Source organism: Epinephelus fuscoguttatus, linkage group LG12, assembly GCF_011397635.1.
Source record: "Epinephelus fuscoguttatus linkage group LG12, E.fuscoguttatus.final_Chr_v1".
In the NCBI taxonomy this organism is placed as follows: Eukaryota; Metazoa; Chordata; class Actinopteri; order Perciformes; family Serranidae; genus Epinephelus; species Epinephelus fuscoguttatus.
The window spans coordinates 37047843-37497641 of NC_064763.1; the positions used below are offsets into that span (position 1 = coordinate 37047843).

Genomic DNA, 449799 nt, shown 5'->3' on the forward strand with positions numbered 1-449799 from the left:
ATATCATCACAGTCCTGCAGAGTCCTTTGCATCTCTAAATATTAGTTTCTCGTGAAGCAGGATTTTCCCTTTTAACTCCTGTGAATATTGACATTTATTGACATTTCTGCATGTTGGAGACAGCATCCAGATTTTTTACTGTAACATAATATTTCCCCTGTTCCCCTGTTCACTGACATATTATGCCATTATGTTACACACCATCTCACAGTCATAACTCAATCATGTTTATCCTTGACATCAACAACAGAGATTTATAAATCAGTTTAGAAATCATCCCAAAATAGACGTCTCATGATCTTCTGAATTTTCTTCAGTGTCAAATTTTATTAGATTTGTTGTGCGCTGATATTTCACAGGCATTATTTTCACCTTTTGCTCCATTATTGAAGTCTGGAACTTTACTCAACTTGACAACGGAAAATGAGCCGAGGTTAGGGACCGTCCTAAAAGTGCATGCAAAATGGAAGAGAGCTTTTTATATATTTCTCAAGAGCTCTTTCATTTTTTTCTCCTTGCACATAAAACACATTTTATTTTCATCTGGAGCTCCCTCTATTCCACACACACTCTCCATTATTTAATATTATGTAGCATGGCCCAGTGAAATACTATGGCACGTTTATGGTCAAGGATTTTTTAATTTTTAATTATAGACACTTCAGATGAACATTATTTCCCACACACTTCAGGTGTAAATCTAAATTCAGATAAAACAACAGATTTTTTTGTGAAACAAAGACATACAGATAGTAATTTTGCATAAACTATTTTTTGATAATGTTTAAATTAATATATAATATAAAAAAAAAAATTCAAGTGCCCCCATCACACTCCAGTGTTCCCCAACGGGTACACATACCACCATTTGAGAAACACTGCGGATCCGGATACGGACGGAGCCTTCTGTCCGTGCTCTGCGTTCATTTCGTCCGTATTTCTGTTTCCATAAAGCTTACGGATACGGGCCAAACAGAGCAGTACCACCGGAAACTGTGGGGGCAGTGTTGCTGTCACTACCCAATACGTAGCTCTAGTGAGACACAAAGAAGAAATAACAATTCATTTTCTCTCATCGGCAGCACTAGAGAAAAGAATTCTCCATCCTCCAGTCGCGATGTATTTAACGGCCTCACCGACCACCGCCTCCTACAACGCTGCCCCTGTTTTTGTCTTTTATGCAAGAGGTACATTATCAATATCTCCTCCACAGTCGCCATGTTTGTTTTTGAGTTTGTTGTTGTCATAAATGTTTGACTCTGGGCTGCCCCCTGGTGGATATATTGGTTAACATCCATGCCAGCCTAAAGGGCGCATGGAAGTATGTGGGCAGTGACGGTAACATCGTTTGAAACAGACGTATACATTTTCGTATGTAAAGGGAGCATAAATGGGCCTTAACACACTAACATCTGGTTTTTGAATGTAATGGGAAATGTTACAATCAGCGTTACCACCCAGGTCAAATGACTCTGCAGTAGACATGAGGATTTAATGGCAGTAATGGAAATACAACAACTGAGTGAACATGCTAATTTTAGCTCCTTTACCGGCTAGATGCAATGACACACCACCACAAAATACCGTCTCTCTACCCAAGCAGCACTCAAACATCAGTCCAAATTAGTCTCCACCCAGTTTGAAAGAGGGACTCAATAAGTAAGAGATACATATATAAAAAGAAGTAGCCACTGTAACATTTTCACTGGCCTCCATGCTGCTTTCTGTTGTCTACTAACCTGTTTTCCAGCCTGATGTCGAACGTAACACCAGTAAAAAGAAAACTGAAAGCTATGCTAACACAGCTCTAGTCTACTGGCAGTAGAAAAGCTATCAATAGCCTATTTCTAGCAGGTGTTCCAGTGTTTAAAAAAACCTACGTATACATGCTAATTTTGGTGGAAAAAGGGTATTAAAGGTGCTGATAAAATAATTATGTGTATCACTTATTTATTTTTTGGGTTCATGTTGTTTGATGTATTTGTGTGTCTCTGATACTGATTACCTGGCGTTCTATATCACATTACAAGGCAGCTTTAATTGAGTTTGACAACAAAATATTTTTCAACAATCGATAACATCAACAGCAGAAACAGGTTTATTCAAATATTTTCTGAAGCAATAAAGGAACTCTTTCAGTTTATCAGTGAACTTAAAAATGGACGAAGCACTCCACTAATTACTACTTCACTCTTGTCACTAACCAGTATGTGTGTCCACATGCATGCACATACATGTAGCGTGCACACTGGTACATGTGTTAGCCGCTTCCCTGCAGATGTTTGTCTGCACACATGTATGCACGTACTGTGGGGCCGATGCTGAATCCTTGATCTCCGACTGCATGAACTGGCATGGAAACACTCACACACACACTCACACACATACACACACAGGCTCACACACCCACTCCCCAAACCTAAACAATGATCCATCATAGGAATCCACATCCTCCTCTGGGCCACATCAGTCCCTTTGCTGCGGAAAAACTGATCCCAGAATCGGCTGCTAACTGTCAACTGCAGGACTCTGAGCCGCCCACTCACCACTAGAAAGAGACCACTGTGGACGCTCGCATTTAATAGGCCTGCCATCAGAGTAAATGGAGGCTTAGTTTGAGAGCGCTCTGATCTCCCTCTAGATTTGTGACGCTCCTCTTTTTGAAAAACCCCAAGGAGAGCGAACACAATGGCGGATTTGTCGAGGCTGTAATTGTGATTTTAGTTTTAGTTTTGTTCCTTGTCATTGTAGGTGAATTGTCTGGCGTGTCGCAGCTGTCATCGCGGTTTGTGTGTGGTGTGTGTGTGTGCATGTGTGTGTGTTTGCATACATGTAGGTCTTCACTCTTTGCTGTGAGCACATGCAGCCATGAGAGGCGGCTGTCGGCAAACATGAAGTGACTTTTGATCCAAATTGAGATGCTACCATTTGAAAAAGCACGCCACCTGGTTTCCTATTAAATCCTCTAAATTAAAACAAATCAGTGTTCACTTTAAGTGACGAGAAAAAGCTCAAAGACACCAAGGTGAATGTACAAATCAGATGTTAGAAAACATTAAAGGGGCGTGTGTGTAAGTGTGGTCATCATCAGCCAGCACTACCCTTGAGCTGCCCACTGCTTCAGCATGGACATGGCCACCCACTCTGTCTGCCCTGCTCTACCATTTATATCAAACTCCGCACATAATGGACCATCTGGGGACTCTGTATGGCTAACTCATTAGCATCACCACAAGTTCCTCTTTGTGCCAGTTACAAAGTGATTTCTCTTTTTTAAGCCATTTTCCAGCCTCTTGGCAGCTGAGTCAACCAGCATGTAAAGGTGGACGCGGCTAACATAAATGTTGAGATTCGGTTCAGTGGCAATTTTAAACAACATGGTTTTCATGGGAAGTTACAAACAGGGAGTGAGTGTGAAGCCTGCTGGTGAGTTTATTCTAAGAGCATTAAAAACCTGTTGTAACTCTACAGCTCTTCCAAGGCGGGTAAAATGCAATAAAAAAACTAAATACGCAAAAGAAAATCAGCTGTTCTTAAGGCTATTGTTGCTGAGGAAAAAAGGACACTGTTTTTACTGCAGCCTAGAAATACAGTTTTTACCCTGCAAAGTAATTTTTCTGTTTCACTAAAGACAACAGAGCCAAACAGTTGCTTTACATCACAACTAAAGAGGACGGGTGTGTCAGAGAAGAGCAATCATATTGTAAACTGCGCCACCACCATCAAACATTTTGTAAATTTCATTGCGGTCTGACCATTGAAAGCAGATGATTGTGTGCTTTGCATCTTTTTTTCCCCCTAAATCCATTAGAGACCAAAACCAACAAGGCAAAATTATGCAGGAGCAATGCAAGATACAAAAAAAATAAAATATGAATTTAAAAACTGTGCAGATCTCCGACATCAAACAGTAAATAAGACCAAAGCAAAGACGACAAAGTCTAATCAGATTCAGACTCTGATTATTAACGTCCTGATTCAGGCAGCGTGTTGTGTTCTGATGGATGAAGCTCTGGGCAGAACCTTCATCACAGGCAGAGTCGGGCCTCTCTGGCTGTGGTGAACACACTAACCACTAATATCAGGTTGGTTCAGCAGAGGAGAACAACAGCACGGCCACACTAACCAGACAGCTGCAGCTTCCTGCATCATAATATGCTAGTAGAGGGATTGGCAACTCAGTTAGCATAATAACAACAACAACAACAACAACAATACTGATGACATTAACACAGATTAACTAAGGTCACTATACAGCTTTAGTCTATACCATGGAAATACCGTATTTGAATACAGAATAGTTGATAGTCATTTGAGTGGTAGTTGATAACATTAGGTTTTATTTGTATGTTTACTTTAATGTGTTTTTATGTTGTTTTACAGAGACAAAGGTCCCGTTTATACGACAATAATTTCAACTGAAAACGGTAAACTGTAGTTGCGTTTTGGCCGATCGTTTACACGACAGCGGCGTTTTGGGTGCCTGAAAACGCAACGTTTTGAAAACGGGTTCCAGAGTGCAACTTTTTGGAAACGGCAGCGTCTCCTTTGTCATGTAAACTTGCAATATGCAGTTCCTCTGAAAACGGAGACTTTTTGCACATGCGCATTACGGTTCCAGTCACTAGGCATGCCAACAGTCACAACAACAATGCTGAGCTCTGTTTGTGCTGCTCACCCTGTTGATTTGAAGTAAAGTGTAGATCTGTTACTGTAGCAACTCCACCTCGTCGTCCATGCAGACAAAGTTATCTATGCATGCTTTCGCCATTGTGTCTTCTTTGTTTTGGTTTGTAATCACCGCGTTGTAGAGGAAGGCGCTTAAGCGCAGGCGCATGGCGTCATGCCGTGGTGTTGCTTTGCAAATTTACACTGCCACCCATTGGCCTGGCGTGCATACTACAGCATTTCCAGTAGATTTTGCGGCTCCGTGTGAACGGGGATCGTTTCAATAACGTCGTCATATAAACACATTAGTTTTTTAAAATGCAAAGGACAGACTTCCGTTTTTAGAGAAACCGTTGTCGTATAAACAGGGCCTAAAAGGATGAGATATATAAACAAAACAATAAAACAAAAGAGGATAATTATACTGGGGAAATGCAGTGCTTTAAGCCAAATGCTAAGATAATGCTAACATGTTAATGTTTAGCAGATAAAATTTACCATGTTTACCATTAATTTAACATTTGTTAATTCGCACGAAAGACAAATTCAGCTGTGAAGTTAAAATTTTGAGATGTTGATGCTAAATAAAAGTTTGAGGTTTGCAAAGTTAAAGCTAGTGTTGGTTAGCCTGGAAATCCAGACTCAAATCTAGAAAGATTCTGAGTCTGGCCCTCACCGATACACCCTTCCTACCCAAGGGCCGGCACTAACTGAGGCATTTTAAATGCCGCCGCACACAATTGGATATCACGATGGCCAATCAGAGCAAAAAACAAGGTGACATATTCATTGCACTAAGCCCCATTTGTTTGCCAAACAGTGGGGCTAACTGATATATTATGCTTTTGCCGTATCCCGTCGGCAAAACGGCAAAAACGTCCTTCCTGGAAGCGAAGGCTTCTAGGGCAGTCTTTTGTTCCTCTTTCAAGGAAAAAGGTAAGTGTAGTTGGCTTAGCGTTTCTTCCAGAGCTAAATTAAATGGACGCGGCCCTTCGGCAGCTGCCATCTTGGCTGTTTACTTTTCGACTCCTACGGCTCTGTCAGATAGACTGATCTGATTGGTCCAATTGGCGATTCAGCGCGCTCTGCTTGTCGTGGCCAGATTCCCGTGCAGTGCAAAATAGAATTTGGTAGGGGCGGGGCATCTGGATTTCCAGGTTAAGTGTTGGTAGTCGTCTTTTATGAAAATAGCTTTTTGTCGTATGTGGTGAAAATGTCATTATATTCTGAAAGACAGACATGAGACAGAACGTTTGTGAAAAAAATAATGTCCCTCTCCTCTTCTTACTGCCTCTAATGGCATTTGCTAGAGTCAACCATGAGGCAGTGGCAACAACCAATCAGAGCCGAGGAGTGTCTAACGCGGCTGTCAGTCATGTCAACCATGGTTCGTGAACTGGAGTCATACTGTCAAACTAGGTAGCGCTGATCAAATATGAATCAAGATTGTGTTACTGCATTACCTGTTTCTCACCTCAAATGTTTCAGAAACAGAAACAGAAGATATTTTTTTGTACTGTTTAGCTGTAACATGAGAGCGTTCGAGACCTGGCCGCCATGTTGGAAACAGTCAACCAAGCACCGCCCACCAGCTGGACCAGCTTTCTTATTTTACAGCTAAACAGTGCACTAAAAAATGTTTCTGAAAACATTTGAGGCAATGAATGGGCAGTGTAGTCACAGAATCTTGGTTCATATTTGATCAGCACTGCAGTTTGACCGCAGTTCATGAGCTGTGATTAACATGATTGACAGCTGCTTTAGAGACTCCTCGGCTCTGATTGGTTGTTTTCATTCACATAGTGACAATTTCAGCAATTATGAAAATAGATATATTTGTGGCTAAAAATATAAAATGGATACAATAAAAGCACAAGACAACAAAATGCAGGTGTAGACGCTAGTCCCACTATTACAACTACTATAAGCACTACTCATGACCTCAAATGCCACCACTACTGCATCTCTATTGTTGTTGCAATGAGTACCTCTAGCGCACCCAAGGAGGAATGTTTCCCATCACATGGCTCATCTGGAGTTACGTCAACATTAGAATTTTCTTTTAATAAATAAATAAACCTGGTCCTGCAGCTTGAACTGGACAGACAAAGACTGAGACAGTGGTGTTTGGTATTAAATCACATTAAAACCTAAACCAGGACTGGCCTGCTGTACGGCAAGCATCTTGTGTGGCTCTAACAAATTTCATATTTGGTTGTAATTTTATGCAGAAGGAAATTCATGAAACAAACCACTTTAGAGAAGACCACTTGACGCTGTGAGAGCAGTGCGAGCATTCTTGAAGGATGCATGCAGAATTTTCTGGAGGACATTTTCAGGAGTGGGCTTTGAACTTAGTGGAGGTCATGGGATCTAAGAGCCCACTGCGGCTTATTTAGTGCCTCATGGGTTCCCTTTATTATGTTGGACATAAGAAGCTCAATGTAGCGTATTCCAGCCATGAAATCACTGGTCCTTATAGTAAAAATACTACCACTGCATCTGTGACAAACGCTGCTTCCACTATTAATACTACGACTGATACCAGGGTGAATGCGATGGAAAGACATGAGCTGACTGTGAAACTGCAGTGGAGGAACTAAGTGCATTCACTCAAATACTACACTTAAGAACATTTTTGAGGTACTTTTATTTAGACTTTATCTTCTCCACTGCATGTCAGAGGGAAATATTAAAAATTGCACTTTTTACTCCACTGCATTTATTTAACACTTTTGGCTTTTATATAAAAAACAGGTGAAATGCTTATATGACATGATGCAGTGCTATACTGCTAATTTGGCCAGTAGTATACTAAGTATACCAGCTCAGTGGCCTAGTGGTAGAGTGTCCGCCCTGAGACTGGGAGGTCGTGGTTTCGATCCCCGGCTGGGTCATACCAAAGACTATAAAAATGGGGCCCATTGCCTCCCTGCTCGGCACTCAACATCAGGGGTTGGAAGTGGGGGGTTAGATCACCACATGATTCCCAAGCGCAGTGCTGCTGCTCACCGGTCCCATGGCTTTAACTTTAAGTATGTACAACTAGTTCCAAATTGACAAACCATTCAGTCCAACCAGTCAAAAGCATAATGATGTAATAGTCTATGATAATATAACACGTTCAAAGGAGCCATTCTGCATAATGGGTACTTTTAATTTTGATACTTTAAGTACATTTTGCTGATAATACTTGTGTCATTTAATTAAGTAACATTCTGAATTCAGAAGTTTTACTTGTAATGGTGTATTTTTAGACTAAGGTATTTCTACTTTTATTTCTTTCATCTTCCAGATGTACTCAGAAGAGAAAAAAATAGCTTTTTATAGGCAGTGAATCATACAGCTCTGCTCAATCTTTGAGGGGGTTTATATGCTGTATTTCTACAGGAACAATTTGTGTTGTCAAATATTTCTTTTTTTAATTTATTTTTCTATTGCATATACATGCTACGATGATTTAAGAGTGTCAGTTTTCCACTGAATGATTTGACTAAACACTGATATATTCTGTTGTGCAGATGATCAAAGATTGGACTGTTTTTTGTTTTTTTTTTGGTGTGTTTTTTAATTTCATTTATTTTTTTATTTTTAATTTTTGATTTTTGAAGTTTGTCTCAAAAGTCTGGAAAAAATTATAGAGACAATACATGCATGAAACCATTTAATGCACTACACCTCATAAAAGCTATCTGATTTTGATTACCACGACCACAACTACTGTCATTGTTTCTACAACTACTTATCAGCATTGCAGTTTCTGCCCCCTAAGACTTCTTTATTTGTTCTTTTACAAGCTGACATGAACCTTTGCGTCACATAAATAAAATGGTGGCAATTGATATCACCACACGGGGGTGAAAATGTGCAATGGAAAAAAAAAAGTTTGTTTCCACTGAGCCAAGCTGCAGCTTTGTGGTTCATCGGCGTATGAGTGTGTTTAGTGTCGGCTGATTCAAATCTAATGTATCGAGCTTTAAATAGCAGGCACGTCGCCTCAGCTCAGGGAGATTACACTCTTTTCAGCATTTGCTTTTTTTTTTTTTTGACAAAAGTGTGTGTTTGAGGCGTTCTGTGGTGAGATGCTGCGTGTGCATGTGCTTGTGTGTGTCTGTGCGTACACATATGCATGTTTCTGTCTGTCTCTGTAAATACGTGTGTGTGTGTGTGTGTGTGTGTGTGTGTGTGTGTGTGTGAGGAGCGAGGAGTGAATGGCTTGGCTCCACATCAAAGGCCCCTGCGAGTCTCTGCATTAACGAGGCCCTTTGTTCCCTGCCTCCCAGATTACAGCACGTCTCTCCCCGTGCTGCCAGTGAGCAGAGTGTATGCGTGCGAGTGTGTGTGTGAGTGTGTGTGGAGGGCACGGTAACCTGTAGACCAAAGGCCAAGGTCTGATCCTCCTCCTCGTCCTCATCATTCTCATCTAATGTAACCAGAGAAAAAGCTGATCCAAGGAAACTGCAATTTTTTAGTTAACCTGATGCATTAGTTTCGTTTCTGGAGATACTCTCTGTTTGTTGCTTTTTTTAATGCCCTGGACTGTCAAACCTGAATTATGTAATTCTCCCCTAATTTTTGCATGTTAGCTATTGTTTATCTTGTCTGTGTCTGCCTCCCTATAATGGAAAAAGCTCTGCAAAGTACATGCATGCAAAGTGAACTCAACTATCAACTAGTGTTTTCAAAATAGTAAATGTATGATATATTTAAAAAAGGTTAATTGTGGTTTGTGGTGTGAATTTAAAGAAATAAAACAGTTGACACCATTAAAAATAGAGTGCATTTCAAAAATTATCTTCCAACCACTAGACCTTGCCTTCAAACCTGATGCTTCAGCCTGCAGATCACCTCACCTCACCTCAATCAGCTCAGCGACACACTGTTTGTGTGTGTATGTGTTTTCATGGTGACACGGCGTGACGCAGAAGCTCTTCTGCTGCTATTTCCAGTCACTATCAGTCCTGTTTTTCATAAGCCGGGGCATGATTTGTTAATGCACGTCTTTAAAAAGTTCATGAACTGAAGCGGGGCCCAAGTGAAGATGGAGCTGTTCCAACCACAGCTCGCTAGCTCGCTCTTTCCTCTGAGCACACAGGGACAAGAGAGCAGGCTGCGTGCAGGCATTTTAAGGGTTTTGTTCCAAACAGAGATAAAGATGGTTAAGGGGAAAAAAACAAGGGTATCTCCTCTTACAGAGTGATGAAAAGCAAAGAGTGGAAAAGGATGGCATGTTTGGAGTAGATTCGGTCCAGTTGCTGAGGAAAAGAACAGTTTTATAGTTTTTTTTGCTCTTTAAAGGTGACGAGGAGGTTCCTTAAAAGATGAATTGGCATTTCTACTTAATAAATATAATGGAAATTGATCCATAGCTTTTCTATTTGTTATGTAATCTGAGAGTTGCTGAACCCACGATGTGCTTTGTTTGAAGTTGCTCAGCAAAAGATAATATGTACATTAGTTACATTTCACATCTTTAGATCTCAAAGTCACAGATAAAAGTGTTTGCGTCTCCGTCCACTGATCTTCCACTGAAGACCAGCGATGTGTTTTCAAAGCTCTTTTCCTCCACTGTTTATGTTTGTTGATTTCACCCCCAAAGCCCTCCGCAGATCTGTGATATCAGCTCATAAATGTTTGATAAGGAGCTAACGAAGAGGTAAAGGGACTGCACTCTGCTGAATCAAAGGAGACAGACACATTCAGATCAGCAAACACTCAGCAAACTAGGACTTGAACAAGCCTCATTATCTGGCAACAGATATCAAGGTTTTTTTTTTATAGGTTTATTTTTGCTGAGACTCCGTTTTTTAACGCAGCTATATGAGAGCTGAAACCAGTCTGGGACAGTGAGTGGTTTCACAGGAGAGGGTGCAGGTTGAGTGCCTTGCTCAAGGACAGCTTAATGGTAACCGCTCATCTTCTCCTTCTCTTGGTCTCAAGATGTAACCTTTATTTGTGGAGGTTAACTGTGTATTTCCACCTCCGCGTGCCACTTCTTAAATAAGTGTTTGAAATCCTGGAATGATTCAAAGGTTATTCAACCTCCTACATACATCAAACCCACCTTCACAGTAGCTGCGTAGCGTCAATGTACTACTTAAATCAACATCTTAGATTTTACTATTCAAATACAGGTTGTCTCCACAGACACATCTCAGATAATAAATAAGAGCATAAGTAGGACAAAACATCTGGTGATTAATTTGATTTAAAACTTGGTAACTCTTATCCTTCTGCACGGAACATAAACATCATCTTCTCTAACCTTCTAATGTTTTTTGCATGCACAGTGGTGGTGGTCCACTTCATATTTTAAAACAATTAAACATGAGGCAGTCATGATCTCACTAAAACCACTGGGATTATTTGATGTTGGAGTAGATTAGTTCACTGTTTCATAGCGGAGACGTAGACACAAAATAAAACTGTTGAAAAGATTTGTTGAGGTTCCACATTGCTGGCTGGATGCTGCCTTTAAGGACATGGTTTTGATTGTAGGAAAACTACCAATAAAAAGCACACAAGTGGTTCCAGTTAAGAGCTGTTCGCTTGGATGTGGCTTAACCCCAATGAAAGGACATGATTTAATTACTCTGCAGCTTTAATGCGCCTGATGTTTCTTTAGAAAGCACAGTATATAATCTTTTTTTGAACCAACTGTGATTCATCTTTGGGGAGAAAAAAAAAACATGTTAAAGAAGGAACGTTTCCCCAACCGATGATTGTGCAATGGAAAGAGATTCAATGACATGATCTTCTCATATTAAATGAGCTCTTTACACACTAACAGCAGAGTTCATGTTTGGGTGTTTTGCACTGTGTGGCATCATTTGTTTGCAATATTAATCTGTCTTTTTTTTTAGGCTCAAGATGGCAAAAAGACCCACTAGTTTGGAACCACTAGTCTACAACAGAATATCACTGTTTCTTACACTTTTCCAATTGATATAACTCTTGCATTGCATTTCAAACAGTATGTTATGACTGATATTTATAACCCGGACATATATACATATATAAATACCAAGATTTACCCATTTTATATTGTGTACACAAAGCTACCCCTTACTACTTATGCTATATGTCACCTACTGTGCATTTGCATTTACTCTGCATGTTATTGCTTTTGCACCTCTGGTTAGATACTGTCTCAGTACTTGTACTGCAATAACAATAAAGTTGAATCTAATTTGCTGTCTGACATAACTTATCTCTTTAAAGGTCCAGTGTGTATGGTTTAGGGCCCTCTATTGGCAGACAAAAATTCCTACAAATGCACAATATGATGGATGCAGAAAATTTCTTTGGCGATTACACCTCATCTTGATATATTTAGGAGGTAGAGATGATTAGTTTAGGGATATTCCTCCCAGTGGAGTCAGAACACTGGTGGTGGAGGTGAAAGGGGCGATGGCTGAAGGATGAGGATGATAGGGTGAGGAGCAGGACTGGGCAGTGGATGAGCTGAAGACTGGAGGTGAACCAGGTAGAGGATGGTCGCATGTTCGTCCTACAGACAACTGACAACAGCAGAGGGCGGAACAATTTTTAATCGGATTAACGTGACACTAATAGTCAGAGAATTATGAATGAAATGAGAGCGTAAAGAGAGTCTTCCTGACTAAATGTTTTGCTCCAGATTCCTTTACCTGTTCCTATCAAAGCTCATCAAATAACCATGCACCTACAGTATATATTATAGAACTACCTATTTAATACTGTGTATCAGAGGTGTGGACTTGAGCCACAATTTTGATGACTTTAGACTGCAAGAGAAAATCAAAACAGGCTTGCAACTAGATTTTGACTTCATTTCCTGAATACACTAACATTTAATGCCATTCATTCCCAGCAAGTCAACACTTAATTCCCCAACTGGACAGCACCTGATCAAGTTGGAGAGAACCATGATGAACTAACATTACGTTACTAAGCGGTAGTTAGAAAAAATGATACCAAAGATAATTTTGTTCGCATGCAAAAACTATATGGTAGTCAACAAATAATGAACTGCAGTACACAAACATGCAGGTCAAAAAAATTAGAGACAAAGACACAACAACATAAATCAGACTTGTTTTAACAAAAAAAGTACAAATTGAAAAAACATTAATGATTTTTCTAAATTGAATGTTATCACTCTGTTGTTAAAATGGCATTACATTTGATGAAGAGCGCATTATGACAGGTTTGGGATTCAAAACTCAATGTTTATGACTTCGGATTTGTCAGTCTTGACTTGGGACTTTTGTGCGAAGACTTGAGTCCCATCACTGCTGCGTATACTGTATTAAACTTTTATTGCACCACTGATATTTTCACTGTCATATCATTATCATTATTATCTGACTTATTTTTGCATTTACGTATTATAATATTACATGTCATAATGTAGAGCTTTCATTGCATTTTTACATATTTTATAAAAGATGTTCCTGTATGGGGCGGCACGGTGGTGTGGTGGTTAGCACTCTCGCCTCACAGCAAGAGGGTTGCCGGTTCGATCCCGGGCGTGGGAGCCCTTCTGTGCGGAGTTTGCATGTTGTCAGCGTGGGTTCTCTCCGGGCACTCCGGCTTCCTCCCACAGTCCAAAGACATGCAGATTGGGGACTAGGTTAATTGATAACTCTAAATTGTCCGTAGATGTGGATGTGAGCGTGAATGGTTGTCTGTCTGTGAATGAATTAATGAATGAGTAGTATTATCTACTCATGCCTGGTAACAAATAAAGTGTTTTGAATTTGAATTGAAAAAGCTTAAGATAGATAAAAACATAAACATCTTTGCATCAAACACACTTCCTTTATCAGAACAACCATAGCCTTTGTCTTGTTCAGATATAGCACTTTGAATCTGTGTCTGTATGTGAAAAGCTTGCCCTCTGGGGTCACAGCAGCACTGCATCCTTTTTGTTTTCTATGTGGGCTGCTTATCTCTTCTATCTGCTCATGCTTCCTTATTTGGCTTTTCCTGTCAACAGATGATGTGTGATGTCACGACAGTCATTAGGAGTTTGAGATAAAAGATAATGAGAAAGGATGCTCGGGGTGTGTGTGAGTCACAGAAACTCTGGACTGATAAGGCAGGGTGGTGTGAACTTAAAATACAACTCTGATCTGACAAGAATAATCAAACCGCTCGTAGCAAAACACAGAGTGTGTGTGTGTGTGTGTGTGTGTGTGAGAGAGAGAGACAGATATAAAGAGAGAGAAAGTGTTTGTAGGTCAGAGCGCCTCAAAGTATTTCAAAAGAGACAGCGTGTGTACAGAGAGTGTGTTCATTTCTGGATTTCTGTTTTGTCTATCTGTCTGTGAGAGAGACAGACAGGCTGACTATAGCCTATAGCCTTAGGTGAACCTGTGAACTCATGTGATAAATGTGCGTAACTATCAGCACTGATATTCATGGGAAACTGTGTTAAGATCAGAGCGCGGCGAGCTCACGAGGCAGCGTGGCCTGCGCAGGAGAGGTGCTGTCTCTCTGGAAAAACAGCTGTCTATATTTAATCAAGGCGAATAAACAAGGAGTTTAAACAACTCATTTATAATTTAGATTTGCATACATTAAAACCGCTCATTTTAATCTTTTTATTAATATGCATCGACGATATTGTATAAATATGCAGTTTTATGCAAATACCGGGCCCATTTTCTGTTTGTATTTAATTCTGTTTCCCAGCTGTGGATCATCATTTTCATTCAAGGCAACCGACTCAGATTAAGTCAAGTATTAAGTCACAGCATGGGAGTGTATAAATATTTCTCAATTAAAAACTCTGAAGACCAGCTATGCTACTGTATCAGCATTAAAAATGCATCAGCATCGGGGAGGAAAATAGGGGAAGGCAAGTTACGAGTTTGATAAGACATCAGAACTTCAAGTCTACATCTTTGAACTATGTTTTTTTCTTCTTCTTCCCCTCCTCAAATCAAGTAGTTGCAACAGCTAACACTTTTTTTCTGTTTTGGAGACTGTTACAAAATCTGGGGGATGTAAGGACCAGTCAAAAACATGCAGTGCATCTGTTATTGATGAGCATGCCGTGCCTTCTGATGTTTTTCACAGAATGTCCTACATTTTGCAGTTTCTTGCCTAAGCTGCCACTTTTCCGTCCATGCAAATGAGGAGGGTTTTTGTTCCAAAAGGAGAAAACTAACCAACTGAACAGTGTGACAACAGCCACCACAAAAGGACAGCTGGGATAGGAGTAAAACTCACAATGCATAATTACCAAGTTATTAACTTGATGGTGATAACACCCCCCCCCAAAAAACAGCAACATCTGATACCAGTTTGGGTTCTTTAAAGAGCTGCATGGCAGTTAGGAACCTCTGAGAGTATCTTCGTTAATGAGAAAAGGTCGACCTTTAAATCCAGTGCTCATGACAAGACGCGTGTTTAACGTGAGCCAATCACAAGAAAGGCAGGGCAGGGTTTCACGCACGAGAGGCAGCTGATAGGATGCACTGTCTCCATCACCACAGCTGACACACACAGCCCTCTCTTAGGCAAAACAAAACACACAAAGTGAAGTCAAGTTTGCTTGTGTGTGTTTTGTGTTGTGTTAATATACATCACTTTTATAGGGTACCAAAATGTTGCATGCTGTTAACAGCTGAAAAGATTTGACGCAAGTATAGACACTAATGCACATTGCATTGATTTGCAGTTTATAACTGGACACAGGTCACCACACTACATTGCATGTTTGTAATGTTTATATTTCTTAATATATTTAAGGTATGTGTACAAAACAGAAGCGCTCAAATGTAGGCTGTAAAGGTTAAAACAAGTTTTATTATTATTTATTAATTTAATGTTTATTTGTATAGGAACAAGTATGGACCTGTGCTGCATGCAGCAGTGTTAAGTTTGCAATAATAGTCCCCAGATGGACCTTGCAAACTGAGGATGTGTTTAATTTGAGTGTATCTGATACAAAGGAAACTATTATTTGTCAATTCCATCTTTCCTCGATCAATAATTATTCATCTTTAAGTGATACTTTAGATTCTGGAGAATGTGCACTCATGTGACCACTTTCAGATGGAGAGGCACGCAGGGAAACCACAGCAAAGAGCAACATGGATAATAATGAACTGGCTCCATATCTGAGGGGAAATTCCTCCTTCCCCACATTTGTATGTTAAAATCAGTTCAGCTCCTCAAAGTGGATCATCGTCATTTGGAGATAATTTGATTTTAAACTGGTTGATGACAAAAAAAAAAGGTGCAGATTCTGTGCAAACTTTGCTTTGGGATTATGGCTGAGCTCCAAAGTAATGAGGTAGTGATTATCATTTCAATATTGTAAACAGGAAGTTTTATCTGAGTAAAACTGAAGGAAAATATACAGGAAATGAGAAATAATTGGTAGAGGATGTACTCAGCAATATAACTCTGTAAAAATACTATTATAATATTATACTCTTATAATATACTATTAGTATTATATGAGCACAATATGCTTTAAGTTAAGTATCAAAAGTTGTATCATAGTATCAGTGTTGGGAATGTTGCTTTTGAAGTGTAATTGGTTACAGATTACTAGTTACCATAATGTAGCTATTTTAAATACTTCATCAAAGTAATGTAACTTATTAATTTGGATTACTTTATGATTAATTTTCTAACAAATGTTTTAAACTGGGTGATAAAGCTAAAAAAAAATGTCCAAAAATAGGGTATGCCAGAGGAAGAGGAAAAGATTATTCCACACATATTTTTATTTATTTTTTTATTTTTTTTAAAAAAGAATATATTCAAATGTAACCCATTTGTAATCACCAATATTTTGATTAGTAACTGCAAATTAATTACATATTTTTCTAAGCAACTGGAACCCATTGCAATTAGATTTATTTGGAATTTAATTACATAAAACTAGTTACATCTAAGTTACTCCCCAACACTGACTACAATACAACATATTATAATTCGAGATTATTGCCAATGCATTAATGTGTACGCAGTATTTTTATTGTTGTTGTTACTTACTGTTGGGTTTTGTATTTTATAGAATTTATTGTTAAAAATATATCTTGTAAAGTTACTATAACTGTCAGATAAACATAGTGAAGTAGCAGTATAAAGTGGCATTGCATTTAAATACTCAAGCACAAGTACTTTAAAATGTGATCTTAAGTACAGTACATTAGTAAATGTACTTAGTTACTTTCCATTACTGGAATTGAGCAAGAAAAAAAACTATTTCCTGAAGCCATGTTGCAATGAGCAGTCCTTGAACACAATACAATACTATCAGGATGAACACTTCACCTGCAGGCTCTCTATCTGCACCGCTGCCTTCTGGGAATATTTGTTTGACTTTAGTGAAGTTTCTGGTGGCCAAAGGCAGCAGCCGCGTCCCCAGCCAGGGGACCGTGGATGGTGTGAACACGCCCCTGGAAGTCATGAATAATACCGTGTTGAGCTGTGCTCAGGGAGGTGATGTCTCTTTAAGAAGCTCAGCCCTCTCGCCGAAACAATCGTTACAACCCCCCAACAAGTCATCGGACCTGTCAATCATCCGGTCGGCGCCCTTTGATGTCGGGACTCCTCGCCTTGTCTTGGGCTCAAATGAGCTGTTTGCTGTTGTAGGGAAACATTAGTCCTCTACCAAGCAGCCAGCCGGGGGACGACACATCTCAACTTTTTTCCCTGTATGTGGTCGGGGTTTGTACACTTTTGGAGGCGCCCCACACAGAGGAGATATCACACAGAGAGCCCTTAATTCTTCCTTTATTTATACTTTTTTTTTTAGTTATTATTTCTAAGTGTGTAACATCGCAAAGGGAGGTGGGAGAAGTAGACATGCCTCAGCTCAGCAGCGGCGGCGGGGACGACCTGGGAGCGAATGATGAGATGATAGCGTTCAAAGACGAAGGAGAGCAAGAGGAGAAAATCCAAGAAAACGCGTTCACGGAGAGAGACCTGGCCGACCTCAAGTCCTCCCTGGTGAACGAGTCGGAAATAAATCAAAGTCCGAACGCAGCGGTAGGTGGCACGGGGTGTGTGTGAGTGGATACAACACGGAAAGAGTGTGTGAGAAAGCTTGTTTTATTTTTATACGCTTGCTGACAAGCTGCTGAATGAAACCAAAGAAAGCTACGAGGTGCCTTCAGGGGTTACGGGGGTAAAATTCCCTGGCTGTTAGAAGTTTATTACAGGGACAACAACAGTAGAAGAAAAACACACCTTAAAGTTTAAGGTTGCTTTAAATGTTTGACACCCTACAACAGTTGTGTGGTCATTTTTCCTCGCCTTTTCATAACTTTTTTGGGAGTGTGTGACCCCGTGTTTGTTGTCGGTCCCTTGCAGGCGGTCAGACGGGGACAGCAGGGCGAGCAGAGGGGCTTCCCAGATAAACACCGGGAGCATCTCGACGGAGGTAAGAAGAAAACACACACTCATGCGGTGTGTGTGACCACTACTATCTCAGAAAACTGCTCAACTTCCTCCTCCTTAATAATAATAAAAAACACTGTGTCAAAGTGGGGAGTATTTTGGTCACGAGGACACGTGTTGCAGCTTTAATACCAACTTCAAAGAGTTGCGTTCAGGTGTACACTGCAAAAGATGTCCACTGTATGTGCAGCTCTCCAGTTTATCTCCCAAATCTGACACTGGTGGTGGTTTCCTCTGTTTCTGCTAAACATGACATTAAAGCAGAGTTTAACCTCTTTAAATGTCATTTTTAATCAGTTGCCAAGTAAAATATGGACTCTGGAAGTTTCTTTGCTTTAAATACAGTCATCAGGATGACATCATATCACTCTTTTGTCAGCTTGTATCAGACATGTTCAGTAGATCTGCCCTGTGCTTCTTTTATCTTAATGTATTTTTAGATCTACAGCCCCTTTTACAGTCAACCCTTGACATTTCTTGCAGTGTAGCTTTTGCCAGACTTTGCCAAAAGTGGGGTCAAGCAGGGTCCTTGAGGTTTATTCTTTTTCCTACCACCCAAAAAGAACAGAGCAATTTCACTTTCCCTCCCTACGAGAGGGCACATTTAGAGAATGTATACACGGCCGTTTTAATTACAGGCGTCACTGTAGGCTGTACTCAAGTTGTGCAACTCACTCCAACCGTTCCTAAAAGGAAAAATGTCCCCATGTTGTATTCCTTTGTGCACAATCTCCATCAAATGTGGATTTGCGGTTTCGTGTGCGTCTGTTTGGAAAAAGTGAAAGCCGCAGAAAAAGGATTTTACCGTTCTGAATGTTTCTGCTTGCGTGATTGGATTATTTCGTTTTCTGTCACCTTGGTTAAGGCCACGTTAGAAGTTTTGGCACCTTAGATGACAAGGGATTAGTCTGTAACTGTAAAAAAAAGTTTAGTCTACGTCTCTGTGTTTTATACAGACCAAGTATAACCTAGTTACAACTGACCTACAGAGAGGCCTGTGATGCTTAATATGGGTGGTGGTGAGAGATAAATTAACACATAGGCTACAGGAGTTCACGCCTCTCAGGCTAGGTGACGCTTGTAACGCTTTTGTCTCAAGTGTTGTAGTCTGTGCTCACACAAGGACACAACATGTAGTAACTACAACACTTGTAAAGTTGACCAGCTTTGTGTGCACATTTGATTTGGATTTTAGGGTTTTATTTTTGTTTTGAGGCACTGCATATCTGAAAGCAGCACTGTGGGAGTAAGTATTAGATTATTTAGTCCTCTTAGGTTGTGTACATTGTTTTATTTAAGCAGCTTTTATATTAATATAAATCAAGTTTTAAATAATAGCATGCTGATACCTGACCTCTTAGAGACCAGGCCAAAATATTTTTGCTTAAAGCAGCCTTTATAAACTATTATAAATGCTTCCATCAAAACAGTTTTGATTTTATTGAGTTTCTAACTCTTGTTTGTTCTCCATGTGCGACCTCAGTGTCGAAGCAGCAAGATGGAGGCATGTACAAGACGCCGTCATATGCGGGGTACCCATTCCTTATGCTGCCTGACCCCTACCTCCCCAACAGCTCGGTTTCTCCATCTGTAAGTCCACCTCTCTTTTGATTCTCCTGCTGGCTGCAGTGCAGTGGTCACTGTTGTTCCTCTCTGGGTTTCTCCTGTCAGTAGCTGAGGGCGTCCCACTTTGGACTCCACTGCAAGTGTGTGCACTTCAGCTACTATGTTTATTCTTTGGTATCAAGTTCAAACACTGAAGACATGGTTTGGTGCTTCAGGGAGTAACTCTTTAATAATATTTAATAATGGTTATGATGTTCTTCAGTTCAAGTTCACCCCTGCTGCAGGAATAAGAAGTCAGAAACAAACACTCAGGGATGGATTAGGTTTGAATCTGGTGGCCACTGGCTATTTTCAGTAGTCAGATTACAGTAGTACCAAGTAGAGACGGCATGGGCATGTGGGACAAGAAAATGGTGGTGATTTTCCTGGTCTTTAGATAATGGTATAAATATTTTTTCTTGGCACTTCTGCATAATTTGCATTGAATTTGTTGTACATCTCGTCTCGTAAACTTTCAATCACATCAGCCTAAAAATAAGTGGTGTCTTTCCCTGTAAGATGTGATCGGCCTTGTGCTTCTCATAAAAAATATTTTTAATCTCCTTATACAGATTTTTTATGAATTTATAAATTATAAATAGGCTAATCTCAGTTACCTGGCTGCAAACAGGGACTGTATGTAATTTTTTAAATATTTTTTTAAGATACTAATGATGGTTGTTTTTAGTTGTTTAACGCTTCTTTATGTGACTTAGTGATTACATGATGCACACCTCTGTCAATTAAGCTCAAGAAACACCTCCTTTACCGAATCGCAAAGCAGAAACATTTGATTGAATCCAGTGCTTGAACGTGCCTTTAGCTTAATACAACATAGGTCAATTGGCTTATAAAAGAGGCGCCATCAGATCACAGTCACATCAATGCAAATCAGTCACAAACTTATGTGCTCTGGTTTGCCTTTGAACTGAGCTGTTTCCCGCCTAACTGCCTTATGAAATAAAGCGCTACTTAAAACATGCTCTCCCTGAAGAGCGCCACCGCCTCATGAGAGAAAGCAGAAAAAAAACTTGTTTTTGTTTACGCCTTTGCTGAAGTTGGAACCTGATTGATGTCGTCATCGCGAAGCGTTTCGCATGACGTTTCCCATCTGTTTGTGTTGTGCGTGAATGACAAGAGGTTTGTTGCTGCCTTAATGGCTGTTCTGAGTGTTAAACCGCTAAAACAAACATCAGAAAGACTCGTGGAAGGATTTCAAGTATGCAGTATCACTCATCCAGCCAGACAGCCCTAAAAAATTAATCATAAAATCCCTTCAAGTCACCCATAAGAACCAATATCCATGGATAGGCTGACTAATTACACCAAACATGAGCGGTTGTGCCTAATTCATTTTTCACGTGCTGTGTAATCCTGTTGCCTGAATTAACCCCCTGCTCTTGCAGACAAGACGTTGCTAAACAGCAGAGATGCATGTTTGCATGAGATCTCACGCACCGTAGGCTGATCTGACACGAGGCAAAGTGAATTAGGAATCTGCTGTATCACAAAATCTACTTCATGGAGTGTTTTGCCAACCGTTTTCTTCAACGTGTGGATCAAGACGCAGCTGTTGGTCATGGGAGATAATAAATGGGTCACTCAAGGGTCAAAAAAAGATGACTGTTGTACTTTCATTTATAGACTGCCCTAGTAATATAATTCTTCTAAAAATACCTCAATCTCTCCACATTTTGAAACAAAAAAAATATTTTTAAGCTCTTCTCTATGGGGAAATAAACTTTCATTTTAACATCATGGCATCTGTGAAAGTAGCTCCTTTGCTTCATCATAGCTGTACAGCATGAAGTTAAATAAAATGTCATCAAATGGAGCTTCAAAGTAAATGTTGGGAACCCCATTTATGCTGTCGCTTTGACTTTAAACTACTTTTATTCTTGAATTATTTATTTGTTCCCCCTCTTTGACTTGAAGCTGCTAGATTTGAACTTGGTCTTTTTACAGACTTTTTGTTTCTTGGAAAGAAAATCCTTGCCAATAGTAGTTTTACTATTTGTAAAAGGTACATTAGTTTGCGCGGCAGCCACATGTACACACAACAGCATCTCGTAGGAAATCAAATTCTCCCTAAGTCTGTTAATCACAGCTTGACGCTGTGACAGAGAACACAACTTGAATGAACTAGTACAATAGAGCGTATTCGTATTTCCTTAAACATCGTTTTACTCCTCGTTGCATAACACGGCACATCCGGCATCGTGTTAGACGAACACGGTGAGCAAGTGTGATGGTATGTGTCGCTCATCAATGTGTCTCCACTTCTTTCACCTTTCGTCTCGTGATCTTCTCTTCTCTTCTCTTTCTCCAACCCCTGGAGTGCCAACCGCAAAGCCTCTCAGAGATTGTTTTTGTTGAGGGTGGGATGGGGTGGGGTTGGGGGGGGGGTTTGGTGGTGGCAAGATAAAGAGCACTTTCTTTCCCCGTGTGTCTTCGAGACTCCACACAATGCTCACTTGTTGCTGCTTCCCTTGTAATTAGCCCGCTGGTTGCGAGGCGGTAGCGGCGTATCAGGCCCCGTCTACCTGCCACTTGAAAGGGCTGAGCATAGTGGTTTAGAGGGGCTGGGGAGGGGGGGTTGATGATTATGGATGGAAGTGATGGATCGGAAACTATAGGTCTGGGATACTGGGAGAAAAAAGGGCTGTTTGGTGTTTTCCTAGCGTTGTGGTGTTACTGTGGGACAAAGTAACGCATGTTATGTCTCTCTGTGTGTGTCCATGTAGGACTGCTGTCCTTCTGTCTTGGCATTATGACTTTGAGAGTTTCACTCTTTATGCTAGTTTCTTCTGGTGTTGGCAGTTCTTGGAAGGGAAGTAGCCTGTCGATCATGTTTTTGAGAAATCATTTAGACTGTTAAATGTCAGATAATAGTGATGATTTCCCAGAGCCAAAGTCACGCCTTCAGATTGCTTTCTTTTTTCTTTTTTCTTTTTTTTTTACCTGACCAGTAGTACAAACCCAAAGATATTCAATGTAACAATGATGTTAAAGGGCACTTAGAATCAAGAAGAGTGGAGCAGTTTTATCAGCATTGTTGGTTTTTCTGTCAATCCATCAATCGACGGATTGTTTCAACATTAATAGTAAGTTTTATCGGGCCTTCTTCGGCAGTGATAAGAAAATCTATTCCAACTCTTTTAGCTGATATTTTACTACATGTCCTAAAGGATTATAAATGTGAAAAAATAAATATGAATTCAATTTGGTTAGTTGTGTCTGGGTTATCTTTGAAGCTATCGCAGCTGCACAATCATGTGTTCCTGCACCGCTGAGATATTTTTATTCTGTTTGCAGCTGAAATAATTAGTCTGTAAATTGTTTGTTTGTTAAAGTGATTTTTAAAGAAAAAAATTAACAAACATTAGTTGGTTCCAGCTTCTCAAGTGTGAAGATTTGCTGTTTTTCTTTGTCTCGTGTCATTGTAAATTAAATATTGTGTGTTGAACCGTTGGTTGGACAAAGCGAGGCCCCTAAAGGTGTTACTGCAGGCTTTGAGAATTTTTTAAGTGGTTGTTTTTATTGTTCAAGAAAATAACCTGTAGATGAATTGATAATAAAAACAGTTACAGCCCTTCCTTTGAAAACAAAGAAAATTCATCCTTAATAGTCCAAAATTGTAAATAATTTTTGCTACCAGTTTTTTGGGAGGCAGTGACAGTAATCTTCTACGAATCAGTGGGAGGCTGAATGTTGTCAGCATTTACCAGCCACACTGAACAAACAACAACAGTTTCTCAAAACCTTTTGTGTGTTCCTGTAAACTGCTTTTAACAGTTGAACTCATTGTGAGAGCATCAGCACAATGACTGAAAGACAGACATTATTTGTAATATTTTTCTGTCTGTATCTTCCCCTTCCCTCCCCTGGGTGCACCGTGTGGGTTTATCTCTGATTGTACAAGACTAATCTAATAATTCCGTGTTTCTTTCAGATTATTTTATATTTGCCTATTCACGCCTCGTGAATAAGAATCAAGGACGTCAAACGTTTGTCTCGACCGTCGGGGGTCACATTGCATTTCGCAGAACGGGAGCAAAAAAAAAATAAATTCCCAGGGCTGTTTTGTTCTGAAAAGATTAACATATTATTTTCCATGTTCACCCAAACCAGATTGTTTGAAACAGACAAAAAGGATGGATAAATCACACTCCTTATTATTCTGGTATTAATGTTAACATCTCATGTAAAAAAGCTTCTAATCTCCGCTGCTGTGAAGTGTATTCCCTCCTTATCCCATTCTGTGATAATACTCCTATTACAGCATTTCATGGGACATTTCACTGTTGTTACATTAATGTAGATATCAGCTGTCCTTTCAGAGGAAGTGGCCAAAGAAGGAGATTTGTGGGATTCAGAGATATGACTAAACTCCCTCAGCTTGTTGTTTTTGGATAAAGCCTTATCTGGAGCGTGTAAGACAGTGCACTGTGTGTGTGTGTGTGTGTGTTTGCTGTTTAAGTTCATTACACTAAATAATTTGCATGTATCTAATGTTTTGGCATGTTTTCTGCGTGTGCGTCTTCATCTGCATGTTTCCTCCTCAAGTTTGTTGCCATAGGCTCGTGTTTGTATCCAGGGTTCATGGTGTGTTTTGTGTGCTAATGTTTGCTGTATGGTATGTGTGTGTGTAGCCGGAGTTTGCAGATGCAGCGTGTGTGTGTTAGACCTTCTCTGGCTGTGTGTATAATGCTGTGGATTACCAGCAGACAGTGTTTTTGAAGGGATCATCAGCCTTTTGTCGTCTCGAGGAGTCAAACCCTGGCGGAGGGGAGATTGTCAATAAAAACTAAGTATTTTCCTCACTTCAGCATCCACCCATCTTTCTCCTAACTCACTTTTCTGTTTGCCTTTTCCACCTATCCATCTCTTTGCTTGTTTATGCCGCCTTCATCATGCTAACTTATTCTCAGCATCTGTTTGCTCCAACTCAACTGTCTGTCTTCATTTTTGACTCCGTGAGATGACTTCATGGTGCTTACAAAAAGGCAGACGACAGAGAAACAATTGAAATTTTGAGTTAAAGAGTGTCATGATGAATACAAGAACATTGCACTTAACCTGGAGGACGTGATTGTCGGGAAGAATCCACTCTGCTGAAGTGCTTGTGAGCAGCTTGCTGACTCTCTGCCAGCTCAGGGAGTGCTGCTGTGTAGCTGAGCAAATGTAATGTGATGTTTTCAGTGCTTGATTATGGTTTTAAATGATTCTTTTAATAGTAAATGGACAGAGAATGAGTAAATGGATGAAGGAATAGAGAGAAGCAGTGAAGAGCTGGCAAAGGAAAGCTGGGACAACAGAGTCTAACAATCATGCCTCACACAGAAGTTTGGTTATGAGTTGTTGCTGTGATGTGGTTTGTTTGCATAAATAGCCTCTTACTATTAATCTTAAAACCATGCCTTTAAATAAAGATCATTGCACTTACATAGATGAGTAAGAGCAGTGCTTCCCCTAAAATGTCTGATATTAGTGGGCGGTGCTGGTTATTAGCCGTGATGGAGGGGGCACTGACGTGTTTGTGTGAAAGGCCCAGACACACCAAACCAACATCAGAGAACCAGTGGTGACAAAGCCTGTTGTGTCACACCCCCTGTGTCGCGGCCAAAAAGCTGCTCTGAACACACCACAAAGACTACAGCCAATGACCAACTAGCATGTATGTTCTGCGAGCCAGCAGGTGGCAGGTGGAAACAGGAAGACAGACAGGTTGGATTCAAGGTGCTGTTTAGCAGCTTATGTCACGCCCTCTGGTATTTAGTTGTTTGTTTGCTTTCCTCACTTCTGTGTGTCGTCTCGTGTGCTGAACTGAACTGCCAATCGGACTTTATTCATTGACGGGCTCTGCCATCTCTGACTCCGATCCAACATGCTGAATTGGCCAAATTAAAGCTGACAATGGCTGACTAGTGCCAGTTGTGAAGGACACCAACAGACGCTCACTGACGACCCGACGTTGACCAGTAGCCGACCGTTAGCTTGGTGTGTCGGGGCCCTAACAGACCAAACTTGATAAAGCAGTATGTTTTTGTCAGCTCCTGTCTCCTGCACTTAATTATCCAATCTCTTGCAATATTTCCAACTAATTATTCTACAGAAAAATGTCAAAATCTTTAAGGACTATTAATCACATCGAGTTAAACATTGGTAGTTAGCTTCCACAACTCAAGCTGCACTTCCTGTAGCTGCTTCACAATAAAAGCCTATCAATGTTATGCTGGTGGAAGGCTTTTAATGTGAAACACGTCATTTTTATTGCCTTTACTGTGGTGGACATTAGCTCTGATAGCAGTACTCATGACGATGGATCAGCAACCATCCAGGATCCTCTATTTCCACACAAAGTAAGAGCAGAAATAAAGTAGCAGAAGAAGTCACATTGTGTGGTTGGGTGGTGGGTGCTTGATGGGAAGTGGTGGGTGGCCAGGCCACCTCAACAAAAACAGGCTGTTCATGTTTCCTAAGTGGCCAGTAAGTCACCCATAAGAGTTGATAGGTGGTTATATTTTGAGTATTTAGACTAGATTGTAATCAGTAACCATTACTGACCATCTTTTTGTAAGCTCAGCGTGTCTGTCCACAGGTAAGTGTGAAAGAAACACAACTTGTTTTGGGTTGAAGTTTGCATTTAGAGCAGCTTTTACCTTTTTTAGTGAAAACAGTTTTTGACTGAGAGTCTGAAATAGATGATTTAAACGTCTTTATGTGATGAGCAGCGATGAAGCTCTCAGTGGAATAATAACAGTTGGTTGTCGGGCTGAGTGATGGTCAGCTGTTTGCGGATCATTGTCTAAAAATTGAAAAGCAATTAAGCCCAGCATCTGATATTCATCTGTACGCAGCTTTCTGCACTGTCGGAGAGGCTGTGAAACTCCCTGTGATGTGGAAGCTGTGGTCACATGAAGACGTCAACAAGCTCCGCCGACAGCACGCCTCTCAAACACTTTTTTGCTCACTGTACCTGGACACTGACTGGATTATAAGAGCTTACCGCATTAACCAGTAACTTTTGGAAAACTATATATTGTTTGTTTTAAGTGCTGTTTGACATTTTGTAAATGTAGTCACTGGAATTTACAAGCCGGTATTTAACAGCACAGTGCGCAGCGTCGTTGCCTTGTTTTGGGGAATTTCCTACTCATTTGACATTTCATGTCTCAGACTAAAATTGAAAATTGACAGGAAGGTTGCTGAGAGACAGTTAACATGTTTGGGAAAGGTAGGGGTGAAACTCCGTCATTTCTAAGACTCTGAAGGCTCGGCTGTAGCGTGTTTTAGAAATTTTTAAATATCTCAGCTTTCAGAATGTCCCTTCATTGCTGTCTTTAAACCAAACCAGAATTTCCAAATCATGCAAGGAAACAACAGTGTAATTATATTTACGAACTTCAAGGAACATCTTGTTTGCTTTTTTGAATCATCATTTGAGGGGAATGTGAAGTTTCATGTCTTTATGCCTGTAAAGTTTTTCATACGCCTCTTCCTCTTCCAAGAATCCATTCAGAAATCAGCTGCTGTTGCTAACAAGCTCCCCTCCCCATCCTCTTTTCCTCCTCCCTGTATCTCCCAAATAATACAAAGTCGATCCTCCAAGATCAAGGGAACGGCATGTGTGTGTGCAAGTCTCTAGGATCTTGCCACTTCCTTGTTTCCTATTGTATTGCGGTGCTGACAGGGGGGTTGTTCAGCCAGCCCCTAGTCCCTTAGTAAACAATGGCAGCAACACAGGCTGAGGCCTCCCTAATCCCCCCTTCATACAGACCCAGGGGCTGGGATGAGCGGCGCGGGGGCCTCCCTGCCTCTGACTGGCTACGATAAGGACCCCGCCGCTCAGATTTAAGAGGCCTAAAAGAAAAGCAGCTTTCACTAGAAGGCAGCAAGCGCTCAGGTCACATGGAAATCGTTCGTCTTCAAATTTCTTTTTAAGGACTATTTGCTTTTTTATACATATGCCATGATATATATAGACTTCAGCAACATCTGCGTTACTTTCCTGGTGTAAAAACAAGCTTAACAAGCTATTATAGTTGAATGTTTCCAATGTGCAGGGGTGTCATGGGATAGAGGAACCGGCCAAGTCTTAACTTGTCATTGTTGCGATGTATGTAAGTGCAAGATTATGGTTGTATAAAGTCTCAGATTATTGAGTGAAATGAGGTTGATGATTGGACAGCAAATCTCCATGATTGCTCTCAGCCAAACATGCAAAACATCCTTTGTTTTTGTGTTGAGATTTGAGTCTTCCGGTCCACACCACATATAACATTTTATAGTCTCCTTTTGCGTTCATTAATAGATAAAGATATTAGACCACAACTGGCTTTTTAAACCTTGAAGATTTTCCACTGAAGTAAGAAATGGTGTAACATAATTGATGGGTTTGAATTATTTTTGACAGTGGTAGATTATTTAAGAGAAGCAGGATTTATTTATACTTTGAAGGAGCAAGTTGTTTCAGTGTGTGTGGGCATGTGGGGTAGGGGGTGTGTGTGAGGGAGGTCATGGATAAAATGTCCGCCCCAAATATATTGATAAAAATTGCTGTGCTACAACAGGTAACCATGCAGTCTGAAATAATCATTAGTAAATGTCATCAGAATTTAAAATAAACTTAACAAATTGCTACCGTACTGTATAGCTTTACTTGATTTACAGTATAATATATTAAAATATTTTTTGGGGGGGGCCTGGCAGATTTGGTTTCCTGTAATGTTGACTCCACGGCTACGACTTTGGCGGCAACAGATTATGTTCAGTATCGATTCAGTCATTATGTTGATTATTTAATAATTTGTTTGGTCAATAGAATATCATAAAATGAGGGTGAAATGAACATCACAACATCTTCAAATGTCTCGATTTGTTGGACCAGCAGTCAAAAACCAAGGTTTAGATATTCAGTTCACTGCGTCGAATACAAATAACAGCTGCAAATATTCACATTTGAGAAGATGTCAACAGTGGTTGTCTCATTTTGCTTGAAAAATTAAACCATTAAAAGATAATCAACATTTTAGCCTGTTAACTTTGACTTATCAATTAATGGAAAAAAGCCAATCCTCTGATTTATTTAACTAGCATCATGTGTCAGTGAGAAAAGACATGAAAGCCAATGACAGATCATTGAATTATTAATATTAAGTATGTATGTGTGTGTGTGTGTGTGTGTGTGTGTGTGTGGGTGTGTGTGGGTGTGTGTGTGGGTGGACTGTGTGTGGAGACAGTCTCAGGTAGACTGAGGCCCCACGCTGCTTCAAAGAGAGACCGGAAATATGAGCAAGAGATCAAAATAGATGTGGATGGAGACAGATAAATAGACTGTAAAGAGTGAGGGCTAGGGAGGTAAAGAGAGCATTATAGAGGGAGGGGAAAAGGGTGGGGGTAAGATTAAAATACAAATGACCATAAGAGCGTCCTCATCGGCCTGTTGGCTTTGAAGTAGGGGGCTGTGAAGGCACCTAAAGAGAAACTGTTCAGAGGACTATTTCAAGAGGCGGAAATGTTTAAAAGAATATCAGAAGAAGAGGAAAAACCCCTTCAGATGGCCCCGAGGTGTTTATACCTGTAATTATTCATCCACTTATTTCTTTCCGGCGCAGAGGGAAGGTGGGACGGGGGGAAACTGTCGAGCAGTAAAAAACAGGTGTTGGCAAAGGAAGTGTGGCTTTGTTTGATTGATATTATTATGTGTGTTTTTCTTTTTTAATATAAATCCAGACACATTTGTACAGACACAAATAATCTCCAAGGAGAACATCAGCTTAATTGTGATGTTTAGTTGCAGTTGGGATGGAAAAATAAGAGAAGAGGTGGTTCAGACGGTTGGTAACATCATGTGGTGTTAGTGCTAGTGTTTCTCTAAATTAAGACCACATTTCCCATAATTCCTCCCACGCTTCCTGTCACCAAGAGGATGCTAGAGGTCAAACATGTTTGAGGATGTTTTTCTTTCCATCTGCCTTTCACTTTTGCCACCATCAGCCTTGGAAATAAATCTGAAAGTTTGAGCACTTTTGTCGTAGCTATATTTCATTTTCATTTTCTGTAATGTCTCACTGGCAAACCTGGGTGAATTTTTAATACTGATTTAAAGAAATACTTTACACTCATCAACATTTTGGCGTTTCCATCATAATTTTCCGATGCAATACTTATAGATGCGCATCTAAACAGGCTGATGGAAACATGGCTATTGTGTGACTTTGGTGCATCTGGACTAACCCTTCAAAAGACTATAGACACACAGTGACACCAACAAACTGCCAATTGAGGCAGCGGTAGACCAGCAGCTCCTATGTTCAGTGAGGTAAAATTACTGTTTTTTTTCAGTGGAGCCTGGCTTTAGAGAGAACAACAAGTTCCCTGTTGGAAAGGGCTGTCTGTTTGGGAGGTATTAAGCATATGACTGGATGAATGAGACTAGGATTATACTGTATGAGTTGTGCAAGAGTTTGTAAATGGTTGTCTTCATATATGTTTGCTGTTGTCAAGACTCAAGAATGCTCATCAAGACTATTTCAGATTTTTCTCAAATGTGAGGATCTTTTTGCTTCGTAGCAGAATGGGAGGTACCTGGAAAAAAACTCCTCCGCTGTATCTCATTAAAACAAAGAAACAGAGGTCACAGGGATTTTTTTAAATGAAACTTTCACAAGAGAAGAAGTGAGAGACAGATGGAGGAAGACGGAGGACAGGTTTCGACTCTTTGTTTAGGCTCCAGTGTTTGTCTGTGAGATCTTCATAGGGAGTGCATGTGAGAGTTGCGGGATGTTGCACCCAGGTGAGTCATTGGCCTGTGGAGCGAAACCATACAGAGTTTCTCCTGTGTCGTTGTTTACAGAGCAAGCTGTCCAGGCCTCCCAGATGTGTGTTCTCAGCTTGTAGTTAATCAATGACAGCATTGTCTTCTCTTACACACCACTGGGATATCAAAATACCCACAGTTATCTACTACTTCATGCTGCGCACATGGTCTGGTGATCATTTAAAATTATGAAAACAATGGCAAAACAATCACTCTGAGACCTCCAAGGTTCTGGATTGGATCAAGTTTCCTCTTTATGAGACCCGGAGAACTTTTCAGTGGCATTTCTAAACTCCTGATGGTGAAGTTTGGACTCATAACTGCTCTGACAGTAGGGGCTATCTTATAAACTGGGGTTAAGCTTTGCAAGAGACAGAAATGTAATCCCTGCACAAAATGTGTGCCATGCAGAAAGTTTGTCGAACATGACAGCATTTCCTGCAGCATTGTATTGAAACTCAACTTTTTTGATGTCCTCAGTCACAGTTTCGTGTCCAACTTAAGTTAAAAGAAGTTCAAAACATAAGTATAGAGAATGGAAAGGAAGATGTGCATTTATGCATACTGACACTGTCCCATAATGAAGAATACGTGGAAATCACTTTAGATTTTGTGCAAATCAAAGTGATAAATACCCAACACAGATCAATTTTCTGATCGATGTTCTATCAGCTGTAATATACCAGCAGTGTAAAACAAACTTCAGCAAATCAGGACTGAGCATAAAAACAAAGTGGTGATGTTATAGTATGATTTGAAGGAATTAAACCACATTTCACATGCAAGTAAACATCATCCTGATTAATAATATAGTGAATTAATAAGTCTGTTTTTAAAGAAGGCTTATTTTATAGCCAGCATGGGCGCATGGACAAGAGAACACTACAAACATATTAAATAGCTCAGTAAAAGTAAGAACAAAAAAATTGAAAACCTGTATCTGAATCACCCATAAATTTACATTGAATACAGAGAAACATTATTCAAAGGAGCTAAGTCTGCAGCATAAGTTACCATGGCGTTCTAGACAGGTAACAAAAGACACCTTAGTTGGATGGAAAACTCTGGCTTTAGACTCAACATACCTCACTAGGCTACTAAACTTGCTTTGTGGTACACCCATCTGTTGTACAACCCATTTTTTTAGTATTTGGATGTTCAGCAGCTAAAAACAAACATGAAGCTGGGCATTTAAAAATGACTTGTGCACGTACAGACCCACATCACAAAGTTTGTAGGTCAGTGGGCCACAACCTGCAAACACGTTGAATATCTCCTGCCTGGCGTGACCCTGGACAGCAAGGAGTATCAAAGTGCACTGTTGAATAACAGCTGCCGCTATCAGCCTTCCAGCCTGCCTGTAAAAAGCCTTATTGGGTCTTAATTGGTTTAATAAAACAAAGGCTTTTCATGTATGTGCCTGCAGATGTACAGAATGAGGAACATTTACAGTAGAAATGAGAATTAATGAGTAAAAACAAAACACTGAGACAGCTGTCTTCAAATGCACAGATGCAGTGAGCACCTGTCTGCATCCACTTTGACTAAATCCATGCAGCGCTATTTGCTGTTTTTTCCTTATTACACACAGCACGTCCATTTTGCATAAGAAAATATAAAATTCATCTTCATTTAACCCAGTTGTGAAACTGTACTTATGCCATTAGAAACCCACATCTGGATTTGTCTTCTTTGAAACACTGTCAATGGGAAATCCAATCCAATTACTGATTACTGTTTGCAGTTGTGGTAAATAGGGTGATATTGAGGTATTTATTCTCTGTTGGTTTCTGTTAGCATGAGAGAGAGTTTTTTTTTTTTCTTTTTTTACAAATCATGTGACCTATGGGAATTAAAGTGTCGTTTCATTTCCTCTTCATTACTGTCAATAATCAGGCTGTTGAACAGTTTCACAAAGCAGACACTACCTCTCTAGATTAGTAGAGGTTTACGCTCCACAAATAGCAGCACACACACAATCACCCCGTTAAAGGAAACTTAATTATGTCTAACACCAGATTTTTTTTTCTAAGGGAATTACAATAATACATCTCAGTTACATTTAATTAACCAAGAATTGTCCTTGATGAGCTAAACTATTTAAACTAATATGCTCTGTGTGGAATCATCAGATCTACTTCAACACTAAATAATTTGATTAATGAGAATATAATATATTTTTAAGATAAAACAATCCCAGCCAAACTGTGCACTGTGCTGAATTAAGTCTATAAAAGGACCTCAGTCAAGATCAGCATGGAGACAGATGTCAGATTTAGCTTTAAATAGGGTGAAACGTCCAAAACTTAACTGTGGTCGTGGGGCCTGATCTCAGCTTGTACATTCAGCAAACAACTATGACTTGCATTATGCAAAGCTGTACTGGGGGAAGTAAAGAAAATGGTAAAACCATGAGATGCAGAGAAGCTAAAAATATATTCCTGATTATGAAACATGCACTTAATTCACTTTATTATGACACTTCAAACTTCGCTGCACATATCAATCTGCTAAAACAGCACATTTGAAATGTAGGTGTTAGTCAGTTACCTCCACTCATGTCGACTTTAACGTTTTATAAGCCTGCAGTCTCACCCACACATGATGTGCTGGCACTTCTACTGTTTGCAAACACAGTCAGTGTGACGACCATATGTGATTGTACATGACAATTTGCCATGTGCTCTCCCTCTTTCATCTGTCCCTGTAAGGAAATTTACAACCTGTTTACACTCCCCTACAGAGAGATGGAAGTGTAAATGTGTGTGTGTGTTCCTAGAGCAAGTGTGACCAACTTCACATGTGTGACTGTGTGTGTTTTAGTGAGGATCTGGTACAGGATGGTACTTTGATTCTTGTATGTGCTTGTCTGCATGTCTTGTTCAGTTGGTGGGTACTTCTTGTTCTTGGTTATTCCTGCATCAGCAGTAAGGTTAGACATAAGCTGTGTTTCCATAAATGTATTTTTATGCGCATTTTAAGTATCATATGAGACAAAATTAGATAGATTTAAATTGTGCAAAAAAGCCTTAAGGTGTTTTTATGCCTTTGTTGAAAAAGAGTTCATGTGCTAAATGGGATATGGAAATGCCCTTAAGCCCTGACACACGAAGCCGACAATCAGCCGTCGGTCACTGTCAGGCCAGACTGTTGTCCCTACTCGTCCTGGTGTGTCCATTAGCACAACTCTGCCCTTGTCGGTCCTTTTTGACTTTTTCATCGGCTGAATTGACGTCTGGGACAGTTAGAGCACTTTGGTGAATAAAATGACTCTAATTGACACTTGAAGTCAGTGCACGAGTCGAGAAACAGAAGTGAGGAAAGTAAACAAACTAAACTCGAGAGTGTAAGATCAACAGAAACTTGTTATGTAAGGTAAGATTCTTTTTTATTTCCATAAGCAGAAGCATCTCGTAATTGTTAGTGTTGTTGCATCGGGTTGTGTTGTTAATGTGCTGAGTGGCTAGCTAGCGTCTTGAATCCATCCTGTCTATCTTCCAGTCTCCCTTTTTGAATAATGAATACAGACTACCGCAACCTGCAGGTGTGGAGAGTACTATCCTCTCACTCAGGTGCAGAACATACATGTCAGTTGGCCGTTAGCTGTAGCCTTTGTGTGGTTTGTTCGAAATGAGGCAAAGTCATGGTTGGTCTTTGTTGCCACTAGTTCTTTGAGGTTGGTTAGGTGTGTCTGGGCCTTTTTCAGGTTTAAGTTCTGACATAGCGAACGTTTAACTCGCATGACTGATCAGCTGTTCCAATGTTGCCATCATCTTGAGCATTAGAGTTATTGTATTAATTTGTCTTTGCCTCCAGACAGCATCAAACACGGCCAATACGAGCTCACATTAAAGAACAACTAAGACTGGCCCAGTTGAAACTAATTCCTAAGACCTTGATGTGTTAAATGGTCAAGGCAACTTCTATGTTAACTGACGGATTACAGCCAACTTCCAATGAAACCATGCTTTGTGTAGCCTTATTCATCCGCTCCAAACCACTTGATAGAAACTCACATTTCTTATTTGCAACATTTCAAAAGTCCACATAAAATTCACTCGACTGTTGAATGGGAACACGACTAGAGTGATGCATTTCTACTCATCTACTGACTTCACACTTCATTTACTTATTTCCCAATGTCTTCTCCTCAGGAGGGCTGAGAGGGCACTGTGACTTCCTAACCTATGTCAGTGTTCTCATCTAGCTCGTCATCACCAGAATGTGGACAAGGGTATTTCCCAAAATGTCAAAATATTGCTGCAGTCCATGCAAATATATACAAACAAAGCCAGCACCAGAAGAAATGATTATTTACTTTATTACATGAATAATTTTTGAGATAAATGTTGCAGTTTAATATGTTGCACATTTTAGGTGATATAATCTAACCTTTCTGAGACCTATGGTGTGCTTATGGGTCTTGCTGATTAACTCTCTACCTGTCTCATCTGACTGGCTTGTTGACTGATGAGCTGAATGACATGCTTGTCACCAGCTGAGTAGTTTACCTGACCACTGACTCAACAGACAAGAAAAATATTTGCAAATAGTAATTTCCGTCATCATGTGTTTTCAGGGTGAATAAACATCCGTGTCTGAAGTGGTGATGTCAGTAATTAATAATGTCCTGTGATGACTTTTCCCTCCAACACCGACTCATCTCACCCCTCCAAACCTCGGCCTCTGCAGCCGGCATTTATCATCATTTTAACATGCACTTTATTAAAATAGTGTTCGTAAAAATAGTCGACTAAATGAAACTCAAACCCGTCCTCCTCCTCCGCCCCTCTCCAACCCGTGCCCGTGGCTCTGCCCAGACCAGCTGGAGCCTCCACAGCCGCATGAAGCAGCCCGGCACACATGGCTGTGATCACACACGCACAGACACACACACACACACACACACACACACACACACACACGCACACACACACACACACACACACACACACACACACACACAGGAGCAGAAGTCTAATCCTCCCTCATATGATACTCATCTGCTGAAGGAAGGAAGCAACCTCCGCCTTAATATGCTATTCATATATATGTGTGCACACATATGAACACATGAACACACATTTAAAAGTCCAACAGACCACTAATACCGTGCTTACACACATACACTAACACACATAGACTCAGAGTAGTTTGCCGTCCCCACTTCCCTCTTCCTCCTCCTGCACATTGACACACTAACATATATCATGCACACACACAACACACCAGCAGTTAGACACAGTGTGTATTGTTAAAAAACAAGAGGCAGTGACTCTAAGTCATGTTTTATTCTTTCTTTATTGTTTCTTTGGAGTAGTCATTGATTAATATAACTGTTACTTGTTACAAAATGCTGCTTATCAATGATGTTCTTGGTGTTTTTTTTAACACTACATGTACAATTTAGCCATGAAATGACTTCTGATGCTTTGGTTTAGATCTGCAACATGTGAGTTCAAGACTGAACTATTCAGTAGTCTGACATGTGCAGACGAGTTACAACAAATGCACGTTTCCATAGAAGGCATGATGGCTCACTGAGTGCTTTGATGAGCATGAAAGTGATGTGGCCTTCACCATCACCAGATCTTAACCCATCTGAACGCTGACGGAGAGATTTTGGAGCAACCTGTTGGACAGCACTCACCACCACTGTCATCAAAAACACCAAATGTGGCAAAATCTTTTGAAACAATTGTTTATCAATGCAGGAGAGTTTCAGAGATTTGACAAGGCTCATCAAAGCTGTTATGGAAACTTGAGAAACATTTTGCTGATAATAATCAAATATAAACATTGCTCTTTACACATCAGCAAAAGAAATTACCCTCCTTCACTCAGAACAGCTCTTTTAAAGGTGTCTTAAAACAATTCCACAAAGCTATATAGCTAGCTGGCGGCTAAGACGCAACATGTATATTAGCCACCTTGTCACGAGAATAAATGTTGGTATTGTACGTTCCTGCAAACACAGCTATGTTATTTTTGTACCTTACTAAGTAGTGGACACATTGGAAATATATGCTTAAACAGCGTTAAGGGTAATGTGTAGTTATATTTTAGGTTATAGTTGAGCAAATATCATGTTTGGTTTACAACACCTGGTTTTGGTGGCTAAAAATCTACCAGCGATGTCTCGGTTAAAAAAACTATTTCATCAGAAAATGCAGCGATGTCGTTAAAAGCCACAACCATTGGTTTGTTTGGTGGCTAAAAAGCCGCTGGAAAATGCAGCTATGACTCGCTAAAAAACAATTTTTTTGTTGCTTGTTGGTCTTGAACAATGGGCTACTGTGGTGTACAGCTCGCCAGGCATCTTGCCCAGGTGCTACGCCTGGCACCATCACATCTACCTCTGGATGGCAAATTCAGCTCATATATTACTCACGTTTAAAATGTTGACATGACATGTATGAAACATACAAATAAAATATCTGTAAACACATATTTTCTTCTGGCGAATGGATTGATATCAGACAAGTTTGGAGTCACCAAAGGCACGTTGCTCTGTTGGTGAAGCCCAAGCTAACTTTTCTTGCTCTAGTCTGTTCACCTGCTGTTACGAATCCTCTGTCCAAATCCTGTTAAGACAGCAAACAGGCCCGTTACTGTAACATATTACTAAATAATGAATTATTGCCCAACACAAGATATGAATGTCTGAGTTTAGCTTATCCAGGGTATGAATACCTGAGATACATGACATAAAAGCCGTGTCAATCCAATTCTGCAACACTGGCTACAATGACATAATATAACTGGAGATAACAGACTGTGGTCTTACAAACCTCGCTAAAGGACTTGAGAAAATAAGTTTGCAAAATGGTGTTATCTCATAGAATGTATCATATGTTGGTTCTTGTTACCTAAAACAAGTTTCCACCTACATCCTATAATAAATATTCCTACTTGTCCCATTTTCAGTTTTTTGTTTTCGTCTTTGGCATCTCTGAAACTTTAATAGCCTGCGCCCTCTTCCTGCTTCATGCTGTAAAGCAGATTTCCCACAAGATTTGTCAATGCCAAGCGTGTCAGCGACTGTGACTTAAGTTTTAAGGCAGTTATAATAATGATGTTAAAATGACCATGTTCTGCCGTCAAAGGACGGCACGAAAGGAGTAAAATGAGTCCCAGGTGAACGTGTCGCAGATTACTGCCAGAGGTGTGTCTGCTGCGATTTCTTCAGTCTGTGTAAGCTCATATGTTTTGGCACCATGTTCGTGTGTTAATGTCATTTTTTAGCCAGAAAAGGGAGAGGGAGGAATTCCCTCTTCAACAGGTTTCCTCTAAAGGAGCTCGGCCATGCGTCAAATTGATTTCCTACCTTTGTTTTGCCCTGTTTTGTAAAATAGGGAAAGACACCCATGCCCACACTTTGTGGCCATGGGAACGTTTTCTGTTGGTCTACAGAGAGACAACAGCCGGGCTTTTAAAAGATGCAGAACTCACGCACAAACACAGACGCACACGCGATGAGAGTGTATTGTTTTCCCATTGGCCTTCGTTCTACGATGGAGAGAGAAAATGTTGATTGTGTGTCCGATAATTGTGTCAGGATTTCAGAGTTGATGGAAACCAAAGGCGAGGACGAAGAGGTGGCCTTGAGGAAACGAGGTGATGTTGTCTCGATAAAAGGAAGGGAGGGGTTGAGGGAGGAGAAGAAAGGGAAGCAGAAGGAGGAGTGAAATGCTAAAAGATAAAAACAAGGTGCTTTAATGACAAATTCAGACACAAATTTGTTGTCACTAATAACCAGAAGTTAATATGGTTCTTTTCAGGAAGTAATGGAGCTCATAAAGCATATTTAATCAGTGTTTTGAGTGTGTGTGGGTGTGTGAGAAGGTGCTGCGGTAAATCATCTTGTCTGAGCATTTTTCAGGGCCAAACAAAAAAACTAGAGCAACTGTGATGTGCACTGCACTGTGGTCGGTGTGTGTATGAGCGTGTGTGTTTGACAGTGCGTGGGTGTGCGTGACGGTGTAGGTGTTGCACATAGTACAGGACATGTATGTGGGAAACACTGTATGCACACCAAGGACAGATGAAAGGGAAGAGGTGGGTGGGCAGGAAGTGAAGAACAAACGAAACACATCATCTGATTTATCAGACGGGTACAGATTGGGCTGATCAGATGCAGGAAAAAGCCGATGGAGAAAAAAGGAGAAAGTGTGCAAAAAGAGTCTGACAGAAAATGAAAGATGCAGAGAGATTGACAGATTGATAGAGAGAACAATGAAGGAAGAGAAGATAACTGCAGTAGCGGAAGGGAGGTAGCAGTAAACAATGAGAAGCGGTAACCGCGTTGTGCACCTGGTAAAACTAAACCACAGCCCCAGTTGAAACAGACTCTGACACCTTAAGAACACCTTTAACCGTTTCACCACCGCACTCAAGGAAAAGCAGCACAAATCCAGGGCTAATTCAAATCTTGAAAGTAAGTTTTTACTTTCAACAATAGGAAGTGGATTTGTTAGAAGAAACCAAAGTGGGCAGCAGAGTTGCCACAGCCAAAATGATCAAGACTGAATCATTTTCACTGTGTTCGTCTGTGATAGATGTTTTTTTTTTCCTGGCCTGCACTGAGTGACAGCGACGCCTCTTTTCTGTAGCTTCTTTTATTTATTACACAAATAACTTTCATTAAATCAAATAGTGAACGACGTCAGTAGCCACTGATGAGGAGGATGTTCCCTTCACCACTGCTGCACAGCAATCAGCAACAACAGTTAATCTTCTCACCACATTTTAGTTATTAAATCTTTATGTCATGTTTTTGGTCAGTTCATTATTCTCATGCAGATAGTGTTGCATCTCTGTACCTTAAGTGACTTAAAGGACTGATGTAATACTTGAGTTTTGGTACAGATATCAGGGTTCTTACAGATCCTTATAAAGTCTCCAAAGGCACTGAATTCTTTAATCTAATTTAAGGCCTTAATTGGTACCAAAATGTCTTAAATCAATCTTTCAAAAGTCTTAAAAAAGACTTGAGAAGTTTTTTTATTTTTATTTTTTGCAATTTAATGTAATTTAATTCAATTCAATTTATTTTATTTTATTTTATTTTATTACGTATTTTATTATATTTCATTTTTTTATTTTTTATTTTATGTATTTATTTGATGTTACATTGTTAAATCTCAATTATTGGTAACATCTTTTTTCTGAAATAATTAAACATATTCCTCTTCCATTAGCGTTACACAGATCAGGATAGTGGAACCAACAACACTAATTTTTTGGTTGGGGTGGTCGGAGCTCAGTGCAGAGGATCCACTGTACCCTGGACGATATGGGGAAGTGCAGATTCAATTGAATTTGGCTATTTAAAAAAGATTTTGCAGCATGTGGGGAAACAGTAAAAGGCAGTGTGTGTGAGGCTCAGTGTGTTTTATGCAGAAAGTTTTTGAAACTCACAATTGGAATCAAGGCAGCAGAATCCCACATCCAGAGTGTGCAACAAAATCGCCAAGAAAACTCGCCAACAAACGCCAGATATTTACAAGTTCTGTTTAGCTTTGTCTCTGCCACACGAAAACGAAAATGTCCAGGGTTGTATAACAAAACATTTGGGCAAAATTTTCCCTGACCCTACATAATTGATGTCACGTTTTTTTGTGGTTATTGTTAAGTCGGTCTTAAATTTCATTCCATGTGGCATTAAAAAAAGTCATAAATCTAACTTGCCTTGAGCTGCAAGAACCCTGGATAAAAAAATTGTGATTTTGTTTTCCTCCCAAGGACTCTCAACACTTAACATTACAGAAAGCACAAAGCTTGCAGCCTTAACTAGATTCCTCTGAAAGAGGCGATTTGGCCTTAAAATGTTGTCCTTCAGTGAAATCTTAAGGAGAGCGTTCAATAGTACTGCGTGTCCTTGAGAGGCAGAAATCACAATTGCAGTGCTTTGGACTCCTGGGCGAGAAAGATGTGCGTGGGTTTTGCACACTCAAAACACACCAAAACAACATTATAATAGTGAACCAAGGTCTGAATAAATACCATTAATACTCATACTGATGAAATCCTAGGTTTTCTGGTTTCTGTAGAGGAAGTCTTATCTTTAACACATCTTATCTTTTTTACGAGCCCCTTGGGGTTATTCGAAATCTAGGGAAAGTACAGTATGAAAAACAGCATGTTGGGGAATTTAACAGCTGAATGAAGATGCAGTGGCACATATTACTCAACGGCAAGCTAAACACAAATCAAAACCCAAAAATATCAATCAAAAAATGTATGTATGTATGTATGTGAGCTAGAGAAAGGTGCAGAAGTTTGGAAAGGAAAATAAACCTGGAGCGTGTAGAATGTATGTCGGTATTTACATGCCACCCTATAAGTTTTCAGTGCATCACTAACATTTCCAAAAGTTCACATTATTCTATTTGGTCAAACAAACTGTGATGCTGATTGTTGAAATCTCAAAAAGTTATCAATAAAGGTTCTGCAGCGATGATTTGTTTTGATGACACTGCGCCCCCATCATCACCATCAAGCTGCAGATGTCACCCTGTCATGTGGAATAGGCGCCATTGATTAGGCTTCTTTAATTCAGAGGGAATGGGACACAGACAGACAGACAGACATGCAGTCAGTCAGACTCCATCGATGACGTTTTTATGGTCCCCTCGCCGAATCCCCCTCTAGACAGAAGCAGATTTACAGCAGGCACAGGCACAGTCAGTCCATTGTCAGGACCCCAGAGGACTCATTTGCTCCCCCGCTGCGCTGCCGAGCAAGGCGGCCGTCACTCCTCCCCGACTCTCCTTCTGTCTCGCATTTTGCCCCTCGTCTCTCCCCTTCACCCCATCTCCAGCTCTAATTTATTTTCTGTTTGTCTTTAAAAATGCGCCCGGGGTCTTAATGCTGCCAATTAAAGACAGCCATAACTCTGACACTGTCACAAACAAGCAGCGCAGCGTGAGTGCCATCCAGGCTCCAGTTGATCCCCCCGCAGAGTCACATTAATCCCAGGCCAGCTGAGGGAATACTGGTTTCAATTAAGCATCCATTAGCTAAACATCAAGTCAGTGGTATGCTGTTTTGATTAGAGGAAGCGAGGGAGAAGACTGTTGATTTTATTTTTCTCCTTCTCCTTTTTTTTTGCTTTTGTGAATTTCACCACAGGGAGAGAAAGTCCCCAAACGTCTCCGGAGACTCCCCACTGCCACTTACTTTATTTAGAGGAGTTGGTTCCAGATGAGACATACTCGTGCTAAAAAGTGGACTTTAACTGATAATTAACATTGGGGAAAAAAGTGATAAATGATAACTTGATTAATTATTTGACATTTGTGATGCAAAATTGCAGCATTTTGATTATAAAATAAAAACTGATGTGTCCATTTTGAAACTAAAACACAGATGATGTTATGTAAAAGCCTTTTTTGTTCTGGCAGGGCACGGACAGACTTAAAACCTGAAAAAAATACATCATCTCAATAACAGTAATAAGAGACAGGAGCATACATGCACAAGTGCAGACATATACACTTTTATTTTATACAAATTGACAAAAATAGATAATGTTGTTTCTTTCCTTAACAAGTTTGCCAACGTGACAACAAAGGTTATATTAATGTAAGATTTCTGTCTTCCCTTTCAGCCCAGTTGCCGGAAGGAAATGTTGACATTGTACATTTCTGCAACCAATATGTTATATTTGCACATTTCATATGCGTTATATCAACATTTCTAATGCGACATAAAATATGAGCTGATTTTTTCATCAAAAGGTGGTGGAGATGATGGATGGACCACTGTTTGAGACCAAAAACTGGTTGTTTTTTAGCAAGTAATTGCTGCGTTTTCAGCGGCTTTTTAGGCACCAAACGTTGGGTGTCTTTAAGTGACCCACTGCTGCTTTTCCAGCGGGCATAGTGCCATTAAAAGTGGTTATTACTACCAAGACATTGCTGTGTTTTCAGCGAGGATTTTGCTCCCAAAAATGGGGGTTTTAAGCCAATTTGTGAGTTTTCAGATCCATAACCAAATGTTTTTTGTTTATTTGTTTGAGTTGTTAAAATATAAAATGTCAGTGTAAGATTTCAATGTATGAGCGACAAAATAATATGCAAATATGTCCAACTTTTTTTTTTCTGGCAATTGGATTGCCCCTTTTCCTCATCCAAACACCCTCCCTTTCTTCCCCTTCATCTTATCTACCAATGTTCCCCCTCCCACATTCTCAACTTCTAAGAAATGGAGTGACACAAACAGTTACTTCTTAGTAATGATATCTTTTCATGGTATTGTCTCTCTTTATTTTTTTATTAGCAGGGTTCTTAGTCAAAACTTGAACACAGGAACCAGTAAATGGCGTTGTGTATTGCAATAGAATTTTTTATTTAACCACATATGATGGTTTTGTGTCTCAGTGATGTGCAGCTTGTTGTCAGTGGCCAAGATAGACTGTTGCATGGAATATAATCTGGATATTATAACCATCACTATTTCTTTTCCTGAAGAGATAAGCGACACTAAAGGTTGTACTTAAGTGTTGTGTGAGGCTCAATGAGAAGAGCAAGACCTCCATTTTATATTTGCAATACAAAAATGTACTGAGGGCAAACTCGTAACTCCCTTTGGCAATGAGGGTCTCTCTCTCTCTCTCTCTCTCTCTCTCTCTCTCTCTCTCTCTCTCTCTCTCTCTCTCTCTCTCTGTTTGTGTGTGTATGTGTTCGTTGTGTACAGTTAGGCGAGGTTAAGCCTGTTGTGGTTTACCATGGAAAATAAAGGCCTCGAGTCTCATTGTCACCTGAACAGCACACACATATACACACACACTGCTGCTCCTCCCTAACCGTGTGCCTCTCTCGTGTTGGTGGAAATTTTTTTTAGCTTGACTTGCTCAACTGTGTCTCCTTTTTTTTCCTTTTACCACTTTAAATGGAGGAGAAGTTACTGTCTGCAAAAGCATCTGACCTGCAATGGAAAATAATTTGTGACAGAAAAATAGATAGAGACAATACAGCTGAAGACAGTGATGTGTCTTTGATGAATGATAAGAGCATTTAAAAAGGCTTTTTAAGGGGATACATCAAATCAGAGATGGTTCATTTATTGCATCATTGCTATTATTATTCATATGCAGGTCTCTGCTTATCAACCAGGAAAAGGAAACCCAAATTAGCACACTCATCATCTGCCGTCATGGAAAGCTGTCACATTTAAAGATTGCATTTCCCAGGTGTCGAAGTGCTGCATGAAAGAACAGATAAGCAGTAGAGCACAGCAGAAGTCTTGGAAAGTCCAAAACCTTGTTGCACGACATGAAATTATCTTATAACATGTTGGCACAAACCAGTCATGGAAAAGTCATGGAGTTTGATCAGTGAAGTAATGGGCTGAAGGCCTGTTCGTGCTTCACAGCAGTATCACATGCAGTAGCTGGAGGGAGGAGGAGAGGAGGGAAGGAGTCCAGGATGGGAGCAGCGATCTCTGGTTTTTGGCCTCCGTTAAGCTGCTCGGCTTTTTGGTTTCCCACCATGTTTCTTTTGGACCAAGATTAAACAAGTGAGGGAGCAAGGGAGAGAGAGATAGGAAGGAACTTTTAGACTAAGAAACAAATTAATACACGTAGTGGGAGAGACGTCATGCGAGTGAAGAATAGGTAGAGCAGTTGGAGGGTTCAAGGGCAGACAGAGCTTTTTTTTTATTGGTGATTTTGTACTTAACAGGAATAAAGTGTACCATAGGCTTGCTTACATAGTCGCACTTATTGCTGATTGACTCTGGTGTGAAAGATTTTTGTCCTTGCACTTTGAAAGAACCTCGTAGGCTGCTAATGAAAACAGCAGCTGACTAACTCACACCGAAAACACTTTTAACTGAGAAAGCTCAGTATCTACTAATCCTCTCAAATGGCACTGATAGATTGACAGATGTTTACAGGACAATTTAATATCAGGGTCCATTTAGTAGCTGTGCTAAAGCTTTCAATCATATGGCATGATGTTCGTCTTTTGAATGCAAAGCCAACATGCACGAGAAGTCCTAAAAGTGCTCCGAAATATATTCCACAACAGCTGGGCAGACTTCATCTGCTGATGAAGATCATGCGATATGATTGAAAGTACCAGGACAGCTGCCTCCTTGAGGTGAGGTTATTCAGTCAGCTGTTGTTTCCAAAGTCAAGAATGAAATGTCTGCAGAAGCTTTACAGCTGCATCGCCTTGTCCTTTGAGAAATCCTGATGGTCAGGTATCATTTTTTTAATAATTAAAGCCTAATAAATCCACTGAAAAAGTACCCACTAGATTTAATCAGTGACAAGTTATCATTTCTTAAAACACTAGAATGAGACAGCGACATAGTTTCACAGTGAGAAATATGATTAACTGTCAACGGTCACTGGAGTCCAAAAAGCAGAGGACCTCCAATATGGCTGCCAAAGGCGGCGTTACGTCACCTGAAAGCTCTCTGGTCCGCTAACAATTAAATCATGTAAAAATGGAACATACAGCCTTGTTTTCGAGTGTTGGCTGCACTGCGTGCTGTATCTTGTGCGGAGACTATCGGCTCCATCACGGGGCGGTTGGAGCCTGGAGGCGAAGCGAGCCATGAGGGCTGCTGATGGTTAGCCGCTTGGCTCGGGCGGACCGGCACTGAGAGAGTAGAGGCCCGGGAACAATTATGGCTTAGTAGGAGTAACAGAGCCGAGCCAGGCAGCTGCTGGTTGTTCTCTGAATATGCAGTGTGTGTGTGTGTGTGTATGTGTGTGTGACTAAGTGTGTGTTTGTGTGTGTTCAGGGGGCGTCCAGAGGGAGCGGTGCTCTCACACGCAGCCACATATTTACATTACAAATCACGACTAAACAATTCCGCCGACCACAGACGCAAACATCAGACGATTTATATAGACGGGATGGATAAGAATGATGGAGGGATGGGTGGAAGAATGTGGAGATGAGGGCATGAGGAACAAGGGATGGATAGATGAGTGACAAGAGTGAAGTAGTAGACTCTTAAAGGACCATACCAGTGTTTTTTGCTGGACAGTTTTAAATCATCTTTAGTTTTTGTTTGTTTGTTTGTTTCATTACAGGCTGCTGTTGGTTTTAATTTATTTTTAAAATTAAAGACTCTTGAAACTTAAACAGTGAAGGCAAGGTCTTGATTTTTTTGCTGATTATTTATTCAGTTATTCAAATCAAATAATTGTGTGGTCGATAAAATGTCAGAAAATAGAAAAAAAAAAACACCCATTACAATTTTCCAGAACCAAGGAAATGTCTTCAAATTACTTGTTATGTCTGACCATTAATCCAGAAATCCAAATATGTACATTTTAAATAATCACATTTTAAAAGCTGGAATCATTAGACTTGTAGCATCATCAGTGATTAAAGTGCAGATTGATTGAAAAGTCTGCACCACATTGCGTCAGAATGATGATATAACTTTGACAAAAAATACCCCAGAGTTGATATTCACATTGATGATTTTGATTTTGAACTGATTTTCATAGCTTACTGCAGTGAATAGAAACCAATAGCTGTATGGAAAACACATTCAAATACCATGGTTATCAGGTAATGCAGAGTATGTCTTCTTTATATGGAGTGAGACAGAATTGGTGTAGGACAGATGGAGACAGGAAAAACAGAGCGATACATAACATTAAACCCTTTCCACACATAGAACCTGCAACATTGCTGGCTTGAATTATCCAGGTATGGAAGTGGTTTTTGACAGTCATAGGCTCTCACATAGCTGCTGCTGCTTTTGTTCCCACCACAGCTGTGGAGGAAGCTTTACAGAGATCTTACCAGTCCCTGCGACGGAAAAATTGCGGGAGCGTCTGACACAGAAAATCATCTTCACGGCCTCAGTTCCCACGTGACGCCCACAGGGAAAACTGTCTGAGAATTAACACTTTAAGGTGCACAGAGTGAACTCTTATACGAGGGGCACAAGATGGAGTAGAGAGCAAAGGAGTGAGCAGATGACAAAAGCTGATTTAAAGGCAGAGGGCCCTAAGTAGAGCAAGTCACTTTATTTTGGGGTGATAATTACACACTGTGGGCAAGTCACCATGTTATTAGTTTAGATGATCGATAGCAGAATATCAACCCCCTCTGTTAGCCAACCGGGCAGTTTGGCAGGCGCTCTGTAAACCACAGGCCTGCCCTGCTTTCTAGTGGACTCTTATCCACACACACACGCACGCAAAAACACACACAAACACATGGAGAGACACGCATACCGAATTTTCCTATAAAATCATGGATGCACACATTCCTAAATAGACGAAAGGACATAAATGGATACACATATAAACACATGAATGTACGTACACACAGTTCAAACACATAAATACATGCAAACACACACACACACACACACACACACACACACACACACACAGAACACTGTGCCCCAGAGATGGCGAGTGGTGACAGGCGGTCTCTCTGATGCTGCTGCACAGCAAGGCCCCCTGGGCCTGTGCATGCAGCTCTGTGGTGGAACGCACCAGCACTGGCTCTCGCTGGGTTTTGGACAAACTCCACATGTGGTCAGCTGGATGGCAGCGCCCTCGCTTCGCTCTCCCAACATACACAGATGACTCCAGTGGAGTTGTGCCATGTCGAAATCCTCAACACAGTTTATTGCCCCAAACTGAGAGAAAAGTCTTTTCTCTTTTTCCTCAGCATCCTAAAACCACGAGATTCAAATCGACAAAATGTGTGGGGTCACACAGGGTTGCAGATCGACTCTGAGGTTTCTATATTATTCCTGCACATTTAAAAGATATATTCTCGCATATAAGACTGACCTACACACCAGAGTCTGCATGGTTAAACCTGGCGAGGAGTGCATCTCTTCTCTCCAACACCTCTTTGAGTTCCTGGAGATAAAAGCAGCTGGCGCAAACATCAAATCAATAGGCCCATCAATGGGAACATCTCCTGAAGATTAAAGAGAAACTCGCTCAGAGACAGAGAGGGAAGGCAGGGTGCTAATATAGTACAAGACTTGGCCAATGGAAAGAGATTTAATTGATGTGTGTAAGGGAGATGGATGAAAAGGTGAGGGCTGATGATGTTGTAATGGAGTGGTGTGTGTGTGTGTGTGGACTTTTCTTTGTATTCATCCATTAGCGAGAGTCCATTTGTCTAAATATTTATCAACTCTAACGTCTCAATTATTTATCCACCTTTTTAAACATGCATTCTGTGCTGTATTTACCTGTGCATCTCTGCATCAGTGTTTGTCTCCTCTCCTCTGTCTTCCTAAACCTCCGTCTCTCCAGCTTTCTTTTGTAGTTTCTGGTTTTCACTCCTTCCTCATGCAGTTCTTGCCCGGTGGCCTCCCTGCTTTCATTATCCTGTTTATCTGCTTTTCAAATGTCCTGTGTTTGATCTATTAAAAGGCATTAAGAATGGGTCTGCTGCACAACATTATCACCCCTCCGATGATAAGTAAGTCTGTGAGTTCTCTCCACAGACTGTGCAAGCTGTGTATCACGTAGGAGATTCATATTCATTTGTTTATTGTCGTTTTTGACTTGTCAAACACGTATGTGTAACTAATAACATTAATCATGGCTGAGCTCCATTTAGACACTCCAGCACCAGTGCGCTGATAATGTGTGCGGTGGCTTCCTGGCACACCTAATTGGAATTGAGCCATTGCTAATGTTATTGGTTACAGCTGTGCTTTTCCTGCCTTGACAAGACAAAATGTTTGCAGTGGCAATTTCACAATACACGTACTAACACAACATATTGGGTCTGCTCACACTACTGCAAATAAAGCAAGCAAAAACAAACAATATGCATTCTTATATCGGATTTTTTAACTGTCCAGCCAAATGTGTAACAGGTAGAAAAGTGGTAATGCACTGTTAAATAGGTGCACCTACCTCCATGATCAGTGATTTGACCTATGACCCCAGAAATGCACTTAAACGGTAGTTACTACACTCTGCCTTTGTATTACCATCAGCAGCTGTTGATGGTACAATTGTACAATTTCAGTCTTATCTTTTTCAGCATGAGGAAAACTATTGTAACTTTTTCATTATTCAATTTGTTTAGATTTGTTTTACAGAAGGAAAAGAGACAATTTCAAGCAACCCTCGAGAATGATTTTGTAGTAATATATACCTCATATGGTTTGACCTAGATTAAGATTACTTGACGGTATCATCATCATTTTCATCACTGATCTTGCTGTGGTTATTGTCACAGTATCAATTATTGTTGGCATCGTCCACATTCTCATGTTCACCGTTCGCAGTTCTACGCTTACTGCGGTTTTCCTTTGCCTGATAGATCCCAAAACTCCAAGAACACAATGCAGAGCGCACTAACTAAAATTTACTGCGGCTTGCTTTGGATTTTGGTTGGATTTAGTTGCTAATGCAGTGAGTCTTTATAGGACAGTGTATTAGAGCTGCAACAATTGCAACGATCAGTCATTTTTTAAGCAAAATAAAAAAAAAAAACAGTCTCTGGCTCCAGCTTCTCCAGTGTGAGAATCTGATGCTTTTCTGTGTATAAAAGAAGGTAAACTAAATATTGTTGGGTTTTGGACTGATGAATGAAAACATTCCCTGGGCTTGAGGGAAATAGTATACAGCATTTTTACTGTTTTAGCACATTTTATAGACCAAACAATAATCGATTAATTGGAAAAAATAAGCGTCAAAGTAATCATAAATGAAATAAACTGTTAGTTGCAGCCGACATCTGTAACAACAAAATTTTATTTCAGCAGCAGGATCTACATATCAATTTTATTTTTTTTTTTTTCAGATTATGAAATTAAACTAGTCTGTACCTATTTCGATAAGCGCCACCCTCAGTTCTAATATGTAATGATGTTTGGTAATGTCTTGAGTTAGCTTCCAGTTTAAAAGAAGGCTGTGAGTCTGTTCCTGCCTTGAAGAGCCAAAACTAAAGCTAAAATCTGCCCACCATTCTCATCCCTGACATTGATTAGTTATCCTCAGCTCTTCCCAACTCCTGCTAGAACCAACCAGAACCTTCTGTTCAGAAGTGAAACCCAATGAAGCGCTTTGTGCATCCCTTCAGAACAACTTGTCACAACCACTGGCATACTTTGCCCCCGTAAAACCCCTCTAAATGAGAGCAGCATGTCGGGGGGGTTATAGTCAGGGAATGTACACGGCATTCAAAAATATTCTTTCATAGTGAGGAGACCACAGGACGGGGCCTGCACTGAGCTGGTCTGTGTGGTTGTAGGCCGGGGTTTGTACGCTCTCTATCTGAAGCCACATCAGAGCCCTGAGCCCTGTGTAATGTGATCTGGATGGGCAGAGGAGGGTTCCCCCTTGGATTCAGAAGAACCGCCGCTGAGGTGCAGTGCAGGGACGGGCGGTCAGTGATGTAAGGCAGCGCTCGGTAACAAACAATTATGGCTGCGGCTATGGTGACTTTTCAACGTGATGTTTTCTGCCACCATGATGGCGATGGCAGCGTGTGTCGCTGGGTCGCTTATTTCTCTTTTTGTTTCTCTGTAACTAATTCACTTTGTCTTCCTCAGTCTTTCCTGCTTTATTGTCTGAATAAGTGATTAGCTTTTATTTCCCCCTGTGAGCACATAATAGACAGCTCATAATTTACCTCAAAACTTTTTCAAAATAATACTCCAGCACTAAAACTACTGAAAACCAAACTGAGCTACAGCCAGATATTCCAACATTGCCACAATACATACTATATACTCAATATATACTCTCACATTCAAATACAAAAAATTTTCTTCTGTAAGATTGACTGTAAGATGTTGCAAATACTGGGGATCTTGCTGGGTCATTATTAGCCAGACTAGTATTTATTTCTGTCCCGCTCTCGGTGGAAAATATGACACCAAACTCCCTTTTCAGGAGTATGACGTATTAATTCTATACGTGGTGCAAAAACACATAACTGCAGAAAAACAAAATTAAAGGCATTATAACTGGACACTATTCTTGTCAATTTGGAATCAACATGATCTATAAAGATAAACTGTTCCTGCATCCAAACTTTACATTTTGGATTTTGTTGTCTCAATTCGTGTCCAGCCTCTGTTGGTCAGCTGCGTTATTTTAGTGTGAGGAGACTGTGAGTAAAGAATAAGAGGCCAACGGTTTCAAAAATGAAGATTTGTCACTAAAATGATTGCTGGCTGGTGGATCAGATGCGTGTCAAATTAAACACAAACTTGTTTAGTCCACAGCTCCACCAGTGTCTCCTCATTTTCCACAGAACAAGAGAACAGAGACTTGTTTATCCCATCCATTTTTACCATCTACTCAATTTGCTGCTTCTTGTTTGGTGCTGGAGAGAGTGTAGCTATTGGTTGCAGACAATGCTCACATCATTGAACGTCATTTGCGTGAGCCAAGACTCATGGCAGCTCGAACTGAGTTTTATGACCACCTTACACCAAACGATCGAGATCACGGGAGCGCATATCCACTGAGTTAAAACTCTTGGGGTGTGAATCCAACACTGGAAATTGTCTGCAACTCTGAAATGGCTCCAAAAGTCATTAAGCGTAAGGCTGGCATAGGGAATAATAGAGTCGTTTAAACTTAAGTTTTGCTGTCGAGGCAAACTGTTGTATGTGTGTTTCAAAATGTTTCCTCAGTTGTATGGTTATCCCCATCCCATCACTGGGAGTTTAAATTTTAAAAATGATGTCCTCAGCTGTCTCACATGGATTCAGTTCCTCTCCATTTCTGTTGCTGTCTTGTTCTGGCTATCTATCTCTCCACCCCGCATCTTTTTCTGCCCCTTTGCTACCCTTTGTTTCCCCATGCAGTCATGCTCTCTCTCTTATCTTTTTTCGTGTTCTCTTTTTGTTCATCCTCCCCTCCATCTTCATCTGCACTCTGTGTCCCATTTCATCTCTCCCTCTCCCTCGCTCCTCTTGCGTTCCCTCTGCTTACTCAAAGTCTTGAACAAACAAACAAGCAGTGGGTGGCTCGCGTCTCCTATCTATAATTCAAGCCAGTCAAACTACAGCGAGGATGTTTGCCAAACACACGAAGAGCATCTCTTGGCATCTTAGAGAGAGAGAGAGTTTTACCATCTTGAACTCGATACACACATAGAGAATCCCAACATCGAACTGAAAGATTACAACTATGTTTATGGCATTCCTGCTTTGTTTTGCTAGAGAACACACCAGAGAGGGGCGGGGATGATGGCACACAGAGGATATTATGTGATCATTCTTGCTTTGTGGGTGAAATGCACTTAAATCCAAAATTTTAACAGCTTTTCTCATAAAGAAAAAGATTTCCTACATTACAAATTGTATTAAATCACCATAAAATGCTCCAGCCGTCAAAAAAAAAAAAAAAAATCTTTTCAAATCATTAAGACCTTAAGAAATTAATTGAACGTATAATGTGCCTTTCAGAAGATGAGGATATTCTTCTTTTTTTCCTCCTTCAGGGCATCTGTGTCTCAAGGACACCGTTGCAGCTGCGTAACAGTAACTGACTTCAGGCGTTATCCATCATACAGAAAAGCATCATATCCCCCCAGAGACCAAGCCAAACCACTTGTGGTAACAACCACTTATAACCATAAATGACAGCCGGGAGGAAAACCAAAGCTGTTTTTCCAGGTGTTTGGACGAAACTCCTGAGTATAGTTTTCAAGTCCATCTGATGTTCTTTGGCTGAAATGTTCACCTCTGGTGAAAGGAGTCTTGTAACATTCAATTTATTTTTTTTGAGCCATGCAAATACATGACTGCACACACTCACAGAAGCAGCAGAGTGTGTGTGCTTTATAATTCTTCGGGTTTAACTGGGAAATCAGTGTATTTTGGCTGTGTAGCTGCAGTGTAACATGATAGACACAGTTTTGTGGTTACAGTAGCGCCTGTTTGGAAGGTCACCATAGTTACAGATGATCCTTGCACTGTGTCTTATTTAATACAATTGACCTCTTGTCCTCTGGTCCACTTAGTTAGGGTTAGGTTGAGTTTGATTTTTATGGTTTTAAGTTGGCATTTTATTGACTCTGAGGATACAAAAAGACTTCTTAATCTGCAGATTATTTTCTTGATTAATTGATCAGTTAAACACTGTGAAATCGATTGTTGGTTTAGTAGACCATCAAATACCTTATTTATTTGTTTGTATTGAATTTATTGTAATATAAGACGAAGAAAAGCAGCCAGATTGGAGCAGTCAGATTTTTATTATTTTTGATTGAAAAATGACTTAAGCGGTTAATCAGTTATCAAACTAAAATAGACTGTGGATAAAGAGCTGTGTTTAAAGGGCCTGTTTCCAGAAAACAAGCCATATTTTCTTATTTACTCCAAGTGTGACCAAATTGAATCCTTGTCCCATGAAACCAAAGCTATTCATGAAATGTGTTTTTTGTTGTTGCTGTTGTTGTTGTTGTTGTAGGTTTTGGGTGGACTGACCCTTTAATGTCCTAAAATCTACACCCATGTTGCTTTTTTGCATTTGCGTTCTGAAGTGGAGCAACAGATCTCAGATCAAGAGCTGGGACTTTTTGCGGCCTGCGGTTGAAGCGGTGCCATGGTTGCCATAGTTACAGCATGCCCGCTCTGTTTCCTTGCTGCTGCTGCTGCTGCACGGGCGTGTAGAGAGGGGACCAGCCCAGCAGGTGGGCCAAGAGAGTGGTAGAGAAGAAGAAGAAGAAGAAAGGTGTAGTGGAGAGAGGAGAGCAGGGGCTGCTGGGAGGTGGGGCGCACTGCACATCCAGAGGAATCACTCCAGCCGCTGGGGTAAAAGGAATTAATCAGACAGAATATATTAGGACATGAAAGCAGAGAGAGGGAGACAGAGCGGCATCAAGCGTCTCCCTCTACACTTCCATCCAACATCTTCTGTCCTTTCCTCTATCTGCACATCCGTCATCTCTTCGTCTCTTCTTATCTTCTTCTCCTACAATAAGCCATTAACTCTGTTTACAGAAAGTAAGCCACTGTGACAATTGTCCCTCAATCATTACAGATGTGTTTTAAAGTATTAATGTCATGGCACTGAGGTTACAGGGCTTTATTGTCGGTAAAACTTCTTTTCACCAAAGCAAAGACAAAACATAGCAGAGCATGTCTTAAGAAATTTTTATTCAACTGATCACAAAGGTTTCTCTCTGTTTTTCAAAAACCTTGTATTTCTTAAAACCTTTCAAGGATTTCAGAAAAACTTCTATTTTTTATAAACTTTTCACTATCAAAAAGATGTTAAAGGCTAAACCTTTCTTTTCTGTCATGTAGGAATGCTCTGAAGGACTTAGAGAAAGTCACAGTTCTGTAAAGAATGAATGAACAGGTCAAGGAGTGTCAATGCAATTTTGAAAGCTAAATTGAAACGTGAATGTTGGTCTTCATCTAGTTTGAAGTCTGTTAGGGTCGAAGGTCGCCATTTTGGGCCTTTGCCCTCTGCCCGAAGATGAAGAATAGTGTCAGCATGCATTGAGACTTCTAAGAAGACCCATCAAGTGTTTAGTGTCAGCCCCTTAGTGCGGACACTGGTCATCAGTGCTGATAAATAACCAGTTTTAAGGAGGGTTTGTTGCAACAACTGTAATCTGTAGTGAAGGATGTTTTTTTAAAACAGTGCTGAGTTGACTTGCTTGATGTCTCTGAGATACGATGAAAGGAATGAGCTGATTGGACAGCGGCCTCGGGGCTCTGCTTTGTCCCTGATGCCATCTGATGACTCTCCTCTTCCAGACAGTTGGTCTGTCTGTCAGTTCGTGTGTCTTCTGGCTGCATTTGAATTTGATGTCCCTGTTTTTTCCTCATCCTTTTCTCCTGAATACAATAGTTCATCAGTTGACTGTCAGAAAAATAATCTTTAGTCATTATCTTGGTAATCAATTAATCGTTCTCAAACAGTCTCTGATTCTAGCTTCTCAAACAAGCGGATTTGCTGCATCTTAGTGTTTCATGTCATTGTAAATAGAATATTTTTGGGTTTGGGGCTGTTTGTTAGACAAAAAAAGACTTTTGAAGATCTTATGTTGGGCTCTGAAAAATAAACTCAATGATTAATCAGTTATCCTAATGCTGAATCTTAGTCAGAACAGTGTTATTAAGAAAATGATAATACATACTTTGTAACATGTTATACCCAACTCTGATCCTTACAGCATTTCATATTGTAATTAAATTGAACTGAGAGAATGCTAGACTTCTTTGTTTTCAGGCTTTAGAAGATCTAGCCCATGATGGGAGATTTGGTCCAGCTACAGATAATTTCAGGCAGATTGCGTTCCTATTGGCTGCTCCACAAATGCAGATGCATGTACACGTCCTTTCGGTGAAAGTTTGATTCGATGGCGGAGAATCCTGCAGAGAAAGTTGCATTTCCAGCATTGGAAATAACTGTGTATACTGCAAGGAATCCCAAAACAGGAAAATTAACTTGTCCAAAAGAGAGTCTGACAATAAACGCAATAAAACACGTCACTATTAGTGAGGCGATTCACAGATGGAGAGAAAATGTTGCTAATAGTTTAGCCTTCTGCTAACCAGAGTCAAATGTTAAAATTCATGTTTTTGCATCTGGAGCCTTGAATTACATACAATATGTCATCTCAAAGGGCTTAAAGGTGCGGACAAACCAAACCGACATCAAAGAACTAGTGGAGACGAAAGCCAGCTGTTGCGTCGTCTACGTCGCCTCATGTCGCACTGTGTCAGTTGCATTTGAACACACTATACAGACTACATCCGACGGCCAAGTGGCACGTATGTTCTGCGCCTGCGTGAGAGAGCGCAGAGTGAGAGAGTGGTACATCCTGTCAGCCGAGGGGTTCCCTATCTGTGCAGCCGAGCACCGCAGCACCTCCACGGACTATTACATCCAGACGGTCCCGGTGTTTCCTCCGCAGGTTCCACTTCACTCAGCTGCCCGATAAACCCGCTGCTTCTTCCCACTTTAACCTGAATAACAAACCAGGGCTCGGTGCTCCGGTTGGATCCAAACGGAGAGCTGGGGCTAGCTCAGAGACTAGCGGAGGCTAACTGGCTGTGCGCTCCGCTAGCTGCTCCCAGCTAGCTCCGGTTTGTTATTCAGGTTAAAGTGGGAAGAAGCAGCGGGTCTGTGGGCAGCTGAGTGAAGTGGAGCCTGAGTAGGAAGCACCAGTTAGCCTCGGTTTCACTACAGGTAGATTCACTCGCTACAGGGGCGAGAAAATAAAACCTGAACAGCCAATCAGAGTGATCTCTCTCACCGACAAGCTCTGCCGCCGATTCAACATGCTCAATCGGCCGAAAAGCCACCGACACCAAAGTGCTCACCGACGGCCCGACTTTGGTCGTCAGCCGACCGTCAGCTTGGTGTGTCAGGGCATTTGTAACAGGCTTGCAAAGACAACAGGACAGTAATTCACATATAATTGTTGCTATATATAACGGCATCAGTACCACAATCACATTCAGAATGGTCTAAACAAATGGCTAGTACTCATGTAGGCTTCTGAATGAACTGTGTGCATATACTGTGTTTGGTGGGAGGGGCTTTGGACAGAGAGAGAACTGCTGGAGGAAGATGTATTTTCAAATTCTGGTGTTTTTGTCCTCCTATCAAGAAAACTGCCTACCCTAGCTTTAACTGATAATAGAATGATCATTAGTTGTGCCACAGGTATTTGCTCATTCAAACTTAAAATTTTCAAGAGCAACCTTGGAGCAGGGTTATCTAATGTAGATGGTTTTCAGTGATTTGATGTCACAGTTGTTAATGGTGTTGAATAAAGAATGCACTGTAGCTCTGTTGAAGGTGTCTTGACACACAAAATGAGAGTGAGACGTTGAATAAAGTTTGCACAACAGTGGCTTTCACACATCCCCTTTCAAGTAGTGTGGAGAAAGAAAGTCATAGAATTCAGTGACCTTATGACCTGCTTTAGTGTCAGGATGCTGAAGGTTGGATGTATTAATTGAAAAATGTCTGTTTTTGTGTTTCTTAAGAAGTGATGCAACATGGAAAGAAGTGGAAATTTGAGGGAACAGTTAGTCACAGTTTATGTCAGTATTTTAGTTGATTTGGTTTATTCTTTAAAAGGTATATATAACTTCAAAAAGTGTAGATTTAAATGCAAATTTGTGCAAAAAACATCTCACTTTTTAAAAAGCAGATTGCCTTTAATGTTTCTTATTGCACCATAGAGTGTGTGTGCAAATAAAAAAATAATATAATAAAAAAAAAAATATTCCTGTTTGGGTTCGGGGGTGTTAAGGCCATTCAGCACACTCTGCCCCACGGGTATTTCTTTTGCGTGGCCTTCAATGCTCCCATAACACACAGGCGCCCAGGGATGAGATTATTTTGATACAAACATCAAAGCAGCAGATCAGACAGAAAGCACCGTGCACGTGAAGTGAACCGGTGGCCCAGAGGGCAGAAAGCATGTAAGCTGATTGAGTTGTCTGCTTCCCCAAAAACTTGACTCAACAACAGTTGGCCTACATGTAGAGTCAGCCATGTGTGACCACCTCGTCTACGCCCTTATGATACAAACACACAAACACATAAGGGTCACATGCGTTGCTGGAAATGCACATGTATGGTTAAGCTTATAAGAACAAAACTGCATGTATGCATAAAGAGTTTTTTTTAAAAGATAATTCTGGCTGCAACTAATGATCTTCTTCATCACAGATTATTATTTTAACCCTTTAAAACCTGAGTGAATTGGCCTGATTCCAACACAAGCCAGGCAACTTCACAGGAAATTACACAAAAAAACTGCAAAAAAAAAGTAATAAAAGTTACAGGAAAATTTCTCAAAAAAAAGAAAAGAAAATGACCTGGGGGAAAAGTACTAAATACTATTTTTTTTAAAAATAATTTTCTAATAATTTTCGTACAGTTTATTCCCACAGTTCTCATGTCCAGCAAATTGCAAGAAAATTGCTCTTTGCCTTTTTAAACATTTTCAAAAGAAATCAAACCTATTTGCTCAGTGTACATGCTTGTGAAAGGCACCTGAATGCAACACAAGAAAACTTATGTCCATCCAGGTTTCAAAGGGTTAAGTAATAGATCAATCATTAATGCTGCATTCACATGAAATCAGGGAGATGGTAGATGGCAAACTGGATATCCTTTTAGTGCACAAGAGCAGGACGGTAAAATTAGGTGAGGCTGGCAGATTTATAAAGATAAAGATAAAGACTAATGGCACTGTTGTCAAAAGTTAAAGTACTTTGACTTTTTGTTCTTCTCCACAACAGAATAAGCAATTAGACACAATATTGCTCCTTCACACAAGACGAAAACAATCTGGACAATTACATGACATTACTAGAAAAATTACATCAAATAACAGACAAAAAATAATTATTTCCAAAAACTGTATGTTTTTCCTGTGAAGCTGTTTTTCCTTTGTCATCTACTGTCTGCCTGATTCCATGTAAATGCAACACAAAATATTGAAAAATGGCCAACACAATTTCTGAGAGACCACGGTGTTGTCTTCAAATGTCTTGTTTTGTACAACCCACAGTCCAAAACCCCAAAACATTAAAATAAACTGATAGAAAACACAGAGAAGCAGCAACCTCTCACATTTTAGAGGCTTGAACCATCACATATTTGTCTTTTTACTACTTTATAAAATGAATACAACAATTTATTGACAGTCCAAATAGTTGCCAATTAATTTTCTGTTGAACTGCCGATCGATTTATTACAGGTTTCAGCTTTAAATTATAAAAAAAATTAAATAGTGTTCATTTTTCTGTAGCTTTGTGGAACAGTTGTATATGCATCTTTGAAATGTTCTCAAAACAAAATGGAAGGAAGAACCAAACTGTATTAAATTAAGTTATCTGTGTATATCTCTATCTCAAATGGGAAAAAAACCCTTTGTTCTGTCAAAATGACCTGTGTGATTCTTTTATTGTGGTATTCCGTGACCATATTTGTGTAATAAATAGAAAGTGGCACACAGGAAACACGTCATTTCGTGGGGTTTTTTAATGTGTGGCGGCATTTCCCATTTGGGCACATGGTCTGGTATTCAGGCAGCGCTGGTGAGTGAAAGCTGTCCTCGGCAACCGTAGGGGAAAGGTTTCACTATGAGTGAGCGATAGACTTGCTCTGTCATCTCAGCGGGGGATGGGACCGCATAACCACCGGACAGGATGGCTATAACCCCGGGGATGTTCAAGAAAAAAAAAGTAGAAAAGCTCTGAGGCCTTATGTTTCCTTTTCTCACGTGGTGAAGCAGGTAGGAGGAGATTCACCAAAAAGGTTACGCGTCTGGCCAAAACGTTCATCCCAAACCGCAGCCACCAGATAAATCAGGTCAGATAAACATGGTCATGGAAGTTTGACGTTTCACGCTTGGAACAATCCAGTTTGGATTGTGTGAGAATAAATGCAAACACAGAGGCCTCTTTCCACCACGGCGAGCCCTTTGTGCCTTTTCAACAATGCTGTTATCAAACCACTGGATTTTTTTTTTCTGCTAACCGGCTCCCACAAGACAGACGAATATGGCTGTGGCCTGAAGTAGTATCTATTGTTTGAGCAAACCAAACCCTGGAGGAAGTGTGTCTCAAAGACGATTTATGTCCTCTGTGGTCGCCTCATTTCCTCCCAACTCCCTGTGTCAATATTTTTGTTGCGGATGATTGCCCAAATGTCACAAACAAGTTGTTAATTGTGGAACTTTCTGATCAAAATAAACAAGTACACCATTAATTAGCTCCCTTCAGGACCAATCATTAGAGGTCATTGCTGCAAAGTGAAACCGTCACCGCAGTCTAGAAGAGAAAGTTGCCTGCTTGTCTGTCTCCGTCCACTCATTAAGAGAGCGATAACTCATCTCTAAATGCCAGCACACTGGTTAGATTTGATTTTGCACCCCGTCACATCCATGGCCCGGAGCCAGCCGCAGCCGAGTGGAGTGTCGCCTCTCATGAAGAGGTTTTATTTTTCTACCACATGGAGCCTGAGCTGTGATGTCACATTAAGTGTGAAAAGTGAATCTGTCCTCCTTCCTGTCTCTCATCTCTCTTTCTCTCAAGTCTGATCAATACTACCACTCTTATTATAACTGCCAGTACTTCAGCCATCTTTTCTACATCTTCTGCTGCTGCTGCTGCAGCTCTGTTATTTTTATTATTTGCACTTACATTGTTGATAAATGGAACAAGTGAAGATGATTATCTTATAAATAAAAATAAGTGCAGGAGAGCTGGGAAGCTGAAGGCTTGTACAAAGATCTCTCCTATGCAGACTCCAGTAATCATGAATAAGGAAGGATGGAACAATGATTCTAGCCAAAAAATAAATAAATACAACACAGGTTACAGGTCAACTTAGTCCTTTAATTATAACACACAATTACACACTAAATTACAATTAGTTAGGGCTGTACCCACCTCACAATTATGGCAATCGAATCGGATTTGGCTGTTCAATATGATTACTCAAGTATTTGTTTCTATCTTTCCATATTTAGTTTGAAAGTTTAAACAGGGTTCAAAGGGATGTTCAGTGTGACAGTGACAGTCTAGGGTTAGGGTTAGTAAACAAGATAACTGCGCTAACCACAGATCGGTGATGTGCAACATTTTTTGCTGACACTAGATATCAAACAAAAGCCAGAGACTGTATCCTATTAAGTTGCTGCAAGCTGTAAATTCTCCACTTTTACGCAGAAGACGAGACCTCAGACCCTGACCAGGCAAAGCTGCCTCCATCTTCCTCAGACTCGCCCTGGGTCTCGGTCCGCAGCTGCCTGTACCGAAAAGCAGCAGGAAAGTGAAGAGCGCTCACTCTGCAGCTAAATCTGGGGATCAAAACGTTCCTAGAAGACATACACTGCACACTGACTAAAGAAAAACTGCTCAACTTGAAGGAGCGAGGGTCTCCAACTGATAATTGGAATCTACGACTAACTATTAGTTTAAGAATTATCTACTAGTACCACAACTATTGGTAGAGGTAATGACAACATTTCCTCTACCGTATAACTGATTGATCCTGTGTGAACATCATTATAAGCAGTAGTAGAAGTAGCTGTTTGAGCAGCAGCAGTAGTTGTAATAGCAGAAATGACAGTCAGGGCTATAGCCACTGATGCAAAACTCTATCTTTTAGGATTTTTACAGACAGCAAATATAAAATGTGTTAATGTTTGAACTTTTTTTATATGTTATGTGTAAATGTATGAAATTTAGAAATACTTACGAAGCAACACCTGCCAGGAACAAAATTCTAGTAGGGAAATTCACTATTCATTTATTTTTTATTGCACTAAAAGAGGTCTGATCAAATTCACTAAAAAAAAATACTGGAATCAACTTAAAAAATATCTATAGCAAATTGATATGTAAACTCCCATGAGAGCCCCTAACTTCACCCCAAAAATACAATGTCAATACAATGTCGCTGTCTTCATTGTCTGAGGAAAAGTTGTGTTATTTGCACCTTTTCTATCTTGATCCAAACAAATATGATTTTACAAAATCCAAACTGAGTAAAAACTGGAATCATTGTTCTCTGTCAATGTTACATTTTGGTGTAGTATGCATAGTAATATGTGTACACACACACACACACACACACACACACACACACACACACAGTGTTTGTTGTAAGTGTTTCTGTCTGTTAGTAACAAGCAGTGGTTACTGATTCATCATGGCCACGGCCCAGATGTTCCAGTGGTGTGTGGCAGCAGTGGACGATGGTGCGTGTGTGTGTGTGCTGGTGTTTGTGTGTATTTGCATGCACACCACTGGGCGTGTCCTCGCATACATGCATTCATGCATGCATATGAGCATTTGTGTGTGTGTTTTTGTGTGTGTGTGTGTGTGTGTGTGTGTGTGTAATTGGGGAGTGGGCGGGCTTGTTGGGGGGGTGTTTGGCCCTTTTTTAAACATAGCTGCGTTGTTATGGTTGCCTGGGCTTTGATGTTGCCCAAACCTCCAACTAAGAGGCTCTCATTTTGGGCTCCTGACTCTGGAGAAGGCAATGACTTCCAGATTGGGAGACCTACTCACTACTCAAGACTGACTGCTGGGGTGGGACGGGCTGTGGGGGGTCATGACGGGCAGAGCAGGTCACCCTGGTGGTACTGGGGGTATGTGTCCAGAGTGCAGTGCAGTAACTGCATCCCGTGTGTTCAGTTAAAACTCTTTGTTACAGTTTGGAAAAGAGAATGGTTTTGGTCAAATATTGAAAACATTAATGTGTCTCGCCTCATTCGTCAATTATGCATTGACTGTATTTTACCAAAGCCACAATCTTTTCCTAAACTTAACCAAGTGCTTTGAGTTGCCTGAATATGACCATAAAAACTTTTCCATATGAACATTTTGCATTGACAGTTTGCAGATGCGTTTCCTCACTGTGCCAGTATAAAGAAGCAACATTACATCTCCTACAAAATGTATTTATTATTTCGAATTGGTTGTATGTTAACGTTAGAGTTGCAATGAATCATCGATTAATGGAGTAGTTGTCTACCATTAAATTAATTCCCAACTATTTTGATAAAAACTTAATTGGTTTTAGTCATTTTTTGTAAGAAAAAAATTAAAATTCTCAGATTTCAGCTTCTTAAATGTGAAAAATTTTCTGGTTCCTTTACTCTATGAATGAATCTCTTTGGGGTGTGGACATAGGAAGACATTTGCGGACTTGGCCTTTGGACATGGACATTTTATGGACCAAACAACCAATTGATAAATTGAGAAAATAATCAACAGATTAATCGACAATGAAAATAATTGTTAGATGCAGCTCTAATAAACATAATGTCTCTTGCTATTAAGTTATAATGTGTATTAAAGTGAGCATTTAAGGAGCAGCAGTGGAGGAGAAAATTACAAATATCTAAAGTACTCTGGTGACAGTATGAGACTGGTTCTTTTAGTAGTTTTGCCAAAGCAGTAAAACAGGTATTTTATTTAGCAAGGGATCAAGGGGTGACATGCAAGTGAAAGGAATTACCTAGATAAGTAGTTACATGAAATGGTTCATATGTTAAAAGAAAATGAGTGTATTTTGTGTCCTTACTTTTCCATACCACACTGTATTTTTGCAGTCTCTACTTTCTTAGTCATATAGGACGGTTTCAGAATTTGTCGACCCAATGTCAAGCAGTCCAGGTATTTCCCACAGCTGTGCCTTTTAACTTATTATGCATTAACCTTCTTTTTGGGAGTTGATAAAAGCAAATCTAATCTCGCTAAAATCTAACACCAGTCTGATATAGGCCAAGAGCTTCCATGGGATCAAATGCTCTGTGAGATTCTCAGGTCTCTCTTGTGAAGAGTTGCCACCTCATATTCTCCTCTGTTTTTTTCTTTCTTTCTCTTTCTCGTCTGTTTCTCTCGTTCTCTCTTTTGCACTTTCTCCCTGCGTGCAGGTGTGGGGAATTTTACCGCGCTGTTAGACTCAGAGGTTTTTTCACCCCACAAACCCCAACACTCATCATGTTCATATACCCCTTGTGTGTGTGTGTGTGTGTGTGTGTGTACGTGTGTTTGTGTGTGTTGTCTTTGACCTCTAAAATGAAGCGTAATTGTAGTTAGAGCAGTACATTTGTGTCTTTAAAAGGACACTGAAGAGGCGCAAAAATGGATTTCCACTTTCAACTACCTTGACACTTGACACGTGCTACTTTGACAAAGAAAGAAAAGAATCTACATTGTGTTGAATCATTGAGAAAATTAGGGCTGTAGTCAACCAAAGAAAATCTTGGTCGACTGAAGTCGTACATAATCTTCAACTAATCGATTAGTCGTGGGGAAAAAAAAAATCTGCACGTTATTTTTACTTCTGCGGTGGTGTGCCTGTGTCACTCTGCAGTTACACCTCCAAAACACTAGTCAGCGGTGGAGGGCTGTGTTAAGTGCTGTAAGGTTTAGTTCAAATCAAACTTTATTTATATAGTTGATTCAAAACTCACATTAAACACACATTAAATATGCCTTAATAGAGACAATTTCAAACACACAATCACAGCATTGACAGACAAACACTTGAAGTATAAATCCCTGAAGGATAAATCACACACACGACTTAAAATAGTATTTTAGTGGAGGCTTTACTGTCTTCACAATTTATTGTTTCTTATCTGTGAAATACAAGTAAATACAAGCTTCGTTTCCACTGAGGGAAATGGTGTCAGTATACAGAAACAGACAGGAGGTCTCCGTCACCACGACGCTGCGCGTGAGGGTGGGCGAGTTCAACTTTCTGTCAACAACGGGGTTGTTTTCAAAACACCCCCATTTTTACAGGTAACTTAGCCTGTCCTCCGGACAGCTCCCCCCCCCCCACCGCAGGAAATAATGGATTAATCCTTGAAAGCTGTTGATATAGCACTTTTTCCCTTATGAAAGTAACACGGCGATTATTCGACTAATGAGAATTTGGTCGGACGAGAGCATAGAGACCAAATAATCTCAACTGAATACCCTCTGAAATTCATGTTCTGACACAATGGAGAGATGGTACTCGACAAAGCATCGGCTTTGGACATAGCTACAGCTTTCTTTTTTATCTTTTTGCAATCCAGATCTCCACCTAGGTGCATATTTACATTTACAGTGAGCATCTGAGTTGTCACGTCTCACCTGTACGCTGCATTGTTCCGTCTGGTCAGCAGGGATGGTGTCGGTAGAACAATGTGGCTGCAAACAAACTGAACAGATGCATACCAGAGAAGATCTCAGGAGAATAATAACGGTCAAAGTGAAAAAGTACACTTCATATCAGAAGTGTTTTGTCTGAGCTGGTGTTTTATTTCACTTTCATTTAGATGATTCAGAGGAGAAAAAAGGTGGGAAACCTTTTATGACACATCCAAATTGTAAAAAGAGGTCATTTTCACACTTTTAGTTTGGTGCTCAAAAGTAGAAAGTAGAAATCTCTTTTTTCTTCTTCTTTTTTTTCTTTTAAAGATATTTTTGGGCATTTTAGCCTTTAATGGACTGGACAGACAAGTGTGAAGGAGGGAGAGAGAGGGGGAGTGACATGCAGGAAATGGACACAGGCTGGAGTCGAACCCGGGCCCCTGCGGCAACAGCCTTGTACATGGGGCGCCTGCTTTATCTACTGGGCCACCGACGCCCCAAAAGTAGAAATCTCATTGAAGCATAATGTGAAGAATATCAAATAAATTTTAACAAATAAAAACCTTGATAATTTTATCTTCCAATCTGTTTTTATTTTTGAAGTTTTATCATAGATTTAGAATATACTTCGTTGCACCACAACCAAGGCAATTATTCCCTAAAAGGAGCCACCAGTTTCTCATTTCTCAAGTGGCACGTTTGTTGCAACAGTTAATTCACAGATCTGGTTCAATTCACATACTAAAACATGGTTTATAAATGATTGTTTTCATTTGTGTTTGACGGACGGTTTATTAAGTGCAACCTCAATTCATTTGATGACAAAACATGACGCTGTCGTGCTCAGATCTCTTTGTGAGAAAGCTCTTTCCTGCAAAGCAGTTTGATTGCAGCCACTTGAAAGGATCGCGCAAAGCAAGGTGAACGCGCCATTAATTCCCAGCGACTGTGTGTATTATTATTATTTCTTTTTTATTATTCCCTTCACACCAGGGCAAGGATGACCGTGAAAGAAAGAGAGCGAATGAGTGTTTTGAATGTGCCATCTCCGTGAAATGTGAGATTAAAGACATTAGACTCAAAAGCACCCTGGAGGGGGGAACAAAAGGGAGGACGCTTTAATTTCCGCTTCAAATATAAAAAGAGACGGATCTACTTAGTGTGTCAATTGAAAACTAAAGAATACATTAGAGGTGTTTTATCAGCATAAGGTCCTCTAAATGAAGGCGCGCGCGCGTGTGTGCAACTGCGTTTCTTTGCACGCATGTGTATGTGAAATGCATACGTACAAGTGTGTGTGTGCCAGGGTCAAGGTGGACGGCCGTCATTACAAACAAGTGATGTCTGAGATCCCATTAACTCTTGTATTCAGCGGCAGATTTCTGTTCAAATAGAGTGGAGATAAAAGGCAGCAACAATATGCTGATAAATCAAAGGCCTTTCAAGTGAAATTAGACTACAGAGGGACTGAGGGCGACATGTACGATTTCCTGACGCACTTTAAAAATTTCAATTAGATATCAACACCTTTTTAAGTAATCGTGTCTTTGAAGTAATTACATCTTTGATGTAATCTACAAACAGGAGATTTATTATGCAGCGCTGCTGCCGTTGGTGTTTGGCAGTGGGTTTCTTCATGTGTATGGCTGCTTACATGGTTAATGTATGTACAGTGATACACAGTACGCTACGACCCTTTTCTATGTAGTTAGTGTATGAATGTATCAAAAACACCAATGTGCACCGACTATTGTATCTTTACTTCCAAAGACACTGTGGAACTTATGTTAAAGATACCTCGTGTACCTCGTATTCACTGTGTGTATCAGTGTTGAATACATTTTCTTCCGCATGAATCATTCCTAATTGTGCATTGTTTAAATTAGAGTAGATAAGATTAGATAAGATAAACTTAATTGGCTGCCACAAAGCAACGTACATTCTGCTCTGACAAGGCTCACCATCAGACAAACAATGCACATTTAAAACACATTTAAAAACTATACACACATACACATCTATGTTTGCTAACTTTCAGTCGTCCTTCTCACTGCTGTTGTTGGGAAATTGCTACATTTCCTTGCATTGTACTGCTAGCAACTGTCCATCAACAGAACAGCGTGAACCAGGCGGCAGGGATGTGTATCACTTTGCATGAACAATACATACATAGTAAATGCACTCCGCTGAAAGCATATCTCCTTCAGGCAGGCAAAACACTGAAACTCTGAAATGCTCATGGTGTGGTATGACGTCATAGAGAAGACGGAACAAAACCGTGTCCAGCCGGACCGCAGAGAGCTACGGCCGGTGGAACTGTCCCTGCTCCCTCGCAGTCAAAATGGCAGCGAAGATAACAAAACATTGGGATTTATCCATCTTGTATTGTGCCTATCTTTAGTGGATCATAAAATATCGGGTATGGAAATAATCTGCAGATGCTCCAGTTCAAAATGAGACAAAACTTTTCTATGGACGTCCGTTATGAGCCACAAGAAAGCCTAAAATGTGGCTTGCAACAGACAAGGTAAAGGTCAAGAGGTGGGTTAAGAGTGAGGAGTCGGCAGTCAGTGATGGATCCCCTTTAGACTTACGCCAGGCAGAGGTAACAAAACAGGGACCCACTCGTGAAAACATCAGTGCACATCAGAGTCTCGTTCTTGCTGCCGTGTCTTGACTCCCTTTCGTGTCTCTACTCTGCGTCCAATGTGTTCCATACGCTTCACTGTAGATTTTCTGCAGAGAACACAGATGGTGGTAAAATCAGAAATATGAGGGAGAAGCATCTACAGGTGGGCACACCTGACAGTTGCAGCTGAAATTGGGTGTGACTCATATTGTTCATATCAGAAACCTAAAACGGAGTGAAGCAGATCTCCGTCTGAACATCTGAAAATATTTTTTCACCAGTTCAGACTGTCCTTAGAACTGAAACATCCCATATTGATCTTTGCTCATAAGCGGTGCTTCCTACAAGCAGATTGGTCCTCATGCATTTTATATTCCTAATAAAATAAATAAATAAATGAAGGTTCAGCCGGTCACAGTTGAAAACCCTGTATTTACTATTGATTTGTGCTATGAATTTATTCCCTGACAATTTATGTCTGACTGCAAGGGTGGGTAACTCCACTCCTGTAAATTAAAGGGTGAGTGAACTTTTCCCTCCATTGCATCTGTGCGTGTGTGTGTGTGTGTGTGTGTGTGTGTGTGTGTGTGTGTGTGTAAGTGCGTGCACCTGAACATATGTGTTACTCTTCTGTTACCAAAAACATAGCTGCAAGTTTCCGTTTCAAAGATGCCAAAGTGTTATTTGATCTTTTGTGTGTGTGTGTGTGTGTGTGTGTGTGTGTGTCCCTCACATGCATGCACACACTCGTTTGTTTCAGCTAAGGTAATTATGTGTAAGTTGTGTGAGTGTATGTGTGTGGTGGGGTGAGGAGGGAAGGGGGGGGGGGGTTAAATACAGAGGGGTTGATAATTATGGGTTAAATGAGTGCTCTCAGTCAGCCTCCCTGAGTGTGTGTAAAAAAAGGAAGGCGCAGCGAAAGCCACTTCAAGGCCGGCTAATTACCCCGAGGAAGAGAGGAAACATAAATGGACGATTTTGCGGCTATAATGTTACAGCAAAACGGCTACATCGACCTCAGCACGTGAAATGGAGCCACAGCTACTTTTGAAGGCTCCTAGCAGCCCTGCACAGATGTGTGTGTGTGTGTGTGTGTGTGTGTTTGCATCCATATGTGCAAAATCTGTCAAGAAGCAGAATATGTGTGTGTGCATGTGTACATGCGCTGCAGGTGAGGTGTGATTTGTGTGCAGTAATTCGCACTTACATTCTGTATATGTGTAGTATTCACATCTGCTGGATGGTGTGTGAATGCTGATGTTTCTGCATGTATACTGGTTTCCAGTGGTGTACGCAGTGGTTTTCAGTTTGCAATTTGTCTTCTTACTCAACATGCAATAACTATTTTAATTTTTTTTTTTGTTGCAGTCATGAACTCTGACTCTTGACATTCAAAGTTCGGTCAGATTTTTATGACATGTAAGCTCACGCATTCTGTTGCCGCTCACTGCTGATGCTAACTACCCAGTTTTGGGATTTTCCCTGCAAAATGTCATTGCTACTGCTGAAAATGAAAAGTTGCACATTGCACAAATTAAACAATGGTTACACTGCATTGGTGTCAGGTCGGAGTTGCCTAATTGCCAGTTTCTGGCTTCTACATACCCGTCAGTGTCGACATCCAGATTCCAATTTTTGTAAAAGTTCCAATACATCAAAGTTACTGCTGAATGACAGAAATAGAGGCTGTATATTATCATGATACAGGGGTTTTGATTCATACTGTAAGCAAAGCCATATATTGTGTTTTTTAAAATCTATTTTAGGAGCTATTGGTACATCCTATATGACTCTGCTTATGTTAGAGGCCCGTGTTCTTTGCATGTATGCTAGCGATATGTTGTTACGTTGCAGTCCATATTTTTCTTAGGCATTTTTTTCATCTGTCAACTGATAAAAATAGTCACGCACAGAGACCTTGCACACTAAATCTAATGCATTTTATTGTCTCTGCTGTGTGAAAATTTGCAATACAGGATAAAATGAAAAGACACAGCAGTTCCCCAGCTTCTCTCCATCTCCAGTGGAGAGAAGCAAGACTGTCGCTACTCTCTGCCTGCGTCTGGCGTTCAGCACCACGGTCACCTGCAGGGGGTTGAGCCGTCGTCTTTCTCTGTCCTCATATTGTCTGTGTGTGTGTGTGTGTGTGTGTGTGCGGTCCTCATCGTCTATTCACATCCTCCTCCTCCTCATCATCATCGCCATACGATCTTCACTGCCTCTTGGTCCTAAACAACTGTAAAAGCTTTGGACAGATGTTAAAAAGAAAGCAGAATATTAAGCCCTATTTTCATAAACTTTAATGACGGACGGAAGTTTCAGAGTCGATGAGTGAACATGATTGACCCAGCATGAGGTTGTATTTATTATGTGTTCAACAAAATTGGACAAAAAGTACAGACTCGGTGTGTGATGGCCCCAAGAGACAAATGGTGGAAGATAGATTACAACACTGCTATCTAACAGCTGGGGCTTAAACACAACACAATATGAACCACTGCCACGACTCTTTGTATGGAAGTTATTAATTAAAAATTATTGGGGTTTTTGAGAAGTCCAGTGTTAAAGATAATGAAACGCAGGTTCTAATAGTGTTTCTGTTCGCACCACGCTCAGTATTTTTAGTCCTCGTCAGACCAATTCTGCATTTTTAACTTTTTCATACAGCCACCTCGAGTTTTCTGAAGTGAACACTCCCAAAAAGTAAATAAGGGGATCTTTCCTGTTGCCAGCCTCCATCTCACATGACTCGAACACAGCACCAGATGTGACTCCGCCCGGCGTGTCGAACAGCACATCATCCTAAACCCCACTTAGCAAATTGTTTCATAATGTGTTACCATGACAACAGGTGTTTCATCTGGGTGTTCTCATCCCATGAGGTGACCATTCTGTCAAAATCGTTGCATATTCCCTACCCTCCAACGCCCCTTCTCCATCTCTGAAGGCTACTTCAGGTTGTAATGAATGCAGACCACCTTATCTAAAAACCTCACCACCACCTCCACCCTGCTCCCACACCACCACCTCCCCTGCATCTCCTCCCACAACCCGCAAACCTCCCACCCTTCAGCTCTCCAGTACAGAGGCAGTGCGTTTTGTTTTCATGTGTCTGGACATTAAAAGCGGTTTAGTAGTTTGATCTTAGCTCCACAGCTAGCCGTGTAGCATACACATGAGGGTCCGTTTGTGTATGTGTGTGTGTGCGTGTGTGTTTGGCCAGTGAAAGGGAGTTTAAGATGTTGACGGATAGGAAAGGAGCTGTTGAAAGTGTGTGTGTGTGCGTGCGTGTGTTAATGTGGAGTGTAGCGTGTGGAAGCTCTGCCTTTAAGTGATAAGGTATTCACTTTGTAACTCAGCAGGAGGCCCAGCAAGTAGCACCAGATCTGCCCCTCTGTAGTGCTGATGTTACACACTCCACACACACACACACACACACACACACACGCACACACACACTCACGATTACACACAGGCTTGTCCATCTCAGTGTACAAAATACAAAACTTAAAAAACTTTTCTCAGATATATTTGTATACATGAAAATCGGCAGCACTGCCAAGCTTTCAAAGCCTTAACGCGGCTTGGACACACACACACACACACACACAAACACACAAATATACCCAGCCATACACATCCACCCACTCACAAACACACATTTGCACTCGCACAGAAAGACGCATATTTATACTCTCCTCCCACAGAATCTGTTACACTGCCCAGTCCGCACACACGCACGCACACACACACACACACACACGGCATGGTTCAAACATACGCAGTGTAACTCTGTCCAAGGCTGCCTGGTTAGCTGCCTTCAACATTGCAAACCGCCGTGACGTATCATATGTCAGCCAGCATGCTGTGAGCATTAGCAATAACTAGATTTCACGTAACTTATTGAAAGCCATTTGTAAACAGAAACATGAAAGCAAACAAGCTCGCACGCAGCCTCACTTGATCATCAAAGACTTATCGATCAAATGGGCCTCCTCCTCCTCCTCCTCCCTGCTCCACTGAAAACCAATGGTAGCAAAGCACAGCCCATATGTTTGTTCCAAACCAGGTTTAAGATGTCCAGCTTTCTTCTCTTGCATCTTTCCTTCTTGTACGTGTGTGTGTGTGTGTGTGTGTGTGTGTGTGTGTGTTCAGCTGGATTTTTGTGCCTGCAAGCAAATGCAAACGTCCCTGCGAGTGGATAGAAGCAGAAATATTGTAAGCGAATGACACTGGCATCTTTGTGTTCATCTTGCATCTTTAAATATCGATTTAATTAAGAGAAGAAAAGAGATAGAATAAATCATTTCATGTTGGTTTCTGGTTGAATGTAATATCTTATTTTAGCATGTGAAAGAAAACAAAATATGCACCACTGTGTTTGATCATGTTTATCAATCTTTGACTAAATAAATGACTTTATTTTAAATCTTGAAATTCTGAAATATGTTTTCCAACATCATCAGCAATTAATTTTTTTTTTCAAATTATTATTATCACTAAAATGAATAAATTCTTAGTTTTCATTTGCTGAACTTGTAATCCTTCATGTGCCTGACAAAAAATAATCAACCAACCTTATAAACCAAATTATAAAACATATTGAGTCCTGTTTAATTTAAGTAATCAGTCCTGCATCTGGGTCTTATTTTCCATCTTTTACACAATATTCTCATAACATTCACTCAGCATTTTAATTACTAAGATATTTAATTGCTAAGATATGGGAAATGAGTCTCTGTGATGGTAAAATTATTGCCCAAGCTGACAGTTTAAATCATGAAAAGTTGCTTCCTGGTTTAACTTTGACGCACCTTTTTTATCAAAGTTACTGCACTTTTTAAAATACATTTATTTGTTCATCTTTGATCTTCTTTTAATCGAGCAGTCTCTTAAGATTAAGATCTCTTTTCCAAGAGAGGCCCGCTAACAAGAAATATTCACAAGAACACAATCAGCAAAACAGAAGCAACACAACCATTGAACAAGGAATTAAAAGAGACAGTAACAGGAATCATTGACAAAAAAATTGTTGAACGGAAATGAAAGACTGTAGTTGGCAGTTCATTTTATTAAAAGGTGCTGAGCAGAGGTGGGACCAAGTCATTTTTTTGCAAGTCACAATTAAGTCTTAAATCTTTCTTGAGTCTTAAGTCAAGACTGACGAGACCCTACTCGTAAACTTTGAGGTACGAGTCCTAAACGAGTCAAAATACGCTCTTCACGAAATGTTAGTTCTTCATGGTTCTCTCCTGCAACTTGATTGGATGCTGTCAGACTAGTTTAAACAAAGTTGATCTGGAGAATTAAGTGTCAACTTGCTGGTAATGAATAGTAAAAGTAAAAAAGGGAAATTAATTGATTTGTGGCACACTTTTTAAATAACATATGTTTTAATCTTTGGGTTTGTGGAAAGATGTGAAGTATTCTCAAGTCAAAAGGTTCAAGTCCAAGTGAAGTCAGGGGTCACTGGTGTTTAAGTCCAAGTCAAGTGTCGAGTTGCAAGTCTTTCAGTTGTCATGTTGAGTTTGAAGTCGTCAAATTTGTGACTTGAGTCTGACTCAACTGCAAGTCGTGTGACTGAAGTCCACACCTCTGGTGCATAGTGCCAAAAACGCACTCAGGTTAGTGGTTACTGAATCTTGTACTGAAGTTACTAGATTCAAATAGATGTGAGGTAGTTTAGAAGCTTCTGTAGTAGAGCTTTATTAATGTTTAACATAAGATGGCTTTCTTCTTGACTGTGAGAAAGTCCCGTAGCAGGTTCACACAACAGTGCATGTTTATAATGAGTGCAATGACTGTAAAATTACTGTTTGACGTAACACTGTTGAACTAAAAGACTGATTATTTGTGTTTGTGACTCACCTCAAGCAGAGCACCTGCAAGCCTGTTTGTCAGTATATCAGTCAGCATGAAAAAAGTCGGAAGTCGTGAAGTCGTGCTATCTAAATTTATTTTGTATCTTTGTGTCTCGTGAACAGTCCAACAAAGTGTCGGTGGTGCAGCAGTCTCACGGGATGCACCCGCTGACGTCCCTCCTGCCCTACAGCAACGAGCACTTCAGCCCGAGTCCTCCACACCTGCCCACAGACATGAGCCAGAAGACAGGTGAGAACACACACGCGTACGTTTACACATATACCTGTATTCGCACTCAAAAGACAGAAGTTTGTGTACACACACGTACTGTCGGCTGGATTCTTGTTAAAATACAGAAGTACATACATTTAAAAGGACACACACACAAGTAAACACAGATATACCCCAGACAGCTGCTGAATTGATGCTGAAATCCTCGTCCACATACACACTGCGATCTGTTTGTGCTGTCGACACGTCATTCATCACATAGATACACAACACACACACACACACACACACACAAGCATTGTATTTTATTAGAAACACACGAACTATGATATAACAAATGTAATACATATTTTCCCTGTCTTTCTGTCTCTTACACACACACACACACACACACACATACACACATTCATGCTCGTCAGCTCCACCCCCCCCTCCTCTCCTTACACATGGACACACACACATGTATTCAGGCACGCACACAGTGTGTGAAGTGGCAGCACCGGCTCCGTCAGCCTGTGGCGGTTCCATGGCTGCTCTGAAGTGGCCTGCTCCTCTGAAGGGACCGCCAGCCACACACACACACACACACACACACACACACACATTCACACACACACACACACACAAAGATGGAAACAATTAGAGTGACAATCGCACAAGCCATCGCTGCAGCACACACAAGGTTCTCCTTAGCAAGCGCTGTACATACAAACACACACTGTGCTCTGTTTGAAAGTCACAAACAAACACACCCTGACATTTAAACACTGTAGGATTTTTGCCTTTCAGAAGGCGGAGCTGAATGGGTGGCAGAGTTGGTTGGTCCATCTGTCTCCCTGTGCTGTACGTCTCACACTTTGCTCCAGTGCAAGATATCTAAACTACTGACCACATTGCTGTCGAATGTGCTGAATGTATTCATGATCCCAAGAGGATTTTGGCATCCCAATAATCTTTCCCCTGGCATCACCAGCCAAAAATCTTTCTCACTGTCAGGGTCAAACTTTAAAAATCTAAGAGGCAGATTGCCATTGAATCTGCTGAGCACATTCATCGTCCCCAGAGGACCAGCCATACATGTTTTAAAGGGGAGCTCAACTGATTTTACACATCAAAGTCTGGTCCTAGGTCTTTGGGAGTACTGCTGCAAGTGTGGGGGAAAAAAAGTCTTTAGAGGCTCCAGAGGGAGCTGCACAAAATCTGATAAACTGGTTGGGGTTGAAGACTACAAAAATAAAAATGAAACAAATTTGGAGGTGTGGAGTTATAAAGTCGTCTACCACAACTCTGAAGCACGTTCCTCCTCTCTGCTTGAGGCTAGCGGCACGAGGCTACATTAGACACCACTAGCAGTACACACTAAAATCCCAGGTCAAACTGTTTGTATTCAAGTTGCATTGTGGGTAATGTAGGTGCCAGGTTTTGACCTGATTTTAGAATATCTGGAATGAGAAAGACGATATCTCTGGTTCATCTGTATCAGTCGAATTCTCTTTTGAGAGAGCTGGATACACAGTGGCAGATTCAGGTGTCTGCTAATCTCAAGGTTGGTGGTCCAATCTCCAGCTTCTCCTGTCCACGTGTTGAAGCTTCCTTGAGCAAGATGCTGAATGACAAATTGCCCCTAGAGCCTTGTGTTCATGTGTATGAGCAGCCCTTTTTGCACAGAGATCATGCAGTGGGGATGTTACGAAGTCCCTTCATTTCGCTGCCGTTGCTTTTTTATACAGAATCAAACAACGGTGGCATCACTCTGTCCCAGGGTGTGATTTTTGATGCCAGTGTCCTTGAAGCAAAAGAGGCATGACATATAACACAACAAAATTGGCCTCTAGTTTGACAGTAACATGTGTAAGGCAGCACTTTCTAAACACTAACAGTGGCATGACATAGCAGTAACAATCACTTATCGTCCCTGTTTTATGGCGGCTTTTTTTGCAGACATTTTTGGTTGCTGTTCTTCTAGTTTGAGTTGAATTTTTACAGCATGAAGATTTCACAACTGCAAAACTTTCTTAAAACATAGTCATCTCAATGTACAGTCTATGGTACAAGAGAAAGAGACAATGATATGCTGAGGGCCACACGACAAGGAGGTAAACCAGGAAGAGAAAAAAGTTTTTTGGCATATGTTCTGGTTAAGCAACCTTTATTGGAATGAACGGGCACCGTCCTGGCAAACTCCATCCAGCTCTCTTTATCTTTTCCATCCGGTTCTTTTACATCTGTGACACTAAACATTTTTATTTTGGACCAGAGCTTTTCCATGAGCACATTTACTTGTAATTATTGGACATTATTCAGTGTAATTCTCAGGTTTATAAGTGCAGATTATAAACTTCAGATACAAGTTGGAGTTTTTCATTAGCAGTGACAACAAGGGTGACAACTGTCCAAAAGCATGTCATAATATCACACGCATATCTCCTGTATGAAAGAGGCAAATCATTTGGGCGCCTTTTGTTCTGCCCAACATTTAAATGCTATTGTGTCTAATGAATATTCCAACAATTTTAGCAACACACACATTTTTATCAGTCAGAAGCTTATTAGACAAAACTATTCTTCACTGTGCAGTCACAAGTTAGTTATTACAACTTTATTTGTATAAATAATTAAACACAAGATGCAGAATACAACAGCAAATAGTAAAAAGACGAGAAGTTGGAGTGTGGGCAGAGGTCGGCAGCATATAACTCACAATTTAACACAGCTGATAACCATGAAATCACTCCCTGATATGGTGAGGTGAATTCATTGGTCGTCTAACACTGCTCAGGTTTTCCCTCAGAAACTTCAGAGAGTTTATGCCGCGGCAGTTCTTGAGTCTGAACAATCATTGAAGGATTTTGACAGTGATGATGACGGCAAAAGCGAGAAGCTTTTTTCAGAGAAAAGTGAGGAAGCAGGAGGAGAGGAAGAGGTTGACAGCAACAGAAGAAAAAAAAAGCTTGAGTTGAACAAAAGTCTTTTCTTGGCTCTGATTAGATATTGGAGTGTGACCTCAGGCAATATTCTGCCTGCTCTGTCTGGAAACCCCCTTATCCTCCAAAAACACTCCCCTTGTCTGGTCTAGACTCTTTGTGTGTGCCTGCGTACGTGTGTGTGTGTGTGTGTGTGTGTGTGTGTGTGTGTGTGTGTGTGTCCGTGAGTGATGCTAACACAGTGACTCAGCCCTTAATGACAGGCTGAGCCACCTGCTTCTAACACTTTACACACACAGGCGCACACACACACAGCTGCACACAACCTTCCTCAAACCATCTCACCTGAATTCTGACAGTGTTTCCAGTCAGGAACATCATACAGTGTACACACACACACACACACACACACACACACACACACATACCACCTTACCTCACTCCTCATATCATTCGTCAGCTCCTCACAGGTAGGGGTTACCTCATCAGTGATGTCATTTTTCGGCACACCTAACCACCCATCTGTCTTCAGATTGTTCTCCTGCATGGCTGAGCTCAACACGGATCAATATAGGTTTTTTATACCTGCTGAAACTCAGAGGATTAAAGAGGAAGTGTGATGAAAGCTGACTTGAGGCTCTGCAGTAACTGAAAATACATGAAAATAAATAAAACAAATGAATGTGTGTGTGATTTAAAGGTGTGTTATAGGTGTAGTGTACTGAATAACTGGAAAGCTGATGTTTTGGCCCATGCTTTTACTGATAATTCTAACATAACTTTTATGAAAAAATATGTGATTTTTCATAGAAATTGTCACCAGTTCCACAACTTTATGGCACTTGACCCATCAATGATCGACAGTGGTTGCATTTTGTGACCAGCTCGCAACTCGCAAAGACTGAGTTTCCTTGTTCTATCTATATTTGAATGCTCTGAAAATAGATATGATCAATAAATCGACAAGAAAAGAGCAAACATTTGAGAAAATCAGAAAAATTATTTCTAACAGCACAATTTTTTTTCTTGCTTTTTTTCTCCTGATCATTATCTTGAAACTCCTCAAATTTATTTTATGACTAAGTCTAGTTAAATTAGTACAGTTTTAGTCAAAGAAAAGTGTGACGTTTTATTTTTGGTTATTCATCAGATTATATTGAACATTTCAGTCAACATAGTTGAGCAAAAAAACTAATAATTTTGTCATTTTAGTCACTTATTTAACAAAAGAATCATGATCATAATCATGTTAAGGCTGTCATAGCCCCTCTCAGTGCTGTCACCATCTAATCGCTCAATCTTCACACTAATGGCTGTTGTAGAAAAATATCGCCAGACTTGTTGAATTCTGGTATTGTTTTTTTTTTTTTTTTTGCCTTTGCTGTCATATTTGGCTGTAGTTTTTAGCAAGCAACCAGGCAACATTTGGAGTTTTTGTCTCCTGAAAACTCAAATGATGGATGTGTTTGGTGATATTTGAAGTCACTAATTATGAATATTTAAAACAGTTTTATTTGTGATTTCTGTTTTTTAACGTCATCTGACAAATAATGATGTGCTTTGTGCTCATAAACACTCTCTGCTCACTTCTCAGACACTGTTACAAGAATGTAAGTGTAGTGTTTAAATAGATGCAAATTATTTTTGAGCTGAAGCTTTTGATTGTTCATTGTCTGAACAAGTGTCAAATTATATATCCTCGGGGTTCATCTGTATTTATCTCTTTAATCATTTGACCTCTTGTCATTTCTGTGCTCTGCCAGTTCCTTTGTCTCACTCTCCAGGCCTAGACTGTAATTAGACCGCCCATGACTGACGAAAATCAGAGATATGATCACAGTTTTTCTCTTTCTCCATCCTTATAAATGGTTGACCATCAGTGTAGAAGTTCGTTTAACTCCTGTTACTCTGCATTCAGGGGTGTCATGTTGTCGTCATGTTGGTGAAAGCCAGTATGATGTTCCATCTAATTGTAGTTGACAGCCACTTACTGTGACAATCATGCATTGTTTGTGAACAGATCTTTTGTTATATATCTGCTCAAAGTTGAATCCTCTCCTCCTTTAACCTCCTTTGTTGTACGTGAGCTCACAGTTTTCACCTTATTGTCACCGCACAGTTTACTTCCTGTGCTGTTTCCATCAGCGCCCACTGTCTGTTTTCACTGCTGCGTGACAAAGTTACTGGAGGACCTTTAGTAGTGTTAGAGCTTAATAAACCCCTAAATGTTCCTTTAGCAGTGAAAAAACAGCTCCTTGCACCTTATTAATCAAACATGAAATATCCTATCACCTGAAAGATGTTTTTTTTTCTTTTCAGTCTTTACGATAATCCAGAACAGTGAATTTATACGCACAGAAATTGTGGTGAGGTAAAGGTTTTTTCCTAATCCCGGCTCCAAATTTAGCTGCAGTGCAGTTTCAAAGCATGACGGAGGAGGTAAAGACCCTGTCACACCTAAGCCCCGCCGGGTTACGTCATCGCCTCATACGATACTGCATGAGACTTTAAATAAGAGACTCATAGTGACAATGACAGGGATGCAGGGATGCCAGTTTCCGTGGTAACCAGAGAACTTGTTCTGTTGTTCCCATGCAAGGATAGTAATTTGATAATAGCAAAATACAAGGTCACTCTGATACCACTGTTTTAATCTGCCAACAGAGCAGGACAGCAGAGTGGGAAAATTGGACTTATTTTTTTGCTATCAGAGACCAGTGAAAACATTTTTGTCTGGAGGATTAAACAGGGTTAAAAGCACTTAAAATGTGCTTTTTCTGATCTCATCATTCACCTTATAATGTCACCCAAAACTTTTTTGTTTATAAAACACTGTAAAATATGCTTTTAATTTTTTAAAGTTACATTTTAAACTTTTATCTTAGATTTTCTAAAAATTTAAGTTTTTTTGGAAATTAAATTTAGTTTAAGATAACTTAAGTCAAGTAATGATCCCTAATCCTGTCGGTTTGTGTTTGTCATTGTGCGGCCCAGCTGGTCAGCCCACTCAATTCAGTCCTTTCTCCACTCAAGCTTAACACCACTTTCAACATGTGTTTGAAAAGTTTTTCGTTTCCAGTCGATCCAGCACCCTCACATTGCTTTGACTGTTTCTCTATGACTGTTGGCTTGGACAATAGAGCGTAGAACACAGAGAGAAAAAGCAGAAATGAAACATGCCTGCTCGCTCTCACACTTTTATGTGCAAGACGAACACTGATTAACACTTAGTGTATAGTCTCATATGCTCTCAGCATATTAGGGTTTGTGTGTACAGAGTGCGAAATAACAAGCTGCAAACAGCATGCTGCATTTTAACTGAGCATAACTGTGGATCGTCACTGTATTTCTGAGTATTTTCAAAGCATTTTTCAGGAATAAGGCTGGTGATATTCCTTATTTTTCTTACTGATGGCAAATAAATGATTTAATTACTCGGTCCTGTTAACAAGTATTGCCCACATACACCGTCCTGCTGCTGTGAATATTCACACATGAATTCACAGCTGAAAATAGTACAGTAATAGAAAGGTTTGGTCTCTTTTGAACCAGAGTGTCTGCAGATTAATTCCATACCTGATGTGTTATGATACTCTAATGTTAAGCAAGATATGAGATGAATAAATCCCCACTTTTGTTATCTCTGCTGCCATCTGAACTGTAAAGGACCCAGGAGGGACAGTGCCACCAGGCGCAGCTGCGCCGTGTGCCTGCTGCCATGACTGCGACCTGGTTTTGTTCTGCTCAGCATCATACCACACCGGGTGTGTTTCAGAGGCAGAGTGGTTGCCTGCCTGGTTTTGTAAATTTGTAGATTTTGTTGATTAGGTCATTTTTCTTTATGTGTGCTTCCTCTATAAGTACCTTCTGTATGTAGGCAGTTAAATGGTTTCTTTTTCTGTCTGTTTTCATTGTGCCATTTCCCACGTCGTCGTGCTGTAGCCTGCAGACAAAGTTTTTTCCGTTGAAATCCAGTTATGATTGACATGGATCAAAAATTTGTGGCTATTAGAATTCATTCATGCTCATCATTATATTGTATCTGTATTTTACATACGGCATTGAGAATTGTCTAGAGTGGTAGTGATCAACCTGGGCAGCCACTTAAGCCCCGTTTCCACCAAACACTTTCAGTATGGTACCTTTGGAACCAAAAGTAAGCCTTTAGAGATGTTACCTAGACCCTAGTGTTTCCACTGCAAACAGTACTCTTAAATATGGGCGGTGTTGTTGTCACTCACTGCTCCGTCTAGCACTCACTGTATTTCCTCTTTTATCAGTCTGCACCTCGTTTATTGTCCACAAAACGAGGTTGCACGCCAACATTTTCTCCAAAAAATTCTTTATTGATTTTAACACTGGAGTGGTCCCGTAATATATTCAGATGCATAGTTGAGGTACAGCAACAGTAACAAAGTACTGAAGAAAGGTTCCAGCTTAATTGCCAACCACCAGAACACCCTAAATTCACCCATCCAGAACAGAAAAACAACCCTTAAGAGGTCACACACTCACACCCAGGCACACAGAGGACATGCAAACAATGACAACAAACAAAGAGTAAATAAGCAGGTTAACAATTGAAGTAAGGTAGACACATAAGTACTCAAAAGGGAGAGGGGAAAAGAATAAACAAATGAATAAAATCAATAAATTTAAGTAAATACACAAGTAAAAAATTAAAAGAATTAAAAAAATTAAAATAATAATAAAGAAATAAAAATGAATAAATAAATCGAATAAAGTAAAGAAAGTAAAAATAAGATGAAACAAAGGGGGGGGGGGCTGCAGTGCTATGCCAGCATTTTCAGAACAACAAAGAACAGGCTGTCCTGAGATTCTCTCTCGATGGGATATTTAAACTTAGCAGGTTTGTGCATTTAGTCCTTCTCAGGCAAGCTCAGGGGTTAAGCGTCACCGGAGCCGATGTTTTTTTTTTTCTCCGAGTGAGAATTACAATATATGCAGTTCACATAATCCTGATGAAATTAATATTTATTTTTAAATGCTTTAAGATCCACTTATTCCTAAAAGTGTATGTCATCCAAGAGAGACAATAAAAACTAAAGTAATGGTCAAAGTTGTCATATTAAATTTTAAGGTGTGCTGATGGATTCGAGTCGTCAACTCATGCATCGAGTAACATTACAAGTAAACATTCCACTTTAAAAGTCGCTGGCAGTCGGCCCACTGAATTATTTTTCCCCGACTATAGCTGCTGTGAGAGGCAGCAAAACATCCTTTCATTTTATAGTTACAGTCTGCTGATAAAACTATCCATGATAGGAACAGTGGCTCAGCTCTGACCAGAGTGATCGTTCGCTATTGACCAATCAACAGACTGCAGTGTTCACAGCTCCACCTTTTAGTACCAGATCTGTGTGCTAGGTACCCCAACAAAGGGAGGACCAAAAATGGGGACATCACTGAACGGTTCCATTGGTACCATCCACAACTTTCCACAGTGGAAACGGAACTACTGAGTGCAGTTTTCTTATTCGTTGTTAGTTCAGTATGTTTTCATTGGATTTGTATAGAATAATGGCAGCCTTATTTTTAAGTCAGATCTGTTTTCATTTCTCTGTTTGTGAGAGCAGTTTGAAATATCACGTTTCAGTTTTAGGTTTCATTTCTTAGCTTAAAATCTCTAATAACCGTTGCTCTCGCTATTACAATTGCTTAATTAATTTCTGAAATAATTTGTTTCCTTTTTCATTATAAAAGAAAACCAAATAAAAAGTACCCTATGTTTATTCTCCAGATGACTGATGGTGAGAGTGTGAGTCACTCTACTTAAAAACAGCATGGAGTAAAAGGGAAACTGTATTTGAAATGAAATGTGCTGAATAATAAGGTAAAAATTAAGACTCATGTCGGCGTAATTGGTAGTTTTACACTGTAAAAAACAAGGACTTGTGCTATTACTGTGACGTTTGATGTTTGCTCTTAACAAAAGTAGAGTTTCTGCACTTGAGTAAAATTTTTCAGCACTCATTACCGCCCTTACTGTAAGACAAAACTACAAAGTTTCTTCTGGTCTTGAGCTCTTTTATGTACACCACACAGGCTGCTTGTCAAGTCATTTAAAGGCTCAGATGCTGCAGCACTTTCACTCTCAGTGGTTATAACCACCGCAGCACATTATCAGTGCAGGAATACTATTTTCAGCTCCTCGAGTCTTGGTATAACATGCACACATTGTGATACTGAGCTCAGAGCCGGGTTTGACTCAAATGGTTTCCCTTTTAAGTTGTTTCCCGAGATGCTGGAGAGCGTGAGATAGTTGCTTTAGCTGTCATTAGACGGCTGCTTTAAAAGGGGCATTCCAAAGAAAACTGCCCCATTACTGCCGCTAATTTTCCCCCGCAGGTTTCCCAACAACAAACAGGGCTGCAAAAACGTGACTTACAGAAACTGGTGTCATGTTTCCAAAACATTCAAGTGTGACTGATCAACAGTCAAAATAAAACTGCTCAGGATCGCTGTTTTGATGTTATCCACACAGTCATTTCAGGGAACACGGGTGATTTCGAAAAAGGATGTTAAGTTCATCATCTTGGTATCAAAAGAAGTACCAACATTCATTGTGATTAATGCTGCTATCCATCAGTATTCTTCACAGTTGATATCTATTATAAATGCTTTAATGGGGCAGTCTGTTGAGATCATCTGAGGTTTAATCAAAAGCTATTTCAGTTCACTTTTATCCTCTGCAGTATTAACATAGACAGAAAAATCCATACTAGCCTAAGGGCACATTCAGACTCTTGATAGCCCTCTGGCAAAGCAACAAAATGGTGTGATGGTTGTGTTCATGTCCAGTTTGAAGGCAGATACAAGCAGCTGTTTATACTTTCACCTTTAAGGCAGGACTACAGCGATTACGGCATGTTCGCAGCAAATTGTTTCTTTGTTTAAGTGCAGGCAAGGTAAACTGCTGAAGTTGCACAGTTCTACAAGCTACATGCTACAGGATGTTCTACCTAGAGTTGAGCGTTCTTCCCCACTTTATTCCCCAATCAGATTTTAATTTGAACAATGCTCTCAACATGGGACTGTCCTCAAAAATGTCACAGTCATATCGGTGTATGCTAAGAGCTTCAACTTAAATTATTTCAATTTAAATTCTGAGAAATTGTGTTTTGTCCGTCAGTTTGGCATGGCCGATGTCTCATACAGTACTACTACTACAATACCCATGAGCCTCAGCTACTGTTGCTACTGAAAAGACGCCAATCAGAGCAGCAGAGAAAACAAAACGTCCTGTTCTTGAACTTGAGAATAAAACGTGCTGCCATTGTTTCAAAATTGACCCGTAATAAAAGAATCTCAATTCAGAATTTAAGCTGTAGATCGTGTTTTCAGGCTTCTTAACAGAATAATCTGTAACTAAATTGGATGTTTAGGCAGATATGCACCTTTGGAGTCGTAGTTTACTTTTACTTTGAAGATTTTTGAAAACAGGCTTGTACACATAGATGTAAGTTTTGATAGATGTCACTCTCCACTTTCTGTCTGTCCTCTGAGCGGCTGTGACATGTGAATTGGGATCAATAAAGTTTTATCTTATCTCTGTGTCAAAGCACCATATATTTTCTGATGCAACTGGTAATCTTTTGATGGTTTGATAGGGGAGTGTCATGTTCATCCACAGCATAGAAGTGCTTCAACTGTGACGTATGTAATATTATCTATGAGAAATAAGAAATGGCTCTTCCATTTTTAACTCTACAGATGCAAAATGTTGCGTGTATTCGATTGGCCGAAGTGATGCATTGCCAAATAATGTTGCACTGTTTGTGTTGCACGATTCTCAGAACCCATTGGCTGTACTCGGCGTCTGACTTTCGGCAGACAGCAATACAGCCTCTGGGGGCAGACCCCCGATTTTTTGGCATTCCGGTTTGATTTGGGTGGAGGAGGTGATTTTCCGTTTCCGACTTCGGTTTATATATAAGTAAATATGCTGAACTATTGCAATGGATTCAGAATTTGCAGTGACGCCAGTTATGTTCCGCCTCATTAGTTACCGCACAGACTGTTAAACCTGGCAACAACTGCAGCTGGCTCAAGCGTGATTGGTCAATATCACGCAGACTACAAAGAGCCTACAACCGGAAACCAGGGCTCTTCCTCTCTTCTTCTGGAGGCAAGCTCTCCGGGGTTTGCCTACAGACTCTACATTCAGTGAATGTAGAGTCTGCATATAGAGACTAGTGTTGTACATAAGTTGAGCCAGGACCAAACCTTTTCCAACCAGAAGTCATTTTTGTTTGTTTGTTTGTCTGTTTCACTGCTACGCTACATTAATGCAGTGCTCCCAGGGAAATAAATAAGGAGTCACGCAGTGCTGTCAGTGTGAACACAGCCTGAGGGTGAACCCTGTGTTTACAATAAGTGGATTTACCCTGATAGAGGCCTGTATATGCTGAAGCTTGTTTATGTGTCTGAGTCTGAAACTCCTCCATGATGTAACGGTGACAGACTGGTGATGTGAAGATGTTTCCGTCGGGATCAGGGAGCCAAAAGTCCCATCTCCCTCTTCTAGTACTCCCTTCTCTCTCTTTAAATGTATTCACCACATGTCTATAGAGTAATGTAATGTATACAGAGCTTACAGGTGGAAGCCCTCAGCTGGTCATGTTTGTTTAATGCCTTTGGTGCATTTGGCTCAGACCTAATTTTTAGCAAGTTAAGTCACTCTTGATATTTGGTTGGCAATCCATTACTGTCTTGTTGTCAACAAATTTGATTCATGCACTAGCAGTAACACTTTTAATTATTTATTGTTGTGCTCAGTTAGCCTGCTGCATCACTGGGTGAAGATGAAGAGATGAAGGTGAGAATAGATGTGGAAGAGACCATAAAACTAAGGGGGGGTGGATAAATTCTTTGACTGGACGAAGGGAAGGAAAAGAGTTCAGGTGTGTAATGAAGGTGTGAGAACAGGAGGGAAGGAAGGAAAAGAGAGGTAAAAGGTAAAAGAGAGGTGTGAAGGAGCACAGAAACGTGAAGGAAAATAGCCTGGGCAGTGGAAGGGCGGAGGGCAGTAAGAGAAGATGAGGAGAGGAGAAGGGAGGAAGGGCGTGGTGGGAGAGACAGAGGGAGGGGAGGGAGGATCGCAGTGGTGAGACAGGTTGACTGACTCAGTCACATTCCTGTCGTCCAGATTTATAGTGGCTCGGGGTCCTGAAACAGGCCCGGAGCCGCGGCCAAATTACAGTCATCGAGAGCATTCCTCTGCTGCAAACACAGGTTAGCAGCCGGGCCGCGCTAAGTGCTAGGTGCTGCCTGTTGACAAATGACTTCCTTTGAAGGGCACAAAGAGAGAGACTGGATATTTACTGTGTGAGGGCACAGAGTCGAGCTGTCTGTGTTTCTTTTGTTGGAAAACATTTTTTGCTAAAAGTAGAGATGAAGAATGTGAGATGGTTTGTTTGTGTGTGTGTGTTTGGGTGTGTGTCTGCTCGTATCTGTGGAGTGTTTTTCAAATGTGGGAACTTAACTTGTGTAGAATAAACCAGTGAAACCAACTGGCGACATCAGCTCCCAGTGGAGGGTCCCACACACACACACACACACACACACACACGCTCAGACACAATTTCACGTCACACTCTGAGACATGCACTGAGACAGGATGGGAACAAAAGAGTGTGATGACCTGTGTTCAGGCTATCTTTGTGTTTAATAGCAGGTTCCCAGACTACTAATAGTGCTAATAGCCTATCAGACCCAGGACCAGGGCTGGGGGCTGCGGACGTGACCTGACGAGTGTGTGTGTGTGTGTGTGTGTGTGTGTGTGTGTGTGTGTGCGTTTAAAAGACAAAAAGACAGAGAAATGGCAACATTCATGAAGCGTGTGTGTACTTATGATGTCCTCAGTGACAAAATGCAAGACAGAAAAGAGTGATTATGGTGGTGTTAATGTATGTGTGTGTGTGTGTGTGTGTGTGTGTGTGTGTGTGTGTGTGTTTCCTCCAGGCGTTCACAGGCACCAGTCCCAGGACCTCTCAGGGTACTACTCCCTCCCTCCAGGCGGTGTCGGCCAGATCACTCCCTCCATGAGCTGGTGAGTCTCTCACACACACACACACACACACACACATACATATCTGTACATGCTGTGACTCACTCAGTCCTTTGTGTACTTGTGATGACCTTGTCACTGTGTAACTCAACGATCTTTCCCTAACATGAAAGGAAATACAGGTTTGTCTGTTACATGATGAGAATCAGTGCAGAGCTGAAGCTATTAGTCGATTAATTGATCCATTGATAGAGAGAAAATGAATTGGTGGTGACCGACACAAAAAGCCAAATAGCCCTATCTAGAGCCAGTGTTTGGTTTGTCCATTCTTGACTACTGTAGAAACATGGCGGACTCTGTAGACCCGCTCCCTCTAGATATAAATGTCTCATTCTAAGGTAACAAAAACTAGAAGATTCTCATTTTCAGGTGATTATTAACTGAAGAAAAATACTTGTCCATGTCTTCCAGTTTATCCCCCTAAATCCTACACACTGAACCTTTATGCATTAGTTTGAACCCCAAAAAAATAAGTAAAAATTTCACTGGCATCAGCTTCTAAATGTGTTGATTGTCCTGTTTTCTGACCTTTCTGTGACAGTAAACTGAATATCTTTGCATTTTGGACTGTTAGTGAGACAAAATAAGGAATCTGGATATGTCATCTTACACTTCAGTCAATTGTGATGGCCATTATTAAACTGTGTTCTGATATTTTATTGACCATTAAATCGATAAGTTGAAAAATGAATTAGCAGTTTAATCAATAATGTAAAATATAGTTTAGCCCCACACACATGCTTCTGCTTTTCAGTCCAAACTCTGGTGTTTTTCCATCACAGAATTCGAACCATTAACCCATTACTAATCTAACCCCCCATTTTCCCCAAAAAAGTTATCTGCTAATCTTCATCACTCATCTCTACCTTCCTAAACACCATCATCATTATCATCATCATCATCATCATCATCATCATCTCCACAGCATTACATCAACACACACATTCACATACACACTGTGACCTGGGTCAGTGTTACATACATCACTGTCTCTCCTGGTGTCATATTAGCTAACCTAAGGCCCCCGTTGGCATGGAAACCACCTCCTTTGATCCTCTGTGTTTTGGACTCGTACTTAAACTCGTGGCCTCTGGTCAAAACAAAAGGAATGTGGACAACTGTGAAATTTTGAAAGAAATGACAACAAATGTGTTGAGTAGCAAACTCTATTACAAACATGATTTCAGACACTGAAGGTTTCTATCTGTGTAGTCACATGCAAGTGCCCTGAGTGCATGCTTTTACTGGCTAATATGAAATTATTCTGGACTTGTTTAATACAGTACCTTCACATGTGAATATGTGAATAACTGTCTTCCTCAAGATGTGGTGGATTCTGGGAAATGTTGGCAGGTTCAGGCCTTTGAATAAACTAGCAAAGACCCCCAAATTAGATACCAAAATTAGCATGATTTGGCTTTTATCCATGACATTGTGTTTTAGTTTTTAAGCCCGAGTCTTGATTTTGCCAATTGTTCCTTTGGGGATGGAGCAGCAGCGGCAGCAGCTGGGGTAAAGAAAGTTCTGCAGTGAGAGGCGTCTGTAACGGCCACATCTGCTCCATATTTAGCCGTTTCACTTAGAGTTTCAATTCTGAGTCGATTGTGAGCAAGCGATGTCATGCTGGTTGATTGTGAACTTGTAATGTCAGACTTCCATTGATTTATGGATCAACACAAATCCATTTATTACAACCTACAGCATCTGTGCCTGGACAAAATCCCCTGCAGGAACAGTTAAAGGCTTACATCAAATGTCACAGAGATTTGGAAACGGAAGCTTAAAACTTTGTGCATTTGTACACATACATGTGTGTTTATGTCTGTTTTTCATGTGTCTGTAGGACGAGCTGTCTGTCCCCAGACATTTCTCAAGTCTGTGATTTACAGGCGTTTTATCTTTTTCAGACACTTCACTATGGATTTTCACAAATATTATTAACAGCTAATCTCCTTTAACCCAGATTATCTGCTTGTTTTGGCCCCTTGTAGTGTGCGTCTTTGTTGAAGGAGGAGAGGAGGGGAGGACATGGAGAACGAGTGGTTAAATGTCAAACTGTTGTTTTCACTATTAGCCTGGTCTCCCCTCCTGTCCCTCCACGACCACCTCCACATGTCCCCCGGGCCTGTTGGCTGGTCGGGTAGTTGCCTCGGAGCAGGAAGGGATCAGGAATTATTTGAGATGGGTTTTGTTGTTTGAAAGGATGTAGCTTTGCAGTGGCAACTGCTGTGGTGGGAGTTCAAGTCTCGCAAACGTGTTGCATTATTAAATACAGTGTGAAATGAGAGCTAAAGGGAAAGCTATAAAGCCTCTTAAACTTCTATCAACCAAAGGGTGAGAGTGTAGCACAGTTTCCTCCCGTCCTCCTAAAGGAACAGTTCACCTCTATATCTGAATTGCATATTTTTCCTCTTACCTGTAGTGCTTTTATCAGTCTAGATTGTTTTGGTGTGAATTGCAGAGTGTTGGAGGTATCGGCCGTAGAGATGTCTGCCTAGAACTAGATAGCACTTGGCTTGTGGAGCTCAACAGCAATGTGTCTTTCCAGAAATCATGAGCTGGTTTCTCAAGATAATCCACAGACCTTGTTGTGAGCAGTTTCATGTAGGAACTGTCATGATTTCTGGAAAGAAACATTGCTGTTGAGTTTTTCAAATGTATTTTTGGCACTTTGAGTGCCCCAAGTGCCATCTAGTTCCATTACCTTGGAGAAAAGGCAGACATCTTCATGGCTGATAACTCCAACACTCGCCAACTAGCACCAAAACAATGCAGACTGATAAATAGTGCCACAGGTAAGAGGAAAATATGTTCTTGATTTTGGGGTGAACTATCCCTTTAAGGAACAATGGTCCGTAAGAGGTTGGCCTATAGCCCCTTTTACACTGCCAGATGTTCTGCGAATGTTGGGGCGTTTTGCCGGCAAGTTGTGAGCATTTAGGCACACAGAGGACTGGCGATTTAATCTGAGGTGACCAATTTTCCGCCTCATAGGGTAGACATATTGGCGGAACCCTTTTAGTTTAAAAAGACCGAGGCGGCCTTCCGCAACAGGAGGGGCTGTTGAAGACTTGTGGGAGGAGCTGTTGATGACACCGCACGTGCGACCCACTGGCGGTGGATAAACAGGAAACAGCTGATAGCAGGAATGAGCAGCTAGTAGCAAGAGGGAAACACAAACCTGACAGACACTGTAAAGATGAGCAACTGGGGAGACAAGGAATAGCGCGCCCTCCTTGTCCTCACAAACGAAGAGGCCGTTAACCGTCAGATGACGGGGACGGTGAAGAACGGGCCGACTTACGAGAGAATCGCAGAAGGACTGACCAGCCGCGGCTTCCCTCCCACGTCACTGTTTACGTCACACGCTGAGCTACACGTTTTGTTACTTGCTCACGCCCCCCATTGCCCCGAAAAAGGCGCATTCTGTATAAACAAAAGTAGGTAGGCGGCATTTTGCTGCACTCCCTGATTCTGCTTTTATACTGCCAATGCTGAAAAAAAGACTGACTGGGCTTTCCTGCAGATTTGCACAATTCCTATCTAAAAAGGGCTTATGCTTGGAAAGAGCTGGTTCGTACAAAGGGTTGTCATGACCTCATTGGAAGGCAGGGTGAAAACCTGGTCGCCATAGAGAGACACATTTTTCAATGATCTCTCCTGAAAGATAATCATAGTGTTGCTTTCTTTCGACACAAAAAGTGGCAGAAATAGTTTAGTAATGAATGACAGAGGAGAGCTACAGAGAGAAGCTCACACCCTGCCCCCCTCTGGATGTTACTGTGTAAGAGATTGAAGATGTGGTGTGCCTAAAATGTTCAGTAATGCCTAGAAAGTAAGGAAATAAAGATATTTTTATGATCATTTTTGTGCTTCAAGGTAGTTAAACCTACTAGTTGGTCCTTACCTGAAGCTATTCCCCTTTGCCGTCATTCACTGACGTTGTCAAACTCATCACCTTTGACTGAACCGAATAGTTTGTAGGGATGTGATTATTTGTAGTCAAAGCGCAACAAAGAAAATGCACACGGCGCTGCAGCCAGCACAATAGAGCATGTCGCCTGGTTTTTCATTTCATTCCCAGCATACCTCTGTCCAGCCATGCCTGTCACACGGGAGGCATTTTTCTGTTTGAGTGTGGCGTCACCGTCACTCAGGAGCTGTTTGCAGGGGATTTTGATGTGTGTGACCTGATTGTGCACATGAGGGCTTTTTTAGGCAAATATAAATCACATTGATTAATGGGTTGATTGAAGGATATATGGATTCTGAGACGTGGTGTGTGCAGCCTTCTTGTGAGATAAAACACAGACTAACAGCTTAGTTTGCCTGTTATTTGAACAACACTTGACCTGTGTTGCAGTGTGATCTCGGTCCTCCAGGAGCTGAGCTCAGTGATCTCTGGATCTCTTTCCAGCCAAAGGCCTCTGCCGCTGGGCTTTACTGAATGTGTAGCGCTGCCTCCTCCTGGGGCTAAAGGATGAGATGAGGAAATGTGAGAGATGGTGACAATGATTGTTAATAAAGGGGCTTAAATGCTAAATGTGTATTGGAGTGCATACGTTGAAACATAAGGATGAATCAGTTTGGGGGGGTTGTATTGGCTCTCGGGAGGTAGAAGTGTGGTTTTCTACATATCAAAGGCTCTTGCTTACATCCCATCCCCTCCCTCGACCTCCCGCGGTGTGTGAGTGTGTGTGTTTCTGTTCCCGGTAAGCCAAGTATTGACACACAGCTGTCAACAGTGCTGATCCAGACTCTCCAGGGGGGGATCACCGTGCATCACAGCATCACAAGAGCTGCCTTCAAAAGCGAGAGATACTTCTGTAGAAGCAAAAAAGCATTAAACCATGAGATTTCACTTTATTGAACTCTGAGATCTTTGAAATTTACTGGAGCTGGAGATTTGTTTTACATATTTATTTATTTCCATGTTTTACACACATCCAACAACAAACCAATTATATGAATTATAAAAATTAAGGGATAGAACGTAAATACAGGACAAAAGATAAGAAGAAATGTTTTTTAAGATGTTTTATTGTTGACAATATTGAAGGTTTAAATTCAGCAGAGCGTTGCCTCTGTTTCACAGTAGAATGATTTTTGACAGCAAATATAACGATTAATTTAAATAAAGATTACAGTAGAATTTAATTGACCTTAGAGGGCTAAACGTCCTCTCAAGGATCATCAAACTTGTACCTGTAAAGCTAAAAGGCACCAACTGTTGCCGTCTCTCCCCCTCTGCTGTGCCGTGGCAGGCAGAGCCAGCCAGTCTACCCTGCCCTGTCCCCCTGTGGATTCAGGCAGTCCTACTCCTCCAACCTCTCCAGCGCCTCCTCCTACTCCAGGTATCGTAGCCTGCTGGTCGGACCAAGCCGGACCGAGCCAAGAAAGTAAAAGCAAAAAAAAAAAGAAAAAAAAAGCAAAAAGCAAACGCTCTGCATCGTCAACTCCTCTGTTTATAGCACACTCAGAAAGCCTGAGCCGGAGTTTTCCGTTCAGCTCCTGTGTCAGCTTTCAGTGGGCAGCTGCTGTAAAAGTCCCATTGGAGCCAGTGTGCTGTAAACAGGACGAGTTCTGTGTTTTTGCCAAAACAAGCCGAGTCGAGGCAAACTGAGTCGAGCCAAGCTAGTCGCTGCTGCACACACACACACACACACTCTTGAGCGCCATCAGGATATTAACTGCTTTTAACTCGCTATCGCTAACCTCTGTCTTTTTTTGTCATTTGTGTTTCTGATCCACCACATACATCAATAAAACTACATTTTGATAACCGCTAATTTTGTGAGGCCCTGCTACACTGGTCCTTTGCTTTGTTTTCCAAGGGTGCAACAAACACATGCTTTGTCGCCACAGCGCTTTGCCAGTTCGTCATGTTGTCTCTCATACACAAGGCCTCAGTCATGCAGCAACCGGTGTCAAAAAGCCTCTCATATAGTTTGTTTTACACCTGTATCAGGCCTGTATCAAATCACAATAACTCAAAAGCCAGATGATTAATCAGCATCTTGGATATCAAACCTTTAACCCGCTGCTCAGAGGGGAAATGTTTCCTCTTTATTCACTACTTCCGAGCAGTAAGCATTACCTAACGTGCAGCTCTTAATTTCTGCATTTCTTAGTTATGTATTTATGTTGCTGGTACCTGTATTTGTCAAATGCAGTAAACTTTACCGATGAGCTGTTGCTCCACGCTGATTTAAAACAAACAATATGAATATTTTTTGGTTGTTATTTGACCCTGGCGCTCACTGTGCTGCAAGCAGCTGATGCTTATTGCTGCTTCATTTTCACTGGTCTCTTTATTTTTACTCCTTTTATCTCCAGTTTGTGAAGGTGATAAAACAAGCCAAATTTTTTGGAAAGAAGATCTCTTAAATGGCCTTTTTTTTTAGAATTAAATTAACTTTGGATCATAAGGTGGATGGTTAAGTTATTCATTTAGATTTTGAGAAGTGCACTGACTTTAGTTCAGACTTCTCACAAGACAGCGTTATAGATGTGAGAATTTTCCTTGTCTTCCAGCCTCTCACTCAGTAATGCTAGGACGCCCTCTAGTGGTGACAAATGCTTACATCATTGCTGAGTAGATAGGAACCAAATCACACAGTTTAAGTGCAGTGCTCATGAGGAACACCATCCACTAGTCACATATTTTCAGCGTTTTAAAGAGGTTCAATTTAAGTCAGTCAACCTATCTGTTCACACAGACAGGAATCATGTCTTCAGTAAGTCAAATTTGGCTCTCGTGAGTTTCCATGCTTTCAAGCTTGCTGCTTACCAAACCTGACGCTCTTGCTTTGACGCTCACTGTCCTCTCCGCCCCAGACTCAAAGCAAGTCTCTGAACTAACTAAAGCTTTTTTATGTCACTCTGTTTCTTGTCTCCTGTCGTCCTCCACCCTTTTCCTTTCATCCCCACCAGGTTCCCTCACTCTCTGATGCTCGGCCCGTCAGGCATGCATCCTACAGGGATCCCCCACCCAGCCATAGTGCCCCCTACAGGCAAACAGGAGCACGATCAGTATGACAGGGGCATGTACGTGTAAGTATTGCCACACTCACTTTCGTCATTTTTCTCCACTGATCCCCTCCTCTGTCACACTCCTCTGCTTGTTACTGTTCATCGTAGTCTTCTCTGGCGTTTTAGTTTTTGCATTTTTGTACTAAATCTCACTCTGTTTTTATCACTTGTCTGAATGCATTTCCTTGCAGGGTTTGACTGTAATTTGGGACTAGAATTCGCTATTTTTCTGTGGCAGTATTTGACATATTTGAATCTTTATTAGACCCCACAGTTCATGTCACTATTGTTCTGCTAAGTAATTGCTTAGTACTCAAGTTTTTGTCTGAGGTTTTAATTCTTGACTCTTTTGAACTGTCACGGCAATCTCAGCTGTGCTGGACATTGACTGACATAAATAACCCTAAACCCAGTTTTTCCCATTAAAGGAGTAGTTCAACATATTGGGAAATATTTGCTGTCTTGCTGAGAGTTAAGACTGATACCGCTTTTGTATCTGTTCATTAGATATGAAGCTACACCCTGAGAATAAACTTAATATATTGTGTCATTTAGAAGCCTTTTTTTTTTTCAACTTTCAAACTGATTATCTCCCCATCTTCACTCAAATTCCTTCACCCATCCTTACCCCCTTCTCCTCCTTATCCTCCTGCCACTCTGCCCCTCTTCCTCTCCCGTCCTCAGGAAGCCACATGTTGAGGCCAAGCGGGAGAAGGAGCCCAAGAAGCCGGTTATCAAGAAACCCCTGAACGCCTTCATGCTCTACATGAAGGAGATGAGGGCGAAGGTCATCGCCGAGTGCACATTAAAGGAGAGCGCTGCCATCAACCAGATTCTGGGACGAAGGGTGAGGGATGCACACACACACACACACACCAAAGCGCAGACTAATCCTGTTTCCAGGTCAGTTTGTAATTTCACACATGAGGAACATGAGAGGACTGGGGTAATGTGAACTCTGTTCCCCTCACATACTGGTGCTACTGAGATCATAACAACACTGACTGGTGCTATTGGGTTCCTTAAGACTGATAAGACAGTGCATGTCATATCATTCACACAGTTCAGATGCAGATCATGCTGTATCATGCACGTAGCAACTGTGTGAACTGTGAGAAGAGCTTTTTCTACCATCTGAAGTCCAGATTTGCACCTGAGGGTGACTGAGTGTTGCTGTCATGGCACCTAAACTGTGGAATGAATTCATGTTTATAGTGTCCGCCACAAATTCTGTTTCTTAAATGGCGGCTTAAAACACACCTTTTTAAAATGGCTTTAACAAACTTTTATGATTTTGTATCTCTTGGACTTTTTATTTATTATTGGTTTTTTTTTATCATTTTATCTCATTCGTCTGGGTTTACTTTTCATGATATCTCTTAATTACTGTCTCTGATGTCCTGTAAAGCACCATGCAACTTTGTTCAGAATAGTGGGACACACATAACGTCAATATTATTATCAACATTATTATGACTGTGATTAAAGTGCAAAAAAAGGTGACTTTTGCAGTGCTCATAATTTTCGATTATGATCATTTTTTCCTTTCTATTCTCTCTGTCTCTAGAATTTAAATTTTAAAAAATTATAGCATGATGACTTCATTTTGAGGTGAATTTACCAAATTGGGAGTCACATCCACCAAAGACTGAACACACACAATACACAAAAGTGTTGTCACGATACTGGAATTTCTAACGTCAATACAATACCTTGAAAAACATCAATATTTCATACATTTTCAGAGGTGGGTAGAGTAGCCAAATATTGTACTCAAGAGTACTGATACTTTACAACAATATTACTCAAGTAAAAGTAAAAAGTAGTCATCCAAATAATTACTTGAGTAAGAGTAAAAGAGTATTTGGTGAAAAAACTACTCAAGTACTGAGTAACTGTTGAGTAACGTCTGATTTATTTGTAAAATAAGAACATGAACGTAATCAATCAGTCAAAAATAATAATCTGCAAATTCATGTATTTTAAACGATACCCCTTTAACTAAAACAAAAATAAGTTAAATCTTTACAAACATAACATAAATCAAGGCACAAGAAACACAAATATATTCTTATATATACTGTACATATATATATATATATATATATATATATATATATATATATATATATATATATACACATACATACATACATATATTTAATTATGTACTCAGAGGTGGGTAGAGTAGCCAAATATTGTACTCAAGTAAGAGTATTGTTGCTTTAAAACAATATAACTCAAGTAAAAGTAAAAAGTGTTTTGCATTGAAACTACTCTGAAAAGTACAATTTATCCAAAAAGTTACTCAAGTAAATGTAACTGAGTAAATGTAACTAGTTACTACCCACCTCTGACCATTTTCGATACTGAAATTGAGGGCATATAATTTAAATTTTGTATTAAAAGATGAATATAACAAGGCTGTAACATGACTACGACTACTTTTCATTTTTTGGTTAGTTGCAGAGAACGGCAGAACAACATTAATAATAGACATTAAGAATAAGAGTGAGTGAGAAAGTGCAGCTAGTACCAATGTATCAATAATATGAAAAGTGAGTATTGAAACAGTTTAAATATTCAGTATTGATGACATATATCGACAACACTAACACACTTTGAAGAACGAGATAGTAGTGTACTGGAGGACTGTCTTTATCATATAATAATCAAGAAAAAACACAGGTGCTCTTGAAGAAAAGAATCAGCACATGGGAGGAAAAAATAAACTTCTGGCACTCGTGCATGGAGCAGGAACAGATGCATTTGAATTAAGTTACAAAGCCTTTATTTCAAAACATGGCTGCTTACATTAAACACCAACCAGTTTTGAATCTATGCTCTTTGTCAGGGTGCAAAAAAAGCATACGGACCCTCTACCATGCCGATGAAATGTTTGCTTGACTCCTGTCCACCCTTGTGCCCCCTGACAAAGACCGACACTAACACACAGTATGGGCAAAAACCTTTACAGTGTGTGAAAAACATAATAATCAAAATACTAACAGTTTCCTTCTTGAATTTTGTTTGTTCTGTGTGTGTTTGCAGTGGCATGCACTGACCCGGGAGGAACAGGCCAAGTACTATGAGCTGGCCAGGAAAGAGAGACAACTCCACATGCAGCTCTACCCGACCTGGTCTGCCAGAGACAACTACGTGAGTACTTCTTATTCAACTCCTCATCTTTCCTCCTCCTCTCCCTCCGTACGTCATACAACTCCTCTGAGCTGATTTTTAAAACTTGATCTGAAAAAAAAAACAACCAGCGGAATGTAAAAGTGTTAAGATGAGGAGGCACTCACTGTGTTATGGAAAGGCATGATGTTTATACCTGTGCTATTGTGGGAACAATCTCCAGGGTGAATAAGTCATTTGGTTGCCATGGTTACATCACTGATCTTATAGAAACTACTGTTTTAAATGATCTAAATTGTTATTAGATTAAGGCACAAATTGTTAAACTACAGTGTTTGTGCTGCAAATTTTACAATCAAAAGTTTACCTGGATCCAGACTTGTTTATAGGTTTGATTTTTAAATATATGAACATGAATACAGTAAATTTCCTTCAAAATAAGAGTTTGAAAGCAATTCCAGTTATTCATTCTCTGATAAGTTATTATACAACGCAGTATTTATTAGATTAGTAGAGACACACCTCACCTAGTGCTGGGTGAAGCAGTTCCTGGAAGCAGGAAGCTGCCTTTGAGAAAATAATAAAATGTCAAAATCTGTAACAAAGTAAAAACACCAGCCACTTGACTTACTTCCTGTCTGGTTTGACTCCCTGTACATGAAGCCAAGGTGAAAAAAAAAATAGAACAGGATGAACTCCTAAAACCTGAACTTGTTGAACTGGGTTTGATCATATTTATTGTTCTCACCTCAGAGCTGAACAATTTACTCAACTTACTTCCTTTACTGGCTACTGTCTCAACATCCTGCATGATTATTGGCTCCCAGGCCTGTCAGTCAAACATCATCAAACATAACGACAGACATTCATGGCATGAAATGATTAAACAGGTCTCCCAGAACACAAGAGGAAGTCAAACCTGTGTGGTGCATGTGTTGTAGTTCAATGTTGTGGGGATGTGCTGTATCTGGGCTGCTGTGTGCCTCTGATCTGTCAGTTTGCTGTTGAACTCTTGCAGGAGGCGGGCCTTAGCGGGGTCGCAGGGGAAAAGAGTAAAGCTGATTGGGTAGGGACACGTCTTATGGTGGATTTATGCCTCTGTGGTGGGAAGATATGAGTATGTGAAGAGCTGCATGAAAAAAGGGGTTGTGGGTATTCCTGTGCAAAGTTTGCATGCACCTTCCAAAAAATACCTTAATGACTCACACATGTCAGTCCTCACAAACAAACACGCAAGCTGCAAAAGCAGATCTGATTGGTCAGTTTTGGATACATTTCACCAAGTCTTGCACGTTGCCATGGTTATGACTGCTGAATCACACAGAGGTATAAATCAACCCGTTTTGCTCAACTAACAGAGAGCAGGGCCGCATGGCTGGCCTCGCTGCTTTAGTTCATTCTTTAACTTTTGGGAATCCCTTTAAAATACAGCGCCTTCATTTGTGTTACTAGTAAAGCTAAACACACATTATGGTTATTCAGAAACACACAACCTTCTGACATTGCGATTTTTATAATTAATCATTTGTTATTCGATAAGTTCAAGTACTGAATCCAAAAAAGTTGAACACTATGAAAAATGTAAAACAAAACTGAATGCAATGATCTGCAAATCCTTTTAAATTCAGTGGGGAAAAATTGGAATTTAACACTTTTTTTTGTTTGTTTGTTTGTTTTTTCAATTACACATTTTGCATTGAAGTGGAATAACAGAGAAAAAAGGCTTATCATGCTCAATGTATTGAGTTCTTGGAGCAGCCTTAGTTTACAATGCCAACTTTAAGACACTTCCTGTACGAAAGAACTAACATCTCACAGTGTTCAGATGGATTTTGGCCCAGTTTTCCACAAAGACACTCTTTAAATCTTAAAGATTTTAATGGACCTGCTTGTGAATCTTGAGAAAGAAATTTCGGTAACACTTTACTTGAAGGTATCTACATAACGGTGACGTGACACTGTCATAAGTATGACATGACACTGTCATGAACTCGTCATAAATATTACGTATATGTCGTAAACGTTTATGACTGCTGTCATTAAGTGTCATTCGGTTTTTGTAAGGACAAGTTGACATTGTTTGGGTTGTCTTGATTATGACAACTTGACATTAATCAAAGTGACATTACCAGAAGATGTCTTTGTCATAACAACTTGACATTAACAGGAAATGCACCTCTCATAATCAGGACATCCCAAACAAATCTAATGTCACGTGTGATGACAAAGACAACTTCTGGTAATGTCACTTTGATTAATGACAAGTTGTCATAATCAAGACAACCCAAACAATGACACTTTATGACAGTAGTCATAAATGTTTATGACATGTACATAATGTTCACGACAGTGTCATATCATAGTTATGACAGTGTCATGTCACTCTTAGATACCTTCAAGTAAAGTATTACCGAAATTTCATTTTCAAAACTTCCAACAGTCCGTATCCTCAGCTCCCAAACACTTACTGACTGTTGTAAAAAGAAAAGGTGATGTAACACAGTGATAAACATGCACCTGTACCAACTGTTTTGGAACATGTTGCAGGCATCAAATTCAGAATGAGTGTATATTTCCAAAAGACAATAAAGTGTATCAGTTTGAACATAAAATATCTTTTCTTTGAACTCTGTTACATTGAATATACATTGAAAAGAATTTGCAAGTCATTTTATTCTGTTTTTATTTACATTTTACATAGTGTCCCAACTTTTTAGGAATCAGGCTTGCACATCCTGTAGTTTCTGAATATTTTCTACCAGAAAACGACATAACGAAGCAAAATGTGTCATAATCAGGTGAAGTAAAGGCTTTGGTCGCAACAGAAGCTGCTTTTCAGTGATGTTCGATACCTGTCAGAGTGGTAGCCTGTTTACGCTTCTCTCTGCTGTACTGTCTTGTTCCTCTGTACCTGACTGAGCTGAACTTTGTAGATGGGCGGGCATGGCACACGAGTTATGGTGGCACTTTATCTGGGCTGTGGTTTATAACACATGCTGTAACATCTGAACGAGTCACAAACATGCACACTGAATCAGTTGAATCAGGTTTTTTATTATCTCATCTTAATGCTGCATCTGACACCGAAGCACAAGGCGATGCCAGTTTTTTAAGCAAATACTTCAAAATAAAAGCCCTAACCTTATCCGCAGGGAGTTCTATCAAAGCTCACAGTTCAGAAACATCCTCATGATGTTGTGCGAATATGTTATAAACCAGAGCTCTAGTAAACTGTGATCATGCATGGGGCTTTGAGCATTTTCTACGCAGCTCGGCAAGGCGTAACACAGTGGATGCTGTTAGATGTGTTGACATGGGTGACTGTCATGACAAAGAACTACTGTATATGTAACCATTGTCCACAAATGGTGGCTTACTAACAGGTGCAGTTGTCTTAAAGTAAATTATTTATCCAAAATATTCCTCCAAGGCAACAGTCTGACAAGCTTATATGTATAGAAAAGAACAACTTGTGTAATGACGACATACACACAAGCGCTCGGGGCTTCTTGCATCACCCTTCACACCCTGCTCTCCTCCTGACTTTAAAGAAAAACAGAAACAGTCACTGGACCCCTAGCACAACAGGAAGTGAAGCTCCATATCGCCCCCGCAGCTGTGGAGGGTTTCTCCTCCGAGTCTTAAAAAAAACCTACACATAGTATGTGCACACACACACACACACACACACACGTACGCCCACAGACACAAAGCTTCAGAGAGGTGCAGTTGCAAGAGGAGTTGTTGTAACCACATAGACAGTGCTGACAGCGAGCTGAGGAGGACAGACAACGAAGCGTAGGCGGTAGATCTCTGTACCCACATCCTTCATCTCACCCAAATATGAGGCCTCACTTCACCATCACCGGATCTGCGTGAACAACTCTGATGTTTACCTCAACAGTCACACATGACAATCAGACTGGAGATAATGAAAAATGGCAACAAATATGAAAAATGTTTGACTGTGAGATCATCTACAAATGATTTATTTTTCTTAATTTTGAGTGTTGATCAGTTATGTTTTTGGTGGAGACACGTCAGGTTTTGCATGAACTGAGTGACATTCGGGATGCAACATATTTTCTTGTGAGGATTTCTTTGTCTTTCTTGCTTTTCTCCTGCTTCTGTAGAGCATTAAATATGGTTGCCTGACCTGGTTGCTGCTTTTAACTTTGCACTTTTTCACTTAAAATGCATTCACGTCACATAAGAAAGCTCCATTTTTAATGTGGTGCAGATTTCTGTTAATAAAGGAACACAAATTTGAGGCTATATTTAATCATGAACACTCACTCTCAAAGAGGGATTGCACTCGAGGGTGTTGAACAAACACATTAAGGGAACCGGAAAAGCAAAGATGAATTCTTTATGGAGGACAAAATCATATAGATAAAAGAGAACAGCTTGCACTTTTGCACAATCCAAACCAAAAGAACTGGATTTATCAGCCTCAGTCAAAAGTCCGCTGATGCTGTAGTATTTTGCTCATTTCAGCAGCTGAGCCAGTCTCATTTCATTGGGGGGGTTTGTTTTGTTCTTTCTCCCACAGGGCAAAAAGAAGAGGAGAAAAAGGGAGAAGCTGCAGGACTCCAACACAGGTAACCATATAAATATCTTGCCTCTCTCCTGTCAGACAGATACTATTATACCCTGTGTCAGTGTGAGAAGACAAATGGCCAGTGTCAGCTGCAGTATTTGAGAGAATTCAGTTGAGCTTGAACTTGCGTTGGCGCGCTGTAGCACAATGTCTTGGTGTCTTTGAGGCAGGATGTGTCTCTAACGTCAAACCACCCACCCACTCTGTTTTCCATGTAACCTGAATTATAAACATTATAATCCCCGGCAGTCTATGAAACTTTATGTCCTGCTCTTAGCTGTCCAAGCTTATAAAGGTAGTTTCCCTTTACTGTGTTCAGGCAACTGAAAATATTTTTTCATAAGTTATCTCAACCATTAAAACATAGAAGTCCTCCATGTGTTCCTAGTGGATCACCTACTGTAGGTGAGTGCTCAAGCTAATACTGTAATAGTGACTAGCTTTAGCAGGTAGCATCAAAACTGAGAAAGTAACGTGGCAGTTTCAAAGTTAGGTTATGCAAGTCTGAGGTGTCCTGCAGGAAACTCTGGCATTTCATGTAAGAGCTGGTAGAAAAATATGAATGCTGATAGATGATAGCAGCGGTGATTCTAGACTATGGCGGGCCACAGGAAAAGAAGCCCATCCTGCAGATAGAGCCACCCCCAACCCCGTACTCACATTGCATTGCTACCTTTAACATCATACTCTCTGCTCCGGTTGCCGCAGCCTCACACTCTCAAGGTGGTGCACAGTGTAGCACCTTTATTGGAGGTTTAAGGCGGTTAAGAGATGTCATCCGAAAATGTGCCATTATGAGGAGCCTCTGGGGCTTCTTTCACAATTTTTTGAGGTCCAAACATTTACCTGGTTTGTCTCTCCTGATGGTGCATCTTTGGATGTTACTAGTCAGCTGATATCCGAGCAGCTGATGAGTGAGCAACTGATAGTGAAGCATGAATGATGCCAGTGATCTAATGCAAGTGAGAATGTAGTGCCAACCCTGAACTAAAGCTTTAGATAAAATGAAATTTCTAAAATTTACATCTGATTTTCAACTAAGAACGATGAGGATTTTAACATTTTTTCCAATAAAGGCTCCACTTCAGCCTCTAACAGAGAAGTAGTAAAGTGTATTTCTGGATTTTAAGAGTGCTGACCTTCTGAGTTAAAGCAATTTATGACTGCGTCTTTGCCAGAAAGTGGAAACCTTTAATAACCCTGTACTAACAGAGCGCGGCTGCCCTCTCTGAGTCTCTCTCTGTATGTCTTAACAGCCTGTTTCCAGGATGTCTGACTTGTTTAACTAAGTTATATGTGTGTGTGTGTGTGTGTGTTGTGTGGTTATTCTGGTGGTTGTCAATGCTATAACCAGCTACTAACAGTTTGACTTGATGGCTTTCTCTAAACGGACAGCCCTGTTGGTGCTTTCTCCTGCCCTGACATGCTCTCGTGTCTCTTTATTTCTCCTCTCTTTGTCTGTCTTTATCTCTCCTCCTGTCCTCGCGCTCTCTACAACCTTCTTCCCTCCTCTTCTGCTTCTCTCTGTTTTTGCTTCTCCTCCCTCTTGTTATGTGCATGCTGCGCATTGTGCTCAGACCCGGGCTCTCCTAAGAAATGCCGGGCTCGCTTCGGCCTCAACCAACAAACGGACTGGTGCGGTCCCTGCAGGTGTGTACCAAGCATCCAGCCCTACCCACTCCATAGCAGCGCTCTGCTGGCGTCCGACAAACTCCTCATCTCTCCTCCCATTTAACCACCTGTCCATCAGTGCATGAGTCCACTCTGATGGGGTCTTAATTATAAAAACATTTCTCAGAGGCGGAGCTGCTCAGGAGGTGGTAATAATCTCCTCAGTCTGATCAAGTTCACAAGACATTATCATTTTAGTTTCCTCCTCTCTTACTCCTCTACCTTTTAATTAGTCATTAACTCAACCAGTGAGATTATGTCTGCCTTAAGACGAGCTCTGCCTCCTAAGAATGTTTGAGAATGCAGCCTGATCTCTGCATGCTGTTTGTCACTAACACACTGCTCTGCAAACTGAAGCATTGTAGTTTTATAGTCATATGCAAATATAGTCACATTTACATCTTGCTTTAAGGTGTACTGTCAGGACTACTCAGGCCTCACAGATAAAGAAAAACACTTGACTCAGATGTTATTTATCACTAAAACTAAGTTTCTCACTTTTCTTTTGTTTGTCTCGCCTTAAAGGTCAAATATGGTTTAGGTTATGCATTGCCGTTATGACGCATTGTGTCACACGCCCTGTAAAAATAATGCGGTTAAAGGGGAATACCACTCAATAGGAAAAAAAGCTGTGAAAGAGTGTTTGTGGAGTGGTTGACTGGCACTCAAAACAAAAACATAGTTATGTGGCAGTAAGGTAACAGAAAGTAACACTTTTTTCTCTGCTTCCTGGCTGATATATATTTTTTTTCTCAACTCTTTTTATAACATAATTGAAATCGAAACTGCACAAACATAAGGCCCTGACAGATTTATGAGTTCAGTTTTGGGCGTTAGATGCCCGCAAGTGTGACATTCCTAGGAGGACAGTTCTGCAACACCTGTGTTATAACAGGTTAAACTTTAAGAAATTGTTTCAGCTCTTAAGTTATTGGAGCTCAGTGTTTATTTAAGTTAAGTAGCAAAGGTTGCCAAATTGCATTCATAAGATTGTTCGAGCAAGCAAGCAGTGTTTCTCTCTTGGTCGTAATTATGAATTCAACCAGGGAATTTCCCAGTTCTCACACAGTTCTTGCAAAGGGTTAGTCTGAGCAAGCTGGAGTAACTTTTTTAATAGTCACAGAATGATAAAGAATGTGCTTTGCAAAGCTTAGTTTGAAGTTAATCATGTACCCTGGCAATACAGGGTGTTAGATTTATTTGTCTGATGGAGCTGTTCATCCAAACTTACCTACTGCTTACTATACTACATCAGCTACATTGATCCCAGTGCTTTTCCCTGACACTTACTTTCCCTATGATAAAGCATAAACCTGGTGATAGTACATTATTAATCACCAGAAGCTGGCCTGTCAGCTCCTCAGACTGCTCTGTTCCAGTCACAGCAGGATTTACAGTAGAAGCACAGTCGAGCGCTTCACTGCAGGAGTCAGGAATCTGTGTGGTTCTGCAGAAAAAGCTCCTACCACCACAGCACTGTAGCAACCCCGCTGTCTTCCCCACCATCACGTCATGGAAATCTAAGTGTGTGCGTGTGTTTCGGTTTGAGAGAACAAAGGGGGTGAATGTGGTTAGAGCAAATCCTTATCACCACAGCTCAACACACACACACACACACACACACACACACACACACACACACACACTCCCTGCAGCTTTGCATTTTGACAGCGTTCTCATGCCCATCTGCTTTCAACTCTCTCCATTCATGCGATGTGGTAACTGCCGCCTTTTGATGGTGAACTCTGACATTTAGAAATCACTTTCTATTGCACTCTTCCTCCCTGTCTCCCTCTCTCTTTCTTTTTCTCTCTCTCTCTAAATATGGCCTAGCACCTTTCCTTGCGGTTAAACCTGGTGACTCATATCATATTCTGGTAATGATCATGGGATCCTGTTAACTGCTTTGATGCTGCGCTCAGCGGTACACAAGTCTGCTTTTAAGTGTAACACCTCACAAAGCTCTGCACATCACTGCTGTGTGCCTGTTAGATTAGAGGCTGTATTTTTGGTGCAGACCAGGAAATTAGAGCTGAATTGTGCTATTTTAAGAGTTCACTGTTACACTAATAATACTAAATGAAAACACAAGTCATGTAGTAAATTAATTATATATCCGAGTGGTATTCCCTGCGCTGTAGTGACACATTTTTAATCAATGATCTTAGCTTAGCGTGAAGACGGGAAGCAGTGGGAAACTGCTAGCGTGACTCTCCAAAGCTCCAAAATACACCTGCTAACACCTTTAAAGCTCAGTAGTTAGTATGATATTATCTCAGTTGCTTGATTGGAACACAAAAAAAAGAAAAAAAAAAGCAAGAAATAACACAGTATGTGGTTTTTACAGTGAATTATGTCGTCATGGCCGTTCTGTCTTTGATATATTCCTCCCAAACTCCAGGAAGTGACAATGATGTTCACTAAGAACAATTTTCATCATGTCGCTCCCTCTTAAAGCAAACAATGTCGCTCCTCCATTTCTGTTTGTGCACCACAGTTATTATAGTTTTGTATTTTTTCATTATTTATTTTTGATTTCGATTCAGATCAATTTCAGTCCGTTTGCAGAGTGGGATTGCTCGTTTCAGTTTAGTTTTTCTCGTTTAAAAATGTTAAGTTTCAGTATTAGTTGTAGATCTATGCGCCATTGCGACACCTAGTTTTTAGTTTACTATAATAACCTTGTTGTGTGCAGATAAAACTAGGGTACATGTAAGGACACAGTCACACATGAGTGAAATGATGACTTCTTTAAAAATCGTGGGAAGAAGGAAACGAACAACAAAAGACAAAACCAGACAAAAAAAAAATTGCAAGAAATTTGTAAAAAGAGAAAATTAAAAACAAGAGAATTAGGTAAATAAAAAAAAGAACAAAAGTGAAAAACAAACAATTAAGTAAATGACCTGGAAAGAGTGCTTAAAATTATATTAATTCTTTAACATAATTTTAAAATGTAATAATAATTATAAATATAGTTTTTCCCTAGCTTTTTCTTTTCTTCCTTATTTATTTTATTTTATTTTTATTTTTTATTTATTTGTGGGGCATTGTTGCTCTTGACGTTTTTCCCATGTTTTCGAAAGAAATTACTTTTCTCAAGGTTCAAAGGTTTAAATACTTGCAAAAGGCATCTGAAAGCAGCACAAAAAAAGCAATGTCACTCCAGGTTCAAAGGGTAACCAGCTGATACTGACTGATACTGGTCATTAAAATGTACAAACAGCCTCACATGGAGGATGCTGCCTGCCTGGCAATGTAGTAGGAAAGCTAGCTTTCCGTGTGCGTCACATCTTGCCCCGCCCACATTCAGCACCAACATCACCTCAGCAGGCCATAGTCACACGTCCACATCAGTGTACATAACCAAAGAGTTTTAAAGGGGTTGAAAGATGTCATTTTGAGCACTGCACGGCGTCAGGCTAGTTGTTCCATACTGCTTCCAGTCTGTATGCTAAGCTAAGCTAAACGCCAGCTGGCTCTAGTTCCATAACATGAATCTAGAAAAGACATGAAAATAGTAACAATTTCCTCATTTAAAGCAAAAAGGGCATTTCCCAAAATAATGCAGTGTTTCTTTAAAGCAATCTTCATTATTTTACTGTAGACTGACACCAATATTACAATTACTTTTTCCTGGTAAAACACGAAAACTAGGTTCTTTTCTATCTGGAAATTATTAGTTCAGAGCCTAGATATTCAGAAATATATTTCCCAGAATGGATTTGTGTTGTTTAGGACATTAACTCTTCATATCCAGATGTACATAGACTGACACTAATACTTGTGTGTTGTTCATTGTGCCCATATGTGTCCCTGTTCATGACGTCAGTGTGAATGATGCATCTTCATTAAAGCCTGCTGACGTTTACCATCCACACTTTATTCACAGATAACTCTCTCTGACTGTCCCTAGGAGGAAAAAGAAGTGCATTCGCTACCTTCAAGGAGGAGGCTGCCCCAGCCCAACTTCTTCAGATTTAAGTGCTATAGACTCTCCCCCCTCCCCTTCCCCCGCCCGCCACCGCCTGTACCAGCACCAGCTGCCCCCCTCCCCGGGCTGCTCCCCACCGCCCACCTCCCCATCAACGCACCTCCCCTTGTCCCCGCCGACACACACACGCTCACACACGCGCTTACCCCTGCAGCAGTCCGCCGGCAAGCGAAGCGACCTCCGTCAGCCCGCGACCAAACACACCCACACACACCTGGAACTGACCGGCAAGCAGACGCACAGCTCGACGACGGCGCTGTCGGCCGCAAAGGCCGCAGGACTTTCTCTCAAAGTGCTAACAGAGTCTCAGTGATCGCTCCGGGCCGCTCACAACCCCGACCCTCTTCACCTCAGCTTCGTCCAGAGCCATGAAGATCATCTTCCTCACCTGCCTTCATTCTCACATTTATCTATACCCACTGGGGTCCTTTTGTTCGATTAAAATAGGAGTGGCAGGGTGGTGTAGTGATGAAGGGGGAGCCCATCCGCCCTGCTAGATTGCTCCAGAGTAAGATTCTAGCTGTGTCTCAGTTCAGAGGCTGGATCTTCCATTGTGCATCAACAACAACAAGATCAGTGAGGCAGATTCCGTCTCAAAGCCTCCATCACATGGGCAGTTATATAATCAAGACTGCAGGCAATCCTTGTCAACCTGAAGGTCTGGAAATACTTGGCAGATATGTGGGTCAGGTGATCACCAGTCACTGGGAAATTGCCATCAGCCTGGACATGGTAATAACTTTAGCTACATTTGGTGATCAGTAAGAACAACTTCCTGGTCATGAACGAGGCTGTTCAGTGAAGGCTGGGCACACTCTTTGTCAGCATACAAGCTATGGGGTGTGACACATGCACAGTGTAAGTGGAGCTGTGATGTTGGAGGGTTACAGCAGACAGCACTAGAAATAAAGGGATGGTGTCCGAGAACTTTTGAGTACACTCAGTGGATGCTGGCTGACACAAAACATTTGCATATAGAAAGCATTTGTTTTGGTCTTTCATTACGGGCTTTTTTAATAATTAGAGAATTGTAATTCTCACTTTTATCTTTGTTTTACACACAAAAATATTCCGACCCAAAGCTGACCGGGGACGCCTCAGTAAAATGAATCAGTTGTCCATGATGCAGACCAGATTTCACTTGGCATGTGTTTGACCACATTGGTAAGGCATGATAGGACACCGTGACATCCTTGGTCATTAACTTGGAAATTATATATTTTAAAGAGGTTGATGAGGAACACCTGAATGGACCTTCTTCACAGCAGACATCATGACTTGTCATAGCAGGAAAAGCACTGGTGAAAGTGATAACATTAACAATCAGTTCCATTAAGTGTCCTGGTGTGCCAGTATGCACCATTTCAGGACCTCCTCTTAGTGGGAGACAGTAATCATTCATGTTTTTGAAATACACCTGTGCATTTCCCACTGTGACGTGTCAAAATGTCTGCCATGACAAAAGTCTGTGTAGCAGAGCCTATAGCCTCATCCTTGGGAAGATCCAGCCCCTGAGCCCTCCCACTTGTACAGAAGCAGACCAGTTCTGCAAAGTAAATCTCCTTAGCCCCGCCCTGTGCTCTTTTTAAAGCCGGCCATGTGCTTTGACCTCTATGACAATCACAAACAAAATTGGACGCAATCTTTTGTTCAATGAATCACATCGTCACACTCTTCTTCCGAGGCCACAGTGTTGTTACACACGCTTTCCTCCACATTCAAGGGTTTACATACGACCATCACAGCTGTCACATATCCACCACCATCACTCAGAGGGGGGGGGGCAGAGACCATCACCCAGCCAGCCTGACCAGCAGAACCTCAGCTCCAAAGAGAGGGACACAATCACTTTTGTTTAGCTGCCATTTTGTTTTCACTGTTTGACTTGAGTTTCATCCATATCCAAACATTTCCACAATTTTTGCTCTCAGATAAAAAAAAAAATTCAGCAGGTGAAAAAGTCTCTCACATGACAAGTATCCCCAGCTGCAAGTTACATTATCTCTTTTTGGCACTTTCAGGCTCAGTCTTTCACTATATCAACCGTTACATTTTCTACTGTTTCCTCCTAATTTTTGGTATTTTTGTATGAATCTTGTGATTTTTTTTTTTAAGGTCAGATATTTTGCTGGCGGGGAAACCCTCAGAGAAAAGACGAGGGATTTTTTTTTTTGTTCTCCTGGCTGTTTTTTCTTTTGACTGAACATTTTGCAGCTCCGTAAACTTATGAGACCAAATGGGTACTATTATATTGCATTGTGTTGTAAAGTTTTTTAAATGTCAGAACTCCCTATTCTAATGAAACTTTTATATGTTTTTATGTAAAAAAAAAAAAAAAAAGTGGAATACCTAAAAACAAAAAAAACCTTTTAGTTTCTACCATTTCTTAAAGCAATACATTTTGTTTGTCCTCTTGTGCAGAATTTTACTTTTTGTTTTTCAGTCAAGTGTTACTGCAGCAGCGTTAAAAGAAAAAAGATATCTTGTGTTCTCGATCTGTGCATGTTCCAACTTCAGTGTAACAAAACTAGATTTTGACTTAAAAAGGCTTTAATTTACCGTCCTGCTTGCAGCTTCACTCAGCTTCCAATGCTGTGGACAAACTGTAAACTGAGCTTTTTGTACAGCAAAATTGTTTTTCCTCCAGCAGAGAGAGCTCTTGTGCTAGAAATAGCTTGTTTTATTTCGAGGATGTTCACGTCAGTAGTGGGAACACCTCTGAGATGTCTTTTGTATTTTTTACCCCTCAGACGCCTCTGATGTATTACTTGTTTTGTTTGATGTATTAAAGTGTTTTGAATATCTCGTCCATGTCTGCTGTTGTTAAAACACAAGGAATATTTTAAGATTATAGTGAGACAATTTGCCCCAAAGATGGTCATGCCCTGCAGAGCCTTCCAAACAAAAATGACACACACCAGCCTTTTTATGCGTTTTATTTACTCCTTCAATAAATGTTTCATCATCCCCAAAACCCCCAGCATCAGAGCTTAATCTGAGAAAAGTTTCCAATTCAAAACAACATGAATTAGGAAGGAGTTACTCGATGCTGTGCGACAACACACAAGTACTTCCAAAGTCTAGAGGACGTGATGCAACAGAACATCTTTCCACCTCAAACTTCACTTTTCCTCTAAAAACAGCCCCGTCCTCTCTGAACATGGTTTCACAACAGATGCATTTACAGAGCAAAAAATAAAATATTCACCCTTTCATCTCCATTGTCAAAAAACCCATTTTTATTTAATCAATTAACCTAAAAGAAAACATGTCCAGTAAAAAAGACAAACATAGCGATTAATAATAGGGAAATATTTTCTGATCTTTAAGGGTACAAAGCCATGAAACCAGGACTATTTACTGTATGTGAATACACGGCGTGTGTGTGTGTGTGTGTGTGTGTGTGTGTGTGTGTGTGTAGAAACAGAAAAGAGCTTCTTTGTTTAAATTAATGACAACACACAGGCAAGTTAAAATAGTCATGCTATTGGTATACAGAAACTGAGGGGAGGGGAAAGTGGGGGTGGGGGTGGCTGGCTCTAAATATACTAAATGTAAATATTGACAAGTATGAACAACGCCAGTGCAACCAGTTAGCAGGGACAATTCCTTTTTCAGTGTGGTAGTGTTGGCAGGATCTCCCCCTTTACTTCTCTTCACACCACTGGTTCTCTTTGCGTACCTGTGGACAAGAGGAGGGACAGACGGGATGAGCCAGGTCAACTGTCAAAGCTTAAATTAATTTATCTTTAGAGTCACTCCAAAGTGATCGATTCATTTCTCATAGCTTATATTTGTTTTCTGACAGACTGATAATAGATGGAATAACAACCTGGGCTTCCTCTTCCTCTGTGAAATCATTTTTGATGTTGAAAGTCTTCCTGATCTCCTCCGGGGTTTTGCCTTTAATCATGTTGGCCACCGTCTTGCAGGTGACATCTAACAGGCCTTTGATGTCCAAATAGTTGGCGGCCTAGAAAGGAAACACAACAGTGACGTGGAGAAGATTAGAGAGGTGGGTGGCAGTGAGGAAAAAGCTGTGAGCACAGACTGACACATTTAGCATTTCAAGGCAAATATCAACACTTAACAGCCAGAGAAGGCCGTTTCCTTCTGGATTCATTTGAGGGACTGGCACCCAAGGGTTAATGCTGATGAGAGAAAGAAGCGTGCTGCGTTCAGACACAAAAACCTGAATTAAAATTAAATTTCAGGTACCAATGAAATGATTTAGTAATATACAATTTCAAATATTCTGAATCGATATGTATCGCCTCACAGCAAGAGGGTTCCTGGATCGAACCCAGGGTGGTGGAGCCCTTCTGTTGTACGTTCTCCCTGTGTCATCGTGGGTTTTCTCTGGGTGCTCCGGCTTCCTCCCACAGTCCAAAGACATGCACGTTAATAGGTGACTCTAAATTGTCCGTAGGTGTGAATGTGAGTGTGAATGGTTGTCTGTCTCTATGTGTCAGCCCTGTGATAGTCTGGCGACCTGTCCAGGGTGTACCCCGCCTCTCGCCCAATGTCAGCTGGGATAGGCTCCAGCCCCCCCGTGACCCCCAACAGGATAAGCAGTTACAGAAAATGAATGAATAAATGAAAATGTCCTGCTAGCTTAAGCAGGCCTGGCAAATGCTACACAAAGTAGCAGTAGTTAGCAAGTCTTCCCTACCAAAAAAGATACTTGACACGTTCACCAGCCCGATGACAACACAGGCTCAAATCAAGACAACAAAGAAGCTTATATATCAGGTAAGAATGCAAAGGCTGCTGGATCCAGTGTCATTTTCCAGAGAATGTATCAAGATACAAATTACATATTTATACAAAGTGTAAATGGGTCTTAACATCCAGGAAAGCCAGATTGAAAAATAGAATTTGAAGGCTTAAAAGATGCCAAAAATACAGCAGTTTATATTACTTAGAGACAGGGCTCTACAACGCTCTCTTCATCTAAAAACATATAACAAACCTTTCTAGTAATATTGTGATATATATTTGTATAGGCGACCTCTAGGTAGAGTGTGCACCCCATTTAGACTGAGTCCTTTGCAGCAGCGAGAGTTCAATTCCAACTTTAGCCATTTGCTGCGTGTCATCCCCCCTCTATCCCCCACCTCCCCTGCGTATTTCGGCTGTGCAATCATTAAAGGCAAAAAAAAAAAAAACAACACCCAAAAAATGATCGTTCCAAAATATCTTGCAGCCCTGCCTCTGCGTGAGGCTACATTTTAAAAGGCATCCACTTACAAACTACACTGAGATCACTTAACAACAACAACAACATCTCCGCTCCTGCTGTGTTCCAGTAAACTCACATCCCCTAATACATTTTGAACCTCACACACACCATTTGGTCATCAATTTGCATTTATTTTCATACAGCTTGAGAACACCCACTGAGCTACTTCGATACCCCTTCCTCTTCAGCATTAACTAGCTTTGTGTATGTAAACACATTCAAACAGCTGGAGGGGAGGGGGCTCATCAACTCAAGTGACGGACACTCCCAACTTGTGTTTCACTTCCTGGAAACACGTAGCTTGTCCAACGCCTATTTCCCAATCATGCTAAGCCACTGCTTAGGTTACCTTTCACATGCTCTGCCTGGTTTACTTTCACTGGCTGCCCGGAGAAAAGCCATTTAAGTCCCTGTGTTTTTTTTATACCCTAAAACTGTCCTATCAAATCCCTACAGCAGCAAACCACCAATCTTCCAGCTGTTGCTAAGCAACTTTTGTATCTGTGTTACCCAAATGCAAACGCTCAGCACTCTGCCACAGCAGTGAATGAAACAGACCACAGAAGAGGAGCATCACAACAGAAATACACACATTCATTTTTACAAGTACAAGCCAATGTTGCTGTTCAGGTGGTGGTTGGGGTGTGGCAATGGTGTGGTTATGGTTAAGTCACCCTCCAGGAAATAAATGTAGCACAAGTGTAATAAAATGTAACCTGTATTTACCAGAATGAGTTCAAACAAGGTGCCTTGGTCCACTTTGAGGAACTCCTGGTCCCATACAGGAATGTCATCTGTCCTCTTCTCTTTGTTCTCATCGTCCTCAGGAGGAGGAGGGTCATCTTTGTGATGGGTACACCACTGAATCACCTGGGGAGAATACATACACACACCTCGCATGTTAACCAAGGTAATACATTACAGTAGTCATAACCAGTCAAATATGTAGAGCACAAGCCAGCGATACATTTCAAACTGGAGCACAAGGGTTTAAACACCACACTGAAATTGTTGTTCTTTGTCTTGTATCACCATTTTGTCATGAAAATGATCATTAATCGGCACAAGTTCATCACCAACTGAGTTGTGACTTAAAGAATCTTAAAACCCCTATTGTTAGGAATAATTGCAGCTCTGAAGCACAAGCATGAACTTGTAGAGGAGGCAAAAAACAAGCCTTCACAGCCTCCTGCTCCCACAAATGTGATAACTTGACAGGCAAGAATAATTTAAGAAGAGCAAGAAGGGAATACATAGGTTGTGCTTCATGTGTGTGACAGATGAACAGTAAATATGTGACTATCATCCTGATGGGATGTGAAGACAAACTACACTTAGTCACCAGTTTTGTTTTGGGTTTTTTGGTCCACCTAGCTTAAAAACAAAGGAACTTTAATACAATATAATACATATAATGTACAGTTTTTGCTGAAAGTGAAATGTGTTTGATAATTGGTCCACCCACTTATATCAATGAGGGTAAACTATTCGAAATACTAGAACACTTCAGTATGAAGCATTACAATTCTGAAGCATCACAAACTAGTCTCCAAAATGAGCTCAATCACCACCTAAAACAGCTTGAAAACTGGTTAAAAAAACCCTAATAAACTGGCAACTATGTGGGCAAGATATCCAAATGTCAGTGTCAATGTTCTACCTTAAGCAGCATCAACTAAATTTAACTCACAGATGGCAATCATTAACTGGTGTTTGTTTGATGAAGCAGAGAAAAAACCCCACCCAAACCACAGTTGAAAGATTCAATGTGACAGTGAGACCATGTTAATGCACTAAAACAAGCCACCTGTAAAATATTTACTATTTTGTCATTTCCTACAACACAAAATCAACTCATTCAGGTAACCATCATGTCAACATATCTGTCAAGGAAAACAATGTGCAATTCTGCTTTCACATCACATAAAATAATATTATACAAAAATGATAAAAACATGGGGGTGTGGTGAGTAAGTGTGTGTGTTCTGTACCTTCTTGAGGATGGCAGCGTTTACATTAGGGAGAGGAACTGGGTCATCATCTCCTTCATCATCCATTCCCAAATCTGTCAGAGAATCAATGAATGTCACAGATCTACCAACATGTGCATTTATTGAATTAAAACACAGCCCCTTACATCATGTAAGGGGAAAATGACAGATGGCACACAAAGTCAGCCGTGAAGTGACACTGTGGACTCAAAAGTTTGTGATGAAGTCAGAAGTTATACCTTCTAACATGGTCTTGATGGTGACAGACTGTTTGGCTATCTCCACATCCACCTCGAAGATTTCCCCATCGGAGCTCTGTAATTTTATTGTGGGCATTATCTGTGGAGAGGAACAGTTACATTTTTTTAACACAATGAAAAGATTGTTACGTTAATAGTGTTATACATTTGTACAAAACTGAATTACCCAACAAAGTAAGCCCGCAGTAACAGCTTTTGCTAACGCTGCAGATAGCTAAGCTAATATTTACGTGACGGCTAGTAGGCAACTTGTTCTGTAGCTAGTCCACAATATTAATGTTCAATGAGCTGTAGCAGTAACGATAAACCTGGTACAGGTGTTTTAACATGACCTGTGTTGTTATTAGCGAGATGTACTCAAACGTATTAGCTCCCTCCAAGCTAGCCAACGCTACATTTAGCTAGTCACCTGTAACACAAGCTAAAATACGGTAACGCTAACCAAACACCTAGCTTGCTAACAGTTTCGTTAAATGACTGACTTAAGGGATGCTCGTTGGTCATTAGACACCAGGTCCACATCTTAAACGCGAGCTAAAATACTTATATTGTGTGTTTTAATGACCAAAACACACCTCTAAATACTAAGCTAACCGGGCAGCTAGCATTACCATGCACAATGCTAGCATTTTAGCTTGTCATTACGCTAGCGCCTTGCAGAGTCGGGGAGGCCTCTTGTTAGCGACCACACCGAGGCTATTCAAACAAAGATGTAAACAAAATGTAAAGATCGATTTGACCTCAATTTCCCCAAGGTGAACGACACGTAAAAGACACATTCCGCTTTGCGAAGCTACGTACCGTAAATGTTTTTAACTCAGATCCAGAGGTGAAATTCCTCTGTAGTCAACAGCAGGGCCTGACAGACGCGGAGGCACCGACAGCGGCTGGAAGTCTCTGGAGCGACCTGGTGCGCGTGCCGCCCGGAGCCTGACGATCGCTTTGTCAGATACTGGAGGAGGAAGGAGGGGTGGCCGCGTGAAGGCTGCTCGTCAGGTTTATCTCACCCAGCTTTAATTATTATTGACATCACAGCACTAAATTATTTTAAGATGTATGCCTTTAATAAGATAAGTTTGCACGGCATTTATATTTTGGTGGATGGAAATCTGGGTATTTTGTAAAATGTGAAATGTTTTATGGGAGGATGCTCATCACTACACAGTATATCCATATATTAATGTAAAATAATATGTGTTCCCAGACCGTTTTTACTCTTTTCAGCTACATTGGTTTACTTGAATTGATTCTAGCTAGCTGCAAAGTCTCCTATAAATTACAATTCACAGATATGGAGGCCATTTTGGCATTGCCCAGTATTAATTTTCTTTTTGACGTTTGGGAATTATTCTGTAGGTTTATGTGCATGAAGAGCTACTGTACTGCAACGGAACTGTATTCTATCATGTACTAAAAAGGTGCATTTAGTAGTAAGTTATTCTTTAACCTGCCACAGGGTGGCGCTTTTTCCTTATTACATTTCCTGTCGAGCTGAATCTATGGTGCTTTCAAGTGCTCCTCGAAAGCTCTGATTCTTCAGCTTTTAGTGCTTAATACAGCTTAATACATTTCCAAATGTTGCATCACTTTTGCTTTTGTCATAAATAACATATAAAATGTTAAATGTGAGGTTTTGTCGTGGCTGTTATTTAGTTTATAGCTGCAGTGGCATAATTATATTTTAAAAAATGTGTGTATGGCAACAAACATCAACCAGTAGGAAAATACATCAAGGGCTTGAATAAAATGTCATTTGTATTAATTCTGCCATGAAAATTCTGATTTCTCAGTGTTTTGACCGTAATTTTTTATGTTTCACTTATAATTTTAATATTAACATTGGCACATGGAAGCCACTTTCAAGGTAGAGACCACAGAATCCTATAGTCTAGCCCTCCTTAAATTAGACGTACCAGTTCAACTATTAAAGATACTACTAACCTGGCGTCATGGCTCAAAGTAGTGCTCACAGTGACGATGCTTTCACACTGGCATGGTGCAACATGGTCAAACATGTTGGCATTAGTGTGTGGGAGACACAAAATCTGCTTTTCTTGGTACAATTTCTTGACAGAAATAATCTTTTTCCACACTAACCAAGATGTCCTCATAATGTATCTGTGCAACAGTTTAGTTACCATTACAGTATCAGTCTCCAAGAGGAAGAAGCTCATCAGCGTGCAAACCTCCCCAAACCACACACCCTGAACTAATTCCTCAAATGTAGCTCTGCCAGCCAACCTGTAACCCAGATGGCTGACCTACTCACTGGCTGCTAACCTGGCTGACTTCCAGGTGGTTCAGTTCAAAATTAATTACAGGTCAGACGGAGCTTGTAACCCAGACTATAACACCAGTTGTCATTTAATTGATGCCAATGTTTTTTAGTGTCATAAAACAAAGAGAAAAAGGAAGAAAACAGCACATTCACATCAAGGAGCCACCTTCGTCTTTATTATTCAAATGGTTTGGTTAACAGACTCTGTAGTGCAGAGCGAATAAGTGAGTTGATGTGGATGAACACTCCATCATCTGTCTATCATATACACCAAGCTGTGTGACTGCATAGGGTTTTTCTTAGAGGTTACACAGGGAAAAGAAACCTTGTGTAAAACTTGCCTGATGGGGGCTTCATTTTTAATTTTTTAAAAATCAAAAAAGGAAAAAAAAAAAAAAACATCTGTAGTGTGAAATAATTTTCATCTTTTGACATATGTTACATTTGTTTAGATTTACAAAAGTGCAAACAGATCATGTTCATATCTCCTAAATATAAGCCATGGCATATGGGGTTCAAACAGCCGCATCTGAAGTAGCAAATTTGTCATCTTGGACCTCGGTGCCGTCGGTCCAGCTACACCAGGGACAGGATGAGGGATTGAAACATCACTGTTGTTGTACACGGTGGGGGAGATTGTTCAATACGAGTCCTCAGCAATGAATATTGTAATGATTATGGCACACACCTTTTGGTCCATTCATAGACACACAGACATTGTTTTTGCTAAATGCTTAAATAGGTCTTTGTGTGGATATACAATGTGCACTGCTGTGTAGCCCCCCCCCCCACCCCCAACCCCACCCAGTCTCCCACCCTCCCTTTCCTCATTCACGTTGTTATCAGTTGAAGGTCATACATCATGGCAATACTGGACCTGGCTGTACAAGGGTCAAGGGTCAGAATTTACAGGAAATAATCTGGGGTGCGGCGAGTGACATGAGGCTCCCCCCTGCGAGGCGCGGGGTCAAACTGCAAGCTGGATGGGACGAGAAATAAAAAGTAGAAAAGACTTGTCAGACAATCATTAATGGAATCAAGTCATACATGTAAGTATCACACACAGCATTGTTTAGAATGATACATACACACACATAATACTTTATTAGTTATACTTACAATGAGTATTTGAGGGTGTCGTCTAGTTCCATGATAGCTGCCTGGTTGCCACAGCGGTAGCAGTAGTTGGGAGCACTAAATATTGTCACCACATTCCTTTCATGGCACCAGTTGTAACCCTAGGGGAAGCAGATACATTATTCACCAGAGATGTATAATTCAGGAAAAAGTGCTACTGTAATGCAAATCTACAGTTTTTGAACTCAGTATGAGGGTGCAGGCTGGTGACAGAACTGTTTCTCTCATTGTTTTGTGCAGCAGCAGTGGCTGGGAGAAATTCTTGTTGTGTTTCTACTTATTTAGTTGTTTTTGTCGAACATTTCTTGAATGAATAAAACACAGCAAAGGTGGGCAATTCTTGTTTGTTCTCTTGCTGGGAAATATGTGCCACAGTCCTGTCTTGTACTAAAATGCATATTTGTGGGGTAAAATTATATAGACACTCACCTCCATAACCAGCTGGTGGGCACGGGACACCAAAGTGAGGCGGTTGGCGTGGTTGAAAGTCTCAGAGATGTCCTGGCCGAAAGTGTAGCCTGCTCCTCGAGGGGAGATTCCCCAGCCGCCACGGTCATCGGGGTCTGACCACAGCAGGTCACACATGGGACCCTGTGGAGGACAGAGGAGCATATTAGCAAGGAAATACCAACACAGTCCTGATACTGATTACCTGGGAAGTCCTAAGTATCATCTTTACCTCATGTGGCACTTCCTGTAAACGGTCCAGTGCTCTGATGTGATCCAAAGTGTCTATGGATGGTGACAGGCCTCCATGAAGGCAGAAAATCTGTGAGGATAAGGGAAAAATTCAGTATTACATCACTTCATCTAACTAATATTTCCCTAATTTGCAGTGTTACAGATTTAATTCTACCATGCGACATTAAACTCTGTCACAACATGAAGTTCTTTTCTGCAATTCCTTAGTCCATATTAATCATATCTGTGAAACAAACCGATGTGTCTTCTCATATTCTCACCTGAGAGTCTACCAAGGCAGTGAGGGGGAGATAATCAAACAGGTCTGTGAAGTACTTCCATACGTTGGCGTTACCATATTTCCTTAGGCACTCGTCATAGAAGCCATAAACTTGTGTGATCTGTCTGCTCTCATGGTTCCCTCTGAGAATTGTGATGCGCTCCCGGAAGCGTACCTGAAACAGGAGCAAGAAAAACCAGGCTGTGTGTTAATGTTTTTGCTGAAACGCCCTATAAAATTTTACTTGTGGAGCACATCAAATGTGCAAATGTGTGAAGACCTTTTAAATTACTTACCTTAAGTGCTACTAGTAAAGTGACGGTTTCTACGGAGTAGTACCCTCTGTCTACGTAGTCTCCCATGAACAAATAGTTTGTGTCTGGAGATTTCCCTCCGATCTTGAACAGCTCCATGAGGTCGTGGAACTGGCCGTGCACGTCACCACACACTGTCACCGGACATCTCACCTCCTGGACGTTTGACTCCTTGGTCAGGATCTCTTTTGCCTGCAGAAAAAAAAACACATTTAACTGTAGTTCATGAAGTGAAAAACGAAAAAGTGTGAAATACAAAAACTGCAGATGAGGCAAAAACTCACAGGGGCTTAAAACGCAGAGTCAAACAGAAGTCAATTCTCCACAGTTTATACATTGTGTGCCGCTTTGCTGTGTTTTTGCTCATTGAAATGCAGGAAAATCCATGTGATCCAGCACTGTAATCACATGCTCCATACACTGTAATTTTCTACCATTCTTTGTTCTCCAGCTTTATTTCAGGAACAGACAATTTCTGCCAACCTCTCTGCACAATTTCCACATCAGCCTCCAGTGGGTTCTACATTAAGATGCTACACAGTGATTAAAACACAACCCCCAACATCACCACCATAATCTCCCCAAGGAAATAAGCCCTTTCCGTGTGTGTGTGTGTGTGTGTGTGTGTGTGTGTGTGTGTATCTGGTTTCCTGTGGGCCTGCCTTGCAGCACTTGGAAAGACAGCTCTGGCTACGCAGCAACATTTCCTAAAATCAATGAGTGTGATGCTCCAAAAGTCGAGCACAGAGTGGAAAACGTTCACTGGTGTCTGTGGATGAAACACTTGGTTTCCTCAGATTATTACTTTGAGAGGGCTCAGTCGTAGCTCGGAGGGCTATGGCAACACTACAGTCGGCCACTACGAGTCTAAAAGTGGAACTGTCAGAGATGTTTTTTTTTCTTGGACACGGTTCATTCTACCCAGAATTCATCATGGCATAGACTAAAACTTGCTGTGGCAGCCTATGACTCAGTAGGTCACCTACAGCTAGTTTTTTAGAGGAAACATTTGGTCACGGCTGTCTGCTGAGTCAATGCAAACAGGAGATGGATTCCTCTTGCAGGTCAGCTGTTGCAGGAAAGTTTATCTGTATGTGTCGTGACACAACTCCTTATTTTAGGTATGAAATTGTTAAGTACCCTTATGGGAATTAAAATACCTATCATTTAGAATGTGCATATTTCTGCATTTAATTTTAAAAGATTAGCTAACATTCTTTTAGTAATTTTTACCAAGTGGGTGCCTAGTGATTGTGCAGCCTAAACCAGGACTTTCCCCATTTAAAAACCCTAAAAATAATGAGAATGCTTAAAACAGTACCAGTACTAAATGTGGACACCCACAACAAGGCCTATTCCTGGAGTCAATCTAGCTTGGCAGGCTGGTCTGACTAAGGGGTCAGTCAGCTGGATGAGCATTTTAAAGGAGCTTTGAGGCCAACAAATCCTCAGCCTGAGAGAGAAATGGTCTGAGCTGAATGACCACCAGACATGTCTGACGCACTAAGCCGCATGGGAGATGTGGGGCTAGAAAAGAGAGAGATAGTGAGGCATCTGCAAAATCAAAGGAAAGTGGATAATGGAAAAAGGAAAGGAAAAGGGAGGGGGTATCTCCTCCTAATTAAATGCCCAGTGTTTTGTCTGTGGCACAGTCTGAGCAGCCTCCGTCTTTTCACACTGTTCCCTTTAAACAACAAATGCGAGCAATGGTGAGAGCCAGAGAGAATTGACATTGACACAGAGTGCTGAATTTGGCCTGTCACCCTGGCAGATGGGAGACAGAGAGAGTCAAACCCAGAGTGGCCAGGACGGGACTGCAGCGCCGCACAATGCTGACCTATATGACATCCACATACACGCCCTCCACGTGCCCATACTACCATGTGGCGGGGGGCCTTACAATGACTGGGCTGTGGATGACAGATTGACCAGGGCCTCCAACTCTACAGCTACACGCCTGAATTCAAGTGGAACAGCAATATATGTATGTCCTCACCACCTCCCGATTACTTGTAGCGAGACGAGCAGAAAATAAACATTCATTTTAAGTGGGCTGAGTCAGCCTTGAGTGCAACAGCAATTTATTACACTCTTTAATCAGGGTAGAACTGAAATTATAAATAAAAGTTCAAATACCATGGCAGGTTTGGGCAGTGAAGTCAGGCGCTTTTTCATTATGGTCCATGATGACTTTTGGACAATATGGTAGATTAGAAACCAAGGAAAGACTTTTAAAAAAAGTATTTTTTGGTTTCATGAAGGTTATCACTGACTAAGCTCACGATCCAATTCATCCTCTGTTTCTAACACATCTCTATTGCTCCTTTGGGTAATACAAAGAATCCTCTGATCTCATTTTATTTTACATTTAGATCAGAGGACTGTTCCCTGGGAAAACATACTACGTAGATGCTCGGTTTAAACAAAAGTATATCTCAACAATATCCTTGAGTGCCATTTCTTCCACCCATTATTCATTAGGACATCCACTCCAAAGTTGCTATGCTAGTGCCTAATACAATAAATGGCCTGCTACAGCACTGTAACCTTACACCGAACTGTCAATGACATATCAGATGTCACCTCTGTCCTAAATTGGCTCAGCTGATTATAACTTGGTTAAATGTGCACTTGTATGAAGCCAACAACTTGGTCTGACCACAGATTCACGTCATATCTTCTCACTACATATTGTCCTGAACCACTGATTCTACTTCTTTATTGTCGTCTGATGCAACACTAAGCAGAACTCGGCACACACTGCAGAGGAAATGGATCTGTGTTTTCATCTTGTTCTTATCCTCTAATTTCTTGCCCACTCCAGAGTCTTTTAATCTTTAGTCAAAGTTGTAAATAACTTCATTATCTGCCTTTGCTGGAGTAGTTGTATTCTTAACAGCTCCACACAGCAACATTAATCGCCTCACTTATAAAAATCTAGTAAATATCCTCTACTTGGTACAAAACAACCCAACAAAAATATGAAAAAACTATAAAGCTTCAAACAGGATTAAGATCTATCTCATCTAATATTACATAAAACTGGAGGAAGTAATCTAACTCAATCTGACCTGCTGCTTAGGCTACCAGGATAATGTTTTCATAACTACCAACTTTAGCTCCAATTTTGCAATAATCTCCAAAAAACTAATGTGCAAGAGACTTGTTTATCCATGGAACAGCATGTCAGTCTGTACAGAGGCTGCCAGTCCAGCCGTGAATGAAAAGGATGACGGCACGGGTTACGTAAGCACCGCAGCCAAAGTACGCGCCACACCTGTAGCAAAAATGCCACAGAGGGACAACAGGGAGGGAACCTTGGCCTAGATCACTGCTGTGCCAAAGACGTCAGACGCCAAGACAGTCAACAAACTGCTTAGCCGAGTGCTGAGAAGTGAAGTCAGCATTTTAACGGCTGCCGCAATATAATCCCATTAAAGCAAGTTAAACGCAGCCAAAGGTTCTACTGGAGACATTAAGCTTGACGACTGGGTGCAGCTACAACCACAAACAATGACCTCACTCAAGACGCTTTAATGGTAGTTAAAAGTTAGGCATCTTCCTGACAACAGCACTATAATCAGCGTGGAGATCAACAGCAGCTGCAGCAGCCAAATGATGGAACAGTGTGTCTGTGTTTCCTAATGACAGTGTGTGAATTCTGCTGAGATGGTTTTAACAACCTTTTGGCAACGTCAGTCTTTTTGGTTGGAGTGTGTTCATAGTGATCACTGTATTGTTGCATACTTTCATCTGTGTTTTGGATACCCACTATTCACTGTTTCTATAATTTCACTACAACACTATATTGGGATTTCTGCTCTGCTTAATGGATACGTGATCCAAATATATTTCATCAGGCGTTTTTACACGAAAATGAACCATCATGTGAAACAGTCCCGTCTCACTGACTCATTTTTCTGAGTGAAAGCATGACCTCAGCTGGCAAACACTGGTCCACTGGCGGCCCTGACTAGCTGCATCAAACTGGTTTTAACATAGTCAGAGGTCACACCGAAAACTTCATCTCCAGGAAGTGGAGCAACTATCGTCACATGACTGGATAATTACATCATTCAGCACACTTTAAATGATGTCATATGGTATTAATGTTTGATAAAAACCAAAACAATCGGAAACTCCCCATCTTTAATAAGCAAACTTCCCATTTGTGCTGCTGTACTGTTGCTGTTCTCTGCACCACTTAGGCTGCTGCCACATCTAAATCTCTTGGTTGTAAAACACTGTCATCTTTGCTTGAATATAATTAAACTGGGTCCAGCCTTAATGGTGAGAAAACTGTGCTTCATAAGGGAATGTGTAAAGATATCAACAACACAGGCCTTGAAACAGAGACAAAAAACAATGTCTCAATGGTTATGCAACTCTCCAAAGGTTTATTTTTGAACAGAGGGGAAAGAAAGGTCATGAAAAGATATGTCTCTGTCTGAGGTACGCTTTTAATTAAATTTACCCTGTGTAATTGACAGGGACCATAAAACCAATTTGCAGTGAGCAGAGCATTGTCTGCACTCACTTCATTTCAAAGAGGTAACCAGATTAAGCACAATTAAATGCTCAGGCAAATGACATCATTACGCTGTAAACAAGCAATACATCTCCAGCCTTGAGAGGGGGGAAATACTGCAATGCTGAAAACTGAAAAATCTGCATTGATTATGATTAACAAGATAAAGCTTCTACGTGTTCCCTCCGCTAAACACCAGACAGAAACTCTGGTGTGTTTGGCCTTTTCTGAGAACGCTGGAGAGCAGGAATGAAAAAAATCTGAGGAGAGATTACACAGCACATCACATTCCTCCACACCCTCATACATCCCAAAACAGAGACGGCCGCTCTCTGAGTCACAATGAACAGTGTTGTCCTGAGTCACACACTCTGATCCCCTTAGCAACAATGGATTTGATAGTGTTAGTGATGCAACTCAAAATCAATCATATCCTCTTCTATTTTTACACCAGGGAGGAGGTTGTGTGGGTGCATTCTGCAGAATGTATTAACAAAAGTCACAGGGAGGTGGACGGATAGGTGCACACAGACAGTAGTTGGGAGCAGCTGCGTGCATATGAGCTGTGACAATAATAAAGACTCAGGGTGAGGAAACTGTAGGTTTCCTTTTTCCTCTCGACTACTTTGGAAGCTTTGCTGCATTTGGGAGGAAACAGCTCCTGCTTTTACATGTTCCTTGTCCAGTGTTTTTCAACTGGGCCTACAAACCATTCAATCTCATTGTCCAGCTTAGCAAGATCAAAATAAGTCAAATGAAAACTGACATATTCCTCCAGAGGGCTACACTTGGGCTACACTCATCTTCATATCATGCCAAGCTTCCTACTGACTAGAAGTTAGCACAAAGGTATCATTTTGGAAGCTTAACCCACACTATAGGAAACAGGACCTTTTAACTACTGGTACTGACCATATCAAAGATGAGGAGGCAAAAAAGAAATGCTTGGATTAATGAGCCACTTGAACATAGCATGCCATTAACCTCCAACGCACAGTACTCCAAACATGGCCATGGTCGTAGTTTTTTAAGTCCTTTTACGAGCTAAGAGGGATGGAGCTGCACTAAAGAATGAAGAACAGATTTAGCAAATGGACATGAAAAAAACATCTGTCTAAATTTAGCCTCTGATATCAGAGGTTAAGCTTAATAGCATATTTGACATTTAAAAAAGAAACCCCAGGATAGCAGAAACATTTAGTGAACTAAACCTCCACGAGAGGACCCTCTGGAAAACAGATCTAAGAACAGATATAAAGATGGCTAGTTTAGGCAAAGCAGCAAGAATCTGGTTTAATAAATGATTGCTTAATAACTACAAAAAACAATAACCACCACATTTTCTGATGTGACTGTGTTTTAGAGTGTGAGGGTGAAAATGTACTGTTTAGCCCAGACATCCAGAGCTGAGAATAAGCAGGTGGTCTAAGCAGAGAGGGTGCTGAGGAGAGATTGGGGTTAAGCTGCAGCTCAGACCAGAGTAGTCTGCAGAGTCGTCATCCAGAGCAGGAGCAGAGCAAAACATGTGCAGATACTGAAAAGACTCTTCATGTCAAGTATTCACTTTTTTTAAAGAATGACAATGCAGCAGTTAAAATAAGACCAATTTCCTGGCTCAGCAGCGACCAGTTAAGCTGCTAAAAGGTCAAAGCCACGATAAGATGACAACACCTCTATGACCACAAAAATAACAGTGTCAGAGGGGGTGTTTAGCCATCAGAGTGGCTGTCATTTTTAGTCTCAATGTAGTCTGCTTGCATTGATGTCAGTGTTTCCCTGTATATAATAAAAATGAAACTAAGTCCATCAACCACAACAAAAACATGGACATGAAGTCATCAAGAAACAAAAGCTGAGGATTAACATGGTTCAGGAGTTAAAAGTTCCCACTCACATGACATATCTTTGACCAACAGTCATACAATGCCATGTTAAAGTTTGAAAATTGACTACTTTATTGCCCAGTATAAGTCAACCTCACTACTTATTGACTAAAGACGCATATAAGAAGCTGTATAGAGGGCAGGGGTCAGGGGTTAACTGCAACCTTGTTAACTACTTGTGAGAAAAACAGGGTAATTATGTGGCACACACGCAGAGGATGATCAACCAAATGTATCTAAAATGTACAGTTAGTGTTTACCAACCTTTTTGGGGGCTTCAATTGCCACACATAACATTGAGATAAAGTCTTCAGGATAGAAAGGCTCAAAATATTGATTTTTCAAACATATTTTATCATAAGTGTTTCTTAGATACCACAATTTACCTACCTTTCCCTTTGTACCAGGTGCCTGCCTACGTGCAGACAACATGAGCCATAATGTGCAGTAATTGAGCAGTCAGTTACACCTCACTTACAACTTGGCCTGGACTTTTACAGCCACAGCTAGCTAGCTAAAAGAGATGCTACAGGTCACACTGACAGTCTGAATGAGGGGGGCTGTAAATGTGGTATGTGACTTGAATCCACAGTACGGCTGACCCCTTCCTCAATAGTAAACCCACAGTTGGCAACAACGTGTGCTTGTAATTCATTATTTCCTGGATATTTCTGACAGGAAACTATTTTAACAAGCTAAATAACACCACTTATAATGATTGTTAAATATATACCCAGAGCGCAGTGAAATGTACACTATAGACGCCATTTTAAGAATGTCTGGAAGGCGTCGCTAAGGAGAGAGAAGACACTGACAGTAAGTTAAGATAAAGAGGGGGGATTTTTTAAAAAAAAAAAAAAAAAAAAAAAGATATAGCTCACCTTTTCACATAGTGTTTTCACTTGTCCCTCCGACAGCTGCTTACATTCGTTGAGCTGCTCGATCCACTGGTCAAGTTCTTTCGTAAACGCCTTTTCGTCCATTTCTGTGTGTTTTCGGGTTCGCTGCTGTTCGTCTACCGCTGCGTTGACGTTACCTAATTTCGGTAAGGAGAAGACTCCCCCCAGATGTTCTCGTGCTTTCCGGAGCGTACAAAAGTGGCCACGGAAGGTGCAAGCTGCTCCTGGAGAGAAGACGCGTGTACCTCCGCCCGCCGGGTAGCTATGATTTGACTGAATTGAAACTGTGGAGAGGGAGGGAGAGACGTCAGTTGGTGATCCACCCTGGAAACTGGCTCTCGTCGAGCTCTCCGAAATAAAACGCCAGAATTCCGGTTGTGACTTTCAAAATAAAGGCATGTGCAAGATGTGGAAAAAACTGTGCTGTCTTAGACATTTTAAAGGGGAGCGCCACCTACATTAACAATTCCTATATGTTATTTCCATGGCCTGGGAAAGTCCAGTTAACCTTTGTGAACATGAGCTACTCCTTCTCAGAGCCAGAAACCTGAGAGGTAAGTGTGAAACTTGTGATGTCTTCAAGTATATAGTCTGGACCTGCCCCATAGACTATAGGCCCAATTCCAATCCGGCCCCTAAAGACTCAAACCCTGAACCCTCACTGACTTAACTGACATCAGCTGTAAGTGATTGAGTGTGAGAGTCTGAAAGGGCTCCGGATGCTACAAATAGGAATGGGACAGCACTTATCCCCCTCTCTACAAAATGTTGTTGACACTGGCGGCTCTGGGCGTGATTGTTTATCGGAATATATATCTATATATATCGATAGATAGATAGATAGATCTATCTATCCATCTATCTATCTATATCTATATCTATATATAGATATATATTCTTTGTGTGTGGAATATAACCACTGGTATTCCTCTGACTTCATGTGTGTTTATGTACCATCTTAAATCCTTGTTAATGTAATGTTTCATTGTTTATCTATCTGTTTTTTCGCTCTCCTTCCATAACGTTAACGTTTGCATATCTGCCGACCGTGTTACTTCCGGTGTTCTGAGGGCAACCCATGTATTAGACGTCACAACGCTATGAACTGTGGGTAATTTTCTTACCGTAAGTCCGCATCGATGCTGACCTACGGTAAGGGGGCATAAAGGGCTCACTCACTGACTCACTGACTTGACGATTTGACAGTGGGACAGCCCTCACACACTCACGCACTTCACATGAACGCGCCTCTATGTCAGTGAGTCTGTAAGGGATCGGATTGGAATTGGGCCATAGAGTGTGCCAGGGCTGACGTCATAACCCAGAAGTTTAGCATCGCGCTGGTTCCCGGAAGAGAAAGTGAATGTGATTTTTGCATTGCGTTTTGGATTATATCAGAAAATAAGCTCTGTGGCTAACACAAGTTTATGATACTTACAGGTTTTGTTCAGCAAGATAATCTTCACATATGAACACCTTTCATACCGCATTTGAAGCTGAAATGCGATCGCCAGAAGTAAAAAGCTAACGTTAGGCTTTAACAGACTACATGACTATTCCATGGTCGCATGACTCTTTACATCGTATAATGGGGAAATCGGACTGTTTAAGCTAAATAAGAAGCTGTAATGGCGGACTGCCAGCACTCTCGCCTGTTCAGGGGTGATGACGTTTAATGTCCCCGACAGGGTTTGTAGTCGTATTGAGCAACTTGTTAGCAACCACCTTTTTTACGACACGTAAAAGCTTCAAAATTCACAAGTAGGGTATTTACTGACATGTTTTATGTCGTAGAACAAAACCTGAAACCCGCTTAAGCTTTTGTTAACCACAGACCTTATTTGAGGCATTTTACCAAAATCCCATTCAAAAAACGTATTGACTTTTAGACGAGAGAACCGGAAGTGCTAAAAGCGCTAACGGAATTCCGGGTTTACTGGCACACTCCATCCACCTATTTTTATTCGCATTTTCAAAAATTGCGAAAAAAAACTTGGATGGAAACGCCAGAAATTTGAAAAAAAGGCCGAAAATTCGCAAACAAGTTTTTACACTTGGAGGGGATGGATTTGTCATCGTATCGATAAAAGGAAAATGCGACTTTTTGCTATGAAAACAGGTTTTGCGAATAAACAATGACATACCAGATATCACGTCACACTTCTGCTGCATGGTGACAACATGAAAAATGGTGGCGGAGGAATGTGTGAGATATGTGTGGGGAGACGAAGAAACTTAAATTTTTCTTCAATTAAAAGAAGTGAACATTAATGCCATACTAGACGGAAAACAGCAAAGAAACGCGACCATGTATCAAGAGCTACAGAAGCAAATGACGGATAAAGGCTTGACAAACCATGGCAAATACTAAGAAGCAAGTAGAAGAGTTTGAAACAATGCTACATGGCTGAGAGGCGTCGGATGGCTACCAGCGGTGAGGGAGGGAAACAACTTCAGGTATTTTGAGCTAATGGAGGAAATTCTGGGCCAAAGACCTCTGGTTACATCTATCAACTCTTTGATCAATAGCTCAGGTAAGGTAACGATAGTATAACGTTAGAGGACGAAAGGGTGACTGATGTAAGTTAGCGACAAGCATGCTAGTAGTCTGTGAACGCTGACAAAATGCTAACCAGAGTTCTCCCAAGAGCCAACAGGTTTATCAGGAATCTGTCCATTGTCAGTTGTTGAGTGTCAGTTGAGTGTGTTGTTGTTTACAGTGGGCATAAGACGCTCTCTTATGACGTCATCTCATGGCGCACTCTTCTTCTACGGGGGTGTTTTTATTTTGTTCATTTTTCACGAGAAGCGCCACCTAGTGCTCTTCCTGTTGACTCCCAATAATCGCAAAACAATAACGAATGGAAACGGGCATAAATTCACATTTTCTTTTGCGCATTTTCACAAAATTTGCTCAGAAATGTCGATACATTTGGATGGAAACCCCACCAATGAATGGGAGTCAGATTTTGTGGCTCCACAGAATTCTTGTTTTTGTTTCTTCTGGGTTTTTTTTAACCCAAATGAGCTGTATTTTATCGTCATGTTCTCAGATCTGAAACAGAAAATGGACCCATATTCCCCTTGGTGCTCTGAGTATCATTTATAACATTTTTCCTCATACCTTTTTGATTCACGAAGTAGTTGTTAATGTTTTCTTTTATTTTTGGAATGTCTTAGACCATAGGTATTACATGTATACATTTTGAAATGGCAGAGTTCCCCTTTAATGCTATTTGCCTTTCTGCATCTGCAGTGGTGGTAGTACTTCAGCACTGTACCTAAGCACAATTTAATTTTGAGGTTCTTGTACTTTGCTTGAGTAATTCCATTTTACTCAATATCAGAATTAGCTTTACTGGCCACAGACATACAGCTTAAAACAAGGACAACATAGCTGACAAATAATTATTAGCCTATGCACACACATATAGTTTCTATAATACACTTCTTCTCTAATACATTTCAAAGGCAAATATTACACTTTTTACTCCACTACATGTAATCTATAACTTTTAGTAACTGTAGATTGTATTTACTAATACCAAATATGATCAACAAATAAATGATGATGCGTTATGATTGATTAAGAAGATTATTTTTACTGAACTCCAGGGGGAGTCTGCAATCTATCCAGCAGTACATAAAATGATTAAAATCAGCCCCACCACCTTTACGGCCTGCAACATTAACTTGACAACTTGGTGCATCAGCAATCCAGTGATTAAATATACATTATTTTGCATATTGAATACTTTTACTTTCGGCACTCTGAGAATATTTTGATGGTGTATACTTTTGTATAATAATATTTATTTATACAGCACTTCAAAATAAAGTTAAAAAGTGTTTTATATGGTTAAACCAGGGTTAGAAAATTTCAGGACTGCAATGAGGTAAATAAAATCAGACAGTTAAAATCATACAAAAAAGAAAATGGAATACAATATCCAGCAATAATAAAGGCAAGAACAATTCTGATAATAATAAAGCTGAGATACATTATTGGAAATAAAATGGTGTGCGGGCATTAACAAAATGCTGTGGTATATTTAAAGGTTTTGAGAAGTGATTTAAAAGGTGCCACTGACTGTACAGAGTTCCAAAGCTGCAGGGCCTTGATTGCAAAATTTTTGTAGAATTTCAAATGCATGACTTTTATACATAACAGAGTATTTATACCATGGTATTGTTACACACACATACACACTTGAGGATTTTATAACAAATTTCTCTATGTTGAATGATGGTGTAAAATCGTGAGGAATTTCTAAGGTAGGCCTACCTGATTGGAAAACAACCATAGATGTTGTAGATCTGTCAAAACTTTGCAAAAGCTCAACACCTTCAACAAAATGGATGCATAGCAGCCTTTACTGCCTAGTGTTGACATTACCTTAGAATAGAAAAATTAATAATACGTCTACTTTAAGTAGTCTTTAAAAACAGCCAAACCTGAGCAAGAGTTTTCATGTCAAAAATTCTCTCCATTTATGTATCACCCCACTTCCGGTCCACAGCATGTCGCTCTCGTTGAATGTGTCCAGCTTGACGCAGCAGCAGAGCGACGCCCAAACACAAATAGCAACCGGAGAGCGATGACGCTATCTCAGTGATTGGTCCTGAGCGCTGCTTCCTTTGCGGTTTCATTGGCTCGCCGTTTAACAGAAGAAGTTGCCAACATAGAGCAGAGAGAATACATCATCACTCCCTGAAAGCATGTTGTGAATTTTATGGTGTGGCAATGATGTCAGCGTTTTACATGGAGCCTTCATGAGGTAAACAAAGCAGGGGACAACAACAAGTCCCTTTATCTGATAAATTTGAGTCCATAGGGGGCTTTTATGTATGCATGTAAGTTATTTAATCATAACTCAGAGTAGCTAATCATTTCTTGTATTATATTTTTGATGTGTATGATAAATAAGCAAAATTATCATAATCATTGTCATCACTAATCCCACATAGATAGCCCGTAGTCCTAAAGACTTGTGCTATTAATTCATTAAAAATAAAAAACATCAAGTAAAATCAATGGAGATCATGATTAAAAATAGGTAAAGAAGGCCAAACTCAAGAATGAGCCTGTAGCACATGCTGTCTGTGTATCTAAAGCCTGGTACAATTTCCTTTGTGCCATAGATGTCCACTGTTGTCCAAAAACTAATCAAAACACATCCTGTCACACTGGAAAACATGTGTCTCGCGTCCTGTTACCACATACATGGGCATTGTATTCATGCCGATTATCCTGCTGCCTTTAAATAACTATAGCACCAAATGTGTATTAATCCCCTGCTACAAATAGTCCCTCAACTACACTATTAGGTCCTGTTTGTGAAACATTTCCTAAAAAGTACAATGCCCAGCCTGTTAAGTAAATTATTTGGTCTTTTTCAATGACATTGTATAATTTTGAATCATTTAGGAACCAGTAGGCTGAGAGCAACCAACAGCATAGTGAAGTCATAAAGTATAATTGAGAAAGTATAAGAGACTAATGCACTGTTGCTTTTGGTCTTTTATTTTTTCCAGTGTAAGAAATGAGTTCAAGCCTCAGACTGTGATGTAGTGACAGCCCTTTTCCTCTGTTCTTAAATCAAACTCCTGTGGGGTTAAAAAAAAAAGTACTGGCACAATAATTTCCTGTTGTCTCGACTTCATAATGCAAAGAGGATGTGCATGTCTGAGGCTGCAGGGTATATCACAGGTACAGCATGTTCTGTAAAGAAAATGGCACGTTCCTTACCTCAGCAAGCTGTGGTCTAAATTTGCCCACACACTGCCTCAACACGTTTCCATATCTGTACTTTCAACTGGGAATGATTCTCAAGTGAGTATTTCACGCTGAATGTTACTGCAGGATAGCACCAGGCCAATTAATATTTATGATTACTAATAACTATGCTCGTAACCCACAAAATCACAAGACACAGACACAAATCTGCAATGTGATCCAACTCTACAGACTGTGTTGCTGACGCATCAGTGATGTACATGGGACTGACACCAGGGACTAGGCTTGCCAAATACAGATGATATGTGGTATGCTACACTTTTAAAGGAATACCTCAACATTTTAGGAAATATACTCATTTGTTTTCTTGCTGCGGGTTAGATGAAGATGTCAATACCATTCTCACATAAATAGTAAGTAGATGGAGCCAGCAGCTGCTTAGCTCAGCACAAAGACAAGACACACTTTGGTATTTGTACTGATAAACAAATGAGATATAACATGTTAAGTAGTGTGCAGGTAGGCGGATTTTGTGACTTTTAGAGAGCCAGCCTAAATGCAGTCTCCCGTCTTTACTCTTAGCTAACCGGCTTCATATTTAACACACGGATATAAGTGCAATATTAATCTTCTCATCCCACTCGTAATGTAAGAAATGATTAAGTCAGTGGTTCCCAACTGGTGGGTCGCAGTCCAAAAGTGGGTCATGGGCCCATTCTGAATGGACCACAAGTGACTCACAAACATGTCGAGTTTGTAAAAAAAAAGATTAACATAAAAAAATAAAAAACTTTATTTTTAAGTACAGTCTAGCAAAGAGCTTTTAGTTTGAATTTTCTGCTGTGGTGTGTGACTAACCGACAGCTACCTCTCAGAGACGGCAAACTAGCTCAACAACATAGCCAAACGCAAGTATGTCACTGGATGTATTGAACTGTGGGACCGCAAACTAATGACTATAGAGAAATCTTGACCCCGTGGCTGGACCGGTTGGAAACTACTGGACTAAGTGTTGTCCTCATAGACACTTAGTATAAAGGAAATGGACGTAGCCTCCGGGTCTGAAACGTAAAGCTAAAGTAGAAGTGCCTTATACTTGCATTCTTTCTAATGGCCAGCAGGGGGCGACTCCACCGGTTGCAAATCAAGTTAGATTGTCAAGAAGTCTTATCAAAAATGACCCTCTTTCTCACTTGATTTATTACTTCAGTAAACATTTTCCTGATCAGTTTATGGTCTCAATCACTAGTTTCAAGTCTTCTTCAGAACAGCATAATGTTTATTTTGTACATTATGATCCCATTTGGAGTCAAATAGATGCCAAAGCAGGTGATGCTTAAGGGTGTGGCTACCTTGTGATTGCCAAGTCCCTACCATGCCAGTGTCCTCTGGTTTTCAGTCAGATCCACACATTGCTCCTCCACAGCTCCGTCCTCTTGTCCTAACCATAGACTGTAGGTCCTAACATGCTCACTTATGGCTCCAAAAAATCAAGATGGCAACGGCCAGCATGGCAAACTCGAGGCTTCAAAACGATCCTGTTCCCAAGTCAAACAAATGAAAGATTATTTAATAGTGTGTTACCCCTTCACTAGATCTGTAGGACTAATGCTCTCTTTAGTAAAATGGCAGCATAACCTGATTCTTTGTGTTTGCAACAGGCCACCATAACTCAGTGGGTGGGACCTGTGCCAGACAGTTGTCAGGGATGCTGTAAGTAGAGGTTGACAGAGGGTCACATTAAAATGAGTAACAATGTGCTGTCAAAGAAAGTAAGAATGCATCAATCTAAGTGTGTGATAAGCTACAATATAATTCCTGGTCCCATGGATGGAGTACAGAAAGGGCCTCCTGGGCAGAGGCCCAAGGACCCAAAGTGTCAGGGTGTCATGGTCTTCACCTGCAAAATGTCACTGAAATGAACACGTACCAACCAGGAAGAGACTCAAAATGACCACAAAGAGACATGAAATGACTACAAAGCAATACGAAACAACTGAAAAAGTCATAACATTACTTTAAAGAGATATAAAATTACCTCAGTAAGACACAAAATTACCTCAAGGAGACCCAAACGACTACAAAAACACGCAAAACAACTACAACGTCTGTGGTGGTTGGGCCCTTTGCATTTCTTTACCCAGGGCCCCATTGTCTCACAATCTGCCCATGCCTGGTCCATTTGGCCTACCAGTCAAATGCAAACCTCCTCCTCTGCCACAAAAAAAAGCCCACATCAAACAAAAGCAGCGATCAAAGACTGAATCTGCTCTTCCTTTCAGTGGTGCTCGCTGAAGCACAGAAACACGTATCATGTTAATTAATAATCATCGTATCTTAAATTAAACCTGTTGGGTCCCTTTGTTAGCACGATGAAACACCAGGCAAGATGAAAGAGGGTGACAAATGGTGGAGCCAATATGCTCAAATTAAACGGGAGGGAAGGTCGCTTTGTTTTAATGTTGCACTGCTGGCACACAACCCCATGATAGGCAGGTTACTTTTCAGGAATATTGATTTCTCGCAGAAACGCGCTGTTATCGTCATTGACAACCATCAAACATCAGCTCAGGAAATACAAATATCTTGAAAACAGTGCAGTTAGTTGAGTTGTAACCACTACTTTCTTGCCAATTACAATCATCATCTTCATACCGTCATTCCTCAGCACCAGAGAGAGGGAAATTATCCCTCTGAAATCAAAATGAATACATCATTCACTTTGTTTCAGCTCTGCAGCCATCACAAAGTCCCACAGGGGATGTGTGTGTCTGTGTGTGTGTGTGTGTGTGTGTGTGTGTGTGTGTGTGTGTGTGTGTTCTGTGTGCTATAATGACGCCTCTCTCAATAAGTTCTTTATTAAAAAGCAGATTAAAATGTGCCAGGCAGAACCAGACGCTGCTCTGTGGTTTTTCTGTTTTCTTGATTGAGCCTCCTCTGCAGCAACAAACCATGTAATCATCCACATTTTCGAGAGCGCTCTCCTCATAATTGAAAATCTCTGTTTGCAGGTTCACAGTGAAAACAGGCAACTGATTTCTGCTCCGCACAGGCTCGAAACAAAGGCATCATCTGCAAGAAAACCGAATCATGATAATCAGTTTCAGACTTGAATTTCACATCATTCTTTTATTTATTTCCAGTCTCTCAATCACATTTGTGTTCATTGTTTTTTAAAAAAAATTGATATCCTTATGCATTTCTAAGCATTATATTTCACAGCTGTCTGACTCCTGTGATAGGCCTCCACTCCATCAGGTTTCGAGTCTCTTAAACAGTGACCCTGTGGCCTATTTTAGATCATGATAAGCGCTCTCTGGATCGTTGTTTTCCACATTAACATTTCATCGATCACTTTGGAAACAAGCTCATCTGGCTGTCTGATTGTTGTGGCCCTGCTTTTCCCTGGCTAGCAGACCGGGCAAGCGTCCAACCTGGCACACCCCAGCAGCTCATGCACCCTGCTCATGTGACTGCCCTGCATTTCATTTGAGGATACTTTTAGATTGTTCTCTATATGATAAAAGTGTATGTGACCCAGTGCAAAGTGGAAACAGTATATTAAGTTGAGAAGTTTTTCTTTTTCTCTGCATTTGATTTCTTCCCCATGTTTATGCCTGTGAAATCCTTTATTTGTGTGTGTGTGTGTGTGTGTGTGTGTGACTGACTCACACTACACAATGAAGTGGCATTTACACCTTAACAAAATGTAAACAAAGCTGAATCACAGGAAAATATATTTATAACAGAGGGATTACACAGTTGGTCAGCTTTCATCATTTAGCTTTGCCCAACCCCATGCATGTCTCCAGTGATGACGGAGTGTCCCGAATGTCTGTCTCTAGATATGCTGGTGGCGACATGTTGACCACTGCTGCATAAAGAGGCAGGAGACAAAGGCAGGCAACACAATACAAGAGCTTAATCCAAAGTCACACAACTCTCAGCAGCCTTGTGGTGGGACGGAGCCATCGTGAGCTCCGACATGCCATTAAACCAGCATACATGATTCTTTTATCATCACCAATCAAATGGCCGCAGTTTACGAGCCGGCCTTTGTCTTTGTTGTTGTGCCCATTTGGTAATGAAAGCTATTCGGGTACCTGCTGCTGCTGCTGCTGCTGTTCAACATCTAAATTTAAATTCTCCATGTGTGCCAAGGAGGTTTGGATAAAAGCCCTTTTAATTCCAGGCGAGCAGATGCAGACCGCATGTTTGATGCTGATGCCAAGTTAACGGGATAAAAATGGCTGGACCCTGTTGTAAACAGCATTATCAGAGATGTGTTTTTGTCCGTGATGTGGCGCAGGGAAACAGATCATGATGTATGAGTTGTTTTGGATGCTACTGTTTGTGATATTGGAGAGCAGAACCAGTTGAAACCCTGGAAAGGGTGAGGCAGAGAGACAGTGTGCGTGGCCCCCAAATAATTGACCGCTGAGTTGTATAACAATGGCGTATCAGGCATACATCACATTACATCAGCGGTGCATTGGGAAGTCATGTGATGATTACCCTCTGAGTGACCTTGAGAAACTCAAAATAAGGAGAGACACACAGAGAGACTGATTGCAACAGACAAATACACAGTTTATTCAGGTGGTAATTTTAGATACATGCCATAAACATAGGATTTGAATATGCACTTATACATTAACTACAAAAAAGATACACTTATCACTTTTAGAAAAGTATGTTGTTGCATTCATGTGACTTACAAAAAATCAATAGAGAAAAAGACTAAAAAACAAAGGTTACGAGACATGAATATATACATAATACAAAATTATAGGGTGCAGAGTGCATGATATGTTCCATAATATAAAATCATATCTTTATCCTTTTCAGTGTCATTGTTATAACCACTTACTTGTCCCATATTATTCCTCCACCTGTCTCATATTATTTGTCATTTGCAGTAAATGATAGTGATGTTTTTACACGTTAGACTAAATATAGAGATACAGATATAAAAAAAACCAAAAAAAATAAGAAGAAAGAAAGAGAGGGAGAAAAAACCTCTACCTCTTTTTCTCCTTCTCCTCCCACCAATTAGCATCCAGTATTGTGTCTCCAGGATACCTGAAACCATGACAACAGCAGGTTACTGTTTCCATCTGATATCTTGAGCTCCATCTGGTGTTGACAATGAGGAAGGTCAGGCTGCTCTTCTGAGGAAAAACTTAGGGAAGTGAGAGAGCGAGACGCCTCTCTTTTTTTTTACCATTGTGTGTGCAGTTAGACTCTGTTACAGTAATAATATACATTGAATGTGTTTGTAAAATGAAAACTCAGCATAAACACTAATAAATGTAACAACTAGGCTTTTTGTTTACCAGTGCTTTTTATTTACTTGAGTATGTTTTGACTGAAAAATCTGTGCGAGTCATCCAAGGGCACGGTCTGAGAGTTAGGGCTCTGAAAGCACAAATTCAGCACTGATGAGGAAAAGGTGACATCTCTCCTGAGCTGAGTACTCCTTCTCAGGCATTAAATAAGCTTTGAATCAGTGCTGCCTGGGCACAAATGTGTTACCTGTCCCTGTCTGCATATTTCAGCCACTTTTGTCTTTTTACTCTGCGTGTGCATGTGGTGATTTCAGCACATCAGAAGCTGTAATAAAAGTTGCCATTTTTGCAAGCAGAGTGCTTCCTACATTTTCTGTGCATCTTCAAAATACTGTCTCACAATGTCTCGTCCTGTGCGGTCTCCTCTTGCTCTGTTTTGTGCATGTCAGTGTCGCCTTGTACCTGTTCTTTCTCCAGAATGATCTGTGCTGTTTGAGAAGAAAATGAAACCACCCCATATCTTTGTGGTGAGTCAGACAAAAACAAACACTTCGTTTTTTCATGATGAAAACAATAATCAAGGTCCTGTTGGAGGTGGACAGCCCAAAGACTTGACTGAAACTTCATTTAAAAAGACAGAAGATTGATAGAAGGCAACAATAAACTGTACTTGTTTATGTGTGTATTAACATTTGATATTACTCTCTGCTTCTGACGCTCAGGGTTGAGTACGACTCCTTTGTTTTTCAGCCTCACTGATACATACTGTACCAATGTATTGCCACAAAAGCCCTGTTGTTGCATCAGTAATGAATAATGATGTGCAGCTCATAGTAATCCACAGTATTTGTATTTGGTTTTGTGCATCGTCTTTACAGTTCCACGTGTTCCTTAACCATAGAGATTGTAAGAAGCTTCCAAAACAGCCATATTGTGGGTCAAACACTCTCATAGGTAATATTACGTCAGATCCCTCTCACACTTCATTTGAAGAATATCAGCTTTTGCCACTACACAGAGGATTTAGAGTCCCACAGACTTGATTGAACAGGTTGAGGAACTGTTTTGTTCCTCAGTCAAATTATTACATCAGAGTATGGCTTCTAAGTAGCCTCAGTTTACCTGGGTAGAACATCAAATGTAGTAGGAATGATTAATGTGTTGCACTGCATCCACTTTTTGTTATGTCTGATGTAATTTGTTGCATTTGTAGTATGTTTTATTTGTTTGGTTAAATGTTGTTTGGTATTTCTGTATTTATGCATATTTGTGAAACAGCTGACATCCTGGGACGTGAGGCAACTTCCATTTTTTTATGATGATAAAGTGAAATTATAAGAGGGAAGAACTCTTTTGCCAGATCAGAATCATTTCTACTTATCAATGATTTGTTTTAAATTATCAGTTCACCCAAATCACATGCAAAGGAATATTACAAAGTGGAACCTTGCCATAGTCACTGCTGAGACCTTTGCCAGAGCGCCAAACAGTGCAATCAAGATGAAGGCCATTTACTGTGTGGTGATCAAACCATTGAAAAATGACATTTGACAATGTTTGAAAACTCTCACTATTACAGTTTTCATGATTTTGACATGTTGTTGTACACTTTACCAAGATAGTTTTGTTGGTTTCTTTTTTAATCTTGGTGTACAAACCATACCAACCAATTTAAGACACTGGCAAAGAGAAAGAAATGTATCATATATCAGCTTCACATCTGGTTGGGTGAATCCACCATCACTCATGTTTCTGTCTGAAAAGAAACCCAACATGTGTATGTGGTTTCTTTGATGACTAGGAGTCTCTCTTTATCTCTTCCTGTGGCCCTGTGTGAGACATACTGTTTTATACTGGAACACTGACATTAAGACGTTCGGCTCTAGATTAAAGATACATGATAACAAGACTGCATACACATTAGTGCCTCTGAGAGACTGCACTTTGGCACAGTGGGGCTTTAAGCAAAATGCTAACGTCAGCATGCAAACATGTTCACAGTAACAATATTAACATGGTGATGTTTATCAGGTATAATGTTTACCATGCTCGCCTCATTAATTCATTACTTAGCATAGCAACATTTGCCAGTTAGCAGAAAAAAGTAGAACAGCTGATGCTAATGGGAATGTCTAAAAACTTGATGATGGTGCCAGAGGGAAAATTAAAGGATGATCAAAGTTCATACAATTCATCCTGCGGGGAACATTAGTGTTTGCAGCAAATTTCACAGCAACCCATCTAATAGCTGTTTAGATATTTCAGTCTGGACCAAAATGGTGGACAGACTGACAGATACCATCTTAATGTTGTGAACATTTTCACTCTCACACCACCTTATGAAACGATTCAGTCTAATGTTGTCCAGCTGCAATGACGGCATCATCATAATCAATTTAAACCTCATCAGCACCCGCTGCCCTTCACAGATACTAAAATTTGACCGAGACACTCCGACGAACTGCAGGCTTGACCGATTGCCCAAACACTCAACCAGTCAGCTGTGTAATTTAATTACCACCATCGCCCATGCAGATGTAACAAGACATTGCAGGTCTAATGAGACAATTAGCCTGTACCATCTTAAAGCCTCGCTCCTCATTAGCACTGATGGCCGTGGTACACGGTGATGGCTCCATCACGGCCCCGCCCTAACACTCAGACTGGAGTCTTCCAGCCGCCGCCAGCAGGTTTCTGTGGAGACTAATGGGTCATTAGAGTAAGACTGATGAGTGAGGTAAAAAGGCCTCGGTGACCTTTCCATCGACGGAACATGAGGGAGAGTAAGGGAGGGGAAACATAACATTAAGACACAACATTCAACCAACACACTTTGTAAATGAAAAAAAAAATTAGACTGAAGCCCGCACCTGCTCAGCTGCAGGGAAGACATAATGAAACAATTCACTGCATCAAAACAGAGCATGCTTTTAGCAAATGAAAACATTCATTTGAAATCCATAAATCATTCTAGATGGCAGAACATCTCTGCACATTTCAATGCAAGGATACACACAAACGAACATGCAACGACAGCTGAGCTTTGTTTCTCATGATAGATCCATGATGTTAACCATTGTGTTTAAATATTAGTTTTCATGCATTTTGCATTCTATATCTTTAATAACGTCCATGTGGCTGACAAATATTTCTGTTTCAGATTTCAAAGTGTCAGTCAGGACCCACAAGACTTAAAGTGAATTTAAAATTACTGCTATATATCGTAAAGATAAATATATATCGTAAGATTATTCTGCAAAATCATTCTACAAGTTTCTACATGGACGGCAACTTTCAGGCTACAAAATATAAGTTACACTTAACTTGAAACACATGTTTGAAGTATCTTACGATTCACTGAATACATGGAGCATGTGTCATTATACACAAAATAAATGATGACTTCCAAAATCATCAACAAGAATATAATTTTACAACCAGATTAATGCAATAAAGAGGGAAGATGTATCATAACACTGTTGTTAAAGCATTCATACATAGTTATAACTTAATTATGATCATATTTTTTCATATTGATATGAGAGGGAGAGATAAAGGAGAACACTATCAGTATATCTCTATCAGTAGAGAAAGCAATCCATCATTTCTATGCCCTTTCTAATAAAAGCACCTGATCTCAGCACTGATACTCTCTTCCTGCCTATTTTGGCTGAATCCAGGCCTTTGTCCAGCCTCTGACAGACAGACAGACACAGGGTTACATTTTTCTCCATGGAGCTGCCATCCAGAGAATCACAAATCAAGCTATTGCTAATTCAAGAAGAGTACGCTTTAGAAATGTTCCATAGTTAATCGAAAGCCTGATTCAGTGAGTTTTCCTAGTCCTCATCAACCTTTCGAATAAAAAGCCTTTCACTACTTCAAAGCTGATAAAATCAAGTTTTCCTCTGGTGAAGAAATCCCATAAATAAACCTGTATCCTCCCCCAAGAGCTGAGATAGCAGCCCATCATGTAAATGTGTTTTGCATTATATAAAGGGCATGCTTTTCATTCCTGGCTCTTGGGGGAGCCAGAAAAAACTAACGCCACAGACAGGCCCTTTTGTCTATGTGTGACCTACATTCTCTCAATAGTGAAACGCTAACAGGGCAGCGGGTCTATTGACAGCTGCAATCTGGACTCGCTTGGGGAGATGGTCAAGAGAATGATTAAACTAGATTAAATAGACAGTTATATTTGCTGGCTTTGAGTGGGATTTCACAGAAGCCCTGCAGTGGGACTAACTAACTCAGTGTGTGTGACTCACAGTATCGAGCTGTGTCATGTGATCTTGGACTTGGTCGATTTCTGCAATGATTTCTGCCAAGTCTGCAGTAACTTTACTAGATGCTGTGCATGCATGCTGTCATGTAATTAACACCAATGATCCCATAAAACAGTATAATGATGCTGTTTACATAATTCTATAAGTTACATTCCTCTGTTTTTCTGCTTTAGGCATTATATTCATTTAAGTGGAAATGCAAACATTACAACAGAACACATTAGGGCTGCAACTGATTACTTTTGATCACTTAGTCTGCAGATCATGAGACTGTTTGTATGGGCTATAAAATGTCAGAAAATTGTGAAAAACATCCTTTACATTCTCATAAAGCCCAAGGTGGAGCCACAAAAATGCCTGTCTGATGATGTTGTCTTTTTATCTTAAACAATTACCATAGTAGTTGCTGAATAATTTATCTGACAATTGATTAATCGACAAACTGTTTCAGCTCTAAAGCATGTGGTTATGTGACCCAGCAACTCAGTTTTAATATCAAAACGTATCACTACACTGGACACAAAGGACACTCTTTTTCATAAGTGAACTTTTTCTATTTTATATAAATAATTTTATTGAAGTTTCAGCCTGTATCACAGGCGCACTGTATGTCATAGAAATTATAAAAACTGGCATGAGCATGCGCCCATCAGGCACATGCCCAGGGACCCTAATGATCAGGCAACGCCTAGCTCAACGCCAAAGTTTAAAATGACTGCTAAAAACATAACATCTTATCTGATTTTTAGTTGTTTAATATCTAATTTGTTTCATGTTTGCAGAAAACCAAAAAGCCTTCAGCACATTTCCTGTAATGGTTTCCGATGATATTTGGTATAATGTCCCACAATATGTAGATCTGCTGAGGCCTGTGGCTTTTGGAGAGAGGTCAGGCTCTAGCCTCTAGTCTTAGCCTCTCCTCCTTGCCAACACTATCAAAATACTTAAGTATAGTTTAACCAACGGCAGAAGCTAGGGGCCCAAAATTTGTCCCAGAATCATCAAAGATGCAAAAATGCACCGTAAGGCATCATAAGATTATGTTATACTCAAATCCACACTGTAGGGACCAGTATCATACAGGGATGTTACTAGTTCGATTAACTAGAAAATGCCTGCAAGTATCCCTTTTGACAAATCATATTATATTTAACATTTTATTGTTATTTATGTAGAGCACAGTATCAGCGGCAGGGACAAAGCATTTCACTGCACAATCCAGAGATATGTGGAGTATGGTGACAAATATAACTTGAACTTGTATCACAGACATGCTTTAAATCCCTACTAAAGTAATGCATGTTGCAGGATGTTTAAATGGCTCCATATCACACAACTTCAAGGCTTGAATGTGTGTCAGTGATATGTAATGATGGCTCCTGTTACTTTGGCTTGCAGCATATGATAATAATATAATGTATCTTACACCTCACACCAACACAAATATAGTTGGCTTGTATTTGGGCACTGTTATAATGACCATTTCTTACATCGACATGCTGTGTGACATAAAAGGGGCTGTACCTCTGCTGGCCAGCACTGTAAGCAACCGACGTCACCAGAAACAGCTAGCTAGCCAGTTGTTTTGGGAGAAGAAGAAAAGGGTTACAAGCGGAAGAAACACCGGATTTGGTTTCGGATAGTACTCGGTTTATGGTCCTGCTTTAGGATTTTTTAAATTACATTTTGAATAATGTCGACCCCGGCAAGGAGACGGCTTATGAGAGATTTTAAAAGGTACCGCAACGTTTTGGCAGCTTCTTCTGTTTGTGTGTGTGTGTGTAGCTAGCAGCGTTAGCCGATGAAGCTGTCGGTAGCTAGCTCAGCTAGCTTAGCGCTAGCTGCTGGTGCAGAGGATATTGGATATAAAGCTTGACTGGAGTTGACAAATAAATATATCAGCTTTAATTGTTTGTGTCTGCACATGGTATTTGTAGGAATGGCAACGTGACGACTGTGTATTTTCTATTTTCTGATGGTATTCAAGGAAGGCACTTTGGTGTCATGCAGTGTTTTCTACCCTGGGAATAACGTTAGTCTTTGCATTTATCCTGTCTTGTTTGTTTGTTAGCGTAGGTGCTACTTCGGCTAGCTGAGGTTACCTGAGGTGGGTTTAATGTGGCTGGACATGCGATTCAGCAGCGTCTTTGTTTTACCTTAACTGGCCCCGATTAGACGCTAAATGTGATAGGATTTATCCCAATTGCTCCGTGCAGTCTGCAAAATGTGGGTTTGAATCTGCTGCTGTAAAGGTTAGAAATCAAGCAGGCAGCAAGCAATATGGTTTCAGTCTCCCCTTTTGGAGGCAACGTGGCTTTCAGGTGTTGCACAACTCTGTGTGTGTGGTCAGGGGGTGCTCCATCTCAATATGTGCCTAACAGGTCTTCTTTGTGCCTTTTAAAAATGGATATTGGTGTGTCTAAACAACCCCAAAATTCTTCATATGTTGATGATATTGTCAAAACTCCTGCTGCAAAGACAACACTATGTAACAGTGTCCTTGGAGAATCACACCTGGCAAAGGGTTCCTTGTAATACCTGCCATCCCCAATCTGTTGCCTTGCTCCATATGGCATCCTACGGTACGTGTGTGTTTGTTTGTGTGTTATCCACACACCTGTCAGTGGAAAAAAGATCCTAAGCTGTTCTGCGAAGAACAGCCGTTGAAGCAGGGCAGATAAGGTGTCACTGTAACTCAACTCTGCTGTGCCAGTCCCCAGGTAGTTAACTGTAACACACAGAGGTAAGGAAAACACAATGGCTCATTCCTGGATCAGCCTTTGTGTCCACGCCAAGGCTGGCTGATTGAACTTGGGCTTGTGTGATAACACCTGACCTCCCTTGTTTGATCTGTAAGTCTAAGTATTTGCACAACATGTGTCTTAAACACTTTTGTGTGATGTTTTAGCTCGGTATCTTGGATGTCAGATGAAACGTCGGTGTTGAAGTGCTGCTCAAATAAGCAATTTTTTTTAGCTTTGAAAAACATCTGAACTTGTTCAGATTATTTTCAGTAAAGCATCACTTTCATTTCTTCCCTCTTATTTTTAGAAACGAATGACATTGTGAAACCAACAACCATCACCCCGTGCTATGATACCATCTGTTTGTTTTTTCGATCGTGTGGCTCCACAAAGTATTTTAGTGCGTATTCAGCTTTATATTGGCTCACCGCAGTCTGTAAGCTAGTCTGGTTTGGGTTGATAAAATGAAACTAAGCAACATGTTCCCCAATCTTATATCTATTTTAGCACAGTCGAAGTCTTACTGGCATTGAGTGTTTGTGTAGACTTTACTTTGTTTGTCAGATGTTCTCGCTCAACGAGACAATTTCTAGCAGACCAAGCTGTAAATGTGTGTATGTCATTGGATTGGCTGCATGTTATAGAGGGGTTTCTTTTACATGGACTATTTAGGGTAATTTATTAATCGCAGAAATTATACTAGGGCTGCAGCTAACTTTTTTTTTTCCATTATCTATCCTGCTGATTATTTTCTGGGCCTATAAAATGTCGGAAAGGTGGTGTCCCCAAATGTATTTGTTGTCCGACCACCAGTCCAAAACCTAAAGATATTCAGTTTAAAGGGAAAAAATGGAGAAGACAATAAATTAGACAATCTTTCTATCAAAATGAACCGCCTCACAGTGCCCTTTTAACTCACATTACCCCACACAGACTGAGAAAAATATATATCGGCTCAAGACTACCCACTACTTCCCATAATCTGCCATCTACAAAGTGATTAGAAATCCCCAGTTTCCAAGTAAAATGAAGCAACAACCAGTGAAGTTGAGTAGCATCCATCCACTAGTGGAGAGCTCAGGCAGATTACAGTAAATGAGGTTAATTGCAGTGGGTCCGTCTGCAGCGAGGGACTTACACATGGATCTACATTCACACACAGACACACAAATCAGCCTACCTTGTTTTATAGCTGTAAGCTCTTATTAAATCAGCTTTTATATTAGGAGTGGGATTGTAGCCCAAATAGTCTGTGGTGATCCCGGACCTGGCCTACATGCACTGGTGATCTGAAGCAAGACCTTTAGTGTGACACAGTAATGTACCCAGAGTATCAGCGAGGGACCTGGCAGAGTAGATTGTAGTCTATTCTGAGTACTAAGGTTCATTTCAACACACTGCCTGTATTTGTCATGCGTGCCCGTTTCAAAGCCCACACTGATCAATAGTTTAACAAACAGGAAGCTGTTGTCGGAAACTTAATTTAAGATGTTGACCTGCGACGTGTGTTTTGATTTGTTGACGTCTTTGTTGCTAGGCAGTTGTTGCTGTGGCAGTCCTGCGCTGTACTTCGCAGAGATCACTTGTCAGTCAAACGGCTCTGGGCTGTGTGGTTTTTTTTTGTGTGGAGCTGGAGCTAATGATTGTTTTCATTAATGATTGATCGTGAATCACTTGAGCTGTAAAATGCCAACAGATGAAGACAAGTATGTCAAGAGAACATGTCATGTTCCTAAATTACCATGAATTGACACTGCTAATCAACTTTTAAGTCATCAGAAAATTGTTCACCAACTATTTTGATTATCGATTAATCGTCAATACTATTCCCATCATGCAAAAAAGCCAAACATTTGCTGAGTCCAGGTTCTCAGATGTCAGGATTTGCTGCTTTTTTCTGTTTTATACTGCTGGGTATTGGACTGTTGGGTCATACTTAACAAGGGATTTAAAGGCTTCACCTCAGGCCATTCACCATTTTCCTACATTTAGTCGACTCTGTAATTAACTGTCTTTACATTAGTGAAGCAAACAACATGTAAGGTAGGTGTGTACACAGAAGTCACAGTTTGGTTTATACCCTGGTTTCGGAGTCATGGTTTGGTACAGCAAAAGAAAAACCAAATGCATAAGGATACATTTCTTTTCATTTATTGTTATTCATATATTATTATATTATTATTATTAATATTACACCGACACAAACACTTAAAGAGGCAACAGATAGGATTTGGGTTTTTTTTTTAGCTTGGCGCCACCTAGCATCAGCGGTGTTGCTCCTACTGTTGCAAAGACCAGATTGAGTATGGGGATCAGATAATCAATACAATGTAGGCCTTAAAGCCACCAGTATACCTCTGTGTGTATGTAGAATGAGAAAGTGTGTGGACACTCTACTAAATAAATGAGTCAAGAGACCGAGCAACAATTATCAGATTTATCTGAAGAAAAAAACAAATAGTAATGCAAATAATTATACCAGAATGCACAGTACCAGTACAAACAGCTCACAGTAAATGATACCAATATGCACAGTATCAGTTCAAACAACAGTAGACACGTAAGGGATAATGTAGAGTGAGCCAGTGACTGTTGAAAAATAACTCCCGACAGGGGAATAGAACCCCGACGCACAGCGGAGTTATTTTTCAACAGTCACTGGCTCACTATACATTCTCACACACACACTCACTACTAAAACATTCAAATGTTACAACTGGCATCAATATTATTAAACTGCTGGCAGAGCGTGTTGACAGAGGAGAGGCATTCACCAGACTAACGGGATCAGAGGAGAGGATCTTACTCCACTTCTCCCGGTTGGAGAGGCTGGGTGCCCAGTAGCTGCGGCGGCGGGGGTGGGGGGTAATCACTGTCCGAGGGCTGCCGTTGAATGGCAACGAGGATGTCAGCCGACCAACACTCGCTACCCGCTCCCTGGTTGCGGCGATTTGCGATGCTGGCCAGCTAGGAATGAACTAGCAGCCAGTACAGTACAGTCCTCTCTCGGCTAGCTAACATTTAGCCGTGTTACTTACTGATCCATTAGAAAGAAAGCTAGCTGGTCACCGGTTTTGAAGCCTCTTTGGTCACGGAGCTCCTTCCATCTCTTGAACGCCTGACTGAGGTTTACTCTTGTTTTTCCTGTTCTTTTATCACTCTCCTTTTTGTGCATCCTCGCCTCCTCAGACAGGGGAGCTTGTTTTCTTTTGCTTGGCTGTTTTTCACTTATCTCCAAACTTTGTCCGTCTGCCATTGTGCTCCTGACTCAACTATCTCATGCCACGGCCAGTTCCTCATAAGGACCAGCTCCAGTCCCTGATTGGCTGACCAACCAGTTTGGCAATACATGACACATTTCCTGCCGTAAAGCAGATTTTTTTTCCGCGAAAATTCGTCCCCGGTGGCAGAAGCTTATTGCAAAGTCACTAAGTAACCTATGTAAATGCTGATAGTCTGATTTTACTTTGTATACTACCCTGTGCAACCCACATTATTTTCATAATGATATATATAGGCAAAAATGCTGTCTGTTGCTTCTTTAAAGGAATCATGGTGTTCATGTGTTTCTTTTAATGACAGCAGTCAATTTAACAACTGAGCAATTATTTGAAACGTACATTGAACTAAACAACGGAAAATTTCTTCCTCGCCATCTTCACCACCCTGGGAGCATTTAAAAACGCAGATATTTTTGTCTGCTTTTTAGGTGGTAGACGCGACATATTTTCCGACGCATGCTCTCTGTCCGCTGGTGGGAGTGTGCTCACCTGTGTGTGTGCACGCACGAGTCTGTGTGTGGCCGCATCGGGGCAGAACTCCACCATGCACGATACAGAGAGCAGAGGAGAATAGTAAAGAAATGAAATGTAGAGACAGAAATGACATGCCATCGTGTAAATAAGATAAATCACATAAGGCTATTTAGTTTGTTTAATAAAAGGACAAGGTATAGACCTGTTCTATAGGAAAGGTAACCTTAAATGACTTCTGTTGTGATCTGGTGCTATATAGAAAATAAGATTAACTTGACCGCGACAAATTGTGCATGGTGCATGGCCTATCAGGCACTTGTGGCTCTGTTAGCCAATTTATAAATAAACATAACATTATGTTAATCACGTTGGCATATTGCATAATATTACTAATGCAATACAAGTTGGATTTAGCGCAGTGACACCTTCGACACAGGTCATTACTACTTTTTAATTAGCCAGAATGTGTCATAATGATAAATGCTGGTTCATTGGGTTTGCAAGTCAAACCAGTTTAAACTCGTACACCGGACAAAAGCTGGAAATCAACCAAAATGTAGTAGCTGTAGACTTTAAGTTTCTTTAGTTGGTGATCCTTTGTCTGTCCTGCTAACTGCCCACTTCCTCTATTTATTCTAAACACACCAGCGTTGCTGCTGCTGCTGCTGCTGCTGCTGCAAATGTAAAACACATCACCTCCTCTGCACCAGATTGTTTTTCCTGGGAAAGAACAGACACTGAGTGTCCAGAGCTTTCATGAATTAGGCTGCAGTTCGGTAACCTGTGTTTCATGTAGATCTGTGATGGAGAGTAACAAAAACATTCATTGACAACATCAGGGTGCCTCTCCTTTCTTTCATTGGTTGTGTATTTGCCTGATCATGTCAATGTTAGCCAGAGGTCGTTTCAGGTGAAGGTTGACTCAGTGGCTAAAGCTCTCAGGGCTTAGACGCTCAGGTCATGGTACAGTAGTGTTTCAGATGAGAGTCAGTGGTGCGGCTTATGTTAGCCGACATGTGACAGCAGGATGGACAGTGTGCACTTGATCCTGCAAGCCTGGCTGTCTACTGAAGTCATGTTGATACAGCAGTTCGTGTTTTGACTGATAATTATCCTGCAGTCAAGGTGTTAATTAAAATCCTCACGCTCTCTCCCATCTTTGTTTCTTTCCCTTCTGCTTCTTTCTCCCCCTTCTCTGTTTCCTTTCCTTCTGTTTCCATCCTCTTTTTATTCCATCTTTCATCCTTTTCTGTCCCTTTATCTCGGTTTGCCTCTTTTTGCGTCCCAATCTTTTCTCATTTTGTTTTTTTGTCTCCCTTTTTTCTCGTCTTCGTCTCTCTTCCTGCCTTGCTTCCTGCTGCTTTTCCCTTTTGTTCATGTCCCTGTTTTGCTGTCATTTTCCGTCTCTCTCTTGCTGTCTGTGTTTCCATGTCTCCCTCTGTCTGTCTCTTACAATGCCCCTTTCTCTCTGCCCATCTCCCTTCCTTGTATCTCTTCTCTTTGTCTTACCCAGACTTCAAGAAGATCCTCCCACCGGTGTGAGTGGAGCACCATCAGAGAACAACATCATGCTTTGGAACGCAGTTATTTTTGGGTGAGTCATGCTCTAAATCCAACTCCGCCCTGCTGTCTTTAGTGTGCCACTGTGATTGTAATGCACAGATTCCTCCAACACAGCTACCCCTTTGCACTCTCATTCTCCATGTTCTCCTGCTTTAAAAAAGAAATTTCGGATTGTCGCATTGATTGGGACACAGAACAGTCTGGAAAATCAGCATTTGGAAACTGGATTAAGGAAGAGGAGTAAGAAAGGACAGAGGCACTGATAAAAACCAAACCAGTAATATAATTTTGTGATGTTTCTTGGTACACAATTTAAAGTGCAATTGAAAGGAGAATGACTCATAAAAGAACAAGACGAAACATGGTTTTTAAACTCTTCCCAGTTAGAAAAAAAACACAAGAGTTGCATGAAATTCAAAAGTCTAAGCCAGAACTAATAAAACATCAAGAGTATTAGCAATACTTGTGAGTAATTGAAAACCTGACAAGAAGCAACAAGGTGCAACAAAAACAAACCAGAGCAACACACTTGGGTTTAAAATAGAACTTGCTAATAATCCTCACCTAATTCAAAGTCAAAGGGGAAGTTGCCAGAAATGTAAAACGAGTGGGCAGCTGTTTTAATTGGCCCCTTTACACAGACTGTGTGAATGTGAAGAGCTGAGTAAATAAAGACTGTGGTGTTTGTGCAGAGCAAGTCCTTGAAGGATAGATGGTTATGGTTGTGTTTCCCTACAAGCCAAGGCCTTATTGGTAGCATTGGGGATTTCTCTGAATTTAGAAATAATTTTATTTGTGTCTCTCTTTGCCTTCTTTAGGCCTGTGGGAACACCGTTTGAAGACGGTAAGTTCTCCATTTTGATTCATCTTGTCCATAAAGTGCAGGCACAGTGGGAGTGCATTTTATCCAAAGCTCTGGATTTGATTTAACTTCCCCCCACTTTGTTACTGTTGTGGAGATGCATTATTCAGTCCATCTATTACAGCCGTCTGGGCAGTGTTGTAAAAGGGATGGTGGGTTACACACCCAAGCAATCAATCATGAAATCACACACTCAGAAACATTCCCAAACTTATAAATAGATATTTTTAGGAGAGATGAAATGATTACAAACGGGATATCCAAGGGTGTTCAAAAAAGTCTGGAAAGGGTTTTGAGTTATCTCAATTTCAAGGCCTAGAGGTACTCGTGCTAATTTTACTGACAGTGCAGTTTGCGGTCTGACACATTTTCCGAGGTTATGACTAAGCACATTTGATGATGAGTTTAAAGAGCTGCCTTTCACCCCTCTAATACAAAGCCCCCTAATGTTCGTACAGTGCAGTGGGACAGTGTTACAGTCTTAAATGATAAAATTTAAATCATTTTAATTATTAATAAAGTAATTTTTGTGTTGATAGACACTTTAATATGCAAACATACACAAAATTACATCAAATAATCAGATTAATGTTCAAAACAAGTCATTTTCTGAACCCTCATCTTGGCCCTGTACTCTTAAGCTCTGACACACCAAACCAATGGTCAACCGTTGGTCAGCATTGGGCCACTGGTGAGCACCTGTCACCCGAGTGTATGTGATATGTCCCACATCATTCGCCCTCGTCTGCCTTTCTTTAGCCAATTAGGCATGTTCAATCAGTGTCAGATAGTGGAGCATGTCGGTGAAAGATATCACAGATTGGCAGTTCAGCTCTGTGCATGAGAAAGAAAAGGAAATGAGGAAAGTAAACAAACAGCTGTACTCGAGATTTTTCCTAGCCTTTGAGCTCTTTAGCAGAAACAGTTTATTGTTTGTGTTATCGTTGGCTATTACATAGTAAACATCATTTGTTCTCTTAACTTCAGGTTATGTTGTTCACATGCTAACAGTCTAACTAGCGTCTGGAATCTGTCCTGTCAGTCTTCTGGCTTCCCTTTTTAATGACAAATATAGACTACCATCAAGAGTTAAATACACTTAACCAGATACAGAATTTATTTGTTACTTGGCCATTGACTGTTACTTTGTGGTGTGTCCATTGCAACGTTTTTGCTTAGACACAGGGGACATGAGGCAATGCAACAGGCAGCCTTCATTGCTACTAGTTCTCTGATGTAGGTTTGGTGTGTCTTGGCCTTTAAGCCCCTTTCCCACTGGACAAAAACCCACTAATGCCCACTAACATCTGGCTTTTGTATTTAATGGTAAATATTACAATCGGATTTCATTCCTGAGACAAATTACTCTGCAGTCGTCATAGGTATTTATCAGCTCTAGCTCCAATTGGCTCCGATCAGCAGTGATGGACACGTACAACCTGGGTGGACGCACTAATTTTTCTCCTCCTTTTTAGCAAGATGCAATGACGTGCCATCACAAAAATTTGTTCATCACCGTCCCAGCAGCATTCGAACATCATTCTAAATTGGTCGGCACAGAGTTTGAGAGAGAGACTAATTAACAGAGAAGAGAGAAAAAGAAGTAACCACCCTTTTTTTCCAGTGGCTTCCATGATGCTTTTCACTGTTTAAAACCTGTTTTCAGGTGCATTTGAATGAGCTAACGCAACAAGAAGTTCTGTATTGCACAGATACGTAACAGTCGCAACAATACTTTTAAGATATTTTACACAAAACTGAAATAAGGTACACGTGGATGTCTTTGTTTGATGACATTTTGCTAAGCTATAAAGGGGAAGAACACAAATTCAGCAAGTGCAAAGAAGCAGCTGTAATTTTTATTTAATTTTCTCATGTACTATATTCCATGTACTCATAGTAATTTATCATGTTTTACTTAGTGTTTGCACATCAACTCTTGGTGTTAACCCTGATCACGATCAATTTGGCATTCATGTTTTAATCACCTCTTTAGATAAATGGCTAACATCAGTGTCAGTAACTGCTGAACATTAATTAGGTGTGTTCAGTTGGTAACAAACTTGCAGCTCTGCAGTATAGTACATCAATACAAGAGACACAAGCACATTAATGCACATACACACACTTTTTCCCCTCTTACACACACTTTTTTTTTGCCTGTAATTATGACTTAGGTCAGGCATGAGAAGTGCTGACTCAGGGTTTATTGTTTTCTCTTCTCAGGCTTCTCCCTCCTTTCTTCTCCTTTTAGCCTGCAGAGTCGACATCTCTGCCTCAGTGAGGGATTAGCTTCTCTTTCTGGTCCAGCCGGCTATATTTTTAGTAACGTAATTGTTTCTCTCGCTTTCTCTGACCCCCTCAATCCTTCACATCCGTATTCTCCTCGCAAAATTACTTGCGTGCGCTCCCCCCAACACACACACTCTCCGTCTGTTCCTTATTTCTCACTGTCGGTCACTCCATCTCTCACCCTCCTTCTCCTCCCCCTGTGTCTCTCTGCAGGAACATTTAAGCTGCTGATAGAGTTTTCAGAGGAGTACCCAAACAAGCCTCCCACAGTTCGGTTTGTCTCCAGAATGTTTCACCCAAATGGTAAGTGGTACAGCTGCCCGAACACACTCGCACATATTCACACATTCAAACCAGGCATTTGAATATAGAAATAATTGCCTGCCTTCACTTTATTCCTAACCAGTGTCTACAGTTTACATTTGTATGAAGTACATCAATGTACCTCCAACTTGTCAAGGCTTCAAGTTCCTCCTCATCCACACAGTTTCCTCCCTTACATTTCCTTTCCCAGTTCATAATTAATATGAATTTAAGAGGTGAAATCAGTGAGGTAGTATATTTTTTGTATGTGATGTACAGCCACTATCATGTGTTTACATTTGGTTTTGATCGGCTCGAGCTGCAGGTTTTATCACTTCATTTTGTGTCTTGTATTTACTGATTTCACCGGATCATAAACTCCTTTTATTTAGTGGGGACTTGCAGTGTTTTTTGTCTGCAATGCTGCAGTCAACTGCAATGTGAAAACAGGACATTCTGAGACTACTGCTCAAATAAGAAACTGTAATTGTCTCCTGGACTCATCTTCACCATCTGTTTTGTTTTAAAAGCATCTGTTCCAGATGTGTTGCACTTTCAGTCTTTTTCTACATGTGGAGAAATCTATGTTGGCGACACTAGATGTGTTTCCATCTTAAATTATAATCCAAAAACTTTTCATGTTTGGATAGTGGAAAGGTTGGTAAAAAGGTAAAGGCATCTAAGTGCAATGGAAATGGATTAAGTGAGTAAATGATGTTGCACAGGACACTGCAGGCTCTATCTTAAACATCTCTGGATGGCTTTTAACACGCTTATGCACACAGGGCTGTTACCTCAACTCTTCCGAGAACACATAGCTGTAATACTAGTTCACAACTTTCTATTTCCAGTGTGCTCTCCGTCGTCTTACATCCATTGTTTTACTTCTGACCAGTGTTCTTTTAATTATGTCATCTTGTTGTGCCCTCTTCTGTAGTGGCAACTGGCTGGAGAATCACCGCCACCTATTGTATCGTATCTCAATGAACCAACTCTCATTATTCACATAACAACAGTAGTTTTATTTTTGGAAATGTTCTGAAAATTTGGTTAAAATGTGCACTATATTTGGATGGAAATCCAGCTATAGAGAAGTAGTAACTGGTACTGTGTTGTTGATCTCTGTGGTCTGAGGCTTGACTGTGTTTTCTCTCTGTTTTACCAGTTTACGCAGATGGCAGTATATGTTTAGACATCCTTCAGAACCGCTGGAGCCCCACATACGATGTGTCGTCCATACTCACTTCCATCCAGGTTGGTTGGTTTGTTCAGTTCAATACAATTTTCTGTCCCCAAGGGAGGAGAGAACGTCAGAGTCAAGATCAGAATACATTTGAAATATATATCTGAATAGTATATGCATAAAGTCCCCATTCAGGGGATCTATCCTGGTTATTTAATGCTGATTAGACAGAGGACGTGGACATTTTCATCACTTTTCTCACTTCCTCTCACAGTCGTTGCTGGATGAGCCAAACCCCAACAGCCCGGCCAACAGTCAGGCGGCACAGCTCTATCAGGAAAACAAGAGGGAGTACGAGAAGAGGGTGACGGCCATCGTGGAGCAGAGCTGGGTGGACGTCTGAGCTTCTCTCACTCTCTACTCCTTCCTCTCCACCACCCCTCTCTCTCCATCATCAAGTACTTCAGTCTTTCATTTTTACCTCATCGAGAAGAAAAAACAAAAAAAAAAACAAAACAGCAACTATATCAGAAGAACTCAAGTGCCACCCTGAAAATAAGGAAGAATGAAAAAAAAAAAAGATCCACAGAACAACGAAACCAGAATGGACATTATCTTGCTTGCCAACACATTTGAGGAAATCGAGGGAGGAGAAATCAATCTTCTATTTGTGTTTCTTGTCCTTAATTTTACTTTTTTTATTGCATGATGTGAAATAAGTTATTGCTAACAGAATTTGTAATATATCTTTGTCGTTTGGTTGGATTGATGCTGTTAGTGTTTGAGTTTTACAGACTTTTTTTCCCCAAACTTTCCTCTTTTTTTGTATTGTCTGCTGGTGTGCACTCAACTTAGCTGTTTGGAAAGGCAGCTTGATGACCAAATCAGCACATTTGGAAAAAAATGCCTTTCAGAGTCCATATCACTGTTACTCTGCAAGTCAGTCAACAGATGCAGTTTGTAAAAGAACAATCCCTGATCTGCTCCAGCATATCTCTGTTATTTTAAGAGACGCTGTAGGTTTGGGCTCACAGACGTCACAGGCTGCAACAGCGCCAAGTCTCCCTTGCACTGATGAATCATGGCTAGGCAGCTCTGAGCTTTTATTCCAGTCGTCTCTGCTCCATGGTAGATTATGATCAAGAGGGAGTGTTATGAGAAAGTAAATACTAACACCGGGATGGGACAGGATAAACTTGTACTGATGAAAAGGATGTGGGAATCTCAGCTGAGCCAAGGAAATGCTGTATTCATTGCAATCATTTGAGTCAAGTCTTCCCGCTGTTGTTCTGCGTCCCAGTGTCTCTGTTAAGTGTTATAAAGTGTGTGTGGGAGCCTCTGAGCTCAGGAGCTCAACAGTGCTTGAAGATTTTCTTGAATGATGGTGCTATATCATTTTAATATGGTTCATTCATAATGGTTACCGGGGCTTGAACGACAGTGGTAGCAAGTAGAATTAGAATGAATTTGGTAGATAGAATGTGGTCTAGTCTGCTCATTTTCTAAAATACACCTTTGTATCAGTTGTTATAGCTCATAATTGAACAGAAAATTGAAGATAAATGCAGAACTAGATACAAAGTGTTCTCCGCTCAGTCTCCTGACAGCTCATCTTAGGCTAGCGCCCACATGGTTTTCCAGTTTCGCCCGCCACAGAAAGTAAACGACTTCCGAATGCTTTGTTGCCTGTGACGCGCGTCAGTGTGAATGAAGAGCCTGTGCTTTTGATCCTTCTCTTAAAATAACACAGCTGACATATGAATTAACAAATGAGCAGAGGATAAAAGCAGTGCAGTCCGGGATAGTCTTTTTTTTTTCGCTCTAAATGAAAACAGTTAAGAGGATTGAGAGAGCAAACTGCTGCGGGGAAGTTTGAATCCTGTTTCAGCAGTGTGACATCAACTGTTTTCCCAAAAGGCTTAAGTTGTTTTCACGCCTGCGTTTGTCTCCTTTTTTTTTTTTTTTTTTAAATTGTATGTGATACACAATTAAAAGACCACTTGAGTATAAAGTCATGAGTTAACCCTGCCCAACTCCAGCTAAATAATCCACGAAAGACAGTCATAAAACAGAGCTCCTCTTTTCTGAGACAGTTAAGGTCATATTGTGGCTAATGACTTATTATACCTAAAAGCAGAAGGGATATGTTATAAAGATTTTGTGAATTAAACAAAAAAATGTATACTTATAACAATATGCTGTATAAACATAATAAAACACATTTTTCAGAGTTTGAGACAGGTTTTTTTGCTCTTTTGTCTGTTTGAAAATGACTTAGCACAGTCAGTTATCAATTAAGTTTTTCCATAGTATTGTACTAACACACACTACCTGCTGTGATGGGGGAAACTATTACAGGAAAAGGTTCTGCTTCTTGCTGATATCGCTAAAACCAACCCTTAATCAGTTACCAGATAGCATTTCCTCTCTGGTCACGATTAAGGTTTGTGGTCTAAAATGGTTATTTTGTGCCTTATTGGGAAGAGAGAAAATCTTCCTGCATTGGTAATTCTACCAGTGTGAAGATAAGGCATTGACTAAGAAGCAAAACAACCCTAAACTGAGAAAATGACGGAAATGTGCTGGTATACTTTGTTCCAATTTGATCATTAAGCAGCAAAAACAGCTGGAAATTGTGTTGTGTTAAAGCTTTCTGGTGGTAAGAGAAAAGTAATGTTGTATCTTGTGTGTTTACTCACAGAAAATCTCAAAACAAAGAACCACTATGATTGCTCTTAAAAAAAAAGAAACAACTACATCATATAAGAGGGGAAAGTAATTTATTGCTCTTCAGATGGGGACATCATAACAAGATCCAGTGTCTTTCATCTGACTTAATTAAAAAAAACTACCAAAAATGATGATTACAAAAATGTAAAACAATGTAAAAACAGACGAGCAGTGAAGCTCCCACACTGCCAAAACTATCACTGCTGTCTGCACAGTTAAATACTGAGTATCACAGTCTCTCTGCTTCTGATAAAAAAAAAAAATGTTCACACTCTGATCACATCCGTAACAAACACCGTCAGATTGTAAAACCACGTGAAACGTGGTGTGACTAGTTACAAGCACAGCCTGTATATGTACATAACAGCTGAGTCCCAGCATTCTTCAGGCTCGACCTGACATCACCAGACTGGATGAGCTGGTCATTGACCCTGTGATGGAAGAGAGAGGAATGCATGAAGCATTTTTTCTGTGTCAACATACCTAAGTGTGTGTGTGTATGTGTGTGTGCAGATGTACCTGTTGCTTTTTCATAATCTCATCTCTTGTTTTGAAGACTGGCGCGTCCTCCACCTCGATGCCTTCAGCCATTTCCTTCACTTTGTCAAGGAGCTCTGTGCTATACCTGTGAGGAGAGGAGATATGTTCCGTTAATGACCCACAATTAATCAGCATAAGTAATTCATCTGTAGCTCATATTGTTTCTGAAGTGGTGTGTTGTCTTAAAAACAAGTGAGAATCTAAATATCGATGAAACTGCAGAACTGAAACAATTATCAATTAACAGATTGAAAGAAAATTGATCTTAAACATTTTTGATAGCTGACTTGTGTTAATTGTCAGCTCCTCCCATGGCATGTGCCTGTAATTGAAGACACTCCCTCTCATCATAGAGCTCACCTGTGTGTCCTATAAAATGATTGGTAGCTCAGTGTCTTGTAAAACCCTGATGAAGACGGTCTAGTCGAAACGTTGGTACTTGAATAAAAGAAAATATTTTTGCATCGAGTCTAGAGTGTGTGCCTGACATCTTTTTTCAAATTTGTATTTTTTCGTCAACGGTCAGCACCTCTCCAACCTTGGTGTGCGCTCCTCCTCTCTCTTCACCTGATAGCTGACTTCAAACAACATTTCCCATTTCCAGCTGCTGAATTTTCAGCATGTGCTGATTTTATTTTATACATAATACTCAATTTAAGATTTCTGGATTTTGAAGGAAACTAAATTTACACTTAAGGAAATTGCGATGGACATTTCTCACTTCTTTCTGGCATTAATTGGCCTAAGTATTAACCAAAAGGGTCCGCGTCGGGCGGTGGGTGGGCGGGCCCTCCTGCCCTGCCTGTCTGGGGTGTGTCTCTGGCTCTCTGGGGGTGCCGGCCTTCGCCGCCCTGGGTCCTTGGGCCTGCGTGGTGTCCTGCTGCCTCTGCGGCTCCCTGGTCTTGGGGTCTGGGCGCTCCTGCGTTCTTGGGATGCCATACCGCCCCCCTTCCCCCGCAGGGCTGGCCCTGGACCCTGGTGATGGTCTTCATAAACACATTGGGAGGGTTCAAATACACGCATGCATGTTCAATACTTCAGCTCCGTGACGCATCGCAAAGAACCGATGGGATCACTCCAAAGGGGCCCACTTGCGTCTCAGACCTACCACACCGCGCTGGCAACTCTTCTCTGCAATCGGGCTTTCCCCCTCCACCAAGACTCTCACATTTTTGGTGTTCAGTATAGACTTCTCTTTTGTTTTTGTTTTTCAGTACAGTATAGTAGACATGTATATGTTTATTTTTGATAATCTGCATGAAGCACAACCACCTCAAGGCTACAATACATCAGCTACACTGCCTGTTTCTCCCCTGTTTTTTTTCTTTCTTTCGTTTGTTTGTTCATTTGTTTGTTTTTCCTCCTTCTTCTCCGCATGCACTGTCACTATATAACTCAGGACTTAAGCACCTGCCCCCTCCCCCTTGCTTGTTTCCTTACTTTCCCCCTGACACACTTTGGTGTATCACGGCCCTCTCTGGCTCATATTAGGAAGTTTTTCCAATAAAGGCTGTTAGGCTAGTCTCCAGGGAGGGTGGGTGACGGTCACAACCACGCATTATGGGTATAAAATACTTGACTGCAAGATTAACAGTGCATCAATCTTCACAAGAAGCTTACACCCTTTAGTGGCGCTAAGCTATGAAGACCAATGCAGACAAGTATTGGAAAGAAAAAAAAAAAAAAAAATAAATCTTTTTTGACTAAATGATTCACTGAATATCATTTATTTAAAACAATCACATGGGATGAGCTTTTTGTATTTTTAGCAGCGTGTATGTTGACAGACAACTAACAAGACATGTCAGTAAAGAAATGTAAAAACATTTCAGGAAATTTAGACACAGTGCCTTTATTACTACATTTTAATCCACCTGAGAGCACTGACACGTTTTATTTTTGTACAGATACACTTCCCACTTTATCTTGGTCATAATTGCTTTTTATGCATTTAGTAAATTAATGACAATCAGCTTATGTGTCATTATAACTCCCTCACAGAGCTTACATCGACTGGGCTAAAATACAATAATTAAAAAAATAAAGTAAAATAAAGAAAATGTAGCTGCAGTTTAAATTGTTTTGTCGCTTTCTGGACACAGGGGGCAGCAGTGAGCCCTGCATAAGTTCAGAATGACACAAAGAAGAACCCAAACACATTTAACAAACAAAGGTGAGTTTGTGAAGTTATGTCGAAGTAGATGTTTAACTTTAGGAAGAAAAAATGCTCATTCGTGAGGAATAAATTATTAATTTGGCAAATATATCTAACGTTAACTTAAACGGCTCCACTGAAATCAAACTAGCTGCTAGCCACTAGCTTAATCTCCGCATTGGTGGTTTATCCGGACTGTGGAGCGGTTTACATCTTCACCAGCTCAGGTAAATACCATCACACAGGCCTGTAAAATCAGGGTCCATTTGTACCAGACTGTGAGGGCCATGAGAGCAGGTTGTGTTAACGCACCGACAGCCGAGGAAGACGTTGTTAGCCCACACCATGGACAGAGACAGCAGCTGGTCCAGCTGCGGATCCTCGAAGTCGTTCATGTTCCGCAGGATAAACTCCCTCCTGGCCTCCCAGTGTTTCTCACTCTCCCAGTAACCTCGATACGTTTCCACTTTGTCCGCCACAGCTCTGTTTTGTTGAATAAAATCCTCTACGTCCAAGTTAGCCATCTTGCTCTTCTGCAGACGGGTCAACAAGAGCAACTTCCTGTCTGAGAAGCGTGTCCCGGAAGTTGTTTTTCATCTTAACGTGTTTCGCACAGCGCCACTCAGCGGTGAAGCTCAGAACTACAACTGACCTGAAATACCATAGACTCGCTGTCAGCGTGGAATTTACTTTGCACAGGGACTTGTCGCTGGGTGCCGTCAGCAGTCAGTTAGATTGAACTGACGAAATGTGAGGCATGTTAATTTATCAAATTAATACACTGACACCTGGGTCTTCAACAGAGGGACCCCTATCGGAATTTAATTTTTAATTTAAGTTTTTTTCTTTTCTTTTTCAAAAGCCATTACTGATAGAAAGATGAATTCCATCCAGGCTACATGTCTTTTGTGGACTTGAAGAAATCTTACAACTGCATCCCTCAGGCAGTCCTGTAGGGGGTGCTGTGGGAATACAGGGCACCAGGGGCATTTATTCAAGCCATCCACTCTCAGTATAACCAAAGTGAGAGCTGTGTTTGCATACTCGGCACAAAGTCAAACATGTTTCTAGTGGGTGTTAGCCTCCACCAGGGTTGTCCCTGTCACTGGTTGTGTTTGTGATTTCCATGGGCAGGATCTCAAGGCACAGCCAGGGGGAGAAAGGGGTCTAGCTGGGGACTTCAGAATTTTGCAGATGATGTGTTTCTGTTGGCTTCATCACACCATGACCTACAGCAGGCACTGAGGCGGTTTGCAGCCGAGTGTGAGGCAGTTGGAATGAGAGTCATCATCTCCAAATCTGAGGCCATGGTTCTCTGCCAGGAAAATGGTAGGTTGCCCCCTCTGGTTTGGGAGGGAGTTACTGCCCGAGCACAGGAGTTCAAGTATCTTGGAGTCTTGTTCATGAGTGTGGGTAAAATGGAGGGTGAGATAGATAGGTGGTTTGGCATGGTATCTGCAGTAATGCCTGAGCTGTGCTAGACCAAAGGGCAAAGCCTTCAATATACCGGTCCATCTATATCCCAATCCTCGGCTATGGTCATGAGCTTTGGGTAGTGACCGCAAGAATGAGATTCCTCTGAAGGGTGGCTGGATTCGGCCTTAGCGATAGGGTGAGGAGTTCAGACTACCGGAGGGAGCTCACAGTAGAGCCGCTGCTTCTTCATGTTGAAAGGGGCCAGTTGAGGTGGCAGCTGACCAGGATACCTCCTGGATGGATGGATGGATGGATGGATGGATAAAACTGATAAATAGATAAAATATAATTAACTTTTTAGGTTTTAACTGATCTTTTTTGCCTTGCTCTAAAGACATCTCCCTCCCCCAACATGTATACCATATACCACACCTCCACCAACCCAACCAACTCTGTTGTCATGTGCACACAGGCCCAAAATACACACACATGCACAAGCAAGACCTATACATGCATTAAATGGAGAGATGTCACAGTGAGGGGACTGCCCATGAACAGGTGCCCTGAGCGGTTGGGGGTTTGGTGCCTCGCTCAAGGGCACCTTGGCAGTGCCCAGGAGGCAAACTGGCACCTCTCCGGCCACCAGTCCACACTAGTCCAACCTTAACCAAACTTGACCAACACATACATCACAAAAGTAGTTTCATTTCTCCAGTACTTGTAGCCTCTGCTTATGAAGGACTATTAGCTATTGTAATATGTTAAGCTGATAGGTGATAGTGTCATAGCTGCTTAGAATAAGAATATACAATGTGCCTTTTTTCACAGCAGACATTTTGGCTTGTCATAGCAGGAAAAGCACCGGGGAAATGAATACTTGCACCTATGGCTCTGTTCCATGTAGGTGTCTCAGTGAGCCGTGACAGCGAGTTAGCATGGCCAATACCAGGACCCTGGAACTGGCTCACCTAAATAGAATTCAGCCGTCATGATGTTACTAATTAAACCTGTGCTTTTTCTTGCTATGATGTGTCAAAATGTCTGCTTTGAAAAAGGCCTGTGTTTAGGCTGTTAAAATTGAAGCAGCAGCCCCTCACTGCTTTTAACGCTGCCACTGAGGATCATCGACTAACTGCAGGCTGCAGGTGAGCTAACACAGCTTTAGGCTTCCCAGGCTTCTTCTTCCCCCCCTCCAGCTTGATCTTTCTGTGTTTCTTGCTGTGCCAGAAGATATAATATTCACAAAGCAGGTAGAGTGGTGGTGAAATGTCTGCAGCGTGCGCATGCACACACACACACACACACACACACACACACACACACACACACGCTTACTTTCATTTCTCTGCCTCCTTCTCACTTGAGCGACATCTCTCTCTCTGCACTTGACCAGCCTGCCAGGAATATGATCAGAGAGAGACGCTGGACTTTGAGACTTTTAACCCCCAGCCTATGTAAAGAGGCTTATGGACAGTCATTCAGGCTCACAGATATGCACAAACACACGCAGTCTCCTTTCATTTTTGGCTACACAGATATGTGAGCGAACCCCTGCGAGACTCTGCTTTCCTTCTAACTCTTACTCACACACACACACACAGCAGAGAGGGATTTGGGGCTTGTTTTGACATGAAGTCATTGATATGCAGAGGGATTCCAGAGGAAAGCAAGCCAACATGAAGTCAGATGGACTGACATACAGACCGCTTTGTTGCCAGTTTTGTTTCCACGGCACAGTAAAAACTGGTTTAACTGTAAATGATGTCAAAATGTCTTGTGGCTGTCATTTTAACAGCCAGAAACATTTCGGAGTGATTGAATAAAGGGTTTAGCCTCTTGATTTATAGTGAAGGAAGGAAATAACCTATTATTGTATTTAACCTTGACTTACCTGGTAGCTTTATCTTCTGCTTGGAAAATAGATAACAAAAAAGAGAAGGTAATGAATTATCATATTTTAAAATAGAGGCCCAAATGGCCACAAGAGAGGTTTCCACATGCATTTGATTGAGAACATGATTGCTAATAAAAAGTGTAAAAATTTTCATCATTATCCTCATGACAGAATTTTAACTGTATTCTATTAAATGGGTATGTAAATGGTTAATTCAGACCACAGCATAAGTAGCCTCCTGCATATAAAATGGGATATGTCAACACATTTAGTTTAAAAGAGAAAAACAAGGCTTGCAAACTGCATTTTATGTATATATATATATATATATATATAAATATCTGTTCTGAAACAGCTGAAATAAGTTTCATAGCAGTTGTGAAGGAGCAGCGGAGACACAGCCACAGCCACAGAGAAATGGAACAGGTTGGAACAACAGTCAAACATGCAGAGATGAAATAATGTCTGAGCAGATCCAGGCAGGAGTTGCTTTAAAGTGCAACCTGACGGGAACATTGATGAGAGCTTATAAAAGGACTCTCTCAAGCTGGGTTCATTTTCCACATGTAAGGCTGCACAGCTTAAGAGGTGTGATCGCTGAACACTGCATCTACAATCAGACACCAAACTCCGGGCTGCTCCTGTGAGGTGGTTCCACTGGTGAGCTCGAAGTTTTGAGTTATGGTTTGAATATAAAACAGTGACTGAAAAAAAACATCTGCATGCTTTTTCAGTTAAATGTAACTTGATGAACTAAAGTGGAGGCCAAAACATCAAGCTGCCAGCCAGGATTAGATTTTTATGCATTTATTACCTCCTGCATCAGTTTTAACTTACTTTTAAAAGTTACCAGTCGCACACACAAATGAAACAGTTTCAGATTTGTCAGGTTAAAGGGCCAGTGTGTAGGATTTAGGGGAATAAGTTGGCAAAAATGGAATATAAAAAGTATGTTTTCATTAGTGTGTTGTCACTTGAAAATAAGAATTGTGATTTCTTTACCTTTGAATGAGCCACTTATGGTATCTACAAAGGGAGAGCGTCCTCGTCCATGGAGATTGCTACCTTGCACCGCCATGTTTCTACAGTAGTTCAGAATGGACAAACCAAACACTGGCTCCAGATAGGGCCATTCTCATTTGTACATCATCCACTGTAGTTAGCAGCCCCTTGGTGATGGGAGCATCTGTAAAAACACAGTTTTTTTAAGGTGAAACTGCTTCATTCAGTGCTTTTACTGCTTTAAATCACCAGCTCTGTTTCTTTTGGAGAAGACGTCTCCTCCAAGTGCTAGGCTAGCCCCGTAATTTGGCTCCCGGAAAAGACCTGAACATCTAGATCTGAAATTAGGTGAACACACATTAATTTATCAGGGAAATCTAGGTGGGTGCACATTAACAGGCACTGAGCTAGTGGCCCGTGCCGGAAAAGCTGAACAGCATAGCTGAAACACTGATTTGTAATGTGAAACTGCTTTATTCATGTTTTTACCAGTTTTAATCATCTTCTCGATTTCTTTTGGAGAGAAAGAGACCTTTATGGCTAATTTGGCGGCCGTTGAAAACCTGAACAAAGAACGTTGAAGGAATCCCAATTGGAAGGGGTTTCAGCTGGTTGCAATTTGCAATCCTCACCACTAGATGCCACTAAATCCCCTTAAATCGTACACACTGATCCTTTAACAAATGATTTAATTATCAGAGCAGCCAAAAAACAAAACAAAACCAAAACATGTGAATGAACTTAACAGATATGTTTCCTTCAAACTTTCGTTGCAAAATTTGTCAAAATCCATGTCAGTGAGCACTTCTCTTTTTTCTGTGTGTGGCACATCAAGATGCTGATTAAGCAGCAACATTATTTCACAGGTGTGCCATGGGGTGGTCACAATAAAAGGCCACTCTAAAATGTGCAGTTTGATCACACAACAATGCCAAAGAAGTTTTGTGGGAGCGTGCCATTGGCATGCTGACTGCAGGAATGTCCACCAGAGCTGTTGCCCGTGAACTGAATGTCCATCTCACTACCATAAGACAACTGCAAAGTCGTTTTGGTTTATTTGGCAGTACATCCAACCAGCCTCACAACCGCAGCCCACACTAGCTCAGGACCTCCGCATCCAGTGACTTCACCTGCAAGATCGTTTAAGACCAGCCACTCAACCACAATTGGTTTGCATAACTTAAGTATTTCCACACAAGCTGTCAGAAACCATCTCCTGGAAGCTCATATGCATGCTCGTCATCCTCACCAGGGTCTTGACCCAACAGCAATTTGTCATCATAACTGACTAGTGCGGTTGTGAGGCCGGTTGGGTGTACTGCCAAATTCGGGGAAACATTATTAGAGATGTAATATGGTAGTGAAATGAACGTTCAGTTTACAGGCAACAGCTCTGACATTCTCAACATGCCAAATACCAAATCTACTGAGTCCATAAAAAAGACTTAGATCTTTAACTTAAATCTGCATTGCATTTAAATTTTTGTTCAGTGCATGATGAAAAGCACTTTATGATGCATCAGTCAGACATTAATAATTAGTGTTCCCACAGGCTTTATTTTAAAAATAACTTTGTTGAAAAGTGCTGCTGGTTTTTAACTTATTCCACTCCTGAACTTCTCCCACAAGTTTCAGCTTCATCCTGTTTTCTGTGGAACTCTAAAGATTGTAATTCCATTTCCACGCAGTGTCAGTTTACTGTAAGTGGTTACAAAACTTCTTCCCAACAGGCCGAGCTCTCCTGACGCTCTGAATCAAATGTTTTACTAACACACCGCAGAGAAGAGAGACATGAACAAACTCAGTTAACGCAGGAACATGATGCTGTCTGAGTTTTTTCCTCTGCACACTGGACTTGTGAGCATGCACACAACCTCTGTGTCCTGAACAGGTACCTGCACTTACATGCATACATCTACACAAATGATGACACATTAATTTCTTAACCTTTAGTTTAATTGAACTAGTATATGCCAGCTCTGAATCAGTTTCTTAGAGGAGTATGTCCCTTAAAATGTTCTCTACTCAGACCATTCTTCTCTGTTTTCTTTCCTCATGAGTCAGTCCAAGAAAGACAAGAAAACACACAAGTAAGTACACATAAAAACACACTTTCACGTCCTCTCAAATTCCCCCAGAAAAACTGCCGGCGGCACCGCTGAGTATGTTATATTTTGGGCAGCTTCCAAGTCATACAAGTCGCCGCTTTATTGAGTGAACTAACCCATTAAGTTTATGGCCTCACTCTCCCACTCTCACTCAGCCTGAAATATACACTGATGCTGAAATAATACACTGCGTTCCAGCCAGCTCTGGCAGACAGCCGTTCTTGATGAGTCACCTAATGTATGCTTACTCAGGAGAAAACTATAATTGGGAAACACACAGACAACAGGTAGCCCTTTCAGCCGGAGTCCTGGGGGAGCGCCAGCGAGAAAGGATTAACCCACTCTGTAAAGCGTCTGTGGATATCAAGGTTACCGCGAAGAGAACGGGACAGGCAGAAAAGGTTGTTATAGATCATTGTAAACCTGTTCAGGATTGTAGCACATGATGAGATTTGTATATCAGGATATCACAGAGTGTGATTCACTGCACAGAGTCAACTTTCAGTGAACTCATTTGAAAGCTGACTCAGACAGATGGAAAGTTAAAGGTAAATTATCCAGGATTTTCCTAAAAAAAAAAATGTAGTGAATCATACAAAAGTAATCCCTCTCAGTCATCATGTAAGACCCACTGGATGTCCCTGGGGGTGTATTTATTAGCAGATACCATGCCCTCTGCCTGTCTTTTGGGATGTTCATGGACACAGTGTGCAAGTGAGGTTAGGACTTTAAAAAAGGGTAGCAACCAAGTGCCAGACTGTAAGCGGCATGCATCCAAGAGGAAGCTATGAAAATTGCGGACACAGCGTGGAAAAACTCAAATGCAAAATGCCAAGTGGGCAAAGCTGGGGTTGGCTTTCACTGGCGATACTGTTCACTGACAGAAGCTGATCATTTCTGCTTGGTAGACCTTTAACTTTGCGGATGCAGTTACTCAAATCTCATTCTTTAACATAGGGATTGCTGAGGTTTTTAATAATGCTACCATTTTTCTCCCATTCTCTTAACTTATTTGCTGATTTGAAGGTATGTCAAATGGTGTGCTCAGCCATGCACCTTAGCCTGTTCTTTTTTTAGCCCCCAGAAAGCAGGTAGATCTCCATACAGTGGAGAGGCTTGTGAACCTGAGAACAATGTAACACATGGCGGTAGGGTCACGGGGTGGGTACAAACCAGGCCCCCAGGAAGTTCGCCCAGCTTTGAAACCAATTTTCATAGTTGCCAACCAGTGTAATTACATCTTCTGAGTCATCTCATGATGCCATCGAGTCCAGTAAGGCTTTCCCCCATAGACTTTTAAAAGAGACATCTGTAAATCATCCATCCATCCATCCATTTTCATCCGCTTATCCGGGGTCGGGTCGCGGGGACAGTAGGCCGAGCAAAGCACCCCAGACATCCCTCTCCCCAGCAACGCTTTCCACCTCCTCCTGGGAAAACCCAAGGCGTTCCCAGGCCAGACGAGATATGTAATCCCTCCAGTGTGTTCTGGGCCTGCCTGGGGCGTCCTACCAGTGGGACTTGCCCAGAACACCTCCAATGGGCCCAGGCGGCATCCTGATCAGATGTGCCAACCACCTCAACTGACCCCTTTTGACGCAAAGGCTCTACTCAGAGCACGCTCTGGATGTCAGAGTTCCTTACCCTATCTCAAAGGCTGAGCCCAGCCACCATTCAGAGGAAACTCATTTCGGCTGCTTGTATCCGCAATGTCATTATTTCGGTCACTACCCAGAGCTCATGACCGTAGGTGAGGGTTGGGATGTAGTTGGACCAGTAAATTGAATGCTTCTATCTGTATCTGTAAATCTGTATCTGTCTATATATCTGTAAATCATGGATACAATTTTTAGCTTAAAAAACTCAAAAGAAATGACTCATTTCACAATCTGAATTTTATCCCCATTTATGTTAGACTGGAAGTCGGCGGCTTGGCCAGTGGCAATCTCTACTGCACTTGCTCTATTGGCCCAGTGAAAGCAATGCTAATCATGTGGGTAATTTCATACGTGCACTTGAGCAACTTTCACAGGAATGAATGGGGCCCTCCAATGCTGTATGCACTTCTCTTAATACATCCATGGTATGGACAAAGCGTGATCCAACCAGGTCCCCGATGGCAGAATGAGCAGAAGATGGTGGTTGGTTAGAGTGTCAGGATGTAGAGCTGTGGAGCACCACAATGGTCATGGAGGCAGAAGGAGGCTGCAGCAAAGAAGGGCCCCCAATTGTCTTGGTCTCCATGCCACTGGACCCTGACCTTTCCTATGTCAAGGACTGCGTGAAGGCTGAAGAAAAACAGTTTCTCACTCCCACTACCATGACAACCAAAAGTGCCTCCATTGCAATGGAACCTGTGGATCAAGGATTGGTCCCTACAGCCGCCTGAAGACAAACAATGACCAGACACACCAACAGGAGGACAATCATGCTCAACATTGAGTGATCGCCAATGAATGAATAACCCCAAAATGTTTTATGTTTATGTTTAAATAACAACGCCTTCTATTGGCTGTAGAAATTATGCTTTTGTTGGTTGAGAGAGAAGGTCGAACACTTGCCACGATTGTTCTTTAACTCTAACCAAGTAGTAATTGTAACCCAGACCATGATTCTTTCCCCAACCCTGATCAAGTCATGTTTGTGGTTAAACTCAACCACACCTCAAGTTAGAATAATGCCTCTGCATAATACAGTGCATTACATCATACTTCCTCTTCTGTACTTTCTGTTCTTCCTGTTTATGTTATTTCCTGTTCGCACCCACTCCCATCGCAGATATTTTCTCATTCTGAAACGAGATGCCTCTCGATTTTATTGAATTTATATAAAACGAGTGAATGTAGGCCACATCTTTAACTATAAACATGAAAAGACACTCACATGAGAGGACCACATGTGCAAGAAAATTTGATGTTGTCAAGGTAGATAACATCGCTTCTTTTTTTTCCTGTTGTCCTTACTCTTTTCATTCTGTGAATGCTGGCTCTGCCTTGAATTTCAGTCTCGAGAGACCTGTTGTTAAATTAAGGTCAAAAGGCAAGCTTTCAAGTGTAAGTAGCTTTATTTAACACGAGATGTCTAAACCATTTCTCCAGTTATAGATAGCTAATCGCTGTAAAATTGCTCAGTATGAAATGTAACCTTTGGCTGCAGTGGCACAGCTTTACTTCCTTGATCGGTAACATATATTTAAATCCCGGTGTTAAATATGATTACACTTTACAGCTATTTTAGTTGTGAGCATTAGTATGTAGGAAGTAAAGCATGCAAAAATAACTAATACTAAAACCAAAAGCAGAGCAGAGCATCTCTGAAACTTTTGCAAAATGCTGTGTAGTTTGGAGCAGGACGATCCGAATCAGGCTGCACTTGACATTGCCCTGACTTTAGCTTCCCATAGAGGAGGGGTGCATAAAGATTTTAGGCTTGGGACCCTAGTGATAAATGTAGCCTGTCACCCTGGGACCCAGACTAATTAAAACTTGTGCTCTTGACATGTAGGGATGCTGGAGCAGTAGGGGCCTGACAGCTATTTCAGGTCCTGAATCCTGACCTATTGTTTAAAAAATGAGGATACATACTCATCTATCGGCCTAATTGCAGTTGACATGGATATTGGGGCCATGATGCAGCGCGTGCATCCCCTCAGTAACCCACTCCACTGCAACACCACCACACAGCTGCCTCTAGACGAATACTGTCATCTCTGTACGCACATATTGATCTTATTTCCTGGAATGTGTGGTTATGAAAATCCAATGCAACCTATGTCATGGAAAAATCATGTAATGTTGGCTGATGCTGTGAGTGTGTGTTGTTGTTAGTGGGGATTGTGGTGGTGGGAGAGTGATCGTGATTAATATTACCAGCAAGTTATACTGACAAGAGTTTATGTCTCGTGAGAAACAAGAGAAGAAAAAAACAAGATGAAAATGTTTGGAACTAATTAACTTGACTGGAGTACTTCAGACCACATAGACTCCAAAATCTGAAGGTGATGAAGAGTACAATTTTTTGTTGTGGTATTGGTTATTGTATAGATGGTGCACAGTAGTGATATGCTTAAATAATACTTAAAAATATACTGTAAAGATAAGTCATGCTAGATATGGTCCATATCTGTGGTACGACAATCTTAGCAACATTTGTGTTGTATGATTCATGCACAATTAACTTCTTTTCACAGACGCCACTTTGACATCACAAGAGGGGTGGATATAATAAGATTAATGATGTCTGAATTCCATTTAGCATTCAGTTATGTAGATGACATGTTTCTTTCTTAACTGTTTTATTTTGCTAGTACAGAACAGAAAACCAGAAGTGTTATGAAGCAGAGTGTTATTCCTGTTTTTTTTTTAAAAATCTTGCTGAAAGTTTGTCTGAGACTATTGTATACTACTTCACCTTCAAAATGATCATTTGTATATAAGTTACTCACCTCAAGTGATATTGAATTGGCGAAGAAATCTTTGTTTTCCTCGCAGGCTATGGAGGAAATTCTTGATGAATCAGAGTAGAAGGGGCCGTGTTTACCAGCAGCAAAACGATATCAGAACAGCTGTTTACAAACTCCTACACAATCCTCACCGCCTGGGCAAGCGCGTACATTTGAACTCTACTCGTGCATTTCATTGAGCAGATTTTAAATGCTCGTGCCTGCCCAGGCATGTTACTTGTCTGTGCATCAGAGTGTTTCTGCAGAAGTGTTTTGATGGTCCAGTGTGTAGGATTTAGTGGCATCTAGCAGTGATGACGCAGACCTGAAACTCCTCCCGTGTGCCAAGCGTGTAGGAGAACTATGGTGGCTGATGCAAAAATGCAATTGGCCCTATCTAGAGCCAGTATTTGATTTGTCTGTCCCATATGTAGCCTAGATGGACATGGCTCATTCTAAGGTAACGGAAACACAGCGATTCTTACTTTCAGGTGATTATAAACTAATGAAAACGCAAGTATGAAAACTGTTGTCCATATCTGCCAATAGATACCACTAAATCTTACAAATTGGCCCTTTGAATATTAAGATTTTAGCAAAAATGCATGTGTTTGTGAAGCACTGAACATACTATTGGATAAATGAGACTTGGATTATTCTGCACCAGTTATGTGAAAGCTTGTAAACAGTTATAGTTTTGCTCCACTTAAACACGGCCCCCTTTCATCCAGGTCATTAAGAATTTGCTCTGTTGTTGGATTCTTCGTTAACTTTGGAGGCATGCAAGAATTTTCCCTTAACATGTTGGCCAAGGACTATTCATTTGAAAAAGGGAAACCTGCTCTGTGCAGTGTAATCTAATACAAAAACCTTGCCATAATTCCTACCTCCTTTAAATTTAACAGGCAGAGAGGCTCACTCTCAGACAGTTGATCCAATGTTCTGGTCATTTCCACAACCACAGCTTGTGATGGTGTTGTTTTACAAATACAGTGTATTAACTGTACATGCCATGAAGGCTACTGACGTATTAGTTTCTAATATTAATGGTTTAAAGTTGACATGTAGCACCTTTAACCATGTATCAATAACATTATCTGAAAGCCTCTGCAGCTGTAAACCCCTTAAAAAGCTGCAGCGACTATTTGACCCAGATCTGAGTGGATCTGCTTCCAAACAATGTGTGCATCTCATCAGACAGTAAATTGCATTACCTCACATTAGAAACGACCATGGAGAGGGTCACAAGCTGTTTCCTCAGGGGCTGCTGCTTACCTGTGTTATGTGAAAGAGGAGGAGGAGGAGGAGGAGGAGGAGGAGGGGAGGACAAACTGTGGGATGCTGCTGTTGCATTTGAATGTGTGCCAGAGAAATCCCTCCTCTGTGTCCTTCACCGCCTCATTTCACTTTGTGCAAAACAGCATCACACCCTCTTCTCCTCTCTCTCTCGCCACTTTCTGAGTGACACATGATACAGCTGATATGAGCATTTGTGTATCCTTGCCTGTGCGCTAGTGGTTCTGTGTAAATGTGTGTGTGTGTGTGTTTCTGTGCAGGTTTGTGTGTTTGATACAAGTAAAATCGTCCCATATGTTCATCCGAATGACCTTAATTTTAGTGTGCCTCCTGGCTCTGCATCTCTGTGTATTGACCAGACATTTTAGATATAAAAAAGCCGAGCGAAGATGAATCACAACACTTGAAATGATCCGCTGTCCGTCCCTGCAGAGATGCAGAGTTAAAAGCTGCAGGTACACTTACATGTAATGAGACGGGGAGTTTTCATGGGGAACGACGACAGATTTGTTTGTGAGAGCTGCACCCTGCAAACATCGCACCATAGAGAAAGTAAGAGAAAATGTAATTCTGCTTGATAACAGGCCAAGGACAGTGATTTAGAGACAGTGGATGGTAGTAGATTACGCATTGATCAAACACCCTCCTCCCCTTTTAAATATAGATTTTAGAGAAAATGTGAAGGAAGGTAATTTACTTGCCAACCATTCCCTTTGGATCACTGCGAGCAAATCAATCACTGGTGGGGAGATATTATCACTTACAGTAAAGTGCAACTACCGGCCCTCACTTTGAAGTGAAGCTCCAGCTGCCAATTATGTTGACAGCAGTTAGGCTACTGGTGATGGTGGGAAGTAGACATCACATTTAAAAAGAGATGGATAAACTGAGATTGACATTGAAATAGTGCTATAAATTGCAAGATGTAGATGAGTTTCTTCTTATTACGCTAAGGAATCCAGTCACATGTCAGGGGTAGTTTAAGTTATCATAAAGCCACTTTTGAGGGGTGAAGTCAGGTAATTGGGACACTTTTTGGTAGATTACCAAGATGGCCACCTAAAATTACGAAGACTACCTGAAGTGTAACTTTTAAGACTTGCTTTGTATCTCTACTACATTTCTGTAAATAAAAACTGTTGCCATGTAATATACTTTAGAAACTTTGGACCTTCAAACACATCAAGAACCCATACCTTAGTCTGATGTTCAGGTAAAATGCGACAGTCATGTTTGTTTTTTAAATGGTTGACTCAATTTACCAGCTCAGTCAGTAATTCATTAAATGATTCATGTAACCTAATTATTCACTGAGAATGATCTTTCAGCTCTTCTGCCATGCTTTCCCTGTTCTGCTGCCTGTTTTCTTGGTGCCATAATGTCTACAATAGACAGCTGTAACATTTTTAATTGACAAAAATACTACAAATGTCTGTAATATGACAGGATGGCTCACAATAGCATAAGTCATGATATCATGGCACCTGGAAGCCTAAAAACATTTTGGTTTCACTTCAGAAAAATGTCCTATTTTAGCTTAATTTTTTGACCCATTTTACCTGAATGTTAATTACTCACTCAAAACCGTTTCCCATAAAAAGTAAAGTGTATATGGTGCTCAAGGAATGAGTCCTAAAATCCAGAAATGAGTTAGCATTATTGCACTCCCAGTTCCCTCATCTCAAAGTCAATCAGTACATTTACATGACACTTGAAAAAAAAAACGAATTATTGCCTTAATCCGACTATAACTGGACAACTCCGATTAAGACACCCAGATAATGCGATTGGAATTTCTCTGGCATGTATACGCCTTAATCGGAGTTAAACTAGACAATGCATGTGCGCACGCTCCACACCCCCCGCGCTGGCGTATGATCCCGGAACAGACAAGACATGCTATTGTTGTAGCCCTCCAACAGCATACGGCGTTCTTGTCTGCCTCTCGAAATCACCATGACCACGAGGGATAGCGTGCACCTTATCTGCACAATCAGTAACGCGTACATTACTTACGAGGTGAACAAAGCTGTACGATTATCCATCTTGCTGTTGTTCAAAAATGCCGGTCTGCCGTCTGACCGGGGCCGTATTAACCCGCTGAAACGACACATATCACCACCTAGTGTTGAGGAGGAGGACACGTTCCCATCAGTAATTTGATTTTCTCAGTTGCATGTAAACTGGGACAAGGACAGAAGTCCGATTAGACGCCAAAATCGAATTTTGAGCATAGCTCGATTAAGCTGTGCATGTAAACGTACTGAATGTTTTTTTTTTTTTGAGTGTATCGCTAACACAAGCTTAGGAGCTTAGGTTTTGTTCTTGGACATCAAATATGTCAGTAAACACTCCATTTGTGAATTTTGAAGCGTTTTTGTGTCTTTAAAAAGGTGGTTGCTACAACATTTAAGTCACGCGACCATGGTGTAGTTCATTTATAACCTAACTTGAGCTCTTTACACCTAGTGATTGCATTTAGGTTTCAAAAATCATAAAACAGGGGTCTTCTGCGTTTTTCAGGCTAAGGACCCCTTGGCCCAAAGACAGACAGCAGGGACCCCTACTACATATATTTTGTACTTGAGATAGTTCTGAATATTTTTCGGGTCTTCTCTTGGCTAGCTGCTATTAAGCAGCAGTTGTAGCATTGCTAGGTGCATTAGCCTCTCCCTCTGCACTTTCAGTGGCAGTTTCTACGGTGGACAGTGTGTCAGAGTCTGTTAAAAATTCATGAAACAATCCATTGTGGCACACAAGAATATGTGTTCACTTGACATAGCAATACAGCTAACTGGCTAATATGCAAAAATAATTACAGGTGCTGCACAGTGATGTAGCGTTAGCTAGCTCACATGATCGTATAACGATTCCTGGGTAACAGTCAGCCTATCAAAAATGTTGTGTACTGTCAACTAATAGATTTTATGAACTGGCTGATTTATCTTGGCTAACAATATGTTAGATTCGCGTTAATGTGGATTTTCAGACACATTTTACTTACTAAAACTTTCATTAGTTAATTAGATTATTTAGAGGTCATTTGGTGGCCCCCCTATAGTAACTCTGAGGAGGCTCCCGGACCCCCTGTTGAAGACCCAGGTCATAAAAGATTATCTTCCTGAACAAAATGTGTCAGTATCATAACGTGTGTTTGCCACAGAGCGTATTTTATGCAATAATCCAAAATGCAATGGGAAAATATGACACTAACTCCTGCGTCCATCTACAAATATACTTCATCCCAGGAGCGCTCTACTGTGAAAATATTCTGATAATAAGTCAAACAGTTGATAAAATGCAACATCCTATGACAATTCTTGGCGCTACACCCTTATTGTTTTAGCTGGAGCACAAAATGAGAAACTCAACATGACACATGGCTTCAGGGACCCATGATTTATTTAAAAAAAAATATTTGGTCTGCCATCCTAGTTGTTCCAGACATTCATGTAAAACACATCTGTAGTAATAATGCAGCTAACATGTTCAGTGACTGGCTGCTAATATCTAAAGAACCCAAGATGTAAAACCTCATTTGTCCCACTTTACCTGATTCACCCAAGCTGATTTATGAGTGACATAATTTTTCAATTAATTTAATTTTTTTTCTCAAATTAATTCACTTTATTTCTTTTATTATTCTAATAAATATAAGTTTAAAACATTATACATATTTGAAAGATGATGCACTGCAAACTGCATGATTGAATCCTCCATTAATAAATCAACCTGTTAATTATTTTCAAGAACTTATTTTCTTTAAACTGGTCTCTGTCTGCCACATGAGAAACCACTGTCACCAGATGCAGCTTTTTTTTTTTATTATCTCCCACTCCAACATTTTACACACACAAGTACAAGCCTGTGTTATTGTCAGAAAATTGGCAGGTGAAGGTTCAATCCCCATCCTCTCCTCTCCGAGGCGCAGTAATCTAGCATTTCTCAGAGTAGGAAGTGCAGCTTGCGGTAACAGTGAATTGAAAGTACGCCATAAATATGGCGCCAAAAGAGTTTTCAAGCTGATGATAAGAGCTGATTTTTTTTCTGTGTTGTCTCTTTTTTCCTCTCTGGGGGTGGGGGGAGAGGTTGCAAGACAAGACCCGCCTGTGCATTTGTGCAGAGCGGTGTGTGCACGTACACCGGGCAGTGGAGTGGAAGCGAGGCAAGGCAGCAAGTGAAGACGAGGAGAACTCAATGTTTTATTTTTGAAGGAGGGACGTTGCGAAACTGGCTTGCAATCTTTTCTGACTCATCGTTTGGAAATAAAGCATCCTTTTCTTTTTCCTTTTTTTTTTTTTTTTTTTACCCCTCCTCCTCCTCTTCTTGCTTCTCTCCCGTCCCCTCCTCCCCGATCTAACTGGCACCGGAGAGGAAAACATCGTCGGGATTTTGACACCACGTTTGGACTGCTTTTGCAAAATGCGACATGCTTTCCTGTGAGCGGTGTGTTGTGCGCACCTCGCAGCCTGCTACACCGTGAGCAGCAGCAGCAGGACCCAGCGGCGACACCACAGTGTTTGTTGTTGTTGACTTGTAAAAAGGCTGCAACTCAAGTCTGGCTGCCACTTTTGGATTTTATTTCGGATTTGGACTCTCGGCGGCCGGTCTTTGCAGAGCTGACGCGCTGTCAACACGCACCGCGAGGGGAAGGGAAGGGAGGGGAAGGGACAAGTCCTGTCACCCAACGTGGATCCACAGTCGGGGCTGTTTAGCAGCACTGCTAGCAGCCTGCCAGGGGCACTGAGTGGGCAAACTGCTAAACCCTCCACTGTACAACTACATGTGCCTGGCTCCCAATGATCTCCTAATCTCTGGATATCGCGCACCGTCCAGGACTGTGGACGTCTCTGCACCCGAAGCTGACTGCGATCAAGGTAAAAATAAAAAGCCAGCCACTGAATATGCGGATGAGAATGATAAAATGTAAAAGTGGGAGTGTTGCAGGACCGCTCAAGTCCACTTTGCTGCCGCCGCTGCCGCTGCTGCTGCTGCAAGTGCTACCAGAGCTAGGCTAGCAGCAGGGCAGCAGCGGCTCTGTACGCACTTTTACAGCGGGCTTGTCAGTCACAGTCAGCGGGCAGGGGCGCGTACAGTGTTGGTACCCGGAGCGGTGCATGTGGGTCAACGGGGAGGGGGGTGAGGGGTGCATGGTGTATGCGTTGCAGTGCAGGAAAGACAAATAACCGGTTTGAAAGCTCCGGTCCTGTGCACGCACAGGGATGAAATTAACCGGGTAAACTTGGCTGCAAACGTGAACGCGCCCCCGGTGGGAATCAAATGCGCGAGCGGGGTTATAGTTGGAGAATGTCCAAGTGTGGTTATTTTTTGCGCGTAATTGCGACAAATAGGGCCATTTGCAGCAGCGTAGCGAAGAATGTGAGTTGTAACTTGCAGGCGAATGTGAAAGCAGGAACACACACGCACATTTTTAGACACATATTGGGGGTGGGGGTGGGGGGGTTACTACAGTAGGATATGAAGTTGTGAGGAGAGCAGCAGGTCTGGGGTGCAGGGTGGAGGCACCAAAACGCTCCAAAGTCCCTGGAGGGTTTGCAGGTTCCTTGACTCCTTAGAAAAAAAAGGAAAGGAAAGGAAACCAAGGGGGAGCAGCACTGCTTTTAGGAAGGCTGAGCACGCAACCGCACATATACACACATCAAGGAATTAGAGCAACTCCTCTCTGCCTCCTTCACCCTCTCCTCCTCCTCCTCCTGCTGCTTCGTGCTGTGCAGATCTAGCTGGCTTTAGAAGAGGGGGGAGTGGCTGTTGTTTACCTCCTCAAAGTCAGAGCTCTGTCTGTATCCCTGGGTTGGATGAGTCTTGCATCCTCACCTGTATAAAAAAACAACAACAACAGCAGCAAAGACTCGACATGTGCATGCAGATGCCGGGAGTCAGGTGTGAGCAGGATTAATGGGATGTAAGTGGGGCATTCGCCTCTGAAGAGGGCACGTTTGTGACCACCTACTCCTCATAATTGCCTGGAGAACCTCTGAAGGATATTATGTCTTCCTGTTAGTGCTGATCATTAACGGATGGGAGCAGTTCATCCAGATTTTTGAAACATTTTTTTTTTTTTGGGGGGATGGCGCACATGAAGCTGAACTGGCTGTAGCCTTGAATCAATTAAGCTGGAATCGTCTGGGGACTTGTTAAATGTTCCCAGTTGTGACAGCAGCACCCCCCACCTTCAACCCGCCTCCCTCTCCTTCCACCATCACACACACACACACACACACACACAAACACACCATCATCGGCACACACAAGCTTGAATCGTGCACACGTACCAACAACTCTCTGTGCCTCTCTCTCACTCTAAATACATATTCAAGTACAGATGCACGTAGCATGCTCTTCAAACTCTCTCAACACACTCTTGTACACACAAACACACAAACACACAATCCTCCTCCTGCTGGGTATGAAACCGGAGATGAGTCATGGTGTGGGGGCATAACAACTCTTTCTCTATCCCTCTATCCCCCTCTCTGTCTTTCATATCTTTCCTGATGCAGTGCTATCTTGTTTTCACTCATTCTCTCTCCCCCTCTCCTCCCCTCCCCTCCCTCCCTTGAGGCTCGCCTCTCTCGCCTAGAGACAGTGGTTGTTTACAAGGCAAGTGAACAGGGATGAGAGCTGTTTTCATTTTGCTTCCGCTCTTTTTGACGACAGCCCCGCCGCCAGCCAATCATCCACGTTTCAGTCCCTCATCCCTCATCCATCCCTTTCCCTTTTACCCCTCTTTCCTTCCCTCGCTTCCATCCATCCCCTGCTCTTTTACCTTTCATCCACCCATCCATCTCTCCATCTTTCCCCTCATCATCTCCTCATCATCTCTCGATCAAGCCTGTACTGTAATTTCTCTCATCATCTGACTCAGCCAGGAGGAATGTGTGCGTCCTCATGTATGTACGAACTCTGCCTGTACAGTGTGTCATGTGAAACTCGAGCACGCAGACCTTTTAAGCCTCACATGTGTACATACGCACACGTGTGTGTGTGTGTGTGTGTGTGTGTGGGCGGGGGTGTAGCGTGGTGTGTGTATTTGAGTCTGCTGCGTTAAGCGCTGAGCGCGGATTGGCTGGGAAAGGGGGTAAGGACCCCCACGTGGTGCGTTGTATCGCATTAGCTGCTACGTAGTGAAGAGGAGGAGGAGGAGGAGGAGGAGGAGGAGGTGGGGTGTTGTTCATGAATGGACCACTGACGTCACTTAAATATTGTACCCTCAATCCCTCACACACATATGTGTACACACACACACACACACACACACACAGGTACACACACACACATGCCCCCCATGTGCTCATGCATGTTTTAACATACATTGCTAAAGAGGGCTGCAGGGCAAGTGTATGTGTGATGCAGAAATATGTGTCAGATAAGAAGGATGGGATCCAACTGAACTGAAGGATTTATGTGTATGTATGTGTGTGTGTATGTGTGTGTGTGTGGCTGCCTGCAGGCGGGTTGGCTAGCTGTCATGTCACCAGCTCTCTGCTGCGCTCTGCTCTGCTTACTAACTAACTAACCAGCATGTTGGCCACAAGGGTATTACTACTAGCCGAGTAGGATTTGTGTGTGTGTGTGTGTGTGTGTGTGTGTGTTCCTTATGGTGTGTACTTCCATGTGCTGTGATTTTCTGAATTTCTGATTGTGCCTTCTCCGCTTGAACTATGTAACGAGACATAATACGTCTTGATTATCTTTACTAAGGAACATTATCAGAGATGGGAGTGAGTCGTCGTTTTGCAAGTCACAATTAAGTTTCAAGTCTCGGCACTCAAGTCCCAAGTCCTACCTAGAGTTTTGAGTCTTAAACAAGTCATAATTGTCTCTTCACTGAATGCAATGCCACTTTAACAACAGAGTAATATTATGTTACGTTTGCAGAAATCCTGAATTATTTTTAAAATTTGTGTATTCGTTACAAGTTGGACAAGTTTATTAAAACAAGCGCGACAGCTTAATCACAAAAAAGTTGTGCTGACATTGCACTGGTGACCACAACAGAATGAATTTTGCATGTTTCTGACCTGTCTTGTTGTGTTCAACTCATCTCACCTTGAAAAAAGTCTATAACTTTTTCTTCCAAAATTTGCAAGACATTATCTGTAAGACAGTTCTTCCTTTAAAGTGATATTGTACGCTGCATGTTATGTTTAAATGAGATAAAAGGAATAAAATAAATTGATTTGTGACACACTTTTTACATGACATATTTTTAATCTTTGGACTTGGAATTCTTATATAAAATGAGATGTTTAAAGGCTTATAAAGGACTTTTATTACATGTATGTTAAGGAAACATGATGCAAACAAAAACACATGACAACACCTGTCAGTGTGTTCAGTTATTGAGGTTGTTCTGGTTTCCTCACGTGCAGCAGGTTTTGTTTCTCCTTGCAAGTTTTGCAACATGAAACCAGCCACGTGGTGGATTAAGTGCTGCAGGCGTGTTTTTATGCATTAACCCGTGTCTGTTTTGTCAGTGTTTGCTCTCAGTAGACGACCCTGCTGAGGCGTCGAACCTCATTAGTGCGTTCTTAAGGGTGTGTGTGTGTGTGCGCGTGCTAACCTGCTGTTCAGAGGGCAGGAGATGACGTCAGACTTCAAGGGGAGAGGGGGTGTTTTCATTTTTACATTTTTTTTTCCTCCTGTGCCGCGGTGACTCAGCCTTGTTAGTAAAGGATAATTGCAAAGTCTGCACACCTGCACACATCACTGGTGAGGACGGAAATGGTCCACATATTTCACACAAAGATTTTCGCAGGGGTAATTGGAATTGGCTTCATACATCTTCGTCCTGCAGAAGCTGTGCATGATCGCTGACTGAATAAGAGCAGTGGGGCGTTCTGGTGCGGCAGATGGTTTTTCAGATGAAATTAATGATGCATTTTTTGGGATAATTTGCAGTGAAGTCTGTGTTGTTGCCACTAAGTTGACAGTGATGTCATTAGAGCATGTCTCAGTAAGCTTTTGTTTCCTTTATGCTTATTTTTTGTTTTTTCATCTTCTCTCTACCCACTGTAGGACTCTATAAGTTTTATATTACGGTGATATTTCTGTTAAAATAGAGTGTTACTCATTAAGCATAAATACTAAATGTGAGGATTTGTGTTTTTTTAAGTTTTATATCATTGCAGTTGGAATATATTTCAGTTTCCAGCTGTTGGTTTGACAAAACAAACAATTTAAAGTCAGCTTCTGGGACACTGTGATGGCTGATTTGACAGTTTTTCCACATTTATAGACTAAATGATGAACTGCATGCAAGAAGTCAAAACTGGTGCAGGCATTTTCATTAGGCATCAACGAGTACTTTAGACATCAGTTCATGAGAAATCTGGCTTTGTCAGTGGTGTCTGCTTTTACCATATAAAAAAAATCCCAACAATACATTTACATCCAGAAATGTGTCATTATCCATTAGATACTTTTTCTTTTTATCATCCTAAATGTCAGGCTATTCTCTCTCTGTCCGCCTGCTGCCTCCTACTCTTTTTTAGGGAAAAAATATAAAAGTTTGAAGGCTGTAAGCACAGTGATGGACAGGTTGACAGATGCTGCCTGAGCTCCTGATGGGAAGAGTTGCAGGAGTTAGTGTGTGTGTGTGTGTTTGTGGGGAAAGAGGGCGAGTAAACAACAGACAGAAACAGTATGTCAGACCTTCCTTTGCTGTTTGAACACCTGGTGATCCAAGATGGAAATGAGCTTCTGACACACTGTGCCATTTTTGGGAGATTTAATTTGTGCTTAATGTATATTTAAAATCATCAGATAAATCAAAGTGAATAAGAGAAGGCAGGAGAGCTGAGGAATTTTACTTGACTTCAATCGCAAATCAGCTGAGGCAATAGAGAGGAAGTTAACAAAGTTAGCAGATAATAAGTAAAGGCAACAAATGAGAAAGTAGGGAAGGTGAAGCCAGCGGGGACAGAAGGTAGAGGAGAGGAGGATGACAGGAAGGGGGGGAGGAGGTGGAGGTGCAGGTAGATAAACAGGGAGGTGGTAGTCAGGGTTGCTGGGAGTGAAGGGCAGAGTACTCATCCTCCATCTCTCCGTCCTTTTCATCCCTCCTTCACTCCTTTCCAGGAGCTAATGAACTCCTGATGGCAGCGGAGACGGGAGCGATGGATCAATCCTCCATCTCTCTCTGTGATTCTTTCTCTCTCCCTCCCTCCCCTCCCTCCCACCTGTCCTCCCCCTTTTGCACTCTCTCCTCCTGGCTTTTTGGCAGGGTCCCAGCCTCGCTGGCTCTGACTCACCTCCTTCATTGTTTGTCAGCAGATTTCAGGAGACGGAGCGGGAGGCTTAGTTGGAAAATTATTTGGACCACAGCCTCTTCCTTCCTTTTTTTCATTTTTATTCATTTCTTCTTTCTCTCTCTCTCTCTGTGTCTCCTCTGTTTTCCACTCTCTCATTCCTGCTCCCATGATGCAGCGGCAGCAGCAGGAGCAGTGGCAGCATCAATAAATATTGTGTTAATGTTCTGGTGGCTGGAGCCAGCAAGGTGATAAAGGAAATCTATTTGATTTCTGTGGCTCATTTGTTTGGCCCGACGCCTCTCCGCTTGGTGTGGATACCACACGTGTGTGTCCATATTGTGTAAAGTTATACAGTATATGTGTGTATATGTGTGTGAGAGTTAAGACACAGAGTTTCTTCCTTAATCCCTTTAATTTCCTCTTCCTTACATCACTTTACCCCTTCACTCCTTCACTCATCCGTCCCTGCATTGTTCCATCCTCTGTTAATTCCTTTTTCTGAAGTTTATAAAGTTGCTGACACAGTTGTGCTCAGACAAGCTGTACTGTTTATGCTCAGATCTCAAAAGCACCCAAAACACTGAGAGCATGTCACTGTAAAATAATTGTCCTATTAAGATTGCAAGTATAACACAAAGAAGCCAATTAAGGCCATAGGAAGCATAACCTATTTGTATGACGTGTCATCTGACCAAGAAGTCAAATGTTTAAAATAGTTCCTGAAGTGGTGATCACACAGAAATGAGACGCTTGAGACGCGGACGCTTCAAAGACGCTTGAAACGCTGGAAGCGCTTATTCAATGCGCGCTAGCTACTGGCGTGTGACACTCAAAAAGTTGAAAATATTTTAAATTTTCAGCGTCTACGCGCGTCTTAAAAGAAGCCTCTACAAAAACGCGCGTCTAAAAAGACGCTGGAAAAACGCCTGTCTAAAAAGACGCTTGAACGCCGGTCAGACACGCCGTATCATAGGAAAACAATGGTTTTACTGGCGTGGCATTTCTGGCTATTCATCTCAATGTGATCGCTCCCTTACACAGCTGGTGGCTGGACAAAAAGCCTCTTGTCATAAAGAATCCCTGCTCAATTTCTAACCTCTGCAAATCTGGCCAATCGATGTTTTAAAGCATACTGACATTTAAATCAATGTTACTATACTTGTGGTGTGTTATTACCATTGTACACTTATGCCCACTGTTGATTTAGATTTAAACTATAACATTTTACAACGAAGCAAAACTTACTGGTGTATTCCTCTCAGCCAGAGTCTGCACCATCGATGTTGCCGACGTTCTGTAGAGAGGACATGTTCAGGCAGACAGACTCCAATCCAGGATGGTCTACCATACGTGGTAGCTCTTCCTCGACCTCCCGTAGCCATCTGGTAACCTACAGTAAATTACTAACAGTAAATGCCATGGTATTTTGTAACTGCAACATGGGCATGGTTGCACAGTTTCAAGAGGAGCTCCTATCCAAAATATTGAGAAGTGGACAAGCTGAGGTGGATAAAATGGTAAAATGTCAAGTGCATATAACGTAGGTAACTTAGAAAATGTAACTTGTTGCATATAATGTAGAGATGGAGAACAGTGAAGTGTACAAAACACTGCAAACAGCCTTGTCTATTGAAAACTGACTAAAGATTCATAATGCTGACAGACATGTTGATGCTGAATTACAGTGGTGGAAGTAAATTGTAATATACAAAGATAATGACTAAATGAAGGAAGCTGTTATGATAAGCATCTCTGCTCAAAACAGCGTGAAAAGATAATTAAAATATAAAGAATGTTAGCATCTATCAATATATCTTAGTAGTCTTTTCAGTGAACACCTGTAGCAGTCCTCAGATGATAAACATTTCCACTGAATGTGAAAGTACAACTTACGAGGCATGAGCGATAACTACACTCCACAATTCACAGAGCTCCCAGTAATGACAAGGCAGCGGAGACAGTTAGCATTAGCTCTGTAGCTACATCACATGTTAGTGCTTGTGTACCAACACACACATCAAAAAGTCTAAAAATTAAATGTCAAGATAGACAAAATTCGTGACTTACCATTCAGAAATGTCCTGCTGCAGCCGCCAGAGTTTGAACTTCTGTAGGAGCCTCTCCATCGGGGTGAGATTCTTGATCAAATTCCTACGGTTTAACTGAAGCGCTCCTGATACAGACCGTGTCTTAGGCCACTGTGAACGGTATAGTCCACTCTCGGCCCAGAACGCTCAGCTCAAACCACAGAGGGGTGGGCTCAGACACAGCTCATTTGTATTTAAAGAAACTGCATTTTCTGAGCCGGATTGAAACGGAGGGGTTTGTAGGAATGCTGAAATCCTGGACTGGAGTGGATTTTTATCAAGAAACTAAAAGACATTTTTTGGGGACCTCTATAATCTACATACACTTGTTTAAAAGGAGTATAATATGTGCCCTTTAAGTATTCTTTAAAGTACAGATTTTATTCAGGTGGCATTTCCCTGGTAACATAAGAAAACATTCTGATTGGGTACATCTCCACGTAGGACCATCACTCAACAGTTTTCAAGGACGTTACCATCAAGCATGGAAAGCAAACTGAATACAGAGAAAAGTTGTTGAACCTCTGTGGTATTCACAAGGTAATATTCAGCTGATGCAACACCAACCTAACCAACACTGGCCCTGCTTATTTTTGATGGAAAGATTTAAGTGTCTGAACACAAGTGGGACTGTAGGCCTCCTGAATTTAATGTCAACATGATTTTATTCCATTTTATTTTTCAATAATTTTTATTTGCCTAGCTCATTCTATTTGCATCATTGCAGTCTTGAAATATTAAAATCCTGGTTCAGCCATGTAACATGTCAACCATGCTTGAAAAGCACTGTATAAATAAAGTTTATTATATATACATGCCACCAAAATAAACCTTATTTGAATGTATTTGAATGAGCTGAGAACAGCCTGAACCAGCTGGGGAGAGATTGGTCATCCTGTGCATCAGTGGAGGCTTAGATCAGGCTTGTGATTTTCACTATTCACACATGTAAGGAACATTTACTTGTGCCTATTCACATATGCGGTGGCAATGCCGTAATAGATGGGGCAAGGGACAGTCCACCAGACGATGGTAATCAACACTTGCTGATGGCAACTGCTGCAAGACTCAACAGAAGAAGATAAGGCAAGACTGGATGTACATGTACTGTGTATATAATGGATGTAGCTACCATGACATTGCCAATTGGTTTGTTCGAAGGTTTGAGTTTGGCATTTTGCAAACTTGTTTTTTTTTTTTTTTGAGCCAGAAGTGGCTACATTTGGACCAGAGGTTGGAGCTGTGGAGAAGCGAGGGGTGGATCTGACTGAAAGCTGAGGACAGTATCAGCAAACCGCCTGTCACTCAAGTGGCCCTGTCCTTAAAATGTGTGTAACTTTGAGCTTTAATAAAATGTCAGCGGGTGAGTTATAGAAAAAAATCACCCTATGTACAGTTGTCATGAATGTTGAAATTAGCTAAGGAGACCAAGTCTGTTTTTTGTACCAGGGCTTTTATGGGGATTGTCTCCGTTTTATCGCCAGCCTCAAGTGGCCATTCAGTGAATTGCAGTTTTTGGCACTTTAGCATTGGCTTAATTTCTCAGCCATGGAGGTTGCTGCTTAGTACATGGTGGAGGCAAATTTGTGTTTCCTAGAATAGCAAAGAAATAGTTGGCCTTACTCTGGCTCTGATTGGCTTACCCTGACATTCTTACCCTAGTCTCTATATACAGACTCTACATTCAGTGAATGTAGTGTCTGTAGGCAAACCCCGGAGATCTTGCCTCTGGACGAAGAGCGGAAGAGCCCTGGTTTCCGGTTGTAGAAAAATACTAAACTGTAAACAAGTTGCCTATTCAAGTATGTCATCAGCAGAGTCTTGTGAATGGTTTGCATCTTTTGTCAGATGGACGAAACTCTTTATATCTGAACTCAGAGAAAACCCATCCTGACACTGGGAGAACATGCAAACTCCACACAGAAGGGCTCCCCCACTCTGGGGTTCGAATGCCCCACCCTGGGTCCGAGCCAGGAACCTGCTTGGTGTGAGGCGGTAATGCTACCCACTGCACCACCGTGCCACCAGTTCAGATTTACCTGAATGTCAATCCCTGCTCCCATTTACACTTTACCCCAGGCGGGAAATGTTCCTGAACATTTCAGAGATAGACTGCATGTGTGAAAGGGGCCTTAAATTCCCGCTACATCTAAAACCTGTCACTGTCCAAATAAAGGACCTGTGGGGAAACATTCAAATGTACAAGATGTTTCATTTGAGAATAGTCTCTAATAGCTTTAAGTTCCCCAAAGGACCAAGCTAGGTTCTTAGCATTGTTAGTGTTCCTCATTTAAACCACGTTACAGCTTGAAGGGTGCATTTATTTATTTCTTTGTTATTTTACACTTCACTCAGGGTAGTTTTGCTCCCCTGAGAGCAATACCAGCAAGCTAATTCACTTTAGGGAGACAACACTTTTCTGTATAAAAAGCGAGCTTTCTTCTATCCGGTGGATCCCCATAGAGTGTTGGGGGTCACAGGGGAGAGGGCTGATGGGAATGGTGATGGATGCATCAGAGGGTGACTCATGACTGCTCTTAAGTGGCTGTGAGGCTTCCAGTCAGTCAGGAGATGTTGGTGTGTGTTTGAGTGAGGTCGTGAGCACAACATTAAAGTTGCTGGCTGAGAAGTTAAGCACAGCTGTATGCCATGGTTTGTGCACTTCAGGGTTATTTGTGGTTTTCCACCTTTTTGTTGCAGCTCTCACTGCGTCAGTGGGCTCTGGTGCTCAGCAGCTCATAATGTACTTCGCTCAGAAATGTATTCAATCAAGGTTCCAGTGGCGATTGGCTTTATTGTGCTTCCTTCAAGGTATTGAATTCCTGTTTTTCAAATATCTTGAAACCAGAGTATATTTTTTTCACTCCGGGGACAGAAAGTCTCACACATGCTAGAGCGGCAACTTATGATTACTTGCATTATGTATTCATCTGTCATTTTTATACTTGATTCTTTGTCTGGGCTCTCAGTGTGAAAAAGATTGTGCAAAACAGCCACAATCACAAGCTCCCGGAGCCTAAGGTAACATCTTCAAATTGCTTGTTTTATCTGACCAGCAGTATCTGACCAATATCTACACAAGCTGCATAGTGAAAGCAGCACATTAGCAGAGCAGCTGTGGTCCTCTGTCAGTGTGTCTACACAGGATACGCTCATTCACATTATCGAGTTAAGGTCACCAATGTGTGTGAGATAGATAACTAACAAAAGTGTCTAGAACACCTCCTGCACAGACAAACCGTAGGGGTCTATGCTAGTATAAGCCACCATGTTAGTCACACTAAGCAAAATGCCAGTGCCAACATACGAACATGCTCACAGTGCTAATATGCTTATATTAAGCTAGTATAATGTGAACTATCATAGCATGCTAACATTTGCTAATAAGTGCTAACCAAAAAATATAGCTGGAGCTGTCTGGGATGTTGTTAATTTTACAGGTATGCAGTCATATACCAAAAGTAACAGTAACTCACCTGATGATGGCATTAGATGAAAAGGCAAAGTGTGTGTGTGTGTGTGTGTGTGTGTGTGTGTGTGTGTGTGTGTTTTAAAAACGATTGTTACCGGCAGAACTTGCCTCCGACAGTGGCCGATGGCTGCACAGCCTCCACCAGTCACTCGGGCCGTACATCACCGACTGGAGCTAAGGGTTGTGTTGAATGGAGCAAAGCTTCATCAGTAGGTACAGCTCCAGAGACAGCAGGTCCCGACTGCTGTGTTACTGTGTCTAAGTGTACAGTTCTCCATTTAACATGTTACATGAAGTTTTTTTTCTGAACAGCAAACAGGGTCCAGTGCTGTAGCGCTATTAGTGCGAGAGCAGAAGTCTGCAAATCTGTCTGAGTGAATGCTGCCACTTCCTATTTCAAATCAAAAGCCCTCTTTTAGAAATTCAAAGCCCTCTCGTGTTACATACACAGTCCAGCTACATACTCGGTTCTGACCAAGTCTTGTTTTTGTGTTTTATGAATCATTAAGAAAGCATTTTGAGTGATGTGAAATACAAAATTCCTCCACTTTTAAGTATCAAATCAGATTTTTTTTTTTTACCAGTAATGAACACTCAACAGTAATTGAAATACATATTTCAAATATAAGTAACAGAAAGAGTCTCATAGAGGCTGCATACACAAAGTCAAGGTAATGTCAGTCTGTATAATAAGTGTAAAAATATGTCAGTCTGGACCAAAGTGACAGACTTGAGTTGCAATCCATAGAGCCATTAGCGCTAATTGGAGAAAAGCAACAAATCCTTACGATGGAGACGTGGGAACCGGCAACTGTTTGCCATTTTTGCTTGATAAATGACTTGTGATTGATCAATTACCCAAATAATTTGCTGTTAACTTACTGCCAATGGATTAATCAGTCAATTGACTAATCACACTAGGACCTTGACGACTTTATGTTGCACTAGAACCGAGCTGATGTAAAAATACAACCCTCCAATCTAAACAAAAACTTGGTTAACATGCAACAGAGCACTTTCCAGTTGTCTCTTCCTCTTGAAATGATGTCGAAGGATGATTTCTGACAATTTCATCCATATACTGAGCAAGGGAAATGTGTGTGCGTGTGTTTCTAGCTTTCATGTCTGGCTGTGCGTAGGTTGCCGTCTTCTTTCTTGCACACCTGTTAGCATGGTGCTGATGAGGATGTTTGATGTGTCTGATGTGTGTCAAATGTGTTTTTTCTTCCTTTCTTTTTGCTTGGCAAGCGCATGCATCTTTACTGTGTGTGTGTGTGTGTGTGTGTGTGTGTGTATGCAGGCCTCTGTGTGTGTGCACGTGTGTTTGATGTTGGGGTAAATACTTGATACCTGACATCACACGTTTGTACACACACAAATTCCAAAACGCACACACACACACACACACACACACACACACACACACACACACACACACACACACACACACACCCTGACATTTTGATTCTTTCAGCTCATTCATAATAGTTGCCCTATTTCTTCTCCCATCTCTGTCTGTCTCTTTCTCTCATCTATCTTTTTTTGTCTCTCTCTCTTCTCTTCCTTCCTCTGTCTTTTCGCTTTCTGGTCTCCCAACCTCGCTGTATAAATCTTTGTGATTCTTTTCTTTGGTGCTCTTCCTCTCTATACCTGTCAAATTCGTCGGTGTGAACCTCTCTCTTTTGCCTACCTTTTCTCTAGCGGCTCGGTCCAAAAATAGCTCTGTGTATGTGTGTGTGTGTGTATGTGTGTGTGTGTGTGTGTGTGTGTGTGTGTGTGTGGGAGATGGGTTGGGGAGTAGGCTAAAGGAAAGGGAGTGAAAATAGACTTGGACCTGTGTGTGTGTGTATGTGTGTGTGTATGTGTGTGTGTGTGTGTGTGTGTGTGTGTGTTGCAGTCTTCCCTGCATGCCTTCTAGCTGTAGCTGTCTTGCTTGTACACACAGCATTAGCACTGCACAGGCAAGTGGTGCTCACACACACACACACACACACACACACACACACACACACACACGTACACACGTACACCTGTCCATTCCATCTCATCCTGCCTGTCATTTTTTCCCCATGAAGAAGAGGAAATATTCAGTGTCAGAGAGTGAGGTGGGAACAAACAGGGAGGAAGAGGAAGGACAGGTGAGAGAGGGAGAGGCAGAAATGATGGACAGATAGACGACTGCAGGATGTAGAAAGTAGCAGGAAAGGAGAGATATGGTGATGGAAAGAGATGATAAGGGAGGCAGTGCGAGGTTGAAGGTGGAAAAGTGAGTGATGGCAATACAGCAAGAAAGAAAGTAGTGAAGGGAGAGCAGTTCTGCTTCTCCCTGGTTTGATTTTTTGTCAAAGGCATTTTTATGGAGGTTTTGTTCCCCAGGCAGTTTTTACTCTGTTCAGTCAACACACACACACACACACACACACACACAAACATCAAGATCACAGAGAAAAGAGACTAGTAACATCAACTGTGAACTGTTAATCGGTTGTGGCATTGCTTGTTAGCTTCCACCCAACTGGACCCAGCTGGTGCACAGTGCAGAGTGGCCAAGGGTAACTTTGGCTAACCATTAATCAGTTAATCGCCAAGAATATTTTTGACCAGTTACGAATTTTGGTCTATAGGTGAATTGTGCTGAGACAGACGGGCTGCTAGCAGCATTAACGTGCAGAAGCATAATGCTTACTGCCCACCCTCCGGTCTCCGCTGGTGAGCTAACGTTAGCCCTGGCCCTTCCCCCTAAAAAATTAATGAGTTAGTTGCCAGTTAACGAGTGTCGGGCTATAGAAAGCAAAATTAACTGAAACTGGCATCCCTAAAGGAGACACACACAGGCGCACACAATAAATGCACTGATAGGCAAATACACAAACCTCCTCCCTGAATGCATCACCACACACACATGCACACGTGCACACACACACACATACACAGATGCAGCACTGCCTCAGAGAGATGGCTTGTTATGAAGCAATTTATATGCAAAGATTCTTTATCAAACTGACTGACCTCTGGCTCCTCAAGGAGCTCTGAGCACTGGGCAGTGTGTGTGTGTGTGTGTGTGTGTGTGTGTGTGTGTGCGCGCGCTGTTTGGCAAACAGTTTGACTTCCGCAGATAGTTATTGTTGATGCTTGTGTCGTGTGTGTGTGTGTGTAAACATGCGTTGCAGCTGCAGAGCGCTGTCATCATTTGCACTAGTGATATCATTTTAAATGCTTCATACACAAAAAATGTGTATCTTTATCTCTGTCTCTATCTGTGTGTGTGTGTGTGTGTGTGTGTGTGTGTGTGTGTGTCCAGATGTTCCAGCAGTCACTTAATGTCCTGACAGCCAGACTGCCTACTCATCTCGAGAGAGCACTGCATCTGTGTGTATATATGTGTTAGTGTGTGCGTGTGTGTGTGTGTGTGTGTGTGTGTTGCCCGCTGGGTCTCTGCAGCTACAGTCTCTTAATAATACATCACCATCATGGCAACCATTGTAGTGTGCTGACCTTAAGTGCTGCAAAGTGCTGAAAAACCACAACAGTGTTTCTGCTGAAGTAAATGCACTGTCATCTACAAGGCTGACGGAGGGAGAGGCCAGACAGACGGACAGACAGGCAGCCAAGCAGAGGGGTGACATAGTTGCAGACAGACAAACAGATGGCAGGCAAATGGGTAGACGGGCAGAGAGGCAAAGAGTCAAGCAGTCAGACAGACAGAGAGACAGATGGCAAGCTTACAGGCAGACAGACGGATGGACAGAATGACAAATGGGACACAGCCAGTCAGACGGATTTGGAGGCTTGAAGACAGACAGACAGAAAGTCAAGCAAACGCCTCGTCCTTTTTCATTCAGAAGAGACCAGATTGTTAACTTGAATCATCGTTGGCATGTTTGTACAAATATAAGTCTGTTTCACTGCACTCGAGTGCTGATCGATAGAACTGTGATAGTTAAATCTGCTGCCAGTTTAGTGCTGAATCCATTAGTCAATCAGCAGGCTATTAATTGCTCACAATTGTGATAATAGATTTGATAATTTATAAAGCAAAACCACCAAACACGAGCTGGCTCCAGATTCTATAATGTGAGCTTTCGCTGCTTTCTCAGGGGTATATTTTGGGTTCGGCATAAAGATCAGACAGTCAGTGGATTAAGTGGAAAGTGATTCAATTGACAGAAAATCTTTAATCAGTCCCAGTTTAACTGACAGTTATGATGTGACCGGAGAACTAAACTTTTCAGTACATTTATTCTTGCCTCAGGTAGAGCGTATGCTGCTGCCAGGATGTCCTAAAAGCAAACAGCGACACTTTTTTTCTCATATTCATCTGCAGTGGCACCTGCTCTCTTGATAATAACACAGATGAAGCTTCAATGGCTGCAACAATAAAGCTGAAGTGCTGAATCTGTTCCTCGCTCTGCTGTACACTGTGATCACATGTGTTCATCATGGCGCTCTTCAGAATGCATACATGAGGTCTAAACATTAGCTGACACTGTGGTAAGAAAACATCCATACTGTTACAGCCCTAAATCTAATTAATAAAAATTGGTATATAAGGTCTGAAATTTCTCTATGTCCAAATTGTTTAAGTAGTAAAGTTTGAAGCCTGTGCTAGCATTCATTGAGATCCACCTTGACTATGTTGCACTGAGACAACAGTGCAAGATTTCAGTAGCTAAAATTAAGGCTACACTTTTATTTTCAGTGCCTAGTTAGTAGCAAATCAAGGCTGATAAACACAAGTCAAGTGAGGCTTTGGCTTGTCCAGTTTAATGAAGTTTGACCTGCCATTCAGTGAGACTAGAGGGTTTATCGGAGGACTGGATTATGTTATATACCATTTTAATCACATCACAGACGACTTGGATTACTGAGTGCAAGTTGCCTCAGCTTTACTGGCATTGTTCTCACCTGCCCAAATGAGCAATACTAAAAGGAAGAAATGCTCCAGAGTGTGAATAAGCTGCTATGAACACGCTGTGAGTGTGAGCACACCCTCAAACAGTCATTTATCAAGCATACACTATTAGTCTTTGAGCAGTAACGGCTGCTTTCACCCGACTTTTTCCTCGAGCATCCAAACTGGGTTTCTGTGCTGAAGCTTACCCTACTTTAATAGCACAAGAGTGTGTTACGGATTCTGTGAACTGGTAAAATAGCTGACACATGGTTTTCTCTCCCACCTGCAGTTAGGTGTCCAGATACGGCTGTGTTTTTTATTCAGACCCGTTCTGTCGCACATTTTAGAGATCTGGCCCCTTTAAACGCTCAGTCAGACATGGTGCTCTCGGCAGTGTCATAGTCAGCCAATTAATTAGCTCCCCAGGTGTCTTCGGCTTTCCCAGCATGCATTAGTCAACCTTTTCACTGTTTGTCTTATTGTAAATGTTTTGGACTGACACTAAACTATGCATAGAAATTGTGGCTCACACGAGCTGATGGAATTCAAATCAAAGCGGGAGGTAGCTGTCTAAACCCAGGAGGACATGTTTGAGCCTGGTTTAACCGAGAGGGGGTGTCAGCAAACTTTCCCTTTTATGCCTCTGCGCCAGCGAGAGCATTATGTTTTCTGGTTGTCTGTCCGTCCATCCATCCGTACGTCCATCTGTTTGTTCATCTGTATGTATCCCATTCTCACAAACGTGATATCTTAAAATTCAAGAGAATTTCTCCTAATTTGGCACAAACATCTATTTGGACTCACCAATGAAGTGATAATATTTTGGTGGTCAAAGGTCAAGGTCACTATGACCTCATATTGACCTCATATACCTCAATATTTCAAGAATGCCTTGAGTAAATTTCTTTAGATTAGGCGCAAACATCTACTTGGATTCAACATTGAAGTTATTAGAATTTGGGGTCAAAGGTCAAGGTTAGTGCCCTGTTTGTTGGCCTCTGCTGGTGTGCCGTGTCCTGATAGGTTCAAAAACAGCCTAACTCCTCAATATCTTGACAAATGCAATTATTTAATTTAAAAAAGCCAAGCCTTTTTGAGTCGTATGCCTCAAGTCCAAGTCAAGTTTCAGGTCATAAATACCAAGTTGAAGCCAAGTCTTTTTTTTTTTTTTTTTTTTTTTAAGATATTTTTTTGGGCAGTTTTACCTTTAATTGATAGGAAAGTCAAGTGCGAAAAGGGGGAGAGAGAGAGAGGGAACGACATGCAGTAAAGGGCCACAGGCTGGAGTCGGCAACAGCCTTGTACATGGGGCGCCTGCTCTGTCCACTAACCCACCGATGCCCCGAGGTCAAGTCTTTTATCAGTGTTAATAAAGTTAAAGTTAAAGTCCCACTGTCCCACACCTGAGTGTGTGAAATTTGTTCTCCGCATTTGACCCATCCCCTGAGGGAGCGGTGAGCAGCAGCGCCGCTGTTGGGAATCGTGGTGATCTAACCCCCCACGACCTCCTAGTCTCAGGGTGGACACTCTACCACTAGGCCACTGATTGAGATGTCTCTGCTGCTGGCTGCATCAGTCTCACTTAATACTGGACTAATTTCAATTTTGTCGTCTCCATCAGTCACTTAGGCACAGAACACAAACTAGGTTCCAGGTTGAAAAATACCAAAGTTGCTCTTTAAGTAAAATGAAATCACAGATCAGTCTTTGACAGAAATTTTCACATGTGCCTGACACTATTGATAATCCAAATTATTAGAAGTTATACAAATGATTAAAACTCTGACACAGCCATAGTCCACCAACACAGGTGTTTCACTTATGTTGCTGCCTCTTTTCAAGACTTTGTGGGTGTGTACACACTGGGCTTGATTTATATCTCCCATACTCTCCTGTTAGTTTTGTTGCACTCATTAGGGCAATTTACCTCACATCCTGTTTTAACCGTTCTTTATGTATAATCAGCCAGACTAATTGAAAACAACTGTGTGGGTGTGCAGGGCCTTTAAAAGTAAACACTAATGGACTCTGCTTGAGTAATCTAGACTTCACTAGATTACATTTAACTAATCTGGATTAATCTGGATTACAAGTAGAGTGGTCTTTAAACACTGAGAAGTGTAGCGCTCTTAGGTGATGTTTACTTCTTCACCCTCAGCAGACTGATGATTATCATTGGATCAATCACACCAAATCCTGCTGGTTCAGTTATTAGCCACGCTGCTGGCCATTTCCTCTGTTTTGTTTGTACATGTGAGTGTGTGTGGGTGTGTGTGTACACTGTGCATTGTCTGGCTGCCATTCATTGCCCCCTGGCTGATGTGAGCCATGCATGAAAAGGAGGCCACAACCCAGTCACATAGCTCTTTAATGTAACATAGCTTTGGCCGCAGGGCAGTGGATAGCACGCCAACTGTTACATGATGTGTGTTTTAATGTGCTTGTACGTTCGCCGATGTATGTAAGACGTACAAATTGTATATGTCTGCATGCGTGGTTCTTCTATTTTTATATCCCGCCACTGCAATCACACTGGGCAGGAGACAATGTGTCCCCATGGTGGCGTCTGCCTGTCTGTGTGTTTGCACATCCTCAAGAACAATACAGCACGTGACACTGGACAAACTTTATACTTGCACTACAGGTTCCCTGTATTCAATTTGCATATTAACAAGGAAAAACTAATTTTGTTGAAACTGTTTCTTCCAGTTGCTCCGAGACACACACTTCATATTCACACCATTAGTTTATTATTTAAATTAATGAGCTCATTAGCAAAGCTAGTTAGGTTTAATATAGCATGGTGATTAGGACAGGATGTAGGGGGCTTTAAGTTCAAGGTGGATCATGTTTTTAGTGTGTTCTGCATATATCTCCTCATTTCCAGTGTGTGGTTATTTATACACCCTGTACATTTCTGTGTTGAAATGTGTTTTTGTTTTTATGTGGTGATGAGCAGACATTTTCTTTCTGCCTCTGTAGCTCTGCATCCTTGCTGCAGTCTGTATTTGATTTGTTAATCTTTTTTAACATTTTATACGATTGTTTTTCAGTCTGACTCTCATCTTTCTGTCTTCCCCCATCTTTTGGGATATCATTCTTTTTCCCCCTTTTGACTGATCTGTCTCCTCACTCCTGTATTGATTGCTGAACCTCTCCTTCCTCTCTGCTCCTTTCCAAACGTCATTACCTCCTTCGTTTAGCCAGGAGACCTATTTTTTATTTGTCAGAAATGTTCAGCCAAACCAAAACCACATTATTTCACAATGTGGTTGTATTTCTCTCTGTTTGATAGTCTTGTCTCCCTTGTACAACATGGTTTCATTGACTCTGACAGCTGGTTGCCTCCAGCTATTGTCCTGCTTCAACTCTGACAAAGTGCAGGTTTAGACAGTGCTGGTACAGTATGGGATCATGATGCAACAAAAACCAATGCTATGACAAGGCAGTTTAGAAAACTGCACTGTTAAACAACAATGATTTATTTATACAGTGTGATTATGTATACAGCTGTTTTCATTATTGAAAAATATACCTTTCCTTTCCACATTAATTATTTAATTGTTTGGTTTTCCTCTAATAACACAATTTGTCAGCTCTTCAAATTGCTTTTGTCTGAGCAACAGTCCATAACCCAAACATACTTAGTTTATCATCATGGAAGACTTACAGAAACAGCAAATGCTTAAAAACAAGAAATAGAATCAGTGAATATAAATGAATAATTGACTGTCAAATATTTCGCAGTGTAATGCAGAATAATGACGCAACATAACAGAATGGTGAAGAAACCATATAAGACAAAAATATATATAACCACACTCAATGGAAACACTACATTAGGCTGCTGTGGGACTTTTTAGAAATGTGGCATACAACCCGAGACCCCGACCCTCTGTGTTGTTAGCTCCTGTTTGTCCTTCGTGTGTGCGTTCTGTTTCTCTGACCAGAGGGGGGAACACGTTAGACTTACCTGTAGATGCAACAGGACTGCACTTTGCGTCATCAACGTGATAGTAGTCTGAGCTGGTAAACGTCTTTCGACTCTGGCCAGCCTGCTCTTCTCTTGAGGCAGTTCAGCTTTTATTTTATGGGTAAAAAATGGATCACAAAACAAAATATCAAACACTCTTGTGGGGTCATCTCGTGGTGGGGCAACTCATATCATTCACTATCCTGGGCTCCAGGATTTGTTGCGCGAGTAGCTTATAATAAGCCAGACCTGTCCAAATATGTCCAGTCTCTTGCCACACACTCCCTACAAACAAAAGACCTACAGCACATAGAGAACCTTACTATGTAATGATGCAATACGATTTTCCCCTCTGGACATACCTGAGAATTTCTGTTGTTTTGTTTTCTTTGTTGTAGTATTGAATAGAGGCTGTGGAAAAAGGTCACTGCAGTATGTGCAAAAAAAGTGCAGTATGTGCAAAAAAAAGTTTGCTGTGTGTTTAAATATTGGATTTGTATGAGTAGAAGTACTACAATAGTATTTTATTTCCGCATATTATAAAGGATAATTTTTGCTTAATGTTAGATACGTACATGGAAAGGTTCATATTGCACGTTTTTTTGCACGTCTTCTGAAAGCTCAAGGATACGGATGAAATAGAACAAAGCAGTACAACTGGAAATTGTTGCTGCAGTATAGCATAGTTTGAGCAAAACACAACTGTAACCATTATTAGCTTATGCATGTTTACATTGCTTAAATAAGCCTAGCGACTAGCGGACTTTTTTCCCTCTACTCACAATTTAACAGATTACATGCAGCGTTATTATTTTTCTCACTCACTGTTGGTTTAACTCACTGTGTCTCCCAGCACGTTAAATTTCAACCTGCATGCGCGATTTTTCAGCCGAACATTGTTAAAACTGAGCAGCTAATGTACTGTAGTGAGAAGTTAGCAGAGGGAGATGCCGTCCAGGCAGGTAATGTTACGCTGAGTTTTATCTCGTAACAGCTCTGTCAACTGTCTCCAAAATCCACAGTATTTCCACACTGCTGATTTATTCCCGAGTAAATAACGTTATCCTCATTGTCTTTCTCTTGGCTTCTTGCCATCTGCCTGCTGCTGTTTGACGGTGATACAGATTTTCAAAATAAAAGCGTATCCTAAAGATGATGATAAAAATCGATGTTTTCACTTTGTTCCAATGTCACTGGCGGGTTGATTATTTAATTGATAAAACGATCCATCGTATTTAATGGGCATATAGACCATCACTGTCTACAATGCTGCCTCCATTAAAAGGTACATTATCACAACCTTCTCTGCTGTCTTTGTTGTCGTCAGAAATGCTTGACTCTGCCCTCTAGTGTCATGTAGTAGATATGTCTGTATCAAGCTAAAGGATGCTTGGAAGTATGTGGGCAGTGACAGTTACACTTTCTTTTGCAAGTTGATGCCAGTGATCACAGGTGATCATGTTGGAGAGGAAACAACCATACAAACATTTCATGTACAGTAGGACCTCCTGTTAAACCTAATGCTTTGCTGTATCTGCACAGTTAAGAGTGGTGCGATTGAAGCCTGTTACGTAAATAGTCATTGTAGCTGTTCTCCTTATGGATACATCTTTTTGAATTAAGCCAGCAGATATCTCTTACGCAACAGAGGATTTTTTTTTCAGGAAAGACCTTCCTGACACTGAGCAGTTTGAACAACAAATGAAAAAAAGTGGTTTTAAGTAGCTTTGCTATTTCAGTCAGCAGTCTTGGCAAGACACAAAGTCAAAAGTCAAATTAAAAATGGTACAATTATAAAAAGATGTGAGTTAAAGCATTTGAATTCTGGCTCCAGAGATAGAAGCATGCAATTCCTGTACCATCTGTTATAGCTGTTTGGCAAGACAGCAGACAGTCACAGACTGTTTCTCTCTCGCTCTCTCTGTCCTTGTGTTTTCTTTTTGTCTCTGTCTTTTGCTTTCCTGTTCAGGAAGTAACCCAGTGCAGACCTGGAGTCTGGTTCACTGGACTGATTGAGATGAAGTTGTACATTTGTGAGTCTTTCCCATCTCCCCTTTTTTTCCTTCATCTACTCCCCATCTCTCCAGAGAACAAGAAATATCTCAATCTACAGTCTGGGCTCTGGTTCACTGGACTGATTGAGACAGGGTTGTCTGTACTGCATGAGAGAAAGAGAGACGGAGAGACATACAGTAGACATGGAAACTAAGGATGAGAGATAGAGTGGAAGGAAAAAGAAGGGTATCAGGTGGAGGGAAAGAAGAAGGGGGCTGAGTGAGGGAGAAAATGAACTTGGAGACTTTTCTTGGCAGTTGCAGGGCTGTTAGTCTGCCTCGTGCTTTGGGTGATCCTGCTCCAAAAAATGAAGGGAGGGGGGTTTTAAGGAGATACAGTGACAGTTGCAATTACCGTCAGTTCTTTCACTTAACGGGCCAGCGGTTCCCCCCTTTACATACGCATTGAGAAATACCGGGCTGCCACCAGGACAAGAGGTTAAAGAGACTGTTCTGTCGGCTTACAATCACGGGTTCGGCCTCTATGACAGCTACATGTGACAGAGACGCTGAACCCCTTATCTGGTCACTAAAGATACCAGAAGCCAATAAATGCATGAAATGGATATGTTGCATCAGTTAATCGGCATAGATCAAATAAAAGGCAACAAAGCCAATAAATGTAATAAAAATAGAAGTACTTGTGATAATTTTACGATTGCAAAGTAAAATAGTGTACATAAGCCTTTTTTTGTTGTAAAAGCTGCTGGTAGAGTAGACTAAACAACTTTAGCAGCCAGAATTCATCAAAGTGGCTGCTGGTGATGGTTTTCCACCCTGGTCAGTATGGTGAGAAAAGAGGCAGCATTGCAAAAGAAACAGTGCAGCACTGAGAGAAAATCATTATAATTCAGACCAATCAACTCTCCTGAGTAGGCATACAATCACGCAGGTGTTTGGCTTCTGCTTGGAAGTCATGCTTTTATCATCACAGTCATACCCCAAAACAGTTAAAACACAGAAAGAAGAACCAAAACTGGGAGAGACGTGGAACCAAAATCTAAATTATTCTCCAACTGCTGCTGTAAAGCAAAGAATTTTAAAAAGCCTAAATTATAGGGAGAATCACTGAAGGCTGTCTTCACACAACAGGGAATAAGTTTTCGCACTTAACCAAGCAACGGCTGGTTAGCATTGTCAGCAAACCAAATGAAAACCAAATGTCAGCAGCTAGCCACAAGCGCACTGATATCTCAGTGTGAAAACTTTCCCCCTCCTTTGTGAAGACAAGAGACTGGTTGACTGAGTAGAAGTTTGAAACTCAAGTGTCAACCATCTGTTAAATGCAAAACCTGCTGTGAAATAATTGGCATTTAAAAAAGTGTCTACAGTGCATAAAACAAATATTATGCCGTTTTCAAGCGGCAGCTAATGTGAGGCCTTGCCAGTCATGAATATAAACATGAAAAGCTGACACACTGAATAGCTTTTCATTCAATTCAAGAACATCATAACCTCAGTTATTTAGATGTCAGAAACAAACTGTAGTAGTATGTGATGGTCAGATCTGCCAACCTTAAAGCTCAGACACCAAACAGACGTCAAAGAACAAGTTTCACTTCAATACAGTGCAAAGACTACAGCCAACCACCAACTAACACAAATGTCCTGCACCTGCAAAATATCTGAAAATAGCAGCAGCAAGTCTCTATTCGTCATTCAAAGACAGAGGCTGGAGGACCAACAGGAAGAATTCAATGTGCTAGTTAGCCAGTGAGCAAATTTACAGGCACCAAGGGCTGACTAATGCCAACAGTGCGGGACACACAGCAAAAACCAGGGCGACAGACGTTCACCAACAGTTTTTGAGACCATTGACTGGGTGTGTCAGGGTCCTTCAGTCCAGTTCAGACCAAAGATTTGTAATAAGACAAGTGGAAACAGGCTACTGCTTGCAATGCTCTGTTCTGCACCATTCTAAAAACCTGCCAGTTCACACCAATGCAACTTGATAAGATGGTGTATCATCTCTATGCAACAACTCTCTGTACTTCTCTTCTGATTTTCAGCTTTTCAGGCTTACTTTGTGGCTGAATATAATTTGTAGCTTCTTGAAATATAAATGATCATAGTGATAGTGGGATAATGGCTACAGTTGGATTTGTAGTAGTGATGAAATGGTGACAAAACAAGTGTGAGATTGTCTGTATTCGTGATAAATACGCCACAATAATATAAATAATCAGCGTGTGTGTGAGGAGGCATACAGCGAGCAGCAGCAGTGACCCACCGTCCAACACCGGCATACTGTGAGGACAGAAACAGAGGGCCCGACGGGGATGGCGCATCTGCTGCAGCATGCGGACACGCCATCTGCGGTCATTTTGACTCAACCAGCGGACTTTACTACATGCAGATTGGCTATTGAAACAGGTGATGTGCTTTACGTTCCAAAACCAGCCCCCAGCGATTTGACCAGTGGAGTTGTAGGTGACACCATCAGCCGACTAGAGTCGAGCTGAAATGGTCACTTCACACCGCTGCAACTTTTCTCTTCAATATTCTAAAACGGTTTAATCTCATCACGAATCGTTGGTCTGAACTGCGCTTTAGAGTCCAGAGCTTGAAAGCTCTGTTTGCACGTTTCCTTGCCAAACCTGCACGCATAATAAATTAGTATGTGGAGGTTTAGGAAACTGTATTATTTACATCCGTGTGTTTCCTACTGTGACATGTCAAAAAGGCCCATTGCACTTCCCCGACTGTTGATCTATTACATCTTCTGGGAGCCAGCGCTACAAGTCTACAGGTTTCCCACCCTCAAGCTCTGTCAGAAGTATTTGATGGAGTTTCCTCGCCAAGCTGGAAGCACTGCAGCTGGGAATTGAACCCAGGTTGCTGCGTTGATGGGTAATTGGAGAAAAGAGACATGTTTTACCCTCGGAGCAACAGTGGGACTTGTGTAGCTAAAATTACTAGTGGATCTTCTCTTGTCTCACAAACTAAAATGCTTTTTTTTGCATTTTGAAAGCATTAAAATGCCTCCCATCTCATGATGAATGCTTTTCATAACCCTGACCTTTCCATTGAAAACAGTGAAGGAGTTTCTTATATGTAACGCAACAAATCAAAGCCATCATGTTGATGAATGGACGGAGCTGTGCTCAGTTAAACTAATCATGAAAAATAGCCCTCTACAGCTGTAGCCACAGGTATAGCGACCAAATATGTGGGAGACACCTGAGTAAATATTTCTGGCCAAAAATGTTCTGTTTTGGTCAGTGAAATTTGAAAGTCTCATGCAGTTAATCCTCCATGTTTGGTTAAGCCCGTTGCCGTTTCCGCCACAGCATACCCTGTTGTCTTGTAAATGCTTCAAACAACTTGTAAAGTGACTCATTTAGAAGGCCGGCGCAACAAATAGATCCTCACAACTATTTTATGTCACATCTTTTCTTTTTGTTCACATTTTCCTTTGGGTGGTCAGGAAAAAAAAACTGACTTGGCTGCTTCAAAAAAACACAACAACTTTGGTACCCTGAGTGCGGTTTAAGTGGGTCGCCTGAGAGTTTAATAGGCGAGGGGAAACCCTGAGATGGATCCAAGCGTGCAGACTTGAAGTCAGACAGACGTAGCTGGAGGAAGTCAATGATGTACTTAACCACTCTCCTCAAAGGCAGGAAGATGAGGTAGAGCTAGACAGATGGGGGAAGAGGTGGGAAGACGGAGAGAGAAGTGAGAGGGAGGCTGTAGAAGCCAATAATGTACTTAACCTTAGTCCACAGACTCCCTGTGTTTCTGTTTTTATAAGTAGAGGAAGATGGGAAGGGGGGTGGAAAGGGAGAAAGAGGGAAAGGGTAAAGATGACAGGACTTGGGAATGGAAATAGTCAGAGGCAGCGAAGAAGCGCTGTGTTTTTCTGTCAGCATAAATGTCAGAGTGGTTAAGTGTGTGCAGGGCAGGCGGGGAGGCCGGGGTACAGGAAGAGCCCCATATAAGAGGGAATAGCCCAGTTTTACGGCCACATAAATCTCCGTTCCCCATGCTGAAGGTTGTAACCCACCTCCTCTTCTCTTGGCCTTCCTGCCTCAGTCTAGTCGTACGCTAAAACCTCCTTTTGACTTCTTGACTCGATATACCCCTCTCTTTTGCTTCATTTCTCTCTCTTTCAGACTCTCTTGACCCATGCCCTCCTTTTTTTGTCCTCTTTGTGAAACTCTATATATTTTCCTCTTTGACCGTCAAGCAACCAGGGTAAGAGATTAAAAATATCTCCAGGCTGAATTCTTTTTGATGTGTATTTTTCCTTTTCACTTTAATCCTTGTCTGGGTCACTTTTAAAATAAACCCCTGAGCTTGTGCAAGTATGATTTATTTATTCTTGAATGATAATATGGCATCTTATCAACAAGGTGCCCATCGGGTATTTCTCAGTTATTTTGGGCGGTATATACTGTGCAATTGTAGAAATGTGTCCACTGGTAAAGATTTTCTGAAACCGTTTATACAGCAGGACCTATTCAGGGCAGGCTATGTAGCAATTCAGGGCTGGAGTCTTGTGTGATCTTGTGATTCTAGCATGATCTTGCAAGGTAATGTGATTTGGGCAGACATAGAGGAGGAAAGTGACATTTTTCTTCTCAAGAACCTTCAGGGCCCTGACACACCAATCCATCAGTCCGCCATAGGTCAATGTCAGTCCGTCGGTGAGCATCTGTCCCCCCATTTTTTGTGGTGTGTCCCTCTGTTGGCACTGTAGTCGACCCTTGTCGCCTGTTTTTTGGTAAATTTAGCATTTTGAATTGGCGTTGGAGCCGGCAGAGCCCATTGGTGAGTGAAATCACTCTGATTGGCAGTTCAGGTCAGTGTGCGAGAAGAATATAAAGTGAGTAAAGTAAAAAACTTAAGTTAAGAGTGTGTGAGATCAAAACAAACTTGTTATACAAGATGAAATTAGGCGTAAGATATCGAGCTCTGTAGCAGAAATGGTTCGGAATAGTTTGTGTTATTGTACACCAGCACATGGTAAATATGCTTTGTACTCTAAACATAAGGTTGTCTTGTTAATGTGCTATATGGCTAACTGGTGTTTTGAATTCATCCTGGCGGTCCTTCAGTTTCCCTTTTCGAGCCATGAATACAGGCTACAGCTGGCTGCTGCTACGGAGTGTTATTTCCTCTCATGCAGGTGCAGAACGTATGTGCTAGTTGGCTGTTAGCTATAGTCTTTGCGTTGGGTTCAAATGCAACTTTTTTGTGGAGACATAGGTGACGTGAGACAGCGCAAAAGCTATCATTGCCAATGGTTCTGTGATGACTGTTTTGTGTGTCTGGGCCTTAATACTTTCATTTTGAAGGAATTTTAGTTTTACTGTTTGAAGTCTTTTGTTTAAACTCAGTGTTGTCTCGTGTGGCAGTTGTTGTTTTTTGTTTGTATGGAAGATAAATAAAAGAAGAAAATAAGCAAATGTGATTAAGCATGGTACGGTGCAAGGTAGGTTTATTTTAAAGCATTTTTAATTGAATCTACAGAACAATTACAATATCATATATAAATTACCTATACTGGGCAATATGGCTTAAAGTTAATATTGTGATATGTTTAGGCTGTATCGCGATACGCAATATATATCGCAATATTTTGAAATCTCCTCTGAAGCACTGTTGACTACTAAAATTATGAAAAGAATTAAAGTTACAATAAAGTTAACTAAAGAACAGCCATAATAAATTTCATTAAAGTACTGTTATGATAAAGTTAAAGTATTGTTGTAATTAAATAAATCAAAGTGGAACCAGTGGTGCATTTATTTTGAAGCACCCTGCTCGGCTCGGGCCTGAAGTGTTGATGTTTTTGCCATGAGCTTACGGCTTCTGGTTAACAGTCAGAGGTGAGCAGTTAACATAAAGTTAAACTGTTGTCACTGCACCTGTAAACATGAGTGCGAGCTGGAAACAAACTAACAGCTCTCAACTTTATGTATTAATAGTATTTGCAAGTTAAACTGGTGCTCCATGGTCACAAAATATGACTATATAGTCACAGTCATCTTTTGTGGCCCATCTGGACTCAAATTCAAACATGAATACTTGATGACAGCAAAACGAGATAGGTGACAAATTAGAGGACAAGTTGACATAAAATGTCTCAAGGAGGTGGTGATCCACCACAGGCCAACCCATAGTTGTTCCGCTGGGTGGAGATCTGGTGACTGTGAAGGTTGTAGCGTATCATTTACATTATTTTCATGCTCATTAAACCAATCAGTGAGCCCTTGGACCATTTTGATATGTTTCACCACTTATTTACTCAGATTTATCCCTGTAATTTGGCACCTGTCTGTATGTGTTCTGACCAAAAAATGAAAGAGGAGGCAAGCAGATGGTTGTTGGGAAAAAAAGTGCTATTTTAGCTTTCTTTTGACAAATAAATGTTTTTAAAACATATTTCTTTACAACTCAATAGTCAGATTTCATGCATCTCCTAAAGTTTTTACCAACAGTTTTGTCTGATATATATCTGACATATTTTCCGTCTGACACACTCCGTCCTCGTTCTCTGACGTTCCTCCTTTGTCTCTCTGACTCTTTCTTGGATAGCTCTTTGCCTGTTACATCTCCTTTATTTGTCTAGTCTAAACATCTCTTTCATCTTCTCTCCCTCTGCTGCCTTGACAGAAAATTGAGTCAGATTTCCAGTGTCTATCTGCTAGATACAGTAGATGTCCTATAGGCATTCCCTCATTGCTACATCTCACATGTTCCTCTGCACCTCTGAGGAGAGACTCATACTTCAGCAAAATCGAGGGTCAGAAAATTGTGGGTTGAATACACCTGTTGTCACTCTTGAAAAAATGGGTGTAATTGAAGTTTATTTAAGTGTGTAGACTCAAAAAAAGTCCACAAATGCAAGAAACAAGGTTTTTGCTTTTTTCCATAGAGACGTCTTAACTTCATGTCTTCCGTATTGCTGTTGTGTTAAAGGACCAGTTCACCCTAAAATCTAAATACATATTTTTCCTCTTACCTGTAGTGCTATTTATCAGTTTAGACTATTTTGGTGTAAGTTGCCGAGTGTCAGAGATATCGACCATAGAAATATCTGCCTTGTCTTGAATATAATGAAACTAGACGGCACCAAAAACTACATTTGACAAAACTCAACATGTCTTTTCAGAAATAACGACTCATTTGCCTGAGATAATCCACAGACCATGTTGTGAGCAATTTCACGTGGAAACTATTTTCTTTCTACCAAACTACAACTGCCAACCATATCACCCTGCAGAAGGAAGTGTGCATCTACTGCTGGTTCCCCGATTACCACTGAGCTAGCTAACATTACAGCTTAGCTGAACATTAATGTTTAAATGTTGCATTCACATACATGAATAGATGCTTCCTTCTGTGCGATGACAGAGTTGGGTCTGCAGACAGACCCTCAGTAGCGACTGTAGTAACTTGAGTTCAGCCAGCGCAAACTCCAACGCTGGGGGTCACAGTGTGCTGAATCTAACCTGTGCAATGGCAGCAACAGAAAGTTTGTAGAGAGTTTGCATTTTCTGAGTTCTCGCTTCATCTTATTTTCTTGTAACAGATATGAGGTTAGTCCCAAATTACCACACAAAAAGCAGCAACTTCTTTTTACTTCTGCATTTCATTTATATTGATTTGGGCATAAAAAATAGATAAAAAATTGGAAATTGTAAAAACAATCAAAAAATAAACCTGTGATGCTAATATGAATTGATTTTTCCCCCACCTTTAATAGATAACATGAGCCTTTAACTTGAATACGTTATCAACCAGCTAATAATGTGTTGGTAACGCAAGATAAACCTTGTTCCCGATCACCAGCTCTGAGAAACTGAAGTGAAAGTGAAGCTTTACTTGCAAAATACGATATGTATATTGTATACTGTATATGTATATGTATATGTATATGTATATTCTCCTTGTTTTGTTGTGGCGTTACTGGAAGCCCCACCTTGCAAGTTGAGAAGATTTCTTCCTTCGGTTTGTGACATTAGAAACCGTGGGAGTCTGAATCCCTGTTCTTGAGACTGTCATCGGTACACTGCAGTTCTAAGGGCAAAATGCTCAGCCATGGCATTGACTGCTTATTTTGTTCATTATATGTCTTGTAGAAATCACCATATGGACGTGTTTACAAGGCTAAAAACTGGATTTTCCCTGGAAGGGGTCTTAAGAAAGAAGTACTTAGAGTATTAATGCAGATGCATAAAACGGGGACTTGTACAATAGCTCCCAGTGAATGCAGCACTAATGCCAGATGAATTCACAGCCGACATGAACAAGGACTCCCACTGTATGTGAAGAAACAGAACAACTGTATCATTGTGAAGTTCCCGGCAAGTCCGAAGTGCTAATGTGTAACGGTGATCAAGTCAGTTTATTCTGGCAGGCTGCCGGCTGGAGGCTCTGACAGATTGGTGCCATCAGCGCATTATTTCATTAACACTTGTGTTTTCATGGTGAACATCTTCTCACTCGTCATTTTTCTCTCTCTTGCCCCCCTCCCTCCCCCCCGTCCCTGCCATCCTGACAGATGGAGAGCGAAAAGAAGAGGAGAAAATACTCCACGAGCAGCAACGACTCCGACACCACCGACAGTAAGTTGGAGAGGGAGATTCAGGGAAGGGGAGGGAACGTGTGTGTGTGTGTGTGTGTGTGTGTGTGTGTGTGTGTGTGTGTGAGAGGGAGTAAGAAACCTGGAAGTGTCAGAAAAGTGAGTTCCTGTGCTGCTGTTGTACAGTAAGCTGGCTGGTTTTTAGTCACCTCCCGCAGGGTATTTCTCGTATTCACTCTCCATATAGACTTACCTCCTGTCTCGCTGTCGTCCTCCTCTGCTCATTAAGACTTCCTTTTCTTAAACACACCTACAATAGATATATGATTAGGCGGCCCAAGCAGCTGTTAAGCATGGTGAAGTATGAGGGCCGCTGTTAAGAGAAAAAAAAAAATATGAAAGATTTTGAAATATTCCTTGCCTCTAAAAAAAGCACGTAGAAAGACAGCATAGATGAGATTTACGAGCCACAAGAAAGATTATAGTCGGGAAAAAAACTCTATTTAACAGAAATCTACACTACACCAGACACCGAGTGAGGCCATGTTTACATGAGAATGATCCACTGAAAACAGAATCATTTCTCATTTTCACTTTGAAAAAAGTTCCGCATTTAGACGACAACGTTTTGATAACAATCGGCGTGCACACGGATCCGCAAAAATGACCAAAAACGCTGCAGTATACATGCCAGGCCAGTAGTTGGCGGTATGACGCTTACGCTTCCTTCTACAGAGTGGCAATGTATAAACAAACAAAATGGCAACTGTACAAACGTTTGTCTGGACAGACGACAGGGTGGAGTTGCTACAGTGAATCTACACTATGATGCGGAAGCGTTGATAAATTCAACAGGGTGAGCAGCACAAGCAGAGCTCGGGAGTCCGCCATTGTTGTTGTGATGGTCGACTTTCTTGCACATGCCTAGTGACTGTTTCCAAAAAATTGCACCGCTATCAGTTGAAATCGTTGTCGTATAAACGGGACCTGAGTGAGCCCTAGTCGGCTATATAAGGATAAATAAATACAAATATAGGCCCACATATGGCTATAAACATTTCCTCAGAAAACAGTAATCATCGGTGAGCATGAAATCAGATTATTTGTAACAGCAAACAAACAGGAAGCAAGGAATTGTGGTTTGTGTTCACTAAACTTGAATTTTCACTCTGCACTTACCTCAGTATTCTAGTGAGACATCAGCTGCTTCTTGAACCGGTTGCTTACTGCATTACTTGTTTGACTCTTACATAATTAATAATGTTTTTAAAATGATCATTTTATGAGTGATATTTTTACTCGGGTGGAGTTGCACTGCAGTGGAATTAATGTTTTGCGAGATTACACTATGTCATATTATTTTCTGAGCTTGGTGATCTCAGACGAATCCGACAGGCGATCTGCACCTCGTCTGTCCTGTGTGCATGCATCTTAATGATATGCTGTATTAGTAAATCAGATGCTTAATGCACAACATTTAACATTTGTGGTGTGCATTTTATTAGTAAATCTGGCCTCATGTGCCTTGGAGGTCATGTTAAGCACGTGCAACACGTAGTTCTTATGCTGACTGAAAAACAGATATTCAGTGATGGATGTATTTGATAGAGGGACCCAGAGTCATGACATTGACTCAAATAACCACACCATAGACTGAAGATTAAAGCCGACTGTATAGAAAGATTCGTGTCTAATGGACTGTACATGTCTTTATACGCAGTCTATGAGACAGACAGACAGAAGACGTACACTGCATGATGATGGGAACATCTGGCCCGTCTAACACATCACCGACACTGGCAGCCTCTGCTGGAAAATGGTTTGATAATAAACAGTCTTTGAAGAGCGGTACAGTGTTACACAAGCACACTTGGCTCTCACAATTGATAGCTGTCCACCAAGCAGGAAGATTTAGTCACTGAAGACAGCGAGCGATTTTAATTTAATTTCAAATGTCATTCGTCTTGGCTTTTGGCAGTTCACCATGACTAATTCTTGGCTTTTGTGGTGTGCATTTTACAATAACAAGCAAATATATTTGTTTGGCCATTTCTCTGACACTGTCAGCCGAGCATACACAGAAAAATAGATACATAAGTGAACTAGAAAACAACATGTTTAGTGCAAGACTACGACTCACTTTCTAACTTTTTGTGTTGTGTCTACCTGAAAACCCTGCTGATGAGGATCTTAGATGTTGGGTCCTTTTGTACATCCTGTTGGAATGTTTTGCAGTGTATATTTAAGCAATATCACACTCAAGCTCGTGATGTTATACTCGTATATCGTCACGGCTGTGATTGTCTTCGGCACTCGACCATCTTCCGTCAACAAAAATAGTTCCCTCAGGACTCCGCTGTCACCGTTGCTATGTAACGCAGACATGGTGCGCAAGGCACTTACTCTTGATACATATTTATCTGCACATTTCCATTAATTGTGCAGCCGGTGAAATAAGTCTCCAGCTGCTGCATGGTGGACTGTCGCTTCACAGGCACAGCCGACTCTGCCCTCTGATCTGACAGTATGTTGCTCCATCGTTTCCTGCTCTCCATGGATAGCTTCAAGTAGCTTTTTAACAAGCTGTCAGACCTGCAAGACAAAAGTTATATTTTAGGGCCCGACTCCTAATTAGAAGACTAACTTTACACATAGGCTACGTTAAAACACCTTCATACCTGTGCCCACTCACTGTCATGATGTCCCTCGCTTCAAGACCCGCATCTGACAGCTTCTGTATGGCAGAAGTCCTAAGGCTGTGATTGGTGTAGATAGCTGTTCTCCCCGCCTCTTTACACATCTGTGCGAGTGAGTTCATTCCCAGCGGAGCTTTAGTGTACCAGATATTGTCTGTGTGAGCTGCTGTCGTCCTGGGCTTCAGATAAAGGGCATTTGCATCTGGTGGAAGTTTGTTTAAATACTTTTCCAGGGATGCAACTGCTGACCTAACTGACACTAACCGTCAGTTTTTATTTGATTGTTGATTGCAATCAGCTGTGAGGCGGAGTAATACATACACAGTGAAATAACCGTGATGTGATGCCCCAATCAGATTGCAGGGCCGGAACTAACTGTTGTATAAACATGCAGTCAGCTGACAAAACATAAACATGAACGCATGCTGTTACCTAGCAATGCAAGTCCACTGAAATGGTCCATTACACCTCTTCCTAACATACAGTGAGCGAGTGAACTCTGGCGGATAGAGTGCGAAAAAGTGTACAGATATCCTGCAAGTGACAACAACATCCAGGGAGCCCGCTGAGCCCTGAGCAAGCCTAAGCAAGGGCTTGCTGTTACTCTGAAAATTGGTTGGAGGTGTGCGAAGCTTTGTGAAAGAAGAGCCAGGGCGAGCAGTTTTTCAAGCAAGCAACATGTTGCTTCGCCTGTTCACTGATGCACAGTCAGGTTAGGACATCTTCATTGGGAAACAATCTGATGTTCCCTCGTCCGTGTCACGTCATGTAAGGAAGAGGTGTTTTTCTACTGTTGCACACTCTAGTCACTCTCGAAGTTCCTCAACAAAATGCCCAAAGTGACAAATGATTAAAAGTACTCACAGTTATCTTTTGTCGCATTTTTATATATTTCAGAATAACATATTTTCATTTGGGATATTCTTTATCTGGAATCAACACAAAATCAAATTGCCTATTTCAGTGTAATAGACTTTTAATAGAAAAAAACACTGGTTCTTTAAGAATAGAAAGAGTTCATTTGCCAGTAACAGTCCAAGTTCAGACACGGAAGTTGCTTTTGGAAGTTAAATAAGTTCTCTAAATAAAGCTGTGGGCTCACAGGATGAGGAATGTTTTAACCCTCTGCATTAAAAAAAGCTTTTTAGCTAATTTAAAATTCAGATCTATGGAGATGAATTCTGGGTGATGTAGTGACTCACACTCGAAAAACTGCAGCCAGAGGTTGGAATGACCTCGCACAGGTTTAACTGTCATGTGGTCACAGGTCTGCATGTATAAATGATTTTACAGCAGGTTTAACGGGCTGTTTTTCAGACCTGACTGAGCCACCCTGCGCTGAAGGCCGCACTCTCTGCTGCTTTATAATTAGCCGTTAGCTGTTAGCTTCCCCCGGCCAGTGCAGTGTGGGCTCCAGCTGCATCTGTTGACTGAAGGTTATCAGGTTTCTAATTGAAGGATGCCCATGATAATTTTGCCTGCCGTGCACCAAGCGGGGCTTTTAATTAACACACGGCCATGATGGTAACCTCCTACTGCGCTGCGGCCCGTTTGGTTATCTGGCCACACAGTGATGATGTGGTGCAGCTGCCTGGTGGAGTGTGTGGATGTAACCTGTAAAACACACACACACACACACACACACACACACACACACACACTCTCTCTCTCTCAAGTGGAGTGCAGATGCATGAGTACACTCGAAATGTCCAACAGACTGGCACACACACTCCCACTGAATATATTCTGAACACATATACAGATCAGTGACAAATGAAAAGAAGCAACATAATGTGTCTAAGTGAGGTGTTGTTCCACCTCGAGCCTCCACAACAGCTTCATTGCTTCTTGGCAGCGATTCTCCAAGTCTCTTTGGTGTTTTGATGATGGAGGTGTAGAGAGCGCTGCTGTCAGACACGTCACTCTAAAATCTCCCACAGATGTTCAGGTGTCTTAGAAATTGAGATGTGTTAAAATATTAATACAATGAGCACACACTCGTACAACAGATGCACACATAGACACACCTGTTTGAAATGCCACCATAACACTTTTACTGTGTCAGTGTTTTTTTTGTGGTTTGCTGAGTTTGTTCTGTACAAAGTAGGGTCTTTTTGCCCCAGTTTAGGGTTCGGTGATATGTTGAAATTTTTCAACCAGCTGCCACCAGCCGAAAACCCAGCAACTGCTGATGTGTTTGGGCAGGTGTGGCCGCCATCCTAACCCTTCCTTGTAATTCAGCTGGTAGAGTTCTCCATGTTCCGCAGGCTCACTTAGATTTTTTAGTCTAAATAATAGAAAATGAACTCACAAAATGTCAAGAAACGAAATATTCTTACACATATTTTCTTAATTAAACAGAGAAATACAACCATACGACACACTGAATTCAAGTTTTTCTCTTTACCAAACTAAGACTAGCTTAGTGTCCTGGTAATTTATGGTAAAATGCACTTCATCCAAACTCACCAAAATCATCCTGGTTGATCTCTCCACTGTTCCAACAATCACTTACTCTGGTTTGATCGAAATAGACCCTTAATTTAGTTAGAGTTAGAGGCCTTAGAGTTAAGGCCTTTGCACGCTGAGTCCGTTTTTCTTTGGTTGTGTTTTTTTAAACCGTCATACGAAAAAAACGTTACCTTGCACACTGATTCTGATACGTTTTATTGTTCTTTTTGTTGAAACATCTGGTTAATTTTCAAAATAAAATACACAGTGTTCACGGGGGATCATATATTTTCCTGCACTACACCTTGAAAACGTCATAATGGGCGGAGGCAGGCCTGAAGTCAACAGGTCAGAGGCTTTCAGACGTCATTTCACCCCGTTGACACCATGGACGAGGAGATGTTAATCATGGAGGTGCACCGAGATGTCTTCCTACTACTACTTATAGAAACTAGATCCTGTTATATCGCGCGATTATACGTGAATTCGTGAGATCTTGTGGGTCCTCGTGACTCCTGCTGTCCCGCGGAGCTGCACCGCTCCGCACAGCAAACGCAGCCGGTGGGTGTTGACGGATGGCGGAGCATGCAGCGGATAACCAGCGCAGCCGTTCCGCAACAGACACGCATCCAGTGGAATTCCGGCGTCAGTGTGCAAACTTGATTGACACAACGTTGTATTTATTTTGCCCCAAAGTACTAACCAACAATACTCAGCCAGTTGCCAACAGCTGACATATTCATCCAGTCCCCCAACCCTGTCACAAACGCACACATTGTGTCCTACCACAGTCTGCAAGGTGGCACCATAGAATTTATAAATAACGGACGTAGCCAATGTGAAGTCACCCATTGGTTTGTGAGCTTCTGTTTTGAAACCTTGAGTTTGACATTTTCGCCGTCGCCATCTTGGATTTTTGGAGCCAGAGGTGACAACCAGTATTTGGATGAGAGGTTGGAGCTGTGGAAGAGCGAGGGGTGGATCTGACTTGTAGACTGTGGTGACCCCTTGCAAACAGCCTTTGTCACTCAAAGTGAACACGCCCTTAATTTTGTATAACTTCAAGCCTTAAAAAAATGTGAACGAGTGAGTTATCTAAAAATTCAACCCCCGTACAGTTGACACGAAGAGGGAAATTAGCTATAGAGACCAAAACAGTTTTTCGTACCAGGCTGTAAACATGTTTATTTCTGTTGTAAAGTTGGGCATTTTACCATGAGGAGCCAGCCTCAAGTGGCCATTTGAGGAACTGCAGTTTTAGACACTTCTGCGTTAGCTCCATTTTTCAGTTCTGGAGGTTGCAGCTTGGGTGGTTTTACTTTGACACCACCACTCAGAACAGCTGAGTGGGGGATCAATTTGAAATCACTTGATTAAACCCACTCATGGCTGTCAACTCACTCCATATTTCCTGTCATGCTGTGGCAGTGAAAGTGTCTGTGTGTAGACGAGTGTGTGCAACAGTGAGTACATAAAGCCAGCTGCGAGAGACTGAGACACTGAGTCAATGCAAAGCAAAGTGTGTGTGATCCTGTGACTATGAGCAAATACATGGAAGTGTTAGCAGCTCTATATATACAGTGTATATGTTTATGTGTGAATTATATGTGTGTGTGTGTGTGCAGAAGGCGGGAGTCTGTAATTTTGAAGACAAGCCTGACAGCAGCTCTGCCCTCGGCGCTGTTAGTTGTTTAGACGTCACAAGTAAAATTAGCATGGTGGCAGCACTGCTGTGGTGGTGAGAGAAATATGTTGAGTGGGCGGTTGCACACACACAGACACACACACACACATACACACACAGTCACAGTCACAATGTGCTATATTACACAGTTTTGGCAAATTTCTGTTTTCCATTATGCCAGTGTGATGTAATTTAATTGCCAATGTGATGCAATTTTTAATGACAGCCTCCTTTGCGGTGCACAGATGAAAATAAGCTTTCGGCTGTATCTGCTGCAGTAGTTTTGTGATTTTAAAAAATCTAGAATAATGGCATAAATGAAATTACACACATGCCCTTCTGTTCACATACATGGGCACGCAGGAAAACACACACAGGGCTGCTGATTGAAGCGGTGGGTGGGATATTGGCTCCAGCGTCTGGTTAATTGCCATTAAGTTGTGTATTAATGAGGTTGTAAAGGACCACAGTGGACTAACTGCTTAACAAGATGCTATTTATACTGTCATTACTTATTAAACCTCTTAATAGATCATCATCAGTCTGCTTCAATTAAAGGCCTGACTCAGTGGTAGTGCCACGGGCGTCGGAAAAGTCACGGACAAGGTTTTTGTTTGGCTGTTTTTCTTTTAGTGTTTCTCTGCGGTGTTTGAATCGCCTCCATCAGAGTAAATTGCAAAGCCAGTGAACTCCATCACTGCTCATTTAAGAACATTTTTTACATTGATGAGTAGCTTTTTGCTCTCTAGTAAGTAACTGATTCCCTGCTGGCCCATGATGGCTGATGTTACAGTGTTTTTATTGTAAACCCTCTGTGCAAAACAAATTTCTCCACTGGGACAATAAAGTTCCTTTGGAGTGAATTTAAACGCACGCTGTGAACATGAAGTCTGATCTACAGCCAGAGACCTGTTCTTCATTTTCCCCCACTTCAAATCAACATTTACACTTGTGGATGCACGTTCTTGACAAATCAAACGCAGATTTGTCTGATGTTCTGCTCCAGATGAGCGAATACTTTGTCTTAACAACTGTGTCACAAGCTGTGCTGATTTGTCTACTAGAAAAATGTTCATGTTTTCTCCTGTGGTCCTTAAAAGAACACTTTTTTATGCCTTCATGCCAGTGATATGTTTTTGGGTTGTCGGTCCGTCAGTCCATCCCATTCTCATGAACATGATATCTGAAGAACACCTTGAGGGAATGTCCTCTAATTTGGCACAAACATCCACTTGGACTCAATAATAGATTTTGGTGTTCAAAGGTCATGGTCACTGTGACCTTGTCTGTCTCATTTTTTTGGAACGGGATATCTCAAGAACACTTTGAGGGATTTTTTTTCAGATTTGACACGAATGTCCACTTGGAGTCAGCAATGAACTAATTAGAATTTGGTGATCAAAGGTCAAGGTCACTGTGACCTTGTGTCTGTGTCATTCTTGTGAACGCAATATCTCAAAAAGGCCTGCAGGGAGTTGCCTCAAATTTGGCACGAACGTTCACTTGTACTCAACAGTGAACTGATTAGAATTTGGTGGTCACAGGTCAAGGTTACTGTGACTTCACAAAACATGTTTCTGGCATTACCTAAGAATTCATGTGCTAATTACAACAACATTTCACACAAATGTCTAAAATGATCTAATGTTGATGTGAAGACATTTTATATCCAAATCTTCAAAGGTCAATTTCACTGTGACATCATAATGTTCCGCAAAAACACTTTTCATTTGATACTCAAAATCGTATCTCAGGAACAGAAGGGGAAACATGGTCAGATACTGAATTGGTGATACAATCTTGGGTGCTCACTTTGAAACTGTGCTGATCGTATAGATCTTCTGTGCTGCCGGGGGGAAGATGTGAGTAAAGCATCCGTGTTTTCACAGACATGGGTGTAAACTGTAAGTGCAACTTAACTGGTTTGCGGAGGCATATAATTGCAAGGTGGTAATTCTAGTTTCCTTTATTTGGCACAAGAAAAATATACAACACAGGGAATAGATATGCAAAAGCAAAGGATGGAATTCAATCAACAATGGTGGAGATGATGCTTAAATGCAATTGAACACAAAGAGTAAACAATAGACATACTATTATACAGAGAATCAAGAGACACAAAAGACTTCTTAAACAAAAAAGGCATAAAACAAAAAGGAGAAACAATGAGGTAAACAGAGGACGAGCACAAACAGCGTGGTAAGAGACTTTAAAAGAGCAAGGACAGATGTAGATGTGTAACATTTTTAGCCTTTCTATTCAAGTTTAACATGTGTTTTAGCAACTTGAGGAAGCAAAATTGTACATGAGCATGGTGAAAGAGGGCGGCACGGTGATGCTGTGGTGAGCATATGTGACCTCACAGCAAGGGGGATCTTGGTTTGAACCCAGGGTGGCGGAGCCCCCTGTCAGCGTGGGTTTTCTCCAGGTACCCCAGCTTCCTCCCGCAGTCCAAAGACATGCAGGTCACTTGGTGACTCTAAATTGGCCATAGGTGTGAATGTGAGCATGAATGGTTGTCTGTCTCTACGTGTCAGCCCTGTGATAATCTGACGACCTGTCCAGGGTGAACCCCACCTCTCACCCACTGTCAGCTGGGATAGACTCCAGGCCCCCTGCGACCCTCAAGAGGATAAGAGGTTATGGAAAATGAATGATAGATAGTGAAAGAGGGAGTACAGCCTTTCCACTTTCAAGTATGAATATATGTTATATACAGTATTTCAAATGTTTGCATCCAAGTTGTCCATAAAATATAACTAAATAAATTACAGTATATAATCCGTTTTAATGACAACCAGTTACTCTAAAGCACTCTCATGGAGTTTTATATGAAAGATATGTTTGTTAGTCTGACACACTGATCATGGTCATCTTTTTTTTTTTATTTCTACAGGTCAGGTGACGTCGTGGTCCAGGTCATCCAAGAATACGGGCACCAGCAGCACATGGGTCCGCCACCAGCACAAGAAACCATCAGAGGTAAATAAATGTGGCAGCTCACTTCAGTGACTCAGACATATACAGTACAAAAAATGTGTTTAATGAAACACAGACTCTGTTTTGGCCATTACACGCTCACAGTGTTGCTCCACTTCAGTTGCTGTCTGTTATTTGTTGTGGCTTTGCTGAATTGTCATAAATGGTCAGATTCCAATATTATGTCTGGTTGCTGGGGCTGCTGAACACTGACATGATCTGCAGCTTTTATGACCCAGTAGCTAATGTAAGCCCTTAAGTCGGGGCTGTGTATGGTTTCTGGACAAGCTCAGGTGGCAGAGTTGTTACTGTGAGCTGATTGTTGTAATGCTGAGCTACAAAACCCTGCAAACCACAACTTATGCAAACGCAAGCTCATTCTCCTGTCAAAGAATGCATAAATATATGGGACAAAATGAAGTTACTCAAGGGGCAAATTAGATCAACAGAGACCATTTGTGGCAACAGTACCATGCCGTACACCAGTGATACTCAACTTCTGGCCCGTGGGCCAAATCTAGCCCAACATAGGGTGCTGGGTGGCCCACCAACCACAGTGAAAATACTCTGATTCACACTGGGATTTTTTTGGTACGTGGATTGTAAATAGGGTGCAGAGGTGTATAACAAGCACCAAAATACAGCTTGTTTATCCAAATAAAAGTGCCAGGGGAGGATACCCTTGACTTCTCAATGGAGGTCTAAGCCCTGATTGTCTTATGAACGCCCCTGCATACACCTGATCTGTGCAGGGCTGCTGCGACTGGATTTACCTCTTAGCCAAGACAGGTGAGGACACCAAACATGGCAAAGTTGAAAACAGGCATTTTTTTATTATATAGACTGATAAATGTAAATAAAAGTGGCCCCTCAGGTAAAGCATGTTGAGTATCCCTGCTGTGCACCATTCATCCTACTTAGATTTAAGGTAGCGAAAGCCCTGATCCAGCCACTGCAGCTATATATCAGTTCTTAACTGGAGCAAACACTTGTAGCCAATGTAAATACAGCCATCTCCGTCACCACAGCTAAATCAACCAGGCGCATGGATGGCACAGACTGGTTGGCTAAAATACCAGGTTGTTACATCCATATGGTCACGACAAACGATCCCAAGGGCTCTCAAATGACCACCCTGAGGAGGAAACTGGCATAATCCAGTTTGAAAATGGTGCACTGAACCAGCTGTGGCGATGCTTTGCCTGCCACAATCACACATTCCTCCCACTGTCAGTGAAGTGGGTTCAAATCTGTTTAAGGAGAACTTGCTGTTTGAAGAGTTTCATTCCAGAAATAACTATCTACCATTTGGAGCAAATTACATCTACTCTTAAAAATTAGCAACGAGATTTTTTCTGAATAAAGGAGAGGAGGTAACAGCCTGTGATGGCACTTCTCAAATGCTGAAGATGTTCGATGGAGCATTTAAAACAAAGATCTTTTACAAAATGAATTTTAGAGGGTGATTTGCTCTCGCCTCCAAATCTGTCCTCCAAAAAATGTGAAAAACCGCCCAAAGTTTAAGAGCACAAATGTTTCTTTTTTGCAACTTTTGAAAGGAGGATGAATAGAGCAAAATGGCATGCATGCCCCCGAACCACCCTGAAGTACAAGTCATCAGCAGAGCATCTGTCATGCCTGTGCATTTGAAGCTTCCTCCCCCTCAGCTCCATCCAGTTAACCACAGGCTGTTGGAAGGTCCTGTCAGCAATCAGTCTCTCAGTAATTACTACTGTAGCTCTCTGCTCTGACCCGGGCCTCAGCTGAAGAGCCAGGGGCCACGTTCCCTTTCATAACGCTGCCTCCTCGCCTTGCTCCAGGGCACGCTGCTCTTTTGTAAAAAGGATGATGTTTTGCTGTCGTTTTCCTGCTTTTTTGGTAGCAGTGAGTGACAGGAAAGGTTGAGCAAAGAGAAAGGGGCGGGTGACATCTGTCAAAGGTTCAGCGCAAAGTTTTGAAGTCAAGAATGTGCATCTAAGCTGATGTCAGAAAAGCTTAACTTGTTGAGTATGAAAAGTGTGTTGGCATTTGTCTTGGAGCTGCTGGAGAGATATTGACACATCGTACTGTTCTCGAGTTTTTAGCGACTTGCACTTCTTCGGGGCTCTCTTACATTACTTGTTGATTCCTTTTTATTTGTTGATGTGTTGTCCCTGTTTTGCTGTTTGTGCCCCTCAGTCATGGAAAGGAATGACATGCTGTTGGTATTCCAGCTGGCGCACATACTGTACAGAAATTCAATTCAAGAATTATATATGGAACGGCAATGTTATTAAATTACTGCCGATATAACGGTGCGACTCATTTGTCGTCTGTTCTTTATCTAAGGCAAGAGTGTTTATCTGCAGTACATTTACCATGCCTTATCCTGGAAGCCAATCATCATACAACAAATACATTAGCTGCTCTCTCAAGCTTTCTTTTTTCTTTCTTCACATAACTACTTTGCCAACTCTTTTCCAACAACAGCAGCTAGCGTTAGCTCCGAAAGTCACCAAAAGTTGCCAGATGACGTCATTTGCATACAGCCGATGTCATTTCAGCATTAAAACTTTGCTGAATTAGATTCAACAGAAAAATCCTCAACAAAGCGTCTCTCTCCTCCTGCCCATTCTGTCCCACACCTACTGAATGGCGCAAGAGGAGAGACCCTGTAGTGATGGTGGTGGAGCCGTTGACTGTGATTACCCTGAGCAGCATGCATTGGAATGAATTACAATATAGTATGTTTTTCTCCTCTCCCTGATGGTCTGCTAGTCGTTAGTTGCTTTTTGAAAAAAGTTGAAAAGTTGCTAAATGTAACAAGAAAGTTGCCAAGTTGGCAGCACTGCAGACAACTGCGTGTAGCACCATGAGAGCCTTTGAGGACAGACTGTTCAAAACTGTGTGGCCTTAGTTCTTCTTGTACGATTTAACTCTCCATTAGACGTGCTGGGTGACACATTGAACAGTAAGACCGAGCTCATTTGAAGCACACTTTACTAAACTAAGCCAAGAAACCATTCGACTACATGTGTAGTGAACGCTCTTAATCCATTTGTATGTTAATTGGTCAACTGCTCATATCTCTGAAGAGACTCTTCTTCTTTTGGGTTTATAATGTAGTGACGAAGAATTCTCTCAGCTCAAGTGACGTCCTTCAAAAACAACTGGTTGCATGTCAGCACTTCAAGCACAAGGTGCTGCTAAGTGCTGTCAGTGTCCTGAGGCAACGGCAAACACTTGTATGTTTTACAGGTCAAAGGTCATGACCCTGATTAAATGACATGTGTCTTTTACGAACATTACTTAAGCTGAAGCAACGTTGGAGGTCAAGTTCCCTAATTTTCACTTGTAATGAAGTCAACTCCTAAGTGTGTGACACTTTCTTTGCTCACCAGCCAGGTGCATCTGCATCTAAACACCTCAACACACAGGGACTTTTACACAAGGCAGTTTCTGGCACTTACTTTTCGCATATCCCTCCTTTACACACATACATATTCAGATAGTGCAGGGTCACCCATATTATGGAAGGTGGGGGATCCAGTGCCTTGCTGCAGCAATGCCCACAAGGCAAACTGGCACCTCTTCAGCTTCCAGTCAGGAATCTGCAGCAGGGATCCTCCAGTTCCCAAGCCAAGTCCCCACGGACTGAGCTACTTTTATTACTTTACAGACAATGGGCAGCAGCCGTAACACAAACAGAAAACAGACACTCTGGAAACCACAGCAGCTTTTAAAGATCGGGTAGTCTCAGCTTCTTTTTTTTCTTTTCAAAGCCTGAGTGTGATGTCGACTGTTTTTCTTTTTGACCTCACTAATTAAAAGGATGTAAAGTCTTTCTGTGTATCTAAGCAGTAGATCAATCAGGCTAATATAAATCAGAGGAGCAACAACCAACACCAAATGTCACATTTACATGTGGCATTTCGTGTAGAACTAGCTCATGAGCAGGAATAGATGTCCAAGTTTCATTGTTGTTAGCTGATGATGCTTATCAGTGCTTTGTCAGATCTGTGCTGATGGACTGATTTGCAGCGTTTTTACTCACACACACACACACACACACACACACACACACACAGTCATCAGTTCGTTATGCAGGTTTCATTGAAATACATGGCACATCTTGCAGTTTTTTAACACAAATGCTAGTGTGAGTTGGAACTTGGTATGGAGTATATTGGCTGGCTTTATGGAGTTTCTGGCAAGTGTTTGAGGATTGGACGTAAATTTTGTTTGTTGATGGTGGCAGCCGGGCATCACTGAAACTAAATGCTTTTTAAAATGATCAACAAAAAGTCACAGCAAGGTCAAAAGAGGGTGATATTTTTGAAGCAGTGAGAAATCCTCATCGGTGCAAACCCTACTGGGAGGAAAATTAAACAGTGGCTCACAATGCAGACAAGTTTATGGAATGATACTCACTCTTGGTTAAGGGAGGTGTGGCGAATGGTAAACACTACGGACTTGTAATGACAACGTAGCTGTTTTCTAAAAATGAGCCGTCTCTATTTGCGCCTTCGCGAGTCTTTCACTCCAGTTTTGACTTTTCTTAGAAGTGGTTTCGAGAGCTTTACTTGGCGGAAGGAGGACACTGTCGAATGCTTCCGTTTTTTTCTGTACAGTTGTTATTATCTCAGTTAAAATGAAGGCAGAGATTGAGGATTTTGAACATTTTGTAGACAAACAGGAAGTCATCATGACATACTGTACACACAGACAGCACTGTTTGGTCTTGTGGTTATTGGTTGGGGGCAGCGTCTGAGCATAAAAAACAAATGTTTTTATGCTTTCATGCAGCTGGCTTGGATAACAAACCTTCCTTTTTTAAAAAAAATTCCATGTAATGTAGCTGCAGTGGTACTGAGTCACCAGTACAGTCAGAGTGAGGACTCTTTCCTTAAGCAGCTCTCGGCCTCATCCCTTCTGACAAAAGCAGAGCTCCCCTTCTTCGGAGAAATCCCCCTGCTCTCCCCCAGGGGATTGTGTGACACTTGTCAAAACACTGCAACGCGGGCAGAGGACACACATACACACATTTGTTAGAGGGTGCTTGACACACTTTATCGAGATGGAAACAAGAACACGCGACGTTGCACTCTGGGGGTTTCTTCCAGGCTTGTGGTATTGAAATTTTGTCCCACACGCTCGGACAGGGGAATGTCTGTATTCACACTGATTCATTTGAATCTTTTTCTGTCTGCTCTGGAAACCAGTCCAGTCATCAGGTAATATATATGGAGATGCCAGTAGTTATAGAAACCGTTTATTTATGTTGCGTCTCAATGGGTTTCTTCTTCTTTTTCTTTTTACATTGCATACCACAACAGACAGTGAGAGCAGAGCTGCAGAAGATGAAAACAGATAACGATCTTTTGAAAACAACAGCATTAATAACAGCAAATGGCCTTGCTGTGCTTTCATATTTGATAACTTTCAGGTTTTACAGTAAGTTGTGTAGCCTCTTAAATGAGCATCACCTGTTGTTGGTCAGATTGGAGCCTCTGATTTTGTGATAGTAAGATATGCACCTTTATCTGCACAACCACACAACTAATCTGATTAAAAGTGTGTTTAATGAGCTTTACATGAAATATTAATCAGTGAATTGTCATAGATGATGCAATACAGGCCACTGATGAACCAAGTGAATTTTGTGGGTTTACCGAATCTCAACAATCTGGAGGAAACATTTATAAATAGGTCTATAGATCTACTGTAAGCTCCTGAGGTAATATCACAAGTTCAACACATTTGTTATAATCACTTTGCAATTTGCAGTTTACAACTTGGCAATTTAGCAAAAAGCTGTGACTGGCAATTAGAGCAACAGCTATGAAGAGATTATGTACAAGAACTCACTCACAGCAGGGACGTGGAGTGCTAAGTGCCTAGCAAAGGCACTAAACGTACTTTTAAGGTACTTTCCGCCCCTAAAGTTTTAGGACCACGGCACTTCTCTGGGGCCTTTATTCCTTACATAATATTGTGTGTTTGCTGTTTGCTGTATAATAGCATCCAGGCAGAAATCAAAGTAGTTACTCGGCATGTGTCTGTCCTGCATATTTCAGTGGTATGGTGCAAGGATGATGACTTGAAAGGTTGGATCAGATGTCATTGTTTTACAACTTTCAATCAGTCAAAAGTATTGTCACAAGTGAGGGAAGTGCTCCGGAGGCTAACAGGCTTAGCTAAATGTTACCTGAGCTGACTTTACTGTCACCACAGCGTAGAAGAGGCTGCTGAACAGTGCACCATGGGAGGAAGGAAGTGGTATGGATAGGGTTTGCCAAAAATGATAATGGCACAGCAGGTGTGAAACTCTCTCTGTATCACCATTGGTACATGTGCATAAATAAGAGTGTGTTTATGCTTAAGTGTGTGAAGGTGCAAGTCAAGCGTGCAGGCAGTGTGTGTATGAGATTGTGGTCATAATAATCTGACAGTATGAAGGAGAGGTGGTAGCTGCAGAACTTTTTCAGGGCCTTTGAAAGTAAACCAGAACCCTTTAAAATGATACATTTACATTAAGTGGATATGTTTGTTGTGTTGGTGTTCAGTGGGTTGTACCTTTATCTGTAATACACATGTTGACTCTTTGAACTGTGAATTGTTTTTGTGATATAATACATGTTAATATATATTTTACTTAATATGTTGACCGGAACCATGTTTGATATGTCCTACTTTGTGATTTTAATGAGCACCTGTCAACCAGTTAGAGAATTATGAGTATAAAAGTGTTTGATTTTTGCATCTTCAAAAACAAAATATTCAACGATAGATGTACCTAGCTTGCAAAGATGTAGGTTTGATTTCCTGCACCAGAGAATTTTCAGCATCAGACACTCAATTTCCTGCATTAATTTTTTCTGTAACCACTTATCAGCCTATACCAGCTGACATTGGGCGAGAGGCAGGGTACACCCTGGACAGGTCGCCAGACTATCACAGGGCTGACACATAGAGACAGAAAACCGTTGATGCTCACATTCACACTTACGGACAATTTAGAGTCACCAGTTCATCTAACCAGCATGCTTATGGACTGTGGGAGGAAACCAGAGTACCCGCAGAAAACCCACGCTGACATGGGGACAATATGCAAACTCCAGGGTTCAAACCCTGAGGAGGAACCCTCTTGCTGTGTAGTTTCGCCACCAGACAATCAGAGATCTCCGCCTTCTGATATTCTGGGGACACTCCTTTCTAAAGTGTGTTTAACACACCGGAGAAAATGGCCAGCAACAAAGCAACGCCTCTTGCATTTTTGAAAAGGACACGCCCTCCCGGAAATGTGCGCTCCCCCTTTTCTCGTCCGCAAGGAAACAAACACACAGAGAGCTTGAAAATGGATGCCGAGAGATTTAACTCTGTTTTATCAAACGTGTGCTCAGTCCACAAGATTGTGAAAATGAAGGACTTACAGCGACTTTGTTTAAAACTTTTAATGCAGTCGCACTATGTTTACGAGCGCAAGAGTTCAGCGAGCCACCGAAGGGCCGCCCTGCGGATTTACTATTGGTTCTGCAACGTAGGGAGTTTTTTTAAACTCTGAGATTGTATCCGCCCATCTAAACACAAAATCAGGGAGAAAGACATCAGTCTTTAGTTAAGCAAAGCGTCTAAAGACTGACTTGAGAGTGTACTTGCTGTGAGGCGACAATGCGAACCACTGCAACACTGTGTCATCTTAATGCCGACTTAATTTCCTGCATTCAGATGAATTTTTATTCACCAATTTGTGTATTTTCTGTATTAGTTGATAGTGTAAATGTCTTTAATTTTGTAGAAATAAAAGTCTTTGGCTACTTTCATGTTTTTATTGGGGAGGACAAATGCACATTTTCTAAATTTAGAGTGTCCACCTGTGTCCTCTTTGAAGTCTATGCCCATGCCAACCTGCCAAGATGGGAAGTTTCTCTGTTTGTTTCTCTCTTCTCTTGCTTGTACTTCGTGTAATCGTGTGGTCAAAGATGAAGGAGACGAAGTTAGAAACACTAAAAAAAGGACAATCTGACAAAATCACAACAGAAATAAATCCTTGTAAATGGGTTTACTGCTGAAAAATGCCAATCAGTAATAATCAGTTATTTTAACTAATCTGTAGGAGTGCACAGAAAGTAAGCATTGGAGAAGTCATGCAGAAGTGTTATGAAAGCACAAAATTAAGAGTTCAACACACTAGTCAACTGCACAGCGTGCCCGCTGACTAGCCCCTGATTTTTTTCTTCATTATAGTTTGCACTTGTCGAGGTAATATCTCAATCAAATTAGGACATTGGAAAATTTCCTGGGGGTTTTCACGAGCTCCGTGAACCATTGTCAGGTGTGTTTGTAAAAAAACTTGTGTGTAAAGCTTAGAGTCACTGCTCCAAGGCAGCTGTATGTGCATCCAGATGTGCAGATTTTATAGGCTGATTACTGTCAAAGGGGTGATAGCCCTTATTGTGTAAACTTACCAACGTGCCAACATCCTCGCAAGACATAACAAGCTCCAATCCTCTGGAGTACTGCTGGACGTCCACATGTATTAATGGTTAAGCAATCATGTTTACAGATACAAGCATGTGGATGTATACATGTGTATGTGTATATGTGTGTGTGTGTGTGTGTGTGTGTGTGTGTGTGTGTGTGTGTGTGTGTGTGTGTGTGTGTGTGTGTGTGGCGTGTCCTAGTAGGCTAGCAGCTGTTGTAGCTCATTAGGGTCTGGTAGAAACAGCTGTGAAACTCCATGGCAACCAGATGCAAACAGCTACAGGAATGCGCAGAGTTGGTGTTACAGTTTCTCTCCCACTCCGTGTGCCAAGCTCAGTGAGTGGATGAACAGCCTGGATGGATGGTGGAGAGCTTTGCATGTCGACACATACCAGCCGGGAGATGAGTGCAAATAAACATATGCACACACACACACAAGCACGCGCACACACGCACGCACACACGAGCCAGCATAGCCTCCAGCCGTTGTATTAAGCTGTCAGTATCACTCCTGTTGCTCACCCACCAGGTGCTGAAATCTGAAACAACAAAAACACATTGTTGAGGAAGTATGAATGTTGAAAAGGTCGCGTAGGATGACAGAGTGAGATGGAAGTGATGGAGGGGAATAATGGATTTGAAGGTGTGGAGGAGCAGCACAGTGAGGGATAGAGTATCAGAGGGCTGCATACTGTACCTGGCTGTGATGGGATGGTGAAATCAACTTGGACAGAAATGAAGATGGAAAGCAAGTACGGCATGGGAGAAATAAATTAAGATAGATAGGATGTTATAGATGTTGTGAAAAAACTGCACAAGAAGTAATGTAAAGGATTAAGTGAAAGAAAACAACTTTAACGAAAGACTGTGAGAGAAAAGAAAGTGTGCCCATCAGATACAGATGCCGCACAAAGCCTCAGATAAAACTGGCATATTAATTGTCGCACAAAACAACTTCTCTACAGTTTTTTTCTCATTTGATATTTCTGTATTTATTTGCTGTGCTGCATTTCAAAGTGGTTGCTCTGAAGTTTTATCTGTGCAGGCTTCAGTGTCCATGCTGTTTAAGGTTTGTGTGTGTGTGTGTGTGTCATCGTTATCGCTTCCCTGACGTTATAGCGTGCGTAATTGATGCTCAGGTGTTTGTTCTAAAGGACTTGTGTAAATCAAGTTTTGGCAGCCAATTCTGTACCTCTGTACACACACACACACACACACACACACCACTAGCATCATCACCACAGTTTCATGGACAGTCGGGGAGCGAGAGGTATTGAAACATCATACAGCTCATCACCAAGTATATAATTAGTTTAACATTGGAATTAAATGAAGTGCTATGAAAATAAAAAAAACTGTTCTCAAGTGCTTGTAATCATGTTCTGCCTATAGTCAAGATTCAGAGTAGTGCTCATGATGTTGTTTTGTCAGCTTCTGTTTCCAAACTCCTGTAAATGATGGTTTGACGTGGCTCAGCCTGCTTACTTAATTCTCCTGCATATACAGTAGGGCTGCAGCTAGATTTAAGATGTCTAAGATAAGATGATGTCCTCATATGTCTTGTTTTGTCCACAAAGATATTCAGTTAGCTCTCAGAGTAAAGGAAGCAGAAAGTATTCACATTTAAGAGGATTATTACTTTAGTGAACTGCACCTCCTTTTAGTGATCTTAGGTGACATCATTTGTCCAAGGCTGGCGACTAAAACTAGCGTCATCCAAACACAATATTTGTGTTACCACAGAAGGTCAGAAAATGTGTCATTTTGTATGCAGTGAACTGAAATAGAAAAGCGAGTTCAGCCACATTAGATAGTCTCTTGGTCCAACAACACTCCAGCATGCAAATAACGCACAATTACAATTTTTAGACTAACTCAAAGATAGAGTTGTACCGATACCAGTATCGGAAATGCCTCCAATACTGCCTGAAATGCGGTATCGGGCAGCGCTCGACAGTGCGAGCATTTCACTCGCATTTGCGACTAAAAATAGGTGTGTGCGAACTGTAAAAAATATTTAGGGGCACATTTGAGCATAAAAAAAATCAGCTGAAGCAGCCTATATTTTTGTCAATAAAAAAATATGATAATCTAACCGCAAATGTTGGAGGAACTCCAGCAGCCTTCCCTCTTCCCTCTTCCCCGTGTTATGGGCGGTTTTCCAAGCCACTGTCGGCACAATGAATATAAGTCCCACTGTCAGCAGGGTGGAAATAAGTCAAAGTGTGGAGGAGGAGACAGACTGGGTTAAGCGGCGGACCTCCGGGGAAGCCCTCTCCCCTCAGTGAGGGACCGTTCTCCAAGCTACCGCTGCTGGGCAGCGTGGAAATAAGTCAAAGTGTGGAGGAGACGGACCGGGTTAAGCGGCAGACCTCTGGTGAAGCCTGCTCCGTTCTCCCCGCAGTTAGGGACCGTTCTCCACGGCCAGGCTGTCGGCTGGGTGAGAATAAGTCCTGCAGAGTTTCAGAGGCCCTGGAGAATGTTTTAGGATAGTAATAACATTATATAAGATAATCATATTGCAAAGATAATATATATAAGATAATAACATTAAAGACAAAATTAAATTGCAATACTTTTTCAAAACTTGATGATTTTACCTTTCTGTACATTTTGTATACAAATTCCCTGTCGGGTATCGGCGAGTACAGCTTATGACCAATCCGATACCACGTAATGCCTCATGTCATTATGCATATGCACGCTGCAGGCAAACGAAACGGAAACAGAGCGGAGTTTAAAAAGCATTCTACTGTAGCCTTTAAAATGTCTTTTTTTACCAAATTGTGTGGCCGCACTTTAACCTGTGTCTTGATCTGTGTCAACACTGGATAATATAATAAAAAAAGTTTTATGGCATTCATGCTACTATTATGTATTTGTTTCTTAATATTTTACATAGAGTTTTAGGAGCTGAGACATACAACAACTCATATCCCATCCATTTTTTATTTTACGCACTGGTATCAGATCGGTTCTCGGTATTGGCAGATACCTAAGGTTCAGGGATCGGTATCGGGAAGGAAAAAGTGGTATCGGTACATCTCTACTCAAAGATACAACCCTCTAACATGTTTCCTCTATATTCAAATATTTATCACTTACAAATGGCTCTGTATGGTTTTTGTCTTGTATGCTGTTATGTTTTTTTCCCTCTAGAACTTGAGCTGAATTTGCTCAAGTTTAATAACGGACTGTTTTTTTTTTGCAATCGTTCTATCAAAATCCATCCAGGTTTTTATGAGTCTCATGACTTGGACTCAAGTCAGACTTGAGTCACAAATTTGATGACCTTACACTTGACTTGACAAAATCAAAAAAGACTTGCAGCTTGAATTGGACTTACTGTGGGCACCAGTGACTCATGACTTCTCTTGGACTTGAGCTCTTTCGGCTTGAAAATACTTGACACCTTCCCACAAGCCAATAAGGAAATAGAAAATGTTTCCAATATGAGATGAGTTAAACACAAGACAGGACAGTAACAAACAAATTTCATTCTTTTCTGGTAATTCACTTTCAATTTCTGTAACCACTTATCCTCTTGAGGGTCACAGGGGGGCTGGAGCCTATCCCAGCTGACATTGGGCGAGAGGTGGAGTACACCCTGGACAGGTCGCCAGACTATCGCAGGGCTGACACATAGAGACAGACAACCATTCACACTCACAGAGTGTTAGAGTCACCAGTTAACCTGCATGTCTTAGGACTGTGGGAGGAAGCCCAAGAACATGAGAGGCTTCCCCATCCCAGGTTCGAACCCTGGGGCAGGGAAGCATTTCCCAGACCTCTCCTGGAGTCCCCCATGTCCTGCATGTTTCAGATATGCTCCTGCTCCAACGCAGCTGATATAAACAATCAAGTCATTATTAAATGTTGAAGCTGCTTGATAAGAAGGAGATTATTTAAATCAGCTGTGTTGGCACAGGGAGAGATCTACAACATGCAGGACGTAGGGTACTCCAGGAGAGGTTTGCAGAATGCTGCACTCACAACTGAACAGCTAAGAAAAGCATCAATAGATCAGCGTGCAGTCTGTCCACAAGACATGTTGTGTCTCTCACTTTTCTCAGCTGGAAGAAAATCTCAATTTCTGGGTGTTACGCAGTCATTCTTGTGAATGTACTGAATCACTAACCGTAGTAGAAGCAGATGAGACAGATTGAGGGGCGAGAAAAGCTGAAGTACCGCAGTTGAAAATAAAATTGCTCCTGGAACACACTGAACATCACAGATTGGTGATATATTACTGCAAGAGTATCTGACAGCAGATTTTTCCTTCTTTGAAAAGGCAAAAGAAAGATCTTTTGATGAGCGGTTGTTACTTACAATGACTCAGAACCTCTTAGCGTTACAGTGGGCGTTAATATAAGGGCCAGCTTAGAAGTTGCTGTGTTATTATAAGACTCTGCGGACCAACTCCTATTCACAAGTCACAGGGTTTATTTTGGCCTGCACACAGCACCAGATGGGTGGAGTTTAGTGCATCAGAGCAATTCAGAAAATATAAAAACTAACTGACAAAAATATTGTTCTATGTGACAGATACCACCCATCTGACTCATGCAGGGTAAAACAAGCTGCAGATCTGTCAAATGCTATTTAGCCTTTTGATCCTCCATCTCGGGCTCGTTCTTGATGTTTGTTGTGAAAGCTGCACGTCACGTAAACCTGCTGAGCATCAGAGCAGGCAGCTACGGCTTTGCTCCCATTTTAATCAACTTCGTTATTCCCCATTAGTAAATTCGGCTGCTAAAAAGCGTGACAACAGACTCAAGTCGCAGTCGAGGCAGACATGCGAAGCAGCATTAATCATGTAGTTGTTTTGGTTGTGTTTTTTTTTTTTTTTCCAGCCACACATCTCCAAAACTAGGTCACATCTCCCCCAAGCTTTTGCTTGCCATTTTACCAGATCGTCTGCCTGAGCCCGCTATACGAAGAATGATATTTGCATCGGACTCCGTGGGGGGAAATTGGCTTATTGCTCCTGCCTCTTAAGTCTCCTGCACTCTTTCTTGTCAGTGACCCAGTTTTTTAACCTTTATTTATTGAGGGGAGGTTTTCTGAGCATGATCGCTTTCTCTCTCCTTCCCTCTCTCTCTCTTCTTCTCTCAGAAACATCTCGCTTCATATTCATGATTTTACACACATTCACACCTGGGAGCTGCAGAGTACAAGCGTAGCCTCCACTGAGCAGATCCACTTGAGCAGTTTGGGGGATACATGCCTTGTTTAAGCCAGTTGTTGTGTGAAAAGCTTGAATATTTATATTGAATTTGATTGTTTTTTTCCCTCTTACACCTTTCGTAACTTCTTCTAATTGATAAAATTGCATGGTCTTTATCAGCAATGTTTTGCTTAACATTCATGCACAAGTTGTTTAGCACAAGCAGGCTACCCAGCGTGTTTACCGTCTTCGACATATGGTCATTTAGTAGCTCCAGTGAAGCAGTTTCCTGGTTAAATGCCTTGCCCAAGGACATTCAGGGAGCTTTTCTCTGACCAAACTCCACTCCAAGTAACCTCTGGCTCCAAACCCAGCTCAACCTCTAAGCCACTGCAGTCTTGAATATTGATATTTAAATTTGTGGACAAGCTGCACAGATGATTATGTCTGCCTTTATTGTTTTAAAGATTCCATTTCTTTGAATACTTGCACTGAGGGTGGAATTTTAGCTTGCTAGAGGCCAAAAATCACATCTGTTCAAACGGTAGAGTGCAGTCAGTCAAATCCTTATTGAAGCGGGAACAAAGCTTAATTGCATGACCTTTGAGTGAAGCCTTGGCAATCAGCCTGCCCTTGGCGTGGAGGGGAGCGCCGTCGCTCCACGCATCATTCAGGCCAGGGGCTTGTGATGAGGAGCCGGCGTTCAGAGACATCTCAAAAGGACTTGTTCACTGTCTCGTCTCACGCTAATGAGGGGCATAAATTGTAGGCTGAGTGCCTTTTCAGAGCTCGGCAGTACGGAGTTGGGCTAATAGCTACGGATGTGACATTTCAGATCTGAGACGGGAGAGGGGACTATAGAAAGAGCAAGAGGAAATCCTTTTCACAGTCCTATCAAACCCTTTATGTGTTACACGAGAAGTGTCGAGTCGGTAAAGGCTGTTGATGCAAGCGATTCAGTTTAGAGAGATAATGTTTCTGCATAATACCGGTGACTCCCTTCACTCTTGCTTTTACGCCTCTTTCCCCCCCCTCTCATCCGTCCTGAGCTGAAACAGCCGTGTAGCAAGCGCGCTGAAAGGTTTCTTCAGGCCTGTGCTCTCTTCGCCCTGCATGGTGCCGGTTCTGCTGCGCTCACACAAAGAACAAGCCATCTGAACTATGCCTGACTCCATAGATGGTGACAAAAATACTTTAGAATTGCACGTCAGGGCTCAGCTGTATAAATCACAGGTGGGTTGTCAAAGAGTTTGCATAAATAAAACCAGTTGGGTCATGAATAGGTTGTGCTGCATGTGTAATGTGATATTTTTGATATACTGTGTGTGGAATCTTCATATAGACATAATTCTGCATGTGCTTATCAGGAAACACTCTCTTACTTTTTAAGGATGGAAGTACTGTTTTCTTTTTAACACTTTGGATGCTCATATGTTCTCATACTAGTTTTAGAAGTATGGTGGTTGCTGCCTGGAGTGCAAAGTGTTTGACCTGGAAACTTGTTTTATTGCTTTCATGAACTGGTTAAAGGTTGTACCGCTATCGTAATGTATCAAGAAAGATAGTAGCGTGTTATGAAAAATGTCATGGATATTTACCATAAGAACACCTGGGGCTGTGTGCTAATCCAGTCTTGATTATGTTCCTGGCAGTTTCTTGGCTGATACGGGACAATTTCTCAGCATGTATTTGTCTTTTAGATAGCTTATCTTCTCTGTCTTTACTTTTCCACTGTATTTGTGTCTCAGACCACCTTACTCACTGCTCACTTTAGTTTTACAGACTTTAAAAAGGAGGGAAAATGAGAAAGGTGAAATTTAAGATCCAAAATAAAAGGCTTCTCCTGGAGGAACATCCGGAAAAAGATGCTCGCCAGACGAATTTGCACTTTTGTTCCTTTTCTCTCCTGCTTCTCTCCCTTCTGCTTTTACTACCTGTATGATTCACGCTGCTCTTCTCGGTTGGCGGGAAGCCTCGCTGAGGAGAGGTGACTCCTTTCAGAAGCTGAGTGATAAAACTTGGTAAAAACGCTAAGAGCTTATGTAAATCTTGCTCCTTGGGGATTCCAAATTTGGTCTACTTTTTCTAACATGCTGGTTTACTCAAAGCCTCGTAACGTGCGAGTGGTTCCTTGTGCAGCTTGCTGTCCTTGTCTGTTTTTGCTTTTAATGTGAAGGCCAGCTCCATTTTTATCTCCGCCAGGCATAAGCCTTGGGGGGGGGGGGGGGGGGTCATGCATTTGGTTGTGTGTGAGTGTGGTCATGTGGTCATTTTTTCTTGATATTTATGCTTCTGTCAGAAGTAAGTGGGCTGTGTGGTTAAATGGTTTCATTTTTCACTTTGTTGTGCTGTAGCCGGATGGCACGGTGGTGTGGTGGTTAGTACTGTTGCCTCACAGCAAGAGCGTTCCTGGTTCGGTCCCGGGTGTGGGAGCCCCTCTGTGCAGAGTTTGCATGTTCTCCCCATGTCAGCGTGGGTTTTCTCTGGGTACTCCGGCTTCCTCCCACAGTCCAAAGACATGCAGGTTAACTGGTGACTCTAAATTGTCCGTAGGAATGTGAGTGTGAATAGTTGTCTGTCTCTGTGTGTCAGCCCTGTGATAGTCTGGTGACCTGTCCAGGGTGTACCCTGCCTCTCGCCCAGTGTCAGCTGGGATAGGCTCCAGCCCCCTGCAACCCTCAATAGGATGAGTGGTTAGAAAATGGATGGATGGATGTGCCTACAGACTAAAACCATTGAGATGGATCAAATATTTCTGGCGGTGTTTCAGTTATTATAAACACACTCATCATGGTAGGCTATCTATACTCAACTCAATCTGCTCTGTGCAATGCGCTGTAGCTGTCAAAAATAGACAAGGCGCATATTTTTATAAGCTTCTGGGATGCTTCTTAAATGCTGCGGCGCATCTGTTGGAATTGCTACAATTGTCTAGAGTGACCGCGATCAGCTCGGACAGCTGCCCTGGAGGAGATCTGCACTTTACTGATTGCACTTTTCTAATTGCTCTTTGTGTTAAACGATTTAATATTTTGTATGTGTGAGTTGAAATATAATTATTTTCATCATAAAATACAAAAACAGCCTCTGGTGAATGGTAAAGAAATATTACTTTTGAGATGCGCTGATGTCAGATTAGTTAATCTTGAATTGTAGTTGTACTGTTTTGTTATGCATGTAATTGTAATAGCTGAAGGCCAGTGTCATTTTAAGTTGCTGCTCTTATTTTGTTCATCCTTTTGCAAGAGAGAGAGAAGAGGTCTTTGTTCCTTCAGCTCCATAAATACAATGCAAATGTTCTTTTCGCAAGATGATGTGTCACACCAGACGGGCTACGTGTGCGTTTGTGATGTATTATCCTTGGATTCAATTGTTATATAATGTTATAATTGCTTACATTCACTTCATTCTGTTGGTATTGCAGCACCAGATTCCTGTCTAGCTGCGTGTCAGGGAGATTGTGTTTCTTGCAGAAATCACTGAGTCACTGCTCTCCTCTCCTCTCTCTCCTTCTGTCACTCTCTCATCAAGCCCTTTCTCTCCTTCTCTGTCTTTTTCTCACTCTTAATCACCCACTCAACACTCACACACGCACACAAATAACACACACACACACGTCTCCCCGAGTCCTGTGGACCTTCCAAGCAGCCAATCATTAGAGCCCGTCCCTGCGCTGTGATGTGGCTGCTAAAATTAGCCTCCTCTCTCTGTGAGTCGACATCTGCCATGACGCACTGTGAAGAGCCAGGTAGCCATGATGCCCAGAGGAAGAAAAAGAAATACTCCTCTCCTTATTCATTTCCTCTTATTCCTCCCCTCTCACCTCCTCACTTCCCCTCCCTTTTCTTTCCTTTCCTTCCCCTTCCACACTGTGTGATTGCTTTCATCTTTACCTTTGCGTTTCTTCTCTTATGTCTTCAGCAGGTCTCGTTTGCTGTCCTTTTCAGTCTGTTAAGTCAAATGTTAACCCATTTGAAGCTGAGGTATGAGCTCTGACTCACTGCACGTCGTTCCTGCTTCTGTATTACTTTTTGACAGCACAGAGTGGCTACTATAGAGCTCGTTCACCAGAATCTGTCACAATGCCAGAGGGCGTATGTAGTCCTTCACAGTTCGGTCAGTAGAGTCAGGGCTTCATCCTTGTGTCCTTTGAATGAACTAGTTTACTTGCTGTGCTTTTTTTTTTTTTGCAGAGAAAAGATCATTCAGCTAAATAATTTCAATTCTGGTGATTTCTAGTGGCACTTTTTAAACTTTTTTAAAATCATGACACCCATTCATAGTGTTCGTTTCATTGCCTCCCCTTCTTCTATCTACTGTGCAAATTTTCAGATAAATATTCACTTCATTCTGTTTTGTATTTACCTTTCAAAGTCACTTAAGTATTTAATATACCTGTTGTAAAAGCTTGAGTTTATAGGGCATTTTCCTCTGCAGATGAAGCATTCTGCTGTGGGACAGCTAGTTTGTCGATTCAAGAAAAGCCATAAGCAAAGTTCTTTTCACTTTTTTGCCTCATTTTGTGTCCTAAATTTCCTAAAAATTAGGCACAGGTTCAGTCGGCTCAGACCATGTTGAGAGCTGAGTTGTATCAGCATTTCTTTGAGCTCTGTTTACAGCGACAGATCTCTCCATCACTGCTCTAACAGTCACTATAACTGCTGTACTCACAGAAAACTCACATGCCGGAAAGCATGTTGCATTACTGTGACAATCACCAGCTGTGAGCTGTCATGTCATTAGCTGCATATTTGGCAGATTTTGTAATATGGGGAATTTCTTTCGTTCTGATGTGTTTAAAAATGTAATATAAAGATTTCGATGTAAAACTGACTTGTATTTGTGGTTCTGCCGAGCGGTAGTAGCAATGTTTAATGGACTAGTCGACCAATCATAGCCCTAATGATATAGGGCTCTCACTTTAGTGTTATAACAATGCAGCATTGGCTATCATCTTTTGCAATAAATACAAAACTTAGATGTGCAATCACATGTCACACTTGAAATATGTTGCCTGATTGAGATGATAGTTGCTGTGACGTGATCTAGTTTTTCTGAAAAACTGAGCTGTCATCAGTCAAGAACATGACAAATGACAAATGTCGCTGCTTCATTGTACATTCAGTATGTCGAGCCAGACTCACGCTGCCTTTATGGGTCCTTATGGGATGTGGATAGCTATCCCACCGCTGTTGCACCCATAATCACAGTCGAGAAGCCTCCACTAAAGTTTAGCAGTCTAATAATAACAGCGGGATGAAAAATGAAGGACGGAGCATCCTTTCTCTCCTTCTCTTTTTACCAGCACTCTCATCCCTCTCAAAGTCACACATGAACAATGCCGATTGTTTTTCAAGATAACTAGCAAGCCGTAACGGTGGTGTGTGATGTCAGCTGGCCTTTAAAAGCACTTAAAGCACTTTGTCACTGTGCTTCAAGGAAACTGGCTCAGCAGTACCATAATAACAAGGTCTGTTGTGTGGGGAGGGAGCCCGGGCTGGGTGTGCACCTGTGTGTGCACTTTGGGAGTGTGTGTTTTTGTGTTAAATGCTTTTGTGTGTAGTCGTATATACATCCGTGCATATGTCTGTATTTTATGTGAGATTTTCTTCCTCTGAATGAATGTGTTGTGTCAGTACTGTACATCTATGTGTAGTTCAGTCTGTGTTTATGCAAGAGTGTGTTTCTGCTTTGCTGTCGACGTGACCACCACTCTTGAGTGCCTCAGTGACTGTGTGTGCTTGCTGGTTTGAAATGTCAGATTTCAGCAGTCATCCTCTGTGGTTTCTGTTCTGTTCGGCTCAGGTCGAAGCCGACTACTAATCTATCACCGCTTCGCAGGTGGTCAGAGATTAGAGTCAGTCCCAAAAATAAGACAGAGAGGCCTCATACAGCATACAAACAAGCTGAATCAGAGCGGGTAGACGCTGGAAGCTACACAACAAGGTTAGGATTGTTCCTGGAAGAGTCCAGGTTGGAGTAACCTGTCCTGCTCCTGTAAAAGATTTTTTAATTTCTGCCTGTGCATAGTGGCAGTGTGTTTTGTCTTTGCGGCTTACTAATGCTGCCAACTGCGTAATCTGTGCGAGTGGCAGTATTGGAGGTAGGAGTCGGTGATATATCGATATACTCAATTTACTTGATGTATCGCAGTTTGTTTCATGTCGGATGTCTAAAATGCCGATATATCGCTAACATCAAATATCACCTGTCACACCTTTTTTTTAAGCCAAGCATGAGAAAGTGTTTCCATTTTCTCGCTGTCTCCTGTGGCGCTCTCTCTCTCTCTCTCTCTCAAACAGACACTCACATAAATGAAAGACTCACAAGCAAGATTTGTCACACACACTCCTCCGCCCATCCATATCACTTTCTCCCAGGCGATAGTGTGTGAGCAGGTGTAACGTGCGTCTTGTCTGCAGGGCTGCAGACCACTGTTATTTAGTTGCATTTTGTGACCATGGAGCACCAGAGCAACTTGCATATGCTATAAATTGGAGAGCAGTTGGTGTGTTTCCAACTCACAGTGACAAAATCCTTGTGCAGCGACAACAGTTTAACTTTCTGCTAACTGCTAACATCTGACTGCTAACCAGGTGCTTCAAAATAAAAGCACGGTTGGTTTTGCTTTTATTTTTTAAAATTATAAGAGTATGTTACGTAACTTTATTATAACAGTATGTTATTTAACTTTATTATAGCAGTACTTTATTCAACTTGATCTTAACTGTATGTTCTCTAACTTTATTACAATAGTTACTTTATTTAACTTTGTTGTAACTGGAGTTCATTACTTATGTAGTATTTTAGTAGTCTACAGTAGGTTAGAGAGGAGATTTCAAAATATTGAGATACATATTGTGTATCGCGATGTAGCCTAAAAATATTGTGTGTGTTTTTTAAAGCCATATCACTCAGACTTTATTGGAGGTAGCAGAAATCTCAGTAGCTGCAGCAGCTACAATCGCATAGAAGTTTTTATTGGCAGCATTGGAACCAACAGCAACAATAGCTGTCAATAGTGTTGCCAACATAGTATTAGTATTTGTGGTGGGATGAGGAGTACACAGTAGGGGTGTAATGGTACACAAAAATCTCAGTTCGGTACGTACCTCGGTACACAAGTCACGGTTCGTTTTTTTTCAGTACAGTAATGAAAAAAATAAAATAGACTATTAAATATCTTTTACTTATTGGTAACCTTATTAAAACATACCACCACAGCAGTTAACTCTTTTTACACAATTTTTGAATGAAGCAAATATATATATGTATAAAATCCTGCTTTTTCACATTTTTTGAATGAAAAATATAAATATAAATTTCCGCTTAAACAGTTTTACTCAATTAAAATAAAAAGTATAGTGCAGCTGGTCAGCTTTAAAGCCTGCTCAGATTCAGTTTTACTCGGAACTTACTGAGCTTTCCCACTTTGTTAAAGTGCAGTAAACAAAACATGCTTATATCGAAAGTACAGCTTAAACAATTTTACTCAGTCCGTCACTCAATTATGTCCGTCGGGGAACTAGATATTTTAAATGGTTCGGCTCGCAAAAACGGAATTAAAATAAAACAAAATATAATAAAATAATATCCTGCGCCCAATAATTTGGTACAGGGTCGTGCCGAACCGAAAGTTGCGTACTGAACGGTTCGACACAAACACATGTACCGTTACGGCCCTAGTACGTAGGGCTGAGTAATATATTGATATTTTGAAATGAAACTAGATATTGCCTTAGATTTTGGAGTTGTATTATCACAAGCCTTGTCTCGTCCTGGTTTTAAAGGTTGTGTTATGGTACAGTGATGTCATAGGCTATAGCACAACACAGCAGCATGTCAAGTGCAAAGTCAAGAAAAATAAGGAGATAATCTTTTGGGGGAAAAAACTACTCTCTTTACGCACAAAACACGTACCGAAACCAAGTACAGACCATACCGTGGGCTACCTGTACCGTTGCACCCCTAGTGGCAATAGGACGTTTTTTTTGTGGCAGATTTTAGTCATAGAGCTTGTGGTTATATATTGTAGTATGATGCACATATTTGTACATATTTCTTATTGTTCTATTATTCTTACAGATGTTGGTACATAGCAGCAGTGATAGTCATATTTGGAACATGAGTAGTTTTTATAGTTGTATTAACAGTAATGGTGCTGTTAGAGGTTTAAAGAAAGTGTCTAATGGTAATAGTAGTTGTAGCAGCAGCACCGTCAGTAGGAGTATTAGCGACAGTGTCACAGTATATTAGTCGTAATCATACGTCCTCTTAGAAGTCTCTTTATTAAAACTTACAGTAATACTATAGTCGTAGCAGTAGTAGAGGTTATCGAGAGGAATTCTTAATCACAGTGCTCTCCCATGAGTGCCCGTGTTTTTGACTGTGATTATTATTGCCTGTCAGGCTGTCAGCCCCCCTGCCAGTACACACACACACACACACACACACACACTCCACAGCCCCTGCTCATGTCATCAGTCCAGATCTAGATTGGACTTAATGAGAGCGCTGCATGCACACAGCCCATAACTCAACATAGCATACTGACCTACTGACTGACTGACTGGCCACAGGAAAGTGTGTGTGTATGTGTGTGTAAAGCTGTGCCTATGTGTTTGACTGTGTGACGGAGACTACTTGTGTTTGTTTGATCGTGTTCCAGTCTGTGTGTGTGCGTGCAACAGTTTGCGTGTGTATGTGTGTGTGTGTTTTCCTGCAGTCACAGTAATGTTGAACCAGAATTTCTGTGGAGCTTCATCAGAGCAGCTGAATCTCATCTATTCAGTTTCAGTGAGAGGTCATCGATCACTCTGCGCTGCATGATTGGATGGCTTGTGATGCAAACCAAACTGATGACGGAACAAAAAAATTAAAACTTGAGTTATTGAAATGCAAATGAGCGCTGCGTTTGCAGCGTGACAGCTTGTCACATTTGGGGAAATGAGGCAGCGCGGCTCTCTGCAGACAGAAACTAAATAATTTGATTGTTGCTGAATCATAGTTTAGAGGGAAAATTTATCATTTGAGTTGGGATTCCCAAACGCAGGGATTCAGAAGCTGCACAGAACAGAGCGACAGATGTAGGCGACGTCTTTGGTGAGAAGATAATTGAATGAAGAGTAAATTAATCTAAACTCACGACAGGATTTTTCATCAAATAATTAGGTGTTTTCACCTTGTTGCAGCATAAAAATAAAATGAAAAACGTGCAAACAAACCTGATGAGCAGTGCACTGAAATGACTGCAAGCAGCTGAGTACAACTCATGATTGTGATGACATGAATTAATTGCACGCTGAAGGGGATTTTCTGTAGGAAATTCACTGTATTGTTCCCACTCTTGCAAGAGTTGCATCCACTCTGTATTTTCATTTGCAAATTGTGATTTATCAGATTTGGAAAGCTGAGTGGAAATGGCGAAATTCAATCACATGTTCCTGAGAACAAAGTTATTAAAGTTGATCGATGCAGAAAATCTCTCCGGCAGATAAATAAAGCGTGTGATAGATGGAAAAAGCAGCGCGCTTTTTGAGTAATTGCTGACAGAGTTTCCGTGGCCGCTCCGGGCTCATTGCACGACTGAGTCTCTGTCCACCAAAGCCAGCCAGACAAGACATTTGTACTGTCACGACCATACATTCGTCTTCATCAGCTGCTCTGTTATAACACAGCCGAATGCATTTCTTTGTTTTTGTCTTCACGTGAAATATCACTGACATTAACTGACTCTGCAGAGGACAGACAGGTTACTTCAAATCTAATCAGCTCTGGATGTTTTTCTACTGGATGTAAGTTTTGACTCTGTGAAAGCCGAGAGGAGTGCACCTTGTATTCTACATTGTGCGTAAAATTTGCTTGACAGTTTGGAAACAGCGACGGCTCGTCTGCCTCTACCTGTCTGACTCTCCGCCTGTCTACCTGCTCGTCTCATCTTGAGTGCTCCTTTTCCATCTGTCTGCCTGTCATCCACCACTGAGGCTGGGTGACTCTCAACTGTCTGTCACAGAGAGAGTGAAAAGATGAGGAGGGCGGGCGGTGGATGAGAGGAAGAGCAGGATGGAGAGGAGCTGGAGAGGGAGAGAGGGAGAGAGAGAGAGAGAGAGAGAGAGAGAGAGAGAGAGAGAGAGAGAGAAACAAGGCAGAACATAAAACTGCAGGAGCTTGTAATAGTGTTTCCTACACATTAATTAGCTGCAGTCATTCCTGTACAAACACACAGTAATAAAACTGATATACTGACATCCTCTCCTCTCCTCCTTTTCTCCCCTTGCCTCTGCTCACATCTCTGCTCCTCTCTTCTTGTCTCATCCCCTATTTTGTACCTTCTTCTCCTCCTTTTCCTCTACTCCTTTTTTCCACTCTCATCACCTTTTATCACTCCCTTCTCCTCCTGTCTTCTCCCTTTGCCTCTGGTCTCCTTATTTTCCTTACCTTTTCTCTCTCCTCTTCTTGTTTTTCCACCCCCCTCTCCTCCCTTCCTCTCTCCTCTCCTCCCTTTGCTTCTCTTCTCCTTATTTTTTCTTTTCACCACTCTCTTCACCCCTTCTTCCCCCTTGTTCTCTTTCCTTCCCTTCTACTTCCCTTGTCCTCTCCGCCTTTTCAATCCTCTCCTCACTTCTTCTCTCCTCTCCTTTCGTCTCCTCTTTTCTTCTCCCTTTGCCTCTCATCTCCTTATTTTTCTTCTCTTTCCTCTCCTCTCATCCTTTTCTCCTTTTGTTTCTGCTCACCTCTTTACTTTACCTTTATTCTACCTTGTTCTAACCACTTCTTTTCTCCTCCTTTCATTCCTCCTATTCTTATTTTCTTTCCTCCCTTTCCTCCCTTTCTCTCCCCCTCCCCTTCTGCTTCTCCCTCGCCTCTCTTTCCCTCTCATCTCTATTGTTTTTCTTTTCCTTCCTCTCCTACCCCTTCTTCCTATCTTCTTTTGTCCTCTCCCCATTTTCCTCACTCCTTTCTTCCATTCTCTTATAACTTCCTTCCCTTCTCCTCCTCTTTTCCCTGTTATCATTTTCTTCCCTTTTCCTCTCTTCTCCTCTCTTTCGCTGCCCCTCACATACCTTTTCCTCCCCTCTTTTGCTCCTTTTTTAATTTCCTCTCCTCTCCTCTCCTCTCCTCTCCTCGCCAGTGAGGAGTATGGAGAAAAAAGTGAGAGTGTAAGTGGAAGAGGAGGAAGAGACAGAAAAAAGAGAGAGAAAGATTAAGGAAGAGCAGACTGCCCTCTGTCTTTGTCTGTCCTCCTCTCGTATTGCTGAAGGGGAAGGCAAGATTCATCATGGCCTTGGCTTACATGCACACACACACACACACACACACACACACACACACACACACACACACACACACACACACACACACACACGAGCACACACATTTTTAAACACTCAGACACACTAACTCACTCATATACAACCACACACACACACACACACACACACACACACATACACACACACACACACACACACAGAGGAAGTTACAGAGGAACACACACATGGACATTTACACCGAGTTGTACACAAACAAATACACACACGCGCACACACACCCCTACACACATACACACACACACACACACATGGCCCCTTACTCCATTGCATTATTTATTTGTGCTGGCTGGCAGACAGTGGAGGCAGCCAAGCAGCAGAACCAAGGATGCTGCTTTTTACATATGGCCTTTTTATATACTGCTCTGACACACACACACACACACACACACACACACACACACACACACACACACGTGACCACACCAGTTTCATCCTCATCCGTCCTTGTCTTTTATCTCTCTTTCCTCTTAAATAATATCACAGTCTTTTCTCTTTCTTTCTCTCATTCCTCTCATACTTGGTGATTTGTCTTCTCTTCCCTCCTCACTCAGTTAAACATCATTCTCCTCTCCTCTCCTCTCCTCTCCTCTCCTCTCCTCTCCTCTCCTCTCCTCAACAGTCATTTTTTCCAGCAGTCCAGTCTGATAGTTCAGCTCCTCTGAGGGTCAAGACAAATATAAAGCATATTACTTCCTCCACACTCTCTCTTCATCTCTCTGTGCTTCTGGCTCTTTATTACAGAGGACCTGTGTTTCATTGAAACTCTTAAGCAAACAGCATGCAAACTTTTAAAGTATGTCACAAGAAAACACTGAGTTTAGACTGTATTTTATTTAATGGTTGTTGCTTGTCTTTAGGCAACATCAAGTAGTGATGCATGGAGGAATATGTCATATTTTATTTGGTCTGATTATCAAAGTCAACTTTGGGGGAAAGATCACTCACGGTACTGTCTGTAGCAGTGCAGAGAACTGCTTGGAAAAGTGGCAAATTAAGATAGTTTTCTTCATGACATAAACACGCCAACATGCTAAAAAGCTGCTGAATGAGTGGCTGTATGACTTTAAGTGGGATTTATACTTCTGTGTCAAATTGTGCACGCTATGCCTTAGCCCATGCCATAGCCTGCGCTGTAAGATGTAACTACATGTTGGGGCGACAGAGACCTCGTGTGTATTTTTGGAAGCTGAAAACCATTTTACTCAGTGGAATCAAAGACTTCATTTACTTTAGAAGCAATAAATTGTGAAGACATTTAAGCCCCCGCAAAATAGCATTTGAAGTCCTTTGTGTGATTTATCCTGGCTTCTTATGAGGAGAGGAAAGTCTGCTAGCCTGTAGGCTAATTTATGCAGTGTAAAATGGTATAGGCTTATGCTAATAACATTAGCATGTTGTATATGTGGGGAGAAAGTGTTTGGTGTAAGACAGTTGTTTTGTCAGTGAACCTTGTGAGTTGTAATAGAGCCAAAATTTGTAACCTTACCTTTGTTAAATGTTGCTGTTGTTCCTGGCTTCATATGAGTAGAGGATAACTCTGCTAACTGCAAGGCTAATTTAAACAATGTAAAATGCCATAAGCTTGTGCTAATTAAGTTAGCATGTTGTATTTGTGGAGAAAATGTGTCCAACAAAAGACAAGTGTTTTTTCTGTGAATCTTGCATGCTATAATGAAGCCAGTTTGCACAAGTACAGTGTTTGAAATTGTCGCAATTAAGTCAAATCGGTTAAACTCTACAGCACTTAACAGAAACCCTGTCACAGACGAGTGTTAGAGGTGTAACTGCAGAGCAACACAGACACACAACAGCACAAGTATAAATGCTCCTAACGGCATAGACCACGCACATAGGTTGCGATAAATCCACCTTAACAAGCTCATCATGAGCCCAGGCTGGGCCAGTTTAGAGTGGTTAACTCATACTCATAGTTTAATAATGTTTTAAGCTCGCACAAAGGTAGCGGGATTATAGGACAAGGCTGATCAGGGTCAGTTTTCTCTTATATCTTGCTTAAAACACCAGAAGGGGCTTCATTATATTTGGACACCATGTTGGCTTTAATATTCTTCGCTCAAAATGTAATTCAAGGTGGTGAAATTAGCAAGATTTTGCAGTGTATCTACCAGAGAATACATATCACCTTTCCTCCAAACAAAGATGACAGTGATCTTGTGACATCATGTTGATTTCTGTAATAGAAAAAAAGGTTTTGTAGAGAAACATGATTAATTCCTCAAACAAAGGTATTAGAAACGTATCATTTTGTGATATTGACAATGTTCAAGCCTCTTGATTTATATTGTGGTATGAAGAATTTTAGGGAAACTCAATTTTCTCTCTGTCTCTGTCAGTTTCCATCTTCCTCTCTTGTTTATAGATATTTCCTAATGATATTTTATTTGCTACCTCCCTCTAACAGCTCATTTTATTTCACTCCCTCTTCTATTTCCCTCTCATTACCTCACAAATCTCCTTTTGACACTTTGCTACTTTGTGTCCCCTAAGTCAAAATAAAGCAGGTAGAACAAAAAAAATCCACATTAGGCGACTGAGTAAGAGAAGGGTGAGGGAGGGAGGGAGGGAGGGAGGGAAGATGGAGAGGTTAATGGAGAGACGGAGGGGGAGCGAGGGAGTAGGATGGAGGAGAAGAGCTAATAAAGCAGGGATAAGGAGGCTTAGAAAGTAATGATAAAATGTAGAGTGAAGTCATACGGTTGATTTGGCACCGCCGTGTGTGTGTGTGTGTTGCTTGTTTTCCTGTGTGGGTTTGTGTGTTCTTGGCTGATGTCCTTGACTATATGGCTGATAATATCATTGCTTCAGGTCCCTGTTAGAGCAGACACAGAGAGGGAGAGACTGCATGTGTGTGTGTCTGAGTAGGTGTGTGTGTTCACATTATGTGAGAATGATTGTGTTTGCTTGAATACACCCACTCCCTCAGGTCTTCAAAAAGCTCCATCTCACACAAGCACACCTTGTTTGTTTTTATACCGTCCTCCTACGTGCACATTCTTTTAATCATTTTGTACATGTATTTTATGTAGTTGGAATTAACCTGTAAAGGTCTCCAGGTTAATAGCAACAATCTGGTTAGCAGTTACCATGACCACAGCATTTCATCTTATCAGCCTTTCCCTCACGTCTTCCTCCTTCCTCTTCCTTTCCACTCCTTTAGTTCCTCTTACAGACATAGTAGTAGTTCCCATTTGTCTTAAATGTCTCTTCATTCCTCTCACTCACATCCTCTCCTCACATCGTGGTCCTTCCCATGTAAGGCGTTAGGAAAAGATGTAAGTGGTGGAAATGAGGAGACCATTTGCTGAGAGATGCAAGAAAAAGATGTGAGGGTAGAGTTTGTAATGAAGTGAGACATCTCTCCCTCTCAGCATCATCCGAAGCAATGCCATGATGACAGTCAAAGCCTCCATATGTTCCTTTGCACCCAAAAGTAACAGCACAAATTTACAAAAAGGTCAAAAAAACTTCTGTGGAAAACCACTCAGACATCCAGGGAAGCATTAGAAAGACCACAGAGGCGATGAATTATTATTATCTGAGAGAGCCAAAGATATGGATCTAGTTAACACTGCAAAATGGGGGATTAAGGCTTTGCTAGACAAATGTTACTCATCACCTTCCCACATCTGTTCTCCATATTCTTCACCTGCTTCACAGTTACAATAACGTTTAGTGTTGAGCAGCAGAAATGCAAAAAATGATTTTGAGGCCACAGCAAATTGATGTTCAAGCCAAACTATGGATCATACACAAGCCTGACAGTTTGTTTTATTATCGGTAATGATTTTATCATGAGTACACACTCACAGGCTGTGAGGATTTGCCAGAATCCTTCACTTCTCAGCATCTGAAGATGCTTAGGGCTGGGTGATATGGCCAAAAATGTTAACATGATATTGATAACCTGATATTGATAATAATCATGATACATGTCAAATCATTGTTTTGTTTTTAGTTTTAAAAAGGCTGGTTTTTGCTCCTGGGTGAAAGTTGAAGAAATCAGAGGGTGAATTTTGGTTTAAACTGCTCTTTATTATTAGAACATGAGGAACACTCACCAATCTGAGGTAGAATTAAAACACTTATAATAGAAACACGTCAGTAAATTGATCAATAAATAAGCAAAGAAATGCCTGAGGTCAGCAGCATGTCAAACCCTCTGTACAGACGGTTTAAACGTTTTGTTTAATACCTGATGATGTCAACAAAAATAGACAAATGAAAAATCTTAACTGTGGCCAGAATTTGCTGTTTTCACGCACACTATGTAATTTCTACTGTTTCTCAATCAAAACAAGAATAAAAGACAGACTTCTGTGACATCATCAAGTAGTGTGGGATCATGGGAGTTGTTGTCTTCTTTGTTAAACAGTCACTGTTGCCAGTGAAAATTTATCCGGTGTGGCTCAGGCAGAAATCCCATTCACAGATGACAAAATGTTTTTAAGTTTTATTTACATTACATTTAGTTATGATTATTCACATTATGTAGTTTCATTCTAATGGAATAGCTAACATCAACTTAACTTGCTAACTTACCATTAGCATTAGCATTACCATACAGGTACACTTGTGTGGCAAATTGCGGGGTTGCCCAGTGCTGTTACTGTATGTTTGGTCAAAATCATTGTACTAAAAATAACTTAAAGCTGCAGTAGGTAGAAAGCCTGAAAACGGTTGATTTTTGAGTCTCATCTGAATTTGGTTTCGTTCGTCTCCGCCCTGAGCCCCTCCTACCAGACGAGCACGCGAGTATTTTATCCAGGGAACCGAGTTCTGTCTTCCTTTCTTTGGGTTGTTTAGCCGTGTAGGCAGTTGTAGCCAATGCTGGAATAGCTATTTTACCTGGTGCACTGTTCGCCATTGCCGCTTGCTCTCCCCTTCTGTTGGCGGCATGGGAACGCGCATATGCAGTAGAACAGCCAATAGGAACGCAGTGGTCTGAGCTGACCTTTGATTGGTTGATGCTGATTCTTTAGAGGCTGAACACAGAGCCATGGTGAGGTGCAGAAACCTATTGTTTGTCTCAGACCACTTGATTTACATTATGCTTAGAGGATATTATAAAATTTTTACTCAATTATACTAAAACAATGTTGCCTACTGGAGCTTTAATGAGCTTGTAGAATGTTGATATAACATTGTGAAATTACAGTATGCATTAGCTTGGTGTCTGGTCTCTTCTTCTTCTGCTACTATGACTTCTACTTATTCTTCTGATGTTAAAGCATGGTGGCAACCAATGTTTAAGGTACATTAGCATCCCCTCTCCCTGCATATGGGCGGTTTAATGACAACATACATCAAGGAAACTCTATCAAAGAAAGGTGTATCATTGTCGTTTTATCGCCTAGCCCTGTAAACCAACCAGTACTTATTCCAAAGTCGTCAAATACTGCAGCTTGGTCATTGATTTCCATGTCAGACACCAACGAAAAACAGGCACACTTTTGTGGTGGTATGTTATGCCGTCAGGCAGCAACAGTTAACAACGCCACCGGATGGCGTCTGTTTGAAACGCCACAGGACAACAGCATAATCTAAAGACCTGGAAAGTCCTTTTTCTAAGCCTAACCACTTGCTTTTGATGCACTTTGAAACAGACATATTCACAGTTTTTTTTTTTTTTTTTTTTGTTACCAAGGCTGTAAGTTAATTAAAAGAAAGACTGTATGCATCTAATGAGCAGAAACTGAACATTGTCCGTGAAAACAAAAGTGTATTTTGAAAAGACACAATGCATGTAAAAGGCTTAAATTGATATGGGTCCCAGAGCGTCAAAGACAGACGCACCCAGGCTACCTAGCGTGTAATATGTAGACGTCAAAGTCCACTGACCAAGTGGCAATATGTGACAAGTTGGGAGTAAAAATGTGTTGTGAATGGAAGTATACTGTATGTCTTAACTGTTTCTGAGCACTTGACCAAACTTTTCTTTCCTTCTCTCTCCTCTCTTCTGTTTTCATCTCTGCAGGTATTTCGTACAGATTTCATCACGGCCATGAAGCTGCCGGACTCGGCCCAGCTCGGCCCGGACGACTTCTACGTGCTCTCAGACCCGTGGAGACAAGAGTGGGAGAAGGGAGTGCAGGTGCCTGCCAACCTGGAGGCCATACCAGAACCTGTGGTCAGGTAGGACACACACAGAACACATCCTGCATACACACACAAACAGCCATTACATTTATGAGGATAGCAAAGTGAGTATTGTTATTTGTTTTAATAGTAATTCACCATCAGCTAGACCTCTGCTTGCACAGACATTATGTCACCATCTAAACACACTGGCAGAGTTCCCACGGTCACAAAGATCTTGGAAGGGTTATGAGACTTGAACTTCTGTTTGCCGTGACTAATAGTTGTCTTGGAAATTTGCCAAAATATCATTGAACTTCAGGAAGCTTGTGAAATTTGAGATTCTAGTTGATGCAACCTTGAATTTTTGCTGAAGTGATTTTGAAAAAAATGTGAGTAAAGGAGTTTATTGAGATAGTTTTTGCGGAGATTATCCAACTGATTTTTTTTTTTTTTTGTAGAGATACACAGCTGTCGTACATTTATCAACATTTTGGAAATGTTCAGGAGAAAATTGGCATTGATTTGTGATAAAAGACTGTGGGAACCCTTTACATAATTAAACTGCATGTCATTGCACTTCTTAGCATTATTTGTTAATGGAATACGTGCACACAGGCACCTAGAGAAATCTGGACACAAACTGAGACCCTCTGCTTTTCTAACTCTTTCAAGCACAAACACACTCTATGGGAATCAGGTTTGGATGCACGTGCAGGCAATGAAACATGGACACACACACCACACACACACACACACACACACAAGCAAGCTGGTGGGCAGATGTGTGCAGGCATGCACTTCGACCCACTTATATTCACTCATACTGTAGATTAGTCTGGGCACGCTCCCTCTCTCCCTCTCTCTCTCAGCCCAGTAGGTTGTTGTGGCTCTCTAGTACTACTGCAGCTGCTGCACATACCCATGTGGTTTGTTTGGCATTCAAGGAACTAATGAAAATGCTCAGACTGCCTGGTAATGCCTGTTAGATAGACATGTCATACTGGGAGGCCACACACACATTCTCTTCGGGAGACAGACAAATTATCTAGTCGTGAGGTTTGGTCAAATGTTCTGTATCCATTAGGATTGGGTGCCATTTACATTTGAACAGATACTGGTGCCGTTGCCTCGAATATTGTATCCGTACCCAAGGGTGCCTTTTCTCTGTACTTTACTCTTTCTGTAATTACAAAAATGTAATTTAAATAATTTGGAGCTAAATGTTGTGTATTAATGATACTCGTTACCTGGAGAGGTTGGAAAAAGATATACGTTTCTTCCCTGTTCCAAAACTAAAATCAAACCCTGAAAAGTGTAGGGTTAGCTAGCTAGCTACTGAAGATATAGCCTACTGAATGTATACACATGCTGCTTTTGCTTTTTAATGATTATAACAGTGGAAAAAAGGCCGACCCTGCTGTACAGGAACCAGTGAAGGGAAGCAGGGAAACCTTGCTGATATTCAGCTGTGTGTCATCACAATGTGCACAGATGAACGTTGTTTAATCCCTGCCCGTCCTGTGGCAGGGATCCAGGTGCTGGCAGTGGCATGGGGGCGAAGCAAAACACCGTTCATCTGCACACACTGCGATGCCACACAGCTGGTTCAATTTCAGCAAAGTTTCCCTTTATATTCATTGTCTTGTGTGGCGATCAGCCTATAGTTTGGCTTTAGCTTCTAACTGTCTTTGTCTTTTTAACCTGTTGTTGCCGCTGAGTCAGTTTGACATCCTGGATATATCTAGTGATGGGCAAAGCTGTTCTTTAGATTTTACTGAATCACTAGAATCAGTTCATTAAAAAGATTCGTTCAAAAGATTCGTTCATCGAATCGTTCAGTTGGCAGGAGGAGCCCTGACTGTGTACTGCGTAGTCCGACTCACTGAACTGATACACGGCTGAGCTGCCACTGTGTCTGCCCTGCACTGGTGAGTCTCATCACTGGCCACCCTAATGTTTTAAGTATGTTTATCTGGAAACTAAGTCTGTTAAAACAATGGGGAGGTGTGTGATTGTTTTATGTGTCTCGACTCCTGGATACATTAGCCGTTAGCTTGGAGAAAACAGTCCCTATGAAAGTGTATCGCTGAGAAGAAATTATTTGAATCACTCAGGGATCGGTGTTACGTCGTTCACAGAGTGATTCGTTCACCGAGTGATTTGTCACGCGGTAGGCAGTCCCTCCCTGCACCCTGGCTGCCTCGCCACTCGCGAGTGATTCATCATTCGCACAGACCGAATCGGTAGTTCCACTCCCGGCCTGCACGCTCACTGCTGAGTTCAGCTGAACTGAGAAATGAATGAATCAGTTCTGGAAGTGATTCAGTTCAGTACGTGCACTCAACAGATTCGTTCTTTTGAATGATTCGTTCGCGAACGGCACAACACTAGATATATCCTTCAGACACAGACTGTAGACCCCTCTGTCTGCTGCTCTCTGGAATCACTGTTTCATTTTTCCAAAAATATTATAGTATTTCTTCAGGGAGCGCACTTAGTCACATTTCGGGCTTCATGCTTACTCCGACAGCTTGTCGGACCATCACAAAGGGGCGGGGCTTAGCGGAAGGTCAGTGTCCCTCAATCACAAACATCAGTGATACCAGGCTATTTCTCAAAGTTAAATACAAAAGAAAACTGACCAGATAGACCGAAACCATTTGAGCTGCAGCAACAGAGCTTTGTGGCAGGCTGCCTTTCTTCAGGGCATGTTGTGGCATCTCTGCATCTTTTCTGACGTAGAATTCTCACCCAGGCTCCCTTAGGCACAGATTGATTTAACGTGAATTGTTATTCAGTAGTACCAATATTATTTAGTCAGTTACCTTAGAAGTACTGAGTTCAGGTCCCATCCCTGGTATCCATGAACCTTTTTTTAATCTGCTTCAAGAGTACCAGATACAGAGGAAACTCACTCTCAACAAACATGACAAGTTAACAGAAAGTAAAAGCTTCTTCAACTAAGATTTCACAGCAAAGAGACATATTTGTTGCATATGAAGCAGCCATAAAGCTACTCAACAGTTTAAAATGAAAAGGCTGAACAGTACTGTGTCAAATGTGTTCAGCCGGTTTAATTTATCAGAGTTTAAGTGCCTGTTCCTCTTGTTTATACTCTTGACTGGAGTTTAAGGCCTTTGCACCACTTTTTCATGTTTTTGGAGGCATTTTGTGCTGTCATCCTTTATCACAATCAATTCAAGGACTAGAGTGGCAAAGAGTCACTGTGTTGCAGCAAGTTAAAAATCCATTAAATATGTTCATTCAGTCAGTCCATTTGAAACAGAATCAAAGAAATATGCTCAGTTGATTTTTGAGAGTCGTTACAGCAGCAAAGAAAAAGGGGCCGGGTTGGTGATTGTGTCGTAAAAAGTAAAAACTTTTCTGCCATGCTTAATGGCATCTCCAACTGGGCATGTGAAAAGAAAAGAGAAGCCAGTCGGAACATAAAATAAACACTTCAGAATAGAACAAACAAAATGTAAATCTAATCTTGTGTTGCCAAACGAAATGGCATACATTACAAGGAAACTAGAGAACCTGAAATGCATCTTTGACTACCAAGTGAAAAGACTTGCATGAGCAGTTTTACTTGCAAAGAGGAGTCAAGTTTCCATAATAGAAATACAAAAAAAAGTGTAGTTTAACAAAGATGGAAGAATGAATGCTTTCCTCAGAGTCTGATTGAGGGGAGATGAGAAAGGTGATAGATTGTGCAGCAATAAATCTGGATAATCTTTATGATTCTAACATATGAGAAGATAAATGTGTCACCCTTACTGTTTACATTGTCTAATAGGTTAATATCTCAGCAGACACACATATGTGACACATGCACATACACACACAAACAGTATGGAGCTAACAGATTGAAGAGAGCCTGAAGGCAGAGAGATAGATGAGCAGATTGGGAGAGAAAGAGCAATGGCAGAGATAGATAAGGATAGATGGATGAATAGAGGCTAATATATTATCTTACATGCGGTGGGATGATGAAGTGATATACAGTGATGCTGAAATGGAGTGATGATGGATAGATGGGGAGATACAGGAGAAGAGGGGTGAGTGTAAGTGTGACTGAGCTGATGGTCTCTGTCAGGGTCTCTGACAGCATCTTTTTTCCTGTCGTCTGTCATCTTGAAGCCACCACTTTCCTCTCTCGGTGCGCCTCTCTTTTCCTTTCCTTGCTGTGTCCTTTTGATATGTTTGGGCTAAAATCTCCAGCGATGCTTGAGACTTCCTTGGTTTTACCCATATGAGCCCCTGTGGTCGGGCAGAATTAGCGGTAGGAAACCTTATTCCCACAGAAAGTGATGGCTTTTCAGTATTAGGTAAAAAACTGTCTATCAGCAAGCTGTAAGAATACATATATAAAAAATACCTCAGAGCTGTCCAGCTTGAAAGTATTTTCTTTTGTCAAAGTTGACATTGATTGAACTTTTAATAGAGAGGGGAGTAAAGAAAATAATTGCTGCTGGTTATGGCAATAAGGACATGTCTTGCTGGGTAATAAATACAAAAGTGATGTAACAATTCCACAGAAATCTGCTCAAAACAGCCGCTCAGGCCCTGAATCAGCTTGTCCTTCAAGCAAAAGCCTAATGACTCGATGGGCATAAACATTTCACAGTAGATTTGAACCATTGTGTTATAACAGGATGTTCAGATATCCGCTCTAAAAAGTATACATTGTCTCGCAGAGAACAGAAGACTTGGCAAGAATGTCCACACAGTGTTTTGGCTTGCAATCAGAACAGTGTGCAGTGTCCAGCTGAGTCACCAGAATAAAAGTCAAGGCATTTTAGTCCTTGTAAACTATGGATATGTTTTATTTGTACATTTCATACATATCATATAATTGTTTCTTAAGTGATGTAGTTTATTTTACGTGCATATAAGCTGAGTTCTTCATCAGGAGAAGGGATGGTAGATGGCATACCGTCCTGGCAAAAGGGCTGCCAACCAGCCAAGCAGCAGAAAACTGTTTGAGACCAACAAACAACAAAATGGATTTTCTTAATGACAAGTCAGGACATTTCCAGCTGTGTTTGTGGCAACCAAACAGGGTATTTTGAGCCAGAACATCATCATCTGTTTTTTGTGCCTAAACATTACCACAAATTAACCACAGTTTTGCCGCTACATAAAATTGAAAATTGAAACATAAAGTTTGAACGTATTGGCTACATATGAAACGTGCAGATTTAAATATCTGTGGTTTGCAGATGTATTCCAGTGACTGGGCTGCAGTGCCTCGGTTGAACTTGTATAAAGTTTGATTTGCTCTCTCTATAGAAACTCAGTGGCTCATATATATGTGCAAAGTGGATGAGAAGATTGATACTACTCTTGTGTGTGTATAAGGCTACAGCCAACGACCGGTTAGCCTAGCTTAGCACAATGGCTGGAAACAGGGGGAAACAGCTAGCCTGGCTCAGTCAGATGGTTACCATATCTGCATACCAGCGCCTCTAAGGCTCACTCATCAATATGTAATATGTAGTTATCATTCCTCTATATAGTTACATATGCATCCTTTGCTGCTGCTGAACAGGACACTGCTTTCATTCTGAAATTTTGCTCTTATTAGATTTTGTTCAATCAAAAATGAGAGTAAACTAAGGTGCAAAACTATAAACTGATGTAGTTTCCCTCCCCTGCCCTCACAGTCTCCCCATTTATGTCATGTTTTTTCCCCTTGTAGTTATTTTTATCCTCTCTCCTGTTTCTTTTTTTTGTCTCCCTCACTTGTCCATGTCTCTATCTCCACATCTCTCCCTTTCCCTGGCTTCCCTCCTTCCACTCCCACCCACCCACCTTCCCCTCTTACTTATGTTTTAGTTGAGCCGCAGGCGCAGACACATTTTTCTTTCTCTATTTTTTTCTTTCTTTCTTTTTTTTTTTTTTATGAATAATGACATCATCTCCAAAAAAATGTTGGAGAGGAAAAGGGCTGCGGGCCCTGTCTGGCTTTGACAACACTCCTCTTCCACATTTCTCTCCCTCTCTCTCTTTGGACCAATTTGGCCGCTGCGGCATGATTTTCGGTAAAACTGTTGTGGCGGATGGTGAAGAGGTCATTATGGTTTGATGTTGTTTTTTTTGGTGCCTCTCCTTACCAAAACATTGCGGGAGAGACGCAGGGAGAGGAGGAAGATGAGGAGTCTTCAGCTCTTCTTCCCTCTCTTGTCTCCTCGTCCCTCTCCACCCTGTTTCTTTCTGTCCTTTACTTCACTCTCCTCCTCTGTCTCGTTTTCCTCTCATGTTTCTCCATCTCTTTCTCCACCCACTGCCCCTCATCTCCTTTATTATTTCTCTCTTTTTTCTTTCCTCTTGCTTGTCCCCCTTTCTGGCCGTCTCTCCTCCCCTCTATTTTATTTTATCACTCACTTCCCCCTCTTTTTCCCTTCTCTCGCTCTCCCTCTCCCTCTCCATGGTTTTGTCGGGGCTGAGTGGAAGTAATTAGCCGTTGCGTAACACTGGCTATGTGCAGACAGTGAATGGGGCTTTGGCAGCGACTCGACAGCCTCGGTCCCCAATGACAACGCCGAGCCGGAGAGGGAAATAATTACACATACACATGAGAAGATCTGTGCCTTTTCACAAAATGAAAGAAATGAGATAGTGGTTATTTTATTTATTGCTTCATTTTTTCCCCCTCGGACTGGTGGCCGAGTCGGTGAATGTGAACCCGTTGTTTGTGGTTTGGCTGAGCACGCTGGCTCTCTGAACGGCGTGTAAAGCTGCGGCCGCGGGGAGCATCACATGGATAGACTCCTTACCAAAGTGGTTTATGTACTGCTGGACAAAGAGATTGATTGTGCAGATTTTTGTTCTGTTAAATTGTGCTTGAACTGCTCAACTGCTTGGTGGACATACAAATGTTTTACAGACTTGTAATATTTAAGGGTATTGACTGGTTGACAAACTTCAAGAATCAGTGGGTCTCATGTAATGTATTGCTTAAGATCAGCTTGGGTTGCAGGACAATGGCATGCATCTTGTGGTCCCCAGTGGTGGAATATCTGTAGGTCAGGTTTCCAGCAGCCGTGATCATATGCAAAACTTGGGTCAAGCAGGCGTGGATGCTATGTAAAGCGTTCAGTCAGCAAGCTCTGACCCCTGCCCAGAGGGGATGGAAAGTATGAACACCAAGAGAGGATGTGGATACTGCTTGATAAGAGTGTGAGGAAATATATGTTTCTATTAGATAACTGCTCATGATCACACTCATCTAACACATTTGTCCAAATATTCACAAAACAACAACAAAATAAAGAAGAAGAAAACCAAAACAAAAGACACAAATTCAGTCCAACATGGCGTCTGATCGTGTGGAGTAAATCTAGAAAATGTGGTGCAGAATAAAAAAGGAGATGCTGTCCCTTTTAAAACCCTTAAGCTGTTGATGGCTAACATCCCAGCAATTTGGCTAGATATTTTTGAAGATGCCGCCTGCAGACGTGTCGAGTTCTTGGTACCAGCACTGCAGACAGGCATGCATAGAAAATATCGAAACTCTACCAAACACAACTGAGAGGCAGCAGCGGACCCGATCCAAAGTCAATTTAGACTATTAGCCTGCATGTGTTATGACAATCTGACAGCTGCCAAATACTGAACACATTATAACATTACAGAGAACTCAGTTGAAACTGAGTACTGCTAAAAAAACATTCAGTAATTTGTCGAGATTCTTTTCTCTCTCTCTCTTTTTTTTTGTATTTTCTGGACTTGAAAGAGCTGTGGACTTGGCAGGTTCAGACTGGATAAAAAATTATAATTGGCCTGGACCTTCCCCAGTAAAACTGATGGAGCTGGAATGGGGCTTTAGAGGGAGACGAAGCGCATGTGTCAAGTTTTGCATTCAGGTGCAGGTACACACAGGAAGTGCCAGCCAGCATCATTTGAATAGATGAAATTCCTATGGAGCATCGCACAGTATGTAAAACCATGGTGGGATATATACAAAATACATCTGTTACACACACACACACACATACACTCTTTCACTGAGTAAGTCAGACAGTGTAGCAGTGGGTCACAAGGCTAATCGGCTACTAATGACTCAGTGACTGTCACATGCACACACACACACACACACACACACACATACCCACAGATAATGGATTGAAGAGAGCCCGAGGGCAGTAAGATAGATAGAGAGATGGAGAGAAGGACAAATAGCTGGATAGTGAAGATGGAGGACAGTCTAAATGTCACGCATTGCAAAGCTTTAGCTGTATTTAAAGCTTAGAAAGTGTACCTTGACATTTTCAGCTATTGCTGATCATTTTTCACCACTATGGCTCATGTCATATCATGAGTTTAATAATGTTTTTAAGTTCGCCTGTGTGCCTGAAATAGCATTTTGGAACTGTTAACACTTGTAATTAAAATCAGGGGACCCAGAGCAGCAGAAGTTAGCTCATTAGTGTGTTAATGTGGTTTTAGAATAGAAAAATATCTTCATTATCTCTTTGGAGAAGACTTTGTAACTTTTCATAGCTAAGACAGAACACTAAAAACTGTCCCGTCTGATTTCTAAACAAAGTTTTTCAGCTCAAAGAAAGTCTGCTTTACACTGCAGTTACTCTCCAGTGTAAAAGAAACAGCTCAACATCATGTTCTTAAACAATCAGTGTGTGTATGAACCAGGGATGTCATCTGTTAATCATTAATTGGTGAATTGCTGAGAATATTTTGACAGGTTGGACTAGAGGTTAATTGTGCTACTCTTTTTTAAAGATATTTTTGTGGCTTTTAGCTTTTATTTCATTGGAAGCAAACCTGCGGCTGCTGTGGCAAGGACACAGCCTTTGTACACAGAGCACCTGGCGAGCTAGTGGGCGCCCAACTTTTGCTTCTCTTTAGTTCACTGCACCGTGCTCCAACTAGATCTAGTGGGAGCTAATTAGCTAACGGCACTGCTCATTTAGCAATCACTGCTGGCAATGCCTTCTCAACCCAACAGAGTTAACATTTAGACTTGCACCGATTACAATTTTTTGGGCATTTTAAATCGGCATATTTTAGACTGACCAGCCGGTCGTAGGTCATGGCCGATCACGTGAAAACCGGCCCGATTCCGAGCACTGCCGATTAATCGGTGCAAGTGTCCACCCCTGGTCCCTCCCCAGGTCACCTTAAAGAGCAAGTGGCTAAATTTTAAGCTGCAAACTACCTTTAGCATTTTTGTTGGCTCTGTTAGCACCGTTGGCAGTGTCAGCACAACTAGTGGTGCTAACATGGTTAACTCATAATGCTAACAGTGTTTAATGGCTCATAATGAAACTGCTTGCTCACTGGAGCTACCTGAGGGCAGACCGGAGGGTGGTCACCATGTTTCCACAGCATTGCTGTCACTGGGATGGCATTACCGGCATATCGGAATGGTTTGCACCGCTAGCTCCTAGCCAACCTGGGTGGTGCGCAGTGTAGGTGGCCAAGGCAAACATTAGCTAACCAGGGGAGACCAGAGGGTGGGCAGTGGGTGCTTTGTTTCCTTATGTAAATGTGGAAGGCGGCTGTCTGTCAGCAAAGCCAACAGAAAATAAAATAAAAGACGAGACATTTCCATCACAAACATCGTAATTTCACTCCCTCTAGATGACTACAGCTTTGAAATGTAACGCTAAAGCTCACTGAGTCAATAGTGTGCCAAAGTAAAAGGAAAGGCCTCTTTTATTTCACGTCGTTACGCATTTTTTCTTAAAAATTATCGGGTTACTTAGTGGTTAACGGTTGTTGGACTATTGGAAGCAATACTAACTGAAACTGACATCCCTCGCAAGAACTTTCTACAAGATGGCATATTCTTTCATTATCTCTATGATAACTCTGCTTTTCCTCAGAGAAATTAACAAAGTTTCTGACTTCCGCTGTCTGGACAAAAGAGAGTCAAGAACACCTGCAAGAAATGTGACATTTGTTTTAACTTCTCAGTGTATCTGATAGAGAGAAATAGCCAGCTAAAGGTCATGACACAATCACTGATGCAAGCACATCAAGGACAAACTATAAAAAAAAGGCGAGGGAAGGAGGAAAACAGTGGTGGTTAGATGACTGTAAAGCCCCTCAGGGACTCTGCCCAGCTGCAGTCTCGTCCACCAGTGAATGAGTAAGTCACCGTGTGTGTGTGTGTGTGTGTGTGTGTGTGTGTATGTGTATGTGGATGGGGATTTTAACTTCCGTGAGCGTGTATTGTATGTACACACAATTCATCAAAGTGTGTTTGTATGTATGAGTACGTCCACAACAACATCTGGAAAGTCCCCCAAGATTTATCTGCTCTTTCCAAAACAGCTCTTCATCAGATAATAAGATGACTAAGAGCAGCATCATCAGCCTCTTCGTGTGCAAGGTCAGTGGGTGCACATGAACTAATGGCTTCCACACACACACACACACACACACACACACGCACGCACACAGTTGATGTTTGTCTGTAGTCTGTTGTATTGTTCTCTCTTTATGTAGTATGTTAGATGATAAATAAAGCACTAACTGGTTTGCACATGTATGTACTATGTGTTGAATCTGCAGCTCTGGAACATACAGACTGAACAGATATGTGATGAGACAGATGGATTTGATGAATGGAAGACTATGAATTAATGATTTACTGTCTGGCTGTAGTTACTACATATTGCATCAGGCTTACTGTACCTCAGACTCATTTGAAAGAGACAAAAAAACCCTATTTAAAGCAAATGCATCTCAAGAATCTGAAACAATGTAGGTTTTTATTTGTTTAGTTCGTCCCACTGTACCAAGAAACTGGAATATTGTGTAGGCAGACTTTCATCTCTTCATGCTCTTTAGTCAGTAACTGGCTGGATACAAAACAAGTTTTTCTTTCTTTTTAATTTTGTGGTTGACTTTCTCAAGGTCTTCATCTTGTCATGCTCATGGAGGGTTTTCTGGCTTATGTGGGCTTTTAAAGGAGCAGTGTGTAGGATTTATTGGCATTTAGCAGTGAGGATTGCAGATTGCAACCAGCTGAAACTTCTCCCATGTGCCAAGGGTGAGTTCCTGGTTGGGATTCCTTCAGTGTTCGTTGATCAGGAGGTTTTTATCGGGAGCCACATTATCCACAGAGGTCTCTTTCTTTCCAAAACCAACGGGCCAAGTGGTTAAAACGGGTAAAAACGCAGAATGAAGATGTTTCCGTTGTAAACCAAGAGTCCATTCATAGGGGTTTACAAACTTGCATTTTTTGCATTTTTGCTAAAATCGTAACATTTGAAACACTTAAGCATAAACAGTGCATGGCATGGCATCTGTTTCTGGCATGGAGCTCACACTCCTGCAGCAGCAGCTACAACCCATACAGTCTATGGTGTGGTGAAGTTGAGCACATTGTATTTTACGAAGTTGGCAGTAATGCGTGCTGAGATACCACAAAAATGTTTGAGAGTAATGCTATACTACATGCTACTCCATTCACATTATGGGTATTGAATGAAGTGCTCTGCTACTATCTGTATCACTTTAAGGGTGCTGGTATTGGTACTGGTATTGTAATTTTTTAAACAATACCCAGTTCTGTTTTGCGAGGTCAAACTGGTTGAGTTACTAATTGCTTTCCTAGATGTCTCACTAAACAGCTCTCTGACTGATGGGATGCATATTAACTTGGTGACTTCATAAGAACAAATTGGATTCCTTTATGGTGTGAGTGGCAGCCAGAGTTGACTAACCAGAGAAGTGACTTGAGTGGATTACTTACCTGTTGATGGACAGTCAGGGCTCCAACAAAAGCCAAATTCACCCACAATAACTCATCACCACATTGCTATGAGCGGTCACTGGGTGTATTTCTGACCACAGGCTGATTTGGTTGCTTTTGGCTGCACAGACGAGTGAATATGAGAACTGTATTTCTTAAAGTATGGGCTAAAGAGCCAAATTGGACCCTTGTGCCTGTATCTGGTAGGTCCCCACATGACAAAACTAATAACATGTTATAGTGAGAAATAGCTTTTGATCTCCTTCCTGGGGGAAGGGGCTTGATAAACTTCCCACTGAGGCTGGAGGGGAACTGTAATGGCAAATAAAGCAACATAATAATACATTCTCATTTCTGGATGAGTTCATCGAGTCACTGGGTACATCTTTCACCACAGTTAATGGAGACAACTTTTCTGACTGAACCATGCTTGGTTGATTGAGTCATTGACTGGCAGAGTGACTGACCAGTTCGCTGGCTGACGAGTATATTGACGGATTAGATGAATGGCTGACTGATTAGATGATTGATTGAACTGATTGCCACTTGGCTGACTGGCTGCTCCCCTGGCTGATTGACTTGTTTCTTGACTCAATGAGAAACTGTGTTGAAGTAAGATCAGATCATGTTTTCTTTGCCATTATCTAAGCACATATTTTCTGCTTCTTCTCTGCTTAGCTGGGTGAGTGGGGCTGTCGCTTACCACATTTCAGGCTCACTGCCTGACTGGCTAACTGACCACAGTGACCACTTGCCTGGGTGGCTTGCTTGTCGACTGCCTGGCAGAACAGCCATTTCCCTGACTGACTGAATGGATGAGTAAAGGGTCAATGGGTGGTTGAATGAAAATAAGAAGAAAATCCTCTACCCTCTCATCACCGCAGCGTGTGGCTGGGTCACCGGGAGCTTTATTAATCACATAAAAGACAAGCTGCCTTGTTTGCTGACTGACACTTGGCAGTCTTAGTGAACTTTCTTCTTGTACTAATGGCCATTATCCAACCAAATAGCAGAATGACTGCTTGAGTGGTCCATCTTTTACCGCATTTTTAGGCCAGCTGCCTGACTGCATTGACTGACCGGCTGGCTTGCTGACTAGCTGGCCGACCTCACTGAAATGTCAGAGAAGTCAGAACTGGCAGGCTGGCTAAGTGACTGGTTGCCTGCACGGCTGGCAGGCTGACTCTCTGACCGCAGTGACTGAGCGTTGGCCAGAACTGAGCCCGTTTTCTGGTTCCAGCGGGTGAGTCAGACTCTAAGCTAAACCCATTCACCTCTGGAGGCTTGCGGGCAAGAACTGGCCTCAGCCTGGGGACTGGAACCTGGGAAATTTGAAAATTTCACCTCCAAACAATAGTTTTTGACCTGCTGACTTGTGCGTGTTGGAGCTGGCAAAGGAGCCTGCCAAAACCTAAATGTGTTGGCGTGTGCCCACTCCTCATTCCCCACCCAGAGATTCAGTTGACAGTTTTTGATGTATTTAACCTTTATTTAACCAGGGTACTGCTATTAAGTGGCATTGGAAAAAAAAAAAAAAAAAAAAACTAATTTGGAGGCTTGACTGAAAAGGCGATGCTTGGACGGGGAAAAAACTCTGACGAGGAGAACTGTTCTGAGTTGATAAATGAATACAGCTTTTCTTAAATTACATTGTGAGAAAAACAGCTCGGTGTGTGTGTGTGTGTGTGTTTGTGGGTATTAAAGCAATTCCCTGGATCACAACCCAGCATGTGTGGCGTGTGTGGCTGGTGATGTTTACTGCAGGCTACCCCCGGGCTCAGTGTGGGTCGGTTTTGTGTGCATTTGTGTGTGTGTATGCATGTGTCTTTGTTGTTCCCCACATGGATGTCATGTGTCATGTGAGTAAACCCAAAGAGCCATGTGTGGGAGTCTGGACTGTGTGTGTGTTTAGGCGCCTGCATTCGTGGATGCACAGTTATGCGTGTTTTGTGGGTATCTGTGTGTGTGGTTGCAATACATGTGAGTTATCCCTCTGGTATTTTCTCGTAAACACTGATGCATCTCACATGGGAATATCATCCACCTCTTGTCTCGCTCCGCTACGCTTATGCACTCTCTCTTATTTAGACACGCAAACAAACAGGTATTTACTCTACTTCACTCTCTTTCTTCACTTTAAAGGACCAGTTAGCATCCTCTGCTCTCCTACAGTAGTTCCTCTGTGGTAAAGCAGATCAAAGCCCTTTGCCTTCTGCACTGTGGGTTCAGCAACATCTGGACCACGCCGTCCGCCTTTTACCAATCTACCATCTGCCAGCCGCACTTGACTGGTGTGTGTGTGTGTATGAATGTCTTTGTGTGTGTGTGAAACAGACACAGAGAGAGAATGAGACACAAGAGAAGGTAGTAGAGAGATAGTGGAGTTCCCCTTCTCTCTTTCACTGATCTCTTGTGTGTGTGTGTGTGTGTGTGTGTGTGTGTGTGTGTGTGTGCGCACACACTCATTTGACTAACCCCACACTTAATGTGTCAACCTGCAACTGACACCTTCCTTTGTATCTCCTCTTCTTCTTCCATTCCCCCCTATTTGGGTCTTTAAGTCGCTTCCGCAGGGTTGATAGGGGTTTATGCATGAGCCCCCTTGTTATCAGTACCAGTTTCTCATATTACTGCCTGTCCCACCTCCCTGCCTCTCTGTCCCTTCCACGAGCGCCCTCAGCCTGGTTGCTACATTGAGGCCATTGACTTTAATGGTCACATAAGGGAGGCTCGTGCACCCTGGCCGGCCACTTAAACTCAACTGCCTTCAGGAGAGTAAACACTGTTTACTGCTGCTTTGTCTCCCAGCGGAGCCCCCAGGGCCCAGGCCTCACATAAAATCCCCTCCTCGGGTTGAGATGGATGGATGAATAGATAGGAAAAAAGCACAGATAACCCTACAAATGGACAGATGGAGATTGATGGACACATAAAACATTTTGTGTTTTTGAGCAGTGATGAAGGTGCATCTTTTAGTGTGATTTTCTTGCCATTTAGCTGAGTGGCAAAGACTTGAGGAGAGAAAATGAACTCTGCAGAAATCTCTCAGACAAACAGCGATCTTATTTTGATGTTGACAGTGGACATACTGTACAGTATAAAGGAACATTTGCCATTGTTCTTCTGGTAAATATTGTTCAAATACAGTCAGAGGGTTTTCCTGCAGGTGTTCTTCCTTTAGCCAAAAAGTGACACACAAACCTAAACACTTTAGTATGTGACTTAATAAGCAGTTATCTATTGATTTGGCACAATGCAACAAAAAGAGGAGCAGCAGGCGCCAGTACCAGAACTTGGTTACTTGTTAAGCAGAAGAATTTGCAGCATATGTCTTTTGAATTTTGGTTTTGGAAAAGGACTCCTCACTCCTGTTACACTAAAAAGGAACATATGTGATGAGTGCAGCAACTCTGTTGCATCATACAGCTTGATACTTTTCTGACCGCAGCCTAGTCTCAAAAGATCATCCCACTGTCATAGCTACATTAGAGAAAAAAAAAACATAGTTAAAGAAAAGATTACCTAATTTAAAGATTTTGAAAGTTCCTAAAGCCTGAACTATTTAATTCAGACAACAGTCAACCATCACAGATATACTCCTTGTACAGTAAAGATGGTAACAGTTCAGTGCTATTTGGAGGTAGTATTTGAGATCAGTCTTGGTCTCGTAACCAGTCTCAAGACCACTTTGTTAAGGTTTTGATCTTGTCTCATGCTCGACCACATTTTTACTCTGTCTTGTCTCTGTGTCAGAAAAGAGCACTTAGAATTTTGTTTCAAGACTGTTCAAGACCACAACTGCGGGAACATCATGAAATTACTAAAGAAAAAGAAGCGTTCTTGTTTGTATTTGTTTGTGCATAGAAAACAAGGAAAATTTGCAGACATCAAATTCACCTCTGCAATGCCTTTTTGATTATTTTATCAAGACATGTCTCATGGTGTGGGGGAGAGCAGAGATTGCATGTTCTCCCTGTGTCAGCGTGGGTTTTCTCTGGGTACTCCGGCCTCCTTGCACAATCCAAAGACATGCAGGTTCATTGGTGACTCTAAATTGTCCGTAGGTGTGTATGTGAGTGTGAATGGTTGTCTGTCTCCATGTGTCAGCCCTGTGATAGTCTGGTGACCTGTCCAGGGTGTACCCTGCCTCTCACCCAGTGTCAGCTGGGATAGGCTCCAGGCCCCCCATGACCCTTAACAGGATAAGTGGCTACGGAAAGTGAGTGAATGAATGAATTTCTCACAGTACACTTGGACATACACACATATACTCTATGTATAGCAATAATGAGGAGAAAGTTTTTTTTTATTTTCTGTGGGTGTTTCCATGGGAATGTAGAAATGTAGATCAGTTTGAAGAGTCCCTGTGGTTTGTATGTTCCACACTGCATTGTCATGCTGTGTCAGACTCCCATTGGCCTGGTCTTGGTCTTGACCTATGGTCACGACCCTTTAAAGTCTTGGTCTTGTCCCTGTCTCAATACACTCTGGTCGCGGTCATGTCTTGGTCTTGATGACCACATTGGTTGGGGTTGTAGGATTTTATGAGTAGGACTGCATTTTTATGTTCCATTTTCATGGACTTGTTTTGATATTCATGCAGAGTTGTTTTACCCAAACAAATTTTGGTACAAATGATTCCAAATGCATAAACTAGCACATGATGTTTTTTGTTCCTCGTGACAGCACCATGACACCCAAATACCGAAACCGTGCACTAATATGAACAAACTGCCTTTTCTCTGTTTTTGCCCGGATCTAACAGTAGCCTGTGTTAAAGATGACCTTCTGACTCCCTCGCTGCCTTACTCTGTTTTCTCTTGAACAAGGATAAACAAAAAAGGGGGGTAATGAAGTGGAGAAAGAGGAAGTAATAGAAAGACTGAGGGAGAGAGCCTGGGAGGGAGAAGACTAAGGGACAGAAGAAGAGGCAAAATGGAGGGATGAAGACACTGTGAGGAGGAGGGATGTTGATGGGTGAGGAACTGAGGGAATAAGTAAACAAACAGGTAGATGAGGCGGTTGAGTGGAGCGGCACAAAGACTGCAGATCTGCTGGGAATGACAAAGACAGGGAAAGAGAGAGATGGACACACAACAGAGCTTTGCCACTGCTTTATCAAATAACTGTATAAGCCTCGTTCGTCTCTCCTCTCCTCTCCCTCATGATGCCTATCCGCTGTTGTCTGTGAATGTGGGTTTAATCGAAGCTTTCAGGCACAGAATTAAAGCAAGTGGGAACGTACCTCTGAGGAGCAGACTTGAAGCGGTGTGCCCTGCTACTTACGCAAAGAAGAAATTGAAACAAAGCTCATCAAAATGGCCCAGTGGTAGGCGAGGAGGGTTTTTAAGGCTCTTGATGCATTTTCCACTGCAATAAGAAAATCCTTAATTTCCAGGAAAATAAAAAGGGGGCATCTTATTATATCTTGTCTGCTCCTGTTGTTATATTTTACTTGTTAAGGAATAGTCACAGAACGATTATATTTTCCTATAAAAGCAATACCATACCCATAAAATGACTGTTTGTATATCAGTTAGTGATGTCGTGCATCTTGCATTTTTTGAAGAATACCTTGTTTGTCTTGCATACCTCCACAGAAAATGGCAAACATATTGATTTATTGATTGATATTGGACCATGTTCAGCCACAGCAGAACTATATCAAAACATCTGTTTCCAAAGCTTCACAAAATTTGTTTAATTCAAGTTTCATTGATCCAGTTGTATGCTCAGTCCTTCCTAAACACACGCATTTTTGCTTAAGCACAAACTTTTTTTGTTCCCAGAGTGGCATTAAACATTTGCTCTTTGTAATATATGTACAAAAAAAAATAAATAAATAAATAAATAAATAAAAAAAATCACAATTTCCTGATCTTTAAATCAGATCTTTAAATTTCTTGTTCGAAACCCAAAGATATTTACAATCACATAGGGCAAAGAAAAGCAGAAAATGTTTTATGTTTGGGTGATATTTAAAGTTTGTCGTGGAAAAACTACTTTAACCAATGATCAGAACAGTTTCTGATTAACTCTCTCCACCTGGCACTAACTACTTTTACAAGTTAATTTTTAGACTATAAAGTCTGGCTGATGCCGAAGTGGTTGGTAAGGTTAAAAAACATCCAACCCAGCCGAGGATTTGGCTGCACCTGTGGCCTGTTTTTCTCTTCCTTTCCAATACGAAGGTGGTGTTTGTGTCTTTGTGTGCGACAGGGCTGTGCATATTTTTAGCAGGCGCTGTCGTCTGGAGGGCTGGTGGTGGTGGGCTGTTTTTGAAGTCCTGGTGGGCTTTACTGGAAGTGTGTCAGACAGGACACACTTCCAGGAATGCAGGAAGAGGGTGGAAGTCTGTGTGCGTGCGTGAGATGTATGGAGACAGGGCTCGGGTAGCCCCCTCACTCTTGATGTGTACATATGTGTAGTGTGTGTGTTTGGACATGCCTGTAAGTGTGCGTGCATGCAAAGTCTCATTGCTTCAACCCGTTATTCAACCCCCCCCCCCCCCGCCTCAGTTTCAAAGCCCACGGGGGTTTCCCACAGTGTCTCTGGTAATAAAGCTGACACTGGGCTGTGCTGAGATGGAACAATATTTTCAGGATAACAAGCAAAAACTTACGTTGTAGACACAGCTATGAATGTGGTAACCCTTGAATTAGTAGAAAACACATGTCTAGGAAAGCATCTCACAGGTTTCCATGTTAAAATTCGAGTATAAACCTGGAACATGACTATGAATGAGATTTTCCCTTGACAACGGCGATTAACTTCAGAAAAAACATCCAAGGTCATCTTTACTGTCCCTCCAGGGGAAATTGGTTTCACAGTCACAGGAAGAAAAGGAACACAGACAATAACAAACGCACCACAACAACTGATATCGGTCCCATTTAAAACTTGGTATGTAAACATCCTGAGCTCCCCTGGGCCTGTACCAAAAAAAAAAGAAGACAAAAATAATGAGTGATGTGTTAATATTCATACGATGAAAAAGCGTTCAGCTGTAGCCCCCTGTGGTTCAGATTTGGATCAGCTTCCTTGAAATTTGAAGCATCACAGGAGACGAATCACAACAGTCGATGGCATCAAAAGAATCAAAGCTTCCACAGATTATTAGCAGATCGTTCCTCATCTTTCCTCAGTGTGGTGGGGTTGACGCTTTTTTTTCTCTTGGGAGCATTCAGTTTTTCTCAGAATCCAAGCCAATTATTGGACTGTTCAGCAAAGCAGTCTATTAGAAATGACTTTCCTTTCAGCTGTTACATACTCTATCCAAACCCTCACAGCAGGTGGAAGGAGAGGCGTGTGTTGTACCAAACCTGCTAGTCTGTAATATTTTACAACACTAAGGCAATTCATGAAGTTAAAACTGCTCAGTCATTAAATGCACCCGTTCAGTAGGAGCATACATTCTGGTCAATACAGATAATTTGAAAGTACTCTTGCTTTGCAAAATCTTCACTTAAAGGTCCAGTGTGTTAGCCTGGAAATCCGGACCCAAATCTAGAAAGATTTAGGGTCTGGCCATGAGTAACGAAAATGGCCCAACTTGAGGGGCGGCACCAAGCATGCATTTGTAAATATCACTGCACGCAATTGGATAACACTACGACCAATCAGAACAATACACGGGGTGACGTATACACTTAGCTACCAGCGGAGCTAACTGGTAGATTAGACTCTTGCCGTATCCGGTTGGCAAAACAGCAAAAACGTCCTTCTTGCAAAGGAAAGACTCGAGTGCCGTCTTCTGTTCCTCTTTTAGAGAAAAAGCCAAGTCTAACTCGTTCATTGTAGCAGCCAAGGCGTTTCAAACAACTGGTGTTCATCCGTAGCCATCTTGCAGTGTTTACTGACTGATTCCGGACTTCGTCGTCCCAGCATTGTCGTCATCTGTTTAGCTCGCCTCTGGCCCGCCTATATCAGATACACCGATGTGATTGGTACAGCTCAGCTCCAACGGCATGGGTAATGAGCATCATTACTGATTGCCAGAGTGACTCGCTGAGCAAATTCAAATTGTGCTCTTGCGAGAACTCTGGATTTCCAGGGTACCAGTGTGTAGGATTGAGGGGGATATATTGGCAGAAACAGAATATATCATCTTATAGTGTATAATAACCTGTGTTTTCATTACCTTAGAATAAGCTGTTTACAACTACCCAGGGAAAAGATCTTCATCCAAGGAGACTGCCATGTTGCACTGCCATGTTTCTACAGTGCAGAAGCTCCTCTGCTATGAGAGTGTCGGAAAAACTTCTTTTTTGGGCGTTTTGCCTTTATTGATAGGACCGCAAAGACAGACAGGAAAGGCAGTGAAGAGACGGGGGGATGACACGAAGCAAAGGGAACGCAAGTCAGAATCAAAGTTTAAATTACTGTGTCCGTTTGTTTTGGAGAGGAAAAGACCTCTGAACTGATATGTTTAGTGTAATAGTTCAATGGTGTTCATTATGTCTTTAGTTTCTGATAATGACTTTAGTTGTTCTTTTATCTCAGACATGTGTTAGAATGTTAAATACCTTGACATGTTTCGGCGGAAACTTCCACCTTCCTCAGAAGTGTTCAGTGTAATGTATCAGCCAAGTATTTCTAAATGTCGGAATACATGCATCCGAGTTTTCTCTAAACAATCATCTCTAACAGATGTTGAGTGCAGGATAAGGCAAAGGGATTTTTTGAATGTATAAGTGTGGCAATAATGAGGTTAAATGAGTTTGTGAATGTGTTTGTAAGGCACGTCCTCTGTATCATTATGAGGACTAACTAATTAGATTACTGAAATTAGAAGGGCAATGTCTTCCTTTAAACTGTTACAGGAAAATATAGTATCGTCATAAAAACAGCATGAAGTAACCAACAGTGCTCAGGAGTTATTACAGGCGAGATATCAGCCTTCATGTCACCAGCAGTTGGCTCGCTGTCGGTCTCAGAGTAGAAACCCTGTTGTATTTCACAGTTTTGGTAATTCTTCCTGGATCACAGCGAACTGGGATCAATATATCAATAATAACAAACTCTGGCTGTGTTGATGTTCGGACAGCTGTGAAACCACTGTGACAGCCACAAGCCATGGTGGAAAGAAGCTGAATTTCCCTTTCCCAGTCAAAAATATATGTTTTATAAAGGAAAGTATCATGCTGAGCAAAATGTTTCTGTCGTTCATTGAGTGATTTCTGTTTTAAAGCTCCCTCCAACCAACCTCCAAACTTCAGCCATACGCATCCTACATTTTACTGCCAGTTTCATCAACCCCCCTCTTATCCTTTAACCGCAGGCCAGGTGTGTGTGTGTATGTGTTGTGTGTGTGCACAGAAAGAGATGAGGTACAAAACGAAAACTGCAACCAGTCAGTCTTTCACACATCTGGCTGCGACTCCACTGTGGTCTCGTTTGTAATTAACAGGGGAAGAAGGTTAATGAGGAACTGACGTTAAAGTAAAAGACATTAAATTAAACGACTGAGAAAAGCCTCAATTTTTTTTTAACAGATTTATTTTGTAACCAAAGAAAAATCATCAGTTGGACAGCACGGACTGAATGACAATACATAGTAGTTTCACTCAGCTTGACATTGTGTTCATGTTTCCTGGTTGGGCTGTGGAGTTATTAAAGTATTTGTTCTCTTTTGCCTGAACCTATCCAGTAGTGGGTTATGCATCCATCCCACAAACAGAGATGGTTTATAGGAGCAGACAACATTTTTGATCAAAGAAATATATCGAATTAACGTAGTCATCCACGCTTTTCGCCACGTTTAAGGAATGCAGCGAGGTACAGTAGCTGACAGCATAAGTGACCGGCTTAGTACGTCACTGCGTTTATGTTTTCTTTTGAGGGGCCATTTCGGTCATTAATGAGCTAAGTCAATGATTTGCCTCTGAAGAACAAGTGAGAGTCGCTGCTCAGTGGACGGAGACAGCAGTGAAAAATGACGTATTTATTTCCACCAGAACGGTGTTGGTGATTGCTGGAACAATTGAAAGACGAACCAAAACAGTTGTATTTGTGTGTGAATTAAGTGTTTTTTTACAGTGAGTTAACAATTTTTTTTTTGCAGTGAAAGAGAGAGACTTAGAAGGTTGCATATCTCTTTTTAATAAGGAAAATATCTGTAAGAATGTTTACTTTCTTGACACTTTGTGAGTTTATTTGTTTATTTATTAGACTTTTAACTAGAAAAATTTTAACATATAATCCAACCCTAGTAGCCAGCAGGCTATGTAGGAAGATGACATCTCCAATTCTTAGTCCCACCTACTGAAGTCTGATTGGATGACTATTTCTCCATCCCACACAACACACAGCACCAGACCTAATTGGATTGCTGAACAATCTGAGCTGTGGGCAACGAGTCAGAGGTCAGGATTCGGGGTGATTCAGTGCAACTACGCTGCTGTAACTAACTGCATCTAATTAACTGGTAACATAACTAATTAATTAACAGAAAACTAGCACCACTTCCTGTTCCTGATCTCTGTTGACACTTGCCTTAGTGTCACACAATGTACGGTCACTAGAGGCTACCATACATTTTGGCAAGGGCCTTGTTTGTTTATGGTAATTAGACTAATCTCTCCAAATGAATATGCTAATGATTTACTGATGTTATAAATGCTACACTTAGCACCTTGAATGTACCAGATTGCAGGTTTGTGCTGTATTTGCTTGAGAAATGTTGATTTAGCAAAAGGAGGGGAAAAAAAAGTGGGGGGGGAAAAACCCTTGCGTTGGCAAAAAGACAAATTGCCTACAGGGTAGCTGGAGGCTCTGCAGTGAAGCAGCTCTCAGTATCGGGCTGCTGGAGGAGCACAGGCAGAAAGTTGGCCTATTAACTCTTGTCTCTGGGAGACACAGAAGAGCAGACATGGAGAGAGGTGGGAGTAAGTGCTCTCACTTTCTGTCTGTTTGAATCATCCCTCACTCTCGCTCTTTGCATTTCACATTCTCTGTATTTCTTGCAATATCCTTACTTCTCCCCACATCTGTCCTCACTGGCTCTTTGGATTTTGTCTAAGATAAGTTAGCATCGGCTGACAGAAGGGAGTGGTCCAAGTCAAGCTCAAGGCATATTGTCAGAATTTAAATTTGGCAGGACGTTGTTGCCATCCTGCGTGATGGTGTCAGTGTTATGCTGTTTTGGAGCGCAACAACCACGTCTTCTTGAGTGACACTAGTCCATATGAGATGTGCTTGATACTGTAAGTGTGTCACTCAGGTCATTGAGATTTCAGCAGTGTTTGTGTGTGACTGCTATGCTGCCGAAGAGTTTCACTAGTTATGTCTTTAATTTAGCATATACAACAAAATAAGGACCAAGTGAAGTTTCTGTTTAGTTTTAGTTTCCCATTCCTTGTTTTACCCAGGTCACTCCTGAACTAAAACATACAGGATTTTTGAACGAGCCAACAGTGTGGCTACACCCGAACACATCAAATCCTTATGTGATAGTTAAACATTTCATTTCAAAATTATGACACTTAATATCCTGCTAGAATGGTCTCCCCTTTCCTGGGAAGGCTTTCCACACAATCCTGGAAATCTGGCTGCAGAGGTTTGCTCCCATTTAGCCACTAATGATGGCAATAAGTGCCTGGCTCAGAGTCAGTATTTTGTTTCATCCCACAGGTTTTCTGTGTCATGCCAGTCAAGTTCTTTGACATCAGACTCGGAAAACTATGTCTTTAGGGACCTAGCTTTGTGCATAGACGCATTGTCATGCTTAAACAGAAAAGGGCTTTAGTCAAAATGTTACTGAATGCTTAAAGACGTATTTCACTGCTGGACGGATGGTCTTTTCATAAAATTCAATATGCAGTAGAATAAAATTATGCATTAGACAGATGCAACTACTATTGAAATTGGTCTTGCATGACCAGAGAAAACACAGGAAAGGGCTGTTGCATTTGCTTTTGCTCAAGAGGTGTAAAAAAAACAAACAAACCTACAACTACCTGTGCTTTGCCACACCAGACCAATAAACGCTTCCTCTGGTGGCTGACGGAATGTGAGCTTGGCAGCTTTGACGGGAAACAATATGGTGGTCAGCTAGTAACAAACAATCTGGGACTACAGTTAAATATTATATTGAATTATACTTACTGAACACATTTTAGGTGAGAAATAGGCAATGCAGAAAACAGAGTCTTGGTTCATATTTGATCAGTACTGTTAAGTTTGGCCGTTTGATCTCAGTTTAGTCTGAGTTTGAGAGAGAGTGTCTAAGACAGGAGCAGATCTGTCTCTTGATTAGCTTCTGTACTCTTTTTGTCCATGATGGTGGGCATACACAAATGAGGAAGTACAATCTGTAGTCTGAGCAACAGCCTGAGAGCCAGCAATATCTGCTGAAAGATGAGCAGGGAGATCTAACCATTGGTAAGATGAAGGGAAGTTTACCACAGTTCATTTACACATACTACCAACATTGGTGTGAGACAAAGCTGGTTGAAAATCAGTGAAGTTTCCCTTTAACAAAGGTACACAAATGTATATGGACAGCAGTGTCTCTGACCCTTGTTGTCTCTCACTCTTTGCTCCAAACCGTCTCACCTTCCTCACCTTCTCTTAGACAAGCTGACTGATAGTGTTTGTAGACACAGACTGTGTGTGTCTCTATCTTTGTGTACTTTTATGTGCACACTTGTCAGTTTGTGTGTGTGAGTGGAGTGGAAAGTCAAGCCTAGAGGTTATTCATCTTCTGATTAGCGCTGTGTGTGTGTGTGTGTGTGTGTGTGTGTGTGTTAAGATGCAGAGCTCATGACTCTCTGTCATTCCCTCTTCAATGGGTATTTTTTTCTTCCACTTGTTAAGAGTGTTGACAATGAACCAGTTCAGGACAGTTTATTGCAGCTAATTGGTTGTATACTCTTTCCCAGAAACTATTTCATTCTCTCTCTCTCTGTCTCATACACACACACACACACACACACACACACACACACACACACACACACACACACTCACACACACTCTTGCTTCTTGCTTGACAACATGACAGTAAAACCACATCTCTCCCTCTCTCTTTCTCTCCCTCCCTCAGCCACCAACTGGTTTGTGTTAATATTCATGACCTGTATATGTTTCACAGAACTGAAAACACTTGACTGTCTGCTCCCATCATTTTCTCTTGCGCTGTGTGTGTGTGTGTGTGTGTGTGTGTGTGTGTGTGTGTGTGTGTGGTGTTTAAGGCGCCAGGGGAGAAACGATTCTTCATTCTGTACTTATACCCATTTCTCTTTTTTTGTTGTTTTTCTTATCCGCTTGTCTGTATTCAGGGCAGCACACTGGGCTTTGACAGGGAGAAGGAGGGAGTTAGGAGAGTCTTCTGGCTGTTCTTCTGAAATAGTAGATAGTGGTATTATAAATCACAGATTAGATTAGATTTGATATGATTAAATTTGATTAAATCATCCCTGTGGGGAAATCGGGTCATTGCTGGAGCAGATAGCAGTCTGCAGCAGAAAATAAAACCAAAAATAAAAGCGTGCAAATGAAAAGAGTGCAAATGGAAGATTGTGACGAGAAGACGAACGACATCATCGCATAATAGGACTGGGCTTTAATAGCTGGTTCTCTTTTGGATTCGGATCCAGGTTGCTAAAATACCCAGATTAGCTAAACTCCATGGCTAACAAATCTCTTACTGAATATTCTATTGAGTCTCATCAAACATTTTGGTAGCAGGCTTCTCTTTTTTTTGGCATATTGCCTTTATTTGCCAGTGACAGTAGAGATACAGACAGGAGACATGGAGAGAGAGGGAAACAACATTCAACAAAGGTCCCAGCCAGTATTAAACTGGGGACATGGCATGCATCTAATCCACCAGCCCACCAGGATGCTTCAGGCTGACCGTCGCTTTTGCTGGTGAAATTATAATGAGAAACGCAGCCGCCAGCAGATTGTATCAGCTGTGACTAATTAATGTTAATGTCCTATGTTACTTGCCAGGCCAATATGAAACTTTTGGTTTGTTGTGTGGTTAATGTGCTTTTTCGAAAGCTGATGTCTCTGCTGGGCCAAAGATAATTTGTTCGAGAAAGAAGCACCACTCTGCAAGACTTAATTATCGCAAGTGGATTGTGGGTTTTTTTGCAGTTCAACAAGAACAGCGAGTTGGCGAGTCTCGGTGTTGCAACAATCTAGCTGATTTTGTTATGTTAATTTTGATAATGGAGTCTCCGAGTTAAAGTTCCATGCTAATGTCTATCTTTTATATTCAAGATTTTTTTGTTTCAACTTAATAGTTCTGAAACAGGAACTGCATTACATGAAACAAGTTGCTCATGAAATACAAGGTATAGAGGGGCACCCAGTTGCTCGGTGGGTAGAGCATGTGTCCCATGTCCAAAAGCAATATCCTTGTCCACACCCAACATCTTCACTTGTCTCACTTTCAGGCTGTAGCCACAGGTTGCCACTAGTTTCGTCACTAAATCTGAAGTCTTTCTGTCTGTTCAGCTAATAAAAGCTGGTTATAGGTCTTCCGTAAATCTCTGACACCATCAGCTATTAGTCTGATGACAATTTAGCCTGCAGGGGCAATGGCCACTATTTCATCCAAGACTTTCTCTGCCATGCGATGGTCATTGTTTACAGTCTTGTAAGCAACTTGAGATACAAGAAAGGAGTTAGAATTGAGAGACTACTGATCTCTATAAACAGATATCTGCATGTGAAAAAGCTAAAAGTGAGCTAAATTGTCGTCAGTTGATAGCCAGTGGGTTCTGGGTTTGCTTCCCCGCCAATGCGTCCCGCCTCTTTTGCTCTTCACACTGAGGGCCGAATTCACAAAGAATGAACTGCGGCCGCTGATAGCACCTTGAATTGCACTTCATTTGCACTCGCAGTTTGCTCCGTCTTAACGTCCTATTCACAAAGGATATTGCGCTAATGATATACCAGTGCAAACACGCCCACAAAGTTTGGCAGCTGAGTGCAGTTTGCCCCTGATTGCAATAAGCCACACATGGCAAAGTATAAATGCTGGCTTTGCGCCAAGAACACCGTGGCAGAACAATAGCAGACTTTGTTTGGCAAAGTACTGAATACTGTATACCCTCATGTAGTGACGTCTGCTGGTGAGTCAGTCTAACAGTGTCGGATGGGTTGAGGCTGTGGATTTTTTCCCCGTTTCGTAAAATAAATTATTGAAAGTTGCTTTTGAAGTGCATGACAGAAGTGCGTTTTGAGAACGACCGCAGACTGTCACCTGTTCAACGCATCAGTATCTTTGGATGCCATTAAAGTAATAATGATTATAATAATAATGTCAAAATATTATTTACAGACTGATTTAACAGATGATCACTGCTGCCACGATCACTGGAAAGTCTGGGCGAGAGGCTTCCACAGAGGAGTGCCCATTTCACCCTCTGCGTGTGCTTTGTGAATTAGACGGTATCTGTTTGCTCCATTTTTACCGGTTTAGCGGCCGCAAAAGCCACGCAATCCTTTTGTGAATTTGGCCCTGAGTGTTTGCTGTTATCACAATAGGATATTATATCGGTTCTTTAGTCAACGTTAGAATATTTGCTAATATCCCAAAGTCTGCCCCAATACGGTTTCAATTAAATTCAGTTCAAGGGCCTGTGATCGTTATGAGAAGATATCAGTAAATGTCCTCATTGTCTTTTTTGTGGCTGCTAGCATGTTCTGCTCAGCACTAGGCCGTTAGCACTGCTTGGATGTTTAGGAAGGAGGTGGGCTTGAAAGGAAATTGTGTCACTGAGTGTGCCATGAGAATTTCAAAATAAAGGTGTATGTATTGGTATTTTCACTTCAAATCGATACATTGATCCAGATCAATGTATTGTTACACTCCTACTGTTACCTGCATAAAAATAGAGCCCTGCTTAAACATGATTGGTCAAATGTACTAGGACTCTAAATGGACTACAAAACAACACCAGACACTTCCAATACCATTCCAATACCACTTCCAATACTGATTCTGCATACATATGCAGATATCTGTTTATGAAGACTATTCCTAAGATGTTCAATTCAGAATATTTGCCAAGTTTTGATTCAAGAAAGGATGTGAAATGATTCAAATTGGATAAGCAGATTCACTGCTGGATTTTGATTTGATAAAATGCTTTTGAAACGCAACACTATCACACACTGAGAAGGTCACAGGTGTGAGAGTGTGTCACTGATGGATTTTGTGGCAAAGAGATGATGAAAACGCAGCTCAGACTGCCGCCTGTGTGCGTGTGTGTGTGTGTGTCTGTATACTGAAGCCTCGTATAGAAATGTAATCCTTCCCATCAAGTCGGTGTAGGAAGGGCTTAGCGTTGTGTTTATATACACATAAACACATCTTTCATGTACACACTATAGTAGATTGCATTTGTTCCTGGAGAAAAGTGTTTTATCCTTATCCACAGCAGGTGAAAAGCAATTCACGCACACACACACACAGCATGTAAAGATTGTAACTTTCATGACATCATCGAAAGCAAAATTGCTGCCTTCTTTTTCTCTGTGACCTTTCTTTCTTTCTCTTTCTTTCCTTTTCTCTTTTCTGTTACTGTCTCTCTTTTGCTTTTTTTCATTTCTACCTCATCCCAGTGCCTTATACATTCCTTCCTTTTTTCTTTTGCTCTCTGGCTCTGTAGCCCCACATCTCTTTTCCCTTTCTCTCTGGTCTCTTATCTTTCAAGGGAGCTTTTTAAAACAACTCCCACACGCTTACTCTGATCTGCCTTACAAAAGCACAGAAGCAAAACACATGCACACATACACGTATACGGTCGCACGATTTGCGATTTGCCTCATGCATGTAGTAAGGGCCAAAGCCCTCATAAACAAAATAGAGCTTGTTTTTACATACATACATACACACACACACACACACACACACACACACACCTACACACACAAAGATGCACACTGCAGATGCATTTTGCTTTCAGAGAAACTTGCATAAGCACTGACACATCTCATATTCATAAATGCTGCGATAATAAACACACACACAAGCACACACACACACACAAACACACACACACACACACACACACACACACACACACACACACACAGAAGAACAGAGGCTAGGCAGTGTTATCAGACTGAAAGCCTGTCAACATGTTTTTCCACAAGACCTTTTATTTGCTCCACAGTCTATTTTTCTGCAGCGTTTTATTGGATCTGAATGAGGAGTCACATTTTAAAATCCTGGCCGTAATCTCAGAGTGAACCAAAGGGCAGCTAAAGCTGTCAAAATGTGGCACAACAATCTTCTTTTTTTTCATCATCCTCACATTGATCTTAGGACTTTTAACGCAGCCGTAGATAGCATGTGACAGTCAAACGTGTGTGTGAGTGTGTGTGTGTGTTTTGTTTTTTAAAAATCTGGTGTCCAGCTGTAAAATGCCTATTAATATGTAACAGACTTGTGGTTATAGTCGTGGGGAATGATGGAGGACTCCATAAAGTCACATTTGTGTTTTGACCTCAAATATAAAATGACACTGATGATAAGATAACCCCTTCTTTTGAAAACTCGTTTTTGGCTTTTAAAATGATAAAACAGAGAGAAATATACCTCATGTAGCATCTTTTAAATGTGTTGCCAATGGAATAAGAAAAGGAAAGAAAAATATAAGACTTACATTATTGAACCCGAGGGGAAATTCAAGCAGTTAGTCAATCTAAACAAATAATCATCTAAAATACATACAGTTTTTATCACCTAAATGAAAATCAGTGATAACCAGAAGATTCAGCTGTTTGATTTTTTTTTTCCAGATCTGGGTGTCATTCATATTACTCACACGTAGCCTACTCCCGTTGAGCTTGTGTAAACAGTCGTTTGAGAATATTTAAAGATCTTAACACTGTGATGTCGTATTTCTTTGCCACTTGATAGATAACTGTCTGATTCATCTCTGCGATAAGGACGTCAGGATGCTTTATTCTCATTAGGGAATAATTTCCTTTGTAGCAGCAAAACATTTAACATCGGCCATCAGAAAAAACCTGTAGGTTATTAACAACAAAGTTTGGCTTATTGGTCACATAAGGGCCAACTACCACTGTTCAGATCGCCATCAGCACCGCATTAAAAAGTAGACTCAACCTCATTCATTTCAGTGAGATGAAAAGTCCTCTCAATGTCATCTGTCAATGCTGTATGTTGATCAAATACAAGCGTTGATGAATTCCTGGTAGATTCTGCAGAAAGCATGTTGTGACTATTTACTCTGTGATCATTAGAATGGAGAATAAAATCATTGTCCCTGTGATAACTTTCTAGTGTTGTGAAACCTATCTCATAGTATTTTAAAGTGCTGCTGTGCTGTGGTGTTTAGACCAACCATCAAATCAGAACTATTCACTCAAACTTTACTGGATTTAGTTCTTCCTCTTGCTTCTATCTTAACAGCACACCTCCAACAGTGTAACAGCGAATCCTTTCCATTTAATGCAGCCAGGGGTGGAGCCAGATGTTGTAAATATTCCTGGCTCAGCCAAAATCTGGCTGGCTCTGGGGACATGCTTTTTTCCCCATTTGCAACAGCTATATGCACTGTTGTTTCCATCCATTTAAAATGATGGAATGCCTAAAAATCTGTACATCATTTGGGAAAATGTGATAGCTGCCAAGGGGGGGTGGGGGGTGGGGGGTCATCCTGTAGAGCCTGTATCCTGTTTTCTATTGTTCTCCAGCTGTCTTTATCATTCTGAGACCATAACACAAAAAATGTTGAGAGTAAAGCCACTTGTACACTGCTTGTTCGAGGCAGGAATGTTGCACTCTTATTCCTCTACGCTGTTATGTATAAAAGGCACAATCACAGAATGAAAGGACAGAGGTCTCACCTTAAAGGCAGCAGTAGAGGTAGTAACAGTGCTAAATCAAAGTGAAATGTGTGTGTGATACGTGTGTGGCCCACCACAGCTAGCAGCAGTTAGCAGCTAACTCAAAGAAGAACGGTAGAAGTGGCTGAAAATGTGTGCAAATTGGGGCTCCTTACCCTTCGAGCAGAGAACGAGATGAGCCGCCATATAACAGAGGCAGTAGATGATTGTTGTTGCCATATTATGTCATTGTTATTGTTCAGAAAGATGTGTATGTTAAATATGTCTCAATAAATGCTGATGCTGTTGTGTTACACGTCACGCCCATCATGCCCCCTTTGCTTCAGGAACACTAGCACCCTTTCTGAAATCACACACTGGGGTGGCATGATGCCACTGTTATTTGGTTGCGAATAAAAAAGCAAAGGCAATATGATGAAGGGTCTTCTTTGTGGCCCTATTGGGTGATCTCTGTGTAAAAGTCACTCCTGCCACCTAACAACAGGCAAAAATAGTCTGATATTGGTATTTTTAAGTTACATAACAGGTGGAGTAGGAGTTGGGCTTATACAGCTTTACTAATAGAGAACGAATAGAACTTTTGCTCCATTGATTTGCTGGTTCAGTCAGAGGGACAGGGTATAAATCATCTAGTTGAAGGTATTTTAAAAACATAAAAGATTTAGTGCTTTTGAGGAAACAGTCTCCCCTTCTTCGTGCCGCAACACACTGCAGCTCTTTTTTTCTAGTCTAGTGGACAGACTGCAGATGGACAGATGGACCCCTCTGTACTGTAGAAATATGGACATGAACAATGATATTCTCAGGTTAGGGTTTTAAATGAACCAGTGTGTGTTTGCAGAGTAGAGAGCCACATGAGGAAGGAGTTTCTGTTGACATAGCTGCACAGTGAAGGCGTCTCCCATCAGTGTGTCTGTCTGTGTGTGTTTGTGTGTACGCACACTTTTGCTGTCAGTTGGTGTTTACTTGTGTCTGTATTTAGTGTGTTTCCATGTCTGTCTGTGTTTTTGTGTGTTGGTCGTCTGTGTTTGTTTTTCTGCCTTTTCATGTGTTTTGCTGTGTGAATGAGTGTGTGTGTGACTGTCTGTGTGTGTTTCAGCCAGCCACCCGCCCTCCCTTTCTAGCACACACACACACACACACACACACACAGAGAGCGGCCCTTCTTGCAAACTGGCCCATTGTTGTGTAATCATTTATATAAAGAGGTATTAGTGTTTCCTCCTAAAAGGAACATAGGGAACATTGTGGCTCGGATGGGTGACATTCCTCTCCTGCCTCGAGGACTGGATGACTGTGGAAAGCTTGTTAAGCTGTTGCTTCCCAAAACTTGTTCACATCAAGGAGCCTCAAAATATGCACTCTTTACACAATTAAGTGCCAATCCTTCGACATTTTCTGTCCCCCTGGGATCCTTGTTTTTGAAATGTGTGGGGGCCATTAAAGTAGGCACTCAGTACATACTCATACTCTGATTACACTAACTTGAACATAATGACATTCAAGTGAAGTAACATGTTCCTGATTTTTCTGGAAGTGCCTGCTTACTATTTTAAAGGTACAGTCCACCCTAGAGTGATATTTTTTATATTTATATTTGTCACATCCCACCCCCTTCCAGCAGCGGGAAGTCAATTGAAATTCATATGGCCACCGCACACAGCCAGTGCGCTAATGCATTTGGGTCTCTTACTGCTTCCTTTTCAACTATTGAAGTAAAAGTGGTCTTGTTCCAAAAAAGGCATAAAGTGATAATCTAATTTCTCTTGAACAGCTTGTGCAGTAACCAAGCACTTGGCTGTTATGTTTTTTTTTCTGTGAGTGAGCCAGCTGAGAAAGTTACTGTTTCTTCTTCCAGGACAATTTAATTTAGATTTTACCGCACAAAGTGTGAAATATTTAATGAGTATTTTTGTCCCTATTATCTTCTCATTTTCAGGTTGTAGTCACAGGTTGTAAACGTTTATTTGAGATTCGCTTAAACCCGTGCTGTTTCAGATATTGAAAGCTGAACCTAAATGAAGTGGCTTGGGGATTCAATTGGATTTAGATATGATAAACTGATTTTGTAACTTGCTATTGAATCCCAGCTGTAGGGCAGGTACAAGTGGACATAAGGTGAGGAGAGTGAAGGAAGGTTCCCAAGGATCACTGTACAATTACAACAATATGAAACTGTTAGCCAGCTAGTTTGACGCAGCATTATGGAGTTTTTTTTTTTCAATCTTCATCCCAAAATTTCCTTTTTTATCTTTGCTTATATGTTGGATTCATGTAAAGGTGTATTTTCAGACATGTTTTAATTTTTGGGGAAACAATAGATAAATAAAAATTAATAATCATATAATTATTTGGCAGCCCTCCTGTAGTAACTCCAGGGATCCCTTGGGGGCCTTGTACCCCCGTTGAAGACCAACGGAGCATTCAAGTGCTAAATTGGCCATTGATTACCATGTCGTGATTGAAGCTTCAGAGCATTCAGGTCAGCCCTAGTATGATGTACAATTACGCCACAAAGTGCTGTAATGTACATGATTAGAATAGCTAAATATGATCCTACGTCAGTGTTTACGCTTCTCTTCCCATGTGACCTCCTTCCAGCCAATCATGCTTAGTGTAGGCTATGATGAATGTGACTTATGAGCACGGCTGTTCTGGAGCTTCAGTTTTCTCACTAAGGAATGCTGTGTTCAAGTTGAGTTGTTTAGGATGCAGTAAGCCCAGTTATTTATGGAAGTACCTGAGTTTATGCAGAATATAAACAATTGCCCGTAACTTAATGCCTCTGCCTACGTAGTGCATTAGATGTGAGAAATGTGCCTGGACTTCCCTGGGTTGGTTTGACTTCTCCTCTCTGGCGTGGGGGTGGACTCACCACCAGGCTACTGGTCTTGCGTGACCAGTCTGCTTGGACTGGACCCCTCGGGTGCCGTTCCGTTGGACCAGTCGAGCCAGCTCATCCGTCTTCGTGGTTGTTCAGAGTGAATGTCTATTTATATGGATAATTCGTGGTGGCGTGTCAAACGTTTTCTCAGTTTCTTTCGTCTTCAGAATGTCTTGCCTCTGGCGTCTCCCTCATGGCGTGCCTGTTCAGCTCAATGCCTCCCCAGCTCTCCCTCCAGGTGGAGCTAATAGCGGTGTGTGACGTCAGTATTGACTCCACCTCCCACCACCTGCTTAAACCACACCCAAATCTACAAGACATTCGTTAATCTACCAATAAAGCTATCATAATGATACCTTTCCTAAAAATAGTATAATTTTTAGCCTCTGGTATCACAGTGTAACGTTTCACATCTGGCAACGCCGACAGAAAGAGAGCTGGAAGAGCTAAAGTGGAAGTCAGCCACAAAACATGAATCAGATCTTTGGTGTCTCCTGTCTGCTCTCGCTTCTACTTTTTATCCTCCCTTTCTGAGTGTCTTGCCCCTCTCACTGTGTCAGTCTCTCACTCCTGTTTCCTCGCTGGCTCCTATCTAACTGGGTGGAAAATATGAATGAAAAAAACTCCCCCGCCTCGTTCGCCCAAACCCTGCTGCAGGCACAAACACAGCACCCCATCTCTCCCCCTCTCTGTCTCTCTCTCTCCTCTGCCTCCTACATTTCTTTTCCTCTTGTTATTACGGGCCTCGTCTCTTTTGTTTAACATTGTTTGCACATTTCTGAGGACAGGACTGAAAGAAAGGAGCTGGGGGGTGGGGTTAGTTTTGGTTTCTTTTCTTTTTTTTACTGTTTGCAGAAGAACTGTGGGAGTTTTGAGAGGGGAGAGGGAAGGCAAACAGGGTGACACACTGACTCGTGTGTGTGTGTGTGTGTGTGTGTGTGTGTGTGCCATTGCGTGTTTGTGTCAGTTTCTATTTAGGAGTGTGTGGTCATGTGTGTTTGATTTTGCACTCTTGGGAACTCAAGTTTTAATTGTGTGTGTTTGTGTGCCTTTCAGTATCAGTTTGTGCACTTTGTGTAAATGTAGTGTTTCTTAGTGTGTGTGTGTGTGTGTGTGTGTGTGTGTGTGTGTGTGTGCAGTAGCCTGCAGAGCTTTAGAGTAGTGGTGTTAATTCTGTCTGAGTCATATCCATGACAACGGGCAGACTGTACTAGCATCTGAACCACAGAACAAAATGGCAGCTCACTGTAAAACACACACTGACACTGGCTTCCTGCATATAAAGAATCCCTGATAAACAATCCCCTTAACCCCATGATAGAGAGATGAGACATTAATGCCTTGAACTTTGACCTGTAAGACCAAATGTATGGACTCAGGAAGACCATATTTAACTGTTCACAAATTCTGCTCAGGCAGGTACAAATCTTCTCGACACATTCATTAACATTTTTCATGCTGATTTTTTTCAAAGTCTTAAGAAGTGATATGCAACTACAGTTTTAAAATGACCAGGAAAAACATGATCCATACTATGCCCCTAAACCTCGAATATACCTGTTACTTATTACTTAAGTTTTTGTATTAAAGGGCAGCTCCATTATTTTTGTAGTTTCTTTTTTAAGGCATTTTTATATCATTCTGTAGCTTTCCAGTCGTGTTTGTGATGTATTCAAATCCAAAAATTATGTTCCAAAAATCCCAGCATGATGTTGTTGCTCTGTATGAACCCTGATACAGCTGTGAACACCACGTTAGTTCAGTTCCGCAAGCCACAAAATAACACAAACAATTCAGTTGGCGGTAGACCAGCAATTCCCTTTGTGCTGGTAAAATGACTGTTTCTGTGAATGGAGGCTGGTGGCTTTGAAGAGAGCATGGATAACGGCCTACGTTTCCTGTTAGAAAGGGCTGTCTGACGGCAAGGTAAAACAGTAAAATGATCCTTAATATAGAGTACACTTAAACTTATGTTGATTTTTTTAGGTGCTCCTTTTTTTAGGAGGCTAAAATATGTTTTGCTGCTGCTCGCATCCACAGCCACCAGACTCCAGTGACAGAAACAGTGATTTTACATTGCAGAACACAAGAAGTTACTAGTTTCCACCGCTGCTGATTGGTTATGTAGATCAGTGGTTCCCAACTGGTCCAGCCACAGGGTCCAGATTTTTTCTTAGTCATTAGTTCTAGGTCCACACAGTTTAATACATTCAGCGTCATACTTGCGTCTGGACGTCTTCATACTAGTTTGCTGTCTGATTTATGGTTCTGCGTTAAATCAATGATGTACCTACGTCGTAGGGTACGTGGCTACGCAGGAGGCTCACTGTAGCCCCCCCGCATAGCCTGACGTGCACCTCCCAAAAAATGTAATTACACGTCGAGGCGACGCAGACCCAGCGCAGACCGAGAGGGCTGTGATTGGTTTGCTTGGTAGCAACGCATTTCCGGTTCCGTATTTCCAGATTGCGCCATCCCCGCCATCTTTAAACATCTTCTGTTGCGATGTAGATGTTGCAGTATTAACATACTTTCTTCGACATCCAACAACTCCAACTCTAGCAAGATTCTCTCTCTCTCGGTCGCCATTGTTCACTGTGACCGGAAAAGCCGGAAGTTAAACAAAGAATCAACTAGAGACGACGATAACCATTCAGGAAAGGAACACAGCCCCCTACCGCTCTGGCGGTGAATTGCACCGCACCGAAATGTAGTGACCGAGAAGTTCGAAGGGTTCACGACAGCGTCACGGCAATGACATAGGTACGTCGTAGGTATGCCGCAGGACCATAAATCAGGCTTTAGTCACTCACTGTACAGCAAGAAACAGCACTTCAAAATAAAATCCCTGAAATTCACTGCACTGAAATAAAGTGTGTTTCTTTTACAAACTTGACATGTTCGCGAGATACTTGCAGTCCGTTCAGAATGAACCTGTGACGCACTTTTGGACCGCGATCCACCCATTGGGAACCACTGATTTAGATTGTGTTATTGTGTGACGTCCCAAACTAAACCAAAATGGCGTCCACAGCAGTGCATCGCTTAGCTTCTTCGCCCCAACACTCCTGTCTGCTTCTCCACACTGGGTGCGTTCCGACTACCATCTAACTGTAGGTAATACACTGACTTTGGATCTATTAGTGTTTATACAGTACAAATGCATATTATATTGAGTCTCAGTGTGTCTTCACCTGGTTAAATAAAGTTTTACTAGCACCATGTTCCATCTCCAAGCTCAAATCTTCCAAGCTAACACTTTTCCAAACGGCATCTTTGTGGGTTGAGGAGGGGTGGCGTTGGGAATCACTGCTTTTTCCTTAACAGTTGGAGTTTCCAGTTGAGAACCAGGGAAAAGCATGCAGATGAACCTGCTCTTTAAGTAATATTTCATAGCTTTGCTTGTGACTTCAGCTGTGTGGTAAACTGGTTAAGATTTTACCGCAACCCATAATTGGCTAAACTTCCGTCTATCTTTCACACATTGTTTTATTTTAGATGTGTTTCCATCTGCAGGGTACAAGAGAGTAACTCTGCTTCCTACAGAGAAACAAAACACATAGAATTGATATAAATAAAGTTTTTAAATCAATAGCCCTGTACACGTTGTTCTTGGCTGTAGGTATTCTCAAGCTTTCATTCAAAGGTTAAAATAAGCAAACATACCATGACGGAGAAAAAGGACAAATGATTTTAAGCCATATTTTGACTTTTTAAAACCAATTGTACAGTCCTAACACAGACATAGACCTGACAAGTGAAAGCTGGTGCAATATTTTTGGCTGTGATGGACTGATATTTTAAAACATACAAAACACAACGAGGTGGTGATGGAGAAAGTGAGTGGCACTGACATAAAGAGAGAGACGGGGAGAGAAAGGCGAAAAGAGGAGAGAACCTATAACGAAGCCACATTTTTCATTCATGAGCTCCTACTTAAAATGGAAATTTTCTGGATTGCCATTTAAAAAAAATGTTCTCTCCATCTTTGGTGCTCAGTGCTCATTACTGTGGTGCTTCGACACTGCATCTCTCAGAGATCAACTGTCAGTCAAACAGTGTGGGCAGCTCTGTAGCATCCTCTCCTTGGTATTTCTGCTGGAAAGAGTTGGAATAGTTACTTTTTTTACTCTTTTAATCCCCCAAGCAAACTTCTTTTACTGCTGCAGGAAAACTTGGTTCCAGTTTATTTTAGGCATTTCAGCTGTTAATATTTTCAACAAACACTCCGTCCTCTACGGATAGTTGTTGCCAGGATTTTTTCCCCCATTTGTGTTATTATTCTAGTGTTATTTAGTGTTATTATCTCATCTGATCTGATTTTATACGTTTTTTGAGCACCTGTAAAGTTGGAAAGAGAAAACCGACACAAGACATATGCAGTGGAACGGTCATGCTCTAAAGATGATGCTTTAAATGATCTGTGTGTGTATGTGTGTTTGTGTGTGTGAGTGACTCTATCTGATTGCTATTAAACACAGGAACACAGGGGTGAGTCATCTTTAAAAGGTCACTGTGCAAATGATGTTTGTGTGTTTCAGGAGATGATTGATTTTATTGACATAAATATGACATGAAGATGACTAACTGCTCCCAGGGATCACTGTACAATCATTAGTGTGTGTGTCTGTGTGTGTGTTTGGGATCTAGTTACATCATTTATTTCACGTAAATATAACAAAGATGACTCTCTGTGTATTTTTTTTCCATATAAATATGACATGAAGATGACTCACTTCTCCGAAGCAACGCTGAAACAATCCAGGAGTGTGTGTGCGTGCGTGCGTGCGTGTGTGCGAGCACATCAACAATTTATTAACATCTGTCTGGTTCTGTCTGCCCTCCCACATGTGTATTTGTATGTGTCAGTGTTGCGGACACACAGACGACTCTGGGTTGAAGACAAAAGCAAACAGGCCGCCATCATTGCACTGGCATTTCAGATTTCTATTAAATTATGCATTTCATCTGATTACAATGTAAGAAATAATAGGATTGCAAGGTTGGTCATTTATAATCATAAGATAGCAAGTAGTGCTGGCGGGGGTTACAGAGCAGTTTCACATCTAACCTAACGGTTTAACAAAAAAGAATAAAATAAAATCCTCAAAAGTCTGTCATAACCAATTTCCCTCAGTGTTTAGAGTCTGAATAATTTCCACATTGACTCAGACTACCTGTCTGTTGGTGGGAGCAATTTCTGAACATGAGTAAAACAGACATTCGTGCTTTAATCACTCGAATCACATGACTCCGCAGCACCTCTCAGCTCTTTTCTGGAGCTTTACAGCAATTTTCAACTCGTTGTTTGGTTTTCTGCCTGCAACTTCACTGTTCTGGTTCATTCTCACAGCTCTCAGAGTCATTTTAAAAAATAACCAGCAGAGGAGAAAAGACTAAAAAGACCAAAGCAAAAATTTACCCACTCAGCATCAAACAGACAGGCAAACAAAGGCATCATCCACAAAATTCACTGATTCCAGCTTCTCATAATATAGAGTATTTTCTGGTTTCTTTACTCTTTATGATATTAAATTGAATATTTTTGGCTTGTGTATAAAACAAGATATTTGAGGATGTCATCTTGGGCTTTGGGAAACACTGATCAACATTTTTCACCATGTTCAGACATTTTATAGACCGAACAACTAATGGATTGATAGAGAAGATAATCGGCAGGTTAATCAACAGTGAAAATAATTGTTAGTTGCAGCCCTGTCTGAGCGTCGTATCGGAATTCATGTGACTTTTACGTCACTCATGGATGGATCACCTGAACTGAGTGCTTTGCCGAGACAGTCTTGTGGAGAAGCAAGTGTAGTTAAAAGTAGCTTTTGACATCCTAAAATTCTGGATGAAATCTGTTTCAGTGAAGCCAAACATGTCACGATCCCAGAAACACTTATGTACAGAAGTTGCAGCCATTTCTCTGACAAACCCAAACTTTCCTCCTCATCCTCATTCTTATTTGCTCACATATTTGCTGGCTTTCACTGCAAGTCGAGCCATAAATGAAACTGTAAACACTGGCTTAAGGTTAGTTCAGGACCGTGACCACATCACACTATAATCTGATCTTGGCCACATTCAGAAAAGTAATGTTAACACCGCTTGCCTAACAGACAAAATCAGATCTGAGCAATGAATCAGATTTAGAAGTGAGGCTGGCAGCAAGGGTGTAGGATTCGTTTCAACACTGGGCAGGATACGGAGGCTTTGGGGGTCCTTTGCCAGAAAATGTCGAGCTCCAAAGACTTAATTTCCTGCATTCTGATGAAGTTCTATGCATCAATTTTTGCCTTTTCTGCATCAGTTTATGGTGTGAATGTCTTTAATTTGTCAAAATTGTGTTTTTCTAATGGTTTTATTTGGAAGAGAGGTGTAAGATAAGGAAAACTAGTGCACACAGCTCCAATTTTTAAACATTCTGTTGGGTGCACGGTTGTGGCAAGGACCTAAGCAAACAGAACATCGGCACACACTGATAAAGTTTCTTATTTAATATGGGCAAAGCACAAACAAACACGTTTAATAAGTAAGTAGTGAACACAGTGGAGCATTCAGCAGCTGAAGAGCCAGGAGCTGGTGGAGACCAAAAACAAAGCTCAAAGGAAAGTGAATTTTGAACTTATTTTTTTATGTCAGCTGGCAGAATAGTCCATATTACAATTAAAGTCTTTGCACATGCAGACAGTCATACATCCACTATTGTTTTGCCATATCACCCACCCCTACGAAATGAAATGCAAAGATGGACAGGCAGATAGGAAAACATGCAGACAGAAATATTTAACTCTCACAGACATGCAGGCACACACACAGTTTTGTCAGTAGTTAACCCTGTTTTCCCAGACACACAACCCCTCCAGCACCACACAGGGTTGCCCCTGGACCCTGGGCTGGGTAACCCTGTGGCCTGTTGGATGCTGGCCTGATTCCCCTGCGCCAGTCTGCATGCTGATATGGGATTGTGTTTTAGAGTAGGGGGGTTTGTACGGGTCGCCCAAGGATAAGGGCTGTTGGCAAATCACACTGTCTCACACATACACACACACACACACACACACACACACACACACACACACACACACACACAGTCTGGTGTGAAAACTAGGGGAAGAAAGAGAGGGATTACAGGGAAGAAAAGGGAATAGCCGGTTTTCTCAGCCGTACTGTGACAGTGAGGTATTTCAAGAATGAGAGATTATTTCAAACACACACACACACATACACACACACACACACACACACACACACGCACGCACGCACACGCATACACTGGGACACAGTCTGTACACACAGGGAAGTGATTGTTTGCATCTGACAAGAATGGTATGTCTGAACAAGTGGTTTAATCTTTTATGCAGAGTAACACCCTTATCATCAAGGCTTTTTTTCAGAGCAAAAGTAAAAAAAACTTCTCCGTGTGTGATGTTGTAGACACGTCCGCTAGTTGTTGTGCTGTTACTGTGCTGATAATGTGCACTGCAGCTTTGTGAGCAGCTTTTACATTCACTTAACATGTTTAAAAGGATGTTGTATGGCGTGGCATAGGGGGAATTTAAAAGAGGAGAGGAGCTTGTTGAAAGAATTTAAAGTGTTGACTTCAAATGAACTGAACTTGACATCTACTTTTGGAATTAAAATCAAACTCCTGGAGGAAAAGCATCTTTCTGTCTCTCCTCCCTTTTCTTCTTTCTTCTCTTCCATCTCATCTCATTACATCCTTTACCAGCTGTATTCAACCAGCTTTTTTTCTTCTTTTTGCCCTGCTCTCTCCATCCTTCTCTAGCTTTATTTTTCCTTTGCTCAGGCTAGGGTTTCTCTGTTGATTTCTATCATTATCCCCCCCCCCCCCCCCTTATGGCTGATTGATTTAACATTCCTACATTGAAATTGTGATTTCACAGAGGGCAACTTTCACATTCCTATCAATCAATCCAACTGGTTAATATGAACTCTAAACTAATTTCAACTTATTGCAGACTTTGTCGAGCAAAACACATCCAACTGGGAATTTTCAGCCTGGTGTCTGAGCTTTTTCTTACACATCCCCACCTGACTGTAACTGATTGTCTGCTTATATCCACTTTTCCCAACTCGTAAAAAGTATTTTTCCCCCCATCCCAAATTGTGCCATGCTGCCCTGATTAGTTTCTGCAAAGCAAACACACAATGGAATGTGCCTCATCAATTAATCACCTGCTGAGATGAATCAAGTTAAACAATCCACTCACCCATTAAAAACGTGGGCTTTGCTTTATGATTTAGTGCCCCTGCTCATTCTCCCTACAGCTTAATAAGCCTTATATTATATATCACAGCAATGCCATAATTTATTCTGACATTCTTCTCACTATAAAACGCTGTAGGAAACACAGAACCTTCAAGTGCTGTGATTTTAATTATAGCTCAAATTATTAACAAAGCTGTCTTTACGTGTTTTGTGGAGGTGAAAGTTTTTGCAGGCGATTGTCGATATTACCAGCTGACAGCTGTTGTCGGCAAATTTAATCAGCTGTAGCTAATTAAGGGTATTTCTGCAAGTTGATTTTAAAAAAATCAACAGACTAGAAGTTGGCAGCCAGTGAGGTACAGTAGTTGTCAGTTGTAAATAAAGGATAATAGCAGATGTGAACAGCAGTCGGCATCTCTTTCTTTCTCCAGATCATCTCTGAATTTTCCTCCATCCGATATTTCTTTCCTTTCCTCTTCTCCCTTAACCCAAAATTAAATTTCCCCTTAACTCATTTGTCCTTTTTTCTTTCTCCATCGCTCATACCCTCCTCCCTCCCCCCGTTTTTTCCGTTTAGCCTCATATACATTTCCAGCCTTGTTTAGAAGGACTTCCTGCTCTTCATGAGTGATCTGTCAGTAGTTGATGTCTGTTTAAACTAGACGTGTCCTGTGTGGGCAGAGAGTCAGACTGAGAGCTGAGCTCAGCCGCTGTCGCTCTGCCCACACTGGAAATGTCTTATGTAAACACCATCCACTTCATCCCTCCTTGAGAGGAGATTATTATTGACGTTTTATGAAAAGGAGGAAAGTGAGATTCACACAGTGGTGAGAAACATATGGCAGCGAGGGAAGAAAAGAAATCTTGGCTGACTCTTCTTTACCCTCTTTTTATTTCATTTTCTTTTTATGTATCCGTCTTTTTTTAGATCGAGCCGTGTAGCTTTCTCCACTCTCGTTGCATGCTTTGTCCTTTCATTGGCAAGTTCACTCAAATCCTGGGCAGTATACCCTCAGGTGCCGGTTGGTGTGAATACCTGGCTAAAACTAATGCAGACTCATAAAACATAATAATAATAAATATTTATGAAAGTTAGGAGGTTCAGTTTTTGTTTTAATTGTGCTAAATTAACCTGATGATCATTTTGGAGTCTCTAGTTTGTGGTGTGGTGGATTGCCCCCTCCGGGTTGGGAGTGAGTTGCTGCCCCAAGCGAGGGAGTTCAAGTATCTCAGGGTCTTGATCACGAGTAAAGGTAGAATGGGGTGTGAGATGGATTGGTGGTTTGGCGCGGCATCTACAGTAATGTGTGCGCTATGCTGGACCATCATGTTGAAGAGGGTGCTGAGATGGAAGGTGAAGCTTTCGATTTACTGGCTACATCCCAACCCTCACCTATGGTCATGAGCTCTGGGTAGTGACCGAAAGAATGAGGCCCCGGATACAACTGGCAAAATGACTTTCCTCACAAGGGTGGCTGGGCTCAGCCTTAGAGATAGGGTAAGGAGCTCGGACATCCAGAGGGAGCTCGGAGTAGAGCCGCTGCTCCTTTATGTTGAAAGGGGTCATTTGAGGCAGTTTCGGGCATCTGATCAAGATGCCTTCTGGGTGCCTCCCTGTAGAGGTGTTCCAGGCATGTCCTACTGGTAGGAGACCCCAGAGAAGACCCAGAACACGCTGGACAGATTATATATCTCGTCTGGCTTGGGAACGCCTCGGGGTCCCCCAGGAGGAGCTGGAAAGCATTGTTAGGGAAGAGGGACGACCCGGCTTCAGAAAGTGGTTGAAAATCGATGGATGATTCTGGTGCTGTTCAATAATATTGCGTAATACTAAGACGTGTTTTCTCGTATTTAGTCCGTCACTATTTATGTAAACAGGGTGGACAGAATATTGGAAACACCTCTCAGTATGGCACAAAATATTTGGGACAGTACATCTGACAGTGTGAGTGTATTTGAGTTGATATATATGTATTTGTATCTTTACTTATTTACTTCCTGACAGAGAGAACATAAATAATACACCTAAGTGAATTTTTCTGCCATAGGATGTTTTATTACTCATATTCACTCAGAGATGATTGTAATTATTTACGCATTTTGCAGTTTATAAATTGCTGTAAATCATGAAACATTCACTAAGCTGAGTGATGGTACAGTATGCTTCTACTGTTTCCCCTAAAATGAGAAAATATGATCATATGCAACTTTACTTTGTCATTCGCATAAAGGAAGAATAACTTTACATACTAAATCTGCTGTTTTGTTTACTTCAGAAATGAAGGATGTGGACATTGTAAGAATATGTCCGTGCAATTAAAAGTGTCTGCTCAGTTTAAAATAAACCTGGCCACGTTATCAAACAAAGCTTGGTGTCTTCCATCAAAGCAAATCCAGAACAATTATTTGCATCAGTTATGTGACCCAGGTCTCTCTCTCTCAAACTCTTTCTTTCTCCTTCACGCACTCACAAACATAAATCACCTGTCCTCCCTGCCCATGCTCATATAACATCCTATTCTGCAGTGTTACACCACGAGATATACTTTACAGTTCCCACTCCTCTGCTCCCCAGAGGCACATCCCGCGTAGTAAACCAAAGACATTTCTCCTCAGGGCCTCAGAACTGGAGGAGGGATAGAGGGGGGACTTTGGTTTTTATTGTTTTAAGAATCAGAGCCCCACGGTGCGTAGCTCCTCCTGATAAATATTTCATGGGACGCACCATTAAGATCAAAGAAAACTCAGCTGTCTTATTGTTATGATTCCAAGGAGGGAACATCTAAATATTCCCTCTGTGCTGCTCTTCTCATTAGGACTCCTCAGATGTAAACACAACTGATTTCGAAGTTTTCTTTATTGTTATTATTCTTTATCCTTATAATTATTATTATTAGCCCAAAATATTCTTCCTTTATCACACAGTAGGTTTAAAATGGGAAAACTCAATGACCTCAGTGATTAAAAAGCTGTGTAAGCCAGAAGTCTTTGATTCAAAATTTAAAACGCTTTACTATATCATAGCTTCTTTCTGCTTTGGTGTGTGTCTAGAATACCTTATACTATGGATGTAATGCTACACAAAAGTCACAGTCAGTTCGGAGCGAGTTTATTGCAACAGATAAAAAAGTCCAAATGCATAAGGACATGTTTCTTTTCACTGGTTTTGAACAGAAAGTAGTGCAAGAGTCAAACACTGCGGAAATGCTCAAGCTGGGGACTGAGGTAGCATTTTACCCACTGGCAACTATTTTCATGACAAGAAATAAGCAACATTTCAGACACTCCTGTGTGTACGAACACCGAACACTTTCCCAAAAGGTAACAAGTCACAACAGACTATAAAACTGAAAAGCATCACATGTGTTTTGAAATTGAAAATAATAAAATACATAGAAAAATACAAATTACACCTTGTGCATTAGAAGGAGCCTTTCATTTAGTTCCACCTTGGCTGTATGCTGAATACCAACTGCTTTGGTAATTGTTTGTCCTGTTCTGCTTTTGCGTCTAAAGGGCGCTGGACAGTTTCCTTGTCACGGTGATCAACACATCTGGGTGACGCCGTCAAACAAGCGTTAAGCCCGTTTTAGTCCAACGATTTGTAATGAGACGAAACCATTGTTGAATGTTGCAGAGAAAAGTTGAAGCGGTGTGAACTGGCGGGTCTGAGCTCAGTTCAAGCCGGCCAGTTCATCTGCAACTCAGCTGGTCAAATTGTCATCGGCAGGTTTTAGTCCATAAAGCTCGTCACCTGTTTCAACAGCCAGTTGGCTTGTACTTAAAGGGATAGTGCACCCAAAAATGAAAATTCAGCCATTATCTACTCACCCATATGCTGAGGGAGGCTCAGGTGAAGTTTTAGAGTCCTCACATCACTTGCGGAGATCCAAGGAGAGAGGAGGTAGCAACACAACTCCACCTAATGGAGGCTGACGGTGCCCCAGATTCAGACTCCAGACTCTTGTGCGAGACCATGAGACATGGGCACCGCGTTCATGTGTGTTCACGTGCTTTCGCTGGTCTTGCGTGCAAGCTCACACACGTGAATGCGGTGCACAGAGAGGCAGTTAGAGCTACAGGCTACAATGAAGCTAAAAACAGAGTTCAAATGATGTTTTTCCAAACAACTTTTTATGTCGGGACACTTGGATCACTACGGACGAGCAGTATGGAGATATTTTGTGGTTTCAATTATGTGTTTTTGGATGTTTGAATCTGGGGCGCCGTCAGCCTCCATTAGTGGAGTTGTGTTGCTACCCCCTCTCCCCTCGGATCTCCGCAAGTGATGTGAGGACTCTAAAACTTCACCTGAGCCTCCATCGGCATATGGGTGAGTAGATACTGAATTTTCATTTTTGGGTGCACTATCCCTTTTAAGTCTGCTGGTCAAGTCAAAATGACTGCAGACGGGGTGTTCACTTGCTGTGACAGGTGCCTTGTCCCCACAGAGCCCTCTGTTTCTGTTCTCACTGTGTGCCGGTGTTGGACGGTGGGTTGCCCACTGCATGTGAGCACAAAGAAGAACAGAAGTACAGATAGTGTTGCATAGAGATGATACACCATCTCATGTAATTGCATTGGTGTGAACCCGCATGTTTGCAGAACACTGCAGAATGGCACATTGCAAGTAGTTGCCTGGTTCACCTCGTCTTGTTGCAAATCTTTGGTCCGAACTGGGCTTTCACATGGTGGATGTGTTTTTATCCACAGATCCTCGATGGTAGATCAACACCAACACACAACATTCTTATCTTATACACAGCTCTCTCTCCACTTTCATTGCCCTTGCCTATTCTCAGCACCTGTTGATATACAGCTAAAAGTTTCTGGGCAGAACTCCCGCTTCCTGTGTGACTGCATGCAATGGACTGTGACCCCCATACTGTGACAGTATGGCATAAAAACACAAATTGTTGCAGCCCTACATTCTACTGTACCTAATTTTCTTCTTGATAAATCCTGAATAATTGTCAGCAATGATTATTGAATTTTAGTTTTAGTTCCTATTTTCCGATATGTCTGAATATGTCCAACATGGAATGACTTTCTTATTTTTAATTAAATATTATGGATGATCAAAACAGCAGAGACAATGATGGGAGAAAGTCCAGAACTTTGTCCTTCGATCCAAGACCAAGTCTGAAAATGTTGTATTTCATAAATACATTACAAGCTGCTTAAATTTGTTTCCCTTTCAAAGTACATTAGTCTGAAAGGACATCTAAATTTAGAACATGCCCAACCCTTTCCATGTCAGAGATGATAGATTCATTCTGTTTGTCCAATAATATTTGTTTCAGCCAGTGCTTTGAGATATTTAAGAAGTGACATTTTTAAGGTTTACAAGCACGACACAAAATTTTATACGAAATGCAAAGTTGCAACAATGGTTTTCTTACTAATGAAATATAGATACTAATGTATATATGTATCATATGCCATTAAAGGAAGCAGATACTTTTTGGCAGATATTTGAAAACCTAAAGCAAATTTACTCCATACTCTAAAGCTTTTTCGCTCACAAATGTCCAAGTATTGGTCCTAGCATCCATAAAAAGACAGAAAATCTATTTACAGTTCGGCAGAGAGCTGTAGTTCAGTGTTGACAGACGACGCTGCACTTTATCTCTGCTTTTGTAGTCTTGATAAAGCCTGGACTAACAGGAGCCCTTTTGCACACAGTTTTGTTTACCTACATTGTGTAAGGTGTGTGTGTGTGTGTGTGTGTGTGTGTGTGTGTGTGTGTGTGTGTGTGTCAGATACATGATACTTACCAATGGAAGAACACATTGTACTCTGACCCCCATTGACACACATCCTGCTAGATGTGATGACTTGACATTATTATGAGGCGATGCTTTCCTTTCATATCTGACTTCATGTTTTGTCTGCTGTCCCTCTGACATAACAAACCGGGAGCTCAACTTAAATGTCACCACGCGCGTCATGAAGAGATGATACTTAGACATTTGACAGGCAGGGTAGAAAGAAGCACAGAATGTGCATTACATGATCCTTATGTCTCTGTTAATACTCTCTGTATGGTTGTTTGAACCAGGAATGCACCGATGTATCAGCTGAACATCGATATCTGCTGATATTTACCGTATTTACTGCCATCGGCCTCTTGGCAAATAAGAAGACATTCACAGATGACAGTGGCTGATGTTATTCTGTTTGGCACATTAATTTTGCGCAGGCTAATAAAGCTGGGCTTGAGAGTAACAGCCACAAACTTAAATTAATGTGCAGGTACAGATTACCAGCTTGTAGCAGCCAGCATCCAAACGTCCTTGGGACAGTACAAAATGTTTATGGGATGAGCAGAGGTCTTCCCTGGGGTGCCTTCAGGGTGAAAGGATGTAGCAGACTCACTTATGTTGCATTATGATACGTTTGAGGTCTATTCAGTAAGACTTTGTATTGGGCAAAGGGAAATTATAATATTATTATGATGTGTTCAAATGAATTCTTGTAAAATGTAGAGAGAAACATGAATAAACACAGCTGTTTGAAGGAGAAATGTGTTGATGATTTCAAAGCAATATGAAATAGGTATTAGAGAGGACATTATGATATAATATCCGGGGGGGTTTTCGGACCTAATTGTATTGCGGAGTTTTGCACAGCGGTGACTGGATCTTTGCTGTCAAACCACAAAAAAATGTGATGGCACAACAGTCTCCTTCAGTACATTATTCTGTGCTTTCTTTTGATTTTCACATTGGCTAGTCATCCTGTTTAATTTGTCTTCTGATTAAATCAGAAACGTTGAAACAAGTTGTAGGAAGCCTCTGCAAGTAATTGGTTGCTGGCAGACACTCTGTGTTGCAATAAAATGGTTAATCAGCAGTGTCGTGCACTGTAGAGCCGATGCGCTGCTGGTTCTGCCGGCCTGAATAGAATATAATGTCTATAGCCTTACTGTTGTGTAGGAGCATTTATAGACTGAGCTGAGTGGTGATGCGCGGGTCGACCTGTAACCCGCGGGACCCGCAAATGGACCTGCGAGTCGGGCAGCAGTGATTGTCTGTTAAATCGGTCTGTAAATGATATTTTGACATTATTGGCTATTGCTGTCATGGCATCCGAAGGCACTGATGCATTGAGCAGGTGACAGTCCGCGGTTGTTTTCAAAACACACTTGTGTCACGCACTCCAAAAGAAACTTGTTGAAACTTTAAACAATAATTTATTGTACAAAACGGGGGAAACAAACGTTGACAGAAACAGTTCCATAATTCATATTAAATTCAAAAGATAACGAAAAAACAGCTACAAGTTAGAGGGAATAGTGATAAAGTGGTAAAACTTGGCATTGATCCACAGCCTCAGACAGATGCGCTCAAGCGTGCCGTGTGCACAAGCTCCGTTGGTAGGCTATACTATATTTTCACATTTTTAACAATGGAATTTAAAAGTTTTGATTTTTATTGATAACCTACATTTACCAACAACAAAAAGACTACATTTAGCACCAAAAAAATATGTTAAAAAAATAAATTGAAAAAAAAAAAGTAAATAAAAAACGAATATCGAATACCAAATTTTCATAACGAATACCTACCCATAGAAACGAATATTCGAATATCCAAATATTTGGGTACAGCCCTAAGTATTGGTATTGGCTATTAGCCAAGTAGTTATTTTAAACATTGGCACTGGCCAGGAATTTCACAGCTGGTGCATCCCTAGTTTGAACTGATATCAGTCAGACAGAAAGGGCCTGATTTCACAAGCTGACGTAGGCTTTAACCCCTGTTGTATGACTTCATGTACAGTTTCATTCTTCTTCTGAATTTATGTCGACTTTCAGTTTTGGTAAAGGTATCTGTATTAAATGATGGTCATGTTTTTCCCCTGTCATCTCTCTTTTTGTCTCATCTTCTTTTCTCATTTTCACTTTGTTCTTTTTTTACATCCCCATGTTGCTCGAGCAAATCAACACTACCAGTCACAGCCAGAAGGCAAACAAACGCCAATAAGAGTCATAAAAGCTAATGTAATAAAGCCCATATTAGAATAAACAAAGCTAAGAATATCATAAACTCCAACAGCACTCTGCTGATAACATCTCAGTGTGTTATACTGCTGACTGGTTATCGCATTACGGACTCGGAAATCAGTTTCTGCCTGGTTTTACTCTGTATTTTTCTTAGTATCAACAGCCTCCATCAAAAGACCAAAGCCAGCCATGAATGGATCCATCAAACAAATAATGTTTGCATATCAAACCTCATATACTTTATCTCTCTGAGCCATAGACCTCTCAAAAGCTATTAAAAACACAAAGGTGAGCCACACTTTTTATTTCATTGTTGCTGCTGCTGTTGATACTCATCAGAGCAGCAAACGTGTATTATTCTGGTTTCATAGTTCTGAACAAGTGCACTGTTTAAGGACTATGCACACCGAGAATGATACATTTAACAGTAACTGTAAATATACAATTTAAAAATCATTCTAACTCAAGTGGATGGCGGAGTGCACATCACAACTACAACAACAGATGGTATGGGGATCACTGTCAGGCCCTGTCTCCATGGGTACAGATACTTTTTTGTAAACTGACATTTTCATCTACGTTTAAGCCTTACGTCTCCAAGCAAACTGAGTATTAGGTCACTAAAACAGTGATTTTTTTTTTAAAATGCCTTCTATGGGGCAGATTTTCAAAACTCAGGTTGCTATCTGTGTGGAAATGTAAAACAGACCATTTGGGAAACAATGACATGATGTCCTCTCATTCATTGCTTTGTATGATGAGCTTGCACCTGAAAATTTTTGCAACTTACAGGTTGGTTTATGTTTTGGCAATGCTCGGTTTTAGACTTGCACCGATTTATCGGCATTGCTCAGAATCCGGCCGGTTTTCACGTGATTGGCCATGGCCTGCGACCGGCCAGTCAGTCTAAAATATGCTGATTTAAAACACCAGTCAAATTCCCGCCGCACCACATGATTGACATCGTGTAACATCAGCAGCACACGCACATGTGCAACTCACAGCTAGGGCGATGTGAGGAAGTGAAACATGAGCGGCTCCTCACCTTAATCATTCACGCACATGCATCAAAAGAGTGAAGGAGAAAGTTGTTAATTGTCCATGTTAAACTGAACTGCAGAGCTCTCACTGCTGCACTGTGCCGCTTGAAACTGCCGAGGCGTGTGTCTGCGTGCCGAAGATGCACGTGTCCGTGCGCTTACTGGCGGGCGCGTCCTTATGACCTGTGTGAATTTTCCACGGGAGATATTTTTACTTTTTTGTCTATTCTAGAAATTACCCACAAATGCTATACACCAAGAATTATTGTTTTATTTATCTATGTTTTTATTTATGTATGCCTTTTGACTTATTTATTTTAATACTGTACCTGAAGTTATATTTGGGCAAAAAGGAAAATGTGTGTCACTGTTTTTGTTTGTTTGTTTGATTTGATTATTGAAAAGCTGGTTGTATCTTGGTTAGAATATTCTAATAAAAGACAGATAGAAAATATTGCAATATCATGTGTGCTGTAAAGTGGTTTGAAAAAAATGAAATCGTAATTGGCCATCCAAATACTCTACAAAGCGGAAATTGGTATCAGCCCCAAAAATTGTAATTGGTGCAAGTCTTCTTGATTTAAAGATTACTTTAAACTTAAACTTGGTGTTGCTGTACCACTTAATGGATGAAGGCGTCTGCTGCCCCCAGTCTTTTTGCTCCACTCCAGTTGCTGCAGTTTAAAGTCAGCCACAAAAGACGGTTTTGGCTCAGACGCAGTTGAACCAGCGGATGGTGTGGCAATCTCAAGAGTGAGATGGTTATGATAAGGAGTGGAAGAAAAACTTTTGCATGTCCTAAGCATTAGTCATATCTTTGAGCGAGCTCCTTCATCCCTACATTAAATGGGACTCTCCAGTCAGTGTTTTGAAAAAGGTAGGCTGAACACAGGGGAGTCTGTGGAAGAAAGCTAAAGCTGGCAAGAATATGGAGTCATTGTTGTGTTCTGGTTTGGATGGAAATATTTTTATAAACAAAGGTTGCGTGGACAGAATTTCATCTGTTTTAAAACACATCTGTTCATGTGTAGACGGCGCCTAAGGGCGATTTAATGAGTGATAGAAACACTGACAGCAAATCAAAATCCATCCAAATTTACGGGACATAAGCTGCAACACAGGATGCTCATATCTTTATGTTGTAGTTATTGTTCTTGGTGTGGACGGCTCTTTATTCTTGCTTGAGTAATGTTTCCTTCAAGCTTTAGTGCCTAGTTGTTTATCTCTTTTGAAAACAATGAAAGTTTATATTTTTGTCCTGTTTTTAAAGATTTATGACTTCAGTAAGAACTAATGGGCTCGGGGCTGTTGACAGTTGGAAAATATTTGAGAGAACATGCTATTGGTTTTGGTCTTTTCATGAGATGTGTTGATAATAACAAACTATATAGCCCTATCCTTTGATAATGCAATAATACCACCCTCTGATGCAATAACACACTGAAGTTGCTTTCAGCGTTACAGAAACAAGCAGCCCAGTGTCTCCAGCATGACACCTATTCTCCCTGTGTATGTGTGTGTCTTTGTCTCCCTCTTTGCTTCCCTCACTCCCCTGCCAGTGGACTGGTCAGGCCTGTTTGTCCAGTATCAGATATCGGCCTGATACAAGGCCAAGACAGGGTTTAATTTCTGCTTTTTTGTCCTTACAGAAAGATAAAATTTTGGATTTATTAATGATTTCACATTTGCCTTCATTGATCCCGCTCTGGTGGTCTGAATTGGCAGACAAAAACAGATCAGGTCTGTGCTTTTTATTAGATTAATGGATGCGGTATCAGCAGGGAAAATGCACCCATTACTGGGGTGGTGACATTGATTGATTTGGAAGGTAGTCAGGGCATCTGCACATGCACAAAAAAAGCCACAGAAAGCTTTGTCCAGAAAAGAAGTTCACATACTACATGTTTGTACATATGCAGGGCAAAGTTCTGCATGTCCACAGAGAGATTTGCATGCTTTCACTGTCAGACAAATATGTGAGAAAGAAGAACTCGGAGGTAGCAGTGAAAGTGGAATAGATGGGAAATGAGGAAACAGAAGCGACAAAATAAAGAAAGCAAAAGATGATGAAAGTAAAAGGATGAGTGAATGACTAGAAAGAAGGATGTGGTGAGGAGATAAATGAGGAAGGATTAGAAAAGGATACAACAATAAAGTGGAAATAAGTACATTTGGGATTAAGAATTAATTTTTCTGTTTGATTTAGACAGTTAGATGTTTTATTGTGTAATAATGTATAATTACTCCAATTTACATGTTTGATAGTGTAATATAATAACTCCTACACTGATTCAATTTCAGAGACAGTCCAAATCGGCATTTGCGCGACGGTTAAAATTATTTATTTGATTGGTTTTCTTATTTTCGTTTCATATCTTAACTGCGCTGTCAACACATGAAATGTCATTCTAGTGAAGATTACTGAATTAAATTGTGGCAGCTGTTGTGATGATGACGGCTGTAGTGGTGATGGTAATGGGGAGGATAATGATAATGATGAGGATGATGATGATGATCACAGTGCTGCTTGATGTGAGGGCAACGGCAGTGACGGAGGGTGATGATAATAACCGAGCGGTATGATAATGAGGCCGTTGAAGATGGGAAGCTAAACATAGAGCTAAAGGTTGTTTTGTTTTGTTGTTTTGATCACTGACACACTTCACCTTTTCACACAAAGGTCACGGCTCTGCCAGGCAAGCATGTGAATCATTGGGGTGTGTGTGTGTGTGTGTTACTATGCAAAACACAGGGCTGTTGTGGAGAAATGATGTGTGAGTGTGTGTGCACAGTACAGTGTGTCAAGTCTTGTCTGATTACTCGGGTGTGGCGTCTCTCTGCCTGATGCCATGTGCGCATTTAGTGCGTAGATGCCATATTTTGTGCATCTTTATATGTGTCTGTTAGCTCTTTGAATATCCAGATGTTTTATGCTGGCCTGTGTGTGTGTGTACAAAATGTGTGTATGAGCGTGTTTGAGTCTTTATTGGTTCCCAGTGGGTTGAGCAGAGTTCCTGACCCCATTTCCTGCTGTTGTTGACAGAGAGACATTCAGGCCCGAGGCTCTTGGGACCAGACACTGCCTGGAGGAGCTTCCTGTCACTGCGGCCTACAACCTCTTGATTTGTCATTGTTTCGATTGCCTTTTTCCCTCCTTTTTTTCTGTAGTCTTTTGGCATCCGTCAGACTCTGATTCAGTCATTCTGGACCATGAGGTCAGGACACGACTGGAAGGGAGAGCCCCAGACATGAGAAGGGCTTCCTGATAATTCCCGTTGTCATGAGAACTGCAGGATTCTGTTGTTTGCCACAGAATGTATATGTACAGCATTTAGAAATGACAAACATACACAAAAGTCGAGGGGAGGGGGGCATGCATGTTAGAGCACAGACAAGAGTGATCATTTGAATCGATTAATGTCAAAAATATTGATTTATTGATACATATCGATTGACTACAGTAGCCCAGAACAGACAAACCAAACACTGGCTCAAGATTAGGCCATTCGTGGTTTTTGCGCCGTTCTCCTACATGCTTGGCACATGAGAGAAGATCCAGTTCTGCAACCTCACTGCTAGATGCCTCTAAATCCCACACACTAGACTTTTAAATTAATCAGTCATCAAATAGTTGGTCATTTATATTTTTGTTGATCACCTCATAGATTAATCCACTAACTGTTATAAGCTTGGTTCATAACGGTACCAATAATAGTTTTTGGGAGTTTTTGAAGAATTAAAGCAGAAACCAAATCCCTACAACAAAACGCTGCCTACAACCATTCAAGAAAATGAAAAGTCATCGTTGTCATGTTATAGCCTTGATATATTTATATTGTAAATAATTAAGGCCTATGCCCTCTTCAGTGAGTTTTTGGTGGTATCAAAAATGTTATGTAATATCAGTATTTTTCAAGGTATTGTATGAGTGTTAGAAATTCTAGTATTGTGACAACACTAGTATGGATAAGAGAAGAGAATTAAAAATGTAACTTTGCTTTTAGTTTAGCTGCAACCTCCAAGGCTGAAAAATGAAGCCAATGCAGAAATGTAACAAACTGCAGTTCCTTGAATGGCCACTTGAGGCTGGCTCTAAAAAAAGGAGTAAACCCCCATAGACCCCCATGTGAAAATGCAGCTGAAATAAAAGTGTTTACAGTCTGGTACGAAAATTGTTTTCGTCTCTATAGCTTATTTCAACATTCATGACAACTGTACAGGGGGTTAATTTTGTATAACTCACTCTTTACATTTTATTTAAGCCCAAAGTTCTGCATATTTAAGGGCAGGGCCACTTTGATCACAGGCTGTCTGTGAGGTGTCGCGACAGTCTATGAGTCAGATCCACACCTCACTCCTCCACAGTTTCCACCTTTCATCCACATAACAAACCACTGGGTAATGTCATGCTAGCTACGTCCATTATTGATACAGTCTTCAGGGTTCCCAGCGCATCATCCAACAGCATGCAGCCAGTTAAGGTGTTAATTTCTTCTTCTTTGATTAAACTGTACTTTTATTTTGGTAATAGTCCAGTGTAATTCTGTGGGACAGCCAGAGTTTAACATATGACAGTGTTCTAATATTAAGGGGTTCAATGTGGGTTGAATTTGCATTCAGTAGCCCTGTTTCAGCCCTGTGACAGTCTGGTGACCTGTCCAGGGTGTTTTATACATGTTTCAGCTGTATGAAACTTGTATTATATGTCCACCCCCTATATTATTCTAAACATAATGTATGTACACCACATCCTGATTTTTCCTCTTTGTCGAGGCATTTAAACTATTCCAGTCAGTCTTCTGTTTCAGAAATACAGCTTGAAGGATTTCATCCATCATGGAAAAACAAACAAACAAAAAACCTCTAGGCCGTGTAAATTGATAATTTGTCAATATCGTGATATGAGACTAGATATCGTTGTAGATTTTTTGATATTGTTTTATCAGAAGTGTCGCCCTTTAGGCTGCATCACAGTGAAGTGATGTAATTTTCTGAACTTAGATTGTTCAGGTTGTTCTATTATTTGTCTTTACCCACTTAGTCATTATATCCACATTACTTATGATTATCAAAAATCTGATTGTGTCAGTATTGTGTGAAAGCAACGATAGTCAACCCTACAATGTAGTCGCAAAAATGATATTCAGGTTTTGTATCAAAGATATTGTGATACTTGATTTTCTCCATGTATCGCCCAGGCCTACATCCAAGGGTTTGTCCCGTATCTCTCAAAGGACAGAAGAAATAAAACTATTAAAATCCAAAACTTCTCTTTTGACTTTTCTGTTTGATGCAGTTGTCAATGTTGTGTTAATGTAAATGTGGCATTAAAGCAATAACATACTTGAGGTTGTGGGACAAGTGTTAACAGTGTGCTGACAGACAGCAGCTCAGTGGTGCCAACAACCACAGCACTCCATGTTGTGTCTTATCGCTCAATTAATATGTCAATCAACAGCTGGAATTAATACCCATCAACACGTTTAGTAATGTGTCTTATTTACTTTCTGTTGTCAGTCATTTTGTAAGACATTTATGTTTGGTGCCAGTTTTTTTTAAGGTGTTCAAAAAAGTTTAGCTGTTGTGATAAAGTCTCTGCGTGTATCTTTGTGTGTTTTCCAGGTTGCTGCCGACTGAGTCAACAGGCAGTCTTTCCAACAACAGGCCGGAGATGGAGAGCAGCACCCAGCCTCCTCCGTCCCAACGCTACAGCTGCTATGACCTGGATGACCTGGACGTTGCATGGCTGGAGCTGGTCAACCACGAGTTCAGACAGATGGGTGAGTGCAAACTGACTGGCTGCTTCATTTGATAATGATAGCCAGGAAACACTTTGACTCTGAGTGGAAAAAAGAAGCATCTAACATGGTTGTAAGTGCTGAAATATAATGATAGTGTTGTGAAAATTATTTAGTTTTTACTTGGTCTCTTGCTGCATGATGCCTTCTGTGAATTAGCCTAGTGATATGATTTTATTTCCCATTAACTTTATTTGCCAGAGCTACATGGGCTTAAAGGAATACTTCACCTCCAAAATGACCATTTGCATATCAGTGACTCACCCTGTGTTAGGCTTAATTCTTTACGAAATGTTTGTTTTTCTCGCATGCCTCTACGGTGAACGAAGAATCCAAAAATAAAGAAAATGAATCATGAATTGAATAAAGGGGATCACGTTTTACAACAACAAAGCTATATCAAAACATCCATTTACACACTCCTGCACAAACTGCGCAGTATAATCCAAGTCTGATCTATCCAGTGGAATGCTCCTTACTTCCTAAACACATGCATTTTTGCTAAAATCTTAGTATTTTGCGTAAACTATCTAACCCACAGATGCGTTCCCTAGAAATCCAGAGTTCTCGCGAGAGCACAATTTGAATTTGCTCAGCGAGTCACTCTGGCAATCAGTAATGATGCTCATTACCCATGCCGTTGGAGCCGAGCTGCACCAATCACATCGGTGTATCTGATATAGGCGGGCCAGAGGTGAGCTAAACAGATGACGACAGCGCTGCCATGACGAAGTCCGGAATCAGTCAGTAAACATTGCAAGATGGCTACGGATGAACACCAGTTGTTTGAAATGGCTTTGGCCGCTACAATGAACGAGTTAGACTTGGCTTTTTCTCTAAAAGAGGAACAGAAGACGGCGCTCCAGTCTTTACTTTGCAAGAAGGACGTTTTTGCTGTTTTGCCGACCGGATACGGCAAGAATCTAATCTACCAGTTAGCTCCGCTGGTAGCTAAGCTCTGGATACGTCACCCCGTGTATTGTTCTGATTGGTCATAGTGTTATCCAATTGCGTGCAGTGATATTTACAAATGCATGTTTGGTGCCACCCCTCGAGTTGGGACATTTTCATTACTCATGGCCACACCCTAAATCTTTCTAGATTTGGGTCTGGATTTCCAGGCTACAAATGAGTAGCACAAGCGTGTGCATTTGAACTCTGCTGAATAGAATGCACGAGCAGAGCTCAAACGCATGCCCAGGCGGCTGCTCATTGGCAGAAATATTTTAAACAGTACGATAAATGCATGTTTGGAAAGTACTGAGCATACCGCTGGATAAATGAGTTGGATTATACTGCACGAGTTGTGTGAGAGTTTGTAAATGGATGTTTTGATACAGTTTCGCTGTTTTTAAACACTGTCCCCTTTTACTACAATTCGTCAAGAGCCTTCTCTGATTTTGGATTTTTGGATTCGTCATTCACAGTGGAGGCATGCGGGAAAAACGGATTTCTTAAACCTTCAACATAGCACAGGGTGAGTTATTGATAAACAAATGATCATTTTGAGGGAGAAATATTCCTTTAAAAGATACAGCCATACTCTCTGTATAGCATGTACGGAATTCATATTCCAGTGTAGGGCTGCTGCAACTAAAGAATATTTCCAATTTGTGATTAATCCCTTAAATGTCTTTAAAAAGTCCAAAACGTGAGAATTCCGATCACAGTTTCCAGCACTCTGCTTGAAACTGCTCCCCCCCCCCTTTCAGCAGTTCAAAATTCAAATATATTCTGTTTATAACAGTGTGAAACAGAGCAAAGCAGCAATCTTCACACTTTAGCAGCTGGAACCAGCAATGTTTTCATTTTTTCATTTGATTATTACATTTTTTTGCAGGATAATTTTCTGTCAGTTGTCCAATTGATCACCTGAATCAATGTTTCAGCACTGTTTAGTTGATTTATACTGTACTTCAAGGCAAATCAAGTGTCCTCCTTGACCATTACAGTCAGTGCGTCAGAGGTTCACAGAGGAATGAGCCTGGCAAATGCTGGTTTTTAGCTAAATAGGAGTGTGTATTATTTTACAAGAAGTTATTTTAGTGTTATGTCTGTTTTTTACCTTTTTCCACACCTGCCCATAACATTTATTAAATATAGATAAACTTTTTCAGCTGTTTTTCTGAAGAATATTAAAAATTCACCTCAAATTTACATTGTAAAAAGTTTTAAAATGTCTTAAAATTTGGTCTCTGAAACCTGTAGATGTTTTTCAGTACATCTTCTTTTCTTTCTTTCTATCCTCGCTCTGGTTATTCCTTCCTCTCCTCCCTTATCGTCATCTGTCTCCTCTGTCTTCTCTGTTCCTCTTCTTCTTAGGTTACTGTCACTCTGTCTCTCCTCTGCCGTGCTCCCTCCTTCATTTTGCCATGGTGACAACTGCTGACCCCGAGCATCTCTCCCATCTCCACCATTTTATTCGATATCTGATCAGCCCTTTTCAGATAAAGCGTCGTAATTGTGTTTATAAATCCCCGCTGGGGTTTCAGGCCTTTATTTCTGGGACACATTCTCCTTAACTCAAACACACACACCCACACACACACACACACACACACACACACACACACACACACACACACAAGCTCTTGCTGGATCAGAAGTGGGTTGTGTCTCATAACCTCCAATGCTAGACCAAACAAACAGACGGTTGATTGGTTCTGCAGGGCGAGGCTGTACAGCTCTCAACTCATGATGGGATGATTCAGCATTTTCTATCTCAGTCCTCCACTTACTGTACACTTGTGTACGAGTGTGTGCGTATTCAGAATGTGTAGTTGGTGAGTGATGAGACTGGACATGCTGTAATTCAGCTTATTTTACCACTTGTTTCAGTTGGATTTAGAGATGGAGTTAATTTGATTTTCAGATTATTCAGTAGAGAGGAAACTTGATTTTTTTTGCAGAAAACTAGGCCATTGCAGCAGCACAAAACACTGGGAAACATGCAGGCTGTCAGTTGTAATAGAGAAAACACTCGATATTGAATATCAGGCTTCATGGCATTATAATGCATTCAGGAAAGTAAGTTAAATAGATCAGAGAAGTACATGAAGGCACAGGATGCAGTGACAGTGTGTAGAATAAAAGCAGTACAACATACTGAAACATAAAGAAAGAAATTCAGTCTATGTGTCCGTCTTTTGTGTGTGTGTGCATGTTGTATGGCTTTTCCATTGGCACCACAGACCGCACTGAATTGTGTTTTCATTACCAGTTTAAATGCCTATTTTGGCCAAAGTACGCCCAGCTGCCTCCAAGTGGGTTGTGTTGACGTCAGGTGGCCTTTGTCATCATTCAGTGGTGATTTAGCACAAAACCCATTTGTACTCCTTTTGCCACACCTAAACTGGTATTTACAAAGGAAGAATGTGTGCACCGTAGGAATTCCTCAGACAAGGCGTACACACAGTTTTAACTGAGATAGCTGTGGATGAGATAATTAGGATGAGATTAAACATAAGTTGACAGACAGGTAGCATAGTTTTTGGGTTGTCTGCCAATTTCACTGATTGTGTTATTATTTTGCAGGCTGCATGGCGTTCTATTAAATGTCAGTCAAAGGCGCATTTATGAACTCATTTTAAATTATTTATGAGTGATGAATTTCATCATTCTTTTTGTTTACATTCATCTCCCTGTCAGTGATTGTTTAATTTTATCCTGTGACGCATTTTGTAAAGTAAGTTTCCACATGAGTGCTATGAATAAATCATTGATCATCCTTCTGACGTTTAATAACAGTGATTATTGAGATTTTACCATGATGACGATGGTTTGCAGGAATGTGATTAACTGGCGGTACATATGCTTCAAATACCCACAGCCGTGCGTATGACAGCTGCTCTGGCACCATTGGAGAAGCTCGCACATGCAACACATTCAGTGATATTGCACTTTCTTTACCATGGTTCTCATTGACATATCTAATGAATGGTGGAGGGGCACAAGTGTCGACATGCAAACCGATGTTTAAGGGCGTTTCTACATCTGTTTATGGTGACCTGTGGGTGTGAAAATGAGGCCTATGCCCATGCACCCAGTGCCACAATGATCTAGATTCTGCTTTTGTGCATACACACAGTTTTAGTCGTGAATCTACACAGGGTTTTATGCATCTGGCTCCACGGCGTATGCAAGCCCTAAAAAAGTCTTTAAATGTCTTGAATTCAGGTTCATAAATATTAAAGGGATAGTGCACCCAAAAATGAAAATTCAGCCATTATCTACTCACCCATATGCCGAGGGAGGCTCAGGGGAAGTTTTAGAGTCCTCACAACACGTGGGGAGCTCCAAGGGGAGAGTGGGTAGCAACACAACTCCACCTAATGGAGGCTTATGGCGCCCCAGATTTAAACGTCCAAAAACACATAATTGAAACCACAAAATATCTCCATACTGCTCATCCGTAGTGATTCAAGAGTCCTGAAGCCTCGACATAAAAAGTTGTTTGGAAAAATGTCATTTGAACTCTGTTTTTAGCCTCATTGTAGCCTGTAGCTCTGACTGCCTCTCTGTGCACTGCGCTCACGTGTGCGTGCTTGCGCGAGACCGTGAGACATGGGCACGGCGTTCATGTGTGTTCACGTGCTTTTGCTGGTCTTGCGTGCAAGCACACATGAGCACGGTGCACACGGTGCAGCAGAGGTGCACATTTCAAAAAAAGCAAAGAGGAAAGAGAATCGAAACGTGGAACCATGCAAGCCATGCTTGCTGTTTGGAGTAAGAATGCCATGCAGGGTGCCTTGGCTGATAGAGCAAGAAATGAAAAGATCTTCTGAGACATTGCAAGCAAGCTGGAGGAGATAGGCATCCAGCATACATTCGTGCAGTGCTGAGGCAAATGAAAAAACTCCCACAACAGTACAAGAAAGTTGTTGACCACAATAACACCAGCAGGGTGGACAGAAAATCTTCTCTGCTGGTTCACAAACACAAGCATGTCGTCAGTTAAGAACACACTTTGAAGCGGGTAGCCGTATTATATGGAGATGCAAATCTCTGCTGCACTGGGATAATGTGCCGACTTAAACATGTATTAAAAAAGGGCTGCTGGATGCTGTGTTGCTTTAAGATAAGGGCGGTCATGACCACATACACATGATGACAAATGTGCATCTGCATGTGAGCACAGCGGTCACATGTACAAACAGAAACATACACAGAAGATAAATATAAAGCAAATACACTGAAAGCACACAGACAAATATGTGTGATTGGTGGTGTTGCTTCCCTCCCTCCTGTGTGTTTGTTCAGTTCATGATGTAAATGTCACAGCAGGTTAATATCTAACTCTACTCCCCTTTTCTCTGCTGCTTCAAAAGCAGCTTCTAAATCCACATTTACACTCACACACTGCCTTCCTCTCACTTCTTCATTCATGCCAGAGCTTGTTTGGCTTTTCTTTTTGTTGCCAAAATCAAGAACTCCATTTGAAAAATAAAGTTGACCTGTTTTCAATATCAGCAGCAGGTGTTCACTTTCATATTAAAGTTTATGTTGCATCATTTCGAAGTAGAACAGTGTTTTGTTTGGATTTGTGTCTAAGCTCTTCTTCTTTATGTGAAGCTGCAGCTCAGGTTGGAAATCAACCCTGCTGGCAACAAGATGCTCGAGAACCAGTAAATAAAGTTGTTTTCTTTTAAAATTATATTTCATTTTTTGATGGGAAGGGATCGAGCAACATAAATAATAGATAGAGACGCGGGGCTCAGCTTCACTTTAAAAAACAACAAACCCCCAGCTGAGCGCTGATCCTTCAAATAAATCAATAAATAATCCTCAACTACAGACTCCAGGACAGCAGAAGTTTCTTTATTGACTCCTGGAGCATTCGGGCGAGGCAACGAGAGGCGTTGTGACAGAACAATGTAAATACTGAATCTTAAAATGATTGCCTTACTCTTAACTACTTAAATACAAAATTCAGACATAGTGGCTTCGAAAAGATTCGACTCGACTCGACTCTGCAGATTGTAACTTGATTTGTGCTGGCATGGTCTTCACTTACAGTCTATAATTAGGATTTGTGGCATATTACAGTCTCCAAGTAACATTATCTAAAATGTTCTTCTCTCTGCTTTTCAAAAGTTATCCAAATAATCATCTTTATTTCAGAAAAAAATGGTACTTTTTCACACTAGATGTAATGCCTTGCTGTTACCCCATTTTGTATAATTATTGTAATTTCATTGCATGTAATGAGAAAATAATATTCCACATCTGTTTGCCACTGTCCTGGAAACCAGACTGTTTACTTTCCTGGTACCTCAAATACTTTATTTTTTATGAAGAAGAAAGCTTGCATTTGCCAGTTAAATCAGTTTTCATCAACTATTAAGCAGCCTTAGAGCAAGGCATTACTTTGAGATGCAAATGGAGCAGGAATACTAATGCTAATGCCGACACATATTGGCACACTGAACTGAGCTGTCGGCAAGAAGGGCTTAAAGACAAATCTTGTTGTTTTTGGCTTTGATAGCAAATGGGCTTGTAGTGACGGAGCACATGTAGCGTCTCTCTGCTTTTTCTCCAGTTAGCAAAGAGTCAACTGCAGCTCTGCATACTCCCACATCCTGCAGCTAATTTTCAGCACATTTCATCCAAATCAGGCCCAAGGAAAACAGAAAGTGACCTGTGCGAGGTGCACATGTGAAGGAAAGCTGTGAGCATTTCCAATTAAAGTGTGAGACAACGTGTTTTGGCCAAAAATAACTGGAATTTGGTAAATTGGCTCGCTCATTTTGAGCTTCCAATGAGCAGCTTCCCATTACTGTTATCCTTCTTGATAACAAGAACTAAAAGAAACCTCAGAGTGTTGACCCTGTTACTGCACTCTTAGTTTTAATTGCGCTGTACAGGCTCAGCATTTTCTCAGATATTCATTCCTCCCATCTGCTTTCAACACTTTCTGATTTTTTTCTTCAACAATGGAGAAGATGTGCATTAAAATACACTCCTATAACCACCCGTCATCCCAGTCTTTCCTGTTCTACCACAGCTGAATGATTGGTTTAGGTGTTCTAGTTGAGGATGAACGAAACCTAATCAAGTCTGATTTTCTGTCCTCTCGCCACCAGCGTTACCAGAGCTAGACGAGCTGACGATGGAGTGCGTCCTGGTCGAGCTAGAGAGCGTGTGTGATGAGAAGATGCGGCAGGCCATCGAGACAGAGGAAGGCCTGGGCATTGAGTACGATGAGGACGTGGTCTGTGACGTCTGCCGCTCGCCAGAGGGAGAGGACGGCAATGAGATGGTCTTCTGTGACAAGTGCAACGTCTGCGTTCATCAGGTCAGGAATTAAGGGATTAACTGACTCTGTTTAAGCATGTGTGTGTTTGTGCATGTTTTTTTAAGTATCAGTTATCCTCTTGGCTTCATGAAAACCTTTTTTTTCACAGAATAAGAAAGTGACTCTGGGGGAAAACTACTAAATGCTGAAAGCATTAATACAAAATCAAGGTTGTTCAAAGACAAGGTTTTGTTTTCCTCAGAGCTGCCTCACATAAATTTTTCTCCCTCAGACTTCATTTATCAACTGGATGAAAGTGCACGTACAGTAGCAATTTCACAAATGCTGTATGTGACAACCTGAGGCCTGAGCAGGCTGCTGTTGTGTTTGTTACACAGTGACACAGTGTTAATTTTTCTGTCGGCCCTGTTGGCATTAACACACCTTCGGTGTCATCAGGCTGCCTCTGTTTACCTGCTGTTATGACACTGGATGGAAATTGTTGCCTCCAACTGCAGATCAAATCTGATGTTGGTATCTCACCTCAAAATGGCAAAATTTAGAAATGGAGGGAAAACAGGATCATCCCAATGCCAACATGTGGAATCTTTTATCTCTTACATGCACTCACATGAAAAAAAAGTCGTTTTAGTTGTGTAGCTCTTTAGTTGACAGTTACTATCTTGTAACTACCACCTGCTTCAGAATTTAAGGGGGAACATTTGCCTCCAAGCCAACTACTCAGTAACAGCAGGGCAAGAATACGCAAAGTTTGACTGACAGAGACTGACTTCTTTTGTGGCAGTTTTCGTAAGACCATAGTAGCAAGAAAACAGCCACATGAAAACCATATGTCGATGCCATTTGGTTTTTCAGTATAGGTTGTGTTGTCATTAGTTGCACCATCTGTGCTTCCTGTGTTTCTCGACTTTTTGACGGTCAATAGTTTGGGTTTTCAGACTTTAGATTATCAGGCTCTCAACATTTTTCTGCCTCAGACCAACACCTGGAGAGAGGGCAATTTAAAATCACGGACTTGAATAAGTGATGAAGCCTGCAAGCTAGCTTAACCTAGTTAGATTAGCTTGGCTGTATACCAACCTGAATTGGCTGACATAACCACATCAGTATCGTAAATTTCAGACCTTGGATTGTCTGATTTTCTATTATGGAGGAGGAAGTCGAGGACATAAAAAGAACAATAAACTTTGTGTTGGGATGGATCACAGGTATCTCAAAACAACAACTAGTAGATACCGGATGCCAAGATGGCGCTTATTCATAACAAGGGAGTTGCTCGCCTGGCACATATGCCAAAAAAGATTTCTAGCTTACAGGTTTACTTCTACGGAATACGGCCCACTGAATATGCGCAGTTGAGTTATTCCCGTTTGCCCTGCCCCTGAGTTCCCGCTTGTCTCATAGACATTATGATGATGTCACAGATTTTCAAATCACGTTTTTCTGCTCCAGGAAAGTTTTACAAATATAAATCCTCCATGGCTCAAAAATTCCCAGTTGAAAGATTCATAAGTGACCTTGTTTGCAGTCTGAGGTGTCCTGTAAACAGTTTTACAGACAATTGTTTTAACAATGGTGGCCTATGGGGAAAATGCTTTTTTAAAGGGAAAGTGTACCCAAAAATGAAAATTCAGCCATTATCTACTCACCCTCATGTAGAGGAAGGCTCTGGTGAAGTTTTAGAGTCCTCACATCCCTTGCGAAAATTGGCGGGGGGAGCAGCTAGCACACCTAATGGCTGATGGCGCCCCAGACTAACGTCCAAGAACACAAAGTGAAACCACAAAGTATCTCCATACCGCTCATCCGTAGTGATCCAAGTGTGCTGAAGCCCCGACATAAAAAGTTGTTTCAAAAAACGTCACATGAACTCTGTTTTCAGCCTCACTGTAGCCTGTAGCTCTGACTGCTTCTCTATGCTCCGCGCTCATGTGTGCATGCTTGCGCGAGACCAGCGAAAGCATGAGCTTTGCTTACCCGTGTTTACATCACGTGACACGTGCACCGCAGGGGGAGACAACAGTAACCACAGAGCTAAAAGATAATTTGCACTACGGTCTTTTAGCAAAGGACAGCCCAACATGTCTGAAGACTTTGAAATTGAGGAGGAACAGCATTTCTTTGTTGAGCCGTATTTCTTTGAGCCCGAGTATACGCACGGAACTCAGGCTACTGGACGAAGCAGCCGCCGCAGCTCATGAGCCTCAGCCAGCCGCAGAATACCGGAGTCGAGCACTGGAAACCTGGTGGTGTAGTTGTTTCAAATGCAAAGCAATGCCAACGGATGAGGAAAGTCTTTGCTGCTCAGACTGGGAATTGGCAATGCCTGCACTTGAGAATCTGGACATCAGTACTGACGAGACTGCTGCTCTTCAGAGACCGTGCATCACCGATCACCCTGAGCGCGCACATGTGAGCGCGCGCGCAGAGAGGCAGTCAGAGCTACAGGCTACAGTGAGGCTGAAAACAGAGTTCATATGACGTTTTTCAAAACAACTTTTTATGTCGGGGCTTCAGGACACTTGGATGACTACGGATGAGCATGTTGGAGATATTTTGTGGTTTCAATTTTGTGTTCTTGGACATTAGTCTGGGGCACCGTCAGCCATTAGGTGTGCTAGCTGCTCCCCCCGCCGATCTCCACAAGGGATGTGAGGACTCTAAAACTTCACCAGAGCCTTCCTCGGCATGAGGGTGAGTAGATAATGGCTGAATTTTCATTTTTGGGTGCACTATCCCTTTAAGCCACAGGGAATTTTTTTTTCACTGCAATACAGTGGGGGAAAAAAAGCTGTGCAGCTTTCCTGAGAGCAGCTTTCCTGAGAGCCTGTCACTAATTCTGGACTTGACTTCTTTGTCCTCTTATGTTGGACTGAGGGCAGACGGGACACTACCGTGACTCACCACGCCTCTTGAGGTACAAGTGGTATTACAAGACAAAATGGACAGTGGCTAGCTGGCAATACATAGACATTTTTGAGATATCATCAAAACTATTTCTACTACTCCTTCACACTGTTGATATATTACTTCATTTTTTTGAATCTTATAAACTAATACTTCTGCCAAATCTTACACATTGCACATTTAAAGGGGCATTCAGGTTAGTAAAAATATCTGTGAATTTTTCACTGTAAACACATTTGTGATACACAAGATACAAACTGCTCTTTCTAAAGCTCCACTCCACACGGCACTTACAGTGTTTCCAAGTTTTTGTTAGGTAGAAAAAGTACCTGCCAAACACTGAGGTGTCATAGAGACAAAATGTAACAAGCAGTGAAAGAAATAGTTGCTCTCAGGGAGCATTCAGTAATATTATTGCTTTCATAGAGTGAGCATATTCACCGCTGACTGTTGCTTCTTTGATAAGGCGTCTTTTTAACCTTCAGCAGGTAAAAAAAGAAAAAACTCAGGCCCTGCTTACTGAAGTGTTGTGTTTGATCAATTAAATCCTTTGATCAATAAAGTTCTTTAATTGCTGCTAATGAAGATGGAGTCTTTGTTGTCTCTTTTCTTTTCTCCAGTCAATGCAAAGTTCGTTTTTGTACCTTTGCATCGTTTCATCTCTTTTTATGACCAAAAAGCAAGAATACATCAGTTATTACATTGCAAGGTGTCCTTCCTGGTGTAGAGTAGAGTGAGTGATTGCATACTGAGACCTGGCTTGAATGTAGCAGCAGTGGGTCTTTAAATTATGTTTGGCAATGCTCAGGGGGTTTCATTTGGGCCGCAACTAAAAGATTCAACTCGTTAGAAGTGAAATTTGATAGATCTGACATACATGTTATAGTAATGGAGGAGAAAGAGGTGTTCAGAATGATTCACTCCGTGGAGTAGAGACACTTTCAGACAGTAAATCATATCTGACAATAAAATCAGTCTCTGTTTCTGACTCTGGGAGTTGGATTTGATCAAATATAAGTCAGTGTGCTATTATGTTGACATGAAAAACACTCAGGGCACCCCCGTGTGTTAGCGGAAGGGGAAACGGGTGGAGCGCTGATGGTACAATAACCTGCTGTGTTGTTAAAACAACACCAAGTGGCATTTTGAAAATGTCTTGCTTCCCCAAGTTGATCCGGTTAAATCCGGTTATAAAAAAAGTTTTGGGCGAGACAAAAATATGTGGAGGGACTGCTTAAAAACATTTCGGTCTGTTTGTGTATTGTTGAAGCAGTGACGAACCTGACAGTGAAAGAGCTGTGAGATGAAGCAAAAGGGAGAAAAGAGACATGCTTTGCCATGTGTCACTTTGAAATTTGTGAATTTGCTTATTTTATGACAGAAGACAAAAGCAGCAGGCTGTAATTACTTTTTAAGTTTTTGGTTTGGAAGCGGTAACCGCTGAAAGTATGCTGTCTCCAAAAATGAAAAGTTTGGGGATTCTGACATGGAAACAAAACGATGGGGTGGCCTTGTGGCGGAGCTGGTTTGTCTGAATCCAGCCTATTGTAAATCATCACTCCAGTCTGGTTCCAGTCTCTTACTTCTCTATTGTAATTTTAAAAAGTCAGAAACATACATGCGCTTGTCGGAAAATTCGAGCCCCAATATTCATGTTTTGCATTTCACAGTGTCCATATGTATTCACTGTGTTTGGTCTGGGATTAATTTCCTGATAGCACTGCTTGTGAATGCACAGATACTGACTATCAAATCTTACATGCTGGAGCTTTATTGCAGTCATTTAATGATGACAGCATACCTTTAACAAAGAAAGATGATATAATAAAGGTGATTAGAGTATATACAGTATTGACTGATAGATTGTGTTTCTAAAGCAAATTTCAAATTGGCCCACGTTGATTTTCATAGTATTCTGAAATGAAAAGAACATACTGACTATCTTGTATGTTCTTTAAATATTAAGCTTTATTTGCCTTATCAACTGTCCTCCCTCTTATTGGGCAAGAATAGTTTTATATTTTGGGAAATACACTTGCCAGTAGTCAAAAAGAAAGCATTTCTTTATTAGTCTGTGAAGGAAAAATTCAATTTCTTCACTCTGTTATTTTAGTTAGATGAGAAAATTCACACCACTCTCATATCTGTCCACTGAAAAGTTACAGCTTGCATGTGGTTAGCTTAGCATAAACACTTGAAGCAAGGGGACACAACCAGGCTGGCTCTGTCTGAAGTTAACACATATGCCTACCAGCGCCTCTAAAGTGTAGTAAAGAACGTATTTGTTTGTTTGTTTGTTTATTTAGCATATATTAAAAAAAAAGTCAACATTACAATTACCATAAAAAAATTGATAATCAGTAATACAATTACCATTAAAACCATTTACAGTCGGTGATATAAGGATTTCTTTTTAGGGAAAAAAAAAAAGAACAATGGGGAACATGCAAGGAGGTCCAAAAAACCCTCAAGGGGCTTGACTTGAATTAGACATTGTCATGTGCATAACATATACTGTATGTTATGAAGTGTCTCTCTTTGTCTGTCTTCACATTGTCCCCTCTCCTATCTTTTCTTTCTCTTTGTCCTTGTCGCAGGCGTGTTACGGCATCCTGAAGGTCCCCCAAGGGAACTGGCTGTGTCGTACCTGCGCTCTGGGAGTCCAGCCTAAATGTTTGCTCTGCCCCAAGAGAGGGGGGGCCCTCAAGCCCACCCGCAGTGGAACCAAGTGGGTCCACGTCAGCTGTGCCTTATGGATCCCTGAGGTGAGACCCAAAGGGAGGCATTGGGGGTTATGCCGCATCCACATGGATTCAGGCAGACGGACAACACCTTCTTGATGCATGGCAACACAAACAAGCATGACGATATGTTGCTGTGGTGATGGTTATAAGTTAGCCAGATAGCTCGCTAAGCTAATGTAGCGTAACACACTTTCCATGTTACCGACCTGGTGTTCCACCCAGCTCTGTGCTGATTGCCTGCCACATATCAGCTTTTCTTTAGTATCTTGACTGATCTGATGGTATAGTTTGGCTGTTGTTGCACCAACATTTTTAGCGTCTTGTTGTCCAGATCGTTTGCTCCTTGTTTGAGAGAGCTACATAACATGTAGTAGTAAATTCTACTGTGGAAGACGGTTCAAAGTCAAGCTATTTAAACTTTGGTTGGCAAAGCTAACCTCTGTCACCGTTGCCAGTATTCCCTGTCGACCTCACATAATTTTACCATCTTACTCTCTTCCACTAAAATGATAAGTGGTTTGTCTGTCTATTGTCTGCCTGAATTCATGCTGATTCCAGCATGAGATAGTTAACAAACCTATTTTTAATACCAGAAAGTACACCCTCACCGCAGTTCAGCGGGCAAACACAAACCATAGAAACACAATTTGATTTTGTGAACCTTTACTCTTATATTGGCTTCAGCTGAGAGCAATCCAAACTCTTTCACTGTTCAAATGACATGGGAATATATTTGAAATATATCCGAAACAACAGTGTTTACGGGAAATATGGCTTAGATCTTGAGAAACACTTACACCTGTCAGTTTCTTTCAATTTGGATTTCCTTGTTTACAGTAAATGCTTAAAATGCTTCGTGTAGCTTCTGAAGTCAAGACCTCACACTCATCAGTCTGCAGATAATGTAAATTGATTCACGAGGAACCTGTTTGCCAAGCAGCCGCTCGTTTCCACTCGATGCGTCTTGATGATACCTTTTTGGAAACGTCTCTCATCTGCAAGCTCCAAATGGACGTAAAGCAGCTGCTTGTTCCAGGGGTTCAGGGACGGATGTTGCTTCGTGCCTTGCACACACCTTTAAACTGTTAAGACAGTCAGTCGTGTGTCTTCAGCCTATTCAGCAACACACTCCACCAGCAGATTTCTCAGTAATAGAGTGACTTTTGGCAGCTCAAACCTTTTACTTCTAATTGCCTTCTGTCACCCTTGATTGGGCTAATTGTTTTCGTTGCTGCGTTCGCTTTTGTTTTCTCTTCCTACCGTGGAGGAAGAGAAAAAAAAGATAATTTGCATGTCTGTGCCGTATGTGTGTTTGTGCACGTCCTCGCGTAGATGTTTGCGAGTGCTTGCATGAGCTAAAGAGGCGTTAATAGCAGACGTCTACACAAATAAACACACACAAACACGACACACACACACACACACACATCACAACACTGGCTAGTAGATTCCTACTGAATATGATAGTAGTGGAAATTTCCAGAAAAGAGGCTCTGTGTGTGAGAGTGCCATTCATAGAGAGTGCTGGATTGGATGCATGTTTGTGTATGTGTGTGTTTGTGTGCATGAACACACCACCCAGCCTTCAAACGATACAGCCCCCCTGCGGTGCCGTGTGTATAGCTGCCGCCTGCCCTCTGCCTTCAACCCCCAGAGAGAGGTCCCTCTTTAAACAGCTTTTCACAACACACACACACACACACACACACACACATTTATTCACAAGGACGCAGAGCCCCTCTTTTAAAATGCCTTTTCATTTAATACTGTGATTTCCACCCATTTCCACTAAAGTGATTTCAATTTTTGTCAGTTTTCCATCTACCGGCTTTGATATGTGAAGTAATTGGAGCTGGAATATGCTCATCGGGGAATCAGTGTATTAAAGGCCTGCATGTGCTCACACACAGACACACACACACACACACACACACACAGAAAAACACTAAGGATGTCAGTTTCAGTTAATTTTGTATTTTAATAGCCCGACATACATTTACCGGTAACTAACTTGTTAATTTTTAAGAAAAAAAAAAAAAGCAAAATGACATGAAATACAAGATTCCTTTCCTTTTAGCCGGTGCTTCATTGTAGCAGTGAGTTTAAACACAGCATTTCAAAGAGCTATGCATTAAGAAGTGGTGAAATTTTAATGTTTTATGACGTGAATGTCTTGCCTTTTATCTTATTTCCTGTTGCTTTGCTGACAGACAGCTGGCAAGCCACGTTAACATGCTGGAACATAGTGCCCACTGCCCACCTTTTTGTCTACACTGGTTAGCTAACGTTAGCTTGGGCTGCTCTGCACTGTGCACTAAGCTAAGCTAAGCTAAGCTAAGTTAGGTAGTGGTGCTGTTTATTAGCAATTACTGCTGGTAGCCCTGTTCCAGCGGCAGGATGATGTTGGTGTGAAAACATTGTGGCCACCCCTGGTGTCCCCCCAGGTGGCCCCAATGTGTAAGCATTGTTTACGCACCACTAGCCATGCTGACACTAGCCACGTTTCCATCCAAAAGTGATTCGAATCATTGGGAAATGCGCGTTAAAAGAAATACGAATCCTGTGTGTTTCCATTAAATATACGGAAAACTACGAACTCGCGCGAGTTTTCCGCAGAACCGGAAAACCCCCCAGGTGGCCCCAATGTGTAAGCATTGTTTACGCACCACTAGCCATGCTGACACTAGCCACGTTTCCATCCAAAAGTGATTCGAATCATTGGGAAATGCGCGTTAAAAGAAATACGAATCCTGTGTGTTTCCATTAAATATACGGAAAACTACGAACTCGCGCGAGTTTTCCGCAGAACCGGAAACAAAAGAAGTCTCGCATTCTTCTTCTTCTACGTTTTCTGGCGGTTGGCAACCAGCTTGTAAATGCATTACCGCCTTCCCGACCCGGAGTGTGGATATCACCATGGAGAGAGGTGCGCTACGTCAGACTTAATTCGAACATAACTGTTTCCATCCCCCGTTTTGTGAATCAACATTTTTTCGAATCAACCAAAACCCGGCTAAAGCGAGCGTATTTTAGTTTGTGCGAATCAGGAGATTTTAATTCGAATTTTGGCTTTTCCATCATAATTTTCTGATGTGATACTTCTAGATGCACATCTAAACAGGCTGATGGAAACATGGCTACTGCTAACAGTGATAACAGAGCTAACAGTAGTTTATTCGGCATCTTACTCACTGGGGTGACCTAGCGGGGAGACGAGAGGGTGGACACAAGAATTTCAAAGCAACGCAGTTGGATTGGGATGGTGTTACTAGCGTTAATCGCTGAATGACCGGTGCTGCTAGCTAGCTCCCACCTGACCCAGCTGGTACGCAGTGTCGAGCAGCCAAGGCTAATTAACCAGTGGAGATCAGAGGGCGGGCAGTGGGCACTGTGTTTCCACCTGATAACGAGGCTACCAGACTGTCTGTCTTCCAGTAGATCTGGATGGTGAACTGAAGAGTAGCAAAATTAACCTATAGACCGACATGCATAACCTGTCAAAAATATTCACAGTGGTTAACAACTACACCACTATCAACAATTCACCTTTAATCAGTTAAATGTTGACAGTGGTATTTGATAAGGTGGGTGTGCTATTAAGCAGACGGGTAAATTACCGAAAGTGGGTATACTCCCCTATATATTCCAGGGGCTTTTGGCCGATAGGTGGATATACTGTAAACAGCCAGAAAAAGAGGTGGGTATACCCTGTATACCTACATATATCCTCGACTATACCACTGACCATTGACAGCCCTAACACACACACTTGCACATAGAAAACTAGAGCTCTGACATTAGGAGTATTGACAACCAACAGAAGAGGTAATGGTGGAGGGATTGTTTAAAGTGCAGCCTCTTTGTGTGTGTATGTGTGTGTTTGTGTGTACAGTATGTGCTCTGTGTGGGCATCATGGTTGAGAACAATCCAATCAATTAACCACAGCATTCAAAAAGTGGAAATCCTTTTGCCATCGATCGGTTCGCACATCAGCTGTATAAAAGAAGCGAACATTGACAGTGACAGCTGTGGCATCAATGTCTGAGTTGCACTTTCTATTGACATCCTCAATGGAGTGAAAATTGACCCCTACTCCGATCGAGTGTGCTGTACAAAAGACATCAATAATAACAGAAAGAGCCGAGGCCGTGTGCTCGGGCTCTGGATGAGCAGACGAGCGGAGGAAAAGAAAATACGGATACAAGGACGAGCGGACGGAGAGAAGGAGGGGCATGACCCGCGGAAATCAGTCGTCAGCTTGTTAATGCAAGCGTGAAGGACAAGGAAAGAGGGCAATGCCGCAAATATGAGAATAAGTGAATGTGAAAGAGGTGGAATGGTTTTTGGAAAGAAACAGGCAGCGGAGGAAGGAAGGAAGAAATGGTACTCTGGTGATGAGTGCTCTCCACTCTATTCTGCATGGCTGGTTGGCACAGGTCAATGACTTTTTGGTTGTATTTGGTGGAGAGGGGTTTGGGGCCAAAGCCGTTCTGAATAGACCGCTCAGAGAGAGTGAGTCACACTGGGCTTTACAATCATGTTTTTCCAAGGAGCACAGGTGTCCCTGCTTTGAGTCCAAGAACAGACTTTCTAATTTGACATCTTGGCTTTTGAAATTGGAAGACACTGAAGAAATTATTATTCAAGCTACAACGAGTTGTTGATTATTATCATGCAGTGGAAGGTTTGGTGACAGTTGTGATCATTTTATAAAATGATGACCGTAGATAAACCAGAGATTTTGTGTTGTATTAAAAGATGGGTGAAGCATGATCTCCAGCTGGTAATTGTTAACATATTTGTATTAATGATATAACTCTGCTACAAGCCAACACAACTACTTGTTTTGAATTTATCAATTAATTGTTTGTGCTACAAATTGATGAAAATACCCATCACTGATTTCTCAAAGCCCAAGACGTCGTCTTCAAATGGGTTAATTTTTCCAATCAACAGTCCAAAAGCCAAAGATATTCAATTTAAAAAAAAAAATTCTTGATACAAAACCAAAAAAAGCTGCAAATCGTCACATTTGAAAAGCTTGGACTTGAATGTGTTTGTCATTTTGATTAAAAAAATGAGTCAATAGAATAAATTCTCAACATTTGTGACAATAAATTTCCTGTTGATGGAAATGTATCAGCTTATCATTTCAGCACTAATAAATATTAAAATTAAAATTAAATTATTATGATGACAATAAATATGATTATCTTTGCACAATGTTGATTATAGTGTTGTCATTATATTGGTATTTCTAACTGCGATACAATACCTTAAAAAATATATTGGTTTCCAATAATATGGGGAAAAACTGACACTGAGGGCATAGTTAGAACATTTTTTTAAAGATAACTATAATAAGGCTACAGGAGGATGAAGATAACTTTTCTTTACTTGGTTAGTAGCAGAGAACTAGGGATGCACCGAAATGAAAATTTGTGGCCGAAGCCGAATAAAATTAAACGCTTGGCCGAATGCCGTTTTTTAGTTTTTCATTAGTTTTTGCAGATGACGACCCCCCCCCAGATTAGTGTTGTCACTGTACCAAAATTGGGACCCACAGTACGATACCAGTGAAAGTATCATGGTTCTGAGTAGTATCAGGATACCACAGCAAAAATGAGGCAGATGTGCCTTTTGTCATTTATAAAAAGATGAATCACTTTTCTATAATACATCACTGATATTTCAATGGAATAAATTACTTACTGACTTATTCATACTTCAAAAACAGCATCAATAAGTGATGAACATAGGGGGATCAAAATAAAATAAATAAATTAAATAAAAATCAACCAGCCACCCTCCTCCCCTGACAAGTAAAGAACAGTCCCTTCAGTGCGGTGAGGTTTGTGGACCGTTACCTGCCACAGAGAGAGAAATGTGAACGGCTCGTTTCTCCTCTGACACACCACATACTGTGTGCCGCCACGGCTCGGCTGTTCAGGTACTTTTGGGCAGTCATGACAACAAGTTTTTCACCTGGAGCCGGAATTCTTCGTCGCCGGTAAGCCGTTATCATGCGCCGCCGTATTTGACAGAAAGACATTCCTGTCCGTGTCTGTGACCCCCGTTCAACCCACAACCGGCGGGATTTGCCTTTTGTTTCTGCTGCTGGTTGAAATCTGTACTCACACAGCGTGCTGAATGATTTATTTTGCCCGCACGAAACTATTTTTAGTCCCAAATGCGAGTGCGGTGATGGACGGAGTAAAATATCGCCACACTGCCAACATTTTACTCCGTCTGTCACCACACGCTGTTTGATTGCATTATCAAAACACGCTGCTATTATTCGGCCTTGCTTTTCACTTATTCCACCGAATACCGAATGTGTGTTTTTTTGCAATATTCAGTTGAATATATTCAGTTACCGAATATTTGGTGCATCCCTACAGAGAGCAGCAGATAAACTGTAGTAAACATTAACAATAAGTCTGAGCAAAAAAGGGCAGCTTTTACTGGTGTATTGATACAAGGGAAAATGAGTATTGAAATCTTTTCCAATATTCAGAATCCATATGTATTGATCAATTGATACTTTCATTACAAATAATGCTTTGTGTTGGTGTCAGATAAACTGTATGTGTTTCTGCCTGCTCCCTGTAGGTGAGTATAGGCTGTCCAGAGAAGATGGAGCCCATTACCAAGGTGTCCCACATCCCCGCCAGCCGCTGGGCTCTGTCCTGCAGCCTGTGTCGAGAACACACAGGAACCTGCATACAGGTACGTCAGATAAACGCTCATCACTGCATTTGTCCTGCCCTAAGTTTGTTATAAGGTGACCTCAGTAAAAAACAAAATTAAACAAATGAAAATAACATGAACAGCACTCAAACATCTAGTTCAGTTCTGTTATGAATTAAGTGGTTTAAAAACTTATCTTAAAAAACATTTAGTCCCCTACTGACACTTTAACCATAACCTTAAAGGGACAGTTCACCTCAAAATCAAAAATACATATTTTACCTCTTACCTGTAGAACTATTTATCGATCCAGAATATTTTGGTGTGAGTTGCTAAGTGGTGAGAATATCTGAACCGTCCCTTTCCCTTTAAGCTAGATTAAAACCAGTTAATAAATAAATGTCCAAATATTGATAATATCACAGTCTTATTCTGTAGAAAAGGAATGTAGTACTTATATTATTTTCTGTACTCTGCTTCTCATGCATGTTGGGCATGATATTGTCATGTTTGCATTTCGGTCTGACAGCTGCCCTCCGCTATTTACAGCCAAACAGATGCGCTGCACATGTCATTTCTCCTCATCCTCCTTCTTTCTTCTTCTTCCTCTTCTTATTATTCCAATCCTGATGCCATCTGCATGCACTCACTACATCATCTGGAGGTGGCTTTGGAAGGAAAACAAGCTTGAAAGAAAATTGGAGAAAGTTTTAATTGTGTGTGAAGTTCAATATTATCATCAATATCAGACCCAGTCATCCTGACAAACAGAAAGCTGAGGTGTACATTCTGAAATAAAGCCTTACAGGCACATCCACACAAAGAGTTATACTCACATATACACACAAGCACAGCATTGCTCTTTTGGAATAGTTTTAAAGTACAAACATAGCACGCACACTCTCTCACATAAAATGTCTCTCAGTGACACTGATCATCGAAGTTCTTAGCCCCCCACTGGGTGCGGGTGGATCTGTTTGAACCGGGCACCTCTTTAACATGCTGCTGAGTACGCAAACAAACCCCCCCGCTGACACACTAACACTAACCCACTTTACAGCTATTAGCTTGTGGACCATTCAGCTTTTAAAGTGCCCTCAAGGTGAACTGGATTCCTAAAGCACTACACTCGCTGTATACACATGGGTGCTGGATGTATATGAAGGTGTGTACCCACGAGTGTGTCCAGATGCTTGTTTGTGCAGTGATGAGAGTGTTTGCTGTCACAGTATTGATGCTTTAGATTAACAGCGAGTCTTTGGGCCAGAATTGCCCGCAGGGAGAGAGTGTCTCTCTCCTGTTTCCATGGCTGGAGGCAGGTGGCTGTACAAACACACTCACTGATGAGCTGCCACCTCATACACAAGGTAAAGACGCAGCGCTGCATGACACCATGAGTAGTGGGAGTCCTGTGAAGGCTCGTAATGTAGGGAAGAGTATGAAATAAGAAATCAGTTTGAGAGTCTGAGAGAATAACACAAATGTGTCATCCGTCTTGATTTTCTTCCAGACCACTTTTGATAGTATGAGCCTTGTTGCTCTACGATACTTCAAGTCTTTGGTAATTTCATCTTTTGGTAATTTGGTGGTAACAAACTTTCTTTCGTCTAATGACACCTTGTTGAGTCTCTTTTCATGTACTGACGGTTCCTCCCATAATGATAGTCGGGTGTTTCACAGTGTTCAGACCTAAATATTTTGTATTTAACGACTTGCTGAATAATTGGCAAGTTTCCCAAGTCTAATGAGACTCCTAATTAGTGCGCTATTAAAGGAAGGTGGACTGGAAAGGTCAACCAGTCAAACCTGTGCTGTATTTGTTAAAGCTCAGAGTCAGTGATAGGGTGACACAATCTTCTAATTAAGAAAGTACTTTTGCTTCACGGTTAGTTTGTCTTCTTTGCAGATTTCAGAAGAACTTGGCAGCCATGTAGATTTTTAATGCCTGTAGTCATGCTATAGGTACAGCAGGTGAATACTGCATCTAAAACTACAGTTATTAGGCTAATCTTGCTGTGCAACAAAAGACGATGCTTTATGTTCAAGTCTAGTGGAGATCCCAGAGTTTCCAAAAATATCAAATAAGTCAGGCTGAATTTTGGGGGAAACATCTAGAATATTTCCATTTAATTTAAAGGTGCAGCCTTAAAAATGTGGGTTCTTAAGTTTAAAGGGATAGCTTGGATATTCTGAAGTGGGGTTGTATGAAGTTCTTATTCATAGTGACTGTATTACATACAGTCGATGGCGGTTGGCATGACCCAGGCAGGCAGGAGTCCCAAATTGAAAGCAAGAAATGTACTGCTGTGGATGTGGACAGCAGTAAAACGTATTTTAGTTACCTTAAAAAAGTCCTGCCTAAAAAAAAATCCACAACAGTTTAAGTGTATGCTATGCTTAGAAGTTTTTCACTGCTTTACCTTGCTATCAGACTGATTTCCAATGGGGAACTGAAGCCATTATATCACTCCCCTAAAAGCCAGAATCCATTGAGAAAAACTGTAATTTAACATCACTGAACACAGAAGCTGCTGGTGTACTGCTGCCTCGATCAGTTAGTTTGTTTCTGTTATTGCACGACTTTGGCATTTAAAAGGGGTAGTTCGGATTCACCACATTCAATTACACTAACTAACTAACTATTCGAGGCAGCAGTACGTAAGCAGCTCCCATGCTCAGCAAGCTTAAAGGGAAAGTTCCGTTTTTTACAACCTGGACCTTATTTCTGGCATTAAATACGGTTGTTTACTCACCCAGATAAGTTTGGTGTCATTTGGAGTCCATCGGAAGATATTTAGATCTGCGAGAGCCGCATACATCCATATAGTGGGAATGATCGGGGCACCGACAATGAGGCTCTAAATAACACATTATCTACTGCGAAACTCGTTCATTTCACCAATATGTTTTTATGAATCGCTAGAATATTCAGCCATGTTTCAAAAAACTAACAGTAGCAAATTCCAGTTGTAAACAGAGCCGTGCTGCTGGTGTGCGGCGGCGCGCACACCTGGATGACATCATCCAGGTCAGAGGTTAGTAGGTCAGTATAAATGACCCGGATGATGATGACAAGCAACTCTAGTGATTCATAAAAAACATATTGGTGAAATGAACGAGTTTTGCTGCAGATAATGTGTTATATAGAGCCTCATTGTCGGTGCCCCGATCATTCCCACTATATGGATGTACACGGCTCTCGCAGATATAAATATCTTCCGAAGGACTCCAAATGACACCAAACTTATCTGGGTGAGTAAACAACCGTATTTAATGCCTGAAATAAGGTCCAGGTTGTAAAAAACGGAACTTTCCCTTTAAATTACCATTTTCCACAATGGAGTTTGGTGTCTTTGACGAGAGCATAGATGGGAGCAAAACCTGTTAAGGCTTCCCCACTGGAAAGGGCTGTCTGCGGCAAGGCAAAGCGGTGAAAATGTTGTCAATATAGTGTACACTTAAACTGCTGTTGTATTTCTAGGTGGCTAAAATACGTGTTCCTGCTGCGCCCGTCCACAGCAGCAGTGCTGAGTTTCATGGCGGTACTCCTGCCTGCTTCTCCAAACTGGGGGCGTGCAGACCTCCACTTTTTGTAGGTAATACACTGACTATGTATAAGTACCTCATACAATCCCACTTCAAAACATCCCTTTAATGTTTATCATTAAGTATAAACATTATATAGCTTCAGTGAAAAGCTGGAACAAGATGACAGTACATAAAGTAAGTAGTACTGTCATACGATGAAGATGATTTCAACAACCATAAAAGGGGGAATAAAAAAAGAAACCTGGATGTCAAGGAGTCCAATCTTTACATTGCAGCCCTCTGTTCTCCCCTTAAAGTCAAAGATTTATCTCAGCTGATTATACTTTTGCCACACTGTTATTAGGGTAGGCCGACACCATGTAGGACACCACATGAAAGGCTTAAATTCAGACAAATCAATGTCTGAGGGGGGTAAAAATGTAGTCCATGTGGGCTTAGATTCCCCACAGAGCATGAAATGTTTTGAGGAAAATCAAAGGTTGAAAATGAATAGATAAAAATATAGCTGAACAAATCATCAATATTCCTCAGGTGTCAGGCTCTCTCTCACCATCCAAGGATCAAAACTGCGTGGTGGATATTGGCACTCATATACTGTAGGTTTAAAAATCCATGATTTCATCAGGATTTCTTCACTTGGCAGGGTTAGAAATGAATGATGAATGTCTCACCCCAAGGCATGCTAGTTTAAGTTTAAGTTCTTAAATTCTGCCAAACAAGATATTTAAAGTAGATTAAGAAAAATCATAGAAACTGCTGCTGTCCACAAGCTCGTGTCAAGTCAGTGGCCTCCTCTTAATTATCTAGAATTGCTGACCAGATGTGTGTGGGAAGTAATGGTCTCAGGTGTTGTGTTTGTTTTGAGACAGATTAAAAATGTTTCAGATGCTTCTGTGTCTAACATCAAAGGTAATTGAAATAACGATGAATGAAAATGATCAAAGTACTGTAATGCTTTAAGAGAGCAGCATTGGAAAAAAATAATAGAAGTCAAGAATATGAATGTTAAGTCACTTACAGTAACAGGATTTTTCTTTTAACATCTTTTTCTGGGGTTTATTACAATTTTTAAATGTCTAAATTATAGTACAAAGACCAAAGTTATTTAATATTCTAAATGAATATACACTCATTCTGAATTTAAAAGGTTTGAAAGTGTTATTCTTTCCCATAATTAAACTGGTATAAACCTTTCAACATTCATGGTGCCTTCACAGATACGGAAGTTACCCGTGATGCCATATGCACTAAGACACCACCATACCATCACAGATACTCGCTTTGAACTTTACACTGGTAACATTTTGGATGGTCCTTTTCCTCTTTTGTCTGGAGGACAGGACGTCCATGATTTCCAAAATGAATTTGAAATGTGTACTCATCAGACCACAGCACACTTTCCAGTCAGTCCATCTCAGATGAGGTCGGAGCTTGGAGGATGCTCCTTTATACCCATTAATGATACCTTAATCTGTCACTACCTTATTTAATCTGTTTACCTGTGGAGGGTTCCAAACAGGTGGTTTTGAGCATTCCACAACTTTCCTAAAGGGATAGTGCACCCAAAAATGAAAATTCAGCCATTATCTACTCACCCATATGCTGATGGAGGCTCAGGTGAAGAGTTTAGAGTCCTCACATCAGTTGTGGAGATCCAAGGGGAGAAGGGGTAGCAACACCACTCCACCTAATGGAGGCTGACGGCGCCCCAGATTCAAACTTCCAAAAACACATAATCAGCCTCCATTAGGTGGAGTTGTGTTGCTACCACCTCTCCCATGGGATCTCCGCAAGGGATGTGAGGACTCTAAAACTTCACCTGAGCCTCCCTCGGCATATGGGTGAGTAGATACTGAATTTTCATTTTTGGGTGCACTATCCCTTTAATCTTTAGCTGCCCGTCCCAGCTATTTTGGATTTTTTTTGTGGGCATCAAATTTACAAAAAAAAGTTTGAACATTAATATCTTGTCTTTGTATGGTTTTCATTTGAATGTAGGTCAAAAAAGATCTGCAAATCATTGCATTCTATTTTTATTTACATTTTACACAATTTGGGTTGCACATGTAATGTACATTTTACTACTGTACTTAAGTAAAGTTTATTGAATATAGCATCTTTTACACATCACAAAGTGCCTAACTGGACTAAAATTCTTAAAAATAAAACCATAAAACAGTGATTAGGTTATTTACCACTTCTCTATGCAGTATATGATGCTGAAAGAAAAGTCAGAGCCTGACTGACAAAAGATGTGAATTCTTTTTGGAAATATGTCTCATTGTACACAGTCTCTAGAAGTTTAGTATTTAACTTTTTCCAGTGGTCTAGTGTTTAAAAAGTTAACAAAAATCACACTAATCAAATTGCAATACTTGTAGAATCACAATACTTAAGAATCACAATACATATCGTATCGGCACAAGTATGATGATAGTCTCAAATTGGGAGATGAGCATATCTTCCCAGCCCTATCGTGAATGCAGAGAGGAAAGTCTGTTGTTGGTAGATGAGGTATATTAAAAGAATATAACTTTCACTTACATCCAAAATGTCACTTTCAGCAGTGTGATATATATGATATGGTTAAATCAGATATAATTAATATCTTTTTTTCCTGGCTACCTTATGCAAAAAGGTTGAAGATAAACATGCTGGTATTCACAAACACCTAAAAGTACTCACTCAGCGTGGGCAATGATAAAAACCTCATTCCCTGCCAGAACTGAGCAGGTGCAGTTGAAAAGGCCAGATGAGTATTTTTTGCGATGACTCGGCCCGCACCAAACAACACATCTAGACGGCTCCCCGCTGTGTTCAACCTTTCGCCTTTTGACACCAAATAAGTGAGAGCAGCTGCAGCGGGCTCAATCTGACATTTGGGGAAGTCACTAATAGAACGGGTCTACAGTGCAGACTGTAACTCCACTTTTTAAGATGATGTATTAATTGTGGTGATATGTGATTATTGGATCATGCCTTCTGCTCCTTCATCACTGACTTTGTTTACTCAGCGATTTAATGGATTCATGGCAGTGTGCTCCTTGAAGTGTATTTTAAAGCTACAAAATACAAGAGTTAACAACATTTGAAGGCTGAATATCGAAGTGTTCATCAGATTAGATAGGTGAGACGTCAAGTTTCACCTATAAAAGAAATAAATGACATAAATGAATTAATATTAAGAGAGGCTAAACTTTGTGAGAGCAGACTTAAAGTCAAACTGAAATGAAAGTTGGAATCATGGAGTCTTGTGAGCTGCAGAGGACTGTTTACCTCCACACACGCCTCCCTCACCTGTGTTGAAGATGAGGGGAATAAGGATAAAGTGACAAAATTACACCTCAGCTGCATTCTTTGGAAATATAAGCATTTTTTTCTGGCTAAAATCTAAACACTCTCCTCCCACTATGATATTGCTCTGCAAGCTACAGCAAGCTAACAGTCAGATGTGGTTTTATATGATGGGTGGGGGAAGCTAGCACCCGAACTTGGGAGCAAGCTGCTCCCAAGTTCAAGATGAGTCATCAAAAATGTTCATTTCACTGTGTCTTCAAAGGGTCAGGTCAGCCAAATTACAAACCAAAATAAAATTGTTTTCACTTACTTCCAATGTTATGCAGCTGTGCAGACATGTCTTATTTTTGCCCAAGTGTTGAGAGTCTGTCCCTGAAATATCTGCCTCCACTCTACTGTAATGCAGGGAATGGTTTTTGTGTGAAGTGCTCAACGTATTGGAAAAACTACATTAATAATTTCAAAAGCTACATCTATCTATCTACTCTAAATATACTACAACAGGGACTCTCAGCCTATTTTACACCACTGACGGTTTTCATATTGACAACTGTGTTGCAGATCAGGCCAGCAGCACTGGTGGGGGGTAAACATGAGTACTTGCGCTAAAAGATAAAGTAGACAGGGGGTCTTCTGCAAGGCTGTTTGGGGTCTTGCATGGATTCATGTTATATTAGTCATATAAATTATGTAAGTTGTGGTTCAAGTAAGATGTCTCTGATTTTTCTCTGAATGCAAAAATTAGCCTCAATAGTGAATCAAAAAAGAGGAAGCAACAGAGAGACGCAGAAGAGTCACAAGAGGGACAGTGGGCAACGTTAAAACTAAACTATAGACACTGAAACTTAAATTAATTTGCGCTGCATTTTATTGTCGTTCTTAAACAAATTTAAAAACAAAAACAAGTACAGATAGACTTCTTAGGAACTCTCAGCAGCACGAGAATGAGGTTTTGACGATGTGTCATGCATGCAACCCACTGCGAGAGACTTAAAAAGTAGTTGGTAGCAGTTAGGAGCTAACTCAAAGAAGAACAGTGCCTAAAAAATGTCTATAGCATGATCTATGAGTAAAGCGGGGTTCTGTCACTTTTTACCCAGCCAAACAGTGGAAAAGAACTATGCTGATATACTGTGTATATATATTAATATACGTTTTCTCTCATAAACCCATATAAACTGGCAGGTCCACCCTCTCTCACTATGAGCTTCAGCCTTCCCATCATCCAGAGCAAGGGTCAGAGCAAGCACCTTGTGGCAGTTTTTTTTTTTATTTCCACAGGATATTCTGTATCATAGCAACCAGATGTAATCAAAGCATCTCTGCTGAAAAAACACTGTGCCTCCAAAGTGCCCCAAAGCTGGGCTTTTCCCTGAGAAGCGTTTGGCATTTTCAACCGGGAAGTAATGCTTTGGTGGACGCCCTAAGTATAAGTAGATAACTAAATAACTTCCCTGCCTATTATTTCTGTGTTAAATCAACTAAAAGCCTGTTGCCTCTTCTAAGCATTTTTTGTAGGAGCTTCAGTGTTACCAAAGAGCTGCTGTATATTTTGCTTTTTGAATAAAAATCTTCTAGTTGCAGAAAGCAGTCGAGACAGAGACGAGGGAGGAAAGGTTGTTTGTCGAAACATTAGACAGAAGTTGTTTTCCAGACGGTGGAGTCACTAGGATCACTCAGGTTTTTGTCACCACGCTCAGATGCAACACAGTGAGGAGAGTCACCATCCTGCTGATGCTGAACTCCTCTGAAAAGTACAAGCGCCGACCTGCACACACACACACAAACGCACACACAAATGTGCACATACATGCACACAGCGACAACAACACACAGCCGCAAGGGCTCTCACACACACAAAATCACACCATGCCTGGAGGGACTCAGTGGGAGGCCGCCTCTTAGTATGACCTGTAATGGATAGCACTGAGATACACACACACACACACACAACCGCACACACACACATCCCAAGTTACCGAAATGTCAGCAGAAATGGGGGAACCGTGTTTGTTGTGACTTGGCTTGTCTTTCTGCTTTGCTGCACTTGTATTGGAACCTTGATAACACAAGAAATGGACCGAAAATGACACTTTAAAACAAATAGCTGTGACAAAGTGTCTGAGAGATTGAAGAAAAAATTGTGTGTGTTTGTGTGTGTTTACATCCATGTGTTCCTCAGAAAAAGAGAGAGAGAGAGAGGGTAAGAGGGAAGTCGCTCCAAGATAATAACAAAAGCAGTTTGTTTTCTATCAAGCATTTCAATCTGCTTGTTTTTTAATGAACACAGATACAATTAACACTCAAATGGGATTTCTCTTTCTCTGTTCCACCTTCCATTCTTTCTTCTTTCTCTTCTGCTGCCATAATACCTGAGCTACATCTCTTATTTGGCTCCCCACATCCCTCCCTGCTTCCTTCTCATCCCTTATTCCTTGTATCCCTTCTGTCTCTGTACTTAACTCTACTTCCTCTCTTTCTCCCCCTCCCAGTGCTCCATGCCCTCCTGTATCGTGGCCTTCCATGTGACGTGCGCCTTCGACCACGGCCTGGAGATGAGGACCATCCTGGCAGAGAACGACGAAGTGCGCTTCAAGTCCTTCTGCCTGGAGCACAGCTGCACCGCAAGCAACAGCAGTGCAACCAACAACAACTTCTCCAGTTTGACCAGTGTGAGCAATGGCAACCACACCACCACATCCACCACCAACGGAGCACACAGTACAGCCAGACCCGACTGGGCCACCACCGGCGCCAATTCTGAGCTCCGGCCGGACCAACAGCACCAGCCAAACAACAGCGGTGACCCGGAGCAGAGGTCGGTATTGTACCCGATTTCGGTGTCGACATCAGAGAGAGCTGAGCGGGACCAGCTGGAGAGGGAGAAAGTGAGCCAGAGGAAACAGAAGCTGCAGGAGCTGGAGGATGAGTTTTACCAACTGGTGGACCCCATGGAGGTGGCTGAAAACTTGGCGCTGCCCGTCTCCCAGGTGCGTTAGCAATTGAAGTGAAACACTTGAATTTTTCATATGAAATGATGAGAAATGATGTGCACTTGTCATTCACTGTAATATATGCACCTCCATATGCACCAGAAATAACTCACTCCTCCAGACAGTGAGTCAGGTAAAAAAAGCATAAGTAGAAAGCACGCAGACAGGGCTGGCACACAGCTTTCTGATCAGACGAATCAGAATAGACACACTTGTCCATGCTAGCAGGCAACAAGTATACAAGAACTGTGACAGTGATGCAGACGGAAAGTTCCATTTCTGTCCAGTAAGTAGCTCAAGCCTGTTGTGATTGGCTGGAGAATTTTGCATGGTCTGACAAAACTAAACAAATCTGTGGAGTGCTTTATAATTTGTTCCATGTAGGTTTGAAATGTTATAAAATCTAAAATGATGATAAATAAGAACTGGATAAGGTCTCTCCATTCTGATCTTTAGCCAGTATAATACACGGTTAATCATGAATCAGCTGAGATGAAGACTCTGCAATTAATTAAATGTAATCAGATGTGGTATTGATGGGTTGCATTTAGAGTGCCGGCTCTAGTGCATCAAATAAAGTGCTCCCTATTCACAGGTAAACCGTCTGATAAATCACGGGCTTTTGTTTAGAGCTTGCTGTGATTAACTGGCCTTTGCTTTCCAAACATGTTTGTGGCTGCAGGCAAAAGCTTTTTTCACCATAAAGGAAGACTACAGCTGTAAGCAAACAGCTTTTCATACATAGGGGATAAAAACTCAGTAGCCTGTTTTAATGGAATCATGAGATGTTGCACATTCAAGGCTGTTTTTCAAATGCAGTTTCAATCATTCTAAAATATTCAGGTGTGTAAATGATTTTCTTTGCTTTTTCATTTGAAGCAATTGATGCTTCAATCTGCTGAGTTTCATTAGAACATTGTCATCTTAAACAAGAGGGAATATTTTGTCTCTCCACTCAGGTGGACTTCTTATATCAGTTCTGGAAGATGAAGAGGAAGGCCAACTTTAATCGACCTCTGGTGACCTTAAAGAGGGACGAGGTGGACAACCTGGCCCAGCAGGAGCAAGACGTCCTCTACAGACGCCTCAAACTCTTCACACACCTGCGACAAGACCTGGAGAGGGTGAGTAGGAGATATGTGTGTTTGTTTGGTATGAAGCCAGTGAAACCTGTTGCATTGCGCAGTGCATTATTCAGACTGGAGGTAATTTTTCAGAATGTGTGCATATGTGTGTGTTTGTGTGTGTGTGTGTGTGTGTGTGTGTTTGCACATGTGGGTATATGCATGCTCAGTGCTCGATCCAGTCAGTGTTGATGATATTTAAGGGGTAATTTACATTTTTCAGAATGTTAATTAAAAAGATCATTGACAGTATCATATAAAGTTGATTTTTGCTTTCATGAATATTAATGCTAAATGAATGAATAGCCTGAAGGATGAAGGCATAATGAAATGGCTGGATGATATAATGAGTGAATGAATGATAGCCCAGTGTTGAAAATTGAAGTGAAAATCCACCCACCGCACAGAATTCATTGGTTTTCCCTGTGATCTGTGTTCACTGTGACAGTTAATTCGCTATATGTAAAAGCCAGTCGGCTTAGAGGACTTTTTCATTAGGTGTGTTTGGGTTTGTGTGCTTCTGTGTTTGGGACACAGAAACTTTAAATTCAGTCTCAGGTGACACAGAGCACAGAAATTGCTTATGCATATCCCCTGGGATGTGGAAAGTTACCAGTAGAGTAGCGTGGAGTGGCACAAGCTAGATAGAGTTGGGACCGAATTCTTTCTCTTTTCTCGGGGTTCCATCTCATGAGCCCCTTGCTGAGCACCACTGTGTTCCCCAGAGAGAAATATGCTAATATTTGTGCAACTGCATGTCATGTAGAGGAAGGCATTTTTATTTGTAGTCTGCAGGAGGGTCTTAGAGAGGATATTGCCAAGGAAATCTGTAGTTCTGCAGAAGGACGTCAACACTGAGGTAATAGAAAGAACTGCGTACCAGATCTTAACCCAGGTGGTGTTTAGCATTAAGTTTCTGTGGTAATTATGGACTGTCCACTATGTTCAGGCATGCTGTATTTTTCAGCACTGTCGGACAGGTGGCCTCTCTCTGACTTCCTCCAGACACAACACATTCTCACTCCCAACTTGTCAAATATGGCAGCTTCATCAGTGGCCTCATGTTTCAGACTATAATACTCTAGGTGCACCTCTAGCATCAGTTTTGGAGGTTAAAATTGAGTTGTTTTTGGAGTTAAAATTTCTTAAAGTACGTTAATGAATATGTCACGTGTGGTATGTCATGTGACGTAAGGGACACGATACTGTAACTACATTACATACTTAACACTGACCTTGGGTTTGACGTGGGACACAAACGGTGGACTCTTGGGTGAAAGTTCTGTGTTTGTGTGACCCATCCACCTACTCTTCCTCCAACCCTTAGTGGACTTTCTTGCTTTTAACACTACGTCATTGCTGCAGATGGGATTACATTGGAGTTAGCTGAAAGCCTGGTGGGTCTCATATAGATGCTGTGGGTTACCTTGTACACTGACCAAGCTGCTGTATTTGACGCCATGGGAATGAGACTCTGTGTGTGTGAGCAAGGTAACAGAACGCCTTTAGCCAAAGAGCAGTGATCAGTTATGTAGTTGTATCCTCAAATCTTTGAATATATATGTCTCAGACACTAGCTGTTAATTGGTCTCCACCTGTTGGTGAGTTAGGGTGGATCTGGTGATGAGGGGTTGCTGCCAGACAGTACTGATAAATGTGCAGTTACAGTGAATTAGAGACATTTGTTTGAGGCCCCTGTCTCTGAGGTCTTCAGCTCAAACCCTGCAGATGAAGTATACCTACATCTGTGTGAAGGTTGGAAACAGGAAGTCTAAGTGGGTTGTGTTCAAAGCCTCCCTTGTGGAGCAGCTGCTGGGACTTGAGGCCAGACTTGTGGTGGCAACCAAAGAAGCGGCTGGTGGAGGTGAAGGAAGCTAAAGAAGGAGGCCTTTTAGGCTTTGTGAGTTCAGAAAACTCTGGAAATAGCAAACAGTTATTGGCAGGCCAGATGGACAGCAGCTTCTGTGGTCTTGGAAACAAAAGTTCAGGGAGGCCAAGGAGAAGACACAGACCTCTGTAGACATAGCAGTGTTGGAGAGTTGCTATGTTTAGGGTTGCCACTGCACTGACAGATGCCTTACACTAGATGTATATATCCATTTATAAAAAGGAGAGGGTTGCACACAGAAATGTATCATTCACTAAATTTGCTTGATCATTTGTCTGGCAACGCACAACATTTTTGGCCGTTTGTCCAATCATCAGTGTGCCACTGAAGAAGGCTGGATGGCTGGAAACATTTTGTGTATTGCCCATCAAATGATGAAGTTAACTTATTACATAAGGCATCTCTGAGTGCGATTATCTTCTTTTTATATGTAGACTTAAAGAGTTTCCCATTCCAAGGGTGGATGACATTTACCCCAAAATGTTTTGGGTATTGTTGGGCTGTCTTGGCTGTTTGCTGTGTTTCAATCTTTATACTACTATACTTCATTTTATTCCTGCCTTTTAGAGAAACATCTGTTCTTTTTTGCTACTTGCAGTCTGCTCTCTGGAGCTGTGATTAGGCAGAAATGATTACTGTAATCACCAGTATCAGGTATTTAATACATGCTTACTGCAGTTCAGTGTAAACCTGAACTGCAGTAGTACAACAGTTTTGAGGTCAGTCAGAATGGTGAAGTATTCCCCCACTGCCTTCAGTATCGTAGCTCAGACTTGGCAGCTGAATGCTAACCACTATGTAAATTTCCTTGCTCGGTTTCTCGGATTGGTCGCGCCCATGCCCATAACCTCACTTCAGGCTCATGTTCGCCGTGCTCTGATAGTTGATTGGCATTCTCTGCAGCGGTGCTCTCAAAACCTCTTTCTGACCCTGCAATCTACCCAACAGAATCTGAATGACAGCAGGCCGCCCACAGCCAAACATCTACTGCAACCCGAGTTTAGGGGGATACAGTTAACTCCGGCCTGCCAAGGACAGGCGGCTAGACTGCTATGCTGCTTCTCATGTTTGGACAAATGTTTTATATCAATACCACAATCTAAGAAACACTGTATGGTATTTGCTTACTTTCTGATACTAAATCTACCAGAAAGAATCCATGTTGAAAAAGTTTCCTCCACAAATCCCCTTAACAACCAGTTTTAATGTATTTTCTTTCAGCAGTCTGTAAGATAAACCAAATCATCTGGTGTCCTAAATACTTTTTTCCTTCATTTCCTTGGCATGTGATTTGATACGGTGCAGTTGGCTCGCCTTGGTTTGGTTCAGCTTCATTGATTTAATTTGGCTCACAGTGGGACAACCTTTTGGCAATTAGGTGGCTGCATATCAACCAAATGACCCATTATTCTCTAGCAAACTAAAATAATAACATACAAACACAGGAAATAATTGGGTGACATATTTTAATTGCTCGTTGGTTTTCCCATTTAGCCTCAGCTGGTAATACCAGTTGAGAGGCCGAAAAGAGTTCTGATTAGACCAGTGGATCAGCGTGTGTCACCCAGCATCCCACAGGGTTAATTTAGCTTTTAGATAACAATTTCTCACCTCTTAACTTGAAATGATGGAGTGAAAATCATTTCCCACAAAGCAGAACACAGGTGGGTTTTAACAGTTTACAAGTGGCTGATCCAATCCATGATCTAGACTGAAAGTTCACCATGCCATCACTCTGTTTTCCTCTTGTTGTGCACACCACAAAATAATAAGACCCAACTATGTACAGTAGGTGCACAGGGAGTTGTGAGTCTGTAGCTGTGCAAACTACTTTCGATATATAATAATATCTGTGATGGAAACATTACTTTACAGAGGTGTTTGTTTCCTATAGACTTGTGTAACTGAAGCCACACCACAGTGGTCTCCAGTGGTCAGGGTGTATTGATTGCTGCAGGCCAGGCTAACTTCCTGACCAGTCAGTGTATCTGTAGACTCCATAACTCCTCTCCCTCCTGACCACTTTTTTATTGACGTCTGTGTGTTGTAAAAGTGGACCATACCACTTCAAGTCTCTAGGGTTAACTCATCCAATAAATAAAAGGTAAACCATTTGAAGACACTAAGTAGGAAATAACAGCGTATTTACTGTTAATCAGCCAGTATGTAAAGCACCACAAAAGCAGCTGTGTGTGCATCGATGTGATTGTTTATTCACTTGTTCATCCATCTGTAAAACCTGTAGGAATTATACATGGTTAATTAAGTAGTCAGTAATATGTATACACAACACAGCAGGGATGAGTTACATCACAAAAGAGTTTTCCAGAGGACTCTAGAAACTGATAAACATGCTTGTAATCAGTAACAGGCTAACATTAAAGGAGCAATTTGTCCCACTACCCACATTTGGGAGGTCTGTGCTATCCAAGTGCCCTTGTAGTTCTACCTGTAACACTGTATATTTGATCCTACTTATGTCTTCATGATGTAAAGATAACATAGATAAGATTAAATTATCATCAATCAAGCTGTGAGCTCTAATAAACCTCCACCTGCTTGCAGTCTTGCAAGTCATGAAATTTCGCAGACCACTTGAGCATAGTTGGCTGCAACCAGAAGAAGGAACTTCACTGCTCGCAGATATTGTAAGAGTGAATTTTGCAACAGATCCTGGTGTATATGTTCAATTAAAGTGTTATCTCTGGAAACATTTGTTGCGTTTGACTTTCAGAGTTTCTGTATTTGGGTTTTTGTACGACACAAATGTGTTGTCAAATCGCTGCAGGTGCTTCTAAATATACTTCTTATTTATGGCTATTTTTTTAAATGTGTTATCAAAATCCTGAAGATGTTTTGAAAGATCCTACACTTGCGTTTTGTCCGTTTTCTCTCAGCCATTATATGCAGGGTATCAAAAATGCTACCAGCAGGATTTTGTCTGTGCTGGAAGGAATCCTGTATCACATAATTGTGTTGAAGCTTCGTCAAAGTATGGCTTATGAGTCCGTAAGCGATGCAACAACCTCAGATCAAAACAATGAGATGCTTGTTACTGATGGCTCCCACAAGGGGGACTGTGTCATCAATGGGCGACGACATGGTTACCACGTTCGGAGGCTGTCTGAACGACGACAAGTTGTAGAATCTTAGGCTGCTTCGAATCGAGCAGTGTTCTTCTTTAACATCGCTCGAAGGTCTGACAGAGAGAGGAGGATTGATTGTGTTTGCTGCTGGCAGGTCTCCCATGAGGAGGATTGATCATCAGTTGGTCCCATATTGGCCGAGCGAGTGTTGACAGCTCACCACTACCGATGCTTGTGGCTGTCGATATACAAGCTCTCTTTCTCTTCTTCTGTCTCCTTCACTTTCCTTCACCCTGCACTCCCCCTCTTTCATCTCCTCTTTTCTTCCTCCTGATATCTGCTTCAGTTTCTCACACAGATTTAAGAAACAGAGAGTCTCATTGCTGACCCATATTTTTAACCCATATTACTGTATTTTGGCTCTATTCACTGTTGTGAGCAAATATTCTGCTTGGTTTTTTCGTTTAGGTTTTTTTTTTCCCTCTCTGAGTTCAAGTGTGAGGTCTTCTCTGTGGAGATGGATGTGTGTATGTGTGTATGGCATTGTATTCGTGTGTGTGTCAAGGCGAGTGTGTGTGTATCTTTGCACGAGAGAGTATTCCAATCATCTCTGATTTGCTGGCAAATTGAAAAATCCCCTCCATCCTTCCATCCCCGTCATCCCTAGACCCCAACCCAATCAGACCCCACGACCAAACCCTCCAGCCTGCTGCTTTTGTGAATAAACGTGTGTATGTGTGTGTGCATGTTGGTGGTGGAAGAATCCGGGGGCTAATGTTGGGGTGGATTATCCCCCTCCTCTTCCTCTTTGAAGTGCTGCCAATGGAACGAATTGCACCGTGCTGTCCCTAATGCACTAGTGAGCTTTCTCCATTTCTGTACTCCTCTCCTGAGTGCCGCCCCAAACCCCCCTTTCACCCACATCACTCATCCAATCAGCGTGCAACATGTCGAAGCAATGTGTGGCACGGTGATTGGATATGTAAGTTTGCAGCTAAACATGTCTTCTTCTTGTTCTTCTTCTCTGGCTTGTATGGGGTTTTCAGATCAGAATAAAGGTACAATGGAGGCGTGTCTGTGTCTGTGATGGTGCTGGACTCAGAGGCTGCTTTTGAGAATTTTGTCAGTGCGAGTCCTTACACCAGTCTACCACCGGAGTGCCTTTAAACAAACCACTGCAATAAAAATATATTATAAAAATACAAAATGGGTGTATTAAATTAGGTAGCAATAAATTATTTTCTATATTGCACTTGTTTCTAAATTGAGTTAACTTGAGTTAAAAAAAATATTTAGCTCTTGGCTTCAAGCAACTTATTGGAATGTCTGATGTTCCCCCTCCCCCTAAAACCATAAAATGAGATATGATGTGTTAACTAGGACATTTGGACAGGCTAGATTTTTACCCAGTGGACCGTCTTTATGCTAAGCAAATTGACTCCTGGCTCTAGCTTCATACTTGGCACACATGAGAGTGGTATCAATCATCTTATATAACTCTCAGCTAGAGGGGGAATAACATATTTCAGAAAATATTAGACTAATTCTCTACCATAACAATGAAAGGGGTCTGTAGAGAGTTGTGTTTATATTCCTCAGTACAACATATATAAAAAATGATTGTTTTGGTCTTGATACAGAAACACAGGTGTTGTATAAGGCTTGGTATTGACAGCCTCCAAACAGTACCCGGCCATAGTGGATGGCTTACTATTAGTTATACCCCTCTGTATTTACATTTGAATGTGGTGGTCAAATACACCAAAAGAACGTACAATTACAATGAAACTTTGACTGACATATCATGATACTGGAACTTCAAAATGATGAGTTTTGGATTTGGTAGGGCTGGGATGTAGTTACTGTTACTCCTGTAATAACATTTGGATGTTTTGGTGGCATCTCAGCATGCTGAACTCATAAGGCCTGTTTCCACCGCAGGAACTTTGGGGTAATTTTACGGGGCCGGGGCTGTTGGTTCGTGTCTCCACTGCAGGAACCACCACGGAGGACAGAGTTCCGGAACTTTTACAGGGGCTAAACAAGTCCCTGCCTCGGAGTAGGTACTCAGAACAGCCCCTGGGTTTACTTGGTGCTGATTGGATATACTCAAGGCGGGATGTGATGTCTACAGAAAGCGACAAAATAGCCAGCATTTTTAAAACTCAGCAGCTCTCGTTCATAGCTTCCACCGCCATGTAAACGAAGAGACACGCCAGAAACCCAGCAACCACCTCAGCTCCTTCCATGTTGATTATCGTCTTTCTTATGTCTGCTTTCTTCTTCTCACTTCTGCTTCGTACTTCTGCTTCTTCTTCTTCTTTGTTGTTGTTGTTCTTTGTTTGTTTCTTTGCCGTGTCGCCCCGGTCAAAATGGTCGCACAGCGATTACGTCACATCCAGAGCCCGGTAACTTTACAGGAACCTACCTCCTACTCCGCTCTCTCAGTGGAGACGTGGCGGTTGAGAGGGCAGAGCGAGAGGACGTTCCTGTAAAGTTCCTGCCCCCCAAATAGTACCAGGAACTTCTTGAGTGGAAACGGGCCTGTAGACAGTAAGGGGAAAAAAAAAAAAAAAAAAGGATGTAGCTACCATGACATCAGCCATTTGTTTGTGTTTTGAAGCCTCAACTTCAACATCTTAGCCTTCACCATCTTGGTTTCTTAGAGCCAGAAGCAGTGGCGGACAGTGATGAAGTAGTTTACTTAAGTGCTGAGCTTACGTACAGTTTTTTAGTATCTGTACCTGACTTGAGTATTTTTTTGTTTTTTTTGGAAACATATTACTTTAACCCACTACATTATAAAGACACATACTGTACTTTTTACTCCACAGAATTTCTACAAAGGGTCTAGTTACTCATTACATTTGCCTTGAAGTCAGTGGAGGGTGTTTTTTTTTTCCTTTTCTAAAATGCAAACATCCAACTGTGATCATGCAGTTCTGTGTGGTGTTTGTTTGTCGAAGTGGTGTTCGCGTACCTTTACCTCATGCGTGCACAACTCAGATTGGGCAGCTCACCGGTAAAGATAGGTAGAGAGGAGAGGTCATCAGGAGGCATTTGTATTCTGTTATGAGGTGTTACAATGGCAAACGCAGCAGACAGAGATGAAGATTCCCCAACAGATCACCTACGGCCATACCTCAAGTCCATGTTTGAAGTTTTTGAGGTGATCATTTTAAGTGTTTGCTCTGTTTACTGCACACAAACTTCATCTTGGCTTACAAGTATACGCCATCCAACCTGATGGTGCATTCCTGCTATACACAATGATAGGGTGATGAAGGGCGTGGCAGTTTGAAAGTTCAGTACAGTCAGTCTGGCGCAGCCACAAGCAACCGGCAGTCCAGGGTGGAAGTGAGTTAAGGTGAATTGGTCACATATAGTGGGCATGCACTGTGAGAAAGCATGTCAAGGTAAGTAGTGCGTCCAGTGGGTTGTTTTAGAGTCATTAGGTTCTGTAGTGTTAAAATCAAGTAAGTAATAATTTGACTCAGCATCTTTGACTAATAGTACATAATATATGACCAGGAGTATCTCTACTTTGACTCAAGTAATAGAGTTGTGTACTTTGTCCACCACTGACCAAAAATGACCACATTTGGATGAGAGGGTGGAGCTGTGGAGGAACAAGGGGTGGATCTGACTCGTAGACTGTAGCGACACTTCACAGATAGTCTGTAACTTAAGCAGCCCCGCCCTTAAATATAGATACCTTTAAGCCTTTATAGAAAGTAAACCATGTGAGTTATATAAAAAATCACCATCTGTATGTCACGAATGTTATAATTGGCTATAGTGACCCAAACTGTTTTTTGTACCAGGCTGTGAACATGTTTATTTCTGCTGTAAAGTTAGACATTTTAACACAGGAGTGTATGGGGACTGACTCTCTTTCAAGGCCAGCCTCAAGTGGCCATTAAAGGAATTGCAGTTTTAGGCACTAAGGCACTGGTTTCGCTTTTCAGCCCCAGAGGTTGCTGCTTGGCTAAACTGCATCAAATACATCACGCTCGATTTCACCACACCACAGACTGTATGGGTTGTAGGTGCTGCAGTGATAGGCCAATCACACATAGCATTAAATTGAAAAACACTTATGGAGAATGGCTGCAAGCAAAACCATAGAAACAGTCTCTTTTTTCTAGATCTGTCTGCAAAAAGGATCAAATGCAGGTATCATTTTACTGGAGGAGTTTCAATACTACTTGGTACTGAGTTATTTTGGTCGAGACCTTTGAAGTACTGACTACTGATACCCTGCCCTGGGATTTGGATTCATTCATAGACATCTACTCCTTACTGGATCCTCTACAGAGGACTAAAACTGCTGTTAGAAGAGTATTTACATTCACTAGCTGGATGTTGGAAAAGGACTGAGATGAGGTTAAGTCCTGAAGCAAAGGGTCGTGGTTTTAGCCAGAGAAGTGTGCAGAAGTTGAGGCAAGTGGGGAGAGAGCTGGAGCTGGGTGAAAGTAGGTTACAGCCAGAGAGGAGGAGGAGAAGGGCAGGGTGGAGGCTCAGTCCCTGAAAGCACACAGAGGGAAAAGGAGCAGGACAGGACAGGGCTAAAGACTGTAGGAGAGGTGCTGAAGTCCGTTGAGAAGGTGGATGAGTCTAGAGGGGAATGCTAGGGACAGGAGACCGGGGAGAGCTGGGGCTGACGGAGGGAAAGCAGGTGTGAAAGAATCCCTTTTCCTTACTCATTTCCTCTCGGGTGTTTTCACATCTATAACTACTTGAGTCGAACAATTGCAGTTAGTCTTTTCCCTCCCGTCAGTACATCGGTACTCCAGCCAAGGCTGGCAAAGTGTCTGATGGCACGGTGCCGTTCTGTGCCCTGCCCTCTGCTCTCCTTCGCTCTCTCACGGTAAAGACTTGGCAGCACACTCGGCCCAGCAGGTCAGCAGTCCCACACCCAGGAGGCCCTCGGAACAGAGCAGAACAGTACGCTTATGAAACAGTCCACTTAGAGAAAGGGAGAGCAAGGGAAAATTTTGATTATGAGCAGCTAACATATGTTTTATATATCTCCTTTCACTACTGAGCATTCACAAGCAGGGAAGGAGGGTACGAGAAGAGAAATGTGATGAGAAGGATTTGGATTTAAGGGAAAGAGAGTTGAAGAAAGGAAAAGACAAGTCCAGAGAGTGAGAGAGAAGGGATTTGGGAGGGAAGTTTTTGGGCAGTTGTACTGTAAATACCAAATCCGGACAGAGGGCAGCAGTGGCAGCACCTTGAGCCTTTAGCTGCAGGTTTGTAAGCAGCTTGGTGGTTGAGCACTGATATCTGTCAGGTAAACTCAGTCGGTACACTCTGTGCCGAGGCGAGGGGGGAGAAAAAGCCCATCAGCTAGTTTTCCTTGGCTGCAGGTTACAGTTTCACAGTTTGTTTTCTTTCCGCAAACCCCCCTTGGTGCTCCATTCTGTTTGAAACGAGCGGAGAGGAAGTTTTGAAGCAAAGTAAAGAATGAGGAGGAAATATATGTATACACAAGCTCGTGATCAGAAGTTTGCATTCACAGTGCTGTAAAAAAAATCCAGGCAGGGAAAGGTTAAAGAGCAGAACTTTCCACATCTGAAGAAGCTAAGGACAAAAAAGTTATTTGACAAATGAGGCGTGCTTGTATCTTTATTATCTCAGACTGCCAACAACTTTGGATTTCCTACAATTTCTCGGCCTGTGTTGACTCAAATTCACAATTCATAAACGCCAAGATCCACATAACCCACCAAAGAAATCATCCAACTTCTCCAGTTTCTTCTGTTTTATTATTTTTTAACACAGCGAACCACAGAAAACCCTTGGATTCTTCTCCTTATTTCTTTACTTAGGTCGTCTCCTTTCTATACAGTCATCCAAGGAACACATTATTTATTCATTCAATCATTTTCAAGTTTTTTTTTTTTTTGGTTTTTTTTTGCTGGTAACTTGTGATTCTCATCTCTGATTTCTCGTATACTTATAAATCACTTGTTGCTTGTAACATGTAGAAATCTATCTTCACAGCAAGTATAAATATCTCCATCTATCTTGTCATACAAAGAAATAAATACTTAGATTTTTTATTTAATATATCATGTAAAGTCTTAGTACATTTATTTATCAGGCTGCAGACCTTTAACGAAAATGACAAATATGACCTGCATCTACAACAACATCACTGTCAAACATATGCAAAATAGACATTTCAGAACATAAGCTTAAAGGGACAGTTCACCCCAAATCAGTCTGTCGTGCTGTTTATCAGTCCAGATTGTCTTGGTGTGAGTTGCAAAGTGTTCTCGAATAAAGTGAGACTAGAGAGCACTCGGTTTGTGGTGCTTCAAGCACCAAAACATACATTTGAAAATCTCAACAGCATCTCAACAGAAATCATGACCTTGTCACTTAAGATAATCCACAGACCTTTTCTTCTTTCTTTCTTCTGGACTACGCCCACCAACCGTATTACTGCACAGAAGGACATGTGCATTTACCGCTAGCTTACCTAGCACTACTGAGCTAGCTAACGGTACACCTTAGCCTGAGAAGGACGCCGTTGATGTTTACAAAGATTAAAGATTAAAGTTCCACTGATTGTCACACACCTGAGTGTGTGAAATTTGTTCTCCGCATTTGACCCATCCCTGAGGGAGCGGTGAGCAGTAGTGATGCCGCGCTCAGGAATCATGTGGTAATGTAACCCCCCCAATTCCAACCCCTGATGCTGAGTGCCCAGCAGGGAGGCAATGGGTCCCATTTTTATAGTCTTTGGTATGACCCGGCCAGGGATCGAACCCACGACCTCCCAGTCTCAGCGCGGACACTCTACCACTAGGCCACTGAGCTGAGCATCTACACATTGATGAAGTTGGCAGGTCCCGTCCCAAGTTTTCTTCATGAATTCAATGTATCATGGGAGGACAAATTTCTCCATTTGAAATTAGTTTCTAATAATCTGATTTCCGTAATTTACAAGCGCTAAGGTTGAGCTGAATACTTGGATGAAACAAGTACCCGGTACAGATAATGTACTTGAACGAGTCGAGTATGTGTCAATATCCGTACTTGTGATAAAGGAAAATCCTCGTTTGGCTTGCTGTGTTCAGTCTCTTACTCTTGAGATCAAAAATGATCAAAAAAGAAACCTCAATTCTGAGGCTGTTCTGTAAATAGTTTTTAAACATATAATAAAAATACCAACTTCTGATAAATCCATATGAATTTCAGGTTTACAGTGACAACTTCTGGTTAGGTCCCACTCATTTCCTCTTTAAGTCCCACCCATGTCTGGTTTAAACCCCGCCCATTCTGAGTACAGATACAGATAATTTAGTTGGTTGAACAGATACAGATAATGGCATACTCACTCATCCCTCACAAGAAATATTTAGAACTTTTAATCTTAATCTTAAAAGGTAACCTCCTGTGCTTTAATACTGCATGTTTAAATGTCTGTGTGCTTCAAACTCTGCACCCCCAGCTTGTGATATAGGCCAAGATGTTTTGTACAACTTCATAAAATTCTTCCAAAACCACAAAAGACATTACAGAACTATTTCACTGGCTGAGTAGCACTCGTCATGCCTAGTAAACTAAATCTGATGTGTTAAATTGGTGGAATGTCGTGCATCTCTGAGAGGATGGTTTGCATGTTTGTTTGTAGAGTGTCAATGTATTGTACCACTCTTCCTTCAACCTGCAGCTTTTCCCCAAAGTCATTTTTCTCTCCAGCACATTCAGTTCAGCTGAAGAAAAGAGAACAGACAACAAAGAGAGAGACGGATGAGGGGGAGACTTGCAAGGTGGCGAGGGATTTGTCATTTGACACTCCTTTTTTCACTTCATTTCTTATCATTATATCTGTCTGATTGTTTTAGACGTAACCTCCCGCACACTCCCGACACCCTACCAGCACCCATCCCCAGCAGCTCATCTGGCATGAAACCGTCTCTAGTGTTATGCAACGTTAGGTAGGGTCAGAGAGAGGACAGAGACATGGAAAGAGCGACACCGACTCTGGTGCTGTGCCTGTTTGGTTATAACATCCATCTTTCTCTCTCTCAAAATAACACACACATACACATAAATGTACACACAGTGATGTCGACTTACACGCTTCGCTGCCACTTGCATGAACACACAGGGTCATGCACACACATAATATCATTCATCGCCCACATGCATACCGACAGGGGTATTGCTTGCATACACACACTCTTGCACCTACACACATAACTGCAGGGGGAGGGGGGCTTCTAGCTGCGGGCCAGACGGGCCGAGTCATGCAGCAGACAGACCCACCCTGTTGGATCAACGTCAACCTGGCTCCCCACACACAGCTCTGCTCCAAACCTAATACTGGCTCACTACACACAATCCTTACTTCTTCTCCTTCATCTTAGTCTGTCTGTTTCCAAGATGCTTCAGGGTACTAAGAGAAATCCAAGACAAGGGCCTTTTCTGTCCACCAGCAACAATTACTGTTATATCTCAACATTCAACAGCCATGTTAAGTGCTTTACCAGGCAACCAGGTTTCATTTGTAAATTTAAGAAAGACCTGGAAATCATGGTTGGCTTGCTCCCAAAGTGACCGGTAGAGGAACGTAGACTCCTGAGGGGAAGCAGTCTGGTTCTCGCTGTAGTTTACGAGCTCCCTGCTGCAGGATTTTGGCCTGTGTTCGTGCTTGCTGATGGATTCTCCAGAGAGACTTCCCAGACATCAAAAAAGCTTTTGATTGATGGGATTTTGGAAGTTTGGTTTTTAAGGAATGATCAAACACAACACATCACTTGCTTTGTCTGAGCTCATTGAGATGAGACCAGCTGCAACCGAACCGCACTAATCCAGGGGGGTTAATCAGCACATTTGATATTGTGAGGCTTATTTCACATTTTAAATCAAACAAATGAGGGTTTAAAAATATCACTACTGCTTTATGTTATTGAATGATGTTGTTACAGGTGGGATATGCTTTTATGACTGTAGTTTTGCTGACCAACATCTCATTAGGTGAAGGCCTCCCCACCCATTGCCCTGTGTAGTTTTTGATAGGTAGATCTCATCTTCAGGTATTTTAGTGCAATTTAAGCAACTACAAATGCATTTATTGAGATTTATGTTGAATATTTGTGACATAAGTCAGGATATCTTGGATTTTAAATGGGACTAATGGGTCCTCCAATTATGAAACATGACCAGCTATTATGCAACCACATGCACATTCTATTGAAGAAACAAAAAGTTAAAAATACTGCAGTTTTTTTTTTTTTTAACATTTTAGGTATCCTTGTTCAAATTTGTTTTGTGGCACCGTGAATGCATAAACCTTTTTCTTTTTACCATGGTATTGTCAAGCTGCACCCTCCAGAGTTGAAACATGAAGACAACCACCGGTGCCAAGGACTGCAGTTCCTCAAATAGCCACTTGAGGCTGGCTCCAAAATCCCTATAGACCCCTATGTTAAAATGCTCAACTTTATAGCAGAAATAAACATGTTTACAGCCTGGTACACAGAACAGTTAGGTCTCTAGCTAATTTCAACATCCATGACAACTGTATGGGGGATGAGTTTTGATGTAACTCAACCGTTTAAACTTTACTAAGGCTTAAAGTTGTGCAAATTTAAGAAAGTGGCTGCTTTGAGTGTCTACGAAGTGTCTCCACACTCTATGAGTCAGACCCACCCCTTGCTTGTCCACGGCTCCACCTTCTGGTGCAAGTATGGTCACTTCTGGCTCCAAAAATCCAAGATGGCGACAACCAAAATGCCAAACTTTAGCAGACTTTAAATCAGCAGTCCACAAACCAATGCTTGACCTGACGGTGGCTACATCCATTATTTTTTATGTGTTTTTTACCCAGTCTGCAATGAATACTTACACTTACACTACTTACACTAGGACCAGATACTGAAGCTACTTTGAAAATGCCAACTTGAGTTAAATTTAGAAGAAATAATGTTTTGGCACATAAACTCAAAATTTTGAGTTTTATTTGTTACAGAGTGATTCACAGGCAAAAGAACATTAAAAGACTGAACACATGCCAGAAAGAGTAAAACAAAAAAGTCATTACCTTATCATTTTCATAATTATTTGAGCCCCAAAGATCAAATTAATGAAGGACAGACACTTAAAATCAAGTGCAAATAAGAGGCAATGTGAAGCAGGGACAGATCACATTACTGCAAAAAGCTCAGACGACTGAAAGCAAACCTCAGTCCTCAGTTTGATAAATTGGATCGCTATGGATGTAAAAGCTCACAAATATAAGCAGGAGTTCAAACGAGTAAAAATAAGTAAAATCTTCAGATCATTTCTAAAAATCCACTGTAAATTTAAAAATGCTTCTTTGCTCCCTTCTTTGATCTGCACGGGAATCTGGCTGCATCATTCCGAATGAGCTGAAGGCGAGAACAGGCTTTACACCTTCAGGTAGCCTCGAGCTCCATTCGCTCTGCTAGAAACCGCCTGTTGAGATCCACTGCTGTTTAAAATGCTGCATGCTAAGCTTGACTGTGTAACACAGCCCCAAGGCTTCAAAGCTTACAGAGAGCTGCTCCTTTGGCTCCAACCTTTGTTATGCTCTGCCACAAGGTCACTGAGCTGCTTTCCAGGCCACGAGGAAGAGATCAGAAACGCTTAATTATGCCAACTTCAATAAAAGTACATGTTTTTTTTGGCTACACTGGTGGAGAAGCAGATCTACATTTGAGAGATTCGCATGACACGCTGTCAGGTGTAAGATGTAATAAATCATGGAGGAGAGATTTGCTATAAAACATTTCGTTGTAAGAATCTTGGTGATATTATCAAAAATCTTGATACAAGCAAGGTATTATTGACAAAACATGGCATGATCAGGGTTCCTGTGGATCCTTAAATAGTCTTAAAGGGTATTAAATTCATTAATCTCAAAATAAGGCCTTAAAGGGAAATTTCGGTTTATTTCAACCTGTCTCCTATCGTCCTAAATTTGTTTCAAGTGACTAGTGACATAAAAATAATAGTTAGCATGTTAGCCGTTAGCCTAGATACAGCCGGGGCGCATAGTAGCGTCAGACCTGTTAAAATGTAAGTGAACGGGCAACCTTCAAGTGCAAAGTTAGTCCACTAAACAAGCTTTTTTTCCACAAAGACCGCCTCATATCGTTAGGATAAATGTCAGAGAACATATAGAAAACGACATGTAAACGTGTTGTCTTACCTTACCGGTGTGCTGCCATGTTTGTTTACCATCTAGCTCTGCTTTCCAAAGTGCAGCCGAAATATATCTGGCGAGCTCTAGATAAAGCCCAGCTGGATACTACTCCAGGTGGAGGTGTCTCGTCCTCGGTCACATCCAGACCTTGAAAATAAGGCTGCAACCGGTCCCATTCCTTGCAACAGAGGCATTCCTCTTTTGTGGGCACTGGGGCACAGCATTCACAGGTACACCACCAATCTCCAGAGCTACGCAGCCTTGCAGCAGCCATTCCTCCTCTCTCGTCCTCTACCTGTTGCGCCTCTCTCTCCTCCTCCGTTCTTCAATTTCACGAAGCTCTTCGTCAGTGTATTCTGGCTCAAATAAATAAGGGCGGCCATCAAACTCTGCAAAGTCAAATTCCTCCTCCACAAAGACAAAGTCTGGCAAAAAGTCAGCCATTATTCTATAAATCTGTCATAAAATAAATGAATGAACTTTTCAGGCTACTGTCCGGTTCTGCCTTCCAGCTGTTGCTGCTTGTTCAGGCACGCTGTGAGATTGCTGCTCGTTCTCGCGAGATTTCGGCCGCGCTTTGGAAAACAGAGCTAAATGGTAAACAAACATGGCAGCACACCGGTAAGGTAAGACAACACGTTTACATGTCGTTTTCTATATGTTCTCTGACATTTATCCTAACGATATGAGGCGGTCTTTGTGGAAAAAAAAGCTTGTTTAGTGGACTAACTTTGCACTTGAAGGTTGCCCGTTCACTTACGTTTTAACAGGTCCAACGCTACTATGCGCCCCGGCTGTATCTAGGCTAATGGCTAACATGCTAACTATTATTTTTATGTCACTAGTCACTTGAAACAAATTTAGGATGATAGGAGACAGGTTGAAATAAACTGAAATTTCTCTTTAATGTCTTAAATCAGTCGACAGTCTGGCATTGTAAAATCTCAAAATGATTATTAACATCTATAATTTTTTTTATAATTTACCGAATGCCTCTCGATTTAACATCCTGCAATTCAGGATAGTGGAACCAGCAACACTTTGTTTCTGGCGCGGATGCTCAGAGCAGAGGATTAACTGTCTAACTTGCTTCCCCTGTACCCTGGATGACATGAGGAGGTGCAAATTCAACGAGAATTTTCCTATTCAACAAAGTTTTTGCAGCACGGCTGAAACCGGTACAAGGTGATGCTTATAAGGCTCACTTTATTTTGTGCAAAAAGTTTTACAAACTCTGCATGATGGGAATCAAGGCAGTGGAATCCCACATGCAGAGTGAGAAACACACAATTGCCAAGAAAACAAACGGCAGGTATTTATCACTTCTGTTCTCCTCCAGTCTGCGCCACAAGACAAAAAAAAGTAATTTTTTATTTTACAATAAACATTTGGACAAAATTGCCCATTAGCCTAAGTAATTGATGTTCATGTTTTTTCCCCTTTCATTTTGGTAATTGTAAAATTGGTGTTAGATTTAATTCTGGCTGGCATTGATAAAATATTAAAAAGTCTTAAATCCATCCTGCCTCAAGCTGTAGGAACTCTGCATGCTGTGTAATGTGGCAAAATACTAATCTTAATTGTTTTTCTAATCATAACTACCTGTTGCAATTGATCACCTCAGATGCAGCAAACAAATAATTTCATAGAATCTGTATGTGTCCGCATATCAGTATTCCTCCAGAAGCTAGAAATCTACATTTTATTCCACCTTTTGTTTAAATTATGACCCTTATTCACCATATTCAGCAGCTGAATAATTAATTGTTGATTGCACTTCAGCACACAGCTACAACCCCATAGCAGAACTCTACACAGCTGTCTGAACTTTTGATGATTTAGTTGGATTGGGACAGGAATTTTGTCAAGAAAGAAGAATGTGTAGAATGAAAAAAGATGCTGCACAAGACGGTTTAAGTTAAACATTTATAGTACAGGTCTGTGTGAGTGGGTCTGCTGTACACTGTGGTCTTTAAGCTCTTCTTCTTCGCTCTTCATTCACACAGACTTTAAGAGGAATTAAACATAAGTATAAATAATGTAAAAACAGATTTATGTTTGCATAATATAACAAACAGCGAGTTTCTTCTTCAGCTGAGCAGCCACATACGGTCCAGTGTTTGCTTTCAAGGGTGAGTTTTGGCATCTTATGAAATATTATTATTTCTGAAGCCCCGCCCCTGTGCTTGGAGATATTTACATATTGCTGGAATATGCATTATGTAACACAACAGGACTCACAAGAAGCAAAGTGAAACTTTTTCTTCAACTCTTCGGGAAATAAAGCATCTGCTGACTTCATCGCCTTTTCTACTTTTATTTTTGGAAACAGATTGATATTTTCTCTGACATTTCCCGCCTGGCTGCTGCAACCCAGCGGCCGGCCTTTTCCAGCCAGAGCGACGGGCCATGCCACGCAGCCTTTTATCCCAGCTAAGTGTCATAGTAGGCCAGCTTCAATTGTGCACCTCAATGGCTGCCGTTTACACTGCTCGATAGCAGCAACACTGACACTCCCGAGTGACTTCAGCTCTCCACTCACCTCCTGTCACTCTGCCTCTAACCTCGTTTCATGTTCTCTTACGTCTTTTGTTTGTCAGCATCTTTGTACCTGCTTCACTTATTTCCCACACATCCACCAATACAGAACTTTTAGTTGATTTTTTCCACCTTTCACTCTGTCCTTTGCACCCTTTTTATTTTCATCTTGCCTTACTATCTTCTGTTTTATCGCTCTTTCTCTTTTCTCCTGGATCTTTTTTTTCATTTCAGCCTCCTCTCACACTTTCTCTCCTTTTTCCCCCTCCTTCATCTCTATCTATTTCTCTCTCTTACACCTCCTCCTCTCTCCCTCCTTCTCCCCTTGGATATCCTCACCATCCCGCTGCCCCTCTGATATGAGCTCTGCTGGATGAAATAAATATGAGGCGGAAGAAAGATAAATATTTATGGCTGCTTCAGCTGTATAATTTTGCGCATCTGTGTGTTGTTGCACTGTGTGTGTGTGTGTGTGTGTGTGTGCATACATACATGTACGGTGTGTGTTGGTGTGTGTGTGTGAGTGTGTGTTTGTGTGTGTGTGTGTGGTATATGTTTTCAGACCTTTGGCCAGTGCAGGTGCCAAGGCTGCTGCAGGGATAAATAATTCACTGGAAGTTAAACCTTAAATTCACATCACTTTGATGAGACAATAAGAGCAGCGTGGCAGCACACACACATAGGCACACACCACCTGGCACTGAGCAAATGTGCCCTCACACATGTAGAAATAAAAGCAGATCCACGCGCATACACATGCTCGACACAGATATCATGTCATACCATAATCATGCATGAAAACACACTTGTGCAACATGTATATGCATGAAATTAAACACACACATTGGCACACACTGATAAGCTTACATGCAAACTTAACACACAAATGCAGTTATAAGCACACATGCTGTCATACACAGGCCTGGTAATACAACTGAAAAGCTAAACTGTATTATGCATATTACTTTTGTATGTGACTGCTGCACCGCTGCTGCACTGTGTGTGTCCACACTTGTGGGCATTTAAGGTTTTCATTTGAGTCCATCCCTGGCTGTGTGGCTGCATAAACGTGTGTAATTTTGTGCGCCGGCAAGCGTTTGCCCGTGTCAACCATCTCCGCTCTGTCTCTCGCAGCACACTCCTACAGGCTCACTGGCCACGCTGCACACAGATAGGGGTGCGTCAATAAGTAATGAGAGCGATATGAGGGCCCCCCAGTTGACCTGGGCCTTTAATATTTTACAGTAGGGTCTCTCAGACGCTACCAGCTGACACACTGCCGCAACTCAACCGTAAAATCTCACTTCACAGGACTCGTCGGCAAGCGCCGCCCTCTAAGGTCCAATTTAATATCGTCCGCTGAGAGCCTATCAATGCAGGGAACTCAAATAGTGCTTCATATAGTGCACTATGTGTAGGATTAAAGGCTACTGCACAAGGTTTGTCAGGAAGCCTTAGCCTGAAGCCTTTGGGGGAATAGGACTCTTTTTTTAGCTTTACCTTATAATTTGACTTCACATTAATATGTGAGTGGTGCTGATGTATTTTGTATCATATTAACATTTTGCTGTATTCATACTGGCCTCTTGAAAAGTTGGCAATCAAAACCTACATTGTACATTGGTTCATCTCTCAGTTACTTTATTTAATCAAGGTTTGCTGAGCAAAAGTGATACTTGTAGGAACACGCTGCTTCACACTCACAACGTTAGACACATTCACACCTTGGGACTGATCAGTACAACTGCACAGTTTGCCTGTAAGCAGCAAAACTTAAGAAGTTTAGGTTTAAACACCTTGCTCAGGGGCACCTCAGTGGTTGTAATGAGGTAGGGGCAAGTGTTGATGTCTCACCTCTGCCCACACTGTCCTGTCAGTTTAGAGATTGTATGCGCAGCATTTTGGTCACACATTTAGAGTGAATAGGATCAAGATGAAAAAGTGGAATGTTCTTTGGGGATTAGACCCCATCATGATGTGTATATTTAGGGAGTAGAGATGCCATGTGTAGTTTGGGAATATCCCCCCAATGGATTCTAAACACTGGTGGTGGAAGGGAAGAGATATTTCTGGAGATGAGGATAATGGGATGTGGAGCAGGACTGGGCACTGGATATGATGGAGACTGGAGTGAATAGTGTGAAGGAGGGTTGCATCTGTTCGTCATGAAATGACAACTCACAGCAGCCAAAAGAAGAACAGTTTCAGAATTTGACAGCAACTATTCCATTGGCTGTGAGAAATTGTGGCAGAATCTGGTTGGATTAATTTAGACTGATGCCTTTAATCAGCTGATAGAGTAGAAGCTGGAGAGATTTGTGAATGAAATGAGAGTTTAAAGAGAGTCTTCCTGACTGAACTCTTGCTAAGCTTCAAAATAATTAGCCATCAGAGAGTTGATTTTGCAGTTCTGCTATAATGGCTTAAGTACAACTTTAAAACAAAAGAAGCAGGAAAAGAAGACGAACCAAGAACCTGATAAGAACATGAGAAGCCAATAAGTTCACACACACCTTGTCCCTAGTTGACCTCTTTGTGTATTTGACTAGAAACAGCTGGAAGGATGAGTGTGTATTGATTGACTGCTCACAGCCTCATTTCAAATTACGAGTCTTCCTTCCCTGTGCAAACATTCCTGCTATCTCACTTACACAGTAAAATGGCAATTCACAGTGCATAAGTGCAACTTAATTAAGAGCGTTATGAAGCGCACAACCCTTCATCGTCAAATCCAAATGTGTTGCTAACCACACAGACAGCAGAGAAACAGAAAGGGAATTTTGCAGAAGTTTCGGTGCTGCCGCTTCGTATCGATCATCTCAGCGGGCGGCCAATCAGGTTTGATTTAGATTATATTGGCTGACAGTCAGAGAAAGCAAGTTTTTCACCCGCACAGATTTTTGTCTCATAAATGTACCTACCTGCGGTATTGATTTATCTAAGTTTTACTGCTATTTTACACTTTGGTGTGTGTTTAGTGTGTGTATATTTTTTGTCTGCCTACAGAAAGCTTGCTGTGAAAGCATCATTTCCACTAAGGACATGTACTAGAGACTAGATGTGGACACAGAATCTGTTTCCATTTGGCTATTTATATTGTATTTTTAAGCAAAAATTCTATTAAAGGTCTAATTTACTTCAGCCTTGAAATCAACCACAGGTAATTACATTAGATCTCATAATGAATGCCAGACTTTGATTTTTTGAGCACATCAAAACCAAGATGCAGTAAACAAACTTTTCATATTTAATGTTTACCATTATAGTTAACTGTGTCCAGTCTAAATATTAAAGACCTAAATCACATTAGCGACATACTTCAGTGATGTTATCATGGCTGCTTCAGGCACATTTTAGTGGTTTTGCGAGCAGTTTTATGACCTGCAGTGTAAACAGTCTCTTGACCAGGCATTTATTGGAGACGGGTGTTTATTTGCTAGAATATGAGGTTCTTCAAGGCTGCAAAAAGTAGGCATTTATAAGACAGTTTATGGTATTTATATTAAGGGAATTTTTCTCAGGGTGTGTTTGCACTTAGCTGAGGACGACAGTTAAAATTCATACAGAGTTTTTTTTGTTTCACAAGTCTTTGTTGAGTCAGTATAGAAGCATAAAGTAAGACGTTTGTGGTTTTGAGTGGCCTAGTTCTGCATGTTTGCTTTTTTTTTCCCAGTGCAAGTGTGTCCTCATTTATGCTTTTTTAATGTTGTTGAAATGCTGTGTTATGACCTTCCCACCTGCCTGACAATCTGATAGTTGCCTCCAGTGAGTCAGCAATAACGGAAGTTATACCACTACCTGAAAAAACACCCATCTCAAACAAACTGACATTTGGTGGTCGCTGCTTTGCTGCTCCATTTTACAGTCTGTGTCATGTGATTACCTCTTTGGTTAACACCTGCAGCTCAAAACGGTGACACTCAGAGAGCACAGCAACAACTGCTGCGTCTATGACGTCATTGTATTTTCAGTTTTGTTTCATGACATTAACGGCGAGGTCAGAAAATCTGCAAGATTTTTATCAGATAAATGTCTGTTAAGTCACCATCTATTATGGAATGAGGAACCACGGTGGTGATTTAAGCCTTTGGCACACTGATGAAAGCTGTGGAATAATTATAAATTTGCAGTAGAATGAACAGGGTGTTGAGGGCTGACATTCACGGGAAAACTGCTGTGTTAAGATCAAATGCGAATTGAACTACTGCTGCTGTTTCACAATAAAAGCATTTAACTGGTGAAACACAAGTTGACTTTTATCACGAAGGGGTAACATGAAATGCAATGGGGGTTTTTTCAGTGAGCTTACCACTTGCTACTAACATTTATCAAAAATGCATCTACAAAACAAAACATTTCATTTTCTGCATTTGTGGACAGCGGGATAGTTTGGAATATTTTAAGGAGTAATAGAACAAGAAGGAGCAGCCACAGTGAGCTGTTAGATGAATGAGCTGCACACCTCCAACTTAGCCAGGTAGCCAACTCCTTTCAATGTGCCCCGCTGCCTGCAGACTCATGCTATGTGCAGCATGATATCAGATCACAGTTGGTCACAAAACGATTGGAAAAAGGTCAATTATAGCCTGACTTCTTTATTAAAACTATAGTAGTTTGTTTTGCTGCCCCCAGAACTGTGAGATCTGTAGTATTAAACCACATTTGCTGTTACCACCACCACCAATAACTACAGGTGCTGCCACATCAACCAGGACTAAAATCTTCAAGATTGACACTGTAAGATGTCACTCATAATGAGGTCCTTGCTAGATTAGATTTTTTTCATTGGAGTTAAATAGAAATGACACATTTCACCTGTCCAAACTCTATGAAATGTGTGTGTGTTTGTGGGTGTCAATACCACATAACCTCATCACTTTAATTTCAATAGGCTATCTTGGATACTTTAGTGTTGTTACAGGTCTGATGTTGGGAAACACAGCTGTTTACAAGTCAGTCAAAAGGTTTTTCTATTAAAAACAAATGAAAATGTCTGAGATCATCAACTACGCAAGTAAAATAACAGACACCACCCACTGCCCACTATCAGATCTCTATACCCAAGCAGTAACACATAAAATGACCTCCATCACACCGAACACTTCACAAGCCCTCAATAATTCATTGACACTTCAACGCATACCAATAAAAAAGGTTGCAACATAGTCAAATTCACAGACAGCAACTTCAGGTTTGTTAATGGTGTGAAGAGGATTTTAATCTGGTCATTGGAGTCCAGAGATGGTCTGATGCTAAAAGAGGCGGCAAATATCAATACTGATGTGGGCAGAATGTTTTATGATCACCTGCTGAACTTGCTTGTATGCACAGAGCAGACTCAAAGCCGCTGCCAGCATACAGCACCCACCCTACTCTCTTCGGGCAGGGAAGCATGTCCTCGGTCTGTAAATCCAGAGTACAATAAATTGAAACTAATTGGGAGGTTTCAAAGATTACAGTCAGCTTTGCCCACCCTGTTAGCGCCAAAAATCCATCACCTCCATAACTGAGTTTCAGCGTAAAGCTCTGAACACAGTTTTGCCAACTTTCCCACATGCTATAATTTTATCCCAGCCAGCCTCTCACACCATTATGGAATAAAGCTTCCCTGCTGAGCACCCTGTAGCATCTGCAAACACATTCCTCAGACCTCCACTTACCCCTGGCTGGCCGGGCAATAAAACATAGCCAATTAGGCTTTACTCCTTGCTGTGTGAAGCCCTTCTCCTGCTGCTGAGTGTGATTTGAGTCTGAACTACTTCCTCCTTACTTCCCCTCCTGAGAAGAGGTGTCCTGAGAAGTGTTTTTATATTGCTTATGTAATGATTTCATGGATTCCAACAATGTTCAGTGTTGGTAGGTGTAATAAAATCCATGAAAAGAGCTTCATCTCTGATGGTATTTTAGGAAAATTTGAGCAATATTATGATAATACTGTTTATTTGCCACAATAATTACAGCATGACAACTTGATACTGTCACGTCCGTATTGGTTAGACCTTTTGCTTACAAGTAAAAGATGCCCATTCCAGTAACTCATGATAGGCAATATCTCACTGGGATCATTCTTTTGTAAAGCCCCATTCCCACTGCACAAAGAACCTGCTAACACCCGCTAACATCTGGTTTTTTAGTGAAATAGGAAAGGATTTAATTGGCATTCACACCCAGGTCAAATGACTCTGCAGTTGTCATGAGTATTTATCACCTCCGGCTCCGATCGACATTGATGGGAACACAACACCCAGGTGAACGTGCTAACTTTAGCTCCTTTATTCCTTTACTGGCAAGATGCAATGATGCGCCACCACAAGATACCGTCTGTCTCCATCCAGGCAGCACTCAAACATCAATCCAAATTAGTTTGCATAGAGTTTGAAAGAGAAACTAAGTAAGAGATATATGAAATTAAAGCAACACTTACCTTTCTGGAAATTTTACACTTTTCACTTTTAGGTTAAAATGCTATTAATACACTGATGGCACACTAAAATGTAAGTGAATTCCACCAGAGATGAAAACTCATCATTATACCATTCTCATAAGGTTCTAAGAAAACTCCGACCAATCATTGCATTCGGACTGAATGCAATGATTGGTCAGAGATTTCTCCTGTCCTGTCTGTCTTCCCCACGTAGAGGCCTCCGAATGACGTAACCGCTAGCATAACCACCCCCCACACCCTCCACCCCTGAGTCTGAGACAACAAACAGGTTAGTAACAGGGACGCTTGTGGGTATAAACTAGTGACAGGGACCCTTGTGGATGTAAACTTTTTTTTTCCATAACAAAAGCAAACAAATGCGGACCACCGCTTCCACCTCCAGCCACTCCAACAGGGAAATCAGTTGGCAAAAGAACGATGCAACAAGAAGTAAATTCATCAGTGCAATACAGTCGCGAGTTTCTAACAGACATTAGAAACTGCTGCAGAGATCTAACGCTACAACCAAGAGAGCTCAGGATGTGTAGCAAGCTTGGCCTGCTACATTGAGCTAGCCCCATCATGACCGTGGCTTCGCCTGGAGCTGTCCCGACGGGGAGACGCCAGCAGCGCTGTGACAGGACGCGGGAGCGGGGGAAGCGCGGAGGGGTTAGCTAGGCTAAGAGCTAACCCCATCAAACCAGCTGTCCCCAGTGTCCTTCTGGCGAATGTCCGCTCACTGGACACGAAAATGGATTACATCCGACTATGGAGATCCACTCACCAAGGAGTGAGGGACTGCTGCGTCCTTGTGTTCACTGAGACATGGATGAATGGTAACATATCAGCATCCGGTGTTGAGCTAACGGGGCTAACACTACACAGAGCAGACAGGACGGCAGCATCATCTGGTAAGCTCCGTGGTATATACACAAACAATTCATGGTGCTGTGATGTGAAGAGGAGCTCCCAGTTCTGCTCTCAGGATGTGGAGTTTTTGACTGTGAAATGTCGACCCTTTTCATCTTACTATTGCACTATATGTTCTTTCTTATATGTTGCACAAATTGTTTTTATATGTTTTGTTTCTGTTTGCTTGGGGTATGCAAAATGTCATTTTGTTTTTGTGCTGGTTCAGTTCAGTTCATAACATTATGACAACACAGCATCCAGTTGCTAATGGCTAACGTTAGCCTACTGTAGTGTAGCCTCTGAGAAACGTTATCTTCCTTGTGCGTTTCCACTTACTAGTAACGTTAACGCTACTATCTAACATTAGCACTTTAACCTTATTCTAAAACTCATTAGTTATCACTGACTTCGGTTGAGTTTTAAAACTCCGAGGTTGTGTTTGACTGTCTTTGTTGTAACATTACACTCGCTCTCCTCTTCCGTGTATCTAACGTTACCTTGCCAACGGCTACGTCTATAGTGAGGACATAATGGAGGAGGGGGGAGTAGGCCTTCGGAGGGAGGTGGAGTTGCAGGCGGAGGAGGATGGGACTTTGGAGGGAGGCGGGATTTGTGGATGTTCAAATTTTTTCTAAGTCCTGTGTGAAATGCAAGAAAGGTAAGAGTTGCTTTAAGTAACTACCATTAACTACACACAGAAACGTTTACTCGTCTGCTGCAGAGCCGCTCTCATCTGTTGGCAGTAGGGAAAGGAGTGGAATTTTGGTGGAAAAAGGGGTATAAGGTAACAAATAACTTCTTGACTACAAGTGGAGATGTGCAGCCCAATAGCAGTTCGACGTTCAGTTCAATAGTGACGCAGTTCAGATTACATGTCTATTAGCTTTATAGTTTCTCATCAGGAGAAGGCGAGGATAGCAGATGGTGTTAGACCTAGGCAACACAGCTGACAAGCAGCAGACCACTGTTCAATACAGTTATGTTTTTTAATGACACGTGACATTTCCAAAGGACACAGTTGGGTATTTCTTAAGGCAAAGTTGGCAGATTTTCAGTTATGTTTTTGGCGACAAAATTGGGTATTTTAAGCCAAAACACGATCTTTTCCAACCATAACTAAGGGTTTTTTGTGCCCAAACCCAACCACACATTAACCACAGCATTGTCACAAGATGAAATTGAAACAGAAAGAAATGTTTTCAGAAATGTACAATGCCATTATTGGGTTGTAGCATCATGTTTCCCATGACCTCACCTGATTCTCATCCTACAAAAAGACTTTTGCTGCGTATCATCCTTCTCTTATGAGAAATAAAGCATCTCTGAATTGAAATTTAGTGTTCAGTGTACAGTATCTTGATTTTATGATAATCTCCAGTAACAGCAAATGCACATGCTAACTCAGTCAGCTAACGTGAAAAGAAACAGCCTTTAAAAACGTAGATTTTCAGTTGTTTAATTTCCTTTTATTTCAGACACACAGCCCATAGGATCGAAACATTTTTAAAAAAGGAACAATACAACTTTACACACTGACATATAGTAATTGTGAGCACAGTGCTGCAGGCCACCAGTAGCAGACTATAATTATGTTACAGTACCAGGGATTCCTTAAGGAACTGTGGCAAGACGGACTAGAAATATCCAAAAGCTCAGACCGGTCTCTTCTTTAATCCTGTCAGGGCTTATGCATGCTGCATGCAAGACAGGCGATCCATGCTGTCTGGATACATTGTCAAGTGAGATTTTGGAGACAATTTAATCCCTCCCCAAATCCTGTTTTGTTTGCTGACATGAAACAGTTTGTCCAATAAAACCTCAATCCAATGGAGACGAGGACTTTGGAGTAATAAGGTTTTCATAACCGGGATTTGATCTTTACATATTTGCTATTACACATAGTGCGGTGCGTGCACACTTTACTCACTTTTTAATTAATCTGTGTGTGTGTGTGTGTGTGTGTGTGGTCTGCCTATTTGTTGCTTTATCCCCCCTCCCTTTCTCTCTCTTCCCTCCTTTATCTCTACATGGACTGTGCATGAGGAACCTGACGAAAGGGAGGAGGGAGGGAGGTAAAAGAGAAGAGAAAGGTAAAGGAACTGTTGGGGAGAAAAGAAAAAAGGAGAAGAAGGAACAGGGAGGGAGTGCAAGCAAGAGGGAAGGAGTAGAGAGTAGTGCACATGGAAAAAGAAAAGAGGAGCATGTGAATGCAGAGGAATGAAATGAGAAAGAGGAGCAGAGTGTTGGTGTCACAAGGTTTATTTAGAGTTTATTGCTTTGGCAGAACTCCAGACTCCCTCCTCACCCTCCTCCAGCAGGCATGTCAGTGTGTGTATATGATGTGTGCGTAATCCCAGATACATTCTTGTAATGTTATACACACTGTGAAAGTTTCCGCACACACACAGATAAGGAAAGTGATACAAAATACACACAGAGTAAAGCAGATGTGAGGGAAAAAGAAACAAAGCCAAAGCTTAACCTGTGATTGGAGAATGATGTTGCCATGGGTCCCAGATGGGCGTGGCTATGCTTTCAGTGACTGACTAGCAGGAGCTAATAAATCATGTAGTTTGTGTGTGTGTCTGGAAGTGTTTGGTAGTGATAGACTCTGGCGTGTGTGCTTGATTGTTGTGTGTGTATGTGTGTGATGGCTGTGTGTGATGCACATCAGGGAGGGTTTCACAAAGCTTCAGTCTGCCGTATCCAGCTGCAGCAGCCTCCACTGTCTGTCTGCCTGTCTGACCCACTTTCTCCTCCTTCCTTCCCTCTCTCCTTCCTTTGTTATCTCCTTCTGTCCTTCCACTCCTCCTCCTTCAATCCTTTCTTCCCTCCTCCCTCTATCTCTTCCACTTGCCCTTAATCCTTTCTCTCCTTACTCCTTTGTATGCCTTGTAATTTTGACAAGCTGAATGAACACAGCATGTCATTCATTTTTCCTCATGTTTATTCATTTTTTAAAATCTGTGTCTTGTATCTCTTTTTGCGTCTAAGGGTTTACAGCACAGCTACTTCACCTTCTTGCGCAGCCGCCAAATCTACACGCATAGACATGCACCTCCTCAAAAAATGTTCTGCAGGTCAGGGCTACAGAGGTACTAAGTGGGGACCACTGGAACTCTCAGTGGTTGCTTCTGTTCTCTGATGCTGGTGAAGACAGAGAAGAAAACATTCAGGAAGTTAAAGACAGTACTTTACCCCTGCGGTTCAATCCCCAGAGCTCCTACTGTCCACATGTCAAAGTGTCCTTGGGCAAGACATTGAACCCAAAATCAAATTGCCCTCAATGGTTAACCTCTTTTTCTGTTCTTGGTTTATTCTTGTTTCACGGCCCATCTGTCTTTCTGAATGTCTACTTGCCTTGCAGCCGGTCCATCTCGGCCTACATAGACTCTCTCATATGCTATTCATGAGTTATCCATCTTCTGTTTTTAAACTTTTATCAAGCAGAGATCCAAATTCATTCTCACCTCTACTTTTGGCTTCAGGTCCGATAAAATAGAGTCCTGCTGGTCCTAGTGCTGGGGAAACATCATAAGTGACGGACCCCCCACAGCCTATTTTAGGTCTTTATTTATAAGTTAAAGCATCACTATAAGGCTGCATTCACACCAAATCAGATGTTGCAGCAAAAATGCCAGTCCTCCCATTCAGCCTCAGGGGATGCTGGAAAAAAATGCAGAGGCCTGCAAGAAAAGGTTAGAACAGAATGAACTTTTGGAGACACATAACCCGATGGCATGCCATGGTGGCCAATCACATAACCCGTGATCAGACCGGAATATATATATAAATATTATAGCAAATATAAGAAATATCAAAGTATGTATTAACAGCTCAGGTGTAAGTTGTGTACTGTCCTACAAAGGAGATCACTCACTTTGTTTGTGTATGTACATGTCTCTTTTGTGGCAGTAGGATACTACAGTAATGGTAATCAAAAGGAGTTCCACAGATCTTTAAGCCAACATAAACATACATACTGAAGACAAGCACTCATTTGCCATCATAAATGGGCCATTCAAGTGACACTCCCACACTGCCGCACAACCCTCAGTGTGTGATCGGATCAATCAGAGCTGATAAACTCAGATAGATGGATTATAGGAGCAATGGCTGCAGAGGTGAGTGAAAGCAAAACTTTTAGACACAGAGCTTGTTACTGTGGGAATACAGCTGCTTTCCTGGAAAGGTGGTTGGAAAAATGATGGACAATACTTAATGAGACATTGTTGTTCTAAGAAATAGAGTGCTTTATTTCTATTTAAATTAACGAACGGTTAAGTTTCACTTTCACTGTTCCTGATGTTCTGCTGCTCTGTCTGTGCCCAGAGTACACTCTGTGCTCTGAGAGTGTGGCGCTCTGAATAACAGAACAGTATATATTTATTCCAACAGCGCTCTCACTGAATGGTCCTGCTCCAAAAGTAGAAAATCAATGTGTGGCGGCAGATGCTGAAATCATGGTGGGCTGCCACAGATAAATAAATGTGTTTGCAACCCTGCATTTTAAAGATGCGCCACACCTTTAAATGCAACAATTGGTTCAAAGTTGCATTTGAACATGCATATACTTGTTTACGCTGGGGATTCAGTGAGAATGTCCAACTCTTGTTCTAAAACGGACATGCTCTTTCTGGAAGACACAAGAAATACTGTGGAAAAGCTCTCCTCAGAAACTAAAAATGCAGATACAGTGTTTCCCACAGGACAGGAATCTATTCGTGGTGGTGTGGTCCTGGGAGGGGGGGGTATTAAAAATATTTTTCAATACTCATCTGTGTGAAGAAGTGAACATCCAACGTCAGAGTTAATTACTAACGAGCAGAACCACACGGCCGGGCTCCACTGGCTGCAAACCTACGTCACGTCAGCGTAGCGTCGCGGCGTATTCATTTGGGCTCCACTGACTGCGTACGGAAGCGACACGTAGAGAAGCCAGCGGGGTTGTTTACTGTTTGCCAAGCCGAGAGGCTGCATGTAGGCTGCATGAAATGTTAAAGCATTTTCCACCTAAGTTATTACATATATTTGAGTTATCTACAAGTTTACTGTAGTGATTGTCATCTCCTCACTTTCGAATGTCCGCCACGGACATTTACACAATGTCACGGATAAACATGGGTAAATGCATGGAAAAAATCATCACATATCACCTCTGATAATGGTTTATTCATTTAAAAACACATTGTGCTCGTTTAGCACACTATTTCATATAGTTTTTATCTGCTGGAGGGTCACGTAGGGAAGCACAGCGCGACAAAAATAGAAGAGCCGCGTAAAATAGAGAGTTGTCGCGCGACAGACGGGGGTTGTTGTGCCGCTCCCGTTGCTAGTGGAGCCGCTGTAATTGATTAACAGGGTGGCGAGCTGCTACGGGACTCGCGCTGCAGTTAACACTACTAACAGCGTGAGTTAATGTCTCTGCACATGTTGAGCTTCCAGCTATGTTAATACAGACACAGGCTAATAAAACAGCTAATATAACATGATGAGTTAGAGTTGTTCGGACCACTTTTGGACTTGTTGCCCACATATTTGTACCGAGAGGTCTTTGGATCCGTTCTGCTACTACGTCTGCTTCTTCTTCTTCTGGTAGACCAGGTGCGTTAAGTGCATCTTTACGATGCATACTGCCACCTATTGCACCGGAATTGTAACGACAAGCTACATTCACAGACACTGAGTCCCATTATAATGTGTTTATGAGCGAGGTCGAACAGGTAGCGCCAAAAGCAGAAAAATCTATATGTGGCGGAGATAATTTATTCGTGGCGCACCGCCACAGATAAGTGAATGTATGGGAAACACTGAGATATCTTTAGAAAAAAATTCAACAGGTTATTGGTTAGCGTCCACTTTCTCACTGTCAGCTGGCAGTTTGACGAAAGAAGCAAGGGACCCTTTTTACCCACGACAATCAATTTGAGTCAGGAAATATGGTTGTTGGTTCTCTGATCAAAACAGGTGTTACAGTAAACTACAGTTTTTTCCACCCAGGTTCAACTCTGCAGGCGTAAAACACAGCAGACAGCAGAAAAGAAAGGAAGTCCTTCAGTGCACAGGACTCGAGATAGAAATTTAATATCACCCTTACATTCAGGCTTATTGACTCCAGATATTGCTACTCTTATCTTGTGGGCGCCCGCTCGCCTCACATGCTTATGATCTATTTTGGGTCGTGACCAGTAGTTAAAGAACCGAGATAAAGCACGATGGCCAACGTTCCCCCACTGTGAGCAGTGTTATTGCTCTGCGCTCTGACAGCTTCAGTGGGTGAAATCGAGTCACCAACTGTTTTAGGGTCCTCTGAAGGGCACTGCAGAGGGAAGGTAACAAATTCACACCAAGCTACTTCATCCTCCAGGTAGCTGATATTATCTGGAGGTCTTTACGATTCACAACACGGATATTTGTGTTCCTGCTGCCAAGATCTGCTTTTATGGCAGCTATTATTTCAGCCCACAGTATTTTATACAGTCTGTTTATGTTGCAGGGAGAATTTGGCAAGTCAAGGCAAGTTTATTTGTATAGCACCTTTTAAACACAAAGACGTTTCAGAGAGCTTTACATATGGCAGGAGACGACATTAAAAAGAGAACGAGCAGGAAATAATGAATTAAAATACCAGCAGTGATCAAGTGCCTCAACTTTGATGAAACGTTGCAGTGGACAGAAATGCCTTTAGCCTTGATTTGAAAGACTTTAAAGTTAAAGAGCTCACATCAGTTTGATCCAGATATGTGTGCGTAAAAAGTAAAGGCTGCTTCACCATGTTTTGCTTTAACCTTCATGTCAGTAAGTCCCAAAGGACACGAGAGGTCAGTATCACAGTAGCAGATCAGAGATGTATTTTGGCCCTAAAGCATTTTGTGCATCATGAACAACTAGTAGTATTTTACAATCAATAATTTGACACGCAGATAGCCAAAACAGCAATTTAAAACCTGGAGTATTGTGTTCTGCACTTGAGCTGCAGCTGTCTGATGTCTGCTTGATCCAGCCTGCCAAAATAAAAGCATTTTCAGGGTCTTGTTAGATATTAATCTGTTAGTACTCACCATTTAGGAATAGTTCGAATTTTGTGATTTTGTGAGATGAGCTTTGCAACTTGTCGCAAGATATAAGACCAAGCTAGCTGTGTCCCCTGTTTCCAGTCTTCATGCTAAACTAAGCTAACTGGCTATAGCTTTAAATTTACTGTACAGTCATGAGAGGGGTATATATGTGTTCCCATCTACCTCTCGACAAGAAAACAACTGAGCATATTTCTGAAAATGTCAAACTATTCCTTTTAGGGCTGCAACTAACGATTATTTTCATTGTCGACTAATCTGTCGATTATTTCTTCGATTAGTCGACCAATCATTTTATCGAAAAATGTGTTAAAATGTTGGAAAATGTCGCTCTGTCTCTCCCAAATCCCAAAATTATGTCATCTAATGTCGTACTCACACCAAAGGATTTTAGTTCACCGTCATGGGAGAGTGTGTAAAGCTGCCAATATTTGAATGTAAGAAGCTGCAATAAGAGTATTTTGGGGTACTTTTCTATACTTTTCTATGAAAAATGACTCAAACCGATCAGTCGACTACTAAAATAGTCACTGATTATTTTAATAGTCGATTAGTCATCGATTAGTTGACTAATCGTGGCAGCCCTAGTTCCTTTAAGGCGGTCTTAGCTTACGTCTGAGTCCATAACTTCACTAAGATTTTTTACTTTCTGTCTTTGACACCAAAAATATTCACCTTTGTCTGTTTCCAATTGTGTAATAGGATAAACAGACTTATTTTCAACTCATTGACAGTGTAATGTAGTTATAGTAGGCACCAGTAGTGTTTTCTCTAGATTTTATTTGGGAGGCCAACTGCAGGAATTCAAGTATTTTCATATATTATAATAATCACCAACAGCATAGATTTTATACGAGCCAGCGACATACAGATCAGTCAGTTTCTTGCTGGTGTCACTAATTGGCTTTCACTTCATATCAGGTTATTAACAATAAACTGCTGAAGCAGATAAATACTCCTAATTAGTAATTAGTTGCCTCTTCACCACCGGTCTGTGTCATCAATACAGGATCAGTAGCTTCACATGTCTGTAGTGTTTGTTTGTCTCACCATCATGATTAAAACAACCACAACCATGCCATTTGACAGCCATGAAATGAACTTTCTTTTCTGGCTGTATATTCACCGAATTTACGTCTCCCAGACAGGCTTTTATTTTCTTTCATAAATTTGTAATGTTGTGACAGATGAGGATGCTAGGTGGTGGAGTTATCTAACTGTCCCTGTGGTATCATGAAAAGGATTTATGACCTGTTGCACAGGCCTTTTGGTTTGACTGCGCAGGTCACTGGGGTGTTATATTTCTGAGTGTGGACTGTGAAGGAGAACCTTTAAAGGCACCTTTTACTAGATGTGCAAGGCATTTTTCTCCAGAAATGTTCTTTATGGTTAATCACCAGTGTCATGGTTCTGTGCAACATATCATCAGGAAAAGTCTTGTGGACAAATCTTTGCCTTCCAGGAGTCAAAATCAAATATGATTCGAAATGCCTAGGATTGTGTTAGTATGATGAAAAAGCTGGTTAATGCTGTGTTGTCTTCTTTAGCTTCTAAATGCTGTATATCTACTGTAAGAGTTTGTCTAGCATTGTCAAACATTTAGCCAGGTTTAAACCCTTCAGTCATGAGTTTTTTGGATGATGATATCATAAAATGTGATGATAGATATTCATAGCTACGAATGTTAAAAACAAAAAGGGGACAGGGGACATTAGTTACAGATGTAAGATGTAACTAATATCTGTTACAAGCCACCAGTCAGTGCTTATTAGGGCTGGGAAAAAAAAGCTTTTCTGATTAAATGCGATTTAAAATCCTGAGATCATTCTTTGGATTTGCGCCTCTTCACGCGTACATCTGCACTAAATTTTCTGTGTAAGCAGTGGCTACTGGTATCAGTAAGGTTAGCCCCACGATGCTAAAAGCTTAGATGGTATCTGGCTTTATTAGCCCCCTTGAGTCACGACCGTTCAGTAATCTGTGACGAATAGTTATAGTGTGGTGATCGCATCTAAGAGAGGGATAGACAGACAAAAACTCTGCACAATAATCTGAACTCTGGGTTTGTGTTTGCTGAGGAGATGTTATCTTTAGCTACAAGATGTGAAGCCTTGGAAATTGAGTGAACAGTGTGTGGGTTCTGCGTCATTCAGTCTGTCCCTGTTAGATAACGAAGAAAATACCTACTTTACAATAATGCTCACTTGTTGAATGTAGAAGAAATTAAAATACCCAGGATGAATTCTGAGAATCGTTTAATGCAATGTTGGTATTTCTCTGATGAGTTGAGTCAAATTTAAGCAGTGCTGATATGCAGTTCTATTTATTAGCATGGCAGTATGAACAACAGCAGCCTACATTTGCTTTTATTTAATATTTTAACCTTTTTTTGTAGCTGTCCTTATGATTTTTCATGTAGATGTGAATAGAGTGCTGCAGGAATGGGCTTGTAAACGAGTTTGGAAATGAGTTAGCTCCCTTGTCTCAAAGTGACATTGGGCGACTGTGGCTCTGAAGGTAGAGCAGGCCGTCCACTAATTGGGAGATCAGCAGTTCAACCTCCAGCTCCTCCAGTCTGCATGTCGAAGTATCCTTGAGCACAAGCCCCAATTTGCTCCTGATGGCTGTTCCATCGGCGTGTGAGTGTGTTAAAAACTGAGTAGCAGGTGGCACCTTGTATGGTAGCCTCGGCCAGTGTATGATGCATGTGTGAATGGGTGAATGTCACTCAGAGTGTAAAAAGCACTTTGAATGGTTGAACTAGAAAGGCACTATGTAAGTGCAGGTCCAAAATACATCAGTGTCAAGTTCAAGTTCAGCTTTATCGTCATTTCCACATACTGTGTACCCTGGAAATCCAGAGTTCTCGCAAGAGCACAATTTGAATTTGCTCAGTGAGTCACTCTGGCAATCAGTAGTGATGCTCATTACCCATGCCGCGGGAGCCGAGCTGCACCAATCACATGGGTGTATCTGATATAGGCGGGCCAGAGGTGAGCTAAACAGATGACGACAGCGCTGCAACGATGAAGTCCGGAATCAGTCAGTAAACATTGCAAGATGGCTACGGATGAACACCAGTTGTTTGAAACGGCTTTGGCCGCTACAATGAACGAGTTAGACTTGGCTTTTTCTCTAAAAGAGGAACAGAAGACGGCGCTCCAGTCTTTACTTTGCAAGAAGGACGTTTTAGCTGTTTTGCCGACCGGATACGGCAAGAGTCTAATCTACCAGTTAGCTCTGCTGGTAGCTAAGCTCTGGATACATCACCCCGTGTATTGTTCTGATTGGTCGTAGTGTTATCAATTGCATGCAGTGATATTTACAAATGCATGTTTGGTGCCACCCCGCGAGTTGGGCCATTTTCATTACTCATAGCCAGACCCTAAATCTTTCTAGATTTGGGTCTGGATTTCCAGGCTACATACTGTGTACATGGGAACGATATTGTGCTTTCTCTAAACCCTGAGGTGCCATCAGACATGTACAAGTATAAAAATAAAAATATAAAGATTAAAAAATACATACACATCACACATATATACATATATATGCATATATACATACATGTGTACATATATAAATATAAAGATAATGAAAACTTGCACCATTTGCAGGAGTCAGAGGGGCTGCTGTGTCTGTGCGTGCCACCATCTTTGAACTTAGGTGAATACCCCATTCATAAATTTTGAAGCGTTTATGTGTGCTAAAAAAGGTGGTTGGCAACAAGTGGCTAGATGAGACAACAGAGGTTGTTGGGGGACACTGAACATCATCACAACAAACATGAAAACCCATCTGCCTGTGCAGCCTCATTGTGTTTATACATGGGCTCTTGCTAACTATTCAAACTCAGACTTTCCAACTTGTCGATTTATCAATATTATTTTCCAGTTTTAGGTTTTTTGGAAGTGTAGTGGTGGTGATGTTGAAGCCATGTGACTGTGGTGTTCTTCATTTATAGCCTAACTTTAGTTTTTTTCCTTCTGGGCATTGCATTTACGCTTCCAAAATCATAAAAGTGTTTTTTATTTGTGAAGATTATCTTGCTGAGCAGAACTTGTGAGTCTCACAAACATTTATTCGGCACAGAGCTTATTTTCTGCAATAATCCAATCCAACCAAAATCCAGTGGAAAAATCCTGTTGGTGATTTGGTCAAGAGAAGCAGGGCGATGCTAACTTCTGGGTTGGCCTGCAATATAATAAAAAATAAATTAAAAAAAGAGGTCAACTCTGCATCACTCTTTAGCAACACACTGTGGTGTTAATCAGCCCAATAATCCCAGCAGTGTTGCTAATAGATGAAACATACTCGAACAACATGTGACAAATTGATTAACTGTTTGGTCTTGTAATCACAGCAGAGCTCCTTCTATAACAAGCTGTCTGCATTTAAGTGCACACTCCAGTTTAATTATTCCAGTTGGGATTGTCTTGTTAGTAATTAACCCGGGCTCTCCATATTGGGTTTTGGGGTGATATTGGGCCAATTAAAGATCAATAATTCTGATCTTTAGCTGGCTGCTTCCTCACAGTGGTGTCTGTGTATTTCAAGGCCAATGAACAGTCGATGGTGCTCATTAGTAAGCAGCACAGGTTTGGAGTCAATACGCTGGGAGCTGAGAGGGTCAGGTCAATATAGATCTGAGCTGGAAGTTAGTCAGAGAAGTAAAGAAAGAGACTGTTATCTCCTTTGTCTCTTATCTTATGTCTACACTTTCCCTCTCTGACTGAGAAATATAACTCATTGGTGAAATTAAAAAAAAATAGCTGTTTTCACCCTGCTATCGGATTTTTATTTGTCTCACCATCTTTATTGTATCTCTTCATTCCTCTGTGTTCGTACATCTGCACAGTAATCTACCACATGTGAGTCACATATCACTTAAGTCAATACCATGAAATCCATTTTTAGTCACAGACACTTAGACACACACCATACACACACATGCATTCCCTCTCTGGGCCCACTGGGGTTTATCTCTATCTCAGAGATCAGTTTGGGAATTAGTTCTGACGCATCTCCTGCCTCTCCGCCCGAGGCAACACACACACACACACACACTCACAAATATGGGAACACACTGTTTTTCTTGTGCATTCACAAATTCACCTACACAACACCTAAGAATGGAAAGACACAAGACAGTCATTAAAAACTGGTTGTTTCCACCCACATATTGTTACACGTGTTTTGAAACTTAGCATTAAATAACCTGAGTGGAAATGTCAAAAATAGAAGAAAAAATCTTGAAGTTTTAATCGCTTGCTGGCTGAGGTGGTAAAATTGAAGACGTAGGCATGTTTAAAAGGAAGACCAGGCATTAAATGTTGATGAAACCTTTTCTAATAAATGATTAGGGCTCATGGCTCACCGGGGCAGTTGAATAAAACAGAGCCATTGTTAATGTCATTAGCAACACCTGTGCTTTTCTTGCTATGACAAGTCTAAATGTCTGCCGTCGCCTACAAGAATTTTTAGTGATTGGGTGCCCTGTAGCTCACCTGGTAGAGCAGGCGCCCCATGTACAAAGGCTTTGTCTTTGCTGCAGTGGCCACAGGTTCGATTCCAGCCTACGGCCTATGCAACTGTCCAATTAAAGGCAAAAACGCCCTAAAAAATATCTTAAAAGAAGTTTTAGTGACATTTATTGTGCAAATTTGGCAGTCACAGTTACTTCTTCTGTAGTTTTTAAAATTTGTTTTTCAACTATAAAATTCCCTAGCCACACACAGTACTGAAACTAGCAATAGGAAAGTTTTGCTTTAACTTATTATTATGAATAAAAGTAATAGTGAATCGCATAATGTAATGGCTATAGTATAATGACACAATCAGGGTTTAGATTGGTCTCGCTTTCACCATGCAGTACTTTACAATACAATCTCTCAAGGAAATGATGGCTGACTGGCGATCCAGTCAGGCTGGCAGCCTGGCACCATTTCTATCTGTGGTCATTTCTCACTTACAGACTATATAAAAGAATAAACTCATGCTTTGTAAATGGCAGGGCTGGCACAATATCAGATTTTCTCGTCATGATTATCGTAGCCAAAGGAGTTCGAGATAACGATTTTATTGCAATATCAATAGACACAATAAAAAAGAAAATCATCCGTCATATTCATCTATAACTTTCTTTATTGTGTGTTTTTTCTCCTTTTTTGGCAAATGAAAGACCCAAGTGCAGATGGAGAGAGAGTCTGTAACCATAACTGTATAGAATCATACAGAAAGAGCAATAACACTTGAGTGGTAGTAAAAAGGCAACAAGATGACGTTGGGGAAGGAGACAAAGCGAGAACAGAAAGAAACTGAAATAATTTAAGAGGTGCTGGATTATTTACATGTCATTGTCATGTGTGTATTATTAACATGTTATTAATATTTCATTTTTAAATGTCACAGTTATAGTCAATATTGTGTATCACAACACCCCTAGTTGTTGGTAATTGCTACTCCGAGGAAAACAGAAAACAATCCTGATGTCTGAATCCTCAACAATTATACCACTTGGAGATGCGTTATCCATTTCCACTTTGAACACATATCTCAAATAGTCAAGTGTGTGTTTATAAATTAACCAAATATCATATTTTAGTCCTGTATCACCTGGGCTTCAGTAGATAATTTCCATTGCTGACCTTTCGAAAATGTGCTTAAAATGTGTGAACATTTTTGATGGAAAATGACCCGATTACTCCATCTCTGTGTCACACACACACACACGCACACACTCACACACACATACAAAGGGCATGGTGTCCTCCTGCTAGACACCTGTTGAAGTAATTAGTGGCTGATGACAGCCAGGGCTCTGCTGACCGCGCTGTGTGTGTGTATGTGTGTGTGACGGAGAAGGAGGGAGTGTGAGTGAAAGATAAACAGTCAGCAAGTGATTGTGAAAATTTGTGTGTATAATTTGTGTACGATTGTTCATGTGTGTGTGTGCATTACAGTAAGGACAGGAGAGACACGACGAGTGCAGAGAGAGGTGATAACACTGACAGAGACAGAGAGGGTGAGAGAGCCTTACAGTATGAAGGTTAGAGAGACAGAGACACAGGGGTATGGACGGTGTGGTATGAAAGGCGTTGGCTTTGCTCAGCACAGTTAATACACTTGTAATGCTGATTATCTCCGGCCTGTCGTGTCATGGATGGATGAGATAGAGGAGGTGGGCTCAGTCGTCGAGGGATTAAGGCAGGATGGAGGATGGATGAAGCAGTACGAGGAGTAGAAGATGGATGGTTAGAGGGGAAGAAGGAGGAATGCTATTTACTGGTTTCAAGCACTTCCCAAAAAAATGTGTGTCATCATGGTATTTTAAACATTGCACACTGCACTGAAGGATTGATGTTACTTTATTACTTCTGTCTCGTCCAGTGTTTTAAATCACCTCTTTGGCTCGCCTGCCATAAAAGCAAATTACCTGTCGAGTTTAATTTACAATGGCCAAATTAATGAACGTCCAGTGTCCGCAAATATGTCATATGGACTTTGTCATGACTAGACAGTGCAACAAATGACATCTCACCCGACTGTCATGAAAACAGACATTTGAAATGGATTAATGACATATTTCACGTTTATACAATTTCTGTGAGCATAATCATTCCTCGCTGGCTGATTTTCACAATATCATTGGGGAAATTGTCCCTGCATAAACATTATATTCACGACCAATCTCTGAAACCTCCTCAGCATAAAAAAGGCATGTTGTTATTGCCAGATATCCAGAGACAAATAGTCCCTCCTGATTATCACACTTGTAAAAATATTGATGCTTTTTTAAACCGCAGTCTCAGTAACATCTCTCTTTATCAGAAGGAAAACAATGAAATCTCATCCGCTCCTCTGTCCTGACGCAAAAGTAATGTTATGGTCTGATTTCATTGGCTGTCTGTCAGAGAGATGTGTATAACTGAGACTCTCAAAGGCTTTTGTTGAAAATACATGAGACTTTGTGATCCTTGTTGACTTCATATCCACCAGAAGACTCATTGTATCACCTTTGGTAAAACCTCCGCAGTGTAGACAGGTGTGGAATATTTCATTTAAACTAATTTAACCCCCTGACACGTTTTCAGATTTGTAAGTGGGACAGGGACGATACTGTGTTTGCTGATTCAGAGACGGATTGATGTTCAGGCTGAATGAATAGACTCAGGTTGAGACGAGACGAAGACAGATGGAGTTTTAGAGGAATAAAAAGCCAGACAGAGGTCCAGATGAGTTGTTGGGATAATATGTTTCAGTACAAGTAGGAGGATGGAGGATTGAATTGTGGAGGAAATAATGACAAAGAGGAGAGCTGGTGAAGGGCAGGAGCCTCTAACAGAAGAGAGAAAAGGTCAGAGGCTGTTTGTGTCAAAGGAAAAACAAATTCAATTCAGGACACTTCTCTGTGAAAGTGCTGAGAGGCAAGTGAGATGCTTTTGTCCGATGATAAAGTTTTTACCCCCAAACTGTGGAAAAAAATATTCTCACTTGCTTTTCATGGCTTCGGTACAAAACTTTGCTCTTAAGCAAAGATTTGGCTTGAGGACAGGTGTTGACACTTTAAAAAAAAAATCCAGTTAAGAATAAAGTTCAGCACAAAACTTATTCTCAGCACTGACTTTTTTTTTTTTTTTTGCAATGTCAGATATGTGCAGCAGCTTTGAAAAGAAAATCAACACATCTGAAAAATGAAATTCTGAGTGTTGAAAACACCCCTCTAAAAGCATGTTATTCTACTTTTTCTTTTATATTTTGACACACATTGTTAGAAAATGGCCTTCGACATCTTACACCTCCCAAGACTCGTGCTTGCATCGAATGTTTTTGCAACAAAGCAACAATACTTTATTTTATTTGAGGTTTTTGAGCTTACGGCTTATGGAAAGCCACTTAATGACATTTAATATTCACGTTTTATCTCCATGTTCCAATTTGTACAATTACGTTGGTTTGGTTCATTTTCAGATTACTGAAATAAGTGCTTAAGACAGTTGGCCCTGATCTCTGGAGTTTGGGGGGAGAAAGTGAGAGGCAGTGAGAGAAGTGTGAGGGTGAGAGAGAGAGAGAGAGAGAGAGAGAAAAAGAAAGTAAACAAAACCAGAGAGGTTCAACAGAGTGGTTTTACTCCAGACTCCCCTCTCATCGCTCTTCCTCATCTTTACCTCCCAACCTGTTGTCCACTCCTCTGTCATGTGTCCAGGCAGAGGTAGTTGTTTTTGAACACGGTACATGCACACACACTCACACACACACACACACACACACTCACACACACACAGTGTCCTAATCAAAGCCAGGCTCTGCACATTGTGTCCCAGTTGAGCAGCTATTTTTATCTGCAGCGCTCTAACAGGGATGGAATGGGTCAGATAGGCCAGGCTGACGAATCCATCAAGACCAACAGATAAACAATTGGCCTGCTGGACTGCCAGTACACACACACACGCACACAGACACACACACACCTACTGCTTAAGTAAACAACTAAACCAATTCTGTTTCTTTATAATGAATGCAAAGTCATACAACGGTTTTCTCCCCCTTATCTCACACTTACTGACCCCCCCCCACACACACACACACACCTGCTACTACATGTAGCTCCAGTCCATGATGTTGTTGTGTGTTGTGTTCTCACCAGTGTAATATTGTTTTGATATATGTGTTTACAGTATATCTGTATTCCCTTGTTTGTTCTGCTTCTTTAAAACCTGAATCTGTGCCTCCTACACTCCACACACACACACACACACACACACAGTCTGTCTTGTCCCGTCCCATTAGCACCATGGCAAATCTTCAGGCTCACACACACACACACACACACACACATACACACACACACACACACACACACACACACACACACACACAGATGTGGTTAGAGACATATGATTACTGATTTACCATTGTGAGAGGCAGAGATCCCGTTTCTGGCTTGTTAGTTTGGGATTCAAGTGCTCTGGCTTGGACCCAATTAGTTTCCCTCCCTGCCTCCTTCTCTCTGCAGTTACTTTGTTGTCATGCCTGTGTTGGATAGTTCTGTATGTGCAGTATATAACCCCAAAACAACAGCATGTTCTGTACATAAACTGAGATGATCAATTATTTGTCTTGTACATAAATATCAGTGTCTGTAAGAGCTCGTAAAGCTGTTTGCTTTGAGCCCAGCACACAACAGCACCTATGAGGACATTAAACAGCTATAAACCTTTACTGTTGTTTACATAGCGCTGTAAAACATTTACAGAACAGTGAGACTACAAGTTGTACATTAAGTGCCGTGTGTATGTTTCTGTGTCTTCCATTACTCTCAGTATACATAAGCTAAACCACTGAAATGACACAAGCTCTAAAGTTATACAGCCACCCCCTAGTGTATATGACTACTGATAAATAAGTTCAGTAACTGTCATTTGCAAACAACACCTTGTCGTGGCACTCTGTTTGGTGGCAGGGTGAGACCAGAATTGGCCAGGAATTGGCTTTCCTTGTGGGGAACAAATTAGTATGAGTAGGATTATAAAGTGGAGTTTGCATGTTCTCCCAGTGTCAGCGTGGGTTTTCTCCAGGTACTCGGTCTTCCTCCAACAATCCAAAGACATGCAGGTTAATTGGTGACTCTAAATTGTCCGTAGGTGTGAATGTGAGTGTGAAATCTGTCTCTATGTGTCAGCCCTGTGATAGTCTGGGGTGTACCCCACTTCTTGCCCAATAGGCCCGTTTCCACGCAAGAAGTTCCTGGTACTATTTGGGGGGTAGGAACTTTGCAGGAACGTCCTCTCACTCTGCCCTCTCAACCGCCGTGTCTCCACTGAGAGGGTGGAGTAGGAGGAAGGTTCCTGTAAAGTTACCGGGCTCTGGATGTGACGTAATCGTTGCACGACCATTTTGACCGGGGCGATGTGGCAAAGAAACAAACAAAGAAGAACAACAACAAAGAAGAAGAAGCAGAAGTAAGAAGAAGAAAGCAGACATAAGAAAGACGATAATCAACATGGAAGGAGCTGAGGTGGTTGCTGGGGTTCTGGCGTGTCTCTTCGTTTACATGGCTATGAAGCTATGAATGAGCTAACCCTCGTCTGCTGAGTTTTAAAAATGCTGGCTATTTTGTCGCTTTATGTTGACGTCACATCCCACCTTGAGTATATCCAATCAGCACCAAGTAAACCCCAAGCCCCAGCCAGTAGTTTTACGGGGCTGTTCTGAGTACCTACTCCGAGGCAGGGACTTGTTTCGCCCCTGTAAAATTTCTGGAACTCTGTCCTTTGGGGGTGGTTCCTGCAGTGGAGACACATACCAACGGTCCCGGCCCCGTAAAATTACCCCGAAGTTCCTGCGGTGGAAACGGGCCTCATGTCAGGATAAGCGGTTACGGAAAATGAATGACAATTATAAAGAAATTGGTATTCTGACAGTTGAAGCTGAAGTTTCTAAACTTCTTAAACTACTAACTTTCCAAAACCAACAATCAGGCCTTCATTGCCACTTCACAGTGATTGACCAGATGTGTGGAGGTGAAAAAGTACCAGAGATAAAACGTTCTTAAAATTTCAAATCTTGGTTCTGGCACTCAAAATGATCACCATTATGACTATTATCGCAACACTGTTAAAATATGCCGAAAATATTCTCATGATATACAGACTTAAAATCAAAGTTTTATATTCAATGAAAAATCATCCGTTCACTTGAATCTGTGCAAAATCTAATCTAACAAACCAAACGCTGAATGCTGTGCGTGCATCTGGAAGACTGTTGCTCACTTTGGTTGATGCTGGACTGTATTCACTGTAAGTTCTTCAAGCACGGTAACAAAGCACAGTTTTAATGATGATAAAAACTGAATTGGTAATACTAATCACTGGGAATTTTACCGTGGTTTATTGTGAAACTGGTTACCATTTAATCCCTAGAAAGTATGCAGTATTAAACCTCTGAAGCTGTCTGTTTTTGGTTTTCTTTGCGTAACTATTTCTGTCATTTTTCATGCATGCAACCAAGTGCAACATTATGAATGCTTTGGGGAAAGATTGTCTGAAAGTGTGCGCAGTTATCCCCATATTTAAACTGACCGTTGGGTCTTGCCCCTGGGTAGGAGAGTCAGCTTTGCAACCCGCCTTTGGGTGTGGCCATTTGGAAGAGCTACACTTACCAACGTGGTCGAACACAGCCTAACCGGCCTTAAGCGTTCCTCCTACATCTTGTAGTATTTAGCCGTGTAGTTATTTTATATAAACATGTATATAAACTGTCAACATCACTCCTTGACACTGGAGAGACTTATGCCGTTGTAGGTCAAAGTTCATTGAAGTGAACAAGGTGGGGTTAATTTATGACTGCATGTGAAAACGTCTCTCCCGCTTTCCTGGAGTTTTCTGTCCATACTCTCAGCTAACACTGATATCTACTCTCTGTAATCTCTCTTTTATCTGTAGATAAAATTATTTTGTTAGCATTTAACAACTACAGCTGCCAGGGAACAGTGCCAGAACCTGTCTACTCAGCCCTTTTCACTGTCTGTCTCTCTCCCTACCTGTCTTTCTCCATACATTTCTGTCTTTCCATTAGTCTCAGCCTTCATACTCGCTGTCTTCTCCTTCTGTCTCTCTCTCTCTTATGTGTTGCCAATTTAAAATAGTAACACGCACATTTACAACCACAGCTTTTCTTTGAACATCCATATGTGCTTAACATAAACATGCACACATTCATCTCCCAGCTCCATGCTCTCTATCCACTCACATACACACTTATATACCGCTTATAGGGCCATATGATAGTAATTTGACAATATGGAGGAGCAGGAGGGCTCAGCTGGAGTCTGGATCTGAGTGGATGAGGAGTCTGGGATTCAGTTTACTGGCAGGAAACAGGAAGTCGCCTCTTGATTTTTACCTCTTACCGTCTCATTACTGGATGGTCATAACCTCCTGACAAAAATATGCTAGATGTTCCACTTTCTTTACCAGCATGTTACTGAGTTGGTGCATCTGTTGTTTGGTGGTGGGCAGGTTGGTACAGTGTTGTTGTTTTTTGCTTAAAACAGCTGCTAGAAATGAGATTGCAAAGCCCACTGTTCAAGAAAAAAACCTGACATGTGCCATAAAACCAAAATAATGAGCTGAAAGTGCCTAAAAAGCCTGTAAAGCTGTGAAGTGTCTTGAACACAATGTATGTCTGTATGTATTTGTATTCACACATAATATTTATGCATCTGTCATCCTCCCTGTCAGGTTCATGTCCCTGCGCTGAATCACGATGATGAAGATGCAACATGCTGCCTGTGTTTGTAACAGCCATATCTTGTGTTTCAGGTGCGTAACCTGTGCTACATGGTGACACGGAGGGAGAAAATGAAACACACCCTTTGCGACCTCCAGGAGAAGATTTTCCACCTGCAGATACAACTACTCGAAGAGGACATTGCTGGAGGTAAGAGAGTGAGAGAGAAAACATGACTGTGTCTGTGGTGATTTTTCCTAATTCCAACCACGCCACTGTAAAAACCTGTTACCTTTCACCCACTCTAGCACTACAGCCAAGGCCGCCAACACACACTCTGTCCACCCTCCCAAAAAAAATAAAAAGTACAATTTGGAAAGCTCAAGTGCAGAACGGTTACATCCAACCCCTCGTTGACTGAGTGTGGTGGGTGGACAGTTTTTGAAAATGGCCTGTCATCATTTTTGCACAGTAGGCCACACTTGACACCAGCACGGCAAAGAACACTGGAATAATAGTTCAGCCAGATATTGTGACACACACCATCCACATAAATGGAGCTCGATTTCCTATCCACTCTGCACAGATGACTGACCTTGGTGCATTTCATCCAGCTGCTCTGTGACAGAGAACAAGAAGGACGAAGCTGGCAGGTTGAGTTGATGCTGCTGTGTCGGCTAAATATCTGCTCAAAAAGAGATTTATAATCTTAGTATCCATGTTTATATCACTTGTCTTAGTTGACATTTGTCCTTTACATGTCTACTTTATATTAGACCCATACAGTTTTTGGCACACAATGTGCACGTTTTATCAGGTAATATTTTTTACACATTTTTGACCAGGAAAAACTTGACACACACTGCTGAGCTGCATCTAAAATTAATCTTCAGGTGGTATATGCTACTTCTATGTAGCCTATACTGTTGACCTGCTATCTCCCCCAAAATATCCACTGCCCCCCTAAAAAAGACAAAAATGGGTCTCCAGTATGCGGGTCTTGGAGGGTTAATTGCATGCTGCTATTTTGTCTCTTTGACCACACTGTTATAGCAGTGCAGCACTGATTTAAAATAAATAAATAAAAAAAAATCGAGATAATAAAGTAAATTTCTCTGCATTAATTTGATTCTCAATCAAAACACTCTTGGACTCAAAGCTGTTTTGGAAAGGCAAAATAATGGAATTTTAAACCTGCGATTAATCACGGTAAACTGTTGACATTCAGCAATTAATCTTGATTAAAAAATAATCGTTTAACAGCCCTAGTAATAAATAAAACATTATTGTATATGTAGCATCTTCCTAACAGTGTTAGGGTTATTACAATACCAGAATTTTAAACTTTGATGCAATAGTGAAGGAAAAAAAGATAATCTTTTAATACCATGGCAGGATGAAAATAACGTCCTTGGCATACAAAATAGGATTATTTCTTTCCTCTGTCTTTTAGTAACAACCTGCACATAGTACATGTACAAAAAAGTCACTGACAACATGCCTCTAGTCACATGGATTAGGTCCTTCCCTGTTGTTTCATCTGTGCCTTGGTTGAAAATGTTATTGGATATATGTTTTTTTACATACACTAGTCCATACCCATTGAGTGCACAGTTGCCCATGTACAGTTTCACATGGTGTGTGTTTGGGATACAGGTCATAGGAAATTGCAGATTAAATAGTCAACTGAACCCATTAATAAGAGCAATGTATTCAGAGTTTTTGAAAAACGTGGGACAAACAGAATGACCATACCATGACTTAGTCATACCAAAAATTTGGAGAAAAACAAACAAACATTGGTCCACAGGGGGAGCCACAGCGATTGGTCACATTTTAGCCATTTTTAAGCATTTTTCTGTTGTTATAGCGCCACCCAGTTGCCAATTAGAGTTAAATTTCTCCAGTCACCTTGAGGCGTCCTGTTCTACATATCTACCAAGTTTAGTAAAAATCAATATGGCGGTTAGGCCTAGATAAGAAATGAGCTCTCTAGCGCCCCCATTTTGTTTGATGGGGTCAATAATGGAGGGGTCCCCTCAGATTATGTGTGGCCATATGCCTACAAAGTTGCGTGGTGATGGGTGAAACCCTTGAGATGTTATACACCTTTATGTGATGAGCCACGCCCTCTGCAATATTCATTGGCTTATAGAAGCTCAGTTTTAGGAAGTTTTCCAACTTTTGCCAAGAGGGAACTTTAGATATTGGTCCCTAGATTATGTTCACCCAGTTTCATGCAGATCGCTCAAACTTCCTAGGAAGAGATCCATTTGAAGTGTTTTTTAAAAAAATTCAAAATGGTGGAAAATCTATATAACTGCAAGTTATGGGTTCTTGAGACAAATTTGTTCCTCATGAGGAGAGGCATCTCTGTGCAAAGTTTCATGTCTCTACGACATACGGGGCATGAGATATGCCCATTCAAAGTTTGACATTTCAGTCGGTTGCTATAGCGCCCCCCTTTGGCCAATTGATGTAATATTGCTTCATTTGCATCCTCCCATGACCCTCTACCACTGTGCCAAATTTCACATGGATTGACCAAGTCAGTGAGGAGAAAAATGTGGAACAGACACACAGACAGAGTTTTCGTCATTATATAGTAATGCTAGTAGCTTTAGTAATTTCAATACTTTCAAATGTATACTTGATGGAGAGCGTATCCTTTAAAACCCATGGTATTGAGACAGTTTTGAAGTATTGGTACTTTTGATAACCTTAACCAGCATCACAAATTGTTTGTAAGATAAAAGATGTACATATTCATTGAAACAACTGTACACAGCTGAGACTAAACAGGGGCAAGAAGACAGTCAATGATGCTTCAACTTAAATGATATGTAGACAGTGACATAGCTTTTCAAATGGGATTTAAATAAAGTTACTGTGATAACTGATCGATGTCCATTGGTTTGAATATTCCAGAGCCTTGGGACTCCTCACCTTTTGACACCAATCTAGAATTTGGTACATCTACTGTAGTCAAACTTCATCTGAAGCCAGGCTCTGGTGTACATGGGGACATTGGGTCAGTGGCTCAGCAGTATTACCAGAGGCTCTTAAAGTTAAGAACAAAATCTTAAAATCAATACTAAAACAGATTGTGAGCCAGTGTAGAGCATCAAAAGCTGGTGCGATGTTTTTGTATTTCTTTGAAAAATAGTTATCAGTTCATTTTATTTTGGTACTCAGACCTTCTACACCTAAAATAGACAAACAGCGCACACATATATGCTGTATGCTGTAGACTCTCGCCCAGGAAAAAGCCTCCAATCAGAGGTCTCCAGCTACACAAATGCAAACAAATTAAGGTCAATGAGTACTTCAAATATGAAGACAAATGTATACAAATATAGAAAATGTAGTCACTCCCATATCGCACAATGTAGCCTGTAGTCTTTAAAAAGTAGAAAAAAACACGAGCAGCAATCTTAACATGAGAGAAAAGTCAACGATAGTAATAATGAAATTCTTGGACTCTAGAAGAGATAAAAGCTCTAACAGCTTCCTTGAGGTCGTCATTAGATAGGAAGAAGCTTATCTTAGAGATATATATCAGCTGAATAAAGTGAGAGTGAACAACCTTCTCATCTTGATCATTAAATAAAGGTTCAAGCTGAATAAAACACAGATTTTAAGTTTATCAGTTTCTTATTGGCTACCAGACTTCTGAGCTGTTGTTGTTATGGTGATGACGGTGAACCCTGGTTACACAGATGATGGTATAGTGTAGAGGTCATGGGATGATAGTGACCTGTATTTGCCTTTGGATAATGTTTAAGGAGCCCTATTAGTTCTTGTAGTCGTGACCTGCAGCTGGCATGGCGATGACAGTGAGAGCTTGTTGTCATGGTAATGCCAGTTACGTCTCGCTGGCATGGTAATGATAGTGAACTCTTGTCAGCTTGCCCCTGTGGCTATGTGTGTGTGTGTGTGTGTGTGTGTGTGTGTGGTTAGAGTGCTCAATTTGCAGTGCTCATCATTCCCCGAGGAAGGCTGCACACACGCGCGCGCACGCACACACACACACACACACACACACACACACACACATCTATGCACTCCACTAAATCTTACAAACACTTTCACTCTCTCTCTAACTCCGTCTGTGTCCCTCACTACCACACACACACACACACACACACACACTCCCAAATGTGCACACACACACACACACACACACACACACACACACACACATAGACATACACAAACACACCCCACACACACATGCAGAGCAGAGCTGCTGACTCAGCAGATTGCTGCCATCAGGTACCGGGAGCTGTGCTGCTGGCACTAAACAGCCATATCTATTCTCACTGCCACAGGAGTTAGATTAGAGAGGATAGTTTGTGTGTGTGTGTGTGTGAGAGAGAGAGAGAGAGAGAGAGAGAGAGAGAGAGAGAGAGAGAGAGAGAGCACCAGAGAGTGAAGGATGAGGTTGTCGGCTATAATGATTTGTAGTGTCCCTCACCTTGTATCTACCTCTTTTCTCTGCCTCTTTTATCTTTCTCTCTTATTTTCCACTCTCCATTTCTCATCAGCCTCCTCTTTAATTTATTTTCCCCTCCATCTGTTTTCTTTCTTTTTCTCTCATTTGTGGTGTCCTCTTTCTCTCTCCTCCTCTCTCCTCTCTCCTTCAGTCAGCCCAGCAGTTGTCATCAGTTTGTTCTCCTTTTGTCCTTCTGGCCATGCAAACTGATTTTGTGACACTGGCAGAAACTGAAAACTTGGACAAAAGTTACAGTGTTGCAGACAACACTACAACCAAACTGTGTTTAGATAGTTTTATTGATCAAAGCAGGGTGGGAAGGCTGGACATGCTACATAAAATATAACAACATATCCTCATACCGAAACAACAGAATGGGTCACTTGCCAAGTTTAAAATATTCTGATACCTGTATCAGTACCAGTACCCTCAAAGTGATACTAATACCAAAAGAGTGCTTAATTTGGTAACCAGAATAGAACCGGAATAGAGTAGCGTGTAGTATAGCTATACTTTCAAATCTTTCGGTGGCATCTTGGCACACTGAACTGCACCAAAAACACCCCGCTTGACTTCACCACACCACAGACTTTATGGGTTGTAGCTGCTGCTGCAGGAGTGTGAGCTCCATGCTGGGGACAGTTGTGAAAGTTATTTCAGCTACACGCACACAGTGACAGGGATAACGGCCTATTTCCACCAGATGCATGTTGGTTGCATGAGCGGATAGGATTCAGTTCTATTCAATGTGTGTGTTTCCACCAGCTGCGGCTGTGCTGCATTCCGGCTCCGTCACAGCTCCGGCACTCCGGAGCCCTCCGCAACAGATACGCAGGACTTTTATTTTTGCCGGACGCAGGAGCACAACGCAGCAATTCAGCATGTAGCAGATCGTGCGGGGCAGGAAGTCGTACACAGAAACACAATAAAAAATCTGGTTAATTTTCAAAACAAAATACACAGTGTTCACAGCAGATCATATTTCCTTGCACTACACCTTGAAAACTACATAATGGGCGGAGACAGGCCTGAAGTCAACAGGTCAGAGGGTTTCAGACGTCATTTCACCCTGTTAACACCATGGACGAGGAGATGTTAATCATGGCAGTGCACCGAGATGTCTTCCGGCGGAGCTGCACCACTCAGCACAGCAAACGCAGCCGGTGGGAGTTGACGGATGGCGGAACACGCAGGGGATAACCAGTGCTGCCGTTCCGCAACAGACACGCATCCAGTGGAAATCCAGCATAATGGTTAGCACTAAATGGCTAACGTTATCTGATGATTGTTAACGGCTTTAACGAGTCACGCTCTTTTGGTGTCTTAGTTTGTTGAGACTGTTTAACAGCTCTGTGATAGCGATTGCTGCTCTGTGAGACTTTGAACTGACCATTTGCCACAATGAGAGACTACGGAGACGGCAGCAACAGAACGTTTTCTGATTTGAAGGGGAGTCGGGACAGTCTGACCCCAGGCGCAAAAAGGATCCAATGCAGATATTGTTTGACTGGACATGTTTCAATACTACTTAGCGCTGAGTTATTTCAGTGGATACCTTAAAGATGTGGAGTACCAATACCCAGTGCTACTTGCTAATCACTGTCCCAAAACGACATTAAGACTGCTGGCGTACATACCAGCAGTCATAGTTTTAAAAGTTAATGCAGTCAAAACTACATGGTTAAGGAAAAAGATTGTGGTGTGGTTTAAAATAATACGTTTGATATGTTAACTAATGGTTTCATATGGGATGTAAACAGCAGTCTCCTTGGTGAAAGTCCTAAGTTTGTTTGACCCACCCACCACCCTGACCTTTTATACTACGTTAACTGACTTCCTTCTTTACTCCTGTCATAACTACAGCCACTGGAGGTTATGGCTAACCATAAATTTTAACATGAGTCATAATAAGCTGCATTCACAGATGATCTATGTGGCTGTTGTTGGGGTGAGGGCAGGCTAAAATTAAAACTGAATGTCAGTGGTGAGTCACTTTTGACTTGCTCTCCAGGTGGTCATATTGACTTAGAGCCTGATGCATATTTTCTCTTATCTCAATGCAGAACAGATGTAAAACAATAAGCAGCGCATGATGGATATCATGTCTCAGAACACTAAGCGTGCTCAAAACATTCTCAGTCTCACAGTATGCGATGTAAAAAAACGTTTTGGCAATGTTTTATTTTCTTTGGCATTTAAAATAGGTCTGACATCCAATTCCAGGCGGCACAGAAACATTTTACAACTGTAAAATCAGATTTTCAGAAGCCAGCAGATACCCTGAGCTCTCCATGCACTAGCAACACTATCCTTCCTCCCCTCATCTCCCTCTGGGCTTGTTTCCATGTGGAAAACACATCTTTCTCCTCTAACCCACCTAAAACAGAACCACAAACCTCTCTCCGCCTGTCTGTCTCTCATAGTTCTTAATCTGTCATGTTCCACGTTCTGTCTGCCAGTCCGTCTGTCTGTCTGTCATGTTTATCTGCCTGTCTGTCATGTCGGGGGCAGCTCTCGTCATGCTTTGTGACTGCTAGCATGTTACCAGCAAGGTGGACAGGCGAGCAGGCGATATCCCTGTAGTCCTGCATGCAGACAAAGAAGCATGATGCCGAAAGTACATGGAAGTGTGCATGACGATATGGCATCTAGTATCATTCTGTAGCAATTAGTTCATATATGATAACTTAAAAAAACCTCCAAGCAATTATAAACCCCGATGTATTAGTCTTTGAAGGAAACGTATTGTTACACATGAAAAATACGGGTTCAGTTATGTTATGCACACACACATACACACACACACACACACACACACACAGTATTATTGTTATGCAGGAAGTGCACTACATTTACATTCTGGCTCAAACCAAGCTGTGACAAGCTGACAGTGGTTAGTATTGGCCTCTCTGATCTGCTCTCAGCAAGTGTGTGTGTGTATGCATGTGTGATAGAGCGTGAGGAAGACAGAGAAAATAAGGACGGAGGAAGAGGAGGATGGGAAGGGACAAGAAGGTAATAGGATGAAAGAAAAAGTGGAAGACGAGAGAGGAACAGGAGTGGTGACGATGAGAGAGAATGGAGTGTGAAAAGGTGGAGAGAGGGAGGATAAGACAGTAGGGGAGGGCGAAAAAAAACTTTCTCATATTGCACTAATGAGCTCAGGTAAGAAATGGGACACAGTGGCTACACACACACACACACACACACACACACACACACACACACACACACAGACTCACACGCTGCAGTTCAGTGCACCTAGAAAGAGGGGAAATTAATCACACACTTCAAAAAGACGAATCCCCCGGTGCTGTTGCACCTTCTAAACAAGAGAGGGAAGGGGGTTTGGAGGGGAGGATAATATTGCAGGGATGGAGAGAAAGGCAACAGCAGAATGTAAAGACAAAAGAGAGGGAAAAAAGCACAGATCTGACAAAAAAAGTGTTTAAAAAGGTTTCCACTGCTGATAGTTGGATTTGCGCTGAGATTACAACCGGCAGGGGGAAAGCAGAGCCTGCAGGCGTCCTTGAAAACCCAAAGACTAGTTTTCCAAGCTGTAGAACATATAAAAGAACGAGATCAGATTAGGAAAAAATGGGGAAAAAATGTTGAAAAATGGTCCCTGAGAGATCAGAGGATAAGATGGTCCTCCTGTCAAAACAAGAAAAAAAAAAGATAGAAATTACAATTTAGGAGCTGTGTGAAGAAGCGTTCCCTCTGGGAGCTTCCTCAAAGATCCCCTGGCGTTAATGGCCTCTGCAATTTCAGCAACAGCCATGAAATAAATTGGAAAAAGGGGGAGACGTGGCTGGTAGATGTACCTGCACTCATTACCAAAACACAAAAAAAGTTTGATACAGTCATGCTCCTGACACCTTCACACTAATTTACATGTCAGATTTTGGTTTTGACATGACATTACTGTCACATTACACTCACATCTCCCAAATATTCTCTCAGTCCGTTATTCATGTCAATTGAAGCTTGCATGGCACACTTTGAAAAGCTACAGACTGTACGTTGGTCCACAACCAATCATTCCTGCTCGTCTTTCATGACGTGTGTGATGTCATGGGGCTATTCTTGTGCTATTTTAATTAGTCTATTGCTACTATTATTTCAGTCACTATGGCTGTTCATGTGCCAGCCGAAATGTTACTGTAGTAACGTAAAAAGCGCCACCACAAGGCAGGCACTATATTTGAAGCACTGCATACAAACTCTGCAAGTCCATGAATCCTCCACAACAAGTTCCTGCAAATGTTTCACAATAAAAGCCTTACTTTTAATTTTAAACAGATGCAGGAAGTGCTGAGTTTGAAATGACGGTGCAATGTGTGTTTAACTGTGTAATATATTGATTCTAATAATAATCTAATTTACTGCTGTGCTACTGTGATTGTTGAACAAATGTGAAAAGGAAAAGTCTAGGCAAAGAAATGGAGACAGGAACTGAATTTAGACCTTATTTCCTTTGGTTGAAATGCAGAGAAAATTTCCCAAAATGGTTTCTGGGTTCCTGAAATACCTGCTGTCTAAAGGAGTTTTAGTTGCTGGTCTAGCAGTCCAGCCTCTATGTGATTAGGTTCTGTCTAGACTCACAAGTCAGTCTTTAGACGCTTTGCTTAACTAAAGACTGACTTTCTCCCTGATTTTGTGTTTAGATGGGCGGATACAATTTCAGAGTTTAAAAAAACTCCCTACGTTGCAGAACCAATAGTAAATCTGCAGGGCGGTCCTTCGGTGGCTCGCTGAACTCTTGTGCTCATAAACATAGTGCGACTAGAAACACGTGCAGCGGTACAAAATGGCTGAAGTCGCTGTAAGTGCTTCATTTCCACAATCTTGTGGACTGAACACACGTTTGATAAAACAGAGTTGAATCTCTCGGCATCCATTTTCAAGCTCTCTGTGTGTTTGTGTCCTTGCAGACGAGAAAAGGGGGAGCACACGTTTCCGGGAGGGCGTGTCCTTTTCAAAAATGCAAGAGGCGGGGGGCATCGGTGGCTTAGTGGTAGAGCAGGCACCCCATGTATAAGGCTGTTGCTGCAGAGGCCCGGGTTCGAGTCCAGCCTGTGGCCCTTTGCTGCATGTCATCCCCTCTCTCTCTCTCTCTCTCTCCCCCTTCACACTTAACTGTCCTGTCCATTAAAGGCAAAAAAATGCCCAAAAAATATCTTTAAAAAAAAAAACAAAAAAACAAAACAAAAGGCGTTGCTTTGTTGTTGGCCGTTTTCTCCGGTGTGTTAAACACACTTTAGAAAGGAGGGTCCCCAGACTATCAGAAGGCAGAGATCTCTGATTGTCTGGTGGCGAGACTAGGTTTTGACTATCACAAGTGCAAAGCATATCAGACAGCAAACTAAACTGATAAAGATGTAAATATACCCTATCAACAATAGCATCTCTGTGGACAAACCAACAACTTCCATCAGCACATGAATATGTTTGAGATCCAAGACTAGCATATCATGTCAGAATTCATATAATTTTGGTCAAATTAAACCAAGTCTTATCCCTAATTTCTCTACTGTAAGATTTTCTTTTGTTGAAAGAAAATAAGTATAAATTAAGTATTTCAAACATCCTTCTTTCCTAATCTACAGTTCTTGCAAAAGATGTCTGATCAGACTTTAAATGCTGGAGACAGGAAGGATGTTTGCTTTGTTTTCTGGTGCACAGCCACAGCTAAAGTACAGATTAACACATTGCGAAGCTGCTGTACAAGCGAGAAGCTGCAAGTGGCAGGTGCTATAGCAATTAGGGGAAATGAGCTTTCTTTAATTTGTCCATAATTTTACATCTTTGTTGTTTTCATGAAAGAAACTGAGTCACTGTTTTGGGCTGTTGTATCACAGCTGAATATGCATCTGGCCTCCCTGTAAACAGGGCCGTTTTTACTTCTAGGAATGATGAAACAAGTGATAAGTAGAGTAGTACAAGTGTGATTGCAAGCGTATTAGCATATAGAAAGATAAAAATGTAATAAAGATTGGCTCTCTTTTGAAGCCATGACTAACAAGCTTTACTAACATGGCCAGAACTGCTAACTTTGCCAGGCCTTAATCTCACAAACTTGATTGTTGCGTGAAACTAAATAGCACCCCACCTCACTGTCCTTCCTGTGCTCACTGCATGTTTGTCACATTCATAACTTTCACAAGCCACTGAAGTTTTCACTCCACATATCTTTTCACGAGTAGACATTTCCGAGCATCCTCCTTAACAACCCAGGCAATAATCCGGCATGGACCTGGAAATAAAAACCCCTCCACACTTGTAACACCTCATTCCATCCCATTTCATCTTCCTGATCAGCAGCCATGCTGTCAGTTTCCACAACGTCTCCACATCGTTTATTGTTCCACTTCACTTTACATTTGATTTCTCAAATGGAGATCCAGCATGAAACTCGTCAAGCTCTTTGAAAACATGAATATCCCAAAACAAAACTGGAAACTTTTTAGGCCAGCATAAACGTAAAGGAAAAACGTATCGTCTTTCTTTTGCTTTTCTTCCTTTCCGAACATTTAGTATTGTATTTGTGGTGAACTACACTGTCACACTCTTCTTCTGTGCTCTCGTTCCTGCCCCCCCCCCCCACACACACACACACACACACACACACACACACAATGGTCATCTCAGTGTGAAATCTCTCTCTGGTCTCTCTCAACTCCATTCATGCATGTCCTGCTCCTCCATGCTAAAGCAAGCATGAGGACAGCCTACTGCTGGCTATGACAGCCACACACACAGTGCAAGCATTTACTGTACTGACCAACACACACAGACACACACAGAATTTTAAAAGAATCTATACTGTATGATACAGAGCAGCTACAATATTATATTAAAGCTTCTAGTAAACGGTAAATGCTCTTCATATCAGCCATTCTAGCGGGATAGCTGTATGGGTAGCAACACTGGTCCATCAGTTGGTTCACCACGTTGATCCAGACTGAAATATTACAACAACTATCGGATGGATTAAGATGAAATGTTATAAACCCCAGACAATGAATCCAGGCAGCTTTGGTGATCCAACGTTCTGGTCTAGATCCACCAGGAGGTTAACATTTTGTGGTCTTGAGTGAAATGTCTTGACAACTGTTGGATGGATTGCCATGACATTTGGTACAGACGTTAAAGTCCCCCTCAGGATAAAATGTAATAACTGTAATACCTTCTGCCTTTTTGTACAGCGCCATCATCTGGTCATCATTTTAATTTGTCCAGTCCATTGTTTTATGATTAAGTAACTGCCAGCTGTAGTTTGTGTTTAGTGTTTCAAAGCACTGCCGCTGCCTCACAGGGTCGTTTGCATGGCTGTAGTCTTGCTTACAGATTTTCACTGAAATATATCCAGATTTTTTAAAAGAAAGATTTAATTTTAGAACTAGAAGGGCTAGAAGGGCACTTAGAGAGCGCAGACGTCCACCAAGGCCACGTGCACTGTCTTGCAATGTTAAAGGGACAGCTCATACCCAAATAAAAAATACATATTTTTCCTCTTCTGTGTCACGCTATTTATCAGTGTGATTGTTTTTTTGTGAGTTGCTGAGTGTTGGAGATACTGGCCATAGAGATGTCTGTACTCTCTTGAACATAATGGAACTAGATGGCACTCAACTTGTGGTACTTAAAGCTCAAAAAAAAAAGTTTTGTTTTGTTTTTTAAACTCAACAGCAATGTCTCTTTCCACAAATCCTGATAACCAAGACCTTGTAGTTCGGTTGAAAGAAAATAGATCTTACATGAAACTGCTCTCAGCTCTCAACAAGGTCTGTGGATTATCTATCTATTTTGCTGTTGAGTTTTTTGAGTGTATCTTTGGCTATTTGAGCACCACAAGCCGAGTGCCTTCTAGTTCCATTATATTCAAGAAAAGACAGACATCTCTATGGCCAGTGTCTCCAACACGCTGCTGACAGACAAACCAACAAAAGGGCTGAGCCAAAAACATAACCTCTTTGGTGGAGGTAATTAAAGTTTCCACACCTTCCTCCTGTGCTGGTCACCACAGTTTACATGAAGCTGGGTCATCTTTGTGGTAGGGCAGCTGCTTCTCCTAAAAGAAGGCAATGAAATGAAGAGAGTGACGAGAAAAAGAGCTGCCTGTTATGCTGCACGTCATTATAATCATCAACAATAAGTGATACTTTTGTAATTTTAACATGAATGTTTTGCATTATGGATATGTAGCGTATACTCTAGTGTTCCCCTTATTTTGAAAAGCCACATTAATGACACAGTTCTTGAAATGTGAAAATAATGAGCCCCACACGCACTGTTTTAAGGTATTTTTTTCCACCAACACTTACTGATAAACTTGCTGTAGGTCAACTGTTTCACCCTACAGTGGCTGCTGAGCTGTGCACATACACATAAGCAAATAAAATGAGCTTTTCTAAACCCCAGTGTAGCTGTAATGAAGCCTGCAGGTGCCACCTGCTGTACCAATGCACACACACGCGCACACACACACACACACACGCACACACGCACACACACATATAGCATATAAACATGATTCACAGCAGCAGGAGAGTTAGTGAGCCGTGCAGTCAGGACTCTGTGTTTGTCTAAACAGCAGGAGTCTGTTACAACAAGACATCCCAACAATAAGAGCCTCCCATATCATAGACTGGGAGGTAGAGAGAGATCGTCACTGTGCTGTATATGTGAGAGTCAGTGGAGTGTGACTGAACGTGTCTCTGTTGTTTCCTAACATGCTGTGTGTTTGTGTTTGTGTGTGTGTGTGGTAAGTGTGCATGTGTTTGTCTGTGAAATGGAGAGCTCATCAGTAATCAGTTACTCTTCATGTTATCTGGAAACTTGTGACAGTTTTCAACATTTTATGGACTAAATGATTAATCAATTAATCATAAAAATAACTGACAGATTAATAAACAGTAAACAAGTAATCAATAGTTGCAGCCCTAATTAAATTATTGTAAATAAGTCATTTGGCAGGTTGAGTTTGAGTGTATGTCATGATCAGTTATAATTGTTTTCTGACTGTTATTTTATATGTTAATTGATCGTTAATGTTGATATTAAAATTAAAAAATTAGAATTTGTTTTTGATCCCCAGAGAGAATCTGGGTCACATTAAAGGAGCTATATGTAAGAAATCTAAAGCAAATAGTCATAAAATCATCATAATATGTCACAGAGACTAAGGAATAATGTTAATATAACGTACTGATCTCACCGACAACAGTAGTACAGCCAGAATATTAACATTTTTTTTAAAAAAAATTAGGGTCCACAAATCATGTTTATGTTTTGAATTTGTGTTTTGGCCTGTTGCGCCACCCACCGCCGTCTACCAGTCACGCAGTCAGTAGAGTCTCAGCATCCGGGTTGCCAGTAGTTACGACCTCGTTATGATTCCCAAAAACGCCAAGACAAAACTCGAGGCAAAGCGAGGGTCTATATAGGAGCTGCTTTTGAACGGTGGAGACGGTTGAAAGCGGAGAAGAATTTGAAATCGGATGTCAAAGTGGCTACTCTTCTCCTCGACAGGTAAGCTTTAGCTAAAGTTGGCTAACTAGCATCATAGCTAGACGGGGATGGACATTTCGAATACTTTCAACTGTTATTCATTTTCGATTATACATTGTAGCCCATGTGCAGGTGGGTCATCGACCCGACTGATTTTTTTTGAGAAATAAACGTTAGCAGCAGAGAAGCCGGACTTGCTCGAACGGGGGCCGGACACAACTCGCGGCAGTATTTTGAATTTGAGTGCAGTAACCGTTTTGGCCACATTCTTACATACGGCGCCTTTAAAGTTGGTCTTAGATACACATATAAAAAAATTATAAGAAATAGAAAATAAAAACATAAGTATGCCAAAATATGTGCATTTTGGTACAATGTAGTGCACAATATTTAGAGAGAAAATAGAGAAATAAATATGTGCATCATACAATAATAATAACCTAGATATAAATAAAAATGCTAAGAAATGGGATCTATGTGTTAAATATAAATGCAAGAATAGTATAATGATATAATATCATTATCTCTAATGACTAAATTATTGAAATCTGATATTTATTTTGGTTTAAACTTGTTTTAACCTACTTTCTCCCTCATCATGCCCCTGACTCCTGATTCAGAACTACAACTGTTGTAGAACTGATTCATAATTAATCGTAAATTATGTGGCATTCATCCCGTGTCAGCAGAATGGGATCACCCCCCACTGCTAACCCCATATAAATGGAAACACAGAGCAAAAAGCCCTTTTTTAATCATTGTACTTACATGTAGAGGTTTGTTAACAAATTGAACTAGATTTAAAGAAACAGTATAGTTCCTTATTAAACAGGATTCATAGTGCAACACTGTGTTAAGTGTTTACTCCACCACCAGTGTATTAGACTGTATTATACTGTCAGGTGTTGTTCTTATTTGGTCTTTGATCATGTGTACATATCAGTGTTTGTTGTGTTACCTGCCACACTCTCAGCTGGAGGGAGAGAGCGAAGTCTCCTGGAGTGAGAGGACAGCTCGCAGCAGGGAGGCGCTCTGCAGGGCTCTGTTACTTGTCATACAATGTGTGTGTCAGCATGCTCATAGATCTGAACACACAGCTGATGTGTTTGTGTGTACATATACAGTGTATATATGCAGTAGAGCGTGGTCTCTGTCGTAGAGGCAGTATCAGGGGAATGTTGAGGCAGTGTTGACGTGTAGAGAGGAAAGTTTTTGGCTCATGATGTCAGAGTGTATGTAGTTATCTCCTTTGAGATGCATCAAAAATGAGGCAACATTTCGTGCAATAGTGGATGTGCCAAGAATAGTGCTGGAGCTAACCTTGCTTGCAAGACTTTTAAATGTTCACTCATAAATGTACAGTTACTCCTCCATTATATTGAAGACCAGAGGTGCCATGCAGAAGGCACTACAGAGTCACTGCTCCAACATCTTCTTTTGTGCATGAATGGCCAACATAGGTTTAGGGTTAGGGTTCACCGCCTGTCGGTTTAGCATGCTCTTTACAGTGCTTCAGTTATGTTTTGGTATTTTCAAAGCAGTGCTTGTATGGATGGAAATTTTTTTGAGAATAGAGGAAAAACCTTGTTTTCAAAAATACCCATGTACAATGTGGACTAGGCCTCAGAGAGACACAAGAACATGCAATGCAGTGCATCCACAAAAACAGATACCCGGGAACCTTATAAGCAGTCTTTGTTTCCTTGTGTTAACTCTGAGGTTAACTGAGGCGTCGTTCATCAAGGCCACATGGGGCTTGAATCATTCAGCCTTACCCTCAAACTTTAACTAGAATACTAAACACAAGCATTAACATGCACCCCGAGCCTTTAGGTTTTATCTGGGTAGAGCAGAAGGGTAAATGTGCCACTGAAGATGAACTACGGCTCAATCCCCGAACCTCATCAGGAGGTGAGTCACATTTGGCCAATAACACCTTCCCCTCTCTGCAATCACAAATTGGCTCAGGGCCTTTGCCAGCTTTTCAGAATTACTGTGTGCTCAGCTAAGATGATGTCCTGTGAAAACATTTTTCAATTAGACTTAAAGTTGTCACCAGCTCTTTGTGCTTTGTGTTACAAAACATAAGGAGTAAGTTCAGAGGGGTTATACAATGAGCATGTATTTAATGTCTTGAAACTATACTTCTCCAGGCCTTGAATTCAAGTTCACCAGAGTTTTTGCTCCACAGTTTTCCCATCTTTCTTTCTCTACTTCTCACTACTCTTCCAGCTATCTGTCTAATTAGCTTCTGTATGTTTACATCCTAACGTCAGACACATTTTACTTTCTTGCAAAACAATAATTTGATTTGGACGTGCTTACATCAGTTGTGTTTTAGCAAATAATGTTTCCTAAAATGCCGAATCTGTAAAACTTTGGGTTTGTTTTGCACTACATATTTCCAGCTTTAATATTTGCTGTATGCTCCTTTCCCACTCAAATTCCACCCGAAGGGAAGAAGCCTCGGTGACACTTTCCGCCTAAAATCAAGCTTAAATTGACTAATTCAACTAAACCCCTAACCTGAGCCCATCTTCTGTGTCTCCCCTGCAGAGAAAACCCAGAAGGGAGAAAAGAGGAAGCAGAATGGAGTGAAGGAGAAAGGGAAGGAGAGGAGGAAGAGTAGTCCTGAGAAGAAAAAGGAGAGATTGAAGCCAGAGAACGGCTCCCTGCTAAAAGAGCTAGGTACATCATGTGTTTGTGTGCGTGTGTGCGTGGGTGGGTGTACGCCCTGCAGTGTTTTGCAGCATTTCCAAACTGATAAGATGCAACTCATTGGCTGAACATATGCCACACGTGTGTGTGTGTGTGTGTGTGTGTGTGTGTGTGTGTGTGTGTGTGTGTGTGTGTGTGTGTGTGTGTTTGTGTGTCCATAGGAAAGATCCTGCTGACACAAGGTTGCAGCACATTCGGTAGCCTCCATCGGTAATTTAGTTGAGGCGGCGTTTTAAATTCAGTAACAGCCAATAAGTAATATAAGTTGGATATCTCAGGATGACATTATTTCATTTTCGACATGATACAGACTTTATGTGCAGAAGCTTTGTGTTAAATAAATTCTTGATGCATCAAGAGTGCTGCAGCCTTCAACAAAAACATGTCATAGTCTGCTGTGGTCAGCATCCTTTCCATGCTGGTGTCTTACCTTTTTTCCTATACTGCAGACTTATGTCTCCATCATCGGTGTTGTCATACATTTTCCAAGTGTCAGTTGCAATGGTAAAATCTTTAATAGGACTTGACTGCGGCTCAGCTCAGCAAGTGTGATGTGATGCATCAGTCTGTTGGAGGTTGGCAGAGTAACGTCACTCACAGAGAAAAGTGAAGGAGAGAGATGCAGCGAGACTAGATATTATAAGAATGCCAATCCTATACATCATACAGACCACCTCTTAGGTCTCCTGTAATGAATAAATCACCTTGTATAAGGCTGTAGAACTGTGGAACGTCCTCCTAAGAGGTACAACTTGAGCTGCAATCATACTATGAAGTATGGGAGCAGAGCATTAGTCCTCCCATGGAGAGATAACCTCACTGAGCACCAAACCATCCTACAACAGTAAAAGTGGAAGCTTGGTGCTCCACATAGTCAAAAATTGACTTACCAGGGCGATTATAGAATTTTTTAAAATAGATTTATTGTTTTAAAGCTATAGTGCATAACTTCTACAGGTCCGTAAATGTCCGTTTCACCCAAGCCACTACTAGAGGAGATGACACAATGCTGATTGAGCTGATCAGCTCCTCTAACATCTCACGGTATTTTTCAATATATATCATTTTTAGTATGCGTGTCGACCGGCAACATTCCCGCGCTGGTGCACAGGAAATCCTTCCTCACAACAAGAAGGGAGGGGGAGGAAGAGCGGAGAGTGTCATAGCTAGGGCTGCAACTAACGATTATTTTCATTGTCAACTAATCTGTCGATTATTTCTTCGATTAGTCAACTAATCGTTTTATCGAAAAATGTGTCAAAATGTTGAAAAATGGCGGTCTGTCTCCCCCAATCTAATCTCATCTAATGTCTTGTTTCGTACTCACGCCAAAGGGTTTTAGTTCACCGTCATGGGAGAGTGTGTAAAGCTGCCAATATTTGACCGTAAGAAGCTGCAGTAAGAGTATTTTGGGGTACTTTTATAGTACTTTTCTATGAAAAATGACTCAAACCGATTAGTCGACTACTAAAATAGTCACAGATTATTTTAACAGTCGATTAGTCATCGATTAGTCGACTAATCATTGCAGCCCTAGTCATAGCAAGAGGTAGAGCGCAGGTAGAAAGAGAAAGCAACATAGTGGAGAAGCGGCCGAGACACGGTTCAGAAGTGGATCCTACCACAAAGGCAAATGTTACTCTGTGTATGATGTGTGGCGACTGGCGAGTGTTACTCTGTGTACACGGTGTGTGGCGAGTGTTATCTGTGTACATGGAAGTGCCGCCGGCTTATTAGCTGTAATAACGCATTATCCACTGGGAGGTGACAGAAGTTACGCACTATAGCTTTTAGTCATTTACAGAGTTAAACATGAGAAACACAAGGTGGTTCCCACTTGTCCAATATGATGAGCCCAGGTTTTTAACCACGATCAGCAGCACTGTAGCCTGCTAGGTAGGTCAGAAGGTCGGTCGGTCAGTTGGTCGATTGGTCGGTCGATCGATTGAGGCTGAAATTTGGCACAGACGTTAAGTGTGTCTGTGTGTGTGGCGGTGTGTTCTTTTGTTCATGTCAATTGGCTTACAGGGGGCGTGGCAATGGGGGTATGCATGGTTATTTCTGATCGATGATGATGAGTTGAATGTAAACTGAATCCCGTTGAGGAATTTCAGGATGTCATCTTGGTCAGGACGTTAAATCCATTTGTCTTATAGACATAACTATTTAACTTTATGAAAAAGTAATGAACAACCTAAAATAAGAATAATCTGGAGCATCCCTAATTTTAAAAAATGTTTTATGTACAACACGGTGCTCTTGCTGAGCGCTTTAGTGTCTTTTGTTGCTGGTGGAGTACGAGTAAAGACGCCACGAAGTAAGCTGAGGAAAAAGAGGCTCTGTTATCTTCTCATTTTCAGTTACACACATCTTGCAAAGCCTGCTGTCTGTCACAGTGAATAAAAGACCGGCGGACCCAGCAGGACGTTCCCACCACCACTCACATGTAAACACAGATACTATGGGGGATATAATAAAAGCACGATGCTGCCTGATCATGTACGATACGTCAGTGTAGTCTCGCAGTGGTGCTATCAGTTGGAGAAACCTGACTATGACCTGTAAATTAAAAACCTGCTGTGTTTACTGTGGAACTCCTGATGACCCCCCGTGTTAAATCCAGCTAACGCTTTTCAGTTCAACTCACCTCGCCTAATCAGTGTCATTGTAAACATCATCTCCCTGTGTTTTTGAAAAATAATTTGACACCCACAAGCCAGACCATTATTTGTGTTAAGAAGAGTGAAAGTTGGTAATGAGAGGTGGAAAAAAACAGGCAAGGAAATGATGGTAAAACCGCAAAGAGATGGAGAAACTCTGTCAGTGTTAATCTTTGTCATTAATGAGCGACTGGGAGAGAGGCACTGTTAGAATAAGGGAGAGAGGCCTGTCACTGCCAATTCTCATCATTAGTGAGACGAGGATGGATAATAATGGCTGTCTGTCCTGCTAGAAGGTGATCCATTCCCCACCACCGATCATTACCGCTACATATGACGCTCAGAAGACAGATATTAAATGGAAATTGAGCATGTAGATTATATGTATGTGGATATTTGTTCGGAACATTGACAATTTACAGGCATTTAGCTGACACTTGTATCCAAGGCGGCTCGAAGTGAACGAGGAGATAAAGGCTTAGTGTCTCGCTTGAGGACACAAGATAGACTGTTGATGGACACGCACACTGGCGGCTGTGGTGATTGAATCTGTAGCTTTTAAGTTGTCAACACGAGACAAGCCACCTGCCTGACTATTGGGGTGCGAATTAGCATTTCAATGCACAGACATCTTCATAAAAGTCAAAAAGATACTCTGAAGCAGTTTGTCCATCACTGAGCAGTGAGAGGTTTATTTTTTATTTTCCACTGAGCAGAAGTAATGCAGGTTCATGTTAGCGAGGGCAGAAATGTGTTGACTGATGTGGTGAATCAGGGGTGCAGATACCAAAGCCTCTCTATTCAGAAACATGGGAGTTTCTGATTTTAAATTGAATATCCCACCCTCTGTTCATGTCCATCTATTTACCTCTCTATCTGCATTCATTGAGGCAGACAGGCCCGCTTTGAAAGTTGGCACTCTGGGATGTGTCGGCAGCTCCCGTAAAGTCATATTTCCTGACATCCTGAAAACATCCTCAGTTTATTTTTTCAGATGCAGCTGCTTCATGGGACAGCGGCGCTGTGACAGTTTGATGAGAGCTGGTGCTGTCGGCTCATGGCAGAACCAGAGCGCGCTGTCAGGATCAAACATGGTGTTTCCTCTCTTTCAGGTTACATCTTTCAGGGTACCGCTTTTATTTTAGAAATGTTTCCCTCCAAAATTACATAACCATTCAAAGTCATTTGAAAAAGGTAAAAACCACACATGTTAAATGATTTATAGCATGAAGATCAAGTAAAGGGTTGTGCTTTTAGGGGGAAACCGCATGGTCAACAAAATACAGACTGGAACCTTGATGAGTATCAGCTGGGTTTTCTGTTAAATAGCATCTGAAAAATGCTTTTTGTACAAATAGTCCGCACACTGTGGCTCCCTTAAGTGCAATTTGTTAGCACATCTACAACTGACATTTCGAGCTAATGCTCTGATGTAGTCTGAAGAAGAGCATTAGCTCAAAATGTCACTTGTGGATGTGCTAATAAATTGCTCTTAAGGGAGCTACAGTGTGTGGTCCTTTCTTCATGTTTTATTGCTCCCTTTTATTGGTCCAGCACCTGCCTTAAACAGGTTTTAGATGTGTGTGAGTACTATACATATTTTGTCCTCATATTGACAAGTCCCCCCCAGCATTACCAAGCTGTAATTTGAAACATTTAATAAATGGTTTATAACACTATAATATCTGATTATAGCGATTTTGCCTTTATTTGACAGATGACAGAGTAGACTGGAGACAAAGGGAGAGAGAGGGGTATCAACGTCCCAAATTGAACCTTGTATGTTGCGGTAATGTGGTATTACTGTAGCTAGTGCTGTTCTGGTAAAGGAATTTCCCCTGCAGTGATCAAGGTTGGCTTCACAGCTCAATGTGCAGCATTACAGCTATTTTTGTTGATTTAATATATTGGGAGTGAGTTACTGCCCCAAACGAGGGGGTTCAGGTATCTTGGGGTCTTGTTCGCAAGTGAGGGTAGAATGGAGCGTGACATGGATCAGCAGTTTGGCACGGCGTCTGCAGTGATGCGGGCGCTGTGCAGGATCTTCGTGGTGAAGAGGGAGCTGAGCTGGAAGGCAAAGCTGTCGATTTACTGGTCCATCTATGCCCCATCCCTCGCCTGTGGTCATGAGCTCTGGGTAATGACCGAAAGAACGAGGTCGCAGATACAAGCCGCCAAAATGAGTTTTCTCCATGGGGTGTCTGGGCTCAGTCTTAGAGATAGGGCAGGAGCTCGGACATCCAGAGGGAGCTCGGAGTAGAGCCGCTGCTCCTTCGTGTTGAAAGGGGCCAGTTGAAGTGGTACGGCCGTCTGATCAGGTGCCTCCCGCTGGAGGTGTTCCGGGCACGTCCCACTGGGGCAGACGCAGAACACACTGGAGGGATTATATATCTCGTCAGGCCTGGGAACACCTCGGGGATCCCAGGGGGAGCTGGAAAGCGTTGCTTGGGGGGAGGGACATCTGACATAATTTGTTCGGCCTGTTGCCCTTGAGACCTGGCTTTGGATAAGAATTTGAAAATGGATGGATGGACTTATTTTATCCTGATTTTAGTGCTTTGTAAATAAGCTTTATTGTTAGGCTGTGATTAGGTATATTGTTGCTTTTTAAGTGACAAACATGACACAGTTTTAAGTTGTGTCATCTTGTTCATTGTTAAATGCATAACACAGAAGGACAATGAGGCAAAATAAGGGGCGCTCCAGCAGATACCCTTTGGTTGCGTCTGGTTGCTATGATACAGAATATCCGGGGAAGTAAAAATTTTGGCACAAGGTAGAGTACCTGCTCTGGAAGTTAGGTGAGGTAAGGGTGCAGCACGTAGGGAGAGAGGACGGACCCGACAGTCTGTATTGGTTCAGTATTAATTTCCAGATGTTCAGTGATGTGAGGGTTGTGATTGGCTGTTTGCTCCAACCCTCCTCCACTGTGGTTGGACGACTGGGTAAAGTAACAGCGACAAGTGGCTGCAGCGTTTTACCCAAAGTTGAATATTTTTTATCTCTCAAAGGCCATGCAGAACAGCTTCAGAGCAGCCCTCAGTGTAGAATAGATGCTTAGTGGCTTGTCACACGTGAACACAGCAGTTGCGGCAGTTGCTTGCCATCCTTGCAGTTGGCTTATCAGTGGTGCAGTATTGCAATATTGTGGTTATCATGACAGCCCTAGCTGTAACAGCTACCAAGGTGCAACTATAGGAACTTCTATCAACTTTAAGATAAAAAAAATATATATATAAAAAAAATGTCATTTAAGTTTTTGTTATTGCGTATGAAAATAAATAATTAACATGCAAACAAGAAAGGGAGAAAAAAACCTAATTTGTGATATACAGCATGTTTGTGTGGGCGAATAAAATGGAAAACAAAGTCCTCTATATCTTCAGGCTTCCTCTGAAAAGAAGCTCCTCCGCTGTGAATAGCTTCTATATGTAGGACATCAGGTGGGCGGATTTGTAGTCTTACATAACCCTTGTTTATATGTATCCAGATCTAATAAGTTATGAATATTCCTGCAGTGACATTCTGTAAAAAGCTGTGGGCTGCACACACAATTACTGTACATGATTAATATCTAAGAGCCTAAATGAAAATGAGTTCTGATGACTAACAGTGCTCTCTAATGTTTTTTAATCCTCCCTTTCATGTGCATGAGTAAAAGCAGTTAATCTACATGATAAATATTATATTTATAGTCATTTACTCCTTAATTAATCCGTAAAGGTATACTCACTTGTCCTTTCCACTTCTCCAAAGAGAGGTCAGGGGTCAAGTCATCAGACTGCAGCTAAATGACAGTGAGGAGTTGTGATATGCAGGACAGACACATCAACATGCAGCAAATAAGACAACATTAAAAAGAATTAAAGCCACATGAACAGGACATATTGGCACACAGACAGCAGCACTAAAGCAACACGTGAGGAGCTCGGTTCCTTCCTGTGATCTCAGAAAACGAACATGACAGAACGTTGCTCAAAGCTACAGAAACCACCCAACAAAGACTTCACGCTGTCATCAAAAGGATGAAACCCAGAGCTGCTGTGTTGATAACGAAATGGGCTGTGACTTTGTGGGATTATAGCATTTTGGTAGGAATTATACAGTTTAACCTCACTCGCTCTATTGTTAACATTTGTTTGACATGAAATGCATCTATACATCTGCGAAGATTCAGTCTGGAGTTTTGGCTTTGTGTGGTAGCTGCGGGCTTGGGTTTTTGAGAAATTGGCTTGTTAGTGACAGGTTTGCTCAGTGTGATCTCCTGCATGAATGTGAAATAGTGTTGCAGGAGTTGGACCTGCATATTGGTGGATTTTACTCTTGAGTAATGAGAGTTAGTTTTTGTAATTTTGATATTGAAGTAGATTTGTTATTCAGAAAAGGAGGCTCTGTTTCCATGCTGTTGCTCTGTCTAGTGTGTTCACTTGCTTATAAAGCTGATCTGCAATATGAAACTTTTAATAGTAGTTAAAGTAATTTTGGTATTTTCCAACCTGGCCCTATTTTACCATGTTTTTGTGCCGTAGAGACTAATGGGAGCAGCAGTTTCTGATCTTGGCACAAGTACTGAACGAAAGGGCTGCAGTGGCGAACCCAGCTGCAGTGTTATCCCTGCATACGATTGAGCACTGTCACTTTACATCCAGTTCAAGTGCTTGTTTTTGCCACTGATGGGCTCAGACTTTTGTAGCAAGTGTCTGACAACATCGTGGAAAGGATCCCTACAGAGACAGGCCAGAACCAAGCCAGAGTTGTGATGGTTTAAATGGTGGGAGGACGAACCATGACTGCTTCTTTTAATTTTGTTTTGCTTCTGTCAACTTTGAATAGTGTTTGAATTTCTGATTATTTAAATCGAGTTTGGTGGGTTTGACATAGTGATTTCCATCTGTATCTGGTTTCAAAAAAAGGATCTTGTTCTTTAACAAAAAGGTCTAACTCTGTAGGGATCCTCTCCATAGTGTTGCTAGACACTTATGATAATAATCCGAGTCTGTCAGTGGCAAAAACAAGCACTTTTTCTGGACGTGTTTTGAGGGTGTGTTGCGCAAGTATGCCCCGAGTAGTTACATTGCAGCGCTCTCAATCAGTACCACAGAATAGGATCCAGGTTGAAATGTACCAAAGTTACCATTTCAGGTAACAGCGCTTATGAAGATCACATCTAACCAAACAAAACAACAACAAAAAAAGCTGAGAAAAGTGTGGAGGAGCCAACAGCAAGATCTTAGGAAGTAGTTACAGTCGTCTACCTGTGTGAATAATGAAATGAAAGTTCACAAAAAAGGAAAGGAAAACAAAATGCTATAGGCCATCTATAATATTGCTGAAGAAGAAAACAGCTCCATCCTTATTTGGGTGGTTCACATGCAAGGAGGCGCTGTATTATGGTTTATGGTTTTAAAATTCTGCCCTCATTTTTATAATGCCTACATCTTTGTGTGTTTTACCTCAGCGGGCATGTGCAATATTTATGTTTCTTTTTGTTGTTGTTTTTGTTGTATGTATTTTATTACTGTGTCTTTGGTGCACCACTGTATTGTCTTGCGGCTACATATTGTTTAATGTTGATCACAGCTGTGTGTGGCACTGTTTCCCCAGCAAAATGTCCCCAGGGGACAATAAAGTATATCTTATCTTGTTTTATCTTATCTTAAATGTATGTTGTAGAAACAAAAGTTAGTCTACGTGCTCCGAGGTATAGTGACAAACAATTTATCTCATGCAGTGAAAAGATACCCTCTCTGCCCGTTGTTATCCACAATGCTGTACAGGCGCAGGTCTTTTGAAATGAAATAGGCTCTGATCTCAGTTAATGTTTTCACCTGATCACAGTTGGCTGGGTGTTTTGAAGTGATTCAGTCTGCGTAGGCTGGCCAGCTTGTTCACTGCTGCTGTGGTTTGGTTCTCCACTTTGCTAATGTTAGTTTTGGACTCACAAAATGCTCCACCTGCTTATTGCAGAGCTCGTTATTTGGTTATTATATCCTGAATGCAGACAGACAATTTCCCTTACTGAAGATGAACTGTAGATAACTCCTGTGTGTGTATGTGCTCTAGACCGTGCAGGTGCTGCACATACAAGAGACATACAAGAGATGATTTGTTTGGGTTTGTGAATCGATTCAGATTCACAAAATTGGTATTCTCATATGAACTGATTTTTTCTCCCCACAAACTTATTGCTATGATCTGCACAATCAGCTACAGTCCAGCAGAGGTAGCAACTCTTTATTATCCCATAAGGGCAGTTTGCTGTACAGTCAGTAGTAACCACATAATCAACATACAAAAAATAAATATAACAAACACAGATACAATATTGAGCTCACCCAAAACACGGCAAAAATTATAAACAACTCCATAACTAGAGCCGAATGGAAGCTAAAACTTAAAGCTAATACTCTTTAGTTTTAATGTAAGACCAGTCTGTAAAAAGAGCCACCTGCAGATGTTATCACATTTGTCAAACATTCAACATACTTTGGTATTAAGTTTAGCTCCATGTAAAGTGAATAAATATGATGTTTGCTAGCTAATTCTCCGCTCGTCTCCCTTAACAACACAGTTTACACACTTTATAACTGCTGATTTATTAAATCAGAGTTCCTATGAGTTAAACATAACGCTGAATGTAGCAGCAGACTTTAGTTATATAAGGTAGTAGTAAGCTAAATAACTTTAGGCAGTCATTTTATTATATGAAAGAAGTTTGGTAAGTCAGGAACACATTCTCAGCCAAGATGACTGAACACATAAATCGAGGTGTGCTGCTGAGTTTATTTTATAATGTAGGTTGAGAATTTAGTTAGGCAGTGAAAAGCAGGGATATCATGTGCTAACACTGAGTGACAGACCTGTCATTCTAACCTTTGGTTACAGGAACAATCCATTTTTGTCCTGGGTGCATGTTCAACACTGTTGAAGTCACAAATTTAGTTTCGTCTTGTTGTTTGTAATGTTACAGACGTGGACAGAGCAACAGATACCAGAGCTCCACAAGGACATTTTTAAAATGCCAATTTAACATTAGTTAAGTATTTGATAAAAGAAAGCAGTATTTGTTAAATTAAAAGGTGAATTATTTTCAAACAGAACCACTGTCGGCAGCTAACCACCTATATTAGCCACTGAGACTAACCATAGACAGTCAGTGTAACTAACTACTACTTCTTTCTCATCAAAGTTTTACTCAGAATCATTCTACCATAGCGTCCTCAGGAATAAAGTGGATATAGAATCCGGCATGTCCATCATATGTGCATTTACTGTATCTTACAGTACAGTAAAGATCCAATCTGACAGAAATGTTTTGAGCTCTTCACCCACACACACACACACACACACACACACACACACTGCACAGTGACTATCACCGATGACGCAGGACTGTCTCTCATTTCCTTATTTAACCACAGCTGAGCGTCACAGAGCTAACAGTATTTTCCTGTCAAAGTGAATGTGATCAATAAACGGAGAGACGATAACACAGGACAGGAGAGTTGTTTGGCTCTGCCTCACTTGCTTCCTGTTCTGATATTATCTTCCTCTCCTTTTTCTATTTATCTCTGTCAGTATAACCCTTTCTCTCTCTGGCTCTGTTACAACACTCCCTCTCTCTGTTTATCTTTCCGTCTTTCGTCTTCTCTGTCTCAGTCTTTCCATCTGACCAATGAGGGATAAGGACTGCAACTTGATGTTGAATAGATGCTGTGGGATCATCTCTCACATTGTGTTTCCATGACAAACAAGCCCCCGTCTGTGTATGTTGTGTGCTTTTGTTGCATCATTTGTCTGCGTGTGTGTGTGTGTGTGTGTATGTACATGCGTGTGTGTATGTATGCTTTCCTTTGTCTGTGTTATATATATATATATACATATATATATATATATATATATATATTGTCCCTGTCTCAGCGTGTCATCTGTGTGTTTGTTTTTGCATGCCGTATGTGTTCATATCTCACAGTCTCAGTGTGTGTGTTTGTGTGTCAGGCCATCTGTTCTCTGTCGGGTCTGGTCCTGACTCCCAGGGCTTTGTCTTCCTCTTAGTGTTCTGGGATCAAGAAGACAGACATGTACCAGAACTCCTTAGATGTACTGTCCCCTATCCGCATCGTTTATTAGTCGGGCCCATATGCCAGAGGTGATCTGAAAAAAGAGAGATTGTATTGAAATCTTCCTGGTGTCACCCTCACAGGCAGCGAGGAGTTTCACTCTTAAAACTGAGATCCATGACGAATTTCAGTTTCAGTACGATCTAATCTGCATGTCTGAGTGTTGTTAGAAATTACACTTCACATTTACTGGAAAACAACCACAGAGAAGTAATGAAACCTAAATGTAAATAATTCTGAAAGTGCTGGGTCCCAATACCTGCTCAAGTTTCTATAGTAGCAGCCCAGATGCCAGAAGAAACTGTTGGTATTTTAAGTTTCTGCAAACATTACATTTGTATGTTTTTTAATGCATATCATATCAACATTTCTAAAGTGCAGCAGACCGCTGTTCGAGACCAGCAAAAAGTGAATATTTTTAATGACACATTGCAACATTTCTAGCTGTATTTATGATGACCAACTCACATATTTTAAGCCAAAACATTATGTTTTCCTAACTCTGACAACATGTTTTTTGTGCTTAAACCTAACCACACGTTAACCACAGTGTTGTCACAACATATATCAAATTGTTTAAGACACAGTACCAAACTCTGGGCTGTTGTATCACAGCCTGAGTTAGAGATGATCATTCAGGCTTTTCCATCATCCAGACTGGACTACTACAATTTCCCTTTTCACCTGCCTTAGCGAGTCGTCCGTGGACCATCTGCAAATGGTCAAGAATGCTGCTGCAAGGCTGTTGGCCAGGTCAACAGGACAACTCACATCACACCCATCTTATATTCCTTACATTGAGTTCCTATTCTGGCTGGCACGTTAGCAGATTTTCACTAAACAATTATCTTGGTCAGAAGAGTTACAAGAGTTGAAAGAAATAATCATGATAATAGTGCTATCAGTCAAATTAATCCTTAACTTTATTTATTGTGCTTTTTGTCTTCTTTTTTTGGCAAATGATCCTTATAGAACGATTTATGATATGCTACAAAAAATGCATGCAAAACAGTTCCTATGATAATCCTACTAATTTGCGCCCCACGAATGACGCTATGTCCTTAACGTACAGTTATGTAATTAACATAAAGTTAAGGGGGTTAGGTTTAGGCAAGTAAAGTTACTGTGTCTAGGCTTAGGAAAAGAAAATGGCAAGGACGTACCTTAAAATGACTCAAAGTTCACCCAAAGTTCACACTGATCCGATAAGGTGACTCCAAGAGAAAGTCCTGACTCCTTACAAGTGCACAGGACTGCTTCCTTGTTGACTGCCGTCAGCGCATTGGTCACGTGATCGCAGTTTTTCAAAAGACGTGGGATATGTGTGAATTTGAGTGCTTTGCTTTTTGTAGGAACTTTTTAATTACTTACTTACTTAAAATTGAAAAATAGAAGTTTCAGCATGTTTGCTACATATGAAACATACAAATGTAACATATCTGGGGTTTGCATAACCGTACAATGCTGACATTTATTGTGATTGAGTTGTCAGGGCAGTGACTGATATCAGTAGATCATGTAAAGGAAATTCAATTTCTGAGTACAATGAAATACAGTTTAGCATCTAACCAGAAGTGCACAAAGCTGCAGTAAAGAGTAGAGTAATGTGTATATTGGTAATAAATACAATGAGCAGTAAAGAGTAGATATGAATACATTTGATTAGATCCCTGACAGGGAATCGAATCTCGCCTAATCTTAACCACTAGACCTTCAGGGAAGCGACAAGTCTACATACTACCAACTGCTGGTCTGAATTTCCTCTTACACTATTCATAATTCAGTGATATTGCATGCAATTTTATAGGTATTTTGTATGAAAGGTAGAAAATCTGTTTGTTGTGACTCCCTCTCAACATTTGTGCTTGAAGTCGACAGTAAAAGTCAAAGAGCCTTGAGTTCTTACCGTCGGTAACAAGTGAAAAAAGTGCCCCCCACTCAGAGCACTATCAGCCTTTGCTGCAGTGCATTCAGGCTGTTGTTGCTCAGGAAATAGGTATCTTTGTGCCGATGGCTTTTCCTCGGTATTATTGTTGAATTTCAGTGCAGGATAGTATCTCTAGAAAGACGCCTGTGCTCTTTCATTCTGAACAAAAACACAACAGAAGAAAAAATCAAGGTTGCATTGTAATAGCCTTTTAAGTCTGAGCCCTTTTTAAGGTGGATTTTCTTTTAGTATTAACTTGAAATAGAGCAAAGAAAAATTGGAAAATTAATACTTTATTGAAGTGGCCAAAGAGATAATGAGGCCGGTTGTCAGATTAGAATAATGTAAGATCATTTTGACACAATATGGTGAGAGACAGGTAGACAAGTAAAACGTCCCTTTTGTTGTAGAGAACAACTCCTGACAGGTTCATTTCTGTTGATTCATGCTGAGCTTTTTATTCTGGATGCCATTATTTTGTCCGACTGCGATTTCACCCCTTTATTCAGGTATTTAGTTCGCTCTTTCTCTGCCTGCTGCACGTCTCGTCTCCCCTTCATCGCTCTGATGGGTCTTTAGATCATTCTGTTACTCCCCCTGCACTTTTACTCTGTTTCAGCCTCTCTGTGTCTATTGCCGTCTCCTGGTTGAGTTTCCAGGCAGACGGTTGGCACCCGAGAACAATCATCAGACTGTAGTGAGGGCTTTAGACCAAGCAACACACACACATCCTCTCTCTCATGCACCGGCCTGGTCTTGGCCTTGTCCTGCTGCTAGTGCATTCCTTACTCTGCACTGCCTTAGTAGCGCGAGCTAGCGAATCATTGCCACAACATCAGCTGTTCTGTAAAGCTGTCCTGGGGCTTTTTGTAGCTGTAGGACTAGTGTGCACTCGCAACAAGGCCGACTGTTTCCCCAGACTGTAGTTGTCACGCAACAAAGCCTCAAACAAAAGCTTTAGATGGCTGTGACGGCACAAGGAGCTTTTTGATGCGTAGCATTAGCCTACAGCAGCCCATTTATTCAGCGTGTTAGCTGTAGCTAAAGGAAGAGGAGGAGTCAGTGTCGTCATCTGGTTTTAAAAGACACAGTGACACTATCAGTAAGTGTCCTCTCGAAATACATTTATTACTACAACAAAAGAAAAGCACAGCAAAGATTAATAACATCAATGACATCCCATAATCTCCCTGAACAACTGATCAGAGACAGTCTGCAGGGATATAACAAAACCAATACAAAGAGAGAAATCTACAATTCAGTGACACTGAGAGGAATATCATATATCAATTAAATATGTCGAATGTGGAAATTAGTTATTAGTTATTAGTTATTTGGACTGCAAATGGCTCCAGGAATGGTGGACTGTCAACTAGTCCTCCACTTGGTCCAAACTAAAATGTCCCATCAACTACAAGATTCATTGACATTCATTTTGTAGACATTTTTTGATCCCCAGAAGATGAATCTTTCTCACTTTGGTGACCCTCTGATTTTTTTCTCTGGCACCATCATAAGGGTGACATTTGTGGACAACTATCGGATGGAGTAGTGTTGTCAAAAATATCCATTTATTGATACATATCAATTCTGAATATTTGAAACAGTTTCAGCACTCATTTTCCGTACAAACGATACACCGCTATTCGCTACGCTTTCTTGCTTTCTTCTATGGTTCATTTTTATTACTGTCATTCTCCTGTTCTTTGCAACTAACCAAAAACAGAAAAGTCATTATCATGTGATAGCCTTGTTATGTGCATCTTTGAATTAAAATGTTGCACGCCCTCCATGTCAGTTTTTCCCTGTAGTATTGAAATAGTATCAAATGTCAGTATTTTTCAAGGTATTGTTTCAAATTCAGAAATTCCAGTATCGTGACAACACTTGGATGGATTACCATGAAATTTGGTACAGATACTCACGTCCCCCATATGATGAACTTAACTCATCATCATCAGGTTGAATTTTTAATTTCTCCAACCCTTTGGTTTATGAGCACATACCTGTAAAACTCATGACATCCCCAACAGCCTCAGCTGTACTCTGTGTTTAATGATCATTAGCAAATGTTAGCATGCTAACACACAAAACCAAGATGGTGACATCATGTCTCCTAAACATCACCATGTGAGCACTGTCATTGAGAGCATGTTAGCATGCTGATGTTAGCATTTGGCTCAAAGCACTGCTGTGCCTCAGGAGAGCCTCACAGAGCTGCTCACAGGGCTGCAGACTCTCAGTCTTGTGTCTATTTCTTCCCTGATGTAAAGCATATTAAAGATAATATAAGAATGCACAGTATGTGATAGCATTTGGACATAGCTAAAGACTACTAAAGGGCATGTTTCAGGTTTCCCTCCCACCTTCCTCTCTCTGAACTCTGCTTCTCTCTCCTCCATCATCGCCTCCTGTCTTCCTCACACTTCTTCACTGGCTCTTTTTTTCCCCTCCGTCACCTATTCCCTCCCTCAGAGCACTCCCGACTCCTGCAGAGACATGCTGCGTCATGGAAACGACCGGCTCTGTGTGTGTGTGTGTGTGTGTGTGTGTGTGTGTGTGTGTGTGTGTGTGTGTGTGTGTTTGAGTGTGTGTGGAGTATAGCTGGTGTTAAAGCCACCCTAACAGCACCTCCTGCCGTCCTGCTTGGCAGATCATTATAGACACTAAAGATTTAAAGGGAGGCTGGAATGATAATAGAGAAGAGAAGAGAAAAAGAAAGAGGCTCAGCCCAGAAACATCTGCACCCACTTGTCTGTATTTTTCATAATGTGCCTGTGTGCAAGTTTTTTTTATATTTCACATTATCGGCATCTCTGCTTTTAAACTTGTATGGTCTTTTGGGTTGTTAAGAGGCAGTTGTTCCCCAAAGTGGATATGACAGACTCACAGTGTTCTCGTGCAGAGGTTAATGGTTGTTCCTGGCTGAGTCAGAACGCTAAATTTCATTATTTTTCCATTCACTAGATAATACACCCTCTGGAGTCTAAGATCGTTTTGATTTTGCTTCAACATTTTTGCCTGCTGGTTTACATACAAAGATCATTTTGCTTTGCGCGCAGTTGTGTTTCTCATTGATCCAACACTATCAAAGGCCGTATTTCTTTAACACAAATGCAGATTTTACACCAGTAGAAATAACTTTGATTGTTATTTGTCTACACTTCAACAGGGTTCCTGTGGTTGTTTTTATGTGTAGTGGGTGATAGTCTTAAAAATAATTGAGTAGGCTGTTTTTGGAGTCCAGAATTGCGATCATGTGTGAGGGTCTTGCTGTTATCATCCTACTTTCTGTGAACATCCTCTTTGTATGGAACTACAATCGCCAATTCTTATCAAATCAGGGATCATGTCTCACTACAGTGCTTACACTGTGCGATTTGAGACCCTTTCTCACCCAATGTGCCACATGACTCATTTTAAAGTATGACCAAATTTCAGCTTTGTCTGGTGTCGTATGCTGTGTAGTGTGCAGAGCTAGGACTGATCATGGCCCAATCAGCTGCTCCCAACCGTTGTTAGACGTTGAGATGAATTTCTGACATGTCAAAGGTTTTGGTCGACCGTTGTCAGGCTTTCACACAGTTGAAGCAGAGCCACAAGTCGATTCGCCAAGATCAGTTCTTTCTTTTGCATCTGAAAGTGACATGGCGACACAACCTGTCATGTGAAACGAATAATAGACACATTGGTCAAGCTGTGGCAGCAGCATATGTGCCTCTGATTTTTCCTCCTCCTCCTCCTCCTCCTATCACGATATGAACAAGAGAAATGTTGTGACATTATTGTGAACTTTACAGATCTCTGCTAGCAAACAAACTTCTACCAGCTTCTGAGCTTTCAAACAAATCTTTATTGACAGTTACCAATACCCAGAATGGTCCGCAGGGTCCGATGGATGGGCCGCTTCATTATTTTCTTTATGCCTGTACAGTGTGACCACTCGTTGTGTCTTGTAGATTGTGCTGTCGAGTATGTGTAGATAAATTGTGAGCTTTTTCTTTACATCGCAGGTGATTTACTCGTACAGTAGGTTGTGGAATTAAACAACATTTTTAAAACGGGCTCAAATTGCACAGTGTATGCCCAGCTTTATGTGCATCTGTCTTGGGTTCCAACGCGAGAACATTTTTGGACAGTTTGACCGTCTATAAAAGAACAAAACATGATAAACTCCTCTGACTCACTTGGTACATTCCATTTCAGATTCAAGTCCAAATTTGTAACATATCTGTTTAATCTTCCCTCTCTTATCAGCAATGTGTACAACATTCAGATAGTACTTGAGCTAAATAATAAACATCTACCTTATCTGGCAATTTATAGCTTTTATTACTTAAAATTGTCAAAAGCTAAACCTAAATGAATTGGACACATCGAGCCACCGCTGACCCCAGCTCTTCTACTTCTGAGTGTTAGAGGGTGTAAAGATGTAAGTGAAAGCCAAAATGTGGGAACAGCAGAAAAAAAGTGCACGAGTTGATGGATCCCACCCTCCATTCTTCATTCTCCTTAAGCCTCACGATTTTCATCGTTGTGAGATTGTATGAGTTTGCGTGTAGACAAAAATGCCACAGAGAGACACGCAGTGCTTTGGCAGCACTTTCACAACCCACAATGATAGAAGAGGAACCATGAAAATCTCCTAATTATACACACACACTCTCTCTCTCTCTCTCACACACACACACACACACACGACAGTGTTGGGAAGGAGACAGGAAAGAGGATTTCTGTTGTAAAATGGGTTTATATCTACATTACTGATGAAGCGACAGAAACAACATATTTGGATTTGGAGCTTATCGCTGCGTACTGTAAATGTCTGTGTGTCAAGTTTTTATCTCTTTCTGACAGAAAAAATTACATCTAGAGGAGCTATGTGAGAGATTAACATCAATTTAGAAATGTAACATTACATTTTTCATTATATCCTTTTTAAGATGTTGGTATGATTAACATAAACAAACTAGTGTATCACAGATGCAGCCTCCACTTAGCTTTAGATGCTGTGTTACGCCAGGGGTGTCCAAATTTCTTTGAATGGTGGCCAGGTAATTGAACAATACTTGGGTTATCGAGGTGAAAATAAATGAAACAAATGCAATTGTTTCATCTTTTAGTGAAAATGTACTCAACTTTCTAGCGCTCCTTTACACTTCACACCAATAACTTTACAGTTCTTTGCTGTGGCCCTGACCTACCTAGCAGGATATATCTGCTGTTAGTTAACCATTCGTTTGCTTGTTAACCGTCTGTTTACAAAAACACATTAGTCCGCCTGCGTAGCTCCTATTTGTGCATGTCTACAAACTGTGTGATCGTCCTGCCATCGTGAGGTGAATGGAAAAAATGCAAAGTGATCTTGTTTGATTAACAAAGATTGTGTGGTGGGTCACATATGGTACATTTCAAAAGACAAGCTGGGGGCCATTTAAAACTGCTCTGTGGGCTACAGTTGGTCCCCTGGCCAGACTTTGGACATGCCTGTGTTGCACTAACTTAGACTGAGGAACATGTTACTTTTGCTTTATGGTACAAAACTGCAGTTTCAGCAGTTCTGTACTGTATACACTGCAGCTGTCTAGATGCAGTTTGCTATTCCTACTTTCTGTGCATTCAGACATGTCGTCATATGCATCCTTTTTTGGCAAGGAGACTTAAAGCAGGTTTTGTCCACCAACCAACTGTGCATTATTAGCTGCAACCAACAGCTCCATAGCTCGCTCAGTCAGTTGGTCAGTTGTCCCGTTGGTGGCCACAGTTTCGCCCTAGGAGGTTTAAATTTGTCATGGAGGTCAAGTTTGTGTGAGGTTGTGTGTGTGAATGCATGAACGCACCGATGCATGCACTTACATGGTCCCAGCTATTGCAAATTTGCCCTTGAGGTTTTGTTTTTTGTTTTTTTTTTACTTCTTTGTTAGATTTGTGACTTTGGAAAGGACTTTCAAATTTAGCGGCTTGTCGTTAACGATAGAACATTGTTAATGTGTTCACGTTAAAAGATCAGTTTGTTTCATCACTAGTTTTTAAGCAAGTAAAAAAAGGATTTAAGGTTGTGCATTGCTGTTCTGTCGTGCTCTTTCTCGGTTTATGCCTTGTACTTTCTAACTTCATTCAAGACACTATTTCCTTCAGCTCCAGTGACGCTTGTAGTATAACTTTTTTCTGTATTTTATTTATGAAATATGTACAGCAATCCCTGACCTATCTGCTTTGTCTTTCTCCCCTTTTCTCTCCCTCTTACCCTCCTACCAATTCTTTCCCATCACTTTTCATCCCCCTTTGTCACCACTGCTCACTCTTTCTCACTCCCTTTGTCTCTGTCTTGATATCATTTATCTGTTCCTCCCTGCATCCTCGTCTCTCCCTGCTTATGTCCCTTCCCCTTCCCTTAGGTTTGTCAAAGTCCTTCCCGTTGGACAACTCTTTGTTCGACAGCTGGCTCGCCCAGTCGGTTCAGATCACCGCTGATGACATGCTGAGCCAGTGGGCTCTGGGTGCCCAGCATCGGGACAAGAGCGGCAGTCTGCTGTCTGACCAGGTAGGCCTTCAGCAGCAGGAGGCCTGCAGAGTGATGCCTCAGCTGTCTCTGAGTTTACCGTAGGTTATAACTTATACATACAATAAATACTACTTTGATAGTGCAGCGGCGGGTTGAATTCAATCGTGGAATTTCACAAATTCAGTACTACCAAGATAAAAAGTGATCTGCAAGCTGAACTTCATTTCAGCGCCACTGCACTGATCAGACCAGTTAAAGGAGGAGGAGGATTGCATTAGCTGCAGTCTGGCTCTTGGCAGTGAACGGCAGCACACATGGCAAAATTCAAACAGCTGAAATCAGCAGCAGTGTCAAGCAGTCCATCACCTCTTGAACTGAGTCCCAGTCCACTTCACTAGTGAATAAAACCAATGCCAGGAGCCAAATAAGGAACCATCCTGCCTACAGACGTGATTGAGACCGACATCCAAAGTTACATTCTTTGTCCAAAAGTTCATCTTAGTCGAGGAGGGGGCCAAAAGGGCCAAAATCCAGACTAAATTGATGCCCACAAAAGTAGAAAAATGCGTAGGCGGGGCATCTTTGTGAGTAAACTGATTTAAACAAACATCTCACGCTGTCCATTTTAAAGGAAAGAAAACAGAGAGATACACTTCTGCATGCTGGTGCGCTGAATTTAACACAACGGTGCATATTAATCAACAAAAACATTACTTTTCTACACATGTACTCCATCAAACTTTTTGCTCAGTCTAATTAATTTGCCCTGAGGTTGTGTTGTCAGTGTTTACAGTCACCAAAAATGAAGCACTGCTACAGCCACAAGTGGCAGGTTTTTATTAATAACAAAATAACTTTAGCAGCACATTCTTAATGGCACAACACTATCAAAGTTAATTTAATAAAGATGATCATACTAGGATAATTCTGGTGTGGTAGTATTTTATATTATTCCCACTGTTAACAAATCCAGTGAAAATACTCAAACAAGCTAACAATGAATTAATTCTATGAACAAATATTTCTGGTGTGGCAAAGCCTGATATGTCTTATTCCTCCATGCCATAAAGCTCCATTGTTTCATTTATTATAATAAACATGGACACTGTACTTTATTTAAAGTTGATCCCATGAACACCGTCCAGCTGCTGGAAATATTACTGCACCAAATGTGAATTCATCTGCAGCTGAAAATAGGCCCCATGAGACTATTGACTCCTGTTTGAATGATATTTGCCAAAAACTACAGTGGCCAGCTGTTTTATGAAATTATTTAACCTTTTTTTAAAAATGAAACTTTAAACTCATGACCTCCTTTAAAAGATTTATGTCACAGTAAGGAACTAATAGATAATGCTACAGACACAGACAGACTAACACATTGTTTGACTCCCACCTGAGGCCCTGTGCTGTGTGTCATCCTCCCGCTCTCCCCCATTCCTTGTCAATCTCCAACTGCACTATAATAGCAATACAAGCCCTTTTTCTTTAAAGAGCTGCAATTGTCAGTATTTTAACATAAATGAATAAATAAATAAAAATACAGAGCCAGGTGATGGGGGTAATATTCTGATAGATAAAAAAGTCCAAGATTAGAGTTGTACATTTGCATGATAAAACTCTAATATTTTCTGAGATTAAAGTGGTAAATTTACATGAAAAAAACTCCCCCTTCCCAGACTCTCCCTTTTTTAATTTTTTTTAAATCAAATTTTATCTTTTTATTTATTTATTTATTTATTTATTTATTTATTTATTTTGTTATTATTATTTTATTTATTTATTTATTTTTCAATTTTTTAGTATCTTTTTTTTTTCCTACAATGACCCTACTAAGTAGTTCCACCAAAGAAATGGCACTCCTGTGAGGGCTTAAATATTAATTTGAATGCTGAGACCCTCTCTGAGGACAAAAGAAGATGCTAGTGAGCTTTCTTGAACTGTCCACAAAAGTAATATATTTTAGTGATCGTTAGTAGTGTTTAACTTTTAAATATTCAAGTTCATAATGCCCTCAAAGTCAAAATTGTATGTCAGTGGTCTGATAGCAGTTGTTCCACCTTGCTGCTCTAATAGCACATATAACGAGCCCTTTGAGGACAATTAGCCATATAATTAAAATTGACTTAACTAGACTTGAGCCATTTGCACTGCAGTTTTAAAACCTGTTACAATTCTCAAGCGTGAAAAGAAGTCAGTAAATTATTAAGTTTTACAAAGCTGAAACTCAGCCACATAAAGTTCTCCACTTTTGTCAGATGTCACGACAGAGAGGCCTCCACACTTAAAACATTCATACACCTTTTATTTAGAATCGTTTCAACTCTGGATCGAGCCCTTAAGATTGAATATTTATGCGAGAGGAGTTCGGAGTTGTGTGAGCCAGCCTCACTTCACATTGTGGGTTAATCAGTTCGATGATGGTCAGAGCGGCGCTGCTCTGTGGCTGACCTACTGTTCTCCTCAGGAATGTGCTCCGTTTGTGTATTGATTGGCAGGGGGCTCCAACCAGAATGCATGATATAACTCCATTGTTTGGGGATGTGTTCAGGGCCAAAAAAAAGGGAACAGTCACTTTTCAATAAAACAGAATGATATGAAAACCTGATATCCTTACAAAGAAAGATCTGCTAAAATAAACAGATAACAGGGCGTGAAGTCATGGTGGACTTTTATCAAACAAACATGAAAAGTCCCATGATACAGTGGCCTGTTACTGACAATAATAATACCTCATTTTTTAAACAGTACAGCAAATTAGACATTCAACAGACACGTCTCATGAAGAGATTAAACACTGTTAAATGTTGGAGTACATCCACTTTTGTCATTAGATTTCTCGCTTGACAACAAAATGTCTTGTGACATCAGTTGCTCACATCCTCCACTGCTGAGCTGCTGGAAATGTGGGTAGGTGGTGGGCGGGGAGTTTTTGTGCCAAAATATTACGGGTTAGAATTTAAGGTTTCCAAACCAGAAGAAGCATATTCATTGTTGTACTGAACAATGAGCAAGATTCCAGATATCTCCTGAACATTTTCTGTACGTAGTGCACCTTAAAACATGAAGCGCTTCAGCTCTTTTTTTCTTCTCCTCTGATTTACTCTCATCGGCTCTCCTTTGAATTCTTACGCTCTCATCGTCCATCTCTTCTTTCATCTCCAGTTCCTGTCTTTTCTTTTCTGACCTCATTTTTCTTCTCCTCCTGTCACCCAGCTCCTGCAAGGCGAGGAAAGTCTGCTAAACCTTATGATGGAAAACTCCATGCAGTCCACCTGGAAAACACCACAGCTGGGCCGCAAACCGCGAGGGGGAAACAAGCCCCGAGCTCGTGGACACCCGCAACCCACCACCCCCACCCTTCCCCAGACAGTCCTGTCTGCTGCAGCCGACTCCGCCGCCAGCAGCCCCTCCACCGCAAAGAGCCTTTGGGCAAGCGTGGCAGAGGAAAAGCCCAGCCATGGGGGCCGGAAAGGGGAAAGGTCCAGGGGCTCCTCCAAGGCCTTGCACCACCACCACCTTCATCACCACCAGACAAGGAGCTCTGACCTGCACAGGGACCCACCACCGCAGCCACCCATCTCCAAAATGGATTCCTGTCACATCTCGGAGGACCGCGGCCCTTGGGACAGCGTCTACGCAGGGAATGGCGTTGCATCTGGTTTCACTGCAAGCTCATCTCCACGTCCAGCCTCCAGCCCCGGGGCCACGTTGCCTGACACAGGGGCGATCACTCGAGGCGGGGGTGCGCGGCTCCGTCTGTCCCGCCAGGGTAAATCCAGAGGTAGGGGCGTTAGTGGAGGTGGAGGCATAGCAGGGCTGGAGTCTGTGAGCCTGCCGCTCACAGCAAAGGACACGTCCCTGCTGGATGCTGCCGAGACTGACGGGTACTTCTCTGATGGCGAGCAGAGTGATTCGGACACGCGCTCTGGAGGACGCAAACTCCGCTTGCCACAGTTGCATTCTGGGAACGAGGACCTGCTGAGAAGGAGCGTGCTGGCATCCTAAAGAACTGAGACTCAAACCAACACACACACACACACACACACACACACACACACACACTCACACACACGTTAACCAAGCAAAGTTCTGCTGGCTTATTCTTTCTCCATCTGTGCCCAATATACAGTCCACAAAACATGGCTGGACGGCTTTGTTCAACCAAATCCCTGTCACATATACCAGTGGAAAATCTCTTCAGCTCTCACCTGCTTTGTTTTGGGGGGGAATTTGAATGTAGCTGTTTGCCTGTCGTACAGTAAAGCTTCTCCACCGGACTGTAGTTTGTCGTTAGCTTACGACAAGATGCGATACATTCAACAAATAGGAAACAAACATTACCTTTAGTCCTTTTTTTTGTTTTGTATTTCAGATTCATTTTGTTTCTGGGCGTTGAAGTACCCATTTCTGGCCTCATGTCTGTGGTATCTGCCAGACTTGGGAACAAACACTTTGGGGCATTATTATTATTATTCAAGCTGGTTTCAGGGTCTGCTTTGCTCCTGGTCTTTGTGGCCTGAGATGCATCAAATGAGTCCTTGTTTTCTTGAATACCGTTCAGTGGAAAGACAATTTCACACCAGAGCTGGTCTGAATATGTACAGAGAGTGACATGGGGTAACGTGTTCAGCCTTGAAAAGCACAACTAGCTAGTCATAAGAGCTGTAATGTAAGCACTCGTGTGTATAATACGTGCTCGATCAGGGTTGGGGTCAATGCTTATCATGTTGACTCAGTTGCGAAATGTGCTCCACAAAAGTCATCATTCTCAAATTTATCTCCACAGACGTATAAATACAACCACAGATTTCCAGCTTTTCCAGTTTTTTAATGGCAAATAGATTGACCCCAACCCTGCTGCTCATTCAGATTGTCACACAGAGACACAAACACACAGACATACTGATACACATACTACTTTAAGCAAATCCCTTTGCTCACATCACAGCCGTTGTTGAAATATTTGATCTGACAATTGTCAGCTGCTTTCAAATTCTTCCTAATTCTGAGTTCAGTTTTTTTTTTTTTTTATTAGCCTGAATCTTTGGAGAAAAAAAAAAAAAATCATCGTAGAAACTCTGTGCCTTCTGTCGCTTGCCCTGTGCCCCTGTCTCCCCTCAACACCCCCCATGCCCCCCCCAACCTTATCAATCAACCAAACAATCACAATCACTAAGTAGATCAATCAGTCGTTTCTCAATCGGATTTGTAACAATCAAACCAAAAGGAAATCCCGTTGGATCGGCTGCCGTGTGTAGCCAGGATTGGGCTCCTTGTCACCTTAACAATTGTCTAGTGCCTGAAACAAGGATGTAAATGCAGCGTTTGCCATTAATCAACAAAGCATCTGCAACGGTTAGCAAAGCAGAGCCACAGCGTACTATCAGTGCAAAGAGCTGCCTACTGTTCTGTGCCCCCCACTCCTTCCTAACTAGATCACTGCAGTCCAGAGCCATCGGTGAACAGGGTTTGGCCAGGTTACACCGTGAGCACCATGTTGCTGCCTCTTCTCAAGAGAGCTGACTGCAACAGTTGATACACATGGAGGAAGAGGCCAGCGGCTCCCATTCAAAACAAGTCTTTTACATTGGTGGCTGTGAAGCCCTCAGGAGCAGGGCCAGGATTTGAAGCCAATTTGACAGAGTAGCCGAACCATGGAATTACAACTTCTGGGTCCTTCAGGTGATGTCATGTGGCCCAAAAAGACTTACATCTGTAAATCAGTGGACTCATTTTTTTGAGCATGACAACCCCTACGAAATGACTCATTTCACTATTGAGATTTGATCCTGTTAGTCCCAAAACATCTCTAAAGTTTATAAGAGCCACATGATTAAATCATTTTATCCCCATTCAAGCTAGCAGAGGGCTTAACCGGAAGTTAGCCGCTTAGTTTTCAGTTCTCTTTATACGTCCATTTTGGCCACAACTGCTTGTCAGGTTTTTTTTTTATTTTGTGTAGCCAGCTTTCTCTCACAGCGGTCAGCTCAGTGGTATGAATCAGTAATGCTTCATTAGTCGAGTTTATTGTGTAAAAATCTGTCTACATTTTGGGCAAAATTGATTGAATTGATCAGGCAAAACTGGAGAAAGTATGTGACAGAATAATCTCAACTCAAAAGGTCTAATTACTGGCTTTTTCAGAACTTTTCTCCACAACAAAACAATTTTTATGAGCATCCTAGAAAATATAATTACATAGTTGTTCTTCGTCCACATTGTTGGATTGTTTTTAAGAAGCAAAGCCCTCAAAAGTTACAGTTATTTCTTGTTACGACAGTAAGTGACGCCCCCAGCGCTCACAGTGCAATGTACAGGCATGAAGAGAGTCATCATTTATCTCATCCATGTGTATCTATGCAGTTTATAATAATGGTTTAGTCATATGTTTTATTCAGCTAAGCACTGAGCGGGGCACCAACACGGTTGCCACCTAAGTTTGACGTGGCCACACTCTCGTAACTGATGGCTCTGCTGCACCTGTTCTCCTGTTAGATGAATGATGACAATGTAATAATCAGCTTCAGAGGCCTGCGCTCTTCAGTTCTGGAATTGAGTTGTTTGTAAATTTGTTTTAAACAAAAATACTTTTTTTGTTGTTCTCTCAGAGAGTTGTATTTTATACTTAAAGCAGTCCATGGTATTCTCAGGGGTTAAAAAAAACTTTAAAAAAAAGAATAAAAGGTTTAAAAATGTATCGAAAAAGCGACGTAAGACAGAGATACATATATATATATATATATACATATTTTATATCGTATACAATATATATATAAAGTGATGTGTGTATGTCTAGAAACTTCCTTATTTGACAAGCTTCACTGTTTGAATTCCTACACGACTACTACTGAGCATGCTCCTTCTCTCAGTATGACCATATGACCATCAGTCCTGGGTTCAATAGTCTCGACCAATAATTAATGCTCATTTTGTTTGAGTCACCAGATGAGTGGGATAGGTCAGATAATATTAGCTCCATGGTCAACTGCAAGAAGGGGCGTTGTTTTCATTTTCCCATCTCTTGCAGTTAAGACCCACCCACCTGGTTCTAGTGGGTGAAATAAAGCATCACAAGTGATTTTAAGGGCTGCTTAACCCAGGCCTGATGAACAGAGGTGCAAGTCCAATCTACTTCCTCTGTTTTTTTTTTTCTTTCTGTATGGACAGCTTCTAACCTGTCTTCTGAAGTGACCACGCCAAAGAACAGATCTGTGTATCAAGGCAGCATATTTACATCTTATCTACACAAACACACATACACATGCTCCGTCTCTGGTTTTCAAGATGAAGAATGTTAGATAAGGATGTCAAACAACTCTTGCTGTCCAGGTCAGCTCAGTTTGATCTCAACCTGGTTTGATCCAGCTCAGTGGGGTTCAGTCAGAAACACCGTAAGCTCAGGCACGGTGCCGTGGTGTTGTGTGACCTCCTCTAACGCAAGTGGGGGCACTCTTAATTCTACTACACCACCACCAATAAACCCAACCTGGATTCTCCCACATCTGCACCCACGGGGGTTCACATAGGAAAAGCCTGTCGTCACAGTAATGGGCTGGCGATGGTTGTTAAACGCAGACTCACACATATTAACCCCCTTCAGAAAAAGCCAAATGCTGCTGAACTGAACACACAACTCACATACACATACACACACACACACCAGAGCTGGTATAACAGGGTTATAATGTACAAGATGACTAGTTTTTTATGTATATGTGGTCCTGACTGCATCAGGAAGTATGAGCTTACTCAGAGTGAAACGCCCCCTATCAGCAGGAAAGTATTTACTGGTGACAGTGCAGCGTCTCTGTCTCCTTTTGTCCTTTGGATGTAGCCATCGTAGAAGATTCACATTGTTGGTCCTCCACACTTGTCTTTTTTACGCCATGAAAAGAGCTGGAAAAACCTTCTTTTCAAATGGTTTTGTGTTGAAGTATGTCTGCAGCTTTCATACATGACAGGTGGAGGATTATGGACTTCTACGTTGGCTACCGTTATTACAACCCCCATGGAACCGACCGCAACAACACATACAACAACAATAACTGCAACAAAGCTTGTGTTTTGAAGCGAGGATGTGGTGACGTATCGTCATTACGGCCCACAGATTCCTCCAACGGGGGTGGTTGTTACCATTCATGGGTTGCTAAGACAGAAACATGTAATCTTGGTTTCAATATTCAGTGTTCAGAGTAGCCTGACTTTGTAGACAGTGGTATTAGACAAGGCCTCACATGTACGGCCTTAACATGTAGTAGCAAATGCGAAGGCTGCACAGCACTGTTAGGTAGAAAAAAAAAAAAATCACCCTTTTGTTTGGCTGATTTTCCTCTACAGAAGTTGTGGAGGTGGTTAGGTGACTTATTGCTGTTTCTAAAGATTCCCTCCTGTTTGTAAGTCAGATTTGAACCCAAGAACTTTCCACCAGAGTACCTTGTCAGGCAAATTGCATTTTTTGATTTTTCTTTTTTTTCCCAGATGCTGTGCAGCCTTGGCAAACACAAACTGGTTATTATTCTATATTTACAGTGTGGCTTCAATGCCATCTCCTTCCGCTTAGTAGATACTGTAGACTGGAGTCTTTTACAGGTTCTTTTTATCAATATCCACTAGAATACAACTTCAAAGCATCACTGTCCTCTGTGTGGTACGCTGGTGTGGGTGTTGGCTCGCAGCCCGAAATGTGCACTGATGATCTTTGAATTTTGCAACTCTGTCAGGTCGGATATCCAGATTAGACTTTTCTTTCCTTTAATCTCTAATATCAGTGATGAAATTTTCAGCCTCAGAGTGAGGCATCAGTGTCAGTATCAGCTCAAGATCTGCTAGAATATTGGAGGTTATGTTCGTCTGTGCAAGCTCACCATTTACAGGGCATGGTTAAGACAGTCTGCATAATGGATAAATATACAACTATAGTTTTCTAAATGGTGAGCTGGTGCATGTGTGAGGGCAAAACCCCTCTTCCCTCCAGGAGTTGGCATGAATGCTACACCACGGAAATAAAGCTGGTGGGCATCGTTCACGTAATGGCAGGTCAGGAACACACCTACACACAGTGATGCACTCCACCTAGCCTTCTGCTGAAAAGCTGGTTAAAGGCCAACACTGATTGCTGCAGGCAATTGGAACCTCGCCTGTAATTCAAACAGCTGCTGTCTACTGTACCGACGCTGTTGTAAAACTCCTTGGAAAGACATCACTGCACCAGCAGGGTTGGGTTCCTCAGAACTTCCTCAGCTAAGCAAAGATCATGTTTAAAGCTTTTTTTATTAGTTGGGAGGCAAGTTAGGACCATTCAGCAACAAAATGCTGGTAAATGTTGCTGTACAAAACAATTTTTGCAACAAAACCATCTATTTGATTGAGACAGACACATTAAAACAAGCTGTTGCACCTACTGAATGGGAAATTTCAGTAATTTTGAGACAAAAACTGATTGTTGCCCTGAGGTGGTTTTTGGGAACCAGAAGGGCATCAAGATGCTGTTCATAGGATGTCTCTCTTTCTCTGTCGTTCCTCCTTCAACCAATAAGAAAGTGGTTTTAAGGCTGTCTGTAGGTCAGTAAAGCCAGGATTGGCTTTACATTCTTTAGTGATGATGAATTTCATTTGATGTGATAAAGGTGAATGGGATACCTGATAGCACAACTTGTTGCAGATCATTAACTTTGGATTTTTAAATGTGGTTAGAGCTGAAATCTTGACCAAAGTTGAATTTATTAATGGCCTGTCCATAAAATAGGTAAAAATGACAAAAGACTGTCACTTTTTAATCAGTTGGAAATGCAGACTGACCCAATGACTGTTTAGTGCTTCCTTTTTCTGATACAGTTGTCCAGTCCTTGCTTTATTGTCCTACGGCAGCCCTACAAACCCACCCACCCACCCACCTACCGCTGGAGTTTATACACATTTACAATAATGTATAATACTGTTCAACTACTACTACTACTAGAAACATTTTCATTTTCCGTGTTTTGAAAAAGCCTTTGGAAGCTGTTTTTTTTTCTTTTGTAACGCTTTAGCTGGCCGCTGTGGCTCGTATCAAACTAGAAAGCTGACTCATTATCTGCTTACTCTGTTTTTACTGGCGCTTTGCTCTCCTCTCCGTTACAGCAAAGTTATGGCTTCAAGGTCTCAACATCCACAACCCAGACACACTGCACAGATTGGAGGTTTAGTCATACAGACTGAGCCGTCGTGGAGGCAGAAACAAGCTCAATTGTCAAGCTTAAATTGGTGGAGTCAAAGAACCACGGTGATTTGAATCAGAGGGTTTTTTTTTTTTCTTGTTCATTCATGATCTTGCAGGGTAGCTAATTGGCATGCCAAGATCCAATAAAGCCAAGAACAGTCAGTTCAGTCAGTTTGAACTTGAAGGGTCACTTGGAAGAACTAGTTAAACTAAGTGCATAAACATGTTTGAGAAATATGTGAGCAAATGATATGCCAGAATAAAAATCACTTGGTTGTCAGGTATAGATTAACAACGATTAATTGATGAGTCGAACAACAGACAATAAATTGGCAACTATTTGGATGATCCAATAATCATTTTAGTCATATTCTCTGGTTCCAGCTTCTCAAATGTTGACACTGCTCTTTGTCATACACAATGTAAGAAAAATCTTTGGGTTTTGGACGGTTGGTTGAACAAAACAAAGACATTTGAAGATTACCATGAACCTTGAGAAATTGTAATGGACAGTATTTAGATATTTTAAAGACAAAATAAGTAAACAAAAATTAAAATATACGTTAGTTTCAGCTGTAGGTTTGGGTTTTGTTTTTTTGTTTGTTTGTTTGTTTGTTTGTTTTTTCCCCCAACAAAAATGCCAAACTTTGTCTTTGTCTTCTGTGGCAGCAAAGCAAATATCTTTGGGGTTTTTTAAGTGGTTGTTTTACCAGATCAAGCAGTGTAATTGCAGATTAATGGCAAACCAAATGTTAGCCTGAGGAGATGTCTTGATATGGCTTGTTTTGTCCAATGACTGTATATAAAGATGGACAACGTGCCTCCATTTCCTCCCACTGTACCAAAATAAAGCCAAAATATCCTGGATACAGCCGCTGCCATCTTGCACAGATGTCATTTGGAGTCAGATTTGGCGCAGCAGCGATCTCGGCGGTATTGAGTTCCCACCCACACATACGTCCGGCCAATTGTGAGCAGCGCCATTGATTGTGAGCATACTGATTGGCACATAAAGCTGTTTATTGTGACATCATTCCCCTTTTTATAGTATTGAATAACTTATACTGCAGCCAGCCACCAGGGGGCAGTCGAGATGTTTTGGCTTCACATTTGGGAATTAATGACATAAAACAGATAAAAGCAGTAAAGCTGCCCACATGAGGACTGAAACCAGAGAATATTTTCCATTTTTGCTTGGGTAAAAAACTGCAACTGTAAACCGCTTATCAAAATTGTTGCAGAGTTGCTTTTCTTTTACAGGACTTGACAATTAATCATCAAAGTGTTTCACATGACTTAATGCCTTCTATTTAAGATAGAGTTGACAGCAAAAAAGATAAAAGAAAAACACCAGGCAGAGTGGTTTTTCAAGAGCAGATGTTTTATTTTTATGTAAAAGTTAAAGAAAACCTGACATGCTGTAATAGCTTGCCTTCAATTTTTTTACTCTTTGCCTTTCAGTGGGCATCAGTCCAACATCACTTAGCCCAAAACAGTCTTTGGCTCCACCCATGAAGGTTCACCACAAATAGTGAGATGACGTCTGCCTCCAGAACAGCTCCAAGAAACGTTTTTCCTTTTTGACTAAAGCTCCCATCTGCACATACTGTGCACCTTACTCTGTCTCCGCCATACAACATCTTCCTCACTTCTCCTCTTCCCACCACCAGCAAAAAACAACCCCTCCTGTTGTGTCCCCCCCTGCCCACAACTCCTCCTCTTTCCTCCTCTCTCCTGTCCGGTGATCAGCCTCTTTGGCCGGCACGTGGCTCTTTATTGAATCGCTTTTGACGCATAGGACGATCAAAAAAGGAAAAACAAAAAGAAAAAAAACGTAAAAGAAGAATAAAGGATGTCTGTAGCTTTAAGGACAAATAATGACAGGCACGTGTTGTGCAAGTACGTGTGAGGAGGGGAAAACGTTGCAGTCTGCTTTGCTCTGGCCTGGAGAGAGAGAGAGGGGAGAGAAGAGAGATGGATAGAAAGAACAAGCAGAGAGGAGGGAGACGTTTACTGAACCGGAGCCAGAGAAGCAGACAGAGAAAGAGTACAACTTGTTCTTTCCCCTGCGTTCTGTTTGCAGCCTGTCCACACAGTCAAGTTAACAAGCAGCTAATATAAACAACACCAGGCCCTTCCCTTCTACTTGCCCTCTCGCCTCCTCATCTCTGTCTCTCTCTTTTTCTCTCTGTACTTTCTCTTCTCTCTCACTACACCTGGGTCTCCATCCAAGTATTTCCTTTACGAACTCTAACAATTGAATCAGGAAAGTAGAACGGAAACCAGTGAAATTTCCATTAAATGGCATGACCAGCCCCGCGAACAATTCAGTTTTATGGCAAGCTATTTTAATATCGACTATGACTTTCAATAATGCTAATATAAATCATAATAATAATAATAATTTCCCTCTGTGGTTAGTTGATGCATTTATTTGTCCTCAGACAAAAGCATCAATTTGGCCAACTGCCAACACAGATAATAAACAAGGTTACAAAGATAAGGCTTGCGATATTCTGTTTTTGTCTTACTGTCAACAAATCCCATGAAAAGACCAAAACCAGCAATTACTCAATGCCACTAACAAGTAGGACCAAGTTCTCTCCAAAGCCTAATTGATCTTATTCCTCTGTGCCATAGCAAATGAAAACAGATCACTGAGCCCAGCTGTTGTTACACTGGATGACATGTTCCTTCATTAATGTGAATACAGCCACTGTAGTTTCACTCAATCAGAGATATGCCGTCCAACTGCTGTGCATTCGAAAATACTAAATTCAACTGTGCAAGCAGCTTATTATGATCCATAGTTACGTTTATTGTGAGGCAGTAGTGGCCATAGCAGTTATTACAAGAGCAGAGAAGGCGAGACATGAGCGAGCCACAAAGTCCTCGTATTGTTGTACAAATATCAAAGTAATCTGCATATGGGTCACTCTGATCTTGTCACATATCGATGTTTGGTCATGGACTTTCCACGTCCAGATATTGATGTGCAAGGTACCCTGGGTGCGTTTGTTGTTGACGTTCTGGGACGCCGTGTCAAGTTCTGCCTGTTACATGCATTGTCTTCTGTCAAAATATTAGGAAATTTACAGTTTACATTCACTTTCTTAAAAGATAAACACACTACATCGGTACAACACCACAAATTCCACTGTGTTTTTGGACTCATCCACCACCACTCCCACCCGCCCCAGTCAAGCTTCCGCCGCCTTAACTATTGTTCTAGCCCCTCCTCATTTCCTCCTGACGCCGCTGGGCGCCATTGAACTATAACGGCGACCAGCCATGTATCATGCAGACATTAAATGACGGCTTTTTTTCTTGGTTGTCTAACACCACGAGTCACTGCCCAAGCGCCAGATTTCGACGACTTCTGAGTGAGACTGGGTAGGTCAAACAAACACAGGACTGTCACCCAGGGGACTGTTGTTTGTGGCTCAAAGTCATCTGTGACGTCTATTAATAACAACTTAATCTGGTATGCTAGTTTGTGTAGCATACTTTGCTAGTGACGTATGTGATGTGTTGTTCATCACGTATGTCATGTTACGTTAGAGACAAAAGTGCTTTTTGATTCTAAAGCGGGATGTTTTTATTCTAAACCTAACCAGGTAGTTTTGGAGCAGAACTGCGACTGTTTAACACTGTTAAGGACGTGCTTCAAACTGCGACTGCTAGAATGGTAATATATGTAGTTTTGGAGCCAATTATACAAATCGTTTTGCAGTCAGTGGAAATCAACCTGCGCTGTTGTTCAAATATGAGAGAGTGTTGTCAAATGTCTATTCATCCGCAGCTGAAAATAGTCCCCAACAAATCTGTTATTTAATTCATTTTGATTAATGTTCACTACAAGCAACAGTGCTCAGCTGTTTAAGTACTTTACTGAAGCCTAACTGACCAATTTGTAGGCAAGTGTTGAGGGTTGAAGACACGGAGGATGGACACATTGTTGGTTTTGGTCTTTTCACTGGATTTGTTGGTTTAACAACAACAAAAAAATCTATATCACCAGCTATGTTCTTTAAATGTCCTGATCAATTTTGTTATATACCAGCTTTTGATTTTTTGCACCTAATCTGTCTATAATCACCAACTATGGTTATATACATTTGCGTTGAAACATTTGGCCAATAACAATTCAGTCCTGGAACTGAATCAATTTTATATGTCATTTTTCTTAATTTAACTCAAGACCTGGGTGGAAACATGTCCTCAGAACCCTTTTATGGTTCCTCCCCCGCAATCTTCGCAATTTATTCAGCCTCCCGTTACATCTGGTTTCACCATTAGGCTCCTGGGAGACTCAGACTCTGCTCACACATATATCATTGCAAACAAATTGGAGGTGTGAATGCAACCAAGACACACTCCAGATCTATTTGGCCGAAGCTACCGTCTCACACTGATGATCAAAGCAACATTTGTAACATTAAATTTAGGTTCAGCCAGGAGCCATACAGACGTATAACAAGAGAACGTTGGTGGGAATCTGTTTCATGAGAAGAAGAATGATTTCAGTTCAGGCACCGGAGACTCTTCCAGGTGTAAATGTAATCTGAATAACTCACGTCTCAACACACTCTAGATTTAAGATGAAGGTTTAGAACATTTGTTAAGAGGCCCACTGTACTGTCTGTCTGCCTCTGCTCTTTCTCCCACTCGTAATTTCGCTGCTGTGTTTGTCTCTGCTTTATTTCTTTCTCCTGATTTCCGTTATTTTATTTTGTTCATCCCTGTTCTTCACTGCTTTTGTAATCTGACTTTTTTTCTCTGTCACATACACACAGAACAAATGTTTATCTTCTTCCTCTGAGGCAAATAAGTATTTCTGTTTGCCTCCACTGCCTGATCTTAAATACATGCAGGAAAGGAAAATGTGTTTTGATTGCATAAATTGAGGAAAGCGCAAACCCTCTGTACATGTGTGTGTCTGTGTGTGTGTTCTTCTGATAATACAGGCTGTGTGTATGCAGAGAGGTGTGTATGTTCTCTCCCTAACAGTCTGTGTCCACACTAAGCCAGCTAATTTTGAAAACCATTTATGTAAGAAAGAAACATGAGTCCACACTAGCATTTTCAGGTATGTGTTCATAAAGATCTCCATCTACACTGAAATGGCTGAACAAAAGGAAAACTTCCTCTTCATCCTATTTCAGTCTCTGGTCACTCAGCTGGTTAAACATCTGTTGCGTCCCCTCGTACTTTCTCTGACCACCTATTTTGAGTTTTATTACAGCAAAATTTTCATCTTAGTTCTTATTTAACAAACAGTTGCCAGTTTTATACACATAAAACACCATTTTTAGCTAGTTAGGTGTACGTAATGATTTGCAAATTTGAAGCAAATGTGTGATTGTAATATTGAGCCTTTTAAATAAAATTATGTTTGTTTACATGCATATAAGCAGCCATCTTTCAGTTGGCTTTAAACAGTGAACCGATTTGTTGAACGTCATGTTTCTGTAGTCGGAGAAGGAGATTCGAGAAACACGATTTTCCCAGTTAGATTTCTGCTGGAGAAAGCCAATTTCAAGGCCTTGTAGACACATAACTCATTTCTAATCAGCTTTTACATGGCAGAGACTTCAGACAGAGAAAGTATCACTGCAGCAGCAAAGCTGCTGAATGAGAGCTGAGATTACACACAGCGATTCCATCTCGAGTCTGACCAAAACTTCAAAAGTTGCCTCTAGAAGTCTAAATAAGTCAGTTTTTACAGCAGAACAGACATCACATTCAGACACATTTGCACATGCAGCTTGATGACAACATGTTTATTGTGTGATTGTATGTTAACATCTAAAATGAGTGATCACAGAGAGGGTTAGAAGTGATAGAAAGTCTTAACTTTGCTGCCACTCAGACCGCGGTTACATCATGTTTTTCCAAAAGCACTTATCATGTACAGTGTAACACGATGCTGGCATGTATCCACTCTGGTGACAGCTGTCGAAAAATCTTTGTTTTCTGTTTAGAAAAACACCAGCTTGGTGTGGACACAGAGCCAAAACAGATTTTTGTGGATGTGCTCTGAAGCATTTCCATCTCTTTGTCTTTGTCCTCTCCTATTCATAATCAGTTTCTCTTTCTTGTACTTGCTCTTTAACTTTGGGTTGCATTTTCTGTCTCACCCCCTGCTCCACATGTCTCTCTACTTTTATTCACTTTCTCCTCCTCTTCTTTTCTCAGTATCCCTCCTCAGTGCAGAGCAGGCAGTTTCTGACTCTCATTAATAACAAAAAATTCTCGCTCCCCTCTCCTGACCTGCGAATCACAAAGTTTTCTCCCTCAGGTTTGAAACACATTATGAAACAAGAATTCAGAGTTTTGGTATGCGAAATTTCAGCAACTTTTCGTTGCAGCAACTTCTCTTCAGTACTGTCTCCCGTACACACTTATGAATATCTAATTTTTATGTTAGTTATTTTAAGCACTTAGTTCGCCCTCATGTGTTTGCATAAGGTTAATTGATCTTTGAATAGTTTCTCCCTTCTCTCTGCTCTCTGATGACATTCTTAAATAATATTGGGTATCATTCTGCAACATGGGACTGTTTTGCATCATCCTGGTCATATTTAGGCACTATTTGAATTTGATATTAATCAAAGCAGAGATGGACACAGGCTTTTTCTCCTCCTCCTCTTCCTCCTCCTCCTCCTCCTCATGTCTTATTTGTCCTTATAAAGGTGTTAAAATCTCTGCTGTGGTGTCCAGTTTCTCCTCCACTCTGCATCGGTTCTTCAATACAATAATATGAATGTTGCAGGAGTTTATCCTTCTGTATTCTTTGTTTCAAAGAATGTTGTGCCATTTGTTAATAGCAAAGAGAACTATTGAACATATATGAAAAAGAAGAGCTATTTTAAATTATTTTTTGGCTTTTTTTGCTATATTTATTTTCTTGTATTAGAATCTTCTTTGTAGGAGGGAAAAATCAAAAACTGTATTTTTCATTAGTGCGAAAAACCTATTTTCTTCCTTTTTGTACAATTTCGATGTTTTAAGCGAGACTTTGAAAAGCAATATGATGATGATGACGATGTTTCCTGTGACTGTATCTGCATGCTGTTTGTGTTGCCTTAATGATGGCTGCATCCCACTATGATCCCACCCCCAACCTGTCTGGCCCCCTTCCTCACCCAACTCTGACCCCACCCCCTTCAACTCCCACCCTCATCTGATGGAGTCCCAGTCCCATCTGATCCAGTCCAGACCAATCCAGTCCAGTCCAGTGCAGTCAATAAAGCAGTGCTTTCTGTGTACACAAAACTCTCTGCCTCTCTGTTCATCACACAAACTGACCTCTCACTGGTGTTTTTCTAATGGATTTACAAAGAAAGAAAAATCATTTAAATTGACAAAATGACCTTTTTAGCCCTGAGTTAACATATATAGTATATTCATGAACCGATCTGAATTATCTTAATGACCAACCCTTTTATAATTTTTAGATAATGTCTTAATGGTTTTGGTTCAGCAGAAAACTTTGGCATTTTGTGACTCATAAATTTGTATGTATTTGTGTATGGTGATCTTTTCCTGTGCCCTCTGAAAGTATTTCTTTTAAAGATTTTTTGCATTTGGAAATGTTGAGGCCACATTTACTTATTTATTTTAATCATCTACAATACTAAACCTGTTTCATATTTTTTAGAACTTAAAAACTTAGAGTAATTTGTCATTGTCGAGACCTTTTACTTAAAACCTCAAATGTGAACCTCATGGGGATGATCAAGGATTCATCCTCTGGGAACCACGACTGTACAATTTGGTGCCAATCCTTCAATAGATAGTCAGATAGTCACCTGCTGGAGGTGCTAGAGGAAAAATCAGGGGATCACTACAATCATTAGGATTAATCTTCTGGGCACTGTGAAAATGTCTGCTGCACGGTACCACTCAACTTGACTCAGCTCACTGTACTTTTTTGTATTTCCATTGGTAAAAGTTGTGGATAATGCCTAGTACGTTTTCGGTGTCACTTTGGCTGAGACTCCATGTGAGCTGAGCCAGTACTTAATAAAAAGTCGAGTTAAAACACTGCAGACCACTGACTGGTCAGACAGAGCTGTCAGTAGCGACCGCCATTTATTTATTCACTTGACCCAGATGTTTTAAATGCACAATGTGGTGAATAGACAAAGTGCAGACATTTCTCTGTGTTGTTGCCAATGAAAGGATCCAGCGAGATCTGGATGCAACATGCACTGTGTCACATTGAAGATGATGTCACAGCAGTTTCACAGTGAGTTGCTACCACGAGTCCTGCCTACACAGACCAAGTACTAGGCCTATCTGTAGTGGACAACGAAATTGAGAAAAGCACCTGAGTCAAAAGTGAGTGAGTCGAGTTGAGCTGAACCATGCAGTGGATTGAGGCATTTCATGTAAGTCCATCCAATATATATTTTACTAAAACTGATAAGCCTCGTGGAGGTGATGAAAGGAAAGTGAGGAAAACACCAAAGTCAGCTAAATTCAAAGTCACATCTTCAGACTGGTTTTGTCTGACCAATAGCTCAAAACCCAAAGACAATTTACTGCACACAGAGGACAAAGACAACCAGTAAATATTGAACACGTTCTCATTAGTGCAGTCAGAACTAGTCGATTTGTGTGGCACTGCCAAAAAAACGACAAATGATTAATCAATTATTAAAATGGCTGGCGATGACTTTTCTGTAGATCAACAAGGGTGGGTATTAACGTGTTGCAAGTAATGCAAAAAAATATACTTTTTAAGGAACAAGTACTTTTCATGTTCCTTTTTTAAACTGTACTTCTGCTCTTTACTCGAGTAATTTTTTTGAGCCAATAATCTACTTTTTACTTTACTACACTATAACTACTATAAATACTATAAATTGCCATTTATACCTTTGTACAACAAGCCTGTTCTAAATAGGATTGAGTGTAGGGGGAAGAGCACAGAGGAGCACCCCTTCAGCCTGCCCTGCCTACATCAAGTTAATTTTTTATGTGCAATGTTAATCTTTGATGTTATGATAAGGAAGAGAGGGGCAGAAAGGAAAAGATAAAGACAAAGTAGGAGACAGTTTATTTCTCAGTTGTGCAGGCAATCCTTATTCATTTGATTAGCTGACCTGCTCATCAAAACAAGTGCTGTATTTTTCATTATTTTGCACTGTACCATAATTTATTAACCAGATACTTTTTTTTACTTTTATTTGAGTAAGTTTTTGAAGGGGTAATTGTGACTTTTACTTGAGTCATTTTTGTTTCATTTCAGTACTCTACCCACCACTGAGGTCAACTGATGTTTTAGCTCTTGATGTTTTAGCTCTGTAATGAAATCGCTATAAAGAAACTTTTTATCAAGACTAAAAGACTATTAAAAAAAAGTCAACAGCAGACTCCATCTCTAAGGACCAGGACTCCTCCTAAAGCTGGTTTCTGACCAAATGGATCTACCTGCCAAGAAAGACCTTGATCAGAAATGCGGCCAAGAATCCCAAGACCACTCTGACAAAACTCCAGTGTTCTTCAATCATGATAGAAAAACTTGCCAGAACAGAAACTGTCAGCACAGGCCTTCAAATAAATTCAGAAGTCAGCCTCTCCTGAAACAACACATGGCAGCAGCCTGGAGTTTGTCAAAAGACGTGTGAAAGACTTAGAGCGTGATGCAAAAGATTTGCAGTCTGATGAAACAAAATTCAAAAAGCAGCTGATGCAAAGTGTCTGCTGGAACTGGGCAGAGCTTATCAACCCTCTAACACCATCCATACCTCGGAGCGCGATGGTGCAGCTTCAGACTTGGCCAGGGAGGACAGGGAGACTTTGCCAGAGGTCCAGAGGAACAATGCAGGGATCCAAACACAGGCAAATCTTGAGGAGAGCAAGTTTCTAGGTGCCAAAGGCCTAAGAGTGGGGCCAACAAATTTCTCCTCCAACAGGACTCAAACATGCTGCCAAATCAATGTTGGAGTGGCTTCACAACAAGAATGTGAAAGTCCTTCAGCAGCCTCAAAGCCCAGATTTGAATCCCAGACAAAATCTGTGGAATGACTCGAAGATCGAGCCATATCGGCAAAATCCTAATGTGCCAAGCTGATGCAGATGTTTCCAAAAGGAGTTGAGGAAAAGTTGCTATGACAGTGTCATCTTACACTTTAATCACTTTAAAGCTGTATCAGTCATTAATATTTAATAACAATGGACCAAATGACTGTGTAATGTGAGATGGGTCTTTCACAGCGACAAACCCACAGAGAATTATCTCTGCTCCATGGCGTGTTGTAGCATCTTCCAGCTCATTATTTGGGTTTTGCTTAACGCCAGTGTTCTGGTTCACTCTGGCTGCTTTCATCAGCATTGTTTCCAGTTGTACAAAGATGCTGTTTTCAATGAAAAATCTGTGCTAAATGTGCCAAACAGCGGAACACAAAGTCTGCGAATGGCTGGTGAACATTACTAAGCATTTAGCAGCTAAAGGGCAAGATATTTCCCTTTGTTTGTTGAGACCAAATACAGAAAGAGAGTGAATATTAGACTTACATTTGAAGGGTGGACAGAGCCATGACTCCAAATGAACACTAATGTTGCTCCGTAACTGCTGGATGTGCAACTAGGCAACTGAGCAGCCTGTCTCCTAGAAATAACCTTTGTATACAACTAATCTGACACAGCAAATACGTTTTTATACAAATGTAATACTGAGCAAGTTACGTTGTCTTTTAACATAATGAGGGAATGTTGCTAACAAATTTATCTGGCAAGTTGCTTGAATGTTGATACTTAACGTAGCAGCAAAATGATCAATGACAATCTATTTCAGATGCTTTCCACCAAAATAGGCAATCCTAAAACACAGTATCCACTCATAGTGGGTAGATTTATTTCCTTTTTTATGAACATTTAACTTACACCGCAATCTTTCCCTAACCTAAACCAAAGTTCTTTTGTTGCCCATATCTAAGACAGGAGTTAGGGCATGAACCTGGGTCTGGTGTCAAGGTCCTGCACTTTGTACACCCACCCTACTCTCCAACCACCTTCTTCTGAAGCTTATTAGGCACATGAACGTAGTGTTTTGTTACCTGAAAGAAACGTCTCTGAACAAAATCCAGGCAGCGATTACGTTGCCACAACAACATAATTAAGAAAGCAGTTCGGTGACATGCAAACATTTTCTAGGAGACAGGGTTGTGCTGAGATTGTCTTAACACGTGTTCGCAAATTAAAGGCCCTGACACACCAAGCCCACAGTTGGCCATTGGTCAGTGTTGAGCTGGAGAGTGTTTTCCTCTCACACAGGGGCAGAGCGTACATGCTAGTTGGCTGTTGACTGTAGTCTTTGCAATGTGTTCATGTGCAACTCTCTGGCAAAGACACAAGCAACATGAGGCGACGCAACAGTCGGCTTTTGTCGCTGCTAGTTCTTTGATGTCGGTTTGGTGTGTCAGGGCCTTATGGTTCATGATGATATAATACTTTGTGCTCTTAAATTCATGACTAGTGCACAAAAGTTACTCATTCGTGCTCCTGATTTGGCACATTCAGTCAGCCAAGTTTGAAGCGGCAGTTTCTACCATGGAAAAAAATAAATCAAGAAAAATAAAATCACCGGGTAAAGAAGAAAATATTCTTGAAGCTCAGTTTGTATGAACTAGATGACCTCCAGTATTTGGACCCAAGTGCAGCACAAAGGAAAGCAGGAGCAGTTAGAAATGACTTTTACTGTTGCAATTCAGCAGGTACAGGGCAGCACACAACACAGTTCCACACTCCAACAGTCTCTTCACAAAGTCCTTGGCAGCCAAACTAGGCTGGGAGGCAGGTGAGTGAGCGGTGATGTTAGCCCAACAGGAAACACAGTTCAGTTGAGTAACAGGCAATGATACGGTGGAGGAGCAGGCGAACCAGAAGGCAGACAGAGGGCAGGTCGTGGCCAGGTGGAAGGTCAAGTAACCAGCAGGTAAATACTCACAGGACGCACACACAATGGTGAGTGTGGTGACACGGTGAAGATTTCTGATCCTCAGGAAACCACAGGGAAGCTGATTGGAATAGTCAAACTGTTGCATTGTTGTCATCGGATGAAAACGTGAAGCAGCCACGGGCAAAAGGAACCAAGGACGCGAAGCAGGTCTAATGGGCGGGGACAGAAAGCCGATGCATTTACTGGTAATCAGGTCAAGCAGGTAGGTAAAGGAGTAAGAAGAGTGGTGAAGAACAATCTGGCAATAAGAAGCTGGGGTATATGTACCGGCTGAGAGTAATGAAGAACAGGTAAACTGTGTTGGCTCGATGAGGTGACCGTGGTGGACAGGCAGGAGCAGGAGAAGTATAGACAGGTGATTGGTTGCCAGGTAGGACTAGCAAAGTGGCAAGATGAGCGGAAAATTACTGACTGAGGCCTGAGTGACTGTGCATGCAGAAAAGAGCAGTGACCAGGAATGCAAAACTGTGACACTGTTATCCTGTAAAATACATTTCAGGGATTTCAAAGAGCGGTATGTTGACGTCACAGTCCAAGATAACATTGTAGCATCGTGATCGTGACAAATCACGATTGTGATCATCTTCTTCTTGCACGCAAGAAGAAGATGATTTTTCATTTAAGAGCATAAATTACTCCACGATGCACTTTTTTCCCATCCATTACACTATTCCAACTTAATATTTGTGTGCTATATGTGCTAATATGTTCTCATTACATGATATTTAAAGTAAGTAGTTACATTTTGAATTATTTTTGAGTTCATGCTGTAGCTTCATAAAATGCAGGGGAAAGACAGGGACTTTAAATACTTAATGAAGGCATAGTAAATGCAGGCTCTGTCCTTGTGGATTTATTTCAGGGCCTTGGAGAGAGAAGCGAGGGTCGATGAATCAACTTCTCAACATTTTCTGTTTTAGATCTCTTTTTTACTGACTGTTTTTTTTCCCTGCATCATCATCTGACCATATCCTTCTGCTATTTTCCATCTCACTGCCATGTCTGCCTTCTAATCTAAAACCTTCCACTGGATACTCAACCCTCTCATCTATCTGATTCACACAAACACAGCCTGGAAACAAGCCAAACAAACAGACATATTCATAATAATGGAAATCAATTTAGCAGCACAAAGCGAAAAGCACCTGGAGGGACTTCATGCACCTGGCTTTCCTCACAAAGCTCTCATTTTCATTCTTTCCCCATGGGGCCATTTTGAAAATCATTTTGTTTTGCAATCTAAATGTTATTTTTCCAGCCTATTGCTAGGGCTTAACTGGCTCAATCTGCTGTATAGTTATACTACTAACCTATCCCACCACAACTTCAGGGACCTCAAAAAGGAGCGCTGGGTACCATTTTCTCTTTAATAAAATCAGGGTTTTATTTCCTGCGTCTGCCATCCAGTCTCACACCCTCAGATGGTGTTTGGGAAACAGCAGGATGAAGTTTCAGAGCTGAGGGTGCCACGAGGGAGTCAGGCGAACTTTTCCATGCACCTGCCACAGTGCCTGGTGTTTTTACCAGCAGCAGTTATTTAAGCTGTGGTAGGCAAGATTTTTATGTTAAAATGCACCTGTGCTATCAGACCTAAATCTTCAAGTAAGGATGAAGCACAGAAAAGCATCACATCTTTCACACTAATTGTGATAACACACATTCTCTGGTGTCTGGTATGAACATTTCTCTCTATACAGGAAGTAAAGACGGGCAAACTGAACAGTCTCCTCGAGCAGCAATCAAGCTCTTCATCCAAAAAACACTGGACTCACATTAAATCTGTTTTGTAATGTCCTGGGGTTATATCCACAAACTGCCCTTAGGCTATAAATGGCTCCTAACTGAGAAATTCATTAAAAATAAAGTTCATGTCAATGCTAACTCAAATAGCTTTATTTTGTTGATTTAAAAGTCAAAACATTTAGGACTAAAACTAGCTCCCAAATCAGAGAGAAGTTAAATGTAATCCAGAAGACTCTTGAGTCACTAGGACCTGCTGCCAATCAGTCAGCTGCTGCCAGAAATGTTCTGTGTTGCGTCAGTGTTGTGGAAAAACACACTGATAAGGAACTTTTAAAAGCATATTTGGATGGCAGGCACAGGGGTGTAAATATAGACAGTGCAGGCAGTGCAGTTGCATTGGGACCTGAAGGGTGGGGCAGCCATGGAGAGAGCAGGCCCTCCAACAATGTGTTGGGTGGAGAACGGGCCCTTGTGATTAATTCAGATTGCCACCTCGGAAAAATGCCTGTGTTTAAACAATGTTAATTATATAATATGTGCCATTAGCAATTTTAGCCATTAGCCATTTTCTTCTTCTTTTTTAAGTAGTCAGTAGCAATCAATGACAAAATTATATGCTTATTCTACGTAAACTAAATAGATAATTTATTATTTCCTTGGTATTTTGGTATGTGCAATGAAGATTGCTGGGTAATATGTATGTTGATGTTGTCCAAAAATCAAGTCTCTATTGGATAATGTGACAAGATGAGGCACACAATCTGTCACAACTGACAAGCTGAGCTCATCTGCAAGCCAAATGAGCAGTTGTGCCTTTCAAACATGACAGCAGCAGTAAAACATTGTTGGTAAAAGTATATACCCATATGCCTATATACGTACATGGTGTGTGTATGTGTGTGTGTTTCATAACTAGTAACTAGTAGCGTGCATTAGGGCTACACATCAATCACAAACAGTTACCACTTGCAAAAATTAATTATCCGAAAGTGTCTGTTCACCAATAAGAATCCCTTATCTCTATTTGTGGCAGTTCTTTATTGTTTGGAATTTGCTGCTTTTCCCTCTTGATTTTAGCTGAATGTCACATTGTCCCTGAGTTGATTGAATGGTTATTCAGATCACCTGTTGCACAGAGTGTGGGGATTGACTCCTCAGTAAGAACTGAGAGCAGCTTGGTGCATTTCCCCTCTGGGCCAATCAGAGTGTGATGACACCCTTTCATAGGTCTCAAGAGAGGTGGAAAAAAATGCACAACCAGGGCATTCTGGTCCTTACTCAATTTAATGCAGACCTCATGTTGGCAGATATTGTCACCCACAAACTCTGGGGCTGTATTCACAAAGCTTCCTAGTGCTAAGAGTTGCTCCTAGTGATGAAATTATAAGCAAATTCTTAGAATTGTGAGGTGAAAAACTGTTAGGGGCAGGGAGGAGACTTTTAAGAGGCATACAAGTGTCTTAAGCAGAGGGGGAAAATGGTGGAAACGCAGAGGTCAGAGAAATATTCTCCAAACATTAAATGACAGCAAATGAAATGCTACAGAGTAGATCGTGCAGATTTGCTAGGGAAAAAAAATGACCACAAGATATTTGGAAAACTGGAAAAATGCAACAGGGCAGCAGTGGTGACTTAATCTGTCTCAACCTTCCATCAGCAGAGTGATCACACCAACAATGACAACACTTTCACAGTCAGCATTTCATTTCCACTGGGTGTCCACACCTTGCAAACTCACACAGGGGTTTGTCTCTGACAACCAATCACATCTTTTAAAGGAGTGTGTCATACCTAGCAATGGGGTCAACCACACCTCCTCACCAAGATAGACACTTCTATCACTTCCTTGCTCAGAGTTGCCCTGAGAACTTTCCTAAATCACTCCTAAGCTAGGATTCCTTACTAAAAAAAAAATAGACAAAGTTAGGAGCTTTCTGGGAGTATTCTCAGGATGTTTGTGAATACGGCCCCTGATCTGTACGCCCCTTTGAGACATGTTTGCTATCTTTTGTTGTCCTGTTTGAAGGTTATTTTGTGCATTCTGAAACCTAGGTGGAGGGAATATTACAGAACATGTTTCCACAAGGTCACCTGCATCAGAGCAGTCCCTAGTGTGTTTGTGCATGAGTTTTTGGTTGCCTAATATCCTAACGTCTGCAGGCTTTATTATGTGATTTTGTTTAGTGGTTTGTTTTCATTGAAACCCATATAACCCCTACCTCCATATATAAATATATTTGAACCTTTGCTTGCTGAAATGAAAACTGAGCCTTCTGTAAATGTAAGCTTGGACACGCCTGCAGTTGTGCAGGAGGTGCACGTACTGGCTGGGAAGAGGATGCTGGTGAGAAGGATGGGTAGATGCCCCAGTAGAGCCACCATTTCCTTTATCTTGGCCAGCTGAAATCTGGGGAGTCAGTACCACCACATAGTTTTGGCTGTATGAAATTAAAAATAGCACTCACAGAATTTAACAGCAACATTTCAGTCTGACTTGGATCATCTTCAGGAAAACCTGGACCTGAGGAGTAATCTGGATTTGGTTGCTGCTGTTTATGTTTAGTTGTTCTTGTTTAGGTCTAAACAGTTTAGGGGATTTAAATCTTCTCTGAAGTGTGGAAATGTGGCAGTAAGAAGTAATTTTGCAGGTTCATTCATTTACTCAAGGGCAGCTTTCACTCAGTCTGATCCATCACCCCCACTGTGCAGAGATTTAAAACTGACTGACTGAAATGGCAGAAACACATGAGAGAAATCTGCCAGGATCACAGGCTGATAACTGAAGACTATTTGAGTCAGTTAAAGAAGCTTTGAAGATGATGAATACTCGGGTTTAAGTTGGAAAGAACATATCTACTTCCCACATAGCCACTTTTCACTGACACTTCACCCACTGAGGCTTTTTTAGTTTCAGTGAGATTTTTGACTTTATAACGCAGCTCGTGATTTACAGTGTGACTGTGTTGAATGAATGAGCTACTAATAAGATACCTGTATCAGTTCCTACTGCTATAGGTGCAGAGGAGCAAAACTATGAGGAACAAGGAAGTAACAATTGGCCGTTTTAGAGAAATGAAGAAATATGATTGCTAATTATTTATTTTTGTAAATATTGGGTACCTTTGGGGCATGGATGGATTATTAAATGGGCTTAACAGACAAAGGCCCAGGGGCCCCAAGTGTCAGGGCCCCCCTGACCTTCACTTGCACAGTTTCATGTCAAATAAACACACAGCACCTGGAAGAGACTCAAAATGACCACAGGTGCAAAGAGACACAAAACAACAAAAAAAAGAGACATAATTACCTCAAAGGCGTGACAAAAAAAACACCACAAAGTATGTGTGTTGCTCCTATGTAGGAGAGGGCCCTTTGCATTTCTGGGGTCCATTGTCTTATAATCATAGACTGTATAAAAATATGGACGTAGTCACCGTGACGTCACCCATTGGTTTCTGTTTGAAGCTCAAAGTAGGCAGCTCTGGCCGTCGCCATCTTGGCAGTGCCTGACTCTGCCCAACTCCTGACCAATCAAAAATGGGCAAAGACGTAGGCCAAATGAAGCCTGGTTGCTTAAACACACCCACCTCGCTTTAAGCTGCTACATTAGCTAAGGCTAACAAGTTATGCTACTTTGGTTTATTTCTGCTGTAAAGTTGAGCATTTTAACATGTTGGACTATGGGGATTGACTCGCTTTTGGAGCCTGCCTCAAGTGGCCATTCAACGAACTGCAGTTTTTGGCACTTCAGCAGTGGCTTCACCCGTCATCCCTGGAGGTTGCTGCTTGCTTATAATCCACACCTGCTTTGGTAATATATCATAACTATACATAATTACTCAATAGCTTCTGCAGAATACAAGGGTACAGTACTGAAAAATCATGGTACTGGTGGAAGCTATTGAGCAATTAATTAATAATGTAAGAAATAATAATAATAAAAATAAATAAATAATAAAATAATGTACTGTGTAATTTTTTTCTCAATGACCAACTGTTACTGCCTTGTTCCCTGTTGTCTTGTTTAAGTGGAAATAGACAAGTTGTTTTGCTTTAACTTGTCATTGTGAGGTAAATGTTGATTTCACAACTAAATGGCTATAGAATAATGACATCATCCGTGTTTAGATTGGTTCCCTATAAGCCTCGCTTTCAATATGCAACTCTGTCTGCCACTGGATACCATCTCCCAAGTAGGCTCAATTTACAAAGTGCGTCAACCCATTTGCAACCAAAGCAGTTAGAGGATAGAACTTACTGGTGCAATCTGAATTACATACTTTTACCTTTTACTTTTAGTAGGTGCTGCAGCTGCCCTTAAAAATTATGTGCTGTTGCATGCAGTTTGCACACCATCTAGGCATACTACTTTCTCATAATATTACGCTCTGATCTTTGACCCTCTTGCTTTTCTATCCGTTACCTTAGAGATAAAAGAAACGCTGCTTACTGAGTTCGCCAGAGATGGAGATCAAGAACTCTGATGTTGTTACTTTGCAAAGTATGTAGTTTAACTCTCAAGTTATAACTGCATAGATTGTAGATTCTAACATATTATCTTTGCGACAGTGAAATTATACATTTCTCTGTCATTGTTATTTTTATAGTTATGTCCTTTTGTTGTTTGTAATATTTATAATTATTTTAATGCCTTAAATAATATTCCTATTATTGTTACTGCTCTGTCATCCATCACATTGGCTTCTGACAGCTGTCAGTCAGCTATCAATGAGCTGTCAAGCTGTCATCTGTTTGCTGCTCAGTCAATGTGATGTATCGTCCACTGCGCAGGGGATTGAGGGTCTGAATAGCCAGAAAAGCATGCTGGCTTGCATACTGCAAAACTGGACTGGATACAGTAGAACTTCCTGGTATTTCTGGCATAGTGCATTTGACATACAATGTATTGGGACATACTAAATCTTTTTCTGGCATCCCATATAGTATGCTAATATGTTTTCCCAGATAGCTACTGGCAGCCATCCCAAACCCCCAGGAACAGTGGTAGGTTTTGAAGCCAGTTTTACATCGTGGCCAGATGTGGAATTACAACGTCCAGGTCGGTCACATGATGCCATGAGGCCAAAAAGACTTTCTCCCATAGACTAACATTGTGAAAGAAATGTCTGTAAATTAGTGGAAAATATTTTTTAAGCATCACAACCCTTACAAAATGACTTATATGCCTATTCTTGTTAGCAGAATGCTCCTTTATACATCCATGAGCTATCCTCAGTTACCAACAAGTGTAAGTGTAAGTTCTTTGAGGTTACTGTCACCAGTGGCAGAAAAGGCAGGTGGTGGACCAACGGAAGAAACTGTGGAAAACAAAACAGGGTGTGTCCTGTGTTGTTGGTGCTGGGCACTGAGGAAGACAGAGAGTGATTTGGTTATCTTTGCGACAGCGGTGCCAACAATAACACCACTTGTAAATGCTACAGGAAGAAAAGCGAAACGGTTGTCTGTTTCCACGTGCTTTATTGGTACCTGAGTCATACAACAAAATAACACTGTAAATCATGAGCTGTATTATAAAGTGATATAAAAGGTTTTTTTCTCTCCTCCCCAAAATTTTGTCATTATGTGTGACATTCTTAAGTTTCACCAGTGCATCCCTTATCTTTCCTGAACCCAAAGACAGAAATTAAAGTAAAACTCATCTCCTGCAATCATATTATTCTTACAGCTAACTGTCTTCGCATTGGCTAGTTCATTAGCTTTCTAGCAAACACACATGCTCAATGAGGAATGCTAATAAGCTTTGTCGTAGTCCAAAAGACACGAGGCAGATAGTAGCTTCCTCCACGATGTGACAAGTGGCTGGCAAAGAAAAAATGACAGACGAAAATTCAAAATGTCAAGGCATCCATTTAACAGCCTTTTGTGCTGGCAGCCAGTTAATCTGACACATTGTTGAAAAATCAATAGAAAGCAGAAAACTGTTTGGATAAACTGTTGGCAGCTGACATCCACCACTGTGAAACCGTGAAATCCACATTAGTTTCAGGACGTCCAGCAAACGACAGAGGAAGGAGGTGGGCGGCTCTGCTCGGGGGGCTTGAACAATTCTATCTGTTACAATCTGATATACTGTCCTACACACACACACACACACACACACACACACACACACGCGCACAGTGATGACATACACACACCAGCAGATCCTCATAGTCCTGACACAAGCGCTTGAACTCTCTTTTTCATTCCCTGCTCCCAGGAGATCCTTATCAACTCCGCTAACACATCCAGCCCCACACCAGTATTTTCACGTTAGGTGTTGAAACCATCCAGTACAACAGCAGGCTGAAATGTCAAGAGGCCACTGGGGTTTCGTGTGCTCTTGATGAATTATAAGTCATCTAGTTCCTCTTAAAGCAACAAACAATGGACTCAGCAGAGGGCTTGGCTTAAAAAGAATAAAGAAAGAGACACCAGACCCTGTGGACATGAAAGATGGTTTGTTTTTGTTGTTCTTGGTTCAGTTCCAGGGAGCTCTGCAGTAAGTGACGACGCACTTCCAGTACGAGACCCTTTGTAAATACTTAGTTGAGTCAAAGGAGGGTGGAGGTGGGGTGTGAGGTGAGAAGGATGAAGGGCCATGGAAGAATAATAACAGTTACAGAGAGCAAAGACCAGTGAGTTTGAAAGTTTTAGTTATATTAGAGCTAAGCTAGTTTCAAGGTATTCGCACATTCAACTGTCTCAGATGCAGGTGTGTTGGAAAATATCATTTTGAACAGAAAATCCTGCATGCTCCTATTGCTCAGGTTCACAGTTTATTACTAACACTAATGTTTCTGTCATCCTGGACCTTTGTCAGTTGTGTTCAACACTGTTTTTTCCAACACTGAGCTTAAATGGTCAGCCCGAATTGTGAAGTTGAGCAAGAGCAGTGTGTGGGATTTTTCTGTTAAAAGACCTGTATTAGAGCCTCTCCAAGCTGTTATTTAAGAGTAGTGACACTGATATTTGAGTTAAAAATCTGACAATATATTGGCATATATGCATTAACACATAACATTTTGACAAGAATCTCGGAAGGCACAGTTTACCCCCAAATCAAAACTACATATTATTTTTCTTTTCTGTAGTGCTATCAATTAGTATAAATTGTTTTGGCGTGAGCTGCAGAGTGTTGGAGATATCGGTCCTAGAGATGCCTGCCTCCTCTCAAATATAATGGAAGTAGATGGCGCTTGGCTTATGGTGCCAAAAAAAGTGCTAAAAAAATACATTTGAAAAACTCAACGGCAATGTCTGTTTCCAGAAATCATGACCTGGTTACTCAAGATAATCCACTGACCTTGTTGTGAGCAGTTTCATGTTGGACCTGTTTTCTAACTACTGAACTACACCTGCCAGCTGTTCTCATGCACTGTTCATATGCAGAGGCATGCACAGACTGTACAGCGCGTTCTCGCCACTGCAGAGGGCACTAAGTTCTGCGTGTTTTCGAGGGCACTTTAGACATGTTTATATGTTATACAAATGGCACATTATATAGCCTTAAAACAGACTAAGTCGACAGACTACTCAAGTTAGCTTGTAATTAGCATCAGTGCCATGAGAACTGTGTAGATTGAACGTTGGACTGTGAAGAACACACAGAGACATGGATGTATGAACGAAATAAATCCCTGGGAGGGTCCGGGGGTCCTCCCCAAGAACATTTTCAATTAAGTAGATGCCATTTCCTGTATTCTAGTGCATTTAAACACCATATTAGCACCAGATAATCCAAACTGGTTCTGTGACATATAGTTCTGGCTCAATATAGATCAAAAAAAGGCCCAACATAAAAGTCATTGCAACAGTAATGTTTCATAGTATTTCTTGGTCCTAATAGTGTTCTGGAGTTTACTGTGTTTTTCCACCCAAGAAAGCAGTTGTTTTGCCAACCAGGAGGGCACTTAAGCATGCGTTTTTACCAGCCAAGAGGGCAGTTTAGTGTGTTTTTTCCACCCAAGAAGGCAGTTTAGTGTGTTTTGCCAACCAGGAGGGCACTTTAGCGTGCGTTTTGGCTCCAAAGAGGGCACTTTAGCATGCGTTTTGGCTCCCAAGAGGCCACTTTAGTGTGCATTTTGGCTCCCAGGAGGGCACTTTAGCGTGCGTTTTGACTCCAAAGAGGGCACTTTAGCATACGTTTTGACTCCAAAGAAGGCACTTTAGCATGCGTTTTGGCTCCCAGTAGGGCACTTTAGCATGCGTTTTGGCTCCCAAGAGGCCACTGTAGTGCGCATTTTGGCTCCCAGTAGGGCACTTTAGCATACGTTTTGGCTCCAAAGAAGGCACTTTAGCATACGTTTTGGCTCCCAAGAGGGCACTTTAGCATACGTTTTGGCTACCAAGAGGGCACTTTAGCATGTGTTTTGACTCCAAAGAGGGCATTTTAGTGCGCATTTTGGCTCCCAGGAGGGCACTTTAGCGCGCGTTTTGGCTCCCAGGAGGGCACTTTAGTGCGCATTTTGGCTCCCAGGAGGGCACTTTAGTGGCGATGTGGTGTTCAAAACCATGTGAAACGAAGTGAACCTAAGTAACTTTACATTAAGTATGTAATGTAATTTGTGAGGCACTAATTGTATGAGGATATGTTGCACTGCACAGAAGAAAGCATGCATCTACTGCTAACTCACCTTACACCACTGAGCTACGTAACGTTACAGCACCACAAGCCTCCCATCCATAGCACGCTTCCTTCTGTGCAGTGATTCAGTTGGCAGGTGTAGTTTGGAAGCAAAAAAAATAGTTCTCACTCTAAACTGCTCATGACAAGGTCTGTGGATTATCTTGAGTAACCGGGTCATGCATGTGGGAAAACATGCTGCATCTCGTTACATAACAGCCGCGGGATACAAGTTGTGTGCCTGTGGATTTGTTGAATGTGCCGTATCTCAGTCAACGCCAGCCCTCTCCTAAAAACTCTTCAAAGACTATAACTGTATCTTCTCCTCAGTAAGTTGCTTCACCAAAAGAAAAAATATCCAACAGAGCATTTTTCAAAGTGATTGTGCTTCTGACAGCCA

General features: G+C 41.3%; 6 protein-coding genes across 16 annotated transcripts; 3 read left to right on the plus strand and 3 right to left on the minus strand.

Annotated features, from left to right (window-relative positions):
- The first annotated feature begins 17185 nt into the window (after positions 1-17185).
- Positions 17186-109659, plus strand: tcf7 (transcription factor 7). 10 transcript variants are annotated; one of them, XM_049592892.1, is made up of 13 exons: positions 17186-17664; positions 17989-18058; positions 19559-19665; positions 72683-72809; positions 85700-85787; positions 91070-91159; positions 92739-92858; positions 93522-93684; positions 95889-95996; positions 96994-97041; positions 100528-100576; positions 102153-102225; positions 106163-109659. In XM_049592892.1, exons 1-13 carry the CDS (start codon positions 17482-17484, stop codon positions 106551-106553), a joined length of 1617 nt encoding a protein of 538 aa, XP_049448849.1. In that variant the 5' UTR covers positions 17186-17481; the 3' UTR covers positions 106554-109659. The 10 variants fall into 10 exon arrangements, with proteins under 10 accessions (XP_049448849.1, XP_049448853.1, XP_049448850.1 ...); XM_049592896.1 differs by having other exon boundaries at positions 106139-106267; XM_049592893.1 differs by lacking the exon at positions 96994-97041.
- On the minus strand, positions 109161-114695 carry skp1 (S-phase kinase-associated protein 1). The gene is made up of 6 exons (XM_049592905.1): positions 114535-114695; positions 113713-113812; positions 113474-113547; positions 112209-112352; positions 110073-110213; positions 109161-109922 (listed from the first exon to the last, which is right to left on the minus strand). Exons 2-6 carry the CDS (start codon positions 113807-113809, stop codon positions 109887-109889), a joined length of 492 nt encoding a protein of 163 aa, XP_049448862.1. The 5' UTR covers positions 113810-113812; positions 114535-114695; the 3' UTR covers positions 109161-109886.
- A 1464-nt stretch (positions 114696-116159) lies between these two features.
- Positions 116160-126057, minus strand: ppp2cab (protein phosphatase 2 catalytic subunit alpha b). Its single transcript, XM_049592612.1, has 7 exons — positions 125716-126057; positions 118406-118615; positions 118111-118284; positions 117828-117917; positions 117578-117739; positions 117131-117249; positions 116160-116990 (listed from the first exon to the last, which is right to left on the minus strand). The coding sequence occupies exons 1-7, from the start codon at positions 125815-125817 to the stop codon at positions 116918-116920; spliced, it is 930 nt and encodes a 309-aa protein (XP_049448569.1). The 5' UTR covers positions 125818-126057; the 3' UTR covers positions 116160-116917.
- Positions 126058-142583: 16526 nt separating this feature from the next.
- On the plus strand, positions 142584-155982 carry ube2b (ubiquitin-conjugating enzyme E2B (RAD6 homolog)). Its single transcript, XM_049592613.1, has 6 exons — positions 142584-142781; positions 149057-149137; positions 149925-149950; positions 152474-152563; positions 153729-153817; positions 154021-155982. The coding sequence occupies exons 1-6, from the start codon at positions 142738-142740 to the stop codon at positions 154147-154149; spliced, it is 459 nt and encodes a 152-aa protein (XP_049448570.1). The 5' UTR covers positions 142584-142737; the 3' UTR covers positions 154150-155982.
- A 527-nt stretch (positions 155983-156509) lies between these two features.
- On the minus strand, positions 156510-159729 carry cdkn2aipnl (CDKN2A interacting protein N-terminal like). Its single transcript, XM_049592614.1, has 3 exons — positions 159484-159729; positions 156996-157101; positions 156510-156907 (listed from the first exon to the last, which is right to left on the minus strand). Exons 1-3 carry the CDS (start codon positions 159693-159695, stop codon positions 156899-156901), a joined length of 327 nt encoding a protein of 108 aa, XP_049448571.1. The 5' UTR covers positions 159696-159729; the 3' UTR covers positions 156510-156898.
- A 15567-nt stretch (positions 159730-175296) lies between these two features.
- jade2 (jade family PHD finger 2) lies at positions 175297-434337 on the plus strand. Of its 2 annotated transcripts, XM_049592610.1 has the most exons (14): positions 175297-176205; positions 206592-206655; positions 216340-216425; positions 247381-247538; positions 303843-304000; positions 311101-311312; positions 316778-316945; positions 323538-323654; positions 332954-333451; positions 334414-334578; positions 381013-381130; positions 397485-397616; positions 416752-416897; positions 420075-434337. In XM_049592610.1, exons 2-14 carry the CDS (start codon positions 206592-206594, stop codon positions 420864-420866), a joined length of 2814 nt encoding a protein of 937 aa, XP_049448567.1. In that variant the 5' UTR covers positions 175297-176205; the 3' UTR covers positions 420867-434337. The 2 variants fall into 2 exon arrangements, with proteins under 2 accessions (XP_049448567.1, XP_049448568.1); XM_049592611.1 differs by lacking the exon at positions 397485-397616.
- Positions 434338-449799: the final 15462 nt, after the last annotated feature.

Coding starts and splice junctions, on each gene's coding strand:
- ppp2cab (XM_049592612.1), bottom strand. CDS start 125,817: ATGGACGAAAAGGCGTTTACGAAAGAACTTGACCAGTGGATCGAGCAG. Junction 118,616..125,715: donor TGAAAACACTATGTGAAAAG/GTGAGCTATATC, acceptor TTTTTTCTGCAG/GCAAAAGAGATCCTGACCAA. Junction 117,250..117,577: donor CCCACCAGCTGGTTATGGAG/GTGAGTGTCTAT, acceptor TGCTTCCCCTAG/GGTTACAACTGGTGCCATGA.
- skp1 (XM_049592905.1), bottom strand. CDS start 113,809: ATGCCCACAATAAAATTACAGAGCTCCGATGGGGAAATCTTCGAGGTG. Junction 113,548..113,712: donor CATCAAGACCATGTTAGAAG/GTATAACTTCTG, acceptor ATTCTCTGACAG/ATTTGGGAATGGATGATGAA. Junction 109,923..110,072: donor CAGAGGAAGAGGAAGCCCAG/GTTGTTATTCCA, acceptor TCTTGTCCACAG/GTACGCAAAGAGAACCAGTG.
- ube2b (XM_049592613.1), top strand. CDS start 142,738: ATGTCGACCCCGGCAAGGAGACGGCTTATGAGAGATTTTAAAAG. Junction 149,951..152,473: donor GGGAACACCGTTTGAAGACG/GTAAGTTCTCCA, acceptor GTCTCTCTGCAG/GAACATTTAAGCTGCTGATA. Junction 153,818..154,020: donor CCATACTCACTTCCATCCAG/GTTGGTTGGTTT, acceptor TTCCTCTCACAG/TCGTTGCTGGATGAGCCAAA.
- jade2 (XM_049592610.1), top strand. CDS start 206,592: ATGGAGAGCGAAAAGAAGAGGAGAAAATACTCCACGAGCAGCAACGAC. Junction 323,655..332,953: donor ACACAGGAACCTGCATACAG/GTACGTCAGATA, acceptor TCCCCCTCCCAG/TGCTCCATGCCCTCCTGTAT. Junction 397,617..416,751: donor CTCCCTGCTAAAAGAGCTAG/GTACATCATGTG, acceptor CCCTTCCCTTAG/GTTTGTCAAAGTCCTTCCCG.
- tcf7 (XM_049592892.1), top strand. CDS start 17,482: ATGCCTCAGCTCAGCAGCGGCGGCGGGGACGACCTGGGAGCGAATGAT. Junction 95,997..96,993: donor GGTCTGCCAGAGACAACTAC/GTGAGTACTTCT, acceptor GAACTCTTGCAG/GAGGCGGGCCTTAGCGGGGT. Junction 100,577..102,152: donor GCTGCAGGACTCCAACACAG/GTAACCATATAA, acceptor CATTGTGCTCAG/ACCCGGGCTCTCCTAAGAAA.
- cdkn2aipnl (XM_049592614.1), bottom strand. CDS start 159,695: ATGGCTAACTTGGACGTAGAGGATTTTATTCAACAAAACAGAGCTGTG. Junction 157,102..159,483: donor AACGTCTTCCTCGGCTGTCG/GTGCGTTAACAC, acceptor CTCTCCTCACAG/GTATAGCACAGAGCTCCTTG.